We start from the raw sequence: 576,716 nt of genomic DNA, 5'->3' as shown, positions 1-576,716 counted from the left end.
CACCCAGTTACCCAATCTCCCCATCCATTCCAGATAGATTCTAAGATTTGCTTTAGGGAGGCCTTTACAAGGCTATCCTAGAGATCCCAATTTTATTTATCTATTTTTTTAAGATTTTATTTATTTATTTGTCAGAGAGAGAGAGAGAGCACAAGCAGGGAGAGTGGCAGGCAGAGGGAGAAGCAGACTCCCCGCTGAGCAAGGAGCCTGATGCGGGACTCGATCCCAGGACCCTGGGATCATGACCTGAGCCAAAGGCAGACACTTAACCAACTGAGCCACCCAGGTGTCCACTAGAGATCCCAATTTTAAAAACTAAAAGCTCATGCCTGGGATTTTTGGTAAAACAATACTTCTAAAAACCAAGATTGTTGGGGGGTGCCTGGCTGGTTCAGTCAGTAGAGTATGTGACTCCTGATCTCGGGGCAGTGAGTTCAAACCCCATGTTGGGTATACAGATTACTTAAAAATAAAATCTTTTAAAAAAACTAAATAAATAAAAAATAAAAACCAAGATTAGTATAGCTATAAAGATTCATGTTTATGTATTTATAATAAAATAAGGGCCCTATAATGTAAACATTAAATTGTTTAAAAATATTTATTTATTTTAGGGAGGGAGAGAGAGTGTGTGAGCGGGGAGAGAGGCAAAGAGAGAGAGGGGGAGAGAAATAGATGCCTTGCTGATTGCGGAGCCCGATGGGCAGCTCGATCCAAGGAGCCTGAGATCATGACCTGAGCAGAAATCAAGAGTCCAACACTTAACCAACTGAGCCACTCAGGCGCCCCAGGTAAACATTAAAATTTTAAGATGAGAAATTTTATTTCTCTTCTCTTTTCCTTTTCCTTTCCATAGAATCGATATAAGATTTTTTTAAATACCCACTTAGAACAGCTTAAAATTTCTGTTACAGAGGCACCTGGGCATCTCAGTCTTAAGGTTAATTAAGTGTACGACTCTTGATTTCGGCTCAGGTCATGATCTTAGGGTTGTGAGATCAAGCCCTGTGTTGGGCTCTACATTGGGCAAGGAGCCTGCTTGGGATTCTCTCTCTCCCTCTTCCTCTGCCCCTCCCCGTCCCTGCTCATGCTCTCTTGCTCTCTCTCTTAAAAAAAAAAAAAAAAAAAAAAAAATCCGTTACACTTACTTTAACAATATCATTAGGTTAAAGACTAACTCAGAATTTGTATCTGGAGCACAACTACTCCTTAATATTGTGCTGAATTGTTTTGTTGGGTGGGGCTTATAAAGGTGCCACACTATACACTTGAAAGCTAGCAACCCTGAATGGTTTTTACTTCTTTGCCCTCTCAACTGTTTTCAAATGAAGTTAGTTTTTATTAACGGCAACCTCTAGAGGTCAGTGTAACCCAATATATAAAATTCAGCTTTATGGTCATTAAGCTGTAAACTAACTTTCCATCGTGGTTCTTCCCAGATTTGGTACCTAATTATATTAGAATACTTATAGGCCTGGATCATGCAGGGCAACTGAGAGCTGTATGTTTGTCATCGTATTGCCAGCCGTGTGTAAGAAGAAACGGAAAGGAAGCTGATACTAGAGACTCAGGCATTAGAAGTAGTGAAATGCAGTGTAATCCCCCACTTTTATTGTAGAGATGATTTTCTTCAATCACTTAAACGTAACGTCAGAAATAAAGACGGATTCTGCCAGGGCTTAAACATCTCCCTAGTAGCAGCTTTTATTTGTTTTTAAGGCCAATAAGCTTTTTACAGCACTAAGCAGTACCTATGCACTTTCTCATAGGCTCATGGGACAGAGCAGGGGCCGACAGTTGAGAGGGTCACAAGAATCTTTCCAAAAACTATACTTACACACTAGACAACTAGGAAAATCTTTCTACCACTGGGGGAAAAGTTTACCTAATTTCTAGACATGTTAAAAGAAGACAAATTAAAATATGTCTAAAAGAGTTACTTACCTCATTATGTAGTGAACAGAAAACCCCTCAGAAAAGAAATGTACATGGCAAAGTATAACTCTCCCAGTAGTATTTGTGACTCTATAAACTATCTGTGAGCTGTTGTTTCCCAAGCTATAGTTGCTGAGGATTTTGGTTCTGAGTTCTTTGATAGAATTTGTCTCTAACAAGAGGTTCTTTGGTTTTAAATCTTAAGTCAAAAAGGCTAAAACTGGGGCGCCTGAGTGGCTCAGTCGTTAAGCGTCTGCCTTCGGCTCAGGTCATGATCCCAGGGTCCTGGGATCAAGCCCCGCATCGGGCTCCCTCCTCGGCAGGAAGCCTGCTTCTCCCTCTCCCGCTCCCCCTGCGTGTGTTCCCTCTCTCGCTGCGTCTCTCTCTGTCAGATAAATAAATAAAATCTTAAAAAAAAAAAAAAAGGCTAAAACTCATCTTACCTCGATTCTTCGGTTACTGTACTTCATATCAGAAATAGAAAACTCTATAACAAGAAAAAATAAAATAATTAGATATTCTTAATAATAGAGTGAACGCAGTAGGTCTTAAGCCAGAGTTGGAGATGGAGTGATCTTGGTGCTAACGTTTGAGGAAAAGTTAAAACTAAGAGTTTTTCGAGTTGTAATCCACATGGAATGATTATAGAAACCTTAAGGCTTTAAAAAAAAAAAAAGAAAGAAAAAAGGGGCCCCTGGGTGGCTCAGTCGGTTAAGCAACTGCCTTTGGCTCAGGTCATGATCCTGGAGTCCCAGAATTGAGTCACATATCAGGCTCTCTGCTCAGTGGGGGGTCTGCTTCTCCCTCTGCCCCTCCCCGCATCAAATAAATAAATAAAAATCTTTAAAAAAAAAACACTTAAGGTTACCACCACTGAAGGGGGATGCTGTTTTATGTATAATGTTGTTTTTTATATACAGTTGACCCTTGAACAACATGGGTTTGAACTGCGTGTGTCCATTTATATGTGAATTTTTTTCAATAAATACAATAGGGTACTGTAAATGTATTTTCTTTATGATTTTTAAAAATATTTTATTGATTTATTTGAGAGAAAGAGAGAGGAGAGGGAGGAGTAGAGAGGGAGGGAGAAGGAGAGGGAAAGAATCTCAAGCAGACTCTGTGCTGAGCACGGAGCCCGACATGGGGCTCAATCCCATGACCCCTAGATCATGACCTGAGCTGAAACCAATAGTCAGACCCTTAACTGACTGAGCACCCAGGTGCCCCCTTATGATTTTCTTAATAACATTTTCTTTTCTCTAGCTCACTTTATTGTAAGACTACAGTATATAATACACATACAAAATATGTGTTACTTGACTGTTTATGTTATTGATTAGGCTTCCAGTTAACAGTAGGCTATGAGTAGTGAAGTTTTGGGGGAGTCAAAAGTTATACATGGATTTTCTATGTCAGTGTCCCCAACCCCCACATTGTTCAAGGGCCAACTGTAAATGTATATTATATTTTAATATACATATTATATATATACACACATAACATTTGTATATATGTTTGTATATTTACACTTACATTCATATTCATAATGATACTTATATTTATGTTTATGTTTATATTCTGGTAGGAAATACAAGCTTTCTGGATCAGAGAACAGAGCATTCATTACGCACAAAGCATCACAGCACCAGCTTCCCACACTCCAGTTCCCCACAGGGCAACACAGGGAGCACCAAATGTTTACCTGTGGGGAAGCACCACAGAAGTGAACCCTGAAATTATGAGACTCAGATTGATTGGTACTTTGACCCGCCTTTCTCTCCCAAAAAAGAGAGACCTTTACTATGAAATGTAAGCAAATGTCTCCAAGAGAAAGGGGAAATGTATCTCTGGGTTTTATTATCCTAGAATGTAAGCAAACAGGTCCTGAGGAAATAAATGTCTGAATCTCTCTGGAGCAGTACACTAATTCTAATTTCCAAGACATGTTTATCATTCAATCATCTCTTAACCTTATTTCCTAGTGCTTTTTGTTCATAAAGCCTGGACCATACAGAAATGCGGAAATAAATATTCATGTATAATAGGAGACAGTTGTTTGAACTTAAACACGGGATAGATCATAGATGGGATTTACTAGGTAGTGTGAACCTAGTTGTCCTCTTACCAAAAAGTCAGAATCGTCCCTAAAGCCCCGCCCACCACCGCAGCTTAAAGTTGAAGCCAAAAGTTCCGACGTGTCCCGAGTCAAAGCAGGTCACATAAATGGATGAAGTGGGACATTTGGGGTAGGAGTGAGCTGAAATTGTGTGCCCCAACTAACAAGACAGCCACTACACAGTTCCAAGTGATGCTGTCCACTCCAGATCGATAATCTAGTATGCTAGATTCTCCAGCTGTCAAGAGAAGCCAGAGAGCTGGAGACATTATGTGAAATTTCCCTCTTACCCCCTTAGTGCTTTGAAAGTTGAACAAAATATATTGCAGGTCCATTTTAGCCACAGGCTGCCATTTTGAAATTTGACTTAGAAACAGACCTCTCGGGGCGCCTGGGTGGCTCAGTCAGTTAAGTGTCTGCCTTTGGCTCAGGTCATGATCCCAGGGTCCTGGGATCGAGCCCCGCATCGGGCTCCCTGCTCGGCGGGGAGCCTGCTTCTCCCTCTCCCACTCCCCCTGCTTGTGTTCCCTCTCTCGCTGTGTCTCTCTCTGTCACATAAATAAATAAAATCTTAAAAAAGAAAAGAAAAGAAACAGACCTCTCTAAGATGCAACACAGGTAAAGAAGACTTTGGCAGGTGAAAACTGGTACCTAAGAAGAGGATACCAGTAGGAGGGGTTCAAGCATTCCCCTTAGCCACAGCTACAAAACCACCCTCCAATTCTTTATGCATTTATTCAACAAATATTTATTTGTTTATTTAAAGATTTTATTTATTTATTTGACAGAGAAAGACACAGTGAGAGAGGGAACACAAGCAGGGGGAGTAGGAGAGGGAGAAGCAGGCTTTCCGCTGAGAGGAGAGTCCAATGCAGGGCTCGATCCCAGGACCCTGGGATCACGACCTGAGCCGAAGGCAGACACCCAACGACTGAGCCACCCAGTCGCCCCTTGACAAATATTTATTGAGGTGCCTGATGAGTGACTGATACTATCCTAGAAGATGGCAATATAGTTGTGAACAACAAAGACAAAATCCTTGCCCTCTAACAGGTCATATTCTAGAGGCTGAGGTTTCCCTGTAAGAAGGTGCTACAGGTTAATACCAGAAATACAACAGAATATAATGTATAATTGGGTGCATATGTATAACCTCCTGATTTAAAAAAAAGAAAAAAACTTTTCTAAACCTATTTTAAATATGTGCATAAATATTATCCAGTGTTGGGAAGGCACGACATGAGGTAGAAAAACACTCAAGCACTCCTGGTGAGAAGGTAGAGGTGAGATCTTGCTGGTCGGTACCTTGGCAATATATGTCGAAGGCCTTTTGCATGTGTATAGAATTCCAGTTAAAAGATCAAATGTGCCCGCTTTTCTCCATTCCACAAATTTCTCACTATAATGGTAGTAAAGGAAATTAAAAAGGAGTAAACAAGCACAGCAACAACAAAAGCCCAGAGGACAAGACAGCAGATGAGCCAAGTCAACAAAATTTTACATGGTGAAAACTTAATGGATGAATAATAATTGACTGGTTGTCTGTTCTGCTCAGTGCCTGCAGGGGGAAAACTCAATACGGACTAAGAACTCCAGAAAGGAGCAGGAATTGAAGACCCTGGGTACCTCCAAAGGTGAGGATGAAACAAGGGGTTGCTTGTAAGTCTGTGGAAGAAGTAGTTTCCAGATTCCCTGTCCTGCCCCACTCATCAGGAGTTGCTCTTCTCTGTTCCTGGCAGAAGGCTGGAAGTTTACTTTCTGGAGAGTCTGGAACAAAGATACTAAGGAGCTAGGTATAGCTGAGAGCAGAAACAGGGTGCTGGAGTGAAAATGAAAGGATTAAGGGAAAGCCTACACACTGACAGGTGACTCCCAGCCTTTCAACCCACAGTCAGGGGCTTGGGTTATCCCTGTCTAGGAAAAACTGACCGAGACCAAAGGCTATCTGTGCACACTGACACTTGGGGAATCCCTTGCTCAACCATCTAGGTCTCTCTCTGCCCATTCAACACACTCCCTGGAGCGCACAGCACTTTTAGTGCCAAGAAATACAAACAGACAGCCAAGGAACAACGGATATGTGAGAAAAGCCGCTAATGTGAAAATACAGAGAACAAAACAAATGGAAAGAACAGAGTTCAAAAGAAACAGGGACAGTGAAAAACTATCATTAATACACTTTACGCATCTTTTCTCAGGAAGCTATTGGAAATGCACACTATGAAAAACCCTACCCTAACAGTTTCTCTGCTATGCGATCTCTCTTACTGCAGTAAGCCAGTAAATGCACCTTGTTGGACTACAGGTTTGTCCCCGGAGGTTTAGGCCAATTGGTTTAGGACAGTGGCAAGCAAATATCAAAGACAGCATTGCCCTAAGGGAAAATACTGGCACCAGTGTGCTCTCTGGTAAATAAGTCTTGGGCTAGACAGAGTGGCAAACTCAAATCCTAGAGGAAGGCATCCTCCGTGTAAGCCCCCAAGATTCCCACAGGTAAACATCAACTAAATATGAGTTCATGGTAAAGATTTTTCATACTTTCAAGAAAAAGATGATAGATAGATAGATAGATAGATAGATATATGATTAATAGATAGATAGGTAATTTGTTGGCAGAAGAATAAAGGGATCACTGTAATTAAATGAACTCACCTTCAGATTTTCTTTGTTGCCCCTTCAGAAAGTGAGGGACATCTTCTCTGGCTACAGATGTGGAAATGTTTGGTTCTAAGCAAGGTCTTGGTAAGAAAATGCCCACATTCTCATCACAGAGTTCCTTGGAACTTTCCTCTTCCTTCAGAAGTAAAGGCTCCATGGTCAGCGTCTTTGTCCGGAAGTCCATCATCTCGATTTCATTTGGGAGAGAAACGGCATGTCCTCGTGCCCATTCTTGATGCACTGGCGTTATCTGACTGAAAGGGAGGAGGACACAGTTTCATTCAAAACTCATTCCCCGTGTCTTCTGGATCTCTGCTTCACAGTCCAGCCTGACATCACCAGAAAGTTGGAGAACTATTTCCAAGTGGTGCTGCTGAGTGGAAGAGCTGTATTCTTGAAAGGACAAGACCTCTCCACCTTCTGACTCACACCCCACGTCGTCTGCCTTCTGCACCCCACACTGTAGTTTCCCCAGTCCCTATTTCCTTGAGCAGAGAAATCAGAGGGGCAAAGTGCAGGCATAGGGGATGCCCTCTTTTCCTTCTCCAAAGGCATTAACCAGCCCAGGACTCCTCAAACTATCTTTGGGAAAGGACCGGTTTTTAAATTTTCCAATTCATTGTGGAATGAAACTTTTGTAGCACTTTTATAATAAAAGTGAATTACTATCAGAATAAAACAAAAAATCAAAACCATGAAAACAAATCCCAGGTTTTTCATTATCAAATCAGTGAACCTAAAATTACTTGGTCAAATTGTAATACAACTTTCTAAGTATTTACATTTTCACGTTCTGTCCTGACTTCATCGTGGACTGGGAACAGAAGGACCACAGAATCACATATTAAGTGGCACTGCTGTAGGGTCAGCAAACTCTGACCTAGGGGCCAAAGCCAGCCTTCAGTCTCTTTTTGCAATTTTATTGGATCATGGGCATACCTATTTGTTTTCATGTTGTCTATGACAGCATTGAAGCTACTACTGCAGAGCTGAATCATTGCAACAGAAACCATATGACCCCTAAAGCCTAAAATGTGTATTATCCAGCTCCTGCCACAGTAATATTTATTCCAACCCCTGCTTTAGAGTGTTTTTTGGAGGGTGAATTACTAAAAATGTAGGTTACCACACAAGTATCACTTCATACTTAAATTTCAGTCTAATCTTTCAAAGAAAATTCCTTACTTGTTTTCTTGTAAATCTTCTTGGCTCATTTCTTGGGGATAACTGACATCTCTTGGAAAAGTAACAATAATCTCAACATCTATAGAAACACATGACGGTAATGAAAAGAAGAAAGTAATTAATTCCAGTGGCAACCGGGAACTGAGTATTTTATTTCTGGTTATTTAGCTGATCTGTTTTTAATAATTACAGAATGTGGAATAGACTAGAAAGCCCAGAAATAAACCTACGATTATATGGTCAATTAACTTATGACAAAGGAGTCAAGAGCGTGCAATGGGGAAAAGACAGTCTCTTCAACAAATGGTGTTGGGAAAACTCAACAGCTACATGCAAAAGAATGAAAAGTGGACCACTTTCTTACACCATACATAAAAATAAACTCAAAATGGATTAAGGACCTAAATATGAAACCTAAAACGATAAAAAAACCTAGAAGAGAGCACAGGTGGTAATATCATGTTGCCATAACAACGTTTTTCTAGATAGGTCTCCTGAGGAAAAGGAAACAAAAGCAAAAATAAACAATTGGGATTACACCAAAACAAAAAGCTCTGCATAGCAAAGGTAACTTACAATTAACAAAACTAAAAGACAACCTAGTGAATGAAAGAATTTGCAAATGATATATCTGATAAAGAATTAGTATCCGAAACATATAAAGAACTTACACAACTCAACACCAAAAAGCAAATAATCCAATTAAAAAATGGGCAGAATGGGCGCCTGGGTGGCTCAGTCGTTAAGCATCTGCCTTAGGCTCAGGTCCTGGGATCAAGCCCTGCATCGGGCTCCCTGCTCCACAGGAAGCCCGCTTCTCCCTCTCCCACTCCCCCTGCTTGTGTTCCCTCTCTCGCTGTGTCTCTCTCTGTCAAATAAATAAATAAAATCTTTAAAAAATATAAAAATAAATAAAAAATAGGCAGAAGAATGAGCAGACATTTCTCCAAAGAAGACATAAAAATGACAGATGCATGAGCAAAAAAAGTACGTAACAAAACTTTCCAGGTATAAAATGAAGTTTTATGATGAGCAATGCTTTCTCCCTGGATGGAGAAAACAAGGCCTCCTTTTGTAAAGTGCAACTAATAACACCTACTTCACACAACCATTGTGAACTTTAAATGAGATAATTTTTCTTGCCCCCAGGAACGCACTTGTATATGAATTTTGGTCAAATCCTATCTGATTCCATGGGATGATTTCCAGTATAACCCTTAAGACAGAAAGTTCCAACTTGTAGAATCAATGCTTGCTTACAATATAACATGTTAAATTTACATTAAAACACCAGTGTGAACCATGTTACTTTAAGGTTTGTTCATGTATTCATGTTTTTCCATTCAACAAACTTTTGTTAAGTAAATGCCGAGCCTAACTTTTTATGCTGAAGATACAGAAATAAACAAGGTGCAACTGTGACCTTAGTAAAGACAGCAAATAAGAAAGCAAAGAGTATTATCAAGTTAAACACTGTGATAGAAGTGTACAAATGGTGTTGTGGGAACACAGAGGCGTATCCTTCTAGAACAACCCAGTCCTTGTCCCAGTATTCAGTCGTATCCGTGTATTTCTCAGGACCATTTAGTGAGTCTCCCTATGCCTAGAGGAGCTATAGTTTTAATCAGCCCCACTGATGGAATGCTAGGAAAGAAGTAGAGCAGAGAAGATTAAAGGGAGGTATGAATCAGACAGATCTGGACCTACATCCCTCCTCTGTTCTTCATGGGTGACCTTGGGAAAGTTACTGAATTATCTACCTTTGGTTTTCCTGATGTTTTCCAAATATGACGACATGACTACATGTTTTCTAATAAAATAGCAAGGAGCACTTCTCTAAAAATGAGGTCTTCCCTGGGATGATCAATATATTCTTAAAAATTTTTCAAAGATCCTACCACCACACTATCTATTAGCACAAAATGAGAGGCTTGGAATTACAGAGCCAGAAGGAACTTAGAGCTCATTGGATGCAAGCCCTTCATGTTATAGACAAAGAAACTGGTAACCATGAAGTTGTGTGACATGCTCAGGGCCACTCTCATACTTGGAAGGGAGATGGATGTCTTTCATAACTTTTTTGTCATCATCTCTGAGTGCAAAACCTAGCTGACATGTTAAAGTAAGAAAAACCATACAGCATGCATTCCTAATAACTAAACCATCCATGAAAAGGCTATTCTCTACAAAGGCTAAGTGCAGTTAGTGCTTTGCTGTGGAAGTTAGAAAACTGCACAGAGTGTATTCAGGTGAACATGTTCTCAAGAATGACTCGCTTTTACAGTTATTGAGAACTCATAAACCCAGAATATTTTTAAGCAAATTTAGTGTGTTCACTAGTTTGTTAATTGGTTGATTTCTTTTTTCAAACCAAGAAACAAAGATAGAATAAGCAAGAATAAGAAATACCTACCGTGGTGGAAATTGTTAAGAGCTAATGGCCCCATCCTAATTGTTGATCCCAAATGGGGGGGGAAAGATTATAGAACGTACTGACTCTGAAATCAGCTGGGAGCATACAAATGTTCTCCGTCTTGTCTCTCGAATAGCGTGAATGGTCGTGGGAGCCTCTGAACCTACCCAGTGGGCCAGAAAAGACGCATTATCACATGTAGAAGTAAAACGCTTGCTCCTAAGTGTATCCTTCCACTTAAGAAGAGGTAAGGTAACCCCACCAGAAAATGTTACTGCAGAGAGAAAGTAAGAGGCAACATTTAAATATAGCCAGAAATGTAATTTCACAAAAGAAGTGAAAATGATATTCAAAGTGGGGAAATGATCATTAAATTGCTAATGTTCAGCCATTATTAAAATGAAAACTGAAAATTGGCCGAGTCTACTTCATTTAGTGATGAAAAATTATTGTCTCCAGAAGCGTCTTTCTTTCCTGTATTTTCTGCTTGTTCTGTTTAAATTAATGGGCATTAAAGTTCAAAATATTTTGACACCTTTTCCACATTTTTATAATTTCCTAAATCATGAATCTCAACACAAATTTTTTTTTAAAACTACATTTTCCTGTCTCCTTTGCCACTAGAGCTCAGAAAGCCAACTTGAGAGATAGATTCACGTGAGTTACATGAAAAAAGATAAGATGCCGTCATTGTTTTTGCTGATGTGCTTGTTAGCAGATGGATGAGTTTCCAAGAATGATATGGGAGCAACTTCCTGGTTGTGGCAGAGCAGCGTGATATGGGGGTGAGTAGCCAGTTTTGAGATGTGGTTACAAGAATTCTTCCTGACAATCGAACCTAGAGTCTGTTCTCTTTTGGCTTTTCAATGGTCTGTGAACTTTCTAATATTGTTTTAAAACTTCCTTCATTTCTAACTCAATAAAAAGTAGATTCTGTTATCTGCAACTAAGAATCCTGATGGATACACTGCATTAAAAAAATTTTAAGTCCAGGGGCGCCTGGGTGGCTCAGTCATTAAGCCTCTGCCTTTGGCTCAGGTCATGATCCCAGCGTCCCGGGATCGAGCCCCACATCGGGCTCCCCGGTCCACGGGAAGCCTGCTTCTCCCTCTCCCACTCTCCCTGCTTGTGTTCTCTCTCTTGCTGTGTCTTTCTGTCAAATAAATAAATAAAATCTTAAAAAAAAATTTTAAGCCCAGTAATTTTAGGAAATAAGTTCTTATTCCATTTATGAAGAGTAATTTTCCATGCTCAATGTAGTCTTCAAGGTTTGCATCTGATAATCATTCTAGGAATGTAGCTGATTGATGAATGCAGGAAGATTTTTATACTAAGGAAAAGGATGAGGGATTTTTTTAGGGGGGCCATAAATTGTATTTTGTAAATTACCATCTATAAAAGCCTATAATTAAGCCAATGCATGCTGCAGGAATATTTAGCTGTTAAAGTCTGTGGGTGTGATCTAAACATTATAGAGTTTATATATATTTTAGTGATGCTGACTTTTGAATAGAATACAGTGAACAAGCAGAGATAAACTAAATGATTAAATGTATATATCTACTATCCTGATGTAGATCAGGATATTAAATACACATTTAATCATTTACTCATATGGCATATGCATAAAGTATAAAGTGTTCCAGCACTTTTTTTATTTGTATTTTTTAAAGATTTTATTTATTCATTTGAGACACAGAGATACAGAGAGAGAGAGAGCATGAGCAGTGGGAGAAGCAGACTCCCCGCCGAGCCAGGAGCCTGATGTGGGGCTCGATCCCCGGACCCTGGGATCATGACCTGAGCTGAAGGCAGACGCTCAACCATCTGAGCCACCCAGGCGCCCCGTGTTCCAGCACTTAAACATCAACAGCTTCAAGTATGTTAGAAACACATAAATGGGGGTTAAAGAGATATATTGATACTTAAGATGAATATAATGCACAGTAGTGCCCCAAACGTGTTTATTTCAGACTTGTGACTTAAAAGAGTAACTACTATAGACTAATAACTATGAGAAGAAAATTTATCAGAAATATAATTGCTTCTTTCAAATTTGGAACCCCTTATAAAATCTCAAATTTTAAGCAAGAGCTTAGTGGGGATGGTACCTACCTATGTGCTACGGCTCCTATATGAAAATTCTGTATATTTTAAAATTATAAAAATTATAAATTATTTTAAAAGAATTAATTGCACCTCAAATGGCAAGTCATCTCCAAATTGAGTAGAATAAGCAAGTTATTTAACCTCCTGGAGGGTATTTGGGACACAATTGCTCTGAGAACTCTGCTTTGAAGTGTCCGAAAGTCAAAGTCAGACCACAAGGGGTGTTTGGAAGAGGGCCAGGATTTTTTCATTTTAATTAGGTTTTTGAGGTTTCATGGTGTTCATTATTTCAAATGTTACTAAATTATTCTCTGCCCTCAGCCTGGAGAAAGGCGATTCCAAGCGAGTTTGAGACAGGCAGGAGCTCCCCAGGAGAGGGCAGCATCGCATAATAGGCCAATGGAGATAGTGGTTGGGACAGCGCTGCAGTGTTTGGGGAGGTTCACGGGGTTGCGGAGAAAAGAATCCTAGAGGACAGCCTCCCTGGAGAGTTAGAAATGGAAGCCAGAAAATTGCCGAAGAGAAACAGTAGCAGTGTGAATAAACATTTGACTTAATAAACTTGTAGGTGAGCAGATCATTGTAATCGCTGTGGAGACTATTTTCTGAAAGTGAGAATCTGCAAATAACTTGTGGTCTATTAAATGCAAAGGCACTCAGGCAAATGACAGGATAACATATTTGGAATGGGTGTGTTCTGGAAAATTCCAGACTTATGTCCTCATGGAACAAAAGACTGAGACTTGGGGCTTTAGTGCCTTGTTCAGGCCCCCATCTTTTCCTGAAGAGAGAAGCTCTGGGATAACAGCTGATGGAGAAATGCTTGGTTCTGGAAGAAAAACAGATCCCTGGAGCTGATGGAAGATTCTGAGAGGAGAGAAATGGGGGGAAAGATGTTATCAGACAAAAAGGAAAGGGGGAGAGGATGGCCGGCTGAGCTGGAGTGGGGTGAGTCAGAGAGAGAGAGACAGAAGAGAGATGGCCATTTTGGCCGGCAAGTGGCCAAGACTGTCTGACTGAGATAAGGACCAAAGGATAGGACTGTGAGCGTGTTTTCTTGACCTTTGTGCTTTTCTGTGTTTTCAAAGTTCTCTACTGAGCACTATTGAAATTGGGGTGGTGGGGGACGGGGAGCCAAATAATCAGTTACCTTTGTGAATACATCAAGGATATAAGCCAGATACCTTCTGTCCTGGGTTGCCAATCTTGTCCATCACCACTTGGATCTCCTCCTTCACTAACCAATATGGAATGACTGCAGTCCTCATCTTGGTCAAACTCCTGCAATATCATGAAATAGCAACTCAGTTATTCAATGTACTACTTTGTTGACAGAATGAATATTGATTTTTCTAAGCTAAAGTTTCACACTGTGGATTCCTTTTAAATTGGAGAATGTATTTAGGACTAAAATAATGGGAGAAGTATCTCCTCCTGGAGCACCCGGCTCAGACAGACATGGACATGATTAATTGCACAATCAAAAATGAAGATCAAAGCTGAAATCACATAGACACATAGAAATTCAATATCTTATACTTTTTATCACATCAGCATCCAGGCTGCTAAAGCTGCCACAAATTCCATCTGGGTGGGAAACTGGAAAGAATCCTTTGGCCACAGCAGTGAACAGCCCCAAAGGAACATGATTTTTTCCATAATGCCTCCCTGGGGCATCATTTACAGTTGGTGAGGATGGAAATCCCTGCCCCATATGGAAGCTACAGATATAACTCTAGACTGAAAGGAGGCAGCAAAGCTGATTAAAGTTTTCACTGTGAAAGCTTTCTGATCTAATCATGGCATGCAACCTCTCAAGGAAGGAAAAACCTCCTTTCTAGAAAGTAATCATTATGCTAAGAACCATGGTTGAAAGCCAGCTTGATTTATGAAAAGTAATCCTAACTCCCTAAATAAGAAGTGTTTTCTTATTAGAATTCATTGTTGTCGATAGGGTCCTTCCTCAGGAGTTGTTGCTGCCAGTGATTTTGCCCTATTTAATGTCTAGAACAGTGACAGATGCAAGTAGTATTTAAAATATCTCCTCATAACCGGTAAGTTACAATTAGCTCTCTGGTTTCTATTATCTGGGTGAGCTAGCTATTTAAGGGAACTGTTGGATAAAAAGTCTTTGCCCTAAACGCAGATGCCTGTCACACAGGTGGGCAGGCTATCACAAAGCCTCTGATATGTCATTCATTCATTCCCAGTCGAGCTTGGGAATCTTTCCCACTTTGTTCACTTTAACTACCACAGAAAATACTAAAAGTAAAGTCCTTTATTTACACTGCCATTAAAATGTTTTAGGTATTCAATCATAATAACTTCATAGTCAAACCTATTACACCGCAGTACCTGCTTTTTTTTTTCTTTTTTTTTTAAGGTTTTATTTATTTATTTGACAGAGACACAGCAAGAGAGGGAACACAAGCAGGGGGAGTGGGAGAGGGAGAAGCAGACTCCCGCTGAGCAGGGAGTCCGATGCGGGGCTCGATCCCAGAACCCTGGGATCATGACCTGAGCCAAAGGCAGACACTTAATGCCTGAGCCACCCAGGCACCCCAGCAGTACCTGTTTTTTAAAGCATTTTCTATCTCCTGGCAAAGGTTAGGTACCCTGTCTCAGACCATCCTGGTTGTCAATGGCAAATAAGAGACCTGGGCTGGTTCACCCTGATACTAGACTGTAGTGAATTTCACTGCTTGCTCTTCTCTGCATTTCAAAAATTCTACCACTATGTGGCAAATTTCTTCTCCTTCCTATTCATTTACAAAGGGGGAGCAGGGAACTCTTTTTAGAATATATAGAAATAAAAAAAAAATCTTTAAAAATGCAGTAGAAAAAAAAATCTCCTATCATCGTACAAATAAAAAGCAAACACTGTTAACGTAGAAATAATATTTCCTTAGTTTTTTTCCAAAGTATTTATAAAATATAGTTGCATCACACATTGTTTTATTCAGCTTTTTCACTGAAGACAAGTACAAATTACATAGCAATTTAGTAAGTAAACATTATTTTAATGTAATTGTAAATTCTTTCCGTCAACAAATATCAGAGGGTCATAACAACATTTAGTTAACCCCATGAGTCTTACAATATAAGCCCATAATGCTTATTAGGCAGTTTTTACTTCTTCATTATTACACATAGTGCTATGAACATCCTTGCAATGAATACCCCAATTTTGTATTATTTCTTCAGAGTAAATTTCTAGATATGGAATTATTGATCAAAAGAGTATGAACATTTTTAAGTTGTTTTACACACATTACTTTATTTTAAAAATTTTTTTTAAAGATTTTCTTTATTTATTTGACAGAGAGAGAGACAGCAAGAGCAGGAACACAAGCAGGGGGAGTGGGAGAGGGAGAAGCAGGCTTCCCTCTGAGCAGGGAGCCTGATGGGGGACTCGATCCCAGGACCCTGGGATCATGACCTGAGCCGAAGGCAGATGCTTAACCGACTGAGACATCTAGGTGCCCCCACACATTACTTTGGAAGCAAAGTTTAAGTTACTACTTACACTCTACCAGTGCATGAGGGGGTTTTGCTACATCTTCTCCATTACCATTATCATCACTTTTCATTTTTAGTGATGTAATATATGGAATGGGTCATCTTATTGTTCTTTGAATGTACATACTTTGATTAGTAAAAAAGTTTAGAGATAGTTTCACATATTTATTAACCACTGATTTTTTCCTTTATATATAGTTTTTTTGGATCCTTAGTCTGGAACACTCTATGAGACCTCAAAATATATTTCTATGATTTCATATAATTACAGTGATTCAGTGAAATTTTTATGCTAAGCTTTGGAAAATAGCAGTCTTCATATGGAAGTCTTAATATGCAACTGGTTCTCACATCAGGTGTCTATGTTAATTAATGAGCTGTGATCAGTCTCAGCTGCTCAGTTCATTTATTAGTTGGTCCTCTTGGAAAAGCTGAAAGACGCAGAGTGTGCACACCTACCTACAAAAATCCATGATGATGACTAGCATTTACATATATAGGGTTAGACACTCCTCTATACAACTTACACATACTAACTAATTTAATTCTCACACCAACTCTAAAGGTAAGAACTTTTGTTTTCTTTTTACACACAGGCCCAGAGAGGTTAATCGAGGTCATGTAGCTACCCTATGGTAGAGCCAGGAATCACACTCAGACTCTGAAGTCTGATTCCAAAGCTCTTAAACCCTCTGCTTTCTTGCTACCATGAAACATTTGAAATAAAGAATCTCAAAAAGAACCAGAAGGCTCAGTTGGTCTGCCTTTGGCTCAGGTCATGATCTCAGGATCCTGGGATTGAGCCGCCCATAAGGCTCCCTGCTCAGTGGGGAGTCTGCTTGTCCCTCTCCCCCTGCCCCTCCTCCCTGCTCATTCTCTTTCTCTCTCAAATAAATAAATAAAATCTTTTAAAAAAGGACCATAAAGAAAAGAATCAACAACAGTAAGCAAAATTAAGAGAAAGGATACTAAAACCCATTCGTAAGTTTTGCACAGGAAAAAAATAAAAGACATGTGATAACTGTAAGTACCTGACAACAATTTCTTCGATAGAATAAACTGAAAAACCATAAACATCACACATACACAAAAAAGATATAGGGAATAATATACACTTTGAAGTTTATCATGGAAATGAAGACTCTAAAACAGAAACAGCTCCGGATTTTCTAATTGCCTTTAGAATGCTAAATATGAAAGACTTTAAGATGTACTTGGGTGCCACAAGGAGGACAATTGAAATAATGACACTCAGTCATGAGTGAAGGAGAGAAAATATTAGAACAGCACAGCCCCAACATAAATGGATTTCATAAACCACTGACAATGATGCAGGAGATAACACTAGACTAGAAAAAGTGTGTAGCATTCTAATCTGCAAACAACAGAATCCCAAACTTACAGAAGAGAAAAGAGGCAGAGAAATCATACGTAATTAAATTGTGAAGGAAGATTCTCCTTCGATGAAAGGACATTGGGAGAGGCTGTAAAGTCTCCCAGAGGGCAATCCCAGAAACAAGGCAGCTGCCTATTATTTGTAAACTAGAAAACCCTATTGCAGACAGCCATAAAGAAAAACAAGCTTTCATTCAAAGAACAGAAGTGAAGGATGAACTTGGGTTTTACCATTTAAACCCGAGAGAAAGCATGAGAGAGAAAAGCCGAGTTCAATAGTCAGAGTCTATTTCTCCCTCAGGAATGAGTTCAAAGTTATTTCAATCATAATAAGAAAAATATACAGTGAAGGCTCAATAAACATTTTTAAATTGCATGGGGAAAGAATGTACTGCTGTAAAGGGGTGTTTAGTCCTTTTACAAAAGAAAATTACTTAAACATACCATAAAAAATGAAAAGTAAGTGTTTTTGTGTATAAATTTCTAATGTATGACCGTCGCTTTAAAGATTGGTCTCTAGGTATTTTATTTCAATTACTATGTAATATTAGTAACCAAAACCAAGACAACCTTCAGTGTTGTGATAAAACCTGCTGCTTGGCAGGGTCGCTTGGCCTCACCACTACTGACATTTGGGGCTGGATAACTCGCCGTTGCGGGTGCAATCCTATGCACTTAGCAGCCCCTACCGCTACCCACTAGATGCCAGTTGCACCTCCACCTGTTGTGACACCAAAAAATGTCTCCAAATGTTGCCAAATGCAAGATCACCCCCTGTGGAGGACCACTGTACCAAAGCACCTTTGGTTTGGTTTTTGGTTTTTAACCTGTTCTAAAAACTTATAAATGCACAAAGGAAAATATTCCAATAGTATTAAATAAGCTGGGTTGTTTTTTTTTTTTTGAAGATTTTAAGTACACCCACCGTGGGGCTTGAACTCACAACCCCGAGATCAAGAGTCGCGTGCTCTACCAACTGAGCCAGCCAGACACCCCTATGCTGTTTTTTAATATTAAAAAATAGTAATAATAGTATTAAAAATACACATTTCCATTCTACCTCATCCCATCCCATGCCCCAAAGGAATCCTGATTTAACCATTTCTATACATATATTTTTAAAGATTTTATTTTTTTTAAGATTTTACTTATTTATTTGAGAGACAGAGTGAGCGAGCGAGCGAGCGAGAGAGAGAGAGAGAGAGAGAGCACAAGCAGGGGGAGGAGCAGAGGGGGAGGGAGAAGCAGACTCCCTCCTGAGCAGGGAGCTCGATGTGGGGCTCGATTCCAGGACCATGACCTGAGCTGAAAGCAGAGGCTTAACCACCTGAGGCAGCCAGGCACCCCTAAAGATTTTATTTTTAAGTAATCTCTACACCCAATGTGGGGCTTGAACTCATGACCTTAAGATCAAGAGTTGCATGCTCTACCAACTGAGCCAGCCAGATGCCCTAACCATTTCTATATTTTAATTTTTAATTAATTTCAATGTTTATCAAACTTGCATATTTTTAAAAAGTCAAATAATGGTAAAAAACTTATAACAAAAAGGTCATCAGTTTCCTTCCCCACACTTTCTCTCGGAGATAACCACTTCCAGGCTTTTAATTGTTTCTTTTGGTATTTTCTTCCAGATCTCTAGATAATACTATTGTTCTATCTTCGAAGTCATGAAAATGAAATATTACCTACTTATTTTTTATTATAGTAGACAATTTATATTCTTATACCCCATTTTTATTTCTGTTTTGTTTTACTCATTTTGTTATATATTTTTTAATGCCTAAATATTTCCAACCTCCAGTGATTTCTCCACTTGGTTAAATATATCAGATAATATATTAGTTCCATTTCCTTCCTGGAAATCTCCATTATCCTGCTCTTCTCCCCTCCCCCACCCCAAATTATCTCAGCTCTTTGTTCCCTAGACCGGATACATGGCTGATGCCCTGGAACTTGCCTTCTCCATTATACCAATGATTCTCTCTCTTGTGTTAGATTCCAGATTGCCTGCATCATGGGTCCAATTTTCCTTCTTTATTTTTATCTATTCCCTTAATTTTTTAAAAAGATTTTATGTATTAGGTAATCTCTATACCCAACATGGGGCTTGAGCTTACAACCCCAGTTTCCAGAGTCACATGCTCTACTGACTGAGCCAGCCAGCTGCCCCTCTATTCCTTTAATAGGGCACATAGTAGCTTCCTTAAAAGGTATTTGAGAAGTAAAGTGCTTGAGTGTTCATATGTCTGAAAAAGGTCTTTATTCAACTCTAATACTTGATTTATAGTTTGGACATAGAATCCAAGGTTGAAAACAATTCTTTTCTCAGATATTTGAAAGCATACCCTCTTCTTGGCATTACTTTCAATTTAAGTGTAGCATGCATTCAGAAAAGTGCATAGACTCGTAAATTTTTATAAACTGAACACATTTGTGTAACCAGGACCCAGATCAAGTAAAAGAGTTCTTAGATATAACATGGGAATTAAGATCCATAAGAAAAAGATAAATTGGTTTTCATCAAAATGAGAAACTTTTGTTTGATGAAAGCTGTGTTACAAAGGTGAAAATAACAAGCCAGTTCTTCCTATTGACTAGTAGAAAATATTTGCAAATCACATATCCAGAATATATAAGGAATTCTCTAAACCCAACAGTAAGAAAACAAACAATCCAATCAGAAAATGGATAAAAGTTTGAATAATTTACGCTGATGGGGAATAATAAACCCATGAAAAAATGTTCAACATCAGTCATTAGGGAAATGCAAATTAAAACCACAATGAGAGCCCACCATACATCTATTAAGACAGTTAAAAAAAAAATACTGATAGTGCTAAATGCTGGCCAGGGTACAGAACAACTGGACATCTCATTCATTGCTGGTGAGAATATAAAATGATAAAGCCACTCTGAAAAATTGACAGTTTTTTAAAAAGTTACACATACATTTGCCATATGACCCAGTAAATGGATTCCTGGACATGTATCCCAGAGAAATGAAAATTTATGTTTGTACAGAAATCTATACACAATTGCTCAAAGTTGCTTTATATATAATAGCCCCAAACTGGAAACAACCTAAATGTCTCTCAACAGGTGAATGGTTAACTAAACTGTGAATGTCTGTGCCATAGAATACTACTTAGCAATGTAAAGAAACTTGATACAACTTGGATCTATCTCAAGAGCATTATGCTGAGTAGAAAAAGCCAATCTCAAAAGTTTTTATGTATGATAATCCCATTTATATGACATTCTCAAAATGACAAAGTTATGGAGATGGTGTACAGATCAGTGGTTGCCAGGGGTTAGGGAAAGGGTGTGGCTATAAAGAGCATACTAGGAGAGGGATTCCCTTGTGGTGACAGTTTCATATTTTGATTCTGGTGATTCAAGGGATGAAATGTCACAGAACCAAGGGCGCCTCGGTGGTTCAATTGGTTGGGTGACCGAGTCTTGGTTTCACCTCGGGTCATGGTCTCAGGGTTATGGGATCAGCCCCCGTGGGGCTCCCCACTCAGCATGGGGACTCTTTCTCCAAAATAAATAAATAAATAAATAAATAAATAAATAAATAAATAAAATCTTTAAAAAAAGTCACAGAATTGTACATTCAGACACACACAGAGAAAGAAAGAAAAAGGAATGTATGCGAATTCTAGTGAAATCCAAGCAAGGTCTATAGTTTAGTTAATTGTAATGTGTCAATGTCAACTTCCCAGTTTTGACAATCTGCTATAGTTATGATAATAGTTCCCATTGGGGGAAGCTGAGGAAGTTTATACAGGATGTCTTTGTACTATTTTTATAAGTTCCTTTGAATCTATAATTATTTCAAAACAACGTTTGTTCTTTTTTTTTTAAGATTTTATTTATTTATTTGAGAGAGAGAGAGAGAACAAGCGGGGCGGGGGCAGAGGAGGAGGGAGAAGCAAACTCCCCACTGGGCAGGGAGCCCTACACAGGGCTCAATCCCAGGACCCTGGGATCATGACCTGAACTATAGGCAGACACTTAACCAACTGAGCCACCCAGGCACCCCAAGAAATTTTTTCAAATTAAATTTTTGGTTTTTGTTTTCTTTGTTGTTTTGGGATGATTTTTCGAAGGAGAAAGGGACTGAAAAGTCTTTACTCCACAATCTCCAAAAGTCTTTGTTGATAAATATTATAGTCCATACCTCATTAACTTATTTTAGAAAAAGATTTTATTTATTTATTTGGCAGAGAGAGCGAGAGAGCACAAGCAGGGGGAGCAGCAGAGGGAGAAGGAGAAGCAGGCTCCCAGCTGAGCAGGGAACCCAACACGGGGGTCCATCCCAGGACCCTGGGATCATGACCTGAGCTGAAGGCAGATGCTTAACCAACTGAGCCACCCAGGCGCCCCCTTCATTAACTTTTAAAAATAAACAATTTGTGGCCATATTTTTTCTTACCGAAAAATATAGGGTAGCAATATTCTTAACTGTCTGGGCTATGTTAATTTTTATAAAAATTGAAGAGGTACAAATCAGTACACAGCGCATAGTTCGTCTCCAATTCTCTCCCAGTAGGCAACCACTGTTACCAGTTCGATGTATATACTGTGTATCAGTCCACAGTTTTCTATGGATTACACTGTTACCAGTACTATTACTGAACTGTGAGGGACTTTTTCTGGAGTCATTCATCATGACGGGGCGGGGGAGGGCGCGGTGGTGGTGGTGGTGACTGGGGCCAAGAAGAGGCACCTTCTTTATGGTACCCTCTGATGGATTTGAAATGATCAGATTAATGGTCTTCTTTTTCCACATTAACACACATAAACACAAGCTGTATTTTATTATTTAGTACGGGTTCAATATTCTGTTGTATTAGATGTACACACACACACACACACACACACACACACAATGCTCACGACTCTGAGTTGATTTGTTAATTACTGCTCTGAGATTAAACTGTCTTATTAATTGTGCTTTCAATTACTTTGTGATTACATTAAAAATATAATTGTAATATGTGATTGTTATAAAATATTCAAGCAATACAAATGAAGTTGTAGATGGAGTAGGTTATCCATTTTTTGTTAGTTTCTTTAAAGAGAACATCTTACCTCACTGCTGCTGATGCTTCGCAAGATTATATTGTGGTTTGTAGTAACTGTCATCATATCAGTTGGAGAAGAGTTTGTATCATGACAAATGTCAAGCAATGATTCAGCATGTCTTTCTGCCAAAAGAAACAGAATAATGTGTTGTGATAAGACTCATCTCTATCAATTTCATAGGAAGATCTAGCTCTTGGTTCTAAAACCAGTTCCATTTTGTCCAAGATTTTCCTAGAATAGTGGTCTGGGATCCTGATGAAACTTCAGGCAATGATTTTCACAGGAAGGTTGTGAGTACAAGAGTCCACAAAATGGATGGGTTTTTGTTTGTTTAAAAAACAAAAGTTAGGCAAAGTTGCCAAGTGAAACCCCTAACAATGGGTTTGGAAATTACATTTGTTCTATAGTTATCAAGACCAGGCACATTTTCTGTCTAGCACTTGAAGCCACATTAAATTGGCAGAGTTCTGAACACCAAAAGGTGAATTCCCCGTTAGTTCCTGGGACCGCTCTCATATGCATCCCCTCCTGCTATCGTGGCTTCTTCAAATAAGGGCAGGCTCTTCGATGAAAACTTCTTCCTCTAAACCTCTAAATGGCTCTTCCATTTATTTTGTAACTGATACAAAATTGCACAAGTTTTGTCTCTGCTCAGATCCTCCATTTCTTTACCAGATTTTCCTTCCTGACTCCTTGCAATCTATCTTCTGCCTCTATCCTGTCATTGAAACTTCACACTTCCTTACCACATCTGCTTTGCAACCTCTTTTCCAAGTTGGCATTTTCTCATTCCTTGCTTCTAGCAACTCTCTCCCAGTTCCCTCTTCTCTCTCTCACTGCCCTGGGTCCCTATGTGCACACCACTCTCTAACTGTGGGTATGCCTCCTGGGCTCAGCCCCTTGCAATTCTCCAGTGATCTTACCCACTTCCAGATCCTCACAATCTCCTTTTTGTAGTGAACTCCCAAATGAACATACCAACTCATCCCTTCCCACAGCCCTGTCCTACAGAACATCGCTACTTGGAAGTCCCAAGGTTCCAACAAATGCAATGCTTTGGAACCCAATACCTTCAATATCCTCACCAAGCCAGAGTGGTCTTCTCTTTTGCCGATTGTCTTTCCATCTCCCCCCTTCCCAGGGCTGAAACTTTGGAATCACATTTGATTGAACTCTCTCGACTTTTGTCTCTGTCGGCTTTACATCACTAAGTTCTGTCAATTCTTCTTTTGCAATAGCTCTTGGGAGCACCGCACCCAGCACCTGTCAGGCACAGTCCCACACCAAGCCCAGGACTCTTTTCTGGTCCTTGTCACCACACACAGACACTTCCATAGTCTCTTAATAGAGCTCCCTGCTATGAGTCTCTTCCTTCGAATCCATTCTACACAATAACAACAGCTTAATTTTCCTAAAACATGGCTTTCATCGTTCCCTGACTTAAAATTCTTTAGTGACTCTATATTATCGAAAAAAAATCTGCATTCAATCAGTCTTCAACGGGCACAGTTTCTTTAGGTATCTGATCTGACTATGTATTCCTGTTCCCCAACACAAAATTTCTAGTCTCTTGTTTGGCCCTGGGATAAGCGAGGCTCACTTACACCATGATGCCTCTGCTCCACCAAATCAAATCCCATCGTTTCTCAATGATGGACCAGATTGGGTCTCACCTCTATCATGAAACCTTACTAGGGATAGCCTTGTTCCCCGACCAGAAGCTTCAAATAAAAGCCAATCAGACAAGAAAGCCAAGCAGCTTTCACAAGGTCACATGTTGCTCAGTGGAACTTTTTCATTTTACTTTTCTCTGTGACTATTTCTGTGTCTTTGCGCAGACTCTTTCTCCCCACCTATATCAAACCTGGTCTCTTTTTCTCTTCCTTCCAAATCCTTTTTCTTAAGGATTTATTTATTTACTTTGAGAGAGAGAGAGAGAATCCAAGCAAGCAGGGGAAGGGGGAGAGACTCTTGCAAGCAGACTCCCACCAAGCAAGGAGCCCAAGATGGGGTTCGATCCCACAGCCCATAAGATCAGGACCTGAGCAGAAACCCAAGAGTTGGATGCCCAACCAACTGAGCCACCCAGGTGCCCCTCTCTTTCTTCCAAAGCCTATCTAGCACTTAAGGACCATGGTATGTCCCTTCTCCCCTTTCAAGCTCACCACAAGCTCTTTCTCTCCTGACTTACATGATGTGTCCCTGACCATACTGAACACTTTCAGGAATTTGGACCATGGAGGAGCAAGATGGAGGAGGAGTAGGAGACCTAAATTTTGTCTGGTCTCAGGAATTCAGCGGGATAGGGATCAAACCATTCTCAACACCTACGAACTCAACAGGAGATCAAAGAACAGAATAGCAACAACTCTCTGAACAGAAAAGCGACCGCTTTCTGGAAGGTAGGACGTGTGGAGAAGCGAATCCGAGGCGATATTCGGGAGGATAGACGGTGGGGGAGGGCCCTCTGTCAGCCGCTTCTGGCAAGTGATAGAGCAGCGGAGCACAAAATTGGAACTTTTAGAAGTCGGCTTTGCTGAGGGACGTCGCTCCAGTGGCTAAGCTGGGGGGTGGAATCCTCGCGGGACAGTGTGGTCTCAGGACCCTCGGGGTCAGAGAAAGACCGGGGGTGCCTGAGTGTGCCAGAGCTCCCAGGTATCGGAGCAGGGAAGCCGGCTGCAGAGACGGAGCCGAGGCGCGGGCTCTCAGCTCGGGGTTGCCATAAACCGTGACCCGCGGCACAGTCGGGCCACTGCTCTTCCAACGGGGACCCAACAAGCGGCAGATCCGGGGAGATTCCCCTTCCTCCCCTGGGGAGGAGCAGCGTGGGAGCATACTGCAGGGATCTGCTGGGTTTGGAGACTCCACACGGGGTCGGGTGCCAGAGATAGAAACGCTCGGTCACAGGCCGGGTGAGCACGGAGTGCGGCCGGAGACTGGGGAGACGGGAGTGATTGAATGCTTTTCTCTGGGGGTGCACTGAGGAGCGGGGCCCAGAGTTCTCGGCTCCTCCTGGGCAGACATTGGGAGGCTGTCATTTTCACTCTCATCCTCCAAAGCTGGACGGAAAGCTTGCAGGGAACAAAAGCTCCCAAAAGCAAACCGGAGCAGATTACTTAGCCCAGACCAGCAAGGGTGGGGCAATTCCGCCTCCAACAAAGACACTTGGGAACCATGGCAACAGGCCCCTCCCCCAGAAGATCACCAAGAACACCCAGCCAAGACCAAGTTTACTGATCAATGAGAACGGCAGAATGCCAGCGCTAGGGGAATACTGCACATAGAATTTATGGCTTTTTTCCTATGATTCTTTAGTCTTTCAAAGTTAATTTCTTTTAGCTGTTTTTTAATTTTTCTTTTTCCCTTTTTCAACCAACATCTTATCAATCCCTTTTTTAAAAAATCTTTTTTATTTTTCATTTTTGGAGTCATATTCTAACCCTTCATAGTAGTTAACCTTATTTTTGGTATATATATGTTGTTCTCTCTTTAAAATTTTGGGATACAGTTTCTTCTAACAGACCAAAATATACCCTAAATCTCTAGTGTATGATTTTGTTCTAGTCTCCTGCCTGATCACATTCTCTTCCTTTTTTTTTTTAAATCCTCTTCTTTCTTTTTTCAACCAACTTCTTATCTTATCAATTTCTTTTATAACATCTTTTATAATTTTCATCTTTACAGTCATATTCCATCCCTTCATCATATTTACCCTTATTTTTGTACATATATAAATTTTTCTTTCTTTAAAATTTTGGAAGGCACTTACTTCTAAAAGACCAAAATACACCCAAAATCTAGCATGTGGCACTGATCTATGCACCAGCCTGATCGTATTTGATCATATTCTGGTTTTGTTTTTGTTTGTTTGTTCGTTTTTATAATTTTTTCTTTTTTTTCTTTTTTCTTTCTTTCCCTTTCTTTTCCCCCAGTTTCCAGTCTCTTCTGATTTGTTTAGTGTATATTTTTCTGGGGACGTTGTTACCCTGTTAGCATTTTGTTCTCTCATTCATCTATTCTCCTCTGGACAAAATGACAAGAAGGAAACAATCACCTCAAAAAACAAAACAAGAGGCAGTACCAACTGCCAGGGACCTAATCAATACAGACATTAGTAACATGTCAGAACTGGAGTTCAGAATTATGATTTTAAAGATACTAGCTGGGCTTGAGAAAAGTATGAAAGATACTAGAGAAACCCTCTCTGGAGAAATAAAAGAACTAAAATCTAACCAAATTGAAATCAAAAAGGCTATTAATGAGGTGCAATAAAAAATGGAGGCTCTAGGGGCACCTGGGTGGCTCAGTTGGTTAGGCAACTGCCTTCGGCTCAGGTCATGATCCTGGAGTCCCTGGATCGAGTCCCACATCGGGATCCCTGCTCGGCAGGGAGTCGGCTTCTCCCTCTGACCCTCCCCCCTCTCATGTGCTCTCTCTCTCGTTCTCTCTCTCTCAAATAAATAAAATCTTTAAAAAAAAAAAGCAGAAAGAACAAAAATGGAGGCTCTAACTGCTAGGATAAATGAGGCAGAAGAGAGAATTAGTGATATAGAAGACCAAATGATGGAAAATAAAGAAGCTGAGAAAAAGAGAGATAAACAACTAGTGGATCACGAGGGCAGAATTCAAGAGAAGGGATACCGTAAGACGAAACAGTATTAGAATAATTGGGATCCCAGAAGAAGAAGAAAGAGTGAGGGGCAGAAGGTATATTGGAGCAATATAGCAGAGAACTTCCCTAATATGGGGAAGGAAACAGGCATCAAAATCCAGGAGGCACAGAGAATCCCCTTCAAAATCAATAAAAATAGGTCAACACCCTGACATCTAATAGTAAAACTTATGAGTCTCAGAGACAAAGAGAAAATCTTGAAAGCAGCTCGGGACAAGAGATCTGTAACCTACAATGGTAGAAACATTAGATTGGCAACAGACCTATCCACAGAAATCCGGCAGGCCAGAAAGGACTGGCATGATATCTTCAGAGCACTAAATGAGAAAAATATGCAGCCAAGAATACTATATCCAGCTACGCTGTCATTGAAAATAGAAGGAGAGATAAAAAGCTTCCAGGACAAACAAAAACTAAAGGAATTTGCAAACACGAAACCAGCCCTCCAAGAAATATTGAAAGAGGTCTTCTAAGCAAAGAGAGAGCCTAAAAGTATCACAGACCAGAAAGGAACACAGACAATATACAGTAACAGTTACCTTACAGGCAATACGATGGTACTAAATTTATATCTTTCAATAGTTACCCTCAATGTAAATGGGCTAAATGCCCCAATCAAAACACACAGGCTATCAGATTGGATAAAAAAACAAGACCCATCGATATGCTGTCTGCAAGAGACTCATGTTAGACCCAAAGACACCCCCAGATTGAAAGTGAGGGGGTGGAAAACCATTTACCATGCTAATGGACACCAAAAGAAAGCTGGGGTGGCAATCCTTATATCAGACAAATTAGATTTCAAACCAAAGACTATAATAAGAGATGAGGAAGGACACTATATCCTACTTAAAGGGTCTATCCAACAAGAAGATCTAACAATTGTAAATATCTATGCCCCTAACATGGGAGCAGCCAATTACATAAGCCAATTAATAACAAAAGCAAAGAAACACATCGACAACAATACAATAATAGTGGGGGCTTTAACACCCCCTCACTGAAATGGACAGATCATCTAAGCAAAAGATCAACAAGGAAATAAAGACTTTAAATGACACACTGGACCAAATGGACTTCACAGATCTATTCAGAACATTCCATCCCAAAGCAACAGAATACACATTCTTCTCTAGTGCCCATGGAACAGTCTCCAGAATAGATCACATCCTAGGTCACAAATCAGGTCTCAACTGGTACCAAAAGATTGGGATCATTCATGCATATTTTCAGACCACAATGCTTTGAAACTAGAACTCAATCACAAGAGGAAAGTTGGAAAGAACTCAGAATCATGGAGGCTAAAGAGCTTCCTACTAAAGAATGAATGGGTCAACCAGGAAATTAAAGAAGAATTAAAAAAAATTCATGGAAACAAATAAAAATGAAACACAACTGTTCAAAATCTTTGGGATGTAGCAAAGGCAGTCCTAAGAGGAAAGTATATAGCAATACCAGCCTTTCTCAAGAAACAAGAAAGGTCTCAAATACACAAACTAACCCTACACCTAAAGGAGCTGGAGAAAGAACAGCAAATAAAGCCAAAACCCAGCAGGAGAAGAGAAATAATAAAGATCAGAGCAGAAATCAATGAAATAGAAACCAAAAGAACAGTAGAACAGTCAACAAAACTAGGAGCTGGTTCTTTGAAAGAATTAACAAGATTGATAAATCCCTGGCCAGACTGATCAAAAAGAAAAAGAAATGACCCAAATAAATAAAATCATGAATGAAAGAGGAGAGATCACAACCAACACCAAAGAAATACAAACAATTATAAGAACATATTATGAGCAACTCTATGCCAGCAAATGAGATAATCTGGAAGAAATGGATGCATTCCTAGAGATGTATCAACTACTAAAACTGAACCAGGAAGAAATAGAAAACCTGAACAGACCTATAACCACTAAGGAAATTGAAGCAGTCATCAAAAATCTCCCAACAAACAAAAGCCCAGGGCCAGATGGCTTCCCAGGGGAATTCTACCAAACATTTAAAGAAGAATTCACACCTATTCTTCTGAAACTGTTCCAAAAAATAGAAATGGAAGGAAAACTTCCAACCTCATTTTATGAGGCCACCATTACCTTGATCCCAAAACCAGACAAAGACCCCATCAAAAAAGGAGAATTACAGACCAATATCCCTGATGAACATGGATGCAAAAATTCTCACCAAAATACTAGCCAACAGGATCCAACAGTACATTAAAAGGATTATTCACCACGACCAAGTGGGATTTATCCCTGGGCTGCAAGGTTGGTTCAATATCCACAAATCAATCAATGTGTAACAATACATTAATGAAAGAAAGAACAAGAACCATAGGATCCTCTCAATAGATGCAGAAAAAGCATTTCACAGTACAGTATCCTTTCTTGATCAAAACTCTTCAGAGTATAGGGATAGAGGGTACATACCTCAATATCATAAAAGCCATCTATGAAAAACCCACAGCGAATATCATTCTCAATGGGGAAAACCTGAGAGCTTTCCCCCTAAGGTCAGGAACGCAGCAGGGATGTCCACTATCACCACTGCTATTCAACATAGTATTAGAAGTCCTAGCCACAGCAATCAGACAACAAAAAGAAATAAAAGGCTTCCAAATTGGCAAAGAAGCAGTCAAACTCTCACTCTTCGCAGATGATATGATACTTTATGTGGAAAACCCAAAAGACTCCACCCCAAAACTGCTAGAACTCATACAGGAATTCAGTAAAGTGGCAGGATATAAAATCAATGCACAGAAATCAGTGGCATTCCTATACACCACAAGACAGAAGAAAGAGAAATTAAGGAGTCAATCCCATTTACAATTGCACCCAAAACCATAAGATACCTAGGAAAAAAATCTAACCAAAGAGGCAAAGAATCTGTACTCAGAAAACTATAAAATACTCATGAAACAAATTGAGGAAGACACAAAGAAATGGAAAAACATTCCATACTCATGGATTGGAAGAACAAATATTGTGAAGATGTCAATGCTACCTAGAACCATCTACACATTCAATGCAATCCCTATTAAAATACCATTCACTTTACTCCAAGAAATGGTGCAAATAATCCTAAAATTTATATGGAACCAGAAAAGACCCCGAATAGCCAGAAGAATGTTGAAAAAGAAAAGCAAAGCTGGTGGCATCACAATTCCGGACTTCAAGCTCTATTACACAGCTGTCATCATCAAGACAGTATGGTACTGGCACAAAAACAGACACATAGATCAACAGAACAGAATAGAGAGCCCAGAAATGGACCTCAACTCTATGGTCAACTAATCTTCGACAAAGCAGGGAAGAATGTCCAATGGAAAAAAGACAGTCCTTTCAACAAATGGTGTTCGGAAAATTGGACAGCCACATGCAAAAGAATGAAACTGGACCATTTCCTTACACCACACACAAAAATAGACTCAAAATGGTTGAAAGACCTAAATGTGAGACAGGAGTCCATCAAAATCCTAAATGAGAACACAGGCAGCAACCTCTTAGACCTCAGCCATAGCAACTTCTTCTTAGAAACATTGCCAATGGCAAGGGAAGCAAGCGCAAAAATGAACTATTGGGACTTCATCAAGATAAAAAGCTTTTGCACAGCAAAAGAAACATTCAACAAAACCAAAAGATAACTGACAGAATGGGAGAAGATATTTGCAAATGACATATTAGATAAAGGGCTAGTATCCAAAAATCTATAAAGAACTTATTAAACTCAACACCCAAAGAACAAATGATCCAATCAAGAAATGGGCAGAAGACATGAACAGACATTTTACCAAAGAAGACATCCAAATAGCCAACACACACATGAAAAAGTGCTCAACATCGCTCGGCATCAGGGAAATCCAAATCAAAACCTCAGTGAGATACCACCTCACACCAATCAGAATGGCTAAAATGAACAAGTCAGGAAAGGACAGATACTGGCAGTGATGCAGAGAAAGGGGAACCCTCATATACTGTTGGTGGGAATGCAAGCTGGTGCACCACTCTGGAAGACAGTATGGAGATTCCTTAAAAAGTTGAAAATAGAGCTACCACATGACCCAGCAATTGCACTACTGGGTATTTACCCCAAAGATACAAATGTAGAGATCCGAAGGGGTATGTGCACCCCGATGTTTATAGCAGCAATGTGCACAATAGCCAAACTGTGGAAAGAGCCAAGATGTCCATCAACAGATGAATGGATAAAGAAGAGGTGGTATATATATATAATGGAATATTATGTAGCCATCAAAAGGAATGAAATCTTGCCATTTGCAATGACATGGAGGGTATTATTTCGCTGAGCGAAATAAGTCAATCAGAGAAAGACATGTATCATATGACCTCACTGATAATGAGGAATTCTTAATCTCAGGAAACAAACTGAGGGTTGTTGGAGTGGTGGGGGGTGGGAGGGATGGGGTGGCTGGGTGATAGACATTGGGGAGGGTATGTGTTATGGTGAGTGCTGTGAATTGTGTAAGACTGTTGAATCACAGACCTGTACCTCTGAAACAGATAATACATTATATGTTAAAAAAAAAAAGAGAGAGAGAGAGAAGATAGCAGGAAGGGAAGAATAAAGGGGGGGAATCGGAGGGGGGACGAACGATGAGAGACTATGGACTCTGAGAAACAAACTGAGCGTTCTGGAGGGGGAGGGAGTAGGGAGATGGGTTAGTCTTGTGATGGGTATTAAAGAGGGTAAGTACTGCATGGAGCACTGGGTGTTATACGCAATGAATCATGGAACACTACATCAAAAACTAATGATGCAATGTATGGTCATTAACATAACATAATAAAAAAAAAAAGAATTTGGACCATGTCTTAGATTTCTTTGCATCCCCCAGAATACCTAGTCATGGGCCTTGTATATAGTCACTGCTCAAAAAATTGTTGTTTCCTTGATATCTTTAAATGAATCCATCAAATACATGTAGAAAAAGAAAGATTTCTAATAAGGCTTTTCAATAAGGGAAAAGTGGGATAGAAGTATTTACCTGGTTTTGGCATAGAGTTCATTAGAATGTCCAATAACTGCTGTTTCCTAAAACTTTGTATTTGTGACACATAATGTATTGCTGATTTTCCACTAAAATCACAGAGTTTAGGATCTCTAGGAAGAATAGAATCAACACCAAAGATAATTTATTAAATCTATTAAAAAAACAATATGAGGGAAAAACATTGACATCAAATAAATAAAAGTAATATCATAGTTTGGAGCCGACAATAATAACTTCAGAGAGAGTGACAATTTTTCAAGATTTTTAAGTAAAAGGATTATGCTGTATATCTTATTCCCACTCCCATCCTAAAAACATTACAATATTTGCAGAAAATGTCCAACTTTGGGCAAAAGTTTCCATAATTCTTTAATGAGTAAATCAAGTAAAGATTGAAACATCCTGATAAATTGTTGTCTTACCATTCCAAATAGCTGATTGATTGGTTTTTTCTTTCCAGTGATTTAGCTAACTGCTTACTTTCTGGATAATTCTTTTTTTTCTAATGCTACCAGCTAGCTTTTTATCATTCAAAATTGTAGAACGGCATAGAATCTCTCTTTAAAATTAAGCTGACATGTTTTTTCACAGGCTCTGGTTGAGTGGAGTGATCTTGTCATAAAATCCCTCTACATGATCTTCTCATTTCTCTTTGATGTTTTATCATCTGCAACAATAATCTCTTACGGATTTTTCTCCATCAAAGGTCATGATTCAAGAAAATAGCATAGCACCAAGAATCAGGGGACAGCCACTGCCTTGATATGTGGCAGTAAGTAAGTCACTTAACTCATTGGCACTTGAGTTTGCTCATTTGCCTTGATTAGTGTTTCTCAATGTGGCATTTTTTGATTTCCTATATTCTGGACCCCACTCCAGGCCTATTGAACACCATCTCCAGAGTGGTGTCCAGTAATCTCCATGTTAATCAATCTCCTCAGTTGTTTCTTAACTCTGAAGTCTAAGGTAGCTTCAAACTTTCATCTTCATCCCATTATACTAACTGATCCTTTTACAATAGCTCATGTTCTTAACTATACTTTTGTTCTTGTAGCTCCCTTTTCTTCTTTTATTCCCAAAACAATATTCGAATGAAATACTGAGAAAGAATTTGGGCCATCTGTTCTTATTTGATGATAAGATATCTAGGTAACACCATTAGGAAACTGCAATTCCAACATGAAAAACTGTTTATTAATCTTGATTTTTTTTTAAAAAAAGCTAATTGTTTACTTACCCTCCTCCAAAAGAGCATTTTGGCATATAGTAATTTTTAGATAACTGGAAATCACTACTATAAATTGCTTTTGATAATTGACAATGTTTTCTGAAATAATTAGTAACAACCTGGGGGTAAGGAGCTGCATACTCAAGAAATATTTGACACTCCTCATAACTACCAAAATAATATTTAAACAAAAAAATAGTCAACATCATAAGAATAATAGATAGCAACATCTAACATCTGTACATCACTTTGCAACTGCTAAGTCTCTTTTATGAACATGCACATGCATTCAATTCAATATAAATTTTTTTTAAGATTTTATTTTTAAGCAATGTCTACATCCAATGCAGAGCTTGAACTTATAACCCCGAGATCAAGAGTCACATGCTGTACCGACTGAGCCAGCCAGGCACCCCAATATGTAGAATTTTAAAAAGCAATCTATATGTTTAGGTTTACAAGTGACTTCTAAACATAACAGTGACATAGAACCTCTTCCACTGATGCTCACTGGCCACTCTTACTCACGCGTGATGCCTGAGGAGCTCAGACAGAACCTCCACAGGTCTGTAGACTGTTGACATATCAAGACCCTCAAACAGATCCACATCCCTCACAGCCAGCATCAGAGGGGTCAAGCCATGTTGGTTTGGGAAATTTATATCCAGGAACTCTTCAGATGCCTTTAAAAACAAGAAGCTTAATTTCTGTTATGTTTCTACTGTGTGACTATTTATACTAATCTTTGCATTTTCCTTGTTTAGCCAAATTTTCATTTTTACCTCAGTGCATTCTTTCTCAGTATCTATATTGAGGAGGAGCTGATGAATTGAAAGAACACAGGCCTGAGAGACAGACAGACTTGGGTTTGAATTTTACTTCCTTAAGCTCATTCTTTAACCTCGCTGATAGGGTTACATCAAGGACACTTGACAAAATCAAGGGACATCCAGTTAAGAAATGAATAATTCTCACTGGGGGCATGATTATATTAAAAGATTTATTTATTTGGTATTTATCTGAAATTCAAATTTAATTGAATGTCCTGTATTTTTTGTTTGCAAAATCTGGCAATCCTACTCTCTGACCTTCAGAGTCCTCAGTTGTCAGTAGGAAAAACAATGTCTTCTCTGTAGGTTTTTTTTTTTTAAGATTTTGTTTGTTTATTTGAGAGAGAGATTGAGCAAGAGAGAGAGAGCATGAGCTGAGTCAGGGGAGAGGCCAAGGGAGAAGGAAAAGCAGACTCCCAGCCTCTGCGGCAGGGAGAAAATTGATGATTGGAGATAGAATATGAAAAGCACTGAGTAGAGTTTGACACATGCTCAATAAACATTTGTGGAATGAATGAATGATCCACAATAATAAGGTAGCTCATTTAACTGTATATATACAGTCAAATGTAGGTGGGTATATAGATGATATTTGCTGCTTTAATGAAAGTAAAACTTAATTTGGATAATTCAGAACTGAAAAACCACTGTAAGGCCAAATTATCCAAATTGCTTATTTTGTAGACCAAAGTAACTCACTAATTTCCATCCCTATTTCACTTTATGCCATATCAGTATAGTCAATGTCTCTACCTCAGTTTCTCTAGGGACAAACTAAAGATAATGATATTACCTCAGAGGGGTGCTGTGGGAATTAATTAGTTAATATTTTTTTCAGTCTCTGAAAAGAAACTACCTCTTATATCAATGTTTATTATTAGTTAGAACCAACACGAAAGGTTTGAGCTGAGAGTAGCTTTGCAATAGCACATTAATTTAGCATATCTGCTTATTAAGTTCTGGATTCAGTTATAGGCACCAGTTTCTTAAAAAGTGGCTGCTAATATTTAGGGTGAAAAAATGTGGTTATGAAAACATATTGGATTATAACAACTGTTACAAATACCATTGAAATAAAATTACTGTCTTTCAAAAGTGTTCTAAGCTTCAGTTATGACATATGGCAATTTTAGACTATGGTTTAATACAACAAAAGAATTTAAAGAATCCTTTGGATTTTGTTTTAGATTTCTTTGAACTCTAGGTGACCAGAATTCTGTTCACTTTCTCTTTATCTGTTTGTGTCTTTACCATAGGGACTAGAAGAAACTGTTTCCTAGCAGCAATTGATTTTCTTTCAGTTGGAAGATCATGTGATCTGACAGTATCTCTGAAGGTAAATAGCAAGAATAGACAGTTGCCAGTCACCGATAATTAAAGTCCTTGGTTATGCATATGGTTTTGTAAGTTACTTTGGGAAAGCATATCTGTGGCTAGAAGATCTAAACAAGAAGACCAATACCTTTAGAAGAAAGCACTTAAAAAACATATACTCTTAACTTCTCTAGTTACAACTAAATATTATGCAAAGCATAGGCTCTCTGATTCCCTTTTCAGGGTAAAGATAATAAGTGCAGCTGGTCCAAAGGGATCTAAACAGCAATTGTACAAATGGCAATGATGTCAAGGGAACTCCTCTGAGCAAGTTGACAGCAGTTCTCTAGGGGCATCCTGGGAGCATATCATTTCCTATGGGTGCTGCGTGATTCTAGCATCCAGCTGGAGGAAGGTGGAAATAGGCTGCTGCTGTGTTCTTTTAGTATCCTGTTTTCCACCCTAGTATCCTCTTTGATCCTGTTTCTTTCTCCTATTTTCTTCCTGAAACTTTCTGGGACTGCATTTGCAAAGAACTTATTTTTCTTTAAAAGGAGTCCTATGTAGTCCTTCCTTACCATTCACCTACCCACCTATCCAAAGGCAGAAACAAACATCAATTTAACTTACCAGCAAGTGTTGAAGTTGTTCAAGATTGCCTTGCCATGAACTTTGTAGAAGTTGCATTTGGGGAGCCTGGATTCCATTGATGGCCAAGAGTTGTCTTTGCACATCGCAATTAGCCACATGAACTGCGGTTTGATTGCTGTAATTACAAAGGGTGATATCTGCTCCCTTTTCCAGAAGAAATTCAACAACCTGCAACACCACAACATTCTTATTCACATTTTTTAGTGCAAATAGTATCTTCAGGGCTACTCAGAAAACTTAGTTAGACATGGCTTTGATTCATGACGTAGGAAAGGAGAATAAGGGGCATAAAAATGAAGAATTGATTTGAATGCCAATGACTGCTATTTGCCTTTTTTAAGTTAGGAAAACAAAAATCTCCATGACATGGATGATTTGGGGATACTATTCTTTTTTTTTTAAGATTTTATTTTTTTTAATTTTTTAATTTTTTAAAGATTTTATTTATTTATTTGACAGAGAGAGACACAGTGAGAGAGGGAACACAAGCAGGGGGAGTGGGAGAGGGAGAAGCAGGCTTCCCGCGGAGCAGGGAGCCCGATGCGGGGCCCGATCCCAGGACCCTGGGATCATGACCTGAGTCGAAGGCAGATGCTTAACGACTGAGCCACCCAGGCGCCCAAGAAATAAAATCTTTAAAAAAACAAAACAAAACAAAACTGAATGCCTAATCCAAAGAGATCTTGTGGGTCTCATGTCCAGTATTTCCATTTGGGGGAAACCAGAACCCAATGACTAACAAGGTAGGAAAGGCCTAACATTATTTGTCCAATGGAAATGGTGTATTTAAGAATGTAACTAGCCTGGACACATTGGCATCTTTGCTTCACATGAAAAAATGGTATCTTTTCCTTTGCTGGAAATTCTACCCCCCCACTCCACCACCTGAAGCAAAACTTCTGGCTTAAGGGTACTTCGATTCATAGGGATTCCCCTAAGTGCCTGGGCCTGGGTCAGTTATGGTTCAGTCAAGATGAAACCTGATGTGTGCACTGGGCTATTGCAGCTGGTTGGCCTCAGTGCCAGCTATGCAGAACTGGCAAGGGACATGGTTGTTCCACTCAGTGGGTAAAACTCAAGGCTGTTCCCATAGCTCTGGCCAATACTCCCCTTGATGAGCCTTGTTATATTTTTACTGATTTTTGAGCTGTTGCCAATGGTCTGGCTGTTGGGTCTGCCACTTAGAAAATTACAGACTGGCAGACTAAAAACACTTCTCTTTAGGGCCATAAACTGGAAGCAAACTGTCTGGGTCAACTCATGTAGAAGCCCATGGCAAGCGTCCATTCTCTGATGAGATAGACTGGAATAAAACTATTGATTGATGCCATACAACCCAGATTTCCTCCACTGCTGCTTGAATCCATCATCATATTAGACATGGCAATACAGCCACCAACACAGACTGGGCACAAAGTAGAGAACTGTTATCGGGGTGAAGCTGAGCCACTGAAATGGGATACACAGATTTTGTGGTGGTTGAGGGTACCTAAAGAGAGAGCATTTTCAACCATATGAAGTACAGGGAAGGTAGAGACATTGATGACCTTTGTTCTTTAGAACCACCCAGGACATTTTCTTCATGAAAGAAAATGTCCTGGAGAGTCTCTCCCAAACTGTTCAAGGCACCTTATACGTGACTGACTACTGGGTCTTCTATTCCTTGCCAGACAGCCCTAATCATGACTTGATTGCCAGTTCCCTTAGCTTTACAAAAAAGTCTATTACTAACTGCAGTCAACAACCTCACCTCTTGCACCTTCCATGTAAAACACCTGTCTACACCTCCAGATTTCTTCCCACTCGCATTCCCGCAGCCATCACTTCTCATTCTGTGGGGGTTATGAATACTGCTTGGCTGTTGGCAGGGACAAACAGGACTGATAATCCTCCCAAATCAAGGACCAGACTCAGTTACTCAGATTAAATTGAGAATTCTAAGACCAACCAGCCAGCTGAGAGGTCACATGGAGACATTGTCAACCTGTGCCCCCTGACTAATGTAGGTCCCACTCAAAGGAGCCCAACAATTGAGAACACCACATTTTTGTCCCTAAGGGGTACCCCCAAGATTATACCTCTTGTAGAGAAACCTGGCATTAACTTGTATGGCTTCTGAAAACATAATGACTTATGCTTCAGGGGTGGTCAAAAGAGATCTTCAAATCTTTAAGTAAATACCATGAGTAGATGATGTATCTTCAGATGACTTCAGAGCTTTCCCAAAATGAAGCTACCATTGGTTACTGGAGGAAGCTTCACTGGGGGATAGCTGACTTGTCATTTATGTGCCCCTTGTGGACAATTATCCCTAAGACAGATGTCCAATTAGAAAAAGTAGAACAAAATTTGTTTCTGCCTTTAGCTAAAGTCATCAATGATACCACCTCATCCCTTCAAGATATTCAGGTCAGCAGTCAAGTCACTGGCCAGGGTTGTTATGAATGATAGAACTGTCCTAGACTTCCTCCTTGTGGGTCAAGGTGAAGTCTGTGCAATGGCTAATACAGACTGCTTCACCTGGGTTGATGTCTTGGACCAAGACAGAAGATCAACAGAGAAACTTAAGGAGAAAGCCATGTGGTTGATGGGATTTGTTCAGCTGGAGGGGTTCAGGACCATTGATGGCATGGTTGACACTAGTTTACAATATGGCCTCATTCTACTGCTTGGAGTTCTATTGATAGTAGCTTTGACTGAATATTGTATGAGACAAATTAATGGATGTGGTTCCAGCCGCTGTTGGTCAGATTAATCAGAGTGGTATGCGCATGGGAAAATTCACCAGGAGCCAAGACAGTGTAGAAGTGAAAGGTAAATATTTTTAGGAAACAAGTCTCTCTGGGTTTCTCACATTTCTACAAGTCGTATGAGCAGAGGCACTGACTGCCTTTGCCTCAGACATTCTTTTCAAGCTTGTTTGTAGAGTGAACAGCCTTCGAAGCAAGGAGTAGGTTTGCTTACTACCCATTATAAAAGATTTGGGCTCCCTAAATTTAGAGTTCCTCTCCTGCTGCAATCTAACCTACTGTCTAAACAGGGGTCATCTGGTCCTCTTCCTACTGTCCTGTGGGAATTAGGATGAGGGAAATAATACAAAACTGGTAATACTCTGGTAATCCTATTGTTATGAGTAATAAAGTGCCCTTTGTCTCTGACCCAGTTTTGTTTCTTATGCCAAGGATCTAAGAAATTGGGGCAGGCTAACTTATTAGCTTATAAGCAGAGTAAAATCTTAGATCTTTCATAGTTCTTGACATAGATCTGCAGATGAAGAAGTCTGAGAGAGGAAAGGATGTGGTTGGAAGAGGATGTGGGATCAGTGGAGGTGTTTGTTTATTTATGTGTCGTCAGAAAGGAGATATCTAAGCATATTAAATTCTAACGGAAAGTAGCGTTGTTGTCTGTAATCACATAAATATGGAAAGCACCCGTGGCAAAACAGAGGAAGTGATTAACCCCAAATTCAGAGTAATGATTATGAAGGGTGGGGGACACAATTCAGGAGGAGAATATAAAAGGCTTTTGAGTCATGGAAATATTCTAATTTTTGGCTTGGATGGTAGGTACATGGGTGCTAATGTCATTATTTTTATTTTTCTTTAGGTTGTATATACATTTTTTAACATATATGCTACATTTTATAATTTGTTTAAAAAGTGTTAATAGAAAGGAGTCAAAAGAGAAAAAAGCTAAGAATATAGTCAAGAGGGAGGCTATTGAGATGGCTAGGCCACTTGCATTTAGACTCTCAAGAACTTATAGAGGCATCGACCTGCTCAGTTGAGTGCAATTTGTCTTTTTCATCCTCATGTCCCCATTCGAAGCCCTTTCCTATTCCCTTTGAAGCCTGCCTTCAGGCATTCTTTTATAGAGGTAAGTGATGATGCTATTTGTAAGGAGCTCATTCCTGGAATCCTTAGCTTAGAAGATTACCCATGGGCCCCAGGACATCACACAGTACCTCTGCTAGATTTTCTTCTGCTGCAGTAATGAGAGGTGTATTCCCAGTCTTTGGATGCTGAAAGTTAAGGTTTCCAAGGATGGAATGGACTTTGGTAATATAGTCACAGATGAGTTCCACATTACCCCTTGAAACTATTTCCAGGAAATCAGGAATCAGTTTATTTTTATTCATCTTGCTAATTCCATATAATTGCCTGCCAAAGAAGAGAAACAATTTAATTAAATGAGAGCCAACAAAACATGGGTGGTTCAAACGTAATGTATTCTATCTTTAGCGTCACCTCTTTCCCTCTTTTATGTATAAAATATTATAACAGTTTTAAAGACAATTTTGAAAAAGAGGAAAACCTAGTAATCCCATCAGTCTTGGTTCTGTGCACATGTTTTAAATTATAAATAACAATTTTTACCATCACTTTGTGAGTTCTGCTGTGGTACAGTAGAAGAAAGGATGGATCAACACCAGCATGGGAGGAACAGAGGCTCTGGAGCGTGAAAGAATGTGGTTTTGAATCCCTCCTCCACAGATTACCAACTGTGTAAACTTGAGCACATCATTCAACTTTTCCAAGCTTAACTTCCTCATCTCTAAAATGGAAATAACAATCCCCTCTTCAAATGGTTGGTGAGGATCTGAAATACTATATAGAAAGCTTTGGCACTCCTTCAACAGATGAATGGATAGAGCAGATGTAGTTCATATATACAATGGAATATTACTCAGTCATCAGAAAGGATGAATAGTTACCATTTACATCAACATGGATGGAACTGGAGGATATTATGCTAAGCGAAATAAGTCAATCAGAGAAAGACAATTATATGGTTTCACTCATATGTGGAATATAAGAAATAGTGCAGAGGATCATAGGGGAAGGGAGGGAAAACTGAAGGGGAAGAAATCAGAGAGATAAACCATGAGAGAGTCTTGACTCTGGGAAACAAACTGAGGGTTGAGGAAGGGGAGGTAGGAGAGGGGATGGGGTAACCTGGTGATGGGCATTAAGGAGGGCACCTGATGTGATGAGCACTGGGTGTTACATGCAACCGATAAATCATTGAACACTACGTCAGAAACTAGTGATGTATTATATGTTGGCTAATCGAATTTAAGTAAATAATAATAATTTAAAAAAACAAAGCTTTGGTACATTCTATTGGTGAAAATTCTTGTAGGATTTTATTTTCTTTAGTGTTGTTTATTAAAATCCCTGTAACTATTTTCTTTATGGAAGTTCTATTTTCCTAACAACACCATAAACTCCTCAGTAGCAGGAACATTCCATGCCTTACATTTTGTATCCTCAATAACTCTAGTACAATGTGAGTCACTGAAGAGCATGGTGGCCACCATTCCAGATTTTCCAGGAAAATCCTGGTTTTATATATGTCATCTCAGTTTTCCAAATCACTGAAATACCTCTTAAAGTGCAATTTTTGAAGTCACCAGATTATCTCTCCCATGGAGCCTCTTGCTGTTGGAAACAGCACAAAATCATTTGTCAGACTCTATATTCCACCTTCAGCTTCTAAAACCATAGTCACTGCATGTAGGCATATGCTATTTCATTGAACTGGCAATTTACTTGCAATGCACTGGCATTATGTTGAAAGCAAGAAAACAAAAAGCCCATTTCATAGTACAACTTTGTGGATAAAAGTTAACGAAAATAAACAAGAAAATGTCTAGAATTGGTCTTTCATGTTCTACACACACAAATGCCTTAGAATTCATAGGCCAGATTATATAGGGCCTTCTTTTTCAAAGAGAACATGTATTTCACCCCAGAAATAGTACTACTTGATAAATTCATTCATTCATTTAAGAGGCTACTGTATGTCCTTCAGTTGTTTTCATTGACCTGCCACAATCGAAAATAATATAAAATAGCTAAGACAAAATGGAAGGAAAAAAATTATAATTGTCAAAGCAAGCAACAAATAATGAATCTTACAATGTCAGAGAAATGGGATAGTCATGTGACTGGAGCACTCTGTGGGAAAAAGGGTATCAAAAATATTTGGAGAGCTGGAGTGGAAAGGAAAGGATAGTTTTGACAAGGGGAAAGGCATGAACGAGGCCCATACTCAGGGTCAACGAGAAGAGAGTGGACCAGATGGGAATCTACACTTTACTTCTGAACAGGTTGGGAAGCCCACGGAGAGTTTTGAGTAGTGCCTTTTAGGAACAGTGGTACTTTGAGAAGATTATTATGATAGACAATAGAAAGGCAAAAATAGAAATTGAAAGTAAAGCTTAAAGTATTTGTGACCGATTGGCCATAGAAAATGAGAAACGGGTCCAAGAGGATGTGTTTGGGCACCCAGCGAAGACCTGATGCTGGGGTAGGCAGCCACTTGCTTTTACAGAATGATAATCAATGAGGTCAGCAACAAAGCCGGCATGTAAGTAGGGTGTCTTGTTTCCTTGGCTTTCCAAGAAATGCAGCCTTGGGCGAGTGCAGTTTCCTAAACTAGCCTGAGCATAAGAATTTTGGCATTCCCTTGTTATGAATAAAGATTCCCAAGTTCCTTTTGATTTAGCCTGTATGGAATGAGGCTGGGGATTCCCCCCATTTTTTGTTTTAATTAAAAAAAATTTTAATAGACTCATTTTAGTTAGTTATTTTTAATAGACTTGCTTTAAATAGACTTTATTTTTTTTTAGAGTAGTTTTAGGTTCACAACAAAATCGAATGGAAAGCACAGAGGTTCCCATATACCCCTTGACACCACATATACACAGCCTCCCCATTATCAACATCCAGCACCACACTGGTACATTTGTTACAACTGATGAACCTACATTGACACATCATTATTGTCCAAAGTTTAGAATTTACTCTTAGGGCTCATTCTTGGTGTTCTACACTCTAGGACTTTGGACAAATGTATAATGATAGGTACCCACCTTTATACTATTAGCGTAGTTTCCCCTAAAAATCCTTTGTGCTCCACCTATTCAACTGCCTGACCCTCAATCCCTGGCAACCACTTATCTTTTTACTGTCTCTAGGACATACCTTTTTTTTGCTCAAGCTTTCAGGTCATTTCTATCATTAAACAACTTCTAGAAACATTGACCTAGTGGTTAGAATCCAATCCACAATCTTTCTTGCAATTCATTTTCTTTTCTTCCCCCACCCCCAAGATTTATTTATTTAATTGAGCTAGAGGGAGAGAAAGAGAGAGAGTGCGAGCATGGGGGAAAGAGCAGAGGGAGAGAATCTCCAAGTGGACTACCCACTGAGTGCAGAGTCTGACACAGGGCTAATCCCGTGACCCATGAGATCACGACCTGAGCCGAAACCCAGAGTCAGACACTTAACTGACTGAGCCACCCAGGCGCTCCTCGTTTTATTTTCTAATTGACATTTAACATTACCACTTATTCCTTTTGATTTAAATTTCTTAGAATAAATACCATTTGCCCCTAAATTTCTGATAGAGAATAAACTGAAATAGAGAATCAATTCCTCGAGTCTCTCCCTAGTTTTGTTCAAAATGCTGTTACATAATAATAATATTAATAATAATATAATCATAACAGCAGTAATGTTTAACATTTATTGAATGCTTACTACATGCCATATGCTATTCTAAATGCTTTACATATATTTTATCTATTTAATTCCAAACAACACCATCCGGAGAATAGTATTATTATCCATATTTTACAGATGAGGAGATTTAGGCACAGGTGTTGGCAAAATGGGCTCTCATCCAGGAGACATGTCGGTGCTAGCCCCCAAAAAGACTTAATGCAACTGGTATTTAAAGGAACATTCGTAAAGTAGGCCTATTTTCATTTCTTTGGATCCTGGGTAGAGAGGGGTGGGTTGATCATACCCATTAGCAGTACTGGGCTGGGTCTAGTTTTGCTGTTGTTTTATTTTATTTTTTCTTTCTTCAACTCTGATCTCTCCCACTCCCCTGTGCGTGTTTTAAATTTGCCCAAATGGTATTATTACTTAGTTTTTAACTTAATACTTTGTTTTAAAGCTTTAACCTTGTACTTATGTGTACCTCTGTTTGTCTGCTTCTAATGGCTGCATAGCATGTCTCCACCACACTTTATTATCCGTGCCTTGGTTATGGACATCTAAGTTGCCTCCAACTTGCCACTCCATAAACAACACTGCAAATAATATCCCTGTTCAGGCCTTGTTATGCACTGTGCAGAAGTTTCTCTAAGGTGAATGAATCGAGGGTGGGAGGATGGGTTAGCCTGGTGATGGGTATTAAAGAGGGCACGTACTGCATGGAGCACTGGGTGTTATGCACAAACAATGAATCATGGAACACTACATCAAAAACTAATGATGTAATGTATGGTGATTGACATAACAATAAAAAATTTAAAAAAATAAGGTGGATGAGTCGAATGTATTTAATTTCGCGAAATACCGCCAGGTTATTCCCCATGATGGCTGCACCAATTTATACTCCCACGAGTAGTGCCTGTTTTTTTTAAGCTCTTCTGAGGGAAGCAGACATTTGGTTGACTGCTGTCACTTAATCATCATTATCATTATCATCAACATTGAATAAGCAGTGTACTTGGAACACTGCTAGGGGCTGAAGGATCAAATGATACACTCGACATTAGGCCATAGAAAAATTTTAAAATCAGCATACATATTTGTCCCAGCAAATGGCTTTGAAACTTGGATTTATATACTTCTTTTTGAAAATGCAAAAGTATTTGCGATATCATAGGTAAAATAAACACTTTCAGAAACAAAGTAAAGCTGAAAATCAGGTATTCAAATAATGACTAGGCAAGGAATATATACTTAAAATCATTCATAAAGTGGAAATAAAACCCCAAAGATATTTCTTTGGAAGGTTATTACCCTTAGCAATGAAATGACAATGGATGTTCAGGAGTTGTGGCTTAATTCTTTAATGTTACCTTTAAGTGAGAGCATTTCACAAGTAGTACCTGCCATTTAATAAAAAATACACCAGATTTAAACCAAACTATTATAAGGCTATAATGCTCACTCTACTGGAATTAATTTTTTTTTTTTAAGTAGGCTCTATACCCAACGTGGGGCTTGAACTCACGACCCTGAGGTTAAGAGTCACATGTTCTACCAACAGCCAGCCAGGCACCCCTGGAATTAAAAATTTTTTAAAAAAGAGCTAAACCAAATAGCAACCTGCAAGTTATCAAATCAAACCACTACAGTACTGGGCAATGTGGTCATTATTTGGTCATTCATTGTCTCACGCTGAGTCGTGGCTAGAGGAAGACAATGAAAATTGGATCAGCATATAGCAGTATTCCTATACACAGGTAAGCTCTTTCGATTAACATGGACAGACCCACATTGCTTTTTATTAGTGAGTTCCATTTCCTCTTCTGATCTTCAGCCTGCACGTTTCCAAGTTGTTGTTTTTTTTAATAAGAAAATGTTTCTCAGTTTTCCTTTCAGGATTGTTTTGATCAATGATTTTTAAGCAATAATATTTTATTCCACAGGGATTTCTGGTTTAGCATCCAGTAAAACCCAGTGTCTTTTATCTTTTACTGTGTGCATGGTTAGTCTACTTGTAAAACAAAGCATTTTATTACACTGTACATTTCATTTGGAATCTTACGTAATTGAGACTTAAAGTAATGGGATCCCTTTTCATGTTGAGAAAATATGGCCAGGTCACATATATACAGTACTGAGTGTTTACAAGAAGACTTGTATCATTTAAAGTTAACACATACTTAAGTGACTAAACTAAAATAAAAGATGTCCCTGGGTATAATTAAATCAAAGCAAGTATTTTTGTATACTTTTCTTGCCCTTACCAGTTTAGCCTGTGATCTAGAGGCATTTGCATAAAGTATTAGAAAGGATTTGTCTTGATATTTGAAAACTCAAAGATAGTTTATTACAGCAACTCTAAGGATATAATTATTTGAGATTAGGACATAGTTTCCTCTATCAGTTTACCTGATGTTCCTCCTCTGGGACATCCTTTGGGGAGAAGAAAAAAAGTTGCAACATAGGGCAATACCTAAAATGTGCCAAAAAGTGGAGATTTGGCTTACCTATGTTGCGTTTTGCCGAGGGAGCTGATACACAGTTGAAGAAAGACCAAGAAAAACAGCAGTCGATGTCATCCTAATTTATTGTGGCACTGATTTCTGGGACAGCTGTCAACCCACGCTTCAGTAAAGGATCCATTCAAAAGCAGCATAGATACAGATTTTTTCTTTGATTATTTTCCAATGTTGCACAGCTCAAAGTACTTAAAAAAATAATTAAAGCTGGTTCTGTGTGCACAAACCCTTCAGTTAGCTGCAAAGAGTCTGCTTAGTTTACGGGTTGTCACCCAGGCAACCATCCACTGTGCATTTAGCTTTGAGAATTGAAGGCAGGACAATCTCATCCAGGAAGGAAAACAAGCATTGTACACTCTTCAAAGTTGCTGTTTAAGTGCTTGAAGGAGTTGGACCGTAGTGTAATTCCATGCTTGGCACAATTGCCATTATCATCTTACCCACTGAGACTTTCTCCAGGAAAGCCATACCTTTGTTATTGCTATAATGTGCTAGAAGGATCCCTTTCCAAATCTAAATATAAGTTACAGAGCAGGAGAATCCAGTAGATTACCCCCAGACTGGTTGTACTCTTAGAGTCATGTTTGAAAAAGCACCAGTGAATGGAAGTTCTTCCATCAGAACGTATTTCTTGTCTAGACTTGTGATATTCCCAAGCAAAGTCTTTAGGAAATGGACTGTATTTTTGTCTGATTCATAAAAGCTAATAAACCCAGCTGTAAGAGACTTTAAGTTGTGGACTACACGAACACTCATGAGGAGGTAGACCCAAGGCACTCTAAAACATAGGGTCGTCTGCCATTTGTATAGCTGCTAGTTTTTTTTTTTTTTTAATGCCATTTACTGGAGGATGCAGGGGGTTTTCTTCAGAAGATGTACTTGTTATATATACTCAACTGCAAAGGGTGCAGATATTTTATTGTAACAACAGGTGGCATTTATTAAATTCTTACTAGGTTAGTCCTTTACGTTAATGATGTCATTTAACCCCCACAACAGCTTTAAGGAGTTGATTCTATAATAACCATCATTCCCCGTGTTATAGATGAGAACACTGAGGCTTAGAACAAATTTTTAAGCTAGTAAATGGTAGAGCTAGGGACTGAACCAAAGCAGCCTAACTGCAAGGTTGAAGTATTAACCACTTTTACGATGCTAACACACAACACACGCACACACACACACACACACACACACACACACACACACCTCGAGTCAGTGGAAGCTGCGGGGTAAAAGACCACTCAAAGATTGCTAGGTTTCTGTACACTCTTTCATCACCTCATTCAGCCTAAAGCGCTTTAATGCTAATCCAAGCACATGCAGGCTGTTACTCAATTTTACTTTCTACATCCTTCCGTGTTTCTGCTGCCAGGAGGAGCAGTACTCTTTATTAGCTTTTTTGTCAAGAGAAAGTTATAAGTACTGTACTTTCTGATGTGTAGGATTTCTGCAGGGTTACCCTTGGGCTCAGCCTGGTCTCCGGTCCATGAATTTTTCTATTGGTTCCTCAAAGAGCAGTCCTCCCCTTGTCTCTCATTTTGAGAAACAGTCATTCACTCAAATCATGTTTTTTTCAAGAAACACAAATTTTCAGAAGCAGTGGCAAGATAAGCATGCAAAACAAGGAGAATCCAGTGTTCGCCCCTTATCCTCAGGGAATATGCTTCAAGACCTGCAGTGAATGCCTGAAACCTCAGATAGTACCGGACCCTCTATACACTGGTTTTTCCTATACATACATAGCTAGAATAAAGTTTAATTTATCAATTAGGCATACTAAGAGATTAGCAACAATAATTACTCATGGAATAGAACAATTATGACCTTATACTGTAATAAAAGTTCTGTGAACATGTCTTTCTCTCTCTCAAAATAACTTATTGTACTGTGCTCACCCTTCTTCTTGTGATGATGTGAGGTAAAAAAATGCCTACATGATGAGATGAAGTGAGGGGAACGATGCAGGTGCTGTGACGGATGTAGCCTCACACTACTGCTTCCCGAGGGTGGTTGACCATGGGGAACTAAACCTACGGTAACCGCGGATAAGGGGGGGGGGGCTCCTGTATCAGCTGATAAGGCCACCACAGAGCTATGTAGAAGGCTCTAGGGAAGCCTGGAACTTTCTCAGTTGGAAGGGCTGGGGTATATTAGTTTGCTAGGGCTTCTATAACAAAATACCACAGCCTGGGTGGCTTTGGCAACCGAAGTTGGTTTCCTCACAATTCTGCAGGCTGAGAATTCAAGATCAACATGTTGGCAGGTTTGGTGTCTCCCGAGGCTCCTCTCCTCAGCTTGCAGGTGGCTGATTCTCACTGTTCTCATAGGGTCTTTTCTCTGTGCACAAGCCCTTGATGTCTCTCCCCATGGCCTAATCTCCTTTTTTAAATAAGAACACCAATATGATTGGATTAGGGGCCACCCTAATGGCCTCATTAATTTATTCACCTCTGTGAAAGTCTTACCTCCAAATATAATCACATGCTGAGGTACTAGGGATTAGGGCTTCAACATATGAATTTGGGGGGAACACAGTTCAGCCTATAACAGCATAGGGAGTCTTCAGAGAAGAGATAATTACCTGAGCTGAAATTTGAAGGACAGATAGTTCACCAGGTAAACCACAGACAGAAGGATATTGCAGATAAACTAAACGACAGCATGTCCAGAGGAAAGAGAAAGCATAAAATGTTGAAAATATTGTGCTTGGCATGTACATGTGTGGTTGGACCACAGAATACATGGTGGGGGCGTAGGGGGGTGGAGGGGAAGTGAGGCTATTTCCAGCTGAATTGGGAGACGTTAGAAGATTTTATTCATCGCGGGGTGCCTGGGTGGCTCAGTTGCTAAGCGTCTGCCTTTGGCTCAGGTCATGATCCCTGGGTCCTGGGATTGAGCCCCTCATGGAGCCCCGCATTGGACTTCCTGCTCAACGGGAAGCCTGCTTCTCCCTCTCCCACCCCCCCCCCGCTTGTGTTCCCTCGCTCACTGTCTCTCTCTGTCAAATAAATAAATAAAATCTTAAAAAAAAGATTTTATTCATCGGGAGACATGATCAAATCTGTATTTTAGGAAGATCCTCCTGACAGCAGGAATAACAATTAATTGAAGGAGAGGTAGAAATGTTAAAAGATTATTGTAGTGGGCCAGGAAACAAATGATGGAGACATAACCTGAATCCGTAACAGAAAAGATAAATGACCACAGAAAAACAAGTGAAAGATTTGAAATCACTCTTTTTTTTTTTTTTTAAGATTTTATTTGTGGGGCTCGATCCCAGGACTTTGGGATCATGATCCGAGCCACAAGCAGATGCTTAACGACTGAGCCACCCAGGCGCCCCTGAAATCACTCTTAATAGGAGAGGAATACAAATGGCTGGGAAACACATTTAAATCACACATTAACCTCACTAGGGACCAGGAAAATGTAAATCAAACCATGTTTTGTTTAGCATACGGACAAAAATTTAAAAGACTTGTAATATTAACTGTGTGGGAAAATAGCAACTCTTATACACTATTAGAGTGTATATAAATTTGTAACACTCATTTTGGACATTGCAATCTGGTGCTATCTATTGCTTTTTAAAATGCACACATTCTTTAACTTGGTATTCCCATTTCTCAGTATTCACCCTAGAGTAATTCTGACAGATGATCACAAAGATGCAGGTATAATAAAATTTTACCTTAGAATTTTTTTATTTTTTAAGTTGTTTTTATTTTTATTTTTAAATTTTATTTATTCGTTTGTTTGTTTAGAGGGGGAGGGTCAGAGGGAGAAGGAGAGAGAGAACCTTAAGCAGGCTCCACTCTCAATGCAGAGCCGGATGTAGGGCTCCACATGGGGCTCACCCTCACAACCCTGAGATCATGACCCGTGCCAAAATCAAGAGCAAGACACTTAACCAACTGAGACACCCAGGTACCCTTAGAAGGATATGATTACTCCATAAACTTGTACACATTTCTCAAGACTCTTCAATTAATTCTTTTGTTTCCTCCATTCTGAGTTCAAGACCCACTAAAATATTTTAAAAATGGAAACACAATCTTGGACAAACTAGATCAACCTGTCAACAGCACTGTTCTTAACTGAATCTACCAGACATGTGCCACACTTAAGAACTGGAACTGGAACTGGTTGTTCTTGACTTATTATTATCATCTTGAAGGACTTCAATTACTTTATTCTTGAAACTTCCTGAGGGTAGGCATCTTGTTTTTATGTTTTTGTTTCCTAGTTTCTACAAAGTGCCAGGCACATAGCAGCTGCTTTTAATAAATCTTTAGCAAATGAAGAAATGAGAGAATGAGTGGTAAGTGACTAAAGACTGTGAAGGAGTGAATAAATCACTTCTCTTAAAATTCTCTGGAGACTCAAAACTAGTGATGTAATGTATGGTGATTAACATAACATAATAAAAAAAAAATTCTCTGGAGACTCCCTGCCTTGGTGATTGTACCTTTTTCTAGTTCAAGAAATACTGGAGTACTTTTTTTTTTTAATTTATTAAAAAAATTTTTTTTAAAAGATTTTATTTATTTATTTGACAGAGAGAGACACAGCGAGAGAGGGAACACAAGCAGGGGGAGTGGGAGAGGGAGAAGCAGGCTTCCCGCCAAGCAGGGAGCCCAATGCGGGGCTCGATCCCAGGATCCTGGGATAATGACCTGAGCCGAAGGCAGATACTTAACTGACTGAGCCACCCAGGTGCCCCTATTTTTTAAAAAAATTTTTTAAAAAGATTTTATTTATTTATTTGGCAGAGAGAGAGAGAGCGCACAAGCAGGGGGAGCAGCAGAAGGAGAGGGAGAAGCAGGCTCCTAGCTGAGACTGGGATCATGACTTGAGCTGAAGAACACACACACAATATTTAATATTCTAAAAAAGTACTCCACTATTGGGATGCCTGGGTGGTTCAGTCAGTTAAGCATCCAACTCTTGATTTCTGTTCAGGTCATGATCTCAGGGTTGTGAGATGGAGCCCTGTGTCAGGCTCTGTGCTCAGCCAGGAGTCTGCTTGAGATTCTCTCTCCCTCTTCCTGTGCCCCTCCCCCCCACCAAATAAATAAATAATTAAAAAAAATATTGTGTGTGTTCTGAAAGGTCACTTGGATATTTTCCTACCACTGATTTTGGAAAGAGTTTGAAGAAGTCGGATTAACCATCATGCATCCCTTTCTAAATCATATGTCTTATCTCAGACTGTGAGCAAGGATGATTCTTTGAATCCCTCCATAGGATTGACCACAATGCTATGACTTGATAAATATTACTGAGTGAATGAAAAAATGCTGCCTGAGGATTTTGCTTTAGAGATTTCTCTTTAAAGAGTTTCTTATTTTCACAGCACGTGTTTGTCTTCCGGCTCTACTTCTATTGTAGTTGCTCTCCCTGCACAGAGGCATCCAGGTAGGTGAGGATGGTGTAGTCTCACTGCTGTTGCCCCTCTCACAATGTTTGCTGTTTCACTAAGACCTAATTAAATTGTTATGCCCCCACATTCCTCTGAGGACTAAGCCAAGGGTGACTTTTTTTTCCCAGGCATCTAACCTCTTAAATTGCCTAAGCGTCAAAATTCTCCCCATGGCTATTATTGGTTAACACCTTGAAATAACCGAAAATTATGCCAGTGAGGAAACGTGCTTGCAACTGAAAAACCCTTGCCTTTGGACGTGTAGCCAAAGAGCTCTTAATACTGAAGAAACAAAATCTTTTCTGCCTTGTGAACCAGTGAAAATCTAATAAAAGTGTGTCTCCCCCGGGTACTTTACATCATTAGCATCCTGGCTTCACACTTCGCTTTAACAAATAACTTATTTTAAAAATTTCTCCAGGGAGGAGACAAGAAGCCAAAAATATCTTGGAAGAAAACTTTACCTAGCAAACCGGTAAGGCTGTTTCATCCAGTTTCTAAAATTTAACTTCCTGCAGCAAAGTCTTTGTGATTTTTTAGTTTCTCATTTTGGTATGTACTGAAACATGGATAAGCGGGGAGGAGGAAAAAGTAATGCCTTTCATGTGAGTAGCACTTCCTGGTTTTCATACTAAATTCATGATAAATGCTCCTACTACAGTTGATCACCTACTACGTGCCAGGACATTGCACTAAACAATTTACATACGTTCATAGAACTTAATCTTTGCCACAATCTTTTGCAATACGAGGTCCTAGAAGTCCTATTTTACTAATAAAGATGATGGGTTTGGAAGAGTTAAGTAATTTGCCCCAAGTCATATACTGTAGTTAGTAAATGGTTGAACCTGGGTTTGTCTGACCTTAAGAGCTACAGACTTGGGACACCTGGGTGACTCAGTCAGTTAAGTGTCTGCCTTCAGCTCAGGTTATGATCCCAGACTCCTGGGATTGAGTCCCTCATCAGGCTCCTTGCTCACTCCAGGGAGTGCTACTTGAAAGGTGATCTTCAGGGGTTCACCTCCTGAAGCAAGTCTTCTGAATGCAATGTGAATGGTGCCCTCTGGGGTTGTGTGACCAACAGCTCTGGATTTCCTCCTCTCTCACCTTATCAGGAACTTCAACTCTCCCAGCTCCCGTTCATCATCAGTCTCTCTTAGATTATCATCCACACGCAAACATATCTGTTCTCCTCTACCTTAAAGACAAAGGAAAACCCCAGAAACAACATCAATCACCCTTGATCCAATATTCCTCTATCACTCGCTTTTAAGCAGCGGTCAATATTTACCATCGTGAAACATTTTCCTCTCTCGGGTTCTGTGCCATCACTCTTTCTTTGCTTTCCTATTTCTCAAGCCATTTCTTTCCTCCTTCTTTCACTGAATACTTTTCCTTTATCCATTCTCTAAATATAAAATGTTTTCAGGTCTTCAGATGAGGCTCTTTTCTTAAATCGCCTCATCTGTTCTTGTGATTTAAGATCCACCCAAAAATCTTCACCACCAGGTCTTGCCTCTGATTCCTAGTCTTATACCCAATTTTCTCCTTGACACCACTCCTTGAGTATCTTTGGGTACAAACCTGTCAAACTTCACACTACCCAAACCAAACACGAATTTCCTTGCTCCTTCCAGTCTTGCTCATCTCAGGAAATGGCATCATTTCCCACATATTTGCTCAGACCAGAAACCTGAAAATTATCTTGATTCCTTCCTTTCCCTTATCTCTACTTTCAATCCAGCATCAAGTCCCATCTATTGTTATCTCCCAAATGCATATCAAATAAGTTCACCATGTCAGCTGACTGCCCCAGTCCAAGACCCCACACCATCATCTATCACTGGATGCTTTAATAGTCACCAGCTGTCCCTACTTCTTTTACAATGCCTGCACCCCCAATCTGTTCATATAGTAGCCAGACTTTTGCAAAATGTAAATTGGATCATATTGCTCTCTTGCTGAATATATTTCAGTGACTTTTGTTGTGCTTCAAATACAGTCCAACTCTGGCCAGATGCTCTATTTGGTCTGGCCCATTCATACCTCTCCAACTTCATCACAAACACTGTGCTCTAAGTGCCCCCTTTTTGTTCATTGGATGGATCAGACTTTCCCACCTTCGAGCCTCTAGACATGCTTAGAAGCCTTCCACACTCTCAACCTGGTTGCCCCATCTTATCCTTCAGCTCTCCTTCAAGATTCTTCTTGTCAAGGGCCACCTGGGTGGCTCAGTCGTTAAGCATCTGCCTTTGGCTCAGGTCATGATCCCAGGGTCCTGGGATCAAGCCCCACACTGGGCTCCCTCCTAGGCGGCAAGCCTGCTTCTCCCTCTCCCACTCCCCCTGCCTGTGTTCCCTCTATCAATGTGTCTCTCTCTGTCAAATAAATAAATAAAATCTTAAAAAAAAAGATTCTTCTTGTCATGATTACCATTGACCACTACATTGCTGATACTAATGCTGATACATGCAGCACCTCTTCATTCTGTTGTGCAATGAATTTCCAGTTTCCCTACTAGACTTTGAATTCCTTGAAGTAAGGGTCTATATTTACAATACATCTTAATATCCTCACACAGTGATTGGCTTATAGTTAGCTGTTTATAAATGCTTATAAATGAATGGAGGATGCAAGTTGGGACCTCTTGGGAAAGACTGAGCCATAGTAACTCACAATCCCCCACTGGTATAGTAGATAGAAACTAGAAGGAACATCAGAAGATAGGGGTGCAAGGTTTGGCACTAGAAATAACTATCTGTTGTCAAAATTCTTCTGACTTTAGTTTCCTCATCTGCCCTATCTATATCACTGAATTTTTGATATCTCTAACCTTTTAAGATAAAAAAATTTTTTAAAAAGATTTTATTTATTTATTTACTTGAGAGAGAGAGAGAGAAAACGAGTGGGGGTCGGGTGGGGGGGGGCGGAGGGGAAGGGAGAGGGAGGGGGAAAGAATCTCCAGTAGACTCTATGCTGAGTGTGGAACCCCTAGCAGGGCTCAATCTCACAACCCTGAGATCATGACCTGAGCCAAAATCAAGAGTTGGCCACTTAACTGATTGAACCACAAGATGAAAAAAATTTTTTTAATCACTGAAGCTGAATTTCTTAGTCCTCTACCAAATTCCTTCTTGTGGGTTGCAAAACTCATTAAATGAGATTTAATCTTTTTCCGCTTTTAATTATGAAAAATTTCAGACCTAACAGAAGTAGAATAGTATAAACAGCCATGTACCCATCTCTAGCTTAAGCTATTACCCACACATAGCTAATCTGGTTTTATTCCTAGCCCTACCCACTTTCCCGTCCCATTATTTTCATGCAAATCCTGGACATGGTATCATTTCATGATATACATTTCAGTATGTATGAGATATAATTATCTAGCTGCTACCCCTTCTGTTCCTCAGTGGCTTAAAAAGTGAAATATTCACTGAACAGTATGTTGCTCTTCCCAGAAACCAGATAACTAGCACAATGATTTTATTTCACGCTCCTCAAACTGGTGTAAATTATTTGAGGGGGTGGAGGAGGGTGGATATTACAGCATCTAGGCTTGGGCCTTGCAGTCAATAAATAGAGGTTGAATGAAAACAAATTCAATGTGGTTTAGGTTTTTTAATACAACTTTATCCACAGGACTGTAGGGCCTTGTCTTACCTCCTTGCTTCTGTTCTCTTCAGGAATTCATTACTTTAAAGGAAAATTTCAAATTCAAAGTTTTTCTTTTTTGTTTGTTTTTAAATCAAATGATTTCAGCCTTTGAGGACTTTTCTAGGCAGGACTCACTACTAGGGGGAGGTGCCTCCGGGGGCGGGTCTGCACCGAGGCCCCGCCCCCGCTCGTTCCCCGCCCTCCTTATCCTCCTTCCCTTCGTCGTCCTGCTCTTCTTCCCGGCAGCCCTAGCGCCTTTCCCGGCGCTCCTCAAGATGGCGGCCGACAGTGAGGTGAGGTGTTTCCTCCTTACCTATTCCTGTCTGTAAGTTCGCTCCTCCGTGTCAGGGCCCGGGGGCTCAATCTCTTTTTCTGTCTTTTCTTTACCGTAGCCCGAGTCCGAGGTATTTGAGATCACGGACTTCACTACTGCTTCGGAATGGGAAAGGTGAGTGAGTCGTATCAGTGGTTATCAGTACCGTGGGCCCCAGCGTCCCCCTGCCGCTTCCCCAACGTAGACCACATGTGATGCTACTTATGCGGGAAAAGTAAGACCGGCGAAGCCCCGGCTCTGCGTCTTCTCCTGTCCCCTGTGTGCTGCAAGGCTCTTATGCGTCTAGCGTCTGACAAGCCCCGGCCCGCCCCCGTCAGCCAAACCCTTGAGATACGGCTCTCAGAAAAAGTTTTGTTTACTCGGAGGCCACTTTCCTCAGACCTTGGTTGTTGCCCACCCGCAGAAACAATTTCCGTAGCTACCACTTTCGTTCCTGGTTTCATTTCCGTTTAACTCATTTTGTTATCATAAGCAGTAAACTTGGCAGTTGCTTTTTCCCTCTCGTGTGCATTGGTATACCCTTTTTTCCTTTTTTGGAGGGGGCCTTCATAGTACAGGTGGTTGTCCATCTGTCACACTCCCACCATCTCCATTCTGTCCTTTAGAATAACCTTTTAGGATAGGCTGCAGATGGCTTTGGAACTCTTTGATTCAAGTTGTTACATTCCAGTGGGTAATATGCCCAGCCTTCCTGTGACTTTCAAACCTCACTGAACAGCTGAGTGAAATTGTTGTATCACTGAAATTAGTTGGAAGCCAACTTTGTGAAGGAGTGATAGCTTAGATTGAGAGATTTTCTGGTCCGTGTCACAGAGACCCTTATGGGTGTGGAGGTCAGTATTTAGCTTGTTGCAGTGTTTTATAATCTTTCTGGTTGGGAGAGGAAATTTGTGCATGTTGTCATGAGATGACAGAGGAAAATATAAAAGATCCCTGCTGGAGGGGCGCCTGGGTGGTTCAGTTGGTTAAGTGGCCAACTCTTGATCTCAGCTCAGGTCTTGATCTCAGGGTCATGAGTTCAAGCTCTGTGTTGGGCTCCATGCTGGGTGTGGAGCCTACTTAAAAAAAAAAAAAAATCCCTGCTGGAATACTAGTTTGACTTACGGTATCCTCCAAAACAGAAAAGTCAGTAAGACATAACCATACTGGCAAGGCTTTATTGAGCAGGTATTCTGTGTCCAGAGTTAAACTAGTGGAAAAGAACAAAGGATAAAACAAAACCTTTGATCCATGTGTTAAACAAAACAACAAATGGTTAAATTGTAAGCCAGCTTGTATTAACTATAAAAAAATAATTTAGGGATGCCTGGGTGGCTCAGTCGTTAAGCATCTGCCTTTGGCTCAAGTCATGATCCCCGCATCCTGGGATCAAGCCCCTCGTCGGGCTCTGTGCTTGGCGGAGAGCCTGCTTCTCCCTCTCCCCCTGCTTGTGTTCTCTCTCTCGCTGTGTCTCTCTCTGTCAAATAAATAAATAAAATCTTTAAAAAATAATAATTTAAAGAAGGATAATTGTGGATCACAATTAAGGGAGATAATTTCATAGAAAAGATAGGAAATGAGCTGGGCCTTGAAAGTGGGAAGTGGTTGGTTAGACATGAGAAGGTATTCACATGAGCAGAGACGGGTGAAAATGAGCCTTTGGGACTTCATGAAGATGTCTTTACTGGAGTGAAGGCTATCTATTAAAGGGAAATACATAAGATTAATAAAATGGGACAGGTTATGGACAGCCTCCAAAGGTCAGTAAAGGAATCTCTAGACTTCGTGCTTTAAGACCAGGAATTCTCAAACTTCAGTGTTCCTGATCATGTCTGAGGTGGACCTAAAAATGTGCATTTCTAGCAAGTTCCCAGGTGAGGCTGATGTTGCTGGTCAAGAGACCGCACTTAGAACCATTAAAGAGACCCTTGATTTTAGAGTGGCAGAGTGATCGGATGAGAGTTGTTACAGGAGATTAGGTAAAATGAAGCCAAGTGACTTACTTTGATCATTAGTTAGGTTGGTGATTTGGAGACTGGAGAGAAAGCCTAGGCGGGAGGATTGTAAGACATTTCAAAGATTTTTAGATACACTTGATGGACTGTTAGAGTAGAAAGAAACATGCAACTGGAATTTCTTGCCTGAAAGAATGAAGATAAAGTGGCAAAGTGGGAAGATTGCAGTTTTAGACCTATTGAATTTGAAATAATAACTTGATGTCTTGAAGGTAGATAGAAAAATGTTGTAACCTGAATCTTAGAGGGTGGGGTGAGGAAGCAACAAAGGTATGGAATGGAAACATGATTTTTTTCCCCTTAGGTAAATATTTAAAATATCCTGAAGTGCAATATTAAGTCCTTCAGCTCCTGATACGGAAATAATTGTTAATACAGGTATGAGAACTACCACAAAGTAGGAAATTTGGTTTTTGGCTTTTATCCTCTTGTTTCTAGAGCTAAAGTAGTGTTTTACAGCTCATGGGAAAATGTTAAGACTTTGGAGTCTCTTAAACCTTGAGTTCAATGTGTGAATGAAAGTTCTTGTTAATATGTTAGGAGCCATACAATTTATTGAGAGGACTGAATAGAACCCCCTCTTTTTAATCTTTTGTCCTTTGCAGAAATGTTCGTTGAGTGCCCATGTGTCAAATACAGTGGAGGACATATGGGTGTGTTAAATAAAAATTGACAATTCCTGCTCTTAACATATAGTCTAGTGGAAGAGACGGACATGAATCAAATAATAATACAAATGAGTCTGTAATTACAATTGAAATAAGACCTGAGAAGGGAAAGACACCTGGTCTTACAAAGGCAAATAAAAAAGGAATCTAATACAGAGAAGAGTCAGAGGAAATGACCCTTCGACTGTGATCTTGAGATTTTTCTGGGATAGTTATTAATTTTTTATAGTCAAATTCTCAATATTTTAGACTAACTTTTTTAGCTAGTACCAATAGAAATCATAAAATAAGTATTTTGATACGTTCCTTTTACTGTGAAAGCAATATTATTTTAAATGATTTTTCTTTTTTTTTTTTAAGATATTTATTTATTTCACAGAGAGCGCGAGCGGGAACACAAGCAGGCCCGATGCGGGGCTCGATCCCAGGACCCTGGGATCATGACCTGAGCCGAAGGCAGACGCTTAATGACTGAGCTACCCAGGCGACTCTAAATTATTTTTTTAAAGATTTTTTATTATAATACCTCACAGTAGAATTAAAAAGGAAAAAAAAATCTAAGAAACCTATAATTGTACCACTAGGAGATAGCTACTATTAATATTTTGAGAAAATTTCTTCTGTGTGTTGTAAACATTTTGTATCAAGACATATTAACACTTATTTCTATAGCTTCCATTTTTCATTTCATATATGAAATATATATATATTTCATTTTCTTATTTCCTCAAATGGCCTTCAAAAATGATTTTTAATGGATGCATACTAATCCATTCAGTGGATATACCATAAATTTACAACTGCTTGCTGCAATTGGACAGTTAGGTGGCTTCCAGTTTTTTACCTTTATAAATGCAATGTACATTTCACACGCACATTTTTTAAAAAGATTTTATTTTAGAGAGAGTGGGGGAGGGGCAGAGAGAGAGTCTTAAACAGACACACTTCCCGTTGCCTGGTATAGGGCTTGATCTCACGATGCTGAGATAACAATCTGAGCTGAAACCAAGAGTTGGCAGTTTAACCAACTGTGCCACCCAGGCGCCCCTCACATGCACATTTTTGCTCACGTGGATACATTTAAAATTTTTATTTCCTTTTTTTCGTGAACATGTTGACTTATTTCTAGAGTATTCATCTTCATCACCAATAATTGCCTTTTGACTGAACTACCCAGAAGTGAATTAGTGTATTTATTAATACTGCCTTTAATTTTAAAGAGGCATTAATTAGAAGGTTCATTTAAATCATAAAAACTCCGATTTATCATTACTATCGTTACTGTCTTACAACAGATGTAAATATTAACTTATAATTATGTCACTGAAGGAAAAAACCTGATGCCTGTGAATATATTTTGACTAGAATTAACTCTACTACTCTAGCAATATGATGTAGGTGTTTCAGGAGAGCAATTTTGCTATTAGATTGCATCATACTTATATAAGAAGTTAGCTTCTTAGAGTAATAAAAGTCTTCTGAAAGAGTCTTTTAATGCTATTCCTGAGCTTTGACAGTTTTAATTTGCTGATATTGAGCATGTCACTAGTCAAAATTCATTCTCTCTCTTTTTTTTAAAGATTTTATTTTTTTATTTGACAGAGAGAGGTAGAGAGAGAGAGCACACAAGCAGGGGGAGAGGGAGAAGCAGGCTTCCCACCAAGCAGGGAGCCCGATGCGGGACTTGATTCCAGGACCCTGGGATCATGACCTGAGCCGAAGGCAGTCGATTAAACAACTAAGCCACCCAGGTGCCCCAAAATTCATTCTCTTTTTAATAGGTCTGCTTCATCAGAAGATTTAAAGATTAGATAGTGATTAGTTTTAAAATCTATCAGTTATTCCTTGTAGCTGACAAATCTACTTGTAGTTTCTTGTCAGCTGTCCCTTTACACAGTTTATTTTATTTTTTAAGATTTTATTTGAGAGAGAGACAGAGAGAACAAGCAGGGGGAACGGCAGGTAGAGGGAGAGGGAGAAACTGGCTCCCCATGGAGCAGGGAGCCAGATGCAGGGCTAGATCCCAGGACCCTGGGATCATGACCTTGAGTCTACGGCAGCCACTGAACCTACTGAGCCACCCAGGTGCCCCAAAACATGGTTTATTTTAATGAGCAAAGTTCCTGAATGTTTTCTTTTTGGGGGGAGGGGGAGATAAATCAGTTCCTAAGTATATTCAAAGGAAAATTTAATTTAAATAGCTTAGTTATTTTGAAGGTAGGGAAAAGATTATTGGTTTCGTAGGTATCTTTTTTTTTTTTTTTTTAGATTTTATTTATTTATTTATTTGTCAGAGAGATCCCAGGACCCTGGGATCATGACCTGAGCTTAAGGCAGACTCTTAACCGACTGAGCCACCCAGGTGTCCCGCTTTCATAGTTATCTTTACTAGTATCCTTTTAGCCTGTCAGTTTTTACTTCTGTTCCAAATTTATATTCATTTTAATATAGAGAGATTTATTCTTAATTTATATTTTATAGAAGCAGAATGCTTTAATTGGATAAGAAGTAGACTAAAAAAGTCAAAATTTGGGGTGCCTGGCTGGCTCAGTCGATAGAGCTTGGAACTCTTGATTTGGGGTTCTGTGTTCGAGTCCTATGTTGAGGGTAGAGTTTACTAAAAATTTACTTCAAGAAATCAAAATTTAAGAATTCTTGGATTAGAGAAGATTATTTCCACATTTATTCTATATTCATAAAATAGACTGATAATACTGAATTTACTGAGCCTTCTCTGATAAAAATGTTAAAATATAAAAAATACTGTTTTTTTTTTAAGATTTATTTATTTATTTGAGAGAGCGAGAATGAGAGTACATGGGGGGGAGGGTCAGAGGGAGAAGCAGGCTCCTCGCTGAGCAGGGAGCCCGATGTGGGGCTCGATCCCTGGACTCCGGGATCATGACCTGAGCTGAAGGCAGTCGCCTAACCAACTGAGCCACCCAGGCGCCCTAAAAAATACTGTTTTAAAGAAATTGTGTAACAATAGTAAAAAAGCTGTTACATGTTCAGAAAGGTTTTTTTGTTGTTGTTTTTTTACTCCTCCCTAGGTTTATTTCCAAAGTTGAAGAAGTCTTAAATGATTGGAAGCTGATTGGAAACTCTTTGGGAAAGCCACTTGAAAAGGTCAGATCTATTTGCTGGTGTCTCTAAATAAGTATTTACTTTGAAACTTCTATTTTTAAGCCCTTTGCTGCATTTGGTACATTTGAATTAAATGTTTTTTTAAAGTTATGTATGATCTATGAACATAAAGTGGCATCTGAAAGAACTTGGATTTGAATCTGGCAAAAAACATATGTAAGACATTTGTGAATTGTTTTTAAATAAAATTTTACATGTATAATGTCATTCTTTGTGAGTGATTTTGTTTCTTCTGATGTTTACTTCTCTCTTGCTTTCTCCCTTAGAATGTTAGAAAATCTTTTTAGAAGTTTTTTAGTCAGAGAAACATTGCAATTACCAGCTTCATGATATTTTGCTTAACTATTGAGGAGAAATCTTGGTCTTAACTGACTTGCTGTTATTAGCAGCTGTTTCACTCAAGTTTTGTATTTTACAGTACCACTAATAGATTTGTCCCCCCCACACCCTCTTTTTTCACTTTATGGAAGTTTTGAGGATATTTAAGAATGAAGAAATTATTCAAAATTGAGGTGGAACTTTAATTCTAATCTAAGATACTGCTGGATATTAAGATACTTAATTCTAATCTAAGGTAAACCATGCCCCAAATGATTACTAAAGAATGTACTCTGAGAACAAACCTAGATTTTCTGTTTTGCACTAAAGGAAACTAATGATTTGATTTTAGGCTTATGTAGATGCTTCGTTTTGTTAGATAATTTTTTTGAAGTAAAATTGGTCATTTTTATTATAAATCTATTATTAACTACAGTTTATCCTCCTGTAAGGAGCTCTGAATTATTGCAAGGGTTTTTAAGCTTAATGGTGATGGTAACAATTTGAGATTATAAAAGCAAACGGATTTTCTTCTTTATTCATATGAATAAGAGCAGAAAAAGTAACACTACATACAGAAATCGCACATCATTAAAAAAATCATTTAAAGATACGCTGAAATATAAATTGATTTTTAAAATATTTTTTTGATTACATTTTTTAATAAAGAGAAAATATGAAGTTTTCAAACACAGATCATTCTATTCTACTTGAAACAAATGCATAACAATTGGTATAGATGACAGTAAAATTAAGGGCAAAACAAGGTGGCTGTAACTGGAATGGGAAATGATTTGCAGCACCAAAAAGAGAGCTAAACTGAGTATTTGTGATCTCTGATGTTATTTATTTTCCTTAATACTTTGATTTATGCATATTTACTGAGTATCTGTTGTGTGCCATATATGAAGAAATAATGAACAAGACAGGATCCATGTTGTCATTGAACATAAATTCTGATGAGGAAGAGAAGTAATAAGTAAATAAGATTAAAGTTTTAGATGCTAAATTCAATTTTGGGATAAAAATTCGGTAATGTATTCAAAGTATGTAGCATACTGCCTGGCATGGGCTAAAGGAAGGTTAACTCTCTCTAACCCTTTTCTCCCTGTAGAAAGTGGTAAATAAGTGAGTTAGGGAAAACATGAATAGATTGCAAGGTGAGCTGTTAATTATGACGAATAAGATTAAGTGTAAAGGACGGATTATTGAGCATATAAAAGAAAGTTTAGTGACTGAAGAGATTTTAATTCATGTGGAGGACAGTGATTACCAACTCTCTTCCTCCACTAATGAGGAATTAAGAGAAATTAAAAAACCTTTAATTATGAAAAATGTCAAACATTTGTAAAGTAGACGAAATAGTATGATTAACCCCCATGTGCCCATCACTCGGTTTTAACAGTGTTCTACTATTTTCTTGTTTCAGTAGTACCTCTATCAATTCTCCACTCCCCACTAGATTTTTTAAATAGTTTTTTAAAATAAAATTTACATATATTTTAATGCACAAAACTGCTTAATTTTGACAAATGTTTATATCACTGTAACAACACTCCTCACTCAAGAAACTGAACATTGCTGTCCCCCCCCAGAAAGGTCCCTAGCAACCCTTTCCAGTTAATCTCAGTGCTCCTCACTCATGTTCCCCAGGCATCCTGCTGTTCTCTTTTTTTCATTCATTCATTCATTCATCCATTTATTTATTTATTTATTTATTTATTTATTTATTTATTTATTTATAAAAAGGTTTTATATATTTAACTGACAGAGAGAGACAGAGAAAGAACACAAGCAGGGGGAGTGGGAGAGGGAGAAACAGGCTTCCCGCCAAGCAGGGAGCCCAATGCGGGGCTTGATCCCAGGACCCTGGGATCATGACCTGAGCTGAAGGCAGCCTCTTACCAGGTGCCCCTCTTTTTTTCTTTTCTTTTTTTTTTCTTTTTTATTTTTTTTAAGATTTTATTTATTTGAGAGAGAGAATGAGAGAGAGCACGAGAGGGAAGAGGGTCAGAGGGAGAAGCAGACTCCCTGCTGAGCAGGGAGCCCGATGTGGGACTCGATCCCGGAACTCCAGGATCATGACCTGAGCCGAAGGCAGTCGCCTAACCAACTGAGCCACCCAGGCGCCCCTCTTTTTTTCTTTTAAATTAGAGATTACTTTTGCCTGGATCTTGAATTTTGTGATATGGCATCCTACAGTATATACACTCTTTGTGCCTGGTTTCTTTGTGGCTGCAAGAATCACTATTTCTTTTTATTGCTGAGTAGTACTCTGTTGTATGATATACTGCAGTTTGTTTCACTTGTTGACGGACATACTGGCTATGAATAAAGCAGAATATTCTTTTTTTTTTTTCTTAAAGATTTTATTTATTTGACAGACACAGCGAGAGGGAACACAAGCAGGGGGAGTGGGAGAGGGAGAAGCAGGCTTCCTGCGGAACAGGGAGCCTGATGCGGGGCTCGATCCCAGGACTCTGGAATCATGACCTGAGCCGAAAGCAGACACTTAATGACTAAGCCACCCAGGCACCCCTAAAGCAGAATATTCTTGTATGAGGCCTTTGGAGACTTGTGTTTTTGTTTCTCTTAGATAAATACCCAGGAGTGAAATTACTGGATCATAGGATAGGTATATGCTTAACTTTAAGGAACTGCTAAAGCTTTTTATATCATTTTATTCACCTACCAGCAATACATATATGAGCGTTTGGGTGGCTTTACATTCTCACCAATTGCTTGTTTTCAGTCTTAAAAATTTTAGTCGTTCGAATGGGTATGTAGTTTGTGGAATTATTTGTATTTCTCATTCTGGTTTTCATTTTGTATTTCTGTGATGAATGTTAATATTAACCACTTTTCATGTGCTTATGAGCCATTTGTCTTTGTGGAATGTCTGTTCAAATTTTTTGTCCATGTTTTAAATTGGTTTGAATTTTTATTGAGTTTTAGGAGTCGTTTAGTTCTTTTATGTATTCTGCCTTTAAGTCTTTTCAGATAGTAGTTTTGTAGGTCATGAAGATATTCTTTTTATGTTTTCTTCTACAGGCTTTATCATTTTAGCCTTTAGGTCTGTGATCCATCTTGAACTAATATTTGTATATGGTTTGAATTGAGTTCAATGTTTACATAGGGATATCCTGTTCTAGAACCCTCTGTTCAAAACGCTTTTCTCCATTAAATTTGTCAGACAGTTGACATAGGGGATTACCTTCTGGAATCTGTATTGTTCCATTAATCTATTTGACTATACTATGTCAGTACCACATTGTATTGATTACTGTAGTTTAGGGTTTCCCAGCCTTGGCGTTATTAAAATTTTGGGCCAGATTGTTACGGGGCTGCCCCATGCAGTATAGAATATTTAGTAGTATCCCTAGCCTCTAACTACTAGATGCCAATAGCACTCTCCCAGTGATGACAACCAAAAATGTATCTAGACATTGCCACATGTCCTCTGAGGCAAAATTGCCCTCAGTTGAGAACTACTGAATAACTTTATATTAAGTCCTGAGGTTAATGTAAATTCTTTAGCTTTTGTTGTTTTCCCAAGATTGTTTTGTCTATTCTAGGTCCTTTATGTTTCCATTATGAATTTTAGAGTGAGCTTCTCAGTTTCTATAGAAAGGATTATGGTTATGCTGGAACTGATTGGGTTTGTGTTCAATTTATAGGATACTTTGGGGGAGAAGTGACATTTGGACAGTCTTGAAGCTTCCAATGATGAAAATGGCACATTGCTCCATTTATTTAAGTCTCAGTTTTTCTTGGCAGTGCTTTAAAGTTTTTGGTGGAGGTCTTGCATATCTTTTGTTAAATTTATTACTATTTTATATTGTATGTAGTTGTAAATGGAATTGTTTTTTAGTTTCGTTTTTCATTTGTTTATTGCTAGCACATAGACATGCAATAAAATTTTGTATGTTGACTTTAAAAAGATTATTTGAGTATAGTTGACACACAATGTTATATTAGTTTTAGGTGTACACCATAATGATTTGATGAGTTTATACATTATACTATGCTCACACATGTAGCTATCATCTGTCATCATACAACCTATTACAGCTTGATTGACTATATTCCTTATGCTGTGCCTTTTATTCCCATGACTTATTCATTCCATACCTGGAAACCTGTGTCTCCCCTTCACCCATTTTGCCCATCTCCCCATCCACCTCCCCTCTGGCAACCATTAGTTTGTTCTGTGTATTTATAGGTTATATGTTGACTTTGTATCTTCAGACCTGGCTAAAGTAAAGATTCATAATCTTATTGTTAATTCTTTTGCATTTTCTACATTCATAATCACGTTGCCTGCAAATAGGGACAGTTTTACTTCTTTTTCAATTTTTGTCCTTTTCTTATTGTTACCACACTAACCAGGCCTTTTTTTTTTATTTTTTTAAATTAAACAGCTAGTGACCCCTGTCAGTTATGCACAGTTATGCACAGTGTTATCAGGGCAGTCTTTTTTGTTTGTTTGTTTGTTTTTCTAAGTAAGCTCTGTGCCAGACGTGGGCCTTGAATTCACGACCCTGAGATGAAGAGGCACGTCCTCTACTGACAAAGCCAGCCAGGCGCCTCTAACCAGGACTTTTAGTAACATGTTGAGAGCTGTTGAGAGTAGACATTCTTGCCTTCTCATTGTAAGGGGGGAAATGTTCAGTGGTTCAACATTGAGAACATTATAGGTTCTTCATAGGTGTCCTTTATAAGTTTGAGGGAATTCTTTTTATTTTTATTTATTTTTATTATGTTAGTCACCATACAGTACATCATTAGTTTTGATGTAGTGTTCCATGATTCATTGTTTGCATGTAACACCCATTGCTCCATGCAATATGTGCCCTCCTTAATACCCATCACTGGGCTAACCCATCCCCTCTAAAACCCTCAGTTTGTTTCTCGGAGTCCATGGTCTCTCATGGTTTGTCTCTCCCTCCGATTCCCCCCCTTCATTTTTCCCTTCCTTCTCCTAATGTGCTCCATGCTATTCCTTATGTTCCACAAATAAGTGAAACCATATGATAATTGACTTTCTCTGCTTGACTTATTTCACTTAGCATAATCTCCTCCAGTGCCATCCATGTTGATGTAGAAGTTGGGTATGCATCCTTTCTGATGGCTGAGTAATATTCCATTGTATATATGGACCACATCTTCTTTATCCATTTGTCTATTGAAGGGCATCTCAGCTCTTTCCACTGTTTGGCTATTGTGGACATTGCTGCTATGAACATTGGGGCGCATATGGCCCTTCTTTTCACTGCATCTGTTTCTTTGGGGCAACTACCCAGTAGTGCAATTGCTGGGTCATAGGGTAGCTCTATTTTTAAATTTTTGAGGAACCTCCACACTGTTTTCCAAAGTGGCTGTACCAACTTGCATTCCCACCAACAGTGTAAGAGGGTTGCCCTTTCTCCATGACCTCTCCAACATTTGTTGTTTCTTGCCTTGTCAATTTTTGCCATTCTAACTAGTGTAAGGTGGTATCTCAGTGTGGTTTTGATTTGAGTTTCCCTGATGGCTAATGATGATGAACATTTTTTCATGTGTATGTTAGCCATTTGTATGTCTTCTTTTGAGAAGTATCTCTTCATGTCTTCTGCCCATTTTTTGACTTAATTGTTTTTTGGGTATTGAGTTTGAGAAGTTCTTTATAGATCTTGGATAACAGCCCTTTGTGTGTCATTGCAAATATCTTCTCCTATTCCGTGGGTTGCCTCTTTGTTTTGTTGACTGTTTCCTTTGCTGTGCAGAGCTTTTTATCTTGATGAAGTCCCAAAAGTTTATTTTCGCTTTTGTTTCCCTTGCCTTTGGAGACGTGTCTTGAAAGAAATTGCTGTGGCCAATGTCAAAGAGGTGATTTTGATGGATTCCTCTCTCACATTGAAGTCTTTCATGCATTTTGAGTTTATCTTTGTGTATGGTGTAAGAGAATGGTCGAGTTTCATTCTCTGTATAGCTGTCCAATTTTCGCAGCACCATTTATTGAAGAGACTGTCTTTTTTCCATTGCATATTTTTTCCTGCTTTGTCAAAGATTATTTGACCATAAGAGTTGAGGGTCCATATCTGGGCTCTCTGTTCTCTTCCATTGGTCTACGTATCTGTTTTTGTGCCAGTACCATGCTGTCTTGGTGACGCAGCTTTGAAATATAGCTTGAAATCGGGCAACATGGTGCCCCCATCTTTGGTTTTCTTTTTCAACATTTCCTTGGCGATTCAGGGTCTTTTCTGATTCCATAAAATTTTAGGATTGTTTGTTCCAGCACTTTGAAAAATGCTGTTGGTATTTTGATCAGGATAGCGTTGAAAGTATAGATTGCTCTGGGCAGCATAGGCATTTTAACAATGTTTATTCTTCTGATCCATGAGCATGGAATATTTTTCCATCTTTTTGTGTCTTCTTCAATTTCTTTCATGAATGTTGTGTAGTTCCTAGAGTATAGATCCTTTACCTCTTTGGTTAGGTTTATTCCGAGGTATCTTATGGTTTTTGGTGCTATTGTAAATGGAATCCATTCTCTAATTTCTCTTTCTACAGTTACATTGTTAATGTATAAGAAAGCAACTGATTTCTGTGCATTGATTTTGTATCCTGCGACATTACTGAATTGCTGTATGAATTCTTTGGGGTGGAGTCTTTTGGGTTTTCCACATAAAGTATCATGTCATCTGCAAAGAGAGAGAGTTTGACTTCTTTGCCAGTTTGAATAGCTTTTATTTCTTTTTGTTGTCTGATTGCTGTTGCTAGGACTTCTAGTACTATGTTGAACAGTAGTGGTAAGAGTAGGCATCCTTGTCGTGTTCCATTAAGGAAATAGAAACAATTATCAGAAATTATTATCAACAACTATATCTTAATTAAGCAACTTGGAAGAAATGGATGCGTTCCTGGAAACCTATAAACTGCCAAGATTGAAACAGGAAGAAATTGATAACCTGTATAGACCAGTAATGAGATTGAAGCAGTGATCAAAAACCTCCCCAAAAACGAGAGTCTAGGACCTGATGAATTCCCTGGGGAATTCTACCAAACATTCAAAGAAGAAATAATACCTATTCTCCTGAAGCTGTTTCAAAAAGGAGAAATAGAAGGAAAGCTTCCAGACTCATTCTGTGAGGCCAGCATTACCTTGATCCCTAAACTAGACAAAGACCCCATCAAAATGAGAATTTCAGACCAATATCCCTAATGAATATGGATGCCAAAATTCTCAACAAGATCCTGGCTAATAGGATCCAATAATACATTAAAAGGATCATCCACTATGACCAAGTGGGATTTATCCCTGGGATGCAAGGGTGGTTCAACATTTGCAAATCAATCACTGTGATAGAACACATTAATAAGAGGAGAGGGAAGAACCATATGTTCCTCTCAATTGATGCAGAAAAAGCATTTGACAAAATACAGCATCCTTTCCTGATTAAAACCCTTCAGAGTATAGGGATAGAGGGAACATTCCTCAATTTCATAAAATTCATCTATGAGAAACCCACTGAATATCATTCTCAATGGGGAAAAGCTGAGGGAATTCTTTTCTTAGTTTGCTGAGTTTTTTTTTTAATCATAAATGAGTGTTTAATTTTTTGAAATCTTACTCTTTGTTTAAATAATCATGTGGCTTTTCCTTTCTGTTTTCTGAATGTGGTAAATCATGTTGACTCAAAATTTTTTTTTTTATCGTGGCAAAATATATATAGGATTTACCATTAGGTGTAAAACTCAGTGGCATTAAGTACTTTGACGTTGTTGAAGTTTTCATCATCCCAAACTGAAAACTTCATTCTCCTTAAGCAGTAACTTCCTCTTTCCTCCTCTAAGCCCCTGGTAACCACTGTCCTATTTCTTTACTTTTTATTTTTTTAAAGATTTTATTTATTTGAGAGAGAGAGCACATGAGTAGAGGGGAGGGGGAGAGGGAGAAGTAGACTCCCTGTTGAGCAGGGGGCCCAATGCAGGAGCTGATTCCAGGACCCCGGGATCATGGCCTGAACCAAATGCAGACGCTTAACCAGCTGAGTCACCCAGGGGCCCACCACAATTCTATTTCTGTTTCTATGAATTTGAGTAGTCTAGGTATCGCATATAAGTGGGATCATAGAGTATTTGTCCTTTTGTGTCTGGCTTGTTTCACTAAGCATAATTTCTTCAAGGTTCATCCATGTTGTAGAATGTGTCAAAAAATATTTTTATGATGGAATAATATTCCATTGTATGTATATATGACATTTTGTCAGTCCATTCATTCATCAATTGGTGGACACTTGGGTTGTTTCTCCTTTTTGGCTATTATGAATTATATTATGAATAATGCTGCTATGAATGTGGTTGTATGTATATCTTTTCAAGTCTCTGCTTGATAGTTTTTTAAATTTTTTGAGGAATTGCTGTACTCTTGGCTGTGTGCAAATTCTTTTTTGTTTGTTTGAAGATACCTTTATTTTACATTGTTTCTGAAGGATAGTTTTGCTGAAGAATTCTGCCTTGACATTCATTCATTCATTTGTTCATTCCATTTCTTTAAAAATGTAGTTCTGTTTTTTCTTCTCTCAATAGTTTCTGATTAGAAGTTAGGTGTCATTCATATTTTTTTTTTCTATTTTGATGTTTTACTCACTGGTTGGTTTTAAGCTTTTTTTTCTTCAGTTTTCTTTTTCAGTCATTTAACTATTATGTGCTTAGATGTATTTACTTGTCATTTTTCTTGCTTAGGTTTGTTAATATTGGATATGTAAACTTTTGTTTTTCACCAAACTAGGGAAATTTTGGCTGTTATTTCTTCAATACCTTTGCCCCATTCTCTACTCTTTTTCTGTGACTTAAGTTATATTTGAACTCTTAGTACTTTTCCACAGGTCTCTGAGGTTCTGCTGTCCTCATTTTTTTTTCCCCCTCTCTCCTAATTTCTCTTGGTTTTTTTTTTTTAGTTCATTTACTTTCTTCTGCTGTCTCTGATTTGCTCTTAAGCTCATTTGATATATTTCGCAATTTAGTTATTGTGCTTTTTAGGTCTAGAATTTCCATTTGGTTCTTTTCATAATTTCCAATTCTCTGAGGTTCCTCATCTCTAAATTTATTTTGAAAATATTTCCCTTTAGTCTTTGAGCATATTTATTATAGCTAATCTAAAGTCAGTTGCTACATACAGGCCTTTTTGGGGTTGGTTTCTATTGACTGTATTCTTTTGAGTATAGGTCATATTTTCCTGTTTCTTTTTTTTTCTTCTTTTTTTCTTTTAGTTTGTCTCATGCATGTGCATATCTAGTAATTTCTTAATTATATGCTTGAATTTTGCATGAAATGTAGAAGAGTATATTCTGTCGTGTTCCTCTGAAGAGCGATTTTTTTGTTTTAGCAAGCAGTTCATTTGCACTGAAACTCCACTCTCTTCTCATTGGTGACAGCACTGAAAAAAAAATTTTTTTTTTGGAGCCCTGTGCGGGGCCCAAACCCATGACCCCAAGGTCAACCCCTGAGCTGAAATCAAGAGTTGGACGCTTAACCGACTGAGCCACCCAGGCACCCCTGAAATCTTTTCTTTTCGTTTCTTTCTTTGTCACTGTACTGTGGAGTCTCCACTGTTCATGCCAGGTTTAACAGTAACCAAAAATTTGGGGCAGAGTTTATATATAGATTGAGAGCTACCTCCTATGGGTTTCTTCCCTTCCATAATTTATCTTTGAAGTTTGTCCTCTGTTGCCTGAATTCAGTAAAGCTCCATCATTCTGCAACCCTGAGTTAAGCACAGGATAGAGTGCCCTTGGACCAGCAATTCTTATGGTGTGTGGCCTGAGGACCCCTGTTGGTCTCAGAGACCCTTTCATGGTTTGAGAAGGCCCGGCCTTTTCTAACTACATTATGTATTTGAGGCCAGTTTTTTTCATATACTTCAGTCAGAGCAATGGATTGCAAAGATTGAAGGTAACGAGAATCTAAATGTCTTTTTTAAACTATACAATAGAGATTTACAAAATGTAAAACAGTGCCACCCCCCTCATTCATATTTTTGGTTGTTCCTGAAAATATTGGTAGAACATTAACATGTAATAAGTTATCATTTTTATTTTATTATTTATTTTTTAAAGATTTTATTTATTGGGTGCCTGAGCGGCTCAGTTAGTTAAGTGGCTGCCTTCGGCTCAGGTCATGATCCCGGGGTCCTGGGATCGAGCGCCGCATTGGGCTCCCTACTCAGTAGGGAGCCTGCTTCTTCCTCTCCCTCTGCTACTACTCCTGCTTGTATTCTCTCTCTGGCAAATAGATAAATAAAATCTTTTAAAAAAGAAGATTTTATTTATCTATTTGCCAGAGAGAGAGGGTGGGGGAGTGGCAGGCAGAGGGAGAAGCAGGCTCCCCAGTAAGCAAGGAGCCTGATGCAGAACTCGATACCAGGACCCTGAGATCTTGAACCGAGCCGAAGGCAGACACTTAACCATCTGAACTGCCCAGGTGCCCCAAATTATCATTTTTAAATGAATTTAAAAATTTATAATTTTTTCTTTTTATTTTCTAGTATGGGTTCCTCAGTAATTTTTAAAAGTAAAGAGCAAAGGAGTCCTGAGGCAAAAAATTTTGAGAACTGCTATCTTAGACAAAAAGATACAGACATGCAAATCTCATCAGATAAAATTCCTTTTCTTCATGGACACCCTGGTTTTTGCCTCCATTTGGTTACTCTTCAGAGCCTTGAAAAATTGAATTGTTTTTGCCCAGATTTTATAATTTTTATCTGAAGGATGGTTAATCTGACCAAGCTACTTTACCATAACAGACCCTGAAGTGCTGGGAAATGATTTTAAGAGAGGAGGAAATGGCAGTTACTGAGCATCAGTTAGGGTGCCATGTAATATAATAGGGATTGTGTCTGTTAATTTACTTAATCTTAATTCTTAGGCAGATTTTAATGGGTAAGTGTTACCCATTTTATGGACAAGAAATAAGACTTTCATGTTGTTTCTATTTTACTCTGCCTTTTTTGGTTTAGAGATTTAAGTAAATGTAAACTTGGGCAGAGGAAGTATTAGAAAAAGTTTTTAAAGTAGATTTTGGAATTTTAGTGTCTTGGGCTTAATAAAATAGTTAAAAGTCTTGGTGGTATGAGTGTGATCTTGCTTGAAGGCAGGGGATTGATAGAAATGACCTTTTAAATTCTTTTTAGCCTTGTAATTTTATGATTCTATGTAGCCAGCAGAAATTATAAGTACTTATTTTGAGATGTTAAGTTTTAAGTGTAGCATGATCTGGTAATTGAACTGTTAGTAACTGATTCTTACCTCACTAAAAATTTATGGAAGAAGAATCATTACTTTAGAATATTAAAAGAAGAATAGTGAATATAATAGTATTGAAATGAGTTCAGATTTTTCATACCCACTTAGTAGATTGGAATGACACTTCAGTACTTAAAGTTCACATAGCAAATATAAAATAAATTTGAATTATAGGTCTTCTCTTGTGTGAGAAACTTCCCAAACTAAGTTATAACAATAGATCAAACTTGAGGCTGATAGAAACATTATGAACAGTTTAGATTCCTTTATTTGCATTCTTGCAGAACATTTAAATGTTTTATGGATTAGAGTGGAGACTTTTTTAAAGACAAAGTTTTTGGAAATTAGACAGTGGAGGGTCAGTCAATGATGAGAATAGTGTTTCTGAAATGAAGTAAATCAAAATGAAAGCAACATATAGCCTATAAGCATGCCTGTAATGTTTTTAGGAATAGGATTATTTAAGGTAAGGTTTATAGTCCTTTTTCCCCCTCCACTTTTGTTTTTCCTTTCAATAATAACCATAGTATATGTAACTTTTCTGAAATTATGCACAAGGAAAAAATGAGCATTTTATCATATTTCCTGTTCTTTCAAATTGAAAGTTTTTGGAGTTCTTTGTTTTGTTAAAGTTTTTATTGTAATATAAAATGTCTAACTGAGTGATGAAGAGTCTGGGCTCTGTACTGTGGTGTTGAAAATCTAGTTTTCTTTTTCTTTCAAGATTTTATTTATTTATTTGAGAGAGAGAGAGAAACAGCATGAGAGGGAAGAGGGTCAGAGGGAGAAGCAGGCTCCCCGCTGAGCCGGGAGCCGGATGTGGGACTTGATCCCGGGACTCCGGGATCATGACCTGACCTGAAATCAGTCACTTAACCAACTGAGCCACTTAGGCACCCCGAAAATCTAGTTCTGTTGCTTACTGTAACCCCGTGTGGCACTGTGCCATCTCAGTTAGCATTAGCTGCCCCTGCTGCTGTTGCTGCTGCACCTCTCTCAGAAGTATGCACCAGAGGCTTTCAAATGGTAGTTGCTTAAGCAGAGTAGAATATAAACACATAGAATTACTTAACACTTTTTTGCAGTAAAATTGATTCATTGATTCCTTAGAGCTCCTAGAAGTTAAAAATTTATCATCCAGCTGGGGAGAAGTTTTATGTAATATATTCTGGCTGAAAAAACTCAGGTTTAATCTGAGAGACATTAGAGGTGTCTTCAGATGTTTTTAGTTCTATTATTTCCTAATTCTTTCTTTTGTAGATTTTAAAAAGATTTTTTGCTTGCCATTGAGTTATAGCACAACATTCTTGCAGTGTGAAGTAAAATTTTCAGTGTACATCATGAATTACATTTTGAACTTTAGTTTGGTGTAGGGCCTATGTCACTGTTTAAACAAGTACTGTGTAAACAAATGAGAAGCTCATCTCTACAGATGGAGAGGTCAGATCAAGAGATAAAATGCTTGGGCTTAAATTACAAGCCACGCTGATTTAGAAGAGTTTTAAGTTCTGACTGTGGAGGTAGGCCCAAACTCCTATTAGAGCTGAGTGCCCGAGGTGGCGGTAAAGAGTACTTGTTGCCTGTAAAGCAGACTTATTTGTGTCAACCAATATGTCTTATGCATACTTAAATCTACTGGGTAGTTCTTTTCTCTAAGGATTAGCCTGTTGTATTTGTTATGATTCACTTGTAGTTGGCTGTGTCCCCTTTTCTTAGGATCTCTTACTGTTAGAGTTCTTAGGTAGTTGAATGTTCTCTGGATGAATTGTGGCTCTTTATTGATTCAAGAGGGACTCATGTCAAATTCCCCTTTGTTTCTGAATTTCTTTTGTTAGGGTTTTTAATAATCCTCTGGAACTAAAGTCAAAGTTCCATGTAGAAGAGCTTCTGGACTGAGCCTTAGTGCTTTTAGTGGAATGATCCTGATCCAGGCTGAGGGCCAGCCAGGCTACCTGTGAAGAGTGGAAGGTTATAGATTGTGTTTGTGTGAGATTAGATGTCATTTTTTTTTATTAATTTCAAGTTGTCATGGCCAGTATCCATGACTGTATAATAAATACACTGAACTGGAAACTTTGCCATGGAACATTCATTACTATTGCAAACTGTATCACATACTTCTATCCATTTCACAACAAATTCCTCAAATGTAAGTTAATCTCCTTTTTACAAAATACATGGAGAATGCAATGTCAGCTTTCTAGATTAAATATGTTCTTTCATGTTTTTGCTGTCTTTTAGTTATTGTTTGGAATCATCAGCTATCTGTTGGAATTGAGTTCTCTCGTAGTTCCCCCTTATCCATGGGGGATATGTTACAAAAATGCCTCTGGATGCGTGAAACCACAGATACTGCTGAATCCTATAGATATTTTTTTGTATATGTACGTACGTATGATAAAGTTTAATTTGTGAAGTAGGCACAGTAAGAGATTAACAACTGATAATAAAACAGAATAATTATAACAATATGCTGTAATAAAAGTTATGTAAATGTCTCTCATTGTATTGTGCTCATCTGTTTTTTTTCCTCCTTGTGATGATGTGAGATGATAAAATGCCTACATGATGAGATGAAGTGAAGTGAATGACATAGGCATCGTGATACAGTGTTAGTCTACTACTGATTTTCTGACCATATGTCAGAAGGAGGATCATCCACTTCTGGATTGACATTGACTGTGGTTTTCTGAAACTGTTGAAAGCGAAATTGCGGGTGAGGGTTGACTACTGTTCTAGGTGTTTATTTGCGTGCTACTTTGCCAGCATACTGGCATATTTGTTTTGTTTTAGGAAAACAACTTGTTTTAGAGTCACCTTTGACTAGAGAAACACTTGATTTGTTTTATTCCATAAATGGATGAAGTATTCACTGAGTTTTATTTTTCAAAGATTTATTTATTTTAGAGAGAGAGAGCTAGCACATGCATGAGCGAGAACAGGGGAAGGGGCAGAGGGAGAGGGAGAGAAGCCCCAGGCAGACTCCCTGCCAAGCGCGGAGCTGGCCGTGGGGCTCCATCACAGGACCCTGAGATTGTGACCTGAGCGGAAACCAAGAGCCAGCCGCTTAATCAACTGATCCACCCATGCACCCCCTCTTTATTTATTTATTTATTTTTAATTTTATTATGTTAGTCACCATAAAATACATCATTAGTTTTTGATGTGGTGATCCACAATCCATTGTTTTCATATAACACCCAGTGCTCCATGCAATACGTGCCCTCCTTAATACCCATCACCAGGCTAACCAATCCCCCCTCCCCCCGGCCCTCTAAAATCCTATTTGTTTCTCAGAGTCCATAGTCTCTCATGGTTCATCTCTCCCTCTGATTCCACCCCCCCTCATTTTTCCCTTCTAATGTCCTCCATGCTATTCCTTATGTTCCACAAAGAAGTGAAACCATATGATAATTGACTTTCTCTGCTTGACTTATTTCACTTAGCATAATCTCCTCCAGTCCCATCCATGTTGATGTAGAAGTTGGGTATTCATCCTTTCTGATGGCTAAGTAATATTCCATTGTATATATGGACCACATCTTCTTTATGCCATTCATCTGTTGAAGGGCATCTCAGCTCTTTCCACAGTTTGGCTATTGCGGACATTGCTGCTATGAACATTGGGGCGCATATGGCCCTTCTTTTCACTACATCTGTGTCTTTGGGGTAAATACCCAGGAGTGCAATTGCTGGGTCATAGGGTAGCTCTATTTTTAAATTTTTGAGGAACCTCCACACTGTTTTCCAAAGTGGCTGTACCAACTTGCTTTCCTACCAACAGTGTAAGAGGGTTGCCCTTTCTCCACAACCTCTCCAATTCCCTGTCCATTTTTGCCATTCTAACTGGTGTAAGGTGGTATCTCAATGTGGTTTTGATTTGAATTTCCCTGATGGCTAATGATGATGAACATTTTTTCATGTGTCTGTTAGCCATTTGTATGTCTTCTTCAGAGAAGTGTCTTTTCATATCATCTGCCCACTTTTTGACTTGATTATTTGTTTTTGGGTGTTGAGTTTGAGAAGTTCTTTATAGATCTTGGATACCAGCCCTTTATCTGTAGTGTCATTTGCAAATATCTTCTCCCATTCTGTGGGTTTTCTCTTTGTTTTGTTGACTGTTTCCTTTGCTGTGTAGAAGCTTTTTATCTTGATGAAGTCTCAAAAGTTCATTTTTGCTTTTGTTTCATTAGCTTTTGGAGATGTATCTTGAAAGAAGTTGCTGTGGGCAATGTCAAAGAGGTTACTGCCTATGTTCTCCTCTAGGATTTTGATGGATTCCTGTCTCACATTGAGGTCTTTCATCCACTTTGAGTTTATCTTTGTGAATGGTGTTAGAGAATGGTCGAGTTTCATTCTTCTGCATGTGGCTGTCCAATTTTCCCAGCACCACTGATTGAAGAGACTTTGTTCCATTGCATGTTTTTTCCTGCTTTGTCAAAGATTATTTGACCATAGAGTTGAGGGTCCATATCTGGGTTCTCTGTTCTCTTCCATTGGTCTATATGTCTGTTTTTGTGCCAGTACCATGCTGTCTTGGTGATCACAGCTTTGTAATATAGCTTGAAATCAGGCAACGTGATACCCCCAGCTTTGTTTTTCTTTTTCAACATTTCCTTGGCGATTCGGGGACTTTTCTGATTCTATATAAATTTTAAGATTGTTTGTTCCAGCACTTTGAAAAATGTCATTGGAATTTTGATCGGGATGGCATTGAAGGTATAGATTGCTCTGGGTAGCATAGACATTTTAACAGTGTTTATTCTTCCGATCCACGAGCATGGAATATTTTTCCATCTTTTTGTGTCTTCTTCAATTTCTTTCATGAGCGTTCTGTAGTTCCTAGAGTATAGATCCTTTACCTCTTTCGTTAGGTTTATTCCGAGGTATCTTACGGTTTTTGGTGCTATTATAAATGGAATCGTTTCTCTAATTTCTCTTTCTACAGTTGCGTTGTTAGCATATAAGAAAGCAGCTGATTTCTGTGCATTGATTTTGTATCCTGCCACATTACTGAATTGCTAAGTTTTAGTAATTTGGGGGTGGAGTCTTTTCGGTTTTCCACATGAAGTATCATGTCATCTGTGAAAAGAGAGTTTGACTTATTCTTTGCCAGTTTGAATAGCTTTTTTTTCTTTTTGTTGTCTGATTGCTGTTGCTAGGACTTCTAGTACTATGTTGAACAATAGTGGCGAGAGTGGGCATCCTTGACATGTTCCTGATCTTAAGGGAAAGGCTCTCAGCTTTTCCCCATTGAGGAGGATATTCGCTGTGGGTTTTTCGTAGATGGATTTTATGAACTTGAAGAATATTCCCTCTATCCCTATACTCTGAAGAGTTTTAATCAGGAAAGGATGCTGTATTTTGTCAAATGCTTTTTCTGCATCAATTGTCCCTCCTCTTATTAATGTGTTCTATCACATTGATTTGCGAATGTTGAACCACCCTTGCATCCCGGGGATAAATCCCACTTGGTCATGGTGGATGATCCTTTTAATGTATTGCTGGATCCTATTAGCTAGGATTTTGTTGAGGATTTTGGAATCCATATTCATCAGGGATATTGGTCTGAAATTCTCCTTTTTGATGGGGTCTTTGCCTGGTTTGGGGATTAAGGTAATGCTGGCCTCATAGAATGAGTTTGGAAGTTTTCCTTCTGTTTCTATTTTTTGAAACAGCTTCAGGAGAATAGATATTATTTCTTCTTTGAATGTTTGGTAGAATTCCCCAGGGAATCCATCAGGCCCTGGACTCTGTTTTTTGGGAGGTTTTTGATCACTGCTTCAATCTAGTTACTGGTTTATTGGCCTATTCAGGTTGTCAGTTTCTTCCTGTTTCAGTCTTGGCAGCTTATAGGTTTCCAGGAGGGCTTCCATTTCATCTAGATTGTTCAGTTTATTGGCATATAGTTGTTGATAGTAATTTCTAATGTTTCTATTTCCTTGGTGTTAGTCGTGATCTCTCCCCTTTCATTCATAATTTTATTAATTTGAGTCCTTTCTCTTTTCTTTTGGATAAGTGTGGCCAGTGGTTTATTGATCTTATTAATTCTTTCAAAGAACCAACTTCTAGTTTCATTGATCTGATCTGTGTTTCTGGTTTCTAATTCATCGATCTCTGCTTTAATTTTAATTATTTTCTAATGCGTGGCTTTGGCATCGTTTGTTGCTTTTTCTCTAGTTCTTTAAGGTGTAGAGTTAGTTGGTGAATTCGGGATTTTTCAGTTTTTTTGAGTGAGGCTTGGATAGCTATGTATTTCCCCCTTAGGACCGCCTTTGCAGTATCCCATAGGTTTTGGACCAATGTGTTTTCGTTCTCATTGATTTCCATGAATTGTTTAAGTTCTTCTTTGATTTCCTGGTTGACCCAAACATTCTTGAGCAGAGTGGTCTTTAGCTTCCAAGTGTTTGAATTTCTGCCAAGTTTTTTCTTGTGATTGAGTTCCAGTTTTAAAGCACTGTGGTCTGAGAATATGCAGGAAATAATCTCAGTCTTTTGGTATTGGTTGAGACCTGATTTGTGACCCAGTATGTGGTCTACTCTGGAGAAAGTTCCATGTGTGCTCGAGAAGAATGAGTATTCTGTTGTTTTAGGGTGGAATGTTCTGTAAATATCTATGAGGTCCATCTGGTCCAATGTATCATTCAAAGCTCTTGTTTCCTTGTTGATTTTCTGCTGAGATGATCTGTCCATTGCTGAAAGTGGAGTATTGAGGTCTCCTACAATTAACGTATTGTTATCAATATGACTCTTTATTTTGGTTAACAGTTGGCTTATGTAGATGGCTGCTCCCATGTTGGGGGCATAGATATTTACGATTGTTAGATCTTCTTGTTGGATAGACCCTTTAAGAATGATATAGTGTCCTTCTGTGTCTCTTATTACAGACTTTAGTTTAAAATCTAATTTGTCTGATATAAGAATTGCTACACCAGCTTTCTTTTGGGGTCCGCTGGCATGGAAGATGGATCTCTATCCCTTCACTTTCAGTCTGGATGTATCTTTAGGTCAAAATGAGTTTCTTGTAGGCAGCATATGGATGGGTCCTGTCTTTTTATCCAGTCTGCAGCCCTGTGCCGTTTTGTGGGAGCATTTAGGCCATTCACATTGAGAGTGATTATTGAAAGATATGAATTAATTGTCATCATGTTGCCTGTGAAGACGTTGTTTTTATAGATTGTCCCTGTAAATTTCTGTTGTATATCACTCTTGGGGTCTTTCTCGTTTTATAGAACCCCCCCGCTTATTATTTCTTGCAGGGCCGTCTTAGTGGTCACATATTCTTTCAGTTTCTGCCGGTCGTGGAAGCTCTGCATCTCTCCATCCATTCTAAATGAAAGTCTTGCCGGATAAAGTATTCTTGGCTGCATGTTCTTCTCATTTAGTACCCTGAATATGTCTTGCCAGGCCTTTCTGGCTTGCCAGGTCTCTGTGGATAGGTCTGACGTTATTCTGATGTTCCTCCCTCTGTACGTAAGGAATCTCTTCCCTCTAACTGCCCTTAAGATGGTTTCCTTGGTTCAAAGATTTGCAAGTTTTACTATTACATGCCGGGGTGTTGGCCTGTTTTCCGTGATCTTGGGAGGGGTCCTCTCTCCCTCTAGGACGCGAATGTTTGTTTCATTCCCCAGATTAGGGAAGTTCTCAGCTACGATTTGCTCAAATGCATCTTCTAGTCCTCTCTCTCTCTCCACTCCCTCCGGGATTCCAATTATTCTGACATTGGAACGCTTCATGGTGTCGCTTATTTCTCTGATTCTATTTTCATGGATTCTGAGTTGTTTTTCCCTGGCCTCCTCTTTTCCCTTTTTATCTATTATATTGTCTTCCAGGTCGCTTATTTGTTCTTCTGCCTCAGTTACCCTAGCTGTTAGATTATCTAGATTGGATTGGATCTCATTGATAGCATTTTTAAGTTCTGCCAATTCAGCTTTCATTTCTGCCCTTAGAGACTCTACGTTGCCATTAATCGATTTCTCCATTCTAGCCATTGTCTTCACAATGGCTAGCCTGATTTCCATCTCCGACATCTTGGTTATATCTGCATCCATTTGTAAATCTGTGACATAAGTCATAATCTCTGAGTCTTTTCTATTTTGGGGGTTCCTCCTCCTAGTCATTCTGTTGATGGGTGGTTGAGGGAATGTATAGAGAGTCCAAATTATTGACCAGAACCCAAGCAAGATGCACCTGTTTTCTAGGGACCTTAGGGTTGCTGGCCTCTTGTTTTCCCAGCCTGTCTTCTGGGGGAGGGGCTTGCCGCGCTGTTACTCAGGCCACCCTGTTTGGGCGGAGTTGCCCTGCCCCCTGTGGTGGGGGATGGGCTCAGCAGGAATCAGTTTTTGGGGCTTTTGTTCTCTGGCGGCTTTCCCTGGGGGCTTTCCCATCTCTTCCGTGAGTCAGAGCAGAAGAGACCGTTTCCCACCCTCTGCCTCAGAGCAGAGAGATCACAGTCTTTTCTTCAGTGAGCTCTCCAGGCCACACTGTCTCTGTTTCTGTCTGTGCTGCTATAAACTACAGAGTCCTGGGTTGTGCGCCCCTCCGCAGCACCCCAGTCCTGCCTCCAGGTCGCAGCACGTCTCTGCTCTTTGTGTTCTAAAACCGCTGGCCGCCCCCAGTTCGCAGGCGCAACCCCTCTGCTCTGTTTCCGTCCAGGGGGCTGCCCTAAAGTCCTTTCCCCGCCGCTACCGGTCTGCGAATTTGTGGCCCGTCCCCAGCGCGCGAGGCTGTTGCTTACCAGCGATGCAGGATCCCCAAGGCCAAGCTCCCTCCCGCTGCCATTTATCCTCCAATATCTGCCCGTGGAATCAGGGCTCCCCGCTTTGTACCTCCAAACCAACCGCCTGCGATCTTCTGTTTGTAGAGATCCAGATCTTCTTACATCTCAGGCTGGTTTCATGGGTGCTCAGAGTGGTCTGGTAGCTATCCAGCTCAGTTCCGGGGACCAGTTGAAATTGGGTCCCCTACTCCTCCGCCATCTTTCCTTCTCCTCTATTTTTAAAGAAGGTTCTTGTTCATTCAGATTTGAAACTGCCTGGACTGTTTTTCAGGTAGAGTAGATAGATGTAAGATACTGTGATTAAAAGAAAATCTTCTCAGTCTAAATTTTTTATTGAAATATAATTTATATACCATACAGTTAACCAATAAGGTGTATAATTCAGTGGTTTTTTAGTATATTGACCAAGCTGTACAACCATTAGTACAATCTATTTTAGAACAATTCCTTCACTCCCAAAAAAAACCTTATACCTGTTAGTCACTGTTTTCTCCTCTCCCGAGGCAACAACTGACTTACTGTTTGTCTCTGCAGATTTATCTAATTTGAACATTTTGTGTGAATGGAATCGTACAGTATGTAGCCTTTGGTATATTGGATTTTTTCGCTTAGCCTAAAGTTTTCAAGATTGGTCCATATTGTAACATTTATTAGTCTTTGATTACTATTGCATCATAAGGATTCATCACATTTTATTCCTTTATCAGTTGATTGACATTTACATTGTTTCTGCTTCTTGGTTATTACAAGTAATGCTGAACCTTCATGTGTAAGTTTCTTGTGTGGATGTATATTTTCATTTCTTTTGAGTATAATTGTTGGTTCATATGGTAACTTTATTTTTAACCCTTTGGGGAATTGCCTGGCTGTTTTCCAAAGTGGTTGCATCATTTTAGATTTTTATCAGCAATGTATTTGTCCTGATCTCCCCACTTTCTCACCAACACTTGTTATCTTTTTTATTATAGCCATCCTACTGGATTTCAAGTGATATGTGGTTGTTTTGATTTGCATTTGTGTAATGGCTTTTGATATAAACATCTTTTCATATTCTTTTTTTTAATGTTTTATTTATTTATTTGTGAAAGAGAGAGAGAGAGAGGCAGAGGGAGAAGCAGTCTCCCCGCCTAGCAGGCAGCCCGATGCGGGACTCTATCCCAGGACCCTGGGATCATGACCTGAGCCAAAGGCAGACGCTTAACCATCTGAGCCACCCAGGCGCCCCATCTTTTCATATTCTTATTCGCCATTTGTATATCTTCTTCAGGGAAATGTCTATTCAGATCCTTTGCCCATTTTTAAATTGGATTATTTGTATTTTTATTCTGTGTAAGAGTTGCTTATACATTTGGATACGAGTCCCTTAGGAGCTATATAATGTGCAAATATTTTCCTCTATTTTTCATGTTGTAGCATGCATCATTGGGGGTTATCTTTTAACTTTCTTGATGGTATCTATAGTTTTTGCTCTTACATTTAGATCTGTGATCCATTTTGAGTTACTTTTCATGTCAAGTCTGAGGAAAGGATCCAGTTTCATTTTTTTGCATGTGGATATCCAGTTGTCCCAGCACAGATGATTTTTTAAAGCTTATATTTTAATACTGTCTGTGGTCAAAGGATTTCTTATACCCATGGATGAAAACTTTAATTTTAGCTCCATACCAGGTGGTTGTCTACCTTAGCTGCACATTGGAATTATTTGAGGAGCTTCTGAAAAATTCTAGTGTTTAGGTTGCAACCTCAGTTATCTTGATTTAATTGGCCTATTGTGGAATCTAGTAATTTAAAAAAATTTTTAAGTACATTTTTTAAGCCTTTTCAGTGATTTTAAAATCTAATTAGGTTGAGAACCATAACAATATCCTCCTCAAAAAAAGAAATGGAAAAAAATTCACTTTTTTTAATGCTTTACTATGTTTTTCTCCCTTTCAATAATGTATTGCATTTGGTAGTAGAAGAAACAGTTTTTAATTTGCTAAACAATTAATTGTTAAATTTATATTTCTTAATAGAAGGTGGATTATATTTTACATGATAGGCCATTTAAGATGAAATTAAATTCTGGTAAAAAGTAAGTCCTAAAGATGACTTGTGTTTAGGTGTTAGAGAAAATCTCTTCATCCAGAAAGGCAGTGAGTTTACTCATCTGTGTTTAACCCATGCAATGAGGAAATAAATTTCACAAAAAACATTGCACAAGGACTCTGATGTACACGTGTCAGTTCAAGTCAGAGAGAATACCTTTTGGATTGGGTTGTGTGCCATTTCAGGTTGTTAGAATAGATCACAGTGTATATATTATCCAAATATATTACATATTTCTGATACATTCACAAATATTTATAAGTATATTTAAATGTTTAAATATATTCACATACTTAAAATGCATTACATATTTACTAGCATCTTTGGGACATGTGGGGGTTTATTATAAATATTAAAAAAAGGTAATTCCTTAGATACTTATTAAGTATGTAGGAACTGCTGAGTTCTGGGATGCAAAGCAGAATAGAACATACATAGTCTTTGCTTTTTACAGTCTAGCAGAGAAACAAATATATAAAAAATGATTAGTGGGGCACCTGGGTGGCTCAGTCGGTTAAGTGTCTGCTTTCAGCTTGGGTCATGATCCCAGCACCTGGGATCGAGCCCCGCATCGAGCTCCCTGCTTAGCTGGGAATCTCTTTCCTCTCTCCCTCTGCTGCTCCCCTTGCGTGTGCTCTCTCTCCGTCAAATAAATAAATAAAATCTTAAAAAAAAAAAATTGCCAAACCATTTTTCTAAACTGGTTGTACCATTTTCTGTTCTTAGCAACGTATAAGATTTGTTATTCCATTCTTTCTGACAGGTGGCATTGTCATATTTCTATTTTTAGTCATTCCGTTGGGTGTGAGGTGGTATCTCAATGTAGTTTTTTAATTTGGATTTCAGTGATGACTACTAATATGTGGTAGTATCTATTAATTCATAATAGTTAACTGTGTTCTTGGTCATTTATTTTTATTTTAAAAGATTTTTTTTATTTATTTGAGAGAGTGTGTGTGAGAGAGAGAGGGATCATGAGCAGGGGGAGGGCCAGAGGGAGAAGCAGACTCCCCACTGAGCAGGGAGCTGGATGCAGGACTTAATCCCAGGATCCTGGGATCATGACCTGAGCCAAAAGCAGACGCTTAACTGACCGAGCCCCCCAGGCACCCTCATTGGTCATTTATATCTTCTTTGCTAAGTGTTTTGCTCCTTTTTTTTTTTTAAATGAGATTGTTTAGTTTTTTAAATTATCCTTATATTCTGGTTGTGAGTCCTTTGTTAGATACATGTATTTTGAGTCTTTGCTCCAGTCATGGCTTCCCCAATCATTTTCTTCTTGTCTTTTGATAAACATGTTTACTTTAGTGAAGTTCATTTTCTGAAACTTTTTTAAAGTTTTAATTACATTTAGTTAATATACAGTGTTATATTAGTTTCAGGTGTACACTTACAGTGATTCAGCAATTCCCTACATCACCTGGTGCTCATCACAAGTGCACTCCTTAATCCCCCTCACCTCTTTGACCCATCCCTGCAATCACCTCTCCTCTGGTAACCATCAGTTTGTTCTCTATAATTAAGAGTCTTTTTCATTAATTAAGAGTATGTCACATTTTCTTCATTCATTCATCTATTGATGGATGCACTTGAGGTGCTTTCATATCTTGGGTATTGTAAATAATGTTGCTATATAAACATAAGGGTGTATGTTGCCTTGAATTAGTGTTTTTGTATTTTTTGGGTAAATATCTAGTAGTACCATTACTGGATCATAGGGTAATTCTATTTTTAACTTTTTGAGGAACCTCCATACTATTCTCCTCAGTGGCTGCACCAGTTTGCATTCCCACCAGCAGCGCAAGAGGGATCCTTTTTCTTCACATCTTTGTCAACACTTACTATTTCTTGTGTTTTTGACATTAGCCATTCTGATAGGGGTGAGGTGGTATCTCATTGTGGTTTTGATTTGCATTTCCCCAGAATGAGTGATGTTGAGCATCTTTCCATGTGTCTGTTGGCCATCTGGATGTCTTTTTTGGAGAATTGTCTGTTCATGTCTGCCCAGTTTTAATTGGGTTATTTGTTTTTTGGGTGTTGAGTTGTATTGGTTCTTTATATAGTTTGGATATTAACCCTTTATGGGATATGTCATTTGCAAATATCTTTTCCCTTTCAGTAGGTTGCCTTTTAGTTCTGTTGACTGTTTGCTTCATTATGTAGAAGCTTTTTATTTTGACCACAACACAAGCCTCTGTAATGTCCGTGACCCAGCCACCCCATCTCTCCCACCCCCTCCACTCCAGCAACCCTAAGTTTGTTTCCTGAGATTAAGAGTCTCTTATGGTTTGTCTCCCTCTCTGGTTTCGTCTTGTTTCATTTTTCCCTCCCTTCCCCTGTGACCCTCTGTCTTGTTTCTCAAATTCCTCGTATCAGTGAGATCATATGGTACTTGTCTTTGCGTCTAAAATGAGTCTCTTGCAGACAGCATATCGATGGGTCTCGTTTTTTTTTTTAATCCAGTCTGATACCTTGTGTCTTTTGATTGGGGCATTTAGCCCATTTATATTCAGGGTAACTATTGAAAGATAAGAATGTAGTGCCATTGTATTGCCTGTAAGGTGACTGTTACGGTATATTGTTTCTGTTCTTTTTGGTCTCTCTTACTTTTAGGCTCTCTCTTTGCTTAGAGGACCCCTTTCAATGGGTCCCAGCGAAGGGTCCATCCCCCACTTAGCCGCTGGAGTGACGTCCATCACCGGAGCCGACTTCTAAAAGTTCCGATTTTATGCTCTGCTGCTCTGTCACTTTCCGGTAGCTGGCTGTTGGAGGCTCCCTCCCCCACTGCATTCTATCTTCCCGTATATTGCCTCAGATCTGCTTCTCTGTATGTCCTACCTTCCAGAAAGTAGTCCCTTTTCTGTTCATAGAGTTGCTGCTGTTCTTTTCTTCAGTCTCCTGTTGAGTTCGTAAGGTGTTGAGAATGGTTTGATAACTATCTAGCTGAATTCCTGGGACCAGATGAAATTTAGGTCTCCTATTGCTCTGCTATCTTGGACTCCTCTGTTTAATCCATTTTAAATTTATTTTTGTGTTTGTGTAAGAAAGTGGTCCAGTTTCATTCTTCTGCATGTTGATGTCCACTTTTCCCAAATACCATTTGTTGAAGAGACAATCTTTTATTATTGGATATTCTTTCCTGCTTTGTTGAAGATTAATTGGGCCTACGGTTGTGGGTTAATTTCTGGGTTTTCTATTCTGTTCTGTTGGTTTATGTGTCGGTTTTTGTGCCAGTACCATACTGTTTTGATCAAAGCTGTAAGCTTTGTAATGTAACATGAAGTCTGGAATCGTGATGTCTCCAGCTTTGTTTTTCTTTTTCAAGATTGCTTTGGCTAGGGGCTCCTGGATGGCTCAGTCGGTTAAGCCTCTGACTTGATTTAGGCTCAGGTCATAATCTCAGGGTCGTGGAATTGAGCTCCATGTTGGGCTCCACACTCAGTGGGGAATCTGCTTCAGATTCTCTTTCCCTCTGCCCCCTCCCTTGCTTGCATGCACACACTCTCTAAAATAAATAAATAAATCTTTGAAAAAAAAAAAAAGATTGCTTTGGCTAGTCCGGGTCTTTTGTGGTTCCATACAAATTTAAGGATTATTTGTTTTAGTTCTGTGAAAAATGCTGTTGGTATTTTGATAGGGATTGCATTAAATGAGTAGATTGCTTTGGGTAATGTAGACATTGTAACAGTATTCTTCCAGTCCATGAAAAATGGAATGTTTTCCCATTTCTTTGTATCATCTTCAATTTATTGCATTAAATGAGTAGATTGCTTTGGGTAATGTAGACATTGTAACAGTATTCTTCCAGTCCATGAAAAATGGAATGTTTTCCCAATTTCTTTGTATCATCTTCAATTTTTATAAAAAAAAATTTTTTTTTTAATTTTGTTTTAGAGTTTTAGAGTACAAGTCTTTCACCTCTTTGGTTAGGTTTCTTCCTAGGTGTCTTACTATTTTTGGTGCAATTGTAAGTGGGGTTTTCTCAGTTTTTTCTGATGCTTCATTATTGGTATATAGAAATGCAACAGATTTCTGTATCTTGATTTTGCATCCTGCAACTTTACTGAATTCATTAAACAGTTATAAGCAGTTTTTTTGTGGAGTCTTTTGGGTGCCCTCTATATAGTATCATGTCATCTGCAAATAGTGAAAGTTTGACTTGTTCCTTAACAATTTGGAAACCTTTGATTTCTTTTTGTTGTCTGATTGCTGTGGCTGGCACTTCCAGTACTGTGTTGAGTAAAAGTGGTGAGAGTGGCCCTCCTTGTCTTGTTTCTGACCTTAGGGAAAAAGCTCTGTTTTTCCCATTAAGGATGATTTTAGTTGTGGGTTTTTCATATATGGCCTTTATTATGTTGATGTAGTTCCTTCTAAACCTAGTTTGTTGAGGGTTTTTATCATGAGTTGATGTGGTACTTTGTCAGATTCTTTTTCTCCACTATTGAAATGATCACATGGGTCTTATACTTCCTCTTATTGCTGTGATGTTATCACTTTGATTTGCGAATATTTAATCACCCTTGCATCCTGGGAATAAATCCCACTTGCTCAGCGTGAATGATTTTTTTAATGTATTTCTGTATTCAGTTTGCTAGTATTCTCTTTAGTATTTTTGCATTTGTGTTCTTCAAGGATATTTGCCTGTATTTCTCTTTTTTTGTGGTGTCTGTCTGGTTTTGGTATCAGGATAAGGCTGGCCTGATGGAATGAATTTGGAAGTTTTCCTTTTCTATATTTTGGAATAGTTTGAGAAGAACAGATTTTTTTTTAAAGATTTTTTTTTTTTAATTCATTTGGGAGAGCGAGCAGAGCAAGTGAGAAAGAATACAAGTGTGGGGGGAGGGCCAAAAGGAGAGGGAGAAGCAGACTCCCTGCTGTCCAGGGAGCCTGATATGGGACTGCAGCCCAGGACTGTGGGATCATGACATGAGCTGAAGGCAGACACTAAACTGACTAAGCCACCCAGGTGCCTGAGAAAAATAGAAATTAACTCTTCTTTATTTATATTTAATTTTTAATTTTTAAATTTTTTTATTTTTTAAAGATTTTTATTTATTTATTTGACAGAGAGAGATATAGTGAGAGAGGGAACACAAGCAGGGGGAGTGGGAGAGGATGAAGCAGGCTTCCTGCTGAGCAAGGAGACCGATGCGGGGCTCGATCCCAGGACCCTGGGATCATAACCTGAGCCAAAGGCAGACGCTTATCCGACCGAGCTACCCAGGCTTCCCAACTCTTTAAACGTTTGGTAGAATTTGCCTGTGAAACCATCTGGTCTTGGACATTTGTTTGTTGGGAGGGTTTTGATTACAGATTTAATTTCTTTGCAGGTTACTGATCTGTTCAAATTTTCTGTTTATTCCTGTTTCAGTTTTGATGTTTCTAGGAATTTATCCATTTCTTCTACGTTGTCCAATTTGTTGTCATATAGTTTTTCATAATATTCTCATAATTGTTTGTATTTCTCTGATGTTGTTATTTTTCCTCATTTGTGATTTTTATTTGAGTCTTCTTTTAGTCTGGCTAGAAGTTTATCAATTTTAATGATTTTTTTTTTTTTTTTCAAACAAACCAGCTCCTGGTTTTATTGATCTGTTCCAATGTTTTTTTAGGTTTCTATTTCATTTATTTCTGCTTTAATCTTTATTATTTCCTGCCCTCTGTTGGTTTTAGGTTTTGTTAATTGTTATTTTTACAGAAGTTCCCTTACATACAAGGTTAGATTGAGATTTTTCTTGCTTCTTGAGGTAGACCTGTTGCTATAAAGTTTCCTTTTAAAACTTTTGGTATATCCCAAAGGTTTTGAACCGTTATGTTTTCATTTTCTTTTTTTCCCCATGTATTTTATTATTTCTTCTTTTATTTCCTGGTTGACTCATTCATTGCTTATTGGCATGTTAGTTAACGTACATGTATTTGTGGTCTTTCCAGATTTTTTCTTGTGCTTGACTCCTAGTTTCAGAGTGTTGTCAGAAAAGGTACATGGTGGTCTTTTTGAATTTGTTGAGGCTTGTTTTGTGGCCTAACGTGATTGTTCAGGAGAATGTTGCATGTGCACTTAAAAGAAGGTGTATTCTGCTGTCATATGATGGAATATCCTGAATATATCTGTTAAATCAATTGTGTCATTCAAAGCCATTGTTTCTTTGTTGATTTTCTGTTTAGATAGATGATCTGTCCATTGATGTGAATGGGGTGTTAAGTCCCCTACTATTATTGATTAGTTCCTTTTTGTTTGTTATTAGCTACTTTATGTATTTGGGTGTTCCTCATTTTCTTAATTTTTAATTCTATTGTTAGTGCCTTTTGTGTCCTGTCGGAAAGAGTCTTTGCCTATCTCAAGGTTGTAAAGACAGTTGTCCTCCGTTTTCCTCCATATGAATATCTTATTATTCCAGGACCGTTTGTTGAAAAGACCATCCTTTCCCCTTTCCCTACTGAATTGCATTAGCTCCTCTGTTGTAAAATGGAGTATAAGTGTAAATGTATTTCTGGACTATTCTGTCTTACTGATCTATTTGTCTTTATACCAGTACTATACTGTCTTAATTACTATAGCAAAATAAACCTTAAAATGAGGTAGTATATTTTTCATCAGAATTATTTTAAGTATTTTAGGTCCTTTGGATTTCATATTAGTTTTAGAATCAGCTTGCCAATTTCTGCAGAATGCCTGCTGGAATTTTGATTAGGATGGTGTTGAATTTATAGATCTGTTTGAGGAGAATGACATCTTAATGCTGTTGTATCTTCCAATCCATGTACATTTAGCTCTTTTTAGGTCTCTAATAATCGCTCATCAATGTTTTGAAGCATTCGTAGGTGGAATTCTTGCTCATCTTTTTTTACATCTATTTCTAATTAATTTATTTTTGATGTAAGAGTGGTATATAAAAAAATCATTTTCCAAGTGTTTGCTGCCTGTATATAAAAATACAGATGGTTTTTGTATATTGATCTTGAATTCCACAACTTCATAAGCTCATCAGTTAGTTTTAGTAGTTTGTAGGTTGCTTTGGCTATTCTAGGTACATATCAGATCATTGTGAAGGCAGATAGTTTTATTTCTTTCCATTCTTTTTTATTGTCTGATTGGAGCCCTTAGAGGTTATTTTTGACGAATCACTAGATTAGTTTTGAACCACAGTTGTCATTTCTGATTCTAATTGTAAATATACACCATACTGAAATTTGGTGTCAGAGGACTGCATCATAATGGAATTGAAGGAAAGCAGATTAGAATGTTGTTTTCTGTTGAACTAATTATCTTAGAAAGATTGTCTGGGAGAGAGAACCTGGATACCTCCTGTTTATTGAATACAACCAAATCCTCCTTGATGGCTGTTGGTAAGGTTAACAGTAGTTCTCAGAATTCAAAATTAGGGTCAGGTAATGTTTCTTTATATCACTTAAATAGAGTATTTCAGCTTTTCTGCATGCTTGACAAATGAGGTTTTTTCTCATTTTCTGGGCTTCTCCCTTGTCCTTAGTTTTAGCCTTAACTGCTTTATAGTGGGCATTCCTTGTAGCATACCAAGCTCTTGTGTATATCATTATAATGCTTATTACAATTTGAGAATTTTGTATGGGCCATATATGTCTTAATTCAATATAGGTTAACCTCACTTTAGAGACACCCAACATATAAAATTATAGGTTTTGATATGTATCATACATGGTTTTTCTCTTAATAAAAAGATTGCTGTTTGATATATTAACATAATAAGATACCCTTAACTTTGCCAGCAACACACATAAAAAATTTGAGTGTTCTACATTAGGTATGGTCATGAAAACACTTTTTATAAAGACCCAGCAACTCACAGACTCATTCCTTACGTATTTTCTGTGTAGTTTGAAACTGGACTGTGCTTGCCAAGTTGCTGGGTTGGTATTTCCTGCCTCATAGTGGTGCTATATGCTGTAATGACGATATACCTCCTCTCCAGTGGAAGGAATAGCTATGGGAGATTGGAGGCCCATGGGAAAAATCCTTTTTTTAGGATTATGTTGTATAAGTGAGGGGGCTCTTTGGAACTTTTAATTAAAATCTTTTCCAGTCAAGGAGTTGCTATTTAAATGAAAATATTTGAATACCAAAGCTTGATAAAGATGGTTGCAGAACATATTAAGCAAATAAGTGCTACAAATGTCATGTCACTCAAGTTGATTCTACAAACTGCTTTTTCATTAAGCAATTTCTGATATCCAGTAATGCTCTTTACTATATAGTGATGTTATCAGATTTGAGATTTTTATAAAAGTACATTTTATTGCCATATGTTTTTTTCTAAATTATAAAATTTATAATATTTTATCATTTTCAGCTAAAAGTAACTCAGAGATTCTGCTAATGGTAGAGAGGTTTTTTGTGTGTGTGTGTGTGTAAGAGGCATGGGACTTACTGTATTTTCTTGATTTTATATATTGATCTCACAAAATTATTCAGAAATTATAATTTTGTATGTCACTTGATAGTTAATATTTTAAGGGAATTTTCTTTTTAAATATTTGAGGATGTTTTTCCATTTTGTTGTTAAATATAGGGTATATTTACTTCTGGCACATGGGAAGAGAAATCAGATGAAATTTCCTTTGCCGACTTCAAGTTCTCAGTCACTCATCATTATCTTGTACAAGACTCCACTGATAAAGAAGGAAAGGATGAAGTATTGGAAGGTAAGTTGTTAACTACATATTTTGAAACTCTTGAGTGTAAGAGTGATTATAATTTTGAATTATGAATTTAGTTCTCTTAATTAGGTTATGTCCTCTGGAGATGTTTTACATTTGCCAAGTTGTTTCCCTACATCTGAAACAGAATATGATCTTTTTAGAGAACAGTCATAGCATTCATTTCAAAACTAATTAGATTAACAAATATTTATTGAGTGCACTTTTAATCCACAGTTAAAAGAAATTTACAGTCCAGTAAGGGAGATACGGTCTATAAAGGATGAAAGGGGCAAAAGGTACACATTTACAGTTATAAAATAAATAAGTCATGGGGATGTAATTAATGTACAGCATGGTAACGATAGTTAATAGTACTGTATTGTGTACTTGAAAGTTACTCAGAGAGCAAATTGTAAAAGTTCTTATGACAAGGAAAGTTGTTTTGTTAACTGGTGACAGATATTGACTAGACTTACGGTGATCATTTTGTAGTGTATACAATTAATGAGTTGTCATGTAGTATACCTGACAGTAATATACTGTTAAATGTCAGTTATATTTCAATTGAAAAAATAAATTAAAAAAAGTTTTTCTCATCAAAACAGATTATCATTTGTAAGTGTAGGCCTGAAATATTTGTACTTTTTCTTGTATAGGAATAAAATTATATTACCTTTTGTATTCTGTGCATTCTTTTTAGAAACAATAGTTAGCATCTGTATTCAGATTCATAAACTAGGACAGATAATACTGACCATCTATACACATATATAGTGACAATTATACACTAAATAAAATAATTACACCAGAATATGAATGTATGTACTTTAGGAGTAAGGGGATGAGGGAAATATGTGCAACTGGTGGGAAGTCTGATAATAGCCCAGAGATTTCCAGGTCCTACATTCTGCTGACTAATGAAGGAACTGTTAAAGGTAGAGAAATCTTGAATGCTGTTATTTGAGGAAAGATCAAGGAGAAGCTCTTATAATGATGAGGCTTAGAATCAGTGTTTCTGAGATGAACTCATATAGGAGACTATGATATGAGAGAAGATGAATGGATTTAAGTTAGTTAAGTCATTATTACTGTATATGTATATGTATTGTGCAGTTTCAGTTTGGTTGTGATTAAAGCTGTGCCTAATGATAGAAGTTACAAGTAAATCATCAACTCATTTAATTTGGAGATACACATTTAAAACTATACTATCGGAGATCAGAAGATTTGAGCACTGATCTTTTATTTTGTTGGGGTTGTTCATTGCTTCGCAGTTAAAGCATCAAGTCTTTAGTGTTCTCCTATTCATTTTGAAAATGAACAAAATATAAATTTGCTAAGGAATGATGGCTGTACAGCAAAAGGAAATATTTTTATCAACAAATATTCTTTATACTTTGAATTTATTATGCATTTATGAATAAATAAGGATCATTTATGTCAGTATCTTACTATAAATGGCAATACAAGTACTTAAAGATGCATGGATAATAAGTGGGAAGCTGGTTAGTGGTTTTATAAGAACACTTAAGATGGCCAGAGGCCAGCAAAGACTAGCCATAGGAGGTGATAAGATGTTGACAAGATTCTAAGTAGAATTTTGAAGAAAGGTAAGGACAAGGGCAGACCAAGAAGAACAGATAAAACATGGCTTTCTAGGAAGGATGAGAAAACGTTTGAGTCATGACTTAGAAGAAAGGAAATACTACACATGTAAGAATAATACTTTTGTTTTTAGAGGCTGGCTTTTTAAAAATAAAGGACAGTGGGAGAGAGACATCTGTCATCCCAAATCTTAGAGCCAGTCCTAGATACAAATCCTTAAGCAATTGCAAAACTACACGGACTAGCAGGACATGTTACATAATGTGATTTTTTTTCAGACATGTTATAAAATTTTGCCTTAAAATGAACATACTAATTTTTTCACTATTAAATGTTTTTGTAGATGTTATTCCACAATCTATGCAAGATTTGTTGTGTATGAATAATGATTTTCCTCCAAGAGCACATTGCCTGGTAAGATGGTAGGTATACGTTTTACTCAGGTAACTTTTAGTGTGTGTGTTGGGGAAACTCCAGCATCTCCCCCAGGTTCAGTGATTTGCTAGGAAGATGCACAAAATTCAGCATATGGTTGCACTTACTAAGATTTATTACAGCGACAGTCTGCAAACAAAATCAACACAGGGAAAAGGTGCCTGAGGCAAAGTTTGGAGGAACTCGTGTTTGAGTGCTTTGCTAATGGAGTCGCACAGAACATACTTAATTTCCTTGCAATTAGTTGTGATAACACGTATGAAACGTTTTCTGCCAGGGAAGCTTGTTAGAGGCTCAGCTCTTGGGTTTATATTTGGGGGCTGGCACCCTGTGACTGGTACAAAGTTTCAGACTCCCAGAAGGAGAGCAGGTTTTTAGCATAAACCACATTGTTTGTACAAACAGTTTAAGCACAGTAACTTTTTTTTTCTTTTTAAGATTTTATTTATTTATTTGACAGAGAGACACAGAGAGGGAACACAAGCAGGGGGAGTGGGAGAGGGAGAAACAGGCTTCCTGCGGAGCAGGGAGCCTGATGCGGGACTCGATCCCAGGACCCTGGGATCATGACCTGAGCCGAAGGCAGATGCTTAACGACTGAACCACCCAGGCACCCAAGCAGAGTAACTCCTATTGGAGGGTTTTTTTGAGAACCCTCTCCAAATCCAAATTCCTAGAAGCCTGCCAAAGGTCAGCCTTACATGCAGGCCATTCTAAGGATAGTAGTCACAGGCCTGCTGTTAACTCTTTCTGCACAATATATTTCAGAATCTAGGGTAGTGCCTAACTATAATTCTGATGACTAGCATAGAACATTTACATATCATAGAAAACTTAGTATTTATTGTTGGAAATTGACTTGAGATAAAATGTTGATCTCAGTTACATGGTAACATCATGATTCACTTATATCTAAATTATAAATGTGATAAATTAATATAAGAGGTACATCACACTTAAAAGGTCTTTATCTTATTTTGGTAGGGGTGGTGTTGAAGCATATCACCACCAAAATGTCTCAAGTGTGAGTGAGTATATGGTCAAGAAAGGAGACCTAGTTAAAATAAATTTTTTTACTGGTTTTACATTAGTGTGTTGGTGTGAGTTGGTCTCTTGAGTTTTTTTTTTAGATTGAGAGAGAACGTGTGTGCAGATGGGGGGAGGGGCAGAAGGCGAGGGAGAGAGAGAATCCTCAGACTCCATGCTAAGCAAGGAACCCGACGCCCCTGAGATCATGACCTGAGCTGAAATCAAGAGTCGGATGCTTAACCAACCGAGCCACCCACGCACCCCTTGATTTTTTATTAAAGAATTTCTAAGAAAGGAAAAAGGATACCTTTGCTTCTTTTTTCTTCATTCTAGTGTGATTGCTATAACAAGTAGACCGTAGTACACTAAAACTAATTGCAAATGCAAATAAACTGGGTATGCCTGTCATTTTAGTGTGATCTTTTAAAAACTGTGAACTTAACTTAAACAAATATAAGAGAATTTAGTACATTGCCATTTAATTTAATCCATCCAGATTCTCTTCTGATCTTTTAAAATGTGAATATATACATTTAAAATGACAGAATACATCAGAAAGCAGCACGATATCATAGAGCATGACTTTGCATGTATTCATTCATTCAACATTAATTGAATATCTACTGTTTGGCCAGACACTGAATTAGACACACTTATGTTTAATTTCTAGCTCAAATACTTATTGTCAACTTTTGGAAAATTACTTAATTTCTCTGAGTTGATTTCTATGTTGATAAAGACAGAATAATAAATAATATGCACCTGTAAGAGTAATTGTGAGGGTTTAGTAAGATAATGTTACATAGTATGTTTATCAAACTCTGAATGCTGTTATATAATTTCTGTTCAGCTTTTTTTTTTGAAGCTTCTAGATAGACATGAATTTTGAGGGAACACTGTGTAACCCACTACAGTCTGATATCTAGTCTCCCCCAATTCATGTCCGTTCCACAGACAAAACATATTCATTCTGTTCAGCTTTTTAATATTTATTTCCTAAAACTGGGTTTGACACATAGTCCATAGTTTAAAAATATTTGCTGAATAAATAAAACCGTTCTATGTATTAATGAAGTACTTGTTAGTGATATATTTCTTTATATTAATGAAAATCACTTGTTAGTAGTTTTTTTAACCTTTACATTTACTTAAAAATTTTTTTTATTTTAAAAATTAGCGTATAGTAAAATTGACTTTTTTTTTAATGAATAGTTCACTGAACTTCAGCACATATATATAGGTTTTTTAAAACTCCTACCATAATCAGGATATACAACAATTGTGTAGCCTACCAAAAAACTTCTTGTCCATTATTATTTCTGGCAATTACTGATATATTTTTAGTTTTGATAGCTTTGTCTTTTTAAGAATGTCATAGAGATAGAATCATATAGTAACTGTTTGAGACTAGCTTCTTTCAGTGTAATGCTTTCAAGATCCTTTGAAGTATTCTGTATCAGTAGCTTGTTCCTTTTTATTGCTGAGTAGTATTCTTTTGTGAGGGTATGTCACAGTTTGTTTATTCATTCACTTGTTGAAGGATATTAAGGTTGTTTCTAGGTTGGACATTTATGAATAGAGCTGTTATAAATATATGTGAACAGATTTTTGTGTGAAAGTACATTTTTAGTTCACTGGACTAAATACCTAGGTTGAGATTGCTAGTCATACGGTAAGTATTTTTAACTTTATAAAAAATGGCCAAAACATATTATTGTGACTGCATCAGAATATAAAGCTTCTGCACAATGAAGGAAACAGTCAACAAAACTAAAAGGCAGCCTACTGATTGGGAAAAGATATTTGCAACTGACCTATCCCATAAAGGGTTAGTATCCAAAATATATAAAGAACTGATACAACTCAACACCCAAAAAACAAATAACACAATTAAAAAATGGGCAAGCCTGAACAGACATTTCTTCAAAAAATACATCCAGATGGCCAAACAGACATGTGAAAAGATGCTGAACATTGCTCATCATCAAGGAAATGCAAATCAAAATTACAGTGAGGTACCAGCTCACACCTGTCAGAATGACTGAAGTAAAAAACACAAGAAACAGTAAGTGTTGGTGAGAATGTGGAGAAAAAGGATCCCTTTTGCACTGTTGGTGGGAATGCAAACTGGTGCAGCCATTGGGGAGAATAGTATGGAGGCTCCTCAAAAAGTTAAAAGTAGAAATACCCTATGATCCAGTAATCGCACTCCTGGGTATTTACCCCAAAAATATGAAAACACTTACTCAAAGGGATACATGGATCCCTATGTTTATAGCAGCATTATTTACAATAACCAAGATAGGGAAGCAGCCCAAGTGTGTCCAATGATAGATGAATGGATAAAGAAGTGTGTGTGTGTGTGTGTGTGTGCGCGTGCGCGTGCGCACATGCACACAGACACAGAGGAATATTATTCAGCCATAAAAAAAAATGAAATCTTGCCATTTGCAACATCATGGATGGAGCTAGAGGTTATAGTGCTAAGTGAAATAAGTCAGACAAATACCACATGACTTCATTCATGTAAAATTTAAGAAACAAGCAAAAGGAAAAAAAAGACAAACTAAGAAACAAACTTAATTGTAGAGAACAAACTGATGATTATCAGAGGGGAGGTGGGTGGGGGGATTGGATGAAATAGGTGATGGGGATTCAGGAGTGCATTTGTCATGATGAGCCCTGGGTGATGTATGGAATTGTTGAGTCACTGTATTGTACACCTGAAACTCGTGTAACATTGTATGTTAACTATACTGGAATTAAAAACTTAATTAAAAAAAAAAGAAATGGCCAAACTGATTTCTTGAGTGACTGAACCATTTTACATTTCACCAGCAATGTATGAGAGTTCCAGTTGCTCTTTGTACTCATCAGCACTTGGTGCTAGTATTTTTTATTTTAGCCATTATAATAGGTGTGTTGTCCTGTCAGTTTATTAATTTTTTACTTTATGGGTCATGTTTCGGTGGCATGTCTAAGAACTCTTTGCACCAGGTCCCAGAGCTTTCTCATATGTTTTAAAAATAAACTTAAAAAAATTTTTGGTTTATTTTACATTTATAGAAAGTTGCAAAGATAGTCCAGTACGTTCTAGTATATCCTCACCCAGCTCTCCCTACTGTTAGCAGCTTATATTACCATGATATATGTGTCAAAACTGCAAAACCAACATTGTTCCCTTGTTATTAGCTTAACTTTTAACTAGTTTTTCCACTAAAGTCTCTTTTCTGTTTTAGGATCCAAGCATTTAGTCATCATGTCTTTTTGGTTTGTTTAGTCTCTGGTCTTTGAAAGTTTCTCAGTCTTCCTTATTTTTCATCTCCTTAACAGTTTTGAGGAGGTTGAATCAGGTATTTTGTAGAATGTCGTTCAATTTGGGTTTGTCTCTGTTTTGCTTTTGAAAACAGTTGAGTTGTGGGATTTTGGAAAGAATACCATTGAGGTGAATTTATTGCCTTTTTCATCGCATATCAGAAGGCCATGTTATCAACGTGACTTAATCACTAGTTAACTTTGATCATATGGCCAATTCTATGTTTTATTTTAAAAGTTTTACATTTTGTATGTAGATCTGTTATCTATTTCAAGTTAATTTTTTGTATAAGGTAAGAGTTTTGGGTCATGGTTCTTTTTTGCAAATGAATGTTCAGTTGTTCCAGTATCATTTGTTGAAAAGAACTTCCTTTCTCCATTGACTGACTTTTATGCCTTTGTCAAAAACATTTGGCCATATTTGTGTGGGTATATGTCTAGATGCTCTTGGTTTCTGTAGTTTTTTAAGTGTTTAATTTAGGTGGTGTGATTGCTCCAACTCTGTTTCTCCTTTGCACAGTTGTTTTGACTTTTCTAGCTTCTTTGCTTTTCCATTTACATTTTAGAATTGTTTTATTTATATCTACCAAAAGTTCTGCTGGAATTTTCATTGTAATTACCTTAAATCTCTAGATAGTTTAGGGAGAATTGGTATGTTTGCTATGCAGAATCTTTCATTTTATGAACATGGTCTCTCCAGGTTACATCTTCTTTGATTTCTTTTATCAGTGTCTTACTGTTTTCAGCATGTAAATCCTGTATATGTTTTGTCAGATTTTTTTTCCTCCAAGTTTTTGTTTAAATTCCAGTTGGTTAATACATAGTGTAATATTAGTTTCAGGAGGAGAACTTAGGATTCATCACTTAGATCGAGCACCCAGTGCTCATCACAAGTGCCCTCCTTAATACCCATCACCCTTTTAACCTATACCCTTGCCCACCTCCCCTCCAGCAACCCTCAGTTTGTTCTCTATGGTTGAATCTGTTCTCTGGTTTTCCTCTCTCTTTTTCCCCTCTCCCCCATGTTCATCTTTTTCCTTTATTAAATTCCATATGTGAGTGAAATCATATGGTATTTGCCTTTCTCTGACTGACTTTGCTTAGCATAATACACTCTAGCTCCATCTAAGTCATCGCAAATGTCAAGATCTCATTCCTTTTTATGGCTGACTAATATTCCATTGTGTGTGTGTGTGTGTGTGTGTGTGTGTGTGTGTGTGTACCACCCCACAACTTTTTTTTTTTTTAAAGTTACTGTACTACAACTTCTTTATCCATTCATCAATAAATGGACATTTGGGTTCTGTCCATAATTTGGCTGTTGTTATTGATAATGCTGTTATAAACACATGGGTGCATGTGTCCCTTCGAATTGGGTAAATACCTAGTAGTGCAGTTGCTGGACTGTAGTGTAGTTCTGTTTTTAGCTTTTTGAGGAACCTCCACACTTTTCCAGAGTGACTGTATCAGTTTGCATTCCTGCCAACAGTGTAAGTGGGTTCTTTCTCCACATCCTTGCCAACATCTGTTATTTTGTGTGCTGTTAATTTTAGCCATTTGGACAAGTGTGAGGTGATATCTCATTGTAGTTTTGATTTGTATTTCTCTGATGATGAGTGATGTTGAGCATCCTTTCATGTGTCTGTTAGACATTTGTATGTCCTCTTTGGAGAAATGTCTATTCATGTCCTTTGCCCTTTCCTTTTTTTTTTAATGTAGGAATTGGGATGTCAGGTTTTTTTTTTTTAAGATTTTATTTGTTTATTTGAGAGACAGCGAGAGAGAGAGCACAAGCAGGGGGAGCAGCAGAGGGAGAAGCAGGCTCCCTGATGAGCAGGGAACCCAGATACGGGGCTCGATTCCAGGACCCTGGGATCATGACTTGAGCCTAAGGCAGACACTTAACCGACTGAGCCACCCAGGTGCCCCTCCTCTGCGCTATCTTAAGAAGAAGATTATTTGTTTTTTGGATGTTGAGTTTGGTAAGTTCTTTATAGATTTTGGATACCAACCCTTTATCTGATATGTTATTTGCAATTATCTTCTCCCATTCTGAAGGTTGCCTTTTAGTTTTGTTAATTGTTTCCTTCACTGTGCAGAATCTTTCACTTGGTGAAGTCCCTTTTTGCTTTTGTTTCATTTTTGCTTTTGTTTCCCGTCCCTCAGGAATCATAGTTTCCAGATCTCACTTTATTTATATTTACTGTGAAGCTGGGATAATTCTGGACATAGCCTTGTCTGGATACATGCCAGAGACCACCTCCCCTGGGCTGGGTATACCTTATCAGTCTCAGAGTTAAATAATTCACATTATCACTGCTAGGCTAAAATACATGGTATTTGCAGACATAAACAGACTTTTCTTTTACAATTCTTAGTTTCTTGAATCTATCAGAGCATGGTCAATTTGCACACATCTCTGTGAGTCACATTAGCAGGCTTCTAGCAGCTAAAAGGCTTATCCTATAAAATCCCAATCCCCAATTCCTAGCTATTAGGGCCTATAATCCAGAGTTGATAATCCCCTGGGTTTCTTCAGAGTCACCTTGTGTGCTTGCTTTTGCCTTTCAGTTCCCTCTTTGTTTCTCTCACCCTTTTTATCTCCTTTTTTTTCTTTGAAGTTCAGCTATGTATTTTAAAACATTGTCATATTTTATAAAGTGTTTTGGTTTGTTTTGGGGGGGGTCTGTGTCATGCCAGTCTGCCACTTTGCTTTCATTTTTTACATTTGGTCTTTCTTAAAGATTAGAAGGCCAGCAATCAAACTTTTGATAATTAACCATATTAAAGGTATATGTGTTTTCTTTTATCCAACAAACATTATTTTTAAACATTTACTGTGAGTGAGATACTGAGATACCAAGGATAAAATATGATCCCTGGTTCAGTAAACTTTGGGATTAGTAGGGGGCTACATAAGGGAATAGTGGCAGCACTATTGATAAAGGCTCCCACGGAAGACAGCACAGGGCTTGATGCAAACTCACAGGAGGTGTCTCTTTTTAATAGAGATCAAGCCAGGAAATTGTTTTCAAAGGAGGCATTACCTCACTTCAATCTTGAGAGACAAGTGAGAATAAGCCAGGTGAAGTTAGGTAAAAAGATTAATTCAAGGCAGAACAAGAGCATTAGTAGCGATGTAAATGCTTAACGTTAAGAATTTTAAACATGCAAGTAGTTTGGTAAGCGTGGAGTATAGCAGCAGAGGGTTGAGAATGACAGAAAATGAGAGGGTATCTGTGTATTTTGGGCCTTATGTGAACTGGGCATCTTAAGAAGATTTCATAATGTTCTTTTTTTTAATAATTTTTTTTAAAGATTTTATTTATTTGACAGAGAGAGAGAGTACAAACAGAAGTGGGAGAGGGAGAGGCAGCCGATGTGGGGCTTGATCCATGACCCTGGGATTATGACCTGAGCTGAAGGCAGACACTTAAATGACTGAGCCACCCAGGTGCTCCCATAAAGTTCTTATACCTGTTTTTTAAAAGAATTTTTAAATTATAATTGTTACAAACTTAAATTTTACATTTTCAAAGTTATAAATTACTTGTCATGCCTCTTAGCACTTGAAGAATAACATACACAAGTGTTCATCTATAAACATTTACTTTTCTAAAAATTAAATACTAAAACAATGACATTGAACATTTGATAACTTATGTAAAGTATTCATTTATGCCATACATACACAATTAGCATAGGTTGACCTTTCGGAATGAGATAAAATTAATGTATGATTAACTTATATTTTCGGGGCACCTGGGTGGCTTAGTTGGTTAAGTGGTTGCCTTTGGCTCAGGTCATGATCCCGGGGTCCTGGGATCAAGCCTCCCATTGGGCTTCCCTGCTCAGCGGGGAGTCTGCTCCTCCTTTTCCCTCTGACCCTCCCCCCAACTCGTGCTCTTGATTGCTCTTTCTTTCTCTCTCTCTCAAATGAATAAATAAAAAATCTTTTAAAAAAACAAAACATTTTCAAATCAAACTTTAGGAAATAGAATTTTGGCATTTATGGCAATGTTCAGTTTTGATAGTTCTTTTATTTACATCTATTTTGAAATCTTGTAGTTTCACTTTTTATATTAAGCACCTGCCAGATAAGCTCTAAGCCTGTTTAACTTTTTTAAGGGTATTTTATAAAACTGGTCTTTAAAAGATATGTGGGCAAAAAAAAAAATGTAGGCATGATCAGTTTTTATAGTCTAGGCAAGGTAATTGACGTTAACGATGTGATTTGTTGGATACTTCTCTCTACCTCCTCATATACCTATCCTTTATCTTCTAATGGCAGATTCCCAAAACCATAAGTAGAGATTTATTCCCTTGATTGTGATTCCTTATAAAATAAGTAGCCCTGGAAATGATACAGACATTAACCTAGGAGACATTTATGCCCAAATGTAAATTTGTGAGATCTTTACTGAGCAGAGGTTTTATTTTTATTTATTTATTTATTTATTTATTTATTTATTTATTTATTTATTTATTTATGTTATCACTGTACAATACATCATTAGGTTTTCATGTAGTGTTCCATGATTCATTGTTTGCATATAACACCCATTGGTCCCTGCAATATGTGCCCTCCTTAATACCCATCACTGTGCTAACCCGTCCCTCCCCCCACTAAAACCCTCAGTTTGTTTCTTGGAGTCCATAGTCTCTCATGGTTCATCTCTCCCTCCGATTTCCCTCCCTTCATTTTTCCCTCCCTTCTCCTAATGTCCTCCATGCTATTCCTTATGTTCCACAAATGAGTGAAACCATATGGTAATTGACTTTCTCAAGCAGAGGTTTTAATAAGAATGAATGGTAGGCAGGCTAATGAACCTGTCTACAACTTAAACGTGTCCACATCCTAAAACCTGTGAATTTAGGTTACATGGCCAGCAGGGATCAAGGGAGCAGATGGAATTAGGGTTGCTAATTAACTGACTTTAAGATTGGGAGATTTATCCTGGATTATCTGGGTGGGCCTAGTGTAATCACAAGGGTTCTTTTTTTTGTTTGTTTGTTTTAGAGAGAGACTGTGTATGCTGGTTCTTGGGCAGGGGGATAGCGGCAGAGGGAGAGAGAGAGAATCTTAAGCAGGCTCCATGTGGAACCCAACACGGGGCTCTCATGACTCTGAGCTCAAGACCTGAGCCAAAATCAAGAATCTGACTCAAGAGTTGGACGCCCAATTGACTTGAGGCAGCCAGGCGCTCCGTAAGAATTTTTAAAGTGGAGAAAAGGCAGAAGAGAGTCAGTGTCTGAGTGGTGTAATATGAGAACTTGGCCTACTATTGTTGGATTTGAAGAAGGTAGCCAGGAACTAAGGAATGAGGGGAGCCTCTAGAAACTGGGAAAAGGAAGGAATGAATTCCCGCTTGTGTAACTTCCAAAAGGAGCATAACCTTGCTGACAAGTTGATTTTAGCATGGTAAGACTTTTGTTAGACTTCTGACCTATAGCATTGTAAGATAATAAATTTGTTTTAAGCTACCAATTTTGTGGTAATTTGTTACAGCAGCAGTATGAAAACAACACAAAAAATAAGGGCATAAATGCTATATACCTGGGAGGGAGGCTCTACAGAGATTGGAAAAATACACTGAAAGTACAGCTGGATTTAACTCATGATTTTTGTCTCTGTGGTTTTGCCCTTGTTCAGCCTAGTCTCTGGACCTTCAGCTCAACCACACTTTAAGGGAATAGCAGCAACAACATAAAGAAATGGCCCACAATCTTGTAAATTGTGTAGCTGAATAATTATGATGGCTTTTAAAATAGATTTTTTTGTGATTTTAGTGCATTTTTTAGATAGTAGAAAGAGATATGTGCAAAAGGACCTGATAGTTTTGATAGAATGGTATTTTAGAATAGCTCTAAGGACTTGTAAGATGTTCTTACTCTTTCAAAAGCAGAAATGTTCAGAAGACTTCTAGTGATGGTGACATAACACAGTTGGCAGTTCCTCCTCTGCAAAAAAAAAAAAAAAGGTATGACACTGGAAAAAATTGCAAAACAACTATGTTAGGGTACTGGAAATTACCAAAAGCAGACAACAAATTAAGAAGCATTTATTTTTTAAAAATTACTGGTGTTTCATTTAAGATAGATGGATTCTCTGGCCCTTTTGCCTGTGACTGTTACTACTGCCCTTCTCCTCCCCAATCTATGTTGGTGAGAACTGTGGCTTTCCAGTCTAAGCTGGTCATGAAAACCACCAGTTCTGTTGGCAGATGAGCAGACTTGATCTGGGTGGAGGGCAAAAACCTGTAGCTCTACCATCTAAGAGTAGTGGACTTGATTGAGAATGGATGAGGAAAAGCTGTATCTGAACTAGGCCAAGATTGTAGTTCTAGGGCGCTTGGGTGGCTCAGTTGGTTAAGCGACTGCCTTCGGCTCAGGTCATGATCCTGGAGTCCCGGGATCAAGTCCCACATTGGGCTCCCTGCTCAGTGGGGAGTCTGCTTCTCCCTCTGACCCTCTTCCCTCTCGTGCTCTCTATCTCTCATTCTCTCTCTCTCAAATAAATAAAATCTTTAAAAAAAAAAAGATTGTAGTTCTAGTTCAAGGCAATTGGTGGGTTAGTCAAAAATTTAATAGGGACATACTATATGTATGAGAGCCATAGAAGAATTGTATACACCTTTTACGCATCCCTGTATCATTGGGAAACTACATGTGTGCAGGGAAGATGTAAGAGAGCCCAAACTTCAGAACTGGTTGCAACTTTAAATGCACCTGCACCCCCTCCCAGCAGATCAGTCAGCAGGTCTCATGGGCTCAGGTGTTTGAGCATATTCTTTACCCCAATTACTGGCTTATCACAAAGCTATATTGATAGTGGGTAGCCCCTAGGAAGCAGGCTAAGAAGAATAAAATGGTTGAATAAAGACTTCAATAGTTGAATGTCTTGGGAAAGACACATTGTACAGTTTAAATCTGGACAAGTTACTAAATATAAGCAAAGAACCCTCAGAAAAGTTAAACTTGGTTTTATTATTATCTAAATGTAGTTTTCTTGTTTTTTTATTAACATATAATATTTGTTTCAGGGGTACAGGTCTGTGATTCATCAGTCTTACACAATTCACAGCACTCACCAGAGTACATACTCTCCCCAATGTCCATAACCTCCCCAATGTCCATCACCCGGCCACCCCATCCCTCCCACCCCCCTCCACTCCAGCAACCCTCATTTTGTTCCCTGAAATTAAGAGTCGCTTGTGGTTTGTCTCCCTCTCTGGTTTTGTCTTGTTTCATTTTTCCGTCCCTTCTCCTATGATCCTCTGTCTTACTTCTCAAATTCCTCATATCAGTGAGATCATATGATACTTGTCTTTCTCTGACTGACTTGTTTCACTTAGCATAATGCCCTCTAGTTCCATCCACCTCATTGCAAATGGTAAGATTTCATTTTTTTGATGGCTGCATAATATTCCTATATATATATATATATATATATATATATCTCCACATCTTCTTTATCTATTCATCTGTCAATGAACATCTAGGCTTTTTCCATAATTTGGGTGTTGTGGACATTGCTGCTATAAACATTGGGGTGCATGTGCCCCTTTGGATTACTACCTTTGTATCTTTGGGATAATTACCCAGTAGTGCAATTGCTGGGTTGTAGGGTAGCTCTATTTTCAACTTTCTGAGGAACCTCCATACTGTTTTCCAGAGTGGCTGCACCAGCTTGCATTCCCACCAACAGCGTAGGAGGGTTCCCCTTTCTCCACATTCTCGCCAACATCTTTTGTTTCCTGACTTGTTAATTTTAGCCATTCTGACTGGTGTGAGGTGGTGTCTCATTGAGATTTTGATTTTGATTTCCCTGATGCCGAGTGATGTTGAGCACTTTTTCATGTGTCTGTTGGCCATTTGGATGTCTTCTTTGGAGAAATGTCTGTTCATGTCTCCTGCCCATTTCTTGACTGGATTATTTGTTCCTTGGGTGTTGAGTTTAATAAGTTCTTTATAGATTTTGGATACTAGCCCTTTATCTGATAATGTCATTTGCAAATATCTTCTCCATTCTGTTGGTTGTCTTTTGGTTTTGTCGACTGTTTGCTGTGCAAAAGGTTTTTATCTTGATGAAGTCCCAGTAGTTCATTTTTGCCCTTGCTTCCCTGGCCTTCGGCATGTTTCTAGGAAAAAGTTGCTGTGGCTGAGGTCAAAGAGGTTGCAGCCTGTGTTCTCCTCAAGGATTTTGTTGGGATTCCTGTCTCACATTTAGGTCTTTCATCCATTTTGAGTCTGGTTTATGTGTGGTGTAAGGAAATGGTCCAGTTTCATTCTTCTGCATGTGGCTGTCCGATTTTCCCAACACCATTTGTTGAAGAGACTCTCTTTTTTTCCATTGGATATTCTTTCCTGCTTTGTCAAAGATTAGTTGGCCATAGAGTTGAGAGTCCATGTCTGAGTTCTCCATTCTGTTCCATTGATCTGTGTGTCTGTTTTTGTGCCAGTGCCATACTGTCTTGATTACAGCTTTGTAATAGAGCTTGAAGTCCGGCATTGTGATGCCACCAGCTTTGCTTTTCTTTTTCAACATTCCTCTGGCTATTTGGGGTCTTTTCTGGTTCCATACAAATTTTAGGATTATTTGTTCCATTTTTGTGAAAAAAGTGGATGGTATTTTGATAGGGATTGCATTGAATGTGTAGATTGCTCTAGATAGCATAGGCATTTTCACAATATTTGTTCTTCCAATCCATGAGCATGGAATGTTTTTCCATTTCTTTGTGTCTTCCTCAATTTGTTTCATTGGTATTCTATAGTTTTCTGAGTACAGATCCTTTGCCTCTTCAGTTTGATTTATTCCTAGGTATCTTACACTTTTTGGTGCAATTGTAAATGGGATTGACTCCTTAATTTCTCTTTCTTCTGTCTTGTTGTTGGTGTATAGAAATGCGTCAGATTTCTGTGCATTGATTTTGTATCCTGCCACTTTACTGAATCCTGTATGAGTTCTAGCAGTTTTGGGGTGGAGTCTTTTGGGTTTTCCACATAAAGTATCATATCATCTGCGAAGAGTGAGAGTTTGACTTCTTCTTTGCTGATTCGGATGCCTTTTATTTCTTTTTGTTGTCTGATTGCTGAGGCTAGGACTTGTAGTACTATGTTGAGTAGCAGTGGTGATATTGGACATCCCTGCTGTGTTCCTCATCTTAGAGGAAAAGCTCTCAGTTTTTCCCCATTGAGTATGATATTTGCTGTGGGTTTTTCATAGATGGCTTTTATGATATCGAGGTATGTACCCTCTATCCCTACACTCTGAAGAGTTTTATTCAAGAAAGGATGCTATGCTTTGTCACATGGCTTTTTCTTTATCAATTGAGAGGACCATATGGTTCTTCTCTCTCCTCTTAATGTGTTCTATCACTCTGATTGATTTGTGAATGTTGAACCACTCTTGCATCCTGGGGATAAATCCCACTTGGTCGTGGTGGATGACCCTTTTAATGTGTTGTTGGATCCTGTTAGCTAGGATTTTGTTGGGTGTTTTGGAATCCATATTCATTAGGGATATCAGTCTGAAATTCTTCTTTTTGATGCGGTCTTTGCCTGCTTTGGGGATTAAGGTAATGCTGGCATCGTAAAATGAGTTTGGAAGTTTTCCTTCCATTTCTATTCTTTGAAACAGCTTCAGAAGAATAGATACTAATTATTCTTTAAATGTTTGGTAGAATTCCCCTGGGAAGCCATCTGGCCCTGGGCTCTTGTTTATTGGGAGATTTTTGATTACTCTTTCAATTTCCCTGCTGGTATGGGTCTGTTCAGGTTTTCTCTTTTTCCTGGTTCAGTTTTGGTAGTTTATACATCTCTAGGAATGCATCCATTTCTTCCAGATTATGTAATTTGTTGGCATATAGTTGCTCATAATATGTTCTTATAATTTTTTTTATTTCTTCAGTGTTGGTTGTGATCTCTCCTCTTTCATTCATGATTTTATGTATTTGGGTCCTTTCTCTTTTCTTTTTGATAAGTCTGGCCAGGGGTTTATCAATCTTACTAATTCTTTCAAAGAACCAGCTCCTAGTTTCGTTGATCTTTTGGTTTCTATTTCATTGATTTCTGCTCTGATCTTTATTATTTCTCTTTTCCTTCTGGGTTGAGGCTTTATTTGGTGTTCTTTCTCCAGCTTTGATAAGTCTGGCCAGGGGTTTATCAATCTTATTAATTCTTTCAAAGAACCAGCTCCTAGTTTCTACTGTTCTTTTGGTTTCTATTTCATTGATTTCTGCTCTGATCTTTATTATTTCTGTTCTCCTGTTGGTTTGAGGCTTTATTTGCTATTCTTTCTCCAGCTCCTTAAATGTAGTTTTCAACAATAAATTCCTAGATATACAGGGTCACACTGGAAAGTGTGATCCATATGGAAGTGGAAAAAAAGTTCGTAGAAATTGACTCTTAGTGGGATTGAGCAATAACTTCAAAGCAGTTATAAGTATGTTAAAAAAAACTGAAGTATATTCAGAGAATTAAAAATATGCTACCAATGCATCAAATATGCAGTCTCAAGAAACAGAAATTATAATGAAGAACCAGATGGAAGCGTTAAGAGTTTAAAAGTATAACTGAAATAAACTTTCACCAGATGAGCTCAAAAGCAGATCTGAGATGTCAGAAGAAAGAGTTGGTGGATTTGAAACATTCATAGAAATTATCCAATCCAAAGAACAGAAAGAAAAAAGAACAGAGAAAAATGAACAGCACTTAGGAGATCTGTGGTTCAGTGTCAGGTGTTACAAAGCATACATGTAATAATGGGTGTCCCAGATAAAGAGAAGGAAAGGGCAGGGGGAGGAAATACTCGAAGAAATAATGGCTGAAAACTTCTTAGATTCAATGAAAAAATATTTATGGACCCAGGACTCTCAACCAAATCTAGACACATTATCATCAAGTTGCTGAAACCCAAAGCAAAGAGAATTTTGAAAGCAGCAAGAGAAAAATGATTTGTCATGTACAAAAGAATAATACTATTTGCTGACAAAAACATTGGAGGCCAGAGGGCAGTGCAATGAGATATTGAGTGTTGAAAGGAAAAAAAAAACCTGCCAGCCAAGAGTTCTATATCCAGCACAAGTATCTTTCAAAAAATAAAGATGAAATAACACCATTACATAAACAAAGAGAATTCATTGCCGGGAGACCTACCTTATAGGCAGTGTTAAAAGAAAGAGATGATAATTGGATCCATAGGAGGAATGAAGAGCATTGGAAATACTCTAGTACATACAAAAGGGATATTCTTTTAATTAAAAAAGCCCCTAATATTGCTTAAGCAATAATTATAATGCTGTACTGTTGGGTTTATAACATAGGTAAATGTAGTGTATGTGACAGTATTGTACAGAAGAACAGGGGAGGAAATGGAACTACACTGTGTAAAGTTGCTGGATTTTACCAGAATTAATCCAAATAGATTATAAATTAAAGGTACAGTTTGCAATATCCAAAGATGTCTGGGAGGATGAAATTGAAAAAAGAAATTGCTTATTGAACACTTCCATTTTCTCAGGTATATTGTACATGGTAGGTATAAATATGTCCAAGAAATTTTTTTATTTATCATTACTGTTTTTGGTGCTCCAGTATTTTATGCATATATTCTTTATACTATTCAAGGAGGCTCTGAATATATTCTTTCTTTCTTTTTGGAGGGGGGAGGGGCAGAGGGGGAGAGAGAATCTTAAGCAGGCTCCACACCCAGCGCAGAGCCTCACATGAGTCTCAATCTCACAACCCTGAGATCATGACCTGAGCCAAAAGTAAGAGTTGGATGCCAGGCACCCCTGAATATATTTCTAAATTAAGAAAGAAACTCTACATGTACGAGATGTAAAATGGTAGCATTCAAAGTTGGTGTGTGTTTTTATGATTTTTCTATGCAAGATAAAGAACAGGTACAGCACATATTTGTTATTTGTTGTTGCTTTCAGTCTTTATTGGAGCAAGAAAGAAAAATGTATCTTAGAACAAAGTAGACAAAAATGAATGATTGTCCTACCTTTCTCAGTTGGAGAATGTGATGCTAAGGCACATTTGTATTTAAATTTAGTATTTAGCATGTACATAATGTAATCTAACAGATTATCTAACAGAAAAAACAGTTCTTTATTAAAAATTGCCATGGCGGGATTTTTATTTGTGTTGTTATGTTTGAACACCTAATAAATTTAAATTACTAGACTAGATATTGTAGGATACATAAAGATTTATTAATGAAACTTACCGTACCATTATACTCCCCCTTCACTTTTCCTATTCTTTCCTCCCCATCCCTCCCTTTCTACACACATATAAAAAGGGGGTTTAAACATCTCATACTTATTAATTTTGGACAACCAAGCAGGAAATCATAGGAAATATGGGATATGTCCATCTGGATATTTTAAGAGTATGTTAGTTATATGTTTATGTATTTTCGTGCTTTTGACTTGTGACTTTTTTTCATAAATTAGATTTTACTGTGCGTCTTCTGATATACATTTGTCTTAGCATTTCATGATTGCCTTTATGTCAGTAAACCTTTTTTTTAAAACCTTATTTTTTTTTTTAGTGACAAGTATCCTGTAGTATGAGAGGGTTCTGTAATTATTTACCCATTTTTTTTTCCATTGAAGGATATTTAGGTTGTTTTTAGTTTTCACAATGAAACTATTACAATGAACATCATTATGCATAAAGGCATACCTCATTTTTGTGCTTTCCTTTATTGTATTTTGCAGATACTGATCTTTTACAAATTGAAGGTTTGTAGCACCCTATGTTGAGCAAGTCTGTCTGCAAGTCGGTTTTTCTAGTAGCATTTATTCACTTCTGGTCTCTGTCATATTTTTATAATTCCTGCAGTATTTCAAACTTTTTCATTATTTTTCTATGTATTGTAATCTGTGATTGCTGACAGAAGATTGTTAGCATTTATTAGTAATAAAGTATTTTTTATTTAAGGTATTTACATTTTTTTTGACAAGATGCTATTGGCACACTTAATAGACTACAGTATAGTATAAAAATAACTTTTATGTGCATTGGGAAACCAAAAAAATCATTTATACGTGCTTGATTTGATATCTGCTTTATTGTGGTGGTCTGGAACTGAACCCACGGTATCTTCAAGATACACATTTGTATGAATGTTTTTGTAAAATAGATAAAAAGAAATATAATTAGTACAAAGTTTGTGAATTTTAAATATTGATATATCCTGCCTTTTTGTTCTCCAAAAATGTTTTAAAAGTTCATACCACCACCTGTGGCATGTCCCAAACTCTTGCCAATACTGGCTCTTACCAATATTTTATATTTTTTGCCAATTTAATTGGTAAATAGTGATTATCTTCTTTTAATTTTATTTTCTTAATCACTAATAAGGTTGAACATCTTTGAATAGAATGCTTAGCTGTTGATATTTCTTATTCTTTAAAATATGTATCCGTTTTGCTCATATATTTGTTTAAATTTTTTTGTTGTGGTAAAACATAACAAAATTTACTATTTTAACCATTTTTTAAGTATACACTGGTGTTGAGTACATTCATATTTTTGTGCAACCATCACCAGAACTTTTCATCATCCCATATTGAAACTCTGTACCCATTAAATGATAGCTCCTCAGTCCTTCACCCACCAAGCCCTGTAGCCACCATTCTATATTCTGTCTCTGTAAGTTTGACTACTCTATGTACCTCATATAAATGTAATCATATGGTATTCATCCTTTTGTTACTGGCTTATTTCACTTAGCATTAAGTCTTCAAGGTTCATCTCTGTTGTAGCATGTATCAATTTCTTTTCCTTTTAATGCTGAATAATATTTCACTGTGTACATATATCACATTTGTGTATCCATTCATCTATTGATAGGCATTTGGGTTGTTTCCACCTTTTGGCTGTGTGGATAAGGTGCTGTGAGCACGCATGTTCAAGTATCTCTTTGTGTCCCTGCTTTCAATTTTTCTGGGTATATACCCAGATATGAAACTGCTGGTCATTCTATGTTTCAGTTTTTGATGAATCACTGTACTGTTTTTCCATAGTGGCTGTACTGTTTTAAATCGCACCATTCATGCTCAGTGGTTCTCACTTCCCCATGTCCTTGCCAACATTTGTTATGTATTTTGTTTTGCTTGTTACAATAGTCATCGTAGTGGGTGTGAAGTCATATTTCACTGTGGGTTTGATTTACATTTTCCTAATTAGCGATGTTGACCACATCTTTTCATGTGCTTGTTTTCCTATTGTATATGTTTTTTGGACTAATGTCTATTCAGGTTCTTTGTTCACTTTTTAATCAGGTTGCTTGTTTTTGTTGTTGATTTTTCTCATTTTTTAAGGCCTCCACTTAATGTTTGCTTAGTTGAAGGCATTGTCTCAGGCCTCAAATAGGTCTAATACAGGATGTGCCTGGGTGACTCAGTTGGTTGAACGACTGCCTTCGGCTCAGGTCATTGATCCCTGGGGTCCCGGGATCGAGTCCCGCATCGGGCCACCTGCTCGGCGGGGAGTCTGCTTCTCCCTCTGACCCTCTTCCCTCTTGTGCTCTCTATCTCTCATTCTCTCTCTCTCAAATAAATAAAATCTTTAAAAAAAAGAATGGCATAACCCTGGAGACAGAGTGCTGATCAGTAGGGGATTACCCTTTGAAAAGGAGGTACAGAAAGCATAAATATTATAATCTTATTTGAGGGTACGATGAGTACATGGGTAGATTATTTCTGGAAGAATAACCAAGAACTGTTTTTTTTTAAGATTTTATTTATTTATTTATTTATTTATTTAAGATTTTATTTATTTATTTATTTATTTATTTAAGCTGAAGGCAGTCGCTTAACCAACTGAGCCACCCAGGCGCCCCAGAATAACCAAGAACTGTTGACTGTGGTTTCACTCTAGTGTGGGCGATGGCATGAGGAAAAATGTTCACTTGTTTTGTTTTCTTTCTTCCAAGGGCGTTAAAAAAAGAGAAAAGTGTTTTTAAAACCTTTAGAGCTTAAAATTCATAGCTCTGGATTCTTTCCAGTATTTAATGCCATTTCTGTATAACTAATTTTTGATTTCAGGGGTAGGAGGATAGAGGCAAGGTGAGAAGATGAACTAAATTTTTGTCATCTAAACAATAAACAGATTATGGGTTGGACTGTTTTTATTTTTTGATCTTTATCACTGTGGGATTTCTTGAGAATGTTCATAAATATAAGCCTTCACAACTCTACATATCCAGCGTTAAAATAAATTAGGCAAATGGGTAATGCCTTTCATAATTAATTTTAAAAATATTAAATAAAAATACATTTAGGAGTGACTAGAGCAGGAATTTTCAATAGGCAAAATCACTAACTTGATCTTATATATATGTATATATATATTTTTAAAGATTTTATTTATTTGACAGAGATAGAGCGAGAGAGGGAACACAATCAGAGGGAGTGGGAGAGGGAGAAACAGGCTCCTGGCTAAGCAGGGAGCCTGATGTGGGGTTTGATTCCAGGACCCTGGGACCATGACCTGAGCCGAAGGCAGATGCTTAATGACTGAGCCACCCAGGTGCCCTTGATCTTATATTTTTGTAAAGTTTGGCCACAAACTTGTGTTATTTAAAGGACTTGACAACTAAATGAGAAGTTTTCATTTTTGTAAGATATCGTAGCAAGAGTAAGCCATTCTCTTATAATTTTGTGACTCTTATCTGATGTGTTATTGAGTAAAAGAATATAAGAATTCGTTGGAGCACCAGCGTGGCTCAGTCAGTTAAGCATCTGACCCTTGATTTGGGCTCAGGTCATGATCTCGAGGTTGTGAGTGAGCCCTGCTTCAGGCTTTGTGCTGGGGGTGCAGCCTGCTTAAGATTCTCTTCTCTCCCACTCTCTCTGCTGGCCCCCCACCCTCTCTCTCTCTTAAAACAACAACAACAACAATAGAATAATTCCTTAGTTGAGTAAACCACGTTTTCACATTTAGACAGCACAAATACATGATGGATGATAATTATTTTCCTCCCATTTAGGGAATCTATCAAACTATCTTTCCACATCATTGGAGTTAATGTTATCAGTTAATTAAAAGCAAGATTTCAGTCTTGGAAACTTAATTTTTAAGACAAAACTGTTAAACATGCCTTTCTTTTGTGATTTCAGCAAATTGCTTTTAATTTGTTAAGAATTGAGAGGAATTAGGTGAATAATGGAAGTGTTTTACTAAATGAAGGAAATTCATGTTATTGTCAGTTCAGTTCCCACTGAAAAAAAAGAGAAACACCTGTATCTCCGACATGACTTGCTAAAATGCAGGGAGATTTTTTTCAAATAATGGTTTTGTATTCTGAAGTTTTCCCTGTTTAATGGCAGTGGTTCTTTTTTTAAAGGTATGGACTGCGGGAGTTTGTGGTGATTGCCCCTGCTGCAAACCATGATGCAGTTCTCAGTGAATCTAAGTGCAATCTTCTTCTAAGTTCTGTGTCTATTGCTTTGGGAAACACTGGCTGGTAGGTGGACATTTTGAAAAAACCTAGACAATGAATTAAAAAATATTTTTAATTATAATTTATGAAGGAAAATGGTTTCTAAGTTAGATTTAAAAAAAATTCTTAGGATTCCTACTTGTACATTTATTGGAATATCATATAGAAGGACAAACTCAAAACCTTTAGTGAGTGCATTTCTAAAGGGAAATTTACTGAAATATTCAATGAATATTTGAAATGAGTAAGTTATACTTTTTGTGTTTTGCTTTCAAATGTTTAGTTTATTTAAATTTTTTTACAAAATCTAATTTTCAAACTTAAAAACAGATCGTTGTATTGTTCAACCTCAACTGAAATTGCCCAAGTCAGATGACTCAAACTTTTTGCTGCTCTATGTATGTCCACAAATGACTGAAAATGCTGAGAGTATTGATTTGGGGGTTACAAATAAATTTTAGGGAGTAGGCTTATTTGCAAACATGCAAATCTGTGAATAATAAGGATTGGCCCTATTTTCAAATGATAAAGTAAAAAATATTTCACCACTAATGTTGTTTTGATTTGTATTGCTTCATACCTGTGAATCAAATTTTATTTTGCCTTTAAAAGGCTGATAGGATACTGATGCCGGCAAGCCTGATCTGGACCCAGAGAGGGTCCCACAGGACCAACCAAAGGGGTCCCTGGATGCATGCAGGATATAGTCAAATGTGAGCCAGCAAGAGATGAAAGCAGTATTTATTAAAGGCATAGAGAGAGTGCAGGTAAAGAATATCTGAGAGACTCAGGAAAGGAAGTCTCATCTTTGCTTTGGGCCTGGAGGTTTTTGTTGAAGATCATGGTCTGGTGTATGTGTCCTCTCAGGCATCCAGGAACTGGTTAGATCAAAGGTGAAGGCCCATGTGTTATTCCTTGGAGCCTGGGTATCTTGACATGGATATGTCTAGTGCTGGTGGTCTGGAATGCACATATGATAGCTTTGTCTGGTTATTCTCACCTGGTCCTTCCTTAAATGTTATCTTTTCTAGAGAAATCATTAACTCCTTGTCTCTTACAAGGAGGACATAAACTACTGAGGGATGTGTAAAGTGGGGGTGTAGGTCCTAGCAAGAGTAGAAGCAGGAAAAGGAGCAAAAAGCAGATTTTTATGGAGTCCTTCAGTCCCTATCTTAATGTGATCATTTTTATTCAAGAAAATTTTCATTGTGCCTTTTTCTTTTTTACTTTCAGCTATTTTAAAACAATTTTCTGAATCTAAAGTTCCACTAGATGATCGTTTCTTCAGCTTATTAGTGTATGGAGAAAAGAAACTAAGAGTGTCTCTTATAAATATAAGTCTGATAAATGATCCTTGCTTAGTGTTTTAAAATATTTGAGATTAAAATAATGGGGAAATTTTTAGATTTAGGAATTAGTGTTTAATGAACTTAAAATCTGTTCCTATTTAATTGTGTCCTACAGCCAGGTGCCACTCTTTGTGCAAATTCATCACAAATGGCGAAGAATGTATGTGGGAGAATGTCAGGGTCATGGTGTCCGAACTGATTTTGAAATGGTTCATCTTCGGAAAGTGCCAAATCAGTACACTCATTTATCAGGTCTGCTGGATATCTTCAAATCAAAGATTGTGAGTTTGTATTGATATTGTCAGTCTTATCTGGGATCTAGATGAAAGTAGCAGTTTGGTAATTTTATTGAGTATGTAGAAACATTTCTCTATAATGATAATGTAATTAGTGGAAGATATAATTGACTATATAAATTACTATGTATGTTCAAAGAAACAGTATCCAGTTAGATTTTTTAGTGTACTAAAGAACAACTAATTAAACTAATTTTGTTCAGTTTGTTAACATTTATTACTGTGTTATCTCTTTCTACTCTTTCTTCTCTAATAGTAAAACAGTTGGCCCTTGAACAATACGGGGATTGGGATCCTGACATTCCACCCCTGTGCATAGTCAAAAATGCACTTATAACTTTTGACTCCCCCAAAACTTGATTATCATTAGCCTGCTGTTGACTGGAAGCCACACCAGTAACGTAAACACTTGATTAACATATTTTGTGTGTTATATGTACTATATATCATATTCTTACAATAAAGTAAGCTGGAGGAAAGAAGATGTTATTAAAATCATAAGGAAGACAAAACACATTTATAGTACTGTACTGTAAAAAGCTCATCTGTAAGTAGACCTGCATAGTTCAGAGCCATGTTCAGGGGTCAGCTATGGCCAACCTCCCCAGATGAGTGTGCTTCAGGTAGCTGCTTGTTAATTATACTAGTTTTGCAGTCTTTCTAATGGTTGGGAAATCTTAAAAAGGAAAAAATAATGAGGAAAATGCTGAAGTTTCTCTTTTAGTAAGAGAAACATGGTAGCTATTTAGGATTAGAACTAATTTCATAAAAATGTTTTCAATGTTGAGGCCCTACATAGTGTAGTGGTAGGATTATTACCACCCAGATAAATCCATTTGACATTTTTTTAAAAAAGTAATGCATGTCACCATGTTAAGAAATTTAAATAAAGTAAAAGCTTCCTTTCATTTCTCAATCTCGCTCCTCAAAATAACTACTGTTAGCAGTTTCTTGTGTTTATCACCACCAAAAGATCATAGGAGCATATATTTTAAGAGTTCTGTGTATGTATGTAATTTTTTTTTTTCAAAAACTTTGAAAAGCTTTAAGTACTTCTTCATTCTACATGTGGTGTTTTGAGAAATATTTGAAAAAGGTAAGTATGTATATATTTCTGTCCCAATTGTTTCCCTTTGCTCTCTCACCAGAAGTTTTCAATTATGTATTTTTAGATCAGGTTTCTGGTCAGATCAGGTTTCTGGTCAGATGCAAATATTAATACTTTATTCCTTCTTCAAAAACATGAGTGAACATTATTTTCATGGATCTTTTATGTCCCTTAGGTAGCTGAACTTCTCTTTATTGAAACTAGGGACCACCTTGATCTGTGGAGCCTAACTTAGATTATGACAGTTTGCTAGTTGTACTTTTAAAAAAAGTGTTCTTAATCAGTTCATCACATTATCTGGCAGAACTTTCACAAAACTCACTCACCTAGATATCAAACACCTCTCAATATTGATTTTTTTAAAAGTAGGCTCCACGCTCCATCTGGAGCTTGAACTCATGACCCTGAAATCAAGAGTCGTGTTCTCTACCAACTGAGCAAGCGGCGCCCCTCAAAATTGATTTGATAAGAGTTGAACTTACAATAATTGAGAGTTGTTTGGGTACTTTAGGGATTTTACATAGCTAAAACTACCCAGTATGTGACTCTTCTGTAATATCTCTCTAAAGCTATCTTTATTTTACTTTTTTTTAAAAGATTTTATTTATTTATTTATTTGACAGAGAGAGACACAGAGAGGGAACACAAGCAGGAGGAGTGGGAGACGGAGAAGCAGGCTTCCCGCTGAGCAGCCCAATGTCATTCTGTCCTGGCCATCCTTGCCATCCATCTGTTTTTCTCTCCATTCAGTTTCAAGGAGATGCTTATGTGCTTATTTATTTATTTATTTTAAAGATTTTATTTATCAGAGAGAGAGAGAGCATATGAGCAGGAAGAGGGGCAGAGGGAGAAGCAGACACCCTGCTGAGTGGCAAGCCTGACGTGGTGCTTGATCCCAGGACCCTGGAATCATGACCTGAGCTGAAGGCAGACGCTTAACGACTGAGCCACCCAGGCACTGCTAAAGCTATCTTTATAAAAATTACTCTTTAACACCTGCTTGCAATGTTCCAGAGGACTCACCCTTCACTGGAAGTTTATTTCATTTTTGCATAGATCTAATTTGTAGAAAAGGCTTTCCTTCTGGCAGGGCTGGGGGGGTCAGTTTTGCCCTTTGAGGTACATAAAATTTAAATTTAAATTCTGCCATAATCCTCTAAATATATGAAAATTCATACTCTAGTCTTTTTTCATCTAGACATTCTTCCTTCTTTCAGATGCTCTTTATATATCATGGTTTTATATTTTTGAATGTTGATTTGGATATTTATCTCTTTTAGAACTACATTTCTTCATGTTTTGTGGAAATTTTGTTTGCAGGCTCATTTAGAATGAACGTTCTATCTAAAATTTTTACTTTCTCTCCCATCCTCCCCTGTGGCTCTGTAATCTTGTGGTTGTTCCCTACCTGTAGAAAATTTCAGAGTTGACTTTTAAAATGGTGTTTGGAGGCTCTTGCTCTGTGGTGATACTGGGGGTATTGATCATTTGGTCTTGGAGTTATTGGATTGCTTGCTTAGATTATGAGAGTGTTTTCTCCCCCTCACTCAGTGACTCTCCCCAGCCCCTAATTTCCAACAATGCTACTGTACCAAGTTGGTGTGCCCTGTCCCAGTGTCTGCCTTAAGCAGAGTATTATAGTGCGCTCACTCTGGGCAGAGTTGAACTTCCAGTTCCATTAGGCTGTCACTGCCTTCTTCCACACCTGGAACTTAGCAGGCATGTGCCTTAAGCCCCACTTAAAACTTTGGATTTTGTGTACCTTTTCTAGGCCCAAAAAGATATATTTATGTCATGTTTGATCCTAGCTATTCCTTTCTGGTTATCTCTTCTATATTTATCTATGTTGCTGTGTAACTGGAGCAGAGGTTATGTGTCAAAGCAACTTTGTTATGGTTTTTAGACTCTTTGTATCTTATGGGTGAACACTCACTTAATATCTGCACTTGACTGAGAAGTCTATTATTCCTAACCAGCCAGAATCTTACCTTGCTTGTTTAGGACACAGCAGCCCAAAACTGAATTATCTTTCTTTTGGGCAACCACCTTGTATTGTGACTTTAGATTGAGTTTGTATTTGGTTAAAGCTACTAGTGACATTTATAGATGCGGCTACTGAGCTAAATGTCTTTTATTCCTCCTGGTCAGTATCAGCAACACCTGGTAACTGGTTAGATATGCAGAATACTCTTGAATTTATAGTTTCACATGTTCCATAGGTGAATCCTTTTATATTAAGTCCTACTCCACATTAATGTAGGTTAACCATTATTAAGGCAAGCTGAGATCATAGGATGTTTAGGTGATATTTATTTTCATGATTTTTAATGAATGCAAAGATGAATCTAAATTTTATGTTAACTGATTCATTAGTATATTTTGCATGAGTGACCATTTGTCTTAGTCTAAAATTATGGTTAAATATTCAAGACTGGCTTTAACTTGAGTTTATTTTCATTTGAAAGAAAGAAAAGACATCATCTCCTCAATCCTAGTCTTACACTTTATAATAGTTTCACTTATTTAAAAAATGAATCAGATTTTTTCACATTCATTATGGCTGAACAGAATAGTAAGAAATTATATTTGTATAATTAAAATTGTTAAAACTATTTTGAAGGAGCATTTAGTTTGTTTCCAGGTAGCAGTTTATTTGTTTATTTTTAAAAGATTTATTTATTTTAGAGAGAGTGAGAGTGCGAGTGAGCACGAGCTGGGGGAGGGGCAGTAGGAGAGGGAGAGGGACAGGCAGTCTCCATGTCAAGCGGCGAGCCCAGGGATCTGACATGGGCCAAATGTGGGGCCCAGCACAAGGGGTTCAATCTCAGGATCCTGAGATCATGACCTGAGCTGAAATCAAGAGTTGGAGGCTTAACCATTCACCCACCTAGGTGCCCCTCCAGTTAGTAGTTTAAAGAGCTTCATGTTCATGTAATTTGCTCTCTGGCATTGTTTTTAAAACACTTTTTTTAAAGCTATACGATATTGTCTTTGCATTTATTTCCTAGGGATGTCCTTTAACTCCTTTGCCTCCAGTTAGTATTGCTATTCGCTTTACGTATGTACTTCAGGATTGGCAGCAGTATTTTTGGCCTCAGCAACCTCCAGGTGAGATAATTTAGAGTATACTTAACTTACTGAATATAAATGGAAAAGAAAATATATTCAGAAATTAAACTCATTTAACAGTGTGTTTCAAATGTTTTAAATTTGAAATGTTTGTAATTCATTCTAAATGCAGTATTGCTGATTTCATTGCCTTTATCATTTTTTTTCCTCTTGAAAAAAGCTCTGAAGTTTGTTCTAGAGACAGCATTACTCTGTATGTGACAATCTGTCTTTGAAAGCTGACATTATTTATAAAGCATCCCCCTGCTGTGGATCCTGTGCTGCAAATTAGTATGTAGTGAATGGTTAAAATGTCTGTTTTTAGAATGTAATAACGGAAGCCACCCTCATAAGCTGAGAACCTTATGGAAAGTAGAGATTGAAGAAGAGTGCTAAATAAGGAAAGCAGAAAAGAAAAAAAATGTGTATATACACATATACTTACAATAGGTAGAGCTCTAGAATATTTTACTTTAACTTGCTTTTGATGTAATTAAAACCAATTTACCCACTTAGCCATAAAGCAGTATATACTGATAAACTGATTCATTTAGTAATCATTAATTGTTAACCTATAATGGGCCAGCTTAGGATGTTTGGGCTGCAGGTGTGAACAAGATATTAACCTAAGTTCTAGAAAAGTTCACCCTACTGGACATATAGCCTAATTAAGTGAGGGTTTGGTTCCTGGGTGTTTCTCACATAGAAGTGTAATTATATTCAAGTATATCTATAAGAAATGTAATACAAATTTATAAACAATTACAAGGATTTTACTAGCCTGAAACATTTCTCACTCTGCCCCACTCAGAGAAAAATAAATTAGAATAAAACAACATTCTTTACTGTTTATTTTTATTTCAAGTAGTTGGTTATTTATAGGATGGAAAATAGGTAGTTTTGGAATGATATTACAATAATGTAGTACATCCTTAGCCTTTGGTAGTTATATATGCTATCAGTATTTTATTTATGTACCACAGAATGATTTGAAATTCTAGTGTACAATAAAAGAATTGCAACTAAACTATAGCAAAGGGAAATAAAAGCTAAGCTGTGAATTAAATTAGAAGAAAGACTCAAATGTTCATTTTGGTAATTTTAGTTTCCAGACAATACCCTCTAGACAATTTGTAGCCATCTTCTCTGTGAAAGTTTCAATTCCTGCCCTCCTTTTCCTTTTTTTCAAAGGCTGCTCTATTATTAGTCAATTTTAAATATTCCCAAGATGATACAGTCTGTGGTGATCTAAGAGGAAGCCCAAGAGGCAGAATGTTAGCATTATAATTTTGATTGCCAGTAAAGCCTTTATTGATGTTCTCTTGCCAATTCTTTTTTAACGATGACCAAAATATTAACCATTTGCAGTGAATTGAAGGCCATATAAATTTTTAATATTTTCTCCTATAAAGGGAAGGAAGGGATTTGAACATGTAATATGGGCCACACATTGTGCTTGGCATTTTATATACTATTTCATGTAATTATCATTTATCTGTGGCGTTTCTTAAAGAATATATGTGTCTTTGAGAACATAGGTAACTGGCTCAGGGTCACATGGTCATCAAATGATAAAGTTTGCTTTCAAACACTGGTCAAACTCCAAATCCCAGGATACTTTCATTCCACAGTGTTGCTTCTGAACTTTGTGTGTGTGTGTGTGTGTGTGTGTGTGTGTGTGTGTGTGTGTGTGTGTGTTTGCTTTTTTTTTTAAAGAGAGGGAGAAGAGAGAGAATCTTAAGCAGGCTCCACTTGCAGTGTGGAGCTCGCCATGGGGCTCAGTCTCACAACCCTGAGATCATGACCTGAGCTGAAATCAAGAGTTGGATGCCTGACTGAGCCACCCCTGTGCCCCACTTCGGAACTTTTAATTGAATTAAAACTTTTGCACTGTTTAGTAATAATTTTTAGCTTATTAATTTATAAAATATGCTTACTACACATTGTGAAGCTCTTAAAAATTCACATCTTGTAATAAACCTAGTCATTGTAATCTTTATTATTATAAGCATTCTTTAGTTGGAAAAATGGAATGAAATTGACTTGAGAAAGTTTACTGAATCAAGTAATTGAGCCCTATTTAATGACTAATTTTAATTTAGTTAGGTTGTAGGTAATTGTCAAACATGATTTTAGCAAATCTGGGGAATATTCATAACTCAACAATGGACTTTTAATTTGTGGAATTCCCAGTATAGTGCAAGTAATGAAAATAACCATTTGAATTATTTCAAAGAGAAATAAATCTTTTTGATGTCTTTTAAAAGTGTTTATTAGTTCTTTAAGAGGGGTGGAGCTAAGGAGAGTGATTTACCAGCTACATTCGCCTCTAATCTCAGATACTATTCATAACAGGAAATTCTTTGTTGAACTTAAAATATTTCTGTGTACTGCCAACTGAAATAAAAATTTATTAATGATAACTGATTTGCTATTCAGAAATTATTGACAGAAGAACTGTAGGTTGGTGATTACATTTTTAAATACTTGGATAATCTTTATTTTAGATGATATTAATCACATTCTTAGAAAATGCAAAAAAATTTACAGGATTAATGTTCTCTCAAGCATTGTTTAAGGAATATTTCAAAAGGGTAAAATGTAGAATGCATGGCTTGAATGAAACACTGTACAGATAGGAATTGTTCTTTTATTATAACATTCTATTTATTATAACTGCTTTTATTACAAGCAGTCCAGTTAAAGACTGTTTGCTTTCTAACTTTCTGTGTGTGCTCTTGATATAGGCACATTTAAATCTGTGATTGCCCAAAGAGCTAACCTAATTAAATTCTTATTTCTTCATTTTTTGCTGAATAATGGAAAAACATTCCTTTTGTTTAGATATAGATGCCCTTGTAGGAGGAGAAGTTGGGGGCCTGGAGTTTGGCAAATTACCATTTGGTGCCTGTGAAGATCCTATAAGGTGGGATATCATTTGAATTATGGGATTACTTTTTTTTTTTTTTTTTAGATTTTATTTATTTGAGAGAGAGAGAGCACATGTGCAGGAGCGCAGGGGGGAGGGACAGAGGGAGAAGCAGACTCCCTGCTGAGCAGAGAGCCTGGCATGGGGCTCCATTCCAGAACTCTGAAATCATGACCTGAGCTAAAGGCAGATGCTTAACTGACTGAGCCACTCAGGTGCCCTGGGACTTTACTTTTTAAATTCTATTAATACTAATTACTGTGTTTTGTAGCCTTCTGGAATGAGTATAGTACCAGAAGCAGACCTATACCTAACAGTCTGTCCGTTTGTTTTGTTTTTCCTCTGTAATTTAGAAGTAAAAGAAGCTTTCAAATAATACATAAAATGTGTATAATGCCACTTACTATTCTTTATAGAAGTGATTCATGGCCTACTTTTTGGGAAACATTTTATATATTGAAAAGCACAGAGAATGTCATATAACAAACTTTCATGTAGTCATCACCGAGAATTAACAAATGTTTTTACATTTTTCCTGACCACTTTTTCCAAATGTACAAATTAAGGCTTAAGTCAGACCTCTTAGATTACCCAGCTGCTTTTCTAGAAGAGCTACTGAACTTTAAGAAAATTTTGCTTTATAAAAAAATGTAAGGCTTGGAAAATTTAATCACTGAGAGCCAAATATTTGGAAAAAATAAATAATGCTGATTTAGAAATTGTCTTATTTGTTTAGTTAAACTATTTGGCTAATTAAAAAATATGCACAAACATCCATACCTTCTCTTTTTTTTTTGTATCCAAAATGTGTTTATTGGGTTGGTTTCCCACTCATTTTGATTCAGTGTGCTTTTAGTGCTGTTTCTGTCTGAAGGAGCATCCTTCTATAAGCCTTGCTTTTCCTCCTATAGGCTGGCAAAGGATAGTGGAGCAGCCAGCTCACAAAACTGTGCATGGCTAAAGATGGTGGTGATTTTTGTAGCCTCGTGGGCACTTCATGTTCATGAAGTAGGATTTGGAGCTCTGCACCAGGCACTTCTTCTTGTGCTTCCCAATCTTCTCTTTCAGGGAGGGATGAAGGAGGTTCTTTGCGAGTGGCATATTGTCGTGGGGAGATTATCACGCATACATACATTCTTAATACTCTTACATAGAGGTAGAAATAATAGTAGTTTTAACTTAAAATCACTCAAGGGAAAGATAAAGTAAGTATCTTTTGTAATTGATACTTATTTATTATATGTGCCAGGCAGTATGCTGAATTAGGAAGCTATAGAAGTAAATAAAACACTTTCTGGCTTCTTGGCATTTACAATCTGATTGAAGGAAATGGACAAAATTATCACCTAAATAAGTGAACAGTTTTATAAGCTGTGGGGTAATTTGAAGGAAATGTACAGGTTATAATAACAGTAAAATGAGAGACTAGTTTGGATTGGGATGCCATCAGGAAAGTGTTCTGACAGGAAGTGTCTCAGTTAGGGAGGATTTAGCCAGGCAGCGAGAGAGAGAGAGAATGACCAGTGCAGGTGGAATGAAGAGCCTGTGTAAAGGCCTTGATGCAGGGAAGAGTTTGGTGAAATTTACCAGAGGATAAAGAAGGTTGCCATCAAGGCATAATAAATAAGGGAGAAATGGTATATTTGTGGCTCTCCAGCTGGTTCATTCATTAGATTTTGCTTAGAGGAAATTTTAGGGAGATAGAATAAAATTGACCTAGTAATAGAAATGTGAAGGAATTAGTTATTAAATATTTCTTAATTTTAAGTCATGATGAGGAATCAGCAGCGAAATAGATGATCAAAGAAGAGTACAAAAATAATTTGGGGATGAGATGGTGTGTATGGTAAACCATTTAAATTGCATGGTGATTAGCAAATGCTATGGGCATGCACAGTGCTTTTGAAAAGGAATCTTTGGTGGTGGAAGAAGGAATGAGGCATTTTTCAGTGTCCTCTCCTTGTCAGAGGACACTGAAACTCCTGTCTGTAGTTAGAGGGTGAGGAGAGAACATAGTCATAAAAGCTTAGGAAATGAATCTGAGGTTAATACCTAAAATTATTTCAGAGCTTAGATTTTTAAACTTGTAATCATTTATGTCCCTTAATATCACATACTGTCTAGTCATTTTTTTACCTTAAAAATTTGTTTATTATGAAAGTAATAAATTTATGCTAAGTAAGGGAAATTTAGAAAACATAAAAAGAGGCAAAAACCATGTTTGCTAGTCAAGTTTCTTAATTGTAAACTATAGTAGTCAACTGTGACTAATTCAGTCAAAAAATCAACTTACTGAAGAGGTATTTGGTAACACAGAAGTTTAATTGGGACCATTATAGGACCCAGTTCAGAAAATACGTTGAGCCAATGGTGGCTAGTGTCCAGTTATTAACCAAGGTTATACTATATTGTTGTAGATTCTGGCCCTGTTACCACAGTGAATTCTAAAATATAGAGTCCAGACTGGAGTTGCCAGTCAGTTGAGCACCACTGAAGATTAGAGAAAATAAGTAATTGGTTCTTTTGGCTTCTTTGCTCTCCAAACTTAACTCTCCAAGAAGTGGGTTCAAAGTCTTGACAGGAAAAAAAATGTTCACTAAATTCATAATCCCATTACTCATCGATGGTCACTGATGACAACTTGGTCTCTGCAAGGCTCTCTAGTTCAGTGATTTGCTAGGAGGATTCACGGCATTTAATTGTGCTCATGGCTATGGTGTATTACATTGAAAGGATGTAATGCAAAAATCAGGAAAGAAAAGGCATATAGGGTGAGGTTCAGAGCCAACCAAGGACCAGCGTCCTTTCCCAGTGTAGTCACTCAGGACACATTTAATTCTCCTAGCAATGGATTGTGACATGTGTGAAAGGCTTTCTTTCACCAGGGAAACTCATTAGAGAACTCAGCACATGGTGTGTTTATCTGAGGCTGGTTACTTAGGCATTTTCTCCATGTACCAGAAGGAAAGCAGGCGTTCAGCATAAACCATACTGTTGAGGCAGTAGGTTAGGCACAGTGAGCCACCCCTATCAAGGAATGATAGGAACCCTGCAAAATCTAAGTTTCCAGATGGCAAGTCAAGGGTGAACCTCACAGGTTATCCTTTTCTAAGTATCAGGCCTGCTATGATAACTCTTCTTCACTTGGTATGTTTGTATATTTTATAAATATATGTCATCCTCTATGTTTTGTGGCTTGCTTTCTTTATTTTACATGCAAACTTTTTGAAACTTAAAATTTATCTATATTAAGAGGTCAGCGAACTATGACCTTGGACCAAATTTGGCCAGTAGCCTGTTTCTGTATCTCTTTTACATTTTTTAGAGTTTTAAAAGAAAAAACCAAGAATATAACAGAGACTATATGGTCCCAAAAGCCTAGAATATTTGCTACGTCGTCGTTTGTAGAAAACGTTTGCTAACCTCTGATCTGTAACATGATTTTTTCAAAATTGAGATATAATTCATGTACCATAAAATTCACTGTATAAAGTATAAAATTCAGTGGTTTTTAGTGTTTCCAAAGTTGTGCTATCATCATCTCTTTCTAATTCCACAACACTTTCATCATCCAAAAAAGAAACCCTTCACCTCTTAGCTGTCATCCCATTGATCTCTCCAGGCCCTCCAGCTCTAGGCAAATACTAATCTACCTTCTTTCCTTATGGATTTGCCTGTTCTGGACATTGCATATGAATTGTGTTACGCTGTATGTGGCCTTTTGTGTCCGACTGCTTTCACTTAGCAAAATGTTTTTGAGGTTCATCTGTATTGTAGCATGGTCAGTATTTCATTGCTTTTTATTGGTGTAGAATATGCCATTATATGGCTAATACCACATTTTATTTATCCATTGATCAGCTGATAGATTTTGGGGTTATTTACACTTTTGGGCTGTTAGATATAGTATGTGTTTTTAATGTCTGCAAGACATTAACTTCATATGGGTGTGCTACCATTTGCTAATAAACTAGTTTCTTGTTTTACTATATTATAGATAGCACCACTTTTAACATACTTGTATGTACATTTCTGGTTATTTACTTAGAATACATTTCTAGAAGTAGAATTGCTGAGTCAGAGGATATACATACAATATTAAAGCTTTTGGATATATTTTATGTTTTGTTTATTTTAGTGAACTCCATTTAGCAACTACATGGCCTCACCTGACGGAAGGTATCATTGTGGATAATGATGTTTATTCGTAAGTATGTTAAGAGTAGTATATTGAGATTGAAACATTTCAGTAGAATAAATTAACTGTCAAGTGGTTAGCAACTTTCCTTTTTCTTTTCTGATTAGGTTGGTTGATTTTTTACTTTTAAAGGTTGCTTTTTAGGCTGATTATGTATTAGAGATGTATTTTAAGCTGTTGACCTTGGGGATGTGATCTTTAGTTCAGGGATAATGAACAGTCTCCCTTTTTTTAAGTTTTTATTTTTATTCCAGTTAGTTAACATATAGTCTTATATTAGTTTTAAGTGTACAACGTAGTAATTCCACACTTCCATACATGACCCTCTGCTTATGGCAAGTGCACTCCTTAATTTCTATCACCTATTTAACCCATCCCCCCTACCCTGAACAATCTCAGTCTTACTTTGTTTTAGCAAAGATGTCTTCAAGAGGGATATAGTGCATAATTCTGTTGAACTTTTCTTAGCTAGTTAGAAGTGGTTCATGAAATACTTTGAAGACATGATGGTCATTAGAATGTGTGGGAGTAATATTTGAACATTAAATGTCATAAATAACGAAACTTCCCAGTCATATACTCCTGTGCAATGGAAACAACTCAAAAATTATAGCAAACATTAGGAAGAATGTGGAGAAAGAGGAACACGATTTTAGTATCTCTCATGCATGATGCAGAACAGTGAGAAATAGGACACTTTTTTGTTGTAATTAAAATAAGTGGGTTGTATTTGCTGATGATAAAAGTAACATGAGCTTTCTTAATCATAAAATAAATAGGTTGTATTGTTGATGATAAAGGTAACATGAGCTTTCTTAATCACATAATTTAGATGGCTATAAAGAAGAAAATAAGGACTACATGCAATCCTGTTACTTAAAAAATAGCCAGTTAGCATTTTGGGGTGTATACTTTTTTTTTTAATTGAGATGTAATTGGCATATAACACTATATTAGTTTCACATGTACAACATAATGATTCAGTATTTTTATGGGAGCTTATATTTTTAAAGTTTAAATTTATATATTTGCCTTATTTAGTATGTATCTTTACATATTATATGCCCATAAATAAAGATGTGTTGTTATTTTTAAAATTGCTGCATAATCCATTAAGTGGATGTATAATAATCTATTTAATTGAGAAAACAGGGCACATTTGATCTTGTGCAAATTTTTGTAGTCTCTGTTTTTACTATTAGTGTTATAAAAAACTGATTAAGATCATTTCTTTTTTATTATTTCTAAAATTAATTGTTTTATTAGATTATCAGTGTACATTGCCTGTTCAGAATAATTTTTATATGTGTGTTTTGATTATTCTGTTTTGATTATGGTTTTTCTTTTTTGCTTTTTTGTCTACAAACTTTGATTTCTTAAGATTCTGGTTTTTCTTTTTTTTTTTTTAAACTTAACCAAATGGCCTTATCATCTGAATAACAGTAAGTTTAAGGGAGGCAAAATGGATTGCTTGTCCTTTTATATAATTAATTAGGCTGCATTTTGATAAATTAATGAGTTGTACATTGTCATAATTAGGATCTTTATTTTGTTTTGTATTTTAGTGATTTGGATCCTATTCAGGCTCCCCATTGGTCTGTAAGAGTTCGAAAAGCTGAAAATCCTCAGTGTTTGCTGGGTAAGACATGCTTATGTTCCTTTCCTGAAATTATGTTCCTTCCCCACCAATCTGCCCATCTTCCAGATTAGGAAGACTGAATGTATTCTTTATACTTTATTTCACCTATCAAAAGGGTACATTTTTGTTTTTTTACATTTGTGATCTTCTCGGTTAATACCACTAAAAAAGAAATCTTTGTCAGCAGCGGTGAATCCTAGTAAGTCTTGAATAGCACTAGCAGGATTTCTTTCTTTTTTTTATTTTTTATTTTTTTTTAAAGATTTTATTTATTTATTTATTTGACAGAGAGAGACACAGTGAGAAGTGGGAGAAGCAGGCTTCCCACCGAGCAGGGAGCCTGATGTGGGGCTCAATCCCAAGGACCCTGGGACCATGACCTGAGCCGTAGGCAGACATTTAACAACTGAGCCACCCAGGCGCCCACAGGATTTCTTTCTTGTCTTTTAGCTTTAAGCAGTCTACATCTCAGAATTCTCACATATTTTCTCATGATCTGAGTTTTATTCTTCTAAGGCTTTTATATCACTCCCTTTTTTTCTTCTTCTGGCAGTTTGCATCTTCCGTTCTTGTTAGTGCAGCACTTTCTGCCTTTTGCCATCCTCTGGACCTGTTGTATGTGAGGGGAAGAACGAGCCCTTCCGTAGAGTTGTACCACATCTGCAAACCTATTTTCTGGTAGAGGGAAAGAGGTGTAAAGGATCAAGTGAAATATCATAAATAGAAATACTTGAAAAAATGTTAATTTTCCTTTGGGATAATATTATTGTATCCCATGTCTGGCATTTCTTTCTTTTATCATTTTTGTAGATGTATCTCTTTCATGAAGTCTTCTGAACCCGTCTCCTCCTCAATGTGTGTTTCCATCTTTTTCTCTCATTTAGTACGTATGAAGATATTTCTGTTTTTATATAAACCACCTTTCTTCCATATAACCTGATATATTACCATTCAGCTAATGGAGTTACTAAATATTTATTGATGATAGTAATGATGCATTTCTCTAAAATATTATTTTCTTGGGTTCTTTAAAATTCATCACATGCTATTCATTAAATGCTAATTAGCACTTGCCATTTTTGCTAACTACATAATGGTGAATACAAAGATGTAGAAGGTAAAATTCCTGCCATTGGTGAATTTGTCTTGGGGTATTAGGGAGACAGTGGAGGGTTGGTATTAAGAGTTTTAGAATCAGTTAGACCGTATTCTAAATCCTAGGTCTGCCAGTTTGAACAAGTTTCATTAATTTCTTCAAGTCTCAGTAAAATAGAGACAACAGTATATGCATAGAGTTATTGAGAGGATCAAATAAGATTATGTGTGTGTTCGTGTATCACATTCAATACATGGCCTTTTGTATAGTAAATGCTCAATAAATAGTTCCTCTTGTTAAATCATTGGATTATTAAATTATTAAATTTATCTCTTAAATTGTTTCCTAGTTCCTTATTGTTTCTCATCCACTGACTTCTGCGATAATTGTAGAGGACCTTAGAATTTAAAGTATTCTCATTTTAAGTTATTGTTCCATGATCCCACCTTACTCTTTGACTTTATGTGTTTATATGTGGGGATTAAAGGATTATGTAGTCATATATAATTAACTAGAGTCATATGGTTTATATGATTGAATTATAGGATTTTCTTACTTTTCTGAAGAAGTCCAGAAAGTGTTCTAGATTTATTCAGAACTAGTTGATGAATTCTAAAACTTAGATATACTTGTGATCTTGTATTGTCTAGTAGTTTTAGTACTGATGATTCCTGTTAAACTTTAATTTCTTTGTACAAATGTCTCATTGCAGGTCTTCAGAAACTATCAAACCTTTTCCCCTTATAATAATGACAGGAAGTGTACCATTAATAATGCAGCTGAAGCTAAAATAACTTTATGCTACATGATTTCTTAATCCTCTAGAAACGTATCTTCAGGGTTTTTGTTTGTTTTTGTTTTTGTGGTGAAAAAAATTAGATTTAGCCAGCTGGACTCAGTTTAGATGATCCCAGTTTTGTTGGCAACATCCAAAGCATCATAGGAGCCAGTCAGACAAATTCCTTCTCTCCATCAGGCTTGATCAAGGTATTGACCTTGGCCACATCAATGTCTTAGAGCTCCTTCACAGCCTGTTTGATATGGTGCGTGTTGGCCTTGACATCCACAATGAACACAAGTGTGTTGTTGTCTTTATGGCTGACTCAGTAGTCAGGGGGAACTTGGTGATGGCATAGTGATCAAGCTTGTTTCTCCTGGGGGTGCTCTTCTGAGGATATTTGGGCTGTCTTCAGAGACACAGTGTCTTGGATCATCGGAATGTAGGCCATGTGTGGATCTTCTTTTTTTTTTTGTGACTGTGGACGCCTTTCAGCACTGCTTTCATGGCCTTCAAAGCTTTTGCTTCATCTTCGTCTTTGGGAGGGGCAGGGGCTTCCTTCTTGGCCTTTGGCACCATCTTCATGAAAAGACCAGAAGTTCTTTTTAATTTTAATTTTTTTTTAATGGACCCAGAATTCTAGAAGGGTGGCAGTTAAGGTGGCACTATGTGCATATAGTAATATTCTTGTTACTTCCACAATTCATTGAGAACAGATAATTATTTGTCTTCTCCAGGCACATAGTAAGTGATTAATATTACTAGGTACAGTTACTTTTCCTTTCATTCTAGAAGGGATTCTAAGGAAAAGCTTTTTCAATATCTTGTGACATGGAGAAGGGAAGAACAAGGCTATCTTTGAAACAGGATTAGTTTTTGTCTTGGTTGGAAAAACTGTGAATGGTTTCTTTTTCTACCAAATCTTACTTACAGCTTTTGTGAAAAGACATGTACTTTAATTTGTAGGGCTGATTTCTTTTAGTTAAGTGTCAAAAATGAGTAACATTTTTTCTATGCAGGTGATTTTGTCACTGAATTCTTTAAAATTTGCCGTCGAAAGGAGTCAACTGATGAAATTCTTGGACGATCCACATTTGAGGAAGAAGGGAGAGGTGACCTACTTTCTTTTTTTTAAGTTACTTTCAGACATCTAACCCTTTCTCTTTGGCATTTTTCTAGTAACTTTTCATCTATTTTCACATTTGAATTAAGTTGGAAAAACAAGTTTTGATGGACTAGAGTGCTACCATTTCTCTACGGGCTTTACCCTGAGCTTAAAAATTAAGGACATTTAATAAGTTCTTTCTACCAAAACTGTAAGATATTTTGAAAAGCAGGGTTTTAGAGGTTTTTTTAAGACTTCTGGAGAGAAATAATTTGTGTTACACCTTTGTCATTATGGACGCATATAAAGCTGAATATGTGTCTTAAAATTTTGTAATTCTGAGACCATATAATAACCAGTGAAAATAGTGACTAAAATGTTTTATACAATCAACAGTTTATTCATCACTTTAACTTGCTAAGGTTGGTGATATAATTTCTGTTCGTTTCTATTCTTTTTATAGAAATTGCTGATATAACTCATGCTTTGTCAAAGTTGACAGAGCCAGCACCGGTTCCAATTCATAAATTATCAGTTTCCAATATGGTACACAGTGCAAAGAAGAAAATACGAAAACACAGAGGTGTAGAAGAGTCACCACTGAATAATGATGTCCTCAATACTATTCTCTTGGTAACTGAATGTATCTTTCTGTGTCTGTAGTATACTCATTTATTCGTTATCAACCAGTCCCTTCTATGCGGCAAGCACTGGATTGGGAATATAAAATGAGTAAAACAAAGTCTCCACATTCAGAGAATTCCAACTAGTTTAATGGGAAGAAGGAAGGTAAACTGTAGTTACAGTACGATGTTGCATGGGAGAAGTCTGGCGGTTTGGCTGTGAGAACATAGCAGAGGATGTGTCTGTCTCTGTCTGGGCAGTGGGAGTCAGGGAAGGTGTCATAAAGAAGGGCACTTGAGTTGCATCTTAAAGAGAAGGTTTTAGAAACAGATGAACAGTCCTGAAACACTGGGCTTCATCTTGTAGTTTAATATTTTAAGCAGAGGGTCAACATCAGAATTGGATTTTTGAAAGCTTCCTTTCACAAAAGTCAGGGAAAGCTTTAAAGTAAGTACTAGAAAGAGCTAAGGTGTCTCCTCGGTGTAGAGTGGTGGAACAGGCCCAGCCTGGGAACCACACACACCAGGGTTAATCCTGACTTTACTATATCATTTTGAGGAGGTATTTAATTTCAGTTTAGTCATCTATAAATGAGGCTAATGAAACCCTATTAGATTGTTTGAAGGATGAAAGGACCATCTCTTACACTGCCTGGCATATAATAGGCCTCTGGTAAAATGATAGCTGTTCTTACTATAATTGTAGGTATAATCATATTTCTGGCAATTTGTGCATTAAGACAATCTTGGGAACAACCTTTGAGGAGTGCAATGAAAAGAATATTGGATGTGGAAACTTGATGTTAATCTCATCCCAGCATTAATCTGAATAAAACTCTTAACCATATTTTCAGCTTGTGTATCTGTAAGAAGTGGGCAGTAATATTTACCTTACACAGTGGTTTTAGATTAGGATATTGTTTGCAAATGTACCTAGTAGTGGGGGTTGGTACAGAGTAGTTCCTCGAAATTTGAGAAAGTCTCCTGAGCATGTTCTGTAATATGTGGCATAGTATGCATAGTAAAAGGAATCACAAGTCAGCAGTACAGCAGACACTTGGGAAGAACAGTGATAAAAGGACTGAAAATATTTGGCCTGAAAAAATTCAGGCCAAATGCAGGGCCTGACCCTGAGATCAAGACCTGGGCTGAGATCAGGAGTCAGATGCTTAACTGACTGAGCCCCCCCAGTGGCCCTGGGAAAGGCTCCTTCTTAACAGTATATCCTTAGAGATTTTATTCTAGTTACCATATGCACTGAATTTTTTTTTTTTTACCATTCCTACACACATGTAAACAGAAACCACGTGGAAAGAGATGAACTGGTCATTACAGGTTTAGACAGCTTCCGACTTTCTAGGGGTATCTTGTAAAGTTATCATCTTAAATATCATATTCTTAATACTTCATATATGAAAACCTGTGGACTGTATATCTTCATAGAGCCTCATGAATATGTGCGTATTTAAATTTTTTCTTAGGTTTTGTCTAATACTTTTTTGGTATTAGATGATATAGATATAACTCGTGCTTTGTCAAAGTTGACAGAGCCAGCACCGGTTCCAGTTCATAAATTACCAGTTTCCAATATGGTACACAGTGCAAAGAAGAAAATACGAAAACACAGAGGTGTAGAAGAGTCACCACTGAATAATGATGTCCTCAATACTATTCTCTTGGTAACTGAATGTATCTTTAGTTGTTTATTCTACACAACCAGGTGGTTTTAAGAAAAATCTCTGATTTCTAAAATTGGCTTGTCACTGAAACTGTATTTTTAAAGAAAAGCAGAAAATGTTTGATATAATGTAGAACCCCACTGGCCAGTACAATAAGCACATTTCCATTGTTTTAATAGCAAAACCATAAAAAAATAAAGTAGTGTTTATATGAGTTATGAATATCAACAAAGGAAATTTGGTTGAAATGTGGTTATTTTTATTTTTCTCCCTAAGTTCTTATTCCCTGATGCTGCTTCTGAGAAACCATTAGATGGAAGTTCTTCCACAGACAACAATAATCCTGTATCAGAGAGTGAAGGTTATGTAAGTTGGAGTTTAATATTAAAATATTTAAAATGCATTGAATTTCTAAGGGGTTGCTATATTGCTAGTTTAGTAGCATAAGGATCTTTTTATTTTTTAATTTTATTTTAAAAATATTTATTTGAGAGAGAGAGAGAGCAGGCTCACACTCATGTGACCAGGGTGGGGGCGCGGGGGGCAGAGGGAGAGGGAGAGAGAATCCTCAGGCAGACTCCCTGCTGAGCACAGAGCCTGAGTCAGAGCTCCATCCATCCCAGGGTCCTGAAGTCATGACCTGAGTGGAAATCAAGAGTTGGCCACTTTGGGGCACCTGGGTGGCTCGGTTGGTTAAGTATCTGCCTTTGGCTCAGGTCATGATCCCAGAGTCCTGGGATCGAGCCCCACATTGGGCTCCCTGCTCAGCGGGGAGCCTGCTTCACCCTCTGCCTCTGTCCCTTCCCCCTGCTTGTACTCTCTTTCTCTCTCTCTCTCTAAAAAAAAAAAGAAAAAAAGAGTTGGCCACTTTACCAACTCAGCCACCCCAGGCGCCCCAAGGATCTTTTTAATTTTAAAAATCACCTTAGGAAAGCTTGAGTAGAGATCATGGCCTCCATTCAGATTATGATACATTGGCCATACATATGTATTCTGGGTAGCAAGAACTTTTCTGGAAACAGTAAAAAAATAAGTATATTGTACATGATTGTAGGATTTCCCTCATTTTAGACTTTTTATAAAATTATCAAATTGATGTTTTGCCATTGATTCTTCTCTGTATTTCAAAACCAAACAGTGAGTGGAACACTTTAATGAAGTAAAATGTGTAAAATGAAGCAAAATTTTCATGTGTTCCTTATCGAGGTCTTTAATAAGTTGAGAAATGAGATGTTTAAATGACAGGCATAGAGATAAACTATTTTCAGTAGTTATTTTTGGGAAGTAGATTTCATGAAATGAGGAAAAGCAGAGGCTTCGTATTTTCGGTTTATACAGTTCTGATTTTATGTTTCTGATTTTGATAATAAATCTATACTCATTTGTAATTAAAACATTTTTAAGGGGCTGTTGGGTGGCTCAGTTGGTTAAGTGCCTGCCGTTGGCTCAGGTCATGATCCTGGGGTTCTGGGATGGAGCCCCACATCCAGCTCCCTGCTTAGCGGGGAGTCTGCTTCTCCCTCTCCTTCTGCCCCCCCGCCCCGCATCCATGTTCATGCATACACACGCTCTGTCTCGTGTTCTCTCTCTCAAATAAATAAATACAATCTTCAAAAAAAAAAAATAAAAGATTTTTAAAACAACATATTTGGAATACATCTTGAAGATTCCACAGAGGAAATTGAAAGTTGTGACTTAGCTTTTCTAAACTGTAGCATCAGTCTTTCGATCCTTGCAGAAATTTTGAAAACATGGGACTGCCTAAGAACAATTTAGGCAGTAATGTACTAAGTATTTGATAAAAGGTAGTTTGGTAGGATAGGTTAATTTTAGTATTAAAATCTCTCCCCACACAGTTTTTGATTATACCTGCAAATATGTTGTTAACAAGTTTTGTTTTGTTTCTATTTTGTTAAATTCAGAATCTCTACAATCAGTTCAAATCTGCACCATCTGACAGTTTAACATACAAATTGGCTTTGTGTCTTTGTATGATCAATTTCTACCATGGAGGATTAAAAGGAGTGGCACATCTCTGGCAGGAATTTGTTCTTGAAATGCGTTTCAGATGGGAAAACAACTTTCTGATTCCAGGGTAAGAATTTCAATTTTCGTTTGTATATGTAGGTTTTTTGTTTGTTAGCATAATTAGTCTTTTGGCCCATTAATTCTCTTCTAGGAAATCTGCCCTAAGAAAGTGGTAAGAAACTGGACATGATTTATACTCAAAGGTGTTCATTGTAGCAAATTTATAATAGGGGAAAAAAGGTGAAGCAACCTCAGTACCAAACATAAAAGAATGGTGTAAATCATGATACATGTCTACAATGGAAAGTTATGGATCTATTACAAGTTTTTTTTTTTTTCAAGAATCTCTAATAACATAGAAAATGATCGTAGTATTTGTAGTAAAGTAGAATATAGTGTTTTGTATACTAAGTGCTCTCAGTTTTGCTGATCTATATTTATAGAAATATAATTGGGAAGAAATAAAGCCAAATGTTAACAGTAGTTTTTCCCAGGTGTGCAATTATATTTTTATTTTGTCCTTTATACATTTGTGTATTTTCTAAGTCTTCTGTAGTGAATATAAATTATTATAGTTGAAGAGAAAACATTCTTAGAGTTCATAAGTTCAGGTACTCACTATTACCTGTAATTTTTTTGTGGAATTTATGTTGACATTTCACTTAATAAAGTAGAAGAATTTAGTTACCATATATTTCAATATTGCATAGGTTACTGCTCATCTACATATACTAAGGCAGAATTGTGATATGAGTAGTATAAATTGGTGATTGAGCCAAAAATATTTACTTCTATTTCATTTGCCAGTCTCTGCTTAGCTGGATTATCTCTTGGCTGATTCTTGGGAACCTAAGTGGTTTAGAACTAGAGGCAGTTTAGGCTCCTCTTGGCAAAAGAGAAGTGGAAATCAATGTTTTTTTTATATTGAGAATCCACTATAATAATTGAGAACTGAATATGTAACTAACCTGTTCTGTATGGTGTGAAATACTGTATGGTAGCTACTCCCTGGGATAGATTTAGAGAAATTTTTCATTTTAAGTTTCTATTAACTTGAGAACTATTACTAGTTTGCTACTATGCTTTGAAAAATATATTTGCTGTTGGTGGACTAGGAGGATAAAATAAATTGTGATTTTTTTTTTTTTTTTAGTCTTTATTTGCTCCATCTCAGTTATCTTACCTGTTGAAATCTAGTTTTGATTTCTTATCAAATGGTTAAAATTTATGGTAGCATAAGAAATTTGTGTACCTGAAGCCATTTTACTAAAACTAACTTTTCCCACTGCTTTATTTGATAGATTAGCCAGTGGACCCCCAGATCTAAGATGTTGTTTACTACATCAGAAACTACAGGTAAAGATTTCCCAATGACAGTATCTAAATATGGTCTTAATTTAATTGGAGTTTATTCTAATACTAAATGTAATAACGGATTATAGGCTATTCTCATTGTGCTGCTGTAGGTTACTTGTAGTCACTGTTATTCACAACAGGGTCCAGGGAATGGGTGGAGAAGGCAAATTAAATATTGAAGAAATGGATAGATTTTTATTTTACTGTAACTAACTTATATATAAATATTATTTCTGTTTTCTTAAGATGTTAAATTGTTGTATTGAAAGAAAGAAGGCCCGTGATGAGGGGAGAAAGACAAATACTTCAGATATGTATCCAGGGGATGCTGGAAGAGCTGGAGACCAGCTGGGGCCAGATAATCTAAAAGATATGGATAAGGAAAAGGGAGACGTAGGAAAATCTTGGGATTCTTGGAGTGACAGTGAAGAAGAATTTTTTGAATGCCTAAGTGATACTGAAGAACTCAAGGGAAACGGACAAGAGAGTAGCAAGAAAGGAGGACCTAAGGAGATGACAAGCTTAAAACCAGAGGGACGACTGTATCAGCATGGAAAACTCACACTGCTACATAATGGAGAACCTCTCTACATTCCAGTGACCCAGGTAGGATACGGACTGGTTCTTTAAGCTTTATTTATTTTTATTTTGTTGTTTATATCTTCATCCTAGTAGGAAATGATTGCTTTGGGTAGGAGTAATTCTTTAAACAATCTGTGTTCAAAGACCTAGGATTTCAAATCTAAATAAACTTTTGGGGCTTTCAGGTATTATCATTTCTGAAATTGAGAAATATTTTGAAGTTAGGGAAATAAGTAGTCCATCATGGTTAAGGTGATCTGTTATTTCTTAAAATGAGTGGTGAGTATATGGGTGTTTAAGAAACAAAATCCAAAAATGGAGAAAGAACAAAAGTAAAATTCCTTGAATTTATATGATTAGTTTTGTCTATTCAAAAATACAGTTCAAAGCCACTTTACACCAGTAGGAAGTAGAACAGCAACAACTCAACACCTAAGGAAGAACAATAGTTTTGTTGGGTTGTTTTTGCATAAGTATGTGAATACATTTTATTGTGAAAAACTCAATCTAGAAAAAATAAAAACCACTACCCACTAGTTTAACTCACATCTCTAGAAGTAGCCACTGTTACTGGTTTGGGTTATCATTTCTTATACCTGTTCCTATATATTGATGTACATGTATGTGTATACATAAGATACATAGTTTAGTGGACTTTTTGGTTTTAGTTTTTGTCTTTTTAAGATTTTAATTATTTATTTTAGAGAGAGAGAGTGGTGGGGAGGGGCAGAGGAAGAGGGAGAGGGAGAAAGCAGACTCTCAGCGCTCAGCTCAATCTTACGACCCTGAGATCACGACCGAACTGAAACCAAGAGTTGGAAGCTCAACTGACTGTGCCACCCAGGCACCCCTTTTTTGTTTGTTTTTAAATGTATGCATTGGTGTACAACTTTTTGTTTAACCTAGTATGTCTTTTTTTTTTTTTTTTTTAAAGATTTTATTTATTTGACAGAGCGGGAGCAGGAACACAAGCAGGGGGAGTAGGAGGGGTAGAAGCAGGCTTCCCGTGGAGCAGGGGGCCCGATGTGGGGCTCGATCCCAGGTCATGACCTGAGCCGAAGGCAGACGCTTAACGACTGAGTCACCCAGGCACCCTTTAACCTAGCATGTCTTGGAGATCTTTCCATGACATTACATGTAGGTCTACTTTATTCCTTTTTAATTGCTGTGTAATATTCCATGGCAGAGAGGAGACAGTTTATTTAACCATTCCCCTTTTAATGTACAGTATATGTTATTTGCTAATTTTTGCTATAATAGTGCTACAGTGCAAATTCTTGCAGTTTTTCACATACTGTGTTCACATTTGAATTTTTTTTTAAGATTTTATTTATTTGAGAGAGGGAGAGCACAGAGGAGTGATAGGAGAGCAGACTCCCTGCTGAGCAGAGAGTCTGATGTGGGGCTCCATCCCAGGACTCTGGGATGATGACCTATGCCAAAGGCAAATGCTTAATCAACTGAGCCACCCAGGTGCCCCCACGTTTGAATGTTTCTTAAGGAAGAAAATAAATGGATTTGCTAGATAAGCAGATACACAGATTACAAAATGGCTGTTCAAAAAGGCTGTACCTTATAAAAAAAATTAAAAAAAAAAAAGGCTGTACCTTTTTTATACTCTGGTCACTGGTGCATATATAGGAATAAGGGAATACTATTCTCTCTCTCTCTCTTTTTTTTTTTATTCTTTACTCAACTTCCCTTTCTCAATTCCTTCCTGGCACAAATCTGTATTGAGGGCCTAATATATGCCAACCACTGTTCTAGAACTTGGGGATTTAGCAGTAAAGTAGACAGTAAGGTTCTTGTACTCATGGAACTTATATTCATATTTTATTTTTTTTATAAACAACATTACCAGTCATATAAATTTTTACGAATATGATGGACAAAAGTAGTATCTCACTGTTTTAGATTGTTTTCCCTGATTTTTGATGAAATTAAGCATCATTTAGTATGTTTATTGGCCATCTTTTCCTTTGACTTGCCTGTCATTTTTCCTTTAGGTTGTTGACCTCTTCTTATTGATTTATATTTGTCCTTCATATTTTAGATATAGATCCTTTGTTATATATATTGTGCATGTTTTCTCCTGTCATTTAAAAGACATTTGCTTATTCATTGGTTTATAAACTATATATAAAGTGCACAAATCTTAAGTATACTACTTGGTGAGTTTTTTCATTTTTAAAAACTCAGGTAGCTACCATCCAGATCCCGAGGTATGGAAAATTCCCATCATCCTAGAAAAGTACTGATCAATAGAACTTTCTGTGAAAATAGAAATGGACATATTCTATCTCTCCTGTCTAGTACTATAGCCATTACCCATTTGTGGCCATTGAGTGCTTGAAGTGTGGTAATGCAACCGAGAAACTGATTTTTTTTTAATTTTAGTAAATTTATTTCAAATAGCAAAGTGTATTGGATAACATAGCCCAGTACTCCCCTCCAGGTAAGTTTTTTCCTGACTTTATCACCACAGGTTAATTTTGTCAGTTTCTGAATCTCATAAATGGAATTATGTTCTGCTTACTCTTTTGTGTATAAATACAATCATACATTTCCTGCTCTTGCGTTGAGCTTTTTTATTTTTTATTTTTATTTATTTTTTTTTAAAGATTTTATTTATTTGAGAGAAAGAATGAGAGAGAGAGAGCACATGAGAGGGGGGAGGTTCAGAGGGAGAAGCAGACTCCCTGCCGAGCAGGGAGCCCGATGCGGGACTCGATCCCAGGACTCCAGGATCATGACCTGAGCCGAAGGCAGTCGCTTAACCAACTGAGCCACCCAGGCGCCCGCGTTGAGCTTTTTTAAACTACCATGTGTGAGATTCATCCATGTTGTTACATGAATCATTTGTGTGTGTGTTTTATTACTTTGTAGTATTCTGTTAGTGAACATGCCACAATTTGCTCATCCATTCACCTGCTGATGGAATTTGAGTTGTTTATGGTTTGAGCTATTACAAATACATGAACATTCTTTTAAGTGTCTTTTGGTGAATATAGGCACTCATTTTCTTTTGGATAAATTTCTAAGAGTAGAATTGTTTTTGCCACATGGTAGAAATATGTTTTTGCTTAGTAGATATTGCCAAATGGTCTCCCAGAGTGGTTGAATAGTTTATATTCCCTCCAACAATATATAACAATTGGGGTTTATGCCACATAATCCCTAACATTTGGTGTGTCACCACTTCCAGGTTTGATGATTTGCTAGGAGGACTCACAGGACTCAGCATATAGTCGTGCTTATAGCAATACTTTATTAAAGTAAAAGGATACAAAGCAAAATCAGGAATAGGAAATGGCCCATGGGACAAAGTTTGGAGGATACCAGACACAGGCTTCCAAGAGTCCTCTTCTAGTGTGGCCATACAGGATATGCCTAATTCTCACTCCAGCAATGAATTGTGATCACTTGTGAAATGTTGTCTACCAGAGGGACTTTTTAGAGGGTCTAGTGCTCAGGGTTTTTACTGGGGGGCTGGTCATATTGGCGCCCTCTGCCTAGCACATACCATAATTCCAGATTCCTAGAAGGAAAGCAGGTGTTCAGCATAAACCATATCGTTTGCACAAATAATTTAGGCACAGTGTGCCATTTTTTATCAGTTCTGAGTACGGTGGAGATCCTGTCAAAATCCAAGTTTCTAGATGCCAGCAAAGGGTCAACTTTGCAAACAGGCCTTTCAGAGGATAGCAGTCTGAAGTCCGCTATGTTGAGTCTTCTCTGTGTGCTTGATTATTTCAGTTATTTAAATTTGTGGCTTTTGGGTGGGTATGTAGTAGTATCTCATGTTTTTACATTTCCTTGGTGAGTAATGCAACTGAACACATTTTCATATATTGTATTTTATATATTGTCCATTTGGTTACCTTCTTGGTGAAGTACCTATTCAGAGCCTTTGCCTGTTTTAAAAAGTTAGTTTTTTTTTTTCTTACTGCTTTGCAGGTTTCTTCATATATTCTGGATATGAGTTTTCAGTCAGTTATATGTATTATAGATAATTTCTCTAATCTATAGCTGTCTATTCACCTTCTTAATGATGCCTTTTGTTGAATAGGCATTCTTAACTTTAATAAAGTCTGAGCAATCAGTGTTTTTCTTATGTGGATAGTGCTTTGTCTCCCTTTTAAGAAATCTTTTTCTGCCCCAGTGTAGTCTCTTATGTTTTCTTCTGGAAGCTTCATTGTTTTACCTATTGCATTTATGTATGTGACCCACCTCAAATTGACTGTGTTTGGTATGAGGAAAAGGTTGTCTTTTCTTTGTAAGGATATATAATTATGTTCCAACACCATTATTCAGAAGAACTGCTTTTTCCCACAGAATGGCAGTGGTGTCTTTGTTGTAAATCATATGATCGAATGAGTGTTCATCTATTTCTAGACTATTTATTCTATCCATTAGTCTCTTTGTCTATCCTTGTACCAATAAGATACTATATTACTACAACTTACAGTCTTTCTGTCTTGTAGTATAAATCTTCTTACTTTGTTCTTCAAGATTATCTTGGCTGTTCATTGCATTTTTATGTAAATTTTAGAATTAGCTTGTCATTTTCCACATGTAAAATAATCCTGCTGGGTTTTTAATCCATATTGCATTGAATTTATAAATTGATTTAAGGAGAATTGACATCTTAACAATTTTGAGTCCCATGACCGTGAAATACCTTTCATTTTATTTAAGGTTTCTTTTACTTTCCCTTACCAGTGTTTTATAGTTTTCAGTGTAGAGGTTTTGCATATCTTTTATTAGATTTAATTCAGTTTTCGTAATTTCTTAAATGTTATAAATGGCATTTTTAAAAATTCCATTGAAATTTTTTTTTCCCTGATACATAGAGACAGTTGATTTTTTTTATATGGACTTTGGATCTAGCAATCTTAGTATATTCACTTATTATTTCTAGCAGTTTGTAGATTATTTGGAGTTTTCTGTATACACAGTCATGTTATCTGTTAATACAATTTGAATTTTGATTTTCTAACCTTTATACTTTTTAATTCTTTTTCATACTTTATTGTACTGGACCACCAGTACAGTGTTGATTAGCGTATGGATACCTGCTCTTGCTCTCAACTTCAGGGGGAAAGCATATAATGATCATTGAGCGTATCTGATGTTGATTATCATTTATCATATTAAGGAAATTCTCTTTTATTCCTGGTTTTTGAGAGTTTTTATTATGAACAGGTGTTATATTTTATCAAATGCTTTTCTGCATATTGAGGTTATCATTAAGCTAATTGTGAATTTTAAGTGAAATAGCACATGATGAGTGAATACGGTGTCTAGTCCACAATAAGCACTCAGTGTTTAGCTATTATTCTTATGAGGACTTTTTCTTATAAGATGTAAGTGGCTAGTATTGCTTCTCAAGATGCAAGGATTTACTTAAAAGTTTGTAAGCAGTTTTTATATTTTGAAATGGGTTGATTAATTTTAATATTTATACAGTTAGATATTGGGATGTTTGCTTGATAATTTTAAGCATGGATTCTGTTCCATGCTTATACTGTTTCTTTGGCAGGTGGCTATTATTTACAAGGTTGGTTTTTTTGTTTGACAGGCCTTAATGCTTTTTGTTCATTATATCCTTTTAAAAGTAAATTATATTTTTTAGGTATTTCATTATTAAATTTTAGTTTTAGGACAGAATATTCTAATACTAAAAACTGAGTGTATAGTTAATCTAATTTTGTCTTGGAGCATGCAGTTGGCATTGAGGTCTTGTGGTATAGACCTTGGTTTTGGAATCTACCAGAGCTAGATTTATATTCTGGCACTACCACTTATTAACAGTATTGCTAGTACAAGCTGTGTTTTCTTTCTGAGCCTTGTTTTGCTCTCTAATAAAAATAATAGGTTGGTTTGCATTTTTTAGAATTTTGTGTAAATTTTATTCATTTTTATTTTTGTGTGTGTAGGAATTCTTTGAGCATAATTATTTTGAGATTCATACATACTGTTGTGTGTATCAATAGTTCATTCATTTTTATTGCTTAGTACTAGTGTTCCATTGTATGGATATACCACAGTTTGTCCATTCATTTTTTTGATGAACATTCCAAAAATGATCATAAGGAAACTTTAAGGAGTGATGGATATATTCGTTATCTCGATTTTGGTGATTGTTTCATGGATGTATACTCATCAGATGTAGCCTTTAAATTATTATATGTCAATTATACTTCACAAAAGCGGTTAAAAAAGTTAAATGGTTCTATGATCAGTGATTGACAGGAAGAAAAGGAAAGTATTTCTGTTCTAACATATCTCCAGTTTGAAAACCCTATCTGTTTATTTGCTTAATAATCAAATATTAAATCCTTTAAAAGCCAAGAATAGTTTGTATTACTCTCGGTTGTTAAGAATTAAACCATATATGTTTAAAAGCATTTGGCATGTAAGTATCCAGCAAAGGTTAATTTATTTCATCTTTTCCCTTTCCAAATTTTAATTAACAGTATTCCTTATTTTTAATGAGCTAGTTACATTATGTTGTCTTGGTTTGATTGGGATAATGAAGAGTCCAAAAAAGTTATTCTGGAAGCTCAAGCGTTATTTCTTTTCAAAAGGCTATATACCCCCCTCATTCATTTTAGATGCTTCATTTTCTACATTCAGATTTATTATATAAATCTGGAATAATTTAAACTTATTTTTTCTCAACATGCATCCTATGTATTTAAAAATTCATTTTTATATCTTATATTTAGGCAAATCAGGGCAGATTTTTAGTCTATTTTACTTTCTTAAAAGTTAATCTCGCTTGAATTATAATCATTGTATATGTACTTACATAAAATGGTTGGAATTCAAAATGATCTCAGTTGAAACACTTAAAATTTCACACTTTAGAAGTTAGCTTAAAATGTGCCATTAATCAATTGCCCACTTCACACACAGAAAAATAAGACTTTATATAGATCCTTGCTTCATAAGAATTCAAGCACACTTTAATATTTCTTTCACGTAGACTTAGTTCAACCTAAAATTTATGGCTAGGAAAAGCTTAAAGACTTTACCTAATATTCTAGAGCCAGGACTAGAAGAGAAACCTGTGGAGAAATCTCTTGGAGCAAGAGTCCTTAACTGGTGGATTGAACCAAACTAGTAGTTCTCAAAGTCAGCATCAGATAGATGTCTGAGATTCTGCCTTCAGTTTGACACTTGGTAGTTTTGCCACTTGATTTTGGGTAGGTCACTTATCTCTGTACCTCAGTCTGATCAGTTGTAAAATGCTCTGACCTCCTCTCAGTGATCACATGAGATAATGTATATGAGGAAGCTTTGAGCATATTTAGAAGTAGTAGATATGAAAGTGTATGGTCCTTGGGCTACTTGCTGCTTCTCTTCCTCTTAATCATGTTCTTCTTTACTTACAACTGGCCTGAGATTTCCAGGTGGGAGGGTTATCAGTATCTTTTCAACATCTTGTTCCTTTCTTGCCATCCTGAGATTTCAGGGCTGTAGGACAATGAAAAGTAGCTCCTTCCTAATGAAAAGACTGAAGGCTTCTGCTCTTGAGTACTGCTTCATTGGGGGTTCATATAATTTTTTTAATTTGTGGTATGTTGATATCAGTGGGAGGTTATAATTAAAACCTAACTATTTTGTCTCTAATTGCTAGCATTTATTATGTGCCAGGATTTTTTCTTCACAAGAAAGAGTCACAGAAAGCTTGAGTGATTATCCAAGGTCATAGAGCTGGGATTCAAACATAGGCACGTTTTTTCTAGAGCCCAAGCTCTTAACCACTGTGTCATATTGCCTTACCTGTTACTATTCAACCCTGAGTATCGGTGTGAGACTTTAAAAGTGATGCATGTTCATTGTACAGAAAAGAAAACAAAAATTCATAATTCCATAATCCACAGATAATCACTGTTAGAGCGGTTTCTTTCCATTTTTCCTATATCAAACAATTTTCCTATTATTGTACATTGAGATTCTTTCCAATTCTCACACTATTCTAAGTAATGCTATAGTGCTATTTCTAGAAGTGGATTATTGGGTCAGAGGGCATGATCATTAATGCCATGTATTGATTCCCAGATTGTCTTCTAGAAAAGCTTATACATTATGTTCTCTTCAGCAGTATGTGAAAGTGCCTCATTTAGGTTTGTTTCAAAAATGAGGATGATAGAAGAAAAGTTATTTTCTTTTGTTTGTTGCTCTGTGTTTTGAATGCCATAGCTTTATCGTGTTCCTACTTTATTTTTGACAGATATTTGTGAAAATTATTTATCTTATGGCAGTGGTTCTCAACTGGGGAGTGATTTTTGCCCCCCAGGGATATTTGGTAATGTCTGGAAACACGTTTGATTATCATGAGGTGGAGTGGTGCTATTGGCATCTAATAGGCCATAGATCATGCTGAACATCCTACAATGCATAAGACAGGTCCACCACAAAGAATTATCCAGTCTAAATGTCAGTAGTGCTGAGGCTATAAAACCTGCTTTAAAGTAAGCTGTTGAAATCTAGAAGGAATGTATTTATTGGCAAGATACTCTAAAAAATTATTTCTCTTGTGCTTTATCTTATTATCTAGTAATAGAAAAGTCCATGGGTTTTTTTGGCTTTAAGAATGAAGCAGGCGAGCTTTGTTTGGTTAGTCTCTGGATTGTTGAGTGCTTCGTATTTCAGATATAAAATCTAATGGAATCAATTCTTAGAGAACTTTCCTAAGACCCTTTGAACAGCTTGGAATGTTCATAATGATTCTGTAGTTGTGCCTTCCTTTAGATTTGCCTTAGCTTCTTTTTTATTTGGGGTTACCATTAGAATTCTATAATGTCCTTGATTCTCAAAACAAAAATCCAAAGACTTCTTATGGGAATCAGTAATTAGAATATCTTTGGAACCTAAACTCAAAGCAGCTTTTCCAACATAAAACTTAGTTATTTGTGGTCTTTTAGTTGGGATTCAATTAATTTGCCTTTATTTTAATTTTCATATTTATCATTTTTTTCTCTTATGAGTTACAATAAAAACCTGGTTGTAACTAACGATGGCATATATAAACATATCATTAGGACTTCACTTGTTATCATTAAGAGGCAGGAAAATGTTCGGTGCACCCAAATTCCTCTGTCTTTTATTAATCCTTGTCAAGGGAAACCTGATAATCTTATTTGTTGTGGGGGGTCCTGAAAGTCATATTTATTATTAATTTGTTAATTTTTTATGTAGGTTCCAAAAAATTTGTGAATTTCTCTAAATTTTTTTAAATACAGATCTTATGACTGCTAGAGCTGATATAATTGTCTTTATTGTGTTTCTATAGTTCTGCTTTTTCTAAAAAAAAGCTGTTCATGAGCTTTGTCCTTTTGTGCTTCACAGGAACCAGCGCCTATGACAGAAGATCTGCTAGAAGAGCAGTCGGAGGTTCTAGCTAAATTAGGTACATCAGCAGAAGGGGCTCACCTCCGAGCGCGCATGCAGAGTGCCTGTCTGCTTTCAGATATGGAATCTTTTAAGGTGGGTCACACTGTCAGAGCTTGGGAGTCTATTTTGAGCTATTCTGGGATAAAGCTGTGAAAGTCACTCTCTAAAGTGGTGTGAAGGCCTGAATGTCTTTTTTATTAAACGTTTTGATTTCTTAGTAGTTACAACAACCTACATTTATCTCCTAAACGTCGTAGCCAGACTTGCTTCTTAAATTTAAAAAAAGAACAATCTTTGAACAGTAGTCGAAAGTTGAGAATTGAATCATTTCTTTATGTGCTTTGGGATGTTTTTCTCCTTTGTGTGTGTTCAGCCAATTTAATGCATGGCTTAGGAAACCCTTAGGATTTAACATAGGCTGCTTCATTCAACAAACTTTTTGATTGCCTACTTTATGACTTGTACTGTGATTAGATAAGTAGGAAATACAATGTTTATCCTCAGTTATAGTCTATTAAGGTTGTGGAGGGAGATATGTAAATAATTAGGTGATGCCTTCACTTATGAAGGCAATGTCAAAAAGGTGACTGACTTTGCTGAGTGGGTCATGGAGGGTTTCTCAGAAGAGTCACCATTTAGGATGAGTAGGCATTTGCTACCTGGAGAAGAATATTTTAAGCTTAGATATAGGCTTATATTAGAACATAGAAGATTCAGAGAATGGTGACATTTAGCTTATTAGCTTAAAAACCCAGGGATGAAGAAAGGTCTTTTGTTTTTGAATTACTTATTTTTGAAAGCCGAGGTGAAGCCATGTGCATTAAAAACAACAACAACAGCAACAAAACAACCAAGTGGGTAGTCTGGTGGGCCATAGGCCTTTCTTGTGCCTCCTGCTGATACTCTGAACTGTCTCCCATGCCCAGATTTTCCTCCTTGACCTGCTGCTACCTGTGATGGCCTCCATCTCCTCATTTCATAGCCTCCAGTCAGTCCTGCTTTCATGCTGTATGCCAGCCCGAGATTGATTTTTTTTTCAATATAAATACCCTATGAAAACCTATGTTACTTTTATCTTCCCTGTTAGCAGATTTTAGTGACAGTAAAAGGGAATGCTTTTATTCTCTATGTATTTACCCCATCTTTACAAAAAAAAAAAAAAATATTCAGGTAACCTCTTGAGAGGTATGTGTTTTTCTTAGAGACTAAAAAGGTACGGAAAATCTGTGCATTTTATTCTGCCATGAGACAAGAAAGAAAGACATAATTGTTTTAAGACAAATAGTTGGTATAGTGAGAAGACAGTTGACTCTCAGGACATGTGTTAAATCAAAAAGGTAGAAAAGGGTGTATGTGCATAGTAGGACTGTGCAGCAGCTATTTTTGTACCTGACTTCTAGCTGCCTTCATAGTATCTGTCCTTAACCTGCTACAGCTTCCTTGCAGAGGCATTTACCAGATGAAATCCCAAATTGGAACTGTAAAAGTTGTCCTTATAGAAGAAACATATTGGCTCCTCACGGGAAGGTTCTGTATAATTCCAACACTGTACCTCAGCAAGATTGGGTTCAGTAGACTGTTGTAGACTAACTTGAGTACCTACAAATCTCTTAAAACATGGTTTCAATAAAAAGATTGTATTTTAGATAGCCAACTTACACATCTGTCTCTATGTGGGAATCAGTTAATATATTTAAGGAAACGGAGTCATTCTAAAATAGACATGGTTGCCTTTACCTTTTTATATAGGGGTGACTGGGTATTAGGGGCCCTTAGGAGAATCTGCAGAGCTTTGGATGAATGGTGATACGTACTTGAGGTACCTACACCTCTCAATAGGACAGGGCCTATTCTCAAGCATGTCCTTGGAGTACATACCTTAACAGTAGAAAGAAAGATAAGCCATAGCTGAAGTGAGGCATGACTCTCTCCTGGTAGCTGTATGTTCAGCCTGGTACAGTAAGGCCAGGCAGACGAAGAATTTTTGTGTTAAAAGTTGTTGTGTTTTTTTTTATTTAACTTCTGTAGTGCAGGAGTTCAGTATTATTTTCTTTAAGTTCGTTCTCTTTTCTCAAGGTCTATCTCTAGTTCCTAAGATATTTTTGTGTAGGTGTGGTGTTGCCTGATTAATAACCAGATCTTTGTACATGAATCCTGAGTCATGCAGCAGTCTTGATCCACTGCACTTCACAGCATTTTTTTGTTGCTATGATGCCATAGCCCTTAGAAGTTGATGTTGGCAACTCTCAGTAAAGGACCTTCCTCTGAGTCCTCATCCCTCACAATACCAATTGATGGGTATTGTGAAGCTGAGAGACAGTGAACTCAATGAGGAGAAATGGGCAGTTTTGCTCTTTACATTTAAGACTGACTATTCTTATCATGTCTATTTTCATTTTGGTTAGAGGTTAATTTAATTTAAAAAGGAAGAAAATGATCTGCTTATTAGCACTTTCTTGTTAATGTTTATATCACTTAACTGTTTCAGGAAAATAAAATAGTACTCTTGGCAGGAAGTATATGTTGTGGTAGAGAATTTAACCAAAAAGGTATGTGTTTAATGTGTGCACACATATCCTTTGAGATAGTGTGTGTGTGTGTGTATGTGTGTGTGTGTGTATCCATCTTTAGTACTCTACTGATACATCACTGGACACTTGCAAAGACGACCTCCATGCCTTACCCTGTAAAGCCTCTCCTTTTCTCCAGGCTTGACTGTAGAATTACTTAAAGCATTTTAGCATGCATCATCATTAATTCTACAGACTTGCCTACTAAATAAAAGTTTAATTAGTTGGTTTCAGAAACCTGAGAAGCAATAGTTTGAATTCTAGTTCCTTAACAGGACAAAAGCAGTTTATGTGATGGTAATTTGTTATATAAAGCACAAGAATTTGATGACTGAGTAGAACATTTCTGAGGTTAGCTGATAATTATTGCAGTACCAGTAGTGATTTATTGAAGGAAAAAACGGTAGAACTTTTCTGTTATTGTGTTATTATTCTGATCGCATGGTATATTATTTAATTACTTGACTTGAGCTTATTTGATACTTTTCCAAGTATTGAGTAGTTACTATATTATAATTTTAAACTAACTTATGTAACTTAACAATACACTTAAGAGAATTATTTTCACTTCACATCAACTTTTTATTTCTAAATTCATCAAATGTTTTCTTTTTCTATAAAATGGGGACAGCAAAAGAAAATGCTTTTGGTACTTGAACATCTGACCTGTTTTAAAGGTGATACCCAGACTCGTGTCACATATCAGATTTTGTAAAGATTAGATAAGCTTTTTGTGAAAGTATGAATTTGTAAACAGTTTTATCATTACCTGTTGATTTTTGATTCTGCTGAATTTTTTTTGCCTTATTTTAGGCAGCTAATCCAGGTTGTTTTCTGGAAGATTTTGTGAGGTGGTATTCACCCCGGGATTATATTGAAGAGGAGGTCATTGACGAAAAGGGCAACATGGTTCTGAAAGGAGAACTGAGTGCCCGAATGAAGATTCCAAGCAATATGTGGGTAGAAGCCTGGGAAACAGCTAAGCCAATTCCTGCTAGAAGGCAAAGGAGACTTTTTGATGATACACGGGAAGCAGAAAAGGTAACTGAGGTTTCAGTATCTAATACTAGAAAGCTAACAATTGTTCTAACATTTTAAAAATTCACTATAATAGATGTGATATTCTGGACATAATTGAGAAGCAAAGCATTGTAATTTAATGGGCCTTTTATATATCTGCTATTCACACTTAAGATTTTAGAACTAGTTGCAAATAGGCCGGAGAATAAGACATGTATATTTTTATAGAATGCTTACCATTGAACTGTCTTATAGCATATGTCAAAAGCCTTAAAGATGGTCATATCCTTTGACCTAGCAGTTCATATCAAAAACCTTATTAAGGAAATAATAAATACAGAAATACTAATGTACAAGAATGATGTTCAACAAAGTTTTCTAGTGACAAGGTAGATACAACAAAAGTTTCCAGAAATAAGGCTTGGTTCAATAAATATGGTATAATCATTTGGTGGACTGCTTTGTAATTATTAAAAAAACATTTAGAGTTCTGGAGAATAGTGACAGCCACCTGATAACAAATTGTCCTACACACTCTCCCATTCAGCTCCCCCAAAACTCCATGAAATTAGTAAGGAAATAAATCTATGCTTTCAGCATTACTAAGATACAGAGACTATAATGACCTTTGAATTAACTTTAAGTAGAGAAATAAGCCAAATTTCAATGGAGTTCCTAGTGCTGTAAGCCTGTATATAGAGAGTGGGGGCAGGGAGTCTTAAAAAGAAGAGCTGAGGGATATAGAAGACTTAGATGGAGCACAGAGTCACCCCCAGCATGAGAGAACCTAACATTAATACTCAGTGCAAAATACTCAGCTTTGCAAATATGGTTTGATAGTTCACAGCACGGCTATAGAGAAGGGGCTTGAAGTGGGCAGGAATAGAAGTGGACACTTGGAGAGACACTGCCTTGGCAAGAACCAGATATATAGAGAAGGAATGATACCCCTTTGAGATAAAGCAATGATGGGAAAAAAGGAGTAAGGGGAAAATTAGGGATCCTGCAGAAATGCAAGAGAAATAAGACCTATCAGCCTCCGTCACTCTCTCCCCAATCCATTAAAGAAACGGTACAGAAGAGGGCACTTTTAAACTGTGACATGACTAGGATTGGTAAAGAGCAGATCATATCCATACAGAACTACTATAAAAAAGCAGAAACTGCAGATACGATTATTTGAGCTAATAAAAACATTTCCCAGAAAACTGACCATGAAGCAGAAAAAAATTGTAACACTCCAAAAGGAGTCAGGTGTCCTCAAACCAACATGGGGGATATGAAAAATCATGTTTAATCAGAAATATTAAAGCCAACAGCAGAAATGGACCAAAAATCCCACAAAGAAATGAAACCACAGCTGGTTTAACTCAGGATAGAAGTAGAAGAATAAGACAACCATATCAAAAATAAAGGCTAAATTACAAAGGGCCCAAAGGAGAATGGATTTACATTTAAATTTAATAAAAGATATCAAGGAAAAGCAGCAAAAACAGTCAAGAGAATGAAAATGGATGACGAATAAAAGGAGTTGAAGAGAAACTAGTAGAAATGAAAGATAGGAAAAGTAGGAATAATATTCATTTTATCAGAGTCTTTAAGAGGAAAAACCAAAACATTGGAACAGAACTAGTATTTGAAACTGTGATCAAGAAAACTTTCCGGAAATAAAAGAAAACCTGAGTTTACATATTGAAAGGGCTCTTTCACTAGATGCAGGGAAAAATGTACCATAAATAATGAACTCCAAAATACATCGTTGTAAACTACTGGAACTTAAATATTTATTTATTTTTTTAAAAAAGATTTTATTTATTTATTTGAGAGAGAGAGAGCACAAGCGGTAGAGAGGGAGAAGCAGGCTTCCCGCCGAGCAGGGAGCCTGATGCGGGGCTCGATCCCAGGACCCTGGGATCATGACCTGAGCTGAAGACAGACGCTTAACGACTGGGCCACCCAGGTGCCCCAGGAACTTAGATATTTAAAGAAAAAAAGATTCTCAGGACTTCTAGGCAAAAAGATGAAAATAATTTACAAGGGAGAATTAGGTATCATATTTCTCAAAAGCAAGGCAGCATGGAGCAGCATTTTCAAGAAATGAAGCAAAAAGTACAAACCAAAGATATATATCCTACCAAGGTGTCCAAATAATCAAGGATCTAAGAAAATTTTCTCTGAGGTTTTACACATAGAAATTTTTGTACACATGCCCCCTTTCTGAGGAATCCACTAGAGTTGCCGTGTCTAATAGAACTTTCTATAGTTTTAGAAACATTCTATAGCTGTGATGTTCGAAATTACAGCCACTGGCCACCTATGGCTCTAATGAACACTTGAAATGTGGCTAGTATAACTTAGGAACTGAATTTTAAATGCCTGCATGTGGCTAGGTTCTGCCTTGTTCATATTGAACAAGATAGTGTAGGAGGATGAACTTGATCCAGCCAAGAGATGACTGGAGAAACTTTGGCAAAGGGCCAGTGGTGAGCATTTTATTTCATTAATTTTAGAGCTAAGACTAAATCTAGGTGAGGATATGGGTAGAAGAAGATGGTAATCAGAGGATAACATTTAAAATTGTCAGACCAAATTATAAAACACTTAAAGCGAGGGAATTAAGGACAGCATAAAAAGAATTAACTGCAAAAATCTCTACTAGAATAAAAATATAAACTTCTTAAGTACCAACAGAGTTTTTTTAAAAAGCAAAGAACACACTAAATAGAGAAACACACAGAGTAACAATCAATGATCCAGTAATTCCACTGCTGGGTATTTACCAAAGGAAATGAAATCACTAATTTGAAAAGATGCATGCGCCCCTCTGTTTATTGCAGCATTATTTACAACAGCCAAGATATGGAAGCAACCAAAGTGTCTATTGAGAGATGAATGAGTAAAGAAGATGTGATCTATCTATCTATGGTAGAATATTATTCAGCCATGAAGAATGAAATTTTGCCATTTGCAGCAACACAGGTGGACCTAGAGAATGTAATGCTGAGTGAAATAAGTTAGAGAAAGACAAGTACCATATGATTTCGCACATAAGTGGAATTTAAAAAACAAGACAAAGAAAAAGGACAAAAAAAAAACAACAAAGGACTTAAATATAGAGAACAAACTAATGGTTGCCAGATGGAAGATGGGTTGTGGGGATGTGAGTGAAATAGATACAGGGGATTAAGAATACTTACCTTGATGATCACTGAGAAGTGGATAGAATTCTTGAATCACTATATCATACACCTGAAACTAATATAACACTATATTATGCTTCAAAAAATTAATGAAATAAAAAATAAAATACATAGAGATATGATCAGAGTAAGGGTATAACCAAATTATTCCTTTAGTTTTCTGCCAATGCTTAATTACATAATTAAATTTTATTTTATCACACACACAAAAAGGTTACAAAGAAAACAGTGGACAAAGATTTACCAGGTACATGAGAACAATAAAGAAAGCAGGGGTTATGATCCTGATACGAAATAAAGTAGAAGTAAAGCAGAAAAGCATTAAATGATGACACAGATATGCTTTATAATCTTAAAGTGGTATTTGACAGTGAGGATATAACATTTGTTAATGTTTATACACTAGATAACACAGTAGCCATCTATAAAAATAGGAAGCCACAGGAGATAAGAGAAACAGATTGAAACAGAGGATGTTGAACACATTACTCTTAACACAAGACAGTCAAGTAGACAAAACTAAAGAAAGATCGAAACAAGGTAATAAGGTCAATCTTTTAGATATATCCCAAACATGACACCTTGAGAGTAGAGACTGTACCTTTTTTTCACGTGCACATGGAAAATTCACAAAAACTGATAGTATATTAGGGCCCAAAGAGAATATCAGCAGGATTCATAATGGAAATATGATCTCTGCAATAAAACTAGAAATTAAAAATGAAACAACAAAAAACTAGGCCTTCTACCTGGAAATGTAAAAGCCTTATATTAACTCTTGGGTAAAGGAGAAATACTAAGACAAATTTCTGAAAAATAATGAAAACACTATACACCTGAACCTATAAGATATATTTTATGAGTGCTCAAAGGAAAATCCATAGACCTAAATACCTCCATCAAGGAAAAAAGACAGAATGAAAATTACTGAATTAATAAATTTCTAACTTAAGAAGTTAGAGGAAGAACAAAGTAAAACCAAAAGAAAACGAAAGGAAGGCAGTGATAAAGATAAAAGCAAAGAGTGATAGAGAACAGAAAAACAGATCAAATTAATCTGGTTTTATTTTTAAAAAATCAAAATAGACACATGGTTGACTGCTTTAATCACAAGAGAGGGAAAAGCATGCATATACAAAATAAATGACAAAAAGTGCCAATAACTTGATATGGAGGAAATAGTAAAAAAAAAAAAAACAACCAATACTTTGTATGATTCTGTATATAAATTTGTAAATGAAGATGAAATGGATGATTTCCTAGGAAAATACAGTATATCAAAAATGACTAAAGATAAAAAATGTAAACAGACCAGATAGTCCCAGTGCTACTTTATTGTTTTGGTACATAGCAGTTGGAGGAAATTTCCCAAAATCTTTTATCAGAAACGTTGACTATAACATTGGTCTCTAAGTCTGATAAAAGTAGCATATAAAAAAAAGTATAGACCAGTAGTACTTAAGAAATTGAATACAAAATCCTAAGTGAATAGACTCTCACCACTTTAAGAAAATAATACATGTCGACTGAGTTCAACAATGATTATTTGGAACTTTACTTATTAACTTCATTAATAGGTTTAAACAGAAAATATATCATTTCCATATATACTGAAAAAGTCTTTGATAAAATTTAATACTCATTCCTAATAAAATTGAGAAATAAGAATGGGTAGATATTTTCTTAAAATGAAAAATATATATAGACCTCAATCCTTTTTTTTTTGTTTTTTATTTTATTTTATTATGTTAATCACCATACATTACATCATTAGTTTTTGATGTATAGACCTCAGTCCTAAACACAGCACCTTAATGGGGGGGACCCTAGAGTTATTCTCACTAAGGTCAGGAACAAGGCAGTAGTGCCTGTTATCTCCACTTCCATTTAATGTTATTCTGAAGTTATTACCCACTATAATTAGAAAAGAGAAAGCAGAAGCATAGGACTTGAAAAGAAGAACTTTTTATTTGTAGATGATGTGACAGTATACCTGGAAAAATCTAAAGAATCAGTGATAAAAGTAATTCATACAGAGGAATTCAGCAAGGCAGCAGGATATAAAGTTAATATCCAGTAGTATTCATATACACAAATAATAACCATTCTGAAGATGTAAATGACATTTTCTCTTCATTAGAAGAGAAAAAAATGGTAAAATACCTAGAAATAAAGCTAACCAGAAATGTTAGAAATATGAATAAAGAAAGTAGAACTCTCTTGAACAATAGATACTACTTGTTCTTGGTTAGGAACTGTCAACATCATTAAGGTCAGTTCTCTTTAAATTAGTTTATAAATTTAATGCAATCCCAATAAAATACCAAAAGTCTTTACTATGGAGCCAGACAAGTTGATACTCAAATTTATTTGGAAAAATAAACATGTAGGCTTAGGACTCAGGGGTTTGGAGAGTGACTGTTAATGGGTTTCTTTTTTGGGTGATGGAAATGTTCTAAAATTGATTGTGGTTTTGGTTGTACAACTCTGAATATACCTAAAACCATTGGATTGTATATTTTAAATGGGTAAATTGTTATTTTAAAAAAGCATGCAAGAGTAGCTAAGAATAGGGGCACCTGGGTGGCTCAGTCAGTTGGGCGGCTGCCTTCAGCTCAGGTCATGATCCCAGGGTCCTGGGATCAAGCCCCACATCGGGATCCCTTCTTGGCAGGAAGCCTGCTTCTCCCTCTCCCGCTCCCCCTGCTTGTGTTCCCTCTCTCGCTGTATCTCTCTCTCTGTCAAATAAATAAATAAAATATTTAAAAAGTAGCTAAGAATAGATTGAAAAGAAAGAGCTATGAGGTAGGTGAAGGGGGGGGAGTGGGGAGAGGGGCAACTAACCCGACCAGATACTAAAGCATAGTACGTAGCCTCACTATTTAAATAATGTGATAATGGTGCATAGACAGTCCAGTGAAACCGAATAGAAAGTTCATAGATGCATGTAGAAATCTAGTATATGATAAAAATGGCATCTCAAATCACTGGCCCTTTTACTTTATTTTACTTTATTTTTTAGAGGGGGCTGGAGGGGCAGAGGGAGAGGGAGAGAGAGAATCTTAAGCATGCTGTGCTTGGAGCCGGACTCGGGGCTTGACGAGGGGCTTAATCTCACAACCCTGAGATCATGCATGACCTGAGCCAAAATCAAGAGTTGGACGCTTAACTGACTGAGCCACCCAGGCTCCCCTAGGTGACCCTTTTAATAAATTGTTTTGGGATAACTGAATAACCATTTGGCAAAAGATGAAATTAGATCTGTTTCTCATACCACACACAAGAATGGACTGAAAAAAGCCAGAAGACAAACGATAAACTGAGAAATATTTGTAAACTGGGAGAAATATATGTATTACAGTTAAAGGGCCAAAATACTCTAGAAATATGGGCAAGAGGTCTGAGGAGATAACTCATCCCCAAAAAAGATAATTACCCTTAAACTTTTCAAAAGATGTTCAACTTCATTCATAATAAGAGAAATGCAAATTAAAAAACTTCACTGAGATAACCATTTATCACACATCACACTGGTGAAAATTTAACAGCTTAATTAATACTCAGTGAAGCCCTGAGGCAACAGCTCTCATACATTACTGGTGAGAGGCAGGATAATACAACCCCCATGTGGGGAGGAACTTGGCAGTATTTAATAAAATTTACATATGCATTTACCCTTTCACCCCAAAAGCAATCCCACTTCTAGGAATTTGCCCTAATATTTTCAACAGTACAAAAATAAAGATGCACTAAGCTGTTCATTGCTGCATTAATTGTAATTAGAAAATAGTGGAAACTCTCTATATGCCCAAACTTAGGAGCTTTATTGAGGACTGTGGTTCATCTACATAACTGAGGACTATACAGCTGTTAAAAAAATGAGGAAAATATTAACTGATAGTGATTTCTAGGATGTTTTTAAGAGAAAAGTAAAGTGCAAATGAATATATATAGTATGCTTCATTTTGTGTAAAAAAAGGGAGATTAAGAAAATGTGTCTATCATCATAAAAAGAAATTTATCTTCACAAACAGAAAACAATGAAATTAGTTACCCAAAATGGTTGAAAGGGGAGGAAAAAATAGAGTAAAAGGAATATGGGAGAGAATGACATTTAGGAAAGAGTATACTTTCTGTATACTTTTGACTTCTGGAAAAATGTTAATTGTCTACATCAAAAATTAAAATAAATCAACAAGAATGGAAAGAGGGGAAATGACCAAAATTGAAAGCAAGCTGAGATAAATTAGTTCAGGTGTATTTTTTTTTTTTTTTTTTAAGATTTTATTTGTCAGAGAGAAAGAGCACAAGCAGAGGGAGAAGCAGGCTCCCCGCTGAGCAAGGAGCCCGAGGCGGGGCTCAATCCCAGGACCCTGGGATCATGACCTGATCTGAAGGCAGACACTTAACCACCTGTCCAGGTGTATTTTAAATGAATAACATAACCACACTGAAATGGGGTCAGGGTTAGGAGGAGGATCTAATTCAGTAATTTATGATCACATAAGATATGTTTGACTGTATACTCCCAGGTATGGGGAGAGGTGGGAGAGCACTGCAAACAAATCCTAAACTCTGTTTTCTAGATTTGTTTTTTGTAGTGGTGTTGGGTAAGGAATTCTGAAACTTTTAGGTGGATTTTTGTTTGAGTAAATGAGTAATTAAATGTCTTGGTGTTGTTGGAAGCCAGAATTCTCACTGTAGAAGTAAGATGCAAACATGGAATTGAGGAAAGCAAGGAAGACCAAATGGCAGTGCATTGGAATTGGCCGTATTGGTGTGGACCCATAGGTTTCTAAAGTATGGATAGATAATGTGGGTATGTACATAGGCATAATAATATATATTTCCTGGCTTTTTTCTGAAGGGGTCTAGAAACAGTGACATCCCAGTAGCAGTGAACACACATATACATTGATTTCTAGAACATTCCTCATTAAAAGGGACCATGCTTTCCTCAGAGAAATGGCTGATTTCAGAATTGGGACAAGGAAGGTATGAGTGTGGATCATTACATGTTGCCAGAAAATAAGGAACTGCTTAAAAGAAGATAGGGGTGTATCATAAGGAGGTAGTTTAAAGGGACTCTTAATCACCAAATCTGGACAATTTGAATGGCAAATAACTAAGGACAGTAATGAATTATAAACTATTGGGAAAAAATCGGAACCCGTGGGTCCACATTGACAATTTGCAGATAAAGAAATGGGAGAGAAGGGAAGCGTTTCAGCTCAAAGGTGACCGATAAATATGGAGGATACACAGGAGTAGGAAACTCTTCCATTTTACGACCATATTCATAGTAAAGATTGGTTCAGGTGAGAATCATCAGTAGATGTCTAGGTGGAAATCTGGGTGAAGAGCATCATACTTGCATGATTTTGAAGTGTCTCTCCAAGACAGCTGGAGAATTGCAAGGAAATAATAACTATGGAGTAGAGAAATGGGGCAATACCTTGAGTGGATGGTCAAAACTGATATTACTAATAAGGGGTAGATGCAGATTGTCTGTGTCAAGGTGTGATACTTTGAAGGATCCAACAGCACTTATGCACTGACCCGTGAGTACATATTCTGCATCTAAACATGAGGAAGCATTAGGTAAACCCAAAACGAGAAACATTCTGTTCTAAAAAAGAGCTGGAAAAAAAAAAACAATCCACAACACACAATTCTAGGAGTATATTAAAGGGACACAGGAATCAATTGAAACATTACCCAGTGGCCAATACTAGAAAAGTTTGAGCAACAAAATAAAATACTGTTGGACTGTAACTCAAAGTATAAAATAAACATCCTTGAGTCTATACTGTTACAAATAAAAGACTGAATAAATTGGCGAGAAGAGACAAATCGATGAAGAAGAACTTCAAACCTGCTCTGCCCACAAGGAGATGGAGCAGAACTCCTCACTTTGTAAGCATGGACTGTGCATAGTGACTTCCTTCCAAAGAGTGCAGTATGCAAATTGGGGAAAATGAGTAACCTTACAGTACAGAAACCAGACAAATACTGTCTTAGCCAGGTAAGCAAGATTAGCAACATGGATAAGTCAATAGTGATGAGTTTCATGTACTCTTAATATGAGGTGATGAAAGTACCACTTTATAACTCATCTTTCTCCCCAAAATCCCTAACCCCAGTTTGATCATGAGAAAAACATTAATTAAGTAAGTTCCAGTTGAGGCACTTTTTACAAAATACCTGACTAAAATTCCTTAAAACTGTCAAAGTCAGGGGCACCTGGGTGGCTCAGTTGGTTAAGTGCCCAATCTTGATTTTTGCTCAGGTCACGATCTCAGGGTCCCTGTGTTGAGCTCCACGCTCGCTTTTTCTCTCTTAAATAAATGAATAAATCTTAAAAAAAAAAAACCTGTCAAGGTCAGTAAACACAAGGAAAGTCTAAGAAAGTGTCACATGTGAGGGGAGCCTAGAAATATGACTGACTACTAAATATAATGTGGTATCCTGGATGGGATCCTGGAATAGGAAAAGGACATTAAATAAAAACTGAGGAAATTAAATACGCAGATATTGACAGGATGATTCATAATAGCAAAAAAGTGAAACGAAGCTAAATATCGATCAACTGATGAATGGATAAGTAAAGCATGGCATATTCATACAATGAAATATTATTAAGCCATAAAAATGAATGAAGTTCTGATACACGGTATAACACAAAGGAACCTTAAAAGTATTATGTTAAGTGAAAGAAACCAGAAATAGAAGGCTGCATGTAACATGATACCATTTATATGAAATACCAGAATAGGCAAATTCATGAAGACAAAGTTAGTTTAGTAGTTACCAGGGGCTAGGAGCTGGGAGAAATGAGGGAGTGACTGCTGTTGGGTAATGGATTTCTTCTTGGTGTGATTAAAATGTTCTGCAATTAGATAATGGTGATGTATAACTTGTAAGTATGCTAAAGACCACTGAAGTGTATATTTTAAAGTGGTGAATTTTATGGTATGTAAATTTTATCTAAATTTTTAAAAATTAAAATATGAATAGAGCATGGAATTCAGTTATTCAGAAAGGGGAGGGAAGGGCACTGTACTCAAAATGTCCATGTTATAAAAGACAGACTAGAAAACTTCCAGATTTGTTGTGATTAAAGAAGTATGAAAACTAAATGCTGTGTATGATCTTTAACTAGATCCTGTATGGTGGTGGGAAAAGGTTATAAAAATCATTATTTGGTCTATTGATGAAATTGTAATGAGGAAAAGTAGGCTAGATTAATAAAAGTATTTGATCATTGTTAAAGGTAGTTTATATAATCACAATAGTTTGTCTTTTGATTATATAAGAAAACATTCTTAATTTCAGGAAATACACACTGAGATCTTTGGGGGTAAAAGGACATGATGTATGTAACTTGCTCTCACATTACTCAGAAAAAAATGTATGTGTGTAATTATTGTATGTACATACAGAGGAAAGAGATGGGTGTGATTAAATGAGGTAAAAGGTGAGTCTAGGCAAAGGGTATAAATATATTTTGTCTTCTTGCAAATTTGTTTGGTTTTAAGTTAAGGAAAACCAAGGTTGAATAGTAAGTGTTAGCAAAGATGTACAACACTGGGAACTATTATTACTCTAGATAAGGATGTAACTCTTTTGAAACACTTTGTAAAATAATTTGGAATATGACTTCAATATAAAAAAGTAATTATTTGGCATTATCTGGTATATATCCAGTTCTGTTTTTCGGTATATGCCCTCAAGAAATTCCTCTACATGTACACCAGGAAACATACCCAATAATAAAACAGGAACCTTATTTGTAATAGCCAAAAATGGGGGGGGGGTGTTTTCTATCAGTGGAGGAGCATTTTAATATAGCAGTGAAAATGAATAAACTACAGTATGTATCAACATATGCATCTCTAAAAGAATGCTGTATACAAGTCACTGAGGGTCGGAACCAGAAACATTCCATTTATATAAAGATTCAGACCAGACCAAACTAAGCATTACATTGTTTGGGGCTATACACACATGTGAGAAACTCTGTCGACAAGCAAAAGAATGATTAGTAGTCACTTACTGATGGTGGGGTGTGTGAGGGAGGGAGACTTGATCAGGGGGGCACACGGGGATTTGGAAAGTGCTGGTGATGTTCTGTTTCTTAAGCTGGTTGGTGGTGTGTAAACAAGTGTTCATGTTGTCTTTAAGTTATTAATACTCTGGTATGTGTATTTCTTAATTTAAAAAAATTTTCAAACCACACAAAATTCTCCAAGCCAAAAAGTAAAGATTATAAGTCATTACATGAACAAAGCAAGTTATAAAATAGTATGTATATTATAGTTTTTTGTTAAGAAATTGAATATGCCTATATCTTTGTGTTTAAATGGACACAGAAATAAGCCTGAGAAGATAAACACAAAAATGTGTTACTTCTTAGGAAGTAGGATTTCTGGAGGGTTTTTGCATTATACTTCTATGTATGTATGGATGTATGCATTCATTCGTTCATTCATTCATTTTGGAGATCTGTGAGCATTTATCATCCAGGTTCACGTAATGAGATTAGATTTTTATTATCTTTACTGCTGTTGAATAAGGAGCTTAAAGGTAGGGTCCATGTGTTATACATAACTTCTCTGTATTTTTTAATTAGAACAGTAATAAAACAATTTGCGTTTTGGAAAAATGATAAACCAAAAAATTAATGGAAGGTCTCCATCAATGTTTAGAAATGTTAAGTGAGTAAAGCAGGTTACAAAACAGTATTTTACATACTTAATATTCGTTTACCTAATATGTGTATTCAGTGTCTTAAAAAATCCCGGAGTGAGAATCTTCCACCATTAACAGTTGTTATCTCTAGGTGGTATAATTTACAGATGGTTCTTGTTTTCTTTGTATTTTCCTAATTTGCATGTATTACATATTGGAAAGAAGAAGAAAATTGCATAGTCACCACTATAAAATACTAAAATCCTTATTAATTTTCAGTAACGTTATTCTTACTATTGTGGGTAGTAGCTACTTACCTGGATGAGTAGGGCAAAGTACTAAGAGAAGAGAGCTCTTCTCAACTCTTGTTATAGATGTGAGTTCAGTGGTGCAGAGGATTTTTTTCTTCTTTCATAAATGGCCACTTTATTTGACAGCTACATTGATCATTCATGTAACTTTGTGCCTCCTTCAGGTGCTGCACTATCTGGCGGTACAGAAACCCGCAGACCTTGCTCGGCACCTGTTACCTTGTGTAATTCATGCAGCTGTACTCAAGGTAAAGGAAGAAGGTAAATGTCTTATTTGATTAGTCATTAGTTCATTTCCAAAATGAAAGTATGTTTTGCCTGACTTATTTAATGATGGCTTTGATCTTCTTAAAAATAGAAAATCTGGAAAACATTTCTTCAGTCAAGAAGATTATAAAGCAGATAATAACCCATTCCAGTAAAGTTTTGCACTTCCCCAATCCAGAAGACAAGAAATTGGAAGTAAGTTTGCTATGATGTCAGGATCTTGCCAAATGTTCTCACTAGTTGGCAATGATTATTTTAAAGATACATTTTTTAAAAGGCTGCTTTTTTTTTTTTTTTTGCTGTTTTCCAATGTATGTCTCTCCCTTTTCCACTGTTAGGAAATCATCCATCAAATTACTAATGTAGAAGCTATAATTGCCAGAGCCCGCTCACTGAAAGCCAAGTTTGGAACTGAGAAATGTGAACAAGAGGAGGAGAAAGAAGATCTTGAAAGGTAATTGATATTTGAGTAACTTTTGTCTGCAGTAGGAAAAGCCACCACTCTCTTCAGAACATTTTAATAGAGTATTGAGATTCTTTTGTGGTACCCTATATTATTTGTAACAAGCATCAGCTAGAGACAGAAAAATATTTAATTATTATAGACTTTGACCTCTCCTGTATTTCTGGGTATTTGCGAGGCATTTCCATTCCTTCCACATTTAGAAACAAGTCTACCAGGTCTCTTTTTCTAGTAATGTCCTTGTTTGCTCTTGGAGATGTGCCTGCAGTTCCCTGTGGAAGAGCTAGTCACTCTTTGTTACTTGAAATGCCCCAGACCTTTGCTTTCTCTCTTTGCTTAGCTCTCACTGTTCCTTTACCACAGTCTGAGGTGTTCTGAAATTGTATTTCTGCTCAGTATTCCTACTTATTTATTTAACTTTAAACAAGACTTTTGAAAGCAAAAGTGCATATCCTGCGCACCTTGTGAACATGTTTTGAAAGAGTGACCAGATGGCCCCTCCAGGATGATACAGATCACCAGGTCAATCTTTTCCTCCTCCTGAGAGAGACTTGACACCATTACCTGTCAGTATGATCCCTGCCATTTTTGCCTGTGGTACTTGAAATAACAATGTTATTTTAATTGTGATAAAGTGTTTCCAAATTTGTTACTTCAGCAACTTGAATTTATCATAACTTTAAATTCTTCATCAGCCTTTTCAGAAATGAAATGTCATTATTGATGCTAAATAGTTAAGATAATATGACAAGGCATGTGCTATAGCTCTTAACAAGTTCTTGTTAGAATTTTATATCTTGTGTTGAGTGAAATTTTCTCCCAGCCTTCTTTGCTCTTGAAAACTCCTTCCTTTTTAAATGAGATGAATAAGTACTAATCAAGGGAATCATTTCTAAAATAGCAGTATGAAGTAGTGGTGCAGGCGTGGTGCCTTTGACTCTGATAGCTGCACATACATTCTCTGGGATGTACTTGGAGGTGTAGTGTTTCCAGCACATAATGGCATAGTTGAGGCTTTGCCCAGAAAAAAATGTGTATTTTAAGCCCACATGCATGCACACACACATACACACCCACTTTAAAAGAACAAAAATGAGAGATATGGATTATTGCTTTGCTGTATATGTATAAATTGGTTTTTGTTCAGAAATACTGTTTTGTTTTTAAGATTTTATTTATTCATTTACTTTAGAGAGAGAGAGAGTAAGCATGAGCGGGGGTAGGGGCAGAGGCAAAGAATCTTAAGCAGACTCCTCACACAGCATGGAGCCAAGTGTGGGGCTCAATCTCATGACCCTGAGATCATGACCTGAGGTGAAACCAAGAGTCAGATGCTTAACTTGACTGAGCCAATCAGGCATCCCCCAAAATACTGTTTTAATCTTTTATTTACTGTAGTATTTTGTAAGCTTCTAGTCTGAAAGAAATACTCAGTATTTCTTTTTACCCTTTGACAGAGGTGAGGTTTTTTTTTTTCTTTTTAGATTTCTTTATTTGAGAGAGAGGGGGGCATGAGAGTAGGGTGGGGGCAGAGGGAGAGAATATACAAGCAGATTCCCACTGAATGCAGAGTCCAACACAGGGCTTGATCTCACGACCCTAAAATCCATGACCTGAGCTGAAATCAAGAGTCCAACACTTAACCAACTGAGCCCCACCCAGCAATCCCCAGATACGAGACTTTTAGGAAAATTTTATGAAAACAGTTGAAAGGTAGTAAGATTGTCATTTGAGTCTATTTTAATTCCAAATGTCCCTCTGTTATAAAAGTTCCACTCTAGCCTTAGTAGGTTTAGCCGGTATCGGTTTGAGAGTTTGTCTACAGAATTAATCTGGGAGGATTGGCACAGTGTGAACTGAGCAGCTCACTTTCTGTCCTTTCATTACCTCTCTCCCCCAGGTTTGTGAGTTGCCTCTTGGAGCAGCCTGAAGTGTTAGTCGTGGGCGCAGGAAGAGGCCATGCTGGCAGAATCATTCACAAGCTGTTCGTGAATGCTCACAGGGTATGTGAATTCCCTTACTGACTGATCATGATCTCTCCAAACCTCTCCTCAGGAAGATGCTGTTTTGATTCCCACACTTGGCTGATTATATAGCTGCTGAGTGTAAGTCTGGGCATTGGGTTTGAACATTAAAAAAAAACAATGACTTTCAACAGTGACTTTTGAGTCTTTGAAATCCATTTCCTTTCTTACATGTTTAAGTAAAATAATAAGTATATTTTAGGATATAAATTTCTGGACCCAGAAGGGTCTGAAATTCATTGTTCCAGAATCTAGTAGGGACTCGGTGTTAGCAATGGCCAGTGCTGTGCGGTAGGAAAAAATGTTGACTACTTTCATATTAGAATAGAGTTCAGTTTTACCAATTTTAAACTCCATGTACTGCAAATGGATTCACAGTTTCACTTGTGAAGTTAGTCTATTTTTGTCATGGTGCATTGAGCTAAGGAAGAGCAAGATTTCAGATGTTTAGGACTATGGAAACAGGCTTTAGCACAGAAAGAAAGCCCAGTTTGAAAAATTATCTTTGCCATTACCTCTACTACTGAAAGTAAAGGTTCAAAAGATATGTAGTACTTTCTGACATTCTGAAACTCTTAAAATTTGAATTTTTATGGAGGTGATGCTAGTTACACTTTCTGTACTGATGTTTACTGGTTAAGAGGATTTTCATGTCAGCGCTTGTTATATGAAAGATTATGATAAAAATATTATAGAGTGTACTACAGACAGTCTCTGACTTATGATAATTTGACTTAGGATTTTCAACTTTATTATGGAGGAAAAGAATTTGTATTCAGTAGAAACCATACTTTGAATTTTGGATTTTGGTCTTTTTTTGGGCTGGTGATATATGCAACATAATCTTCTCATGGTACTGGGCAGGGGCAGTGGCAGATCCCTGTCAGCTCTGAGATCCCAAGGGCAGACAGCCAGTATACTTACAACTACTCTACCCCGACAACCGTTCTGTTTCTCACTGTCAGTACAGTATTTAATAAATTACATGAGATAGTCAACACTTTATTATAAAATAGGCTTTGTGTTAGATGATTTTGCCCAACTGTAGGCTTAAGTGAATGTTCTGAGCTCGGGTAAGGTAGGCTAGGCTGAGCTGTGATGTTTGGTAGGCTAGGAGTAGGAAATGTATTTTCAACTTAGGATATTTTCAACTTAGGATGGGTTTATTGGGATATAACACAGTTGTAAGTAAAGGAAGATATATAAGTACAAGGGTGCCCTTTATCTGGAACTGTGATGACTCTAGAATGACCTACTTTTGAAAGTGTAATTCTCAGAATCAAATAAGAATTTTCATGGGTTTACATATGAAATAAAAACTGTATAATCTCCTTTGAGTCTGTCTGGAGTATATCTAGTTAATATATTCAGTTTCACAGCCAAATGTACTGACCTGAATTTTTAGCAAGAATTGAAACCTGTGATTATTTATGGGATTGTTCCCTAACTTTAAGAATTTCAAGTTAAAAACCAAGTATTTTATTTCCTTATAAATTAGAGTCCTAGAAAACAATAGATGCTTACTTTGATTTGTTTTTGTCTCTGGCATGAAATCAAGAACCAAGTTTGTTTTTTGCATCCTATATCTTTCACTAGCTCACTAGCCAAAAGCCAACAACCACATTTCCTTGTCAACACCAATATGAATTTTCCTCCTATTGCTGATTTCTTTCCTCTGTCCTCACTTTTAAAAACTTGTGTGTTAAGAGGACTTGAAATCTAAAGCATTTTTATTTTTAATGCTGAGAGTATTACTTGTTAATATTTAAGCAAAATTATTTTTTCCAGAATGGAAATAGCTCCCCCCCCGTCCCCCAGAATGAGAATAGCTCCCCCTGCCCCCTAGAAGGCTTTTGTAAAATGTAGGATAATACTGGGCGCCTGGGTGGCTCAGTTGGTTAAGCGACTGCCTTCGGCTCAGGTCATGATCCTGGAGCCCCGGGATCGAGTCCCACATCGCGCTTCCTGCTCAGCGGGGAGTCTGCTTCTCCCTCAGACCGTCTTCCCTCTCGTGCTTTCTATCTCTCATTCTCTCTCTCTCTCAAATAAATAAAATCTTTTAAAAAAAAAAACAACGGATAATACATTTTATATTTTCTATATAAAGTAGAAAATACTTTCTATATAAAGTAGATATACTTTATATTTTCTATATAAAGTAAAACTTAATCACATTAATCTCACTACCCTCTGATGATCACCGTCAACATTCGACATGTAGTATATATAAATACATATATATTTTAGAAAAACAGGATTATATTCTGTGATTTACTTTGTTATTGTGTTCCACTTAATTATCTTATTACTTTAATAAATATAGGAGTGTATCATCTTTTCAGTGGCCTTGTATAGCTAATACCCTTTAAGGGGTGAAATTGTACATTTTTCCTGTGTTATGTAATTGTAAACCTTGTGGGGAATGTTTTTAGGGAATTGGCAGACTTAATCCATAAAACAAGCACCTGGTTGGTACATTTTTGAACTCAGACCTTAAGTATCTGGTTGATGTAAACCATTAAAGTTTATGTAACTTTTCATAATTAACTGACACTTTATATCAGTTTTACTAATCAAGATTTTCACTTTTTTAGAAAGTAATGAAATTTCAGTGAGAATTTTGTATAGCATATAGCAGTTTTACGTATTTAGAACTCTCTGTTTAAACTTCATCATGATTACATGTGTCAGTGGTGTATTCCACTGGAATTCAGCAAATAAACCACAGATTGGATTTTGCTTCAGTTTTATCAGTTTTGCCCATTAAATGACACTGTACGTTGCCTGTTGAACCATCAGATGCATGAGAAGTAGGATATGTCTGCTCAGTTTAACAGCTAGGTGTGTTTTATGTGGTGTGTGTCTGTCTTGATATTCTTTTGATAGGATTCTGTTCCTTAATGTAATGCATGCCATCTCTGAAATGATCTTGAAATCTCTTGTCTAGCTCTTTTTAAACCATCTTGCTTGTTTCCTTTTCATCACTGTTTCTTTTCTCACCTTTTCTCAAGCTGACTGAATCTTCTGATGAGGTAACAAAATAGCCTTTGTCCCTCATAGTTCCTTGTTCCTTCCCATCCCTCTAACTTCATAAGGTCATTAAGACTAACCACCTCTTTAACAGTCTGGATTTGGCATACCTTTCATGCTGATGTTTAGTATAACATGATTTCATATTTCCATTACCAAAACAGTACTTTTTTTTCTAAATCGATGGTATTGTGAAAGAAATCTAATAATCAGAGAAATGAAAGAAGTATAGTGATTAAAGCGGTTAAAATGAAGGCTCTAATTGAATGTTTTTTATGTAATTTTAATGCAAAAAAATAGATGCCTTTAATATTGAGAACTTCTCTTTTGTGGCTGTTGCTACATTACATGGACCTCTATAATTTCTTTATCACCTTAGCTGCTCAGCAAACAAAACCAATGTCCCCAGTTTTAATTTAGTAAATGAACTTTAAAAAGAAATGAAAGAATGGAGATAAAAACCATCTTTCCAGACTCTGGGGGAGAAGCAGCTCCTTACTGGACTGAGGACATCAGACTTGAACGTGTGTTGTTGCTAGAAAAAACACGTAGAAACCAGTGCTACATTTTCCCTCTTCAGATGTCGGAATATGGCCCTCACTTTTCAAAGCAGATTGCCTGGCAGTCATTATCTCTTTTGTCTCTGTCACCAATTTATTTGTAATCTCTGGCTGCTCATGCAGTGTTTCAAGCTTCTTGCTTTTTCCCTGTTGGTTTTTGAGTAATCATAACATGGCTGACTGCATTACTGAGTAATGTAGAACATTTTTTTATATATTTGTCATGTTTATTCATCTGTCCTTCAAAATGATCTAAGTTTAGCATTGGACTTGCTCTTGAATTTAGCATTTGATTCTGTTCAAGGCTGCAGCCATGGCTCCACCGGAGGAGGAACTGAAGAGAATGGGCTCTCCAGAAGAGAGAAGGCAGAACTCCGTGTCAGACTTCCCACCCCCTGCTGGCCGGGAACTCATTTTGCGCACCACCGTGCCACGCCCGGCTCCGTACTCCCGAGCTCTGCCTCAGCGCATGTACAGTGTTCTCACCAAAGAGGATTTCAGACTTGCAGGTGCCTTTTCATCAGATACCTCCTTCTTCTAATTCTTCTAGAGCCACCTCATTTATGGCTTCAGAGACCATGCTGACCCCTTCTGAAGGAGGGAGGTTGTGCCAGTCAGAACTTGAAGGAGGCTGTGAAGAGGACCTGTCCAGTCCAATGATCAGGAATCATACCAGCATCTGAAAGACTTCCCAGCACCATGCTTGGGCTCCGTTGTATCTTGGTTGGGTCAGAGAGAATGGGCTTGAGCTGTTGAAAGATTTGTTTCTCCAAAGAAATGGCCCTTGTTTGACCAGGGGTCAGGGGCAGGAGGTGGGGAGATGTGCAGGGACCAGAAGAACAGCAGGAGCTCTCTGTACTCACTCCAGTGGGATTGTGCTCATTTATTCTTTCCTGTGACTATCCCTTAGGCTATTGCCTTGCATTCATAGTCTGTGTAAACACACTTGTTATATTTGTTGGTATCAGGTATGCAAGACAGAATGTCTGTTAATTGAGTTTCTGGATATTTTGGTGGTAGCTTCTTTTCGCAGAATCTGTGTTTTTGAAATACTAAATGACATTCTGTTTATTCAATCATCTACTGGCCATCTTGATTGTACTAATTAACTTTTGATGAGTATTTTGAATATTCTAGGAGAAAACTTAGAATTTCACATAGTTTATGTGTTTTTCCATATAACTATGATCTAAATGTATTCCTTCTGATAAAACTATATATTAAATGTCACTGCAAATTAGTTTTGTATCTTATCTTGTAAGGTTTGTTCGTCTTATTTTGTTTTTGGTTGCCAGTAAGACATCACCCTGCAAACCGTTCTCTCCTGCTGTACAGCATGCATTCCTTTTTTTGTGATTGCTGGCGAGATACTATATTTAATGGGGTAGAGATGAGCACATGCTACAAATATAGCTTTGGAACATAGAGATCATGCACTTAGTATAATTTGGTGTATGTGCTAATGTAATGAATACAAGATTATTTCAGTGAACTATTTTGCTTTTGTGTTTTAGCTAAAATGAAAATAATTGTTGCAGATATATAGCACCCAGCATAAGGATAATAGCATATTTCTAGTTATATGGTGATCAAGATTTATTAAGTCTGTGTTGCTATATGGCCTCTCTTCAGTAATCTGAAGTCTATTTTTAGGCCTAAAATTCTCATTTTAATCCAAAGCAAAAAATGGTTATACTGAAGCATAGACCTTGCCTCTGTAATTTAAAGAATTAAAAGAGCTGTGTAAACCCTATTATATTATTTTTGTAAAAAAAAAAAAAGTGTGTGTGTACATATATATGTATACATGTGTATATGAAGTAGGGGAGCCCTGGTTGGTGACCTCCCAGCCTTCACAGTGCTTCTCTCTGAGATGCTGGACTTGATTGCTGCTGGTAAACCATACAGATGCAGGCCTGAGTGCTGAGCGCTGTACCAAGAAAATGTATCCTTCAAGGACAGGATTTGTCTGCTTTCCAGTGAGGAAGTTAATAGCAAAGAAACGTTTTTCAGAGAGAAGTTGGACTTAAAAACAGCATTGTGAGTCTAATAAAAAGGAAAGTCTTGCTTTCTCTGACTACTTTTCTTTTCTCTCCTCTGGTGGGCACTTTGGTCTTATTTCAGTTAGTTTAATTCTGTCTCACGTCTTCTTAAATATCTGCAGCCTGCTGAGTCTTGCAGGGGTCTCAAAGAACACTCTTTGTGCCTTTTCTTTTAGTGGCAGTTACCCCAGTTTACTTTTATTATAGTTATGTGTTGGTTTATTTCACAGATATTAAGTACCTACTTTATATCAGGTACTGTACTAGGCAGTCAAGGTAAAACAGACACCACAACACTCCCTCCTTTTCAGTGACCTTTCTGTCGTGTAGGGAGGGTTGATGTTACATTGCCATAAAATGGTGAGTACAGTCAACTCATCTGAATGAATTGGAAGTCTGACATTTATTGTATAAATACATTCATTTGTTCAGTGGCAACAGAGAGTAATACATGCAATATCAGTGAAGAGAGTAATGTGTGTAATAATAAGGTGTTATGCCTGAGGTTTTTCACTCAGGCTTTAGGGATCAGGAAAATCTTTTTAGAGGTCATTTCTAGATTGAGACCAGAAGATGAGTAGGAGCTGATGAAGGGTTAGGGAAGTAGAGTAAATTGCTTGCAAAGAACTACATCCTGTACACTTGCTGATAATTTATTGTGATTTTGCTGCCGCTCCCATGAGGTGGAATTTACTTTGTATATTTGGACATTATTTGTCTTCCAACCTGGACTTAGCCATGCCTCTTCAGTCACTGGAGTATTAGCAAGTGTGACACAGGTGGAGACTTGAAAAGTACTTGCACCTTGGGGCTTGGACAGATGCGCATTTGTCCAACTTCCTTTCCTCCACTCTCTTCCCTTCACTTACTCTAACCACACTGGCCTTTCATCTGTGTCTTCAACTTCCCACGTTTCCTCCCCACCTCAGGGCTTTACATTTGCTCTTCCCTGTCTGGAACCATCTCCCAGATTCTCACAAGGCCCATTTGCTCACTTCCCTCAGGTCTCTGCTCAGATAAAAGGTGAGCAGATCTGGTGTATATTTTCAAAGCAGAATGCACGGAATTTGCTGATGGAATGCATGAGGGTAGGACAAAGTCGAGGATGACTTGAAGGTTTGGGGCGTGAGTAACTGAGTGAATGATGCTGTCATTTACTCAGGTGGGAAGACTGAGGGAAGAGCATTTTGGGGGGTGATGTAAGGTTCTGAGTTAGGATGTGTTAATTTTGAGAGCGCATTTAGATACCTATGGTGTAGCCAGCCTTTAAGATGGCCCCCACTGATCCCTGCCTCCTGGTATTTACACCTTTGTGTCGTACCCCCCCCCCCAACATTTTGACCAGTGAACATGGAGAAAGTGTTGATATGTTACTTCCAAGATTAGGTTATAAAAGATGTTGCAGCTTCTGTTCTGGCTGCTTGCTCTCTCTCTGTCCCTCTCATCACTTGCTCTGGGGGAAGTCAACTTCCATGCCAGAAACAACCCTAAGGAGAGGCCCACATGGTGAGGAATTGAGGGCTTCTGCCAACAGCCTTGTGAGTGAGCTTGGAAGTGGATTCTCCTCGGTCTCAGAAGACTGCAGCCTCCTGAGGCACCCAAGCCGGAAGTACCCAGCTGCACTGCTCCTGGATTGTGGACCATCAGAAATGGGGTGAAGTAATGTTTTTATTTTAAACTAAGTTTGGGGACAGTTTGTTTCACAGCAAAATAACAAAATACCCAAGTGATTAAGTTGGTTTGGGGTTTCAGGACAAGGTTAGAACTTGTGCAGTAAACTGAGAAACTTCAGTGTAGATAGTACTTAGGCAGAGGCAGTAGGAGAGCCCTGTGGAGTGAGGGCGGTGGGAAGAGAAGGTCTGGGGATTGACCAGAGATCAGCAAGAGGAGGAGGACTGCCAGGGGAGACTAAGGAGGAGCAGGCGCTAGGTGGAAAGACACCCCTTAAGTGTGATGTTTCAGAAGCTAGGAAGGAAAATATTTGAAGGAGGTGGGAGTTGATTAACTGTGTCAGATGCTACTGAGACATCAAATAAGACAAGAGCTCAGGACTGATTGTTGCAACTGCGTGCAGAAAGGAAATACAGTTCTTACTGGGAAAGAGCCGGGAAGTGACAGGCTGGAGGGAGGCTGGGTGCACCTCTGCTCAAGCCAAATGGGGTTGTGGTTGCCGCACACTGTTCATTGCCAGGAACTTGAGGGCAGGGGCCTCTGGGGGAGGGCGTGTGCAGGGTATGGTAGAGGGCAAGAGCATGAAGCCACTGTTTTGAGCCAATCATACCCCTCTTCCCAGCCCCGCTCCTGCTGCCTGCTTCTTCTGGGCACGCAGGGTTAACGGATAGGGCTTGGCACTCCACACACCCTGAATGGATGAGCGCCTTTTGATGGCAAGGGAGGACCCACTGTTGTGTTTGAATCTTCTGGACTCTAATTTTTGGCCATTGGGCACCATGAAAGCAGAATATTTCAGAATATGAGCTTCCGGAAGCCAGAGCAGTGCTGCCGGCATTTCTCCAGCTCTGAGAAGTGGGGCATGGCATCAGCCTATATAAATGGGTGTGACTAATTCTTGAAATACAGAATAAAGCTAGTTCATCTTAGCATGCCTTCTTTGCCAGCAATTTCCCCCTGGTGGCCTGTGATGTCTGACAGGTGGTCGTGGATAAACCTGCCTCAAATGAATAGTCTCATCTGTTGCAGGGAGCCTTCCTGGGGTGAGCTTACCACTCAAGGAAGGTGGCTGAACAAAGGGCCCCTACTTGGCCCCAGTTTTGTGGGCCAGTCTCTGATTGGTCTGTGGCAGCACTCCTTGTCCCCTCTGCGTGGCCCTCCTCGGCAGCAGGGGCCTCTGGCAGCTCTTGGCAGAGACCTTGATGTTGCCTCAGAGGCACACATACCCGATGCTTTCCAGCTGGATGAGCCTTTTTAAGGAAACTACATTTCTTCCATCTCCGGTTGATAAACAGGTAGATTTTCTCCCCAGGTAAAACCATGATGGGCAATCCTTTGTTGGGGTTTGCAGATTTGTCTTCCTCTTGTCCCAGAATAAGGTGGATGAATAGCCTGTGAGGAGGACCTGCCGGGCTGGGCTGGCTCATGCTGGAGGAGCTGCTCGCCGGGTTCAAAGCTGGTGAGCTGATTATCTGCAGTACCTAAGCTTGTGATAAAAAGTACTCCCCAGGGAAGAAAACGAGAATGAATCACTGTATTTGTTTACTAAGGCTTCTGTAACAATGTATCACAGACTGGGTGGCTTAAAACAGCAGAAATTTATTGTCTCACAGTTCGGGAGGCTTCAAGTGTGAAATCTGGGTGTTGGCAGGCCCATGCTCCCTCTGAAACCTGTCGGGGAGAAGGCTTCCTTACCTTTTCCTGGCTTCGGGCGGTTGCTGGAAGTCCTTGCTATTCATGGCTTGCAGGGGCAGAACTTGAGTCTGTGCCTCTGTTGTCACGTGGCCTTCTCTCCTGTTTGTCTGTGTCCTCTTCTGTGATACGAGCATGACCTCATCTGAGCTTCTTACATCTGCAGTGACCCTGCTTCAGACATCACAATCTGAGGTACTAGGGGTTTAGGACTTCAACATGCCTTTCTTTTTTGGACGGGAGCAGGGGTCATAATTCAACACATACAAGCATCACTCAGAAGCCACCCAGTTGGACAGATGCCCATCTAGTTAGTGGCAGGCCATGAGGCCTGATGTGTAAAAGCATGGGCCCACCTCTGGAGAGAGGAGTTTCATTCTCTGCCTTCCTTGATTGGCCACAAGATCCTGGGCTATACCTAATGTCTTTCTCTGTGGATAGGAAGAATACTTATTTTTGTCCTCACAGAGGACAAAAATAAGTATCCAACACATTGTAACAAAATTAAACAGGATACTATCTAAAAAATGCCCAGCATGGTATAGTTGTTTAATAAAAAAAAAAAAACTGTGTCTAGGAACTGTACTGGAAAGTGGTACAGCTGTGGGCGAATGAATGGTTAGCCATTGTTTAACATGAGGACACACCTACCTAGCCAGTGTCCCTAGACTTGACGGTCCAGATAGCCCCATCACCAGAAGAGCGACCGAAATCGCCTACCATCTCATCAAATGAACTGGTTTCTTTTGACCCCTTTTCCCCTTCTTGGGTCACTGGCTTCCTGGAGGAAACTATATTTAACAGCCGAATAGACTCTGTCAAGTCAGAGGACCAGGGTGGGAAGTTGGGAAGAGTTGAGGCACGTTCCAGGTGGAGGGGCCTATCCGCAGAGTCCTGTAGATATGGTGTCGGTGTTGGTGTGGCCGGGGCGAAGTGTGAGAGGAAAGAGAGGCAAGGTAGCAGAGGAAGTGGTGGTAGGTTCCAGAGCCTTCCTTCCCTGTGTAAGAACTTGGAACTTGTCAAGTGATAGTGGAGGAGCTTGAAAGGTTTTCAGTAGAGAGAGAGGCGCAAGCTTAGACGCAGACCCGTAGGAGCCACAGTGATCCCCACAAGGGATGGCCATGGCCTTGAGTTGCGGTGGTGGTGATGGGGTGAGAGATTCAGCAGGTGACACTGGGTGAAGTGCAGGAGGAGCTGGTTACTTAGCGAAGGCTGATGTGTTCTGGATGCCCGGCTCTGACCCGAGGGGCCAGCTGCTCTGTCGTGAGAGGCAGTGCCTGGCTCAGGTTTGTGGTACGTCATCAGCCTAAGTACAGCCACTTGCCATGGAACCCCTCACAGGAGTACTTCTCTGTCCCCACTCTAGTGAGATCTGCACCCGTTCTGTTACAGGACCCACGGTAGAACGATGTCCCTGGGGATATGCCCATTACATACAGCATCCAGGAGTCCTCAGTCTTACCAGCTTGCTAATGACAGGGGAGGGGAGGGAGCCCCGGTGGTACTCGCCTTTCCTTCAGCAGCCTCTGCACACACACTTGCTTCTGTTACGCATTTGTCAGGAAAGAGACATCGCCTCCCCCCAGGGCCTAGTCAGACCCTGACTAACAAGTGATGGGACACAGATCAAAACTTTTCTTAAGTTCTTCAGCCATTTGACAGTTTGAGTAAATAGTGACTTCTTGGTGCTATTTATTCACATTCTTCTTTCTCAGCCCTATTTTTGGCCCAGAACACTCTTTATTTTTGTCCACGTTACATAATGAGGGAACTGCATTCTTAGTAACCCACTGTCACTCCTGTGTTATCTTGCCTACACGAAAAAAGGAAATATTTTTGGAGTGTGAATTTCCCAAACGTTCTCAACTATTCCAGGCCTGAAGGCATAACGTCATGGAGGGAGGACTACAGTGGGGAGAGGGCCCAGTCTTCCCAGGCTGAGGCCGAAACCTGGTCCTTGCAAGCTGGCAGGAAACTTCCTCGTGCCCTCCCCTCCCCGGTCAAACGGCAAGAGCTTCTTTCTGCACAGGGTTTTACATTTTTATCAGCTGATACTCTTAATGGGTGTTTTTCATTTCTGTTGCTTCAGGATATCTCAAAAATTGGGGGAAAAAATGACCACAAGCAAATGAAACCCTCTTCTTAAGCAGTCTAGTGACAGGTTGAACCCCCTGTGGAGGTCAAACCAGGAGGACAAAGTGGTTTGAATAAGTTTGAAAAGCTTGTTCCCAGCCGTCCATCAGGAGGCTTGTGTAGCTTAATTGAGGGGATATGGCCTAAGAAGGCAGCTTCCCTAGAATGGGTCTGTGCGGAAGTTGCTCAATCCCAACTGGATGCATCTCGGCTGAGCCATAGAAGGCCTATAAAAATGTATCTTCCGAAGAGCCCAGGAGTTTCAGATCTTACAACACTGGCTGGAGAGCCAGACAGGTTTCCTTCATGGGTTTAGGGGATTCCCCAAGAGTATCCTAGTTGGAAACTGCTTCTGGAAGCTCTTTCCCACCAACCTGTGGGAAAAGCTGACCTACCTCCAAGTACAGGGGTGCTGTTGGGGGCAGCCCAAGAAGAACTGTTCGGGTCCTAATAGGGACAGTTCAGCTCAGCAAGTCCTATGAGAAAGTCAGGATATAGGTGACCCTCATCACTGAAGACTTCATCTGAAACTTTGGCAAATAGCCAAATTATATATGATCTTAGAGCAAGTAATTATCCCACAATTAAATAAGCTAATCCAGAGTTTCTCAAGCACAAATAATGTATGGTGTATCGTAAAGGCACAGCTTCTTACAGACCCTGGCATTTATCTTCAGATCACTTAGCAGCACTGTGAGAGCAATTTCACCTGTAAATGTGGGCACCCCAGTCCTCATGTGAATCGGAATAGCTAATTGTCATTGCTCAGCCTATCACTGAAATGAAAACAAAACAAAGCAATAACACTTTAAGAAGCATCACAGAACTCCAAAGACCCTGGGGACTATATCCTTAGACCCTGTGGTGGGAGAAAGGTCTACGGAACCTGTCAGATGTGATAGCTATTTCCAGGGAGAGACACAGCACATTAGCTTGTGTAGTAATCACAATACTGGATTAAATGGACAACACCGAGCTGAAACTTCATATGTCCGTTCCAAGGGTTTACTGTATGTAAGATGCTCCTTGCCTGTGAAGAAATGTTCATGGGCCCATGGGTGTAAGTTCTGCTAGCCTTCCTCCCAGCTCTGTGCAGAGGACAATTCTAAGTTTGTGACCATCCAATGTGCTCTCCAGGGTCAGTGATGGGAGGAGCCTAGGAGGTGGAAGCCCAACCAGGCTGCGAGAGCCGCATACAGAAGGGCCTGCCAGATGCACAGGAAGGTCAGAGGTTCAGTTCACTCGTGGGTCTCAATGTAGCATGTGGTAGCCATGACATGCAGTTACTTGTCATTTGACTGGCGGAGGGTTTGAATCCTGCCTAGAGGCAAGAAGGCTAGTGAATAACTCTGGCTGTCTAGCCAGCATCTGCCTTACTCTCTGTGTTCAATAGGGTCTGTGAAATATTGGCCCTGTAAAGGAAGAAAGCCAGAGGGGGAAAAGGAGAAAGTTAATAGAAGGATGACTGAATGTTTATGTCCCCCCAGAATTCATGTTGAAGTCCTAACCCCTAGTGTGATGGTTTTAGGAGGTGGGGCCTTCGGGACATGATTAGGTCATGAGAATAGAGCCCCCATGAATGGGATTAGTGTCCTTATAAAAGAGATCCCAGAGAGCTCTCTCGTTCTTTCTGCTGTATAAATCAGCAGTCTGCCGCCCTCTGGGGGGCTTCACTAGAGCCTGACCATGCTGGCTCCATGATCTGAGGCTTCCAGCTTCCAGAGCCATGAGATACAGATTTCTGTTGTTGGCAAGGCTTCCTGTGTATGGTATTTTGTTATAACAGCCCTAGCTGACAAAGGTAGAATGGCTTTGGTTAGTGATATAGTTACCTACAATGAATATAAAATAGCATTTAGTGGCACAACTTTGTATATGACTTTGGGCTTCTATTTACAAAATCATTAAAGGCTGTACATTTTTCCAGTTTCACAGGGAAATTTATTGGTTAGTGGAATTTACTTGGGTTCTTTTGATTGTAACAAATAAAGACCCAAAGTAAGGATTCATGGGGAGCAGTGAAGGCCATGAAATGAAACTGAGCCGTCACAGGACTTGACCTCATGGAGTCTAGAGTCTGGAGTAGGTTTTAAAATTTGGGTTGGCTCTAGAGAAACTTAGCTGCAGGAATTCACAGCTTCCCCCCTGCTCGTGTATGACCAGGAACGTGATGTGGCTCCAAGTGACCATCTTTCTGTCCTGGTGCCAGCTAGCCGCCTCATCTTGTTCATAGTTTCGTTCCTGTGGAGAGTGAGCTTGCTCAGAGTCCAAGGCAGCTTCTCTTAACTTCAACATCACCACCTTTCAGTACCAGCTTTTCTTGCTTCCTAGTTTAGTCTTTCACTTTTCCAATTCTATAAAGTGCCTGACCAGCCCAGTTCATCTTTTTAATCCAGCCCATTAGGCATAATTTTTGGATCACGAGCCAGCCAACATATTAACTTCCTTGGTTATCCCTTCAACTACAGCTGAGAAATGTTCATGGATGTCCATGGATTGTCCTCTTAGGGGAGGGTCTTGAACAGGAAAGAATCCTTTGGCAGGAGGTGTGGCAGTAACTCTAGTATCGTCATGATTTTTGTATTCCTCAAAGTTTCATTTAATGTTTTATTTAGAAATTATTTCAAACTTAGGAAGTTGCAAGAATAGTACAGTATAAAGAAATCCTGTAAATCCATTATGCAGATTCCCCCCTTATCAATAATTTTGCCATTTTAGTTTCCTAGCCTAGTTTTTAATAAATCTGTGTTAAATAGAAATGATGAATGTCTCTATCTCCCCTCTGCCCACTTAGCTTTTCTTCCCCCTGTGTTGTGATGGAGAGAAATGACAAAAGCTATGTTGGGTCCATTCTTAGGAAAGAAGTTGTCAGAACAGTATGGAGCTGATTTAGGAGATATGTTTTCAAATTTGAACCCTATCAGACATGGTGGAGATCTTTTGTTATTTTTATTGCGTATGACAAAATCATGAAGTTAAAGCTTAAGAAAATGACATCATAGATTCTCTGAAAAACCATAGCCAAAGCAACTGAAATACTAAATATCAAATGTCTTTTAAAATGTATATTATACAGATTTTATTTTTTTAAAGACGCAATTTACAGTAACAACAAAAAATTTACCTAGCAGTGAATTTGGCAAAAGATATGCAAACTTGGGGCGCCTGGGTGGCTCAGTCGGTTAAGCGTCTGCCTTCGGCTCAGGTCATGATCCCAGGGTCCTGGGATGGAGCCCCACATCGGGTTCCCTGCTCCACGGGAAGCCTGCTTCTCCCTCTCCCACTCCCCCTGCTTGTGTTCCCTCTCTCGCTGTGTCTCTCTCTGTCAATAAGTAAAATCTTTAAAAAAAAAAAAAAAGATATGCAAACTTTTTTTTGTTGTTTTAGAATGTTAAGGACTTTTTTTAAAGTTTTTAAATTTTAATTCCAGTTAGTTAATATATGGTGCAGTATTAGTTTCAGGTGTACAGTATAGCGATTCAGCAGTTCCATACATCACCCTGTGCTCATCATAACTCATGCACTCCTTAGTCCCCTTCACCTATTTCCCCCATCCCCCACCCCCTTCCCTCTGGTAACCACCAGTGTGTTCTCTGTAGTTTAGAGTCTTTCATAATTTGTCCCCTTTCTTTCCCTCTCTTTGCTTATTTGTTTTGTTTCTTAAATTCCACATATGAGTGAAATCATGTGGTATTAGTCTTTCTCCGACATTTCGTGTAGCATTTTACTTTATAGATCCATCCATGTTGTTGTAAATGGTGAGATTCATTCTTTTTTTATGGCCGAGTAATATTCCATTGTGTATATATACACACACCACATCTTTATCCATTTATTAATTGATGGACACGTGGGCTGCTTCCATAATTTGGCTATTGTAAACAATGCTGGCTATAAGCACAGGGACGCACGTTTCCCTTGAATTAATGTTTTTGTATTCTTTTAGTAAATACATAGTAGTGTAATTTATGGACATAGTGTAGCTCTATTTTTAACTTTTTGAGGAAATTCCCACTGTTTTCCAGAGTGGCTGCACCAGTTTGCCTTCCCACCAACAGTGCAAGAGGGTTCCCCTTTCTCCACATCCCCGCCAACACCTGTTGTTTCTTGTGTTCTTGATTTTAGCCGTTCTGACGGGTGTGAGGTGGTATCTCATTGTAGTTTTGATTTGCATTTCCCTGATGATGAGTTATATTGAGCATCTTTTCATGTGTCTGTTGGCCATCTGGATGTCTTCTTTGGACAATTGTCTGTTCAGGTAAGATATGCAAACCTTCTAAAGGAGAAAATCATAAAACTTTATTGAAACAAATTCAAAGGCATAAATTGAGAGATAGGCCCTTGTTCTTGCATATAAGGAGTTGGTATCACAAAGATGTCAATTCTCTCCACAATGACCTACCTATGCCATGGCTAATAAAATCCCAAATTGGTTTTCTTTTCTTTCTTTCTTTCTTTTCTTTTTTTTTTTTTTTTGAGTTTTGGTGGGAACTAGACTAGTTGAATCTGAAATGTATATGGAAGAGCAAACAGCCATAAACAGCCAAACTATTCTTGATAAAGAACAATAAATTAGGAGGTCTTGCTTTATGAGATATTAAAACATTATAATGCTGTAATAATTTATGACTCATGATAGTTCAGTAAAAAAAATTGGTTGCTTATTATATCACTCCCTACTCAAAAATCACTTCCTGGCAGATGAAAGACTCTTACGTAAATACAAAGAACAAGAAACAAAAAACCCCCACATAAAATGTTTAGACTGCTATGGGGGAAAGTAGCTTTAAAATTTTAGTGGAAGGAGATCTTTTTTTTTTTTTTACATATTTATTTATTTGACGGAGAGAGACACAGTGAGAGAGGGAACACAAGCAGGGGGAGTGGGAGAGGGAGAAGCAGGCTTCCCGCAGGGCGGGGAGCCCGATGTGGGGCTCAATCCCAGGACCCTGGGATCATGACCTGAGCCGAAGGCAGACACTTAACTGACTGAGCCACCCAGGTGCCCCAGGAAGGAGATCTTCTTAATAAGACACAAAGAGGGGCCCCTGGAATTGAGCCCCCATGTCAGGCTCCCTGTTCAGCGGGGAGCCTGCTTCTCCTTCTCGCTCATGCTCTCTCTCTATCTCTGTCTCTCTCTCTCAAATAAATAAATAAAATCTTAAAAAAAAAAGACACAAAGAATACTCACCGTAAAGCAAAAGATAAATTTGGCTACATTACTATTAACCTCTTTTCAACAAACACCATAAACACTATGAGAAGAGAAACCGCAGGCTGGAAAATGGTATTTGCACACAGACAACCAACATGAATTAGTTTCCAGAAGAGATTTAAAAATCCTCCCCCTGCCCCTGCCTGCCATGAATTAGTTAAAAAGGACTGAAAACCTACTAGCAAAATAGGCAGAAAAAGACATGAACAGGTCATAGAAGGAGAAAAAAGAATGAGCAAAACATTTATGAGATGTTTATCCTCTTTAGTAATTTGAGAAATGCAGATTAAAATCATAGTGAGGTACCATTTCACACAATGGGCACACATCTTAAAGTTAGACAATATTCAAGTGTTGACAAGGATTTTGAGCCACCAGGACTCATCCATTGCTGGCAACAGTGTAAATTGGTACAACTTTGGAAATACAATTTGCGTTTCCTAATAAAATGTGAGCACATACATAACCCACAGTATAGTAACTTGTCCATGGGTGGGTCCTTTAGCGAGTGGTTCTCATGGTGTGATCCCCAGGCCGGGAGCATCAGCATCTCCTGGGAGCTTGTTAAAGATGTACCTTCTCCAGCCACGCAGACCTGCCGAAACAGAGACTCTTGGTCTAGGGGGGCCGGCGGTATGTGCTTGAGCAAACCTTGCACGTGATTCTGATGCACATTCAAGCTTGGAACCACTGCTTTCAAGAAACGTTTGTGCGTGTGTGTTTCAGGAGACTCGAGCAGAAGTGTTCACAGTAGCGCTTCATAAAATCCGCACACTAGGAGCCCTGATACCCTTCAACAGTAGAAAGGATAATCCTATTACAGTGTGTCCATAGAGCAGTGAAAATAGTCAATCCATTGTGACACTTACTAGCACTGATGACACAAAACCCAGGATAAAAAGCTTGTCACAGAGGCATCTATGCAGTATGATTTCATTTATTTAAAAGTCAAAACCAGGCAACTGAACAAGCAGCTGTTCAGGAATAGCTACATATGTAGTACTCCTCTAAAGAAAAGCAAGGGAATGATTTATACACAATTCAGAATAGTGGTTTTGTTTGTGGGGAAGGCAAGAGGATATAATTGGGAAGCAGCGTACAAGCGTTAAAGGTACTGGAGGGATCCTATTTTTTTAAAACTAGGTGGTGGGTATATTGCTATTCATTTTACTATTTTAAAATGTATAGTATAGTATATTGAGTGGGAACTGAACATTTCAATTTTGTAAGATGTAGGATTGCAAAATTGAGAGGCAGTATTTTCCTGATGTCAGAAAAGACTTGCATATGGAAATGAACATGGATGTAAGTAACAAGGAGCAGGGTGCAAATATGCATGATGTTTAAAACACTAAGGAAAGTGTGCCCTGGTTGGGACTCCCTTAAGGGTACCCCCTCAGACTTCCTGAGAGTAAATTGTTCACTTTGCTCTGACCTTATAGGTACTATACTAGGGTAGAAAAGTTGACAAGATACTCCATGAGCAAGGCAGGGAGTTAGAGCTCATGAAAACTTCCCCTAGTGATGAAGGTGTTTAGGTCACTGGTCTGTGAGCTAAGTGAGGAGGCGGCCAAGGTCCCCAGGCCCCCTCCACCCTTTTCCCTGCGTGACAGCCCAGGAGGGGCTGTGAAGCTATTGAGAATTGGATGTTCTTCTGATGTGGCAGCTAGTATTTAATATCCCAAGATGATTACTAACAGAGAACAGAGAACAGGTCACGCTGGTTTTTTATAATGACCACTCAGACGGCCATGTGTAGGTGGGATAGAGGGCAAGTCTGGTGGTATGGCTCCTGGGAATGTCTTCCTGGGGGCTGTCGCTGTCCAAGTAAATGGATGCTACCTGTCTCTGAGAACCACAGGTAAGCAAGTGTTGCAAAAAATCTGTGGAATTGACTTGTTTCTAATGGAGAATATTTGATTGCTTGTAGCTCAGATTAAAACTGTGGAGTTTGTAAATGAGCTGAAGTCTTTTAGAGCTCAGCAAAATTTGCCTTCCTTTCAGGATAAATCCATCCTTCCTGGAAAACATCCAAGGAAAGTATTTATGTGAGGACTGGGGTGGACCATGGTGAGCAGGTCTCCCGAAAGACCTTCCATAGCATCCCCTTCCAGCATCGCGAGATGAGTCGGAGAGCATGTCACTGGGCTGTTAGCAGATCTCACTGTCTGACAAACAAGTCAGGCATGCCGCTAGCTGAGGGCTTCCCCTGGGGAAGGAGTAGGCTTCTCAGGGAAACCTCAGCCAGGCATTCTTTCCCAGAAGGGTCACAATGGAAGGAGAAAAATGGCATGAAAGTTCTGTGCGTACAAACCTGAGTGTGGGGTCAGGATGAGAAGCAGGGCAGCTGGGAGAGTGAAGGGGGTCACACACGGTAGCCTGTTTCCTCCGACTCTGCCGCAGCACCCAGTGCCCACCAGATGGGAATGTTCTCGGCAAGGAATGAGGATTTGTTTGTTTAAACCATCCTAAAATCTAGCTTTGAGCACTTTTACTGATTTGGAGAGAGGATGGGAATGGACCCTTACATTGCTGGCCTTGAGTCTGAAGGTCACATTGTACCTCAAGATTCATTTCTGCCTGGACCTGACGGCTTTAAGCATGCTGCTGAAAAATGAAAAAGATGCCCAATTCCAACCCGGAACTGTAGGCTGGCTTGTCCTAGTGGTACAAAGAGCAAAGAACTCTTGACCCATTTCAGCGGGAAGATCATTCCTTTGTTACCCTCCTTTCAAAGAATGGAAAATGTCATTGGGTTCTCATGTAGAAAGCATTCTTTGGAAGAGTGTCCAAGAAATTATACCAAAACAAATCTCCTTTTGCCAGGACACCATTTAATCAGCTGAAAGATATTTATACCTATGCCGATAGTTATTGTGGCTTAGCCTGGAAAGGAAGAGAGGGACTAGCAATGAAATGCTCCCTCAGTTTTCGAAGGAACAATTGGAAGACACTTTGGGAAAACATCCCGAGTTGTTGCGTTGATATTCACCATCCGTTAAGTTTACTAGGAACAATAGGCTGCTTTCTAAGTAAAACATTTATAAAAATAACAAAAGAAGACAAATCATGCCAATTAACTGTGATGATTCATTTGGTTGCTATTAATTCAGATCAGTGGAACAATCCATGTAGCAGATACCTTAGTAGGAAATTTATAAATTGCATTTGCCAAGCACTGGAATTGGTATTTTGTTCTTCAGTTATCCTGTTTCCTTTTAAGGAAGGAATGTGCCTTTTCAGCAATATACCTATTGAAATGTAAATGTTAGGTATAAGGGCCTGGCCCACAGCCCCTCAGAATCAGGGATGGTGATAGGAAGTAGGGTGCTAGATGAAAAAGTTACCAATAAAATAATGGGCTCAGCTCCAAAATGATGCCTCCAGTAAGCCAGGAAGCCAGCGCTACCCAGGGAGACCCATGTTTCATGAGAAGTAGCTTTCAGCTTTGCCCCACTGAGTATGTAGATACTAGCTGTGCGTTTGTCATATGTGGCAAAAGAAGTGTGTTCCCTCTATACCTACTTTGTTGAGAGTTTTAATCATGAACAGTTTTTGAATTTTGTGAACCGCTTTTTCTGCATCTCCTGAGATGCTGGTGTGATTTTTATCCTTCATTTTGTTAATGGAGTATATCATATTGATTAATTTGTGTATATTGAACCATCCTTGTTTCCCTGGAATAAGTCCCACTTGGTCATGGTGAATGATCATTTTAATATATTTTTGAACTCTGCTAAAATTTTGAGGAATTTCGCATTAGTGTCCATCTGGGATATTAGTCTGTAATTTTCTTTTTTTATAGTGTCCTCGTCTGGTTTTCCTATCTAGGTAATGCTGGCCTCATAGAATGATTTTGAAAGCACTCCTTCCTCTTCTATTTTTTGGAATAGTTTGAGAAGAATAGATATTAACTCTTTAAATGTTTGCTAGATTTTACCTATGAAACCATCTGGTCATAGACTGGTTTGTTGGGAGTTTTTGGATTATAGATTCAATTTCATTACTAGTAATCAGTCTGTTCAGGTTTCTGTTTCTTCCTGATTCAATCTCAGAAGACTGTGTGTTTCTAGAAATTTATCCATTTCTTCTAGGTTGTCCAATTTGATGGTATATAATTGTTCATGGTAATGTTTTATGATTTTTTGTATTTCTGTGCTATCATTTGTAACTTCTCTTTCATATCTGATTTCATTTATTTGACTACTCTTTTTTTCTTGACTAGTCTGGCTAAATACCACGTGTATTTCTGAACAGGGCAAGCAGGGAAATGTCAATTCTTTCAGTGGCAAAATGAGAAGATGATATCTGCCTTTTACTTGACATATAATTTCTAAGATTTAGGGCTGATTTTCAGCAAAACGTAGAATGGGTGAAACATATATTTGAAATCCTGCTATTTGAGAATCCTTCCCTCCTCTCTAAACTAGTCATCCAGTCTGCCACTGGTTGGTCCCACTCTTTATATACCCCCCTCTGTGAGCCACCCATCAATACATTTACGTGACCCTTCAAAGCCTTTTTGCTAATCTAATGAATTACTTCATGCTAGCGTAAAGGAGGCCAGTTGTGGTTGTTTGGATACATTAGCAACAGACTTGCAAGCTCTTCGAATCTGCTAGATCACACAGTCTTGAAGGGTGGGGACCATTACATTACATCTTTGTCTAATTCATCAAGTTCCCACACTACATATGACTACTAAGTGAACAAGTAGAAGAGTTGATACAAAAGTGCATTTATTATTAGATATCCCCTTATCCATAGGTCCACTTTCCGTGGTTTCAGTTACCTGTGGTCAGCTGCGGTCCAGAAGCAGGTGATCCTCCTGGTATATCTACGGAAGGTCGGTAGTCACCAAACGCTACACCACAGCACCTGCGTCATTCCCCTCACTTCATCTCCTCACATGGGCACTTTATCACCCCACAGCATCACAAGAAGAGGGGTGAGTACAGTATAATAAAATACTGTGAGAGAGAGACCACATTCACTAAACTTTTATTACAGTGTATTATTACAAATGTTCTATTATTGGTTACTGTTAATCACTTAGTAATCTGCCTGATTTATAAATTAAAGTTGATCAGAGATATGTCTGCATAGGAAGAAAAGAGTATGAGAGAGAGACCACATTCACATCTCCTATTACAGTATGTTGTTGTAATTGTTCTCTTTTATTATTCTTGTTGCTAATCTACTGTGTGTAATTTATAAATTAAACTTTATATGGGTATGCATGTGTAGGAAAAAACATAGTATATATAGGGCTCAGTACCATCCACAGTTTCAGGCATCCACTGGGGGTCTTGGAAAATATCCCCCAGGGATAAGTGGGGACTTCTGCACATACTCGTGAGGGATCTGTGCCTTCAGCTTGATCCAATAATGGCAAAATGTTTTTCCAAAGTGGCTGAAATAATTTACGTTCCCACTAGTTCTGGATAAGAGTTCGTTTTACTTCCTATTCTTGCCAGCTCTTGACACTGACAGAGATAAATTTTTTCTACCAATTTGATGTGTGTGAAATGGCATCTTCTTACGGTTTTAACCTGCATTTGCTGACATTCACCATCCTGTGTTAGTTATCTGAAAAATTTTTTTTAAAAAACCCCAAATTGAAAAATGCTGATGAAGTTCTTTTTGTCACACTCATTCAGCGGTGTTAAGAACAGTTCTCCCTGAAGCAGCTGGTATCCTTCACATGGATGTTCACAGCATGACCCCACACACAGAGCGGAACTTCGTCAGGCTTGTAAAATGAAGCCGAAGCTGCTGCCAGCCCTGCTATTCTCTTCAGAACTGGTGGGTTCTTGCTGGATTGAGTGTGAATGCTCTGCTTCAAGAATGGAAGACAAGTACCAAATGACTCGCACATCTCTCACGCCTTCTGGAAACTCATGCCTGGAAGATACAGCCACTCATTCCTACGCTGTGCGGCGACCTTTAAGAGGGCGACGGCAACCTGCCAGCCTTCTGCTGATTACTTGACTGCCGGGCAGGGTAAATGTCTAACCTAATCCAGTGGGCATTCTGGAAAAGCAAGGAATGGAAGGGCCTTCAGTAAAGGAGAGAAGGTAAACCAAACCAAACTTCACCTCCCAAATCTCATTTTTTTGGAGCTGGGCATCTAGAGCTGCCATTGCCACATGGAGCCACTGAGCAAGTGAAATGTGGCTCCCGCAGCTGGGAAATGGGATTTTACGTTTTGCTTAATTGTGACTGAGGTTAAACCATAAAACAAAAGCAATGTGGAATTTTTTTTTCTTAAACGTGTTATTGTTGTGGCAGTACAACACTTCACTTTAACCCTTGAAAATTAACCATCTGAGTTGATATTTCCTCTGAGTGTAAAACACACGCTTTTGAAGATAGTAGAAAAAAACTTTATGTTGATTACATTGAATAATTGTATTTTTTTTAAAGATTTTATTTATTTATTTGACACACAGAGAGAGATAGCGAGAGAGAGAGAGAGGGAAAGAGCACAAGCATGGGGAGCGGCAGGCAGAGGGAGAAGCAGGCTTCCTGCATGAGCAGGGAGCCCGATGTGGGGCTCGATCCCAGGACCCTGGGATCATCACCTGAGCCGAAGGCAGCGGTTTAACCAACTGAGCCACCCAGGCGCCCCTGAATAATCATATTTTTGATACACTGGGCTAAATATTGTTAAAGGTTCTGTGTGTTTCTTTCTGCTTTTAAAAGTGGTTACTATAAAATTTAAAAGTATAGACGTGGCGTGACATCAGGGAAGATGGTGAAGTAGGAAGAACCGGGAATCTATCTCGCTACCCGGATAATTGTACCAGCACAGTCTGTCTGATGTAACTACTTTAGAGCTCTGCAGACTATTCAAAAACTTGAAACTTCCAGGGCAAGTCTTGGACAGTAAATTGTGGTTAATTTTGGTCAATTACAGCTTTTAGCACATTAGTGGCTACGTATCTCCCATTCCCACTGCCAAGGTAGGCAGCCATGCACATGTACCTGGCAGTTTGTGCACAGCTTGTGGGAGCCAGGGTGAGTAATAAGGACCTTGTTCTCCAGATATCAGTGATGTGTGTTCTGATGATTGCTTGTGATTACAGAGGTGTAGACACAGAGGTGAGCACTCATTGTTCCAACCCCACCATCTAAAGTGGTTTCCAGGTGATTTAAAGACTCAGAGTTATTTTTTCTTTCACCATTCATTTTCCCCTTTCTCCCTTGTTGGCAGCTAGACATTTAAGGACTAGGTCATTCAAAAGCAATTGCATAGACAGGGAATTTAGAAAGTCACTGTGTATACCTAGGGAAAGTGCAGGCTTAGAAAAGACCTGGGAAGATCTTAAGTTTATGTTTCTCTAGGCACAGAGATACTACATAGTAACAACCACAAAATCAGCAAACCTTGGGGCAGGTGGAAAAGCTGATTTCCAGAGTTAACACAGTATAAGATTTAAATGTCCAGGTTTTGGGGCACCTGGCTGGCTGAGTCAGTAGAACATGTGACTCTTGATCTCAGGGTTGTGAGTTCGAGCCCCTTGTTGGGTGTAGATATTACTTAAAAATAAAATCTTAAATAAATAAATGTTCGGTTTTCAACAAAAAATCCTAAGACAAAGAAAAAAAGAACTATGACCAATTCAGAGTAACAAAATTTAACAACAGAAAACATCCCCAAGAAAGCCCAGAGGTGGATGTACTACACAGAGACCACAACTATCTTATAGATGCTCAAAGAACTATAGCAAGATGAGGACACAGTCGAGAAAATGGTCTGTTAACAATATGGGAATATCAATAAAGAGATAGGTAACATAAGGAACTGAAAAGAGACTCTGGGGCTGAAAAGTACAATAACTGAAAGAAAAAAATTGACTAGAGGAATTCAAAAGTAGATTTGAGCTGGAAAAAGAATCCGCAAACTTGAGGAAAATATGAGTGAAATGATTGAGCTGAGGAACCGGAAGAAAAGTAAATAGAGACTATGGATATGTGGGGTACCATAAAGGAGACCAACATATGTACTGTGGTCTCACGAGAACAGAGAAAAGGGCAAGGAGATTATCTGAAGAAATAATGGCCCCAAACCTCAAATTTGATGAAAGACATGAATATTAATACCCAAGGAGCTCAATGAACTCCAAATAGAAATAATTCAAAGAGACCCACATTCAGACACATTCAATCAAACTGTCAAAAACCAAGGATGAGAGAATGTTGAAAGCATCAAGAGAGAAGTGACTCATCACATGTAAGGGATCTCAATAAGATTATAAGCAGATTTTTCATCAGAAACAGTAAAGATAGGAGACAGTGGGTTGATATATTTAAAGTGCTGCATGACAAAAACATCTTGTCAACCAAGAAACCAAACTGCGTAAAGCTGTCCTTCAAAAATGAGGGAGAGGAGCACCTGGGTGGTGCAGCTGGTTAAGCGTCCAACTCTTGGTTTCTGCTCAGGTTGTGATCTCAGGGTCATGAGATCAAGCCCCACATCAGGCTCAGTGCAGAGTCTGCTTAAGTTTCTCTCTCCCTCTCCCTCTGACCCTCCCCTCCATGGTCTCTCTCTCTCTCAAATAAATAAATCTTTTAAAAAAATGAGGGAGAAATTAAGACACCCTCAGATAAACATAAGCTGAAGGAGCTCGTTACCACTAGAACTGCCCCATAAGAAATTCTAAAAGGAGTCCTTCAGCTTGAAATGAAGGATACTAGAAAGTAACTCAAAGCCATATGAAGGAATAAATATTTCCAATAAAAATAAATACATGGGAAAATATAAAAGCTGGTAAATTGTACCTTTGGTTTGTAACACCACTTGTTCTACAGGACTTAAAAGATTAATACATAGAATAATTATTAGTCTATGTTCTTGGACACACAGTGCATAAATATGTAATTCTGTAACATAAGGGGTTGGGGATGGAACTGTATAAGAGTATTTTTTTTATGTTATTGAAGTTAAGCTGTTATAGAGTCAAATTAGAGTGTTATAACTTTAGGATATAAAATGTAACCCTTAGGTATCCACAAGGAAAATAGCTACAGAATATACCCAAAAGGAAAGGAGAAAGGAATTAAAATGTCTCACTAGAGGGGTGCCTGGATGGCTCAGTTGGTTGAGTGTCTGACTCGATCTCAGCTCAGGTCTTGATCTCAGGGTTGTGAGTTCAAGCCCCACGCTGGATGTAAAGCCTAATTAAAAAAAAAAAAAAAGTCTCACTAGAACAAATCAACTGAACACAAAAGAATACAGTAATGCAAGAATGAGGAACAAAAAAGCTATAAGGCATATAGAAAAGGCATAACAAAATGTCAGAGAAGTCCTTCCCCATCATTAATTACTGTAAATATAAGTGGATCAAAATCTTCAATCAAAAGAGATTGGTGGAAAGGATAAAAAAAAAAAGATCAATTTTATAGTGTTTTCAGGAGACTCACTTTAGATCCAAAGACACATAGGTTGAAAGTGAAATGACAAAAAAGGATATTTTTTATACCTAGTAACCAAAGATAGCAGGGGTGGCCATACTAATACCTAATACAAATAGTGTCACAGAAAATTAATATTATTTAAGTCAAAAATGGTTACAGGAGACAAAGAAGGACATTATATATTAATAAAAGTTTCAGTAAATCAATAAGATATATCAATTATAAACATTATTAACATGAAGCAAAATGAATTGAAGGGGAAAATGGACAGTTTTAATAGTTGGAGACCTCACTATCCGGTTCTCCACAGTAGATAGAACAACCAGACAGAAGATGAGTATGGAAAGAGAAGACTCATTTACTTTGTTAGGAGAAATAAAAAAAAATACTGTAAAGCAACTAGATCTAACAGAAAAATATGTTCCACCAGACATTAACAGAATACAAATCCTTTTCAAGTGCACATGGTACATTCTTCAGGATAGGTTATAAATTAGGCTACAGATCAAATCTTAATATATTTAAAAAGATGAATGTCCCACAGAGTATCTTCTCTGACCACAATGGGATGAAGTTAGAAATTATTAATAGACATAAAACTAGAAAACTCAAAAAATTATGGAAATTAAATAACACACTCTTAAGCAGCCACAGGGTCGAAGAAGAAATCACAAGGGAAATGAGGAAATACTTAAAGATTGAAAATAACATAACCTGTCAGAACTTATGGGATCGCACAAAAGTAGTGCTAAGAGGTTAATTTATAGCTCTAAATGCTTACATAAAAAAAGAAGAAATTTCTCAAGTCAACAACCTAATACCTTAAGGAACTAGAAGAGGAAGAACAAACTAAAACCAAAGCTAGCAGAAGAAAGGAAATAATAAATATTAGAGCAGAGATTTAAAAAAATAGGAAATAGAGAAAAAAAATCAACAAAACTTAGAATTGGTTATTCAAAAGAACAATGGAATTGATAAACTTTTAGTTAGGTGGACTGAGAAAAAAAGAAGACTCAAATTACTAAATGAACACGAAGGTGGGTTCATTCACTACTGATTCTACAATGATAAAAAGAGTCTATAAGAGCACACAGTGAATAATTATATACCAACAAACTGGATAATCGAGATGAAATGGGCAAATTGTTAGAGACAGAAAATCTACCAAGTCTAGAGCATGAAATTCTTGATCTCGGGTTAATAGGTTTGAGCCCCACATTGGTTGCAGAGATTACTTAAAAAATAAAATCTACCAAGACTGAATGAAGAGAAAGAAAATCTGAATAGACCTTTGTAACTAGGAAAGAGATGAAATCTGTAATTAAAAACCTCCTGACAAAGAACAACCTTGAACCCGATACTTTCATTGATAAATTCTGCCCAATAGTTAACTGACACCAGTCCTTCTCAGACAATTCCAAAAAATTGAAGAGGAAGGAACACTTACTAACTCATTCTATGGAACCACCTCTGTCCTGACACCAAAGCCAGACAATGACACTAGAAGAAAACTACAGACCAATATCCCTTACGAACATCGATGCAAAATTCTCAACAAAATGCTAGCAAACCAAATGCAGCCACATGTTAAGAGGACTATACACCATGACCAAGTGGAATTTATCCCTGAAATGCTAGGATGGTTCAACATAAAAAAAAAATCAGTGTAATTCACCATATTAACAGAATGAAGGACCAAAACTATATGATCATCGCAATTGATGCAGAAAAAGTATTTGACAAACTTTAGCACCCTTTCATGACAAGAACGCTTCAACAGATTCAGAATAAAAGGAAACCACCTCAACATCATAAAGGCCATATATAGAAAAGCCTACACCTAACGTCCATTCTTCATGGTGAAAGTGAAGGCTTCCCTCCAATTCAGGAACAACACATTCCCAATTTTAGCACATCTATTCAACACTGTCCTGGAAGCTCTGGCCAGAGCAAGTAAGCAAAGAAAAGAAATAAAGGGCATCTGTATTGGAAAGGAAAAAAGTAAAATGATCTATTTGCAGATGACATGATGTTATATGTAAAAAAATCCCTAAAGATTACACACACACACACACAAATGAAGAACTTACTTCACTCAGCATAATACTCTCCAGCTCCATCCATGTCGTTGCAAATGGCAAGATTTCATTCTGTTTTATGACTGAAGCAAAATAAGTCAGAGAAAGACAAATACCATATGATTTCACTCATATGTGGAGTTTAAGAAACAAAACAAATGAGCAGTGGAAAAAAGAGAGGGGGCAAACCAGGAAACAGACTCTTAGCTATAGAGAACAAACTGATCATTACCAAGGGGAGGTGGGCGGGGGGATGGGTGTCATAGGTGATGGGGATTAAGAAGGCACTTGTGATGAGCACTGGGTGATGTATGGAGGTGTTGAATCACTATACTATACACCTGAAACTGATATAACACTGTACATTTACTAACTGGAATTTAAGTTAAAACTTAAAAAAAGTGAAGAACTAATAAATGAATACAGCAAAAATGCAGAATAAAAAATCAACCTGTAAAAATCAGTTACATTTCTACACACTAACAATGAACAATCTGGAAAGGAAATTAAGAAAATCCCGTTTGTAATAGCATCAAAAATAATACATAAGAATTAGCCAAGGGAAAAGAAGATTTTGTAAACTAAAATATTTAAACACGGCTGAAAGAAATTAAAATAGACAAGCAAATGGAAAGACATTTTGTGTTCATGAGCTGTAAAAGTTAATGTTGTTATGATGTCAGTACTACCTAAAGTGAGTCATACTTACCTAGAAGTTGCTCTAGGCATGGGGAAACAAAATGGTTTTCAGAGATGCACATAGGGTAAGAATCAATTTCAGAGTGGCAGATGGCTTCCAGAGCCCAAGGGGGATTCAGGAACTAGTGAATACATTTCCAGGGTTCAGAGACAGGATAACATTCATTAGGAACTAATTTTGTGCTACGTAAGACAGCACACAGTGAGGAGACATGATACACTGAGGCCTCATACCTCGGATTCTGCTAAAAGGGGAAATGTTTGGCCTCTGCTCCCTTAGTCCTTCCTCCCTGATGGAGACAGAGTGACTTATGTCTTTGGAGAATTTAGGAGAAGGTATAGAGCATAAAAGTGCCTGCCCCTTCTCCTCTCTCTGATCAGCCTGTCTGTAAGACTAGGTCTTTCTGCTCCACCACTTCTTTTTTTTTAAAGATTTGATTTATTTATTTGACAGAGCACAAGCGGGGGTGGGGGTGGGGGTGGGTGAGCAGCAGGCAGAGTGAGAGGGAGAAGCAGGCTCCCTGCTGAGCAGAGAGCGTGACACAGGACTCAATCCCAGGACCCTGGGATCATGACCTGAGCCGAAGGCAGATGCTTAACCGACTGAGCCACCCAGGTGCCCCTCTGCTCTACCATTTTTATGTGCTGAGGACATAGGCCCTGAAGATAGGCCTACGGATGCTTCTCTTGTCCCCAAGATAAGGCCAAGTGGCTGTGGGGCAGGGTTTCAGGGAGTTGTGCTTGCCTTCCAAAATATATGAGGCTCCTACTTTCCTGCAAGGGGGCTGCCCTGGCTACTAACCAAACAGGAGGCCACGACTATCAGCTTGACTGGGGAGCAGATTCATGCACGATCCCCAGTTCTACTTTATTAGCCTCAAAACTGATATTTTGAATTCTATCAGTCTGACTCCTGTGCCTCATTTCTCAACCAGTTCCCAATTTGATGTGGCGGAGAGGTATTAATAATTATCCTCCCCAAAGCTAATGGCAGCTTTTAAAACAACAACAGAATAACAGCATAGTGATGTTTCATGCTTTATTTATTTTATTCATTATTATTTTTTATTTTAATTACAGTATAGTTAACCTACAGTGTTATATTGGTTTCAGGTATAAAATACAGTGATTCACCCATTCCATATATTACTCAGTGCTCATCAAGGTAAGTGTACTCTTCATCCCCTTCACCTATTTCACCCATCCCCCACCCACATTCCCTCTGGTAACCAGCTGTTTGTTCTCTATACTTAAGAGTGCTTTTTGGTTTATCTCTTTTTTTTTTCCCATTTTGTTGGTTTTGTTTCTTAAATTCCACATATGAGTGGAATCATATGCTATTTGCCTTTCTCTGACTGACTTATTCTACTTAGCATTAGACTCTCTAGATCCATCCATGTCATAGCAAATAACAAGATTCCATTCTTTTTAAGTAATTTTCCATTATATATACGTGTGTGTGTGTATATATATTCATTTCAGTGGATGGACACTTAGGTTGCTCCCATTAAGTTGGCTGTTGTAAATAATGCTGCAATAAACATGGGGTTGCATGTATCCCTTTGAATTAATGTTTTTATATTCTTTAGGTAAATAACCAGTAGTGTGATTACTGGATCATAGGGTAGTTCTGTTTTTAATTTTTTGAGGAACCTCCATACTGTTCTTCAAAGTGGCTACAACAGTTTGCATTCCCACCAATAGTGCCAAGAAGTTCCTTTTTCTTCACATCCTTGTTAAAACTTGTTTCTTGTGTTTTTGATTTTAGCCATTCAGACAGGTGTGAGGTAATATCTCATTATGGTTTTGATTTGCATTTCCCTGATCATGAGTGATATTGAGCATCTTTTTCATGTGTCTGTTGGCCATCTGTTTGTCTATTCAAATCTTCTCATTTTTTTAATTGGATTGTTTTTTGGTATAGAGTTGTCTAAGTTCTTTATATATTTTGGATACTAATCCTTTATCAGAGATGTGATTTGCTATCTTCTCCCATTCAGTAGGCCATCTGTTAGTTTTGTTGACTGTTTCCTTTGTTGTGCAGAAGCTTTTTATTTTGATGGAGTCCCAGTGGTTTCATGCCTTTTAAAGTATCCATTTGATGAAGTCTGAAGCTAGAGTTAAGACATGGTTCTTCAAGGGAGTATTCTATGGAAAGCAGGTAAAACATTTTGCAGGTGAACTGCAGTAGTCTGGCTCTACAGCTGAGAAGATTGGGCTTTATGTGTGGCATCTGTGTGTAAACAATGCTTGTTGAGAAATTGCTAGGGTCAGGTCCTGGGATAGTGGTTTTTTTAAAGCTCATTTTTGTAGAATAAGTCAAAACCTTGTTGAGATCCTTCTTAAACAGACCTTAGCTGTCACACAGATACAGATGTTTGGGGTTTCTGTGAGATGATGTCAGATGTATAAGCAGAGAGACTGTAAATATGAACACTTTGGGACATGCAGAACAATTAACAGTATTTTTAAGGTGTTCCATATGCCAGTTTCTGTTTAAAAAAAACTGGTATCTACTAATGAGACAGAGCAAGTCAGTAATTTCAAAGAGCTAGGAGAGAAGCTGTTGAAACAGAGGCGGTACAGAGCCCAGAGTTCATTTCAGTACCAGTAACATTTCTCAGTAGTAAATATAAACACAAGCACAGTGGCAAAGCACCCTCACCACTATAAAGCCACTGACAAACTGGAGAGGCGATGGGACATTTTTCTGGTGGTTGGATAATTCAAATAGATTTGTGCAAGGATGAAGAGCTCACATTTTCCAGTTTCAAAGAATAAAAGGTGGAATGAGAGACAGGTTAATAACATGCAACAGAAAATGAGATTTTATTTCCACAGCCTATTTCTGATGTTCAGTCTCCATGATTCTGTATCCTTTAAGTAAACACAATTTTTCCATTTTACTCTGAAGAGCTCAAGAATGCTGACTTCTTAGACATATAATTTAAAGTGTTTCATACTTTTATTTCCAAAGAAACTGTGTTTTTTAAATGTATCATTCAAGCATCTGAAGGTTTATTCGTAAGACATGTGGGCAGCAAATCCTTTTCCCATGAACAGTTAAGTAAATACAGAAAGGTATTCATTTGTCACAGGAAAATCTCCCCCAGAAATGTACATTAGGCTGTGATTAATGCTGAGAGATGATTTCTTCAGAGATTCTAAGTAAGATCTCCATGGCTCTGGGACTACCAGAAGCAACTCTGTCCATCATTGGAGTGTCTGGAGATCGAGGTCACTCAACCTGACATCGGCTGTGCGTAGTTTGGGTGCGTGAACCACCCTGCTCAGGGGGTCCTCGCCCCCCGCAGCCAGCAGCCTGGTGGCCTTAGCTGTAAGGCCAGGGCAAGGGCACAGCCTCACTGATGGGGGCACCATATTTCTCTGGGCAACCATATTCTCTCAGCTCCCACATTGTAAACTGGTTTATTGTTTAGCTGTTAATTCCCATTTTTGTTCTGCAGATCCGGCGCCTTATCTTTTCTAAGCCTAAACTGTGCTGTGTAACTTCTAGACTTTTCTGAGCTGGGCCCTCCCTTCTTCATATCCACCCCGCCCCGCTGTTTTCCATTTAGTCGCCATCTCCTGTGGGAGCTGCCGCCCTCTTCCTCGGAGGCCCCTCTGCACTTCTTTCCACACACAGGGGCCACCACTTGCCCTGACACTTGCCTTCCATTGGAACCTTCCATTTGCACAACAGAGGGCAGCTTCTCTTTCCCATTGTGAAGACAAAAGAACTCTCTAAAATGGCCCTGCAGGACTTACCTTCTCAGGTCGTTGCTGTTCGATGGATTTCTACTGTTACATTCAGTCCCAGAATGCTTCCCCTCAGTGTGCCCCACAGCTGTAAAGTAGAAAACAATCAGGAAGGCAGGGTACACAGACCTGAGACATGGCAGGAAGGGAGGGGACGGGCCAGTCAACATCCTGTGTGGCAAATGTTTGTTGTTCCTTATAGCATTTTTGTTTTTCTGTATTGATACATAATTGACAAAATTGTGAGATACTTAAAGTGCACAACATGGTGATTTGATGGACCTATACGTTGTAAAAGGATGACTACCATCTAGCTAACTAACACATCGTCACCTTGTGTATTTATCTTCTTTTTTTGGTGATAATGTTGAAGTTCTACTATCAGCAAAATTCCATTATGTAGTACAGTGTTACCAGTTATAGTCACCATGTTATAGATTACATGCTCAGATTTTATCTTTTATTTTTTTTAAGATTTTATTTGTTTATTTGACAGAGAGAGAGAGATAGCAAAAGCAGGAACACAAGCAGGGGAAGTGGCAGGCAGAGGGAGAAGCAGGCTTCCTGCTGAGCAGGGAGCCTGATGCGGGGCTCGATCCCAGGACCTTGGGACCATGACCTGAGCCGAAGGCAGACGCCTAACTGACTGAGCCACCCAGGTGCTCCAGATTTTCTTTATCTTATAACTGAAAATTTGCACCCTTTTAGGAAACTTTCCCTATTTCCTCCACCTCCCTGTCCATGGTAATTATTTTTCAACCCTCTGTTTATAAGTTAGACTTTTAAAAATTATTTTGTTTTTTTAGACTCCACATACAAGTGATACTATGCAGTATTTGTCTTTCTTTGGCTTATTTCACTTAGCACAGTGCCCTCCAAGTTAATGTTGCAAATGGCAAGATTTCTTTTTTCTTCATTGAGGTATAATTGGAATATAACATCATATAAGTTTCAGGTATACATTGTAATTTGACCTCTGTACTCATCACAAAGTCTAGTTACCAGCCATCATGATTCATCTGAGCCCTTTGCACATGTCTTCTCCCCTCTAAATCCCTTTACCTCTGGTAATCAACAATCTATTCTGTGTCTGTGTCTTTGCGTTTATTTTGTTTCTTTATTTGTTCTGTGTTGTTTGAGATTCCACATATGAATGACACTGTACTGTTTTTTTCTCTTTCCCCTTCTGACTTATTTAACATCATACCCTCAAGGCCCATCCATGTTGTTGCAAATGGTCAGATATCACTCTTTTTTTTTTTAATAGCCGAGTAGTATTCCATTGTATATATACACCATACCGTCTTTATGCATTTATCCATCAATGGCATTTTAGCTTGTTTCCATATCTTGGCTATTGTAAATAATGCTGCTCTGAATATTGGAATACATCTTTTTGAATTAATGTTTTTGTATTCTTTGGATAAATACCCAGAAGTGGAGAGCTGGATCATATGGTAGTCCATTGTTAATGTTTAGAGGAATCTCCATATTGTTTTCCATAGTGGCTATACCGATTTACATTCCTGTCAACAGAGTATGAGGGTTTTCTTCTTACACAGTCTTACCAATATTTGTCGTTTCTTCTCTTTTTGATAATAGCCAATCTAATCTTTGTGAAGTAATATCTCACTGTGGCTTTAATTTGCATTTCCCTAACAATTAGTGATGTTGGGCATCTTTTCATGTGTCTCTTGGTCACCTGAATGTCTTCTTTGGAAAAATGTCTGTTCAGATCCTCTGTCCATTTTTTTAAATAAGTTGTTTGGTTTTTGTTTTGGTTTTGGTTTTGGTTTTTTTTGGCTAAGCTGTATGAGCTCTCTTTTAGTTTGGATATTAACCCCCTGATGGATATTTGATTTGCAAATAACATCTTCCATTCTGCAGGTGGCCTTTTCAGTTTGATGATGGTTTCCTTCGCTGTGCAGAAACATTTTACTTTAATGTGGTCCCATTTATTTATTTTTGCTTTTGTTTCCCTTGCCTTTGGCATCAGACCCAGAAAACCTTAACTAAGATTGAGGTCAAGGATCCAACCGCCTGTGTTTTCTTCCAGGAATTTTCTGGTTTCAGGTCTTACATTCAAGTCTTTAATCCATTTTGAGCTAATTTTTGTGTTTGGTAGAAGATAGTGGTTTAGTTCTATTCTTTTACATGTAGCTGTCTATTTTCCCCAGCACCATTTATTGAAGAGATTGTCCTTTCTACATTGTATATTCTTGGCGCCTTTGTCATAAATTATGTTTATATGTGTGGGTATATTTATTTATGGGGTATCACTTCTGTTCAGCTGATCTGTGTGTCTTTTTTTATGCCAATACCATATTGTTTTGATTATTATACCTTTGTAATATAGTTTCAAGTTAGGGTGTGTGATACCTCCATGTTTGTTCTTGTTTCTCAGGATTGCTTTGGCTATTGGGGATCTTTCGTGGTTCCCCACGAATTCTTGATTTATTTGTTCTGTGAAAAATGCTACTGGAATTTTTATAGGGATTGCTTTGGGTAGTATAGACATTTTAACAATATTGATTCTTCCAACCCATGAGCACAGAATATCTTTCAATTTATTTGTTCCTTCTTCTTCAGTATCATAGTTTTCAGTGTATAGGTTTTTCACCTCCTTGGTTAAATTTATTGCTATGTATTTTATTCTTTTTGATGAAATTGGAAATGCAATCATTTCCTTAATTTCTCTTTCTGATAGTATGTTATTATTGTTTAGAAACACCACTGATTTCTGTATAATGATTTTGTATCCTGCAACTTTACTGTATTCATTCATTAGTTATAACAGTATTTTGATGGCGTCTTTAGGGTTTTCTGTTTAGAGTATCATGTCATCTACAAATACTGACAGTTTTACTTCTTCCTTTCTAATTTGGATGACTTTTATTTCTTTTTCTTATCTAATCACTGTAGCTAGGAATTAAAATATGTTGAATAAAAGTGGCAAGAGTAAGCATCCTTGTCTCATTCCTCATCTTAGAGGAAAATCTTTCAGCTTTCACGAATGAGTGTAAAGTTAGCTGTGGTTTTGTATCATATAGCCTTTCTTATATTGAGTTATATTCCCTCTATCCCCATGTTCTTGAGTTTTTATCATAAATGAATGTTGAATTTTGTTAGATGCTTTTTCTGCATCTATTGAGATGATCATATGATTTTTGTCCTTCATTTGGTTAATGTGGTGTGTAATGTCAAAAAATTTGCAGATGTTGAACCTGCCTTGCATCCTTGGAATAAATCCCACTGAATCATGGTATATAATCCTTTTAATGTATTGTTCAATTCTTTTTGCTAATATTTTGTTGAGTATTTTTGCATTAATGGTCATTAAGAATATTGGCATGTAATTTTTTTTTTTTTTGGTGTTGTTTTTCTCTGGTTTTAATATCAGGGTAATGCTTGCCTCATAAAATGAGTTGGAGAGCATTCCCTCCTCTCCTCTTTGTCGTTTGGATGACTTGGAGAAGGACAGCTATTGAATCTTCTTTGGTAGCATTCACTAGTGAAGCCATGTGGTCCTGGACTATTGTTTTTTGTGGGAGGTTTTTGATTACTTACTCAATTTCATTACTAGTAACCAGTCTATTCAAATGTTCTATTTTTTCATGATTTAGTCTTAGAAGATTGCATGTCTCTGGGAATTTTTCCCTTTCTTTCAGGTTGTTCAGTTTAATGGTATGTAATTGTTCATAGTAGTCTTTTATGATCCTTTGTATTTTGTGGTATTAGTTATAACTTCTCTTTCATTTCTGATTTTACTTGACCCTTCCTTTTTTGTGTTGGTTACTCTAGGTAAAGGTTTGTGAATTTTGTTTATCTTTACAAAGAACCATCTCTTAGTTTCATTGATATTTTCTTTTTTTTAAGAGTTATTTATTTTAGAGAGAGAGAGAGTATAGCAGGGGTAGAGGCAGAGGGAGAAGGAGAAAGAGCAGACGCCTCACTAAGCATGGAGCCCGAAGCGGGGATTGACACCAAGACCCTGAGATCATGACACAAGCCGAAATCAAGGGTCAGACGCCCAACCGAGCCACCCAGGTGCCCCTTCATTGATATTTTCTATTTTTTTTAAGTTTCTATTTCATTTGTTTCCACCCTGATCTTTAATTCCTTCCTTCTACTACTTTAAGTTTTATTTGTTCTTATTTTTCAAGTTCTTTTTGGTGTACAGTTAGATTGTTTTTTTGTTTGTTTTGTTTTTTTTTAATTTTTCTTCTTCAGGTAAGACTGTATTGCTATGAACTTCCCTCTTAGATCTGCTTTTGCTACATCCCATAGATTTTGGCATGTCCTATTTCTGTTTTAAATTGTCATTATTTAAAAAGAAATTCTTCTTTGATTTTTTTCAGTGACTCACTGGTTGTTCAGTAGTGTGTTGTTTAATCCCCACATTTTGGTGTTTTTTTCCACTTTTATTTTTGTACTTGATTGGTTTCATACCACTATGATCAGAGAAGATGGTGCTTGTGATTTCAACCTTCCTAAATTTATTGCAGTGTTTCTTTGTGGCCTAATGTGTGATCTATCCTGGAGAATGTTCCATGTGCACTTGAGAAGAATGTGTATTCTGCTGCTTTTGGATTGACTGTTCTATATATATCTGTTAAGTACATTTGTTCTTATGTGCCATTTATGGTTGATATTTCCTTATTGATTTTCTCTCTGGTTAATTTATTCACTCATGTAAGTGGGATGTTAACATCCCCTACTATTTTTGCATTGTTGTCAATTTTTCTTTTGGGTATGTTAATTTTTTCTTGATATATTTTGGTGATCCTATGGGGTGTGTGTATGTGTGTGTGTAAACATTGTATCTTCTTGATGGATTGACCTCTTTATCATTATGAAATACCCTTGTCTTTATTATAGTCTGTTTTAAAGTCTGTTTTGTCTGATATGAGTATAGCTGCATGAGCGTCTTTATTACAGTCTGTTTTAAAGTCTATTTTGTCTGATATGAGTATAGCTGCAATGAGCTTTCTTTTCATTTCCACTTGCATGGAATATCTTTCTCCATCTCTTCACTTTCAGTCTTAATGTGTCTGTCTTCTGAAGTCTCTTTTAGGCAGCATATTGATAGGTCTTGTACTTTATTCACTGAGCCATTCTGTGTCTTTTGATTGGAGAGTTTAGTCCATTTACATTTAGAAGAATTATTGGTAAGTATGTACCTATTGTCAGTTTGTGAAGTGCCATTTTGTTAATTGTTTTCTGGCTTTTTAATAGTTCTTCACTCTTCCTTTTTTTCTTTCTTGCCTTGTGGTTTGATGGCTTTCTTTAGCGTGATGTGATGTTTAGAATCCATTCTCATTTTCTTTTGTGCATTTACCTATGAGTTTTTGCCTGTGGTTACTGAGTCTCACACAGGATCGTATGTATATAACAGTTGGTTTTATTCTTTAGCAACCTAAGTTTGAATACATTCCAAACCATTATATTTTTACTCAGTCACTCCAATGATTCATATTTTTGATGTCACATTTTACATATTTTTATTTTATGTATCCCTTACCTGATTATTGTAGTTTAAATTTACTACTCTTGGTTTTTAGCATTCACACTTGCTTTATAAGTGATTGATCCATTACCTTTACTATATATTTATTTTTTCCAGTGAGATTTTTACTTTTGTATGTTTTGTATTTCTTTTCAGCTCAAAGAATTCCCTGTAACATTTCTTGTAAGGCCAGTTTAGTGGTGATAAACCCCTTCAGCTTTTGCTTTTCTGGAAAAAGTTTTCTTTTTAAAGTAGGCTCCACGCCTGGCATGGAGCCCAACATAAGGCTTGAACTCAGGACCCCATCCGTGATCAAGACCTGAGCTGAGATGAAGAGTTGGATACTCAACTGACTGAGCCACCCAGGCGCCCCTGGAAAACTCTTGATCTCTCCTTCAATTCTGAATAACCATGCTGGGTTAGAGTTCTTGACTGGAAATATTTTCCTTTCAGCACTTTGACTATGTCATGCCACTCTCTTCTGGCCTCCAAGTTTTTGTTGAGAAATATGTTGAAAGCCTTATATCTGATAAGTTGTTTTCCTCTTGCTGCTTTTCAGGTTGTCTTTACCTTTTGCTGTTACAATTATGTGTCTTGGTGTGGATCTCTTGGGGTTCATTTTATTTAGGAGTCTTTGGACTTCTTGGACCTGGATGCCTGTTTCATTCCCCAAATTAGGAAACTTTTCAGCTTTCTTCAAAATTTTTTTGGTCCATTCTCTCTTCTCCCTCTGGGAACCCTAATGTGAATGTGTATTCTACTTGATGTTGTCCTAATGTTCCCATTCCTTTTTAAAAAATTATTTTTCTTGGTCCACCGTGTTCTTTTCCGCAGTGCTCTGGGCCAAGGCGGCTGGTCTCACTGCCCAGTGGGGGAGACATACAAGGAATTTACATAAGACAGCTGTGCAAAATGGAGCTGGAGGAGCCTTATTTGTGCACAGAGATACTCCTGAGAATAACCCAGATACTCCATTTGATTTCACACCAGAAAACTTTAAGAGGATAGAGGCAATTGTAAAAAACTATCCAGAAGGACATAAAGCAGCAGCTGTGCTTCCAGTCCTGGATTTAGCCCAAAGACAGAATGGATGGCTGCCCATCTCTGCTATGAACAAGGTTGCAGAAGTTTTACAAGTACCTCCAATGAGAGTATATGAAGTAGCAACTTTTTATACAATGTATAATCGAAAGCCAGTTGGAAAGTATCACATTCAGTTCTGCACTACTACACCTTGCATGCTTCGAAACTCTGACAGCATACTGGAGGCCATTCAGAAAAAGCTTGGAATAGAGGTTGGGGAGACTACACCTGATAAACTTTTCACTCTTATAGAGGTGGAATGTTTAGGGGCCTGTGTAAATGCACCAATGGTTCAAATAAATGACAACTACTATGAGGATCTGACACCTAAGGATATCAAAGAAATTATTGATGAGCTCAAAGCTGGCAAAATTCCAAAACCTGGGCCAAGGAGTGGACGCTTCTCTTGTGAGCCAGCTGGAGGTCTTACCTCTTTGACTGAACCACCCAAAGGACCTGGCTTTGGTGTCCAAGCAGGACTTTAATTTATATTCAACTGTGAATATTGTCACTGGAGAAATAAAAATGAATCTCTTATCTACATAAACTTTTTATATTATTTGTTCATTTCATGGTGTATGCCTAGCAACTTGCTATATAAATGTCCTGTTGAAACTTCGGAAAAAAAATTACTTTTCTTTTTGCTGCTCTGTCCAGTATGATTTCCATTGCTTTTCCTTCCGGTTTGCCAATCAGTTCTGCTTCATCCAGTCTGTTGTTGAACCCCTCTAGTTTGGGTATTATATTCTTTAGCTCTGTAACTTATATGTGTGTACGTTTCTTATATTTCTGTCTTGTTGAAGATTTCATGGTGTTCATTCATTTTTCTCCTGAGTTTAGTGAACAACTTTTATGCCCATTCCTTTGAAGTCTTTATCAGGTAGATTGCTTATCTCCATTTCGTTAATGTATTTTTCTGAGGTTTTGTCTTGTTTCTTTCATTTGGATCATCTTCCCCTGCCTCCTAATTGTGTCTGGCTCTCTGCATTTATTTCTATATATTCAGGGAAGCAGTTCTCTCTCCCAGACTTGAAGGGTTACTCATTGGAAGACTGGGGATGTGTTGCATTCTGTTGTTTGTGTAATATCCTGGGTGGAAGCCTGCCAAGCTCTGTCTCTCTTGAATGTTTGAGTCCTGTGGAGCCCAGAAATACAACCCCACCCCGCACCCTGAGCCACTGCCAGATGTTCAAGGAGTATTGCCTGTGCAGAGTGTGTTCACTTTTTGGGTCTTGCCAGCTGTAGGCCACGGTGGATAAGCACCAGACTGGGGAGTGTTTATCCACTGGATATGGTAAGGCAAGGGTCACCATGGAGTTGTGTGGGGCTTGGATAAGCCTTCTACTGGATCTGGTGGGCTGGGGGCACTGTTGTGGTTGGAGTCCACATGTCAGATCTCACAGGATGGAGGCATGGTGGATAAGCATGGGGCTGGGTCTGGTAGGGCAGGGCTGCAGGACATTGGGGGGACCACATTAATGAGGAAGTGGCACTAATGAGGAAGATTATGAGCACCAAAATTGGCATTGTCCAGCACAGGGCTAGCAAGGAAGGAGAGAAAATTAAAGATCACCTGTCAGCACCTCTCTCTGTAGAGATCTATACTCAACCCCCCGCCCTTCTGGTATACTCCCTAAGACTAATAAATGAACCTCCCTCACACAGAGTCCAGCTCCTCAAACTACTGCCTCTGCATTGGGACTTGTAGCAAGGGAGTCTGTGTGTCAGCCCTTGAAAAGCAGAACCTCAGTTTCCTATAGTCCTCTGGCTCTCCTGGATGTTAGCTCTGCTGATGTCAATGGCGGCTGTTTTGGGGGCTTTTCTTTTCAGTGCAAGTCCCATGGGTGGGGTGTCTGATGTGGAGCTCAAACCCCTTGTTCCTCAGAGAGGACCTGTGAGTTTGCGATATCTCTCCCTCTTGTGGGTTGATGTACTGGAGGTAGGAGTCCTGGCAGGAGCACTTCTCTGCCCCTCCCATCATTTTGTAGGTGGGTTTCTCTCTCTCTTTTCTGCCCTGTGTTGTAGAACAGCTGTTCTGTAAGTCTTTAGAGGTCTTTTTCAGAGAGAATTAGTCTTTATGTATCTGTGACTTTGGTGTGTCCATGGGAGGAGGTGAGCTCAGGATATCTTCCTATGCTGCCATCTTGGAACCCCACCAGGATTTTTGTCTTTTTAAGAACTGAATAATATTGATTGTAGACACCTACTACACTTTCTTTATCCATTCATCTGTCAACAGACACTTAGGTTGTTTCCATACCTTGACTATTGTGAATAAAGCTGCAAGGAATGTGTACAGATACCTCTTTGAGATAGTGGTTTTATTCACTTTGGATATATATGGAGTAGTGTGATTGTGGTCTCATATGGTAGTTCCGTTTTAAATTTCTTGAGGAACCAACACTTTTTTTTTTTTTTAAGATTTTATGTATTTGACAGAGAAAGACACAACAAGAGAGGGAACACAAGCAGGGGGAGTGGGAGAGGGAGAAGCAGTCTTCCTGAGGAGCAGGGAGCTGGATACGGGGCTCGATCCCAGGAACCTGGGATCATGACCTGAGCTGAAGGCAGCCACTTAGCCACCCAGGCGCCACCAACACATTTTCCATAGTGGAAATTTACCAATTTACATCCCCACCAGTAGTGCCTAAGGGTTCCTTTTTCTCCATATCTTCACCAGCATTTATTATCTCTTGTCTTGATAGTAGTCAGTCTGACCAGTGCAAGGTGATATCTCATTGTGGTCTTGATTTGCATTTCCTTGATGATTAGTGATACTGGCCATTTTATGCATTCTTTAGAAAAATGTCTATTCAGGTCCTTTGCCCATTTTTAAATTGGGTTGTTTTTTTACTATTGAGTCATATGAGTTCCTTACATATTTTGAATATTAACCTCTTGAGTATGTTTGCAAATATTTTCTTCCTTTTTGGAGGTTGTCTTTTCATTTTGCTTATAGTTTCCTTACTTTATAGAAGCTTTTAAGTTTAATATAGTCCCACCTGTTTATTTTTGCTTTTGTTGCTATTGATGTCAAATCCAAAAGACTGCCATCAAGGGGCTCACTCTCTACTTTTTTGGAAGTATAGTTGACATATGTTATATTAGTTTGAACCGTACAACATAGTGATTCATCAGTTCAATACGTTATTCAGTGTTCACAATAAGTGTAGTCACTATCTTTCACTATACCAAATTATTACATTATTATTGACAGTATTCCCTGTGCTGTATTTTCCATCTCTGTAACTTACTGTAAGTGGAAGTTTGTACTTCTTAACCCCCTCACCTGTTTTGCCTCTCTCTTCCCCTTAGGCAGCCATCAGTTTGTTTTTTGTATTTAAGAGTCTGTTTCTGCTTTTGTTTTGTTTTTTTAGATTTCACATACAAGTGAAAATATATGGTATTTGTCTTTCTCTCTGACTTATTTCATGTAGCATAGTATCTTCTATGTCCATCCATATTGTCAGGAATGGTAAAGTTTCATTCTTCTTTTATGTCTGAGTAATATTCCATTGTGTGTGTGTGTGTGTGTGTGTGTGTGTGTGTGTGTGTATTCTTTTTTTTTTTTTTAAGATTTATTTATTTGACAGAGAGAGAGGGCAAGCACAACCAGGGGAGCAGGAGGCAGAGGGAGAAGCAGGCTCCCTGCCGAGCAGGGAGCCCAATGTGGGGCTCGATCCCAGGACCCTGGGATCATGACCTGAGCCGAAGGCAGATGCTTAACAACTGAGCCACCCAGGCGCCCCTATATTTATCTTCTTTATCCATTCATATAGTGATGGCTACTTGGGCTGCTTCTATATCTTGGCTATTGTAAATAATGTAGTAAACACAGGGGTACATATATCTTTTCAAATTCGTGTTTTCATTTTCTTTGGGTAAACACCCAGCACTGGAATCACTGAATCATATATTATTTCCATTTTTAATTTTCCAAAAAAACCTCCATACAGTTTTCCCTAGAGAATGTACCAATTTGCCTTCTCGCCAACAAAGCATGAAGTTCCTTTTTCTCCACATCCTTGTCAACACTTGTTATTTTGTGTGTTTTTTATATTAGCCATTTGATTTGCATTTCCCTGATGATTAGTAATGAGCATCTTTTCATATGTCTGTTTGCCATCTGTATATGTTCTTTGGAAAAATGTCTATTCAAGTAATCAAGTAATTTTTTTATTGGATTATCATTCTTTTGATGTTGAGTTACAGGAGCTGTTTATATATTTTGGATATTAACCCCTACAGGATAGGTTATCTGCAAATATTGTCCCATTCTATAGTTTGCTTTTTAGTTTTGTTGATGATTTACTTTCTGTGCAGAAGCTTTTTTATTTTGATGTAGTCCCACTAGTTTATTTTTGCTTGTTTCTCGTGCCTTAGGAGACAGATCTAGAAAAATGTTGCTATAGCTAATGTCAAAGAAATAACAGCCTGTGTTCTCTTCTAGGATTTTAATGGTTTCAGATCTCTCATTTCGGTCTTTAATCCATTATGAGTTTATTTTTGTGTATGGTGTAAGAAAGTGGTCCAGTTTCCCCAGCACCATTTATTAAAGAGACTGCCTTTTCCTCATTGCACATTCTTGCCTCCTTTGTCGTGGATTAATTGACCATATATGTGTAGGTTTATTTCTGGGCTCTCTGTTCTGTTGATTTATGTGTCTATTTCTGTGTCAGTACCATATTGTTTTGACAACTAGAGCTTTGTAGTATATCTTGAAATGTGGAATTGTGATACTTCCATCTTTCATCCACTCTTCTCTCAAGTCTGACAAGCATCTTTTTGACTATTACTTTTAACTCCTTATCATAGATTGGTGATCACCATTCCAATTAGTTTTTTTCCTCAACTTTTGTCTCATTTTTTTTGTTTGGAGGATATTCCTCTGTCGTCATTTTGTTTTACTTAGGCAAAACAGCTACCTCTCCCATTCTGGATGGCTGGACTTGTATAGGAATATCCCTGGTATAGACTATACGTCTCGTGGTTTTGGCTGGCTGGTTAGAGCTGTAAGGGGTGTGGCCTGCGAATTCCTTGGGCAGTCTATGGCCACTCTGCTAAGATGGCTGGAGATGAAGCAGGCATAGACAGGCGCTCCCCAAAGGGGTGTCCTGGTGGGATAGCTGGAACTCAAGTGAGCATGGGTTGGGTGGTCCCAGGGCCTTCTGTGCTTGGAGAATCCTGGGGGGATGGTTCCAGCTATAGTAGGTGTGGCCTCACACGGGGGGTGCCCTGGTGAGTTGGCTGGAGCTAAACCAGTTGGAGGCCTGGGGTGTCCTGGAGTGTTTTGTGCCTGTATTATCTTGGTAAGTTGGCTGCAGCTGTAATGGGCACACTAAAGGAGTGACCAGGTGTGCACTGTGTTGGGCTCACCTTGGTGGGACAACTGGAGGTTGGGGAGGCATGCGTGTGGGGGCCGCCCTGGGGAGATGTCAGGCTGGTACGGGCTAGGGCCCTGGTGTTTGCTAATGCAGCAGGCTGGCTAGAGTGCTGGGACCTTGAGCCCATCTGTGCCATCAAGGTGAAGGATGAATGTAAACAATGGTACTCACTAGCACCTCTGAGTCTGGAGAAAATTCCAGCAGTTCCTTCACTGTTAAATGTTCTAGGGTTGGTTCACTGGTAGTGTAGTTGCCTTTTGAAATGCTTTTTTCCATGCCCCAGCATGGGTGAATCTGTGCATGGGTCCCTCTGTGCTGTCCCTTCCCACTGCAGTTTACCTCAGGGTTGGGTTTCCTGTTGTTACCCTGTCTCTGTTTCTCTTGCTCTTCTCTATGTGGTCTCTCTATCCTCTGTTGTACAGAACCTGTTCAATCAGTCCTCAGTTCTTCCTCAGGAGGAACTGCTCTATATGTAGGTATAGATTTGGTGTGTCTGTGGAAAGAGGTAAGTTAAAGGTCTTCCTAGCCGCCATCTCGGACCTAAATCTTCCCTGTTTTCTTTGAGGAGTTTTATTGTTTCAGGTCTTACATTCAAGACTTTATTCAATTTTGAATTGATCTGTGTATATGCTACAAAGTAGGGGGTCCAGTTTCATTCTTTTGCATGTGGCTGTCTAGTTTTCCTATGACCATTTACTGAAGAGACTATCCTTTTTCCGTTATATATTCTTGGCTTCTTTGTTGAAAATCAGTTGACTCTCTCTCTCTAAAATAAAATAAATAAATTAAAAAAGGGGGGGCACACCTGAGTGTCTCAGTTGGTTAAGTGGCCGATTCTTGGTTTTGGCTCAGGTTTGTGAGATCCAGCCTGGTGTTGGGCTTCGAGCTCAGTGGGGAGTCTGCTTGAGGATTCTCTCTCTCTTCCCTTCCCCTTGTGCTCTCTTAAAATAATCTTTTAAAAAAATTAGTTGCAGATATATGGTTTTATTGGGCTCTCTATGCTCTTCTATTGATCTATGGGTTTGTTTTTAGCTATACCATAATGTTTTGATTACTACAACTTTGTAATACAGTTTGAACCCGGAAGCCTGATTCCTCCAGCTTTGTTCTTCTCTCTCAAGATTGCTTTGCTATTTTGAGTTTTGTGGTTCCAAGCAAATTTTAGAATTTTTTTTTCTCTATTTCTATGAAAGATGCCACTGGAATATTGATAGGGATTATACTGCATCTATAGATTTCTTTGGGTAGTATGGACTTTCTTAGAATATAAATTTTTCCCATCCATGAATATGGAATATCTTTCCATTTGTTTGTATCTTTTTCAGTTTTTTTTTTTTCATCAAAGTCTGGTAGTTTCAGTGTATATATCTTTCACCTCTTTAGCTAAATATTTCTAAGTATTTTATTCTTTTTGATGCTTTTATGGCATTTTTATTTGGTTTGGGATTTTGAAATCTGGCACATGGGTCATTTAATCTCAAACCATCATTTCTTTATTATATCTGAGAACTTTATTCCTAGAACTGCCACCTTAGTTTAATCTAAAGTGGTAACTGCCACTGACACCTGAACTACTTAGACCTAAGTCTCACTTGCAAGCACCCTAGGCTGGAGGAAAAGCAGCCTGCCGGTTTCTCAGCTCTCAGCTGATTTCTCAGCTCTCAGCCGTGAGGAATACTAGGTTACCCTGGCAATGAGGCAGAAAACTGCAAAGAGCCTGGCGAGCAAAGCAGAAAGGAGACAAAAGAAAGCCTGGCCTAATTTATAAAATAAACACTATTTGATCTCATGCAATAAAATAGTTATAAACCTTAAGAACTCTGGAAGGATAACTCATGATTGGATAGTCTTTCTAAAAACAAGTCCTCTACATTGTAAAGTATCAGTTACTAATGAAAATTGTAAAGTGCTCAAATAAATGAAATTTACATCCAAACAGTGTTTACAAATAGGCCTTTCGTGAATGTAATTCTTGCTTGGACCTCTATTTTGTGTAGTTCTGACTCTTTCCTCTCATGACTTTGACATTTTGCAGGACTGTACCCTGGTTTTCATTGTCATGCTTTTATTTTTGAATGTCAGTGACATGTTAGTATTACCATTGTATTTTTGAAACCTATTATCTCCATCTGATCATGCTTTAGTATAAAGTGTTTTATCATCCTCACTCCTTTTTAAAGGGGTACCAGGAATACACTTCTAATAAGACTGGGATTTTAAAAACAAAATGATAACCAGGAGACAAAGGGCGCTTGGACAGTGAACCTAGTTTTATACATTAACATAAACTAACCAACTAACTGAAAAATGAAGTTTAGTGACATTTTACATTTTATGTTTTCAGTTTTTAAATAGTTTTAACAATTACTTGCTATCTAGAACTCCAAATCTTCTACCAACACCATAGTTCCAATTAGCTTATTTTCAGAAGCATCTTTTCAATAAAGACAATGTGCTAAGAAATAAAACAAATAGGGCAACACTCAAAATGTGTACCCGAAGCCCATTTTGGAGGCAGTCAGAGAACAAGAGTCTCTCTTGCATACTAACCAGGAAGGTCATGCTTGATCCCGAATTCCTGAATGATTTGCCTCCGAAATTTCCCATGCAGTTTTCCAGTGTTCTGCATCTCCACACAGCAGTTCAGAAGCAATACTAATCCAGAAGCATTTCCCAAGTAATTGAGAGTATATTTTTAAAACACAGTCTATGCATAATACCATGATTAAGGTACTGCAGGGGGAAATGAAAGCTTAACAAAACCTCACTGAAACCTAATTGAGAGCCTGCCTGAAATCAAGAAGATCACAGAAATATTTAGTATTGTATCTCAGTTTGTGTTAAGTACTTTCAAAAGGTATTAGACACTAAAAGCATATACTGTGAAAGGGCAAGTTGAATTCTTGATTTTTTTGCTCTAAAAATGTTCACTCTTAATCTGAGAAACATGAGAAAAAAGGTTTCAGTTCCTCCACATGTAAACCATTTGTCATCCATTCAAAACTTTTTACACTTCATTTCTTCACCAAAAATCTTGTGATGTCTGATCCATGCTTTGATGCTAGACATTGTCTTCTCCCCTGGCTTCTTTCCTTAGCTTGCCTGGTAGTTCTCTAAAAGTTAAAAAATATACAAATGTACACCTGTTAGGAAAAGAGTACTGGTTTCAGAATCTCAAAAACTTTTTGTATTTCTTTAGTCTGGAAAAATCTACATTATCACCACGCCTACTTCCCAGTGCTTTGCCCTCAGAGGGGACACCACGTCACAAGCAGAGGACCCCCAGTAGCTCTGGTAAGTGCCCTGAGGTCCTGCGTTCACTTAGGACCAGATGCTTTGGGGAATGACTTACTCCCCAGTGAGACTGTGAATGCCTCATTCGGGGACTACAGTAGGCCCTGATTCTCCTCATCTAAGTGAGGGCCTACACGAGGTGTCTCGTGATTTCTCACAGTGTGGTGCACGTAAGGCCTACCAGCTTCCTAATCTGTGGGCTCAGAAGCCACTCCCAAGCCAATGCAGAAAAACAAAATGAGGTAGATCAAACCTGAATTCTTCTGCTATTTCCACAAATAGAATTTCTCATGAGAATCTAAAACAGTGATTACGGAAGGGGTGGATTTTCTTTTTTGTTATATCTTAATTCTCTTATGGGTCTTGAATGTGCTAGTAATTTTCACAGCAGAGAAATCTGATGACTTTTTTTTCCCAGTTGAAGTTCATGTATGTGTGAAGCTATCCAGGTAGAAGGCGTGGGGAGAGAAAAGAGGATTAAAACTAAAAAGAAAACAAAAAACCCTATTACAGGATCCCATTTATGTAAGAATTATATTTGTGAAGAAACTGAGGAACCTAAAATATTAAAATAAGGCTAAGAGTACTTATACCATATGAACACTGGCAAAGGATCTGAACAGTTTTCGAAAGTGTAAATACCACTGATGAGCATTTTTAAAAACCTCAGTATCTTTGGTAAACAAAATAGTGGCAGGCCCTTCTCCTGGCACATGAGCACTGATGAGCTCAGTTAAATGGGCACTCTTGTCCCCCGGGGGGAGAGGAGCAGAACACTGTCCTTTGGAAAACTCCTCGGAGATAAATTCCTACAGTCAAACACTTGACTCCGTGATTTTTACATCTGAGGATCTATCTTAAGGAACAACTTCAAAATGGAAAGAACAGTATGTAAACAGGAAATGAAAACCACTTCAATGTTCATCAGTATGGGACTGGCTAAATAAACTATGACAGACATAGACTCAATAATGTGTAGCCATTTGGGATGATAAACATGAATGCTTATCATGGGAACATGGGGAAATGCTTAAATCCTGCCACAATTTGGAAAAAAAGTTAGATCCAAAGTTGCATATTGAACGTATGCTTCTTTCTAAGAAAATTTTAATCAGTAGATCCTTTTACTAGACGGCCTGTTAAAAATTCATCCTAGTTGGTAAATAATGTTGTCATATTTTTCCCTCCTGTTTTAAGCAACAGGTAACTGCTCAAAAACGTGCCAAGGATAACAGATTTTGCACTTTGGCCAAGAGTGTAATGTCTGCATGTTGAACGGAGTTGGTCCTAGAAGGAATTTATTAATGTTCTCTGACATGTCAGGACAGCCTTAGCTGCAAATGCAAACACACGTCACTGTTCCAGTTCAGCAGTCTTCTAGGTTGATGGGTCTCTTCAACACTGTGTAAGTTACATTCATTTTCTTCTAGGTGGTGGTGACAATCTCCTGTCCTAGAATGAATGCAAAGGACAGCAGCTTCTCTTCTGTCTGGGACTGAGAACTTACATCGGCCCCGAGAGGAAACTCAGGTGATGAAGGGAATAAAGGCATCTCGGAACCCAGACAAGGGATACGGATTCACCCACTCAGTCTCCCACGCCTGTCAATTTTGTTTGCTGTCCCAGAAGAAGTCACCTGGGTCTGTAGAGCCTCACTCACCTCTCTGTGACACACTGTGCACAGCGTCTGCAGGTTGTCCAGAGAGCACTGTCCTCCTCCACCGGACACGGGCTTGATGTGGTCCACCTGCCAGAAATGCCCCTCTCCTGGCTTTCTTATCATTTCATTAAGCTGCAGTAAGAGCATAAGATCAGCACTTTTCACCATACACTGTGGGAACTGTTGGTTTTGCCTTGTGCAATCATGTTTATACAGCAAAATCACAGCGAAAAACACATTAGGATGGCTTTTTATAGCTTTTATTGTGAGTAGGAAAAAGCCTCTAGGTTAGCAATTTGAAAGCAATAAAATATGTTTCTGAAAAAGTTTTTTTTCCCTTACCTAACCCATTTTGAAAAAATTATAAGCAAGTATAAAATACCAAGACTCCTGACACATTGGGGAAAATTACTTGCTTCTGCACCTTTGAGCTAGTTTAGATAGTCACTAAAAGAAAACTGTGAAAAAAGTAAGATCAGATTAGAAAAAAACTTCTGTATATTACGGAGTCAAATAATCTTTAGTTATTGACCTAAATTCATCTGTCATTATAAACAGTGAAAGATTAATATTAACAGCTGTCAGCGGGAACATTTATGCCATTCATTTGGGAGCCTCCTCAGTTCCATGGACTGGAAGGAAGTTTCCACAACATCTCTATCACTGGCGTATCTGGAATAAACAAAGTTGTCCACGTAAAGCAGCACTATTTAGGCCAGCTCACATATATACACTTTACATTTTATCTGTGATGACCTACCTTAAAATGGGATGTATTTTAACATTTTGCCTGAGGCAGTAAAACCAGCTCAGCATTATAGTTTTTTCAATGTGATAAAGATGAGCATGAAGCTTGGTCTTGGACAAGGACGAAATTAAAATCGGCTGCATGCTGCTGGCCAGGGGAACCTGTGTCATGGTTCTAAAGCACTCTGTCAGACACGTGGAGGCAGAGGGACCCCAGCCCCAGAGGAGCCCCAAGAGGCAGCGAGCTGGAGTGGTAAACTCTGTCCAGCTGAGGCCGGCATTGTTAGAAGCAGTTACAAATGGCAGTCTTGTGCATCAAGCACATGACGTGTTCTGAGGGAAAAAAATCCATTTCGTCTGCTTTTGTAACCAATTCTTTTGCTCTCAACAGTCTCTCCTCGGATGGACTTTCTACTCCAGATGTGCTTCTTTATTCCTCCTAGTAATTCCCTGGCCAATCACCCGGGGTCAGTGTTCAGCATCCTAAATTTAACTCTTAAAACAATCACTCCCTCTCTGACTGATCCTCCCCAATATGAGCCGTATGGTGCTCCCTAGCCTTGGAGCACTTTTGTTTTAGTAGTACACTATGTAATAACTTCTGCGTTCCTGGACAGGCTGCTTTCATGATACCCTTGAGTCCTTTCATTGCATGTCTTCTAGAAGACTCGGCTCTGAGGCAGCACTGACTGCCATCTGGCTGACACCCCTGGGATGGGTGCAGTGTGTCCCTCACCAGTTAGACAAAAGGATATTTCAGGAACTCTGGTTATCATGAAGGAAACAGTGTATTTCTCTAGGTCTCAAAGTCATGCTAATTCATCTTTGCAGAAATAATTCGGTGATACTAGGTAAATAAAAATGTCTGATTTGACCAACTGGCAGGAATTTATCCATTATTTTAGTGGGGAGAGAATGGCTCAGGAGTGATTTTTTTTAAATTAAGCACACTACAAAATTATACATTTTGCTCTAGTTTGAAACTTAGAACTGATTAGATCCCATTAGAAACCAGTTGCGTTTCTAATGTGAAATAAAAGTGAATCCTGGTGATTGTTTTCTAAGAATAATATTTTTTCTATAAATTGCTCTGCTAAAATTCCATAAAATAAAAAAATCCCATCGTAAAATCAATGGGATGAACAGATATTTTCTTCACATTGTAATGAACTGTTTTGTGGGGGTTATCTGTTTGCCTCTTGTCATTCAATCCTAACATCATGAAAAGTGGAACAATCAGACCATAGGTACTTCTTGATGGGATGTATCATCTGTTAAGCTCTCTTCCCAAAATAATTTAATCAGAATCTAATTAAACCACTATATCTATAACTATTATTCTGAAATCAGGGGGATAGGGAAACATGTCAAATAATACCATGAGGCTAGAGGGAGACAAATCCATACTGTAGGAAATCCTACAGGCAAATGATCCAGTTTCTTGAACAATCAATGGTGTAAAAAAGGAAGGAGGTGATATTACAGATTAACTGGAACATAAGAGTTAAATGAACAAATGCAGTGTGTGGGTCATATTGTGATCCTAATTTGAACAAAGCAATTGCAAAAAGGCATTTTTGAGACAATCTGGGAAACTAAGCCTGGATTTATTAAGGAATCATAATTATGTTGAGTGTAATAATGGGTACTGGGGCATAGGATTATATTTTAGAAAGAGACAGAAAGAAAGGAGGTTGGAAGGAAATCTCTGTGAGAGGTACGTAATGAAAGTATTTTTTTAAATATTTTTATTTATTTGACAGAGTGAGTGAGCACAAGCAGGGGGAGCAGGAGACGGAGAAGCCACCAAGGCACCCCCATAATGAGAGTATTTCAAGAGGAAATGAGGGGCACCTGGCTGGCTTAGTTGGTAGAGCATGCGACTTGATCTCAGGGTCATGAGTTCAAGCGCCACGATGGATGTAGAGATTACTTAAAAAAAAGGCGGAGGGGTGAGTGCCTGGGTAGCTCAGTCGTTGAGTGTCTGCCTTCGGCTCAGGTCATGATCCCAGGGTCCTGGGATTGAGCCCCGCATCGGGCTCCCTGCTCAGCGGGAGGCCTGCTTCTCCCTCTTCCCCTGCTTGTGTTCCCTCTCTTGCTGTCTCTCTCTCTCTGTCAAGTAAATAAATAAAATCTTTAAAAAAAAAGGAAATGAAATGAAATGTCTGGAATTTGCTTTAAAATAATTCCAGGAGAAAAAAGGATTGAGGTGAGGGACAAATGAAAATGAAGGCAAAATGTTGATAACTGTTCAAGTTGGGCGATGGGTCTATGGGTTGATTATTCTACTTCTGTATGTATATTTTGAAAAACTGCCATATTAAAAAGTTAAAAAAAGTGAGTCAATATTCATCACTCAGTACAATGCGGCCTTCTGTCTGCCACATGATTATAATTTACCTGTTCCAATGGGAGCTTTGAGATCCAGGTAATGTTCAGAAGATTCTTCCTCTGACTTTTGGGGGCATCTCTCAGACGTAAAAAGAGTTCCTGTGCATTCAGATTACATAGCTGACACACACCATGTTCAATTTCAAATACTTTGGCTCGCAGGTAACTGTTATTAGATCGAATCCAAAACTCTTCCTGACATTTCAGAGAGCAAAACCGTGAATCCCAAGCGTTCACTTTACACTCTTGCTTAGTTTGGCAAGTGGGTTGCTGACAGCGAAGGCAAAGTGGGTTTCCTTCATTATCCACAGCTTGCAGATAGCCTTTGGATATAGAAGGCTTCCCAGTGAGATCAGCTTGGGCTATGCAGGGATTTAGAAATGGGACACACACTCCATCATCAAGGAACTTTCTAGAATTGAGCAAAACATGCAATAAGTAACTAATGAACACTTAACACTAGTCACTACTTCATATAATGAATGGTTTTCAAAGTTTCTATACTGATAAACAGTAAATGCAGGACCCACAGATTCTGTGATTCAGTGTGGAAACAATAGTTATAGTCAGCACTTGATGCTCCGTGCCAAATAAAGCACAGAATGGGGTGTTAAAAAATTAATTTGAATACAAATATGCTGCCTCTCTTGGGAATTTAGATATCTTCAAGTTAAACAATCAGACTTGGACACATCTGAAGAAATTAGCAAATGAGAAGTTAGAAAATGCTTCTTCAGGCTGGGAAAGGACAGACTAATGTGAAACCCCACCTGAAGTTGGGGCTCCCGTGCTCTGTGTTGGACCACACACCGTAGCAGGACAGAGAGGCCATTTACTAAGGCTTCCATGACACCCTCTGGGAGCCCCTGCTGACCACCAGCAGACAGTCACACCCACGGAGTGACACAGCCAAGGTGCTAATACTGCTTTTAGGAGCTGGAACAGTTATGTGCCTCCTACAGGTAAACTCAGATTTGACTGAATTAAAATGAGAAATGAACATGACAGGACATGCACTCAATTTGTTAAAATAAAACGAAAAGGTACATTCCTCAATTATGTTGAAAGGTCCTACACGGAATTACTACAACTGCTTGCCCATTTTCTATTTTCCATGGCTGTTTGTTAGAAGTGTTAAAAGAAAAGCTCCTTGTGATAGAAAGAGCTCATGACTGGGAACATCTAGTATCTTTGGGTGGGTCACTTGGTCCACCTGGTCTCAGGGTCCTTCTCATTTGTAAGGTGAGGACTTCCTATTCCTCACAGGGTTGCTAGGAGGATGGAGGAGTTACCATATTGTGAAAGCTCTTTCTAACTTATAAGTGGCCACATCAAGGTCAAGTATGATTACAAATATGAATACAGAAATTTAAAGGAGTACACGTAGTACTACTATGTCCTTCTCATAAATGAAACCTTACTGTGTAGAAGGTTCCCGTGGCCCGGACTCCTTCGTGATCAGACGGACATGGCCCCCATTCTTCTTCACCTTGTCCAGTGAGGCTACAGCAACATCTTCTTTGGTAATGTATCTAAAACAATTACATGTTAAGAAGATTTCCTGTCTCTCCTCTAAGAGTTTCACTACTTCATGCTCACATTCCTCCTTGTAAAAGCAAGAGGAGAAAAGGCAAGACAGGAGTCTTCATGGTGCTAACACGAACATTAGGGAATATTTCCTACCTTTACAGTGGACTCCACGTGTGGGAAGCACATCTCTGTTCCAAAGGGGTTTTTTCAAGATTTATTTTTCTAAGACATTCAAGAGTCCTTCAGTATCCTCTGGACCAGTTTTCACTTAGGGGCCAAGTGGAGTGGGTGTAGGAGTAAGAAACAACCAAATCCATGCACAGCTAACAGCCGGGTGCGGACAGCTTGCCACACCGCACAGAGAATCTCCCGCTGCACGTTTACCTACCTCTTGGCCTTTCCTTTAAGGTTCCTCCAATCACCTCGGTCAGTTATAACAGTGTATCAGTGTACTTGGGTAAAGTGATTCTCTTTTTAGTTAACCAGGTGCCATCACATCTTCAATAATCTTAAGGCTGTTTCCATTATTTTCAGCCATACAGGGTTTATGGAATCCTTCCACTGAAATAAAGCTACTCTTGATGGGGATTCAGAACCTTATTACACGACACTATCGGTACCACACAATGGTTTAGGGACTGGAAGTAAAGAGGAAAGTTATTCCAATTAAAGGTGACGGGGGATTTTAAGTAGGTAAAATGCAATTACCCAATTAATTCCTTCTAATTAGCATGGCCCACTTTCTCTGCTAGTTTACACTTATTGTAGATTTTTTTCCTTTTTAATTAGTTTAAACATGAATTTCTTCATATTTCCAAGTACTTCTTAATTTGGTATCTTGACAATAAAATTAAATTTAAATCACGATGGAATTGTGTAATTGTAGGTAAGATCTTAGAAATCTGCTTTTCTGTTAAAGTAGATTTAATAATTAACAGATTTGCTTCTTTTTATAAACTGTTAATTTTTTGACTAGCTGATACACGCACGTATTTCAAAACTCAAAAGGCATGCAGTGGTGTATATGGTGAAGAGCAAGTTTACCATCCATTCCCATTCCCTCCTCCAGAGCTATCTCTATGACCAGTTCTTAATACATACTTTCAGAAAGAATTTTTTTCTGTGTAGAGGTTATACCTTTCATTTTCTCTGTATTTTTATTGACATATAACTCACAAACCATAAAATTTACCATTTTAAAGTTTACATTTCAGTGCATTCTAGTTCATTCACAAGGATGTCCAAACATCACCACTAATTCCAGGACATTTCCATCACCGCAAAAAGAAACCTGTACTCATTAGCAGTCACTCCTCATTATACTTTTTATTTTTAAAAACAAATGGTAGCACAATATACACACTAATCTCCACCTTGCTCTTTTTACCTACACATACATCTCAGAGACCTTTCCAGATTAGTACACACAGGCTGCCCTATTTTTTAATGATGGCATGTTATTCCATTATTTGAATAAATCATATGTTTAACCAGTTTCCGATTAATGGCATTTAGGTTGTTGTTCTAGTCTCTGCTATCATAAGAAATGCTGTAATATCCCTACACATATTTCTACACATTAAATATATGTAGAATACATTTTCCGGAAGCAGAACTGCTGGGTCAAAGGTCTTGGGTGCTTTAAATCTGGACAGATTTTGACACATTGCTCTCTCCTTTGGGTTTGTACCAACCAATACATGGGTCCACCAGCAATGCAGGAGAGGACCTGTTTCCTCACACTTAAACTAGCACAAGATATGTCAGTTAAAAACATCTCTGCTAATGGTGATACACATCTCCTTATAGCTTTAAACCTGCATTTCTCCTATGAAGAGTGATTGTCTTTTCATATATTTGCATTTCTACTGGTGTGTTATTCTGAAAGCAAAGGAAGAAAAAAGAATCACAGTGAATTCTTTTAGAATTCTCTAACTTGCCCTTTTGGTTCCTAAATTTCCCACGTCCCTCCATCCCCCAATTCTTCAACCATTTTATTCCCTTGACAAAAGCACTTCACTAAAGTATTTCAGTGGATTCTAATGAACTCAAACACTTCCTGGCTTTGAGGGGCAAGGGGATATTAAGCCTTGCCTCAGGTATTATTCAATGTTTAAAAGCTTAGAGACCTAATTCAGTAACTTTAAAAGATGCTGAGAAATCTATTCAGAGACTTAAGAACTAAAAATAACCTTTCCTACAAGAGATTTAAGCACAAAATTCTGGAAACCACAAGAAACAGATCAATCAACCCACAAAGCGGGAGGTTGGCAACTTCTCAAACATGGTTGTGTTACCACCATTTAATTTTCCATTGAGGTTTGCTGGGAAGTTGATGTAAGTATACCACCTCTCAAAAGGATTATGGTAAATCCCTATTTTCAAAAATAGGGAAGGGAGAACATTGTCTACTAAAGTAATTCCTGGATGGGCATGGCAGTAGAAGATGGCAAATTTTGCAAAAAGAGAAGAGTGTGTTGGAAAGTGGCCCACAACAGGGAAAACAGTGCTGGGCTCTAGGATGCTGACCTGCTTTGGGGGTCAAAATAAATCGCTGGCATCCTAAACCTAACAGGGCTCCAAGGGAAGCAGGCCGGCCTCAACAAATGGGAACTCAGCAACTGAAACAATAGCTGGTGATCTTGGCTTCCATTCACATTTAAGATGGAGCTACTCAAAAGCTAACTGCAAACTCTGAGTTTGGATGGGTCCCAAGAACTGGTGGAGATCTAGCCATTGCTTATAATTAGTGTCTATGTGTCTTTATTCTAAGGTCATTCCATTTTTTTCAGAGAGGAATTCTCTAATTTTCTGCTAGCAAGTAAAATGTGGCTTCTAGTATCCTGGAAGTGAAGAAAGGGGCCCGGGGAGAGCTGGTTTCCAATATAATGCCTCTCCCTTTATCTCCACTAAGCTTGGTGTTTCCAAGGCTGGTGCCTCTCTGGTTCAGTTTCAGTAGAAAGTAAACTGGTAGGACAGTGGGAGGGCAAGGCATCCAGTGTACACCTGCTCCTCATACAGACTTCCAATCAGTGCTGTTGTGCAGCGTGATCTCTCACACCTGCTTTCAGAGAGAGAGTTATGCCAAGTCACTGGGACGTGCTGAGGTTGTCCAGCAAGAACCGGCACACTTTCCCAAAGCACACCCCTCTGCAGGCACACAGGTTTTGTTTTCATGGCTCTGCTAAGTCCACTTCCCTAGAGCCTTCCCTCTCTCTTCCTCTCTCTGATCAGTGACCAAGGTCTCCAGATCTCCTAACACCTCTCTTCATCCTCTTTCCTCCATTCCCATTGCTCCTAATGTCTCAACTTGTGTGGGAGGCAGTATCTTAACCATCTCTCCCTAGGACTCCTGTCTCTGGTATTCAGGCAATCACTCATCTAGGGTAAAGGGACTTTGCACATGTGATTCGGGTTACTAATCAGCTGACCTTAAGAAAGGGAGCAATTCCAAGCATGAGAAGGATTTGACACACTATTGCTGGCCCTGAGACGTAGGAGCCCATGTGCGAGAACTAGAAAGAAGCCTCTAGAAGCTAAGGGCAACCCCTACCCTGACAGCCAGCAAGAAAACCCAAGTCCTACAATCACGAGGAACTGAACTCTGTCAACAACCTGACTGAACGTGGAAATGGACTCTTCCCAGACTCTCAGTGAGAGTCCATCCAGCTGACACCTTGAATTCAGCCTTAGAAAATCCAGAGCAGAGAAACCAGTAGAGCCATCTCAGACCTCTGACGTACAGAACTGTGAGATAATACATTTCTGTTGCTTTGAGCTGCTAAGTTTGTGGTGGTGTGTTAAAGCAGAGACAGCCAATGCAGCCTGTTTCCTTACTTCAAGTCCTCCCTTTTGATCTCATTTCCCAACTGCTGCCAGAGGGAGCTCTGAAAAACACAAACCCAATTGCTGACTCTGTTGCCTAATACATGTTTTAGCTTTCATGTATCATCTCCATAAAACTGTATAGATAACACCGTGTGTCTGACTTTAGTTTGTATTGATTTCATGACTTTTGCTTTTACACCTGATTGGCCACCTTTCTCAGGTGGTTATTTAGGTGGTCAGCCATGTCTGATGGGGAGGAAACAATGTGACAAGTCTAGAAATGGCTGGAGTAGGCTATAAATTTAGTTAAGAAGGAAATTAAGGTCATGCAAAGAGAAGACCAATACTGCAACTAAGACGGTGGTGATGGCAATGAGAAAATGTAGGGGACTGGAAGAAGGATCGAGAGAAACAGCACAGGCATCATGCTTTTTGTTACACGTGAGTATCTGTATGTGTAGGGGTGGTGTGCGTGTGTGTGTACATATACATAGTAATACACACAGGTATTTTAAATGTATTTTTTATATAAAGTAACCAACATTCGTGGGAAATATTTAAGCACTACAGAAGAGTTTAGGTGAGTCCAAAACTGGCAGCTTGTGCACAAATCCAACTAGGCAAGGGGCTTTAATTGATTCATAGAGTATTTTATTTTTAATCTGAATTTGAATGACTTCAGATGGGTTATGCACTTTCTAATTTGCTATACTTCTCCCCCCTACCTCAACCTTCTCTGGCTTTACACTTGATCTCATGTGTTCATTTCTGGTTCCTGCTTTGCTTTTAGTCATAGGAGTTTGCGATCCAGGCCTAAAGTATAAAGTTCCTACTATCTCCACAACTCCCCTATTATATGGGCAAGAGTCCTCATCAGGGGCACTATGGACATTTTGAAACAGATAACTGCTTGGGAGTGCAGTCCTGTTCACTGTAGGATTTTCAGCAGTATCCCAGGCCTCTAGCCACTACATGTTCCCCAGTTGTTTCCCCTAATCATAATAAACTAAAATGTCTCCTAACATTGCCACCCTGGGGGGTAAAATTGCCCCCAGCTGAGAGTTACTGTCTTAGAGAAACCTCTGGTAAGAGTTCCTAGGGTACCCTTCTAGATACTTTCTGTGTCATAAGAGCAATTACATATATCGGTATCACAATCCTTTTTTTTTTTTTTAAGATTTTATTTATTTGAGAGAGAGAGAGAATGAGAGATAGAAAGCACGAGAGGGAAGAGGGTCAGAGGGAGAAGCAGACTCCCTGCTGAGCAGGAAGCATGATGTGGGACTCGATCCCGGGACTCCAGGATCATGACCTGAGCCGAAGGCAGTCGCTTAACCAACTGAGCCACCCAGGCGCCCTCTCCATCCTTTTTTTATACTTATTTTTACTCTTAATAATATATCACAAGTATCATTCCTTATTCTCACATATGAATATACCATATGCCACATTTTGCAACAGCTGAAGGGATTTTTCACTGTATAAGGATACAAGCTATATGATCAACTGCACCCTCTCACATATCATTGATGGATGTTTTTCACCTGTGTGCATGGACAAGTCTAGAGATCATAAACTGAGGATGAGGACACAATCTTGGTGTATGGAGACGGCAAGAGCGACAGGGGCTGTTCAGTTTGGTGCTTTGTGATCTCTCCCCACACGGGAGCTGGGCAACAGAACAGCGGACTGCATGTCACTACTTCATGCTGAAGAAAGCGTCTACAGAGAAGGGGGAGTAAAGTCCCACAGGGGATACCTGAGCTGGGCAGAGATTATTATGAAGCCAAGAAAGGAAAGTAAGTGTACAGAGATCAGAAAGAAACCTGTAATGATTAAGGTAAAACACAGACAGGACACACCTGACCTTTCCTTTTATTTTGCTTCTGGCCGTGGGCACGAGACTAGTTCCCCGCCATCCTCGGGGTGCTGGTGTGTCCAGCAGAACTAGCCCCCCTGCTGCATGGCACCCAGATTCACACTCCAGGAGTGCAGGGCAGCAGCTCTTCTAACAGGGACCTGTATTCCTGTTGTAAATTGTGTCCCGGGCTTGGTAGGTCACAGGTCACACCCGCCTGTCACTCTGGCCTCTCTCCTGATGAGTGGGGACTCATGGGACCAAGACCCAGAAAACCTGATCTTTTCCAGCAGATTTGATCAAATTCACAAAATATCTAATTATGTTGCTATAAAGTAAGCTGTTATTTTATGTATAATTTTCTCTTAACTCATCAGGATTTCATTAGTGGTTACATAAAATGTCTCCCCGCCCTGTAGAAATAACCATGACAAATAATGAACTACAAAATAAAAAAGAAAGACAATGCATACCTTTTAGTACTATTTTGCTTGGTTTGTTGCTTTGTGATTTCTTCCAAAGCGAGAATTGGGCTGCAGAAGAGCTGCCCGCTTTTCCTGATTATCTTTTGCTTCATGGCAGTTAGACTATTCCATTCTCGAACAAACCTCAAAATCTGGCAGAAAATGAGGTAATGAAAAGAGTTAACCAGCTCACCAGGCATTTTCCTTTGAAAGTAAGCCCCTTATCACATCAGAAAACTGCTGTTTTATTATATCCCCAAATAGGCTTCTGAATGTCACAATTTAAGGCTTTCTTCAGTTTGATGCATCTTCATATCTTTATTGTAAAATAACTGTGGCCAGTTCTGCAGAGGTCTCTTTCAACCCAAAGACACATTTCAGGATATCCAGCATATGTCCTTAATGCACATAGGGACCAATGGCAACAATGTGCTCAGCGAGACCAAAAGAGGCCCAGCTGTTAGAAGCACAAAGCCAGCGGTGGCAGAGGCAAAAGTGGTCTTGGGGAGAGCGGGTCTTCCAGTGGCGGCAGGTTTCAGCGCCACATCTGAGCATCGCTTTGTACCCGACTGCCTGACTTCTCATAGGCAAACAGCCAGCAATAAATCTGGCACATTTTTACCAGGGTCGCTATTAATCTTGCTTATTAGTCAATTATATGTAACTGGCTATTTTCTGGGAATCTGAGAATCAGGATTCAATGATCCCAGAGAAAATAGCTCACTGCTACCTTTTCCTTTAAGACGGGTATGGCTGACCCATGGGCAATGTTTGCTTTCCACTCAAAGGGAAGAAACGTAATCACTATTCTCTTGTAAAAAGTGGTACGCTGCATGCTGTCAGCCCCACCTGTGTTGATCCTTCTCAGCAGTGAAGGTCAATCGGCCACAGATCAGGCTTAAGGCCTCTGAGCAAGTACTTGGTCTGTGGCTGTATGCCGACGCTTCGGAGGATGCCAGAGTCCCCCAGTATGGCATCGTCCCTGCTCTCAGAACTGGCCATTGTTAGAACTTAACCGTCAGAGATAAAATGAGATTCTGTAAGATACAAATATCACAGTTGCTAATTCTGTGAAGGAGAAATTAAACGATGTGAGGATAATTCTATCCACAGAAACAGCAATCTAGGTGTGATCACTCACCAAGGAAACAGATCTCATGTTTATTCTCAGCACCAAGGTAAATCATAGGCAGTCCCTGGACTGACGAAAATGCGACTAGTGATCTGACTCTGCACCAGGCCACGAGGTAACTTTATTTTTATTGAACTGAAAATGGTCTTAAATTACTCAACAGATTTTAACTTAAAACAAATGCACAGGACTAGTCTTACCAGGGAGCGATTCTGTTTCAGCTGAAAGCTTGCTGGTAAGTCTTCCCAAAGGTCTAATTTTATATCCAAAGGAATGAAGTTACAGTTCATCTGGTTTCCATCCTGATTATAGATTAGGAAGGCATTATTAATCCATCTGGTCTGTAGGCACTACTAATTATTTTAAAAAGTAAAGAATTATATTATGGCACAATATTCCTAAAAGATAAATGGAGGCGGCACATTCTAACAAGATTCCACACACACAGCTGCCCTGCGTGGATGCTGGGTGGAGGGGCCAGGCCCCCAGGCGCTCTGAATGCCTCCACTGCTTTCCTCTTAAGGATAAAAATACCACGTAGAGGGCTGTAGTCAGTTAAACATGAGGTTTAAATATGAGTATTTCTTTTATAAAGGGGAAGAAAAACTTCTGCATATGAAAATCTATTGTATCAATAAAAGCTGAACCCATATTGAATTCTCTCAGCTGAAAAGAAAGTTACAGTTTCCACAATCACTTTGGAAAAAAACACACAAAAAATACTTAACAAACTGATTCAAAGTTTAGACATGTAACGGTTCCAATAAACTCTGAATTAGACTTGGGATTCTGGCTAAAATGGATAGCTCTTTAGAGGGCCACTGTTACTGCAGCATAGGATGCTAAAGAGCTGTTACTGATCTTCCTTTTAAAGGGGTTTTTATCCAAATTCCTACTTCCAGATTCACCTCAGCTCACCTTACAGCTGTGAAAAGACCTGTTCATGTGTCCCCTGCTTAGTGTCTCATATTCAGAAGATTAATTGAATAACATTTTATGGTAAAGGGACATGCAAGTATTTAGCTCATTCATAAAAATGCACTTGAGACTATTAAGAGAGATGTCAAGAAGGTGAGGTGGCCCACTCGATGCAGGCTGGGTGCTGGAACTAGAAGGTGGGTCAGCGAGGCTGCTGCACCAGGACTTTGCAGTTTCTCTCCTATCTCCACCCAAAGGGGTGAAAACACTGATCAGATGATGCAGGATGCAGAGCTTTCACTGTACAGAATAAAAAGTGTAAGGAGTTTAAGGGCTTCTGAATTCTGTGTTGTGCTCTGCCTGGTGTCTGCCTTTTGGGTTCTTGACCTTCAATCTCCTCTGGGGACCAGTTCTCTATTATTCTCACCTGGTGGTCTGGGAACCATGGCCTGGAGCTCTCCCCACACTGCAGATGAGGGTGCTCAGGCACTCAGACCTGCCTCTACGCGAGCTGAGGCGGCCTTGGTGCTCCCTCCACACCCAGAGCTTCCACATGGTGGGCGGAGGTCCAAGCCTTAAAGAGAAGCATTGTTCACTGCCTGGCTTCGTTCCCGGTGTCCCTCTCTTGGCTGTGGTCCCACGACAGAAGCAGTGTGGGGCTCCTGGCATTCACGATCCTAGTCATCTCCTAATCTGCTAGCAATCCCTTCTAATTATTAGTTGGCACTGGAGATTATTACACGGCCTGCCATCTATCTATATTTCTATTTGGTTTAGTGTAAAACCTGTAACCTAAGTTATCTTGAAAAAGGCATTCTTTCGGGCGCCTGGGTGGCTCAGTTGGTTGAGCGACTGCCTTCGGCTCAGGTCATGATCCTGGAGTCCCGGGATCGAGTCCCTCTGACCCTCTTCCCTCTCGTGCTCTCTGTCTCTCATTCTCTCTCTCTCTCAAATAAATAAATAAAATCTTTAAAAAAAAAAAGGCATTCTTTCAGTAGGCTCTCATGAATATAAGAAGTTACAAATATTTTATTTTCCTTATAAAGACTAGGAATTTGATACTGTAGACCAAAGTATTCATCGTCTCAACAAGTTTTTCCTCAAATACTCACATGAGTTTACCTAGGCCAAAGATTCTTACAGGCCCCTGAGGCCACTTTAGGGGCTCCATAAAGGCAAGAGTGTTTTCTTAATAACAGGAAAACAACATTTGCCCTTTTCATCTCATCCTCTCACAAATGCACAGTGATGTTTCCCAGGGACAGACCGGTACGAGAATCCCAAGGTCTTCATTAAGACTCTAGAGAAACGGGTAAAAATATAAAACGATGAAGGGGTGCCTGGGGGGCTCAGTCAGTTAAGCGTCCGACTCTTGATTTCGGCTCAGGCCATGGTCTCAGGGTCCTGGGGTCCAGCCTTCGTCAAGCTCCTGCTGAACGTGGCGCCCGCTTGTCCCTTCCCTCTGCTCCTCCCCCTGCCCCCCGCTCTCTCTGTGTCTCTCTAGAATAATTAAAAAAAAAAAAATCCTAAAAACAATGTAGAACAATGCCAACTCTCTTCACTAAATGTTATCTTTGTTTTATAAAACATGTTTCATAAAAATAAGCTGTTGACATGAATATCAACAATGGGTTATTACTATCTTTAGTTAATAAATATTTTTAAGTGTTTCCAGTTTAATTTCAAATAGAGTAAATATCAACAGATATAACCCACCTGACCAAAAGCTCCTTGGGGTTCTCAGCAAATTATAAAAGTACAAAGAGCTCCTGAGACTAAAAAGTTTGAGCACCACTAACCTAGGCTATGGCATGAATCCAAGCAATCATATTTTTAAAGCTTCCTAGACTTTATTCGACATGGATGGGCAGGGTCAGGCTTCGGCAAAGGTGCTGAGGCTGCTACAAAGGATCTGTGAAGGAGCTAACTTTTTTTCCAAGTACAGTTGACATGACGTTACGTAAGTTTCAGGTGTACAACATGGTGATTTGACAAGTCTATAAGTTATGCTGTGCTCACACCAGTGTAGCTGCCATCTGTCACCACACAACACTATCACAATATCATTCACTGTATTCTCTGTGCTGTACCTTTCATCCCTGTGACTTACTCCCTCCATAACTGGAAGCCTGTAACTTCCACTCCCCTTCCCCCATTTTGCCCATGCCCCCACCCTGTCCCCTCTGGCAACCACTAGTTTGTTCTCTGATTTATGGGTCTTTTTCTGCTTTGTTTGTTCATTTGTTTTGTTTTTTTAGATTCCACACATAAGTGAAATCATGTGGTACTTGTCTTTCTCTGTCTCACTTATTTCACTTAGCATCATACCCTCTATGTCCATCCATGTTGTTGCAAATGGCAGGATCTCGTTCTTTATGGCCGCATAATATGCCATTGTGTAGATGTGGGGTGTGTGTGTATACCACATCTAGGAGCTCTTACTGAGAGTTCCTTACGGCTAGGCACAGTGCTAAGTGATTTACAGGAATTGGCTCATGTTACCCTTGCAACAACTCCTCTCTACATTTTCCAGTTGAGGAAACTGAGGCACAAAGCAGTTAAGTAATATGTTTAAGATTCCATGCTCAGTAACAGATATGAATTGAAGCAGTTTGGCCCTGAGGTCTGTGCTCTTAACTACTATGCTGTTTTGCTTCTCATTGTCTTTAGATTTAACAAAAGAATTTTAGAATTAGCTTTAAAGAGAAAAAGAAACAGATACCTATATCATTGTTAATAAAATTAAATATCTCCACTGAGCATGAAAAAAAGGAAGCCTTTTGTATGTTTCAAGCTACAGAATCTGCATGATGCTTACCTTAGTATAGAGGTGAATCCGGTCAGTATTCTTACTTGCACAGAACATTAAGGTATCATACACTGGCAAGTTGTCTGAACTCTTCAACTGTTCTAGTTAAGAAGATAAAAAAGAACCTTAAGGCTTACCTCTCCTCTAACCAAAACAGCTTATTTTAATCTTCTATGGGTTAGAATGATGAAAGAGCTATATAAAATATATCAACATATTTGACAAAGAACATGTGTCTGTACTTGAAATAAAACTACGATGGTAGGCCATCTAAGACCACACTGGCTTATATGGAAACCAGTTGCTTTGCACTTTTGCTAATGACCCCATAAGAGAGAAACAAATTCAGAATTAGCTGAAAAGACATGCGTTAGATATGAGAGAGAATTTCCTCCACCGAGAGTTTTACTGGTCTTAAAGGAGTCTAGAATCTGGACTTCTCCCAGAGTGGTTTTAAGCTGGGACTGAAGGAGCACCATTTTGGTTGCCAGCAGCAATCCAGCTCTGTAAAAGACCACTTAAATGCCAGATTCCCTATGATCCAGTACTTCACATTTAGAAAAAGGGGATATGTGGACAAGCTTTTTTTCTGATTATCTTCTCTTATTTACCACTTCTCAGTTTCATTGACCAATATATATATATAGGAGAGATAGGGTTATCACAGTGGATCTAAATAATAATTATGGTTAACACTTATCAAGTACTTACAATGTGCCAGGCACTGTTCTCAGTACATATATTAACATCTCAGAAATAAGTAGTGCATTTTACAGAGGAGAAAACTGAGGCACATTAACTTGCCCAAGGTCACACCACCAGTAAGAGGACTTAAGACCAGTTGTGTGGCTACAGAGCCTATGCCCTTAACCTCTGCCACAGTTTCTGAACGATTTTCATCATCATCATTATTAATTTATTCTTATTTTATTTTTTCCTCGGTGACCTTTTAAAGTGCTTCCCCAGATCTAGAAGTCTATGATTTGTCATTCTACTTGGCAATGTCATCATATTTAAATTTTTTAAATCAAGCCACTGGTCATTTTACAAACTTGGGAGTATTCCCATATTTCATAAATTCAAAAATGTCAGCTTTTTCCACACTTTAACATCTCTGAGATTGGCATGTTGTACAGCCAGTAACTGTGCCGTTTTACAATCATTGCTGGCCCGGTGGCAGGTGCGAAGTGGTTGTCACTGCCCGAGCACGTGTGAGCTTAGTCATAACTACAATACTATTGTTACTTCAACACCACACTTGAGTCAAACGCATTGTCTGTTACTACATGAGTTCAGTTTAATTACCTCTACAATGTCTTCAAAATGTTCCACTATGATTTGGTATTGAAATGAAAAGTTATGCGGACCAAAAATTTTTGCATATAAGGCGGGAGAGCATAAATTTGATATTAAAGAAGCAAATATGTATCGTTGGAGGAGGAACCAAAATTTTTTTATATTCTTGCAAAGGAAAAACTAAGTGCTTCATGGAACCTAAGGAAAGGAGATCCCTGCAGAGAGAGAAAGCTCTCTCACATCTGGATCCTGAGATGTGCAGAAGGGTTGCCCTAGTACATGCCAAGCACAGCAATGGAGGCAGAAGGACTGCCGAATCCCTCAGGACAAATGAAAGACATATCAAAGCAACAGAGGGTGGTTTGACCTGGTCTGGACTCTCATTCAGGTATTAAGATACAGCTTAATTTTTAGAGTTTCTTTCTTTTTTAATGTACATAAAATAAGTGCATCCTATAATCACTGTGTCTTCAGATTTTTTGAAGAACCATAGTTAATGTATTAATGTTTAAAGATCAGAAGTCATTCTCTGATAAAAAGCATTATAGGATTGATTCCAAATCAGTTGATATTCTTGGTAGTTAGCAGCTACACTGGGGAACATATTCCTCTTGTCATTGTTTTCATGAAGTATAATTTAATGGCTCAAGACTAGAGATGATGCATCTTGTGAAGACACAGCCATCCTTCCAGACCCTTAGAATTCCAGTTAGAACAAAACCACAGTCCCCGCAAAGCACATACCACTCCAGTTCTAGAAGAGCTTATGTGCATAGAATAAACATTTTCACATAGTGTGCCCCCTCTGTCATCCTTCTGTTTGTTTTTCATGGAAATCCATGTTAGTGGGGAGAGGTGAAACATATCGCTTGTATGGAATTCTCAGTCCAGTGATCTGAGAAGTCAAAGGAAGAGGGGACAGGAATGGGGGAAAAGTTGGCATTGTCTGGAGTGGATGAGGCCAAGGCAAATTTCACTGGCAGAATAGAATTTCTAAAGGTCTAGTGATTTTTGAAAAGTATGTGTAAGTAAACCTAGCATGTGCCTTCATCAAGGGACCAATTTCCAATTAACAAACCAGAATTGCCCTGCCACAGATGAAGAGACTCATGGTCCATGAGTTGTTTGTTCTTGGTCTGATGTTTAGTCCAGTGAGCCACACGCTGTCCTACAACAAGGGCTTCCTCAGCACTTGGGGGATTGTCAGAGCAGAAGGAAGGACACCAGAGTTATGAGGGGAATGCCCCACCTGAGACTACACCGTCTACCTAAATACCGTTAAAATTAACACACCTAAAACAGGGTCCATTCCAAGACATTATTTGAGAAGACTTTGAGGCATTAGAGGGAAGGAAGGCTGAGGGAAAAAGAAAGGAGAATGCCCTGAGCTCAGAAATTCTTAAATGAACGTTTCATTTTAAAACTATGAATCTGACTCTGAATTATATGTGTTTAATAGCAACTGATTTAGAAGGAAAACGTCAACTGTCCCATCTCAACAGTTTTGGTGTTGTTATAATGAGAACATCAGTCTGTGGGTTACTGTGGTCACTAACGGATTAACAAAGAAAATAACCCCAAAGTACTCACCAACTCTGGCCAGCCGGCCCATAACAATAGTGATGTGAGACATGTGGGCTGGTAAGCACCCACCATCACAGCCTGAAGTAATGAATGGAATCAACCAAAGAGTAAATAAATCCAAACACTACATGGTTGGCTCCAAGTGCAGTCATGATTCATATAGTCTTGAAATTATGTACCTTGAAAACGTTTTCTTAAAAAAAAAAAAAAAAACCCAAATCCTAAATTTAAAATAGGCGAATTAGTTGTAGCCATTTAAAAGAAATTCATGTGCAAATGATTAATGATCTGTTAAGTAGCTGTTAATAGTATGTCCATCTCACTGTTTTATCCAAAAGAACCTCCCAAATACCAAAACCACACCCTCATTCGTAGATGCGCCTGACCCGGATGAGGTTGGGCGAGCGGCCTGGGGGCAGCACAGGCAGAGCTACGTGTCAGTTCTGCTCTCTGTGTCATGTCTGAATGCCCACCGTTCTGCTCTTCCAGCCATCTGGTATTTCAGTGTGTGGTTCCAAATGTTTAGTACAAAAATGGTAATGCAAGGAACCTGGAATGGGGTAGTAGCAGCAAATCTATCAATAGTATTATCTATCTACGTGCATGGTTAGCATCTGGACACTGGAAGTGGAAACCAGACTTACCATCACCTGGCTGGGGTGTGAGTCCATCTTCTCTCTTGATTTCTGATATTTCTTCCTTGCTTTCAGCCAACGGGTTAGGTTCTGAGGGTGCAAGGACTCGTTTTTCAGAGTCAGAACTAGTCCAAGCGTTTTTGGAAGTGTCTTTCTGAGGATCACCTTTCTCATTTTCATTTTTATCCTGGGTAGAGCTGAGGCTATCTAGTTGTAGAATTATGAAAATCAAACAAACAATTTACACACAAATTTAGGTAAAATCATTATTTACTCTAAGGTCAGTTTTATTTATTTTTTTAAAAAAGATTTTATTTATTTATTTGACAGACAGAGACACAGAGAGAGAGGGAACACAAGCAGGGGGAGGGTCAGGGAGAAGCAGGCTTCCTGCTGAGCAGGGAGCCCGATGCGGGGCTTGATTCCAGGACCCTGGGATCATGACTTGAGCCAAAGGCAGATGCTTAACAACTGAGCCACCCAGGTGCCCCTAAGGTCAGTTTTTAAAAAAGTCACAGCTAGGTTTTATAAAAAGAAACACGGTCAACAATGTTTGTTCATTCTCTGGAAAGACCTGTTGGGAGTCACTAAATGCCCCATGTGCAAACGATGGGGTGCTGGACAGGCAGTGAGGAATGAGACAGACAAATCCCCGCTTCCTAGAGTTTCCATTCTAAATGTCAGACAATCACCAAGGAAACAAAAAAAATCAGAGAAAGAGAATAAAGGCCAATGAATAAAGAAAAAGAGAAATAAAATGAGAATAAAACAAGGTTTTGTAATCGGGGGACAGTGGGGAGCAAATGTCGGCAGGGCAAAGCTCTGGGTCGAGTTCCATCTGAGCTGAGGGCTGTTCGGGAATCTAGGAGTCCCAGCCCGAGGGCCTGAATTCTCAAACCCGACTGTAAATGTAAACGGAAGCCATTGAGGGTTTTAGGTAAAGGAATGGAATCATCTGAGTTTTTAAAGGCTCACTCTGGTTGCTTGTATTGAAGGGCCACAGGGAGGCTAGCTGGGAGGCCACTGAGGTCTGGGAGAGAAAATGGTAACTTCTGGTAGGATGGTAGCAGCAAGGAAGATGTGGCCAGAATCAGGATAGACTTTGAAGTTATGCCAGCAGAACCTGACAAATCAAGTGTGGGAGAACAGAAAGGAATCAAGGATGCTGCCTGCATTTCTAGCATCATGGAGGGATGATGAGGGAAGAGATTTAGGTGTTAGGTATGGTGGTGGTGAATCAAGAACTCCACCTTGGGCCATGTTCACCTTGAGGTACCCATCACACGAGCAGGTGCAGATGAGGCAGAGGCATATGGACGAGCCGCAGTTCAAGCGGGAGACAGAAGTGTGGGCCTATGAGCTGTAAGATGGCAAGTATGAACTATATGGATATTAGCAACAAAGTGCAAGAGGGGTATCTGGCTGGCTCAGTAAAGCATACGACTCTACATCTTAGGGTCATGAGTTCAAGCCCCATGTGGGGCATAGAGATTACTTAAGAAAACAAAAAACAAAACAAAGCACAAGAGAAGGGTTATTTATTGACAAATATTAGTGTTCAGTATATACTATACCAAATTGTACTGAATGTCCTGGAGACTGCATTAGCAACCTTTATAGGACTGTAATTTCATAATATTGCTCCTTTAGTTTTTTTTTTTTTAAGATTTTATTTATTTGACAGAGAGAGAGAGAGAGAGAGAAAGCACAGGCATGGGGAGTGGCAGGGAGAGGGAGAGGGGGAAACAGGCTCCCCGCTGAGCAAGAAGCCCAATGAGGGGCTCGATCCCAGGACCCTGGGATCATGACCTGAGCTGAAGGCAGATGCTTAACTGACTGAGCCACCCAGGTGCCCCTCTCCTTTAGTTTTTTGGATTCTGTTTCCTCAAAGTGTTGTATGGCAAACACTGATTGAAAATTTTGGATGAATTAGAATTAATTCTGCTTTTCAGTACTTTTGAGGGTATATCCAAATTAGGGTGGGAAATCATTATGCCAAGTACAATAATATTAATCTAACAATTATAACCTTTTATACACAGTAGTATCACTGTTACTTATATGTATTTCTGTTTAGTCAGACTTTCATAGTCACAAAAGGAGTTTTATTTTTCTTCAGGTTGCTTGAGAGTTTGCTTATTAAATCAGGGGTCTAGAAACTTTTGCTGTTGCTCTTGGTGTCACAAAGAAAAATCAGAACTACAAACCCTATTAAACTATGATTTTCATTGCTAAATCACTCAACTTATACTTAATGTGAACTGGCATTATTCTGTAGTCATGAGATATTTTATTTTTATGGTCTAGAGTAGTTGGAAATTGAATGAGATAATGCAAATTGTGAGAGATATTATATGTAATAAGCTTGTGGTTCCAATTTAGTTCACAGACAACAGGTGTCCACATTACAAATATAACCACCCAGATGGCAGACTTGTCATTTTTGTAGGAACACCCAGAATTGAAAGAGGAAAGACTCAGCTACTGATTACATTTTCTTTCAGATTAAAACTAAGACATAGGAGAACAAGAAAGGCAGGAAGGAACTGCAGTAGCAGAGCCTTTATCTTAGCTGACTGTTACTGTCACTTCTCTAAAGAGTTCACATATGATGGAAAAGGAGATGTGTAACAATTATTACAACTGATAAAATAAAATGATTTCTTCCAGCTTCTAAAAACCGTCAAGTTGGCCTTTTGAGTTGCCATGAAAATGGTCTCTAAAACTGGAAACAAAAGAAATACTAATGATATTTTTTCTTAAGACAACCTCAGTATTAATTTCAAAAACAAAACATCAGAAAATGTAATACCATGCTATAAAAACATACTCTGAGGTATGTTTATAATTTCTACTTTTAAAATAGCATGTTTTGGAAAAGAATAAACTCATAAAACAGATACCAAATTGGCTCTTAAAGGACGATCTATAGAGGAATTTTTATGATTTGTCATGCAAGAAACAGGACACAATGTATATTTTACTAGGCAAAGAAGCTACCCTGGATTATTTTGCTATTTAAACAAAAATAATCTATAATTTCTTTAAAAACAAGTATTATCTACAGGAGAAAGAAAACAGCAGGTCTATGACTATAAGGCATATTTGCTGCCATAGCAACAGAGCTTCTATTCCTGCCCACTGAATTCACATCCTGCTGGCATTAATGAGAAGTGTCCATTTGTGCCAAATTAATGCCATGTCACAGACGCTCAGGGATATACGTTCTTGACAGAACTGGGAGCTTTCCACATTCTACTGGGGGATAAATTCAGTCTTCACTATGTAAAGTTCTTACTCTAGCTTAAAAGCTAAAGTCAGTGTCGAGTCCCACTAACCCGTGCTAACAGCAGTTGCCTCTAAAAACACAGACTATGTGAAGACAACACCGCCAGCCCCCTCCAGGGCCATACTCCCATGTACTCACCAGCTCTGCCTGGAGAATTCTCACACATTTCACAACAAGGTAACACTGAGTTATTGATATAGGTGCAGAATACACACTGCCAGCCCTTTCCAGGAAGGACTGGGCTGGTTGCCTGGGCTAGAGCCAAGGTCTGCCTGAGCCGGGATGGTTTCTCCTCTGGGGCACTGCAGTGGTCATTGGTGGTGACTGACTTCACTCTTTTAGCTTCAGGTTCAACATTGCTTTCATACTCAATATGTCTTGTGGCTCTTTTTCCAGGGTCTGCTGGCACAACGGTATTTTTCTCTTGGAATATCCCTGATTCATCACAGGAGGTCACCAACTGTCTTTTCTTAGGTTTTGGTAAAAAGAATGATCGAATATCATGCTGTTTTTCTTTCTCAAACTAGGAAAAACAGTTATCAAATTAAGAAGCAATCTAATATGTTCTTCTTAAATGAAAGAGATTAACCAACTATTTTCAGTAACCATATTTCTTTATCTTTTGAATACCTTGTTGGAAATGAATTCAGTTACGCTATGACTCTTCATATATACATATATGCAGAATATCATTAACACATCTATATACTTCCTGTGTCTAACATTTTTTTTTAGCACTTACAGTATGCCAAGCACATTACATATATTAACTCATTTAATCCTCATGCCAGTTCTGTGAGACAGGTACTAGTATTCTTCCTGTATTTTAGATGAGGACACTAACGCTTTAGAGATGTTAAGTAATGTGGCTACCAAATTTACGTAATAAAATTACACTTCATCAACTCTCTGCTCTAGGGGTATATCAGGGAAAGGAGAATGGTATATTTATATATTTCGAGTCAACCAAGAACCTACAAAAATGTTTTCATGCCCAAACCATAAATACAGTATTCATAAACAATGTCTTTCAGATTACAATGTTTTCTTGACTAGGGAGTATTTTTTCAAATAGCATTAAAGCTATTAATTAGAACGGCTTCTTTAACAGACACATCTTAATAATTATCTTGCTTTCAAGAAATTTATTTCCCTTTTCTAAGAAAATCTCCATCATTATCTCATGTTTTTTGTCTTCTTTTCAACGTGTAAATCTCAACCTCCTTATTAGAGAAAGTGGAATGCATATCTCCACAAGTGATTAGCTTGTGGAAGGAAGACAAAGGAGTCATTTTTAGAGAATTCCTGTTAGGGGTACCATAGTGGATACACATTGCATTTCCAAAGATAGTCACACCAGTTCTTATCCTATTTGACCTGCTTTTCTCCCAATACGACATGACATGCCTACATTTGGAGGTGGGGTCTGTGTTCCTCTCCCTTGAACCTGGGTGAATCTTTGTAACTGTCTCAATCAGTAGAATGCAGTGAAAATGACACTGTGTGACTTGTGAAGCTAGGTCGTTGAAGATTATGTGGCTTCCACTTGGTTGCTGGCATTCTGAATCTCTTTCTCTTTATGTCTTGGGTTGCTTGTCTTTGGAGCCTTGCCACCATGTTGTGGGGAAGCCCAGGTCACAGGGAGAAACCATGTGTGGATGTCTGAGTTGACAACTCCACGTAGGTCCCTAGGTTACAGACAGCATCAACTGCTAGACATGTGAGTGAATGAGCCTTGAGATGTTTCCAGATCTCAGACTTGGGGTCTTCCATCAAAGTCCCCATTCACTGTGGCGCAAAAACACATCATCTCCACTACACCCTGATTGAATTCCTCACCCCTAGAAATCATAAGAAATAATATATGACTATTATTGTCTGAAGACCCTAAATTTGGGGGTAATTTGTTATGCAGCAATAGATAACACTAACAGACACTATGGATAATGACAGCAAAATACCATATATTGTAAAGAAATATTTTACATAATACATCTACCTGCACTTCTTAGCAGTGAGGAAGAAAAAAAAAATCACGTGCCCCCCCCCCAAAATGTACAGCTTATATTTTCTATGGCTGTTATTTACACAACTTCATGTACTATAAAAAGTTATCTGATTAGTTGTGCAAGTTACAGAATTTAGATAAAAATATAAAGAAGGAAATTATTAACCATGAGACAAGATTTTTAAAACAAGGCACAAGGGAAATCTAAGAAAAGGGTGAAGAGGGGTGCCTGGGTGGCTCAGATGGTTAAGCGTCTGCCTTCAGCTAAGTCATGATCCCAGGGTCCTGGGATCGAGTCCCATACTGGGCTCCCTGCTAGGCGGGGAGCCTGCTTCTCCCTCTGCCTCTGCCTCTCTCTCTCTCTCTCTCTCTCTGACTCTCATGAATAAATAAACATTAAAAAAAAAGGGTGAAGAAAAGCAGAGAGATTAGCAGACTAACAGTTTGGTGTTTAAAAAAGTAACAAAGCAAAAAAGATAGTTAAACATTTAAAGAAAATGTTCTATTCCATATAATAGGACAGCCAAGAGGGCTTTCAGAATTTTTAAAATACTAGCAAATGTTCGGCAAACATGAACAAATTCTATCAGCTATTTCTAGTTAAAGCATGACCTTCTGAGTCCTTCCATGTCTGGAAATGAACTGATTTTGTTTCTAACCCTTAGTCAGTAGTTTCATGGGGTGTACAATTCTTTTCAAGTCTTTAAAGACATTGCTCTGCTTCTTCCAACACCTGATGATGCTGACGATGTTCCTTCATAGGTTGCACTTTTCCTTTGTTTTAGAGGCTTTCAAGACCTCTTTATCACTGGTGCTCTGAAATTTCACAATAATCTGTCTTTCTATATCTGTGTCATTTATATCTATGCCTTATGCTCAGCACCCAGGATACCTTAATTTTGAATGGTACTCAGTAGCGTTAGCTCCTGGAAATTTCCATTATTCTTTGATAGCTTCTTCCCCTTTTCTTTTTTTTTCTGGAATTACTGTTAGCAGAACGTTGGAACTAGACATAATGTCTTACCTTTTATTGTCACATTTTCCTTTTTTTCTTTTTACTCTCTAAATTCTTAGTTTTTCTCTCATTTATCTTGCAACCCTGACTACAGAATTTTTTATTTTGACAGCTGTGTTTTTTTTTAAAGATTTTATTTATTTATTTTAGAGAGAGAGAGCACAGAGGGAGAGTGAGAGGGAGAAGCAGACTCCCCGCTGAGCAGGGAGCCCGATGTGGGGCTTGTTCCCAGGACCCTGGGATCAGGACCTGAGTTGAAGGCAGACGTTTAACCAACTGAGCCACCCAGGCGCCCCTTTACAGCCATATTTTTAACATCTAAAAGTTCCTTTTTGTTTCCTGTTCCTTTTTCATAGTAGTCTGATTTTATTTATATTTGCAATATCATCTTAAATGTGAGGCTACTAATTTGAGTTTTTAAAATGTTATCTTTAGGGTTAATTTTTCTATTAGCTTATTTTTGCTCCCCTTTTTCATGCTACAGATTTCCTCCCCAAATAGCCAATGACCTTATTTGTCCCTGCATGCATATGAATGAAAGAATAGAAGGGTAGCCTGGGAATGTGGGACACATGGGGCTTATCACCATGAAGTTCTAAAAGAACATACTGGGTGTTGTACACAACTAATGAATCATTGAACACTACATTAAAAACTAAAGATGTACTATATGTTGGCTAATTGAACTTAATAAAAAATAAAAACATGGCACCTGGGTAGCTTGGTCGGTTAAGCATCTGCCTTCAGCTCAGGTCATGATCCCAGGGTCCTGGGATCGAGCCCCGCATCGGGCTCCCTGCTCCACGGAGGGCCTGATTCTCTCTCTCCCTCTGCCTGCTGCTCTGCCTACTTGTGCTCTCTCACTATCTCTGTCAAATAAATAAATAAAATCTTTAAAAAATAAATAAAAACATAAAAAATAAAAGGATGTAATGATTGACTGCAAGGGGTGAGGTAGATGGAGGGGCCCAGAGTGACCTCAAACTCCTACATTTCTGACTTGTAACACTGTAGGAATGATGTTTTCCTGTAATAGGGAATATAGGAAAATAACTGGGCTCATAAAAAGACAAAAAGAGGATAAGGAAATAAGTTCACTTTTAGACACGTGGGAAGACTGATGGGTACCAGGGTGGAGAGTTCCAGGAAGCAGATCTGGAGTTCAAGAGAAAGAAACACCTAGATTCACACATCTGGGAACCACTAACAGAGAGAGGTGGTTAAAGGTATAGGACTTGATGTCATGACACATGGAGGGAGAGTGTAGTGAGAAAAGGTCAAAGTCAAGGACAGAAAGCATAGAAACAGCATTAAGGGTGGAACGAGGAAGAGATATTAAGCAAAGAAACACACAAGCAATAGTAAGAAAGGGAAAAAAATCAGGAGAGTGGTAGCTTTATTGGATATGTGTGTGTGTTTTGGTTTTCCACTCATATTAGGTGCTCATTGGGCACTTTAAAACAGAAAAACCCATGTCCTTCAGTTCTGGGAAATTTTCATATATTATGTTTTCTTCCTCTGTTTTCTCTGTCTTCTCTTTCTGGAGTTCCTATTAAGCAAAAAGCTTCTGGATTGATCATTTGATTTTCTTCAACTTTTCTCATACTTTCTGATTGCTATTTGTTCTTCTTTCTTGGTGAGTTCATTACTTCTGTCCCATCCTTGTTGAATTACTATTTTCTGATATGACAGGTCCAATTCCTATGAGCTTCACTTGTCTGATTTCCTCTCCTTGTTCTGTTTCATGGGCACAGTATTTTCTTTCACTTCTTTATGGACATTAGTAATAGTTTTGGTGTTTCCTTTTAACATCTTCTCCATTGTCTCTGCTTCTTCTGATCCCTTTCTTGGCTTACATGCTTGTTTTAGTCTCTGCTTTTCCAGCGAAAGGCTTTCCTCCAGGCCTCGCGGCCTTTACTGTCCATTCATATTTAAGAATGAGACTTAATAAGCATTAAGAGTAAAATGCAATGGCAAGTTTCATGTGGGGGACTTCACTGAGGTGACCAGTGACTGTCAGAGAAACCCTGTCAGTGTCCCTAGGCTTTTCGTGGTCTGGTCTGGTTCTCCAGAAAGGAGTCCTTCAGTCTCCTTCCTGAAGGGTACAATGCTGGCTACCAGTAATCTGGGAGCTGATTAGGAGAAGGGTGCTAAGGATTCTATCATTAATTAAGGAGTTTTGCACATAATATGCTTGTTTTCAATTTACTGCCTTCCCCCTCTCTCAAGTGGCTCTCTTCCTAGATACGTTTTGAAATACATTTTTTAAAGAATGTATACACCTGACATGGGTCTTGAACTCCCAATCCTGTGACTAAGAGTTGCACGCTCCACTGACTGAGCCAGCTAGGCATCACTGAAACATATTTTTTAAAAGGAGAAAATAAAACAGTTAAATAAATAAAATATAAAAAATAGGAAACATAAAACACAAAAAATAAAATGAATAAAATATATAATAACAGGCCACTCTCTCATGAAATAATGTTTAGATAGTATCAGAATCTTTTGTCCCATTCTACCTTGTAAGGAATTTATTTCTGTAAAAACATTTTAATCTATCTTCCCACCAAAAAAAAAAAATAGTTTTAGATTTGTTTATAAGAAAGCAACCCTCCCAACAACACAAAAACCTAAGAAATCTTTAAAAAAAAAAGTATTCTCAGGGCCTTAAAACATCAGCTTTTACAGTTGATCTCTTTAATTAAGATATTTAATTAAGGGCGCCCGGGTGGCTCAGTTGGTTAAGCGACTGCCTTCGGCTCGGGTCATGATCCTGGAGTCCCTGGATCGAGTCTCGCATCGAGTCCCGCATTGGGTTTCCTGCTCAGCAGGGAGTCTGCTTCTCCCTCTGACCCTCCCCCCTCTCATGTGCTCTCTCTCTCTCTCATTCTGTCTCAAATAAATAAATAAAATCTTTAAAAAAAGATATTTAATTAAGCTGTTTTTAAATGAACATCTTTCACTATTTAAGTAATGACTAATTTTGGAAATTAACATTTGAGAAATTCTCGTTACATGCCAGAGGCAAGTCACAGTTAAGGTTAGCAGTGACTGACAGTAATCGGAAATTGATGGCTACCTCTGCCGCTTTGAGGGCTAACTTATCATACTTGAGAGTAATCAGTATAGGTGTTATTTTGAAACATCAGCTGCTTGGGTTATAATAAATTGAGACTTGAGTGCGTAAAACCCAGAAAAGGAGTGTGTGGGTGTAAAGGGAATCATTTTACATAATTTTGGGAACCAAAGGATCCTCTTAGAGTATAATTTTAGAAAAAAGAGAGGGCAAGATTAATTAGTAGCAATGACTTTAGTTAATGTTATGATGGCTACACTGGACAATGGTGAATGTGGCTATAGGTAGTGAACTTAGCAACGTGGCCATGGGGCTGCCAGAAGCTGTAAGGCCCAACAGAAATGAAGGCTTCCTCTGGGGTAATCAATTACAAGCCTGATATACATTAATAGTTATGTTTTCTGAGTGTAGCCTCTGAACAATCAGGCAAGAGGGTGGTTGATGAGGTTTCTTTGCTACTTGGCAGCTAGGGAGTGATAGAAACACATGTGGAAAAATCTCTATGACACATCCTAACGATAATCATACATGTTGGCTGGGAACAGATAAAGGCTGCAGGTTTACTGAATAGGCGTTCTTAGCGTGGGACCCGTGGGCCTTTCACAAGACCTAGGATGGCCCGCCTGTGAGCCTGAGAAACCCCTGAAATGGGCTATAAAATGTCTGTATTCTATGTACATTTTTGGAGAGCTTTACCCTCTCCATGGTCTCAGAGGGATTCAGGACCAACAAAGGTTAAGAGCCACTGGACTAGAATAAAATATCTGAATACGCGCCTGTGGTTGGAGGAGCTCCGTTTCTTGCCTTCACTGTCTATAAGTAAAGACAGAGTGAAAGTTCCTATGTGAGTGTACATATGGGTGGTGAATGAACTCTTTTTAAGGAGATACAAAGAAATAAATTCCCCTACATACTTAATGAGAATCCCTCTAGCTGTTCTCAAATAATAATTTAAAAAAACGGAGTAATATCAAAACAGAATACTTGTGTGCAGGCATGAAACACGCTCACTTGGCTCATCTGTCACGGTAACTGGACTCTGAACAGCTTTTCAGGAGAGAGCAAACGACATGCGAGTGCCCACATGGCCAGAGAGAAGGAAGCTACTGATGAGGTGAGCGGAGGAGAGTACAGGAACCGTGAGGGCTGAGAGAGCAGACAATTCTGTGCTGACAGGACTCACAGCTGTAATGTCAGGCCGGTCAACTCAAAACAAAACACACTATCTTTGATGTTTGGAGACAGGGACACATGCCCATCAGCTCCTCATGAAGACTACAGCAGGTTCCTGGGATATGTCTGATTAATGAAAGAAGGTAGTGATCTTTAACAAGATTTGTAGACACAGATACTAAACATGAATGCAAAACTTCTATATCTGTGAGATGCTTCTAATTACTTCTCTTTTGTCCTTTTTAAAATTAATCTTTTATAAAGTGAATGTGGACACTGATTAAAGTATCCGAGAAAAAGGCAGTAGGAAATAACCGTAAACAAAATGCTTCCTAAATAAACATGTTTTCTAAAAATATTCGGTATATTAATAAGACTCCCTACAGGAGCAAGCTTTATTGGTCTTACCAGAATAGACCAGAATCCTCAAGTTATAATAGCCACATTGATAGTTAAATACTCACTACCCACCCTGTTCTGGCAGGTCTGTATTAGGAAAATTACCAGCCTTATTAATGTTATCAGCATTTCTCAGTGGTAAAGATAAACAGGAACACAGGAAGACAAAATATTTTTTATGGCCTAGGAAAGCTTTGTTACTTAAATAGCACAATTAAGCTAAAAAGGTTTTTTTTTTTTATCTTTTGTGACTACATTCTTGCATTTAGAAGAGATTTACTAGCAAATTATTGACAAATATCCTAACTCATCATGACTGTCCTTGTAAAGAAAGAACTATATTAAGTGACCCCTTTAATACGTGATAAGTAAAGAACTTAAATGTAGGTGTTTGTAAGTAGGAGGAATGATCTAAGCTTATAGTAATTTTTATCACAAGGCTTTGGGAAAAATATAGTTAAGTCAACATGCCCATGTCATAAGATGTGGAAAATAGAAGATACTCCTCTCTTTGGTTATATAGCTGACACTCAGTTATTGTGTTCCTGACTTTTGTTCAATATTGCTTTTGAAAAACAAAAGAAAAAATCCTGCTTTCAGTGAGAATTGCTGGGAATAAAAACTACAAAATGCTCAAGGTAGCAAAATGTGTGTTTTTATCTGAAAGGTTCAGGGACCTAATATAGTTGCTCTGTTTTGCACCATGGTAAACTCCTGCTCTTTAGAGATGAATTTCTTGGCCATGATGACAGGATTAAAAGTCAGTCAGTTATGAGAACTGAAGGAGAGGAAAAGGAAATCTTGTAAAACTCATAAAAAACAAGAAAGCACTTCAAAGCCTGGTGCTATTCCCGCGCAGCTCATACCACCACCAAAAGCACCCATGTCGGGTCTCATAGACTTTGATCAAAGGGCAGCTCTGGTAGGAATCATTACTGTCTCATGTCATCCGTCTCCAGTTCTTAAAAGAATTAACAAAACCGCTCTGATACAAATGGGTGACTGATCCTGAACGGCAGACGAATGATGCCCAGAAGTGGAACTAAAGAGCCTTCACTAACATTTGTAAACAAGCCAGAGGATACAGAAAGACAAAAATACCGTTTTAATCATCTAAGTAAAAAAATGAATTTCAGTTCTCCTAAAAGGGGACTTTTTCAGATTTTGTAAAACGGTCCATTCTCATGTAGTTAAATAAAATTTTGACAGTGATCCTCTCTTAGGCACAATATATTTTCCTCTGTGGGCATAAAGAAAACAAAGCAAACAATATAAAACAACACTGGTTTAAAAAAAAAAGGTGGAAAAAAGGAAAATGTTTTAATTTATCTTTAAAGATGACATCAAAAGCAGTGCAAGCAAATGTCTTTGGGAAGGGCCATCTCTTCCAATAAGGATAATTAGAATGTACAGCAAAACTCTGTATAACACACAGGTCACTAGAATGTGACTTGGAAGAATGTGACTGGAATATCACCTACTCACATGCCTCTGGTTATGGCATCTCCCCTCTCCTCCTCCTGCACAGGCCGCTATTAGACAGAATTCCTCCCAGGCCCCACTATGTTGATCCTACCTCTGCAATGTCTGGAATTTTTCTGTTCCTATTACCACTACTACTGTTAGAGCTCAGGGTGGCAATAAATTCCATCTGGGAATGCCTGACAAAGCAGCCTTCTATATTGTCATAGCCCTAAGAATAAAAACGAACTCACTTTATTAAGAGACCTGTACGTGTCTAATATTACAAGTAAAATTTTGGTAAAAGGTGTATTACAGAAACCAGCTAAAACCCAAGGTCATAATGGGACTTCCTACTCCTCAGCCCGAATCTAGACAGTAGGGCCTGCCAGGGAGACACAAGTGCAAGACAGATATGCCTCTGGGGGAGCTCAGTAACTTATTAGTCCTCAAGTGTGGCCCAGCCAAGTTCTCAGGCTCTGAAAAATCATCTCTCAGGGATAGGGGGAGAAAACCCTGAGACAGAGTAGAGACAGAATATCTCTTTACCATAGGTTAAAATGAGATGGGAGGGATGGCAGACATAATCCCCTCCCCAAATACCACTGCCTCCAAGAACCTCTGTCCCTTCTTCCCATTCATTTCCCACATTGCTACTAGGATCATCTTTTGAAAACAGAAATCTGATCATGTCATTCATCCGCTTAAAAGCCTCTGATGACTGACACTACATTATTTTCACGATAAATCCAACTTCTTGGCATTACACGTGTGGCCTCCTCTCCATCTGATCGGGGCCAAAGTTTTGGGGTTCTTCCCATTTGAACTGTGTCTTGTGTGCCCTATGCTCATACATGCACATGGAATTCCCATTCCCAGAACAAGTGATAACTGCTCTTATCACTGTGCTTTGAGGCATGCTTTTGGCGTTCCAGAGGGCTGGCTGAACTAGCACCCACTCCCTTTGAACTCATCCTTCATAATCCAGCTCGGGTGTTTCCAAAGGGCAACTTTCCCCCAAGCCCACGTTGTTTATTTGTTCTGTCCTGTAAACCAGAGCCTGGTTTACATATCTCTATTTTGACATGCATTGTATCTCATTAAAATGATTTAATTACAGTCGTCTCTTCCAATTAAAGAGTAAGTTGCAAAGGAATGTTAGCTGTTTTATCTTTGCACCTAGCATATAGTCTTTTAAAATTAATTGCTTTATTGAGATACAATCTATTTATATACCATAAAATTCACTCTTTTAAAGTGTCTAATTCAGTGATTTTTAGTGTATTCAGAATTATGCAACCATCACCACTGTTTAATTGTAAAACATTTTCATCACCTTCAAAAAGAAACCCCATACCAGTTAAGCAGTCACTCCCCATCTCTCCCTCCTCCAAACCTCTTATAGCCACTAATCTACCTCATTTCCCAATGGATTTGCCTATTTTAGCCAATTCATATAAATGGAACCAGACAATATGTGGCCTTTTATGTCTGGCTTATTTAACTTAGCATAAGGTTTTCAGGATTCCTCTATGTTGTAGCATGTGTCAGAACTTCATTCCTTTTTATGGCTAAATAATATTCTGATGTGTGACTATACCACATTTGGTTTATCCGGATATTCATCAACTGATGGATGTTTGGACTGTGACGTTAATGCACAAGTTTTTATGTGGACATATATTTTGAATTCCCTTGAAAGTGAATCTGCTGGATCATATGGTAATTCTATGTTTAACATTGTAAGGAACCACCAGACTGTTTTTCAAATGGCTGTATCATTTTATATGCCTATAGCAATGTATGAGTGTTCCAATTTTGCTATATCTTTGCCAATACATGTTGTCTTTTTTAATTTTAGACATCCTAGTAGGTGTGAAGTGGAATCTAATTGTGGTTTTAATATAACCTTAATATATGTTTATGTAATGGATGATCTTTAAATGCTCTATACATAATACACATCACATAACTAATACACATCGCATCACTCTGACTAAATCAAATTGAAGTGTTTCAATGTTCTATTCATTCCACAGATAACTGAGGGCCCTCAGTGTGCTAACTCTAATGCATCTGGTATAGTCTGGCAAGGTCATGAAGGCAGACTGTGGAAAAGAAAGGCCTGAGTTCAATCCCAGCTCTGCCACTTATTGGCTGCATGACCTTAGGTAGATCATTTAACCTTTCTGAGCTTTCATGGGTCCTGGTAATAGTATCTGCCTCTTGGTGTAGCTATGAAGGTTAAATAAAATTATGTGTTTTAAGGGCTTAGCACAGTGGCTGCATGGAATAGGCACTCAATACATGTTAATTATTACTGCTGAGTGAATTATTACTGAGTGAATTGAAGTAATAAAGACAAATAAAGACAAATGCCTAATAACAGCACTATGGGATGTAAGCCATGACAGAGATATTTATATGTTTCTGTCCATGACAATGAGGTTACCCTCTTGTTCTTATTATTAGGCTATTATGCAGACTAATCATACAATGTTTACAGAGTGGTTTGAATTCTAAAATATATATAAATAAATATTCTAATTTAAGATGTGTTTGTGTCAAGAAACCAGTATATTCACATATTCAAAAACAAGAGATTTTGGGTAAGAAAAATTTAGACTTTATGAATGCCACAGCTCCTATGGTCAACTTTATTTTGCTGTTACCATTTTTTCAACTAGACACTATGTGGAAAACAAGGTTATTTTTAATTTGCATGAGATAATTTCTTATTGCCCTCCTTAGCCCACAATAAAACAAACATTTCATACAATGTTGGTATTTAATAAAAAATGCAAGGTTTGTTTTTGAATTTTGAGGACATATTTTTAAATTTCATAATTGTGCTAAAGAAACTTCCTTCCTAACTATACACAATATTTTTTGCAGTAAACCAGCAACCATCCTACATATTATTAATGCAAGTATGAGTGTTTAAAATACAAATCTGCTTTGGGTTAAGGATGTTTGAGGCTTTGAGGACAGCAGACCAGGGGACTTGAGGATGGGTATGCTAGAGAAAAGACAGTGGTGTGAGCCAGGTCAAAGATGCAAGTACTAAGGCAGGGTAAGAAAGGTAGGCAACCAGTTAGAGTCTAATGAGGAGAAAGTAAAACTGTGAGACATTGAATTATGAGCCCACAAAATGAAAATAACTGGTAAGGTAAAACACAGATCTCAAAATCAGAGACTGAATTTGGGATCTGGAGACCTGTTCCAAAATGGAAAGAGAACTACTGTTTGAAATAACAAAATGGAAGCAGCTCTGGCCTCCTGAGACTTGAAGAGAAACCAAGCAGAAAGACCTGCCCTAGGCAGGAGTTGGACTTGTTATCCATACTAAATTAGAGTTCCTTCTTTTGCTCACCTATGAATCACTAATGTACCAAGTTTCTCTTTGGATACTTTATGGTGTACATAAAATAGATGAAAGGGACCTCAGAAGTCATCCAGTGATCTAGGGACTCAAATGGCTGGATTATGATGTTACTGTTTATCCATGAAGGGCCAAAAGAGAAAAGGGCTCTGTAGAGGTTAAGAGAAGGGCCCAATCCCACAGCTATTGCTAAAGAAAGTGATACCCCTCAGATGGAGCATAAATGAAAATCACAGAGAGGGGAAGCCTTCCTATTGGAATACTCCACTCCCAATGCAGGGCTCGATCCCAGGACCCTGGGCCCTGGGCCCATGATCTGAGCCAAAGGCAGACGCTTAATGACTGAACCACCCAGGCACCCCCCAAAAAGTTGTTTTCTTGAAAAAGTATACAAAATTGACAAACCTCTAGCTAGACTCAAGAAAAAGAGAGGGCTCACACAAAATTGGAAATGAGAGGAGAAGTCATAACTGTTACCAGAGAAATACAAATGATCAAAAGAGACTATTATGAATAATTATAGGCCAACAACTTGTACAACCTAAAAGAAGTGGATAAATTCCTAGAAACATACAATCTTCTAAGATTGAACCATGAAGAAATAGAAAATCTGAGTAGACATACGACTAATAATGAATTGATTGAATCAGAAATTATAAAATTCCCAACAAACTAAAGTCCAGGAAGAGATGGCTTCACTGGTGAATTCTACCAAACATTTAAGGAGATTTAATAACATACTTGTCAAACTCTTCCAAAAACTAAAGAGAAGGAAATGCTCCCAAATTCATTTTATGAGGCCAGCATTACCCTGATACTAAAACCAGACAAGTACACCACAGAAAAAGAAAATTACAGGCCAATATCCCTAAAGATCATAGATGCAAAAATCCTCATTAAGATATTAGCAAAGAGAATTCAATAATACATTAAAAGGATGATACATCATGATCAAGTAGGATTTATTCCAGGGATGCAGGAATGGTTCAACACCCACAAATTAATAACTATGCTACATTAACAAACCAAATGATAAAAATAATCTCAATAAATGTAGAAAAAAGCATTGGACAAAATCTAATATTCATTTATGATAAAATCTCTCAAAAAGGGAAATTACCTCAATTTAATAAAGGCCATATATGAAAAACCCACAGTTAACATCATACTCAGTGGGGAAAAGTTGAAAAAGTTCTTCCTCTTCAGAGTAGGAACAAGACAAGAATGCCTACTCTCGCCACTTTTATTCAACATAGTATTATAATTCCCAGCTGCAGCCATCAGACAAGAAAAGTCATCTAAATCACAAAGGAAGAAATAAAATTGTCACAATTTGTAGATGACATGATACTATACACATAAAGCCCTAGACTCCATCAAAAAATGGTTAGAACTAATAAATGAATTCAGTAAAGGAGAATACAAAATTAATATACATAAACATTGCATTTCTGTCCATTACTAATGAACTATCAGAAAGAAATAAGAAAAAAAATTCCATTTACAATTGCATCAAATAGAATAAAATACCTATGAATAAACTTATCCATGGTCAGGAAGGCCTGTATACTGAAAACTAATAAGACACTAATGAAAGAAATTGAAGAAGATACAAATAAATTGGAAGGTATTCTGTGCTCATGGGTTGAAAGATTAATAATATCAAAAGCAATCTAGAGGTCTAATGCATCCATATCAAATCCCACTGGCATTTTTCATGGAACCAGAACAAATAATCCTAAAATTTGCATGGGACCACAAAAGACCTCACATAACTAAAGCAATCTTGAGATAGAAGAACAAAGGTGGAGGTAGCAGGCACCCTAATTTCAAACTATAGTATAAAGCTATAGTAATCAAGACAGTATGGTATTGGCATAAAAACAGACACATAGATCAGTGGAATAGAGAGCACAGATAAAAACCCACACATCTATGGTCAACTAATTTACGACAAAAAAGCTAAGTCCATACTATGAGGAGAGAACAGTTATCTTCAATAAATGGTGTTAGGAAAACTGCACAACCACATATGAAAGAATGAAACTAGACTACTATCTTACACCATGCACAAAAATTAACTCAAAATCGATTAAAGAGTTGAATGTAAGACCTGAAACCATAAAACTATAAGAAAACATAAGCAGTAAGCTCCTTGACATCGGTCATGGAGCTGAATTTTTGGGTCTGACTCCAAAGCAGAAGCAACAAAAGCAAAAATAAATAAGTGGGGCTATATCAAACTGAAAAGCTTTTGCACAGTGAAGGAAACCATCAACAAAATAAAAAGGCAACCTACTAAATAGGAGAATATATCTGTAAATCATATATCTGATAAGGGGTTAATATCAGAAATATACACAGAACTTAAACAATCAATAGCAGAAAAACAATATATTAATTAAAAAATGGGCAGAAAATTTAGAGATACTTTTCCCAAAGAAGACATACAGATGAAGAAAAATAAAAAAGAGATATAGATGGCCAAGAGGCACATAACAAGATGTTCAATATCACTAATTATCAGGGAAATACAAATCAAAATCACAATGAGATATCACCTCACACCAGTTAGAATGGCTATTATTAAAAAGATAAGAAACAAAAAGTGTTGGTGAGGATGTGGAAAAAAGGGAACAATGTATACTGTTGGTGGGAATGTAAACTGGTGGAGCTACTATGGAAAACAGTATGGAGAGTACTAAAAAAAATTAAAATAGAACTATCATATGATTCAACTATTCCACTTCTGGGCATTTATCCAAAGAAACAAAAACACTAATTCAAGAAGATATATTGCACCCCTATACTCATTGCAACATTATTTACAATAGCCAAGATAAGGAAGCAATGATGAATGAATGTATAAAGAAAATGTATTGTATATATCTATTCACTGACACTCCCCAGCTATAAAAAAGGAATTGTTGCCATTTGCAACATGAATGGACCTTGAAGGTATTATGCTAAGTGAAAAAACTGGGCAGAGAAAGACAAATACCATATGATTTCACTTATGAGTGGAGTCTAAAAAACCAAATCAAACTAAACCAAACCAAGCTCATAGATACAGAGAACATAGTGGTAGTTATTAGAGGGGAAGGGAGTTGGGACTTGGCTGAAATGGGTAAAGGGGGTTAACTGTGAGTTACCTAGACTTACTGTGGAAATCACTTTGTAGTGTATACAAAAATAGAACTATTATGTTTTACACCTGAAACAATGTTATTTACCAATTTTACCTCAGTAAAAAATAAAATAAATATTTGCTATTAAAAAAATGGACATGCATTGAAATAGCTGTGCAAGGTAATACTGAACTGTGAAAGAAAAACACCTGATTCATAAAAGAAAGATTTGGTAAAGGTGATTGGGTGATTTTAAAGAAACTTTGTACACAGATACATGTTCTTCTTCAGATACACTTAAAAACAATAAACATGCATACTCATGGGGAGATGCATTTCAAATTCTTTTTTTTAAAAAATATTTTATTTATTTATTTGACAGAGAAAGACACAGCGAGAGAGGGAACACAAGCAGGGGGAGTGGGAGAGGGAGAAGCAGGCTTCCCGTGGAGCAGGGAGCCCGATGTGGGGCTCTATCCCAGGACTCTGGGATCATGACCTGAGCCGAAGGCAGATGCTTAATGACTGAGCCACCCAGGCGCCCCGCATTTCAAATTCTTAATACTTTCCTAAAAATGAACCCTTAAACATAATTCAATAATTAGAAAGTTTTAGAGAACAAACAGCTACAAATCATAATTTTAGTTATGTATTTTTAAAATACCTAGGATCTTAAATACCTATTGATTTTTTTATAGACCAAAATTATAAACACCACCAAAAGGAAAGTAGTTTTTTATTTTATTTTTTTAAGATTTTATTTATGTATTAGAGAGAGAGAGAGAGCACGAGAGAAGGAACACAAGCCGGGGGAGTGGGAGAGAGAGAAGCAGGCTTCCCGTTGAGCAGGGAGCCCGATGTGGGGCTCGATCCCAGGATCCTGGGATCATGACCTGAGCTGAAGGCAGACGCTTAACCAACTGAGCCACCTAGATGCCCCAGGAAAGTAGTTTGTTAAACAAAAGAAAAAAGTCTTAGAAGTAATCTCTCTATTTCTTTTTTTTTTTTTAGCAATATTTGACAGAATGGCATTCTAGTATCCTAAAAAAAAAGTACTAGCTCTAAAAAAGATACCTAAAAAATTTAGTAAGATTTCACATAAAAAACATTGTTTCTTCCTATGGAACTAAACTTTGCAGACTTTAATTTTATTCCTATAATATATGATCAATTCTTTCAAAAATTAAAATTAAACCCCCCTATATGGAATGAATAAGTCACAAGAATAAAAGGCACAGCATAAAGAATATAGTCAATGATACTATAATAGAAATGCATGGGGACAGATAGTAGCTACACTTGTGGAGAACATAGCATAATGCATAAAGTTTTCAAATCACTGTTTTGCACACCTAAAGCTGTATTTTGTACACCTCTAACACTGTGTCAACTACACTCAAATTAAAAAAAAAATAGAAACTCCCCCTCTCACACCATATTGCACCAAAAGGGTTAGGGGAAAAAAACCCCAGACAGTCTGAATGACTATAAGCTTTTCTATTGTATAATTTCTTATTCAGTTATATATGGCCCCTGAGAGTATTTGTTATTATACAGAGACATACCCACCATTCAAAATTTACAAATACTAATACTGTAAGGTTTACTTCCTATTCTTTTTTAAAATAAAATAGTTCTGCTGAAGTTGCCATTACATTTTTTACTCTTCCCCAGACTGATTCTCCTTCTTCCAGATAAAATCAATATTACAAGTTTAATATGTGTTCTTCCAATCTATGTTTATATATTTGATTAAATATACATATATATTCATAAAATACCTAATATTATTTGTGTGTATGTGCTATGCATTTTAAAAATAACATTATGCTTTCAAAATCTGATCATGTTAAAACATATAAATCTAATTTATTCATGTTAACTTCTAAATGGTATCTTATGACTATTTTTAAAATTTTTTTATTTTTTAAGATTTTATTTATTTATTTGAGAGAGAGCACGAGCATAAGCAGAGGGCAGAGGGAGAAGCAGGCTCCCCACTGAGCAGGGAGCCCGACGCAGGGCTGGATCCCAGGACCCCAGGATCATGACCTGAGCTGAAGGCAGACGCTTAACCAACTGAGCCACCCAGGTGCCCTTCTTAAGACAATTTAAGTAGTCCATCTCCTACTGATGAGTATTTTGGTTGTTTACAATCTCTGGCATTCCAGAAACTGATTCAATAAACATCCTTGTACATGTATCCTTATACCCATGGGTAAGAATATATTCCTAGAAATGGAACGGTTTGGTTGGAAGGCATTTCTCACTTTACCAGATATTGCCTAACTGCTCTTCAAAGGAGTTACAACAATTTATACTCCTACCCAGCAGTATATGAGAGTTTGGTATATGAAATGCTCCTGACATTTTTGGTATGTCAAGTATTTTCATTGTTGCCAACCTAGTAGGTCTAAAATATGGTATTAGTGTAGTTATTTTACAAGTATTTTGCATGTATGGAAGGACAGAGCCACTGAGCAAATACGATGATGATGTCAGGAACCAGAGTTCTTACTGTTGGATATGGGAAACATAAGTACTTATTTTTGCATAGATATAAGGAGAAGGTGAAAAAGAACCTGGTGGTGCTGGATTTGAACTGCAGTATTAGAGTGAGCTTACGAACTAAAAATGCACACATATACACATATATACATATTAACTTATCCATGCAAAAATGTATATGTGTATAAATCACTCTATACACTGAAAATAGCTCAGAAGTAATGATATCCAGAGCAATAAAAAAAAAAAAAAAATCCTGATTTCTAAGTATCATTCTCCAGTTAAAGGAATCAGGACTCCTTAAAGAAATGTCTGGTTCCAGGTCTGGGGCAAAGAAAACACAAGGTCAATCTCAAATTGTTTGTCAGAAAGCTAAAAAGCACTCAGCAATGTAGGGACTTGCTTTAAAAAAAGAAAGAAAGAAAAGAAGAAAAGGTGCCTCCATAAGCCAGATCTTAAGAAAAAAAAGTGAAGAATTATAATACACTAATTTAGTAACAGAATCCCCAAGTTCTAGTGATATTTTTTTTAAATAAGGAAAAATAAAGTTCATCTTTACAGAAAAATGCCAGCTAATAAATATAGAAGCAAAGATAGAATTAGAAAAACCACTATTTTAGAACTGATTCAGACAAAGATCAGAGTGAATGTTAAGTCCATTGGATGAAAAGTTTTGGACACAGGACAGGCACAGAATCTCAAAGTACCACACCACAGATTACTTAATAATTGTCAAGGGAAAAATGTGCCTTTACAGTTTGCCTTATTTTGGTGAGGAAGAGCTTCCTTTCATGCTTCTTGGCTATTCAGGTATCCTCTAATGTTCACATTCTTGGCCTATTTTTCTGTTGGCTTGTTTGTATTTTACTAATTAAATTGTATAAATTCTTATATACTTTGGACATTGTAATGCCAATATCTTTAGAGAGTCTGTGACCTGTCTGTGTTACACTTTGTGGTAAATTTAATACATTTTCCCCTGTCCTCTGGATCGTACATACAGCCATCTACATTTTCTTCTGAAGGCTGGATTCTATTGAGCTTGCTTTTCTAAGGAGAACAGTGAACACTGGCATTAACTGTTGGAAGATACAAGCCACTGGTGCAGCCTCCTTGCAATGTCATCTGGTGGCTCTAAGAGGTTTTCCAGCTTTGTGTGGAAGCTCCTTTTAACAGCACAAACAATTAAAATTGGCTATTTAAAAAATATATGATAAAGTTATAGTTTTAGGATGTTAAAAAATTAAAAAAAGAATTTGTCATATAATCTTACGTGAGTGAACAAAATTTCATTCTTGAGCTCTTCATAGCTTTCATTTGGATTCCAAGCTTCAGCAAACTGCAGGAAATCCCATTTTTCCTTATCACCTTCCTCAGCCTGAAGTTGTTCCTTCCTACCATTCAATGTACTCCCTGTAACTTGTGTCTGTAAGATGAAGAAGCATATGAATTTTACAAAAGTTCTCTCACAGCTGATACTTACTAAGCAGTGACCTGATTTTGCATTTAAACCACAAGCAATTCACTAAAGAAACTCTTAGTGTTTCAACCTGTCATGGACCTTAGTAATAAAATTTTTCAAAATTACAACCAAATTACTAAGTCGATGATTCCTATACTTAATGAGGTAAATGTCTAATCAGAGAAGTTATACCATTTTCTTTTCTCATAAAAACTTTTGAGTGGCTAGAACAAGCGATGTCCCTCCTACCCTTTCTGGGGTCCAGGTACAGGCTGTCCTCTGTCCAAAATTAGCCAGAACTCAAGCCTTCTGTGTAAGGTTTTATTCTTAGCTTACAAAAAGGACTTGGGGTTTGACACTGTTATGGTTCCTTGCTAGCTCATCCTCTTTTGGCCTCTAAAATGGTAGATGAAGGCCTTGGAAGACAGGAAGAACACATGTAAATGCACGTCTCTCCCAGTAAGAATAGGTAAGGTACTACCAACTGAAGACTTTTCTAACCTCGGTCCCTATTAACATCACTATCTTAGCGTACTTGAATATCCTTTGCCTGAAAACACTACAGCTCAGTATCCTAACTTACGTAGGCTCTACATAATGAATAAGTTGGTAACCTGGTTTGAATTCAAGCTTTACCTTTCGATTCAACATCCCCCACATAAGGGTGTCCAGAGTCCCATTTGCAACAAGGTAGTGAATATTCACAGAACTGCACTGTCCAATTCGGTGAGCCCGGTCTTCTGCTTGTTTTATATGTCCAGGGTCCCAATACAACTCAGCAAATACAACATGAGTTGCAGCAGTAAATGTCAAACCCTAAGCAAAATAAAGTAAAGAAACTGAGATGCAAATAAACTGAGAATGTAACATATAGCCAGATATAACAAAGTCTTTCTGAACATGTTAAATGAACAAGAGAAAGCTGAAGGACTTAAAAATAAGTCAATCTTTCATTTTAAGCCAAATTAAGAAAATTTAATTCATGAAAGGCAAATGAAGACCGCTTATTGCAAATGGCCAGGTAAACTACAAAAAACACATTTAAAAGGTATTTCATTATTTCCAAAAGTCAGTTTGATGGAGATTGTTTATATATATATATATATATATATATATATATATATATATATATATATATATATATATACAAAATCACTATCCTCTGATGAGGACTGGATTCACATTACCACTGGAAAATCTAATACAATACATTATAAATGAGAATATAATTTCTAACAATGGTATCCATAGCAACTAGGCAGAAAGCAACGACTCCCTCTATTCATTTAATTCATAGTGTTGTTTTATAAAGCAAGAAAATCATGTTTCCAGTCACACTATTCTTTTCCTATGAAATTTCTCATGTTACATCTCAAACACTCTTAAGTTTACTGGCTTTTATCTCAATATATATATAACACAATTGACTTTTTTGTGCAATTGCATTTTACATCAGTTTGAAATAGTTTGACATTAATAAGTATTAACTAAGTCTTGTTGTATAATCACTATGTGAAAAATAATGCAAATCTCAAATTAAGAATGTCTCCAAAAATGCATGATTTTAAAGTTGAAAGGCTGGGTGAAATGTGAACCATGCTTAAGCTATTGCCACACAGTAATAAATGATGTTATGTGGTTGAAAGAAATACCTATCATCCTTTGAGAGAATCATCTAATCCATGCTGGTGTTCACATGCCCTGGAACTTCTATCAGTGAATGACTTTTGTGACTGCTGTGCTGTTATTTTTATATTACTTTAACTTAAAATATTTTTATATCACATAACGACATCATACCAGCATTCATTAAATGGTGGCATAAGTTCTCAAGCTGAAAAATTCATTAAGGATCCATCACTTTGGAACAGAAGTTAGAAGTGATAAAAACATGGTAAGCCCAACAACCATCAAGCTAAACTGTGCTGCTATTTAGGACAGGAAACACCACAAAATATTAGAGATGATGCTGGAAAATAACAAGTAGTATTTAACGAGGGATGAAAACCTTGTGTGTTAGAAGCATCATATGACCATACAAGAATAAAAGGGAAATATGCTGGCAAGACCCACAACCCTCTAACATACTACTAAACTACAATGGAAGATTCATATGCCCCAAGAAGAAAGCCCTTTCTACTTTCCTTTATTCCTATGAACATACTAATGTTCAAGTATATGAGTTTTCAATTATACTAGGTCCTCAGGAATACAGCTTTGAATAAAATATGGGTGCCCTATACAATCTTAACTTCAGAAAGTCTTTTATCAAGCCACTCCCAGATCCTCCTACCTGGCTTCCTTCTACTTTTCTTCTCCCATGCCATGAGTACTCCATTTCTAATTTTAAGCTCTTTTTGATGACATTCTCTCTGGCTGGAATATTCTAACAGATAGAAAACTTAGACTACTAGAGGTTTAATCCAACATGAGGGAAGTATTGAGATAATCCTCCTTTTGGTAAGAACTCCTGGTGAGTTCTAGAACTTCTTTATCCTCATGCAGCTTCTCTCTATAATCAATTTTATAGACATCAATTAGCTGGCTAAAAGCAGATCTTTGGCCCTGGTTCAGATTCCAGAATCTAGAGATATGCTATATATCAGGTTGGATGCACAGAAAATATGTTCAATCATTTTTCCCTATGTTAAATATCCTGGCTTAGATATTTACATCAAAATATTGTAGAATGTTAGTGGAAAAAAAAGTCAGAAGGATCCCCCTTACATAGTGAGGCAGAGACTGTCATTGTCTTCCATAATAGCTATTCAGTTCTTATTTCTTTGTAACAATACCTGATTTTTATTTTTTATTTATTTATTTTTAAGATTTTATTTATTTATTTGATCGAGAGTGAGAGAGCACAAGTAGGGGGAGCAGTAGAAGGAGAGGGAGAAGCAGGCTCCCCGTGGAGCAGGGAGCCCGATGCAGGGCTCGATCCCAGGACCCCGGGATCATGACCCGAGCTGAAGGCAGACGCTCAACCATCTGAGCCACCCAGGCACCCCAACAATACCTGATTTTTAGTGTGACTAGACAAAATAAAGGCTATTTTTCCCAGCTTCCCTTGAAGTTAGTTGTAACCATGGGGCTAACTGCAGGTGAATAAGATGCAGCATGCCTTTCTCCAGTCAGCTGCCTGGATCACAGATATGATGGAGGAACTCTAGCAGCTCTCTTAAATAAGAGATAGCTGCTAGGAGTGGTAAAGCAGAAAGCCAGGAGACACTTAAGCCCTAAGGACTTTGTGGAACTACCATGCTAACCTTGGGCTGTCTACATGAAAGAGTAAAACTTTGTGTATTTGAGTCATTCTTAATTTGGGTTTTCATTTACTTGCAGCCAAACCCAATCCTAAGGGTCAAACCAGGGGTGCTCCATAAAAAGTTCTTTTCCCTCAGGTCACCTTATCTCACAGGCTCTGGTGAAACCAATCAAGTAAGATAAGTGCTATAAGAAATGAAAGGAAAATTCTATGCAGATTCAAAGTTAGAAAAAGAAAAGATCATGGAAAAGTATTAGCATCAAATTAACTATATTCATCTAGGAAATTCTTTCCTTGAAAATTTAAGATTTGAGCCAGAGGTGGTGAGGTCTCCTTCTATTATACTTTCTAGCACTCTCCAAAGTAGAATATTTATTACACCTTTATCTTGATGTAAAGTTATAATTATGGTTAATGACCTTTTTATTATCTTAACGACATTTCATTATCAAATTTACACATGGAATTTCCTACCTGGCCAGCAGCCTGAATGCTTAGGATAGCCACACGAGTATCAGGATCCTTTTGAAACTGATTAACTAGATGTATTCTTTCTGAAGATGGAACACTTCCATCTATCCTAATGTAGCGAGCCTAGTATCAACAAGGGAAATGGCAAAATTAGCACAAACCCCTATGCACCCATCTCATTTTATATGTTTTATGCCTTATTTTTACACTTCAAATAACAAAATATAAATGGGTTAAGATGAAAGGTTAGTAAATGTTCTATAAGAAGAATCTTAATCAGATTTCTTAATAGCTTCTTATAACAATTCCCCATTTTTAAATCTTTTAATCTACTTGAGGGTAGGATCTATGTCTAATTCATCCTCATACCATCAATGCCAAGTGCAATGCCTTGTATATAACATGAGCTCCATAAATCATCACTGAATTAAGCTAAAGTCTTCAGTAAAATTCTGTGTAAATTCACGTGTAAACTTTAAATGACAGATCAAACTAACTTTAAAGCTACAGGTTCACTGATTCCAAAGTAAAAATAAAGCCAGACAGGGAGAAAGGGAGAAAGAGGATTTTACCCACGGGAAAATATCTTTTTTGGTGTACCATTTGAATTCATTTTTTTCACATTCCTAAACTTAACAGAAATATGTGATAAGGCACCTCCACTGAGTTGGGGAACTAAGACACTCCCATACATTTTTAAAAAGTAGGGAAACATTAAGTGCTAAACTCAACAGTGCTGTTTTCTAGGAATGATTTGGGTTAGGAAAAGGGAGCGATTGGTGTGTGTTAGAGTAACTAAAAAGAACTCATGACTCAACTTTCTAAAATTCAGTATTAAGTTGTGAATTTCACACAGTCTCATTTATATATGCACTTCTATGGAAAACATAGCCTTATATAGTTAAGACATACTAATATTCACTTTCATAAGGAAATAAAGTTAATCATTAAATAGAATGTCCCATATTAACTTTCTATGTCTTCACAAACAGATACACATTGCTCAGTGAGCCATCTAATATCCAATAAGGGAGATTATAAAATCTTCCAACAGTCTTTCTAAAGAAAACACACATTGTCAGGCTAGGGAGAGTTTGGGAGAGATTCACCTCCAAACCATGACTGTCTACCATTTTTAACTGTTACTGATGTTAAATGGGATTCTAAACACATCAGTAAAGCAGAAGTGGGGAGAACAGACTGCTATACTTAGAATAGATCCCAGTAGTTTTAAAGTTTTAAGCTTAATGGAATCAGAATAAGAAAATATTACGAATCTAATTTTATTGCCCAATCATTAAAAAAATATTTCTAACGGTAATTTAACTCTTCCTCAAGAGGCATTTAAAGACACGATATGATAATCAATGTGAGCGCACCTTTTCACGGGGAGCACTTTATTATATTATCATAAATCTTTCTATGAAGGAAGCACTAGAACTACTACTTTGGTAACGTTAATAAACATACTGGCAAACGCTCAAAAATGTATACAAAGCTTTAAAAAACATGGCTTAATTTCTCCACTTAAAAAATCTACCTACATAGGCAAGTGGTTTTGCACCAACATGGATATTAAGTTCATACAATTTGTCACGAAATATCTTCTGGCTGTTTCTGAGCATCTCTAAAAGCCCTCAGCACACAAAGAGAGATGACAGGCTTAAACTCTGAAAGAAAACATGGCAGATGTTGTCACTGATAAGACTGCTGGGTATTAAGTGAATCTAAGAAAATGCAGTAAGGCCAGCAGGTTTGGGGAGCTTACTTGAGAGGGTACCTGGCCCATCTGTTTCAAACTCACCTGTACTAAATCTTACTCTAAATCACACTCTACAGAGGATGCTGCCTGGCAGTTTAAAAGGCACGACTGCAGCTGGATACTAAAATTGGCTGAATTCATTCTGTTTCCCCTCGACATCACCATATTCTAAAGCTGACTTGCAGGTAAATAAAAATTTTAATTTTTAAATGCCTACACCAGTCTCAAATGGTATATCCAGTAACAATAATGGAATTCACAGTATAGCCTATCAAGTCAGCATATTTTAATCAATCCAGATAATTAGATTGGTGGAAAATTACAAGCCTGGAATGAAAGAAAAAGTTTAATAGTTTATCATCAACATAATAATATAATATTAGTATAATTTGCAAGAAAAAATCTAATAATAATTAATATATCATTTAAACAAAGCCAAAAGAACCCTCAATTACAAGACTACAATTGACGTTTAGTATATTAACAACCTGCATGCTAAAAAGTATTTTACAGAAAAATGATAACATACCTTGTTTTCTATGACTGCTTCTGTGCAAGCTTGGAGCATGCTTAAATGATGAGCAAAAACCAGAAACTTAAGTGAATCATTTTGAAGCATCATCTTAATATAGTCCTTTACAGCACCTGCCTAAATATTAAAAGTTAAACCTTATTAATGGCATATAAATCTTTATCAAAAAATCACATCACTTTCTTTTAACAAAGAAGAAAAACTTCAAAAGTCAAAAATTTTTATGAACTTTCAACTTCTTTGTTCTCTAGGTAACCTAGGGAAACAGAGGGCCACATCTAAGGGGAAAAGGGAAAAACAACACAAGAGGGGAAAAAACAAATCCTATTAACTCTGAGAAGTAAAACAAGAACGAGACAAGAATGAGAAGAAAAGGTTTCAGTGGAAAATAGGTAGTCAATTAGGCTGTGGCCAAAAAGGGGTTGGTGGTTTTGTTTAGAAAGAAAAGAAGGGCCATATGCACCCCAATGTTCATAGCAGCAATGTCCACAAGAGCCAAACTGTGGAAAGAGCCGAGATGCCCTTCAACAGATGAATGGATAAAGAAGACGTGGTCCATATATACAATGGAATATTACTCAGCCATCAGAAAGGATGAATACCCACCATTGGCATCAACATGGATGGAATTGGAGGAGATTAAACTAAGTGAAATAAGTCAAGCAGAGAAAGTCAATTATCATATGGATTCATTCATTTGTGGAACATAAGGTATAGCATGGAGGACATTAGGAGAAGGAAGGGAAAAATGAAGGGGGGAATCAGAGGGGGAGATGAACCATGAGAGACTATGGACTCTGAGAAACAAACTGAGGGTTCTAGAGGGGAGGGGGATGGCGGATGGGTTAGCCTGGTGATGGGTATTAAGGAGGGCACGTACTGCATGGAGCACGGGGTGTTATACGAAAACAATGAATTGTGGATCACCACATCAAAAACTAATGATGTACTGTATGGTGACTAACATAATATATTAAAATAAAATTAAAAAAAGAAAGTAATTTTCAAAAAAGCTCATATAAAAGACTAAGTGGAAATGGATGAATAGCACTTTTTTTTTTAAAAAAGAGAAAACTAAAAAATAAAGAAAGCTGGGACTGGAGCTTAAGGGTTAAGGAAAGTTGCTTCATTAATTTTCTTAACTAAGAAACTTCTATTGGTTTAAAAACAGGCCATTTAACGTGTAGACAGGCTAAGAGTAATGGAAAGTGAGGGGATTTAGCTTGTTTCCAGGATGGACAAGGTTGTAGAAGAGGCTGGAGTGGTGGGATGAAGAAAACAGGAGGGAGGTCTGAGAGCACAGGAGGATGTATGAAGAAACTGTGAAGTAGAAAGGAGAAAATAAAGAAAGCTCAGATTAAAAAGACTTTGCCTATTAAGAAAGAGAATATGAGATGAATTAAATAGGAATTAAATTTAAAGCATCAATTTGATCTAAAACATGAATATAGTCTCTTAACTGTTAAAAACTAATTATTTAGAAACTGGGGGAAAAGAGAGCAGGCTGAACATATTTGACCTAGACTCCCCCTCAATGCTGTATAGCAAGGTGTACAGAGACAAAGAGAACTGGAAAGGGATCAATAGCAACAAAACTTCGGAAATTAGGGGTGCCTGAGTGGCTCAGTCAGTTCAGCAGTGACTCTTGATTTTGGTTCAGATCATGATCTCAGCATCTTGAGATGGAGACCCTTGGAGGGCTCTATGCTCAGCGGAGAATCTGCTTGAGATTCTCTCCCTCTACCCCTCCCCTACCAACTTGTGTGTGTGAGCGTTTTCTCTCTAATAAATAAATCTTAAAAAAGAAACAGAAAGAAAACTTTGGAAACTAAAAATTAATTTAGTAATTGATTAGCCAACCTGACAGCTCCTAAGGTGGCAATATGGAAAGTTGAGAAGCATGTGGGTTAGAATATGGTAATGTAAAAAAGGCTTAGGAAATGATGCAAGGGGAAGTGAGGGGTGTGTGGCTACAATAGGAGGATTGGTCAAAGAATATTTAAATAGTTGATTATGTGCAACACTGATCTATATCCTCTCTGTACCCATTCCACATGATAGAGTACTTCTCCAACCTACTCTCTCAGAAAGCAAGAGGTTTTTTCTGGAGAGGGTAAAACAGAAGGTATCTGGATAAGGGAATCCCACATTGATGGCAGACTATTCTACAATATCATAGAGATTAAATTTACATAATAAATGCTGAGCTCTGCCTTCTCCCTCAGCCTTGTTATCCTCCCATGTCCCCCAAAAGATAAAGAGGCTTACGCCTTCTACAAAGGACAGCAGAATCATATAAAAATGATTATTTTCTAGGGAATAAGACAAGCCAGGGAGAAAAGACTAAAGATTCTGATACTGAGGTTTCCTCCATAAGACATCAGCCAGATTACCCTTTACTGAAGGCCATAGTTTCCAAGCCATATCCATGTACAGAGTTTCCAGGCAGTGTAACTAGAAGAGATAACATTTATAAAACAACAGGATGCTCCAGAAAAGGAATGATTAAAGAAGAAGGGGAGGGAAGTACTCTTGGAAATTAAAAGCATAATAGCAGAAATGAAAAATTTACGGTTGTGAAGCTGAAAAAATCTTCCAGGAGGTAGATGAAAAATAATAAATATAAAAGTACAAGAAAATTAGAGGACCAAGCCAAGAGGGCAATGCATAAATAATAAAATTTCTATAAACAACAGAAAAAACAGAGGAAAGAAAATAATCAGAGAAATAAAAAAAGTTTTACAGAACTTAAGGGCATGAGTTTCCAAAATGGAAAATGGAATAGGTCCTCTGAGGATCCTTCACAATGAATGAAAATGGACCTAGAGCAAGGTCCATCATCATGAAATTTTAGAACACTGGGGACAAAGAAATAATTCTATAAGCTTCCAGGGAGTGGAGGAAAGGAATTAAAATAGAATAAAAGCTTTGAAGTGCACTGGATTTCTCAACATCAGTACTAATAATTCTAGAGAAAATTATTTCTAACTAAGAATTTATACCCAGCCAAATTAAGAATCAATTATAAAAGTAGAATAAAGCCATTTTCAAATATGCAGAGACTCAAATAATTGATGACAGCTAAAATCACAAAGGAAGCAGTAATACAAACCAAGAAGCAATATAAACATGTTGCTGAGGGATTTGAAGTAAATACTGAAAAAACAAAACAGCTAAAAGAACAGAAAATGGTTGCCTCCGGGGAATAACTTTAGAAGACTTATTTTTTGAAATAGGTGTTTTTCCTCATTAAACTATGATTATATGTAGCTTTGGTAACAATAAAAAAAATTTTAAAGAGGGGCATTTCCAAATTGAAAAGTACCTATTTATAAAATTAACGGACACCACTATGAAGTCATAGGACTGATTTTGCAAGTTGCATTTTATATGTATAAATTTTCCAAACAACAGAAATTCATCATACAATGAGACTGGAGGCCATTAAGAACTTTAGCCTTGGATTTCAGTGCCTCAGAGAGTGAAATGAAGTCCTCTCAAAATAAGGAGCTATAAATTCCAGATACGTTGCTATGGTAACTGAACCACTTTAATAAACTGCTTGTTTGACTAAGAGCTGTATTTACTGTGATAAGTCTTTCAAAAAACACATGTCAAGTTGGAATATTTTTAAGGTACATTCATTTACCATCCATTGCAGACTTACAAATTATACAACCACTGTATCCCCAGTCTCAGATGCATTCCCTGCCTGAAGAGAAAAACTATTTCTGCCAGAGTCTCCTCCACTGATATCACCCCTTCCTCATTACAACCAGAAGCTGCTGATGTCAAAGCCCAAGCCTCCTGTTCCCCACTCTTACTAATCACTGGTTTAGAAAGACTTATGGTTAATATTAATATTATAAAGTTCAATTATATAATGGGCTAAACAGTCTCTTGGGACTAGCCTGGTAATTTAACCATCACTGTGACCTTGCTTCCTGCAAGAATGAGAACCAAATATCTACATAACAAATAAACTTAAGGATTTTTCTTAGGTTCTTAAAATGGGACTGCAAAGGAGTGCATTTTAAAATGTACTATACAAGTTAATTGTTCTGATTGTATTCTAATTAAAACTGTCACTGCATTGTCATATTTTAAGTTATCTGAGCAGGATTTGCTTTCAAACTATCTTAAACAAATTATGTGGAATGGCAGGTCCTGATCAGCCTTTTGGTTAAGCTAGTTCAGGTTTTGTAGAAATTGAAAAAATTTTTGTGTTCACAATCTTACCTTACTGAAACTGTTAGTCCAAGCTCTAAATTACGTAACAAAGACTAGACACTACATCTCATTTACAGAAATGCAGAAAATGAAGAGAATATGTGTTAAATTTATTTCTTAAATTTTTTTTTAGTGAGTAGGTGTACATCATACTGTTTGAAATAGAAGTAATTAAAGAAAAACCTAAACTGCATAAAGAGCTGATGAAACTTACTTGATATAAATTGTCAGCTTTTTATCAAACGATAAAAGGGAGAAATAATGAATGAAAAAAACATCAAATGTGCACTATGACACAGATTCTCTCCTTGACTAAATGTTAGTTAGGTTTCCCCAGGCCCTCTTGACTAGGCCTCAGCCTGTCCTGGCCAGGCCTACACAGCCCAGTCCCAGCAAGAATCCTGCAGAGTCAGTTTGTTAAGAAAGCCCCTACCCTTGCTACCTAATCAATCCTTAATATCTGATTAAGTTCCTCATCCCCCACTTACGATGTCTAAGCCTTTGGGCTACCGTGAGCAAGAATCCCCCTGCCCTTACTGTCTCCTCTTAGTAATTTTGCATCCAGTGACCCCCTCCCGATCGAGCTCGGTGGCTATAAATCCCCACTGGTTCTTGTTGTATTCAGAGTTGAGCGATCTCTCTCCACAACTGTAGTAGAGTTGACTCCCTTGCAATGATCTTGAAAGAAGTCTTCCTTACCATTTTAGTAAGTATCGGAATGATTGTTTTGTTTAGCTGCTACGAATTCCAGTTGAGGGAGTGTGAACATAAAGGAAGCTCCTCCTTAAATTCTGAAGTCCTCAGGCTCCAGAGCAAATGCAGTTTTATTTACATATGGGGTGGCCATATGCTTTAAGGAAAGATCTTCAGGACTTTTTTAATCAACAAGCCTAGCACTTCTATTCTCCCTGTAAGTGATTTTGACTAATAAGAAATGGAAGAAGTCTGCAGGGGCCTTCCAAAAAAATCTTCACTGACAAAGGGACCCTTAAGAAGGCTTTTTCTTGCTTTTTGGACATTATGGTCTGTACTTGGTATAAGGAACTGCAGCAGCCATCTTGGGGTACTATTGAAGCCAGTAAGGACAAGAAGCGAACTACTATGGCCAAAGCAAAAGACAGTAGAAGCTGGGTTCTTTACAGAAACAAACACAAAACCCCCCAAAACACAACATCTTTATTGGGATATAATTCATATACCATGAAATTTGCCCATTTACAGTGTACAGTTCAATGGCTTTTAGTGTATTCACAGAGTTGTGCATCCATCACCACAGTCAGTTGTGGAGCATTTTCATTATCCTAAGAAACCCGTTACCTCTCAGCCATCATACCCTAGCCTGAGACAAACACTAATTGACTTTCTGTTCCTACGAATTGGACTATTTTGGACATTTCACATAAAATGAATAATACAATGTAATCTTTTGTGACTGGCCTCTTTATTAGCAAATGTTTTCAATCCATGTTGTAGCATGTATCAGTATTTAATTTTATTTTATTGCCAAATAACATTCCATTGTATGGATATATCACATTTTATTTGCCCATTCTCCAATGGATATCTTCTCTTGTTTTTATACATTTATCTTGCTCACCTTACATTATTTATTATTAATTTATCTGTGATAGTTGATTTATCTTTTATCCCTTAAAATGATCTTATAAGAGGAAAGGAAAGTGCAAAAGTAAAAGAGAATATGCATTGTTTATTCACCTCCCACCCACCCTCACAAAAGAAAGGCTAAAAATTTATCTTCTGCTATCCCTTCCCCCTTGCCCATGGTTCTTAATTTAGAAACGATTTTATCAGTCTGAAAAAAATTTTTTCAAATCTGGTAGTAAATATTTTCAAATCCAGTAGAAGACAGCCTTCAGAGGAAAAAAAGTAGTTTCATACTATAATGTCAGTATGTTGAACATTTTCACTCAGCCCCATGCCAAAATTTTTCCATAGAAAGTAACAGTTTCACTTCCAAAGAAGGTTTGGGTGAACTACTGGAAGTATTACTTTCTTATTTCTAGGCATGTTTCTTTTTTTATTCTCATTTCATTTAATTTTTGTTTTCATCATGATGAGTGTACTCTTAATTCCCACTCCCTACGTCCCCCATACCCCTAACCCACCTCCGCTCTGGTAACTATCAGTTTGCTTTGGCTATTTGAGGTCTTTTATGGCCCACAGAAATTTTAGGACTGTTTGTTCTAGCTCTGCACAATTGGTATTTTGATAGGGGTTGCATTAAATCTGCAGATTCCTTTGGGTAGTTAGACATTTTGACAACACTTGTTCTTCCAATCCACGAGCAGAAAATGTCTTTCCATTTCTTTGTGTTGTCCTCAGTTTCTTTCATCATTGTTTTTTGGTTTTCAGAGTACAGGTCTTTCACCTCTTTGGTTAAGTTTATTCCTGGATATTTTATTGTTTTTGGTGCAATTATAAATGAGATTGTTTTCCTAATTTCACTTTCTGCTGCTTCATTATTAATGTATAGGAATGCAACAGGTTTCCATACACTGATTTTGTGTCCTGCAACTTTTAGTCCCTTATGAATGTATCTGTAGACAGAAAATCTAGCACTTCTAATACATCTAATTTTTAACACTGAGTTTTATAAGCAGCCCATTTCACAGTAAATTGGATGGGCTATAATACCAGAAAAAGAGGGCAACCCCAATTTAATACTTTAAGCAGTACAATTTTACAAAAGAACCTGGGATCCTAAACCTTTCCATAAAGCTTTTTGGAACAAATATAATAATCATTCTATCCAATCATTCTTTGTTCCTATCTATCTATCTATCTATCTATCTATCTATCTATCTATCTATCTATCTATCATCTATCTCTATCTAGCTATCTATATCTATCTGTCTGTCTATCTAAGATAGATGAGAGAGAACATTCTCATAAATGACATATTCTGTAACTGAACTAATGTGACTTTGCTCCTTGGTGAGTCACAGATAGAAACTATACCAGGTGGAGTTGTCACACAAAGGAAACTTTATTTGCAGCAAATAAGGAGATCACAGGGAATAATTTCCAAAGCCATGACTCCCTGAGAAAGGGTGAATGGGTTCCTTTTATTTAGGGTTAGGACGAATATTTAGAAAGGGGAACCTTGTCATTATAAGTAGAGGTAGGCATAAGTCATGCATACACCTTAAGGAAACATGCCTATACATACATTGTATATTATGTAAATGAGGTTTGCTCTCCTCCTTGGACAGAGATTTTAGTATTATAATGACATAAAGGTAATAACTGTTGGTCATTCCATGGATCACTCCATGGTCCATCTGTGCAGGTATGAATCAGGGTTGAGCTCAAACTGGTGGTCTGGGCTGGCGGGAGCTCTCTCTCTCTGGGCAGGCATTATTGCTTGAGGGGTAGTTTTGGTTTCCATCACCAGATGCTATGCCCAATGGGTCTTTTGCCTTAGTTAAGAGATAAGCTGGAAAGAAGAGCTTAAGGAAAAATGTGGGATAAAGGTCGGTGGGTATAAGCATGTGAGCAGTAACGATCAGGTCTTGGGGTCTAGCTGGTGATTATTTTACTGGGCTTACCCAAAATTAAACAAAGTTAGAAAGTAAAGCTAATAGTATTATAGACTTTTAAAAAGTTGTTTTCATGAAAGTTGATTTCATGGAAGTTTGATCATAAAAGTCATTGATCAAAACAGCTATTCTAATTCTTTTAAAATTAAATTCAATTTTCAAAAACACTTTCAATTTCTTTCCAAACTCTGTCTTACTGGTCATGTCAATAAAGTAATCAAATTTGTACTACCATAGCATAAGCATGAATAAACCTTATTTGGGTGTTAAAAATTGTAACACTTAATATATAGAATTTTAAATTCTAAATCTTCCCCATGCTTGCACAGGGATGCTTAAAAATTACTAATAGGAAAAAGATACCACTTTAAGCCCATGGTCACTAATAAATACTAAATTTATTCAGCTATCCTACTGCAGCGATGGTCAAGTGCATGTACTCAGGAGCCAGACGGTCTGGGTTCAAATCCTGCCTCTAACATATACAATCTGAGTCCTTGAGCAAGTCACTTAAACTCTGTACTTTAATTTCTACAACTATAAAAGGGGCAAAAGGTACCTACTCCTTATGGAGTGGTAGTGAGAGTTAAATGACTTAGTGCATAAAATATGCATGGAGTAGTGTTTGGCCCATGGCATGTACTGTAAAAGTGTTAGCTCTTATCATTGCTGTATTTCCCTAGCAAACTGCAAAAACAACTTCAACCTTTACTATTTTCTTCAAAATCAGAACCCATGCCTTTTGGCCCTCACACGTCCCACTGCACAGAGAAAAGAGAATTCATCATGTGAAAATTTTTACCTTTTGTTACTTTCACTCATTCTCATTTCCTTTCCTTTTGTAACACGAGAAGTATTTCTTCTTTTCTCTAAGGCAAATCTCTCCATCTGTGATTCCAAACTGAACCCTTCCTGCCACCTCAAAAACCTTACACCACTCTTCCTTCTCAAATGGATATTGCTCCATCTTTATTAAAGCCTTCCTTCATGCCACATGACCATATAGCTAACATACTATCTCTTTCTTCCTCTAAAGTGATAACATTATTGTTTTATTTGTACTTTACTATTACTGATCATCTCCTTATCAATGAACAGGAGGCAGAATGTGTCTGGTTTAGAGTCAGAGTCCCTTTCCTACACAAAAGAACTGGCACAGGACAAGGTACTGTTCAGTCTGACAACATCCCAGTCTCTGTGCAGCAGGGAATATTGTAGTGGCCTCATTACACATCACTGCATATTATAAATAGGATTCTACCTTTGCAAGATAGCAAATAGGAAATGCACTTTGTGCATAATGGAAACCTGTTTAGAGAGGTTTGCCTTCTAAAAATTTTTTAAGGCACTAAAGAATGCTGTCATCCTCAAAGTGACAGGAAATTTAAAATTATGGGTTGGTTTAATTGTTTTCATAGAAAAGATACTGGCATTTCTCTTAAAATGTTTTTTTTCTAAAAATTAGGGGTTGCAGTGTACCAGAAAACAACTGAGGGTTGGCCAAACCATACCACTTATATCTGTCTTTTTTCCCTAGAAGAGTACTATGGGGTGGGGATCCTAAATTTGTTTATTTTCGGGGCACCTGGGTGGCTAAGTCAGTTAAGTGTCTGCCTTCAGCTCAGGTCATGATCCTGGGGTCCTGGGATTGAGCCCCACATTGGGCTCCTTGCTCAGTGAGGAGCCTGCTTTTCCCTCTCCCTCTGTCCCTCCCCCCCCATGCTCTCTCTCTCTCTCGCTCTATCTCAAATAAATAAATAAAATCTTAAAAAAAATAAGTTGTTTATTTTCATCCACTGTATCCTCAACAAATATTACAAAGCAATAAAAATAACAACAGAGAAGAAGAAAAGTAATTCTAATTATCTGGGATCCTTTACTAGTTGACTTTTTACCGGTAACACTGATTATTTTACCTTCAGCTCCTTGGTTTAGTGTCACCACTGTTAGCCTGGACTACCAGTGTGGTTACTCAACTGGATTCCCTGCCTATAGGCTTGTTCCTTCCAGTGCATTCTCCACATAGCTACAGTTCTTTTCCCAAGGCACAAATCCAATCATTTTACTCTACTCCACTATACCTAATTGCTCAGAACCCTTAAGATAAATCATAAACTATGAAATGTGACCTTGTAGGATAGGATTACTGCTCTCTGTGGTCTCCAGCCTAGTCTCAGAATTCCTCCCTGACACTTCATGCTTTAGCTATGATGACCTACTTTTGATACCCTAAGTATGCCATTTCTGGTTAATCTTTGTGAGTTTGCACAAAGTATTCATCTGCCTTGACATACACTCCATCAACGCGGTGCCCTCCTCATTTCACTCCCCTCCACTCTAGTTGTCTAAATCTTCCTTGTTCATTCCTTGGAATGTCTTTCCTGAGCTTCCAAGACTGGGCCAAGTGTCTTCTCCCAAGTGCTCCCACAACATCCTGTTTTAATTTAAATACTAAATATCCTGTGCTGTATTTGAACATTTATTTTACGGTTCTCTCCAACAGACCACAAGTTCCTTGAGAGGGAAACGCTGTACCTTGTTCACCATGCCTCCCTATCACCAGGCATGATCCTTGCTAAACAATAGGCACTCAATAAATATCTGTTGAATAAGTCCAAATAACCAAAGAAAGGAAGTCTCAATATTAGTATGCAAACAATATAGTAGCCAATTTATAAACTGTGGTATTTCAAAAGTCCATTTATAAATTGGTTTGGGAGTACTCTGAAACACATTCTCTTATAGAAACAATATTACATGCAGTCTATAACTAGCTACTTCCCAAAGTCTATTTCATCGATAACGTAGATAAACTGTATTATTTACAGTTACTATAGACCCTGACTATGGGATATTATCACTAATGTTTCTGGGGAAAATATATTAAGAATTCCAACTCGGTAATGCCATGAACTGATGATTTCTGGCTACAGACCATAAATAGAAATATACAGTTCCAGTTTACATAGGTGGTTGAAAACAAAGGTTCTAATAGGGAGGGAATGAAAAATGACTAAAATAGGAATTGGGACAGCAAGGATTGGTCTTCTGCTGCCATTAATCTTTGGGATCATATTCCAATCTTGGGACAAATGACTTTTCATCTCCTTTCTTTTCTTTCAAGGATCCTAGGAATTAGGTGTCAACTTTCTGTTGACTATTGACATTTCTCTGACATCCAGCTAGGGTTTCTCACCACAGACAAGAAATTATCTAAAAGGTCTTATACTTTTTTTCCTTAAGCAAGCTTCTGCACTCAATAAGTATTATGTACTAAGAAAGCTAAGCTAAGCTAAGCAAGTAAGCAAACAAAAAAAACCCCCAGCTATTAAATCTAGGAAAAACAACAGTTGTCAAATAATTATAGCTCAACTGTGAAATGTTTAACAAAGTCATTATATTGTAAACAATGAACGCTGATCAAACCAAAAATTTTAACACGGGAAAATGGAGCAGGGAGAAACGTATTGCAAATACTTCCTTCCAATCTGTATTTTACATTTTTCATTTTCAAAACAATGTGTTTTTTATACCATACTTTAAAAAAACACCCTAAGTCTTAAAGTTTTGAGTACCATTTTTTCCCTTTTAAGTGTTTTTTGCATCCTACCTTAAAAAATGTCTCTACCCAAAGGTTGGCAATATTTTTTACGTATATATACTATTAAAAGTTTTAAAATCAGGGTGCCTGGCTGGCTCAGTTGGTAGAACATGTGACTCTTGATCTCGGGGTCATAAGTTAAAGCCTCGTGTTGCACAGAGTTTACTTTAAAAAATAGATAAAAATCTTTAAAAAATAGTTTTATAAATTATTTTTTTAAAGATTTTATTTATTTGAGGGAGAGAGAGACACAGAGAGAAAGAGCACGAGTGGGGTAAGAGGCACAGGGAGAGGGAGAAGCAGGCTCCCCACTGAGCAGGGAGCCTGATGTGGGGCTCAATCCCAGCACCCTGGGACCATGACCTGAGCTGAAGGCAGACACTTAACCTTCTGAGCCACTCAGGCACCCCATATAAATCAGCTTTTATATTTAAGTCTATAACCTACTTCAAGTTAATTTTTATGAATGGTGCAAAGTAATGGTCCAAGGTTCATTTTTACCCCCTATGGATATCCAATTGTCCAAATATTATTCCTTGAAAAGACTCATTTCCCCATTGAGTTGTTTCATCCCCTTCCCTAACATCAACTGACAATCTATGTGAAGGTCTATTTCTGGACTCTCTTCCCTGGTTCACTAATGTAAATGGCTATCCTTAGGCCAATATCACAAAGTCTTAATTACTGTAACTTTACAGTAAGTATTTATATCATGCAGTGTGAATCTTTCAACTTTGTTCAAGATTAATTTGGCTAAAGTAAGTCCTTTGTGCTGCTTCATGAATTTTACTTTCAGCTTGTTAGTTATTTTCTACCAAAGACCAGGGATTTTGATTAGCACTGCATTGAAAATATAAGTTAATTTACAAAGAAATGGCATCTTAACAATACTGAATCTTCCAATTTATGAACATGATCTATCTTGTCATTTATGTAAGTTTGCTTTATATTCTCTAGATAATGTTTTGTAGTTTTCAGTGCATATACTTTGTTGAATTTATCCCAAAGAAGGTTACATTTATTGATGTTATTGTAAATTGTATTTTTTAAATTTCAACTTCCAATTTTTTCATTGCTGGTATATAGAACTACACATAATTTTTGTATATTGAACATGAATCCTGAGATCTTGATAAATTCACTCAGTTCTAGTGGCTTGAAGTGTTCCTGGATTTTCCATGTGGACAATCATGTTGTCTCTAAATATAGACAACTACTTATTCCTTTTCAATCTGTATATCTTATATTTGTTTTTCTAGCCTTATTACACAGTTATAAGAACAATGTTGAACCAAACAGTGTTGAACAGAAGTGGTGAGAACAGACTCTCTTGTATTCCTGATTTTAAGGGAACAGCATCCTGTCTTTGAGCATAAAGTATAATGTTAATTGTTAAGTTTTTCATAAATGCCTTTTATTCGGATAATAAAGTCCCTTTCTATTCCTAGTATGCTGAGAGATAGTTTTATCATAAATGAACGTGGCAAGGAAACTGAACTCTGAGGTTGAGGATAAGGGAGTGGGCTACTGGCTGAGAATAATTGGATAGGACTGCTGGCTTGGTTCTCTACCCAAGTGAGGCTGTAGAATGGGCTCCACAGTTGTCTGGATTCTCTGGTCAGGCTGACTAGATGATCAGGTCTGGTTCAGTAATAGATGGGGTTATGAATTAATTTCCCTGCCCTTCCAGGGCAGCAGGATGGGATTGGAAGGCTCATTGTTTGGGGACCCAAATCAGGCAAGAGTATATACTGGTCAGGTGAGGCCATCAGTTTCATTGTGCCGATGAGGAAAGCCAGAGGCTGTATTCTCTGTTCAAATGCCACTATAAGCAGGGCTGTTGGGTGGGCTATGCAGATACTGTATGTTCTTGTAAGGTTTCCCGGTCCGGTAGGCTGGAGGCTATATTCTGTAAACGGGTGGGGCTACAGATTAGTTTCCCTGCCCGAGTGCAATGGGAGAAGCAGCTAAAATGGTAGTAAATCTCTTTGTTGTCTTAAACTCAAATTGACCCATAACCCATATTCTCTGCCTGAACAGGTCCCTGGCTTTGCCCCGCAAACTGTCAACTCTGCTTTCCCTACCCTCGGCTAGGATGCTTCAGGGCTACTTAGCTTCCACGTGTTCTCGCCAGTCCTAGTGGTCAGATGAGACCAGGAGTCAGAGTGGGTAGGTGTAGTTAAGTCTCACCCTTGCCTCAACTGGAAGGAGAGGGGCTGCTCCAGGCAACTCTCAATTTCTCATAAAGGTTCTCTGGGAGGGTTTGGGAACTACTGTCAGCCTTGAATATGAATTAAGGCCCCTGCCTGTGTATAGCACAGGAAACTTCATGCCTGGAACTGGCTTTGCTCAGGGGGCAAACAGCTTGGCCCACTTGCCTCTAGGCTTGAGCACTACTATGCCTCACAACTTCCAGATGTTTTCACCAGTTCCTCTGGTCAGATGTAGCCAGAACACATTCTCTACAGCAAGTGGGCGTATGACTCACCTCCTTGCCTGGGCATGGGGAAACTGGGCTGTAGGGCTGGCAAAAATCCTCATATGAGGATCTGAATCAAGCAGATCTGCACCGTGCCAAGCTCCCTGGTCAGAGTATGTCATTGACTTGGTTCTACACACGAGCAAAGTCATCCCATAGGATAATTATTGGGTGCTGCAGGTACAAACTCAGTCTGCCAAGATTTATGTGCTGCTTATTGCAAGCTCCTTTCCCCTTTCTGTCACTGTCAGTTTCCCAGTAGTTGAGCCTCACAAACTCTCCTACAATCCCCATGGATAAAGATCAGAATAGTGGCTCTGGCAAAGCAACCCATGATGCCAGGTGGTGGGGTGGGGTGGGGTGGTGGTACTGGTTTTTCTCCATGGATTTTCTTTTCCTGCTGGAGGAGCCAGAGGCCCAGGGTGGGATCTCTCTGAGTGGTGCTACACTGGCCTAGGGGCATGGCAACAGGGTCAACATGTAGCCACTACTCTTACCCTAGTAATGTAGTCTGTTTTGGTCTTTAGGGTGCAGGGTCATGTCTCAGTTTCACCCTTGTGTTCTAGTATTCTCCTAGGGGTATCTTCTTCCTGAATAGTTGTTAGTTATTGTTCTTGTGAGGGGAAGCAAAGTCAGGAACAACCTATGCTGTCATATTAGTGATCTATAAATTTCTTCTAATCCTGGTAATAATCTTTGTTCTGAAGTCTACATTATCTAATATTACAGTTCTACTTCAGCTTTCCTTTGATTATTGTTTGCATGGTATATCTTTGTTCATCCATTTATTTTCAACTTTCAGCCTTCATACTTAAAAAGAACTTTTTGCAGATATCATGATTTATGCAATATGATACTTCTTACCATATACTTGGTGGGTTGAGATCATTCACATTTAATGTAATTATTGATAGAACTAGATTAAAACCTAACATCTTGTTGTCTTCTGACTGACCCATCTGTTCTTTGTTCCTTTCCTTTCTTTTCTGCCTTCTTTTGGATTAACTTAGAATGTTTTCTACATTAGGTTACCATATTATATCCACTATATGTACATTTTAAAACTTTTTATTATAAAATAATTTTAGACATATCAGCGGTTGCAAAAAATAATAGAGTTCCTGCATAACCTTAACGTAGCTTCCCTAATGATCATTTCCTACATGGCCATAGTACAATATCGTGACCAGGAAAATAACATTTGTATAATAATTATTTCTATCACTAAAATTCCATTGTTTTGAAAATGTTATAAATATGGTGTCATGATACGTGAAAACTTTTTGAGGCTGGCTTCTTTCAATCAGTGTAATGCCTTTAGATTTATCCAATTTGTCATGCTTATCAATAGTTCATTCCTCTTGAGTATTCCATTATATGGATATACTACAATTTAAGGACATCTGGATTATTTCCCAGTTTTTGGCTATTATAAATAAATTCCCATAAAGGAGTCTGTGTAAACCTAAGTTTTCATTTCTCTCAGATAAATACCCAGGACATTTAGATTTTTTATGATTACATTTCATCTTCTCTATTGGCTTATAAGCTGATTGAAATAATTTTTTTAGATTCTGTTTTTTTATTTCTAGCATTTCCATTTTACTGTCTTTAAAATATTCATATTTCTTCTGAAATTCCCACCTTTTCATGCATATTGTTTATCTTTGCTACTAGATCATATAACACTATTCATAGCTTCCTAAAAGCCCTTGTCTAATAGTTCTACAGTGTAGGTCATTTATCAATGACCATTTATCTAGGCTTTATTGATTGCTTTATCTTTTGAGAATGGATTAGTTTCTTAAAGTTTCTTTTTTGTTTATTTCATAATTTCTATTATGTGCTAGAAATTATGTGTAAAGAACAGGACATTCTGAGATAATTGATATTTACACACCCAGAAATGGGCTTTTTTTTTTTTTTTTGGGTCAGGATGACAGTGTGGGAAGGAGACAATCTAGTCAATACTGAGTTTTATTTAGGTTCCCTTGTATTTAGATTCTCTTTTTGTTACATTTACCTTTAGTACACTACAAACTTTGAACTCCCCCAGCAACAGAATACTTCTACCTTGTGATAATGTATGCCATGGGTTTTTTTCTAAGTATTCCAGTGGCATTCTCAGCTTCCAGTAGTTCCTGCATGCCTGCCCTATACACAGTGTTTCTCTCCCCCAGGGGTAGACTTATCTTGATGGTTTCTCCATGTCAAGCTCTGGGCAGGGCATATCTTCAGTCTCTAGAACCAATTCAATGTAAGGCAGGCCTCTTGATCCAGCTAAGACTTAAAGGTGGCACTTTCCTGGAGTTTCTGCCTCTCTCCCTGACACCACACTATGTCTGTGGATAGTCCTAGGCAGGACAGAGTTTCATGCCTCTCCTCCAGCATTGATGGATCTTTGTCTTATAACAGTCCAAGGTCCTAATTTCATTAGGGTTTTCTTCCTAGCCTGCAGGGCAGACAGCTTTTGTTATGAATCAGCACCCAGGAGCAATTTCACTTAGTATGAGAAAAGGTTCTGGAAGTAGATAGGGTATTGTGCTTGTGCTCCACTAACAGGGTTGCTCTATGATCTTCTAGGCAGCACCTGGTAGACGCCAAAGGAAATAAAGCTTGTGAGTGAGTGTGGACTTACTGTGTTAAGATACCCTGTTATTCTGAACAGTCTTGATAGCCCGTGCTCAGTCTTTATAACTTTCTTAAAATTTTAGCCATTTTTTGGGGTCCACTTTTATGGTAACCACCCTCATCCTAACCTTGCTCTACCAGGTAAAAAATTTTCATATGTTTCATTTCTCCTCTCAACAAATTCAATAAAAGAAGAAAATTTTCTGAACCTAAAAAACGGTTAAAACTTAAAGATAGCATCATTATTAACAGGGAAAGGCTGAAAGCTTTCCCTCTAAGAATGGCAGCAAGGCAAGGTTGCTCAAACCTATCACTTCTATTCAAAATTATATTTGCATTCCTTCACTGTGCTAGGCAATAAAAATAAATAAAAGATATACAGACTACATGCATAAAGTGTTCTTATGTGCAGACAAAAAGATGTGTTATATAGAAAATCCCCCCAAATTTACAAAAAACCCATAAAAATTAATAAGTGAGTTCAGCAAGGTCAAAGGATAAAAAATCAATAAACAAAAATAGACAATAATTCTATATTTAGCAATAAAAATTAGAAATTTAAATTTAAGAAATATTTATAGGATATTTGTCCAAGATGGTGGAGGAGTAGGAGACCTTAGTTTTGTCTGGTCCCTGGAATTCAGCTAGATAGCTATCAAGTCATTCTGAACACCTGTGAACTCAACTGGAGATCTAAAAAAACCTCCTGCAATTCTACAAATAGAAAAGTAACCACTTTCGGCAAGGTAGGAGGTGCAGAGAAGTGAATCTGAGGCAATATAATGGAAGAAAAACCATGGAGGGAGGGAGCCTCTGTAAGCTTGCTACCACAAAGTGATATAGCAGCGGAGCACAAAATTGGAACTTTTAGAAGTCTGCTCCCGTGAGGGACATCCCTACCTGAAAGGTGCTCAGGTGGCAAAGCAAGGCAGAATCCTAGGTGGGACAGTGTGGTTTCAGGATCCCCAGCGTCACAGAAAGAAGAGGGGTGCCTGAACGCGGCAGAGTTCCCAGGCATCGGACGGGGAAGTCGGTGCAATCAGCGAGCCCAGGAGTGGGTTTTCAGATCAGTGTTGCCATAAGCCACAAACCGAGGCACAGTTGGGCGACTGGCCTAGCAAGCAGCAGAACAGGGGCAAGACTCACCCATCTCCCCTCCCCTCCCCCCACCCCCACTGGAGGAGTGGCATGGATGTGCACTGCAGGAGTCTGCAAAGTTTGGAGACTGGAAGGGGGTCATATGCCTGAGACAGAAATGGTCTGTCACAGGCTGGGTGAGTGCGGATGGAGATGAGGGAGACAGGAGTGATTGACTGCTATTCCGTGAGGGCACACTAAGGAGTGGGAGGGTGGAAGGTTTTGGCTCAGGGGCTGGAGATTGGGAGGCCACCATTTTCACTCCATCCTCTAAAGAAGCGTGGAAAGCCTTCAGGGAACAAAAGCCACATAGAGCAATCTGCAGCCACTTACACTTAGCCCAGCCCACTAGTAAGGACGGTCAATCTCTGCCTGGGCAAAGACACCTGATAATCAGCGCAACAGGCCCCACCCCGAGATCAGCAAGAACATCCAGCTAAGACCAAGTTTACCAATCACACAGAACTGCAAAACTCCAGCACTAGGGGAAAACTGTATATAGAATTCATGTTTTTTTCCCTCATGATTCTTTAGTCTTTCAATTTTAATTTTGTTCCTTTTCAACCAATTTCTTATTTTATCAACACCTTTTTTAAAGTATTTTTTAATTTTCACTTTTACAGTTATATCCTATCCTTTCATTGTATTTAATTTTATTTTTGTATGTGTATAAGCTTCTCTTTCTTTACAATTTTGGGATGTAGTTTCTTTTAAAAAACAGAATAAAATACATCTAGGATATAATGTATTGCTCTGTTCTCTTCACCTGTCTTTTTATATTTTCCTTTTGTTTTTGACTTTGTAATTTTCATTTTTACTCTTACATTCTATCCTTTCACTGCACTTAATTATACTTTTGTGCATATATAAGTTTTTCTTTCTTTACAATTTTGGGATCTAGTTTTCTAGCAAACAGACCAAAATACACACAGGATCCAGTGTATTGCTCTGTTTTGTTCAGAGTGGCTCAGTTGGTTAAGCAACTGCCTTCGGCTCAGGTCATGATCCTGGAGTCCCGGGATCGAGTCCCGCATCAGGCTCCCTGCTCAGCAGGGAGTCTGCTTCTCCCTCTGACCATCCCCCTCTCATGCTCTCTCTCTCTATCTCATTCTCTCTCTCAAATAAATAAATAAATAAATAAATCTTTAAAAAAAAGAAAAGAAAAAAGCATAGAAGACACTAGAGAATCCCTTTCTAGAGAAATAAAAGAACTAAAAACTAATCTAGTTGAAATTAAAATGGCTATTAATGAGATGCAATTAAAGATGGAGGCTCTAAACGCTAGGATAAATGAGGCAGAAGAGAGAATTAGTGATATAGAAGACAAAATGATGGAGAATAAGGAAGTTGAGTAAAAGACAGATAAACAACTACTGGATCACGAGGGGGAGAATCTGAGAGATCAGCGATACCATAAAGTGAAACAATATTAGAATAATTGGGATCCCAGAAGAAGAGAAAAGAGAGAGAGGGGCAGAGGGCACATTGGAGAAAATTACAGTGGAGAACATACCTAATCTGGGTAAGGAAACAGGCATTCAAGTACAGGAGGCACAGAGAATGTCCCTCAAAATCAATAAAAATAGGTCAACACTAGACATCTAAGAGTGAAGCTTGCAAATTTCAGAGACAAAGAGAAAATCCTGAAAGCAGCTTGGGACAAGAGGTCCCTAACCTAAAAGGGTAGAAACATTAGACTGGCAGCAGACCTATCCACAGAGACCTGGCAGGCCAGAAAGGAATGGCATGATATATTCAGGGTGCTAAATGAGAAAAATATGCAGCCAAGAATACTTTATCCATCAAGGCTGTCATTCAAAATAGAAGGAGAAATAAAATGTTTACAGGACAAACAGAAACTAAAAGAATTTGTGATCACTAAACCAGTCCTGCAAGAAATATTAAAGGGGATCCTTTAAGCGAAGAGAGAGCCCAAAAGTAGCACAGACCAGAAAGGAACAAAGACAATCTACAGAAACAGGGACTTACAGGTAATACAGTGGCACTAAATTCATATCTTCCAATAGTTACTCTGAATGTAAATGGCCTAAATTCTCCAACCAAAACACACAGGGTATCAGATAGCATAAAAAAGCAAGACCCATTCACATGCTGTCTGCAAGAGACTCCTTTAGACCCAAAGACATCTCCAGATTGAAAGTCAGGGTAGTAGAAAACTGTTTATCATGCTAATGGACACCAAAAGAGAGCTGGGGTGGCAATCCTTATATCAGGTAAATTAGATTTTAAACTAAAGACTGTAATAGATGAGGAAGGACACTATATCGTAACTAAAGGGTCTATCCAACAAGACGATCTAACAATTATAAATATTTATGCCCCTAATATGGGAGCAACAAATTATATAAACCAATTAATAACAAAATTAAAGAAACACATTGATAGCAATACAATAATAGTAGGGGGCTTTAACACCCCACTTACAGCAATCAACAGATCATCTAAGCAAAAGATCAACAAGGAAACAAGGCTTTAACTGACACACTAGCCCAGATGGACTTCACAGATATATTCAGAACATTCCATCCCGAAGCAACAGAATACACATTCTTCTCAAGTGCACATGGAATATTCTCCAGAACAGATCACAAAAGATTGGGATCACTTCCTGCATAATTTCAGACAACAATGCTTTGAAACTGGAACTCAATCACAAGAGGAAAGTCGGAAAGAACTAAAATACATGGAGGCTAAAGAGCATCCTACTAAAGAATGAATGGGTCAACCAGGAAATTAAAGAAGAATTAAAAAAATTCATGGAAACAAATGAAAATGAAAACACAACTGTTCAAAATCTTTGGGATGCAGCAAAGATAGTCCTAAGAGGGAAGTATATAGCGATACAAGCCTTTCTCAAGAAACAAGAAAGGTCTCAGATACACAACCTAAACCTACACCTAAAGGAGCTGGAGAAAGAACAGCAAATAAGGCCTAAACCCAGCAGGAGAAGATAAATAATAAAGATTAGAGCAGAAATCAATGAAAAAGAAACCAAAAGAACAGTAGAACAGATCAACGAAACTGGAGCTAGTTCTTTGAAAGAATAAGATCGATAACCCCTGGCCAGACTTACCAAAAAGAAAAGAGAAAGGACCAAAATTAACATGAAAATTAATATGAATGAAAGAGGCGAGATCACAACCAACACTTTAGAAATACAAACAATTATATGAACATAGTATGAGCAACTATATGCTAACAAATTAGGAAATCTGGAAGAAATGGATGTATTCCTAGAAACATATAAACAACCAGAACTTAAAGAAGAGGAAGAAGAAAACTTGAACAGACCCATAACCATCACGGAAATTGAAGCAGTAATCAAAAATCTCCCAAAAAACAAGAGTCCAGGGCTCGATGGCTTCCCAGGTGAATTCTACCAAACATTTAAAGAAGAGTTAATACCTATTCTTCTGAACCTGTTTCAAAAAATAGAAATGGAAGGCAAATTTCCAAACTCTTTTGGCAAGACCAGCATTACTTTGATTCAAAACCAGACAAAGACCCCACCAAAAAGGAGAATTACAGACCAACATCCCCGATGAACATGGATGTAAAAATTCTCACCAAAATACTAGCCAATAGGATCCAACAGTACATTAAAAGGACCATTCACCACAACCAAGTGGGATTTATTCCTGGGCTGCAAGGGTGGTTCAAAATCTGCAAATCAATGTGATACACTATATTAATAAAAGAAAGGAAAAGAATCATATGATCCTCTCAATAAATGCAGAAAAAGCATTTGACAAAGTACAGCATCCTTTCTTGATTAAAACTCTTCAGAGTGTAGGGATAGAGGGAACATACCTAAAAGCCATCTACAAAAAGCCCACAGCAAATACCATTCTCAATGGGAAAAAACTGAGAGCTTTTCCCCTAAGGTCAGGAACATGGCAGGGATGTCCACTATCACCACTGTTGTTCAACACAGTACTAGAAGTCCTAGCCTCAGCAATCAGACAACAAAAAGAAATAAAAGGCATCCAAACCGGCAAAGAAGAAGTCAAACTCTCACTTTTCACAGATGACATGAAACTCTATGTGGAAAACCCAAAAGACTCCACCCCAAAACTTCCAGAACTCATACAGGAATTCAGTAAAGTGGCAGGATATAAAATCAATGCACAGAAATCAGGTGCTTTTCTATACACTAACAATTAGAAGAAAGAGAAATTAAGGAGTCGATCCCATTTACAACTACACCCAAAACCATAAGATACCTAGGAAAAACCTAACCAAAGAGGCAAAGGATCTGTACTCAGAAAACTATAGAACACTCATGAAAGAAACTGAGGAAGACACAAAGAAATGGAAAAACCTTCCATGCTCATGGATTGGAAGAACAAATACTGTGAAAATGTCTATGCAACCTAGAGCCATCTATATGTTCAGTGAGATCCCTATCAAAATACCATCAGCTCTTTTCACAGAGCTGTAACAAATAATCCTAAAATTTGTACGGAACCACAAAAGACCCCAAATAGCCAAAGGAATGTTGAAAAAGAAAACAAAACTGATGGCATCTCAATGCTGGACTTCAAGCTCTATTACAAAGCTGTAATCATCAAGACAGTATGGTAATGGCACAAAAACAGATACATAGATCAATGGAACAGAATAGAGAACCCAGAAATGAACCCTCAACTCTATGGTCAACTAATCTTCAACAAAGCAGGAAAAAATATCCAATCGGAAAAAGACAGTCTCTTCAACAAATGGTGTTAGGAAAACTGGACAGGCACAAGCACAAGAATGAAACTGGACCATTTCTTTAAACCATACACAAAAATAGACTCAAAATGGATGAAAGACCTAACTGTGAGAAAGGAATCCATCAAAATCCTAGAGGAGAACATAGGCAGCATACCACCTCACACAAGTGGGAATGGCTAAAATGAACAACTCAGGAAATGACAGATGTTGGTAAGGATGTGGAGAAAAGGGAACCCTCTTACACAGTTGGTGGAAATGCAAGTGGAAAAGTAGCCACTTTGGAAAACAGTATGGAGGTTCCTCAAAAAGTTGAAAACAGAGATGCCCTACAATCCAGCAATGCCCTACTAGGAATTTACCCCAAAGATACAAATGTAGTGATTTGAAAGGCACCTGCACCCCAGTGTTTATAGCAGCAATGTCCACAATAGCCAAACTATAGAAAGTGCCCAGATGTCCATCGACAGATGAATGGATAAAGAAGATGTGGTACATGTATACAATGGAATACTACTTAGCCACTAAAAAACATGAAATCTTGCCATTTGCAACGATGTGGATGTAACTAGAGGGTATTATGCTAAGTGAAATAAGTCAATCATAGAAAGACAATTATCATATGATCTCACTCATATATGGAATTTAAGAAACAAAACAGAGGATCATAGGGGAAGGGAGGGAAAAATAAAACAAGACAAAATCAGAGAGGGAGACAAACCATAAAAGACTCTTAATCATAGGAAATAAACTGAGGGTTGCTGGAGGGGAGGGGTATGGGGGGATGGGTAACTGGGAGATGAACATTAAGGAGGGCATGTGATATAATGAGCACTGGGTATTATATAAGACTGATGAATCACTGAACTCTAACTCTGAAACTAATAATACAGTATATGTTAATTAACTGAATTTAAATAGAAAAAGAAATATTTACAAGTGCATAAAAGTATATGAAATGACTAGAGCAAATCTAGCAAAATGTATTCAATGAAACTAGAAAACATGGCTGGGAGAAATGAAAGAAGACATTCCTACCATGGATCAGGAAATTCAATACTATTAAGAAGTCAATTCTTCCAAATGAATTTATAGATTCAACACAATTCCAATCAAAAGTGTACATACTTAAGAAGCTAATTATAAACCACATAAGGAAAAGCAAAGGACCTACAATAGACAGAAATAAAGTAGGAGTGAATACCATGTGATTTCAAGCTTTATTAGAAAGGTACTGTAACCAGATACTTTAGAATTCTGTCAAATGAGATGTAATGGTCAGTGGAACAGACCAGAGTTCAGAAAAAGATCCACACATATATAACCAAATGATTTTTTATGAAGGTGCTAAGGTGAATCAATGAGAGAAAAATGGTTTCCAATGACTGTCAATTGAAAATTGAAAATCCATAAGCAAAACAAATAATCAAACAAAACCTACTCAAACCAAAACAAAATAACTAAATCTCTATCCTTGGCTTTGTATCACATAAAAAAATTAACTCAAAATAGTTCTTGACTTACCTATATAACCTAAGGATATAGCACTTTTAGAAGAAAACACAGTAGAAGATCTTTGGGAACTTGGAATAAGCAAAAATTAATTAGGACTCAATAGCAGAAAACATGAAAGAAAAAATAAAAACTGGACTGTTCCAAAATTCAAGCCTTCTGTTCTTTTAAAGACAATGTCAAGAAAATAAAATGGAATATATAGACTCGAAAGAAATATTTGGAAAAGACCTATATGTTAGAGGACTTGTTTCTAAAATATATAAAGAGCTCTGGGGTGCCTGATTGGCTATCAGTTGAGCACCTGATTCTTGATTTCAGCTCAGGTCATGATTTCAGAGTCGTGGGATCAAGCTCCATGTTGGGCTCCATGCTCAGTGGGGAGTCTGCTTGAGATTCTCTCTCCCACTACTTTTGCCCCTTCCACTACCCCCCCCACTCTCTTTCTTGCTAAAATAAATAAATCTTAAAAAAAAACCTCTTATAATCCAATATAAATATGGCCTCCCCAGACTATATATATACATATATATATATATAAAACAGATATATGATGTCTATTATGGATATAGACACATGAAAATATGCTATCATTAGACATTAGGAGAAGGCAAATTAAAATGACAATGAGATACCAGTACATACCCTGGAAAACAGCTAAAATTAAAAAGACTGACAATACCAAGTGCTGACAAAGATGCAGAACCACTGGAACACTCATACGTTGCTACTAGGAATGCAAAATGGTACAGTACTTGAAAAACAATTTGGCAGCTTTTTATAAAATTTAATCTGTGTCTCCAATATGACCCAATAGTCCCATTCCCAGTTATTTACTCAAGGGAAATGAAAATCTGTCCATACAAAGACCTGTACATGAATGATTCTAATAGTTTTACTGATAATGGCCCAAATTGATAAGATCCCAAATGGCCATTAACTGGTGGAGGGAAAAAAGTTGTTATATATTCATACACTGGAACATTACTCAGATATAAAAATGGAGAAACTAATGACATATGCAAAACATGGATCAATATTCAAAAGCTTTATGGTAAATGAAAGAAGCCAGACACGCAAGAGTACATACCCTATGATTCTGTTTTTGCAACATTCAGGAAAATGTAAAACTACAGTTATAGAAAGTAGATCTGTGACTGCTGAGTGCAGAGGGCAGGTGTATCAGGAAACTTTTTGGGCAAATGGAAATATTCTTTACCTTGATTGTACTGATGATTTACTCTATGTATTTGTCAAACCTCATCAAGCTAAGTATTTTAAAAGGACAAATTTCACTGAATGTGAATTATACCTCAATATACCTCACTTAAAAAATTATCTTATATAAAAAAATTTCAGAATTGAAAGAAGTAACACTCATTAGCATGTCTAAGTTCTACCATGCTAGTAAAAACAAGAACGTGTGATGAATCTACTTTATATTCACACTGAGATTTAAAAACTCTAATACCTCTAATTTTCACTTTTACACAAAAAGAATATGAACACATCTATCTCTGTAGGGAACTAGAAACATAATACCAATTAAAAAGGATTGACTTAAATAAAAAACATTATTTGTAGCAATTATGTAGCAAAAACCACGGAAAAATCTGATGACAAAGATGAATATATGTATGTCCTTTAAATGAGAACGTGTAAAGCATATTATATTCCCTCATCAAAGTGTACCCATATTTTGGAAAAGATCAATATATGGACAGATATAATGGTGTCCATTATACCGTTGTTTACTTTGAATATGTCTGAATTTTTCAATATCAAAGAATTAAATGGCAAAGACATGTTACAGTATGCAAACAAGCTGCTTAAATAAAAGCATTAAAATACATCAAATAATTTGTATCAAGAGAAACATATGCTGTCCCAGCAATGAGTACCTTGGCAATAGCAGTTTGTTTAAACATGCGGGTAATCAACCCCATGACAGTCTCGGTGGCACCTGAATTTGGAGCTCTCATTAATTTTTCCCACGCTTCAAAGCTGGTATTCAATTCCTATGTGGGAGAAAATAACAATGCTTAGAAATATGACATAAAGAACAGAAGAACAAGGGCGCTGGGTGGCTCAGATTAAACATCTGACTCTTGATTTCGGCTCAGGTCATGATCTCAGGGTTATGAGATACAGCTCCAAGTCAGGCTTGGCACTCAGTGGTAAGTCAGCTTGGGATTCTTTCCCTCTACTTTTACCTGCCCCTCTGCTCCTCCCCCACTTCGTGCTATCTCTCCACTAACTAAATAAATTAAATCTTAAAAAAAAAGAACAGAACAATTAATGCAATATTTTGTCCTACTTGTTTTCTTTTTTCTTTGTAAAGATATGAAAACAAATTCCCAAGGATACCAATGTGTTCACTTAAAAACATCAATATGGAGATAGGTCAGTCACATGTTCACACCAAAGACAGAAACCAATGAAAAGCCGTGGGTGAAAGCCAAGCCTTTTGCTAACGTCATAAATCAAACAATTAGAGCTTTCCCTTAAGAAAAAACATTTTGTAAAGTAAAAATAAAAACTTGCATACATAAGAAAGGAAACAGTGAAAATGTGTATGATAGCAAAGTACTTTCATAACAAGATATGATTTCATTTAAATAAGCATGAGGAATATTTGCTAAATAAAAATATAATATAATCATATACTGACACTTTTTTCTTTCTAATGCTAAAATGGTGGATAAAGAAAATCAGATTATTCCTATTTTACCAATAACATATTGCCAATGTTTATAAAATGTCTCCTCAATCTTTCAAGATAAAACAATGAAATAGTCTTTGTCAACAAAGTCCTGTCCAGATTTAAAGAAATTTCAGAGAAAATATAAGCACTGTACTCCCTAAAAGTATATGTAGATAAGGATTAGGTAAAATACAATTTGACTTTCTAATATATAGACCTTCACCTCTTCCAACATGATCATAGAGTTTTCAGATCTCAAGAAGAAGGCTATATCCAAGTTATTCTAGAAGATAGCTCATACTTGAAAAAAATCCTAGAGCAAGAAACACAACTTCGCATCCTAATTATTGGGCTTTTACACCCTACAGATACTTAGAATTCTTAATACTAAATCTTCGTTGCAGTTGAAGTGCTTTTATTCTATATTGAGCAGAAGTATTTTTTTTAAATCAGTAGGATACTGACTCTTTTCACATTTGATGACTAAAGTTAAATTCTTCCTGTTCTCTTCTTGAAATGATACAAAGCCAATCCATATGTTCTATTAATTAATCCTATTTTAAGAAAACAGACTTTGCCTTCTATGAAAAATCAGTATGTGCAATCTTTCATTAAAATGACTTAAAGTAAGACTTTGAATCAAACAAGCATTCTCACCTTGGCAGCTGCTGATGGAAGATCAAAGGGAATACGCTGTCTGACTTTAGGGGGCAGCTGGGTTAAAACATCAGTCTTCAATCTTCTGATCATTATGTCACTTAATAGCTGATGAAGTTCATTCAAATTTGATGCCCCTCTACAATCCCACTGAGGCCTTTTACCAAAAAATCTGTTAATATGAAGAAAAACCATGTAGCAAAGCTGAATGTTAGGAATGAAAAAAATCCAGTATTTTCCTTTTAATGATAAGGAGCCATCATACTGTTTTTACTGTTACTTCTGAATGCAAATCAGTTTCCAAAAACTCAGCCTGAGAAAGAGTAATGAGTAAGATTACAAATTACTCTCAGCCATAGAAAATGTTAATTGTCTAACATACTGTTTACAATGAGTTAATGCAAGGTTAGAATGAACTGGTAACTCTAAGTACCATTGGCATTTTGGGTGGTCTCAGAAATGGCAATGTGCTTAGCAGATCTAGCCCCAACTAGGCACTAACTGCCAGGACACCAGCTAGTCTACATAATAGCCAAACTACCTAAAATATTTGCCATATCCTCTAAGAGGAGCTATCTCCCACTGAGCTGTTAAGCATAGCAGATTCATCAGTTGGTGACCACTTGGCCTTTGAAAACACTGGACAGACAGTAAAGGAATTAAAAAAAAAAAAAGGACAGAAACCCACTATGAAAGAGAGAATGGGAAAGAAAACATAGGATAAAAAAGTTCAACAAATGTTTAGAAGTCAATGCTGACAGATAAGTGATAGCTGACTTGGCAAAAGAAAAGAAGCCACAATGTAAAATGCTTGCAAAAGTGAATATGTCCTCTAGACCTCTGAGAAGTTTGGGAGTTCGAAGCACCAAGCACTGATGGCAGGTATAAAGACAAGGGTTGGAACCTACTGGCCTACTAATATCCCCCTAACATTGTGACAACCCAAAAACTACTCACAAAATTCCCAGTCATCTTCTAGGGGCCCATACTATTGAAGCTAGCTGGTGGAGAATAATTAACAGGAAAACTCTTATTGGGTTGTAACATGATTACTGATATTAATAATTAAATGACTATCCATTTTAATGGGATTTGTGTGGTATCAGCATAATAGTGTCAATTTGAGAATTTGAAACTTGTTAACTAATTTTTTTAATTAAACATATTTTGATAACAAACACACAAGAATAGTACAGACAACATTAAAAACATGCACTTGGGGGCACCTGGGTGGCTCAGTCAGTTAATGGTCTGCTTTCAGCTCAGGCCATGATCCCAGGGTCCTGGGATTGACCCTCATATTGGGCTCCCTGCTCAGTGGGGAGTCTGCTTCTCTCTCTCTCTCTGCCTTTCCCCCTCCAGCTTGTGCTCTCTCTGTCAGTCTCAAATAAATAAATAAATAAAATCTTAAAAAAAACAACAACATGCACTTGCATGTAGAATCAATTAGAAAAGTTGAGTGAACAGATCCAACTACTGTATGATAAAATGATAGACACTACTCAGTTGTGATCAAAAATAAATTCAATTCTTGTTTAAAAAAAAGCTAAGTGCTGGCATTGTAAAAAAAAGATTTACTAGATTTATTTATATTTGCCATAAATTATATTACGGAGTTGACTTCCTTTAATGTTTTATGTCACCATATTAATATTAAAAATTCACACACTAATGAAAATGGAAAAATAACTTGCCAATACTCAATTATGTCACCATTTTGTCCATTCACAATCATATACTTAGGTTCATTTTGACCTTATGGTAAAAAAAAAAAAATCTAATGTTCAGAACTACCAATGATGGGAAAAAGAGATTGGATCTTTTGTTTTTTTGCGAATGAAATGTTTACAATTAAAATGAATTATTTAGCACACTCTCCAACTATGCAATACATTCTGCAGCAATACAACATGCTAGGTGCAAGCCTCTGGAACAATTGTTCTACACAGATGTCTTCAAACATGTCAACTACACAGGCCGCACTGGCCTCCTCCAGAGCACCAATATTTGTGCTCTGAAAGGGCATGTCTGTTTAGAAGTCAGAGCAATCTAATTTCAGATGCCACTGTACTTGTAATAGACTTGTGACAAAAAGGTTATTTCACTCCTCCAGGAGAGGATGAACTACTGAGAGAAGCTTTTCTAGCCAGTTGCCTCCTGGGTGCTTTACCACTGATTGATTGCAAGTCCTATGCTTGGTATGAGCCATGGTTTAGAGAAATCCTTTCTCCCAACATCCTTCTCTTTAGGCTGGAGTCAGACTGCAGGTTGTAATGACTCTAAAGAATACTGGCAGGGGACACCTGGGTGGCTCAGTTGGTTGGGTGTCTGCCTTCAGCTCGGGTCATGATCCCAGAGTCCTGGGATCAAGTCCCGCATCAGGCCACTTGCTCAGTGGGGAGCCTGCTTCTCCCTCTGACTGTCCCTTCCCCTGCTTGTGCTCTCTCTCTCTAACTGAGAAATAAAATCTTAAAAAAACTAAAAAAAAAAAAAAAAGTACTGGCAGGACAATATGCTGTTGAATCTCCTGCTTCAAGTTTGGGGTGCAAAGGGGAAATGAGATGGGGAGGGTAGGCTAAAAGAAATGCCACCTATAAATGTCTGGTCCCTTCCTGATAAATTTGATGATAACTATATATACTTTTGGAGTAGCCTATTCTTTTATTTAAGCAGCTTTGTTGAGATGTAATTCATAAGCCATATAATTCACACACTTAAATTATACAATTCAACGGTTTCTCATATACTCTCAGATATGTGCAACCATCACCACAGTAAATGTTAGAACGTTTTCAACATCTCAAGAAGGAACCCCATAATCTTTAGCTATCACTCCCTTAATCACTGTCCTGCCTCCCAGCCCCAAGCAACCATTAATCTATTTTCTATCTCAAAAGATTTCCCTAAACTTTCATATACACAGACTCATATGATAGAGAGATAGTCTTTTGTGACTATCTCTTCTGACTTTTCTTCTTTCATAGTGTTTTCAAGGTTCATCCATGCTGCAGCATGTATTCATTCTTTTTTAAGGCCAAATAATAGTCCATTGTATGGAGAAACCACTATTATTTATTCATTTATCTGTTGACAGACATTTTTGGTTGTTTCCAACTTTTGGCTTTTACAAATAAACTGCTGAAAACATTCATGTACAAGTTTTTGTTTGGACATTTTTTTTTTTCATTTCTCTTGGGTATATACTTAGGTGTTGAATAGCAGAGTCATATGGTAATACTATGTTTAATTATTTGAGCAAGTGCCAGATTGTTTTCCAAAGCAGCAGTACCAGTTTACATTCCCACCAGCACTGTTCAAGGATTCCAATTTTTCCAAAGCTTCACCAACACTTGTTATTTGACTTTTTGATTCCAGTCATACTGTTTGATTTGCATTTTCCTGATGTTCAATGATGACAAACATTTTTTTCATGTGCTTGTTGGCCATTTATGTATCATTTTTGGAGAAATGTCTATGCAAATCCTTTGCCCATTTTTGAATTGGGTCGTTTGTCTTTTTACTATTGAATTGTATGAGTTCTTTTTTTTATCATAAAGTTTAATTATGGTTCAGAAAAAATTGAGTGAATAACTTTCTCTGAAAAAATATACTGACTCTGTGTAGACTGCAGTTATTTTGGGAGGGGGCTAGTAAGTTAAATTGCCCTATTTTCTAGTCTGAAAATCATAAAAAGTCCCATTTCCAGTCTGATTATAGAGATGCATGTGCCCAAAATGGCTGAGAATAAATACAACAAGAAAGGCAAAAGCTGCAAAACTAAAGGCATGTAACAGACTCTATGAAAACGTCTCAGAAATACACAAAGTGGCAACAAGGAAGGTCTGGATGGAATTTGAAGTTCTTTTCAGTCATCTTTGTCTTTTGCTCCATGTTTAAGGATGCGCGTGAACTCAATATAATTGAAATTTCCCTTTTTGTCGAAAGGCGCTTCTCTGTACAGCTCATCCACTTCCTCGTCTGCAAACCAATCTCCCATGGCTGTCAGCAGCTCTCTCAGGTAATCTTCCTGGATGGTGCCAGTTGCTTCTTCATCAAAGCAAGCTAAAGCATTTCTGATGACATCTTCCGGATCTGTACCATTTAACTTTTCACCAAACATAGTGAGAAACATAAAATTTATGGGCCCGGGAGCCTCATTCATCATGGCATCCAGACACTCATCAGTTGGATTTTCCCCTAGGGAGGGGAAAGCATATCATGCAAATCTTCCTTGTCAATGAAACCATCTCTGTTCTGATCATTTTGAAGGCTTCTTTGAATTCCTCAATCTGTGACTGGCCAAACATGGCAAACATCTTGGGTGTTGTGCACTGGGGGCGCTTCTTGGTAGTCTTGGTCTTTGCCCTTTTGCTCGACATGGTGGCGTTTAAATCCCTGCACAGCTGGGAGAATCTGAGCACTTTGGTAACCCCCTCACTGCCCTGGCTGCTACTATCACACCCTTCTACTCCCAGAGCCCTCTAAAACCAATACTTCCAGCCTCCGCTTAGCAAACCAACACCATTGTTGGAATTATATGAGTTCTTAACACATTCTAGACATGAGTCACTTATTAAACATACGCTTTCCCTATATTTTCTACCATTCTGTGGGTTGTCTTCATTTTCTTCATGGTGTCCTTTGAGGTACAAAAGTTATTAATCTTGATAAGGTTCAGTTTGTCTAGTTGGTATTTTGTTGCTCATGGTTTCAAAGTCATATTTAAGAATCCCTTGCCAAAACCAAGGAATAAATTTACCCCTATGCTTTCTTCTAATAGTTTTATAGTTTCTGGTTTTACATTTAGGTCTTTGATCCATTTTGAGTTGATTTTTGTATATGGAATGAGTTCAAAGTCCAATTTCATTCTTTTGTATATGGCTATCCCAGCACCATTTATTGAAAAGACTATTCTTTTCCCCATTCAATGGTCTTAGTTTCTTGTTAAAAATCAATTAACTGTATATGTATGAGTTTATTTCTGGGCTATTGATTCTCTTGTTGATCTAGATATTTATCCTTGTAACAATGTCCTGATTACATTGTCATGATTATCCTTTAATCAGCAGAGATACTGATAGACTCTTGAGTCTATAGAAAAGTTTGAGGAGTATTGCCACCTTAACAGTTTTGGGTCTTTTTGATAGATGAACATGGGATGTTTTCACAGTAATTTAGATCTTCTTAAATTTCTTTCAACATTTTGTAGCTTTCAGAGTATTAGTTTCACACATCTTTTGTTAAATTTATTCCTAAGTATTTTATTCTTTTTGATGCTATTGTCAACAGAATTAACTTAATTTTCAGATTGTTCATTGCAAGTGTGTAGAAATGCAATTGATTTTTGTACAATGATATTATATCTTGCAACAATGAAGAAATCATTTATTAGTTCTAATGATTTTTTAGTGAATTTCTTAGGATTTTCTATATACAAGGTCAAGGCATCTGAAAATAGAGATAGTTTTACTTCTTCCTTTCCAATCTTATTGCAATTATTATTTTATTTTCCTATCTAATTGTTCTGGCTAGTATTTCCAGTACAAATTGAATGGAAGTGACAAGAATAGATAACACTGTCTTAAGGAAAGCATTCAGTCTTTGACCATTAAGTATGGTGTTAGCTTTGGGTTATTTGTAAATAAATGCCCTTAATCTGGTTGAAAAAAATGGTAATTATATTTTTGATAGTGAAAATTACCCTTACAATGTTTTTTCAGAAATCAAATACCTTCCACTGGCAGATAAAAACTGAGCTGATGTGATTCAAACTAATGATAAGAAGGATCTGAACTGAGACTGTAGCTGTGAGAAAGAGTACGGTACACATTCAAGAAAGGTTAAAGCAGTAGAGTCTATAGGATGTGATAAAGGACTGGATATCAACCTAAGACACAGGCAACAGTTAAGTTGACTTCTAGGTTTTAACGAACATATGATTGAATCTTAACCAACCAAGATTGAATCCATTGGATGAAGAGCAATTTTCAGGGATGAAGCACAGTTTTTAATATCCTGACTTTTATGTGCTGATGACATATAGATACACTGAAGATGCCTACTAGTTTAATACTGGATATAGCAGTTTGGAAATCAGGAGAATAGAGTAAGTTGGAGATGTAGATACCACATGAATTTTAGAGTTAAAGCCAGGAGGGTGGTTGAAATTGGTCAGTGACAGAAAAAAAAATGAAAAGGAAAGATGGCCATTTTGTTTATCTTACCCTAGAAAATAGTTCTTTTATTTCCTGTATCAAACTTTTCTCCATATCACTGGCCTCTTTTAATATAATGAATTGGCATAGCACCACTGGAATTCATGAGTTCTAATGCATGCTGAGATTAAAGAGAGCAAAAAAACAGTTCTACAAAATCATTTTTAAAATACACTTATATTCAATAAAGATGCCACAAATATAGACAAATTATCAAAAAGATATACAGTAAACCAGTGATAGATAACAGTCACTTGTAAAAACTGTACATGTCAATTTATTTCATTTTTTTAAAGATTTTATTTATTTATTTGACAGAGAGAGAGAGAGAGATCACAGGCAGAGTGGCAGGCAGAGGGAGAGGGAGAAGCAGGCTCCCCGCTCAGCAGGGAGCCTGATGCGGGGCTCAATCCCAGGACCCTAGGATCATGACCTGAACCGAAGGCAGACGCTTAACTAACTGAGCCACCCAGGTGCCCCACAATTTGTTATTTCTTAAAGGCAGATTATTACTTACAAGAATAAGTGCATATATATGTTTAGCATTACACTATATGCATGTAAAATTTATATATATTTTATCAGGAAAATATGACTAATGATGACTATTTCTCCCCCATACTATAAACTCTTATGGTTTTAAAGTGTTCTTAAAAACTCAGCTGTCCTACACCAAGTATTCTATTATGCCTTATCAATTTTATGAGATTAGACAGTAGTCATAAAATTTCACTAAATAAGCAAGATTAGTTAACAGTTTCTCTTCCTAATAACTCATGCTCTCTCAATCTTCAACCCCATGAAGCTTATGAATATATACTCTTTTATTATCTCTTTGTTTCTATTAACTCTTTTGCCTGCTTATTTATTTCAAATGTTAAGTCCTAATATTATTTAATTTGTTTTAAATACTATTAGAAATAGATCCTAACAACATGTGATTTCATGTTAGGAAGAATGAGGCATATTGTTAAAAAACAAAACAAAACAAAAAAAACCTGACCAATCTTTCCTGACTAGGATCTATTTACTGTCTACTTTCATTGTAGCCACATGAACCTACTTTTGACTAGAAAGCTGCCTATAGCATTAAGCTGCTGTTTTTCAAATTTTAAAACTATATTTTTCAATAATATTTTTATTGAAGTAATACATGCACAGGGCTTAAGAAAAAACAAAAACTTTCAAACAATTTTGATCAGTAAGTCCAGGTTTTGATATATCCTCAAACTCAAGATAAATAATATTCAGAGAACACAAAAAGCCACATCTGGGGACAAAGAAGATAAATGTCTCTTTAGCCTAGAAACAGAACAAAAATGTAAAGAAGAGAACAGGGTTGAAGACATCAATCTGTTTTAAGTCTAAGAGCAGGCAGTGAGATCCCAGAACCAGGGATATAGAGACAAAGTATTTTTCTGTACAGTTTTAATATACAATAAACTTTCCAAGAACCACATGTATGCTGTTAATTCCACAGAATACTGTATATTTTTTTTGTTTGAAATTTAACCCAGTTGCTTGCCAATTTGGAAAACTCATGCTGTTAACACCATGACTGTGGTAGCTGACTTGCAAACACACACAGATGTATTAGCTTACATTTCTAGAGCAAGTGTTCATAATGATTCTACACATATATCAAATTTCATTAATTAAATGATTCATACTTTTCTCCTTTAATATCTCTGATATTCACACATATGTATTAGTCTAGTCAGAGCAGTTTTTCTCTTAGTAGTGTGTAAAATAATAGTATATATTACAATCAAGGCAGTCTTGGATTCATAAATATATGTATTTTGCTCTTATTTTAAATTCGCTTCTAGTGTGGTCATTCCTACCTATTTACATCCTCAAGTACATATTATTTTATTATAGTTTGTATAATTTTTATTTCTCCTCTATGTTATACTGGGGTTTTATTAGTTCTTTTTGAACATACATGAAGACAGAGATTACTGTAACTATGAATTTTATTTCAGTATAATAACGGGAGCATTATATAGCATTTATTATAAAAAAGTGGACATTCCCTGTTCTCATTATGGTCATTTATAGCTATTATGCAATTAATACATGAGACTAAGTTCTGAGGAAAAACAATGTGTGTGTGTGTGTGTGTGTGTGTGTATTTCATGTACTTCAATCTTTAACACAAAGTAAATTTTAAAAAGCCCCCAAAGAGCAATAAAGACAGAAAAAAACCCCACATTTTAAGAAGATGAATGTATAAAATTTTCAATGCCATAAGCTATAAAACTACACATATTCTGAAGGTCAGTGTAAGGACATGCAAGATTACTTTGCTACAAAGATGCAAGAATGGTATAAACTTGTTGAATCAGTATGTTGTACACCTGAAACTAATGTAACATTGGTGTGTCAACTAAAAACAGAATGGTGACTCTCATCACCATAAATAAAATGTAAAGAAGTATTTTGTAAGATAAAAAAGACAATAAACGGAACTCATCAAGTCAAATTGTCTTCAGTGGAATAAATATATTCCAGGGTATGTTGGTAGCTATGAACTACACTATCTCCAACCATTCTAATCTCTCCTACATAATACTAAGATAAACTTACTAAAATGTAAATTATCTTGCTTAAAAACCTTCAACAGAAGACTTCTGGTTTCCAGTCCACCATGTCAAGAGCTTAGAAGTTACCACTCTATCCTAACAACAAGTAAAAATCTAAAAACTCTTCTAAGATTTGTCAGAGAAGTGAGGTCACGAAGTAAACCACTGCCCCCTGACCTGGAAAGACATACAGGTAGATACAGAAAATCACAATGGACCAGGGCAGAATCCATGGGCAAAAACTTCCATGGAAACCAGCGCCAGAAGAGGCAAATCTGAACTGTAATTGATGAATTGCTAGAGGTTCAGCGGGAGCACTCTGAGTTAAAAACTCTAGGGGGGGTCCAGTTGCAGGGGGCCCCCGGACTTGCTTGAGTTTTACCTACAGGAGGTCTACTAGGTCCTTACAGTGAATATAAGAGAAAAGTCCTCTGATGCTTCTGGCATGGAGAAAAGGATCGATTTCGAGATATTTCAGACATTCTGTTTAATTAGGCCTGTATTTAAGAAAAAGTATTTTACTGGAGCTTAATCTGCTAGGATTTTATTGGAGCCTGACTGCTCTAGAAGAAGGGAAATACCCAACTCCAGTCCCCTCTAGCCATCCTTTCCCGACTAAGGGGGGAAAAGCCACCGAGAAGCACTGATTTATTTCACAGCCCAGGGTCATGAGTTTAACACAAGATTGAGACCTATAGACGACAGAAGGCTTCCCCTCACTCTACAGCTTACACCACTACATTATTAGAAGCCATTTACTGAAGTTCTTTTCACTCAGTTAATCACATCCACCTTTCGACAAAAATAAATAAATAAATAAAAATTACAAGGCATCCTGAAAGGTAAAAACAGTCTGAAGAGACTGAACAAGCATCAGAATCAGAGTTATATATGGCAAGAATGCTAGAATTTTTAAAAAATATGATAAAAATGATAAAGGTATTGATGGGAAAATTAAACAAGCAAGAATAGATGTATAATATATACAGAGACATGGAAATTCTAAGAAAGAATAAAAGGGAAATGCTAAAGACCATAAACACTGTAACATAAATGAAGAATGTCTTTGATGGTCCCACTAACAGGCATGGCTGACAAGAGACTCTCTAAACTTCAGGGTATGGTAATAGAATATTTCCAAACTGAAAAACAAAAGGAAAAAAGACTGAAAAAAAACCATAAAAAAAATCCCCAAAACGTGTGGGAAAAACTATAAAAAGTGTAATGTACATGTAATTGGAATACTAGACAGATAAGAAAGAGAGACTGGGACAGAAGAAACATTTGAAATAATAATGACTGAGAATTTTTCTAATTAATGTCAAGATACCAAACACAGAACCAGAAAGTTCAGGGAACATCTACCAGGATAAATGCCCAAAATACCTTACCTAGGCATATCATATCCAAACTTTAGAAAATCAAAGAAAGTCAAAGGAAAAAAATATTGTGCCTACATAGGAGCAAAAGTAAGAATTATATACACCTTCACCTCAGAAGCCATTAAAACAAGAAGAGAGTGGAGAGAAATATTTAAAGTGTTGAAAGAAAAAACTCACCAATCTAGAATTCTGTACTCTGCGAAATGAGTTTTCTTTCTTTTTAATTTAATTTAATTTAATTAATTTATTTATTTGTTGGGGAGAGAGAGACTGAGAGAGCACGAGCGGGGGGAGGGGCAAAGGGAGAAGCAGGCTCCCCACTGAGCAAGGAGCCTGACGCAGGACTCCATCCCAGGACCCTGGGATGATGACTTGAGCCTAAGGCAGACGCTTAACTGATGAGCCACTAATGTGTTCCTCTGTGAAATTAGTTTTTAAAAGTCCAGGAGAAATTAAGACTTTCTCAAACAAACAAAAATTAAGGAAATTTGTTGCTAAAAGACTGGCTTTGCAAGAAATACTAAAAGAAGTTCTTTAGAGAGAAGGAACATGATATAGGTCAGAAAATCGGATGTATATAAGGAAGGGAAGAACACTACAGAATGAATAAGTGAAGGTAAAATAAAAACTTTTATTTTTCTTATTCTTAATTATCTAACAAATAACAGTTTGCTCAAAATAATAATAGCAACAATGTATGACATCATATTCTTTCTAACTATGCTTATAATAAGTAAAATGAATGACAGCGATCTATCTATGTTTATTCATAAGTAAAATGAATGACAGCAATGATACAAGGGATTGCAGGGAGGAATCAGGATTATTTTGATATTATAAGGTACCTGCACTACCACTGAAGTAGTATAGTGTTATTGACCATGGTTTGGCAATGACATTTGAGATACAATACCAAAGGCACAATCTATGAAAGAAATAATTTGATGAGTGGGACTTCATTAAAATAAAAATATTCTGCTTTATGAAAGACAATATCAAGAGAATGAAAAGATAAGCCACAGTTCGGGAAAATATTTGCAAAAGATATATCTAGGAAGAACTATTTTCCAAAATATAAAAACAATTCTTAAAACAGTAAGAAAAATGAACAACCTGATTTAAAAAAAAAGGCAAAAGATTTAAACAGGCATCTCACCAAAGAAGATATACAGATTCCAAGAAAGCATACGAAATTATGTACATCATAAATCATTAGGGAATTGTAACATAACACAATGAGATACCCATATATACCTATTAGAATGGCTTATGTCTTAAACATTAACAATACCAAATGCTGACAAGGATGTGGAACAACAAGAAATCTCATTTATTGATAGAGGAAATGTAAAATGGTAGAGCCACTTTGGAAGATTGTCAGTTTCTTACAAAACTAAATATAGTCTTACCATACATACAGCAGTTATGCTCCTTGGTATTTACCCGAAGGATTTGAGAACTCACATCTAAACAATAAACTGCACATGAATGCTTACAGCAAACTGCCAAAACTTGGAAGGAACCAAGATATTCTTCAGCAGGTGAATGGGTAAGCAGTGGTAATATCCCAGGAGTGGAATATTATTAGGCACTAAAGAAGAATGAACCATGAAAAGACATGGAGGAAACTTAAATGCATATTACTAAGTCAAAGAAGCCAATCTGAAAAAGCTATATACTATGTGATTCCAACTAATAAATAGTCTCAAAAAGGAAAAACTATGGAAACAAAAAGATAAATGGTTGCCAGAAGTTACAGAGGAAGGAGGGATGAATAGGCAAAGCATAGAAAAATTTTAAGGCAGTAAAACTATTCCATATGCTACTACAATAGTAGATAAATGCTTTATACCTTTGTCAAAACCCATAGAATGTATAATACCAAGAGTGAACTGAAATGTAAACTATGGACACAATGATGTGTCAATGAAGGTTCACTGACTATAACAAATGTACCACTGTGGTGCAGAATTTCATAGTGAGGGAGGTTTTACATTTGTGAGGACAGCGGGTACATGGAAACTCCCTGTATTTTCCACTCGGTTTTGCTGTGAACCCACATTTGCTCCCAAAAACTAGTTTAATTTAAAAAAAGTGGTGAGGGAGGGTTGCATATATCAGTCTCTGCCCTCCATATTCCCCAAATTCCCTTCCCAAAGCCCACTGAGTCTATGGATCTTCTTAGCTAAGAGTGCCTATGCTGATGTCAGATTGCTTAGGATCTTGAGCTGAAGGCCTTTTTAAGTGCCCAGGGCCCAAGAATTTAAAATCCTATTTTAAAAATAGGAGAAATAGGGGCACCTGGGTAGCTCAGTAGGTTAAGTGTCTGCCTCCGGCTCAGGTCATGATTCTGGGATCCAGAGATTGAGCCCTGCTTTGGGCTCCCTGCTCAGTGGGGAGTCTCCTTCTCCCTCTCCCTTTACCCCTTCCTCCACTCATGCTCTCTCTGTCTCTCTTAAATAAAAATCTTTAAAAAACATATAAAAATAGGAGAAATAAAGTAAAAAAAAAAAATCCCTCCAAATTATTAGCTCCAAATGTCAATAACATCAATTCCAATGATAATAGTGTAATCAGGTGTACTCTATGAAGTAATTCATTATACCCTCACAACTCTGTAAGATAGGTAAAGTACCAGTGTCATCTCTATTTTATGAACAAGGAAACAGTATGGAAAGGTTGAAGAATTTGTCCAAGCTCTCAAAGATGGTAACAGCAGTACTAGGATAAAAGCTTGGCAGTTAGAACCTGAAGTCCTGCTTGAATAAAACCCATCTTTGATATAATAATATGAAAATCATATTTAATATGGAACTTGGGATTATTTTGCTATGCCTGAGTTCATTTATGTGTGTGTTTTGGAGGGAAAGGTGTACAAAAGCCAGAAGATTCCAAGACTAGGAAGAATTCCTGATTTCAGGTCAGGTCTTGCCCTTTTCTTTCCTAACTCTCAATTTCCAAAATGTATGAAACAGGAAGGTCCTCTATTTCAGACAAATGATTGAATAAAATGCAGGTTGTACCAAATATGGACTATTAAGCAACTGTTCATAAGAACCAAGCATGGGTTGGAGAGAATAGGAGAAGAATTTTGCAAATCATATTTCCAATATGGGATTAATATCCAAAATACATAAAGAACTCATATAACCTAACAACAACAAAACCTGGTTTAAAAATGGGCAGAGGATCTAAGCAGACATTTTTCCAAAGAAGACATACAGATGGCCAAAAGGCACATGAAATGATGTTCACCATCACTAATTATTAGGGAAATTCAGATCAAAACCACGATGAGATAGCATCTCATACCTTTGGTATGGTTATTATCACAAAGACCAGAAATAGTACGTGTTAAAGAGAATGCAGAGAAAAGAGAACCCTCACACTCTGTTGGTGGGAATGTATATTGGTGTAGCTACTACAGGATACAGTATGGAGATTCCTCAAAAAATTAAGACTAGAACCACCATATTATCTAGCTATTCTACTTCTGGGTATTTATGTAAAGAATACTAAAATGCTGATTCAAAAAGATATATACACTTCTATGTTCACTGCAGCATTATTTACAATAGCTGAGAAATGGCTATGTCCACTGATGGAAGAATGGATAAAGATGTGGTGTACACACACACACACACACACACACACACACACACACACACACACACAATGGAATACTACTCAGCCACAAAAAATAATGAAACCTTGCCATTTGTGACAACATGGATTGATTTTCAAGGTATTATGCTAAGTGAAATAAGTCACATAGAAAAGGGCCATGGCAGGTGGGAAAAATGGGTGAAGGGGATCAATTGTATGGTGATGGATGGTAGCAAGACTTTTTGTGGTGATCCCTGTATAAAGATGTTTAATATAATACTGTACACTTGAAACTTACCTAATGTTATATACCAATTTTACCTTTTTAAAATATTTCCACATCTCCAAATCCAAGAAAATAACACATTTTTATTAATTAACCACTGGACACATATTTATAATGCCTTTTCTACATTTTCTACTGCTTATACTTTGATTGCCTCTTCACAGGACAACTTTATATTATTTTTTACAAAGAAATAGGATAATTTAGACTTGAACCAAGCATGGATGATCAAATTCTGTTTTTTATCTTTCTTACTTTTCAGAAGTTTCTTTCAGGCTTGTAACTTATTATCAGCATGTTGTATAAAATTACTTTTGAATTGTCAAATTTGAAAAATCTTCTATCAAGTTTCTGCCATAATCAGATCTATGAATTCGAAGAATTATTCACAGATTAATCCTCTGGCCCTGTACATTTCAATTTTGCTTCTCCATGATTCATATCCTTCCAGCACCAGGTACCAAGGACAAGTTCACAAAGCAGTACATCTGCCATCTCTGCTTTAGGAGTATTCCTGAAAGCCATTCCCTCATTGAGTTGACTATCAAAAACCTAACTATACATGGAAATTACTGAGAACTACAAAAATATAGCCCACTAAACTCAAACTAAATGTACCTTCAATATACTTTCCTCTTACCCTGATCCCCAAAGTGCTTGCTGATACTCCAATACCAGCACACAATACAAATACCCATATAATATATAGATATTACATTATACACACACACACTCCAAAACTGAACTAGAAGGAGATCTTTCAATCTATTAATATTAAAACAGCCTACTTCTATAAATATGACAGGGACACAAGACCTGGTGTAAGTTGCCAAAGCCCTTCCTAGAGCCTTGAAATGGGCTTATATAAATGGGGGATTCTGTAAGGTTCATCAGTTTTAGGGCAAAGAAAGAAAATTATACAAGTTTGTAAGTGCAATAGCAAAGAGGTAAGGTATATAGATGAAAGAGGAAAGGTATAAGTAAATAATAAAAAAATATTTTTTAAAGGACAAAATAGCAGCAGAATGGTTTAAGGTGTAATTAAACATAAAGGAAACTCAATTCCTAACAACCTAAAATTAACAACAACAAAATTTCTAATGTCTCTACACAAGTTATGAAACATGAATCTTAAAAACTACTTTGAGATTAACATAGCCATTTTCTTATGCAGATTGTTTACAGAGTAAAATTTCATTTTTCCCTAAGTAAGAATAAATACAAACTTATTTTTCTTTCTGATAATATATAAATTTAAAAAGGCATTTCTCAATAGGCACAAATTACTAGCTCATGATGGTGAAATAGGAAGTTTATGGCCAAGAACACGCATGCTTATCTTTGTTCCTAGAAACACACACTCAGACACATGAACACATAAAAGCACACATACAGAGTTAACAGTGGAACTTGGAAATTACCCTCTGATTTTTTTCTTTTTTAATGTAAGTTCCTTTATGTCCCTTAATAGAAATGTTTCTTTAACCCCCACCTCCTGGGAAAAACTAATCTGTTTCTGCCCCTAAAGTTTTGCACATTCCAAAATGGTATATAATCATACAGTGTGTAGCCTTTTAAATCTGATTTCTTTCACTTACCATATGCATTTGAAATTCATCTATGTTGTTGTATGTATTTGTAGTTAATTTCTTTTCTGATGTGTAATATATTCCACTGTATGGATATATCATGACTTGTTTATATATTCACCAGTTGAAGACATCTGGATTGTTTCAAGTTTTAGGTGACTATAAAAAGCTGCTGTAAACATTTTGCATAGAGATTTTTGGGTGAACATATGTTTTCATTTATCTTGACTAAACACCCAAATTGGGATCCTTGAGTTGTACGGTAGGGATATGTTTAAGTTCATAAGAAATTGGCATGATGTTTTCCAAAGTTCCTATACCGTTTTGCATTCCCACGAGCAATATATATAAGTCCCACTGTTCAGCATTGTTGCCATCATTTGGTATTATCAGTGTGTAAAATATTACCTATTCTAATGCATGTGGACTGGTATCTCTCTGCGGTTTCAACTACCAACTGTCTAATATCTAATATGTTGAGCATCTTTTGAAGTGCTTATATGAATTCCCTGTATCTTCTTACATGAAGTGCCTCACGTAATGATTTAACATTTTTTGTTTTATTATTGAGTTTTGAGAGATTTGATATACTCTTATAAATTTTGTACATTTTAAAATGTGTATATATATATGTATATATATAAACATAGATTGTTTATCAAATATGTGCTTTACAAATATTTTTCTTAGCCTGTGGCTTGTCCATTCATTCTCTTAATGTTGTTTTTAGAAAAGATTTTTTCAGTTTTAAAGAAGTAAAATCCATCACGTTTGTCTTTTATAATTCATGTGTTTTATATCCTATATAATAAAAAGTATTTGCATAACCTAAGGTCACAAAGATTTTCTCCTTTATTTCCTTCGAGGAATTTTAAGTTTAGAATTCATTTTTAATTGATTTTAATTACACATAACATAAAATTCGTCATTTTAATCATTTCTAAGTGTACAGTTCAGCAGTATCAAATAACTCATAAAAGTGTATAACCCTACTACCATTAATCTCCATAACTCTTTTTATCTTATAAAACTGAAACTCTGTATCCAATAAACAATAACTCCTCATTCACCAATACTTTCAGGCCCTGGCAATCTCCATTCAACTTTACCTCCCTAAGATTTGACTACTCTAAGTACCTCATATAAGAGGAATCATATGGTATTTGTCTTTTGGAGACTGGCTTATTACATTCAGCATAATGTCCTCAAGGTTCATCCATGTTGCAACGTATGTCAGAATTTCCTTTCTTCTTAAGGTTGAACACTATTGCAAAATGTGTATAAACCACATTTTGCTTATCTAGTCATCCACTAAAGGACACAGGGGTTGATTCCACATTTTCACTACTGTGAATAATGCTGTTATGAATCAGGTGTACAAATAATTTCATCAAGACCCTGCTTTCAGTTCTTTGGAATATATCCCAGAAGTAAAATTGCTGGATCATATGGTAATTCAGCCCACTGACTTCTGCCCTCCAAAGTTTCTGATAATATATCTGCTGAAAATCTTTTTGAGGATCTCTTATATGGGAGGAGTTGTTTATCACTTGCTGCTTTCAAGATTTTCTTCGTCTTTAGAATCTTTGATTATACTATATTTCCGTGTTGGTCTCTATGAGTTCATCTTTCTTGGAGTTCATTAAGCTTTTAGATGTATATAATCATGTCTCATCAAATTTGGAATGTCTTCAGTCACCTTCTTTCTTCAAATATTCTCTCAGCCCCTTTCTTTCTCTCTTCTTCTGGGACTTCTACAATGTACATATTTATCTATTTGATGGTTCAATCAGGTCCCTTAGGTTCTGTTCATGTTTCTTCATACTTTTTTCTTTCTGTTCCTCAGACTCAAAAATTTCTGTTGCCCTATCTTCAAGGTCTTTGATTCTTAACTTCTCCCTGCTCAGATCTGTCTCTGAAATCCTAAATTAAGTTTTCATTTCAGTTCTTACACTTTTCAGCTCCAGAATTTCTTTTTGGTCTCTTTTTTTAGGTTAGGTTTTCTACCTCTTTATTTTTTGTTCAAATATCATTTTCTTGACTTTTTCCACATCTTCTTTAGTTTTTTGAGTATGTTTAAGGAAGTTGTTTTACTCTTTGTCTAGATGTGTCATTAGGTCTTTTTCAGGGACTCTTTCTGTTGACTTATTTTTGTCCTTTCACTGGGTCACACTTTACTGTTCCTTTATATCCATTATGATTTTTTTGTTGAAAACTAAATGTTCAAATCTAATAATGTGGTAACTATATAAATCAGATTCTCCCCCTCTTCCGTGTTCTACTGTGGTTTTGTTATTGTTGTTGTTGTTATTCCTTTTGATTAATTATTCATTTATTTTTTTAACTTTTGTAAGCTGTCTCTGTGCCAAGGATAAGCCTGAGGTATAAACTTGAGGTCTTCTCCATTCTCTTCTGACCCTGTTCCTTTCCCTGGGCATGCACAGTCACTTTCAAATTTAACCCATATATATAGTTGTGTGTGGATGTTTTAATCTTTAGTGACTGGTTCCCAAAAGGAGAAAAAAAAAAAAACTGGGGAATAGTACCAGCCCCTTAAATACTCTAGAAGTCACTTTAGCCAAAAGTTCCGGGGGGGGGGGGGGCTTGCAATGCGGATAGGTGCAACAACAATGGATGCTCCCACTTCATCTGCACTTTATGATGAGAAGCAGCAATCAGTTATCAGAAAAGAGATCTCTGATATTTGGAAAACGTGGTCATTTTTGCCCATCCTGGCTCCCACAAGTTGTGTGCAACTTGCTCTAAGAAGGTCAATGAAGCTGTCATGAAGCTATAGGTGGAGGATGGTAACTATTACTTTGGTAAGAGCTGGAATTAACTGAAATTAACCACAATTTACTGTCCAGGCCTTCCCCTCGAACTTGCAAATCTTCAGTATACTCCAGAGTTCCAAAATTGTGATATCAAAGATTCTGCGAGTGCCAACTGCTGTCTAGATGGGAAGACAGGGGGCACCTGGGTGGCTCAGTCGTGAAATGCCTTTGGCTCAGGTCATGATCCCAGGGTCCTGGGATCAAGCCCCACATCGGGCTCCCTGTTCCGCGGGGGAGAAGCTCACCTGCTTCTCCCTTTCCCACTCCCCCTGCTTGTGTTCCCTCTCTCTGTCAAATAAATAAATAAAATCTTTAAAAAAAATTGATGGGAAGACAGATTCCTGATGATTCCTACTCTGACATCTTCCCAGCATCCTCTATCATTCATTTCAGTTAAATTTTACATATGGTGTGAGATATGAATTGAGCTGCTGTTTCAGCTTTTCTTCTCTGTCTCTTTGTTTCTGCTTATGGATATTTAATTATTCCAGGAACATTTGGTGAAAAGACACCTTTCCACATAGAACTGCCTTGCATCTTTCTAAAAAATCAGTTGACCATAGAGTTTCCTAATTGGTGAACATATGGGAGATGTGGGGGAGAGTGGAGTGACTAGAGAGGGCATGGAATCTCCACTCTCCTTCCCCATACCTTGCCCTATGCATCTTACCTGGCTGTTCCTGAGCATTGAGGACAAAACTGGAATTTCTGGCAAGACCAAGGAGGACCAGGAAAGAAAATTAATGACAAAAGGGTTAGAGGCCCAGAGCTGAATATGAATACTTAAGACTCCATGCCTCCTGACCAGACCCTGACATCTGCCCTGAAGGTGTTAGGTCAACCTCACAATATCAACCCTGATGTGGATGACCAATCCTAGCAAAAAATTTTAAAAGGCCTAGAAGGAAACAATTCGTGGAAAGAAACAAATTTAACAAAATCTGGCAATAGAAAGTAAGGACGAGCAGAATGTAAGATTTAATGTGCAACCTTCAGTTCATCATCTTTTTTCATGTGTTCCACAAAGATGCTCCATTAAAAAAAAAAAAAAAAAAACAACATTGTGTATCCCCCAAGAAATAGCCCATGAAGTGTTAATGAGAAAATTCCTTCTCCCCAGAACTTACTCGTAGGACAACTTAATTCTGAATAAATCGGACCATAAAAGCAAATCAGGACCCACGTTACCACAGAAAGGATAATCTGAGATAATCCAGATGACTCTCATGAGACAGCAAATGGTTTTCAATATCTAGAAAAAATGTTCTATTCTTGCAAACAGGGCTCAAAAGACATAGTATAGAAGAGTTCAAATTATCAGCTAACTAAGGGAAGAGCTAAGGTTGTAAAAAGGAGTGACAGTGGTAAAAAAAAGAGAAAAATAGGTAAACAGAAAAGAGGAGATGAAGTAGAGACACCAAAACTGAAATCAAAATCCTGGCTGAAGGTAGGATGCATGGTGTAGTAACAAGGTCCTGGGAGTGTAAGTCAGATGATCAATGTTTGAATTTTGAGTTCTGCACCTCTTAGTTACATAATGTTGAACCCATTACTTAATCTTTTAATCCTCACTATTCCCATCTGTAAAATGGGAAAATAATACCTTTTTCAAAGGACTATGGAAAGAATATGAATGTATGTGAATAAAACGTACAAACATATCATTAAAATCAATTTGCCATATATGTATGGGTCTATTTCTAGATCCTCTGTCCTCCACTGATCTGCATGTCTCCACTTTGTTGATGATTATACACAAAAATAGTGTGAGTCTCCAACTTTGTTCTTTTTCAAAGATGTGATGCCTATCCTTGGCCTTTGCATATAAATTTGATTCAAAATGCAAATTTCTACAAAAATCCTTCTGAAAATTTGATTATTATTGAATTGAATCAATAGAACAATTTGAGAAGAATGGTCTTTCAAAAATTGTGGCTCTTCTAGTCCATGAACATAGTATTCTATTTCATTTATTTGGATCTTCTTTTATTTTTTCTTTAATGTTTTGTAGTTTTTGTAGTTCAACTTTATAAAAAACAACCAAACTGTTTTTTATAAAGATGGCTGTAGCATTTTGCTTTTCCACTACAATATATGAAAATTTAACACTAAAAATTTTGACAAATGATAGAAATGGGAGAAATAAAGAAAACTCTATTCTTACATTAAATAATGATACACCACAAGTATAATCCAATGTGTAATTCTGACTGTATCAACTAAGAAGAATATACAGATTAGAAAGGAGAACCAATCTCATATAAACAACAGCAGTTTTTCCTGAACATCTTCAAGTAATTTTAAACACATGTAAAGCAATTTGTCATGTTATATGCAACTGATGAATTACTGAACTCTACATCTGAAACTGATACACTATATTTTAACTGATTGAATTTAAATAAAATAAGTAAAATAAAATAAAAGTCAATAAGAATAAAAAAAAAACACACACCAGAAAAAGAAAGTAAGAGTGGGGAAGATCTATTATGGGAATATAGACTGAAAAATTGGAAATATTCAAGTAAAAAGACAAAGGCTAGGAGAGTTTATAGAGTTGATAAAGAATAACAGACTGGATAAATAGAAACAAACTTGTTCCACAAATCCTGAAATATTAAGTTGCTCTGAAACTCAAGGAAGGTATCATCATGAAAAGAGCAGAAGGTACATAAGAAAGTAAGTAATCAAGCTAAAAGGAATCATCAAATTGTAATTTTTTTTCCACTCTAACCATGGTCAGTTGATGGGATGAAAGACATGGACAATGCTTGAGGAAATATGAAGAATTTATTTCTTGAATCCAGTCAGACAGTTGGCTGTGGGGATGTTTGCCATTCAATGAATTGACTTTTGAGATAAAGAAACTTTGGGAAGTCCAGTATTCTGAGACACAATGTACTGCCCAGAAGACCTTATGCTTATCAGTGGACACCTGAGTGCTCTAAACTTTAAAATGTGGGAAAAAGTAAGAAACTGCTGTTTCATTTAAAGAAATAAAGAATTCAGATGCAGCTGAGCCATGTGTATGGGACAGATGGCTTCTCAGGAGTACACTTATCTCCTGTTAGGAAAGTTCTTTGAACTCTGTAACATAGCATATTCTGAGCACTAGGAACCAATTCAGTGAAAAGAAATTCAAATGTGTGTAAGAAACTCATATAGATGGAAATAATGTTTTATGTTTCTTTAGCAAAGCAAATATTAAGATGTATTTGATAGTGATCAGGACCAAAAGAAGCTGATTTAACTGAAACGAACTATTCACGTAAACAAAGCATACCTGTATCTCAATTACAGAGATAAGTAAACATGAATCCAAGAACTATTTTTCTAGCTATTTAGATACATTTGGGAGCAAGTTAAAAATTCATCCAGATCTAGGAAAACATATTACTTCATGAAATATCTCAAAGTTATATTGTGACTTTTGCAGCTCTTATGAAAACCTGAGTTAGGATTGCGAATATCCTAAGTGTAAGCTTAATGGCAAAGACCATGTCTTTGTATTCCTGGCACCTAGTATGATGCCTGACATATAATAAGTAGTTTATGAATTAATGAACAAATGGATGAGGTGACTAATGAATACACCCCAGAGTTCTTAAGAAATACCCGAGGAAGCAAAAACTAAAGCAATAGCTGGAGTTTGCAGAGGGACATAAAATTAAGCATAGAAAATTAATCATATTTATCAATTATTTCTATGGAAAACCTTCCAACATGAGAAGAAATGAATTTAAAAGCTATTAAATAATAAGACCAAAGAGAACGAGAGAAGAAATAGTGGATAAGCAATTTCAAAAAATCATAGTAAAGAGAAGGTATGTAGAGGCGATATTCTGGTTAAAACTCTTAACTATAAGGAACAAACTAGGGTTGCTAGAGGGAAAGTGGGTGGGGTGGATGGGATAACTGGGTGATGGGCATTAAGGAGGGCACTTGATGTAATGAGCACTGGGTGTTATGTACAACTTATGAATCACTAAATTCTACCCCTGAAACTAATAATACACTATATGTTAACTAACTTGAATTTAAATAAAATCTTAAAAAAAAAACCATGGTGAGTAAACACATACATTTATCCTCAATCAAAATGAATACAAAGCAATATGAATGTGTTAACTCACCAGGACAAACTCACCAGGACAAAGATAATGGAAAACAAAAACAAGAACAGAAACACCAAAAACCACAATAGGCAACAATATGAACACATTCTAGAAGCAAAAAACAAAAGAAAAAAGAAAAAAACAACTGAAGAAGCTAACAAAATCAAGAAAGCTAAATACTAACAACTAAAAGAGGACTGTCCATAAACTCCTGGAATGTCTCAGAAACTAAAAGCATCAGGTACCTTAGAAGGTGGAAGTATGACATGGTAGCTAAAACCAGGGACACTGTTTTAAAGTTTGTATAAGGAATGGTTAAATGCCCAGATTCTCTAGTCATTCTGATGTCATCATGTTACTATCCCACCCCCACAAGACTATGATTTTATTCTATAAAGAAAGTGAACTAGTGTTCAAACCTTAAAGATTAAGAATAGTCTTTGGGGGGGGGATGGTATCATATGGAAGCAAGACAGATTGAGAAAAGTCTACATATTGAGAATTGACATTATTCTGCTTCTTTTGTTTATGCCACAAAGATGGTAGCTATGTTTAAACATCCACATACAGCACGAGAATGGAGGATACCTTTTTCTCTTAAAAATTTTAAAAGGTCACAAAGAAGACATACAAATGGCTAACAGACACATGAAAAAATGCTCAACATCACTCAGCATCAGGGAAATACAAGTCAAAACCATAATGAGATACTGCCTCACACCAGTCAGAATGGCTAAAATTAACAACACAGGAAACAACAGATGTTGGTGAGGATGCAGAGAGAGGGGAAACCTCTTAACACTGCTGGTGGGAATGCAAACTGGTGCAGACACTCTGGAGAACAGTATGGAGGTTCCTCAAAAAGTTAAAATCAGAACTACCCTATGACCCAGCAATTGCACTACTAGGTATTTATCAAAGGATACAAAAATAGTGATTCAAAGGGGCACATGCACCACATGTTTATAGCAGCAATGTCCACAACAGCCAAAACATGGAAAGAACCTAGATGTCCATTGATAGATGAATGGGTGAAGATGTGGTATATATATATATATATATATATATACACACACACACACACACACACACACACACACACACACACAAATGGAATATTACTCAACCATCAAAAAAAATGAAATCTTGCCATTCACAATGATGTGGATGGAACTAGAGGGTATTATGCTAAGCAAAATAAGTCAGAGAAAGACAAATACCGTATGATTTCACTGATATGTGTAATTTAAGAAACAAAACATATGAGCATGGGGAAGGGAAGGAAACATAAGATAAAAACAGAGAGGGAGGCAAACCATACCAGACTCTAACTCTAGGAAACAAACAGGGTTGCTGGAGAGAGGGTAGAGAGGGGTATGGGATAGTTGGGTGATGGGCATTAAGGAGGGCACTTAATGTAATGAGCACTGGGTGTTTTATGCAACTGATGAATCACTAAATTCTACCCATGAAACTAATAATACCCTATATATTAACTAAATTGAATTTAAATAAATTTTTTAATTTTTATTTTTTTAAGATTTTGTAACATTTTTATTTAAAAAAAATTTTTTTAACATATAATGTATTATTCATTTCAGGGGTACAGATCTGTGATTCATCAGTCTTACACAATTCACAGCACTCACCATAGTACTTACCTTCCCCAATGTCCATCACCCAGCCACCCCATCCCTCCCACCCTCCTAAAAAAAAATTTTTTTTTTAAATTTTGAGAAGTCACAAAAAGACCTCCATATATTAACATTTAGGGGTTTACCAGGGAAAAGCCCATACTTTTCCAGTCAAAAAACTTTTCTAATCAACTTTTTAAATTTTCAACCTTTAAAACATGAATGGACATTCACAGATCAATAGGCATTGAAGAAAAGCATCCAATATGAACAACAGAGATGAAAACAAAATGAAAAGAAATTCAGAGTAAACATACAATGCAGCAAATAGAAGAAAATTAAGAAAAATAAATAAAATGATAACAAAAACCTGAGCAGCAACAAGCATCCCAAAACAACAAGCATCCCCAAACACAGGAGGCTATGAAAGAAAGAAAGAAAAGTGACTAAGTGTATAAAGAGTAATAAATAAATAAATAAATAAAATTTTATAACATTTTATCAATTTTCTTTAGTTATATACAAAAATGCAACAAATGACCTGGGTGATAAAGGAAGAAATGTCCCAAAAAGTAAAACAAAAACATCAGAAAGTCAATTAAGTAAATAATAGAAGTTCCAGAAAGATATGTTGAAGGAAAGGAGAAAGAAAGTTAAAAATGAGTAATTTCCAGACATAAGCACTCAAATTACTAGGTTGAAAGAGAATACCTACTGTTTATCAATAGAATAAAAAAAAACTAAACAAAGGCTTATTTTCATAAAATTAAAGATTAACCACATTAACCACAAGCTCAGAAGCTTCCAGAATGGGGATACATATAAATATATATGAGACATGCAAAAGATCAAAATGAGAATGGAGTTGTGATTTTTTTTTTTTTAAGATCCATTCCTTTATTTGAGAGAGAGAGAGAACACGTGATGGGGAGGGTCGGGAGGGGTAGAGGGAGAGGAAGACAAGCAGACTGCCTAATGAACAGGAAGCTGGATGCAGGGTTCAATCCCAGGACCCTGAGATCATGACCTAAGCCAAAATCAAGAGTAAGATGCTTAACCAACTGAGCCACCCAGGCGCCCCAGATTGGCTTTAAATATTGGGCGGTTGCCTAAGCAACTGATACTCATTTACAACCTCTATAGCTAAAACCACCTAGGCTAAAACCACCTCTACAGCTAAAACCATGACTGAGCCACCCAGGCATCAAAGCGTTGTGATTCTTCATAGCAACCTTGGTAGTAGAGGCAATGAAGAACTAATCTCAAAACTCTAAGGAAAAATGATTTTCAACACAGAAATATAAAATTATCAATTTAGAGACTATCTAGAAGCAGTCATATAAGAATTCAAAAAGTTTACTTTCTATGCACTATTCTTAGGAAGCTGTTGAGGGTTATCTTTCCAGAAAACTAGGAAATATTCCAAAAGGAACCAAAGAAAAAAATGGACAAGATGATCCTGGAACATCTTCTCACATCAGATACTAAGAAAGCAATCAAAGCCTACTAGCGTTGTATCAAAAGGACCATATTCAAAATGGTCCCATTTATTAAAGGTGGGACAATTTAACCAACAATAAAGATAACAGATAAAGTGAATTAAAAAAATGAGTTAAAAATAAAATTCTTAAATACTCAACAGACTAAGATTACAAAGTAACTTTCTTACCCTGATAAATAGCATTTATAAAAAATTATGAGAACTATATACTGAAAACTACACAGCACTGTAGAAAGAAATTAAATAAATGGAAAGACATCTTCCTTTATTAATTGGAAAAAGTTCATATTATTAAAATGGCAAAACTCCCTCAAATAATGTGAACTTCAGCTGACATCTTTGCAAAACTTAACAAGCTAATCCTAAAATTCAGATAAAAATGCAAGGGTTACAGAACAGACAAAAAACTCTTGAAAAAGAACAAAGTTGGAAGACTTACACTTACCAATTTAAAAAATGAAAATCCTCACTGGAAATCATTAGAGAATGTTCGCCAAACAACTTACTATTTTGAAAACTAATAAATAAAGAAAAAGTAAGCATTTTTCCTGCTTTTTCTAAATAAACTGAATGAATGAGTTTCCAAATAGTAGATAAGGGGAGATTTTCCTTTATAGACCTATGTCAACTAATAAATGAAGGAAGAATATTAGACTATAGCCCTTTTGTAATGCCTAAAGATTTAATAGATCATGTACTGAATGGTGACAGCTACTAACATCACAAAAAAGAGGCCTTAGATATCAAGAGCATCTAATGGAAGAACATGAGAAGATGATGACATTCCTATAAAAAAGAATTGCCAAAAAACTGAAGTCCCTAAGTCTAAATACTATTATAGAAATAAGAGAACAGAGGAACATGTTAAACTTCATGGGAATGGAAGTGGCAAAATCCAGATTACAGTAATAAATTATTTTCTTCAACAAATTAAAAATAAAGAAATAAAACAAGACAACAGAGGGAAACCCTAGAGATTAAGAGAGACTTCACTAGAGATTAAGGGAAATATCTAACATTTGTTAAGGGTGAGCCTTTGGGTACTGATGTAAACTGTCGGGGGAAAGACAATTTTAAAAACCTGCGATATTATATTAAAAAATAACTGAAAATTTGAACGTTTATTGGATTTTTTTTTTACTTTAAAGATAGACTATTGTTTATTTTAATTTTTATGTACGGTAATGGGATTCTAATTACTTGATTTTTGTGGAGTCTTTACTCTTTACAGACACTGTGAAATATTTTTAGATAAAAGGGGATGGTGTAGGGGTGCCTGGGTGGCTCAGTCATTAAGCGGCTGCCTTCGGCTCAGGTCACATCCAGGGTCCTGGGATAGAGCCCCACATCGGGCCCCTTGCTCCATGGGAAGCCTGCTTCTCCCTCTTCTACTCCCCCTGCTTGTGTTCCCTCTCTCACTGTGTTTCTCTCTGTCAAATAAATAAATAAAATCTTTAAAAAAAGGGGGGGGGGATGTGTAGGCTTTCTTTCTTTTTTTTTTAAAGATTTTATTTATTTATTTGACAGAGAGAGAAACACAGCAAGAAGGGGAACACAAGCAGGGGCAGAGGGAGGGGGAGAAGCAGCCTTCCCGCAGAGCTGGGAGCCCGATGCGGGGCTCGATCCCAGCACCCTGGGATCATGACCTGAGCTGAAGGCAGACGCTTAACAACTGAGCCACCCAGGCGCCCCAGAGGCTTTCTTTCAACATAATGTGGTGAAGTTACACGGGAATACAGGCATAATCTGCAGATCCTGAGGGTCTGGTTCCAGGCCACTGAAATAAAGGGAAATTGCAATAAAGAGAGTCAAACAAATTTTTCAGTTTTCCAGTGCATGTAAAAGTTATGTTAACAGTATTCCCTAGTTTATTAAATGTGCAAAAGTAATGTATCTAAAAAACAACATATATAGTTTAATTTTAAAATACTTTATTGCCAAAAATTGCTAACCATCATCTGAGTTTTCAGCAAGTCATAATCTTTTTGCTGGTGGAGGATCTTCCTTCAATGATTATGGCTGCTGACTGATCAGGATGGTGGCTGTGGAAATTTCTTAAAATAAGACAACAATAAAGTTTGCCACACTGATTCACTCTTCCTTTCACAAATGATTTCTCTGTAGCATGTGATGCTGATAGCATTTTACCCACAGAACTTGTTTCAAAATTGGAGTCAATCCTTTCAAACTCTGCTGCTGCTTTAGCAACTAAATTTACGTAATATTCTAAATCTTTTGTTGTCATTTTAACAATCTTCACAGCATCTTCACTAGTAGATATCGTCTCAAGAAATCACTTTCTTCATTCATCCATAAGAAGAAAGTCCTCATCCATTAAAACTGTATGTGATTGTAGCAATTCATCATATCTTCTGGCTCCACTTCTAATTCTAGTTCTCCTGCTGTTTCCACCACACCTGTGGTGACTTCTTCCAATGAAGTCTTGAATCCTTCAAAGACATTCATAAGGTTTGGAATCAATTTCTTACAAATTCCTGTTCATATTGATATTGTGAGCTCTTCCCATGAATCATGAATGTTCTTAATGTCATCTCGAATGGTGAATACTCTCCAGAAGGTTTTCAATTGACTGCTCAGATCCATCAGAGGAATTACTATCCATGACAGCAATACCCTTACAAAATGTGTTTCTTAAATAGTAAGACTTCAATGTCAAAATTACTCCTTGACCCGTGGGCTGCAGGATGGATGTTGTGTTAGCAGGCAAGAAAACAACATTCATCTCATTGTACCTTTCTTTCCATCAGAGCTCTTGGGGGGCCAGGTGCATTGTCAATGAGTAGTGATATTTTGAGATGCATCTCTTTCTCTGAGCAGTAGGTCTCAAGAGTGGGCTTAAAATAGTCAGCTAACCATGTGGTAATCAGATGTGCTGTCATCCAGGAACAAAAACATCCATTTTGTTCCATTTGTAGAATGCAGGCAGAGTAGACTGAGCATAATTCTTAAAGACTGTAGGATTTTTGGAATGTAAATGAGCCCTGGATTCAACTTAAAGCCACCAGCCATACTAGCCCCTACCCAGAGACTCAGCCTGTCCTCTGAAGCTTTCAAGCCAGTCATTGACTTCTCCTCTCTAGCTATGAAGTCGTAGATGGCATCTTCTTTCAATAGAAGGCTGTTTCGTTTACACTGAAAATCTGTTGTTTAGTGTAGCCCCTTCATTAATGTTCTTAGCTAGATCTTCTGGAGAACTTGCTGCAGCTTCTACACCAGCACTTGTGACTTCCCCTTGCACTTTTATGTTCTGAAGACAGCTTTTGAACCAGCTTCAGACTTTTCTTCTGCAGCTTCCTCACATCTCAGCCTTCACAGAATTGAAGAGTTAGGGCCTTGCTCTAGATTAGGCTTTGGTTAAGGGAATGTTGTGGCTGGCTTGCTCTTCAATCCAAACCATTGAAACCTTCTCCACATCAGTAACAAGGCTGTTGTGGGGCGTGTGGGTGGCTTAGTCGGTTAAGCGTCTGCTTTCGGCTCAGATCATGATCCCAGAGTCCTGGGATGGAGCCCCATCTGCTCAGCGGGGATTCTGCTTCTCCCTCTCCCTCTGACCCTCCTTCCTGTTCATGTTCTCTCTATCCCTCTGTCAAAAAAATAAATAAAACCTTAAAATAAAAGTAATAAGGCTATTCTGCTTTCTTATCACTCGTGTGTTCCCTGGAGTCACACTTTTAATGTCTTTCAAGAATATTTCCTTTGCATTCACAACTTGGCCAACTGTTTGGTGCAAGAGGCCCAGCTTTTAGCCTTTCTCAGCTTTTGACATAGCTTCCTCACTAAGCTTAATCATTTCTAGCTTTTGATTTAAAGTGAGAGACATGCAACTCTTCCTTTCACATGAACACTTAGAGGCCATGGTAGGGTTGTTAATTTCAATATTATTGTGTCTCAGGGAGTAGAGAGGCCCAAGAAGAGGGAGATAGATGCGGGAACAGCTTGTCATTGGAATAGTCAGAATACACACAACATTTATCAACCCCTTGCCATCTTATATGAGCGTGGTTTATGGGGCCTCAAAACAATTATGATAGTAATGTGAAAGATCTCTGATCATAGATCACATAACCAAATATAATTATAATGAAAAAGTTTGAAATATTAAGAGAATTATGAAAATGTGACACAGACACAAGATGTGAGCAAAATGCTATTTAAAAAATAGCCCTGATAGACTTGCTAGGCATAAAGTTGTCAAAAACCTTCAATTTGTAAAAACTGCACTATCCGTGAAGCAAAATAAAGCAAAGCACAATAAAATGAGGCATGCCTGTATAGCTAAAGCAAGACTGGCTATGAATTGATAAATATCCAAGCTGATGAAGAGCACATGGGGAGTTCATTATACTATTCTATTTCTGTATATATTGAATTTTTTCCATAATAAAATATTAAAAAGAGGACGAAAAAATAAAGGAAAAAACAAAAGTCATAGAATCCAGGAATTTTGGTATGCAATATAGTAGAATGGCAAAAGAAAATTCAGGATGACACCTGTGCACCTATGTGCAAAGATAAAGCAGTTGGAAATTAGAGCAGAACAGGCTTGTGAGAAGGCGGCCTCCAGGAATATGAAAAAAAAAAAGATTACTTTATGTGTTCATCTGACATTCTGGAAGTTGATAGATCTGTTGGAGTCTTTGAATAAAAAAATTGTGATGGCTTTATCAAAAACCAGAAGACAGAAAAAGGAAATAATTAATTATAAGATAAAAAGTTGACTAAGAAACAATCTACTTGATCTTTTAGAGAACAATATTTAATTTATTTAGCCCATTTTTTCTAATTATTTAGTGACTCATATAGACGTGGACCTTGAATTACCAAATAATTCAAACACCAGAAAGAGAATGGAAGAAAAATGGTGACAATGGGTGTTTAAATTACTGCTCTTTCACTTTTTAGTTTTGTGATTTGAACAAGGGACTTAACCTTTCCAAAATCTCAGTTTACTCATCTATAAAATGGACATATCGTCATCATCCTTATAGAATTCTTGAAAGAATTAAAGATAATATATCTAAAATATATAGCTTATGTACAAAATGCAATATGCAGCTAATAAAAATGATATATTTTAGTTATTGATGTAGAAAGCTATTCTAAAAATAGTATTCAATGAAAAAGCACAATATCTAAGAGTATGTATAATATGGCTCTATTTATTTATTTTAAAATTGCCTACCTATCTATCTCCCTCTTTCTCTGTCCTTATTGACCTAAGCAGAGAAATTATCTAAAGAGAAAGTTATTAAAATAACTTTTTAATGGTTATTTCTACATAGTGAGAGTTGTTAGTCTTTACTTACTTAAAAAAATTTTCTTGTTTAATCTGTTAAAATAATCATTTTTCCAAAGCAATACACTATCTTTAAATTTTAAGGGACAATAAAACAACCGAGAAAGACAAGTTAAAACATGGGATGGGTGATGCTAAATGAAATTAGCAGATGATAGCATTACATACAGGCTATAAAGAAAAAATGAAAACAATTTACTTGTTAGTATACTTGTTATAGTATTTTTTGTTCCAGTTTTATTATATAGTATTACATGATTTTTTTGTCATATTACATGTATGTGTAAGCTCTTACTCATATTAAACCTAAATCTATCACCCTATCAAGTTTCATTCATTGATAACAGTTTTGCCCCCTAAGGCCACAAAGACAAAAGTCTAATTCCTTTAAAACATGATAGATCTTTAAATATTTAAAGACTTGCTCCCCCCAAGCCCTCTGTTTTTCAAATTCCTATAGGCTTCATAAGATCAAGCACTATGTCTTGCTCATCTTTATATTGCCGGCAGGTCCGAAATAATGTCTTAAATATAGTAGGCAATCAATAATATAGGCATTTGTAGAGACGAATATGAAATACTCTCACTATTCTTGTCACCCTTTCCCAGCTGTGTTTTCATTTGTTAACATGCTTCCTACAATATGACTTTTAGTTCCCTCTCAGTTCCTCACATTCCTACCTCCAGTGGCCTTCTAAAACTCTCCTCCAACCATTCCATTCCCATGACTATAACCAGCTGAAAAACAGCTCTACCTGGTAAATTCAGACATTCCACTCGGTACTGCCCCACTCTTCTCGCCCACTTGTTCACTTGTACCCATTGTATCTTAACTATCACATCAGGACCTTTCTGTCAACTGACTGCTCCACTTTGACCATATCCACAACATCCTTCCTGTCTTCATGTCTTTCCTCACCTTGTGTGGATTTCCCAGTCCATACATTACCTTTCCTTTTATCAGTATTGCATAATTTCCTTGTCCCTCAGTCCATGCATCACAAGCTGGTAACCAAAATCTTGGACAGATCCAATCAAAAGCCTTTCCTAAGACCATACCCACACTGCTGGGTGCTCCTGGGGAAATCGTACATTTGAGAGCACTGGTTAAACCTAAATTTCTGTTCTCAAATGGTTACTTAGTGCGGCTATCAATTCAATCACACTAATCTCATGATCTCACTCTCCCTTTCAGCAATATTTCACAGTGTCGACACTCATCAAACATTCAGTTCTCTACTTTTCCATTTCTCTAAACATATAACTGTCTTTCCCATTCCCTGAAAAAAACAAAAGTCACCATACGGAAACTGCCTCAACTTCTTGTCACCCCAGAAACTATGGATCTCAATAACACCATGCAGCCATAAAAAAAGGATGAAATTATTTACATATACAAAAAAAGGACAAATAAGTAAAAAACACTGTGTATGTTTACACTATCAAGTATCTGGGTAAAAAAATGTGAATTCCCTTGAAAATGCATACAATTTTTGTGGAAAAATTAAAAACTACCTAGAGTTTCCAGAAAAAAAAGTGAGTGAAAGGGAGATTTCTCAAGGTATATACTCATATAGATTTAGAAAGTTGAACAATGTGAAAATGTTGTCTTAAAAAATAACAAACCAAACTTGTACACCTAGTCATGTTTGTGCCTTTCATGCTTTAAAACCCCACAATGCAGGGGCTAGGGGGCAGGAGAAATGGAGAGTTACTGTTTAACTGTTTGGGGTGATGAATAAGTTCTGGAAATGGATGGTAGTGATGTTTGCACAACAATGTGAATGTACTTAATATAAATGAACTATAAACTCAAAAATGGTTAAAATAGTAAATTTTCTTATGTATATTTTACTAACAGAAAAATCCTGTAGCACTAATAACTAAAAAGGAAAAAACACCTTCCAATGCCTTCTTACTGCTATTCTGATGAAGAAAAAGACCCCATATAATATGACCCATGCCCAACTCCATTTTGACTTGAGACTCTCTTCTATTAATTCAAGAATATTTATATGACCTGGACTACTTTTAGTTCCTCAAAGGCCTAGCAGTCTCTCTGGCTCTCAGGCTTAGCACATAAAATTCCTCTTCCTGGAATGCAAATAGATATCACTTACTCACAGGATACCCCTTCTGTCCTTTCTGACTTGATAGTTCACTCTGTTAAACTCCACCATAACATCCTTTACTTCCCTTTTATGACACTCATCACAACCGTTATTATCTGGTTAGTGTTTGACTTGAGAACTCGGTGAAGATTGAAACCATGTAGGTCGGGCACCTGGGTGGCTCAGTCATTAAGCATCTGCCTTTGGCTCAGGTCATGATCCCAGGGTCCTGGGATTGAGTCCCACATCGGGCTCCCTGCTCCGCGGGAAGCCTGCTTCTCCCTCTCCCACTCCCCCTGCTTGTGTTCCTGCTCTCGCTATCTCTCTCTCTGTCAAATAAATAAAATCTTAAAAAAAAAAAAAAAAAGAAACCATGTAGGTCTTGTTCTCTAATGCATATCTGATGCTTAACACAAGGCATGGCAAATAACAGATACCCTTTAAATATTTTTGAATGGGTTAATCAAAATTAAACCATATTCCAGATGTAGTCTAATCAAGGAGTGGAGCAGAACCATCACTTACTCTGAATGTTCATCTGAATAATAAGTCCCAATATTACTTTATTTTTATTAGTTATGACAGTTGGCTTAAATTTAGCCTAGGGGTATTCAAAACCAAAAGTCTTTTTGAACTAAACTAGTGATAATAGGTGATGATTTCTCAAATCCCTTCCACACAAAGCAGACTTTCTAAGCATAAGTGCAGGATTTGTCCTATTAATTTTTATCTAATTATTTTTCAAACTTATCTCTGCCACCCAGTATATTAACTATTTCTCTCAGATTTGAGCCATTTGCAAATGGAATAGACTTGACCTCTATTTAGCCCATGGTTAAGAACATTAAATGTGACAGTGCTGAGGACAAAGTACAGTGCAATTCCATAAGAGACATTTCTTGAAGCTGACATACCTATTAATTAACACTTTTGGAAAATGGCTATAAATATGTTTAATATGTACTATCATTCAGCATTTTCCCTCTCACAAAAATTTAGACAACTATTTCTCCTAAGAGGTGGAAATGGCACAAAATATCAGCAGTAAAGAAGGTTTAGAAAATTTGATAAGTTTTCGTAAAAATATGCTGAGATATTCTTAACCTTTAACCATGACATCAGGGAGGACAAATTTGTGTTCCCATATTGTGCCTTTTGAAAGTGGCTGCTGATAACAGAATGCTTCACTGGATTATCTATGTGTCCTCTTTTTCTGTGTAAAAGAACTTTATTAAAGTTGCCATTCCTGAGGTCTTTCTTACTGTCAGGAAACGTGAAAAAAAAAAATGGAAGATGAAGTCAAATACTAGGCAAGCCATTTAATGTTGCCAGGTAATAAAGTGACAGAGGGGAACTGGGTGATCTGTAAAGTCTTTTCTAGCTCTAATGTGCTAATGGTTGACAAGTGAATGTGCTGCCTTATCCAAATCATATTTGCATTTCTAGTGTCCTCTAAATATAATGCAGAAGAGTGAGTGATGTAAAGGACTGTGGATATGGGATGTTCTGGTTGAGTAATACTTTTTCTGTGACTCTCAAATCAAACCAGATAAGTAGTCATCTATACCTAGACTTCTCATCGCCAAACCACATTTGTATTAGTATACTTCTGTTTGTGATCATATATGTATCTAATAAACTGTACAAAGATAAAGTTGTATTTTTGCTCAAGCTTCATTTAGCTTAATTTGAATACAGTCATGATATTTCAAATATAAAATATGGGTCTAGAACTGAATAACTAACCATAATTTGCTTTCTGCAAAATTATAGCGTGAAAATGACATCTTCATGAAAGGAAAACATTATGGAAAAAATTTAACATTCCAAACTAACTTAAAATGCCAGGAAGTGCCTTGATCTGAATCAGAGTCTATGATACCATACTGGTTTCAAGGTAATGAAGAAAAGGAGTAACAGAAATTTTTAAATGGAATCTGGAAGAAAATGTCTTTTGAGAAGCATAATAATCTTGAAATGGCTTTCTCTAGTAAACAGAAAACAGAACACAATCTCCCCAATCATAAAGCATTTCCAAAATATAAACTTTTCTTTGAAACAGCATGTGTTAATAATCAAGAAAGGGACAGTTATACACTTTTGTTGTCATATGAAAGTCCTGATAATCAGAAAAGATGGAATACTTTCTGACCATTTAGGATTTCCTAGTCCCCCAAAGATAACTGCAATTAGTACATCTGTTTTTATGTAAGCAAACTTTTGGCATTTATAGTCTGCAATAATTGTGACAAAGAGCTTCCTAACAATTTTGTAGTATCATGTCTATTTTGCATTATATGTTAAAACTATTTATTATTATTTACGTATTTAAGACAATTGATTTTTTAAATAGTAACTCTGTGCTAGGACATCTTAATAAATTCTCTTTTGTGCATTTTTGAGCTGATCCCCTCAGGTTTTCCAAATAAATAATATCAGCTGCAAATAATGATAATTTTGCCTTTTTCTTTCTAATTTTTGCCTTTTTTGGGGGTAATTGAACTGATTAGTGCTGCCCAAATAAAGTAAACTGTGATATCAGTGAACATCCTTGCTCTGGATTTAAAGTTTCATAAGATACAGTGGCTTTGAGTATAGAACACATACACACATATACATTAAGATTATTAAAAACCACATAGTCATGGATTGGAGGTATTAATCTTGTTATAACGTACACACTAACCAAAGCAATCTACAGAATCAATGCAATCCCTACTACAATACTAATGACATTTTTCACAGGACTAGAAGAATCCTAAAATTCATATGGAACTACAAAAGACCTCGAATAGCCAAAGCAATCTTAAAAAAAAAAGAACAAAGCCAGAGGTATCACAATCCCTGATTTCAAACTAGAATACAAAGACACAGTATTCACAGAATATGGCACTGGCACAAAAACAAACACATAGATTAATGGAATGGGATAGAGAGCCCAGAAATAAACCCACACTTACATGGTCAATTAATTTACAACAAAGGGAGCAAGAATATATGATGTGGCTAAAGACAGTTTTTTCAATAAATGGTGTTGTGAAAACTGGACAGCTACATGCAAAAAAATGAAAATGGACCACTTTCTTATACCATACACAAAAATAAAATTAAAATGGATTAAAGATCTAAATGTGAGACCTTAAACCATAAAATTCATAAAAGAAAACATATGCAGTAATCTCTTAGACATCACCCTTAGCAACGTATTTATGGACTGTCTCCTCAGGCAAGGGAAACAAAAGCGAAAATAAAATATTAGGACTATACCAAACTAAAAAACTTTTGCAAAGCAAAGGAAACTATCAACAAAATAAAAAGGCAACCTAGAGAATGGGGAAAGATATTTGCCAGTGATATATCCAATAAAGGGTTAATATCCAAAATATATTAGGACTTAAAAAACTCAGCACCAAAAAAGCAAACAATGTGATTAAAAGATGGGCAGAGGATCTGAATAGACATTTTATCAAAGAAGAAACACAGATAGCCAATAGACACATGGAAAGATGCTCAATCAACATTGCTAATCATCAAGGAAATGCAAATCTGAATGTGCTGCCTTCTCCAAATCATATTTGTATTTACAGCTTCCTCTAAATATAACCCAGTCAGAATGACTAGTATCAAAAGAAATAACAAGTGTTGTCAAGGATGTGGAGAAAAAGAATCCCTTGTGCACTGCTACTGGGAATTTAAATTGGTACAACCGCTGTGGAAAACAATATGGAAGTTCCTCAAAAAATTAAAAAGAGAAATACCATTTGACCCAGTATTCCACTAGTGGGTATTTACTCAAAGAAAACAAAAACACTAATTCAAAATATACATGCACCCCTATGTTTATAGTAGCATCATTTACAATAGCCAAATTATCGAAGTAGCCCCAGTGTCCACTGATGAACGGATAAAGAAGATGTGGTATATAAATACAAGAAATAATCATCAGCCATAAAAAGGAATGATATCTTGCCATTTAAGACAACATGGATGGACCTAGAAGGTATTATGCTAAGTGAAATAAGACAGAGACAAACACCATATGCTTTAACTTACATGTGGAGTCTAAAAAACAAAATAAATGAACAAACAAACTAACATACTCTTAAAACACAGGGAACAAACTGGTAGTTGCCAGAGGGGAATGGAGGTGGGTAGCTGGGTAAAATAGGTAAAGGAGATTAGGAGGTACAATCTTCCAGTTATAGAATAAATAAAACATGTAGATGAAAAGTACAGTATATGGAATAAAGTCAGTAACATTGTAATAACGTTGTATGGTGACAGATGGTCACTATACTTACCATGGTGAGCACTGAGTAATGTACAGAATTGTCAAATAACTATGTTGTACACCTGAAATTAATTTATCATTATATGCCAACTATACTTCAATAATTTAAAAATTATTAAATATTATAAAAGGATGGGTGCTGAATTTTATCAAATTACATCTCAGCATATATGGAGATGATATAATGAAGTTTTTCCTTTTCATTAGTAACATGACTATATTAATACATTTTCTAATATTAAACAATACTTGCTGATATGAATTCCATTTGCATCTGATTAACATATTACGTCTTTTCATGAGTTTCTGGTTTATATTAATATTGAAGATTTCTACATTCATAATCTTAAGTAAAAAAGTCCTTTTTTTCTGTATGATATTGTCTGATTTTGCTATCAGTGAAATGCCTTCATACAAACAATTTGGAAGGACTCCTATCTCTGTTCTACAGCCCTTTAAAAAGTATCAAAACACACTAGGGTTACTTTAAAAATTTGTAGAAAGGATAAAGGAAAACATACACATACACATACACACACACACACACACACACACACACAAACACACACTGGGGAAATAATGTGAGAGACTCCTATCACAGACAAAGAGCTGATTTCTATAATATATAAAGATTTCCAATATATCAATAAGAAAAAAAACAGCCAGTAAGTTTAGTAGGATGAAGGGCAAAGAACATAAACAGAAATTAGCAGGAAAAAAAGTATAAATGTCTCTTACATGCATGAAAAAATGCTCAACTGCATTTAATAACATAAGAAGGCAACAGTCAGAAGACATTGGCAAGATAAAATACTATCTGAACAGGTTGGAAAAGTGTGGGGAAAGAGACAATCTTATTGCTGGTAGGAATATAAACTAGTATAATGTTAGTAGAGCAGTCTGCAACAATATGTTTTGTTTAATCTTGATGAACTGTATAAAGAGAGAATTTAAAAATTACATTCTTTATTTTCTATTAGCTGTATTCATACTTTGGTTGCTTCAGACTTTATATATATTGTTCTTAAGAACTAGGAAAAACTTTCATGTGTTTTAAATTTGTCACTTCTATTCTTTATAGAAACTTGTAGTGCCAAAAACTTTTTAAAAGGTTAAAAAAAAAATAAACGACAACGTCAAGAAAAAAAAACAATCTAAAAAATATAAAAATACACATGCCCTTTTGTGCCAGCAATTCCAATTCTATAAATTTATCCAACAGATTTAGTCCTGTGTGTGACATGAAATATTAAAATAACTCATAATTATTGAGTGCTCACTGTGTGCCACTGACTATTCAAGCCCTTTACAAATATTAGCTAATGTAAGTCTCCTAATAACTCTCTGAGATAGGAATAATTTTCTCTTTTTACAGCTGAAGACATGAAGGTATGGGGAGGTAGAGTAACTTTCGTAAAATGAAACGCGGTAAGTACTCGATATGAATATGAAAGACAGGTGGTCTAGCTCTAGTTTTCCATGCTTTTTGCCAATATAATGTACTGCCTCTCAAAACATGCAAGGATATTCATTGTGGTATTGTATGCAACAGCTATGTACCACAAACAGACGTCTATTGGTAGTAGACTCAATAAATTAGAGTGCATGCAAACAGTGGAATACATGCAGCATTTAAAAATAAAAAAAGAACGTCAAAGCTCAAAAACTGATATGGAAGGATCTCTAATAGATATTAGGTGAAGAGAGCAAACCACAGAACAATGTATACCTTATATTACTATATATGTAGAAATAAAATGAAACAATATTATACACACATAATCACATATGGTTTTTCATGCATGGAGTATCTCCAAAAAGATACACAATTAATTGCCAACACTGGTTACCTGGGAAGGAAAATGGCTGGCTGGGAGACATGAGTGGAATGGGAACTTACTTTTCAATTTTGTACATTCTGCACATTTATCCAGTCAATACAAATAAATAATTTCAAAAATAAAATGGAAGGTAAAAAATTAAAGAAAAAATGCCATTATCTATTTCTTTTATTTATTTTATGTATAGGTCTTTCACACAAGATTTTTTTTTTTAATTTTTAAAAAAGATTTATTTATTTATTTGAGAGGGAGAGGGAGAGAGCATGAGCCCAGGGGGAGGTGCAGGCTCCCCATGGAGCAGCGAGCCTGATGCTGGGCTTGATCCCAGGACCCTGAGATCATGACCTGAGCCGAAGGCAAATGCTTAACTGATTGAGCCACCCAGGCACCCCCAAGATTTTACTTGAAGAAATTATTCCATAGCTACCACAGGTTTGAAAAGCACTGGAACAAAGAATGACTAATAAAACCTTAATGTTCACAGTAAATATGCAAGAATTAAAATTTATAGCAAGTAGTTTGTCATACCTGATATGTGCATTACAGTATCTTTTGGCATACTCCGTCCATGTTCCAAATTTTTGTGGAAAGAGAGCTTCAATCTGCATGAAAAGCTGTAACAATACAAGTGTTCTCAATATGTCGCAACATTTTCAAGTAAATATTATTACTATGATAAATCTAGTTAAAAAAATAGTGGAGTAAAAAAAATCCATCTCTTCTTTCTCAGCCTCCTCCTTTTCTTCCATCCACCCATCTTTGCCACCCTATTCTTCAGGGGTAACTGCTACACTTTTCTCTAAAATACATTTACATATTTTGTATGCCTATATAGGGATATGTATATATTCTCTTTTATTCACATGAAGATGCTATTATACATATAAAACTAGGATTCTGTCCCCTAAAACATGTCTTAGGCATCATTAGAGTACATATACATCTATTTTTACTTAGTTTTAAAAATTATCTAAACCATGGTATTACTATAATAAAGTACCATTTAAAGGCTCATAGCACCCATTATCATGTAGAAGTACTGTAAAGTATTTAAACAGTCTCCTGATCATGGACCTATAGGCTGTTCCTAGCTTTTATATAATTATAAAATTAATAACTTCAGGTAAGTCTATGTGTGTGTATGTGTGCTTATATATATGTAGGCGTAAGTATAATGTCTACATCTCATCTATCCATCATTTATCTATTTATCCATCTATCCATCCACTTACCCACCCACCTGCCAATTGGTATTTCCATTAGATGAGTCTGTAGGATATATTTTTAGAAATGAAATAGGTGTGTTTAAGATATATGCTTTTTGAAGTTTGATGGATGTTATTGTGTTCCACTGTAAAAAGCAGGTCCCATCAATAGTATCATGAAATCTTTTCATTTTTATAACTTTGATACACTGCACATAGTAGTATCTCATTGTTATTTTAGTATACATTTTTAAAACACCTGCTTTAGTGAGAAATAATTCATATACCACTTTCATTATTCACACTTTTAAAGTGTACAATTCAGTGGCTCTTAGTATATTCACAAAATGCCTCAATCACCACTATCTAATTCTTAAATATTTTTATCACTACAGACAGGAACGCCATACCCATTACTAGTCATTTCCCATTCTCTCTCTCCCTCAATCCTGGCAATCACTAATCTGATTGCTATTTCCATTACTTCGCCTTTCTGGATATTTCACATAAAGAGAATTATACAATATGTAGCCTCTGTGTCTGACTTCATTCACTTAGCATAATGCTTTCAAGGTTCATCCATGTTTTAGAATGTATCAGTATTTCATTCCTTTTTATGGCTGCATTTTCAATATCCATTCATCAGTTATGGACACTGGTTTCTTACTACTTTTTTGGATATTACAAATAATACTACTATGAACATCTGTATACAGTTTTTTTTTGTGAACATATGTTTTCAGTTTTTTGTGTGTAAACTTAAAAATGGAATTGCTACATCTTATGGTAATTCTATTTTTAACTTTCTAAGTAATTGCCAGTGTGTTATCCAAGGATTGAAATATATAGCTGTATATGTCTCCATTAAAAAAAGAAAATAGATCTCATGGGGCACCTGGGTGGCTCAGTCGGTTAAGCATCTGCCTTCAACTCAGGTCATGATCCCAGGGTCCTGGGATCGAGCCCCATGTCAAGCTCTCTGCTCAGCGGGGAGCCTGCTTCTCCTTCTCCCTTGCCCCTTCCCTTGCTAGTGCTCTCTCTCTCTCTGTCAAATAAATAAATAAAATCTTGAAAAAAAAAAAAGATCTCAAATCAATCATCTAACTTTCCACCTTAAGACACTGGGAAAGAAGGAGTACACAAAATGCAAAACAGACAGAAGGAGTAACATAATGAAGACTAGAATGGAAATAAACAACATAGAGATTGGAAAAACAACAGAAAAAATAATCAATGAAACCAAATACTGGTTTTGATAAGAATGAGAAAATTGACAAAATTTTAGCTTACATTAACCAAATTAAAAAAAAGAGAGAGAAAAGACTCAAGTTACTAAAAACACAAATAAAGGAGGGGACATTACTATCAACCTCACAGAAACACAAAGGATTATAAGGGAATATTATGAACAACTGTATGCTAATAACTTAGATACCTTAGATAAAATGGAAAAATTCCTATAAAGATATGTATCAAACTTGCTCAAGAAGAAATATACAATTGAATAGACATAATATTCAGTGAACAGACTGAATGATTAATTCAAAAATTATCCACAAAGAAAAAACTCAGGCCCAGATGGGTTCACCACCAAATTCTACCAAACATTTAAAAAAGAAGTAATACCAGTGTTTCACAAACTCCTCTTAGAAACAGAAAAGGAGAGAATACTTCCCACCTCATTCTGTGAAACCAGTATTGCCTTGACACCAAAACCAAAGATGTAACGATAAAACTACAGATCACTATTTTTGTGAACATACACACAAAAATCATCAACAAAATAGAGCAAACTGAATCCAGGAACAAAGAAAAAGGATGACATCCAGTCAAGAGAGATTTATCATGGAATATAAAGTTGGTTTAACATCTGAAAATCAATGACCTTAATATACCATATCAACAGCTGTCTCCCACGCTTGGCTTACTAATCAATAATAAAAATGGCTACTGTATGTTGAGTGCTTACCATGTGCCAGGGCACATAGCAAGATACTTTCAAACCAGTATTTCCTTTAATTTTTAAACCCTACAAGACAAAAAGTACATTTTTTTCTGTAACTCAGTGTTCGTTAATGGAAAGGGCTTCTCTAGGTTACAATGACCCTTATAGACTCATAAGAATTTCACCTGTCATTTCTTCCTCCCAACCCCTTAACTACTCCACACTCTGCACAGCTCTTAGAGTGGTAAAGCTAAATGGGGGTATCAAACAAATGCCTTATTTCTCCATCCAAGTAGTTATTCTACCTGATCTGAACATAAGTTTAGATACCTATACCTTCCCAGACTACGGATCTTTTTTTTTTTATTTAACATTTATTTGTTTATCTTAGAGAGAGAGTGCAAGTAGGGATAACGGCAGAGGGAGAGGGAGAGAAGGAGAATCTCGGGTAAACTCTGTGCTCAGTGTGGAGCCCTAAGCAGGGCTCATCCCACAACCCCGAAATCATGATCTGAGCCAAAACCAAGAGTCTGACGCCCAACTGACTGAGCCACCCAGGTGCCCCCAAAACATGTATCTTGAAGTAAAAGAGAAACAGAAAGAAGTTCTGTAATGCAATTCAAAAGATACAAAATAGATTAAACTCCAATCCTAAATTATATCCTTATAATGTCAAACAAACTGGACAAATGAAGACTAAAACCATGTAAGAATCACAAGAAAACAAATGTGATGAAAATTACAAATGTATACTAAATATGAAAACCTTATGCTGAAAGTAAAAACTATTTTTTTCTACACATGTACAAGCACAGGTAAGGTTCACATGTAAACAGAGAAAACGGTCATAGAAAAGATACATTTAACCATTAATAGCCATCTAGAAATTCCCAATGATTATTTTTGGTGAAAGACTTCTTTTAAGCCAAAATTTAAGGACTTTAATACCTCTTCAGGCCTTCCCAAAGCTGGAGTTCCTGTAAGAAGAATGGCTCGTTTGGCTTTCTGTACTATTGGCAATAAAATCTTGCTGCGGGTTGCGTTCCTGGACTTCATGTAGTGTGATTCATCCACTATAACTATGTTGAATTTCTGATTATTCAATGCATCTATCAAAGTCTCTGCATCTGCGGTTAAAAGACCATAACCCAGAACTGTCACTTTGCTGGTTGATATTCTCCTAGAAAAGAAAAAAAATCAATGTAATTTAAAAAATATTTCAGTAACCAAATTATCCATAAACAACACAACTCTTCAGGAGAAGGAAAACAAAGAAAATAAGGGGAAAAATAAAAGGGATGGTATTACACTGCTAAACCTCAATTTCTCTTAAGACTTTAGTTTTCAGGTATGATTAACCAGAATCCAAAATTTAAAGGATAACCAAAACCAAATATTTGGTTAAATGGTCTTTGGAAGAGTTTGACATCCACCAAGCCACATTTTACTAGGATAAGGACATTACTCTCTAAGAATATTTATTTCCAGGCATCTAGAATCATAGATAAAGTGGATATGCAAATATTAATTGACTATTCCTTGAAGCCTTCCCACAAAGAGGATAGCAATATTTTTCAAGCCAGGTGCTATTGGAATTTTGAAGACAATACTTAGTATTGCAGGGCTGTCCAGTGTACTGCAAGGCATTTCATATTCCTGGACTGTCACATTAAAGGCCAGCAGAATGCTTGAAATTGTGACAACAAAAATTCACTGGCTGAGGGGTGATCCAAAGCATGGGAAAGGAGAGGAGGATACAACTTTATGCAGACAAACACTGGACTAAAGAGATTGCTCATATTTTGAACTACTTAATTATTCACACATCTATAGTATTTTTTCCTATGTTGTAATGAAATTATTCATGTACATATTTATCTCCCTTGCTACCTCATAAAACTGATGAGGACAAAGAATGTATTTTATTCATCTTTGTATGTATAGTGATAGGCTCCTAACCAGTTTGTAGAATGAAATAACTGGACAAATAAATGCATTAATAATAAAACACATTACTTTTGCATTTTCTATATCACCAGTAAAAATATACAGGATAGAGTCAATCTTCTGCAGTTCCTCTTCCTAAGAGAAATGGCAGAGCTCCTAAATAGCACAATACAACGACACAACAATTGCATTTAAAAATTTTTTTTAATTTATTTTTAAAATTTTAATTCCAGTGTAGTTAACAACAGTGTTATATTAGTTTCAGGTGTATAATATAGTGATTCAACAATTCCATATATCACCCAGTAACCATCAAGATAAGTTTACCCTTAATCCTCTTCACCTCTTTCATTCATCCACCCCCCCCACCTCCCCTCTGATAAGCATCTATTTGTTCTCTACAGATAAGAGTCTGTTTCTTGGTTTGTCTCTTTTCTCCTTGTTCATTTGTTTTGTTTCTTAAATACCACATACAAGTGAGATCATATGATATTTGTCTTTCTCTGATTGGCTTATTTCACTTAGTATTATACTCTATAATACAGCAGGTTGGTGTAAATGGCAAGATTTCATTCTTTTTTATGGCTGAATAGTATCCCATCATGTATATACCACATCTTCATCCATTCATCCGTCAATGGACATTTGGGCTGATTCCATAATTTGGGTATTGTAAATAATGCTGCAAAAAAATTGGAGTGTGTATATCCTTTGGAATTAGTGTTTTCATATTCTTAGGGGAATACCCAGTAGTGTGATCATATGGTAGTTTTCTTTTTTTTTCCTTCAATTTAAATTCAACTTAGTTAACATATAGTATAGTATTGGTTTCAGGAATAGAATTTATTGATTCATCACTTACATATAACACCCAAGTGCCCTCTTTAATGCCCATCACCCATTTAGCACATTCTCCCAGGCACCTCCCCTCCCTCAACCCTTAGTTTCTTCTCTATAGTTAAGAGTCTCTTATGGTTTGCTCCCTCCCTGTTATCTTATTTTATTTTTCCTTTCCTTCTTCTGTGTTAATCTGTATTGTTTCTTAAATTCCACATGAGTGAAATCATACAGTATTTTTCTTTCTCTGACTTATTTCGCTTACCATAGTATACTCTAGTTCCAACCACGTTGTTGCAAATGGCAAGATTTCATTCTTTTAGATTGCCAAGTAATAGTCCATAGTTTATATATACCACATCCTCTTTATCCATTCATCAGTCAACGGACATTTGGGCTCTTTCCATAATTTGGCTATTCTTTTTTTTTTTTTTAAGATTTTATTTATTTATTTGACAGAGAGATAGCGAGAGCAGGAACACAAGCAGGGGGAGTGGGAGAGGGAGAAGCAGGCTTCCCGCTGAGCAGAGAGCCCAACCTGGGGCTCAATCCCAGGACCCTGGGATCATGACCTGAGCTGAAGGCAGACGCTTAACGACCGAGCCACCCACACGCCCCATAATTTGGCTATTCTTGATAGTGCTATTACAAAGTTGGGGTGCATGTGCCTCTTTCAATCAGCATTTTCATATCCTTTGGATAAATACCTAGTAGTGCAATTGCTGGGTTGTAGGGTTATTCTGTTTTAACTTTTTGAGGAACCTCCATACTGTTTTCCAGAATGGCTGCACCAGGTTGCATTCCCACCAACAGTTACAAAAGGTTCCCCTTTCTCTGCAACCTCGCCAACGTCTGTTGTTTCCTGAGTTGTTCATTTTAGCCATTCTGACAGGTGTGAAGTGGTATTTCATTATGGTTTTGATTTGTATTTCCCTGATGATAAGTGATGTTGAGCATTTTTTTTTTTATGTGTCTATTAGCCTCTGGATGTTTTCTTTGGAAAAGTGTCTATTCATGCCTTCTGCCCAACTCTTAACTGACCATTATTTGTTTTGGGGGGTATTAAGTTTAATAAGTTCTTTATAGATTTTGGATACTAGCCCCTTATCTGATATATCATTTGCAAATACCTTTTTCCATTCCATCAGTTGCCTTTTAGTTTTGTTGATTGTTTCCTTTGCTATGCAGCTTTTATTCCTTTGCTGTGCAGAAGATATTTATTCATTTATAAAACCGGCTGAACCAGTAGTATACTGAACAACAGTGGTGAGAATGGACATCCCTGTTGTGTTCCTGATCTTAGGGGAAAAGCTCTCAGTTTTTCCCCACTAAGGATGGTATTACCTGTGGGTCTTTTGTATATGGCCTTTATGATCCGGAGTTATGTTCTTTCTATCCTTACTCTTTTCAGGGTTTTCATTAAGAACGGATGCTATGTTGGGGCACCTAGGTGGCTCAGTCATTAAGCATCTGCCTTCGGCTCAGGTCATGATCCCAGGGTGCTGAGATCGAGTCCCGCATCAGGCTCCCTGCTCGGCAGGAACCCTGCTTCTCCCTTTCCCACTCCCTATGCTTGTGTTCCTTCTCTCACTGTGTCTCTCTCTGTCAAATAAATAAATAAGATCTTTAAAAAAAAAAAGGATGCTATGTTTTGTTGAATGCTTTCTCTGCATCTATTGAGAAGACATATTGTTCTTACTCTTCATTAACATAATCCTGTTGATTAATTTGTGGATATTGAACTACCCCTGCAGCCTAGAAATAAATCATACTTGATTATGGTGAATAATCCTTTTAATGTACTGTTGGATTCAATTAGCTAGTCTCCTGTTGAGAATTTTTGGATCCATGCTCATCAAGGATACTGGTCTGTAATTCTCCTTTTTAGTGGGGTCTTTGTCTTATTTTGAAATCAAGGTGATGCTGGCCTCATTTAATGAGTTTGGAAGTTTTCCCTACATTTTTATTTTTTGGAACAGCTTCAGAAGAATAGGAATTAATTCTTTAAATGTTTGGTAGAATTCCTCAGGGAAGCCATCCAACCTTGGACTCTTGTTTGTTGGGAGATTTTTGATTACTGATTCAATTTCTTTCCTGGTTATGGGTCTATTCAAATTTTCTATTTCTTCCTGTTTCAGTCTTGGTAGTTTATATGTTTCTAGGAATGTGTCCATTTCTTGCAGATTGCTCAATATTTTGGCATATAATTGCTCATACTATTCTCTTACAATTGTATTTCTGCAGTGTGGTTGTGATCTCTCCTCTTTCATTCATGTATTTATTTATTTGGGTCCTTCCTCTTTTCTTTTTGGATAAATCTGGGTAGGTGTTTCTCAATTTCATTAATTCTTTCAAAGAACCAGCTTCTAGTTTCATCGATCTGTTCTACTGTTTTTTTTTTAATTTCTATATCATTTATTTATGTTCTAATCTTAATTATTTCCCTTCTTTTGTTGGTTTTAGGCATTATTTGCTTGTCTTTTTCCATCTCCTTTAGGTGTAAGGTTAGGTTTTGTATTTGAGGCTTTTCTTGCTTCTTGAGGAAGACCTTCCCTCTTAGGACTGCCTTTGCCACATCCCAAAGGTTTTGGACTGTTGTGTTTTCATTTTCATTTGCTTCCATGTATTTTTTAATTTCTTCTTTAATTTCCTGGTTAACCCATTCATTCTTTAGTAGGATGTTCTTTAACATCCATGTATTTGCGGTCTTTCCAAATTTTTACTTGTGGTTGTAAGTTTCATAGCATTGTGGTCTAAAATATGCATGGTATGATCTCAATTTTTTTGTACCCATTAAGGCCTGAGTTGTGACCCAGCATGTAATCTCTTCTGGACAATGATCCATGTGCACTCAAAGACAATGTGTATTCTGCTGCTTTAGGATGAAATGCTCTGAATATGTCTGTTAAGTCCATCTGGTCCAATGTGTCATTCAAAGCCCTTGTTTACTTGTTGATCTTCTGCTTAGATGACCTGTCTGATGCTGTGAGTGGGGTGTTAAAGTCCACTATTAATGGGGCGCCTGGATGGCTCAGTTGGTTAAGCAGCTGACTTCGGCTCAGGTCACAATCTCAGGACTGAGATTGAGCCCCACATTGGTTGGATTCCCTGCTCAGTGGGGAGTCTGCTTCTCCTTCTCCCTCTGCTGCTCCCCCTGCTTGTGTGCTCTCTCTTTTAAATAAATAAAATCTTTAACAAAAATAAAGTCCCCTATTATTATTGTATTATCAATGAGTTTAAGTTTGTTACTAACTGATTTATATAATTGGCTGCTCCCAAGTTGGGGGCAAAAATATTTACAATTTTTAGATCTTCTTGTTGGATAGACCCCTTTATTATGATATAGTGTCCTTCTTCATCTCTTGTTACAGACATTGGTTTAAAATCTAGTTTGTCTGATATAAGTATGGCTGCTCCAGCTTTCTTTTGATGTTCATTAGTATGATAGATGGTTGTCCATCCCCTCACTTTCCATCTGGAGGTGTCTTTGGGTCTAAAACGAGTCTATTGTAAGCAGCATATCAATGGGTCCTGTTTTCTTTAACCACTCTGATACCCTATGTCTTTTCACTGAAGCATTGAGTCCATTTACATTCAGAGTAGTTATTGAGAGATATGGATTTACTGCCATCATATTACCAGTAAAGTTGCTGTTCCTGTGGATTGTGTCTGTTCCTTTCTAGTCTTTGTTGCTTTTCGTCTCTCCTTCCTGCTCAAAGGGTCCCCTTTAGTATTTCTTGCAGAACTGGTTTAGTGTTCATGAACTCCTTTGGTTTCGCTTGTCTTAGAAACTCTATCTCCTTCTATTCTGAATGACAGCCTTGCTGGATAAAGTATTCTCATCTTCATATTTTCCCCATTTAGCATGTTGAATATATCATAACACTCCTTTCTGGCCTGCCAACTTTCTTTGGACAGGTCTGCTGTTACTACCCTTGTAGGTTAAGGACCTTTTGTCCCTAGCTGCTTTCAGAATTCTCTCTTTATCTTTGAATTTTGCAAGCTGCACTATGATATATCTTGGTGTTTACCTGTTTTTATTGATTTGGAGGGTAGTTCTCTGTGCCTCTTAGACTTGAATGCCTGTTTCCTTTCCCAGATTAGGGAAGTTCTCAACTATAATTTGTTCAAATAAACCTTCTGCCCCTTTTTCCTGCTCTTCTTTTTCTGGAACTCCTTTGATACAGATATTATTGTGCTTTGTGGAGTCACTGAGTTCTCTAAGTCTCAATTCATGATCTAATAGTTTTATTTCCCTCTTTTTTTCATTATTTTCCATAATTTTATCTTCTGTATCACCTATTCAATCCTCTGCTTCTTCCATCCTCATTGTGAGTACATTTAGTCGGTTTTGAATCTCAGTTGTAGCATTTTTTATTTTGGCCTGACTAGGTTTTAGGTGTTGTATAGCTACAGCCAGGGTTTCTCTGGTGTCTTCTATGTTTCTTTCATGCCCAGCTAGTATTCTCATGACTGTTCTAAATTCTTATTCAGATATACTACTTATATCTGTTTTGATCAAATCTCTGCTTGTGATTTCTTTTTGATCTTTCTTTTGGGGAGAATTCCTCCATCTTGTCATTTAGGTTTCTGTATTTTGCATATTATGAAAACTTGTTATGTTTCCTGCTCCTGAGAGTAATACTATATTAAGAAGGGGTCACACACTGTCCAGGGGCTGGCATGTCAGGAAGTGTTGCTGGCGTATGCTGTGTGCACTCTGCTATTGTGCTTTGGCTGCTCATTCCCACAGATCAGTCCTCTACAGAGTTCCTCCTTGCTTGCAGTGGGGAGTGTTTGGACCTTTAACTAGGTGTGCTTTGATTTGTTAAGATAAGCCAGATTTAAAAATGGTGTGGGGAGCGCCTGGGTGGCTGTTGGCTGGGGGTCCTACTCTTAGTTTTGGCTCAGGCCATGATTTCAGGGTTGAGGAATCAAGCCCCATGTTGGGCTCCCTGCTCAGCAGGGGGCTTGCTTGTGTTTCACTCCCTCTGCCCCTCCCCCTGTTTGCACACACTCTTTCTAAAATAAATAAGTAAATCTTAAAAAAATCCAAAAAAATGAGAAAAGGAAACAAACCAATAAACTATAAGCCTGATACCAAAGAAAAAAGAAAAGAAAATATAAAAAATTTAAAATTAAAATTAAAAACTAAGGAAAAAATAAAAATAAATAAAAAAAGAAAGCCTGGTTTTATTTCCACCAAAACTGAAGCTGACATTTTGGAGCACTTTGATGTTGAGTTGTATAAGTTCTTTATTTTTTTTGGATTCTATTCCTTAATCACACAGGTCATTTCCAAATGTCTTCCATTCAGCAGGCTGCCTTTAGATTTATTGATGGTTTCCTTAACTGTGCAGAAGCTTTTTATTTTGATGTAATCCCAATAGTTTATTTTTGCTTTTGTTTCCCTTGCCTCAGGAGACATATCTAGAAAAAAGTTGCTACAGCTGATTCAGAGAAATTATTGCCCATGCTCTCTTGGAGGATTTTTATAGTTTCGGGTCTCACATTTAGGTCCTTAATCCATTTTGAGTTTATTTTTCTATATGATGTAAGAAGTAGTCCAGTTTTGGGGTGCCTGGGTGGCACAGTCGGCTAAGCATCTGCCTTCAGGTCAGGTCATGATCCCAGAGTCCTGGGATCGAGTTCCGCATCAGGCTCCTTGCTCAGTGGGGATCCTACTTCTCCCTCTGCCTGCTGCTCCCCCTGCTTATGCTCTCTCTCTTTCTCTGTCAAATAAATAAATGAAATCTTTAAAAATTTTTTTAAAAAAGAAAGTAGTCCAATTTCATTCTTTTGCATGTTGCTGTCCAGTTTTCTCAGCATGATTTGTTGAAATACTGTCTTTTTCCCATTGCATATTCTTGCCTCCTTTGTCGAAGATTAATTGACCATATAATTATGGGTTTATTTCTGGGTTTTCTATTCTGTTACACTGATTGATGTGTGTCAATTTTTGTGCCAGTACCATACTGTTTTGATTACTATAGCTTTGTATTATAACTTGAAGTCTGGAATTATGATGTCTCCAGTTTTGTTTTGTTTTTTTTCAAGACTGCTCTGGCTATTCAGGGTCTTTTGTGGTTCCAAATAAAATTTAGGATTGTTTATTCCAGTTCTGTTAAAAATGCGGTTGGTATTTTGATAGGGATTGCATTCATTGTGTAGATTGCTTTGGGTAGTAAAGACATTTTAACAATATTTATTCTTCCAATCCATGAGCAGAGAATGTATTTCCATTTCTTTGTGTTGTCCTCAATTTCTTTCATCAATGTTTTATAGTTTTCAGAGTACAGGTCTTTCACCTCTTTGGTTAAGTTTATTTCTAGGTATCTTACTATTTTTGGTGCAACTATAAATGGGATTGTTTTCTTGATTTCTCTTTCCGCTGCTTCATTATTAGTGTATAGACATGCAATAGATTTCTGTACATTTTGTGTCTTGTGATATTACTGAATTCATTTATCAGTTCTAGTAATTTTTTGGTGGAGTCTTTATAGTTTTATATATAGCATATCACATCATCTGCAAATAGTGAAAGTTTTACTTCTTCCTTTCCAATTTGGATGCCTTTTTGTCTGTTTGCTGTGGCTAGGACTTTCTGTACTATGTTGAATAAAAAAGTGAGAATGGACATCCCTGTCTTGTTCCCGACCTTAGGGAAAAGCTCTCAGCTTTCCCCATTAATGATGATGTTAGCTGTGGGTTTTTCATATAAGAACTTTATTATGTTGAGGTATGTTCTCTCTAAACCTACTTTGTTGAGGGTTTTTATTATGAATGAATCTTGTAGTTGTCAAATGCTTTTTCTGCATCTATTAAAATGATCATATGGTTCTTATCTGTTCTCTTAGTGATGTGATGTAATGGAACTTGTTGACTGATTTATGAATACTAAACCATCCCTGCATCCTGGAAATAAATCCCAATGGATCCTGGCAAATGATTTAAAAAAAATATATTGTTGGATTTACTCTGCTAGTATTTTGTGTTTTTTTGTGTTTTTTTTGAGGATTTTGCATCTATGTGCATAAGGGATATTGGCATGCAGTTCTCTTTTGGTGGTCTTTTTTCTGGTCTTGGTATCATGGTAATGGTGACCTAATAGAATGATTTGAAGTTTTCCTTACTTTTCTGTTTTCTGGAATAGTTTGAGAAGAATAGGTATTAATGCTTCTTTAAATGTTTGGGAGAGGGGTACCTGGGTGGCTCAGTGGTTAAGTGTCCAACTTCTGATTTCAGCTTGGGTTGTGATCTCAGGGTTGTGGGATCGGGCCCCATGTCGGGCTTCACATTGAGCATCAAGCCTGCTTGGTATTCTTTCTCTCCCTCTCCCTCTGTCCCTCCACTGCTCTGCCCCCAGCTTGCATACTCTCTCTAAAATAAATTAAAAAATTTTTAAAAAAAATGTTTGGTAGAATTCTACTGTGAATTGATCTGCTCCTGGACTTTTGTTTGAGTTTTTGAATACTGATTCAAATACATTGCTGGTAACTGGCCTGTTCAAATTTTCTATAATCTCTTGTAATCTTATGTATTTCCAGAGTGTTGGTTGTTATACCTCCTTCTTCATTTTTGATTTTTTAAATTTAAAACCTCTCTCTCTTTTTAGAGAGAGTCTTTTGTTTGTTTGTTTTTAAAGTATTATCTCCATTTATTATTTTTTTCCCGAAGAATAGTTTTTCTTCAGTCTTGAATGTCTTAGCTCCTCACATGGGCTTTGGTGGTGGTCACACACACAGGTCTAAATCGGGATGGGGGTGTTCAGTTCTTCTTTGCTTCAGGAGAGCAATTCCTGACTACCTTGTTGTGTATGGTACAACTCACACAGGAATGTAGTTTCACATACAGCTTGGGGAGAACAAAGGCATTGAAGATACTCACTTTGGAAATGTCCCTGACTACGGTTGCCCTCTACTATGTTTTGAGTAACGAATTTCTTAATGGCTTTCTTCTTGGGCACACAACAGGCATAGTTGGTGCAGTGAAGTGTCTGCACGTGGCTGTGGCCCTTTTTGGCACAATTATTCCTTCTTTTCTTGGTCATCTTGGAAGTGAGGACCCAAGAGAGGACGGATCACTGTGTTTTCATTTGCATTACTCTCTTAGCAATTTTTTATTTCTTCTTTGACTTCTTGGTTGATCCATTTATTATTTAGGAACATGTTATTTAACCTCCATGCATTTGTGTTCTTTCCAGATTATTTGTTGTGGTTGATTTCTAGTTTCATAGTGTTGTGATCAGAAAAGATGCATGGTAGGATCTAGATCTTTTTGAAATTGTTGAGACTTGTTTTGTGGTCTAATATGGGATCTATTCTGGAGAATGTTCCAAAGTGAACTTGAAAAGAATGTGTATTAAGCTGTGTTAGGATGGAATGTTTTGAGTATATCTGTTAAATCCATCTGGTCGAGTGTGTCATTCAAAGCCATTGTTTCCTTGTTGATCTTCTGTTTGGATGATCTGTTTATTTAATGTAAGTGACGTGTTAAAGACCACTACTATTATTGTACTACTATTGAGTAGTTCCTTTATTTTTGTTAATAAATATTTTATGTATTTGGGTGTTCCCATATTGTGTGCATAATATTAATAATCGCATGTTTTTCTTAATGTCAACTACATTTTAAGCCCTGGGTAAATCTATCTAATATAGAGACTTAAAATTTTCTTTTTGTAGTCAAATGCTAGGAAAGCTTTCAGAAGAAAAGTGTAGAATAAATATTACTAACTTAGGTATACTGAGAACCATATACAGAAGACAAGGGCTTGAACATCCACTGAGAACAGTCCAGGCATAAGGGGCATATGCCAAAAGGAGTTACATGTATTTTTGGTAAATACATGTTGCCAGATATTGGTATATATCTAAAGTTGTTTCTTAAGCACCTGGAAGACATTGGCTAAGTTTTTCTTTCCCTAAGGTGACATCCTTGAGAAAATTTATACTCTGGGTTGTAGTACTATCTAACAGATACCAAATGTTATCCAAATAAAAATATTCGCCTCTACTTAATTGTAGAAAATTATTTCCTAAAAAATAAGGAAAACTATATGAACTAAATAAAAGATGACAGAAGATACATATTTTAAGAAAATTAAATGTAAACTTTCAGATAAAATATAGCTAACAAAAAGTGGCTATAAATACCTCAGTTCATTCTACATTCTCTAAATCCTTAAGTCTTAAATTTTATACAGTTTTACTGAAGAAGAGGAAATTTATAATTATTGCCAACATTTTATTTTGACTATGTAAATATTGTCCAAATTTCCTTAGACCCATAAAAATATATTTTATAGAATTTTAGTTCAAAGGTCAAAAGAGAAAAGGCCTCCAACTATTTTGTCAGGACATTCACAAAGGCCAAAATTATTTCTACAAATAGTCTTTATGTTAACAATCCTAGAGAACACAATACAATAAAATCATAATAAAAAATGTAACTATTAACAGACATTTATTTCAAATATGTATATTGCCTTTTATTTGAGGATCAGAAAGTGGTAATTTTGAACTTCTGGAAACATGATAATTTGCATAACTCACCTAGAAACACAATGTAACAAATTACTAATATTCAAATAGATTGGTTTATCCCAATGGCTAGAAAACAAATTTTAAAAACCCAGTAGCTATTTTATGATTTATTTTTGGGAGATACTTCAAATAATCACAAAGCGAGAATATTCAATATAGAAAATATTAAAATTATAAATATAATAAAGAAAATAAAACTGGTTAATACTAATTTTGAGTTATATATAAAACTTGCATATTAACCAACAACTTGGAAAGGAAAATCTGCCATTGATGCAGACAACAAAAGTTCACAACGTTCAAATCAATCATTGAAAAGTTGGGAAATTTAATTTCCAACCACAAAATCATCAGCTTTAAGTATATTTAAAGTATTTATAAAATAGATATATTACATAAATCTTCAAAAGTATATGTATTTACATTTAAAAATATATCATAAAGGAATTAAACATCAAATATACTGTTGGGTTTCAGATAAATAATTCATATTTAAAAATGTAAAATAAAATTCTCCACACTATTCTCTTAGTTCCAAATTATGACTTATAGATTGTACTTTATTCCAAACATCAGTATACACTAAATACATGGAAAGCTTTTATTTTTCCCCCCCCTTTAATGATGAAAAAATCGTTCTTACCCCACGTCAGTTTTATTCTGAATAACACTGATATCTTCTGGACCCAGCTCTGGGATCCATTTCTCTATTTCTTCTGTCCAGGGATATCTCAAAGATGAAGGGACCACTATTAAAAGAGGCCATTCCTCCTTATAGAAGTAAGCAATTGCAATTGCCTGGATTGTCTTTCCTAGACCCATCTAAAATAAAAATAAATTAGAAATACATAAATATATAAGTAAATAAATGCTGAAATATTTTGAATGAAAATATTAATCAAATATTTACTTAAGAGTATTATCATCAAATATGACCTCACTGATATGAGGAATTCTTAATCTCAGGAAACAAACTGAGGGTTGCTGGAGTGGTGGGGGGGTGGGAGGGATGAGGTGGCTGGGTGATAGACATTGGGGAGGGTATGTGCTATAGCAAGTGCTGTGAATTGTGCAAGACTATTGAATCACAGATCTGTACCTCTGACACAAATAATGCAATATATGTTAAGAATAAAAAAAAAGAAGAAGAAGATAGCAGGAAGGGAAGAATGAAGGGGGGAATCAGAGGGGGAGACGAACCATAAGAGACGATGGACTCTGAAAAACAAACTGAGGGTTCTAGAGGGGAGGGGGTGGGGGGATGGGTTAGCCTGGTGATGGGTATTAAAGAGGGCACGTTCTGCGTGGAGCACTGGGTGTTATGCACAAACAATGAAACATGGAACACTACATCCAAAACTAATGATGTAATATATGGTGATTAACATAACAATAAAAAATTTAAAAAAAGAGCATTATCATCAAAATAATTTTCTAACGTAAAATCAATTGGATTACATAGTTAATAAAAAGCACAAGATTATGAGGACTTTTAAAATTCATTAAGCAAATTATGTTATTTTCTAACCATTTGTGACTGGACTTAGAGACAAAATAACCTGTTATTTAAAATATTAGTTATATTGAATTCACATAACTTAATTTTATAAAGATGTACATGACCATTTATAAGTTCATCTCTTAGAGAGCACAAGGGTAAATGCCTTACCTATACAACACAATATCATGTTATTTTAAAGCTAGAATAAGCCCTAAATCATGCACATTTTACAAAAGAAATGGGCATACAGTGGTTAAAGTCTCTATTCAACTTAACATTAATTGAATGCAAATCGAGTGTGAGAACCCAGGTCTCTGGTGTCTTCCCACTTAATTGTTTTCACACTTATATCATAATGCCCCATTTCTAAGCAGTACCCATTTAAAAAGTAGTTAATAAATGAATGTTTTTAGTGGTTTTGTTCCTAACGGCCAGAATACGAAGACAACCCAAATGTACTTCAACTGGTACATGGATAAAAACTGGGGTACATCCATGTAATAGAATACTATTTATCAATAAAAAGGGAGCAAACTATTGCTATACACAACACATTGCATTTTGCTAAATGAAAGAAGTCAAATTCAAAAGCCACATACCATATGATTCCATTTTTATGTCATACAGAAAAGACATCAGAGTCGAGGAGTGGGAGGAGGGGAGCAGCATGAGGGAACTTTTGAGATGATGGGGCTGTTTTGTATTTTGATTGTGGTGACAGTTCCATGCCTGTATACATTTGTCGACCTATAGAACTGCGCATTTAAAACGGATGAATTTACCTAAGAGAGTGAATTACACCTCAATAACACTGACTTCTTTAAAAAAGTAGTTATTATTGTGGATATAAGAGAAAGACTAAAAGATGTAAGGACTCCTGACTTGATGTTTCAAAGAGAAAAAAGATATAGATACCTAATACAGTTAATTGAAAATGAATTTTAAATGCTGAGCAAAATTAAATAAAAGACAAAAAGGAAGTCTGGGATTTTTAGCAAGTCTCCACTAAGAAAATCTTGTTTTATGTATTTTTCATTAAACTACTGCTGTTAACAATGACAAAAGTAATCCCAGAATATTCAAGCAAGTTAACATTTATTTCAATCACACTCAGAAAGAGAAAACTAGTGTGAATTACTTAGGAAGATGTTCTTTTGATTGGAATAAAGACTGTCAAATGGAGACAAGGTAAATGAAATGTAGTAAGTGACTTTGTTTCTGACCTGGTGTTCAGTAAGTGCTCAGATATTTGAATCCATGAATGAATTAATGAGTAAATAAAGATCAAGATCGTTAAATTCTGTGGGAGAGGCAAAACCCAGGCAGAGAAAAAACAGGAAGGAATACTGAAAAGACTTTAGTGCAAGAGCAGTAATATTAGCTAACATTTCAAAGTTCTGAGGCAAATCACATTCAAAAATAGAGCCAAAGCAGGGGCGCCTGGGTAGCTGGGTGGCTCAGTCACTTTAGCATCTGGCTCTTGATTACAGCTCAGGTCATGATCCCAGGGTTGTGAGAGTGAGCCCTGAGTTGGGCTCTGTGCTGTGTGTGGAGCCTGCTTAAGATCCTTTCTCTCCCTCTGCCCCTCCCCCACAAGAGAAAAAAAAAAGAGTCAAAGCTAAGTCTAAAACTTTTAATGTGTACAAATAGCCTAAATGTCCATCAGTGGTTGAGCCGATAAAGAAGTCATGGTATATATATATATATATATATATACACTGGAATATTATTTGAGAAAAAAGGAAATCCTGCCATTTGCCACAACCTGGATGGAGTGTGAGGACATGATGCTAAGTGAAATAAGCCAGACAGCGAATGATAGATACTGCATGGTATCATGTATATATACAATCTTTGGACAAAAAAGAAAGAGAGCAGCAAACTCACAGTAACGGAGAGTAAAAAAGTGGTTGTGGGGCTAAGGGACAGGGAGAATGGGGAGAGGTTGGTAAAAGCGTACAAACTTTCAGCTGTAAGATGAGTAAGGTCTGAGGAACTAATGGGCAGCATTGTGACTACAGTTGATAACAGTGTTGTATGACTGAGGTTTGGTGAGATGGTGCAACTAGGATGGTCTCAACAAAAGAAAACAAAATGAAAAACCCAGAAAAGTATAGATATGTGCGATGAGTGATGTGTTAAATGTATAGGGGCAATCCTTTCACACTATATACGTGTGTCAGGTCATCATGATGCATACGTTATAGGTCTTGGAATTTATTTTTCTGCTATACCTCAGCAAACCTAAAATTATAAAAAATACTGGATATGTAAGCTTTTAATATTGAAACAAGATCCATTTGCAGGATCTTGTTATGAGAAAAATCGTTTCCTATCTAGGGTTTGAAGAATAAAATTCTGGTTAGGTTAGGCAGGGCTTGGTAACTGGGTAACTTAGGAATATAGACACACATACACACACACATCCTACATAGTTTAGTACAAAATGAAATCATTTTACAGCCTAATATTCTATATCTCTTTCTAAGGAATAGCATACAACCCCAACCTTTAGGCCTACACAGCCAAATTTAAGATTTATTTGATGGTAGTAGACCTAATCCTAATAGAAATAAATAACTTTTACATAACTCAGTTTCATAAAACCAAACCTAAGAGTAATTATGCACCAACATCTGGTATAATGACTGGTATATTTTCTTGTCCTCAAAAGCCTACCAATCCTCATAGCTGAACCCACTTAAACATCACTAGATTCTGGGACCAATATGATTCCAAGGCAGCAGAAATTTATAAATTACAGATGTTTCCTGGCTTGCTTATCCCTAACAACTATGACAAAGGAGCACAATTCCAGGAACTGAGCCATGTTCAATTCTGTGTGTGTAGACCATACCACCAAGTAACTCTGTGCCATAGCTATGGTTACCTGGCTTTGCTTCTGGCAGTGGGTTCATGGATCATTTTCTTAACTTCTATTTCTCTGGAAAGAGGGGTTTGTTTCTTACCCTAATTTTCTGGAAAGTAGAAGTCTTTCTGCCTCAGATTCTATTACTGGATCTTTTGCTTGCTGCTCATCCTTTGCTCGCTGCTAAATTTACTTGGAGCCTGTCTACCTAGAATTTTGTGTACTTCATGCAGTGGGGCCAACAGTTATCTCTGTGTTAACCTGCCAGGCACCTTAATTAAATTCCCTAATATTGCCTGCTACTGATATCAGGGTCACAGGTCTTCAACAGGGATGTGTGGAAACAAAAACTGAAACAAAAGGTAGGAAAAAAGTTGGGAAAAGAGAAGTTATGGATTGAAAAAAGAGAGGGAACTGACATAAATACAGGAAAGAATAAGAATAATCAAGATGTGCTGAAAAGTTGATCTCATTAGAAGTTTGAATTTATTTTTATTTTCTAGTTCCCTAATCCTGATTTCTTGTATATTTGCTATATTACACCACATGAATAAGTTTTTAATTCCAGATATGTCATTTTTCACCTCTAAAATGAACATCAGAATCTTTTAAAATATATTTTTAGATTCTTTTCAATAGATTAAATTTTCCACTGAAATTTTTATCTATTCATTTCTGTTGTCCACCACTTCCTTGATTCTCTTGAATTAAAAAACACTGTTATTTTAAAATCTCTTTCTGATAAAACCAAAATCTGATGAACTGTGGACTCTATTACCTAATTTTCCTTTTGGTACTGTTTCTCAGCATCCCTTATATTTTTAAATGGATTCTAGAAAGTGACTGGTGAAGAAATTATAGAAGCTTTGGATGATATCTTCCCCCAGACAGAAATTAGGTTAAGTTTTCTTTTGGAATACAAATTGAGTAAAAGCAGATACCTCATTCCCTTTATGTCTTGGGTTAGGCAAGTTTATTTCATATCTGCCCTTATTCCTAGGGTATGGTCTTTACTACTAGGGGGTGTACTTCTGGAGGTCACAACAAGCCCAGGCAGGGTATTTACCAAGATTTTTCTCCCTTGACAAGGCACAACTCTGATATATGTCCTCAGCACCACAATAATGCTAAAATCTCTGCCTTATTCTTTCTCGTCCAACTACAAATTTCTGCTGGGCTTTTTGGAGTCGCATCCTGGGCATGTACATTTTAAGAAATGGTCAATGAGACTGTCGGCGGGGCAAGATGGCAGAGGAGTAGGAGACCTGGATTTCGTCTGGTCTCAGGAATTCAGCTGAATAGGGATCAAACCATTCTGAACACCTACGAACTCAACAGGAGATCGAAGAGAAGAATAGCAACAACTCTCTGAACAGAGAAGCGACCACTTACTGGAAGGTAGGACGTGCGGAGAAGTGAATCCAAGGCGATATTCGGGAGGATGGGGGGGGGACGGGGCCTCCGCCGCTTCTGGCAAGTGATAGAGCCCCGAGAACAAAATTGGAACTTTTAGAAGTCGGCTCCGCTGAGGGACGTCGCTCCAGTGGCTAAGCTGGGGGTGGAACCCTCGAGGGACAGCGTGGTCTCAGGACCCTCAGGGTCACAGAAAGACCGGGGGTGCCTGAATGCAGCAGAGCTCCCAGGTATTGGAGCGGGGAAGCCGGCTGCAGAGACGGAGCCGAGGTGCGGGCTCTCAGCTCGGGGTTGCCATAAACTGTGATCGGTGACAGTCGGGCCACTGCTCCTCCAGCAGGGACCCAACAAGCGGCAAAGCTGGGGAGACTCCCCTTCCTCCACGGGGAGGAGTGGCACAGGAGCGCACCGCAGGGATCTGCTGGGTTGGGAGACTCCACACAGGGTCGGGTGCCAGAGATAGAAACGCTCGGTCACAGGTCGGGTGAGCACGGAGTGCGGCCGGAGACCGGGGAGATGGGAGTGACTGCTTTTCTCTGGGAGCGCACTGAGGAGCGGGGCCCCGAGTTCTCAGCTCCTCCGGGAGGAGATTGGGAGGCCACCATTTTCACTCTGGTCCTCCAAAGCTGCACCGAGAGCTTGCAGGGAACAAAAGCTCCTGAGAGTAAACCCGAGCAGGTTGCTTAGCCCCGACCAACATGGGCAGGGCAATTCCGCCTCCGGCAAAGACATTTGGGAACCACGGCAACAGGCCCCTCCCCCAGAAGATCACCACGAAGAGCCAGCAAGCCAAGACCAAGTTTACCCATCAAGGAGAACGGGAGAACTCCAGTGCTAGGGGGAATATTACACATAGAATTCATGGCTTTTTTACCATGATTCATTAGTTTTTCAAAGTTAATTTTTTAACTGTTTTTTTTTGAATTTTTCTTTTTCCCTTTTTCAACCAATATCTTATCAATCCCTTTTTTAAAAAAACATTTTTTATTTTTCATTTTTAGAGTCATATTTTATACCTTCATAGTAGTTACCCTTATTTTTGGCATATATATATAAGTTGTTCTCTCTTCAAAATTTTGAGATACAGTTAATTGTAACAGATCAAAATATACCCTACATCACTAGTGTATGGCTTTGTTCTAGTCTCCTGCCTGATCACATTCTCTCCCTTTTTGTTCTTTTCTTTTATTTTAATGTTCTTTCTTTTTTCAAACAACTTCTTATCTTATCAATTCCTTTTATAAAATCTTTTATAATTTTCATCTTTACAGTGATCTTCCAACCCTTCATTGTATCAACCCTTATTTTGTACTGATATAAGTCTTTCTTCCTTTAAAATTTTAGGAGACACTTTCTTCTAACAGACCAAAATACACCCAAAATCTAGTGTGTGGCACTGATCTATGCACTAGCCTGATCACATTTGATCATATTCTGTTTTTTTTGTTTTGTTCTGTTTTTGTTTGTTTTTATCTTTTTCTTTATTTTTTTCTCTTTCCTTTTTCTTTCTTTCTCTTTCTTTTCCCCTGGTTTCAGGTCTTTTCTGATTTGTATAGAGTATATTTGCTGGGGACATTGTTAACCTGTTAGCATTTTGTTCTCTCATTCATCTATTCTCCTCTGAACAAAATGACAAGACGAAAAAAAACACCTCAGCAAAAAGAACAAGAGGTAGTACCGTCTGCCAGGGACCTACTCAATACGGACATTGGTACGATGCCGGACCTAGAGTTCAGATTCATGACTTTAAAGATATTAGCTGGGCTTGAAAAAAGCGTGGAAGTTATTAGAGAAACCCTTTCTGGAGAAATAAAAGAACTAAACTCTAACCAAGTTGAAATCAAAAAGGCTTTTAATGAGGTGCAATCAAAAATGGGGGCACTAACTGCTAGGATAAATGAGGCAGAAGAGAGAATCAGCAATATAGAAGACCAAATGATGGAAACTAAAGAGGCTGAGAAAAAGAGAGATAAACAACTACAGGATCACGAGGGCAGAATTCGAGGGATAAGCGATACGATAAGAAGAAACAATATTAGAATAACTGGGATCCCAGAAGAAGAAGAAAGAGAGGGGCAGAAGGTATATTGGAGCAAATAATAGCAGAGAACTTCCCTAATGTGGGGAAGGAAACAGGCATCAAAATCCAGGAGGCACAGAGAACCCCTCAGAAAATCAATAAAAATAGGTGAACAACCCGACATCTCATAGTAAAACTAATGAGTCTCAGAGACAAAGAGAAAATCCTGAAAGCAGCTCGGGAGAAGAGAAATGTAACCTACAATGGTAGAAACATTAGATTGGCAACAGACCTATCCACAGAGACCTGGCAGGCCAGAAAGGACTGGCATGATATCTTCAGAGCACTAAACGAGAAAAATATGGAGCCAAGAATACTATATCCAGCCAGGCTATCACTGAAAATAGAAGGAGAGATAAAAAGCTTCCAGGACAAACAAAAACTAAAGGAATTTGCAAACAAGAAACCAGCCTTACAAGAAATATTGAAAGGGGTCCTCTAAGCAAAGAGAGAGTCTAAAAGCAGCATAGATCAGAAAGGAACACAGACAATATACAGTGACAGTCACCTTACAGGCAATACAATGGCACTGAATTCATATCTTTCAATAGTTACCCTGAATGTAAATGGGCTAAATGCCCCAATCAAAAGACACAGGCTATCAGATTGGATTAAAAAACAAGACCCATCGATATGCTGTCTGCAAGAGACTCATTTTAGACCCAAAGACACCCCCAGATTGAAAGTGAGGGGGTGGAAAACCATTTACCATGCTAATGGATACCAAAAGAAAGCTGGGGTGGCAATCCTTATATCAGACAAATTAGATTTTAAACCAAAGACTGTAATAAGAGATGAGGAAGGACACTATATCCTACTTAAAGGGTCTATCCAACAAGAAGATCTAACAATCGTAAATATGTATGCCCCTAACATGGGAGCAGCCAATTATATAAGGCAATTAATAACAAAAGCAAAGAAACACATTGACAACAATACAATAATACTGGGGGACTTTAACACCCCCTGACTGAAATGGACAGATCATCTAAGCAAGATCAACAAGGAAATAAAGACTTTAAATGACACACTGGACCAAATGGACTTCACAGACATATTCAGAATATTCCATCCCAAAGCAACGTAATACACATTCTTCTCTAGTGCCCATGGAACATTCTACAGAATAGATCACATCCTAGGTCACAAATCAGGTCTCAACCAGTACCAAAATATTGGGATTATTCCCTGCATATTTTCAGACCACAATGCTTTGAAACTAGAACTCAATCACAAGAGGAAAGTTGGAGAGAACTCAAATAAATGGAGGCTAAAGAGCATCCTACTAAAGAATGAATGGGTCAACCAGGAAATTAAAGAAGAATTTAAAAATTTCATGGAAACCGATGAAAATGAAAACACAACTGTTCAAAATCTTTGGGATACAGCAAAGGCAGTCCTAAGAGGAAAGTATATAGCAATACCAGCCTTTCTCCAGAAACAAGAAAGGTCTCAAATACACAAACTAAATCTACACCTAAAGGAGCTGGAGAAAGAACAGCAAATAAAGCCTAAACCCAGCAGGAGAAGAGAAATAATAAAGATCAGAGCAGAAATCAATGAAATAGAAACCAAAAGAACAGGAGAACAAATCAACAAAACTAGGAGCTGGTTCATTGAAAGAATTAACAAGATTGATAAACCCCTGGCCAGACTTATCAAAAAGAAGAGAGAAATGACCCAAATCAACAAAATCATGAATGAAAGAGGAGAGATCACAACCAACACCAAAGAAATACAAACAATTATAAGAACATATTATGAGCAACTATGTGCCAGAAAATTAGATAACCTGGAAGAAATGAGTGCATTCCTAGATTTGTATCAACTACCAAAATTGAACCAGGAAGAAAGAAAACCTGAACAGACCTATAACCACTAAGGAAATTGAAGCAGTCATCCAAAATCTCCCAACAAACAAAAGCCCAGGGCCAGATGGCTTCCCAGGGGAATTCTATCAGACATTTAAAGAAGAATTAATACCTATTCTCCAGAAACTGTTCCAAAAAATAGAAATGGAAGGAAAACTTCCAAACTCATTTTATGAGGCCACCATTACCTTGATCCCAAACCAGACAAAGACCCCATCAAAAAGGAGAATTATAGACCAATATCCTTGATGAACATGGATGCAAAAAGTCTCACCAAAATACTAGCCAAGAGGATCCAACAGAACATTAAAAGGATTATTCACCATGACCAAATGGGATTTATCCCTGGGCTGCAAGGCTGGTTCAACATCCGCAAATCAATCAACGTGATACAATACATTAACAAAAGAAAGAACAAGAATCATATGATCCTCTCAATAGATGCAGAAAAAGCATTTGACAAAGTACAGCATCCTTTCCTGATCAAAACTCTTCAGAGTATAGGGATAGAGGGTACATACCTCAATATCATAAAAGCCATCTATGAAAAACCTACAGCGAATATCATTCTCAGTGGGGAAAAGCTGAGAGCTTTTCCCCTAAGGTCAGGAACGCGGCAGGGATATCCACTATCACCACTGCTATTCAACATAGTATTAGAAGTCCTGGCCACAGCAATCAGAGAACAAAAAGAAATCAAAGGCATCCAAATCGGCAAAGAGGAAGTCAAACTCTCACTCTTTGCAGATGATATGATACTTTATGTGGAAAACCCAAAAGACTCCACCCCAAAACTGCTAGAACTCGTACAGGAATTCAGTAAAGTAGCAGGATATAAAATCAATGCACAGAAATCAGTGGCATTCGTATACACCACCAACAAGACAGAAGGGAGACAAATCAAGGATTCGATCCCATTTACAATTGCACCCAAAACGATAAGATACCTAGGAATAAATTTAACCAAAGAGTAAAAGGATCTGTACTCAGAAAACTATAAAATACTCATGAACGAAATTGAAGAAGACACAAAGAAATCGAAAAACGTTCCATGCTCATGGATTGGAAGAACAAACATTGTGAAGATGTCAATGCTACCTAAAGCAATCTACACATTCAATGCAATCCCCATCAAAATACCATCCACTTTTTTCAAAGAAATGGACCAAATAATCCTAAAATTTGTATGGAACCAGAAGAGACCCCGAATAGCCAGAGGAATATTGAAAAAGAAAAGCAAAGCTGGCGGTATCACAATTCCGGACTTCCAGCTCTATTACAAAGCCGTCATCATCAAGACAGTATGGTACTGGCAAAAAAAGAGACACATCGATCAATGGAACAGAATAGAGAGCCCAGAAATGGACCCTCAACTCTATGGTCAACTTATCTTTGACAAAGCAGGAAAGAATGTCCAATGGAAAAAAGACAGTCTCTTCCACAAATGGTGTTGGGAAAATTGGACAGCCACATGCAGAAGAATGAAACTGGACCATTTCCTTACACCACACACAAAAATAGACTCCAAATGGTTGAACGACCTAAACGTGAGACAGGAGTCCATCAAAATTCTAAAGGAGAACATAGGTAGCAACCTCTTCGACCTCAGCCGCAGCAACTTCTTCCTAGAAACATCGTCAAAGGCAAGGGAAGCAAGGGCAAAAATGAACTATTGGGATTTCATCAAGATAAAAAGGTTTGCACAGCAAAAGAAACAGTCAAGAAAACCAAAAGACAACCGAAAGAAAGGGAGAAAATATTTGCAAATGACATATCAGATAAAGGGCTAGTATCCAAAATCTATAAAGAACTTCTTAAACTCAACACCCAAAGAACAAATGATCCAATCAAGAAATGGGCAGAAGACATGAACAGACATTTTTCCAAAGAAGACATCCAAATGGCCAACATACACATGAAAAAGTGCTCCACATCGCTCGGCATCAGGGAAATCCAAATCAAAGCCTCAATGAGATACCACCTCACACCAGTCAGAATGGCTAGAATTAACAAGTCAGGAAACGACAGATGTTGGCGGGGATGTGGAAAAAGGGGAACCCTCCTACACTGTTGGTGGGAATGCAAGCTGGTGCAGCCACTCTGGAAAACAGTATGGAGGTTTCTCAAACAGTTGAAAATAGAGCTACCATACGATCCAGCAATTGCACTACTGGGTATTTACCCCAAAGATACAAATGTAGGGATCCGAAGGGGTACGTGCACCCCAATGTTTATAGCAGCAATGTCCACAGTAGCCAAACTGTGGAAAGAGCCAAGATGTCCAACGACAGATGAATGGATAAAGAAGATGTGGCATATATACACAATGGAATATTATGCAGCCATAAAAAGAAATGAGATCTTGCCATTTGCAACGACGTTGATGGAACTGGAGGGTGTTATGCTGAGTGAAATAAGTCAATCAGAGAAAGATATGTATCATAGGACCTCCATGATATGAGGAATTCTTAATCTCAGGAAACAAACTGAGGGTTGCTGGAGTGGTGGGGGGGGGATGGGGTGGCTGGGTGACAGACATTGGGGAGGGTATGTGGTATGGTGAGCGCTGTAAATTGTGCAAGACTGTTGAATCACAGATCTGTCCTTCTGAAACAAATCATGCAACATATGTTAAGAAAAAAGAAAAAGAAGAAGAAAATAGCCGGAGGGGAAGAATGAAGGGTAGTAAGTCGGAGGGGGAGACGAACCATGAGAGACGATGTACTCTGAAAAACAAAACTGAGGGTTCTACAGGGGAGTGGGGTGGGGGGATGGGTTAGTTCTGGTCAATAATTTGGACTCTATACATTCCCTCAACCACCCATCAACAGAATGACTAGGAGGAGGAACCCCCAAAATAGAAAAGACTCAGAGATTATAACTTATGCCACAGATTTACAAATGGATGCAGATATAACCAAGATGTCGGAGATGGAAATCAGGCTAGCCATTGTGAAGACAATGGCTAGAATGGAGAAATTGATTAATGGCAACGTAGAGTCTCTAAGGGCAGAAATGAAAGCTGAATTGGCAGAACTTAAAAATGCTATCAATGAGATCCAATCCAATCTAGATAATCTAACAGCTAGGGTAACTGAGGCAGAAGAACAAATAAGCGACCTGGAAGACAATATAATAGATAAAAAGGGAAAAGAGGAGGCCAGGGAAAAACAACTCAGAATCCATGAAAATAGAATCAGAGAAATAAGCGACACCATGAAGCGTTCCAATGTCAGAATAATTGGAATCCCGGAGGGAGTGGAGAGAGAGAGAGGACTAGAAGATGCATTTGAGCAAATCGTAGCTGAGAACTTCCCTAATCTGGGGAATGAAACAAACATTCGCGTCCTAGAGGGAGAGAGGACCCCTCCCAAGATCACGGAAAACAGGCCAACACCCCGGCATGTAATAGTAAAACTTAAAACTCTTTGAACCAAGGAAACCATCTTAAGGGCAGTTAGGGGGAAGAGATTCCTTACGTACAGAGGGAGGAACATCAGAATAACGTCAGAGCTATCCACAGAGACCTGGCAAGCCAGAAAGGCCTGGCAAGACATATTCAGGGTACTAAATGAGAAGAACATGCAGCCAAGAATACTTTACCCTGCAAGGCTTTCATTTAGAATGGATGGAGAGATGCAGAGCTTCCACGACTGGCAGAAAGTGAAAGAATATGTGACCACTAAGCCGGCCCTGCAAGAAATATTAAGGGGGGTTCTATAAAACGAGAAAGACCCCAAGAGTGATATACAACAGAAATTTACAGGGACAATGTATAAAAACCATGTCTTCACAGGCAACATGATGACAATTAATTCATATCTTTCAATAATCACCCTCAACGTGAATGGCCTAAATGCTCCCACAAAATGGCATACGGTTCCAGATTGGATAAAAAGACAGGACCCATTCATATGCTGTCTACAAGAGACTCATTTTGAACCTAAAGATACATCCAGACTGAAAGTGACAGGATGAAGGTCCATCTTCCATACCAGCAGACCTCAAAAGAAAGCTGGGGTAGCAATTCTTATATCAGACAAATTAGATTTTAAACTAAAGTCTGTAATTAGAGACACAGAAGGACACTATATCATTCTTAAAGGGTCTATCCAACAAGAAGATCTAACAATTGTAAATATCTATGCCCCCCACATGGGAGCAGCCATCTACATAAGCCAACTGTTAACCAAAATAAAAAGTCGTATTGATAACAATATGTTAATTGTAGGAGACCTCAATACTCCACTTTCAGCAATGGACAGATCATCTAAGCAGAAAATCAACAAGGAAACAAGAGCTTTGAATGATACACTGGATCCGATGGACCTCATAGATATTTACAGAACATTCTACCCTAAAACGACAGAATACTCATTCTTCTCGAGTGCACATGGAACTTTCTCCAGAACAGACCACATACTGGGTCACAAATCAGGTCTCAACCGATACCAAAAGACTGAGATTATTCCCTGCATATTCTTAGGCCACAATGCTTTAAAACTGGAACTCAATCACAAGAAAAAATTTGGCAGAAATTCAAACACTTGGAAGCTAAAGACTACTGGGCTCAAGGATGTTTGGGTCAACCAGGAAATCAAAGAAGAACTTAAGGAATTCATGGAAATCAATGAGAACGAAAACACTTCAGTCCAAAACCTATGGGATACTGCGAAGGCGGTCCTAAGGGGGAAATACATAGCCATCCAAACCTCACTCAAAAAAATAGAAAAATCCCGAATTCACCAACCAACTCTACACCTTAAAGAACTAGAGAAAAAGCAACAAACGATGCCGAAGCCATGTATTAGACAAGAAATAATTAAAATTAAAGCAGAGATCAATGAATTAGAAACCAGAAACACAGTAGATCAGATCAACAAAACTAGAAGTTGGTTCTTTGAAAGAATTAATAAGATCGATAAACCACTGGCCAGACTTATCCAAAAGAAAAGAGAAAGGACCCAAATTAATAAAATTATGAATGAAAGGGGAGAGATCACGACTAACACCAGGGAAATGGAAACAATTATTAGAAATTATTATCAACAACTATATGCCAATAAAATGAGCAATCCGGATGAAATGGAGGCCTTCCTGGAAACCTATAAGCGGCCAAGACTGAAACAGGAAGAAATGACAATCTGAATAGGCCAATAACCAGTAACAAGATTGAAGCAGTGATCAAAAACCCCCCAAAAAACAACAGTCCAGGACCTGATGGATTCCCTGGGAAATTCTACCAAACATTCAACAAAAAAATAATACCTATTCTCCTGAAGCTGTTTCAAAAAATAGAAACAGAAGGAAAACTTCCAAACTCATTCAATGAAGCCAGCATTACTTTAATCCCCAAACCAGGCAAAGACCCCATCAAAAAGGAGAATTTCAGACCAATATCCCTGATGAATATGGATTCCAAAATCCTCAACAAAATCCTAGCTAATAGGATCCAACAATACATTAAAAGGATCATCCACCATGACCAAGTGGGATTTATCCCCAGGACGCAAGGGCGGTTCAACGTTCGCAAATCAATCAATGTGATAGAACACATTAATAAGAGGAGGGAGAAGAACCATATGGTCCTCTCAATTGATGCAGAAAAAGCATTTGACAAAATACAACATTCTTTCCTGATTAAAACTCTACAGAGTATAGGGATAGAGGGAACATTCCTCAAGTTCATAAAATCCATCTATGAAAAACCCACAGGGAATATCCTCCTCAATGGGGAAAAGCTGAGAGCCTTTCCCTTAAGTTCAGGAACACGTCAAGGATGCCCACTCTCGCCCCTATTGTTCAACATAGTACTAGAAGTCCTAGCAACAGCAATCAGACAACAGAAAGAAATAAAAGTATTCAAATCGGCAAAGAATAAGTCAAACTCTCTCTTTTCACAGACGACGTGATACTTTATGTGGAAAACCCAAAAGACTCCACCCCCAAATTACTAGAACTCATACAGCAATTCAGTAATGTGGCAGGATACAAAATCAATGCACAGAAATCAGTTGCTTGCTTATACACTAACAACGCAACTGTAGAAAGAGAAATTAGAGAAACGATTCCATTTACAATAGCACTAAAAACCATAAGATACCTCGGAATAAACCTAACCAAAGAGGTAAAGGATCTATACTCTAGGAACTACACAACACTCATGAAAGAAATTGAAGAAGACACAAAAAAGATGGAAAAATATTGCATGCTCGTGGATCGGAAGAATAAACAGTTAAAATGTCTATGCTACCCAGAGCAATCTATACCTTCAATGCCATCCCGATCAAAATTCTAATGACATTTTTCAAAGTGCTGGAACAAACAATCCTAAAATTTGTATGGAATCAGAAAAGACCCCGAATCGCCAAGGAAATGTTGAAAAAGAAAAACAAAGCTGGGGGCATCATGTTGCCCGATTTCAAGCTATATTATAAAGCTGTAATCACCAAGACAGCATGGTACTGGCACAAAAACAGACATATAGACCAATGGAACAGAATAGAGAACCCAGATATGGACCCTCAACTCTATGGTCAAATAATCTTTGACAAAGCAGGAAAAAACATGCAATGGAAAAAAGTCTCTTCAATAAATGGTGCTGGGAAAATTGGACAGCCACATGCTGAAGAATGAAACTTGACCATTCTCTAATACCATTCACAAAGATAAACTCAAAGTGGATGAAAGACCTCAATGTCAGACAGAATCCATCAAAATCCTAGAGGAGAACATAGGCAGTAACCTCTTTGACATTGCCCACAGCAACTTCTTTCAAGACACATTTCCAAAAACCTAGTGAAACAAAAGCAAAAATGAACTTTTGGGACTTATCAAGATAAAAAACCTCTGCACAGCAAAGGAAACAGTCAACAAAACAAAGAGAAAACCCACAGAATGGGAGAAGATATTTGCAAATGACACTACAGATAAAGGGCTGGTATCCAAGATCTATAAAGAACTTCTCAAACTTAACACCCAAAAAACAAATAATCAAGTCAAAAAGTGGGCAGAAGATATGAAAAGACACTTCTCTGAAGAAGACGTACAAATGGCTAACAGACACATGAAAAATGTTCATCATCATTAGCCATCAGGGAAACTCAAATCAAAACCACACTGAGATACCACCTTACACCAGTTAGAATGGCAAAAATTGACAAGGCAAGAAACAACAAATGTTGGAGAGGTTGTGGAGAAAGGGGAACCCTCTTACACTGTTGGTGGGAATGCAAGTTGGTACAGCCACTTTGGAAAACAGTGTGGAGGTTCCTCAAAAAGTTAAAAATAGAGCTACCCTATGACCCAGCAATTGCACTCCTGGGTATTTCCCCCAAAGACACAGATGTAGTGAAAAGAAGGGCCATATGCACCACAATGTTCATAGCAGCAATGTCCACAACAGCCAAACTGTGGAAAAAGCTGAGATGCCCTTCAACAGATGAATGGATAAAGAAGATGTGATCCATATATACAATGGAATGTTACTCAGCCATCAGAAAGGATGAATACCCTACTTTTACATCAACATGGATGGGACCAGAGGAGATTATGCTAAGTGAAATAAGTCAAGCAAAGAAAGTTAATTATCATATGGTTTCACTTATTTGTGGCACATAAGGAATAGCATGGAGGACATTAGGAGAAGGAAGGGAAAAATGAAGGGGGGGAATCGGAGGGAGAGATGAACCATGAGAGACTATGGACTCTGAGAAACAAACAGGGTTTTAGAGGGAAGGGGGGAGGGGGGATTGGTTAGCCCGTTTATAGGTATTAAGGAGGGCATGTACTGTATGGAGCACTGGGTGTTATATGAAAACAATGGATCGTGGATCATCACATCAAAAACTAATGATGTACTGTATGGTGACTAACATAATAAAATTTTTTTAAAAAGTAAGTAAAAATTAAGAAATAAGGAGACATTTTAAAAAGAATGAAAGATTCCCAAGCCAGTGAGTCTTAAGTGTAAAAAATGGAAGGATTAATTTAGCTAAGAAGGTAATGTGTTGAATACAAGAATAAACAATGGGAGCAAAGCAAAGGGTATGATAAAGAGTCTGATTCCATTTTTAATGTTTGAATGCTGACAGCTTTTAAGCCCCATTAGTCCTCCTTACCCTCTTGCCCTAAATCCGGGCAAGCTGATAAGAAATGTGGGCATTACTTCCTTTAGCATCAGAGGGAAATTCAAAACCACACAACCACACAGCCCTCATGTTGAAAACCATGATCTTAGGACAATTCCATGAACCCAATAAAAAACAAAGTCAGTCTCCTTTCCTTGTTCTCTCATGTATCCTCTTACAGGCACAATTCAGTAGAAAATAAAATCTCATGGAACATCCTTGAATAAAACATGATTCAAACTAAAAGTATATGACTAAAATCTCATGCTCCCATTAAAGAAAGAGTGGACCACATAATACCAGAAAATTGAGTTCTAGATAAAATTTGTAAATAGGAAAATAATTGCTGGACAATATTTTTACTATATATATATATATATATATATATATATATATATATATATATGAACTTTAACAAAAATGCACTTATATTATAAGTATTTTCCAAAGAATTAAAATAGCATAACATTCAATTATAAACCAAAAACACTCTCAAATAATGTGGGTATAAGAAAGTAACTATACTGAATAGGTGGTTCAAAGTCTTTGGCTCTCACTACAAAAGAATTTGTTAAAGTAAAATGGTCCAGTGTTTCAAGATGATTAAGTCTAAATCAACTATTAAGAATCAAAGGCACAGGGGCGCCTGGGTGGCTCAGATGGTTAAGCATCTGCCTTCAGCTCAGGTGATGATCTCCAGGTCCCTGCTCAGCAGGGAGTCTGTTTCTCCCTCTTTCTCTGCCTCTCCCCACTGCTCCTGCTCTCTTTCTCTCTCTGTCTCAAATGAATAAATTAAAAAAAAAAAAAAAGAACCAAAGACATACTCAATAATGGTACAACTATCTAGGTACTACATAAGAAGAATTAAATAGAATACTTTAACTTCAAATATACATTTTATCAATGTATTCAAAATAATAAATCACTATTTTATTTAGGAGAATAAATTTGGATTTTCTATATGTCTTATTCCACAAAATTAGTAAGAGCAATTAAACAACAACGATCTTAACTGACACACAGAATTTCATTTTTTCTTTTTTTTTAAAGATTTTATTTATTTATTTTGACAGAGAGAGATAGTGAGAGCAGGAACACAAGCAGGGGGAGTGCAGGCTTCCTGCCGAGTGGGGAGCCTGATACGGAGCTCGATCCCAGGACCCTGGGATCATGACCTGACCTGAAGTCAGAAGCTTAATGATTGAGCCACCCAGGCACCCCAGAATTTCATTTTCAATTTTTTGTATTGTCATTGCATTTATACAGCAAATGCATGAATCAGAAAATGCCTTCTGATTGAGAATTTTGTTTGACTAGAAGTTTCCAATTAAAAAAAATTTTTTTGGAAGTTTCCAGTTTTAAAGTTATAAGCAATTTGTATTTTTAGGGTAAGGATGTAGGTTCATCTTTAGAGTAGGTGATCAATTTGTTCTAGATGAGATTCCTTTAAAGAAGACTTTTAGATATGCAGACTTTAAATCTTAATGACAGACTGAATTGAGTAAAGAAACCCACATACAGAAATGTCAGACTAAAATCCTAAATTCAATTATTTATTACTGTTAAGGAGATGTATGGTTTAGCAGAACTATTTCTGTATCCTTGTAGATTAAATTATATAGGCATACCTCATGTTACTACACATGATTTATGTAATCTGCAAATAGTGTTTTTCAAAAATGGAAAGTTTGTGGAAACTCTACGTCAAGCAAATCTACTCGTGCCATTTTTTGAATAGCATTTGCTAATTTCATGTATCTGTGTCACACTTTGGTAAATTCCTGCAATATTTCAAACTTTTTTATTATAATTATATTTGATTATGTGATCTATGATCAGGAATCTTCCATGTTACTATTATAATTGTTTTGGGGCACCACAAACCACACCCATATAAGATGGCAAACTTAAATAAGTATTGTGTGTGTTCTGACTATTCCACTGACAAGCTGTTCCCCCATCTATCTCCCTCTCCTTAGACCTCTCTATTTCCTAAGACACAACAATATTGAAATGAGGCCAATTAACAACCCTACCATGGCCTCTAAGTGTTCATGTGAAAGGAAGAGTTGCATGTCTCTCACTTTAAATCAAAAGCTAGAAATGATTAAGCTTAGTGAGGAAGGTATGTCAAAAGCTGAGAAAGGCCAAAAGCTGGGCCTCTTGTACCAAACAGTTGCCAAGTTGTGAAACATTCTTGAAAGAAATTAAAAATGCTACTTCAGGGAACACACAAATGATAAAAGAGCAAAAGAGCCTTATTACTGATGTGGAGAAGGTTTCAATGGTCTGGACTGAAGAGCAAGCCAGCCACAACATTCCCTTAACCAAAGGTGAATCCAGAGCAAGGCCCTAACTCTTCAATTCTGTGAAGGCTGAGAAGTGAGGAAGCTGCAGAAGAAAAGTCTGAAGCTAGCAGAGGCTGGTTCAAAAGCTGTCTTCAGAACATAAAAGTGCAAGGGGAAGTCACAAGTGCTGGTGTAGAAGCTGCAGCAAGTTCTCCAGAAGATCTTGCTAAGAACATTAATGAAGGGGCTACACTAAACAACAGATTTTCAGTGTAAACGAAACAGCCTTCTATTGAAAGAAGATGCCATCTACGACTTCATAGCTAGAGAGGAGAAGTCAATGACTGGCTTGAAAGCTTCAGAGGACAGGCTGAGTCTCTGGGTAGGGGCTAGTATGGCTGGTGGCTTTAAGTTGAATCCAGGGCTCATTTACATTCCAAAAATCCTACAGTCTTTAAGAATTATGCTCAGTCTACTCTGCCTGCATTCTACAAATGGAACAAAATGGATGTTTTTGTTCCTGGATGACAGCACATCTGATTACCACATGGTTAGCTGACTATTTTAAGCCCACTCTTGAGACCTACTGCTCAGAGAAAGAGATGCATCTCAAAATATCACTACTCATTGACAATGCACCTGGCCCCCCAAGAGCTCTGATGGAAAGAAAGGTACAATGAGATGAATGTTGTTTTCTTGCCTGCTAACACAACATCCATCCTGCAGCCCACGGGTCAAGGAGTAATTTTGACACTGAAGCCTTACTATTTAAGAAACACATTTTGTAACTGAACAGCTGTCAGAGTGATTCCTCTGATGAATCTGAGCAGTCAATTGAAAACATTTTGGAGAGTATTCACCATTCTAGATGATATTAAGAACATTCATCGTGATTCATGGTAAGTGGTAAAAATATCAACATGAATAGGAGTTTGGAAAAAGTTGATTCCAACCCTCTTAGATGACTTTGAAAGGTTCAAGATGTTAGTGGAGGAAGTAACCGCAGATGTGATAGAAATAGCAAGAGAACCAGAATTAGAAGTGGAGCCTGAAGATGTGATGAATTGGTATAATCTAACGTAACACTTTAACAGATGAGGACTTTCTTCTTATGGATGTGGAAAGAAAGTGGCTTCTTGACATGGAAACTACTTCTGGTGAGGATACTGTGAAGATTGTCAAAATGAAAACAAAGGATTTAGAATATTACATAAACTTGGTAGATAAAGCAGCGGCCAAGTTTGAGAGGACTGACTCCTATTTTGAAAAAAGTTCTACTTTTACGCAGTTTATGTGGGTAAAATGCTATCTCAAACGGTATCACATGCTACAAAGAATTGTTTGTGTATTTTAAAGTTTTTACTTAAATTCCAGTTAGTTAACATACAGGATAATATCAGTTTCAGGTGTACAATACAGTGATTCAACACTTCCATAAAACACCTGGGTCTTAATTTAAGAAAGTGCCACAGCCACCCCAATCTGCAGCAATTACCAACCTGATCAGTGAGCAGTCATCATCAAGGCAAGACCATCTGGCAGCAAAAAAATTATGACTTGCTGAAAGCTCAGATGTTGGTAGAGTGGTTTGGTAGACAGGTCTCCCCAAAATATGCCAATTTGTCATTAAGATTATTTTGAGTTAGTAACAATTAAAACCCTACAGATTTAGGAAAAGCTCGTTACCTCCCCCACAATTGCCAAAAAGAATGTAGATGGAGGATTTGCTCTAGGAAGAGACCTATCACTATAGATAACTGCATTGTAATATGTATGTATGTAATAGGTATGGAAGACAGTCAGGAAAGTCCTTTATGTCCCGTTGTTTCTAAATGGCCCAGCCAACAATTATGTACCAGTTACTCTTTCATCATCATGTGAGTTGCATTCCTTCCCTTTTAAGTCCAACATCTCTACCCCTTTCTTTTTGGTTCAAAATGATATATATACCTTTTTAAACTGTCTTTGGAATTGCATTTCTATGTGGATTCCTAAAATATACGAAATTAAACTGGATTTTCTCCTGTTAAACTGTATCTCATGTCAATTTGATCCTCAGTTTAGCCAGAAGTATCTTGAAGGGCAGAGTAAATGTCTTCCTACCCAACAACTGTTAGCATTTTGTAGCAGTATTTTAAGTTAAGGTATGTATATTTTTTTCCCCAACATAATGCTCCTGCGCATTAATAGACTATAGCATAGTGGAAATACAACTTTTATATGCACTAGGAAACCAAAGAGTTCGTTTGACTCACTTTATTGGGGTGGTCTGGAATTGCACCTGCAATATCTCCAAGGTATGTCTATAATTTCCTTTCCTATAGGTGATTTAGATGGTATGTTGCAAAATTATTGTTTCTTCTTAGATGTGTGTGTGTACATGCGTGTGTTCATTCATATTGTTTTTGTCTTACAGAAGACTAGGAGAGAGAACAGACCACAGGGATACAGACATACAGGCCTGATATTCTCTTTACTCAAGAATGAAGAGGCGACCTTTTCAGAAATGCGTTATCACACTTCTCTGGTTGTCTAGCTCTTCCTCATGGATGGGAACAGGCTTTCTCCTGAAGGGAAAACCCTGGGATCAAATGAGGCTGGAAAGGAGGTGGTCTTGAGGGGCAAGACGATGGGATAAAACACTTCTTTATCTGAAAATAAGACACTGAGTTGAGGATGGCAGTAAAACTTAAGTAGGTCAGCTTACTGATACCATGTGGGAGATAGCAAAAAGAGTACAGTGATGAGGCTCTGCAATGAACAGAGAGGCTAGATCTGAGCAAATGTACTTTAAAAATAACCATTTCTACTCCTGGCAGTTAATTGTTAAGCTTTCAGTAATGAAGTTTTATCCTTGCCAAATTTCTAGGAAAGTTTCATTAAAAGTCACAGCTTTACAAATGGGAAAAATGTTATCAACAGGTAAATCTGAGTTAAGGGTATATGGAAGCTCTTTGTACTATTCATATTCTTGCAGCTCTTCTATATGAATGAAATAATTTTCAAATAAAAATCTGAGGCAAAAGAGTTACAGTTCCACAACATAGTATCACTTGTGCTGGGAGGAGGAATGAGAGGGCTGTCCTATATTTCAAAAAACTGTCTAAGAGGAAATGATACTAAACTATTCCAGACAGTGCTGAAAGAAGAAAAACTTCTCAGTTCTTTAAAAATTACTTTTAAAAGTCAATATAACACTGATAATCAAACCTGAAAGGCAGCACAAAAGATAATAAATGATCAGTCTCTCCTGTGAATATTGGCACAACCATTTTAAGTAGACTATTAGAACTTGGTAGACCACTGAACACATAACAAATGACCAAAAGGAGATCAAGTCCAGGAATAAAAAGACTGTTCAACATAAGTAAGTCTGCTACTGTAACTCGCAATGTTAACAGATCAAAGGAAAAATGTTCTATGGTAATCATTATGTTATGGTAATCAAATGTTTTATGGTAATCATTATATGCTAAAAAGGCATTATGTGCTAAAAAGGCTTAAAAAAAATCAATACTCATTCTTGATAAAAGCCTTTTTATTTGTTGACTATTACACCAAGAGGATAATGTCTTCACAGGAGAAAAAGTATGTGTCACAAACAAAAAGGCTGTACTGTTTTTAATGGATAAAACATTCCCATTAATATCAGAAATAGAAATGAGAAAGAAATGAGATGTATAAATATTAGGACTGACAGGCAAAAAGTACTTTAGTTGCAGATATTACCAAATACTTAGAAATCAGAAGAATCAATAGGAAAATAATTACTACTATTGGTAGTAATACCTAAGTATTACATGCAAAATTCAGGTAAGTAGCTACTTTCAAATTATGATGAAAAAAGTTTGGTACTTTGGTATTTTGGAAGGAATAATCACAACAGAACAATGAAACAGAAGAGAATATAACAACACGCCAAATACCTATGGGAAATGAAAACATGATAAAAGTGGCATTTTAAGCTACTGAAAACAATGGTTCACTCAATGCTATTAGGAAAATTGGCTAATGAAGGATATCAGAGTATGTCACTCCAAAATAAGCCTCAGTGGATTAAGGATTACTTTAAAGTGATTATTTTTGCGAAACAGCAGACACAAAAGAAGTTGTGAAAATGGAGTAGATGTTATAATTTTGTTTAAAAGGAAATCTCTATTTATGTGTCTCCCTCTCTGTACCTGCAAGGGAGTGATGCCTGAAAACCACAAGAACTCACATGAATGGAGAAGGCACTGACCTAAATCTGCATAACTAACCTTATCCTTGTTTAAGATGCTTTTCCTGGTAACCTCCCATAACTGCCTGAACCACCATCTTTCTTTTGTGTTTAGCTGAATATGGTATTTAAGGTGGTGGCTTGGGGTATCTCAGGGAGTTTAACCATTTTTTCTGGGTATCTCCACTGTGTACATGAAGTGTTCATTTTAATAAACTTCTATTTATATATTTTTTATTTTTTATACCAGAAGACTCAGCCAAGAACTCAGAAGGGTACAGGGAAAATTATATTTCCTCCCTTACAATCATATTTAGCTTTAAAGAGTTATAAGACAGAGTAAAACATGAGATACGTAACTATAATGTGAAATGTATATGTATTATGCATTCAAACATTACCACTCTTAAGATAAAATAAATAAAATATCATGACAGAATAATATAGATTGGTGGTAAAGCTTCATAGTTCAGAAGGAGATTTTCCATATATTTTTTCATATCTTTTTTAAAACCTCTTTTTTAAAATTAAAATCAGATGAATAAACTGTAATAAGATTCTATTCATTTTCTCCATATGTATTATGGGATTAGTGCCTGAGGCTTTTTTGAAAGCGAAATTCTAACACAACACAAAGAGCATAATTATAGATGCTGAGGAAATGAAGAAAGAAAAGGAATAGGAAAAAAAAAGTAGCCAAAACTTCTGGTTTTGATCTAAGTTCTTTTTTTTTTTTTTTTTTTGAGGGGGCAGGGGTAGAGGGAGAGGGAGAAAGAATCTTAAGCAGGCTCCATGCCCAGTGGGTGAGCCCAACATGGGGCTCAATCTCACAACCCTGAGATCATGGCCTGAGCCAAAATCAAGAGTCAGATGCTTAACCCACTGAGCCACCCAGGCACCCCTTGACCTAGGTTCTTAAAATCCAACATACTTATGAATGATTCACTTGTTAAAAATTCAGGCTTCTGGGCACCAACTCCCTAAAATGTAATTTAAATAAATGAGATTTTTTTTTGTCTAAACATTTTTTTAATTTTTATATTTATTTTTATTTATTTTTTAAACTTGGCTTTTAAAATAATGACTCCTAAAGTGATTCTCGGTGGATGGCTCTTAGGATGTATTTTAAGAATAACTACTCTAAAGAGTAAACTTTGGGGTAAAAAAAATCTTAGAGTATTTTGCTTAATTTTTGGCCATTTTATTCTCAAGATTAAAAAAAAAAGGTGAAAACAGAATTGACACTTAGAGGATTTCGTTTTTGAACATATTAATTTCTTCATAACCTTGTTCTGTTGAGGTAATCTGCATGATAAGATCCTCTGCTCTTCCCCGTAAGGAAAAGAGATTTTGCCTGGAATAATCTATTCTTTCCTTTTGCTTATAACTTTCTAGCACCTGCCTTTCATTTTGTACAACTCTTTGGAGCGCCCCTCTACTTCTAAATGGCATGCTGTCTGATTCATGAATTGTTTAATAAAGCCAATCAGATCCTTAAATTTACTCTGTTGAATTTTGTCTTTCTAACACTACTTTGCTATTTAGTATATACAGTAACTTCAACAAAAACAGAATTCTGCTTCTGCCTTTACAATCTATTTAGATGAACTAACAATTTAACAGAAAAAGACATTTCAGAAATTTAATAAAGGCTCAAAAAGGGAATCTAATTTGCATGTTGCTTTATCTGTTATTTCATGTAGTCAATTAAAGGGCTATATTTAAAAGGTTATGATCAAAACTTAACTATTTAAAAAGTGGAAGAATAAATAACTTACATCACTAAAATATCGAGTTATAATGAACACAAAGAAATCAAACATAAAGCATTCATAAATGGAAGCAAAATGTGTGGAAAAATACAAAATCATCCATGTGTCATAATACTACTGTAAATATGCTGTTCAGAAATGGAAACAAGAGAGTCTCTCAAAAGCATATGAAAACAAATACTAAGAAACAAAGGACAGGAGCTTGGGAAGATGGTGGAGTAGGAGGACCCCAAGATCACCATGTGCCATGTTTACAACCAGATATCATCCACTTCCCAAGACAATAAATCAGAGAGCCATCTGAATACTGGCACAGCAAACTGTAGAACTAAATATAGAGAAGAATCTGCACCTGAAAGGTTAGGACACTCAGAAAGGCGGAGGGAGGCTGCCCACTGGAAGGATGGATGCACAGAGAGGGCAGAGAAAAGGGCCCCCATACCAGGGAGCACACATGGGGAAGACTAATCCCCATAATGTTTGGCTTCAAAAGACAGAGGTTTTGCATTGGCTTCAAAAGACAGAGGTTTTGAATTCCATGAGTTTGAGATTGTTTTAATTAATTAATTAATTTAGAGACAGATAGAGCTTTTGAGCTAGGGGGTGGGAGGTGCAAAGGGAGAAGAAGAGAGAGAATCCTAAGCAGGCTCCACACCCAGCACGGATCCTGATGCCAGGATTGATCTCACAACTCTGAGACCATGACCTGAGCCAAAATCAGGAGTCAGACACTTAAGAGAATCAGCCACCCAGATGGCCCTGAATTCTAAGTTTGTAAAACCAATGTGACTTGGAGCCTGTAGCTTTAAAAGGTAGCTGACTCAGTGCTGGAGAAGCTGGGAGGGCAAGTGATAGCCAGATCGATGCCCTTAAAGAAACAGCAGCCTACACTGAGAAGTACCATAAAAACTGCAGTTTACACAGTGCCAGGGACCAATGGGAGACAGATTTGTTCATTCTGATTTCAGAGCATGTTGGGAGAACTTCAAAAACAAAGGTGCTGGCAGGTGTCATTTTCCTCTCCTGCCCCCCAGCATAAACACAGAGCCATCTGCAAAATGTAGGGCTTCACAGACACTTGATACCTAACCTGCTAGCAGTGCCCCACGTCCATGTGTTTTCCTGAGGACTTGTGTTGCCAAGCCAGGTGCCCCAGCCATAATAGCACACAGTGCCGAGTGCCCAGCTTTGTACCTGGCCATCCTGGCCCACAGCCCCCAGCTTTGGGCGAACCCGAAGGACTAGTGGCCCAATGCAAATTTTGCTAACACTGCAGCTCTGTTCTCAAGTTTCCTGGTGGGCATGCCCCCTAAGAGCTTGCCTACCTGGGTCTCAGTAATACCACAGTGGCCAAGGGCAGCCCAAAACAGGAAGAGATCTAGTGTAGATAACTACACTGAAAGGAAAAATGACTCAGACACAACAGTAGGGTGTAAATGAGGCACATAGGATACTGTGCTCAACTGCCAGATTATGCTGTACAGGGAACATTACACTGAAGAGCAATCCAGGAGTTTTCTTCATAAAGTCACTACTCTCAAGAGCAGAAGACACACCTAACTTCCTTAACACACGAAACAGACATAGGCAGACAAAATAAGGAGACAGAGAAATGCATCCCAAGTAAAAGAAAAGGACAAGGCCACAGTCAGAGATTTAAGTGAAACAGATATAAGTAACGTGACTGATAGAGAATTTAAAGCAATGATCATAAGGATACTCACTGAACTTGAGAAAAGAGTGGAAGACATGAGTGAGACCCTTAACACAGAGATAACACAGCAGAGATGAAAGGCACAATAAACAAAATGAGAAACATGCATGGTGGAATGAATGCAGGATGGAAGAAGCAGAGGAATGAATTAGCAACCTAGAAGACAGAGTAATGGAAAGTAAGCAAGCTCAACAAAATATAGAGAATAGAATGCCGCAAAACAAAAACAGACTTAGGGAACTCAGTGACTCCATCAAATGTAGTAACATTCATATTACAGGAGTCCCAGAAGAAGAGAGAGAAAAGGGGTAAGAAAATTTATTTGAAGAAACAATAGCTGAACATTACCCTAATCTAGGGAAGGAAATACATATCTAGACCTAGGAGGCACAGAAAACTTCCATCAAAATCAACAAAAGCAGACCCACACCAAGACATATTGAATTAAACTGGTGAGACATAGTGACAAAGAAAAACTGTTAAAAATAGCAAGACAATTTACAAGGGAAAACCCAGAAGGCAATCAGGAGATTTTTCAACAGAAACTTTGAAAGCCAGAAGGGAGTGGCATGATATATTCAAAGTGCTGAGTGGGAAAAATCTACAGCCAAAAATATTCTATCCAGCAAGGCCATCATTCAAAATAGAAGGAGAAATAGTTACCCAGACAAACAAAAACTAAAGGAGTTCATGACCCATGACCACTAAACCAGCTCTTGAAGAAATACTACAGAGGACTCATTGTGTGGAAAGGAGAGACCAAAATGACAGCATATAGGTAGGAAACACAAAACCAGAAAAAAAAAATTTCTGTAAAAAAAAAAGAGTCAAGGACACACACACACACACACACACACACACACACACACACACACACACACAAGGATATAAAACAGAATAACATAACAAAATGTGGAGAGGAGAGGAGAAAAGAATGGGATTAAACTTACATGACTATCATCTTAATATAGACTTCTATATGCACAAGAGGTTATATACAAACTTACTAGTAACTATATATCAAAACCACTACAAAATATGTAAAGAATAAAGAGAAAAAAAATCAAAATATATCACTAAAGAAAGACAGCAAAATATGAAAGAGAGAAAGGTAAGAAAAGAGAAAATCTTCAGAAACAACAAGAAAACAAGTAATAAAAATGGTAATAAACACAAAGCTATCAATAATTACTTTGATTGTAAATGGACTAAACCTTCCAATCAAAAGAGAGAGGGAGACAGAATTGAGTAAAACAAAATAAGACCTATCTATATGCTGCCTACAAAAGACTCATTTTAGATCTAAAGACACCTGCAGATTGAAAGTGAGGGGAAGGACAAACCTGTATGTTTCAAATGGGTGTCAAAAGTAAGCCAGATTAGCATCATTTACAGGGACAAAGGACTTTAAAACAAAGACTACAACAAGAGACAAAGAAGGAAACTATATAATAATAATAAAGGGGACCACCCAAATATATAGATATAAGCAAAAATTCTCAACAAAACATTAGCAAACTGAATTCAACAATACATTAAAAAAATCACTCACCATGATCAAGTGGGATTTATTACCAGGATGCAAGGTCGTTCAATATTTGCAAAACAATCAGTGTGATACACATCAGTAAGAGAAAGCTAAGAACCATATGATCCTTTCAATAGATGGAGAAAAAGCATTTGAGAAAGTACAACATCCATTCATGAAAAAACCTCCATGAAGAAAGGTCAGAGGAAACACACTTCAATATGATAAAAGCCAATTATGAAAAACCCACAGCTAACATCATCCTCAGTGGAGAAAAACTGAGAGCTTTTCTCCTAAGGTCAGGAACAAGACATGGATGTCCACTCTCACCACTTTTATTCAACATAGTATTGGAAGTCCTAGCCACAGCAACCAGACAGCAAAAAGAAATCAAAGCCACACAAATCAGTAAGGAAGAAGTAAAACTGTCACTATTTGCAAACGACATGATACTATAGAGAGAAAACCCAAAGACTCCACCAAAAAACTGGTAAAACTGATAAATGAATTCAGTTAAGTCACAGGATACAAAATCAGTGTACAGATATCTATCGCACTTTATTTTCATTCTTTTTTGTAAAGATATCTCTACACTCAATGTGGAGCTCAAACTCAGAACCCCAAGATCAAAAGTCCCATCTTCTTCTGAGACAGCCAGCACCCCATCTGTTGCATTTCTATATAACAATGATGAAGCAGCAGAAAGAGAAATTAAGAAAACAATCCCATTTTACAATTGCACCCAAAATAATATACCTAGGAATAAACCTAACCAAAGAGTTTAGTTAAAGACCTGTACTCTGAAAACTATGAAACACTGATGAAAGAAACTGAGGACACAGAGAAATGTTGACGTTCCATCCTCATGGATTGGAAGAACTAAGATTCTCAAAATGTCTATACTACCCAAAGCAAACTACATATTTAATGCAATGCCTATCAAAATATCAACAGCATTTGTCACAGAATTAGAACAAACAATCCTAAAATTTTATGAAAATACAAAAGACCCATAATAGCAAAAGCAATCTTGGAAAAGCAAAGCAAAGCTGGAGGCATCATGATTCCAGATTTTAAATTACATTACAAAGTTATAGTAATCAAGAGTATAGTACTGGCACAAAAATAGACACATAGATCAATGGAACAGAATAGAAAACCCAGAAATAAACCCACCATCCTATGGTCAATTAATCTTCAACAAAGAAGGAAAGAATATCCAATGGGAAAAAGAAAGTCATTTCAACAAATGGTGTTGGGAAATCTAAACAGCAACATGCAAAAGAATGAAAGTAAACCACTTTCTTACACCATACACAAAATATACTCAAAATGGATTAAGGACCTAAATGTGAGACCCGAAACCATAAAAATCCTAGAAGAGAACACAGGCAATAACTTCTTTGACATTGGCCATAGCAATTTCTTTGTAGATATGTCTCCTAAAGTAAGGGAAACAAAAACAAAAATCAATGATTGTGACTATGTCAAAATAAAAAGCTTCTGAACAGCGAAGGAAAACAATTAGCAAACTAAAATGCATCCTATGTAATGGGAGAAGATATTTACAAATGACATATTGGGTAAGGGTTAGCATCCAAAGTATATAAAGAACTTACACAAGTCAACACCTAAAAAACAAACAATCCAATTAATATTGAGCAGACCACATAGACATTTCTCCAAAGAAGATAAATAGATGGCTAACAGACACATGAAAAGATGTGGGGGGGGGGAGCGCTTGGGTCGCTTAGTTGGTTAAATGTCCAACTCTTGAATTCAGCAAATGGCATGATCTCAGGGTCATGAGATGAAGCCCCACGCTGGGATGCACGCTGGGTGTGGAGCCTGCTAAAGATTCCCTCTCTCCCTCACCCTCTACCCCCCACCTCCCTCTCTAAAAAACAAAATAAAATAAAAAAATTAAAATGGTTGCTCAATATCATTCATCATCAGGGAAATGCAAATCAAACTACAGTGAGATACCAATGTGCACTTGTCAGAAGGGCTAAAATAAAAAAGACAAAAAACAAGTGTTGGCTAGGATGTGGAGAAAAAGGTACCCTCTTACACTACTGTTGGGAATGAAAACTGGTACAGTCACTGTGTAAAACAGTATGGAGATTCCTCAAAAGTAAAAAATGGAATTACCCCATGATCTAGCAATCTCACACTGGGTATTCATCCAAAAATACAAGAACACTAATTCAAAGGGACACATGCACCTCTGTGTTTATTGCAGCGTTATTTACAACAGCCAAGGGTCCTTAGAGAGATGAATGGATAAAGAAGATGTGTACACACACACACGAGAATATTATTCACCATAAAAAGAATAAAATCCTGGGGTGCCTGGGTGGTTAGTGAACATCTGCACTTGGCAAGCCTGATTGTTGCCACTGATGATCATAGATAAAATCAACTTAAGATTTTATAAAAGGTAAGATGAATAAATCCCTTGCTTAGCACAGTAAATGACTACAGTAGGATGTTCTGTAACCTTTTTTATATGGCAACACTGCAATTAACTTTAAGACAACATGAGAATTAAGAATAAAGGATCTCATCTTGGGCAACTGGGTGGCTCAGTTGTTAAGCATCTGCCTTCAGCTCAGGTCATGATCCCAGGGTCCTGGGATGGAGCCCCACATCGGGCTCCCTGCTCTGTGGGAAGCCTGCTTCTCCCTCTCCCACTCCTCCTGCTTGTATTCGCTCTCTCTCTGTCAAATAAATAAAATATTTAAGAAAAAAAAAAGGATCTCATCTTGAAATTTAGATTAGAATATTAAAATAAAATTTTCTTCAGTTATCTAATGACACATAAAAATTGTGGTAGAATAAATAAGGCCACCACTTATTTGAGACATGAGGAAAATTCTTTCAAAACAAGGCATCAAATGTATATCAATGAAAAGCAAATCAATCATAGCTTCAGAGACAAAATTTTTACAAGGTTAATACAATGCTCTGTTTAAAAAGTAATTGTATTAATCTGTCAGTTCATGTGTTGACATATAGTAATCACTTTAGAACCATGAGAAAGAACTTGAAATCTCAATCCAGTAATTTCTGAAGATGTTAATTAAGTAATGTCAGAGATTCAGTACTCAGATTCTGAACTGAGACCCTTTCAAGATGAGTCTTATATATATAACAACGGAAGTAAAAAAGAAGCCTTCTTAAAAGTTTTTTTTAAAAGAAAAGTAAGAATTCATTTAAATGGTCATATAAAATGAAGAGGAAACATGCAAAAAGAAACAAAATGCTAATCACATCTTCTACCAGTTGCCAAAATGCCACTATTGACTAAAAATGGATCCTTAATGAGTTGGGTAGATAAGCTTTCATCAGTTAAAAAGTAAAAGACGGCCAACAAAGACTCAGATTGGGCTAGAGTATTATAGCTGAGATGGAAACAAGAATATGAATCAAATAAGGCTGTAAAATGAATTTGTCAGTTTAGAAAAAGACATGGAATCTTACCAAATATTAAAATTGCTATTTAAATTTGCTTAGGCTGGGGCGCCTGGGTGGCTCAGTCGTTAAGCGTCTGCCTTCCGGCTCAGGTCATGGTCCCAGGGTCCTGGGATCAAGCCCCACATCGGCCTTCCTGCTCGGTGGGAAGTCTGTTTCTCCCTCTCCCACTCCCCCTGATTGTGTTCCCTTTCTCACTCTCTCTCTCTCTCTGTCAAATAAATAAATAAAATATTTTTAAAAAATGCTTAGGCTGTAAAGAAAAATCCTGGGTGACTAAGGAATAAAAAAAACCATTAATATTTTATTAACTAAAAATAAATTTTAATATGTTTAGAGAATAGAGAGGGTGTGTGTGTGTGTGTGTGTGTGTGTGTGTGTGTGTGTGTGTGTGTATGTATGTGTGTCCAAAAGAAACCACCCCATATCAAGATGGATATTCCTGGGTCCAAACTATGTAATTTTCTTCCCTATGGCAGAATCTGTATAGACTGCTTCCATATTAGATAAAGTTATAGATAATTTTTCCTACAATGCAATGTCACATGAACCCCAGGGAAGTATTATAGAAAGGTGAAATATATTTAGTTCCTGACATGTTTACTGGGTAGGGATGCCCTTTGCTTTCCCAATGTAGGTAAATATTGGGTATCTTGTATGTTCTTTCTCTTTCTTTATCTTCTACTAGAACTAATAATGGCTCCAAATTTCTTAAATCGATCTATGTATAAAAAAGGCTTGAAAGTGTATAGCCCATCAATTATTAGTTAAGGAATTCAATTTTAATCCATGAAAAGAAATGAGATATGTCAAAATTATGATAATGGCATCATATGCTAATCACAGTCCTCATTTATTAAATATTATCCATGTCAAAATAAAAAACTGACTCTGCTTTTGTAGAACCAGTTAAGTAGAGAAAATGTAATATATTGGAACTACAGAAAACTTAATGAAAGTGTTATCTAAGAAAATCTGCCTAAAAAATAATTCAAATTGGGTTTAGAATCAAAATAAATGTCACTTGCAAAATATTAATGACTATAATGATAAGCACAAATAATAAAAGTCAATTTATATGAGGATGATGCATATGTTAAGATCTAACCAGAGTTGATTTTAAATTACTGAAGTATTGGTGATATTAAAGATAGAGAAAATAGTTAATAGTCATTAAATTCATAGGTAATACAATGTAATAAACAAACTAATAAGTTACAGAAAATAACAAAATATCAAAATGTTGTAATAAAAAAGTAGTAAGTTTTAGGAATAAATGTTAGAATAAAAACAGTAAGATAACCAACACAATCAATGATATGTTGATATATTTTGAAATAAACTAAAATATAGATTTTACAAAAAAATATATTAAAAGGTGACAAGAATATTCAGCTAATGTTATTTATTCATTTATGCTTTCTAATATTATTTATAGCATTATAAATAATACTATTTATCATTAATAGCCTCAGTACCAATATTAATAAAAAGAAAAGAAGAGTCATTTCATTTTATGTGGTATTAAAAAAGAAAACCGCAAACCCCAAATGGCTTTATTAGGTTAGGGTTATTAAATCAGTAAACTAAGATTTAATATAAAACCTAAGATTTAATACCTAATAGTTTCAATACCCCATTAAATGTCACCTTTAACCAGTCAACATGGGAATTTCCTGGTCAGCACTATGAAATTTACTCATAGACCCCTCCTATTCCCCTTAGGAGGGCGACCTTTCCTAAAAGAATTAATTCTTTACTAATAATTTCCTTCTTTCCACTCCCTTTCTACCTTTAACCACCTTTCTTTTTCTGTAGCCTTTTGGAGCTCCCCTCTATTTCTAGATGGAATGCTACCTGATTTATCAATCAATTAATAAACTCAGTTAGATCTTTAAAATTTACTCAGTTGAATTTTTGTTATTTAACATGTTTGGTGGCAGCAGTGGGATCTGAAGTGAATTACGGAACATTTGGAGACAATGAGAAACAGGCATTGTACCCTGCAAAGCCTCTGACTACACTGTCCTTGTTGCCATTTGCAGGGGCTGTGGGTAAATACTCTTGGCTTGGAGCTCTGCTTTTTTTTTGCTTTCAAGCACCTGATTGAATTGGATTTCCTTGAAGGACAGGTCTGCTTGAGGTGGCAGATGGTTTGCCTGGAGCCCAAATGAACTGGCATATTTGCCCAGAGTCAAGCCCCTACTACCGTTTCAGACTACAGTTCCCCAGGTAGAAAACCCTTGCAAGTGCCAAATGAATTTTTGTGGTGTGCATAGGGTTTTGTGGCCAGGATGCAGTAATTTCTCTTGGTTATTACCAATACATTAAGGTGTGCAAGCTCATTTGTCTTGCTTTGTGTAGATAAAGGCTATTGCTAACAGAGATCTCAAAGGCCTACAAGCTGCAAAAACTGATGAGCCCGGGCTGAGCATTTAAAGGCTATTAGAGTGCATGACACCTCAAGAAGACTCTCGTGATAAAATAAGTTGGTCACAGAATAGGTTAAATTAACACTAGTTCACCCACCAACCTCAAGAAAACTTCTGTGTAACAAGGTACACTGTAAAACATGTACAATCCCTAACCCAGAAGCACATCTTTTTTAGGTCTTAATTCAACTCCAAGAAATCCAAAGGCTTAGCGAATGGGATCCTTAAATTCTAAAGAGTCAAGCACACCACCTTGCGGCACATCTGCTTATTTTATGTCTAAGAACTATAGTCCTGCGGGCGCCTGGGTGGCTCAGATGGTTAAGTGTCTGCCTTTGGCTCAGGTCATGATCCCGGAGTTCTGGGATCGAGTCCTGTGTTGGGCTCCCTGCTCAGCAAGGAGTCTGCTTCTCCCTCTGCCTCTCTCTCTCTGTCTCTCATGAATAAATAAATAAAAATCTTTAAGAACTACAGTCCCAGAAGTTACAGATATCTAGCAGAAACAGCAAAATTTTACTAAGATGGTCTTCTGCCCTAAGGAACTTGGGTTGGTAACCATCAGGTTGGGGGTGGGGGGCAAAATAAAGCCAGAGAGATATGTGGGTTAACTCCATTTGCAGCCAGGGTCCTACCAAACTGATGCCAACCCTCAGGAGAATTACAACTTAGAAATACAATGGCCATAATGGGGAGCATCCCAATTAAATAGGTCATTTAAGAAGTGCTTTTGAAAGTGAGGGTCCCCAAATTAAACAGAATGGGATACCTGTTTTAATTGGCAAGCAGAAGCCTCCAAAAGGTTCCAAAATTCCAAAGTAGTTTCATTTATTGATTTATTGCAAAAGCCTAATGGAAAATTAAAGATGTAAGAAGTACCTAAAAGACAGACATAACTCCTACTGCTTCCCTCTTTCGTCCTTTGAGTACTCATTCTACTAATCTTCTGTCTCAATTGTTTTTCCACTTCGAAAATACTACACAACTGTAAACAAAATGTGGACAAGTTAATGGCCTTACAGACATCCCCATCTCTACCTTCAAGGAAGGGCCCCCATATGGGCCCCTCCCAGAGTTGATTAAACTGAGGAGTTCTCTGGTTAACTGCTCTGTTTTTACCTTAAACAACCAACTGGAAACTCTGGTAGGTATCTGAGCCTGCAGAAGGAATCCTGGAAAAACTGGCAAATACCAGCAATTGGTGAAAATTCTTAATAGTATCAGTTCTTTCCCTATCTCTGTATTTCCCAGTTGAGAGAGGAAAATAAAATTTCATGTTGTCCCATCCTTTCTAAATCCAAGGCCATTGGTCATTGATCCTTGTCTCCCAGAGATTGATAGTTATTGCCTTCTTTGTTTAGTTTTGCATAACTGGGCTTGACTTTCTGCCTTTGAGAAACTGAAAGGGGCAACTGTCCTTATCTTACAAATCTTTACAAAACTAGAAATGTAGCTCTTTACCAATCCCAAAACCTCTCCTTTTTATCTCATAGGTTTAATAAATTATTGGCTTTAGGAAAACAAAGTCCTTCTTGGAGGAACCCGCATTCTCTGTCCCTTAAAGTAATACATCTTATCATATCTTTAAAATGGATTTAGAAAGGACAGGACAAGTGAAAACGAAGAATAAAAAAAGAAGCCTTTTACAAAATATAAACTGCTAAAAGGGCTGTGTGTCCAAAGTCTAGCACAGTCTCCTTAAGATTAATTTCAGTGACAAATACACATCTTAAAAATCTTCTCCACAAAAACCAGTAACTATAGGGTCCTTACATCTGTCTCTGTGTGTGTCCAAATATACATGTTGTAAATGTGAGATATTTTTCCACCTATGGATGCTCTTGCCAATTAATTTGTAAAAGAACTCTATTTAGTTGGCTTGAAGACAAGCACTTTTAAGATTGGGCTTAAAGTTTTAAACTCTCAGACAGAAATTAACTCAAATGTTTTTCAAGTTCATGTGATCTGGGAAAATATTCAGTTGTTGGTTTAATTAGAATGGACACATCTTTATAGTAATCAGCACTAAAATTGAAACTTTTATTCTGTGTGGATACCTAAGTTCAACAAGTTGATGTGATCTCTGTTACAAAATTAAAAAGAAAAAAACTTCAGAGAATGACTAAATTTGTTGTCTCATAAGGTTTTCATGGGTAATCTAAGCATAATTAAGAACAATTAAACAGAAAAGGTATAAATAAAATTTAAAATTTTAGGTAAACTTTTAAGTAGTCTCCCAGATCTTTTGGTAAATTAAAACCTTAAAGTTTTGTTGAGTTAGGTTGAGTGATGAGTTAAGTTAAATTCACTAAATATTCAGATAATTTTCAAATAAGATAAAATACTAAAATACTGATCACTGAACACAGGTTAATCTAGTTTTGGCTTGCTTATTACAGAGAAACTAAAGATAAATGTGGGTCTGTGAGTAAACATGTTTTGTGCTTTATTGAGAGACTGAATTATGAAGAAGCACATGTTTCTAGAAATTATGAAATGTATTCATTACTTTGCCAATCTAAAGAATGCTGGTTTAACAGACAGTTCATAATTGCTTATTTATTAGCGTTAACTAGAAAATAAATTTCTAAGAGTTCAGAAATCTAGTAAGTGTAAATAAGTACTGGAAATACTGAGGGAAACAACTCTGTATGCAATGAGAGCAGGATGTGTGTTTTTGGTTAAAAAAAAAAAAAGTATGAGGAATAGAGATGCATTTTTTTGTTATAGCTGTTGAGGGAAAGGAAAGTAATTCTGTCCTAAAGTGATCCTGGCTGTTTAAAGAAGCAAAATATAGAGCAAGAGCTAAATGTAAAAAAGAAAATTCTAGGCTTGTGGAAAAAGGATCTTTGAAAAGGAATTTTAATGTGTGGTCAAGCTGGCTAAGACTGGAATAAATTTAATTAAAAATAAGTTTCAAAGTAACTAGTCCAAAATTAGAATTTGGTTTTCTCCCTATTAAAATGACAAAGTTTTCTTGGACTACAGGTCTGTTCTTGATAAGAAACTGTAAAAGTTTTGTTTTTTTGTGTGTTTTTTCTCCCCCTTAACCTATTAAGTAATCTGCCTAGAAAACAAGATTCTGGGTTTCATCAAAATAACTTTCTATGTCTTTATCAGGTCTCTGATTACTTAAGAAAGTCGAACTCTATTAAGAAAAGCTAAGTTTTTGTTTTGTTTTACATCTATTTAACTTTCTGCATTTGCCTGCAGTCTTTCACTGTCACCATGGTTAGGTGGACAATAAAGTATTGTTTCACAGTGACCTATGATCTTATTTGACGAAGTGTTTTTTAAAACCCTTTCATTTTTTTGACAAACTTACCAAATCAAATTCTAAATAAAGTCTTTTTGACCTGAAAGAAACTGGGATTTTTTTCCAGAGGGTCCCCCAGAACACTCTAATGGATCTATTAAACTAATTAGGCTTATTTGCCATGCTAAATTACATAAAGCCTTGTTAAATAAGAAGTAGTACTAAGGGGTGCTTGGGTGGCTCAGTCTCTTAAGCCTATGCCTTCAGCTCAGGTCATGATCCTGGAGTCCTGGGATTGAGCCCCACATCAGGCTCCCTGCTCTCAGCGGGGAGTCTGATTCTCCCTCTGCCCCTTCCCCTGCTCCTGTTTCCCGCCCCCTGCCTCTTACTCGCTCTCAAACAAAATCTTTTTTTTTAGAAAAAAGTAGTACTAAATTTACTTTATGTTGTATTTGTAAAACTGTGGGCACATGGGGAAAAAGTTCATTCGGCTTCTGGAAAAAATTGCCGCTCATCGTCTGACTTTGGCCACCCTGACGTCTTTGCAACATGGCAGTAATCGGCTCTCGAATCAGAGAAATTAAGGTGGGTAAACAATGGCCATAAATATTTTTAAATAAACAGTCAGGGCTATAGGAAAACCAAGACAGCCATTTGGTTCTTCTTGGCTCCCTAGCAAGCCCCACTTACTGGTTTTTATATTCCTTCACCTCCCATAGTGCATTTAGGTTGATTCAAATTATAAAAAGACACTGGTGGGGAAACTTCTATAATAATGCAACAACAGTCAACTGGCAATGTCTGACTTGTCAGGTCCATAATTCTGGATAAACTATTTTTGTTTCTAGAGGTCTCAGACTCCTCCTCTGGACCCTTTGAACACCTGTAGCAGGTGTTCATTCATCTGCCACTTACTATGGCTTATCAATTATGTTTCTATTATTGTATACATATTTTCTAGATGGGCTGAAGCCTTTTCCTGTGGCTAGGCTAATGCCATCACATTGGCAAAGAAACTATAAGAAAATCTGTTTCCCACTTGGGGGTATAACTTTGTATAATCTCCAGTGACTGAGGCACCTACTTCACTGGGCAAATCATATGAGCCTTAATGAAAACCTTACAAACTTCTTGGAATCCATCAGTACACAACCGTCTGCTAATCCCTTGTTGTCTCATGCCAAGTATGACAACCTACTGTAAGTCTCTAATGTCTTATACTTAAGTCTGTCAACAACAGCTTTAAAAAAGCCTTCCTAGATTCCAATTCAAAGGAATGTGTTGGCCACAGTATAGAGATCAGTGATTATGTAATCTAAAACAACGTAAGAGGAAGACAGCACTTAAGCCCTATTGGAAGAGAACTTACCAAGTGTTCCTGACCACTAACAATGTTGAAAAACTAAAAGGTACTGAGCTTTTGGTATACATCACACAACTAAAGAAGGCTCTCACCTAGTCCTGCAGAGATGCTGGACACCTCCAAATCAAATTGATATGGAAGAGAAGTAGGTGACATCAAGGAAGACTGCTTCTGCCCAAGAGGACAGAATAAGGCTTCATACTTTAACTAAACATGATACCCTTTCTCCTTCTTTTCCTTTCCTCTATTCTGGCACTGGCCTAGAAAGATAACAACCTCAACTATATCTCCCAGGCCACTGCTAAGGGGGGCGATGATTAGAATTTAGAGCATACTTTCATTTCAGGCTGAAAAAAAGCAAAATGAAATCTCATTGGTCGACTCCCCTGGATTTTCATCATGAGTCAGAAAGGACCTACCAGGACGGTTTCGTGATTTAGGATTCTTTTGGCAGGTCCCCACTTCCCTGGTTAAGGATAAATGTAAACAAGGTTATGATCAGGAACTTTTCCTTAATTCTTGAAATTATCGCAGAATCTGATGCTAAAGGAATAGGTGCCAATGAAGATTCTTAGGCCCTCTGGCCAAAAGAGTTCTTGATAATACAATAGCTCTTGATTATCTTTTACCTGAATGAGGAGATGTGTGCTGTAGCCAACACCATGTGTTATACCTGGATTAACACTTCTGTGGAAGTTGAAACTCAATTACATAAAATCACCGAGCAAGTCATTTGGCTTAAAAGAATGACTCCTTCAGGAGGGTCTTATTTCACTTGTTTGATTTTGATTGGTTTGGGTCTTGGGAACCATGGCTTCAAAGTACACTTGGAACAGTGGGAATTAACCTGTTTATAGTAATCATAATAATGTCCCTGGTGTGTTATATTCTCTCAAAAGTTTTAAACGCATGTTTGCAGCCACTAACCACCAAACAAATGATCTCCCTAAGACTAAAATGGCAAAAGAACTAAGAAAACTACCAACTTACAAATTGTGAACCTGTGAATATCACAGAGGTCAAGCAAAAACATCATGACCTGTGAATTACCACACAAAGGGACAACAACAACTGTGAGAACTTCAGAGGAGTAGCTGAGAGTGGCACTAATGCCTTAAATTGTGGTCACATCTCAGTTAAGCTCAGAGTATGATCAAAAGGGGCTAACTATTCAAAAGAAAACCACAGGCCTCCAAATGGCATCACTTAGCATAAGGTCCCAAGTCAGTAAACCAAGACTTAATACCTAACCTAACTGCAGTTTCAAACCCCATTAAAGGTCCCTTTTAACCAGTCAACATGGGAATTTCCTGGTCAGCACTGGGAAATTTACTGGTAGACCCCTTCCGATCCTCTTAGGAGGGAGATCATGCCTAAAAATAATGAATTCTTTACTAATAATTTCCTTCTTTCCACTCCCTTTCTACCTTTAAACACTTTCTTTCTCTGTAGCCCTTTGGAGCTCCCCTCTACTTGCTAAATGGGATGCTGCCTGATTCATCAATCAATTAATAAAGCCATTTAGATCTTTAAATTTTACTCAGTTGAATTTTTGTTAACTTTTGAAATTTAAGACATGGAAGAAAAAGGCCTTGGAGTAGCAAAAATAATTACAAGCAGACACAATAACTTAAAATAGTCTGAGATTTAAGTAAAGGGCCTAACTTTTCTCAGTAGTTCATAACCTTGAACAAACGAAAAAAGGTTAAATTATCCTTAGTATACAATGTTTAAAGACACAGAAGCACACAGAAATCATATGAAAAATATCTTCCTTTCAAAATTGTTATGATAAACAAAAATTGGATGCTTGGCTGTCCTAAAGACTTTGACTATCAAGGAACATCTCATTTCCTATAGGCTTAAATGCATAAAATTTCACAACATTAAAATATCATCATCAAAAAATATATTCTAGTTTAACATTTTAAATTAGCTTTAGAGCTTGAGAAAAGGAGAATGAGATTAGAACTTGAAAAAAATGCCAAAGATTGAATCATTCTCCTGAAACATTTTGCATCACTTATGAGTAAAATTACGTTAAAGAAAGATACATACTTTATTTCACTGTAATATACAAAAAGAGGACACTAAGAATCTACAGAAACATTTCTTAAACTTTTTAAAAGCAATGTAAGCCTTTTCAAATAAAACATCAAACAGAAACTCAACATTTGTATAGCACAAAACTAGGATGGCTATGGCTGAGGTAAAGGCGGGAACTCAGTTCCATACCATCAGCCTCAACCACAATTATGGGAAATACAGCTCTGGGAAATATAGTGTGCAAACCATGGAAGATCAATTGGTCAATAAACTCAATTTTCCTTTTTCAATGCTGGTTTTCTACTTGCTCCTACAAGGCTTGCTTCAAATCTACTTCCTCCAGAAAGCCTTGCAACTTAATCAAGCCAGAATGGTTCCATCCATGAAAGTGCTATAGAATTTGTATTTGTAAACTTCATTTCTAACATTTCCAATATCCTACAATTTACATTATAGTACACAGAGAGATATACTTGCCAATCTTCCACTCTTGATTAGAAGTTTCTCAGAGAATGGTTATCTTTCTTAATCCATATCTCTAAGAACTTACCAAATAGAAGACACTCAGTAACATTTATTTGTTGAAAACAGGAGGTTAAAGGTAGGTTAATCAATGCCTAAAGGCAAAAATGGCTTTAAAATGTTCTAATGTAAGAAAAATAAAACCTGGACTGATAAAAATCCCTAGCTGTTCTCTATGAAAAGTTGGGTGCTCTACTGTGGAAAATACTATGGAGGTTCCTTAAAATATTAAAAACAGAATTACCACATTATCTAGCAATTCCACTAGTTGGTATTTACACAAAGAAAACAAAACACTAGTTCAAAAATATATTTACATCCCTATGTTTATTGCAGCATTATTTATAATAGCCAAGGTGGAAAGCAACCTACATGTCCATCAATAGATGAGTGGAGAAGGAAGATGTGCTATATGTTTATCTGGAATATTACTCAGCCATAAAAAAGAATGAAATCTTGCCATTCATAACAGTATAGATGGATCTACAGGGTATTATGCTTAACGAAGTCAGACAAAGAAAAATACCACATGATTTCACTTATATCTGGAAGATCAAACACAAAACAAACAGAAAGCAGAAACATACCCATAAACACAGAGGACAAAGTAGGCATTGTCACAGGGAAGGGGGGATGGGGAAATGGGGAAATGGGTGAAGGGGAGTAGGAGGTACAGACTTCCAGTTAAGGAGTGACTAAGCCATGAGGATGAGAGGGACAGCACAAGGAATATAGTCAATGGTATTGTAACAGCATTGTATGATGAAAGATGAGAGTTATACTTGTGGTGAGCACAGCACAACACATACAGTTGATGAATCATTATGCTATACACCTGATACTAATGTAACATTGTATGTCAACTATACATCAATTAAAAATTTTTTTTGGTCCAGCAGCCAGGTACATAGCAGCCACAGTGCATCACACACACCTGACATGCCACACACAGCCACACCACTGGGCCCAGTGGCATACAGTAGCCAATCACACACCCCCAGTCACTATTGCGCTTCTTGGGAATCCGGCATAGGATTAGTGGCTTGAAGCAAATTATACACACACTGCAGCCCTGTTTCCAAGTTCCCCAGCAGGCTTGCCCCCTCAGAGCTAGCCTACTTGGGTCCCACTAACACCATGAGAGCAAGAACAACCCACAACAGGCAGACAGTCAGTGCTGATGACCACACTGAAAGGAAAAGTAACTCACACAAAACAGCATGGTGTAAAAGATATATGTAGGATGCTCTCCTGAAGTGCCAGGTTCTGGTAAACAGGGAACACTGCACTTCAAGGCACTCCAGGAACTTTTCTTCATAGAGTCATTATTCTCAACAGAAGACACAGAAACAGAAACAGACAGGCAGACAAAATGAGGAGACAGAGAAATTTATTCCCAAAGAAAGAACAGGAAAAGGCTACAGCCAAAGATCTAAGTGAAACAGATATAAATATCATGACTGATACAGGATTCAAAGCAATGATCATAAGGATACTCACTGTACTTGAGAAAAGAGTAGAAGACGCGATTAAGACCCTTAACACTAGATGAGGAATAACACAGCAGATATAGGGCACAATAAACAAAATGAGAAACATGCCTGATGGAATGAACAGCAGGATAGAAGAAGCAGAGGAACAAATCAGCAACCTAGAAGAGTAATGGAAAGTAAGCAAGCTGAACAAAACAGAAAAGACTGCTGCAAAACAAAAACACACTTAGGGAACTCAGTGACTCCATCAACTGCAGTGACATTCATATTACAGGAGTCCCAGAAGAAGAGAGAGAAAAGGGGGCAGGAAATTTATTTGAAGAAATAATAGCTGAATATTTCCCTAATCTGGGGAAGGAAATACATATCCACAGAGAACTCCCATCAAAATCAACAAAAGCAGACCCACACCAAGACATATTGAATTAAATTGGTGAGATACAGTCATAAAGAAAAAAGGTTAAAAACAGCAAGACAAAAGAAGTCAGTAATTTACAAGGGAAAACCCAGAAGGCAATCAGGAGATTTTTCAACAGAAACTTTGAAAGCCAGAAGGGAGTGGCATGGTATATTCAAAGTGCTGAGTGGGAAAAATCTGCAGCCAAGAATACTCTATCCACCAAGGCTATCATTCAGGATAGAAGAAGTGATAAAGAGTTTCCCAGACAAATAAAAACTAGAGGAGTTCATGACTACTAAACCATCACTGCAAGAAATATTATACAGGACTCACTGAGTGAAAAGCAGAGACCAAAAGTGACAGCACATAGGTAGGAAACATAAAACCAGAAAAAATGATTATTTTTGTAAAAAAGCAGTCAAGGCACTCACCAAAAAAGAAAAAAAAAGGATATAAAACATAATAACATATTCCTAAAATGTCAGAAGAAAGAAGTAAAGAATGGGTTGAAACTTAACCATCATCTTAACATAGACATCTATATATATATATATATATATATATATATATATATATATATATACACATATATATATATATGCATAAGGGGTTATATACAAATCTAATGGTAACTATATATTGAAAACCAGGACCCCTGGGTGGCTCAGTGGGGTATGCTTCCGACTCTTGATTTCAGCTAAAGTCATGATCTAAGGGTCATGGGATCAAGCCCTGTGTCAGGCTCCAAGCTTAGTGGGGAGTCTGCTCGAGATTCTCTCTCTCGCCCTCTGCCACACTCTCTCTCTAAAATAAATAAGTAAATCTTTAAAAAAAAAAAACACTAAGCGGGCGCCTGGCTGGCTTAGTCATTAAGTGTCTGCCTTTGGCTCAGGTCATGATCCCAGGGTCCTGGGATCAAATCCCACATCAGGCTCCCTGCTCGGCCGGGAGTCTCCTTCTCTCTCTCCCACTCCCCCTGCTTGTGTTCCTGCTCTCGCTATCTCTCTCTCTGTCAAATAAATAAATAAAATAAATAAATAAATAAATAATTAAAAAAAACACTAAGAAATATGCAAAGAATAAAGAGAAAGATATCACTAAGAAAATTAGCAAAGCATGAAAGAGTAAGATAAGAAAGGATCAGAGAAAATCTTCAGAAACCAGAAAACAAATAATAAAATGGTAATACATATCTATCAATAATTACTTTGATTATAAATGGACTAAACCTTCCAATCAGAAGAGACAGGGAGACAGAATTGATTAAAACAAAACAAGACCCATCTATATACTGCCTACAAGAGACACATTTTAGATCTAAAGACACCTGCATATTGAAAGTGAGAGAGAGTAACATCTATCATACAAACGGATGTCAGAAGAAAGCCAGAGTAGTAATACTTACAGCAGATAAGTAGATATTAAAACAAAGATTATACCAAGAGACAAAGAATGACACTATATAATAATAAAGGGGGCTAACCAACAAGAAGACATAAAATTGTAAATATTTATGCACCCAACATAGGAGCACCCAAATGCATAAAACAGTAACAAACTTAAAGGAACTAATTGATAATAAAACACTAATACTAGGGGACTTTAACACCCCACTTACATCAATGGACAGATCACCTCAACAGAAAATCAATAAGGAAACAATGGCTGTGAAAGACACACCGGAAAAAAATGGATTTCACAGATATATTCAGAACATTCCATTCTAAAACAGCAGCACCTTTCCATGTGCATATGGAACATTCTCCAGAATACATCACATATTAGCCCACAAAAGAAATCTCAATAAATTCAAGCAGATTGAGGTCATACAATGCACATTTTCTGACCATAACATTATGAAACTTTTATGCATATTCACAATTATTGTCTAATTCCCAATGCAGCTGTGGCTTCTTTGGGCTTTTAAATTCTGGGAAAACTTAAGCCCATTATTAGAAAAGGGAAAATAGATTATGGTGTAATATTTAATTCTGACCATTCTTCTGATTTTAAATAATTTCTATTCATTAAGAACATTCCATTTAGTAAAAACTGGTGAGGCAGGAATGTTTGCAACATCCTCCTTACAATGTACTTGGAAGTGTTAATGTATAATAACCTTAAGGTTCGATAAAAGAAGCAGAGCCTTTCTTTTTTTTAAGATTTTATTTATTTATTCATGAGAGCCAGAGAGAGAGAGAGAGGGGCAGAGGGAGAAGCAGGCTCCCAAGGAGCAGGGAGCCCGAGGCGGGACTCGATCCCAGGACCCTGGGATCATGGCCTGAGCCGAAGGCAGATGGTTAACCATCTGAGCCACCCAGGCGCCCCAGAAGCAGAGCCTTTCAAATGCTTATGTGGACTGTAAACATTAAATTCCAGAAAGATACTTTGTGTCTGATTTTATCTGGGTAGTGTTTAACTCACCACTGCTGACACCTCGCTTTTCAATATGAATTTTTTCCAAGATTATTGAGAGAATTTTGTAATAACCCAGCTATATGAAACAGCAAGAGCCCTGAACAAAATTACATCAGCTTCCAAAGAAATCAGAGTAAACTTCTTTAAAATTGAAAATGCAATCAATTGCATTCTTACTTTGCTAGTGTTCTAGATAAAAAAAAATTTCACACTAAAAGATGACTTTTTAATAAAGTGTATTAAAACATCCCCTAACCCCAAAGCCCACTTAAAGGAATCTTTCTCCAAAATAAGTGAAGGTGGGTAGTAGTAGGCTGTGGACCTGATTTAAAATACTGGTAACTGGTAGACAAGATATCCCTCTTGTCCAAATAAAGAGACATTACTTGATGTGTTTCAATGGTTTCAAGTCAATGACAACAAAAACATTAATAAGAAAAAAGAAGTTCTCTCTCTCTCTCATTCATTCATTTATAAAGCATTAACAGGAAATGTATTCCCCAGATACTATTAGATAGACATGGCTTGAGTCCTAGGAGTTCCCATCTATGGGAGAGGAGCAGATGAGTACAGAACATAATTTAAACTATAGTAGAAATATGAGCACAAAAGAACTAGGCAACAAGAATGTTGATACAGAATAAGAGATATCTGAAGAGTGTTTTGAATGGTGATTTTGTTGATGGACTTGGGTAAAGAGTGGGATACAGAAGGAAAGGCATTCATCATAAAAAGAACAATGTAATACAGATATCACAGCATAAAAAGATACAAGACCAAAAGGAAAATCAAGAGGAAAAAATTGATAAGTTAGACTTAAAATTACAAACTTCCGCTCTATGAAAGACACTTTTAAGAGAATGAAAAGACAAGACACAAACTGGGAGAAAATATTTGCAAAACATATAACTGATAAAGGACTTGGACCTAAATAGACAAGGAACTCTTAAAACTTAATAACGAAAAAGAAACAATCCAGTTTTAAAAATGAGGAAAAGAACTGAACAGAGACCACACCAAAAATATATAGAGAGAGATGGCATATAAATATACAAAAGGATGCTCAACATCACGAGAATCACAAATTAAAACAAAAAGAAGACACTACTACACCCAATAGAATGGCTAAAATTAAAAAAAAAATTAACTTGACAATACCAACTGTTAGTAAGGTTGCTGGGCAAGAGCATTCATTCATTGCTAGTAGAAATACAAAATGGTACAGCCACTTTGGAAGACAGTTTGACAGCCTCTGACAAAAGTGAATGCAGTCTTACCACATGTTATGGGTTTAATTGTGTCCCCCACAAAAGATATACTGAAGTCCTAACATCCCAGTACTTCAGGATGTGACCTTATTTGGATATAGGGTTGTTGCACATGCAATTAGTTAAGATGATGCAATACTGGAGTACGGTGAGCCCTTAATCCAATCTGACTGGTATCCTAATAAAAGAAGAGATATAAACAAACAGGGAGAACAGCACGTGAAGATGGAGGTAGGGATTGAAGTGATTCATCTATAAGCCCAGAACCACCAAGGACTGCTGGCCATCACCTGAAGCTAGACGAGGCATCACACATATTCTCCCTCAGAACCCTCAGAAGGAACCAAACCTCCTGACACATTGATTTCAGATTTCTAGCCTCCAGAATTGTGAGAGGATTAAATTTCTTTTGTTTTAAGCCAGAGAGCTTGTGAAACTTCCTTATGGCAGTTCTAGTAGACTAACCAAACTATACAATCCAGCAATTGCAGTCCTAGGTAATTACCCAACTGATTAAAAACTTATCCAAACAAAAACCTACATGTGAACAATAACAGTAGCCTTAATAATTGTCAAAGACTGGAAGCAACTAAGATATCGCTTTTCTTGGTGACTGGAAAAACAAACTGCACATCCATAAAATGGATCATTCAGTTGTAAAAAGAAAAAGTTATCAAGCCACAAAAAGACACGGATGAATCTTAAAAGCGTATGGCTAACTGAAGAGACCCAGTCTGAAAAAGCAGTGAACTGTGTCCTTCCAATTATATGACATTCTAAAAAAGGCAAAACAATAGTCGTTAAACACATGAGTGGTTGTCTGGGGTATTCGCTTGGGAGGAATTAAATAAGTGAAGCACAGGGAACTGTTTAAGGCACTAAAATTATTCTGTATGATACTGTAATGGTGAATACAAGACATCAAACATTTGTGAAAATCCATAGAACTTTACATTACAAAGAGTAAACTTTAATGTTCACAAATATTTTTTTAAAAAAGTTAGGTGGTCAGGGGATCCCATGATGGAATGCAGAATGTGATAAAAGAACTTAAATGTATAGTTAAATATGAAACACTCTCACTAAAGGAAGTAGAGGAATAAGATGCTAAGTAATTTTAGAATTGAGTGGAATCTGTAAGAACAATGGCAAAATGAACTGTACGTAAGCACTATATTCTAGTTGACAATTTTCTTTCCCAAGGGTATATGAGTTAACACTACTGAAACGACCATACCTGTATACTGGAATTGAACAATTAAGTAAATGGATGACAGATGGTGGGAGCCAGGATTCTTACTGTTGGAATGGGAGGTTATAGATAAGCAAAGGGAAGAGGCTAGAATTAACTATGTGGTAATCAATTACAGTTGGAGACATAAGTATGAACAGATGGTTACATATAAAAATATTTGTAAGTATGTGTATACACACACAGACACACACACACACATTTCTCCTTTCTCCATCAGCTGAAAAGATCTAGAAGAAATGATACCCCAATAGATATGAACACACACCTAGCCCCCTTATATCATTCTTCAATAAAAAGAAACCAGGATTTCTTAAAGAAATGGCTGATTCTAGGACTGGGACAAGAAATATATAAGATAAGCCTGGAGCATCTTGTAGTATTAAAAAGTAAGAAAATGCTCAAAATAATAAAAGAAAATCCTTCGGAAAAAAAAAAACCCAAATTGGACAAAAAAAACAGCCCATAATGAAGGCAGTTTGTTCAAAGGACACAGGAGTGAATTGAAAGAGCTCCCCCTGGTCAAAGCTAGAACAATTTGAGCAACAACAACAACAAAAAAGTAGCAGTGGATAATAACCGAAAACATAAAAATAAATATCCAGGAGTCCATACGGATAAAGTGAATGCATGAATGATTGAATTCCAAATAGTTTATATATTTATTCTGCCTTTAAGCAAATGGAGTATAACTCCATATTCCTTAATTATGGGCTGCATATAGTTACTTTCTTTCAAAAAATACAGTATGGAAAGGAAGGAAAAAATAGTAACTTTACAGTGGAGAAATCTGACAAACACTGTATCAAGACAGGTGATTTACACCTATGGCGAAAAGTCCTATTGATGGTAGTACCCTTGATCTGGCATGAGAACAGAAAAAGAACATTAGGGGAAAACTGAGAAAACCTAAATAAAGTATAGTCTTTATTTAATCAGAACACAGGAGGTTCATTAATTAAGACACATATACCATGTTAATCTAAGACAATAATAGGGGACTGGATATGGAGTACACAAGAACTCTGTACTATCTATAATTCTATAAATTCAAAACCTAAATAATTCTAAAAATCTAAAATAAAAGATTATTTTTTAAAAAGGACATTAAAAAAATAAGGCTAGCCTTAAAAATAAGGAAAGTAAGGAAACAGGCAAATGATGCTGATTTAAAGAAATACAGATACTCTCACCAGTGCAAAATGTTTATGCCATCACCCTTATTCTAACATTCAGCTACATTCATTTGAGTACTGTATCCTGCAGATTCTTCTGTCCTAAAGACTTCTGTTGCTAAATATAGAAAGTCTGGCACCTAGAGACTTCATATAGAATAGTAATTGATAGAGAGACCTGCGAGCTGGATTACCTCAGGTCAAATATTTCAGCTCCTAGCACGTACTAGCTGCATATTCTTGGACAATTTGCTTAACCTCTCTGCACCTCAGCTTTCCCATCTATAAAATGAGAATAATAATGAGAATAATAATAATAATACCACCCCATAGGGTTGTTGTGGGGATGAAGTAAATTAATACATGTAAAGCATTAGAAAAGAACCTGGCACACAGGTGTTAGTTAAGTGTTAACTATTTAACTAGTTCATTCATTCAACAAAAATGGATCAACAGACACAGGAAGCTTATAAATCCAAAAGAATAAGAGCTCAAGGAGACAGTGTAATTCAGCCTGGGCCTGGTAAAGGAAATCTAAGATTTGTAGATACCAATGGAATAAAAACTGCTGTCTCAGTTCACTTTGTCAAATGTGGGTAGGTTTACAATAAAGGAAAACTAAAATTCTTCATGTCTATTTTAATTTCTTAGTCCTCAAATCTACAAAGTTAATATTGGCAGAGTATATATCACAGTATCAATTTTAAGGTATTCTAAGCAAAAATAACCTTCAAAGGAGGGTCCTTCCCTATTTCTACACACCTACATATTTCTGCCTGCAGAGAAACTGACAAGGGTTTTCAAACTTGACTTTTGCCTGTAGAAATAATTCTACCAGCATGGAACAAGTCCCAGAGCCTCTCCCCTCCAAACTCCTCTTCCAGAGAAGCACCTTGGCCAAAAGAAAAGCACTGATAATGATGACTATAGGGCCTTTGTTCCAAATATTTATCTATTAATGTGTCCCAAAATAGCCACAAAGGGAAACCAAGTAGGTCAGCCTTAACAAATGGTTTCCTTTTCTTTTGAAAAAGGAAGGAAGCAACACTTTATTTGGTATACCCCCCGCCCCCACAAATGTTTTCTCAAGTAACAGGAAGGAGGAAACTTTAAAAAAAGTGTGTGTGTGTGTGTGTGTGTGTGTGTGTGAGCGCGCGCTAGGGATGGGGAACTAAGAGTACTAACAAAAAAATGTTACGTAAGATGAAAGTAGGAATTTTCTGGCTTTGATAATAGATACTGTAGACAAGTAAAGACAGAATCCATGTACTGAAACTTTTGTCCATTATGACACATTTTAGGCCATTATGTAAATCCAGGATACGAATCCCATCTTCTTAGGTAAAAATGAACATTGTAAAATTTTCTAATACTATATTTCTACAAAGAACAATTTTTTTTTAAAGATTTTGTTTAATTATTTGATGGAGAGAAAGCACGAGCAGGGGGAGGGGCAGAGGGAGAAGCAGGCTCCCCACTAAGCAGGAGGAAGCCCAATGCGGATCTGAGCTGAAGGCAAACGCCTAACCAACTGAGCCACCCAGGTGCCCCAAGAACAATAGTTTTTAAATACTTGACAAATAAGGTAGGAAATGTGTAGACTAATATTTTTCTGCATGTATACCCTATTAAATTACCTGGTTTGTGTTAATGTGAAACTATTCTTCACATTTACAATTTTTCTTTTTAAGTAGGCTCCATGCCCAGTGTGGAGCCCAATGAAGGGCTTGAACTCACAACCTGGATATCAAGACCCAGGCCAAGATTAAGAGTTGGACGCTTGGGGTGCCTGGGTGGCTCAGATGGTTAAGCATCTACCTTCGGCTCAGGTCATGATCCCAGGGTCCTGGGACTGAACCCCGCATCAGGCTCCCTGCTCAGTGGGGAGTCTGCTTCTCCCTCTCCCTCTGTCATTCCCTCTACTTGTGTTCTCTGGCTCTATCTCTTTGTCAAATAAACAAATAAAATCTTTAAAAAAAAAAAAGAGCTGGACGCTTAACGGACTTGAGCCACCAGGTGCCCCTGCATTTACAACTTTTTAATGAAGAAAGACTTTTAATAATTTTCAACTGAAGAACAAGGACAAAGTGGTTTATAAGTAATTATTAAAAAACAAGGTAACAGTGCAACAGCCTCACTGTGGACTGTGGTCTGAATTCCATTATTTATGGAACACAAATTGACAAGAGTTTCTGTATATTCATTACACAGTTCTTGAAACAATATTTAATTGCATTAAACCAAGATGGGGAGGGGAGAATAGGAAGTGTTTAAAACAGTTTGTAAAGTTAATTTTATTAAACATTGCAGCTTTGTTGTTCTCTAAAATTTAGTTTTCATTGCAATTTAAAGTTAATTATTACCTTATATACAGTAGATAAGATTATATAAGTTCACAAGGAATGAATACATTAGAAAAAGATAATAGTGGAAAAATACTAGAAGGGGGAGTAATGTCAGTTGAAGGAAGTCATTTGTTTCTAAAGCTAGGGAGGAAAGATCACAGTAGACAGCTAAATCACACAACACTCCAAGTGGGTATTCAAGCATTTAAAAAAAGGAGGTTTGATAACAGAGATGCAAAATTGCCCTCCTTAGAGGCTTTTAGCTATTTGATAAGTCAAATACTCATCATACCAAAACATACTTTTTAATTTAAAAATCAGAAAAAGGTGGTTGACCTCCAAATTATAAACCACATTTCCTTCTCTGACTTGACTACCACTTTGTGATAAGAGCAAGAAAAGAACAGTATTAAAAAATCAAATGAAGGTCAAAACCAGAGTTCACATAATTTACATACATACAAGTTCTTTCTACTTTATCACTTTTAATTTACTAACTTTCATCCACATGAGTTTAGCAAGATTCCATAAAAATGACATTTCAACCCTACTGCTAACAGAGGCTATTAGAGGTTGTGAGCTATGATCTTACACTTGTGCATCACACTGTTGAGGATTCTTTTTTCATAATTAACATCACTGATAGGATTTAACATAATAACTCTGTAAAGTCGAAGAGGTGCAAAAGAGGAAGTCTTTAAAATGTGGGTGAAAAGAGACAAGTAATTATGATGGACACAAAGTGGAGTTTTTTTTTTTAAAGTGCTGAGGAAGTATTAAATAGTTCTTTTAAATTATTAAATTAAGAAATAAGAATATTGTTGTACAAATGGTGTTGAAATCACTCAATATGTGACAAATGCTATGAAACTGTAAATAGTAAAGAGATGAGGGAAAGCAGTTGGTATAATGAAAAACTCTTACTGGCTAAAGGCTCATCATGAACTCCCCACAATTCTTAGTCTAATGCTAACTGAGGAGAAGCAGTTGGTTGAAGAAAAGTCAGGAAGGCTTAAGGGGCCAATCAAGTGTATATTTTAATCCATGAACACTTCCATAGATTTAAGGCCCATTCAAATGTCTCTATGATGTCTCCATGACATTAAAGTAAAGAACAAGGTAGCAATGACATAACACAGCTGCTAAGATTTTCCCTCTCTATCACCTGTGGAGAGATTATCAAGATGGTTGTTACCTGATACAGTATAATCTCTATGGACATAAAATTGATCTGTTTAAAAACTGATATAGAGATGCCTGGATGGCTCAGTTGGTTGAGCGTTGGACTCTTGGTTTTGGCTCAGGTGGTGATCTCAGGGTTGTGGGATCGAGCCCCATGTTCCTTCAGATTCTCTCTCCCTTTCTCTCTCCCTCCCCCACCGCCCCTCCCCCTGCTCACTTACACACTCTCTCTCTCTGTCTCTCTCTCTCGAATAAATAAATAAAATCTTTAAATGGACTGCCATAAAAAACTGATATGAACACACACATGCATCTATATATGTATCACACATATATTTTATACATATTATATACAATGGTTATGCCTAGTTTTGAGGTTTTGAAGGATGAGTTTACATTTCTGTTTGGTGAAAACACTCAGGGACTAAAAATGTGAGCCTCTTTCAGTCATTTTGGGCTCACAAACTTATTAATTTATGAAGAGGCTTTTGGAATTCATCCTGTTCCAGAACAGAAATTGCTGCAAATATCTATGTCCTGTCCCTTCAATTACATTGTTGAAATTCTTCATAGGCAATGACTATGTTTCTAACTCCTAACATCTAATCTAAACAAATGCCTATAGAATAAAGAGTTCAAACTAAAAACTTCAGTAATTATAAATCAGCATAAACCAAGAAACCTTGTATCAAACTTTCTGCACAGCATTCATGTTCATGTTACACTCTAATTCATTTTTTTTTCCTAAAGAAGAGACTGTAGAGATCAGCCATTGGTGAGTCTATATGTAACTAAAGCTAAGACAGTCAATTGGGAGAATCTCTTTGGTTCCACTTTTATTTTTTTTTAAATTCAGTATGTTTTCTTCATTTTTTTTAAACGTTTTGCTGTTACTTTTAAAGGCATCATAAAAACAGCAACACATTTCTCAAACTGAATAAAAATTAGAACTTTATTGATTCACATTACTGAGAATGTATGTCAAGCGTATCATAATTTATATAACAAGAACTTCCATTTTAGTGAGAAAACATGAATATTATATATAAGTACACAGTACTTAAATGTATCAAATTGTTTAGTGATAATAAAATAACACTTTAATATTATGTTTCACACTCATAGGAAACAACAATAACTTCTAGAGTAAATTCTTAAAAATTCAACTTTTAAGTAAGCAGTATTATGACAAAAAGAAGAGTCAGTTTCATTTGAGGCTGAATTTAAGCACATTCATGCTTTCTCTGCCAAGAATATAAAATTTTGGATCACGAATGTTAATAATAATATGTTTCAAGTACACACCTTGCATGCATGTGTGTGTATATGCGCAAGCAAAAACACACACACAACACATTCATTCTCAGTCTCATTCTCTTTATCTGTCCCCTCTCCTCCTCTCTCTATATATAGACAGAGAGTCATTTGGAAAGACAAAGAATACATGGTAAATAGTAGACACTAAAAATTGGTTGTGGAATTTTATAAAAGATGTAAAAATCACGAAACACTTACTTCATCAGCTACCATACACCTGGAAAAAAATAAAAATAAAACCAAGTTAATATTTTAATGATCAAAGTCACCCATTTTAAAAGTTTTGATTAAGTAGCTTGCCAGAAAACAGTTTACATACATTAAAGTACTAATCCAGAGAGACGTGTTTACAAGTGTGCTTGAGAACATGGGCCAGAGCTGATTTTGTAAGACTCTCCAGCGGCCAATGGCATATGGGTATGCAGGAGGGTTAGAGCTTCAGAAATGGTCCCCACATCCACCCATGGCAATGCTTACAATAACCCTTCAAAAATGAGGGCAAAATGGCAAGTGATTGTACCAATGAATGCCCTCCTTACCAATAAATCTTAAAATTGGCCTTCTCTAGAGGTGAGAAGAATGCTGTATTAAAGTATAAGAAAATATATCTTAGCCACATATTAGCATGTTATACCTAAAATTTCATAGCTACATTATATATGCTAAGCCTATTTTCAAGCTGAATTTTGGTTTCTACTACTATTTGGCTAAATTTTCTCTTCTCTTCTCTATTCTTTCTTATTCACCTATAGAAGTAAATTCTGTCCACTGAAAATTGAAGATAGGGGTCATAAACTGAGAAAACAAAGAGAAAAAAGAAAGAATAGCAGGTGTGGTTAGGATCACGAGGGGTCCCTTAGAAACACTGAGTACATCATATGGGGAAAAGCCAATCTTGTTACTGAGGGGACTTCCAGACAACCTAGAAAACACTAGAATATTATAATTAGAAAGGAATAAAGTACTTATTTCCATTCTCTTCTTCCTTTATTCCCAATGGTCTTAACATTACACAGTTTTATAAATTTCTTTTAAAATAAAACACAAGGGTGGGGGGATGGGTTAGCCTGGTGATGGGTATTAAAGAGGGCACATTCTGCGTGGAGCACTGGGTGTTATGCACAAACAATGAATCATGGAACACATCAAAAACTAATGATGTAATGTACGGTGATTAACAATAAAAAATTATTAAAAAATAAAATAAAACACAAATTAAGAATTTGGTAATAAATACACTATCAAAGGATAAGTTACAGGTAAAATGGAATTTCAATCTTAGAAAAAAAAGTCAGGTTACATAATGAGTATTTTTAGAGAAAAATAAAATACAGATACTTGAACGGAAATTGAAAACATATTCAAAAGTAAAAAAGTGTATTACATGTTCTGCAAACAAGTCTAACAAATAGAAAACTAAAAAATAATTTAAAAACATGATTTATTCCCAGAAAGGTCCACAGGCATACATAATTTTTCATTTTAAAATGCAATTCAAATTTGGTAAAGATGTCACTTGAAGTGTATATTAAGTATCTACTATGTACCTAGCACTGTTCTAAGTGCTAGGGATACATAGCAGTGAATTACAGAGTTCTTTCTTCAGAGAGGAAAGTTACGGGAGGAAGACAATAAGCAAACATGTGGCTTAAGTGGTGAAAGGTGCTAATAAAAAAAACTCAAACAGGGTAAGGTGGTATAGGCAACATAGAAAAGGATCTGTTCTATAGAATGGTAGGGAACAGTCTCTATGATAAGGCAGTATGAATAGATTTGAGCAAGACACAATTAAAAAAAAATTTTTATTTAAATGCAGTTTAGTTAACATATACTGTACTATTAGTTTCAGAGGTAGAATTTAGTGATTCATCAGTTGCATAGAACACCCAGTGCTCATTACATCAAGCGCCCTCCTTAATGCCCATCACCCAACTATCCCATACCCCTACCCACCTCTCCTCCAGCAATCCTGTTTGTTACCTAGAGTTAAGAGTCTCCTACAGTTTTCCTCCCTGTTTTTATCTTTATGTTTCCTTCCTTTCCCTTATTCTCATATGTTTTGTTTCTTAAATTCCACATATGAGTGAAAGTATATGGTATTTGTCCCTCTCTGACTGACTTATTTCAATAGCATAATACCCTCTAATTCCATCCATGTTGTTGCAAATGGCAAGATTTCATTCTTTTTGATGGCTGAGTAATATATATACCACATCTTCTTCATCCATTCATCTGTCAATAGACATCTGGGCTCTTTCCATACTTTGGCTATTGTGGACATTGCTCCTATAAACACTGGGGTGCAGGTGCCCCTTCGGATCACTATGTCTGTATCCCTTGGAAAAATACCTAGTAGTGCAATTGCTGGGTCATAGGGTAGTTCTATTTTTAACTTTTGGAGGATGCTCCATACTGTTTTTCAGAGTGGCTGCACCAGTTTGCATTTCCACCAAGAGGGTAAGAAGATTCCTCTTTCTCCGCAACCTCGCCAACATCTATTGTCTCCTGAGTTGTTCATTTTAGCTATTCTGACCGGTGTGAAGCAGTATCTTATTGTGGTTTTGATTTCTATTTCCTTGATGCCAAGTGATGTTGAGGATTTTTTTCATGTGTCTGCTGGCCATTTGTATGTCTTCTTTGGAGAAATGTCTGTTCATGTGAGCAAGACACAAATTTAATGAGGAAGAGAATCATGAGAAAATCTGGAAGAAGAGTAATCTTTCTTTTTTTTTTTAAGATATTGTTTATTCATCTGAGACACAGAGATACAGAGAGAGAGAGAGCGAGCATGAGCAGGGGGAGAGGCAGAGGGAGACGTAGAAGCAGGCTCCCTGCTGAGCCAGGAGCCCGATGCAGGGCTCAATGCGGGGCTCAATCCCAGGACCCCAGGATTATGACCTGAGCCGAAAGCAGATGCTGAACCATCTGAGCCATGCAGGCGCCCCTGGAAGAAGAGTATTCTTAAAGTGATCAGCAAGGGCAAGGCCCCTGAGATAAGAGGGTTATGATGTAATTAAGAAGGAACAAGGACGCTAACGTGACTAACATGCACTAAGTCATGAAAATGATAGAAAATAAGGTTGGAAGGCAGCTGGAAGAGCCGTATGGCATGGAGAGCCTCATAAGCGACTGCATGGAGTTTGGCTTTTCTTAGAATCCTTTGGAGGGAAGCAACATTTTACCTTTTAAAAAGATTACTCTGGCTTATAGGGAATAAACTGTAAAGGGCAAGAGCAGAAGCAGGTAGAACAGTAAGGAAGCACCTGCAGTAGACCAGGAGGAAATAATGAGGTGCAGATGAGTGGTAGAGGTAGAGGGTAAGAAGTGATCAATTTAGGTACATTCTGAAAGTACAGCCAATAGGATTTGTTGATCAACTGGGATGTGGATGTAAAAATAAAAGAGAGAAGTCAAGAATGAATCTTAAGATAATGGGTAATGAAATTAACCCTAAAAAATGGTGGAGATGGCATTCACTGAGATAAGAAAGACTCAGGAAAAGTAGGTCTGGTGATGACAATCAAGCATGGGACATGCAACCTCTGTATCCATTAGATTACCAAGTCGAACTGTTAAGTAGGCAACTGGATGTGCGCACCAAGGGAATGGTAAGGAATAGAGGTATAATAAATTTGAAACTTATCAGAACGTAAATGGCACTGGAATGGGTGAGGATCCAAAGTATTCTGAAACATGACAACTTGACTGTGGCTTTCCCCCTCTCTATGCCAACTCCAGGTTCCTGAACTTTCTAAAGTTAAGCAGCTGCTGAGACCTGCACGCCATTATATGTCTTAAGGCTCTACTGAGGTAACATCAGAGCAAACTGGTGTACAGTTACATTGTCCCATGGGTGGGTAACTGACTGAAAAGCAGCATCATTGGAATAACTTGGCTTCCAGGTATCTGAAGACACCCATTGTAAGATCACCTCCAATCTCTTGGAATTTGCTGTATTTTCCCATCATGAAACAGATGAGTCTTCCCTACTTTAGAACGAGGACAGTTGAAGTAGATTAGAGAGCACTAGGCTTCCTTTAGTTATCTCTAGTGGGCTAACTGTCCTTACACTTCAGGCACTATATCCATTTTGAACTCCAGGATTCTTGCAGTTAAGGACAGTTCAACAACCAGACATGATTTTCAATGAGTCATCATAGAAAAACAACTGACCACGTGAGAGGCTCCAACAATTGAAAGAACACAGTAAGACTGAATAATCAGAACATGTACCTACTGAACTAGGAAGCGCTAGAAGAGATAAAAACCTGCACTAAAATTGTTAGAGCATTTACATAATTTCTAATACAACACACACACTAAAGCTTAAAACCATGATTTTCAAACTAAAATAAGCATATGAATTTAAAAAAAAGATCATTATTGGGGCACCTGGGTGGCTCAGTTGTTAAGTGTCTGCCTTTGGCTCGGGTCATGATCCCAGGGTCCTGGAATCGAGCCCCACATCGGGCTCCCTGCTCCGTGGGAAGCCTGCTTCTCCCTCTCCCACTCCCCCTGCTTGTGTTCCCTCTCACGCTGTCTCTCTCTCTGTCAAACAAATAAAATCTTTAAAAAAAATCATTACTGACAACTAATTAAGTAGATGGGAAGATGAAGTGCAAGGATTATCTCAAAACACAGAGCACAGAGTTAAGTAAATGATGATAATAACAGAAAAGAAAAATTAATTGAAGGATAGACCCAGAAAATTAATATGTGAAAAATAGGTGTTCAGAAGAAGAAAAGATACCATGTGAAAAAGAGGGAACAATTAAGTAAATAATAATAAAAAAAAGTTCTCCAGGCTGAAAAAACATCTAATTGGGAAAGTGTAACTAAGTTTCAGGTTTGATTGAAGAGAAAAGACAAGTATCTACTCACATCCTTGTAAAATCATTAATCTATAGAATAAGAAAAAGACCTTGTAAGAACAACTATCCATAAATGGAAAAACCAAAGCTGGCATTGGACTTATCATGATCAACACTAAAAGCTAAAAAACCATGAACGAGGATCCGGACTACCTGAACAGAAAGCAGAACTCATGAATCTTTATTCTAGCCAAGATACCCATTATTTGTAAGCAACGGCAAAAAGATATTTGAGGCCAACCAATATCTCCAAAATTATAAAACACAAGTAAACCAGAGAAGGTTAAAAAATACTTAAGAAAATAACCAAACAAAAAACACACCTTAACACAGATTCAAGACAGGAGAAGATAAAAAGGAAATCTAGTCAGCAATGAAGCTTCATATGCATGAATTTAATGGATGATGTGTGTTCTACATAAGGACTCTAGAAGCAGAAGGGACATATTCTGAAAATTTGTAAGTGAAAAATTAAAGAGATTTTTTTTTATTACCTCTCTTTAATTTTTCACTTACAGAAAAGGAGAGGGGGTACTAAAACTATTCTAAAGCAGAACACCAAACATAATTTTTAAAGTGAGGAAACTAAATGAAGTCACCAAGGGAGTTAGAGTGTAGGAGAAGGGAAGGGAGCTATGGCTGACCCCTGTAGCACTCCAACAAGTAGGGGTACAGAGTGGAAAAGGACCCAGCAAAAGGGACTGAAAAGGAGTGTCCAGTAATGTAAAAACATACAAGACAAGTATGATGCCCTGGAAGCCAAAGAAAGACATTTCTTTTGAGAAGGGGAGAATGAACAACTATAGTAAATGCTCTTAAAAACATCTAGTAAAATGAGGTCTGAGAATTGACCATGTGCTTTGGGAGGAGATCATTCATAACTCTGACAAGAGCAACTCTGATAAAATGGTAGGAGACAAAAGCCTCCCTTGAGTGGGTTCAAGAGACAATGGGAAGAGAGGAAGGGGAGAGAGTAAACAGAGATTACCGTCACAAAGAATTACCCTGTAAAGGGAAGAAGAGAAGCATGGTAGTAGTTGGCAGGAAAACTAGGGTCCAGAGAAGACTTATTTATTTATTTATTTATTTATTTTTATTTTATTTTTTTAATCTTATTTTATTATGTTATGTTAGTCACCATACATCGTTAGTGTTCGATGTGGTGATCCACGATTCATTGTTTTCGTAGAACACTCAGGGCTCCATGCAGTATGTGCCCTCCTTAATACCCATCACAGGGCTAACCAATCCCCCCTCTCCCTCCCCTCTAAAACCCTGTTTGTTTCTCAGAGTCCATAGTCTCTCATGGTTCATCTCTCCCTCCAATTTCATCCCCTTCATTTTTCCCTTCCTTCTCCTAATGTCCTCCATGCTATTCCTATGTTCCACAAATAAGTGAAACCATATGATAACTGACTTTCTCTGCTTGACTTATTTCACTTAGCATAATCTCCTCCAGTTCCATCCATGTTGATATAAAAGTCGGGTATTCATCCTTTCTGATGGCTGAGTAATATTCCATCGTATATATGGACCACATCTTCTTTAGCCATTCATCAGTTGAAGGGCATCTCGGCTCTTTCCACAGTTTGGCTATTGTGGACATTGCTGCTATGGACATTGTGGTGCATATGGCCCTTCTTTTCACTACATCTGTGTCTTTGGGGGAAATACCCAGGAGTGCAATGGCTGGGTCATAGGGTAGCTCTATTTTTAATTTTCTGAGGTACCTCCACACTGTTTTCCAAAGTGGCTGTACCAACTTGCATTCCCACCAACAGTGTAACCTCTTTCTCTACAACCTCTCCAACATTTGTTGTTTCTTGCCTTGTCAATTTTTGCCATTCTAACTGGTGTAAGGTGGTATCTCAGGGTGGTTTTAATTTGCATTTCCCTGATGGCTAATGATGATGAACACAGAATAGGAGAAGATATTTGCAAATGACACTACAGATAAAGGGCTGGTATCCATGATCTATAAAGAACTTCTCAAACTCAACACCCAAAAAACAAATAATCAAGTCGAAAAATGGGCAGAAGACACGAACAGACACTTCTCCAAAGAAGACATACAAATGGCTAACAGACACTTGAAAAAATGTTCATCATCATTATTTATTTTTATTTTTTTAAGATTTTATTTATCTGATAGAGAGAACACAAGTAGGCAGAGCGGCAGGCAGAAGGAGAAGGAGAAGCAGGCTCTCCGTTGAGCAAGGAGCCCAATAATGTGGGACTTGATCCCATGACCCTGGGATCAGCTGCAGTGGCATAACTAACTGAGCCACCCGGGTGCCTGGGAGAAGACTTTTTTAAAAACATAGAATAGTAAAAATAGCCCAATAAGTACCTTACTGATCCTATGACTGAAATATCTAGCAGGCAGGTAGAAGTGTGAATTAGGAACTAAGGAATCAAGTCAAGATAATAAATAAAAATGAGAAAGTACCTATGCATGAGATGATCATAGAAGAAACAGAAATGAATGGGGTTCTCATGTGTAAATTATAAAAAGATGGAGAGGAATTTTTCATGGCTAGACCCTTGGGAAACAGTCTCATTTAGGAAAAAAAAAAGAGAAGGAAGAGAAGTTTTGGAGAAGTTTAAGAGAACATGGATCAGGGCTAAGAAGCCCAGGGGAAATATATTCACAAGAGAGTAAATGGGTTAACAGTATCCAAATATCACAAAGATGTTGCAAAGGATGAGGGCTAAAAGGCCATCATAAAAGTTACCAGGAGCTTACTTGTAAGCATTATGCAAAAGTGGTTAAGAAGATGGTGGGCAGCAAAAAAGGGAGTCAACAGATACAGAGTAATTAAAAAGAAACTTTGGTAGCAAAAGAAAAAAAAGATTAAAAATAGAGCAGTAGCTACAGAACATGTTGGAAACCTCGGCACAGTGGAGCCAGTGCCGAAGTTCAGAAGGAGGAGGAGAAAAAGTTCAAGGAAGTTGGAGAAGCTTTTACCATCCTCTCTGATCCCAAGAAAAAGACTTGCTACGACAGTGGACGGGACCTGGATGAGGAGGGCATGAATATGGGCGATTCTGACGCAAACAATATCTTCAAGGCATTCTTTGGCGGTCCTGGGGGCTTCAGCTTTGAAGCATCTGGTCCACGGAATTTCTTTTTTCAATTTGGCTAATGAAAGGAACCCATCCAGAACCCAGAAAGTGCAGACTTGCTCAGTGTAATCTTGAACATGGGCACAGTTCACCTCCTCCCTTCATCTCGTCTCCCAGACCTTAGAGCAGTTTCGTTTTCTTAGTTGGATACCTGCGTCAGTGGGGGGAAAGGAAAGGGGGCCAGCGCCAAAGACTGCGGGGAAGGGAGGGAGGCGGGGGGTGGACAGGGAGGCAGCTTGTGAATTTTTGTTTTACTGTTTAACTTTATTAAAAAAGAAAAAAATTAAGAGAATAAAATGTTTTGACCCTTTCTGACCAAAAAAAAAAAAAAAAGGGGGTAGGCAAGGAGTTAATATTGCGAAAGAAAACAAGGAAGCTGACTGATGAAGACCTAACCGTGCTAGCAGAATTTAAAAAGGGAAAATATGGCCAATACAATTTCTTACTTCAGAGAAATTTTATACCACATTTGATGAAGCTAAATTCTACTTTGTAATCAAAAGACTATACCCATAATCACAGTTATCCATAGAAATAAAAATACCCTTTTTTCCCATTGGGAAATGGCAAACACAATGTGAGTTAGAGAGACTTCAACCTACAGCTAAAAAGAAAACTTCCTTCTTTAAAGGAATATCCATTGTATTTACCAAGCCTGGTTTGATGTGCCAACAGCTATATAATTCTATCTGAATTTTACAATCAGTTCAGTTTTCCAATGTTACAAAAAATAAGTAATACTCTTTGTTCCAAATTCATGTTAATTGCTTGAATTATAATTTATCCAGCTTGGCTACAGACATCAAAAATCAACTTTTCATTTCACTGAGTTGTTCCCAAAACCTTGAGGCTCCTTACATTAATCTTCCACTTACAGTATCAAGACATATATATTCCAGTGTTTGTAGCAGCCATATCTTTGGATGCACATGCTCAGTGTTTGCTATTTTTAACTCAAATTTTCATACAGCTAGAAGAGAAAACCCTAAACAGCATTATACTTTTCTAAGAATCATTTTACCCACCAGCTAAATTTCTAATCTAAGACTCACAGAACTGAACAATTTGTATTTAACTAAAAGCTTTTCTCCAATTTCTTTCTATTAAAAAACCTACCTTTTTAATGAGTAACACCCATATTTCTTAAATATATAATGTCTAAAAAGAAAACAGCAAAAGAATATTTTGGTAACACTGATAATTCAGTGAGGTGAACACATGTAAAATGAACATATGTAAGATGTTTGGAATCGTAAGTGCAGAAATCAAGACTTGGTACTTGACCACAAGATCTGCTTAGTCAATTACCATGCATGCTTTGGTCTCAGAAGTGGGCTATTTCCTCTGGGAAAATAATAACCTTCTAGATATTTATATGCAATCTGTCCTTTAGGAAGAAATCAACCATTTATATACTAAACCATATTATTATATCTCATACTACCCTTTAGTATATGTGTATAACTGACCAGTGCTAACTTACTGTAACTTTAATAAACCCCACACACTCTCCCCAAAGACAGAGCTACAGGGACCATGGGTTCAGAAGATCAAATCATAATACTTTTTCCAGCCAGAGCAAAGTCTCAAAATATTTCCCCCATAACTATAAAAGTTCAACATAATAAAATGGCCTTTATTTTGTTTAGCTTTAATATTATTTATTTTTTGAACAGGGGATATATCCACATGTACACGATTCAAGAGGTACAAAAGTGGAAAGTCTCTCTCCAATCTCTATTCGTCAAGGGTGTCCCAGATATTAGCTGCTCTGAAGATGACAAAGTTACCAATTTCTTGTGTAGCCTTTTAGAAATATTGTTTAAGTATGTGTGTGTATATATAAGTATTATTATATATATATACACATATATATCTAATAACATTAGATTTAACCTTTCCTGATCTTGTGTAAAATCCCGAAAGTGCACCATATAGCATGCAACAGAATGAAAAAGAAAAGGAAAAAACTGAGGTTGAAATATTTTTTTTAGGGGTGCCTGGGTGGCTCAGATGGTTAGGTGTCAGCCTTCAGCTCACGTCATGATCTCCAGGTCCTGGTATCAAGCCCCACGTTAGGCTCCCAGCTCAGCGGGGAGTCTGCTTCTCCCTCTACCCTCTGCCTCTCCCCCCGCTTGTGCTCTCTCTCTCTCTCTCTCTCGAATAAATAAAATCTTTAAAAAAATACATTATTTTTAAATCCTTGTTTCCATTGCTTTGGCAACTGAACCTTCAGGTTCAGTTCTCCTCTAGCTTGGCCTTTGCACAGATGTCTGGGATAGAACAACCACTTCCTGGAAAAGCTCTCCTGGGCCTCCCAGATGCTCTGTTCTCCTAGCTCTCATCTCTGTGTCTTTCCTCTATGCCTCCACCTCTACCCACCTTGTTCATTGTTCAACCTTTATAGTCATTTTCTCTTTGTGTTCTACCTCTATTCCTAAGGCTATCGTCCATTCTCCTAGTTTTTAAGTGATACCCATATGAGTCCTAAATCTGTACCTAAGGCTTTTAGCATATGATCCAGATTCGCATTTAAAACCTCTATTTGGACATTTTTTTTCCTTGATAACCTGAAGTTATTATAACATGCTCTGTACGTTGATATTTGAAATGAAAGATAAGTAAGCCCTAGACATAATAAAATAAAATAAAATAAAATAAAATAAAATAAAATAAAATAAAAATTTCTAAAGGAGTTACTCAAACAATTGATCTGAGTCTGTGATTCTTACCCTTGGGCCAGAAATTTCTGTTTAAAATTAAAATTACAAAACAACAGTATTTATTTTGTTTGCATGTCAAATCAGTCTGCCCAATTTCTGTAAAAGCTTAAAGCAGTGCTTTTATTTGCAAGTATATGATTAAATATATCCTAGACCTCTATATCCAGCTTCTTTGTTTCATCTGTTTTATGAAATGACTCAGGAAAGTAGGCTGAGCTGTGATCAAATGAGGTAAGAGAGTACTTTGTAAATGGAAAAAACTTTATTGTTGTTTTGCTGGTGATAAGTTCTGTTCAACAAATAACTATGCTCACTGTCAGTAACTAAATACCGGCAATGGATATAGGGGAGTTAGAGAGGACAGGAGCTTCAAATTTAGGCATTAAAAACAGAAGGAGGGGTGCCTGGGTGGCTCAAAAGTTAAGCGTCTGCCTTCGGCTCAGGTCATGATCCCAGGGTCCTGGGATCGAGTCCCGCATCGGGCTCCCTGCTCAGCGGGAAGCCTGCTTCTCCCTCTCCCTCTCCCCCTGCTTGTGTTCCCTTTCTCGCTGTCTCTCTGTCAAATAAATAAATAAAATCTTTAAAAAAAAAAAAAAAGAAGGAAATGTGACTGACTTTAAAAACTGGTTTTATAAACAATGTTTCCTTTAGGATGCAATGCAAGAATAGAAACTCAACTCAAAATGGTTTAATCACTAAAAATAATTAATATATCACATAATTCATAACAAGAAATTCAGGAATGGGATGGTTACAGGGTGGTTAATTCCACAGCCCACTCACGTCATCTTTCTATTCTGTCATCCTAAGTAGCTCCAGACAATTCATCCTTACCCACCAATGTTCAGAAGCACAGGAAATGTGTACTTAAAGAATTCTCGAGTTTGTTAATAGGGAAGGAAGAGGAGAAAGACTTTTGGTAAAGCAACTCACATCTGCTGCACCTGTTATGACTTTGAAAACCAAATTAAGGGGCACCTGGGTGGCTCAGTCAGTTAAGCGTCTGCCTTCAGCTCAGGTCATGATCCTGGGGTCCTAAGATCCAGCCCCATATTGGGCTCCCTGCTCAGTGGGGAGTCTGCTTGTCCATCTCCCCCTGTCCCTCCCCCTGCTCATGCAGTGCTCGTACTCTCTCTCTCTCAAATAAATAAAATCTCAAAAAAAAAATAAAGAAAGAAAAAGAAAACCAAGTTAAAAGGATATTCGGTGTTTTGTTTCCTTTTAGTTCTTTTTACCCATTATGAAACACAAGTCATACAGAAAGGGCACAAAAGGTACCTAAAAGATGTGGGGTAATATGAACAAATCCTTTGTATACCAAAAACAAAGTAAGTTTTTAAAAAGAATTGCTTTTTCTGTTCATAAGCATTAAAAAAAAAATTAAACTAGTCCCTAATGCTTGATAATATCTTGAAAATATTGTGCTTCACTAGTCTGACTTCATTAGCACAAAACTGCCCCATAACTTTTACTAATAAGAGCAAAATAGGAAAAAAAATCTCTGCATTCGCCTAGATGGCTTAAAAAAAAAAAAGGTGTGTATCAGCTGTTTTGAGAGAATTATTATTGTTTTCAGGATGTATAATAATTCCCACTGGGCCATTATATCACATACTAGCTTTTACACAATTATTTATTCTTGTTTATAAAGCTCCAGGTCAAAAAAGATGATTATTCCTACAGCAATTAGTGGAGGATTTTTAGGGCTTAGTTAGATAATAACATTCATTAGAATATATTAGAGCTACAAACAAAATATAGTTTATATAAAAAGAAACCAAGGAGTAAGTTAGGTCTGCTTCATCTAGTCCAAAGTGATTTAAAAGTAGAAAGAATGATTCATAGTATCAAAATTGCTTTGTTAATAAAGACATGTACATCAGTGATACTTAAATGTTGACAGGCAGATAAATAAGTTAAAGAATTTATTACAAATTGAGAGCCTCTCTCAGAATATAATAGAACACTAACCTTTATTTATGAATTCCTTTTTTGCCTGGTTTTGGATTTAATGAATTATATGTAAAATCTGAAAATATTTCAAAATGAGAACACATTTACAAAGAATAAACCACAAAATAAAAACAACTCAATTTACTATCGTATTGTTTCAATTTACTTCTTCAATGACAGACACTTGAGCCCACTGGCACATAATAAAAAGCCAAACAGTAACGGCTAAAATTTTCTTCCTCACCCACCACCACGCCCCCTTCCTTAACAAGAAGTTTGGAGTTAGGTAAGTCCACGCTGGAGCAGTGGCCAGGTGCTAGGGTCACCTACAGCCTTCTTGTCCTTTCCTTCCAGGTAGGTCAAAAGACAGCTGGCACAGTTCCAGGTTTGGCATCAATGTCTGCTGCCAGAAGAAAGGAAGAAGAGAAAAGGGCACCTGCCAAACAAGTTGACTCTATTTTAGCAAGGTTTCCCAGAATCATCATCCAGTGGCTTCTACTGGTGTCTCATTGGCCACACAGTATCACATGACCACTCCTAATCAAAACGGAGTTTAGAAAAAAGTGTTTCAGCTGGTCACATAGACCCCGAGCCCAGGGTTATATTTGTTTTTGTTTTTTTTAAAGATTTTATTTATTTATTTGACAGAGAGAGACACAGCGAGAGAGGGAACACAAGCAGGGGGAGTGGTAGAGGGAGAGGCAGGCTTCCCGCGGAGCAGGGAGCCCAATGCGGGGCTCGATCCTAGGACCCTGGGATCATGACCTGAGCCGAAGGCAGACGCTTAACGACTGAGCCACCCAGGCGCCCACCAGGGTTATATTTGTGAAGGAAAAAGTAACGGGATTTGGGAAAGCAACCTCAGGCTCTGCCACAAATTCCAAGGGCAACTCTAGGTAAGAGTGATTTGGAAACACTGTAGCCTGTATTGCATACACATCAAGTCACCTCTGAGGTTTTCTTGAAATCTGTATCAAATAAGTATATGGCCATGGCTATACTGAAGAAGAAAAGAAGTTCTTCATTTCATATTGACTATCACAGTTACTGATAATGAAAGTTAAAAGTTTGGAAGCTAGAAAAAACAGTTCTCTTATTACTAGGATGCTCTGCATGCATGCACTCCTATGTTTCAGGTGACATTTCAATTATTTCACTTTCCTCTATTCCAACTATTCTAAAAACCTCTACTCATTTAGTGTTCCACAATAACAAGTATTTAGCCTGAGTATGTGCAGGAGGAAAGATGCCTCATTCAATCTGAAATGTAAAACAGCATCAAATATACCCACAACTGAATAGTTATTCAGATAATCCAGAAACTTTTAGAGTACTATTTTTTAGATTATAATCCACATGAAAACTCAGCACTAAACAATTAAAAACAAGAATTCTGACTCTTTTAAAACAAAAGTTTGCAAATTACTGTCCATGGGCCAAATCTGGCCTATCAGTTATTTTTGTAAATAAAGTTTTATCGGAATACAGTTCAGCTCGTTCATTTACATATTATTAATGCCTACTTTTGTGTGACTAAGACAGAACTGAGTAGTAGTAACAGGGATTGTATGGCATGGAAAGTCTAAAATATTTACTATCTGGCCCTTAATAGAAAAAGTTTGCCAATCTCGGTCTTAGAATATATTCATGAACTACCTTTAATGACCTAAAGGCAGCTTCTGGTACAGTGCCAAAGGGTTATGAATTTTGTTTGATAAATAAAACCTTTCTATTAATACTGCATGGAGAAACAAAATGTGGATTTATCAGAAGAATGAGCAAAGCCCATACCAATAGATGTAATTTTATGGGACTAAGTTCAAAGAACCGTGCCTGAGTATAAAAACAGAATTGTTATAAATTCAGAATTGAGGAAATACAAAATAATAGTTGAGAAAGAAATCAGATGCCACAGATAGAAAGAGCTACAATGTCACAGAGACAGCCAACTAGAGAAAAAGTAGTCTCAAACTGATAAAATTTTGAGCTTCACTTCTGGCCAAATACTGAGATCTTTCTCTTTCAAAAGCATGTTATCAGCATTCTTTACAAATAGCATTCTAAGTACAACTCAATTATAAGAACAACAGAGAATATTAAGCAATATAACATTTCTTACAACATTTTGACATCATTAGCTTGTGATTTAATGTGCCTAGAAAAAAAATCTGCTGCCCAATCTTATATGCTTTTTTTTCAAGAATATAAATTGACTATAAAAAGCCGATCTAGGAATTGAGGTGAACTACAGTTTCTTATGTCCTCATGCTCATTACTTCCTGGGTGTAACTTAGTAAGTGCTACTCTAAACCTTGAGTCTGTGGCCTTAGTTCCCATAACCCTGAACATATTTTAAAAATCTGTGAATTTTAGTTGATGGCATATATAATATGTCACCTATTGAATGTACCCTTAAGAACCTAATGCTATCTGAGGTTGTAGTTTAAAAACACTGTTATTTCTTTTTTCCAGCTTTACTGAGGTATGACTGATAAATAAAAATTAAATATATTTAAGGTATACAATGAGATGTTTTGAGATATATATATATATATTTGAGACATATAGTGAAATGATTACCACAATCAAGTTAATTAACATATCCATCCCCTCAGTGACTATTTTTGTGTGTATGTGGTGAGAACACTTGAAATCTACTCTCTTAACATTTCAAGTATACAAGATATGATTAACTATGGTCACCATGCTGTGTTTTAGGTCTTCAGAACTTATTCATCTTACAACTGAAAGTTTGCACCCTTTGACCAACATCTCTTTTCCCTACATCCCAGTAACCACCATCCTACTCTATTACATTGAGTTTGACTTTTTTTTTAGATTTCACGTGTAAGTTAGACTAAGCATTATTTCTCTTTTTATGTCTGGCTTATTTCACTCAGCATAATGTACTCATTTTATCTATGTTGTCACATGGCAGGACTAACTTCTTTCTTAAGGTTAAATAATATAGGGGCACCTGGGTGACTCAGTCGTTAAGTGTCTGCCTTCGGTTCAGGTCATGATCCCAGCATCCTGGGATCGAGCCCCGTATCAGGCTCCCTGCTCAGCGGGAAGCCTGCTTTTCCCTCTCCAGCTCTTCAGGCTGGTCTTCCCTCTCTTGCTATCTCTATCAAATAAATAAGTAAAATCTTAAAAAAAAAAAAAAAAGGTTGAATAATATACGTGTGTGTGTGTGTGTGTGTGTGTGTGTGTAAGCCACAACCATTTTCTCTATCCAGTCATCCACTAACCATGGCTATCTTATTTTGGCTACTGTGAGTAATGCTGCAATGAATATATGAGTGCAAATATCTCTTCCAGATAGAGATTTCATTTCCTTTGGATATATACCCAGAAATGTGATTGCTGGGTCATGTGATAGTTCTATGTTTAATATTTTGAGGAACCTCCATACTGTTTTCCATAATAGCTGCACCGATTTACAATACTACCAACAGTGCACAAAGGTTCCCTTTTCTCCACATCCTCATGAACACTTCTTAAATCTTTTAACTTTTTAATAATAGCTCTCCTAGCAGGTATGAGATGATACCTCATTGTGATTTTGATTTATTTGTATTTCCCTGAAGATGAGTGATGTTGAGAACATTTTCACGTACCTATTGGCTATTTGTATATCTTTTACAAAAATGTCTATTCAAGTCCTTAGCCCATTTTTTGATCACGGTATTTGTTTTTTGCTTTTGAGTTGGAGGTGTTTCTTATATATTTTAGATATAAACCCTTTAATAGATAAACAGTTTGCAAATATTTTCTCCCATTCCATAGGCTGCCTTCTCACTTTGTTTCCTTTGCTGTGCAGAAACTTTATAGTTTGAGGTAGTCCTGTTGATTTATTTTTGTTGCCAAAAAAAAAGAAATCATCACCATGATCAATGTCTAGGAGCTTACCTCCTCCTATGTTTTCTTCTAGGAGTTTTATAGTTTCAGATCTTATAAATGAGTCTTTAATCCATTTTGGGTTGACTTCTATGTATGAGGTAAGAAAAGGGGGGTGCCTGGGTCAGTTAAGCATCTGCCTTCAGCTCAGGTCACGATCCCGGGGTCCTGGGATTGAGCCCTGGGTAGGGCTCCCCACTCAGCAGGGAGTCTGCCTCTCCCTCTCCATCTGCCTCTCCCCCAGTTCAAATATTTGAGGGAGAGCATGAGAGAGAGAGAGAGAGACAGCACAAGTGGGGGGGGAGCAGGAGTAGGTAGGGATAAAGGTTAAAGAATAACTTCAGCCTCACTCTTGTTCTAGGTCTTTACGGCAGCAGAATATCATATTGAAAGCATAGCCACCAGCACACTGCAAGAGTGCAGCAGGGGACAGGCATGGGAAGCCCACAGTATTCCACATATGTAATCAAAGTTACTAATGCAAATGATGATTTACAGCATTTACTCCTCAGATTAAAATTAGGTTTTTGGGGGCGCCTGGGAGGCTCAATCAGTTAAGCATCTGACTCTTGATTTTGGCTTAGGTCATGATCTCAGGGTTGTGAGACTGAGCCCTGTGTCAGGTTTTGCACTGGGCATGGAGCCTGTTTGGGATTCTCTCTCTCCCCCTTCCTTTGCCCCTCCCCCCACCTCTCTTCCTCTCTTAAAAGAAAAAATAATTAGGTTTTTGGCTAAAGAAATGAAGAAAGGTTTCTGATTAAAGAGAAGTTATAAGAAGAAGCAAAGCTACATTTTATGTTGAAATGTTATCTTTAACTAGAAATCTTTCTTCTTTCTTCATCACAGTGAATCCAACTTAACATGACAATAAATGAATTTTCTTTAAAAAACATAAGCCCATAGGACAGAGGGAGAAAATAGCAAGCAAATTTCAGAAGGTGAAACCAGATGCACAACTGAAAAGCACCTTAGCAGACCTAAAGGTGAAACCCTACTTCAGCAAAAATAAAGCTGAAAAGCAACATGACTGGCACTGAGGAACCCCCAAAGAGCTCAGAAAGTGGCACAATAAGGTACATTTGCAAGTAGGGTAAAAATAGGAAAGAAAACAGTATGATTTGTTAAAAGCTTATGAAACAGTTAAACTCCCAGATTCCCTACTTCATACAATTCCTCCCACACCCTATCAAAGGTCTGAGTATATCCTCTGGAGAGAGTGAAGCAGAGTATATCACAGGACAGAGAAAGATCACTAGACATTTAAGAACAACTAATATTAATATTATATATTAATATATATATTATATATATATATAATATAATAATAATATTAAAGACAGATAATATCCAAAACATACTAAAAGAAAGTTGAAGGAAATCATGACTATTTAAAGAGAAAATAACTCAAGAAAAACTGTCAATATTCTCAGAGAGGAGGGGTGCCTGGGTGGCTCAGCAGTTAAGCGTCTGCCTTCGGCTCAGGTCATGATCCCAGGGTCCTGGGATCGAGCCCCACATCAGGCTCCCTGCTCCGCGGGAAGCCTGCTTCTCCCTCGCCCACTCCCCCTGCTTGTGTCCCCTCTCTCGCTGTGTCTCGCTCTGTCAAATAAATAAAGTCTTAAAAAAAAAAATTCTCAGAGAGGAGATATCACCCATGAAGTAAGAACAGAATGCTAGTAAGAGGAAATACTCAGAGAACAAAAAAATAGCTCTTGAAAATTAAAAAATAATACCAGAGATCAAAAGCTTAACAGAATAGAAAGATACAGTTGAAGAGAATTCTCACAAAGAAGGACAAAAAGATAATGATTTGAAAACAGGAAAAAAGAGAAAAGAACATCAGACGATCAATTCAAGACATCCAATATCTGAATAATGTGTAAAGAATAAAAAGAGAAAATGAGGATATAAACAATACTGATAGTAACAATTTTTAAAGTTCCCCAACTAAAGGAAGTTGAGTTTTCATACTGAATTGGCCCAACCAGTGCCTAGCACATAATATGAAAGTAACTTAATAGATAATGTCTAAAACGGGAAAATAAAAAAGCTGCAAACAATCAACTGCCCAGAAAGATTTATTTCTTCATTATGAGAACCACAGTTTCCTAATGAAATTAATGTCACAAGAACTATGCTTTCTTTGCTATGCTGAATTTAAGTAACCTGCTTTAAGGATACTAATGAGTAATTATTCCACAGAGAGTTCAGTTCAATTCCAACAAATATTTACTGAGTTCCTAATTTGTGGTAAGCTTTTTTGATAAAAAGACAAAAATGTCCTAAATTTAAAAGATCTCGAGCCTATGGAGGCTTAGTCGAAATTAAACTGTGTGAACATTTATTTATTCATATAGATGAAAGACTGTCATATAAAATAGGAGGCAATCTTATTCTAGAGGACATTCTAGAATAATAGGACCGACAGGATCATAGGACCAATGGGAAGAAAGTATAGATGGAAAAATTTCATCTCAATACGAGTTTTCCCATGGTAAGAATAAACCAATTTTAAGTCTTATTACAGAACTACAATAATCAAAGCAATGTGGTGTTTGTCTAAAGTTGGTATATGAATCAATAGAACAGAATAGAGTGGAGAAATACACCCACACATACATGATCAATTAATTTTCAACAAACATACCAGGATAATTTGATGGAGAAAGGACAGACTTCTCAACAAATGGGTACTAGAGTAACTGGGCATGGAAAACAGAACAAAACAAAACCTTCAACCTCTACCTCATACCATATATAAAAATATACAAAATTTAAGTTGAAATGTATCATAAAACTATTGCCTTAACTGTTAAGCACCTAGAATAAAAGCCAAAATATAGCTATTGCTGCCTTTTTAACACCCAAAGTGCAGTTCTATATTAAACTGAAATGTACACTGGCCCAGAACAATTTAATGGTACATACTGAGCTATATAGCATAGCTGCTTAGTTGCATGAGATTTTCTAGTCAATTGTGTAATGGAAATTTCTTTCTTCTAAAAGTTACCAGTATTACTTTCTGAGGAATGAATCACTATATATTAAATGTAAAAATTCTTATACCAAATAGGATAAACTTTTGACTCCCTTTATTCATTTGTAGATTAAGTGGAATAATACCTAGTTCTGTCATTTACTCTTAACATTCTGTAATCTAGCTACTTTGGGATGATCTTAGGATGTTTCCCAGGTAATTTGTTCCATTTCCTGACCCCTCCCTGCAAACAAAATGGCAGTAACACTTTATCCTGATTTTTTACTTTTTGGTTTATTATGCCTATTCCATCTTAATTAAATATGTATAAATAAAAAGAAAACTATATGTAAGAAATAAAAATACAAACTTGTGGGGAGGTCTAGGTGGCTCAATCAGTTAAGTGTCCAACTCTTGGTTTCAGCTCATGATCTTGGAGTCATGAGATCAAGCCCCGTGTCGGGCTCTGTGCTCAGTGTAGAGACTGCTTGAGATTCTCTCTCGCTCTCCTTTTGCACCTCTCCCTGCTCCTGCTCTCTCTAAAATAAATAAAATCTTAAAAAAATACATAAATTTGTGGAAGAAAACAGAAAAAAATCTGTGATATTGAATTAGTCTTTTTCTTAGATAAGACACAAAAAGCACAAACTACTGAAAAGCTGATCAACTGGACTTCATCAAAATTAACATCTGTTCTTCAAAAGACACTTGTTAAGATAAGTCACAGGCTAGGAGAACACGTATGTACTAGCCAGCAAAAGACTTGTATACAGAATATATAAATAACCTTATAGTTCAATAATAAAATTATTTAAATGGACAAAAGATCTGAATAGATATTTCACTGAAAAGATGTACAGATGGCCAAGAGGCACACAAAAATGTGCTCAACATCATTAGTCATCTGAGAACTGTAAATTAAAACCACAATAGGATACTATTACACAACTAGTAGAATGACTAAAATTAAAAGCATTTAGAAGGCCAAATCTTGGCAAGGATGCAGAGTGACTGGAACCCTCATATATTTGCTGGTGCAAATCAAAAATATACACCCACTTTAAAAAACAGCACAGTAGTCTCTTATAAAGTTAAACATAAATTTGCTATATGTCATAGCAATCCCACCCACCCCTAAGTATTTACACAAGAGAAATAAAAACATGCCCACACAAAGACCCGTGTGTGAACATTTATAGTAGCTTTACTCATAGCCATGAAAAATTGTAAACAATCCAAAGTGTCCATCAACAGGCAAATGGCTAGATAAATTCTGGTACAGCCCTACAATGGAATACTACTCAGTAATAAAAAGGAATGAAACATTCAACAAATGGATCAATCTCAGAAGTATTATGTAATTAGAGAAGCCATTCAACAAATGGATCAATCTCAGAAGTAATTATGTAAATAGAGAAGCACAAAATGTTACACATTGTATGAGTCCATTTATATAGCAGTTTAGAATAAACAAAATTATAGGGACACAAATCAGTTGTTGTGAAAAGTTAGATTTGTAAGACATGACTGTTCACAAAAGGGTACAAGGGAGCTGCCTAGGATAATGGAAGTCTTCTCTACCTTGACTTTGGCGGTGGTTGCAAAATTGTATAAAGTTATCCAAACACACTGAACTGCAAACTTTAAAAGGGTGAATTCTACTATATGTACATTATACTTGAATAAACTTGTCCTTAAAAATTTTTTAATAAGTAAACCATCACGTTACCAGAAATAAAGATGTCGATATGATTCCAACTACTGAGATTATTTATAAATCTTTGAAAAGACAATATTCAAGTAATTTTAAAGATCAGAGAGTCTTCTTAAGAGTTAAAAAAAGTAACAAGAGAATATTAGAATAAGAAAAATGAAGCTAGCAGGAAATCAAAGATACTAAAATAATACACATAAGCAAATCTCAATTACACAACTGGGATCTTAACTATCAAAATAATCCCAAATAGACCATAATAAAAAATAAGAATTCAAATATTTCTAAAGGAATTTTAAAAAGTCATTCAAATATATGAAAATGGTGAGTTTTAATGCTCTTAAAAGGTTATAAAAATGGAAATGCATTTTTTCCTCTAAAATTTCAAGTTGAATAATCAGAAACCACACCCCCTGCACAGTGACCCATAAGCAGTAAAGATATCATGAGCTTCCTGAGGAGCGAGGGCTTAAGCACCGCATCAGTCACCCTCCCTTCCTGGTCTGGAAATCTGCACCAGGAAGAGGAGCCCCCACAACATCTGGCTGTGAAAGTCAGCAGGGCTTTACTCCAGGAGAGCCAGCAGGCTATTGGAAACTGACTCTGTTTTAAAGGACACTACACAATATCACTCATTTTGAGACACAGCAGAGAAGGAGGGATATGAAAAGTGCCTGAGCCACATGTGAGACAGATTAAATTTTAGGGAGTATGCAAGAGGAACTTCTCCAAAATGGAAGGACTGGTAAGTACCATTCTTCTTCCTTCATTCAGCCTACCTCGCCCAGCGCAGAAGGGTGAGAGTTGTGGCACCCTCTCCCTACCCTATTAACACTACTTGTCCCCATGCTGGACTTCTCCTGTGAACCCACCCAGCTCACCAGCCTGCCCTGGCTGGCACACCTCCAAAGAATTCCTGCCTCACCAAACCTGGCAGGCAGTATCAGTGGGGACCACCAAACCTCAAAACAACAATGTTCAAAGTGACTACCACTCTGCCACAGGGTCTGGCAGCCCTGGCCAAGACTCTGCACCCTCCAAAGCAACTCCTTGGGGAAGAGGGAAGGGCCACACCCATCAGCACATCAATAGCAGCTGCAGAAAGCCCTCTCAGCCAGCTGTTTGGGGGCTAACCCCACCCAATAAGCAGCCCACAGCAGCTACAGCAAGCCACTGTAGCCAGCCCCACCCATCAATGCAAGGGCAGCAGTAAGCAGCCCACACATGGGACAACTCTGGAGTGCTTGGTTCTGGTGACCAGGGGGGATTGAGCTCCTAGGGCTCATAGGGTGCTCCTACACGAGGCCACTAACTTCAAGATAAAGAGACATAGCTGAGCTAATACACACTAACAAACACAGAGAGACAAAAAAGAAAAGACAGAGGAACATGTTGCAAATAAAATAAAACTAAACCTCAGAAAATAACTACACAAAATGGAGATAACCAATCTACCTGATAAAGAATTCAAAGTAATGATCATGAAGAAGTTCACCAGACTTGAGAGAAGAGGGGTTGAATTCACCAAGGACTTCAACAAAAAGAGTAAAAATATAAAAAAGATCCAATTAGAGCTGAAGAACTCAATAACTGAAATGAAAAATACACTAGAGGGACTCAAAAGGAGATTAGATGATACAGAATAGATCAGCAATCTGGAAAATAGGTTAGTGGAGATCATCCAAACTGAACAACAAAAAGAAAAAAAAATGTATTAAAAAAATAATAAGGATAGGTTAAAGGCCCTGGAACAACATCAAGTACACTAACATTCACGTTATAAGGCTCCCAGAAGGAGAAGAGAGAGAAAGAGGCAGAAAACTTATTTGAAAAAATAAAGGCTGAAAAATTCGCTAATCTGAAGAAGGAAACACACAATCAGGTAGGGGAAGCATGGACAGTCCCGAGCAAGATGAATTCAAAGAGATCACCACCAAGATACATAATAATTAAAATGTGAAAAAATTAAAATAGAGAATCTTAAGAACAGCAAGAGAAAAGCAACTAGTTATGTACGAAAGACCCCTCCCAGCCATGAGGCTATCTATTACCAGCTTTTTCATAGAAACTTTGCAAGCTACAACTCATAACCAAGAATAATCTACTGGTGAGGTTATCATTCAGAAGTAAAGGAGAGATAAAGAGCCTTCCAGAAAGAGAAAAGTAAAAGGAGTTTATCACACTGATGCAGGCTTAAAATAAATGCTAAAGGGACTTCTTTAAGCAGAAAAGAAAAAGCCACAACTAGGGGTACATGGGTGGCTCAGTGAGTTAAGTGTCCAATTCTTTTTTTTTTTTTTTTTTGTCAGAGAGAGAGAGAGAGAGCAAGTACAGGCAGGGGGAGAGGCAGAGGGAGAAGCAGGCTCCCCTCTGAGCAGAGAGCCGGATGCGGGACTCGATCCCAGGACCCTGGAATCATGACCTGAGCCAAAGGCAGCCGTTTAGCCGACTGAACCACCCAGGCGTCCCAAGTATCCAATTCTTGATTTCAGCTCAGGTAGTGAGATCAAGCCCCGAGTCTGGCTCCGTGCCCAGCGGGGAGTCTGCTTGAGATTCTCCTTCTCCCTCCACCCAGCCCTCCCTACACTCATGCGTGTGCTCTCTCTCTCTAAAATAAATAAATCTTAAAAAAAAGAAAAAGTCACAACTAGAAGAAAATTACAAAAGAAATAACTTCAATGGTAAAGGAAATATATGCTAAAGGTAATTAATTATTTATAAAGCTAGTATGAACGTAAAAAGACAAAAGTAGTAATTTTAATTATGTCTACATTAGTTGCTTTACCTACAATAATTAATTAAGAGATACACAAAATAAAAAGATGTAAATTATGACATCAAATACATACAGCAAGGAAGGGGGAAATAAAAACGTAGTACTTTTCAGAATGTGTTCAAACTAAGCATCCATAAACTTAAAATAGATAGCTATGTATTTATAAGATGTTATATATGAACATCACAGTAATCACAAATCAAAACTCTACAACAGATACACACACAAAAAAGAAAAAGTACTCCAAGCACAGCACTAAAGAAAGTCATCAGATCACAAAAGAAGAGTACAAGAAAACAAGAAAGGAACAGAGAACTACAGACAGAATTAGGAGGCAATAAACAAAATAGCAGTAAGTACATATCTATCAGTAATTACTTAAAATGTAAATGGACTAAATGATCTAATGAGAAGACACACAGTGAACGAACGAATTAAAAAAAAAAACCCATTTATATGCTCCTACCAGAGACTCACTTCGGACCTAAACACAGATAAAGACTGAAAGTGAAAGAAAGAAAAATGATATTCCATGCAAATGGCAACAAAAATTACCCTGGGATAGCAGGATATATATTAGACAAAACAGACTTTAAAACAAAGACTGTGATAAGAGACAAAGAAAAGCATCACATAATAAAGGGATAAACCCAACAAGAGGATTAACAACTGTAAATCTCTATGCTCCCAACATAACAGCATCTAAATACAGAATGCACACATTAATAGGCATAAAGGGAGAAACTGACAATAATATAACAGTACTAAAAAACTTAAACCCCTTACACCAAAGGATAGATCATCCAGACAGAAAATAAAAAGGAAACAGTGGCTTTGAATGTCACATTGGACGAGATGAACTTAACAGATTTATACAGAACATCCTATCCAAAACAGCAGAATACACATTCTTTTCAAGTGAGCATGTAACATTCTCCAGGACAGATCACACGTCAGGAAACAAAACAAGTCTCAATAAATTTAAGATGGAATCATATGAAGTATCTTTTCTGACCACAGTGGTATGAAAGTGGAAATCAGTTACCAGAAGAAAACAAAACAAAACAAAAAGACAGACACACACAGAAGCTAAGCAACATGCTACTAAACAATGAGTTAACAAAGAAATCAAAGAGAAAATCAAAGGATAAATGGAGACAAATGAAAATGGAAACAAAATTTTCTGGAATTGTTTGTATGCAGCAAAAGCAGAGCTTAGAGAGAAGTTTATAGTGATGCAGGTCAAGAAACAACTAAAATCTCAAACAATCTAATCTACACCTAAAGGAAGTAAAAAAAAAAAAAAAATCAAAGTCCAAAGTTAGTGGAAGGTAGGAAATAATCAATATCAGAGTGAAAGTAAATGAAATAGAGACTAAAAAGTAAGAAAAGATGAATAAAACGAAGAGTTGCTTCTTTGAAAAGATAAAACTGATAAACTTTTAACCAGGTAAGTCTAGCTAAAAAAAAAAAAAGAAGAAAAAGAAAAAGAGAAAAGAAAGAAGACTCAAAAATGAAAAAGGAGAAGTTACAATCAAAACCACTGAAACAAAAAATTGTAAGATTTCTACAAGAAATTATATGCCAACAAATTGGGCAAGCTAAAAGAAATGGGTAAATTCCTAGAAACATACAATCTTCCAAAACTGAATCAGGAAGAATCAGAGACCAATTACTAGTAATGAAATTGCATTAATTATAAACAACAACAACAACAACAACAAAACCAAAACAAAGAAACAAAAGTCCAGAACCAGATGGCTTCCAGGACCAGGTGAATTCTACCAAACACTTAGAGAAGAGTTAATAACTATCTCTGTCAAACTATTCCAAAAAAATAGAAGAGGAAGGAATTCTTCTAAATTCATTCTACAAGGCCAGCATTACCATGTTGCCAAAACCAGAAAAGATATTACTAAAAAAAAAAAAAAGAAAAGAAAGAAAAAAGATTACAAGCCAATATCCCTAATGAGCATGGATTAGACATGAAATTCCACAACAAAATATTATTAAGCTGAATTCAACAATACATTAAAAGGATCATGCATCACAATCAAGTGGGATACATTCAGGGGTGCAAGGACAGTTCAATATCCACAAATCAATCAACAAGATAAACCACATTAATGAAATGAAGCCAAAAATCATATGATCATCTCAACAGATGGAGCAAAAGCTTTTAACAAAATTAACATTGAGTCATGATAGAAACTCAAAAAAGTGGGTATAGAGAAACATACAACATAAAGGCCATATATGACAGGCCCACAGCAAACATACTCAGTGTTAAAAAGCTGAAAGCCTTTCCTCCAAGATTAGAAAGCAGACAAGAATATCCACTCTTGCCACTTCTATTCAACATAATATTGGAAGAAGTCCTAGCCAGGGCTAATATCATACTCAATGATGGAAAGCTAAAAGTTTTCCCTCTAAGATTAAGAAAAAGATAAGATGTCAAATCTCACCATTTTTATGCAACATAGTACTGTAAGTCCTAGACACAGAAATCACACAAGAAAAAATAAAAGACATCCAAATTGATAAGGAACAAATAAAACTGTCATTCTTTGCAGTGACATACTACATATAAGAAACCCTGAAGATCCACCAAAAAAACTATTAGAATTAATAAATAAATTCAATAGGGTGCCTGGGTGGCTCAGTTGGTTAGGCATCTGCCTTCAACTCAGGTTGTGATCCCAGGATCCTGGGATCAAGTCCCACACTGGGCTCCCTGATTCACAGGGAGCCTGCTTCTCCCTCTGCCTCTCTCTCTCTCTGTCTCTCATGAATAAATAAAAATAAAATCTTTATAAAAAATAAATAAATTCAATAAAGTTCCAGGATATAAAATTAATATATAGAAATATGTTGCATTTCTGTATACTGATAAGAAACCAGCAGAAAGAAGTTAAAATGATCCAAATTACAATTGCACCAAGAAAAACCCTAAAAATTCATTTAACCAAGGTGAAATTGAAGATGACATATAAATTAAAATATATACCATGCTCATAAATTAGAATTAATACTGTTAAAATGTACAACTACCCAAACAATCTACAGATTCAATGAAATTTCTATCAAAATACCAACACCATTTTTCATAGAACCACAATAAATAATCCTAAAATTTGTATGGACCCCCAAAAGACCCCAAATAGCCCAAGTTATCTTGAGAAAAGAGAACAAAGCTAGAGGTATCACAATCCCTGATTTCAAACTATACTACAAAGCTACAGTAATCAAAACAGTATGGTATTAGCACAAAAACAGAAACATAGATCAATATAACATAATGGAGAGTCCAGAAATAAACTCATACTTATTTGGTCAATTAATGTACAACAAAAGACTAAAGAATATACAACAGGAGGATTGCTGGGGGGATTCATTCTGTTAAGCATCTGACTCTTGATTTCAGATCAGGTCATGATCTTAGATTTATGAGATTGAGCCCTGGGTGGGCTTTACACTCAGTGGCAGTCTGCTTCTCTCCCTCTCCCTCTGCCCCTCCCCCTGCTCATGCCCATTCTCTCTCTCTCTCTCTCTAAAAAATAAATAAATCTTTAAAAAAAAAAACAATGGGGACAAAGAGAGACTCTTCAATAAATGATGTTGGGAAAAGTGGACAGCTATATTAAAAAATTAAAATTGGATCACTTTCTTATACTATATACAAAAATAAACTCAAAATGTATTTAAAATCTAAATATAAGACCTGAAATCATGAAACTCTCAAAAGAAAACATAAGCAGTAAAATCTCAGACATGAGTCTTAGCAGTATTTTTTTGGATCTGTATCCTTGGGTAAGGCAAAAAAAGCAAAAATTAACAAGTGAGACGACATAAAATTAAAAAGCTTCTGTACAGCAAAGGAAATCATCAACAAAATGTAAACCTACAGAATGGGAGAAAATATTTGCAAATCATATATCTGATACAAGGTTAACATCTATATATGTAATTTGAAGATTTTACTTATTTATTTATTAAGAGAGAGAGAGAGCAGGCATGCACACACAAGCTGGGACAGGGGCAGAAAGAGAGGGAGAGATGTCAAGCAGACTCTGCACTAAGCACGGAGCTAGACATGGGCTCAATCTCATGACCCTGAGATGGTGACCTGAGCTAAAACCAAGAATCAAACAAATGAGCCACCCAAGCAGCCCCAAAATATATTTTTAAAAACCACATATGAGTCCATACCAAAAATAAAACAATCCAATTAAAAACTGGGTAGACATTGTACCAAATGAATAGACATTTTTCCAAAGAAGACATGTAGATGGCTAACAGACACATAGAAAGATGCTCAACATCAATACTCATCAGGGAAATACAAATAAAAACTGCAACAAAATGTCAACTCACACCAGTCAGAAAGGGTAGTATCTATAAGACAAGAAATAACAAGTATAGGTAAAGATGTGGAGAATGGGAACCTTTGTGCACTGTTGGTGAGTATGTAAATTGGTTCAGCCACTAGGGAAAACTGTATAGAGTTCACTCAAAATATTAAAAATAAAAATACCATATGAACCAATAATTCCACTACTGGGTATTTACCTAAAAAAAAATAACACACTAATTTGTAAACATATATGCACCCCTATGTTTATGATATCATTATGTACCATAGCCAAGATATGAAAGCAACCTAAGTGTCCATTAATAGAGGAGTGTATAAAGAAGATGTGGTATGGTGGACTATTACTCAGTCATAAAAAAGGAATGAGATCTTGCCATTCACAACAACATGGATAGACCTAGAGACTATTATGCTGAGAGAAATAAGTTAATAAGTAAGGAATGAAAAGTACAGCACAGGTAATATAGTAAATAACATTGTAATAATGTTATGTGATGATAGATAATAGCCACACTTACTATGGTGAGCACAGTGTATAGAAATGTTGAATCACCATAATGTAAAACTGAAACTACTATAACACTGTACGTCAACAACACTTCAAGAAAAATAAAAAAGGAAAGATACAAGTATCATTCTGTGATATAATCAGTAAAAAACAAAAACAAAAAAAAATGAAATCTTGCCACTTGCAAAAAAGGGTGAACCTAGAAGTTATCACACTAAGTGAAAGAAGTCAGAAAAACACAAATACCAAATAATTTCACCTATATGTGGAATATTTTTAAAAAAAGAAAAACAAAAAGAAATAGAAACCAGAGTCATAAATACAGGGAACAAACCGGTGGTTGCCAAAGGGAGGCAGATAGCGGAATGTGCTAAATAAGTAAAGGGGATTAAGAGGTACAAACTTTCACTAAACACTCCAATCAAAAGACACAGGTGTCAAAATGGGTTAAAAAAAAAAAAAAGACCCATCTACATGCTACCTACAAGAGACTCATTTTAGACCTAAAGACACCTGCAGATTGAAAGTGAGGGGATGCAGAAACATCTATCATACAAACGGATGCCAAAAGAAAGCTGGAGTAGCAATACCTATTATCAGACAAAATATACTTTAAAACAAAGACGGGGGCTGCCTGGGTGGCTCAGTCAGTGTCTTCCTTCAGCTCAGGTCACAATCTTGGGGTGCTGGGATCAAGTCCCACATCAGGCTCCCTGTTCAGTGGGGAGTCTGCTTCTCCCTCTCCCCTTCGCCCCCCACTCATGCTCACTCTTGCTTGCTATCTCTCTCAAATAGATAAAATCTTTAAAATTAAATAAATAAAAATAAAATAAAATAAAACAAAGACGGTATCTAGAGAGAAAGACACTATAATAATAAAGGGAACAATCCAACAAGAAGCTATAACAATTATAAATACTTACACACCCCATATGGGAACATCCAAATACATAAAACAATTAATAACAAACATAAAGTAACTAATCAATAATAATACAATACTAGGGGACTTTAATATTCCATTTGTATCAATGAACACATCATCTAAACAGAAAATCAACAAGTATTTGCTTTGAATGATACACTAGACCTGATGGACATAACAAATATATTCAGGACATTCCATCCTAAAACAGCAGAATACACTTTTTTTCAAGTGCACATGGAATATTCTCTAAATAGATCACACATTAGGCCCCAAAAGAAGCCTCAATAAATTTAAGAAGACTGAAGTCATATCATGCACCTTTTCTGACCATAACACTATGAAACTGAAGTCAACCACAAAAAAAAATCTGGAAAGAACACAAATACATGGAGGTTAAATAACATGCTACTATACGATGAATGGGTCAACAAAGAAATCAAAGAAAAAGTTTAAAAAGTACATGGAAACAATGAAAAATAAAAACACAATGGTCCAAAACCTCTGGGATGCAGCAAAAGTGGTTCTAAGAGGAAGTTTAAAGCAATATAGGTCTACCTCAAGAAGCAAGAAAAATCTCAAATAAATGACCTAACCTTATACCTAAAGCAGCTAGAAAAAAACAACAAACATAACCTAAAACTGGCAAAAGGAAGGAAATAATAAAGATTAGAGCAGAAATAAATGAAATAGAAACTAAAAATACAATAGAACAGATCAATAAAACCAGCAGCTGGTTCTTTGAAAATATCTGTAAAACTGATAAACCTCTGGTCAGACTTATCAAGGAAAAAAAGAGAAAAACTCGAATAAATAAAATCACAAATGAGAGAGGAGAAATAACCAACCCCACAGAATTACAATCACAAGAGAATATTATGAAAACCTATATGCCAACACATTGGACAACCTAGAAAAAATGGATAAATTCTTAGAAACATATAAACTAACAAAACTGAGACATGAAGAAATAGAAAATTTGAACAGATTGATAACTAGCAAAGATATTGAATCAGTAATCAAAAAGTGCTCAACAAAAAAAGTTCAGGACCTGATGACTTCACAGGCAAATTCTACCAAACATTTACAGAAGAGTTAGTATCTATTCTTCTCAAACTATTCCAAAAAATAAAAGAGGAAATAAAAATTCCAAGTTCATTCTATGAGGCCAGCATTACTCTCATACCAAAACCAGGTACAGACACCACTAAAAAAGAGAACTATAGGCCAATATCCCTAATGAATACAGATGCAAAATCCTCAACAAAATACTAGCAAGCCAAATTCAACAATACATTAAAAAAAAATCATTCACCATGATCAAGTGGGACTTATTCCTGGGTTGCAAGGGTGGTTCAGTATTTGCAAATCAATAAACATGAAACAACACATCAATAAGAGAAAGGAAAAGAACCACATGGTCATTTCAGTAGATGCAGAAAAAGCATTTGACAAAGCACAACATCCGTTCATGATAAAAACCCTCAACAAAGTATGTATAGTGGGAACGTACCTCAACATAATAAAGACCATATATGAAAAACTCATAGCTAACATTATCCTCATTGGGGAAAAACTGAGAGCTTTTCCCTTAAGGTCAGGAACAAGACAAGAATATCCATTCTCACCACTTTTATTCAACATGGGACTGAAAGTCCTAGCCAACAGCAATCAGACAAAAAAAAAAAACGAAATCAAAGGCATCCAAATTGGTAAAGAAGTAAAACTGTCACTATTTGTAGATGACATGATATTATACAGAGAAAACCCAAAAGACTCCACCAAAAAACTGCTAGAACTAATCAACAAATTCAGTAAAGTCGCAGGATACAAAATCAATGCACAGAAATTTGTTGCATTTCTATACACCAATAATGAAGCAGCAGAAAAAAAATTAAAAACACAATCCCACTTATAATTACAACAAAAATAATAAGATATTGAGGAATAAACCTACCCAAAGAAGTAAAAGGCTGGTACTTCGATAAAACACTGATGAAAAAAACTGAAGATGACACAAAGAAATGGAAAGACATTCCATACTCATGCATTGAAAAAACAAATACTTTAAAATATCTATAATACCCAAAAGAATCCACACATTTAGTGTAATCCCTATCAAAATACTAACAGCATTTTTCACAGAACTAGAACAAACAATCCCAAAATTTGTACGGAACCACAAAAATTAAAAAAAAAAATAAATAAATAAAAACCTGAATAGCCAAAACAATCTTGGAAAACAAAAGCAAAGCTGGAGACATCACAGTTCCAGACTTCAATTTATATTACAAAGCTGTAGTAATCAAAAGAGTATGGTGCTGGCAAAAAATAGACACATAGATCAATGGAACAGAATAGAAAACCCAGAAACAAACCCACAATTTTATGGTCAATTCATCTTCAACAAAGGAGGCAAGAATATCCAATGGGAAAAAGACAGATTCATCAACAAATGGTATTTAGGAAAACTGGACAGCAATATGCAAAAGAATGAAAATCAACCACTTTCTTATACCACATACAAAAATAAATTCAAAATGGATTAAAGACCTAAAAGTGAGACCTGAAACCATAAAAATCCTGGAAGATAGCACTGGAAGATAACATCTCTGACATTGGCTGTAGCAACTGCTTTTTAGATATGTCTACTGAGACAAGGGAAAACAAAAGCAAAAGTAAACTACTGGGGCTACATCAAAATAAAAAGCTTCTGCACAGCAAAGGAAAACAATCAACAAAACTAAAAGGCAATCTATGAAATGGGAGAAGATATTTGTAAAAACATATCCAATAACGGGTTAAAATCCAAAATATATAAAGAACTTTTAAAACTCAACAGCCAAATAATAATCATTTATTATGATTCTTATGAGAATCTTTGGAGAAATCCATTCATGTCTTCCCAATGGGAAAGAATGAAATCTTCCCAATGGGAAGACATGAATGGATTTCTCCAAAGAAGACAAACAGATGGCAAATGGCAAGACATACAGATGGCAAAGATGACATACAGACACATGAAAAGATGTTCAACATCACTGATCATCGGGGAAATGCAACTCAAAACTACAATAAGAATCACCTCACACCTATCAGAATAGCTAAAATCAACAACACAAGAAACAAAAGGTGTTGGTGAGGATGTGGAGAAAAAGAACACTTGTGCACTGCTGTTAGGAATGCGAACTGCTGAAGCCACTGTGGGAAACAGTATGAAGGTTCCTCAAAAATTTCAAAATAGAGGGGCTCCTGGGTGGCTCAGTCGTTAAGCACCTGCCTTTGGCTCAGGTCATGATCCCAGGGTCCTGGGATCAAGCCCCGCATAGGGCTCCCTACTCAACGGGAAGCCTGCTTCTCCCTCTCGAACTCCCCCTGCTTGTGTTCCCTCTCTTGCTATCTCTTTCTCTGTCAAATAAATAAATAAATAAAATACTTTTAAAAATTTCAAAATAGAATTAAACCTACGATCCAGCAACTGCACTACTGGGTATATATCCAAAGAATACAATAACACTAATTCAAAGGGATGCATGCACCCCAATGTTTATAGTAGCATAATTTGCAACATCCAAGATATGGAAGCAGCCCACAACTGATGAATGGATAAAGAAGATGTGATATATATCTACAACAGAATATTACTCAGACATAAGAAAGAATGAAATCTTGCCATTTGCAACAACATGGGTGGATCTAGACAATATAATGCTGGGATTCCTGGGTGGCTGAGTTGGTTAGGTGTCTGCCTTCGGCTCAGGTCATGATTCTGGAGTCCCAGGATCGAACTTGCATTGGGCTCCCTGCTTCTCCCTCAGCCCCTCACCTCGCTCGTGCTCTCTCTCTCACTCTCTCTCTCTCTCAAATAAAATCTAAAAATATAAAATAAAAATAAAGTTAAAAAAATAAAAGTTTAGACAATATGATGCTAAGCAAAATAAGTCACTCAGAGAAAGACAAATACTTTATGATTTCAGTCATACGTGGAATTTAAGAAACAAAACAAACAAGCAAAGGGGAAAGAGAGAGAGAGAGAGAGACAAACCAAGAAGAAACTCTTAACTCTAGAGAACAAACTCATGGTTACCAGAGGGGAGGGAGGTGGGGGGGAATGGGTGAAATAGGTGATGGGGATTAAAAAGGGCACTTGTTGTGATGAGCACCATGTGATGTATGGAATTGTTGAATCACTATATTGTACAGCTGAAACTAATATAACACTGTATGCTAAGTGTAATTAAAATAAAAACTTTTTTAAAAAGCTTTAAAAACTACATGGAAAACTTTTATATAAAGTGTGGTGTTGGAGGAAATGAAAATTTTATGCAAAATGTTTGCATATATGTAAACATGAATAGTAGCTAACTGTGGCAGACTGTATTGTCTAAAAATGACTACAGCAGTATCTCCCATTACACACATGTTTTTCTTGCAAGGTGATGTTGACTCTTCTCCTTAAATTAGGTGGGCCTGTAACTACAGCCAAAATAACATGAGGTGATTTTGACTTTCGAGGCTATTATAAAACAGAATGCAGCTTCTGCCTGATCCTCTTAAAATGCTTGTTCTTAGAATTCAGTCACCATGCTGTGAGGGTTTGAAGAGATCCCAGAGAAGAGCCAGAATCAACTACAAGGCAGATGACTAAGAAAGCCTTCAAGATGACTGCAGGCCCACCACTGTCTGACCACAACTGGAGGAGAGAACCATTAGAGATAATAAAACAATAACGGCTGTTTTAAGCTACTAAGCTTCCTGGCAATTTATTATGTAGCAATAAATAATCCAAATAATAACAATCACTTAGTACTCAATCTGTGTGGGCACTGTGCCAAATGCTGTACTATTATCATTTTATTTCACCCACACAACTGTTTAATGAGTAGGTGTTATTATTATCTACTTTTTGTAATGAGCAAAATGAGATTAACAGAGGCTAAATATAAGGCCCCAATAAGTGGTAGAGCTGGTTACTGAAACAAAGAACTCCCTTACTCCAAAATTTTTCGCATTATTTTCTATGATTATAATAATAACCGTAATAACTCATTTATTGAGAGCTTATAAGCCAAACACTTTTTGAAGTGCTTCACATGTACTAATAACTCTTTTAATCCCCACAAACACCCTATAGAATGGAGGTATTGCCATTATTTTCCTTTTATAGATCAGAAAGTTGAAACAGAGAACTTAAGTAATTTGCCCAAAGTCAAACAGCTAATTAGTCTAAGGGCCACCATTTAAATTGAAGCAATAAAGCTTCAGAGCCTTTTCATATCACTTTTATATTATTCTTACAATTATACAGAGTTTCAGCTAAAATAGGATAAGAGATTAAATTTATCCTCCCACCTAAAACAACCAAAAAAAACCCATGCAAAATACATATATAGATGTTTTTTAAAGATTTATTTATTTATTTTAAAGAGAGAGTGCAGCAGGGAGGAGCAGAGGGAGAGGGAGAGGGAGAGTCTTAAGCAGACTGCGCTGATCATGGAGCCTGACACGGGGCTCAATTCCATGACCCTGAGATCATGACCTGAGCCAAAACCAAGTGCCAGACCCTTAATTGACTGAGCCACTCAGGTGCCCTGCAAAATAATGGTTTTTAAGACATTGCACATGAGCCAAAAAAAGGATAGTGATTTCTGAATGACAGGTCAAAGGATATGAGCCCTACAGGGCTAAAGGTTACTGCATGGAGAGAGCTTCCAAGAGGAACACACTGGTAGTCTCCAGTCTCCTTGAGCTGAGATGATACTAGGAATGTGGGGAGACGAAGATCAAATTTCACAGGGTTGAGTAAAGAGGAAAGAGATGCCCAAAGAGAGAGCTCCAGATATCTACAGAATCTTTGTCCAAGTACTGATCAGGGAATGACCAAATCCAATGAAACACTCACTTGAAATATTGGAAAGAACAACCTCCAGACCAGGAATAGTTTCTGCTCATAATTCATGGAATGTTGGGAACTCAGAAAGGTCTTGCTTCATAGCAAGGCAAAATTAGCCCTAGATTAAACACTGCTTTGGTCCTACTTGAAAACGTTTTTAAAAGACTCAAGAGAATCAAACCATTTCTAGATAAATTAGCTGGGTCCTAAAACAAAGCTCAACAATATTCATAAGAATATAAAAATATCTAGTACCAACACGCCTCTACTGTTAAAATACTTTGGTGATTTTTCTTCATCATTATTTTTTGTTAGAACTGCAGTCACCCATATGTTAATTAGTGTGGGCATGGCTGTAATAGCAAACAGACCCCAAAGTGTATAAATATTCAACTAAAAACGGAATTTATTTCCCAATTATAAAGTAATACAACAGGGGTGTCTCTGGTTGGTAAGCACCTCTTGTCTATCTAATTCAAGGACACAGGCCCCAGGAGGATCTGCCATTATCTAGCTTTTCCATCTGGCTGGCAGAAGGGGAAAGTGAAGGAACACATTTGGAAAGTCTCTTTTGCTATTATATCATTGCCTAGAATTCATTCACATGATTTTACTTTTACCTCTAAGGTGAGGAAATGTATCCAGCTGTATACCCAAGAAGAAAAGGAAATGGATTTGGGGTGAATAGCTATCAGTCTTGTCATAGCCATTCTGTCAAAGCACTATTTATAACAATTTATTTTTAGAAGAAAGATGGGAGTTGCTTTGAGGCAGATTGTGTCAATCTAATTAATCTTGTGGGTGAAGGAATTCTCATTCATCCTTGAAGGTTCCAGCCACCTAAAGCTCTGGTGATTTTTCCAAGGAATCCAGAAAGTCACACTTATTAACTGATCTGAAATTAGACCATCGCATTATGCGATGCCTGGCAAAGATTTTCGGTAGGTATCTCAGAAGTGAGGTAAACAGTCTATTCCTAGAGAACCTCAGACTATCCCTCTACTGATTACCTCTGAGTCTCTTTCTGATTCAATAATCTGTCACCTCTAACATAAGAACGCCCTTCAAATGGTCCTTAGCTTTTGAAACAGATGACTAGAAGGCGCAGGTTTGGGAATTTAGTGAAAAAATCACTAAATCCAATATTTTTAAACTGAGATACAATTCACATACCACAAAATTCACTCTTTTAAATTGTACAATTCAGTGATTTTTAGTATATTCACAAAGTTGTATAACTATTACCACTGTGTAATTCCAGGAACTTTTACATAAATGTAATCATATATGTGGCCTTTTCGCTAGCTCCATTAATTCAGTATATTTTCAAGATTCATCCATGTTGTAGAGTATATCAGTACTTCATTCCCTTTGAAGATGAATAATATTCCATTGTATGGATATACAACTTTCATTCATGAATTTATCAGTTAACAGGCATTTCCCTTGTTGCAATAAATGGGAGCACATATATCTTTTCAAGTTAGTGTTTTCATTTTCTTTGGATAAATACTCAGAAATGGAATTGCTTGAATATATGGTAGTTCTATTTAATTTTTTGAGGAACCTCCATACTGTCTTACATAGTGGTGGTACCAATTTATACTCCCACCAACAGTGCCCATGGTTCCCTTTTCTCCACATCCACACCAATACTAGTTATTTTTTATCGTTTTGATAATAGTCATTCCAAGTGTGAGGTGGTACCTCATTGTGGTTTTGATTTGCATTTCTCTGATGATCAGTGATTTTGGACATCTTTTCATGTACCTTTTGGCCACCTGTATGTCTTCATTGAAGAAATATCTATTCAGATATTCTGACCATTTTTTAATCAGATTGTATGTTTGTTTTTGATATTGAGCTTTATGAGTTCCTTATGTATTTTGGATATTAACCCCTTATCAGATATATGATGTGAAAATATCTGCTTCCATTTGGAAGGTTACTTTTTCATTTTGCTGATGTTTTCCTTTGCTGTGCAGAAAGTTTTAAATTTTATATAGTCCTACTATTTATTTTTTGCTTGTGTTGCCTATGTTTTTGGTGGCAAAAAAATCAATGCCAAGACCAATGTAATGGAGCTTACTGCCTATGCTTTCTTCTAGTTTTATGGTTTCAGGTCTTATGTTCAAGTTTTTAATCCATTTTATTATTTTTTTTCTTTACTCCACTTTAGGTTAATTTTTGTATATGGTGTAATAGAGTGGTCCAGTTTTCTCAATACCGATAGAGACTATCCTTTTCCCACTGTACATTCTTATTTCTTTTACAGGAGATAAATTGATATTTGTTCATGGGTTTATTTCTGTGCTCTATTCTGTTCCATTGATCTCTGTGGCTCTTTCTTATGCCAGTACTATACTGTTTTGATTACTATAGCTTTGAAATACAGTTTTTTAAAAGATTTTATTTATTCATTTATTTGAGAGAGAGAATGAGAGAGAGAGAGAGCATGAGAGCGGGGAGGATCAGAGGGAGAAGCAGACTCCCCGCTGAGCAGGGAGCCCGATATGGGACTCGATCCCGGGACTCCAGGATCATGACCTGAGCCGAAGGCAGTTGCTTAACCAACTGAGCCACGAGTGTGATGCCTCCAGCTTTGTTCTTATTTCTCAAGATTGCTTTGGCTACTCAGGATCTTTTGTGCTTCCATACAAATTTTAGGATTGTTTATTTCAGTGAAAAATGCCACTGGAATTTTGATAGGGACTTCATTGAATCTGTAGATTGCTTTGGGTATAGACATTTTAACAATATTGATTCTTCTAACACATGAGTATGAAACATCTTTCCATTGGTTTGTGTCTTCTTCAATTCTTTCTTTTTTAAAAATTTTTATTTACTTGACACAGAGAGAGCACAAGCGCCGGGGAATGGCAGGCAGAGGAAGAGGGAAAAGCAGGCTCCCTGCAGAGCAAGGAGCCTGTGCAGCACTCAATCCCAGGACCTTGGGACCATGACCTGAGTTGAAGGCAGACACTTAACTGACTGAGCCACCCAGGCACCCCTTCAATTTCTTTCATTAATATCTTACCGTATTAATAAGATCACAACCTGAGCTGAAACCAAGTGTAAAGGTCTTTCACCTCCTTGGTTAAAGTTATTCCTAGGTATTTTATTCTTTTTGATGCAATTGTAAAAAGGATTGTTTTCTTAACTTCTCTGAGACTTTATTATTAGTGTATGGAAATGCAACAGATTTTTGTTATACTGATTCTGTATCCTGTAACTTTACTGAATTTATTGATTGGTTGTAACATTTTCTTGGTGTAGCCTTTAGGGTTTTCTATATAAAATATCATGTCATCTGTAAATGTGACAATTTTATTTCTTCCTCTCTTATTTGCATGTTTTTTATTTTGTTCTTGTCTAACTGCTCTGGCTAGGACTTCCAAAACTATGTTGAATAAAGTGGCAAAAGTAGACATCCTTCTATTGTTCTTGATCTTAGAAAGCTTTCACCTTTTCACCACTGAGAAAGATGTCGGCTCTTGGCTTGTCATATATGGCCTTTATTAAATTGATGTACATTCCCTCTATACCCACTTTGTTGAAAGTTTTTATCATGAACTAATGTTGAATTTTTTCAAAGGCTTTTTTGGCATATACTAAGATGCGCATATGATTTTTATCCTTCATTTTTTTAATGTGGTCTATTACATTGATTGATCTGCAGATGTTGAAACATCCTTGCATTCCTAAAATAAAGCCCACTTTGACCATGGTGTATGATCCTTTCTTTTTAAGATTTTATTTATTTTAGAAAGAGAGAGCACATGCCTGTGTGAACATGAGTGGGTTGAGGGGCAAAGGGAGAGGGAGAAAGAAAATCTCAAGCTGACTCCCTACCGAGCAAGGAGCCCGATGTGGGGCTCGATCCCATGATCCTGAGATCATGACCTGAGTGGAAATCAAGTTGGCTGCTTAACAAACTGAGCCACCCAGGTGCCCAGATCTTTTTTTATCTTCAAAGATTTATTTACTTATTTGAGAGAAAGAGAGAGAGAGCACGAGAGGGAGGGCAGAGGGAAAGGGAGAGAAAATCTCAAGCTGACTCCATGCTGGTGTGGAGCCCAACACAGGGCTCAATCTCACAACTCTGAGATCACGACCCGAGTTGAAACCAAGAGCTGGATGCTTACCGACTGTGCCACCCAGGCTCTCCAGTGTATGATCCTTTAGTGCACCGCTGAATGTGGCTTTCTAATATTTTACTGGATTTCTACATCTGTGTTAGTCAGGAGTATTGGCCTTTAATTTTGTTTCCTTGTGGCATTCTTACCTGGTTTTAGTATCAAGGTAATGCTTGTCTTATAAAATAAGTTTGGAAGTATTCCCTCCTATTGTTTGAAGAGTTTGAGAATAATTATTAACTATTCTTTGAAGACTTGGTAGAATTCAACAGTGAATCCATCTGGTCATGGACTTTTGTTTGGAGGTTTCTTATTACTTATTCAATCTCCTTACTAGTAATCAGTCTGTTCAGATTTTCTACTTCATGATTCAGTCTTTATCCATTTTATCTAGGTTGTCCTATTTCTTGGCATATAATTGTTCATAGTAGTCTATTGTGATCCTTTGTATTTCTGTCATACCTTTCATTTCTGATTTTATTTGTAGGAGTTTTGAAATAGGGAAATATGAGTTTTCCTTTTTCAAAATTGCTTTGACTATTCTGGGCATCTTACTCCCTATGAATTTTAGGATCAGCTTTTCAATTCTACAAAAAAAAAAGGTAGCTAGAATCTTGATAGGGATTGCACTGGATCTGTAATATATATTGGTTTTAGATGTACTGTTTTGACATTAAATTAAATGTGCAAATGGAGATGTTATGAAGTCTAGAGTTCACAGTAGAATAATACGTTAATTGCTCAATAACATATGATTGGTACTACAGGGATACTGAGCACCATCAATGAAAAAAAAGTGATGCAAATTTCAATAAACATTACCTGGAATCTGAAGGGTTTATGATAAAAAAACAGAAATCTATTATAATACTATAATATTAAAAAAATAAAAAGCACCCTGTATTAAATTCAATAGTATCACTTGATGTGAAATTGGGATCTGGGAGCAAACAAGCAAGACAGAAATCTTGAGATGTTTTCAGTGCAAAAGGTGGTTTTATGGGGCACCCGGGTGACTCAGTCGGTTAAGCATCTGCCTTCAGCTCAGGCCATGATCTCAGGGTCCTGGGATTGAGCTCCACATCAGGCTCCCTGCTCAGTGGGAAGCCTGCTTCTCCCCCTCCCTGCCACTCCCCCTCCTTGTGCGTGTGTGCTCTCTCTCTCTCTCTCTCTCTCTCTCTCTCTGTTAAATAAATAAATAAATAAATTTTTTTTTTAAAAAGGTGGTTTTATTAAAGCATGGGGACAGGACCCGTATGCAGTAAGAGCTGCACTGGAATAATGATGAGTGACTGATTATATACTTCTTAGTGGGGGTTAGCGATAGCTTAAATCTCTAAGGAATTTGTAAGCAAGACTTCCAGGACCTTGAGGGGCTAGCTGCCATTAAGATAAGGTTATTTATCACTGTCTAGTAAAACATAAGTCATGAGACCCTCCAGATATTTATCACTGGGCCATATGTTTGAAGGATGACTACTAACATATATCTTAGGTGGGAGGGGGGGTAGAGATAAAGGAAGTTTCCAAAGGTATTTTCATATGTTAAAGAAGACTTACAGGATCCTGGAGGTCTGGCTAATGACAGGCTAAGGTTGTTTTTTGCCTCTAGTAAAGTATTAACATTAAGGCAGTTATAAGGTCCTTGAGGAATGTCACTCTACCTGCCTCAAGTATTTGTCAGTGGACTGCAAGTTGTAAGATTTAATTTTACCTACATTTCTTTTGCCTTGTTCTCCACATCATCACTAATGTTCTATTTTTTAATTTGGATTGTAAGTTGACAATGCTAATTTTATTACTTTGCTTTATTAGAAACAATACCTTACATATGCTATTTTAAATGTAGTGAAGTGTTTGAATGTAGCCTTGAAATGGCAGGGGTGGGGGGTGGTGGGAAGCAACAGTATGATGGTTAACATTATGGCTCAACTTCACTGAGCCATGGGTTGCCCAGAAATTTGGGTAAAAGTTCAGGGTGTGCCTGTGAGGGTGTTTCTGAATGAAATTAACATTAGAATTAGTAGACAAAGTAAAGCATATTGTCCTCCCTAATCAGAGTAGGTCCTATTAAATCACTTAGCCTGAATAAAACAAGGGGCACCTGGGTGGTCCAGTAGGTTGAGCATCTTGATTTCAGCTCAGGTCTTCTTCTCAAGGTAATGGGTTCAGGCCCCATGTTGGAACCCATAATGGGCCACATACAAGGCTCCACACTGGGCATGGAGCCTACTTAAAAAAAAAAAAAAAAGCCTGAATAAAACAAAAAGGCTAACCTTTCTACAAGTAAACAGGAACTCCTACTGCCTATCATCAAGCAGAGACAGTTGGTTTTTTTTCATATTTGAACTTGAACTGAAACATCAGCTCTTCTTGGGTCTCAAGCCTATATCTTATGGACTAGAACTTACAGATTTGGCTCTCCTGGTTCTCCGGCCTTCAGACTTGGACTAACTACATGATCGACTCTGCTGTGTCTCCAGCTTGCCAACTGCAGATCTCAGGACTTTCTGGCCTCCATAACCATGTGAGCCAATTCTTCATAATAAGTCTTGACAAAAATAAAGATATGCTGTTGGTTCCGTTTCTCTGGAAAACCCTAATACGGATTTGAAGGGAAAAATAAAACTGACCGGGGCGCCTGGGTGGCTCAGTCATTAAGCGTCTGCCTTTGGCTCAGGTCATGATCCCAGGGTCCTGGGATCGAGCCCTGCATCAGGCTCCCTGCTCTGCGGGAAGCCTGCTTCTCCCTCTCTCTCACTCCCCATGCTTGTGTTCCCTCTCTCACTGTCTCTCTCTCTCTCTGTCAAATAAATAAATAAAATCTTTAAATAAAAAATTAAAAAAAAAAATAAAACTGATCAAAAGAAGTTTAGTAAATTACTCAAGGTAAAACACATAATTAACATTAGAACAAAACTGGAACCCAAGTCTCTTAGCTCTTAGTCCAGCAGACAGACATTGTGGTTGAGAAATTCTAATTTAGGTTTATTGAAATCTCTTTTCCCCAAACATGTTACTCCTTATATATTCTCTCATAACTAAAAAGGAAAAAAAAAGATAGTGATCATGACTATTTCTCACTGTATGACAGATTCTCAGATTCTCAGAATTCACAGGGTCCTGATAATCTAATGATGGAATTGGTAATTATGTAAGAATAATCATTCTACTTTGTTAACTCCTTCTGCCTCATTCTTCTCTCAGTTAAAACATAAGATTATTCTCATACACATGAGTTATTTTGGGCTGCAGTGCAATCAACATGCTAATAGAATTCATCTCTTCATCTCTTTTAATACATTTTCAGCTTATTCTGACAGTGTTAGTGCTCCACTCTATCCAGAGTGAAGTCTGAGGTTTAAATCAAAGGAAAAAGAAAGAAGCATGTCCTGGACACAGAAGAATGAACATTACTACAAATACCTATTAAAAATGTCCTATTATCACTCTGTTGAAGACAGTCCCTAAGAGAAGAAACCAGAATCCTTTGCTCCAGTGAAAAATTATGATTTGGGGCGCCTGGGTGGCTCAGTCGTTAAGCATCTGCCTTCGGCTCAGGTCATGATCCCAGGGTCCTGGGATTGAGCCCCGCGTCAGGCACCCTGCTCCACGGGAAGCCTGCTTCTCCCTCTCCCACTCCCCCTGCTTATGTTCCCTCTCTCGCTGTGTCTCTCTGTGTCAAATAAATAAATAAAATCTTTAAAAAAAATTATGATTCTTTGATTTTTTTTTTTTAAAAGTAATTTAACTTTCTACCTGCCTTTTAAAATCAGGGAAGGGCGCCTGGGTGGCTCAGATGGTTAAGCGTCTGCCTTCAGCTCAGGTCATGATCCCAGGGTCCTGGGATCGAGTCCCACATTGGGCTCCCTGCTACTTGGGAGCCTTCTTCTCCCTCTGCCTCTCTCTCTCTCTCTCTCTCTGTCTCTCATGAATAAATAAATAAAATCTTTAAAAAAAATAAAAATAAAAAACAAAATAATAAATAAAATCAGGGGAAAAAAAGGTCCCCCAAATTAAGAACTGTACAAAGAAAAAAGTTTTCATCCAGTTCTAGGACTAAAACCTGTTTAGAAATTCTCCTTATGAAGAAATCTGTTTAACAGTGTAGTCATCTTTAGCGGACTCTATTCAAAATTTCAACATAATCTTCTGGAATACTCACAATGAAAAAAAGAGAAAAAGAAATCTGGGTGCCTGGGTGGCTCAGTTGGTTAAGTGACTGCCTTCAGCTCAGGTCATGATCCTGGAGTCCCAGGATCGAGTCCTGCATCGGGCTCCTTAAGTAACAAATCCTTAGTTGATTTATCCCAAATTATAAAGTTTAAAACCTTGGCTCTCAAGTCTTTTCTTTCCCCCATTGTCTTCATCATTCTCAGAGGTGTGTATACCACCAACATCAGTAACATTTCACACTTTACAAAATCACTTGAAACAGAAAGGGAAATGTATCAGAATATTCAGAGGGTGGGAAGGTAATCAATGTGGAGTGGGAGAGGCAATATAGGTAAGATTTTAAGACTTCTCTTCCTGACCTGGCTAAGATTTGCTATTTCAAATTTTTTATAAATGCAGCCACAAGAATTCCTTACTGCAATTGTCATTTTTATTTTCCTGTCTACTGCTTAAATAGCAAATTGACAAATGGCTAACAATTTTTGAACTTAAAAGTTTTCCACCCATCCAAAAGCATTATTATTAATAAAGTAACATTTTAAACTTCTTAATGATTTTTGCATAAAATAAACTGAAGTAAGTTTAGTTTCATAAGGTCCCTGCTATCTGAGTAAGGCAATTTCTTATTTTCTTTACAAGTATTAAGTGTTCAATTTAATAAATTATACTCCTTGCTCCAATAAAGCTTCTCAGGACTAAACTGAATTAAATACCTTATTTTTTATTTAAAATAAACATATAACATGTATGATTCATATCTAATATAAACTATAATCCTATATCCTATAGGATTATTATAGAGCTGTGCTGTCCATTATGGTAGCCAATAGACAAATTAAATCTAAATTAATTAAAAGTAAATTAAATTAAAAATTCAGCCTCTCACCAGGGCAGCACCAGTACTTGCTACCCAACTTACTAACAGCACACCCTGCCCACACATTATCCTGTGGACATGCCCCCTCCAGCCAAGCCTTGGTTCCAGGTCTCCTCCCAAAGCATATCTGGGCAAACCCTGCACACATCACAGGCTCCCACATGGGCTTCTATGAATCCACTGCCTCAAATTGTTCTTGCAGCTGCAGGTCCCCTTACTCAGCAAACTGGTGCAATCCTTGCTGGTACTGGGCAATTCACCCCCACATTGTCCTGTAGACTTCCCCTTCTACAGGTCCTTGGCTGGAATACATTCAAACTGGTATCATAAACCTGACAGTGTGCAAGCAGCCCTGATAAGGGCCAGCACCATTCTAAAGTGACTCCTGCCCCAGGGGCAAGGGGAATATAATGAGTCAAACGAGGCCCCAGCAGTGGATTGGGGGCAGACATGTGGTCTGATTACAGGTCCTGCCCACCAACAAAATCTTCTCAAGGGATAACACAAGGAAAGTGCCCTGTAGTTTGGAGCTACTGCATCTCTAGCAAATGCCTGTTTAGACTCAACTTAAGCCCAGGGAGGACCCAGACTTGCTCACCAACAACACAAGGACCAAACCCTGTCCACAACAGGCAGAGAGAGCCATGGTAGACAACTGGTCTGAAGGGAAAAGCAACTGAGCCACAACAGCAGGGTACATACAACACACATAGGAAATACCCCTGAAGCATCAGGTCCTGCTGAACAGGGGATACTGCATGGAAGGGCACTACAAGATTCCATCTTCATAAGGTCACTATTTCAAGAGCAGGAGACACAGATGACTTTCTTAACACATAGAAAAAGACACAGAGAGGTAGACAAAATGAGAAGAGAGAAAAATATGTCCCATATGAAAGAATAAGACAAAATCACAGAAAGAGAACTAATCAAAACAGAGATAAATTATATGACTGATAGAGAATTTAAAGTAATGGTTATAAAGATATTCACTGGACTTGAGAACAGTGGAAGACCTCAGTGAGACCCTTAACAAAGACACAGAAAATATAAAAAGGAACAAGTTGGAGATAGAGAACTCAATAAATGAAATTAAAAATACACTGGATATATAGTGGAGAGTCTGCTTATCCCTCTCTGTCTCCCTCTCCTCTGCCCTTCCCCCACTCATGTGTTCACACACTCTCTCTCAAATAAATAAATATTTTCTAAAAAAGAAAAGAAAAGAAGGAACGTGGTGACACCACCATAACCATATGACGTTTGCGTTATAGGGATCTCAGAAGGAGGAGAGAGAAAAGGGGGCAGAAAATGTATTTGAATAACAGCTGAAAACTGGAATCTGGAGAAGGAAACAGAAATTGAGATCCAGGAGGCACAGAGAACCCCAATAAAATCAACCCAAGGAGGTCCACCAAGACACATAGTAATTAAAACGTTAAAAATTAGTGATAAAGAGCAAATTCTAAAACAGCAAAAGAAAACAGTTACATACAAGGGAAACCCCATAAGGCTATCAGCTGAATTTTCAGCAGAAACTTTGCAGGCCAGAACAAAGTGGCATGATATATTCATAGTGCGAAGGGTGAAAAAAAACCCTGCAGCCAAGAATACTCTTATCCAGCAAGGCTATCATTCAGAACAGAAGGAGAGAAAAAGAGTTTCCCAGACAAATAAAAGTTAAAGGAATTCATGATCACTAAATCAGCCCTACAAGAAATGTTCAAAGGGACTCTTTGAGTGGGAAGGAAAGACCATAAGTAAGAGTAAGAAAAGTAGGAAGTTAAAAACAGTAAAAATAAGTGTATTTATAAAAATTAGTCAAGGTATTCACAAAATAAAAGAATGTAAAGTATGACACCATATACCTAAAGCACTGAGGTAGAGGACTAAAGAATGGGTTCAAACTAAAACAACCATCAACTTAATATAGACTACTATATGTAAAAGATGTTATATACGAACCGAATGGTAACCACAAACCAAAAACCAGTAATAGGGATGGAAAAAAAGAAAAAAAGAAAGGAATCCAAGTATATCACTAAAGAAAGTCAGCAAATCATGAGACAATATAAAGCAAGAGAAAAAAGGAACAGAGAAGTACAAAAACAACCAACAAAAAGTAACAAAATGGCAGTAAGTACGTACCTATTAATAATTACTGTGAATGGGGGTACATGGGTGGCTCTGTTGGTTAAGTGTCTGCCTTTGGCTCAGGTCATAAGCCCAGGGTCCTGGGATCGAGCTCTGCTCAAAAGGGAGCCTAACTCTCCCTCTCCCCACTCATGCTCTCTCTCACTCTCTCAAATAAATAAAATCTTTTGAGAAAATAATTACTGTAAATGTAAATGAACTAAATGCTACAATCAAAAGACATAGGGTGAATGAATGGATAAAAAAGAAAGACTATCTATAACCTACCTACAAGACACTCATTTCAGACCTAAAGATACATGTTGATTGAAAATGAAGGGATAGAAATAACTTTTTCATGCAAGTGGAAGTGAAAAGCCAGGGTAGCAATACTTATATGGGACAAATAGACTTTAACAAAGACTATACAAGAGACAAAAAGGGACACTATATAATCACAAAGGGAAAAATCCAACAAGAAGATAAAACAATTGTAAATATTTATGCACCCAACATGAAAACACAGAAATCCATAAAACAGTTAATAACAAACCTAAAGGATCTGAAAGGTAGATCATTCAAACAGAAAATCAATAAGGAAATAGTGGCTTTGAATGACATATTGGACTTGACGAATTTAACAGATATATTCAGAACATTCCATCCATAAACATCAGAATACACATTCCTTTCAACTGCACATGGAACATTCTCCAGAACTGATCACATATTAGGCCACAAAACAAGTTTCAATAAATTCAAAAAGATTGAAATCATACCATGCACCTTTTCTGACCACATGGTATGAAAGGAGAAATCAACCACAACAAACAATCTGGAAAGAGCACAAATACATGGAGGTTAACAGGCAATTAACAGGTCAATCAAGAAATCAAAGAAATAAAAAAACCACATGGAGACAAATGAAAATTTGTTCCAAAATCTTTGGGATGCTGTAACAACTGTTCTGAGAGGGAAGTTTATCACAATACAGGCCAACCTCAAGAAGGCAGAAAAATAAAAAACACAACCTAACCTTACACCTGAAGGAGCTAGAATTAGAACAAAGAAAACCCAAAACCAGTAGAAGGAAGGAAATAATAAAGATCAGAGCAGAAATAAATGAAATAGAAAATAAAAAACACTAGAACAGAACAATAAAACCAGGAGCTGGTTCTTTGAAAAGATCAACAAAATTGAAAAACCTTTAACCAAACTTAAAAAAAAAAAAAAAGGAAAGAAGACTCAAGTAAATAAAATCAGAAATGAAAGAAGAGAAATAACTACTAATACCATAGAAATGCAAAAGATTGTAAGAGAATATTATGAAAAATTATATGCCAAGAAACTGGAAAACCTAGAAGAAATGGTTAAGTTCCTAGAAACATAGAACCTCCCAAAACTGAATCAAAAAGAAACAGAAAATATGAATAGACCAATCAATTACCAGAAATGAAACTGAACCAGTATTAAAAAACTCCCAAAAAACAAAAGCCCAGGACCAGATGGCTTCACAGGTGAATTCAACCACACATTTAAAGAAGAGTTAATTAATACTTATTTTTCTCAAACTATTCCAAAAAGTAGAAGATGAAGGAAAGCTTCCAAATTCATTCTATGAGGCCAGTGTTAACCCGATACCAAAACCAGGTAAAATAAAAAAAAAAAAAAAAAGGAGAACTATAGGCCAGTATCTCTCATGAACACAGATGCAAAAAACTTCAAAAAAATACTGGCAATATGAATCCAGCAATACATTAAAAAATCATTCACCACAATCAAGTGGCATTTATTCCTAAAATGCAAGGGTGGTTCAATATTTGCAAATCAATACACCACATCAACAAGATAAAGGATAAAAACCATGTGATCATTTCAGTAGATGCAGAAAAAGCATTAGACAAAGTACAACATACATTTATGATAAAAACCCTCAACAAAGCAGATCTAGAGGAAACAGACTGCAACATAATAAATGCCATATATGAAAATCCCATAGTTAACATTATGCTCAAGGGGGAAAAACTAAGAGATTTTCCCCTAAGATCTGGAACAAGACAAGGATGTCCACTCTCCTATTATTCAACATACTACTGGAAGTCCTAACCACACCAATCAGACAAGAAAAAGGAATAAAAGGCATCCAAATTGATAAGGAAGAATAAAACTTTTACTACCTGCAGATGAAATAAAAGTATAAAGAGAAAACCCTAAATACTCTACCAAAACACTGCTAGAATTGATAAATGAATTCAGTAAGGTCACAGGATACAAAATCAATATACAGAAATCTGTTGCATTCATATACACTAATAATGAAGCAGCAGAAAGAGAAATTAAGAAAACAATTCCATTTATAATTGAACCAAAAATAATAAAATATATAGGAATAAGCTTAACCAAGGAGGTGAAAGACCTATACTCTAATAACTATAAAATCTTCATGAAAAAAACTGAAGATGACACAAATGGAACAATATTCCATTCTCATAAAATGGAAGCATAAGCATCGTTAAAATGTCTATATTACCCAAAGCAATCTACACATTTAATGCAATGCCTATCAAAATACCAACAAATGTATTCTCCCAGAACTAGAACAAATAATCCTAAAATTTATATGGAACCAGAAAAGTCCTGAATAGCCAAAGCAATCTTGAAAAACAAAAACAAAACTGGAAGTATCACAATCCCAAATTTCAAGATATATTACAAAGCTATAGTAATGGCACGAAAATAGAGACATACATCAATGGAACAGATAAGAGAGTTCAGAAATAAATCCACAGCTATATGGTCAATCAATCTTCTACAGAGGAAGCAAGAATATGCAAAGGGAAAAAAGACAGTCTCTTCAACAAATGATCCTGGGAAAACTGGACAGCTACCTGCAAAAGAATGAAAATCAGCCACTTTTCTACACCATACATGAAAACTCAAAATGGTTTAAGGACCTAAATGTGACTTAAAACCATAAAAATCCTGTAGGATAGCATAGGCAGTAATTTCTCTGACATTGGCCATAGCAACATTTTTCTAGCTATGACTCCTGAGGCAAGGGAAACAAAAGCAAAAATAAAGTATTGGGACTACATCAAAATAAAAAGCTTCTGCACAGCAACGGAAATATCAACAAAAGTAAAATACAACCTTCTAAAGGGTTAGTATCCAAGATATATAAAGAACTTATAGAATTTAACAACAAAAAATGAAATAATGCAATTTAAAAATGGGCAGAAGACATGAATAGACATTTTTCCAAAGAAGACACAAATGGCCAACAGACACATGAAAAGATGGTCAACATCACTATCGTAGAGAAATACATATCGAAACCACAATGAGATTACTTCACGCCATCAGAATGGCTAAAATCAACAATACAAGAAACAAGTGTTAGAGTGGATGTGGAGAAAAAGGAACCCTTGTGCACTGTTAGTGGGAATGCAAATGGGTGCAGTCACTGTGGAAAACAGTATGGAGGTTCCTTAAGAAACTAAAAATAGAATTACTCTATGATCCAGTAATTCTACTATGGGGTATTTACCCAAAGAATATGAAGAGACTAATTCAAAAAGATATATGCACCACTATGTTTCTGGTAGCATTATTTACAGTAGCCAAGTTATGGAAGCAACCTAAGTGTCTATCAACAGAACATAGGTGTCTATCAATAGAAGAATAGAATTGTGTATGTGTGTGTGTGTGTATACAAGGGTATATATACATATACAGTGGAAGAATTTATCCATTAATATTCACTGTATATATGGATATATATACATGGACATATATATATACAATGGAGTATTACTCAGCCATAAAAAAGAATGAAATCTTGCCATTTGCAGCAACATGGATGGATCTATAGAGTATAATGCTAAGCAAAATAAGTCAGTCAGAGAAAGAGAAATACCATATGATTTCACTCATGTGGAATTTAAAAAACAACACAAACGAACAAGGAAAAAAGAGACAAGCTAGGAAATAAACTCTTAGCTACCGAGAACAAACAGATGGTTACCAGAAGGAGGTGGGTAAGGGGGTGGGGGAAATAGGTGAAGGCGTTTAAGAATGCAATGAGTAGTAGTAAGTAATGTATAGGATTGCTGAATCACTATACTGTACCCCTGGAACTAACACTGTATGTTAACTATACTGGAATTAAAACAAATATAAACAAAAAAACAACAAATAGCCTTTTAATTTCCCAACTCAATATTGATAAGTCATGTACATTTCTAGGAATGTTATCTAATTTGGGAAAACCTCTATGAAGTTTCTTTCATATAGAGTTAATAGATCACTGGCTGTACACCTGAAACTAAGGTAACATTGTGTTTCAACTATACTTCAATAAAAATGTAATGAAACGAAAAAACAAAATTCAGCCCCTCAGTCACACTAGTAGCTAGCAGGTGTTATAATGGACAGCCACAAAGACAGAACGTTTCCTTTGTTAAAGGAAGTTCTACTAGATAGTGACAGAGAAAAGGCCTGAAAATCATCATTGAGGTGGATATTCCTATTGAGGATAAGAGTGAAAAATTTATATGCTCACCCTCATCACTCCTGGATAGTTGATGCATACATTATTCATAAATTACACTATGAATAAGAATGGCAGGTTTGACCTTCACAGTCAAGTAAGTGGTAAACAAAATGCCTGTAAATTAGGTCTGGTGACAGATTCATGAAGCAGGTTTTTGCTATATATAAATATAATCAACATTAATATTATAGTAGATTATGGTATTATAGTTTCGTAGTTCAGGTATGGGACTAAAACTGTGAGCTGATAAACTGAAAATACTGCACTTAACACTGACCAGACAGCTCTGAATAGGCTCTCTGGCAATAGGGTATGATGAAAAGACAGTAGTTCATTAACCAAACAAACTATTCAAATAGGGAGTCTACCATTTTCTGGCCAAGAAACATTAAATGCATTGGAGTCTGGCTTATTCATTAGCAAAACCTAGACAATAGTATATGTCTCAAAAGACTGTCACAAGGATTAAATAATTTAAAACATGTAAATCATTTAGCAGAGTCTCTAGGCAAGTTAAGAATTCAATAAGCATTCTTACGCTGAAAAAGACTAAATTGGATGTGAATTCAAAATAGAAGACAAATGTAACTTAAAGATAAAAACATTAATGACCTTAGTTTATTCAATCTTCAGACATATACACTTACACATACATTTGAATAAACTGCTGTGCCACTAATAAACACTTTATGGACTGGGAAATAACATAAAAGCACCAACAGACACTTCGTCTGACTAATCTAGTAGTACAGGAGTCTTCTTTACTTCAGTTGATCACAAGTACTACAAAGCTCCTACTTCCCTGCAACTGAGGCCCCAAGGGTCACTGTAAAACTTATTCCCAATGACTGCATCCAGTTATAGAAGAAATCTACGGTGACAATTCCCTTTAACTGAGTACACACATAGAAGCATAATATTTAAAAGCTTGTGATTTTGCTTAAAAAAAAAAAAAAATCCAGGGCGCCTGGGTGGCTCAGTCGGTTAAGCGTCTGCCTTCAGCTCAGGTTGTGATCCCAGGGTTCTGGGATCTAGTCCTGCATCGGGCTCCCTGCTCTGTGGGGAGGTGCTTCTCCCTCTGCCTCTGCCCTCCCCTCTCTCTCTTTCTCTCTTTCTCATGAATAAATAAAATCTTTAAAAATAAGTAAAAATTTTAAAAATTTAAAAAAATTCCAGCAGGATGATAAAGCTTGGGGGATCTATGTGGGTTGGTAACTTGTTGAAGCTATTATATTATTCTTTTTCTGTTATATACATGTTTGAAAGGATCTATATTAAACATTTAAAAATTTTATGGAAGGATGACATAAGTAAGTAGAAATTTTTAAGTAGTCTTGCCTTTTCAGTAAATGGCATTTGGTCTTTCTTACAAATGCCAATTGCCCCTGCTTTTCCTTCTGTTTTTCCCCAAAAATGTATCAGAAACTTTCTCTTGACTAACATAAACATTGGCCACAGAAATTAGCTTTAGAATTATAAGCTTGGGAATTGTTTGGGGCGCCTGGGTGGCTCAGTCAGTTAAGCATCTGCCTTCAGCTCAGGTCATGATCTCAGGGTCCTGAGATAGAGCCCCGCATTGGGCTTCCTGCTCAGCAGGGAGTCTGCTTGTCTCCCTCCCTCTGTCCCTTACCCCCACTTGTGATCTCTCTCTCTCAAATAAAATAAAATCTTAAAAAAAAAAGCTTGGGAACAGCTTAATTCAGAGAAAAATCAAATACTCTGACCAAGTTCCAAATCCATTCATCTATAAACCATAAGCTTCTACCTGTTAATGTTTGCAAATATCCACAATTCTCATCATTTTAGGAAGCAAAAAGGACAAGAAAAGGCTGAATTATAAAATCTCAAAGATGTACTACAGTCAATTTCAATAGACAGGTAAGGTCAATTCTTGAAATGAAATTGAGCAGTTATCATATTGACATAAACTTACCCAAAAAAGTTTCTCAGAGGAAAATAGGCTTAATGCTTTAATGTTTAATGCTTTTTAAAAATGCTTTTCCTCTTCAAAAAATAGAAGAGATGAAGTAATGAAACTTACCTAATAAGTTCCCACTTGCTTTTGTTATTCTTCCTCTTTACCAGTCTCAGAGCCAGGGTAAAAATGGCAGTGGTAGCAAGTGGGGTTATGGGGAGGTCCAGGGATCTATGTCACACTGTTCTCCTTACAGTAGAGGCTGCAAACTGGCAGTCTGGCTCACAGAAGGACTTGTTTTGGGCCCAGGGAGCTTTCTGAAAATTCATATTTGTTGCTAACATTTTAAAATCCTAATATTTCATTTAAAAAAAATCCTTGAAGGGGCACCTGGGTGGCTCAGTCAACCATCTGCCTGCAGCTCAGGTCAGGATCCCAGCTCAGATCGAGCCCCGCCTTGGGATCCCTGCTCGGTGGGGTCCCTGCTCCCTCTCCCTCTGCTGCCCCCCCACCCCATCGCTTGTGCCTGCTCTTTGTCAAATAAATAAACAAGTAATCTTTTTTTAAAAATCCTTGAAAAACAGAGAAATCTGGCAAAACTGGATGGGTCCTCTGGTGGGTCCTCTGGTATGACAATAATTGGCTGGACCCAAGTAGCAGCTATCCCCTGAGATATGAGGTAAGTGCTACCTACCCGGCCCCTGCAAGGTAGTCTGAGGAGGAGTTCAGGCGTGGTTCTGAAGAGGATCTACAGTACAAAGTTACCTCATATGTATGCTTCTTTCACAGCATGCATATGCCACTCATCTAACTCCTGTGGCTTAAGGATCTCTCTATCACTTAATGTTGTAATAGGTGACAGGAGTTGCCAGATGGGAGTCTGTTAGATGTGTTAGGACTTCAGCTCTGCTTCAAAAGAAAACTATACAAACTACTCCAGACCCATTTAGTTAGAAGCTTTTGTACTCTGGGCAAGCAAGATGAACTGAGAAACAGCCCCAGCTTGATTGCACCCCAACACCAAAAGAAAGTGGGTGGAAGAAGGCATTTCAGTCCACAGGAAAGCAGAAGGAGAACAGAATAGAAGAAGGTTAGAATTGGAATGGTACCCTCAGTTCCTGGTGCAAGTAGGTATGATGCAAATGATTCCTGCATGCATGGATAAGTCTCTTCATTCTATCGATGAGGAAAATAAATCCTCAGCAGACTTATCAAAGGACACTCATGCAAAATATCTTAGATTCAGAAATTCTTAGTTCTTAATTGCGTTTTAAGGTTCAGTTAAACATTTCTCCCTTAACTGGCAGTTACCTAATTCTGTCATCACCCTACCCATCTGTCCCTATAAAAACTTAATGAAATCTATATCCGGGAGAGAGTACAAGTCTGAGTTATTAAACATTTATTTTCAACTTCACATACATATTCAGTTTCATGTTCTGCAAATTAATTTAATCCAGCAAAAGAAAAAAAACAAAATTCAAAAAAATATGAAATCTTATTGCTTCCTTTGTTCACCAAATTCCTTCCGGAATAGCCAGTCTGATTACATCCTGAGAATGATAATGAACTGTCACTTGACCTGAATTTTAAACTTTGAAAGATTTTCATCAAAAGATTAGGTAACTGCCACTTAAGGGGAAGAAAAAAAAATTAAAGTTGAAATTTAAATTTAGAAAGGATGCTCTGATACAGTTTTTAAATAAGGTAATTAAAATATAAGCTAATAAGAAAGTAGCATATTCACTCTGAGAGTATTTATCCTACCACATCACAAATGTTTAATGAGTAGCAAAATAAAGTTCATGGTTTCATCTAACAGATATTATGCAGACCAAGTAGCTGACAATCTAAATTAGACACTTGAAGAGAAACATCGATTAAATGCTAGCAACTCAGAAGAGAGTCACCAGGAGAGTGAAGAATATGAAAAACACAACATATGAAGAATGAATAAATAAATTACTGTAAGAGGAAAAATGTTTGGAAAAGTGACGATGAGGCATTATGGCAATCTTCAAATATACATAAGGGCCTTGCAAAAACAGTTTTAGTTAAGTTGCTGAAACAGGAAGCAGCATTGTGTGGTAGGAAGAATAGTAAACTAGAAGTTAAGAACCTGTAGTATGAGTTTGGACACCAACAGCTGTGTTTCAGATCTTGGATGAATCACTTCACCTCTGCGGGTCTCAGTTCTCTCTTCTATTAAATGGACAATAATAATACATAAGTATCCTCCAGTTTTAGAATTCTATGATTCATTGATCTGAAAAGTTATTGCGTACAAAAGCTCTTAGAAAAACTTTAGATTCTTTAAAGTGCGATGCTATCACTATTACCGTGGACAGCATGTCTTCATTTCCTTTAAGGTAGAGGTATTTTCTGAGTCCAGTACTTCTTCCTATAACTTAGTTGTATTTCTTGCTACAGCTTCTCCTAGACCCAAGCTTAATTAAGACTGGGATAAGTGGCTTTCTTTTTCTTTCTTTTTTTTTTTTAAAGATTTTATTTATTTATTTGACAGAGAGAGACACAGTGAGAGAGGGAACACAAGCAAAGGGAGTGGGAGAGGGAGAAGCAGGCTTCCTGCGGAGCAGGGAACCCGATGTGGGGCTTGATCCCAGGACCCTGGGATCATGACCCGAGCTGAAGGCAGAAGCTTAACGACTGAACCACCCAGGCACCCATAAGTGGCTTTCATTTTCTGCTTCCATTTAAACTGAGCAGACTATTACCTCATTTTCCCCCTTGTACTATACAGTCACAGGTTTCTCCCTTAAGACTTCCAAATACCAAGCCTCCTATTCTTATCCTCTTCAGTTAGTACACTCCCAAATGAATTCCATGAACACTTCTAAACTGTATATGGTGTTCTTGCAGGTATACCACAGAGATCGGTTAAAGATGATGTGCAGAAATGAAGCAGCCTAATAGGCTGGTGCAGGTGATATATATTAACCACCTCTAACTTCCCAACACCAACCTTAACTCACCTGCTTCAGTACCATGCTCATCTCCTTCCTCTTCGGAGGCGTACCACCCCATCTTACATTCTCAGTCCCTTCATTATTGATTAGCTTTTCTGTCACCTATATCTTCTAATTGTCCATCTTTGCTGGATCATTTTTATTAGCATTTCCATAGGCTAAGTATTACCCGACTAAAAACAAACAAGAATGCCTCCCTTTCCTTACTTTGCCTCTCTAGCTTCACTCTCTCCCACCTCAGCACAGCCAAGCTTCCAGCCTCATTTTGTGCCCTGTCTCACTCTCACCACTCCAGCCTACTGACTTTTTTATTTCTTTAAGCACTGGCTCTGGAATCAAAATGTATGCTGGCTCCTCTATTTATACCAGTACGTGTAGGAAAATTACTTCACCTCTGTACCTTAGTTTTCTGCTTGTAAAGTGGGGGTACCAACTCAATATACATATGTTAAATAAATAAATCATGCATAGAATTTACACTTTAAATAACATATAGTTAAATTTTCAGCTAACTATAATAAAGTTATATATAAAAAGTTGGCAGATAATCCAGGTATCTTATTCATTTCCATTACCTGCTATTTAGGACCACCATTAATGCTTACCAACGATCAGAGATGGTTGAATACTTAGATTACTACAAGTGTTCTTTTTTTTTTTAAAGATTTTATTTATTTATTTATTTGACAGAGAGAGACACAGCGAGAGAGGGAACACAAGCAGGGGGAGTGGGAGAGGGAGAAGCAGGCTTCCCGCCGAGCAGGGAGCCAGATGTGGGGCTCGATCCCAGGACCCTGGGATCATGACCTGAGCCGAAGGCAGACGCTTAACGACTGAGTCACCCAGGCATCCACTGCAAGTGTTCTTGATAAATGCTCTAATTACTGCAATATTTTACTTAAAAAGCAAGGAGAAACATGTTTAAAATAATCTTTTGGAATAAATATGAATTTTTTTTCTATATATTTCCCTAAACAATGTTCATTTTACCTGAAGTAAGCCCATGAAAATTCCCTACTATATTCCAGCCTCTTAGTAAGTGCATATTTGTCCTTCAAAATCAGCTTAGATTTAGTCCCCTGAGAAGCATTCTCATACAATCTTTGTTCCATGCCCTCATTTTCAATCAGTATGCATTCTGTACCTTCTACAGTAACATCCATCACACTACAATAAAATGTCTTTATGTATGTTCTGCTATTAGGCAATGTATTTCCTGAAAACAAGACAATGTCTTATTCACTTCTGCACTCCAAGGGCCTCTCTCTGTGTCCAGTAAATGGCCATTCAGTGGATATTTATTTGAAATGACCTCAGAAAACAAGCGAATTATTTGGACTCTAATGTGAGGAACAATGGTTTAAGAAACAAAGTCCAATTCTATGAAAATGTTATTCCATTTGGGAATTATTTCTGGAAACTAGTTTTTACCTATAGAACTTTTATCCCTAAGATAAAAAGACAAAATAAAAAATTCCCACAGATATGAGACATATGTGCAAACAATGATTTAGTGGATAGAACCAAGTAAGAATCAGTTGTCACAAATAGCTTAAATTCTACTGAGAAAATCATCAAGAATTATCACCTCAACACATCTATCTGCAGACAGTAGGAATAATATCTAAGATGAGATCATAGAAATTGAAGTATAAATGATAAAAATAAAGATGCCCCATGAGTCCAAGCAATGATAATCTTAGACACAAGAATGAAAGATTCTTACTTAAAATTATCTTCTGAGGTCCCTGCTGATCAAATTAACTTTCATTAACTAAGAAAAGTCTCAGGAAAAATGACAAATCAATAGTTTTCTACATGTGCAACATATCCTACTTAAAATTTTATGATACATACATACACAAACACAAAAAGATAAATACATACATATACATACATGATGTGTGTGTGTGTGTATATATATATATCACAGAAATTAGGATTTACTTAATATGCTTTCATGCTTCCTCTTAACGCAAGCAAATAAGCATCTTGTAAAAATAATATTGGTAATTTGATCACAGCTTTAGTTACATGATGGGGTATGACAATTATAACAAGAATAACTGTTGGGTCATAAGGAGAGTTATTTTAATAATCATATTAAACTCATTTTTAAAAATATATTAATAATAATCATAATAGAAATCAGTTTGAATAGAATCTCATTTTCAGAAGATTAAGGGGACAAATTTCTCATTAGATTTCTTTTTTTAACACAGTTCAAGACAGGCATGCAATGCAACAGAAATTATTTATATATATATCAAAAAATTATATACCAGAAATTATATATATATATGCTACATCTGTAAACAGCAACAAAACACCCTTCAAAATGCATATATATTGTGTTTTACAGCACAGTAAAAATAAAAGAACAGAGGTTTTGTTTAGGTTGAAATCCCAACTCTATTAGATGAGCAAGTTACTTTACCTCTCAAAGCTATAGCTTTCATGTCAAAAAAGTTGGGATAACACCATCACCATCAAAGAGGTCTTATGATAATTAAGTAACATAAATGAAAGTGTCTTTTGGAAGACCTGTTTCACAGCAAGAACTGTCCTTTTACTATTTTCAAATGAAGGTTACATTCTCCTGAACCAATAGGAACTTTTTTTTTTTTTAGTACAGTTGAGATTCTCAGTTTGGACAAAGAATGGTAAAAAGAGGAATGAGAATTTGAATAAAACAGTAAGGCTTAGTTAGCACATGTGGTGCAAGAACCAAGGAAGTGTTCTTTAAAAATCAAACAACAACAAAAATCTCCATAGAAACAAATCCTAATCTGTGAAATCCAACCAAAATATTTTGGATAACATAACAAATATATTTAAAAATATCTACTGTTACTATGCAAAGGAATACCTTGATTAAACTTGAATTACCTAACGGGCTAATCTGTGATAACATCCCCATTCAATAGACTGTTTTTAATCAGTAAAACAGCATCAGCTGTTTATCAAGACCTAGATTACTACTTGCTAAAAGATAATTTAATTGTATTTATATAGGATTTAACAAATATTCTAATATACTCCAAAAGTGGTATATTTGATTCTCTTGATTTTAACTAATTTAAAAAACCTGAAGCACAGAGAAGTGAATTACTTCAAATACTAAATCAAACCTTTGTCCTGTGAACAATGATTTTTTAAATGACAAAAAATGTTATTTCACTTTTTTTAATAGGAAGATATTCATGAAGGCAATGAAAGAACTTATAGAGATTTCTTTAATGAATGCAGCTCCATTAAGCAGCCTGCAGGAACATGGTATAAAGAGAAAAACGACACATACTGGCTTTTTCAAGTGTGGGTGTCTGGTATTCTTGGGATTTTTCACCCACTCATATGAGTCAGTTTTATATAACACTGTAACATATAATTTCCCTCCTACTCACAAGCCAACACTTCACAGATAACATCTCACCCTAAGTTATTTAAGGACTATGGTAACTGGGAACATTTTAATATTTTATAAAATGTGCAAACAACCAAATTATTACTATGTCAGCAACAAGCTCCTTGGCCTCCAAAGAAGCATTCCAGTATGGCTCAGTACTCTTTAAGAGTTTGGGGAACACGTTAACAAAATATGTGAATTGTTTCACTGTAATCAAATATCCTAATTTTATTTAAAAACCTAGGTGTTTTACAAATACTAGTTATTTTGTGCATAGACAAAATCAAGTAATTAGGCAGTGATTTAACAATTACATTCTTAATGGGGAATTATTCCCAGGAATACTAAAGATGGTTAAATACTAGGGTTCAAGAAAAGTAAGATTTAGTTTTCTCCACAGTATATGAAATATTCTAAATATCCAATTCCAAGGGTAATTCAAAGGTTATATAAGTAAAATCAGATTACCACAAATATAAAGGGAATGTCCAGATCTTTTTTGTTGTCTATGCTAAAATTCTTTTGTTTAGAGCATTACTGAAAGACAGTGGTTTCATGGCTAGAGTTTAAAAATCATTATACTGAGACTTCTTCATTAAATTATTCATTGTGATGAGATACCTTTAGTTTTCTTTCACTGGAAGGAAGGAGTCTCCCAAAGGAAGCAAGAAAAGCAGATAGGAATTAAGAATGCAATTTAAAATAGCAGATACAAGAATGAACCTCTTCCCTTAGAGACTCATGGTATTATGAAAAGAAGCACCAACCTTATGTCTGATGGAAAACTAATTTAAAATAAACAATATTATATTCGATACCTCTCGGCACATGAGTCATTTCCATCTTATACAGTCTGCTACTCAAATTAGACATCACCTGTTTAAAGCCCTCAGATGTTACACACAGCTTGGGTTATCTCAGGGTGTTCCCACTGCTGTTATAGGGCTTTTTTCCAATATTGAATGATGACATGTCAGAATCTACAGTATAACAGGATGCCATATCAGCATTTCACTGTAACATAAACCTAAAATATTCTCATGGATAGGGTGGTAGAATAGAAAGAACACATGCTAGAGTCAAGCAGAAATAGGTCCACATCTCCGCTACTTCTTTCATTAGCTTATAAATCTTATACTTGTGACAAATTATCCTGAGAGCTGATCGAACAGTTAAGCTGTCAGTAAATTTGTTATAAAAGATCGTCTTTGAGCTTTAGTTTCTTAATGGGTAAAAGAAATCTAGTAGGTATATACCACATAGGGTTATAGCCTTATACATGTGAAGTTTCTAGCACATAATATCTGCTTTATAAAATGAAATTCACATACCTACTCATTTCAGTGCCCTAAGAAAGTATACCACCCAATAATACTACTAAAGGAATACCATTTTTATTGGGGTAAAATATATATAACATAAAATTTACCATTTTCACCATGTTTAAGTGTCTAATTAAATGGTATTAAGTACATCCACATTGCTGTGTTACTATCGCCACTGTCAATCTCCTGCACTTTTTATCATCCCAAACTGAAACTGTATCCAGTAAACAGTAACTCCCCATTACCCCCCTCCTATCTCTAGCCTTTGGCCATTACTATTCTACTTTCTGTCTCTATGAATTTGACTGTTCTAGGTACCTCATGTAAGTGGAATCATATAATTTTTTTTCTTCAATTACACATTTTAAAGCGCCAAACAGCATATAGGAAAATCATCTTTCATTAAAGAAAATAAATACATATCAATAGTACAAAAATGTCTATATATGTTCAAAATATCTCTGCTAGAAGGACATTCATATACTAACCAATTTTATGGTAATAAAAGGTAAACTATTACCAGCACTCACGTACCACTCTCTGTAAGTACAAAGTAGCAGTATACATATAAAAGGACCCAGGAAATGTACATTAACTTTGTCTCAAGATAGTTGGTAATACCCCAAAATATAGGGCGAAAGTGAAAGACAGCAAAATAATATGGAAGTATCACATTAAATTTTTAAATATGTTTTTATAATATTGTATCATACCACACCACCAGGTAAGCCAACTGCATTATTTTAGATATTATTATAGATAATGGTGTCTTGGTATTTGTCTTAATAAAATCAAGGTCAATGTCAAAGATTTCTGGCACTGGCTAGGACAACACCAGAACAGTCTTTCCTGTTAGCCCCCAGGTGGCAGTGTGGCCCAGAGCAGTAGAAATTCTCAGCTCCAGAGCTCCAAATTTAAAAAAAAAACCAAAACCCTTTTATCAGGGAAACTTACTTTGCTTAATAGACGAATGTACTTACAGAAATCTATGACAATAAAATCAAGAAGAATTAGTTTCATGCCAGTTGGAGTAATAAATATGAATTCAATGGAATCGGCCACGTTTGACCCCAACTCTTGCCCTGAATTTCTTTGTAGAAAAGAATGGATACTGAAATATTTTTAACAATAGCTGTGGTTTGATTTCTATGCAGTTCAGTTACCATGATGGGATGAAGGTTAAATATTTTAAAAGTGGGGAGGGTATATATAAATACCAGAGATAGTAGAGACACAGAACTAAGAAGAAACTCAAAAGGATGTGACCCTCACCCCAACACAAACCACCCACCCACACTATTCACACACAGGACTTACTGCAGGATATTGGCCATCTGGCTCTGCCTAGAGGAGCAGATAGGAATGGTGGCATTTTTCTTCTGCAGAACAAAGGGCTGTTTTACTTTGGGTTTCATTTGTTGGTTTCCCCCCTTTCTAATGATAGAATCAACCATTCACTCTCCCAGTGACCACTTTTAACTGCTGCCAGAAACAGTAACTACTCATCAATGTAACAAGCTCCCCATTTTTTGTCACTATTCCCAAAAGTCTGTTTTTGAATAAAAAAGCAGACTTATTACTGATAAAAATCTGACCTTCTTCCCTCTGCAATAGTCTAATCAGCTCTAACCACTGAGTATACACTTAGACATGAAGTGTTCACTTAACACTGGGGTCTCAGTTACTCTGTCTCTCCTGCTGGAGAGTATGTTCTTCCTGCCCTCCATCTACTTCTCTGACTGCAGTCTTTCTGAATGTCTGAAGTTCCCAGATATAATTCATCTACTCATAAATATTTTAAGTAACTCACTCACAATATTTAAATCTAACACTTTTTGGGAATCTCTCTTGAACTGAGAATCATGTTATCATCCCCCATTTCACAGTTTTAAGAATATGACCATGACTGTAATGGTGGAAATAAAGGGAACAAACAGACATGAAGCCAGCTATGGCCAAAGCACATGCTCTTTTTGCTCCACACCAGTGTTTTCAAGTGCGGGGCACCACACTAGGCACTATGTAGATACTTTCTGGAAAGGCCAGTCATTAGAGTATTTCTTTATTTAATTAGATTATTTTGAGGATTCATAAAAAATGCAAAGGGCTAGTGGATATTTAAATTCATTACAGAATGTTCCCTTATATTAAAAATAATGCAGCTCAACCAAGGAAAATTTTTAAAAGTTAATAAGGCAAATTTATAAACAAAAATATAAAATTCCTATAAATTTGCTGATCTGTAAGTTAAAGAGCCCATCAAATGCAATGTGTGGACCCTGTTTCAATCTGATATGAAAAAACCAATAGTACAAAAGACACTTTGAGATAAGTGCGGAAAGTTTTTAAATGGGCTAAATAATAGATATAATGAAGAATTAATTACCTTGAATTTATTAGTTGTGATAATTACACTTTTTTTACATCCCTATTTTTAGAGATTAAAACTGAAGTGTTTATGGGTAAAATATAATTTCTTGAATTTACTTTAAAATATACCAGCTAAAGAAAAGTATGCTTTTATGGAGGAAATACAGAATAGAACAACAAATAACTAGAAATGTTCATAATTATTAAAGCTGGGTAACAACTATATGAAGTTTCTGTATACTATTCTATTTTCGAATACACTTGAAAATTTCCATAATAAAAATGCTTGGACATGGGCGCCTGGGTGGCTCAGATGGTTAAGCGTCTGCCTTCGGCTCAGGTCATGATCCCAGGGTCCTGGGATCGAGTCCCGCATCGGGCTCCCTGCTCCTTGGGAGCCTGCTTCTCCCTCTGCTTCTCTCTCTCTCTCTCTCTCTCTATCCCTCTGTCTCTCATGAATGAATAAATAAAATCTTTAAAATTAAAAAAAAAATGCTTGGACAAAACAAACTGCAGTATTGAACTTTGCAAAATTTCTTTCTAGTATAAAACTTCGGGTAACCATATTGCAAAATTCAGTATAGGGATAACCTGAAAATTCAACCAATATTCAGTCCTCCACATTTCTAATGACTTAAATTTCTTCTATTGTTTTAAACTCTTACCATCATATTGGTTCACAAATCATCGTTTTTATTTAGTGATTTTAAGTTTAGTGTTAATTTTAATTTTACTTGTTGTGAAGTATGTGTGTATATATACATACACATACCTATATGTGCCTATATATAAAGAGAACCCCTATGTCTACTGCAGCATCATTTATAATAACCAAGATACGGAAACAACCTAAGTGTCCATTGAAAGAGGAATGGATAAAGAAGATGGGGCATATATACACAATGGAATATTACTTAGCCATAAAAGAGAATGAGACCTTGCTATTTGTGACAACATAGATGGACCTAGAGAATACTATACTAAATACATTAAGTCCAAAAAAGACAAATACCATGTGACTTCATTTGTATGTGGTATCTAAAAGACAAAAGAACAAACATACAAACAAGAAGAAATAAACCCATAAATACAGAGAACAAACCAATAGTTGCCAGAGGGGAAGAGAGTAGGGAGGGAATGGGCAAAATGAATGAAGGGGAGTGGGAGATATAGGCTGCCAGTTATGGAATGAATAACTCATGGGGATGAATGGTACAGCACAGGAAATAGTCAATAGAATTGTAATACTGTTGTATGGTGACAGGTGATAGCTACTCCTGTGGTAAGAATAGCACAACATATAGAGCTGTCAAATCACTATGCTGTACCCCTGAAACCAATGTAACAGTGTCAGCTATACTTCAGTAAAAACAAGAGAGAAAAATGCGTGGATGGATAGGTATATTTAACATGACAATCACCAGAAACGGAACCTCAGAGGCAAAAGGTGATTAGAGGGCAAAACATCATATTCCATATAAATTCTCTGGAAGGAGTTTTCCAAAGTCCAAGTAATTTCACTGATTATTCTCCATTTTCTTCCTCCTACAGATTACTCCAGTGCCAGGTGGCTTCAAACAGTTTGATCAATGAAGGTACCAGCTAGGGATTAGATAGTGGGAGGTGATTAGGGAATGGGAAGAAGGAGGTCTGCAAGTGGCTGGGTCCCACCAGAACCACAGGTGCTGCTTGTAGCCCCTAGCTATATGTTGGCTCTCTTAACTTCACCCATACCTCCTAATAGTCCCTCATTAAAATCTCTTAAATTGAACCATCTGAGTATATTTATTGACTAATTAAACAGTATAAGAAAACAGAATATTAACAAGTTCAGGTAACATATATAGAAACCATATGTGTGTGCTATTAAAATTTGTTAAGAATTAACAATTATTATTAAAAATCCACATAAAATATAAAGAGGTTGAAGGTAAAAGAGTAAAAAAAAGGTATAGCCAGAAATTACTAACAGAAAGAAAGCTGGTATTACTATATCAATGAAAGAAAGCTGATGTTACTATTATCAATATTAAACAAACTAGAGTTAAGGTCTGAAAACATTACTAAGAATCATAATGAAAAAGGAACATGGAAAAATTCTCTAGGAAGATGAAGCAATTATAAACTTGTTTGCAATTAATAACATAACCTCAAAATATGTAAACCAAAAATCAACAGAAATACAAGAGTTAAACTGACAAAGATGGGCATTTTAACAAATGTCTCTCTGTAATTGGTGGATTAAGAAAGCATAAAATTCAAAAGGGTAGGGAACAAAAAAATTAACAAATTTAAGATAACATAAATTATATATCCAACAATTAGAGGATACATATTCTCTTAAAGCACTCAGAGAGCACTTACAAAAATGAACGAGGCTACCATCAATAACTTATCTGATTGTCTCTAGAAATTAATTTGCATTTCCCAGAGTTTTAAACAAATGGAATCATACGGTACATAGTCTTTTTGGGAGTGGGGAGCTAGCTTCCCTCACCCAGTGTAACTATTTTGAAATTCATCCATGTTGATGCATGTATCAGTAGTTCACTGTCTTTTATTGAACAGTAGTGTGTTGTAATTTATCCATTCAACAGCTAATGGACGTTGAATTTTTCCAGTTTTTGCCTATTATTAATCAAGCTACTATGAAATTTATCTCCCCCCCAAAAAAGAAATTGCATTTAAAAAAAGATTATTTAATTATTTGAGAGAGGGAAAGAGAGAGAACACACAAGTGAGGGGGGGAGGGACAAAAGGGTGTGGGAGAAGCAGGCTCCCTGCTGAGCAGGCAGCCCAACATGGGCTGATGCCAGTACTCTGAGATCATGACCTGAGCCAAAGACAGATGCTTAACCGACTGAACCACCCAGGTGCCCCTGCATTCTTTTTGATAAAGTACTGAAACACAAATATTTCAGTAGTGGTCTATGCTTAAAAAATCTATGTGCATACATATGTACAGACATGTATGTGTACATATGTACATGTATATATGTATTTAAAGGCAAAGCACATTTAATATTTTTTGAAAGCTTTATTTACTTTAGAGAGAAAGAGTGCGAGAGCAAGAGAGCAGAGAGTAAGCGAGGGAGGGGCAGAGGAAGAGAATCTCAAGCAGACTCCCTGCTGAGCAAAAAGTCTGATGGGAGGCTCAATCCCATGACCCCAAGATCATGACCTGAGCTGAAATCAAGAGTCTGATGAGCCACCCAGGTGCCCCCACATTGAATATTTTTGGTAAATTTGTTATTCACATATAAAAAATATAGAAAATTAAACAAATCTTAATAAGGCTACAATTTGATGAATTTTCATAAAATGAAGATATCCATGTAACAGCACCAAGATCAAGGAACAGAATATTATCAACAACCCAGAAGCCTCCCTTGTAACTGACCCTCTTCCTTTCATAATGCTCTCCCATTTAAGGGTGACCACTTCCTGAGTTCTAACACCATAAATTAGTATATTTATTTTATGTAAGTGATCATAAATAAATTAGTATCTTACATACATTTTATATAAATGGATATATAGAGTTCATGTATGTATTCTTTTATGTCTGGCTTCTTTCACTCAACACCATGTCCGTAAGGTTCATCGGGCTATTATAGTAGCTATAATTAGTTCATTCTCATTGTTTTGAGTTTTCTGTTGTGTGAATATACTACACTTATTTCCCATTCTACTGCTGATGGACAACTTTTAGCTCTATGGATAATGCTGTAAAGAGCATTCTTATAGTGAACATATATATGTATCTATAGACCTAGAGATAGGATTACTAGGACTCAGAATATATACATATGTTCACCTATAGTAGATATTGCCAAATAGTTTGCCAAAGTAGATGTGCCAATTTTCCTTTCTAACAGTAGTGTAAGATAATTACAGATGCTTCACATCCCTGATTTTTTTTAATTATGCCATTCTAGTGGGTGAGTAGTGGTATTGCAATTTTGCTTTTATATACATCTCCAACAGAAATCAGTATATATGTTGACCAAAGCACACTTAATTTTATTCCTCAAATCCACAGGATACTTTCAAATAAATAAGTCTGGTTTTAAGTCAGTTTACCTAAAGTGAAAGCAGCAATTAAGCTCATCTATTAAAATGGATACCTATTTCTTCCAGCTTTATCGAGATATAATCGACATAACTTTGTGTAAGTTTAATGTGTACAATGTAATGATTTGATGTATGTATATATTTTGAAATGACTACCACAATAAGGCTAGTTAACACATCCATCACCAAACATAGTTACCAATTTTTGTGTAGTGAGAACATTTAAGATCTACTCTCTTAGTAACATTTAAGTAAACAGTCAAGTATATTTTTATAGTATATTATGTATACATCAAATATACTATAGTCATCACACTATACATTAGATGCTTATAATTTATTCATCTTACAACTGAAAATTTGTACCCTTTAACCAACATCTCCCAAAGTCCCCCACACTCCAGCCCCTGGCAACCACTAATATGCTCTTTGTTTCTGAGTTCAGCGTTCTTACATTCCACATATAAATGAGATATAGCATTTGTCTTTCTCTGACATGTCATTTAGCATAATGCCAACAACATTCATCCATGTAGTTACAAATTATAGAATTTCCTTCTTTTATGGCTGAATAATATTCCATTGCAAAAAGTACATGTATGTATACACACATACATACATATACATATATACCACATTTTCTTTACCCATTCATCCATAAATGAACACTTATGCTGTTTCTATGTCTTGGCTACTGTGACTAACACTAAAATGAACGTAGGGTTGCAGATATCTCTTCAAGATACCGATTTCATTTCCTTTAGACATATACCCAGAACTGGGATTGCTGGATCACACCATACATCTACTTTTCATTTGCAGAGGAAACTCCATACTGTTTTCCATAATGGCTTTACGAATTTACATTGCCACCAACAGTGCGCAAGGGATCCTCACCACATCCTCGCCAGCATTTGTTATATCTTACCTTTTTGATAAGAGCCTTTCTAATAAAAGGTATGAGCTTGTATCTCATTACGATTTTGATCTGCAATTCCCTGATGATTAGTAATGTTGACCACCTTTTCATGTACCTGTTAGCTATTTGTATGTCTTCTTTGGAAAAATATCTATTCATGTCCTTTGCTCATTTTTTAATTGGATTATTTGGGTGTTTTTTGCTATTGAGTTGTACAAGTTTATTATATATTTTGGATATTAAACCCTTAGTGGATATATAGTTTGCATATATTTTCTCCCATTCAAGAGGCTGCCTTTTCATTTTGTTGACTGTATTTTCTGTTGTGCAGAAGCTTTTTATTTTGATGTAGTTCCATTTATTTATTTTTGCTTTTTTTTTTGGCTTGTGCAAAATGTATACCTATGCATCAATAACACTTTTCGACATAGCCAAGCCTCTCTCTACACACCCTTACAACGTCCCTTGCTGCCTGGGGAGGAGGCAAAACAATGACATTCTAAAACTCAAATTAACACTTGCTATTTAGAATAGCAAGATTTTGTGCTTCATAAATCAGATTATTTAGGCTGTATAAAGTTAATAAGTAAAATTGTTTAACTTATTTCGTCTGGCTTTTTTATATCATACTTCAAGGTTCATTCATACTTTCACTTAATTATCCTTATCTTAAACTGAAATGATAAGCATGGTGATTTATACCCTAATATTAAAATAGTTTAACAAAGAACTTTCTCAAAGCAAAACCACCAGGTGTTTCAATATATTTGTTCACTGATGCAAAAATTCAATCTACATTCAGCCAAACAACTAAGGACTGTAATACTACAAAAGCAGTATATCTAAACGGGTAATATAACAGAAAACTATTCAATTTTAGAAGAGAAAAGAAAACAATGAAAGCAATTAGGCTGTCATCAAGTGATACCTTAAAGAATACAAATTACTACAAAATCATCTCATACTTTTTGTAAAAGCTTTAAATACCACAAAGTCCTCTTTTCCTCCAAGCAGACAATTAAAACAAACTGTTCTGCCAGAATTTTCAGAAGAAATGAAATACAGTTTATTTCAGAACACCATCTATACAAAGAGTATTAACTAATGATAAAGGTAATAATGACAAGTCTAATTAATTCATTCAGTAACAGACTTCTTACATCTCACTGGATGTGAATAAGCAAACAACGTACAGCAAACCCTCTTGTTCAACTATATACCAAAAATTTCATGTATTAAGAAGTTTGTCAATTAGTTTTAACCATGTAAATCCACAGGTACATATATGCAGACATAAATACATGTATATAAATAATTAGTAAAGAGCTAAGTAATGGATTCAATATGCAGCTTAGTGGAGCATAGATTAAAAATTGAATGCATGGTTATTTATCATCTTTGAAAACTAGACAAAAAAGAGCATGGGCTACCAGAAATATTAAATATGAAAAACAAGAACAACAATAACTAAAGTGGTATATCTAGAAAGAACACCTGACTAAACATCTCAGGGAAACAAAACAAAACAGCAAGACATAGTTCCAAAGTGAGAGGGACACTTGTATCGTAATCAAAAATCCTTCCCTTGCATCACCACAAGATGAGAAACAGACTGGTGGCCAGAATATCCCCAGCACCAGCCAGGCTACAAGGAGAAGCAGAGAAGGCAAGGCCTTCAATGAAAACTCCCAGATGGGGGTAAGCAGAGTAAGGGCAGGAATGACAGATTTGCAACGTTAGCTACTTCGCTATGTTGATTTCTTTTAGCTCAGGAAATAAAATGAAAAAAAAAAACATATAAAAATGTCATAGAGAGAATAGGTGTTAGCCTAGAACATTATTAGAGCATTATTCTGGCACTCTCTCAGGTGATCTTTTGCAAATAGCAGGCTCAGGAAAAAATGTTCCTCAATGAATACAGAGTAGTAACTATAAAAAATCAATTCTACAAAAATAAAAAAAAGGGAAAAAGGGAAATCAAATGCAAAAACACACAGGAAAAAAAAGTACCTATGAAGCAGATGAAAATCATAGTCAAACATTTTGCCACAGGGGCACCTGTGTGGCTCAGTCATTAAGCATCTGCCTTCAGCTCAGGTCATGATCCCAGGGTCCTGGGATCGAGCCCCAAGTCTAGCTCTGTACTCAGCAAGGAATCTGCTTAAGACTCTCTCTCCCTCCAGGGGCGCCTGGGTGGCTCAGTTGGTTAAGCGACTGCCTTCGGCTCAGGTCATGATCCTGGAGTCCCGGGATCGAGTCCCGCATCGGGCTCCCTGCTCGGCAGGGAGTCTGCCTCTCCCTCTGATCCTCTTCCCTCTTGTGCTCTCTGTCTCTCATTCTCTCCCTCTCAAATAAATAAATAAAATCTTTAAAAAAAAAAAAAGACTCTCTCTCCCTCTGCCCCTCTCCCCTGTGCTCTCTTTATCTCTCTCTTAAATAAATAAATCTAAAAAAATAAACTTAAAGAAGCAATCACCTTTATAATAGAAGAACCACAAAGCAGAGGTACAAGACTCAGGAAAGATATGGAGAACAAGAAACATGAAGAACTTAAATGTGAGCTGAACGTCAGAGAAGTAAAAGAAAAATAAACATCACTGAAATGAAGACCAAATGGAAGCAGGAGAGAATAGATACGGCTAAAAATAAAAAGGGGGTGGGGGAAATTACACATGAGACAGGATTGAAAGGAAATTTTCAAAGGGAATGAAGAAACCAAAAGAGTTTTAGAGAAAAAATAAATTAAGAATGATAGATGATAGGTCAAGACAAATCTACATAGGCATGATAGGTCAAGACAAATCAACATAGGCATATTTGGTGTCTTCAAAGAAGAAAACCAAAATAAAAGAACTGAAAACTGTTCTCAATATAATTCAAGAGCAGTTTCCAGAACTTAAAGAAAAAGATAAAAAACTAGAGATTAAAATAATAAAGCACAACAAGGAAAGAGACATGTAAGTGTCAACAACAAGGAATACCCTAGTACTGGATTGCCAAAATAAGTAGTGAGACAAAAAATTAAAAAAAACAAAAACAAAAAACCAACCATCTCCAAGGAGGAAAAAGCCAAGCAGCCTTCAGGCTTGTCTACAGCAAACAGTGGAACAATAACTATAACATCAGCCAGAAAAGAAACTGGGACTGAGAAATTTTTTTTTTTAAAGATTTTATTTATTTGACAGAGAGAGAGAGAAGAGCAGGGGGAGGAGCAGAGGGAGAGGGAGAAGCAGGCTCCCTGCTGAGCAAGGAGCCCGATGCGGGGCTCGATCCCAGGACCCTGAGATTATGACCTGAGCTGAAGGCAGATGCTTAACCGACTGAGCAACCCAGGTGCCCTGGGACTGAGAAATTTCTTACTCAGCCAATTTGTCATTTAGTATAAACTCAGTGAAAAGACATTTTTAAATGCAAGAAATTGGGTAATTGACTTCCTATTAGCCCTTCTAAAAGAACTTTGAGAAGATAACCCCAACCAAAGAACACTGTGCAAAACAAAATGGACGAGAGGAAAGCAATGAAAGTACTTAGCTCTTTAAATAATCTAGGTACAGAAAAGAATGTAACAGTTACAGACAATGCACAGAAATCACATACCTAACAAGAGGCAAAGAGGAGAAAAAGGCAAAGATCATCTAAAGTTGGCAAAAAATATATAATACATATTTCATAGGAACAAATTGTAAGTATTTTTAAAGATACAAAGGTGAATATCAAGAAAAATAATTTAACCAATATGATGTGCTGAGAAAGAAGGACAGAAAGGAAGGAAAAGGTAATACACCAAATGCCACTGTACATAATTGGGAATAAGAAAACACTGCCTAATAAAATAAAATAATCAGCGATATTACACAAAGCTATAGTTACAAAGATTACTAATGAATTCAAGCTCCAAACCTTTCAAACTACTAAAAGTGTATACTAAACATGAAGAAAACTTTGATGCCACTACAGTAATATATTTAATGGATCATATAGTGATTATAAAGTAACATATTTTTAGGAACGGAAACCATAACAAATGCTATCATGGCAGAATTAAGACCAAATACAGCTCTAATGTCAATGAATGAAAGTGAGCTTAAGACTACTTAAAAGAAAAGACAAACTGAATCACAAAGTGAAATACAAATCTGGAACTTAAAAACTCATTTAAAAGAAGTGTCTCAAAAATGTTGAAAATAGAAAGATAGTTAAAGGCATGCAAGGAAAATATGGTCAGAAAGAAATCGTTGTTTGGAAATTAATTATATAATATTAAATTTGGAATAGGAAAGAATTAAGTAATTCTATAATAAGGGTATTTTACAATGATAGCAAGTATAATCTTTAATGAATGAAGACTTAACAGTAAGATTTCAGCTTCCAGTGCTATGGTGGTTTATAAAGTCTCAGATCCTTCCCTTTGCAAACACCTAGAAATGCTAACTTAGATAAAATACCATCTTTTAAAATGCAGAGCTGTTCTGAAGAAAAGTAAAAAAATTTACAGCTGCCAGAAACAAAAGAGAAAAATCAAAACCTGAGTGATAGGTGAGTGATAAAACTACAGGCCACAATGAAGGTGTCTGCAAACACCATCAACAGGGAATCTTAGGACTTAACAGCCAAGCAGAGCAATGGTAATAAGGTCTTACATCTACACAAAGCAGAGGTTGAAAATGAGACTCCTAAACAAACCCTGAGCCTTAGAAAGATACAACCTAAGTAAAAATGGAAAAGGGGTGACAATAAAAAAAAATTTTTTAAAAAGACAAATACGGGGGGAAAAAACTGAAAACAGATTTATATACATATGGTCAAGTGCTTTTTCAGAAGGATGTCAAGGTAATTTTTGGGACAGAAGAGACTTTACTCTGGCACCACTAGAAATGGTGCCAGAGTAACTGGATATCAATATGAAAGAAAACTGAACCTAGAACTATTATCTTATCCCATACACAAAAATTAATTTGAGATGAATCATATATCAAAACATAAAAGTTAAAACTAGAACGCTTCCAATAGAAAACATAGGGACATTGTGATCCTGGTGTAGGAAAAGACCTCTTCGTGACAACATAAAAAGCATTAACTACATAAGAACTTGATAAATTAGATTTTATGAAAATTAAAAATTTCTGGGGCCCGTAGGTGGCTCAGTTGGTTAAGCGTCTGCCTTTGGCTCGGATAGTGATCTCAGGGTCCTGGGATCGAGTCCCATGTTGGGCTCCCTGCTCAGTGGGGAGTCTGCTTCTCCCTACCCTTCTGCCTCTCCCACCCCCAGGCTTGTTTTCTCTCTCTCTCTCTTGCAAATGAATAAAATCTTTAAAAAAAAAAATTTAAAAATTTCAGTTCATCAAAAGGCAAAAAATTTATTTCATCTGAAGAAAAACCAGAGTATTAAGAATTTCTGTTCATCAAAGAATACTATAAAGAAAATTAAAAAAGCGAACTACAGACTAGGAGAAATTATAATACATATATCTGACAAAGGTCTTCTATGCATAATAAAAGAACTTCAAATCAATAATAAAGAGACAGTAATTAAAACATATGTAAAACATTAAGATATGTTGAAAGAGGCCAACATTATTAGTTTTTAGGAAAATACAAACTCAAAATCAGTGCATTACTAGGGCGCCTGGGTGGCTCAGTCAGTTGAGTGTCAGACTCTTGATTTCAGCTCAGGTTATGATCTCAAGGTCCTGGGATCCAGCCCATCATTGGGCTCCCTGCTCAGTAGGGAGTGTGCTTCTCCCTCTCCCTCTGCCTCTCCCTCCACTCATGCTCTCTCTCTCACACACACACACAAATAAAATCTTAAAAAAGAAAAAGCAATAGAATTGAAAACATGTCCACAAAAGGACTTGTCCATGAATGTTAATACCTTTATTCATAAGACTCCCAAACTAGAATCAACCCAAATGTCCATCAGCAAGTGAATGAGCAAAATAATTGCCTTATATTCAGAGATCAAAACCATATATGAATCTCAAAAACATGATGAGCAAAAGTCGTCAGAGACTCATATCACCTGCATGATTCCATTTGCAACAAGTTCCAAAACAGACTAAAGTAAGCTATGGTATAGTAAGGGATTATAACCCACTAGAAATCCAAGAGAACAGATGAATGGATGGATAGATATATGGGTAGAAACAGACAGGGAAAAAGAGAAAAAGAGAGAGATTGTTGCAATAGAAGGGAGGGCTCTTCCTTACAGTAAAATGCCAATTAATAAACCATCATTTCACAACTATCAGGTGAAAAATTATTTTGAGCAAGAACATGTATGGAAGCTAAATCCAAAAGAGAAAACTAGGTAAGGGGAAGCATATTTACATGGTCTGAACATCTCATGTTAGTTGTTTGTTAAATAGGCAACAATTGTGAGAGGGAAAAATAGTAACTACGTGGTAGAGAGTGTGGTAGTTATAACACTTGGACTAACAATCAAAATTAACACTACCATTCCGGAAAAAAATAAATAAATAACACTACCAGTGAGGGGCTGATAGATTCTGTGTAACTTCAAAAGCAATATCTTGAGAAGGATAGAACTTCTTTCTCCCTTGTGTACTAATCCAGAATGGACTGCAGAATCTAAATCCTATAATGAGAAAACGTTTAAAAAAATTGAGACACATTCTATAAAATACGTTGGCCTATATTCAGTGTCATGAAAGTCTGAAAAACAACATATATGGAGATTAAAGATTAAATCTCGTGAGTTTGATGACTGTACTGTGGTTATGTTAGAGAATATTTTTGTTCTTAAAATACGAACTATTCTTAAATACCGTAGGTTAAAGGAGAAAGACATATGCAACCTAATCTCAAATGGCTTTGAAAAAAATACTACTTTGTTTGCAAGTGCACGTGTGTGTGTGTGTGTGTGCGCGCATGTGTGCATGTAGAAAGACAGAAGAGGGAGAGAGAATAATACAATAATAAAGGAAAAGTGCTAAAATGTTAGAAATTAGTGAATCGAGGTAAAGGTAATATGAAAGTTATTTCTGTACCTTTTTTAAATCAAAGTTGAAATTATTTCAAAATTAAAAGTTAAAAAATAAAGAGCATCAAGTAACCATAAAAAAACATATTCAGGTGACAAAAGTCAGCTCACTAGTTTCCTGATTCTTGAGGATGAGGTTGATTAGAAAGAGGTCTATTCTGGGTGGTAGAAGTGTCCTATATTGACAGAGGTATTAAAAAACACATGGGTAGACAAACATCAGAATTCACTGAAATATGCACATAAAACCTGTCCATCTGTGCATTTTATTAAATTTAATTATATTTAAATTTTTTTTAAAAGCCACTAAAGAAACTTATGGTTTAGCATGAGGTGATAATTAATTATCAAAATTCATAATCACAAGCCTACCTGAAAATGAATTTGGGGTTTTGTATTTATACTGCCTCTCCGCTGTGGTAAAAAAACCAAGAACCTAATTTTGCAAATCCTCCCTAAAAAAATTTACCCATTATTTAAGTCTCTCAAGATTCAGAGATTAAGATTACCTAATTATAAAAACAAAAATTTTAGAAAAAATTAGCAAATACATTGGGAAATAAACCATCATGAATAACAAGAACAAAAGTAAAATTAGCCTCCAAAGGACTTCAGATATGTAAAATAAATATGTTCTAAATGTTTATAGAAAGAAGAGATGGAATTAAAACATGGCAAGAAGCAAGATACTATCAACATAACCAGCAGACAGGAACTGGATATTCAAGGACTTAAAAATACACTATCTGACATCAAAAACAGAAAATAAAATGTTTCTGTTCTCCAATTTCAAGATAGGGAAGGACTAACTGTTCTTTGACATCAGTCAGCTAATCCCTAAAGTATACTGTGACATTGAGCAAATACTTAAACACTTCGGCTTTTTAAAGACTCCAAACTTCCCCAAACTCTGATTCAATACCAACTCTTTGCTTTGTAGAAGCACAGTTTCTCCCTTGCTTAGCAAGTAATAAATTCAGCCTCTTTATTTCAGCCATAATGAATGGGTTTTGGTTTCAAGTATTTTGAGTGATGGTCTTTTCCTTTAGCGAATCCAATAAATTAATAGCAAAATTTAGGATTAGTAAAGAAGAATATAAGTAAACAACAAATATCCAAATAAAGCACAGACATTTTTTAAAAAATAAAATAGTAAGAGATATATAGAACACAGAGAAAAGGTCTAATATAGGTATAATGGGAGACCAAGGAGAAAAGAATGCGGCAAAAATAATATTTGAAGAGATTTCAAGAGATTATTTTCTTAGAACTAATAAATGACATCAACCCACAGATGAAAAACTTTAAATGCAAACCTAGGCACATCATACATAGCAAAACTTTTGAATAACCAAACAAGGAAAAAAATCTTAGAAAAGCCAGAGGGAGGAAATGACATTTTATAGCAACATCAAAAATACTAAACACGTAGGAATAAATATAATGATATACATGAAAGAATTATATATTGAAAACTATAAAAACTTATTGAGGGGCACCTGGGTGGCTGCCTTCGTTAAGCGTCTGCCTTTGGCTCAGGTCATGATCCCAGGGTCCTGGGATCGAGTCCCGCATTGGGCTTCATGCTCAGCCGTGAGCCTGCTTCTCCCTCTCCCACTCCCCCTGCTTGTGTTCCTGCTCTCGCTATCTCTGTCTCTGTCAAATAAATAAATAAAATCTTTAAGAAAAAAAAAAGATACATTAAAACTGAGAACTTTGCTTATCAAAAGAGATCAGTAAGAGGGAGAAAAGGAAAACTGTAGCCTGATAAATTTTATTTGCAACATATATATCTGACAAAAAATTTGTATCCAGAAGATAAATATGACAAAACACTCCTAGAAAACAATTAGGCAAACAACCTGGTAGAAAAATGGATAAGATATTAACAGACAATAATAAAGGATGAAAGAATGGCTAATAAGCATATGAAAAGGTGTTAAATTTCATTTGTTATCAGAGAAGTGCAAATGAAAACCTAAATGGGTATCACTATATACTTGCCAGAATACCTAAAATGAAATTAAAGATAGGCAATAAGAAGTGTTGGTGAAGATGTGATACAACTGACTCTTACGCATTATTGATGTAAGAATTGGTACACTTTGAAAACTGTCTGAGTTATTGGTTGAATGATGTCCCCACCAAACCTATATGTTAAAGTTCTAACCCCCAGTGCCTCAGAATGTGACCTTATTTGGAAACAGAATCGGTGCAGATATAATTAGTTAAAATTAGATTATTAAGGTGGGCCTTAATCCAATAATGACTGGTATCCTTAAAGAAAGGGAATAGACATGAATAGAGAGAAGATGATGTGAAAAGACATTGGAAGAAGACAGTGTTCTACAAATCATGAAAAGAGACCTGGAACAGATCCTTCCCTCACAACCCTAAGTGGGAATCAACTATTTTTTACACCTTGAATTTGGATTTCTAGACTCCAGAAATGTGAGACAATAAATTTCTGTTGTTTAAGTCACCCAGTTGTGGTATTTCATTATGACAGCCCTGGCAAACTGATATAGGAAGTTATTTACTTATAATATATACAGATCTTATGACTCAACAATTATACTTCTTGGTATACACATGACAGAAATATATGTGTATATATGTATTTACCAAAAGATTTGTATAAGAATGTTCATAGCATTATTATTTGTAAAAGCCCCAAACTAGTAATAATTCAAATATTCATCAACAGTGAATGAATAAAAAAAATCGGTATATTTACACAGTGGAATTTTATATGAGAATGAACCAACTACAACCACATGCAATAACAAGAAAGAATATCACAATGATGTTGAGCAAAAGAAATCAGACACAAAAGATACATATGGATGATTACAATGATACAGTCAAATATATAAAAGTAATCTGTGGATTGAGAAGTTAGGGTAAGTAGTTACCTTCGGACAGGAAGGAGGCAGTAGTGATTGGGAAGGGGCAAGAGAAAGGTTTCTGGGTTGTGGGTAATGTACTATTTCTTGATCTTGGTGATGGTGATACTGTAAAAATTTTTCAAGTTGTACACTTATAATCTGCATACTTTTTTCCATATATTTTATACATCATTTCAAAAAATTCTTTAAACACTGGATAGGTAAGTTAAATGGATTAGAATAATTAAATCATGATCTTTTATTTTTAAAAAGAGATCTTTAAAAGTAGCCATATTGTAGCAGAGATAGACACAGAAAATATAAGACACGTTAATGGAAGCATAGGATAGAGTGAAATGGTTAAGTTTAAGTCTAATTGCCGTTGCAGAAGAAAAAAATAAACAGAATGGGTACCAATCAATATTTAAAGAGATAGGGGCTCCTGGGTGGCTCAGTCGGTTGAGCTCTGCCTTCCGCGCAGGTCGTGATCCTGAAGTCTCAGGATCGAGTCCCGCATCGGGCTCCCTGCTCAGCGGGGGTGTCTGCTTCTCCCTCTGACCCTTCTGTCCCCTACCACCGCTCATGCTCTTGCTCTCAAATAAATAAAATCTTTAAAAATAATTTTTAAAAATAGAGAAGAGCTGAGAATTTTCCAGAATCAACATGACATAAATTCCAGATTAAAAAAATGCACAATAATCTCAAGGAGAATAAACAAAAAGAAAACCACACTGAATAAATTATTGTGATACTGCAGAACTCCAAAGACCAAGAGAAAATCTTAAAATCAGAAAAAGACTGGATCCAATCAGAAAACACAGATGACCTACAAAAGAATGAAAATCAAACTGATCACTTTTTTTTTAAATGTTCAAACTGACAGAAAATCCAAAGAGAATACTATAGCCAGCACCCTTATACCACTCACCAGCTTCAGTGCTAACATTGTGACTGACTGACTCAAAGTTTATCTAAACATACATATGTCCTTTCCTTTTGGGAAAATATAGAAAGTAGGCTGCTATCACAATTCTTCATCCCAAATTCTTTATCATGCATTTTCCAAGAAAAAGAACATTCAACTACAACATCATTACCTCACCCATGATAACTGACATTAATTCAATAACACCACTCTAAAAGAGCACAGATGAAATTTTCCTAGTTATCCTAATATGTCCTCTAAAGCTTTTTTTTTTTTACTTATCCAGGATCTAATCAAGATTTATGTATTACTTTCAGATGTTTTAACTTTTATATCTCTCAATTTAGGACATTCTCATCACTTCCCTTGGTTTTTCATGACACTGTATCATTTGAAGAGTTCAGGTCAATTGTCCTAAAAAAATATCCCACATTCTGAACTGGTTTGACTGTTTCCCCATTATCAACAGGACAAGTATTTCCAGAAAGAAATGTTGTATAACTCCTGTGCAGCACATTATGCCTATAGGTGCCCCACTATTGGTTATACTAAATGAACATTTTGTAATTTTTCTCTTTCTAATCAGTAAGTCACCTGTAAAGTAAGTTTTTGAGTCGCAAGAGCACACTTTTTAATGGCAACCATGAAAGACATAATAGGATACAACCTTCCACATGCTAGGAAAAAAATGGCTATTAATGTAGAGCTGTATTGTCAACTAAAATATAATTCAAGAAGGCAAAATGAGGTATATCCTAAAATTATTATTTCAAGATACAGTAAAAAAAATTAATAGGAAGACTTTGTACACACACACAAAAAATGGTTTGCACAAACTTTTGTTGCTTTCTTTTTTATATATATACACACTCCAAAATTCAGTATTTTTAGCATGCCTTGAAAAAAGTACTTTACCTGCCATCTCTTCTGAGGGCAAAAGCAATACCATCTTTCTGGAAAGGAAGCAGCTTTGCTCTTAGTTTGTCAGGCAAAAAATCCAACTGTTTATAAGAATCTTCATTTGTCAAACAAGAAATCTGAGGTGTAAGAGACTTTTTTATCTTATGAACTTTAGGCATCCTGATCCTAAAAAAAAAGAAATCACAAAAGAGGAAGGGTAGGGAAATAGTTATTACTGAGTGTATTAGAGAATTAAACATAAATAATAATAAAGTTCTATTAGTCTTGATATACTATCTACATAGATATAAATTGGTTACATCACAATCCAAAATGAGCTATTAAGAAAATTCAAAGCACTAAGTCCAAAAGCAATTACTTAGTGCACAATTCGGAAACTCAGCATTCTTTATTTCATTTATATTTCAAATTGAACCATGACATAACCATTATCCTGTTTTAAGCAATAATGTTTTACTGAAAATTTATAAATCAGCCAGATTTTTAAGACTAAATAATTTTTTAAAAAAGGAATGATTTGCTACAGAAAGAGGAAGTCTTTTCTAATTAATCCTTTTGTAGATGTACATTTTCATATCACACCAAATTTTCTAAGAATGGGATAAAACTGCATTTTAAAAATTACAAAATACAAAGATATTAACTCCAAATTTATAATTAAATCAATATTAAATGAGACACATTTTTAAATATTAAAATGAATTCTTTTAAATCAAATGAATATACAGTATAAACTCTGCCTGACTGGCACCTCCCTCACCACGGGGTTTCCACAAATGTCATTTTAATTTTCTATATGAAAATTTCATATATCTGTAAATTCTCAGAGCTCTGCAAGAAAAAGTCCTATTAAATCACTAAACTATAAAACTTCTTTAATAATACTTTGTATTTAGATTGTACCTTTTCATCTGTTTATATGTAATCTCACTTCATCTTTAAAACAAATTTGTTTTCTCAATTCCTTGCAGACTTATAAAATTTTACCCCACCCCCAAAAAAGTAATCAACCTCTGTATCCAATGTCTAAGAATCTCAGGAATTCAGTGCATATTTGTTAATAAATAGATATTACATGCCAGGATCTAGAGAAGCAAGGACCATACCCTCACAGAGCTTATATTCTTAAGGGGGAGACTAAAAATAAATAAATAAATGATTAATTACAGTATAGTGTAAATATTATGAAGGAACTTAAGATCGTAATGACCAATTTAGGTAGGCTGACCAGGTAAGGACTCTCCTAGGTGATGCTTAGTCCATAGACTGAAGGGTGTGAAAGAATCAACCAAGTTCAAAACTGAGAGAAGAGCACTCCAGGCAGACAGCATCAGCGGAAAGGCTCCAAGCTGAGAAAGGGCTGAGTGATCTTTAGGAACAGAAAGGAGGCCAATGTGGCTGAACCAAGGGAGAGAATAGTATGAGATGAAGCTATTGAGATAAGCAAGAGTAAAATCATAGAAGGCCCTGATAAGGGCTTTGGATTCTATTTTAAGAATGAAGGGGAGCCAATCCAGCTCTGCCATCCAAAACACTATTAACCAGAAGTGGCTATTTAAATTAAAAATTAAAACTCCAGGCATGGTGTGAAGAAGAGACACGAATGACCTCCGGGCGGCCAAAGCCCATGCCGCTATATCTCCGCGTCCAGTGCCACCGTCACCCCCATGCCCAAGAGGAAGGCTGAAGTGGATGCTAAAGGAGATAAAGCTAAGGTGAAGAAGGAGCCATAGAGAAGATCTGCAAAGTTATCTGCTAAACCTGCTCCTCTAAAGCCAGAGCCCAAGCCTAGAAAGGCCCCTGCAAAGAAGGAAGAGAAGGTACATGGGAAAAAGCGGGAAACTGACGTTGGCAAAGATTGAGAATAACCCTGCAAAAAACAGAGATGCCAAAACAGACCAGGCACAGAAAGCTGAAGGTGCTGGAGATGCCAAGTGAAGTGTGTGCATTTTTGATAGCTGTGTACTTCTTGTGACTGTACAGTTTGAAATACTATTTTCTATCAAGTTTTATAAAAATGCAGAATTTTGTTTTACTTTTTTCTTTTAAGCTATGTTGTTAGCACACAGAATATTTCATTGTTATTTGGGCCGAAGGGCATATATCACTAACAGTATCTCTGAAGCTAGACTGATACAAATGGAAAAACACCATTCCCTTGTAGTTTTGAGAATCTTCCTTTTGGCTCCCAGGAGGAGGGATTCCTTGATGTTGCAACACATTAGCCACCTTGGCACAAATGCCTTGTGGTGTGGAAAAACTAAAATTCTTTTTTTTTTTTTTGTCCTCTTCTCCCTGTCTGCCTTCAACTTAGACTTAACTCCCTTAAACCCAGAGATCTGTTGGAACTTTACCCCAAGACATGGTTCCCAGTATATGTCAGGCAATCTGGACTTTACAGTGTCACCATGGAGAGGGCATCCCTCAAAAGACCTCCTTTTTTAGCTTGTGGATCTTCAGATTGCCAATTATGCTATCTTCATTTCATTTCCTGAAAGTCAGTGTCTGCTTGTGAAAAGGTTGTTGAACAACATGCTAAATGTGAAATGTCAACCCTCACTCTTTCCCTGTTCAGGGGATCAGATGAAGACTCCACTGGGTTTTATAGTGGCTTTCTGATTTTGGTAATCCATGGAAGAAGGGAGTATAATAGTTATGGAACATTGTTAATGACTATCTTCCCATGTGCTGCCTGAAATACCATGATTGTTTATGGAAAGTATCGTTAATAAAGCTGGATACAGTTTGGCTTGGAAAAAAGTAATAAAAATAAATAAAATTCAAACTTCAGTTCCTCAGTTGCATCAGCCATGTTTTAAGTGCTCAGTGGCCACTTGTGGCTAGTGGCTATCATATTGAACAGTGAAGATATATACCATTTCAATCTTCACTGAAAGCTGTATTAGACAGCACTTACTGGAGAGTTTTGAGCAGGAGAGGGACACAATCTCATATTTTTTAAAACTACCAGTAGAGGACAAAGCTATTAATAGAAAGATAGGGAATAAATGTCCCTAGAGGATTTGGCCAGTCCATAAAGGCCCCACTGCATCTGAAGGCTACTGGATTTAGCTATGACTTATGACAGACTCAAACCTGTCTGATAAGGTCCTCCTCAACACCAGTGAGTGGGCCTCCCTTCTCAACCACCACCACCAAAACACTGAGTAAATAACAGAGAATGGTTCAAAAAGCCGTAAAGCATTAAAGCAAGAAATTTATTACCAGGCTGAAACAGACAAGGCAAGAATCATCTTTGGCAGTAGAACCAGAGAGATTCAGAAAATGAATCAGAAGTAAAGCAAACGGAACTTGCTGATGGAGGACATGTGGAGAATGAGGGACATGTGAACTCAAGATGTACATTTAGAGTGATGGAATGGATGCAAATTTATTGAGATAGTAAAGACTAAGGAAGAAACGGATTGGGGAGAAAAAAATCAATACATCTTTTAGAAATATATAAATTTTGAGACGGCTGTAAATTATGAAGTGGAAATGTCTAATAGATTTGGAAATACGTGAGTCTGGAACCCTAGGGAGAGAACAAGGCTGGATACATGTATTTGGGAGTTGACATAGATAGTCTATCTACATTATTCTTTGAGGTCACCCAACATCTGGGACCCCTGCTATGTTTAGGAATTTCCTCATATTACAAATCTGAGTAGGAGTCAGATACCATGTCCCAATAGAAAAGCTGGAAATAGCAAATTCTTGCTTTCTCAGCCTGCCTTACAGAAATTGGATTTGCTAATTAGATATGCCCATTCCAGACTTTAATCCAGAAAGTCAAAACTCAAAGAAGCAGTGAGTAAGTGAAACCCATTCTGGCAAGGGTAGCAGCAGTAGAAAGTGCCATGTTCGCTTTCCAAAACTAATAGGGTTTCAGAAGCAATTTTGAGGGTTAACGTTTTAAGGAGTACCTCATACCATTAGTTTAGGGTGGAACACTGGCAAGAAGCTCAGAAAAAAAAATACAAAAACCATTTTACTGTCTATTATCTTTGCTTTCTTTACATTGCAAAAATTTTTAATGAACACCAGGAAAAAAATACCTGCTAAAATGAGGTCATACTGCAACTTATCTGATTTATTTTAATAAGACTGAATCAGTCACTACATTTGTAAAAATAAACAATGAAACTAAAGCCATCTTAATAAAAAAATTGTTTTAAGAGAGTCACAAATAAGAGAAAAAATATAGATGAAGATTAAAAAAGTCTACAATAGTATAAAAATGTTTAGAAAACTTTCAATTGAACTAAAATTGTGGTATGTCTGCTTCACTGATGATTCAAATAGGTATCTGGATACATAAAGAACTTAAAAATAAGTAGTGGTATGATTAATTAATAACACAGGGATATTTCAGTTAATGTTCAAAATAAAATAATTTTAAAATACTCTTTCCCACTTATACTATAAAAAGTCTAAAAATTATATTATAATAAAAAATACCTCATTTAGGTCAGTCATATAGGTTCATCTGCTGCAAAAGGTCAGGTGTAACCAATATTGTGTTAATAAAGGAAGACTTGGGCTTCACCTTCTAACTTATCAAGAAACTAATACTGATAATAAGTGTGTATGTCCATCTAATCATGAAAAGTATAGAGAATTTAGTTCAGAAATTTAGGAAAAAGTTTTATTCATTGTATACATACTTTATTTTTTAGTAAGGTTGGGGGAGCTGGTAAGATGGAACAAGCAATATTTACCTTTTAATACCATGTTATTAAAATTATCAAAATTAAAATCATTGGCTAGGGAAGTTTAGTGAAAGCAAAATCTAGCAGAACTCATTTTCTAAGCAATTCTCTTGATAAACAACACTTGAGAAGTGAATAAAGGGAAGTTTTCATTTTCAATATTTTATTTAAGATCAAGATGGCATTTTTATAATCAATTGGAAACAAGATAAATTCAAATGGAATTTACTGATACATTCCTAAATAAATATTAGAATTCTGTTGAGGAGAATCAGCTATTGTTGAAATACAGTACTAATAAATTTATTTGGAAATAAAAACCAAATGGCTGCTCAGACAAACTATGGACTTTGAGGAGATGATTTTGTTATTTTTATTTTTTTAATTAAGAATTTGTTCAATGAGGGATGTGTGGCTGGCTCAGTCAGTAGAGCATGCAATTCTTGGTCTGAGGGTTGTAATTTCAAGACCCACGCTGGGTGTAGAGATTACTCAAAAATAAAATTTAATTTATAGGGCACCTGGGTGGCTCAATCGTTAAGCATCTGCCTTCAGCTCAGGTCATGATCCCAGGGTCCTGGGATCGAGCCCCACATCAGGCTCCCTGCTCCACAGGAAGCCTGCTTCTCCCTCTCTTACTCCCCCTGCTTGTGTTCCCTCTCTTGCTATGTCTCTATCAAATGAATAAATAAAAAATCTTTAAAAATTTTAATTTAATTTAAAAAAAGAATTTGTTGGATAAAATAAGCAGTAGATATAGATATAGACAAAAAGAATCAGTGACTAGAAGACACATTAAATAGAAATGAAGTAAAATGCCAATTAAAAGAAAAAGATTATCATACTGGATTTAAAAATCAGTATATGCTGCTTTAAAAAGACACATCTTAAACACTGAATGGAAAAGAATGAAAAAAGACATACATACCAAAATAGAGCTGGTATAGTTTTATTAACATAAGGCAACAAATATTGGCTAAAGGGCATTATTAGAAATAAAGGGTATTTTGGGCGCCTGGGTGGCTCAGTCGGTTAAGCGACTGCCTTCGACTCAGGTCATGATCCTGGAGTCCTGGGATCGAGTCCCACATCGGGCTTCCTGCTCGGCAGGGAGTCTGCTTCTCCCTCTGACCTTCCTCCCTCTCGTGCTCTCTATCTCTCATTCTCTCTCTCTCAAATAAATAAATAAAATCTTAAAAAAAAAAAGAAATAAAGGGTATTTTATAATGACAAAAGGTTTAGCTTACTAAAAACATAAACATTGCCTTAAAATATATAAAAAATGTAATGCAAATACACAAAAACAAAAGGAAAATCTGAGAAAGGAGAATAGCTAAATCTATAATTACAGTGGAAGATTTTGATATATTTCTTTCAGTAATTGATTATATAAGCAGATTAAAAATATAAAAAGGATATGGAAGATTTGAAGAACCCAATATACAAACTTGAGCCATTTAGTGAATGACAGATGTATTCCTTTCAAGCTCAATCTATGAAGCCAGCCTAAACTTGATTGTAGAAGCTGCTTTTATTTTTTTTTTTAAGATTTTATTTATTTGTCAGAGAGAGAGCACAAGCAGGGGAAGCAGCAGGCAGAGAGAGAAGCAGTTTCCCTGATGAGCAAGGAGCCTGATGCGGGACTCGATCCCAGAATCCTGGGATCATGACCTGCGCCAAAGGCAGACATTTAACTGACTGAGCCACCCAGGTGTCCAGTAGAGGCTGCTTTTAGACAACAGGCTTGAGCAATGGAATGTAGAGCAAGGCAAAAGAGCCCACAGGGACCACCTAGCTGAATACAGACAGGCCCATCAGGAAACCCACCTCAAAATATCCATCAGCCCTAACTGACCAATGGAGTACTAATACATTTACCAAAAAAGGGAAAATTCCATATATCCCAATACCTCCTCACCTTCCCCCTTTAAAAACAGCCCTCAACCACTGCCTCATCGCAGTCTCTCCTCTGCTGTCCTGCCCCTTGCTCCCTTGTGGTGTATTTAATAAACTTTTATCTCCTTTGTCCTGCCTCAGGTGAATTCTTTCACCACCCATACCAAAAGCCCCCACCCAATCGTCATCACCCCACATTTGAGGGCCCCCATCCGGTTGGGAGAAACACACTGATTTGACAATCACAATACAAACATACACATGTGAGCACACATACACACACACAAGCCATTTTCTCATATTCATGGGTAAACAAAATATTAGCAAACCAAAGACAGCAATAAATTAAAAGCCTAAAATATCAAGACATGTAAAATGGGCTTATTTTAGGGAAAATAAAATAAAATAAAATGGGCTTATTTTAGGAACACAAGCCTAGTTAAACTTTCAAAACTCAATCAAACCCAAAATAATCTTGAAAATGAACAAACTTGGACTTATACTTCCTGGTTGTGAAACTTAGCACAAAGCTACCTGAGACAGTGTAGTACTAGCATGATGATAGATCAATGGAATAGATTTTAGAGTCCAGAAATAAACTCTTACATTTACGGTTAGTTCATTTTTCACAGGGGTGCCAAAACAATTCAACAGGAAAAGAACAGTCTTTCCAAGAAATAGCACTAGAGCAACTAGATATCCTGATACAAAAGAATGAACTTGGACCCCTAACTAACACCATACATAAAAATTAACTCAAAATGGATCAAAGACTAAAATGTAGTAGGCAAAATGGAAAAACTCTTAAAAGAAAGTAAAAGAATAAATCTTCATGACCTTGGGTTATGCGATGGTTTCTTAGCTACAAAGCCAAAACTAAAAGCAACAACAAAATAGATAAACTGGACTTCACCAAAATTAAAAACTTTACAGCTACAAATCAAGAGAATGAAGACAGCTCAAAGAAGGGGAGACAATATTTGTACATTATGTCTGACAAAAATAAAGAAGAATTACAACTGAATAATAAAAAAAATCCAATTTAAAAATGGGCAAAAGATCTGAATACACATTTCTCTAAAGAAGGTATACACATGGCCAATAAGCACACAAAAGGATGTTCAACACCATTAGTAGTAAGGAAACTGCAAATCAAAACGAAAATAAGACGCTTCACACTCAGTAGGATGGCTAAAAGAAAAATGATAGATAGTAACAAGTGTTGACAAAAGTGTAGAGAAATTAGAACCTTCAAACACCTTGTGGAAATGTATAAAAATGTAGCACTGTAGAAAACGGTCTGGCAGTTCATCAAAAAGTTAAACATAATTACTTACCATAAGACCTGGAAATTCTACCTCTAGGTATACACCCAAAAGAAACAAAAACACATGCACACAAAAGCTTGCATACAAATTTTCACAGCAGTATTATTCATAAAAGTAAAAATGGGAAACAAACAAAATGTCCATCACCTGATGAACTGGTAAAGAAAATACAGTGTATCCATAACAATGGAGTATTATTTGACAATAAAATGCAATGAAACACTGATATATGCTATAACATGGATGAACACTGAAAACATTACACTAAGTGACAAAAGCCAGTCACAATGAACCACATATTGTGTAATTCCATTTATATGAAAGGTCCAGATTAGGCAAATTCATACAGACATAAAGTAAATGAGTAGCTGCCTAGGGTTAGACTCGGGACAGGGGGTGGGAAGAGCAGGATGGCAGAGAACAGAGAGCAATTGATAATGAGTACCGGGTTTTTTTTAAAGTGATGAAAATGTTCTAAAATTAGATTGTGATGATGGTTCCAAAACTCTATGAATATAACAAAACTCACAGAATTACAAAGTGAATTTTACGGTATGTGCGTTACATCTCAATTAAGCTGTTAAAAAATGCACTGTGAAAAAAGTTCAATCAATGTAATTCTCAAAAATAACAAAATAAAGAAGTTGTACAGTCATCTCAACAGTGGCGAAACAAGCATTTGATAAAATTTGAAATTCATTTACAACAAAAGCTACCCGACATAGGAAAAACAGAAGAGAACTTCCTTAATATGATACAAGTTTTTACCAAAAACCTTCAGCAAACATCATACTTAAGGTAAAATGTTGAAAGCTTTCCCTGCAAGGTCATAAAAAACACAAATATGCCTGTTATTGCCAATTTTATTTAATAGTGGAATCACCTCAGTTGAATAAGACAAAAGGAAAAGGACAAAGAAAGAAGAGGAAAAAAAATTAAAATTTGGTTCCAGTCCAAGACAGCAATGTAAGAAGATCCTGAACTCATCTCCTCCATGGACACACCAATTCTATACCTATTTACTACAGAACAACTCCTCCTGAAGAACTGAGGGGTGAGTGAACAACTTCTATATAACAAAAGATAGACCACATAGAGAAAGGCAAGAGGGATGAAGACATGGTAACAAAGGAAATCCCACCTCTGATGCTGCAATCTGCAGTGTAAGGGATAAGACTGAAAGACACAGAGCAGATTCTTCTACCCTGGGGCACAGAAAAAAAAAAAAAAGCGACAGTTTAAAAGGGCAACTACAATATAAAGGAACTAGCTCTAGAACCCCGCTGAATGGTGGAGCTGCTGGAACTCTCTCCAAGTATGAGAGGCTGGCAAACCCCACATTTACGCACATCTTCCACCTTGAGAGTACAGACGGCAGCAGGGTCCAGGTGTTAATACCCAGCCTACCACATTAGTGACCACAGGGTCCCTGGCCCATAGCAGCCCCGGATGCCCTGGGCACAGAAGAAAATGTCAGGGTTTCAAAGAGAAGCTAGTTTGTAAAATATCCAGCCATAGATCTCCATCAAACAGCAAGGGAGCTGCTGGAATTCTCTCCAGGATGGAGGAGCTAGAGAGCATCACAGTTTACATTCTATATCCACTTTGATAGTGGATATAGAATGATAGCAAACAGGAGCAGGGTCTGGGAGCCCTATGTAGCTTATTCGCTCAGTGAGCCATGGGTCCCTAGCCCACACCAGGCCCAGCCATCCCACGAAAACAGCCCCAGAGCAGCACACACAAGGACACTCCTGGTCAGCACTTGCTTACAATTCCAGCCATACTGCCAAGGTGATATAGGATGGAAGCACCCCAGAACACCCCAGGCCCACACCACTCTGGCTCCAGCTCCAGAAAGCTTGCTAAGGCAGCCCTGGTACAGAGTGCTCCAGGACCTCCCGGATCACCCCTGCTTAGGCTCCAGCCACCCATGCAAGGCACCCCCCCACAGAGCGTTCCAGAAATCCCCAGCCCATGTCCACATCAGTTTTAGCTACCTGCCAAGGGCACCACCTAAATGGAATGCAGCAGGACATCACTGTCCCAACCCCACAAAGTTTCCAGCCACCTTGCCAGGGCAACCCCCTGCATGAGCACAGCAGAACATTCTAGCTTCTACCGGTCTCAGCTCCAGTCACCCCACCAGGGAATCCCCTGTGCTACGCATCCCAGGACATCCTGGCTTGCACCCACTTCAGGTTCAACTCCAGGGCACCAGCTACATGGAGAGCCCTAGGAAATGCCCCAGCCCATGCATACTTCAGCTATAGCTATCCAACCAAGGTGCCCCTGCATGTAGCACAAGGGACACCCTGGCCTGCACCCTGCCTCAGCTCCAGCTGCCCCACCAGGGCACCCTCTATGCAGCAAACCCTGGGACACTTCAACTTCAGCTACACTGCCAGAGTGCCCTTTGTGCAGAGAACCCAGGGACAGTACTGGCCCGCACCCACTTCAGCTTTAGCTGTCCTACCAAGGCACCCTCTGCACAGTCCCAGGACACTCCGGATAGCATGCATTTCAACATTAGCTGTCCTGCCAGGGTGCCCCCTGCACAAAGAGCCCTGAAACCACCCCAACGTATGCCCACTTCAGCTCAGGCCATCATATCAGGTCAGCACAAGTACAGACTGTCCCAAGAGCCCCAGTGCACTCCAAACACAGCTCCAGCTGGCCAGCCAAAGTCACCAGGCACACACAGTCTTCACAGGGGACAATTACAGAATCAACTGTTCCACCTAATCATTAGAAACAAATACAGAAAGTCAAGCAAAACGAGGAGACAGAGGAATATGCTCCAAATGAAACAAAACAAAAGCAATATGCTTGATAAAAGTTTAAAGTAATGACCATAAAAATGCTTACCACATGGAAAAGTGGAAAAAATTAATAATTTTGACAAAGAGAAAATATAAAAAAAAAAAACAATCAGAATTGAGGAATATAATAAGTGAAATAAAAATTACACTAGAGGGAATCAACAAAACATTAGAGGATGCAGAAGAACAGATCAGTGATCTGGAAGACAGGGTTTGGAAAATACCTGAGATGAACAGCAAAAAACAAATTCAAAGCACAATAATTTTAAAAATGAGGATAAGGTAAAGGTTCTCTTAGACAAGACCAAATAAACAATCACATTATAGGGGTCCCAGAAGAAGAAGAAAGGAAAAGGTAGAGAACTTGATTGAAAAAATAATAGACATAAACTTCCCTAACCTGGGAAGGAACAGACATTCAGATTCAGTAAGCATAGAGAGTTCCAAAAAAGATAGCCCAAGACGGTGCACACTATGACATATAATAATTAAAATGTCAAAGGTTTAAGATAAAGACAGAATTTTAAAATCAGCAATAAGTAAGTTACACACAGGGGAAACACTCTAAGGCCGTTAGGTGATTTCTCAGCAAAACCTTTACAGACCAGAAATGAGTGGCATGATATATTCAGAATGCTCAAAGGAAAAAAACCTACAACCAAAAATAGTCTATCCAGGAGGATTATCATTCAGAATTGAAGTAGAGATAGAACTGCCAGATAAACAAAAGCTAGGAGTATATCACCACTAAAGCATCCTTAAAAGAAATCTTAAAGGGAATTATTTAAGTGGAAAAGGAAAGTTCATAATTAGAAGAAAATTACAAATAAAAATATGAAAAATAAGGGGCACTTGGGTGGCTCAGTCTGTTAAGCATCCAACTCTTGATTTTGGCTCAGGTCATGACCTCAGCGTTGTGACATCAATGTATTCAAGCTTAAGTGACCATCAAGTTAATATAGACTGCTATATATTTAGAATACTACATCTGAACCTCATGGTAACCACAAACACAATGCCTATAATAAATACACAAAAATTAAAGAGAAAGAAAGCCAAGCATAACACTACAGAAAATAATCAATCACTAGGAAAGAGAGCAAAAGAAGAAAAAAGGATAGAGAAGACCTACAAAAACAACTAAAAACAATTAACAAAACAGCAATAGACACATGCCTAGTAATAATTACTTTAGACGTAAATAGATTAAATGATATAATCAAAAGACAAAGGGGGGCAGAAAATTTAAAAAAAAGAGAGAGAGAGAGAGCCATCTATACACTGCCTACAAGAGACTCCCTTCAGAGGGGTGCCTGGATGGCTCAGTCCGTTAAGTGTCTGCCTTCAACTCAGGTCATGATCCCAGAATCCAGGGATCAAGCCCCACATTAGGCTCCCTGCTTAGCAGGGAGCCTACTTCTCCCTTCCCCGCTCCCACTGCTTGTGCTCTCTCTGTCAAATGAATAAATCTTTGAAAAAAAAAGAGAAAGACTCCCTTCAGACCTAAAAACACATAGAAAATGAAAGTTAAAGGAAGGAAAAAGATAGTCCATGCAAATAAAGTGAGAAAAAAGCAAGGTAGCAATACTTCTATCAGACAAAACAGACTTTAAAACTAAGAATATAACAAGAGACAAAAAAGGACACTACATAATGATAAAGGGGACAATTCAAAAGGGGATATAACAATTGTAAACATCTATGCACCCAATGATGGAGCACCAAAACACATTAACACAAGAGTTAATACAGATAAAGGGAGAAATTGACAGTAATACAGTAATAGTAGGATACTTTAACACCTCAGTTACATCAATGGATAGTTCCTCCAAGCAGAAAACCAATAAGGAAACACCACCTTTGAATTAGACCAGAAGGACTTAACAGATACATAAAGAACATCTGATCCCCAAACAGCAAAATACATATTCTTTTCAAGTGCACAGGGAACATTCTCCAGGACAGATCACATCTTAGGCCACAAAACAAGTCTCAATAAATTGAAGAAGACTGAAATCATACCATGCATCTTTTTTTACCACAACAGTATGAACCTAGAAATTAATCACACGAAAAAACTGGAAAAAACACAAATAGGTGGAAGCTAAGATATGCCAATAGGTCACCAAAGAAACCAAAGAAGAAATTAAAAAATACATGGAGACAAATGAAAATGAAAACACAATGGTCCAAAGTTTTTGGGACACAGAAAAAACAGTTCTAAGAGGAAAATATTTAGTGATACAGGTCTACCTCAAGAAACAATATAAATCTCAAAGAAACAATCTAAACTTACAACTAAAGGAACTAGAATAAGACCTAAGAAAGCCCACAGTTAGTAGGAGAAAGGAATTAATAAAGATCAGAATAGAAATAAATGAAACAGAGACTAAAATCTTAACAAAAAAATAGAAAAGATCAATAAAACTAAGAACTGGTTCTTAGAAAAGATAAACAAAATTGAAAAACCTTTAGCCAGACTTATCAAAAAACAAAATCAAACAGGAGAAAAAAAAATTAGAAATGAAAGAGGAGAAGTAACATTAAACACCACAAAATTACAAAGAATTGTAAGACAATACTATAAAAAATTATGCCAACAAGTGGACAATGTAGAAGAAACAGATAAATTCCTAGATACACAATGTCCCAAATCTGAATCAGGAAGACATAGAAAATCTGAACAGATAATTAATGGTAAGAAAATTAAACTGGTAATCAAAAAGCTCCCAACAAACAAAAGGCCAACACCAGATTGCTTCACAGGCAAATTTTACCAAATATTTAAAGAAGAATGAATACCTGTTCTCCTCAAACTAGTCCAAAAAATAAAATAGAAAAAAAAAAAACCAACAACTTCCAAATTCATTCTATGAGGCCAGCATTACCCTGATAGCAAAGACACTACTAAAAAAAGAAAAATACTATATCCCTGAACACAGATGCAAAAATCTTCAACAAAGTATTAGCAAGCCACATTCACAATACATTAAAAGGATGAGTCACCACAATCAAGAGGATTTATTCCGGGGACATAATAATGGTTCAATATTAGCAAATCAATCAGTGTGATATGCCACAATCAGCAAAATTAAGGATAAAAATCATTTGTTCAATCCCAATAGATGCAGAAAAAGCATTTGACAAAAACCAACATCTGTTCACAATAAAAACTCTCAAAATAGGTTTATATGGACCATACCTAAACATAATAAAGGCCATATATGAAAAAACCATAGCTAACATCATACTCAATGGTGAAAAACAAAGAGCTTTTCCTTTAAGATCAGGAACAAGACAAGCATGTCCGCTCTCACCACTTTAATTCAACATAATATTGGAAATCTTAGCCACAGCAATCAGACAAGAAAAATAAATTAAAGGTATCCAAATTTCTAAGGAAGAAGTTAACTTGTCACTATTTGCAGATTACCTGATACTACACATAGAAAACTCTAATGACTCCAGGGGTGCCTGGGTGGCTCTGTCAGTTAAGCGTCTGACTTCAGCTCAGGTCATGATCTCAGGTTCTGGGATCGAGTGCTGCAACGGGCTTGGTGCTCAGCAGGGAATCTGCTTGTCCTTCTCCCTCTCTCTGTGCCCCTCCCCGCTCATGTGCACTCTCTCTCTCTAATAAATAAAATCTTTAAAGAAAATTCTAAAGACTCTCCATAAAACTATTAAAATACATGAATTTGGTAAAGTTGAGGGTTACAAAATTAATATACATACATCAGTTGCATGAATTTGGTAAAGTTGAGGGTTACAAAATTAATATACATACATCAGTTGCATTCCTATACACTAATAACAAAGTAGCAGAAAGAAAAATTAAAACAATCCCAGTAAAAAGAATAAAATACCTAGAAATAAACTTAACCACAAAGATCAAAGACTTACTCTGAAAACTATAAAATACTGATGAAGAAATTAACGATGACACAAATAGAAAGACCCTCCATGCTCATTCACTGGAAGAATATTGTTAAAATGTCCCAACTACCCAAAGCGATCTACAGATTCAATGCAATCCCTATCAAAATACCAAGGGCATTTTTCACAGAATTACAACAAATAACCCTAAGACTCGTATGGAACCACAAAAGACCCCGAACAACCAATGCAATCTTGAGAAAGAACAAAGCTGGAGGTATTACAGTCCCAGATTTCAAAATATACTACAAAGCTATAGTAATCAAAACAGTATGGTACTGGCACAAAAACAAGACACATAGATCATCAGAACAGAAAAGAAAGTCCAGAAATAAACCCATGCTTATATGGTCAACTAATCTATGACAAAGGAGGCAACAATACATAATAAGGAAAAGACAGTCTCTTCAATAAATGGTGCTGGGAATACTAGACAGCTACATGCAAAAGAATGAAACTGGACCCCTTTCTCACATCATACACAAAAATAAACTCAAAATGGATTAAAGACCTAAATGTGAGAAATGAAACCATAAAACTCCTAGAAGAAAACATAGGCAGTAATTTCTTTGACTTCGCAATATTTTTCTAGATATGTCTCCTCAGACAAGGGATCGGGACTATAACAAAATAAAAAGGGAAGGAAACCATCCACAAAATGAAAAGGCAACCTAGTAAATGGGAAAAGATATCTGCAAAAGATCTATCTGGTAAGGCAATAATATCCAAAATATATAAAGAACCTATACAACTCAACACCGAAAAAACAAATAAATCTGATTAAAAATGGGCAGAGGACCTGAATGGACATTTTTCTAAAGAAGACATACAGATGGCCAACAGACACATGAAAAGATGCTCAACATCACTAATCATCAGGGAAATGCAGATCAAAATCACAATGAATTATCACTTTAACCTTGTCAGAATACCTAGAATCAAAAAGATAAGAAATAATAAGTGTTGGCGAGGACACAGAGAGAAAGGAACCCTCACACACTATTGCAATTGCTGCAGCCACTGTGAGAAACAGTATGGAGGTTCCTCAAAAAATTAAAAAGAGAATTACCATATGATCCAGTAATTCCTCTAGTGGGTATTTTCCCAAAGAAAACAAAAACACTAACTCAAAAAGATATATGCACCCTATGTTTACTGCATCATTACTTACAATAACCAAGATATGGAAGAAACCCAAGTGTTCCTCAATAAATAAATGAGTAAACAAGTTGGGGTATATATACAATGGACTATTACTCAGCCATAAAAAGGGATGAAATCTTGCCATTTGCAACATGGATGGACCAAAAGAGTACTACACTAAGTGAAGTAAGTCAGACAAAGAAAGACAAATACTATGTGATTTCACTTATATGTGGAATCTAAAAAACAAAACAAATGGATAAACAAACAAGCAAGAGCAGAAACAGACCCATAAATAGAACACACCAATGGATGTAGTGGCAGGGGTGGGAGGGAGGCATAAGCAAAATGGGTGTAGGACAGCAGGAGACACAAGTTTCTAGTAATGGAACAAATAAGTCACAGGGATAAAAGACACAGCATAAGGAGTATAGTCAATGGTATTATAATTAAAGTTGCATGATAATTAAAGTTGCATGAAGCTATGTGGTGAGCATAGCATAATGTATAGACTTGTCAAATCATTATATTGTATGCCCTAAACCAATGTAACATTTGTGTCAACTATACTTCAATTAAAAATATAAAGTAAAAAAATTAAATTATAACAGATGACATAGCAGGATTATGTACACAGAATAAAAATAACTTATATATAACTAGTAGGTTTATAAGCAAATTTAGTAAGATTAATGAATACATAATCAATACACAGAGTCAATTGTGTTCCTCTATATAAACAAAAAGCAGAAAATAAAATTTTAAACTAAAACCATTCTCAAGAGCATCAAAAAATTCAAATTTTAGAAATAAGCCTAATAAAAAGAAATTCAAGAATTGTAAACAAAAATTATAAGAGATGTTTAGTAAAATTAAACGAGACATAAAACAAAGAAGTGATAATCCTGTTAACAGACTGGAACTGATTATAATATAAACAAACTCTTGAGATGATGTGACATGTCACTAAAACAACATGAACATCAGCAAAAACAGGTATTAGTTCTGAAGGTGGGGGAGAAAACTGATTATTTTTGGAGTGCCTATCACAGTGTCTTCTTTTTGCCAAGAATTGGAACACATACTGTCTCATTTAATCCTCCTAAGAACTTTATGAAACAAGTATTTTTTTTCTTCCCTAATGAGGAAACTATGACACAGTGAGTGAGAAAGCCAGGATTCAGATGTAAGCTTGTATGGCTACAAAGCCTAAAAAGAAGTAAATCTTCATCCAAAGAATTAAAACACAAGCAAAAGTCAAACAAACTAACAGGGCGCCTGGGTGGCTCAGTTGGCTAATCGTCTGCCTTTAGGTCAGGTCAGGATCTCAGGGCCCTGGGACTGAGCCCAGTGTTCAGCTCCCTGCTCAGCAGGGAGTCCACTTGTCTCTCTGTCCCTCCCCCCGTTCCTTCTCTTTGTCTCTCTCTCTCTCTCAAATAAATAAGTAAAATCTTTTTTTTTAAAGATTTTATTTATTTATTTGAGAGAGAGAGAATGAGAGATAGCATGAGAGAGAAGAGGGTCAGAGGGAGAAGCAGACCCCCTGCCGAGCAGGGAGCCCGATGCGGGACTCAATCCCGGGACTCCAGGATCATGACCTGAGCCGAAGGCAGTCGCTTAACCAACTGAGCCACCCAGGCACCCAATAAGTAAAATCTTTAAAACAAACAAAAAAACAAATCCTGTCTTGATGTATGTATGCTCCTAGGAAGATGGGGTATGTGATCACTGGGAAAAATTGTTTGACAATTTTTTAAATAACTAAACATGCAACTACCATCTGACTCAGCAATGGTACTCCTGGGCATTTATCCTAAAGAAATCAAAACTTATGTCCACAAAAACAAACAAACAAAAACTACACATACACAAAAAAACAACTATTCATGAATGTTTACAGTAGTTTTATTCTTAACAGCCAAACACTAGAAAGAACTATTATATTCATAGTGAATGGTCAAACTGTGGTACATCTATATCATGGAACACTATTCACAAAAAAGAGGCACAACTGATACAACAATCTGGATCAATCTCCAGAGAATTATGCTGAGTGAAAAAAAGCCAATCTTTAAAGTTTACATATTGTTTGATTCCATTTATATAACGTTCCTGTAATGATAAAATTATAGAAGTGAAGAAGGGATTACTAGTTGCCAGGGGTGAAGGTGGAGAGGGACAGAAGTGATGGTTGCTATAAAAAGGCAACATGAGATATCCCTGTGGGATGCAACTGTTCTCTATCTTAATTATGTCAATATCCTGGTTGTGATATTGTACTATAGTTTTTTAAGATGTTACCATTGAGGAAAACTGGGTAAAACGTATGCAGGATCTCTTTGCATTATCTCTCACAACAGTATGTGAATTTACAATGATCTCAAAATAAAAAGTTTAATTTAAAAAAATGGGAAAACACTCTAGCTTAACACATAGCAATGGATCTCAAAGTGCAGGAGAATGAGGTCCACAAAGATAATACTCTAAGATTATGTAGCCACTGACAAGTAAAACGTATACCTGGGTCTCTGCTTCCTTTTCAACACAGGAATGCACCAACTCTGCTTCAGAGCTAAATCACAGTGAAAATATCTATCTTAAACAGTCAAAATATTTGTCCTGAAAAGAATTTCAGTTAAAAAACAAGTATCTAATGAATCTTATTTCTGAATTTCATTCTCTCACGCATTCAACAAAAATATATTTGGGTGTTGACATGGAGCAGACACTGCACCAGGCTCTGGAAACATAATAATAAAAAAATAGATGTAGTTTTGAAAAATACTATAGGGAGAGTACTAGGTGTTAAGGAAGCATAAAACAAAAATTCAGTTTTCAAATTTGGAGGTTTGGAAGGCTTCCTAAGAGATACATACATCAAAGCTGAGACATAAAGAATACACAATAACCAGATGAGAAGCATACACAAAGGCCCTGATTTGGAAATAAAAAGGTTTATAAGCCCTTCTACAATCTGCTCCCACTCCTACTACTGTCCCTCCTTCACTTTTTCTTCTCTGTCACAATGATGTTCTTAAATGTTCCTGCTTTGGACTCTGCACTAGCTGGTCCACTTGCTTATACCACTCTTCCCCCAATTATCTACATGGCTACTTCTCTTGATTCCTTCTTTTCTGAAATGTCAAATTTAAAATCTGACTACCTTATTTAAAATTTCAACTTTCACACTTGCTTCAGCAGCCCATATACTAAAATTGGAACGATACAGAGAAGATTAGCATGGCCTATGCCCAAGGATGACACACAAATTCATGAATTGTTACATATTTTTCAAAGACAGAATTTTAAAGTAAATGTGGCAACAATATGTGATTCTGGGTCAAGGGCATATGGGAGTTCTTGGCACTATTCTTGTGACTTTCTGTATGTCTTAAACTATTTCAGAATAAAAGTTTAAAAATTTAAAAACAAAAACAAACAAGAATTGCAACTCCCTATTATCTCTACCTTACCCTACGTTTTCTTTCTTGACAGCACTTACCACTTTGTAAGACACTATATGATTTAGTTTCCTATTGCAGTTTTTGTTTCTCTTTCCCTATGAGGGTATAAGCTCCAAAAGGACAAAGATTCTTGTCTGTTTTGTTTCCTGGTGTATTCCATGCACCTAGAGCTGCCTGGCACCAAGCACTCAATATTATTTGTTACATTCAAGTTTCAAAGGACAGGGGTACCATGATTAGAGAGTCTAGAGGTAGAGTAGTTCGAAGAGATGAGGAAGTATAAAGAAGGACCATAGGAGTGCATGGCTGAACTAGTGTGGAAATCAAATTCACAGCAGTCCAGGAACTAAGAAACTAGCATGTTGTGTCAATTGGGCTAAACATTCAAATGCAGAAATCACCCTAAGTAGATAGAAAGACAGTAAGTCAAATTCAAGTTTTAGCAGGGAAATTGGGGACGCAGTTTGCAGAGTGATTAAGATTAGAGGGAGGGTTGTTTATTGAATATAGATTAAGGCTTCCTATTAGAATATTAGGGTATTAGAACACCCTGAAGAGTCATCTCTTTGCCGGTGCTCTTCCCATGCTGGCATTGTTCTTCCCTCAGTAACTGGGTCCCCTTCTCTAAAGAGCCTTCTTTGCTCGCCCAGCTAAGAAGACAGCTGTCTCACATACTCCTTTTTTTTATAGCATATGTAATTCCTACCTCCCATGAGGCTAGGAGCCATGCCCGATTCAACTTTGTATTCCTTCCTGTCCCCAGCACACTGTGCACATTCTCTACCAGTATTTGTTGAATGAATAAAATAAATAATTTGTGATTTAAAAAAAGAGTTCTAAGATAGAAAGGATGCCTACATATGGAAAATTCTTCCTACTACAGAATATCAATCAAATCTTCTGTTGAAGTCAAGATCAAATTCAGTTAATCCAGATAACTAAATTTCATAAATTCATCCTAGTCAAACAAAAATAATCAGTGGAAATGGTTCCAACTAGTACAGCAATTTGGCTACATAGATACAACCATTAAATGCTGTGACAATGAAATGCCTTAACAAATCTTGGAGGACCTATGATAAAACATCTGATTACTCACTCCTCCTCTCCTTCCATCCCAATAATAATAAGAGGCAGGTGGATAGAGGCAAGGGAAGAGGACTAGAAGTCAGGAACCTCAGTAAATACCTCTCCCAACTAGGTTAGTAACCATGTAATAACAGAAATAATTCCAAGTTCCTTATTGGGGATATAAATTTGGCTTGAAAAAGTACCAGTTCCTGCAAGTGGTTAATATGGAGGTCTATTGGACAACTCTGCTTTAAAGTACATAGATTCCAGAAACCACAGATTCCCAAAAAAAAAAAAAACAAAGTTTATCATTGTAAGTTTCAAAAGGTAGTCAATGAAGAAATCTACTTATCCACTCAAATATTTTCAAAGTGATTATAGACAAAGTCATATATTCAATCACAGAAACTCTTCAAATCTGATCAAGACTTGAAAATGTACCTATGTCACATTTTAACATACTCAATGCTTTCATAATAGCATACATTCTCTTTACGTTTATATCTGATGTAGCTATATTTAAAAATTGTCAGTTAAGCTACAACCTAAATTAAATAAATGGAAATCACATTTTTGTCAATAAAACTGAATATTCTAAAATGATAAGTTAATGTCAGTAAATTACAAAATTATATATTTAAAAAATCATTTATGGGGCTTTAAAAACTACCATATCTAGTATCTAATTACTTTAAAAGCAAGGACACTAGAACCTTTCATTCTATAGGCAACTGTTTTCAGAATAATGATACAATACTTCCCACTTATTGAGTGACCTCTCTGTGAGGACATTTTTTTTTAAATCTCTTGTAATTCTCAAAGCAACTTACAAAGTATTATTATCCTCACATTAAGGTCAAGAAAATTGAGGTTCAGGAAAATTGATGTGAAATAATTTCTTACCAGTTAGCAACTGGTTATATTAAGTAAGCCTGGAACGGTGATTGTTCTAATTTTAAGTCTGAATTTTTGCCATTATACAACACTGCCTCTTAAAATCACTCACTCAACAAATACTTTTTGAGTGCCCATTATGTACCAGGCATTGCAGAAAATACCACATATACAAAGATGAATTTGTGCCATTGCAGCCTCACATCTTAGCCCAATCTAGGGCAGAAATAAGACTTATAAACAAATAATTGCAACACAATGTAATACGTGCTATGAAAGAAGTATATATATATATATATATATATATATATGAATACCATATAATAGTGGATGTGTTTGCTCTGTGTAAGGTAGCAAGCAATCAAAGAAGGCTTCACTTACGAGAAAAAAAATGCTTGTTATATGAGATATTATATTAAATATTTTTTTAAAAGATTTATTTGAGAGAGTGAGTGAGCACATGGTGGGAGGGGCAGAAGAAGTGGGAGAGAGAATCCCAAGCAGACTGGGTGCAGAGCCCCATACGGGGCTCGATCCCAGGACCCTGAGATCATGACCTGAGCCGAAATCAAGTCAGACACCTAACCAACTAAGCAATCCAGGTGCCCCTATGATATTAAATTAAATGTTGATGCAAGTTGAAACTTGAAGGAAAAGCAGGGTTTGCAGATGGACAATCAAGATAAGGATATTCTAGACAGGAGATGCCTTATTTGCAAAAGCACAGAAAATCCTAAGCAGTTTAGCATAGCTAAAAAATACAATGCTTGTGACAAGTGGTAAAGAAGTAATAATAGGCCAGGTTAGGGAGGTTCTCATATGCCATGTGAAAAAAGAGTCTGGACTTTATCCTGTAAGAAATTGGGGACCTTTCTTAGACTTTGATCAGGCCATTAGTTTACAAAAATTACCTTGTCAAACATGGAAAAATAGATGTGAGGGTGGGAAGAACATTTTAGAAGTCTACCACAAATAGACCAGGTAACACAATTTATAATTTTTTCGCTTCAGACTCCTCTATTTAATTACCTACCTGACATTTTGGACGTCTCACAGACATTTCTAGCCTAAATGTCCAAAACCAAAGTCTTATTTCTCCACCAAACTTGGGTGCTCCCTGTCCAATCTCTCGGTAATAGTACAACCATTCAAGTTACTCAAACCAGCAACTTGGGTTCGCTCTTGATTTCTCCCTCTCCTTTACCCACCAAATTAAATCCATTTATTACTAATTATTCCTAAGGCATATCTCAAATGCATTCATTTCTTTCCAGCTCCATTGCCATCCCAAGCTATTACTGCTCAACTGGAATACTGCAATAGCTCCCAAATGGACTCCCTGACATTTTCCTTAATATCGGTTGGTTTCCTTAAAGCACTTATTATAATTAGCAATTCCTTTTATCTATTTACTTGAATTTTGTCTTTCCCACCTATTAGAATGCCTTCATAAAATCAAAGACCATAAACTGTCTTGTTTATCATTTTACAGCACACTAGCATCAGCCGGGTCAATAAACAGTATTAACAGAACTACCACATACTTACTATAGGCCAGGCACTATTTTATGTGTTTTATGTATATGAAGTCATTTATTCCTCACAACAACCTGTGATGTAGGTATTCTTTTTTTTTTTTTTTTAAGATTTTTTATTTATTTGACAGAGAGAGACACAGCAAGAGAGGGAACACAAGCAGGGGGAGTGGGAGAGGGAGAAGCAGGCCTCCCGCCCAGCAGGGAGCCCGACGCCGGGCTTGATCCCAGGACCCCGGGATCATGACCCAAGCCGAAGGCAGACACTAACGAATGAGCCACCGAGGCACCCCTGTGATGTAGGTATTCTATTACCTCAATTTTATAGATAAGAAAACTAAGGCACAGATTGCTAACTAATCTGCACAATGTCACCCAACAAGTACATGGCAGAACCTAGAATCACATCTAGGCAGCCTGGAGCCCATTCTCTTGATTATTAGCTAGTACTTCTCTTAGTAGGTGCTCAATAAATATTTCTTGACCAAAAAACAAATGAGAAGAGGAACAGGTTTAGGGGACATGCTAATTTTGAAGTACTTGGAGAAGACTATGAAGTATAGAGGGATAGTTATAATAAGCATGCCGAAGGGGTGCCTAGGTGGCTCAGCCAGTTAAGTGCCTTTGGCTCAGGTCATGATCCCGGAGTCCTGGGATCAAGCCCCACATCAGGCTAACTGTTCAGGAGAGAGTCTGCTTCTCCCTCTGCCCCTCCCCCATCTCATGTTTTCCCTCTCTCTCTCTCTCTCTCTTTCAAATAAATAAATAAAATCTTTTTTAAAAAATAAGCATGCATTAGTCATCAACTTCTACTGGAAACCACCTGTAAAATGCAAGCCCCTTTATAATAAAAAGTGATCATATAATTTTTAAAAAATTGGAAATGCTCTTAAACTATAATCTTTTAGATTCAGTTCTGTAATAAAAACATGTTTTCACAAAGCACAGAGAGCCCCATTGAGCCTTGACTGTATCTGAAAAATTCTGTATTAATAAGAAATGAAATACTTGTCATTAAGTAGCATTCAGTATCTATATGTTAAACTTGTACTTTATTAAAATATAGAAGTGCCGAGATGTACTTTTAATTTGACAAAACGATACCAAAATCCATCTAAAAAATACAAGAAAATATGAGAATAACAAGAAAATACCGAAAAAAGAAGAGTGGAAGCACACTTTACCTACTTAATATCAAAACATAGTCTAAAGTTAGAGAAATTAAGATAATGTGTATGGTTCAAGTCGAAGACAGAACAATGGGGGGGAAAAAACAGAGTCCAAACAAAATCAAGTTTGTATAAATTGTAAAATTAAATTTAAGAACAAATTTTAAATTATATATTCATACTATTTTTTATCTAGTTTATAAGCATCAGAAATGCTTTTCTAAGCATCACAAACTAGAAACTATAAAAGAAAAAAGGCAGATTTCAAAAGTAAAATAATTAAAACTATTTCATGGAAAAACAGCATTAAAATTTAAAAAGACAAATTTCAAAATGAGAGTCAAGGCTTGCAAAATATGAGAGTTAAAAACCCAAGAAGTAATTCCTTTAAAATTAAGAGATTATGATAGCCAATAACAAGCTACTTAAAAGAGATTAAACAATGGACACTACACATATAAAAAATGCTCAACCAACAGAATTCAATTACAAACAAAATAATGAAGAATCACTTTTTGCAATCTGATTGGATGGAGTAAAAGATAGGAAATGGGTGCTCTCAAACACTGTTAGTAAGAAAGAAAATGGGCACAACCTTTCTGAAGAGCAATTTAGGAATTATAGAGTATTTGTGGTTAAATAACCTACTTCTAAAAAGTTAGATTTACAGGATAATCAGACAAGCATATAAAGATTTGTTCACAGAGCATTTTTTTTAAATGTTAATAATGGACCCAACAATCCCACTTCTGGGCACATATCCAAAAGAAATGAAAACAGGATCTTGAAGACATATGTGCACATCCATGTTGGCTGCAGCATTATTCACAACAGCTAAGAGGTAGAAACAATCTAAATGTCTATTGGCAGAGGAACAGATAAAATGTAGTGTATACACACACACAGGATTTATTCAGCTTTGAAAAAGGAAATCCAGTCATACGCTACAACATGGATGAACCTTGAGGATACAATGGTAAGTCAAATAAGCCAGTCAAAGAAGGACCAATACCGCCATGAGTTCACTCATACAAGATATCTCAAGTAGTTTAACTCTTCAAAAAAAGTAGAATGGTAGATGCCAAGGGCTGTGGGAGAGGGAAAAGGGAGTTGTACAAAAAGTGCAGTTTCAGTTTTACAAGATGAAAAAGTTCCACGTATCTGTTTAATACAAGGTACATACACTTGACACTATTGTACTATACACTTAAAAATGGTTAAGATTGTAATTTTATGTTTTTTACCACAATCAAAAAAAGTTAATCAAAAATAACATCCATCAAGAAGGAATTGATTGTTAGAGACATACAATGAAATACCAGATAGCAATCAAATATGATTTAAGATCTATCATCCAGTCATATCCGCAGCCTACTGTTGAATTAAAAAAAGTTTACAAAAAAGCAAGGTAGTATGATAGCATTCATGCAAATGTCTGTATCTATAATAGATCTGTAAGGATATTCACCCAAATTTAATGGTGGTATCTCTGGATAACAGTATTACAGATGACCTCCTTTTTTATATTTTCCTTGTTTTTAAACACAATGAGTACATACTATGTACGTGACAGAGAATACTTCAAAAGAAGTTACTGCCACCATTTGTTCCAGAATTCTAGAATGGAATTTTACATTTCTCTCTCCCTATGTGTCTATAGCACATATTGGGGAATTAATAAATATTTGAGAGGCAAGATGAGTAGTGATTAAGAGATCAGAAATGAGACAGACCTGCATATGAATCTCAGCTCCAAAATTTACTGGGGATCAAGGCCTTAAGGTCTTAATGAACGTCACTGAACACCAATTTCTTCAACCATAAATGTCACATAACAATACCTGCAGATTGTTTCAAGAAAAATGTACTTAAAGCACTTAATATCATTCCTGGCTGGGGAAACACTCAATAAAAAATGATGGCCACAATTACTATTTCTTGACTTGAAGAACTCACGACACAACAAAAACAAAACTAAGCATCTCTAGGAAACTACACTGCAAAATTATACTGAAAATCCGAACTGCATTAAGAAAACAAGAGATCTATATTGTACACCTTAAACTAATACTGTATGTTAACAAACTTGAATTAAAATTAAAAATTACCAAAAAAAAGAGATAATGCTTTGACTGTTGGTCCCACAACACTGATGCTTTACTGAAGGAAAAAAAAAACAAGAATGTTAATGGGCCATTTTTGAGTATTAATCCTGTACCCTTCCGTAGCTTATCTCCTTCCAACCAGTCTTTAGTAGTGTTTGTATATAAGGGAGTTGTTAGCTCAGAACTTCTAAGACCATTTTTATTCAGACGACCTAAAGCCATGCCTCATGCACGCAAAGCGGCTAAAAACATTAGAGGCACCCTCCACAAAGACACGTGTGCAATCTAATCGTGAGCAAGTGAAAAGATAAGAAAAATGGGACTCTGGGATTGAAGACTAGAGATGGAGAATGGCATTCTGGACTTGGGAACTACCGGCATCCCATTTCACCCACTCTTTCTTTAAAACACAATTACATGCCGTTCAACTTCCTATCTGTCTCGAAAGAAACTACTGACTTGCCCGCCACGCCACTCCGAAAGCCACACCTGGTATATTTGCAGCCGTATCTCCAACTCCCGCCACAGGTTTGGCTTGCGTCCGCGCCAAGGCGGAAGTGACTTCAAAGAGACAAACTGAAAGTAAGAGAGTTCAAATACCAGGAATCTAAAACCCCTGCGGCGTTCTGAGAAAACTCTTCTCTGACTACCCTTCTCTTTTATGCCTTCCTCTTCTGTTAGGGTGGCAAAAAGGATTCGCCGCACACTTGCAACCTGTTCCCCGCTCCAAACTCCAATCATTTAAGGTTGTCCCCTCTCATTGGTCAACGAAGTGCCATAGGTATCTCCCAGGAACTACAATTCCCGTCACGCCCGACGGGAAGTAAAAGCAAGAAAGGACAGCCGCGGGGGAAAAGCAGATTGGGAAATGCAGTCCCCTGCAGGCCGAACAGAGCGGTAACCCCGCCTTCCCCCACTGAAGCTGGAGAAACCAGGTGTTCTGCTTAGAACCCGTTACCGCTAAAGGGAGGAGCCAAGCCCTTAAGCAGCATTCCTCACTTCACCCTCCCATGGAGGATAAAAATGTTCATTCACTCCAAGAAAGCTTTATAAATATTCCCTAAGGAAATATGGTTGTCTTTCCGATTATCTTCAGGTTAGAAAAAACTCCACAGAACTCCTCCACCTCAGTCTCCCAACTCGTGGGAAAAGGTGCCTTTTTTACAAGTGGGCAAAATGGCTGTCCTCTTAGTTTTACCATTGGTTGTCTTTTGCGTCCTTCAAGGGCGGTTACTTATCACCGATTGGTTCTTTTTCTCTTGAGGGTGGAGGAAGACTTGGCACTGCTCTCCCGCGGCCCAGGAGGAGATAAAGGGGTGGAGAGAAGGTAGTTTGTTCAAGCCTGATTGGGTGATCCTCATGTCACTCGGAGGATGTATAACCTCTGATTTGTGGACTGCCCCTCAACGAGAACGAAGAGGCGGGGCTAGTGCGTGGTGGGAAGGGGCGGGATTTTGCCAGCCGCGGCTGCCGCTGGAGCCGGTGTCCGGGCTGGTGATGGGGTTAATTCCCTTTCGTAAGACTCTTACTTGCACCCACCCAGCCCCGCCGTCGCCCCGCCGCGCCGCGCTCCAACCGCCTCCTCCTCCTCAGTAACGCGGGTAAGAGATGCCCTCCCCTCCCCCCTCCAGCTCCCCGGGAATAACGCGCCTCGGTCCCCTCCCCCGCCCGCCAACCGGTAGCGCTAACGGAGAAGGAGGCAGGCAGGGGAGAGATGTATGTGAGAAGGTGGCTTTCCCCGCCGAGCCATCGGCGCCTCAGCCAGGCCCCCGCCGAGGTGCTGCTGCTGCCAGCCCGCCGGGAGGTCGGGTTCCGAGGGAGCCCGGCTCGCCTGGCCCGCCGCTGCGGCTGCGGCTGCAGCTGCATCCACTACCTTGTGCCCACCGCCCCCACTCGGGGGCCATGTGAAAAGCAAACCCCTCGAGGCCTAGCGGAGGAGGCAGGGGAAAGGTTCCCGAGTCCCTGCCATGGCTGCTGCTTGCTGCCTGTGCAGCCCCAGGGACTCGGGAACCAGCCACAGCAGGCCTGCCAGGAGCGGGTGCGGTGCGTGGTTCTGCTCTCTCGGGTGGCTGGCGCCGATGCCTCGGGCTCCCCGGCCCACCCTACGCCTCGGCCCCCGGCCTTGCAGCGGGAGAATTTTTAGAAAGGAAATAAGGCGTTCCGACCAGTTGGTAAAATGTAGGCATATTTTGCCTGTGGTACCAGAAAAAAGCACAATGGGATTATTGAAAAGAAAGTTGAATGACTGTCAGTGCCACGGACCCCGGGGGTCAGATTTACACAGCTTATGGTTGAGCCTTAGGCTCAAACCTGTGTTTTTGAAGTTTTTTGTTCCTTTTTTCCTCTATTCTCCTCTGTTCTCTGTTTCCCAGAGGAGAGTGCCTCTGCTTTTTGAGCTTGCTTTTATGTAGAAACATTGTTGAGGCTGTCTTGTCCCGTGTGTAATTTCCTGGATAGCAAGTTAAGTAAAAGTAAGGCTTAATAAATAGCACGTGATTTTTCTAATCTGATGTCCCAGAAAATACGTGTATATAGATCTAAGTATCCATGGTTATAGTTTGCCAAATTGTAATTCTGAAGAAACCCTTTGCTGTTAGCTTGGATGTCATTGATTACAAGAACTTTTGAGTAATGAAAAGGTGGTTAAAAGTCTAACTGGAAGCTAATCTAGTTGTAATATTTGAAAGCGTAAGATCTATGTAATATTTAATATAGTTGATAGTGTAACTAGAGTAATTGGACCTGCTTCAGTTTAATAAAATTTGGCATATTTGAGAGCGATTGCTTTTTCCTCACATATTGATTAGGTGCTCATCTTTTCACGCCGTGTGCGTGTGCGTGTGTGTGTGTGTTTTGCGCGGGTATGTCCTTAAATAATGGATTTTATAATTTGTTGTAGACAAGGCTGTATCAAAGGTAAAATTTTAGGCCCACTTTTGAGGCTTAACTTGTTACCAGAGTAAACTTGGCTTCTGAAGAAATAATCAGAGTTTTGACTATGTGTTAGACCATTTCTTCAGGGTCTAAGGAAATCCTACTGGCTTAATGATCTTACATATTCCATAGCTGATATACTTGCATACAGAATTACATAGATCCTAGATTCAGGATATGGAAGAAATGTGGATGTGTGCTAAAAAAATGAAACATAACCCTGGAAGGTAAATTCGCACAGCTCCCCACAAAGCACTGGTAAGTATATATGTGTTCATGTACTCAGCTTAGCATTTTCTATAACTTGTTGGTTAATTGATAAGTTATAGAATTGATACTTTCAGATCTCATATATTTTATGTACAGAAAGGGCTGATGAAAATATAGGAGGCTTTTACATTCTCTTATTAGCTGTGGGACCCTTTTATGAGCCTCAGCTCAGTCTCATGTATAAAATTGGGATGATGGCACTTAACTTGAGTTGTGAGGATTAGAGATGAAGTATATAAAGCTCCTACTATTGTGTTTAATACATAGCATGTGTTATTAAATATTATTAATGCATCTTAAGAGAATGAGTGATATACATGCACAAGATGTTGAAGCCTCAGAACTTGCTCTGTTATGGCAGAGTACTACGGGAGTTTTCATTTATATAGGGATTTAAATTGGTGTAGTTTGCTGCTAGCCATTTTCAAAGTAAAAGGTATGTGGGAAACTGGTAATCAGATACTGAAGAGTTGTTGATTTTAGAGAAGGTTTTTAATTTTTGCGTTAAAATCCCCATGTTTGGAATATATTTCAAATGAATTATTTGGAATAAAAATATGTGGTAAATTGTTGTAGTGATAAATTGTAAAATCTTTTAAATTTTAGTTAGCTGATAGGTGTTTCAAGGTTTATATTGTTGCTTTCCATATTCACTGTGCTATCAGGCTACTGATAAGCAACTCTTTAATACAGAGTTAAGATTAAGTAAGTCTTTTGAATTCATTATGGCCATAGGCAGACTGCAGTTTTGTTGCTGTTTTTAATTTTCAATATTTATCAGTACTTGAATGTTTTTCTATGAAACAACATCCCAGATATATTGTTCCTTTCTCTTTTCAGGCACTTTTGAAAATGTATTGGTCTTCACATATAATAGTGTCTTTTGAGTTTGTCCCAGTAGGCAAATTGAAGTTTAACATGAAAAGTTTTATTGTGAAGTCTTCTGATAGTAAGGCCTGGCCAGGGTTCATGGCAGCTGTACCTTTTGCTGAATGGTGAATGAACACAGTATGATTGGATGCTTCTTTGGGGAGCGTTACATGGCATCAGCAGAATATTTTATAAAATTGAAATAAACTTTTTCAAAAATTATGCAGAAGAAATGCACTGTCATGCCTTGCCAAATAATGAAAGAGATTTTCTAGTACTGGCTCTTTAGAATACCTAATTATACGCATTTAAGTTGATGTTAACTTTTAATTCCGTAGAAACAGAAGCACTGAGAGTTGATAAAGTTTTTATTTTCTCCATTCTTGAAAAATGTTACAATAATAAACACTTAAGACTTGATGGGTTTATAATATATTGTTGCTATTCGAATTAGAAAATTTCACTATTAACACTTTCATGATCTATTGTCAATACTCTGGCAGTCTGTGTGTCAAAGAGGTGTGGCTACAAATAGCAGTCAACTTTTCAAAAGGCTCTTATAGCTCCAAATCATAGGATCTATACTCTGTCTTTGTAGCCACACCTGTGTACAGTGATGATAACTTATTATTTATAATTTATAATTTAAGATAACTAAGATACATAAGGAGCATGTCAGTTTTTTCTCAGTATAGTAGTAATTTTTTCTTAAAAAAGTAAAATAGTCTTGCATTTGATCCTGTGAAGTCTCATGTTTACTAGTAATACAGACATGTGCAAAGAATCAAATCTTAAAAATCAAACAATTTTATTAAGTTAACTTTGCTTTCCAAATAAGGATATGTTATATAAGCAAATTTGTGTGTACCTGATAAGATGTAAGCATGTGTATCTTTTCCAGAATTTAATTCAATTAGTCATCGGATGATGGTTGAAATAAGAGATGAGTTATTTAATCCTGGCTCAAAGCTAGTTCTGGGTCTTATATTCCAACAGTTTGGTTTTTTCCCAGATTTTGTCCTTGAAAATTTTGCCTCTTCTTACCTTCTTAGTCTCTACAGGTGCCTATTAACTTCACATTTTTTCCCAATGAGTTTTGAAAACCTGTACTTATGATCTTTGTTGTTCTCTTTGCCTTCTGAATTGTAGATTTGTAACTTTAAAAAAAAAACTTCTACCTGTAAGCTCACTTCCCTAAGCAAATCGTGAGGTTTTTGTGCCTTCTTATTTCATAAATACTAAACCATATAGCGTGTTTAAATTACTGTTCTTATAGCCTGCTTGGCTAGTGTTTTCATCTACAACTCCCTATAAGTACTTTCTCTTGAAAAGAAATTAAGTATGGAAAATAAGTTACATATGTTTTTATTCTTGACCTTTCTTCTTGAAGGGCAGTAATTTGATATTGTCTTGCCTAAGAGCTTAAAGTACTATGATTTGACTTCTCCCAACTTTAGTTTTATCACTGACAGGTAAAAATTAATTTTGTGGGCTAGCTGTACAATTAACTTTACTAACCTTTCTTCTGCTTGAAAGATATTCCATAACCAGTATATCAACTTATAGTCTGAGTTGGAAGTTTAACTGCAGATTTGCCTTGATGCCTTGTTTCTCGATAGAGAGAGAAGCTATGGAATTTAATTACAAAAGAAAGGTCTAATGTTGTGGGGGGAAAAACTGTAAATGTATGCAAAGCAAGGACTTAAATGAACATAAGGCCCTCATTTTTAAAGTGCTCTTCGGAAAGATGCTTATTACAGAATTGCTATGTTTAAAAATAGTATCTTTTTGCTGGAAACAACCCAAATCCCTTCCTTGAGTGAATGGTTAAACTGTTCCTATATCAGTACTATGGAATACTATGCAGCAATAAAAAGGAGCAAACCATTGATAAGGTAACTTAGGTGGATCTTTAAAGTAATTACACCAAGTGAAAAAAACAATTTTAAAATGGGACAACCATGTTGTCTCATTTATATAACATTCTCACAATGGCAAATTATAAAGATAGAGCACAGATTAGTGGTTGCCAGGCATTAGAGATGGGATTTGAGGGAGTGGGATGGTTGTACCTATAAAGGGGTAGCAGGGGGGATCTTTGTAGTAATGGAACAGGTCTGTTTCTTGATTGTATGGTGGTTACCTAAATCTACATTGCATAGAAACACAGACAAATGGGGGCGCTTAGGTGGGTAAGTTTAAGTGTCTGACTCCAGATTTCAGCTTGGTTCATGATCTCAGGGTGGTAAGATGGAGCCTTGAGTCAGACTCTGCACTGGGCGTGGAGCCTGCTTAAGAATCTCTCCCTCTGCCCCTCCACCCCACTCAAGCATGAGCACTTGTGCATATGCACTCTCTCACTCTCTTAAAAAAAAAAAAAAGAGAAAGAAACAGACAAATGTGTGCAGGTAAAACTGGCAAAATCTGACTAAGGTTGTATATCAATGTCAATCCCAGCTTTTGATGTTGAACTATATTTACATAAGGCTATCATTGGGGGAAACTGAGTGAAGAGTACAGGGGAGCTTTCTATACTTTTTTTTGCAACTTCCTATGAATGTATAATTATCTGAAAGATAAAAGTTAAGCACAAACCCCGATATTTACATATATGTTCCTGTATAGTATTGAGAAAAAGTATAATTTTAAGCAAATATCCTTTAAAATACCATTCATACATTTTATATTGTTCATTTGTGTTAGTTTTACCAAGTCAAGTTCACATGCATCTGAGCACAAGAGAAATACCTCTGCGTCAGACATATCCAAGGTGCAGTTTCTGTTTTCATTTTATATGCCTTGTTTTCCCTAAATGCCCATTCTTTCTTCATTCTCCTTTTATAAAGGTTTACTGCCCTTTGACTTTTCAACCCCTTTTCATATAAACTAAAAGGAATCTGACATTAGTTATCTATATTGTTCATTTTCCAGTTGTGGTAAAAGGATTTTAACAAGAGACTGTGTATTCATTATTTAACCAGATATTTATATATTAAACTTATTGATTATCTGTAAGATAAAATACAAGACGTTACCTTCTTGTAAAGACATACAGAACCAGCAAATAAATCATTTGGGGGAAGAAAGTGATATAAGTGCTTGTTAAGTTACACTGTAGTTACTGTATGACCCTACACTTTTTAATACAAAAGTACTAAATGTTCTAAAACAACTGGAGGGTAATGTGAGGAGGCCAAAAGTAAAAGACCACCAACTTGGGGAGGATACATTTTTTGTGATAATGGATGACCTTGATCCATTTGGAATTAATTTTTGTGTGTGGTATGAGGTAGGGGGTCCAAATTCATTATTTTACATGTGGATATCATTTTTATCTCCATACCATTTGTTGAAAACACTGTTCTTTCCCTGTTGAATTGTCTTGGCTCTTTTGTTGACCATAAATGTAGGAGGTTATTTCTCAACTCTAAATTCTATTACATTGATTTATAGGTCTATCACTAGACCAGTAGTACCACACCATTTGATTATGTAACTTTGTAACAAGTTTTTTAAATTGGGACTTCTGAGTCCTCCAACTTTGCTCTTTTTCAGAATTGTTTCGGCTATTCTGGGTCCCTTTTATTTCTTCATTAGTTTAAGATCAGCTTGGATTTTTGATACAGATTGTGTCAAACACATAGGTAGGTTTGGTAATTTGGGGAATATTACCATTTTTAACAGTATTATATAAGAGAATTTCTTTAACATGTAATGATTCATTTAAAAAGAATAATAAAGTCACTGCATATTAATATAAATACCATATTTTATGAAAAATAACTTTTCAGAATTAAAAAATAGCAAGAAGAATGGGATTGTTTTACATTTTTGCAAATCTCCTTAATATCTGACTTATCAGAAGGTAACTGGGTTCTTCTATCTGCTTTTGCATTCACTCTGATAGGACATTTGATTTTGGTTGAAGTATAAGAAAACAATTTGGCCACAAACCAACATTCAGAAGAAAAGTGAGGGGCCTCATAGACCCTTTGAAAGGATCTTGATTGACAGTGGTCCTTGAACACAGTTTGAAAACAGCTTGTCCAGTGGAAAGAAATATATGTTTCGAAACTCAGAGACTTGATTAAATATCACAAGTCTTCCATTGAATAACTGATATGATTTTGAGCCTTTCAATCTGTTTCTTCATCTGTAAAATGGGGATAATGACACCATACTTTGAAGGAAGGAAACAAGATCATGCCTGTAAGGTTTGGGGAATATAGAAACCACCAAAGAATTGATTCTTGTTCTCTTCCATTCATACTTGTCCACCTCTGTCTGTTGTATGGGATTAGCTAATTTTTTTCCATGGAAAGTTCACATACCACAGCATGGTAACCTTTATGTAAATTTGGTTCATTGTAATGGTATTTACTTAAGAGTGGAGCTTTATTTATGTAGTTTTCTGTTATTCCTTTTAGCTAGGAATCATGGTAAGAAGGAAAGAGAAGGGTCGACAAAGAAGATAAAAGAATTTATCAGAAATGGAGGAGTAATTTTGATGCCTCCTTTAAGATCATTTGCCACTCACTCCAGTCCTTTCTATTGTTGAAGAATGAAGGAAACTGCCATAAAAACCTCTGCCTTAAATTAAAGAATGGTTCTTTAGCATGTATTCAATTAATAAAATTGAAGTATAAATGACTCCAAATCTTTAATGATTCTATAATACTGAACCAAATCATATATAATGTTCTAAAAAAAAAAAACAAAACAAAACCTCTTGCCACTAAAACTCTACATCATTAGAGTAGTAAGTTTAGCTTTGCATTTATCTGCAAAGCTAAATAAAGTGAATTGATTGTTGCTATATAGGACACGAAAAGTGTGGATTCTTACATTCACCAAGTATTTATTGAAAACTTACTTTGTACCCTCCACTGGTTTTGTAAAACAGAGAATGCCCTTGCCCTCCTAGATCTCATTTTCTTGTGGGTGAGACAAAGAAATGAAATATATATAAAATATAATGTCAGGTAGAAATATAGAGATTATTGCAATTAAAACAAAAGCAGGATGAGAGCTTAAGGATTGACGGAATGAGGTATAGGGTCTATTTGTTGAGACTCGGTGACCAGGGAAGACCTCTTGACATTTGAGCAAACTCTTGAATGAAGTAAGGGAACAAGCCATGAGATATGTAAGGGAAGAACATTCCGGCTAGTAGGTATAAGGTGCAAAAGTCATGAAATGGAGGAGATGGAGATGGAACTTATACTTGTTTACTGATGTTCAGCAGCAGCATTCTGAAGACAACATTTAAAGGAACAAGTACATTAAGAACACTTTGAGGTGTGGCTCTGGGACTGTCAGCTGTGCATATTTTTAGACAAATGAATCATTTCCACTGTAGAGCCTCTTAATCCCAAATGTACTGGATTTTAAGGGACATTTGCAAAGTCTCAACCCAAATCTTTAATCTTCACTTATCAAGGATTTCTTGTCTTTTCAGTGCTAAACCAAAAGATGCAGTAGTTTTTCTTAAACAAAATTAACCTGCAAAATTTACATTGAGCCGTAGGCACATCTTTGTGTTGAAATGTGAGAATTCATCTTGTCCAACCTCTGTGGTTCTCAAGGATCAATCCAGTGGCAATCACCTGGGCAGCTTGTCCTAAAGTTATCTGATTTTCATTTCCTTTTTTCTTCTAGGGGGTATTAGAATGAGGACAGGAGAGAGAGATACCTGGCTCCTGCCTTTCAAGCCAGCTGTGGTGGGGATCTGATACGACAGAGAAATCAGGCAGACAGTCATTAAGCCTTTGCTTGAACTATTCTTGTGACAGGAGTACATTTCTAAGGGATGTTTCAGCGTCTTCAGGTATATAGTCACAGATAAGGATATATACATAATATACAGATGTGTACTTAGTATAGATTTGTATGTTTATATTTGTGTGTGTGTATAGCTTTTTTTTTTTTTTGATATATGGAGGAAGGGCATAGTTAGCGGAGAGGAGATCTAGTTGGAGGAGGAGAGTGTAACTGAAATGTTAATCATAAAGGTGCATCAATATCCATGTCAAAAATATCCCAGTCAAAAAGTAGTGCCCCCAGAGAGTAGAACCTAAGGTGTGGGTAAGGATGGGAGACTTTACCTGCCCAGGTGTAAGACCCTCCTGCTTGGCCTAGTTGTCCTAATAATGGGGAAAAGGGAGAGGAAAAGTAACCCTGTAAATGTCCTCAGTAGGTATGTGTCTCCCCATTTTATTCCCCCTGGGTGTTTAGCACCCTCTTTAGACTTACCAGATTGTATTCCATATTATTACTGGCTGAGAGACTCCATCCTAGGCTTCAAAGTGCATTAGATCTCGTCACAGAACGAGGAGGCTGGACCATAATGATACCACTTTCTGGTTTTAGGCTTTTATATTATGCAAGATGGTACAATCACAGGAAAGAAATGTTTTGAAGGACAGTTTTAAAAACTTTTTAAATCATTTTGATAAGCTGATTTGAAAAATATGTTCAGAATTAAGTGTTTGGCTTTTTTAACTCGGGTAATTTTGCCAACTTGTGTGTCTTTTGAAGTCAAAAATATTTCATTAAAAAAGGAAAAAATAAATTAAAGTTTTTAAAAATATTTAATACATTCAGCAGATTGTTTTTGACTGGGATAAAAACTGAACCAGTTTAAAAACTCACTGCTTTTCTAAAATGAACTTTTTGGAAAGTTTGTACTTTTTAAAAGCTTTTTTAAAAATCAAAACAGTGCATTGCACATAAAAATCAAATAGTACAGTGGATCTGTAATTGCTTATCATTCCCTTATCTACTATCTTATTATCTGGATTCAGGAGTCTCTTGAAGAGAGCTAGAATGTTCTTAGCACCAAAAATCAAATGCATTCTTCTTTATGCTTCCATCAATTTATCAAAATCATGTCACATTATTTTCTTACACATTGGAAGCATGGATTTTCTGTAACTTTTTAAAATTTATTCTGGAGTTTCTAATTGTCTTTTTTTCTGATTGACAAGCAGTAATGTACCATCAACATATCAAAGTTATTCAGTCTCAGTTTCATGGAGGCCTCTTTACTTCAGAGATTTTCTTTGGATTCTTGTTTCTTGCCCTCATCCTGGGACTTCCCTTCTGCCCTTTGAGGTTGAGTCAGCTGTTTGCTGACTTCTGTGGATCCTTCATCTCTTGGTTTTTATACTCATTTTGCTAGATTATAGCCTGAGATATTTTCCTTTAAAAGGTTGCTTGAAAAGTAAACCTTTTCAGACTTTAGATGCCTGAAGTCTTTATTCTGCCATCATACCTGATGAAGGATATAGAATGCTAACTTCAGAGTCATTTCCCCTTTGTACTTACACGTGTCGCTGGTGTCTTCTAGCATCTGGGTTGCTTTTGAGAAACCTGCTGCTGAAATTTTCCAAGCATATACAAAGTTTGATAGGTGACTCATTTCTACAGTTAACATTTTGCTCTGTTTGCTTTGTTCTGGATGAATCCATCTCATTTTTTTGACACATTTCAAAATAAATTTCAAGGATCAGTATACTTCACTCCTGAACACTTTGGCATGCATGTAATTAACTAGAGTTCAGTATTTGATTATTTTTTATGGGTAAATATGCGTAGAGGAAATGCATAAATCAGGAACTTACCATTCAGTGAATTTTCAACAAATTGTATAGACTCATGTGTCTGTCAAGATACAGAACATTGCCATCACACCAATAAACAACAACCAAAAGTTTTGATTTGTTTTTATCATATATTTTCCTGTGCTAGGGACTTACATAAATGGAATCATACAATATGTGCTCTTTTGTGTAAGGCTTCTTTAATTCAGCATGTTTTTAACATTTATCCATGTTGTTGCGTGTATGAATTTGTTTTTCTATTCCTTCGATTGCTGCCTATGTGCTTTTTCTGCTTTTTATCTAAAATAAAGCTGTTTGGGGGCGACTGGGTGGCTCAGTCATTGAGCGTCTGCCTTCGGTTGGGGTCATGATCCCAGGGTCCTGGTATCGAGCCCCGCATTGGGCTCCCTGCTCCGCCTCGGTGGTTAAGCCTTTGCTTGAACTAGAAAGAAGCCTGCTTCTCCCTCTCCCACTCCCCCTGCTTGTGTTCCCTCTCTCACTGTGTCTCTCTCTCAAATAAATAAAATCTTTAAAAAATAGATAAATAAAATAAAGCTGTTTGACTCACAAGAGTATATGAGAATAAGTTTTAAATCTTCAAATTAGAAACACCTGCTAACATGCAGCGTACAGCACAAAAATCCATTTATTTCTTTAGTCCATTCATTTCCTAGATCTTGAATTTTTGTTAATACAAAATTAAGGCACAATAGCTGAGAATATTGTCATGCTTGTTTTTTTAAGATTATTTATTTGACACAGAGATAACGCAAGTAGGCAGAGCGGCAGGCAGAGGGAAAGGGAGAAGCAGGCTCTCTGCTGAACAGGGATCTTGATGTGGGGCTCGATCCCAGGACTCTGGGATCATGACCTGAGCCGAAGGCAGCCGCTTAACCGACTGAGCCACCCAGGCGCCCCTGTCATGCTTTCTTACTTCTTGCTATACAAAGAGCAAGTAGAAAGATTATTTAAATCATCCCCATTTTTAAAAAAATAATCTCTCGGGGCGCCTGGGTGGCTCAGTCCTTAAGCGTCTGCCTTCGGCTCAGGTCATGATCCCAGGATCCTGGGATCAAGTCCCGCATTGGGCTCCCTGCTCCACGGGAGGCCTGCTTCTCCCTCTCCCACTCCCCCTGCTTGTGTTCCTTCTCTCGCTGTCTCTCTTTCTGTCAAAATAAATAAATAAAATCTTTAAAAAATAATAAATAAAAATAAAAAAATAATCTCTGCATCCAACATGGGGCTAAACTCACAACCCCAAGATCAAGAGTCACATATTCTACTGATTGAGCCAGACAGGCACCCCATAAAGTCATTCTTTTTTAAAGTTTTGAACATTCTTATTGAAATTTTAGGATTTAACCCATTTCCTAGTCCATTGACTGATTTTAGGTAATTGAGTGTTTAAAGTAATTGTCTTTCCTAGAAATTAGCATTTCAGCACATAAAGTCATTGAATTTTAGAGGTAGAAGTTTTTAAAGAATATATTAATTTGACATTAACTTTTATATGAGTCGCCCTTAATCTAGAGAGGCATGACCTTTTGACTTACGTTTTTGTGTCTACTATGCAGGAGTACTGTGTATTTTGCTTATTTTTTAGTAAAGATTGTCGCTTCTACTGGTAATTGTTTTGAAATTTTAAAGACCCACTTTTAAAATCGTATATACATGATCTAGAGGGTCTTTTCTAGCTTAAAATTTTGTTAAATTTTTATGGTAAATTAAGAATGAAATTTTCTGGTTGCCGTATTACATTACACAAAAGGGTTATCCTGGTATAATGTTCCAGTGTACACATTCCACAGCTTTTTGTGAGTGTTAATGTTATGCCTAATGAATGCAGATTTTGAAATTTAATTAAAACAAAAAGAGTAGTGTCTTTTGCAGTCTAGTTTTCAGGCTGTGTTTGTGGTGTATGAAAATCATTTTATGGCTTTTCCAAAACTACATGCAGCTGCTACACAACGTTTCAGTAGCATTTACCTTACTACTGAGATGGAAAACCCAGTAATAAAATAGGCAACAGTTTAAGAGGATTGATTTAAATATTAAATACTGCTTATGTGTACTTGGACTTTATTGGCATATAACACCTATACTTTAATTTTAGAAAGGACTTACTCATCTTTCCTCATGTCATTTTCTCTTGGTTTATGTGGCATTTGTGAAAATGCTTAAAGAAATGCTGGTACTACGATAAGGGATAATTGATGTTCTTGTTTGTGAAAGTTCCACTAAGATCACAGAAATGACTACTAAATAAATTGCTTCTGTCCTTAAAGACATAAACTCTACTTTCAAGAGGCTCATGACTTAGTGGAAATCCATTAGAGTCAAAATTTCCATATTATAAATGGCTGCAGCTTCCATTTCCTTTTCTTGATTTCTCTTCCACCTACTTGTTCTTCTCTTCTTTTCCCTTGTCTTTGAACATATTTACTTAAATACAGGACAGGATGAATGAGCTATGAAAAAGGAGGAACAAGGGGCACCTGGCCAGCTCGATTACTAGAGCATGCCATTCTTGATCTTGGCGTTGTAAGTTCAAGCCCCACAGTCAACGTAGAGATTACTTACAAATGAAATCTTTAAAAAAAAAAAAAAGGAAAAGGAAAAGAAAGGACAGGAATCTCAGTAAGTGGTCTTTTTAATTAAATATATGAAGTTCCAAGGGGTTTACCCTTCTAAATGCACAATAGAAAACCAAGTGAAAGTTGGTGGTGGTCCGGTAATCATGAATTGAATTGCTTTTACATATCCTATTATAAAATCCTGTCATAAAGAATACAGGTATTCTAGGGACACCTGGGTGGCTTAGTCAGTTAAGCGTCTACCTTCGGTTCAGGTCGTGGTCCCAGGGTCCTGTGATAGAGCCCCATGTTTAGGGGCTCCCTGCTCAGCTGGGAGTCTGCTTCTCCCTCTCCCTCTGCCCCTCCCCCTACTTGTGCTCTCTCTTACTCTCATTATCTCTCTCAAATAAATAAAAAAAAAAAATTTTTTTTTTTTTAAGAATACAGCCATTCTTGTCTTGATTTCATTTCTCTCACAACTCTTCACCTGGCATCCCATGCTTCAAAGATACTAAATTAATGGCCCAGGCAAGACTTCATCACACATCTCTAAACTACAAGTCCAACTTTATACTATACCAGGTATAAAGGAATTAATCAGGTCAATTAATATGCTCTTTTTTTAGCCTCATAATTTAATGGAGGCAAGTTTATTGGAGAATATTTCAAGATAGCTTGTCATACTACAATCAAACTCCATACTTTGTTCATCTCTACGTTATAGTGTTACTTGCTTAAAACTAATTACTTATGTACTTAGAGGACCTTCCCTCTTGACTCAAGTGCTAGTTATTTATGACATTATAACCAAGCCTGAGCTACTCAGAGTGGGCTAATTAAGAAATTTAATAGTGTACATTGTACATTATAGCCCATACAAGAGTTGGCTTGAGTTTCTGGCTAATGGAAATATCATAAGGCAACAGTTATGTTGGGATACAGATTAATTCCTAACTTTCCAGCCATTTCTTAACTAATTTCTTAATTATGTGTCATTGGTGGTAAAGGGTGATCAACCAAATGACCAAATGTGAATGGCCCAGTATAAGACCCTCCACAAATAATTAGTGCATATTACTTGCTTTATACTGAGTCAAATGTGTTTGCTTTCATCTTATTTTAGTATATGTGCTGCCAAAGCGAGCACTGATTGCTTTCATCTTAAAGACAGACCTAGAGAACCACTAACCTACTTTCAGTCTCTATAGGTTGGCCTCTTCCGGATGTCTCATACACATGAAATCATACAGTATGTCATTTTTTGTGACTGTCTTTTCACTTAAGCATAGTTTTTAAGAATCATCTATGTTGTAGCATGAATCAGTGCTTCTTTCCTTTTTGTGACTGATTAATATACCACTGTATGGATATACCACATTTTTTTAATCCATCAGTTGAGGAGCATTTGAGTTGTTTCTACTTCTTGGCAATTATGAATAACACTGCTATGAAAATTCTTGTATAAGTTTTGTGTGGGTATATGTTTCCATTTCCCTTGGGTATATACCTAGGAGTAGAATTGCTGGGTCACATGATAACTCTGTGTTTAGCCATTTGAAGAACTGACAAGTTATTTTCCAGAGTAGCTGTACTATTTTGCATTCCCAGCAGCAGTATGAAGGAGTTGCAGTCTCCTCATACTCACCAGTGCTGTCATTGTCAGTCTTTGATTATAGCGATTTTCATAGGTGTGCAGTAATATCTTGTGGTTCTGATCTGCATTTCACTAATGATTAAAGATGTTGAACATTTTTTCACGTACTTATTGGCTACTGTTGATTTTACGTAGACCTTGATATCTAGATGTTTGTGTAGCTTTTATGCACTCTACAATTACTCAGTATTTAGGCTCTGTGTTCCACAGAAAATGCCAGTGTATATATGAACACATTAAAGGTCCTAGTTAGTTCTATGTCCTGTTGGAGAATTGGAGAGATACTGATTCATCTGTTTTTCCAAACTTACCTGATATATAGGATAGTCACTAGTTTGCCTGGGACAGTCCCAGTTAATGCCTGTTGTTGTGGCATAATTATAAAAGTGCCCTCTTTCACTTTGAAGTACCCTGATTTGGACAATAAATGATATGGCCATCCTACTGACAATTAACCTAGAGTATTTAAATACACACTTGCTACCTACTACATCAGAACCTCTGAGAAAAGTGCCTGGAAATAAGTTTTTAGCAACTTCAAGGTCAAGCACATTTATATTATTCTAGCAGAATGCTGGTGTTGCTTTGTGACCCCAAACCCATTATCATTGTTTTAGTGGGACAGTGAGTCCCAAGTTAAAACTTGAGAGAAATAATTTCATTTGATAAGCTAGCGCCATCCTTCTCCTTAAAGTAATGATGGAGGAGGAATATTTCATAACACACATGTTGGACAGGCTCTTAGGGGCAAAAGAGTATGGGAAAAGAAAGGGAAATACATTTCTAGAAGTAGGGTGGTCTCAGGATGGAGGCAATGAGCAAAACAACATCTCGGTAATGTTTCCCTTTAAGTTGGATGAGAGTAGAGGAGAGATTCATGAAGATGTTCTTCATACCTGAGAACTGGGATCAAGAACTAATGGCAGGGGTGTGGAAGAAGTTCTTTCAGATTTTGAGGCTAGGTTACAGAAAAAAATGGAGTACCATTGGTGTTTATTTATTTGGGAGTCAATGAGATTTGAGAATATTTCTACACATGGTCATTTGTAAGTCGGGCACTTATAAGAGATTTGTATTTTTACACAGGTGTCAGAGATGCCCATCCAAGTTTTTTAAGATTTTTTTATTTGCTAATTGTATAACTGTCTTTAAGATGAAAGCAAACACATTTGACACGGTATAAAGCAAGTAATATGCATTAATTATTTGTGGAGGGTCTTATCCTGGGCCATTCACATCTGGTCATTTGGTTGATCACCCTTTACCACCAATGACACATAATTAAGAAATTAGTTAAGAAATGGCTGGAAAGTTAGGAATTAATCTGTATCCCAACATAACTGTTGCCTTATGATATTTCCATTAGCCAGAAACTCAAGCCAACTCTTGTATGGGCTGTAATACCAAGGGAACACAGTCTTCAATATAATTATCCACACCACAGTATTTCATCCAAAAACTCTCGGATGGGGGGGGGGAAACACCTTTTTTTTTTTTTTTTAGCTTTATTGAGGTATAATGGATGTACAATGAACTGCATATATTCAAAGTGTATTTGGAAGAGATGCTGGTTTTTTTAATTGATACTATGGCAAGTCTGCCATTATAATTTGTCTTCTAAGCATACAGTAACTGAGTGGAGAAATGAAACAGCTTGTTAATTTAACTTGGGGAAACTGTCATGAATTATTTATAGTAAGATGATTTTCACTGGATTATTGCTAAGACTTGTCCATATTTATGGAGCAGGTACTCTTGTCTCAAAGAAAGTGACTTTTCATTTGTATATATTTATCTGAGAGAACAAAAGCAAATAATGATGTGCCAAATGAAGAACACAATAACAAATGCTTGAGAAGTTCAAAAGAATAAGGAATGGCTGGACTGGAGAGGTTAGGGAAAGTTGTGAGGAAGAAGGTAGGTCATGAAACAGGTAACGACAACACAGGAAAGGGTCCAATAGAGTTTGAGCTAGAGCTTAGAGAATAGATTTAAATCACTAGGTAGACATGGATGAAGGAACATTCTAGAGAAGGAAAGAACCAGTGAGTATAGGTAATGAAAGGTGAATGGTCTGGCTTGGCTGCAGTCTGGGATGGTTGAGGGGAAATAAAAATGGAAAGTTAAGTTTGGGTAAAATTGGTGAAGATTTTAAGTGCCAGACTGAAGGATTTAAATGGTGTCTCTGAGTCAAGGGAAACTACTGAAGGTTTTCTTGAGCAAGATAGTTGATTTCAGATTTCCTTGCCTTATTGTTACTTGGGCTGTGTTTTTCTTGAGGTATTTATAATGCTACTTCTGCCTCTTTATGCTATTAGCCTTTTTTCCTTAATACTTTAGTTGTGGTTATCAGGAAATTGGTTTTTAAATTCTTCTTTTTTATTGACTTTTTTCGTAGTTTTTTTTTACTTTTATTATGTTAATCACCCTGTCACCTTATTTTTCTTGGTATTATCAAATCCCTTGAATTACAATAAAGTAATAATATTAGATCTGGAAGAGAGGGACAAAATAATTTCCATTACTATTGTAGTATTAGAGTATGGCTTAATTCAGTAAATATTATGAATTTTCAAGAATATGAATTTTAGGCAACATAATTGAGTCTGGAAAGATTTAAAGATACTGGGCCCTCCTTGTATGTGAAGATCAGAATTATACTGTCTCATTATTTTCTTGACCTTTATTTTAAAATATATATTTAGAGAAGCAAAGCAAGTTCAACTTAAGAAAATTCTTTTTTTTTTTTTCTGGAATGTCATAAAGGATCCGTAGACATTATAAATGTAGACTTTAGGAAAAAGTGAGAAGGTCCCAAGAGTATTTTTCTAGTCTCATCTCATCATTTGTTAATTTCTTAACTTCAAATATACAGATAAAAACTGCATTTAAAATGTGAAGTACATGTAACTTTATCTTAAAGCCAAATTCATAACCCTAAGTGGTGGAAATACTCTACTTTTAATGGGTTGTGAGAATTTAATAATACAATTTCCTTAAGCCCATGTTGGATTATGTGTACTTTAAATACTTCTATGGCTTTTAGAGTAATTTTCTGTTTTTGTTTTTTTTAAGATTTTATTTATTTGACAGAGAGAGACACAGCAAGAGAGGAAACACAAGCAAGGGGAGAGGGGGAGGGAGAAGCAGGCTTCCTGCGGAGCAGAGAGCCTGATGCGGGGCTCGATCCCAGGATTCTGGGATCATGACCTGAGCCGAAGGCAGACGCTTAATGACTGAGCCATCCAGACACCCCATAAATTTCTGTTTTTATTTTCTAGTATTATTTGACTACTTTTTTATTTCCTGGGAATTAACTGTCCCTTAAATGTGACACTACATAAAGTATTTTCATTTAATCTCCTACAGAAGTAAATAATAAGCATTTAAGACTCTCTGATCTGGTTCTACTATACTGTCCATTCATTTGTTCATTTAGCAATTACTTCAAAAAAACATTTAGTGAATATCTGCCATGTGCCAAGCCCTGGCTTTGAGAATTCAAAAATCAGTGATTTGGACTCTTGCCCTGGAGGAGCCCAATCTAATAGGAGAGGCAATCTAAATAAGTAATTACAAATCCACTTGATAATTTGTTTTGTTTGTTTAAAAAAAAGCAAAAGGTGTGTTGAGGTACATACAGGGTGCGGTGGAGCAACATCCTGCCTTAATTCTTACCTTACCATTTCTCTTTTGTTTTTAACACATATAACCTTGTAGCAAAGTAGCTTCTAAAGCAAAAAAGTATTACTAGAGATAAAAAAGCAGGACTTTATAAAGGTAAAAGTTTCAGTTCAAGACGAAAACAGCCATTTTAAATTATATGTACCTAATAATGGACAGAACCATAGAAAATAGATAAGTAACAATAAAAGGGGATCATAAACACTGATGAGCACAGGAATAATAAAATTTCGCTCCTATGTGTGTCAAAAACATTTAAAGATGAAATGGATAAAGCTTTTCCTGTTTAACGATACCATTTCTTAACACACAGGGTTAACCCTACTCAGATCAAACAACTGAGTGTTCCCTAAAATCCTCAGGCAGTTTCTCACTTCCAGTCTTTGCTCATATTTCTTCAAACTGAAATTACCACTTACTAATCCTTCCCTCCCCCACTACGTATGTCATATGTTTCTGTAACCTGTTTTTAAATGCCAATTTTGTTTTGAAACATACCAGAACTGATCTCTCACATTTGTTCTTTTGAGGCACTATATATGTGTCATTTTTAACTTTTTTTTAAATTTTATTGTTATGTTAATCACCATATATTACATCATTAGTTTTTGGTGCAGTGTTCCATGATTCATTGTTTGTTCATAACACCCAGTGCTCTATGCAGAACGTGCCCTCCTCAATACCCATCACCAGGCTAACCCATCCCCCTACCCCCCTCCCCTCTAGAACCCTCAGTTTGTTTTTCAGAGTCCATCATCTCTCATGGTTCGTCTCCCCCTCTGACATACTCCCCTTTTCTTCCTCTCCTGTTATCTTCTTCTTTTTCTTTTTTCTTAAAATATGTTGCGTTATTTGTTTCAGAAGTACAGATCTGTGATTCAACAGTTTTGCACAATTCACAGCGCTCACCGTAGCACATACCCTCCCCAATGTCTATCACCCAGCCACCCCATCCCTCCCACCCCCAACCACTCCAGTAACACTCAGTTTGTTTCCTGAGATTAAGAATTCCTCATATCAGTGAGGTCATGTGATACATGTCTTTCTCTGATTGACTTTTATTACTCTGAACCTTGTGTTAAATGTAGTTCATCGTGTATACAACCTCTCCTCCATTAACTACCTGCCTTCCCCCTATATCCAAAGAAGAACTGCTCCATTTTAAGATTACCTGAGGTCAAGGACTTGGTCAGCTTGATAGAATACTTTGTATACCACTGTACTTAATAAATGTGGATTTAAATGTAATTAGATATCTTGTATTGATTTGTGAGAATAGTAGGACTGAACCTTACAGCTCTAGAATATTTTAGTAACAGGTTAAGAAAAAGAAACTTCTTTTTCATAAATTCAGAGATAGTGTACTTCAAGGTAAAATTTTGTCGAAACCTTATCTTGAGTAAAATTTCTCCCCCTTGGTTTAAGCATGACTCTGATAAGAAATGATTACAATCTGATAACTGGCAGATACCCTCTAATGAACTCAAGACTCATGTCCTGTTCATTAGCCTGATGCCTGTATCCCAGTTAATGCCATATCCTAGTCTTAACACTGTGGTTAGGTTGATCCATGAACACTGAACTGTCCTTATCCTTCCTAGTGCTCTCATGTTTCCTCTCTGATCCAAAGTATGTCTTCATGGCTACTTGAGGAACTTGCTTTTCCGTCTAGTTGGGAGAATTGATTTTCAAACTAATTGACATTGTCTTGTGTTGTGAACACTGCCATATAAGAAACTGGTAGTGTAATTGCTAAGTATAAATACTAACCTGAAAAAAAATGTTTTGTAGTATACTTTTGTTCTGTTAAGCCATATTTTTTTTTAAAGATTTTATTTATTTATTTGACAGAGAGAGACAGCGAGAGCAGGAACACAAGCAGGGGAGAGGGTCAGAGGGAGAAGCAGGCTTCCCGCCGAGCAGGGAGCCCAATGTGGGACTCGATCCCAAGACCCTGGGATCATGACCTGAGCCCAGGGCAGACGCTTAACGACTGAGCCACCCAGGCGCCCTCTGTTAAGCCATATTAAAATTTCCTTTTCTAGAAACCTTTTCAGAGAGATATTAGCCACCTGTTCACGCATTTTGTTTCAAGTAAATTCTCATTGGTGTCTTACTTCACCAAGGCCAGTGCCCTGACCTTCATTTCTAGATTACCCATGTGGTCTCCTTTCTGTGTTTTTTCTGATATGTGGGTGGTATTAAAAGAAGATAGAGAAGTATTTGTATTTAACCTTTTCTTTAATCAATGTCAGCTTGGACTTGGATCATAATACTTTTAATTATCTCTTTTGTATTTCCACAGCCTGCATTTATGGTTTTCTTTTCTCCTCTGTCTTTAAGCCCCCTTGCTGCCTCTTATTTTCGTAAATGAATTTCTCTCCTTTTTTCTCAAGACTTTTGAGGCTATTTATTATGTATGGGATCACTGAATTAGGTGTGGGCACATCAGAAGTATCTGTCTCAATGCCCATACTCTTTTTTTTCTTCTGTGACTCCCAAGTGAAGAGATGTCCCTCTCCTTCAAACCTACTCCTCACCTTTAGAATGTGTTGATCCTAACTGTGTGCCAGGGATTTTGACAGGATTTCTAGGAAACACAGTAATGAGTAAGATACAATTTTATTTTATTTTTCGAGAGAGGGTGCACAAGCGGATTGGGGCTGGGGGGCAGAGAGAGAACCTTAAGCAGGCTCCATGACCCTGAGATCATGAGCTGAGCCACCCAGGTGCCCCAAGATATAATTCTTAAAAGAAGCTTACTGGTCTGTGTTTGTGCTGTTTGCAGTTCTCATCCTTGTCATTTGTTCATTTTCCAAGAAGTAGAGAATTTTTTAATGGAAAGGAGAAAGATTGTTTCCCTCAAGGAGATAAGAGGTGGGAGCCTCTTTTACATTATACCTTCTCCTTCTTCCCATTTGAGATTTCTGAAAGGAGTATGTCTCTAAAGTGTGTGGTAGCAAAAAAGAAAAAGCTGAAGATCTCTGCTGTGGTAAAGATTCCTATATATATTTTACTAATCCCAACCTTTTGAACAGCTTAAATCTAGTAATTTCTTATTTTATGTGTATAATTTATACATATGAAATACATGCGATATATACAAAATTATATATACATTTGACCCTTGAGCAGCATGGGTTTGAATTGCGTGAGTTTACTTCTGTGCAGATTATTTTCAATAAATACAGTATGGTACTATAAATGTATTTTCTCAGTTTTCTTAACATTTTCTCTAGCTTACTTTATTATATGAATATAGTACATGATACATATAATGTACAAAATATGTGTTAATTGACTGTTTATGTTATTGGTAAGGCTTCCAGTCAGCAATAGGTTATTAGTAGTTCAGTTCTGAGGAAGTTAAAAGTTGTGCATCGATTTTCAACTATGCAGGGGTCAGTACCCCTAGCCCCTGCATTGTGTGTGTGTGTGTGTGTGTGTGTGTGTGTGTGTGTGTGTGTGTGTGTGTGTGTGTGTAAAATTCCATGCTCTAATTATACATAATACAGTATCTCATTGGAATGTGGTACTTTTATATATAGTTAATATATGTTCTTTTTATGAGTTTATGTGTGCACAATCCTAAACCTAGGGCAGAAAAATCTTGAAACTGTGGGTGATTGGCAGGTTTTGTTTTGTTTTATTTTATTGTGGTAAAATACATGTAACACAAAATTTACCATCTTAACCATTTTTAAGTGTATAGTTCAGTAATGTTAAGTATATTCATGTTGTGCAACCAATCTCCAGAACTCTTCATCTTGCAAAACTGAAACTATGCCCATTAAACAACTCCCCATTTCCTCTTCCCCAGGTCCTGGCAGCCAGTATTGTACTTTGGATCTCTATGAATTTGACTACTCTAGGTACCTCAAGTGGAATCATGACAGTATTTGTTTTTTTGTGACTGGCTTATTTCATTGAGTATAATGTCCTCAAAGTTTATCCATGTATCAGAATTTCCTTCTTTTTTTAAAAATTAAGTTTTTTTAATTCCGGTATAGTTAACATAAAGTGTTACATTAGCTTCAGGTGTAAAATTTAGTGATTCAACAATTCTGTACATTACTCAAGGCTCATCATCATAAGTGTACTCTTTAATCCCCACCACCTATTTCACCCATCCCCCATTCACCGCCTCTCCGGTAATCATCACTGCTTTATAGTTAAGAGTCTTTTTTTCTTTCTTTCTTTCTTTTTTTTTTTAATTTTTATTTATTTGAAAGAGGGAGAGAGCACATGTGCATGTCCTTGCGGGGTGGGGGGAGGAGCGCAGGGAGAGAATCTGAAGCAGACTCCCCACCATTGTGCAGAGCCCACCATGTTCAATCCCACGACCCATGAGATCAAGCCAAGAGTCAGATGCTCAACCAACTGAGCCACCCAGGTGCTGCACTGTTTCTTTTTTTTTTTTTAAGACTTTATTTTTAAGTAATCTCTGCACCCAATGTGGGGCTCAAACTCTCAATCCCGAGATCAAGAGTTGCATGTCTGTCTTCTCTTTTTTTTCCTTTGTTCATTTGTTTTTGTTTCTTAAGTTCCACATATGAGTGAAATCATATGGTATTTCTTTTTCTCTGACTTATTTCGATTAGCATTATATGCTCTACCTCCATCCATGTTATTGCAGATGGCACAATTTCATTCTTTTTTATGGCTGAATAATATTCCCCATCTTCTTTATCCATTCACCTATCGATGGACACTGGGGCTGCTTCCGTAATTTGGCTATTGTAAATAATGCTACAATAAACATAGGAGTGCATGTATCCCTTTGAATTAGTGTTTTTATATTCTTTAAATAAATACCCAATAGTATGATTACTGGATTATAGGGTAGTTCTATTTTTAACTTTTTGAGGAACCTCCATACTGTTCTCCCCAATGGCTGTACCAGTTTGCATTCCCACCAAGAGTGCAAGAGGGACCCTTTTTCTCCCCATCCTTGTCAATACTTAATTGTTTCTTGTGTTTTCAATTTTAGCCATTCTGACAGGTGTGAGGTGATATCACATTGTAGTTTTGATTTGAATTTCCCTTATGATGAATGATGTTGACTATCTTTTCACTTGTCTGTTGACCATCTGTGTGTCTTCTTTGGAAAAATGTCTGTTCGTGTCTTCTGCCCATTTTTTAATTGGATTGTTTTTTGGGTTTTGAGTTGTATCAGTTCTTGATATATTTTGGATACTAACCCTTCATTGGATTTGTCTTTGCAAATATCTTCTCCCCTTCCATAGATGGCCTTTTAGTTTTATTGATTGTTTCCTTCACTGTGCAGAAGCTTTTTATTTTGATGTAGTCAAAAATAGTTTATTTTTGCTTTTGTTTCCCTTGCCTCAGGAGACATATCTAGAAAAATGTTGCTGTAGCCAATGTCAGAGATACTACTTCCTGTGTGCTCTCTCTTCTAGGATTTTTATGGTTTCCAATCTCACATTTAGGTCTTTAATCCATCTTGAATTTATTTTGGTGTCCATCTTGAATTTATATATGGTGTAAGAAAGTGATCCAGTTTCATTCTTTTCTGTGTAGCTCTCCAACACCGTTTGTTGAAGATACTTTTTCCTATTGCATATTCTTGCCTCCTTTGTCCAAGACTAACTGACCATATAACTGTGGGGTTTATTTCTGAGTTTTCTATTCTATTCTTTTGATCTATGTGTCTATTTTTGTGCCAGTACCTTACTGTTTTGATTCCTGCAGTTTTGTAATATAACTTGAAGTCTGGAATTGATGAAACAAATTGAAGATGATGTAAAGAAATGGAAAGACATTCCATGCTCATGGATTAGAAGAACAAATATTGTTAAAATGTCTATACTACCCAAAGTAATCCGCACATTTAATGTAATCCCTATCAAAATACCAAAAGCATTTTTCACAGAACTAGAACAAACAATCCTAAAATTTGTATGGAATCACAAAAGACCCTGAATAGCCAAAGCAATCTTGAAAAACAAAACTATAGATAATTTCCTTCTTTTTTAAGTCTGAGACAAAAATTCTTTTGTCTATATATATTAAATTTTGTGTATCTGTTCATCTGTTGGTGGACATTTGGGTTGTTTCCAGCTTTTGGCTACTGTCAGTAATGCTGCAATGAATGTAAGTATACCAATATCCCTTTGAGACCCCACTTTCAGGTTTTTTGGGTATATACCCAGAAGTAGAATTACAAGATTGTATAGAATTCTGTTTGTAAGTTTTTGTGGATTCACCATGATATTTTTCACAATGCCTGCACCATTTTACTTTTCTACTAACATTGCACAGGAGTTCCCGTTTCTCCACATTCTCACCAAAACTTATTTTCTGCTCTTTTAATAGTACGTGTGAGGTGACCTTTATTTGCATATCTCTAGTTATTTATGATGGTGAGCATCTTTTCATGTGGTTGTTTGCCATTTGTATATCTTCTTTGGAGAAATTTCTGTTCACATCCTTTGCCCATTTTTTAATGGGATTATTTGCTTATTGTTGAGTTGGAAGTGTTTTTTGTTTATATTGTAGATTTTTTGGGCTTCAGTTTTAAGCAATACTTTTTAAAAACCAGATTCCATTGTTATTTAATGACACATGTTAAAATGTGCTGTACATGTAACTAGAAGCCTAAATATTGGATGCTTCACAGAGTAATAATATAATGAGGAGTACTGGTATTTTTTTCCTTAGCAACAATTGAAGCTATATATCAGAAATATAGTTAGACACTGTACAGTTTCAAGTTATTTTTAGAGGACTAAGTTAGACATGGGAAAATATACATTATATGTGGTTTTTAAGAAATTAACTTTACTCTTCAGTTTTTAATAAATCAATTTAAGAGTATAGTATAATTACACATTTCTAGTGTAAATTAGAATTCTGTCTTAATTGATGAAATTATTTTTTTTTTAGTATTTCTTTATTTATTTGACAGAGAGAGACACAGTGAGAGAGGGAAGCAGAGGGAGTGGGAGAAGGAGAAGCAGGCTTCCCGTGGAGCAGGGAGCCCAATGCGGGGCTCGATCCCAGGACCCTGGGATCATGACCTGAGCCGAAGGCAGACGCTTAACGACTGAGCCACCCAGGCGCCCTGATGAAGTTGTTTTTAAAATGCATTATAAACTTCTTAGGATTTCCCAAGTTTACAAGTCAGTTATATTATTGTTGAAAGTATTGGTCATCTAAGGAATGCTGTTCCTAAAATTCTGGTATCTATATCAGTTAGCTATTTCATAAATATTTTTACACATCTGGGATAAGTTTAGTATTTCTTTAAAAATTTTTTCATTTTTGTTTCTAGTCTTCAAGACTTTAACTATGTTGTATAAAAGACATTTGTATTTGAAAAGAAATAAACATTCACCAAGGTACAATGAAAAATAAAGCAGTAGATGAGAAAATTGAAAGCCAATGGACTGCCAGAAGCTTCTGAAATATAGAAGTACTTTTTTTTTTTAAGACTAATATTTCTTTAAGAGAATTTCCACTTCTGTTAGCTTCCTTGGGATTACGTGGAGAGGAACAGTTTATGACCTAAGCCATATTATAACAGTAAAGATCCCAGACTTTTGTTATTGCTGGAAAATATTCCTAGCTGTACCAGTAGGAATCGTGGTCCTTGGAAAAGGCATTTGGCAGAGCAAGATCTAATTTTAAAGGGGAATCTAAGACAAAGCTATGTCCTTTCCTTCAGTATCATCTTTTTTTTTTAAGATTTTATTTATTTGAGAGAGAGAGAATGAGAGAGAGAGAGCACGAGAGGGAAGAGGGTCAGAGAGAGAAGCAGACTCCCTGCTGAGCAAGGAGCCCGACGTGGGACTCGATCCTGGGACTCCAGGATCATGACCTGAGCTGAAGGCAGTCGCTTAACCAACTGAGCCACCCAGGCGCCCTCAGTATCATCTTTTTTAAACCATAAATTTTGAAAATATTATGGGTGGAATTATAACCCCACCCACAATGGAAAACTCTTATGTTGAAGTCCTAACCTCCAGTACCTCAGAATATAACCTTGCTTGGAAATAAAGTCATTGCAGATAGAGTGGTTAAGATGAAGTCTTACTGGAGTACGGTGAGCCTCTAATCCAATATAACTGATATCATTATAAAAGGTGAAATTTGGAGATAGATACTTTTACAGGGAAAATGCTGGGTAAACAGGAAGGACTACCATTGAAACTCAAGGAGAGAGTCCAGGAATAGACCTCTCAAAAGGAACCAATCCTGCCAGCAACCTTGGTTTTGGACTTGTAGCCTCTAAAACTGTGAGACAATGTATTTCTGTTACTTAAGCTACCCAGTTGCAGTATTTCATTTGTAGCAACCTTAGCAAATTAATACAAACATGAAATGGTCCATGCCCATTCTATCCTAGCAAATAAACGTCCTCCTTTGTGCCGATGACATAATCCTGCTGTTGCATTCAGGAATCGGTTTAAAAAGCAAGTACACATCAGCTATCAAGGAAATGGAAATCAAAACCACAGTGAGATACCACTTCATACCTACAGTCTATAATCAAAACAACAGATAAGAACAAGTGTTATTGAGGATGTGGAGAAACTAGGATCTTATACCACCCATGGTTATTAAAATGGCACAGCCGCTTTGAAAAACTGCCAGTTCCTCAAAATGAGAAAGCATTTAAATGATTGAACATTAGTTACCATAGACCCAAGAATTCCACTGTTAGGTATATAACCAAAGGAAAAGAAAATGTAAGTTCACAGAGAATTTATACATCAATGTTCATAACGTCATTATTTGTAATAGTGAAAAAGTGGAAACAACACAAATGTCCTTCAACTGAAAAATGAATAAACAAAATTTGGTATATCCATTCAGTGGAAGATTATATGATAGCAAAAATGAGGTATTGATTCATGCTACAACATAGATTAACCTTGAAACCCTTCTAAGTAAAAGAAGACAGTCACAAAAGACCACATATTGTGTGATTCCATGTATATGAATGTCCGGAATAGGTCATTTCTGGAGACACAAATTAGTGGTTGCCTAGGGCTTTGAGAATGGGGGGAATTAGGGGATGATGGCCAAGAGAAATGGGGTTGCTTTTTCAGGTAATGAAAATGTTCTGAAATTGGTTGTGGTAAAGTTGTACAATTCTTTGAGTATACTAAGAGCATAGGATTACACATTTAAATGGGTAAACTGCATGGTATATGAATTGTATCTCAATAAAGCAGTTTTTTAAAAAACAACACATAAATCACTGTAATTTGTGGGCAGGAGGAACAACTAATTGAGTAATCATTTATTACACATACTGTATATCAGGTTCTTTGTTAAATACTAGGTATGAAAAGACAAGAGACTTAAGTTCCTTAGTTGTAGAGACAGAATCATTAGCAACTATAATAAAACAGAAATCAAAATTGTCATTTTGGAGCAACACTCACTAGATTTCAGAGGGGGGAAAGAACTATTAAAATTCTTCTACTTCTGTTCTCTAGATCTTACAATTTCATCATTTTCCTATATAGCTAGATCATATTGCTGTAGCTTCCTATAGAAACATATTTTACCCTTGTAGGAAAGGTGCCACGGGTTAAAGATTGAATAACATAAAACACAGGCTAATGTCTAGGCTTGACAGCCTTTTTTCTTTCTTAATGAGTGATTTAAACCCCATCTTGGCTCTAGTTCAGAGACCTAGAACTGGGAGTCTAGGACAAGTGCCCTTCTTGTCCCACTTGTTCAGCAGTGGCAATTAGCAATATAGTTATGCTAAGTTGGTATTTTTTTGTTGGTTTAATCCTGGTTTTCTGGGGTTGATTTTGCCTTTTATTTTGCTTTACTTATTTGGAATTTATTTCTTTTAGTGGTTACCCTTTTTTTTTTTTAAGATTTTATTTATTTATTTATTTGACAGAGAGAGAGAGAGCACAAGCAGGGGGAGCCGCAGGCAGAGGGAGAGGGAGAAGCAGGCTCCCCGCTGAGCAGGGAGCCCGACCCTGGGCTCTATCCCAGGACCCTGGGATCATGACCTAAGCCGAAGGCAGACGATTAAATGATTGAACCACCCAGGTGCCCAGTGGTTACCCTTTTTTACTATGCATATTTAACATAAATATATCATTAGTGTCTTAACACACACCAAGGGTCTCTGAACTCTTTATGTCTGATTAGTGTTCTGCTCCTTCAATTTTAAGCAATAGAAATCCAGAGCATATCAACTGAACAAAAGGGGAGTACTGTGGGGTGTCTTTTTTAAAAACACTAATCCCCATTCATGAGGGTTCCATGAATTATGACTTCATGACCTAAGCTCTTCCCAAAGGTCCTACCTCCTAACAACTTCACATTGGGCATTAGTATTTCAACATGAATTTTAGGGGGACCATTCAGACCACATACTTGGTAGACGGCACTTAGGTGTTAGTCATTATCATCTTTGTTGTCATCATTTCATCACCTTAGAATTGGAGCTAAAGAAGTGGGGGGTCGGGGCGCCTGGGTGGCTCAGTCGTTAAGCGTCTGCCTTTGGCTCAGGTCATGATCCCAGGGTCCTGGGATCGAGCCCCACATCAGGCTCCCTGCTCCTCAGGAAGCCTGCTTCTCCCTCTCCCACTCCCACTCCCCCTGCTTGTATTCCTTCTCTCACTGTCTCTCTCTGTCAAATAAATAAATAAAATCTTAAAAAAAAAAAGGGCCAGTAGTCCATTAAGTTTTTGGTTTTGTTTTTTTTAAGATTTTTGGAGCTGTAGCATTTGGGCCATTTACTGATAATGTGTACCTTATTATTGACTGAATTATTGAGCATAGAAAATGGGGTTAAATATAGCTTGGAGAGATTTAGGGAAGAACATTTCAGTACTAAGTATTGTCAGCTCTTGGGATTGGTTGTCATGAGAGATGGGGGAAATTGTATTTATCAAACCAAAGTCTGTGAACATAATTTGTGGTGATTTGGTCAGTATTTTTCATTTTTAAGGTGGCTAAATGTATTTTGAAACCCTTAAAATGATAGTCATATTTTTAAAAATACTTTGAAACCTTTTTGAATTGTCAGTAATAGCTATGAGCTTACTAATTAGTATCTTTAGCAGAACTTTAAGGATTTCCATCTCTGAAGGTCAAAATACAACTAAACAAAATTTAGAGATTACTACATTTTAATCTACTTCCATTTTTAAATTGTTTGCCTACTGAGATCTTAAAACTAACCTTTATTAATGGTGGTCACGATTTTGCAGAATATGTTACCTGTCATCCGTTTTTTTTCATTCCTTAATACCAGTTTGATACTTTATTCCCTGAAATGTTTTGAAATGTTAGAAAAATCGCTGTGTTCTTCTTGCATTTCTTCTATTTTTGTAATTTTTTTTCCTTAAGTCCTTGACCACCTTAATTGCTACATTATTGTTAGATACTTAAGTAGTGCTGAGTCCCTTGGGCCTTTGCATTTCCCTACCTCTCACACTACAATCCACCTGTTTATTATCTGCAGTTGAATATTTTAGACAGTTTATTAGTTCGTTGTTTTTTATCAATAGTTGGTTGAAAGATCTATCCCAGTGAATGTTTGAAGTATGCCTGACAGTGTTTTGTCTTTTTGAAATGTGGAACTAAAATTAATTTTTAGTTTTCTCATAGTAATACTGGTGGTGAACTTTGTTTAGAGGTTTATATGTTGTACTTCCATCTTATTTCTCATACCTCCTTCCTCATTTTCTATATTGATACTGATTATTAACATAAAAAGGCGATCTTAGTTTTTGTAATTTCCTTGTGAGATGTAGACTGTTACAGTTATTTTTCAGTTTTCCTAATGTGATAACATATTCTGGTATGATTAGTTTTTTTTTCTGTCATTTGATCTTTAGTGTGTGTTTTAAAATATTTTTTTATCATATTTATATAGTTTTCTATTAGCCTGACAGATGAGTATAGGGCAGGTATGCTGACTTACCTGGGTTTTTTAAAACCTATTGTGAACTGTGAACTAAGTTTTTAAAGCTTGATATGTTTGTGTAAATGAAAGTCTTTTTACCAAGTAATGAAATATTCACTTGCTAAATTAAAGAAAAAAGAGATACTCCAGGGGCCCCTGGGTGGCTCAATCGTTAAGCATCTGCCTTCAGCATCATGAGGTTATGATCTCAGGGTCTTGGGATTGAGCCCCCATCGGGCTCCTTGCTCAGCGGGAAGCCTGCTTCTCCCTCTCCCACCCCCCCCTGCTTGTGTTCCCTCTCTTGCTGTGTCTCTGTCAAATAAATAAAGTCTTTAAAAAAAAAGAGAGATACTCCAATTTATGTCTTTTAGTATGCCCAGTAGATATGGCTGAACAATCTATAAAATATTTTGCTATCATCATGTATAATTCAGCTTGCAGCTGTTTCATAACTTACTAAATCAATTCAGTGGAAAGTGTTGAGATTTTGAAATGACCAAATTACCAAGTTTTCCCTGCAGTGGTGGCATAGGACTTACTTTATTTTTATTTACAAAGTCAGTACATGTACTTTTTTTTGCAAGACCTATCAATTCTTCTAAATCATTTAATGTTTAAAATTTCAAGTTTTTATGAATTATTAGTAACATTGTGGGCATACTAAAAATTGAAGGCTCTGTAAACTAAAGAATTTAATCCAGACATGCTGCAGATGATGTTTAGGTTCCTTTGCCTTAGTTCTAACTCATACATAAAGCATTTTTACTTTACCACCAGCTGCAATATTATGATACATTTCTTCCTAACTCAATTTTAAAACCATTTCATTAAAATTTATACTAAAAATGAAAATTACAGTTGAAATATTTAAAACCATGAAATCTTTGAGTTAGAATGAAATATGAGTTGTGATGGAGACTTGGCAGTGCTTTCCCATACCAGTACTGTTCTGCTTCCTTGGACATCAGGTACAATACACTTCCCAACCCTGTTGCAGTTAAGTGGTGCCACATGAGTCCTTCTGGAGGGTGAGCAGAAGAGAGTCATGGGGGGTAGGTGTTGTGATGGCAGAGACACTTAGAGAAGGAAGCAAAAAGTCACGGGTGGAAGCAGCATGAATCTTTGAGTCCTCACACAGAGGGCAGATAGCATATATTTTAGGTTTTGCAGACTACGTACCATTCCTGTCACGCATTCTTTTTTGTCGTTAGTTTTATATTGTTTTCACAGATCTTTAAAAATGAAAGAAACCATGTTAGCTCAAGGGACATATGAAACGGGCAGCAGGTCCTAACATCTATACTAGAGAGTCACCTGACTGGTATCAAATGTGTGGTGCAAGTGGAACAGAAGTTTTTGTGTTAATCCTGTGAGTTGTAGTGTTAATTATTACAGCATAACCTAATATACAGGTGATCTCATCTGAATCCCTCACCCCACCAGATTCCTGCAGAATGCTTCTTGACATCAGGAATCTCCATACTGCACATTCTGTAAAAAGGCCTGTTCCATTATAGTTCAACTCCAGATGTAAGAAACTTTTCTCTTTTTAGTAAGCCAAATTCTTGATTCCATGTTATCTCTTGGCTCCACTTGTGCTTCTGGATAAAGTTTATACTTTATGGCAGCTTTTTATTATTATATGATAGTTTTCATATCTCTCCTAGAGTGATAATTCTGAAAACAGAATAAAAAATGATTTTTAAAAATTAAACTCAGAATAAAATTATATAAACTAGAAAGTGTTAAGCTGCACTTAAATTTGGGAAAAACAGTTGCATAAGTGGTAAGACAATTAGACTCAGTTCATGAGAAAAAACTTGTCAACTTAGTGTAAAGCAGTAAAATGACAATTGAGAAATTAATCAAATTGTAACCTTGTCTTTTGTTTAGTGCAGGTATCTTTCTACTGTTTGACAACCAGTGTAGCCACATCTATTCAATTAAAGGCAACCAAGTTCTAAAGGAAAAATCGACAAAGTTAGTGTATAAGAATGGTCACTAGGATGGCTAGACCAAAAGTCTAGAAACCATATCACAGAGAAAATGATTAAAGAAATTGGGGAGATTTCTTATTAAAGAGAAATGGGCCATCACACATCATATGGTCATACTCAAGTGTTTATAATGAAATCCATCTTTTAATAGTTTTCTCTCTGTATCTTCACAGAGGATGGCTAATTTAGGCTGTTTTTGGGAATAAGACATATGGATATCCAGGGTTAGGGAGAGACTGAGATATCAGATCTTTAAGGTTTGTGAGCTTTAAGCACTTATTCCAAAAGTGAATATTAGCTTCTACATTTGATCTTTCTAGCCATCTTTGAGCATTATCCCTAAAGGTTCCATAGCATATTTGGTTATTAACTTTTTTGAAATCATAAAGCATATAATCTATAGTATATTAACAAAAAGTAACCCTGTTCAAAATTATGGTCATTATTATATGATTTACTTTTCTATCCTAGTTCTTAGTAATTAAAGATCATATGTTGTTTTCTTCTTCTTTTTTAGTTGCTTTTCTTCTAATAAGTCTAGAATTTTGCTGGGGACTGACCTCAAATTTACCAGTCTTTACACCATTTATTGAAAATTGGGAGATCATTTACCAATATCTAGACTTTTGAAAAATTTCATCTCCTTAGTTTTAAAAAACTTACCATTTCAGGTTTATTTATGCTATCAGGTTCAAGAGATGACCTGAACATTTGATCACTTGAGATTTTAAGTTGGCTATGTGTTTTCACCTTTTTATCCCTACCTTAGTCCTGTACATTTTAGCAAGTATCTTTTTAAAGCCAAGTGTGTTTAATAAACTAAACTTACCTGGCTGGGACAAATTCAGCTTTAGGAAAGGTAAACTTCCTGTTTCAATTGCAGTAAGTGTTTACTATTGATTTCATTTAATTTCTTGTGGAAATAAATGAGCTCTTCCTTTTACTTCTTACCTTACCATTTGCTGTTAGGTTGATAACTGTGGTGATCACAAGTACCAGTTTATACCTGTTGCCCTGTGGAAAATAATGTGCCCCCTTTCACTCTCCCTAATTTGGACAGAAAATTACATGGTCATTTTCTCTGTCATTTGCTTATGGCCATCATTGGCAGAAATATTTTGGATTCAGGTGTTTTGGATTTTTTGGCTGATAACTTGATTGCTTCATTTATCCCTTACAACAGCAGGTAGTCTACAGGACGATACTTGGGTACCCTGAAATCCTTAGCAAGGAGAATAATTCACAAAAGAATGTGTCATCATTGTGCAGGGGTCATATAATCTAATTTTTGCCTATGCACCACCAAAGGAAGTATTAGAATTGCCTTTTAATTTAAAGAAAGAAAAATTCTCTCTATTCTGAAGGATTTGGTACATTTTCTCATTTTCTGAGAATGAAAACTGCATGTCTCTCTTGTTCCCCTTTTGCCCTTGCTGCTTTAACACTCACCCAAATTAATCCTCAATCAGGTATCTGTATTAGCTGTTTTGATAGTTAACATATGTCTTCCTTTCCGTGAGAGTGATTTTATGGTATACTGTTTGGCACTTTGGAAGCCATCTTAAATTTGGGACAAGGTAATTGATATAAAATCATAACCTTTTCAGCACTCAATAAATGTTAGCCATTACTATTTTTGAAATAAACTGAGGCTGGGTGGAGAAAGTACCCAAAGCTGAGTGTAATATTTTTATAACCCTGGTACAGAGAACAAAGACCAACAACTAAAAATAAGCTAGCTACTTAGTACTAGCCTTAAAGCAAGTTTTAATGTTTATGGTTTGGCTCTTTATTATGTGTTGTCCTGTATATTTTGTATCTCTACCTCAGCAGTCAGGTAGTCATGGACAGTTGCTTAATCGTTGTGTCTGTTTTTGAGAGGAGAATAAGGTAAGTCTGACAGAGTCACATTTTCCACAAGTATAGAAAGTAGCATGGAGGTGCCTGGGTGGCTCAGTTGGTTAAGCGACTGCCTTCGGCTCAGGTCATGATCCTGGAGTCCCGGGATCGAGTCCCACATCGGGCTCCCTGCTCAGCAGGGAGTCTGCTTCTCCCTCTGACCCTCTTCCCTCTTGTGCTCTCTATCTCTCATTCTCTCTCTGTCAAATAAAAAAAAAAAAAAAAAATCTTTAAAAAAAGATTAAAAAAAAAGAAAGTAGCATGTAGATTTTTACTGATTTTTATAAACAAATACCTAATATACATTTAGAAGACAGTTAAGAAAAATACAAATCAATCAAAATAATGAAAACTAGCCACTAATAAATTATTATTACGCAGAGAAAACCACTGTTAACATTTGGTATATATCCTTCCAGACTTTAAAAAATGTATTTTTTGCATTTCCTAGCCAAATAGTTATCACTAAGTTAATAAGTAATTCCTTTTTTTATTTTAACAAAAAAATGAGATCATTTGTACATACTGTTTTGTGGTCTGGTTTTTTTTTTTTTTTTTTTTAAGATTTTATTTATTTGTCAGAGAAAGAGCGCAAGCAGGAGGAGTGGTGGGCAGAGGGAGAAGCCTCCCTGCTGAGCAGGGAGCCTGATGCAGGACTTGATCCCAGGACCCTGGGATCATGACCTGAGCCGAAGGCAGCTGCTTAACCAACTGAGCCACCCAGGCATCCCCCTGGTTTGTTTCTTTTTCACCTAAATATCATCATCTTGAGTGCCAGTAAAGGAATTTCTGCAGCTTATTGAGTGTATTTCCATTTACTCAGCCAGTCCTGTAGTGTTTATACTTGTTCAGTTTTTCTGACTGTACTATGATACATGTTGTAATTTTTTCTTTTGGATAAAATTCCTCTAAGTCCAGGAAGACTTTCCTGGATCAAAGGATATGTTCAGTATAAGGCTTTTGATATATACTGCTAAATTTTACCTCCAAAGTTCTTGGACCATTTTTCACTCCCACCAACAATGTATGAAAATGCCCATTTTTCTGGGCCCTCCATGGACTTGTCAGAGTTCTCTTCTGTCCTTACCAGTGAAAAATGCTCTTCTCTAAAATTGTGCTTTTCTTTAATCCAAAATCTTTCATTTCTTTTCTGTGAAATACTTTTTTTTTGCCTATTTTTCACAGGTATGTTCGTTTTTTTATTCTTTATTTAGAAATTAAAAATATCCTTTAACAGTAATTATTAAATTTTTGTTACTGGAAATTATTGCACAGAGCTAACTGAAGATGCTTTGCAGTTTCAACAATAAGAATAAATTACTGCCTTTTGCAATGAGAAGATACGTTTAAAATTTAAATGCAGATACACATATAGTGAATTGAAAATTTTCCTAAATAATTTATGATTCAGATATCACTCTTGAATTTCATTTTATCTGAAAGGTTTTCCTCAACAACCACTCTCCCTGAGCTAGAAACACTAAGTAGAATACTAGATTTCTCTTTTTCTGTTTTCATAAACTTGGCAGTTGCTTTGGGATACTGATCTAGGATACGTGTAAAACGCTTGATATTATTTTACCTGTTCCCTCTATAGAAGGGGCATGAGTTAGGGGTAAGAATGGTATTGCCAGCAGACCTCACAAGATATCATTTATGTTGGTGGGTTTACACAACTGTAGTGTTTGGAGCCTCAACTTTGAAGTTTTGTTTTTGTTTCACTTTACTCACATAAAGTAAAGCAAGTACTCAGGTCATATATGTTAATAAAGTTTACAGAGAATGAATAAACCAGATGTCAAATTATTAATTGATTGTGAGAGTTGAGTTTTGTTCCAGTCAGCAATACCAGTGCATTCTATCCAGGGTAAAACCTGCATGGGCTAGCCGATTATAATTAGAAGGTTTTTGGTGACCAGGGTTCAGATTAAAGTGAGTTGGTTGGTTGGTTGGACGGTTACAGTGGAATATACCTATTCTAGGGAAGGAACAATCAAATGTATAGGCCTGAACAAAATGGTTTCTTCCTTGTTGGTGTTGGCACTCCTGACTCTTGTACTTGTCTTCAAGATCAGGGTCTCAACTTTTTCAAGTATGAAAGAATTTCGTTTTAATTTCTAAAAGGTCAGTAGTAAAATGCCTGGGATGTAGATCTTGCTGTTACTCAGCAGTCTGCGGCTTGTAGTCTGGTAATCCCTGCAATAGCCTATCAATCCTGCTTCTCTTTATAGCCTTGGTCCAGTTAAGGCCCAATATAATTAATAAGTACTCACTCCTTGAGGCTATATACCCACATACTTTAGGTGCTATTAAACTCTGGAGTCATATTTACAGTGACTTGATTTATTCCCAAAGATAGACAATTGCATAGTATGTTTGCATACACATACACACATAAGCTTTACTTTTGACCCATATAGTGTAATCTTTTTATTACTACAAGGAGAAGGTTGGGGGCACACTGCTTGCCTGAAGTACTGCCAAGAATGGTAAAGTTGCTAATTCCAGCAATGCAGAATATATCAAGATACAGCTATCATATCTTGCCTTTAAAAAAATTAAGTTAGGTCTTTCTATTTTTAATTAAATGTCTAAAATGACATGGTATTCGTAACAGCTCCTTTTCATTGAAGGGCTAAACCATGCCTTAAGAATCATCTACTGGTCTCATTTCAGGGTTTATTTCTGTATGTAGGGTTTTTTTTTTGTCTTTTTATTATTATTCTCTTTTTAATTGTTTTACTAGAACCCCTATTCAAAGGGTGAATATTGGATGACCTGTTAGAAGAAAGGAGTGGAGGGATACGGAGTTAACGCTTTGCTGCTGAGGAACAGTTTCCACATAGGTAACCACCTTAGGTAGATAAGAGGCCTACCAGTTCTGTTCTGGGATTTCTCTGATGTGAAAAGACAAAGAATGTGCAAAGAGACAGCAAAGGGAAGACTTCTTCCTCCCCCACCTCCACCCCAGGGAAAATCGTGATCTTAACAAACTTCAACTCTGTAAAACCAGTTGCTCAGGCCAGAAACTTTAGCATCACATTTATTTTCTCCGGCTCCCCCCAATCCAGTAATCCTGTTTTGTTTTGTTTTCACTGGCTTTATATTCTGGAGTATATGGACCAGACTTGCCCTACTTTGTACCACAAAAAGGAAACAAGAATAGATGGTAATGTTTGCCATTTAAACCAATTAAGAATGTAGAAGACATTGGGCACCTGTGTGGCTCAGTCGGTTAAATGTCTGCCTTCGGCTCAGGTCATGATCTTAGAGTCCTGGGAATCAAGCCCTGAATCAGGCTCCCTGCTCAACGGGGAGTCTGCTTCTCCCTGTCCCTCTGCCTCTCCCCCTGCTTGTGCTCACTCTCTCTCTCAAATAAATAAATAAAGGATCCTTCCATTTAAAAAAAAATGTAGAAGACATTCAAAAAATTACACAATCACCAATAGGTGATACATCAAAGTGAATAAGCACATGGACTCTGCAGCTAGACTACTCATTTCAAATCCTTGCTTTACCACTAGCTAGTTGTGTGACCTTAGGCAAACCTAAACCTACCTGCCTGTCACATAGTAAACCCTTTCTGAGCGTTAGGTCATGATCCTTTTCCTGTTTTTGTCCAAGAATTAGAAGAATCTGTTCTTTGGCTAATAAATTTGAATCTATTAATTATCAATAGCTCTTTTATTTAGGTAGAGTATTTGAGGTAGTCATTTTAAAAATTTAAGCAACTGAATCATCCTTACTCTTTGCCACTTAAGTTTTTGTTCCACCAATTGATCTCCAGATTAATTCTCTGGTTGTTATTTGATATACAACTTAAGTGATCTGGATGTTGAATGTCGTGTCCAATTGTAATGCATTTTCTTACATGTCTCTCCCATTTAGGAATGTATAAGCAAATAGTGCCTTAGCCCATATGCTTGGCAAAAAAAAAAAAAAAATGATCTTTCATTTGTTGGTAGTTAAGTGATTAGCTGGTTACCTTCAGCCTCTTGGAAATTTATTTTGTATAACTTAATTTTGTCAGCTAAGAAGAGGATGATCAACACCAGAAAAACTGGTTCATATACCCAAACGGACAGAAAACTTCTTTGAAAAAAAAAAAATGATATCCCACACCTCATGCAAGAATCAGAATTGATTTCCCCTGGAGCATAGAGGTAGCTCCAGTTGGTTAAGCATGTAACTCTTGATTTGGGCTCGGCCCCGCATCGGGCCCCTTGCTGTGCATGGAGCATGCTGAAAGTTTTCTTTCTCCCTCTTCCTGTGTCCCTCCCCCATCTCCCTCTCTCCCTCTTTTTCTTTCCCTCCTACCCTCCCTTTCTAAAAACAAAAGAAAAAAATATCAATTTCCCCTTATAGCTATCCAGTTCTCCCAACGTTGTAGAAATGAGCATGAAAAGAATGAAATTAAGTAAATCTTAGACATTGCTGTTGAGATGTAAAATATAGCTTTTCACCAATATTACCAGAGGACCTGTTACTCTTGCATGACATCACACACACATTTTCATTATTCTAGGTCCTTTGTCTTTGATTAGGCTTTGCTATCTCATTTTCAAAACTGTTATTTTTAAAGATTTATTTATGTATTTTAAGAGAGAGAAAGTGTTGGGGGGAGGGGCAGAGGGAGAGAGAGAATCTCAAGCAGACTCCCTGCTGAGCGCAGAGCCATCACAGGGCTCGGATCTCACAACCCCGATGTCATGACCTGGGATGAAATCAAGAGTTACGCACTTAACTATCTGAGCCACCTAAGGCGCCCCTCAAAACTATTTTTGATGTACACATCTTTTGTGACCAGATTTCCTTCAAGAAGATTCGTTTAGGCAATGACTTTATAAAAAACTGCCTTTCTACCCCTTAGAAAAGTTAATACGCACCTTTTAACATTCTTTGACTCATTTCTCTTGAGCCCAAAGATGACTATACCTTGCTTTAAAACATGTTCTACTACCAGAATTCCTGGAATCAGTATGTATTTTTAGTTAATGAGGAGTATAAAATGTTTGCTGGTAATTGTTTTTCGAATATGTCACATATAGATAAATTGGGTTTTGTCAAATTAAAAGATTTTGTATTTCAGTGGACATCATTAAGAAAGACAACCCATTTGAAAAGGATAAAATATTTGAAAATATTTATCTAGTAAGGGACTTTTATGTGGAAAATGCATAAAGAACTATTAAAACTCTATATATAGTAAAGACACATAATCTAATTTTTAAATGAGCAAATGATCTAAATAGACATTTCTCCAAAGAAGATATACCTACGGCCAAGCACATGGCAGGGTAACCGACATCATTAGCTATCAAGGGAAATGCACATTACAGCCATAATGAGATACCACTTTATACCCACTGAGATGGCTGTAATCAAAAGACAGATAATAAATGTTGGCAAGGATAGAGAGAAATTGGAACTCTTGTACACTGCTAGTGGGAATGCAAAATTGTACAGCCACTTGGGAAAGTAGAGTTGCCATTTGACCCAGCAATTTGACTCATAGGTATATAGCCTAGAGAAATAAAAACATATGTCCACTCAAAAACTTGTACATGAATATTCATGGCAGCATATTCATGATAACCAAAAGATGGGAAACAACCCCCAAGTGTCTGTCATTTTTATATGAAATGTTCAGAATAGGGAAATCTATAGAGACAATAGATTATTGATTATCTAGGGCTGGGTAGGGGTTGTAGGGATTAGGCGACACTAGTTAAACCATACAGGGTTTCTTTATGGGGTGATGAAAATGTTCTAAAATTGATTGTGGTGATAGTTACACAATTCTGTGAATATACTAAACATTACTGAATTGTACACTTTAAATGGGCAAATAATATGTGAATTCTATCTCAATAAAACTGTTACAAAAAGTAAACGTCAGGAGGGCTTACCCTGAAGACAGTGGTGGCCATGTAGCTACTGTCTCTAAATTTTCCTTGGGAAAAAATACAGAATGAGAAGAAAAAATCTATATAAAACTTGTAGATATAGCATAATTTGAGAGAATTTAAAACCTCAAAATAAATTTAAGTAAAAAGAAAAAATATAAAATCTAGCATATGAGCTCTCATATTCACTCCATCCTGCCTGCCACACAACATTTTATGGCAAGCAAAGCCCCCCCCAAAAAAGGAGGGGCAAAATGGAGAGGGAAGCTAAGCTTGATCTAAACACTCAGCCAGAAAGACTAAGTACACGCTAAAAATTCTAAAAGAAAAAGGATTCAAATCAGAGTAGGGAAAGAACATAAAGATACAATTTGAGGCTGCAGCTTTCAAAATGTCTAGCTTCAGGGGAGGGAAGAAGGCACATAAGGAAGGGAGACGCCTTCTTTGGCAGTTGGGTGGTGAAGAAAGAATAAAGCAAAAGCAGGAAATTCAGAATCCAGTAAGACAAAGGGAACCATAAAACTGCAGGATTCATAACCAACTTCTCCCCCAGAACAAAACGGTTGTCTGAAATATCTGGAATTTGCAATATTGACAGAAGAGGGCACCATTAAAATAGGTATCTGTAAATCATCCCACTAAAAGAGTATTCAGATGAAAATTCATAGCTGTAAGCAGATTTATCTGTAAAAATGAAAATAAGTGAATTCAGTTTCCTGCTCAAAACAGAATCTAGAAAAACAATAGCAGAGTAAAACTGAGGAGAGCACAGAAAGGAAATAACAAAGATAAAAGTGGAAATTAATGAGGTAGAGTATAGAAAAACAGTAGACCTAATTAATCTATATAATGAATTTCTTTTGAATTACCAAAATAGGTATTACTAGCTAACTTGATCATGTAGAGGAATAAAGCAAAAATATGCAAAATAAGATAAGGGTGAAAATAACTAGTGACAACAATTTTTTTAATTTTAAAATTCATGAGAGACTACTTAGCAGACCTTACAGCAATTAATTTGAAAACCTAGATGAATAATTTCCTAGGGAAATACAGATTACCAAAATTGAATGAGAAATTTTAAACAGACCAATTTCCACAGAAGAAATAATGTTATTAAGAAATTACCCCACTAAAAAGCATCAGCTAAAAAGCCAGATGGTTTCATAGAGGATTTCTACTGAACCTTCAAAGACCATTTTATTTCCACTGCTATATAAATTGTTCCAGAGCATTGAAAATTATAAAAAATTTCCTAATCCTTTTATGGAACAAATGTGGTGATACTTAACCTGATGAGAACAGTACGAAATAAAAACAAAAGCATTACAATATCCCTTATGAATATCGATACAAAAATACTAAATACTATCATTGTTATTATTAAGTAATATGATCATATGAGATTTATTCATTCCAAGAATTCAGGGATGGTTCAGTATTAGGATATCTATTAATATGATGCTCCATATTAATAGATGTGGTAAGAAAAATCATCTCCATAGATACTGAAAGAGCTTCCAAAAAAATATTTACCCATTCATGATAAAAATAAAACATATCAACTCAAGGAAATAGAAATTGCAGGATACTTTTTTAAATAATTTTTAAAAAATCCTTAGTCCTAAAGCCAGAAAGATTATAAGATGGGAAATACTAGTGGTATTTCCACATTATATGAAAACAAGGTGAGTGCTCGCTATCTCTACTAATATTCAACATTGTAATGGAAGTATTAAGAAATATAATAAGGTAAGAAATTAATCAGAGGCATGAGAATGGGTAAAGAAGTAAAATTATTTGCATATTTCATGGTAGTATAGCTAGAAAACATTAGAGGATCACTGGTTAGACTAAATCAAACAAAAGAATTCAGTAAGGTAGCAGTATATAAAATTAACTTGGCCTCATATACACAATTACCAATTAATACTCCTAATGGTGGTGAAAACCCCAATTACAATAGCAACAAAGAAGGTTAAGTACTTAGGAATAAACTTAAAAAGAATTGTGCAAAACCTATATGAGAATAATTTCCTAACATTTTTGAAGGTCAGTGGTAGACTTGAATAGGACAACTGCATTATAATTTCTAAATTTAATGCAATCCCAGGGAAAGTACCAAGAAACTTTTTATTAATGAAGATAGACTCATTGATACTCAGTTATATGGAAAAACAAACATACAGTAATAGCCAGGAAGAGACTAAAAAAGGAAAAACTGCCAGGAGGAACTTCCCCTACCAGACATTAAAACGTCTAGTATAGGGCGCCTGGGTGGCTCAGTTGGTTAAGCGACTGCCTTCGGCTCAGGTCATGATCCTGGAGTCCCGGGATCGAGTCCCACATCGGGCTCCCTGCTCGGCAGGGAGTCTGCTTCTCCCTCTGACCCTCTTCCCTCTCGTGCTCTCTATCTCTCATTCTCTCTCTCTCAAATAAATAAATAAAATCTTAAAAAAAAAAAAAAAAAAGTCTAGTATACAACTTCCACAATTAAAAAAGTTTACTGCCACAGGAATAAAAGAGCAATGGAATAGAAAGCCCAGAAACAAACCAAGGTACAAGTGGAAATAATAAAGGTGGCATTTCATATCACTCAGGTAGAGAAGGCCTTTTTAATAAGTGGTATCAGTATATCTGGGTAGCCATTTGGAAGGAGATAAAATTAGATCCGCATTTTGCACAAGAATAGACAACGTGAAAGTTTGTATAGAGATATTCATAGCATTATTCATAATATCCAAAAAGTGGAAAGTACACAAATGTCTGTCACTCAAAAAATGGATAAACAAAATGTGGTATAGTCATACAATGAAATATTATATGGCAATAGCAAGTGGTATTGTATATACTGTAGTATATTGTATATACTACAACATGGAAGAAACTTTGAAAACGTGCTAAGTGAAAGAAGGGAGTCAGAAAAGGCCACAGATTTTATTCATTATTTACATGAAATGTCCATAACAGGCAAATGATAGCAACAGGTGAGTGGTTGGTAGGGGTTGAGGGAATTTGGGGTAAAGAGGAATGACTGCTAAATGACTGTTTCTCTTTGAGGTGATGAAAATGTTCTAAAGTTGGTCAAAGTATTGGTGGTTGAACAACTCTGAATATACTGAAAACCATTGAATTAGATACTTTAAATGGGCAAATTGTATGGCATATGAATTATATATTAATAAAACTCTTACCAAATAATAATAAACTTCAGATGGATAAAATGTTCAAAAGAGAGACAGAGATCATACAAGTACTAGAAGAAATTGGATTTTCTTGTTTAACCATGGTATATGGAAAGATTTTCCTGCTATGACTCAAAAGTCCAGAAGAAGTAAAAGATTGATAAAGTGGACTTCATAAAAATAAGAACATTTTGCATGGCAAAAACCACTATGAGGAAAGTTGAAAGCTGACAAACTAGGAAAAATATTGTCAACACATAACCCCAGACAAAAGTTTAGTGAACTCTTTTTTTTTTAAGATTTATTTATTTATTTGAGAGAGAGAGTGCATGGGTGCGTAGGGGATTGACGGGTGGGGGTGGGGCGGGAAGAGAGAGAGAGAGAGTCCCAAGCAGGCTGAGCACAGAGCCTGATGTGGGGCTCTATCTCATGACCCTGAGATCACAACCTGAGCAGAAACCAGAGTCTGGCACAACTGACTGTGCCACCCAGGTTCCCCATGAACTCAATAATTAAAGGACAAAAAATACAGAGAGAGAGACAAAGGACCAAAGACATGATGGAAAAATGGGGGAAAGACATAAACAGACAACTCACAATGTAAATATGACCCTTAAATTTTTTTTAAGTTTAATCTCACTTAAAATTAGAGAAATACAAATTAAACAGCATTGAGATAACATTTCTTACTGGTCAGATTGATGAAAATTAAAAAGAATGACAGCACATTCTCTTGTGAGAGTATTGGGAAGTAGGCATCCTTATTACACACTGCTGGTGGAAATGCAAACTGGCATAGCCCTTCTGGAGGGCAGTTGGCAATCCCTAATAAATACACATGCATATTTTTATAAGATTTTGTTTATTTGAGAGAGAATGAGAGAGCTCAAGCAGGGAGAGCAAGAGAGGGAGAGGGAGAAGCAGACTCCCTGCTGAGCAAGGAGCCCAACGTGGGGCTCGATCCAGGACCCTGATATCATGACCTGAGCTGAAGGCAGATGCCTAACCGACTGAGCCACCCAGGTGCCCCAATACACATGCACTTTAAAAAAAAAATTTATTTAATCTCTACACCCAATGTGGGGCTCGAATTCACAACTCCAAGATCAAGAGTCGCGTGCTCCTCTGACTGAGCCAGCCGGGCACCCCTTACACATGCACTTTTGATACAACAGTCCCACTTGTAGGAATCTTCTGTAAAAATAACCCTTCCATTTGCACAAGTTTGTTCATTTTAGGAGTGTTTGTAGTTGCAAAATATTGAAATGCCCATACAGGAGAATGGCTGAATCAGTTATGGTAAAGCCACACAATAGAGTACTATGTTGCGGTAAGAAAGAAAGGATTATCTCTGAACTGTGATGGTGCAATTAAGTGAAAAGAATAAAATATAAAAGTATATACTGTCTTAACTGTTTGTGTAAGTAGAGCGATGTATACACATGTATCTGCTTATTTATGCAAAAAATACAGGAGTGATAAACCAAAAACTAATGAAATTGTTTTCCTATAGGGAATGAGTGGGAATGTGGTAGAAAGGTTGGGGATAGTGGGAAGGAGATACTTGGGATGAGGAGGAAGTAACACGTCTCCAACTAGACTTTTCTTTATAATTCTGACTCTTAGAACTCTGGTGATATTTCTCATGCCATCCAGAAATAAATAAAAATAAACCCAGTGTGTGTGTTTGGGCAGGCAGAGGGGTGGGGGTGGGGATTCCAAAATGGAATACAAATCCTAGCCAGTGAACCTAACTATATTACAAATAAATAACGTAAGTACAGTGACTTGAGTGGGGAAGAAAAGAACTAACCTTGGGAAACAGTACTTTATGTACTCTGAAGACAAAAAGAACAAATATTGCACTAAATGTGTTCTCCCAGAGGTGTTGGTTGGGAATTCTGAAACTATCTTTTTTGTATACTGAGTTTGAACAACTAAGTGAATATATCATAGATAACAAAAGTACGATTTCTCACTGTTGGATAAAGCACTTAAAGATAGTGAAAGGAATAGTCTAGAATGAACACTGTTTTCTTTCACTGGAGTTGGACATATCATTAAATCATGAACCCATGATTGAATGCATATACAAATGCAGAAATACAAAAGTAAATATAGATGTATGAATGTTTATGTCCTAGCTCTCTCTCTCTTGAGAGGGACAAAGAGCACTGAGACCCTAGTCAGAATAAGCACATGAGTGCCCATGTTCTGCGTGGAGCACTGGGTGTTATGCACAAACAGTGAATCATGGAACACTACATCAAAAACTAATGATGTATGGTGATTAACATAACAATAAAAAATTTTTTAAAAAAGAATGAGCACATGAGTGCCCAGATCCTCTGTAAATACCATTTCCAGGAAAAAGGAAACGTGGATCCTTGAAGAGGTGGTTCTGTCTGAGTCTGGGACCCAGAAAATATGAATGAGCCTGGAACGTCATGTAGTACCAGAAAGTAATTTTTAAAATGAGGGTATTAGATTATAATATATATTCAAATATTCATACATATAAAACAAAATTAAAGGGGGAGAAGGGATAGTGCTTTCTTACAGTGGAATTCCAATAACTGTATACTTCCAATAAGTATAGAAGAGAAGAAGGAAATGAAAATCATCCTTAGGCAAACAGCATTGTAATAATTATTGCATGCAAGAAGTATCAGTGGGTGCTAAAATTGGCAAAATTACGATGAGAAACAAGATGTTTTCAAAGTTACCAAATGCCTCCCCACAAGATACTTATTAATTACAAAGGGGAAAATAGCAACTGTATAGGAAAAACATGGCAGACACCACCTTAAGTAATCAAAGTAAAAATCACCAGTTATAAGACAACATGGCAACATCATGTATACCCGGATATGGTTCACTGAGAAGGGTATAATTTCACTTCTGTGGTATTCTTGCCCAAAATGCATTATCTTAATTTAATCTAACTTCTAATGAGAAAATAAGGCAAACTTAAATTGACATTCTATAAAATAACTGACCATTGTGTTTCAAAGGTGTAAAGGTCATGAAAGACAATCTGAGGACCTGTCACAGATTGAAGGGAGGGAGGGTAAGCAGACATGACAACTAAATGTGAGATCCTGGATTGGATCCTAGCTCATGAAAAGGTATTGAAAAGCTCTTATTGGGGTGCCTAGGGTGGCTCAGTCGGTTAAGTGTCTGCCTTCGGCTCAGGTCATGATCCCAGCATCCTGGGATCAAGCCCCACGTCGGGCTCTGTGCTTGGCGGAGAGCCTGCTTCTCCCTCTCCCACAGCCTGCCTGTCTGCCTGCTTGTGCTCTCTCTCTCTCCCTCTGTCAAATAAATAAAATCTTTAAAAAAAAATAAAAGCTCTTATTGATTGAGAAACTAGAGAATTCATTTGCTTCAAGAATGTGACTAAGGTCAGATTAGTTTATAGTATTCTACCATTGTTAATTTTCTGACTTCAGTAATTGTACTATCATTATGTAACATGTTATCATTAGGAGAAGTTGATTGAAGTATATATAGGTACTCTGCTATTTTTACAACTTTTCCCCAAGTCTAAAATTATTTCCAAATAGAACATTTTTAAAAAAACAGATAAGGGCTTGAGATACAGGTATGTTCTACTACCTGAACTCTTGTTACCTGAACTCAGAAGCCAGATAAATTTTGACAAAACAGTAACCTTTGCTGTCAGAACTCTCACTATTTGAAATAAGGGTGAATAGATTCACCAAATACATGTACTTATTTATTATTGATATTTATGTTGCAATATTATTGAAACTTGGTCTAGAATTTATTTTTATTCCCCAGGGGTCAACCTTCAGGTCCTTGCTTATTCTCTCTCTCTCAGAGAGCTCATCCATTTATTTGGCATCAGCTGTCACCCTTTCATTGAAAAATGTTCATGTCACCGACCTGATCGTCTTCACTGTCTCCCTAATTAGCTGCAATAAAAGTTCTAGAATTAGTCGCAATAAAAGTTCTAGCTCTTAAACTTCACTCACAAGTCCTTGGCTGTTTTTGCTCCGACTTACGTCTTCACCCTCATTTTTAAAACTCTTACCCTTCCTTGAGTTTGAAGTTCTTGCTTTGCTGAGCTACTCTAGGTTCACCAAATTTACTCATCCTATGCCTTTGGTTCCTGCTCACACTGTTTCTTCTCCCCCAAATCATTCACTGGCCCCTTAGATGCTTCCGTAGCGTCATTTAGTTCCACTGTTGTAGCACGCACCACACTACTATAATAATGTTTGTATCTCTCACCAGACTATCTGTGGTATAAAGAATACATTGGAAGGGAACATGGCTATTTTAAAGCTAGAGAGACCAGTTCCCCTACTTGGGGAAATCAAGCAGGAAGGCAATAATGGTAATGCGATGGAATCCCAAAATTTATTTTATTCATTCATTCATTCATTCATTCATTTATTTATTTATTTATTAATCCAAACATTTAGAAAGTAGATTGCAAGACCCTTGAGGGCAGGGTTGTCCTGTTTGCCATTAGATCCATAGCTGGGCAACGCTCATGAATCCTGCCTCAAAGTCATAAATCCAGTTCCTGCCTGTGGAACATTTTACTTTACCTTTACCTGTCTCGATGCCTTACTTCTGTAATTATCTGCGAAAGTCTGTGAAATACTGATTCAGTTCATCTAACTGGGGAATATCTTAGTACTTTAGAATCTTCTCTGTGTGCCATGTTGAGTTGAAGAGGATGATTGGGCTTGTTTATTTGCTCCCTTGCTAATTTGTTTACTTGATTTTGGTGGGGATGAGCTTGGGTAGATAAGAAATTAGTGATTCTGGGACACCTGGGTGGCTCAGTGGGTTAAGCGTCTGCCTTCAGCTCAGGTCATAATCGCAGGGTTTTGGGATCGAGTCCCACATCGGGCTCCTTGCTCATTGGGGAACTTGCTTCCCACTCTGCCTGCCCCTCCCCCTGCTTGTGCTGAGTCTCTCTCTCTCTGACAAATAAATAAATAAAATCTTTAAAAAAAAAATTAGTGATTCTGCCCCATGTTAGTTTTCCATGCCAAATGTCCTACTTATTATAGTAGTATCAACATTCTTTCCCTTACCCAGTTTTTAGTGTTTCGTGGATCGTTGACCTAACCTCTCTCATTTCATCAGTCCATAACTTGGCAAGTTTTGCCTTGAAGTGTCTCCACTACCTTCATTTTTCTTTCTTAAGTAGCACTCCATCTGCAACCGTAGTCATCTTATATCTAGATTATTATAAGAACCTCCCGGGTTACATTATTACTTTCTTTGCCTCATTATTCTCAACTGAGATTCACAATTTTTTTGACATTAAGCTTTGACACTGAATTATCTCAGTGAATTTAATTTTTTGACAATGGAATGTAGTAAATGAGATAATAGATGAGGGCTTTGTAAATATATATCCCTGAGCTCTTGCTTTATTCTTCTTTAAAATCTTTCCATTTTAAACTCTAATGTTTGATTTTTAAGGTCTTTCATAATTGAGCCGATATTTGTTTAGCCTTAATTTCTACAGAGAAAGGGAATCGTGTACTAATCAAGAGTAAAGGCTGTAGAATTTAAATCCAGCCTCACATCTTGGGTCTGACACTACACAAGACAAATCACTTAATCTGGTCATACCATTGACTTTTCAACTTTAAAATAGGGATAATAATGTCTCCTTTAGGGTTATTGTCATGAGGTCTAATTAACATTTACAAACTGTTTGCTACCTAGCATACTACATGTGCCACATTTTTCTGACATTGGTAGCAAATAAAAATGTATTGACAATCTTAGATGATCATTACTGAAGGACTCAAAACGTATATTTTTGTAATGTAACTGCACGTATGTATTAATTGGACAGGAAACACTTAAGACATGATGTAGTTTCACTTTGGGGGAGGTAATATCAGGTTCAGCATATGTTAAAAATGCTGAACATAGCATCTAAATGTAAGTAATAAGATAACTTGAGACTCATTAGGACAGGACACGGGAAAAGCAATCAAGGAGTGAACTTCATTGTTCACAAGATGAAAGGAATCCATCCCATGAGGGACATAATCCCTTCATGTGTATATTATCCACCTTTGCAGTTTATTAAATGCACTGATTGCAAACAAGCCAACAGTTAGGCCAGATTAATTTGGGGCCATTTGTAAGTAGTGTGTGATAAAAACTTGTTAAAGAATCTGATGAGCGAGGCCCTTGCATGGCTCAATCATTTAAGCATCCGACTCGTGGTTTCGGCTCAAGTTGTGATTTTGGGATCCTGGGATGGAGCCCCGAGTTGGGCTCTGCAGGGAATCTGCTTGGGGGGCTCTCTCTCTCTGCCTCTGCCCCTCTCCTCACACACGCTCTCTCACTCTCTCTCAAATAAATAAATCTTTAAAAAATCTGATTAGCTAGTTTAGACTATCATCCAGTCTACCTTAAAACAGGCAGTCATCATGTCACTTCACTTCTGAGCTTTAGTTTCCAAACTATAAAATAACGTGGAGACTAGGTAAGAGTGTTCTTGAGGTTCACTGCAAATGTATAAAATTCTATTACTTATTTCATAAATCAATGAAAGCATTTTACTAAAGGTGTATAATATAAATAGAAGTGTCTTGACCAAGACAAGACTCAAGAGTTTCATACTTCTGTTGTTTATTGACAGTTGTTGGAAATAAGTGATTCTATTGAGGGGGCTATTCTGGCTGAAAAATAAAAATAGACACAGGAAATGAATTTCTTCTTTTTATGTTGCTGTGATTTCATTTTCATTAAAAGTAGCAGAATCTTAAGAAAATCGCCAGGGTTCAAATGTATCTCTAGCACAGAATACCACATGGAGAGACTAGCTAGCTTACTCAATAGCGCAAGGAGTGTGTTAGGGGGTGGAGGGAGATGTAGAAACCCACATTCTTTGGCATGGAGTAGTAGAAAGAACCCTCCCCTAGCAGGATAATGTCTTCTGCATCTTATTTTTTAATACTTTAAAGTGAAGTATTTTTACCAAATTACAGAGTTTTCGAAAGGAAAATATATTTGCTAATAGAGTATTGCCTTATGACAGTCTCTCTGCCCCCCTTTTATAACATTATAAAAAAATAATAATCCTAATAAAAGTACACCACAGTTTAAAAGATGTGTCACATTTCATACATAAAAAAAGCTACAATAGATTAAGACTTTCCCTCAAAAAGAAAAAAGGAAGGAAGACTGCTAGAACAGGTTATACAGAAAATTTTAAAGATAGTAGTATAATAAGCATCCACATACCTTCTGGTTTGACCAGTTCTTAATAGTTTGCCATATTTGCTTATTCTGTCTCTTTGGCGAATGTATTTTTATCATACCCCCAAATTTTGATATTGATAAAAATTTCATCTCATATAGTAACCATACGATTGACACCTCCCCCCAGTTGTTTGTAAATATCCTTCATAGTTTTTTTAAGAATCCAGAATCCAGTCAAACAACACTTCATATTTGTTGTCATATCTCTCTAGTCTTTCATAATTTTGCTTATTTTTTTTCATAATATTGATATATGAAGAGTTCAAGCTAGCTGTCTTGTAGAATGGTCCACAGTATAAATTTGTCCGATTGTTTCTTCACGCCTAGATTCAGATGAAATATTTTCAGAGGAATATCACATAGGTGGTTATTTTTGTCCCCTACTGCATTACATCAGGAACCCTGTGATATTAAATATGGTCACTTGGTTAAGGTAGAGTCTGCAGGTTGTAAACATACCTTTTACTCTTTGTAATTAAAAGTTATCATAAATTGGAGAGTATCTTGTTCAGTAACTGTCTTTCACCCAGTAGGTTGTGTCATATATTCCTGATCCTTGCCAGAATGTCTTTACATTACTAGTTGCAAAATACTGATTTTCTACTTGTAAGAAAATGTTAACTTTTTTTTTTAAGATTTTATTTATTTATTTGAGAGAGAATGAGAGATAGAGAGCACGAGAGGGAAGAGGGTCAGAGGGAGAAGCAGACTCCCTGCTGGGCAGGGAGCCCGATGTGGGACTCGATCCCGGGAATCCAGGATCATGACCTGAGCCGAAGGCAGTCGCTCAACCAACTGAGCCACCCAGGCGCCCGAAAATGTTAACTTTTTAAAAAATTAGTTCCCATAAGATGTCCCTTGCTTATAGTAATCATTTGCTCTTTTTATTTACAATGTCTTGGGAAATATGTGAGAGAACTAGATTCCAATGTTGTTTTTCACCTTTAAAGGTCAGGTACTTAAAAAGTCAAGTGAGAGCTAAGGCACCAAAAAGTTAAGAAAGTTTATCAGGAATGTCAGTAATTAGATTTAGACAATTAAATTTCTGTTATTAGTCCCATAGTTGTCCTAGTTCCTATAATTCGGTTGGGAATTAGGTTTTTACCTTATAATTACAGTTAAACAATATGTTAATAGAGTCAGTGTGCTTCAGTTTTTGCAAACGACATTACTGAGCATTCTAAGAAGTACAGTATGAAACTTGAGATGCAAGCAAAAAATGAAATTCTTTAATTCATCTTTCTTTTACTGAGGATTTATTTTTGAAAGTTTTCCTTTGTTACCTGACCTTGTTGGCGTGTTTTAAGCACATTTCTAAGGCATCATAAGAAACCTTTCTAAATCTGTTGCACTATTTATTTGTGTGGAACACTTAACAGTGTGCAGATAAGGTGACTTAGTAATTAATGATAATAGTATCCATTAATGGTTATTAATGGTATAGTATCCAAAAGGAATATTGAAGGTTCTGTGTCTTAATGGCTAGTTGTAGATGTTCCTAAATGAAAGGTTCAGTATCAGGGCGCCTGGCTGGCTCAGTCGTTAAGCATCTGCCTTCGGCTCAGGTCATGATCCCGGTGTCCTGGGATCGAGCCCCGCATCAGACTCCCTCCTCTGCGGGAAGCCTGCTTCTCCCTCTCCCACTCCCCTTGCCTGTGTTCCCTCTCTCACTGTGTCTCTCTCTGTCAAATAAATAAATAAAATCTTTAAAAAAAAAAAGGTTCATTATCCATGGAATTCACTATTAACATCTAAGTCCTTTCCCTTCAGAATCTACTTGACAGTAATATAACTACATTTTAAAATGTTTTTAGTGGGTGCCTGGGTGGCTCAGTTGGTTAAGCAACTGCCTTCGGCTCGGGTCATGATCCTGGAGTCCCGGCATCGAGTCCCGCATCGGGCTCCCTGCTCAGCAGGGAGTCTTGCTTCTCCCTCTGACCCTCTTCCCTCTCATGCTCTCTGTCTCTCTTTCTTAAATAAATAAATAAAATCTTTTAAAAAAAATAAATAAAATGTTTTTAGTTATGATTTTTCACTAATTCAAAATTCTTTGAATTTATAAGGCCTAAAAATTTCCAAAGCTCAAAGAGAAATAGAATCATGTGGAACATTATCATTCACATATACAAGTGGATTTATCCTGACCTTTCTGACTAGTAGAAATACTCATTTTAATTTTTGCTACAATGAAAGTGAGTTCCTTCATTATTCTGCATTTTAGTTTGTCCATCTGTTTCATAGCAAAAGACTTTATTATGGTTTTTAAGAAAAGCTGCCTTGAATTTATGTTTCTCATAAGTAAGAGATTCTATCTGAGAAAACATCATTTGTACCCTTTGATAAAAGCAGTAACCATTTATGGAAAAGTCAAGAACTTGGATATTTGTTTTGGGATTCTCATGCTTGATTTTTACCTCTTAACACATATCTAGATACCAAAAAGTACAGGGCATGGTAAGGATTGTACACTGGGGAGGTAGGTATTTTGAGGAACTTTAAATTAATGTGAAACCTCTCAGTCAAGAATCACTGATAGTAGCTGCTGTTTCCACCTTTGTTGTTTGTATAGTCAGGCAAGGTTTTGTGGATTTAAATCTATTATTAAGTCTATTTATAGGACTGAAATAGAGCCTATTTTTGAGAAAGGAATAACATTTCCAAGTTAAAAAATCAGTGTCTTTTATTTTGCTGTTTGCTAGCTGGTATATATTGCACTGCTGATCTGTTAGGGCGTATCAACTGTAAGACTTAACCTTTTAGTGGCAGAGAAAAGTAGTATGTCTGGTTGGTGGGATACATTTTTCTTCCAGTGTACAAGTAATGTATAAGCCTTGTCTGATTAGGATCTGTACAAGATTCCTGTATGATTACAGAAAGTATGATCTTTGTTTCACAGAATGGGAAACAGGCATGTGCTTTACCCAGCTATCACAGAAATCAATGCTTAGAATTTAAAAAACACACTTGTCTGCTTATTTGGTGTTTTACCCAACAGACACAATTGGTTGTCTGTTTTCTTCATTTTATTTTGTGTGTCTGCTCCTAGATATTGAATGTTTAATAAGTTTCGGGGGTTTTTTTTATTTGATTTCGGTTAATTCCTTTTCTTCTAAGTCCACCACTTGAGCTCATCTAGACAACAAGCATCTGACACAAGGCAGAGAATTGTCCTCTGATCTCAGTTCTGTTGCTGTCTCCATCTGTTGGTGTGAAGAAGTAATGCTCTTGCCAGAATAAGTGAGCTCATTTTAATTTTAGCAAAAACAAATTAACAAATAAGGAATTATACTCTTAATTGCATTTTCTTCCTTTGTGACAGTTAAGTCAGTTTGAAGATGCAAAACTATGATGGGATGTCAGCTTCCGTAGTCAGATTGTCTTTTTTTAGAGACTTTTTTGCTAATAATACTAAAAGTGTCAAAGAGAGTTATTAAAAAGCTGATATATTAACCATGCCTAGATTCTATACATTTTGTTTTAGGGAATTCGAGAGAAAGATAATTATCTCAACTTTTTTCACCAGTGTGAGGTCAGGAATCAGTGTGCAAAAAATCTTAAGAGTGAAAAATCTCAGAAATCCTGACAGCCTTTGCACATTCACAGTTTCATGGGCTTTTGCATCATTGCTTCTGAATTGCTAATGAAGAGCTCAATATAGCTTCTGATGCATTTCAGATATTCTGGGTGGTGACTGGCTAGAGTGTTACTGACATCACAACATACAGCTGTTGACTTTCTATTGTCTCTGAGTCCTCGGCAAGTGCTTTAGACTGCTCTAAAGCAGTGCTCTCCCAATGCCTGACTAATCAGCCTGCTGTGTGTGCAGTGAGCTCTGTAGAGGAGCAATGCAGAGCATCAGTTTACAGATACTATGGGAAGTATATCTTCATTCACTCTGTATGATGAAGCAAACACCAGTACAATGAAGGTAGGTATGTGACTCTTCGTTTATTTGCTAAATATGTACAAAAGGTAATCAAATATATGAAGAGTTACTCTTCATATCACTTAGTACCATAATTTTGCTAGGGGCATGTGTGGTTAAAATCCTTACCTTGTCCAAAATGAGAGTGTGTTTTAAAAATGGTTTTTGCTTATTTTTGCAAAGATAGATTTGTTTAGGTTGATAGAATGAGTAGTAGGAGTCATTTACTTCTTAGCCGAGGACAAGTTTCTCCTCCCCTACCCCAAAATTTGTGGTAACTCTTTGTACTGTATTGATTGAACAGTTTATCTGTATGCTCCTTATTATCTGTGTATAGCAGAACAAATTGTCAGTTGGCGAAATGATTTCTTTCAGATTCATCTTAAATAGACATGCTGTATGGCTTGTTGAATCTTAAAAATTTCATTGTGGAACAAGTGCAGTGTAGATGAGAGTCTTCTTTTGAAAATTAGGAAACTAAGAACCTTAACTTTCAAAGCTGATGTTAATTTTTTGTATCCTTGTTACGGGGAAGAGGTAGAATAATTTTTAAAGTGCTTCTAACAGAGCAATACCTAGATCTGTTATTGCTGTGATTAGCATAATCATACCACATTGCAAAAGAGCTAATGCAATAAAACTCTAATTTTAAAGAACTATCTTATTTCTAATCATACTGTCTAAAAATTTTGACATTTACCTTGATATTTTATAATTCTTCAAAACGGGAATCTCACCATATAGGTGAGATATACTGAGATGACTAAAATATGTCCAGTATGTAACTGGCTCGTTTGAAAGGTTTTTGAGAGTTTTGCTTCCTTTTCACCTAGAGTTAGCTGAAATTTTACCAGTATATGGAATTGCTGTGCTATTTTCAACCCCCCTATATGAAAGTTATTTTGATCTTGAGAAATAACTCCTCTCTTTTAGAGGAAACAGGAGGAAAATCACTAAATTGCCTATTATCAATGCTGAATATCATTACTTCTCTTTCTTTTGTTTCTTTCTCATTCCCAGTTGTGTAAGTAATTAGGATCATGAAAATATTAATAGCTACTAATAAAATTAGGGTCTTTTATCAGATACATTATTTCAGCCTAATGCCAGGAGAATTTCATCATTTCTCTTTTAAGCTTCAGGGTTTCTTTGAAGTTTAATGTTGAGAAGTAGAAAAGAAAAAAAATTAAATAGCACATTCTCTGAATTCTTGCCTACAACTGCTTTCATCCATCTTTTATCATATTCTACTGTTTTTAATACCTTTCCTCTTTTTTATTCTTTTTATTTTTTCTTTAGGTTTCTGGTTGCATCTCTCTCTGCCTTCCCCTGCCCCACCCGTGTGTGTGTGTGTGTGTGTGTGTGTGTGTGTGTGTGTGTGTGTGTGTGTGTGTGTGTGTGTGTGTGTGTGTGTGTGTGTCCCTCTCTCTCTCTCTCTCTCTCTCTCTCTTCCTGTCACTCCTCTCTCCCTCTTTCCTTCCCCCAGCCCATTGGTCTTTCCCACTTTGTCTCAGTCTCTCTCCTTTTCTGTCCATCTGTCTGGTGTCTCAAGGTCTCTCTTCCTTTCTGTCTGTCTTCTCTGCTCATCTGATTCTCCCTCTTCCTGGTATCTCCATCTCCGTTTTTGTCTCTCTGTCCCTGTCTAGCCATCTCTGTATCTCCCTCTCTGTCTTTCTCTGTCTAGCCCTTTTCTCCCTTTCTGTTGGTCTCTGTCTGTCTCTCCCTCTGCCTTTGTCTCTGGGTTCTCAGTGTGCCCCTTCCTCCCTCTGTCTTTCTGTCTGTCCTCTCCCCTACCCCTTCCTTCTTCCTCACTTACCACCTTCTCACTCTTCTGTGCCTCACCTTCTCCCTATGTCTCTGACCCTGTTTCTGTCTTTCCCATTCTCCGACTGCCCTTCTCTTTCTGTGTCCCTCCCTCCCTCTCTTGGCATTTTGCTCACTTTTCACCCTACGCTCAGGTCTTTCTGTCTTTCCTGACCAAGCTTTACTCAAATACACTCTCCAATTTTCATTGTCATACAGTTTTTCATTTTTCATTGGAACCAGATCTGCACTTGACTTTAATTTTTTTTGGTTAATTAATAGCAGTTACTAGTTGCATTTTAATTTATGTTAATTAAACTCTGTGCTTTCTAAAAAATATTAATGGGTAAATAATATATTTTAAATAAACAGATTTTATACCCTTTGCTCAATTTCTTTATTTTTAGAAACTTGTGTTTCAGGCCTTATAAGTGGATTGAAATGATTACATATTGAAATTATCATTTAAAATGTTTTGCCTTCCAAAGAGACATGTTTACACTGTTAAAGGGAATTATTTTTCTCTTCAATAATTTTTGTATTTTTCAAGATTTTTAACTTTTCAAGATAATTAAGACAATATCCCACCTCATAATTGCGTTCCAGGTTATGGTAAACTTGTATTATTTTTAATACCTATATGGCTTTTTTTTATACCATCCTGTATTTTCCAAATGTGTTACATTGGACATATGTTGGGATTTTTTTTTCTTTCATTTTTAACTTTTTACTTTGAAATAATTACAGATTTACCGGAAACAGCAAAAAATAGTACACAGAGGTCCCATGTGTGTTTTTAAAGACTTTTAAGATTTTTTAAATGTTTTCCTCAAGATTTTGTATCTAGTGTCTCAGTTTTTAAAAATATTCTGAAGAACAAAGATTCACTTAGCATTTACCTGTTTACATAATCACAAACCTAGCAACTGTCATTATACTGTGTTTGCTTTGTTTTGTGAAGCAGATTGAGACAGCAATTTGATGAAGGCAATAGTATTTCTTAAATAGCATTGTAGTTTCATGATAACTAGCATCTTAGAACTACCTAGGAAGAAAAATTCACAGTTAACAAGTTATATATGTTTAAAAAGCAAAGAAAGCTATGTAAGATGAAAATCTTCTCAGAGCAGAGTTAAATGTCATTTTCACATATATCTCTCCTCTGAAATTATGTAGCACTTGTCATTTCTACCTTCTTTTGTTTCCTGCCCTGCTTGTTATAGTTTGCTTCTGTGCTGTTCAATCAGACTCCTGGTCCTGTGGGGTGGGAGTGAAATAGGACCGAAAAGTCATTGTCTCTGTAAACTTTCTTATCATACCTCTCTGGCTGACCAACCCTTATTCTGATTGATACAGGTTATCTTTAATAAAGTTAATACAGTGATTTTTATTTTTTCAGACTAAGATCCTCTAAGCCATAGAGTTCCACAGGTGTGCTTTAGTAACTAGAAGGAAGCCTGAAGCCCAGTTAATGTCTCTTGACCCAGCTCCACCTTCTCATTTGACCAGAGCAAGGTTGGGGGGAGGGGGGGAATGAAGGGAGGGGAAATGTGTGTGTGTGTGTGTGTGTGTGTGTGTGTGTGTGTGTATGCACGTATATATTCTATATTTTATATACAACATGCTTAAAAATATTACATGTAAAATATAAAATAAGAATTGCTAACTCGAGGATTCATGTATATGCTTCTGGAGAACCAAGAAACCCCGAAAGCCACATGCAAAAATGTCTCTGAACATACACAAGTATGAGTGCTGCATTTCCACAGAAAGGATCCTTGGATTTAATAGGACTCTCAAGAGGATCTAAAATAATTAAGAATTACTGCTTTATGGTGTCTAAAAATAATTAAGAATTACTGCTTTATGGTGTCTAAATCATTACTCAGTCTATGTGGATTTAACATTTTCTCTCTTTCCCTTTATTTTCAAATGCTTAGAAGGGTATATGATTTCCTCCAACAGGAGGCACTTCCACAAAAATCGTATGTAGTTTTTTTCAAGTAGTTTGAACATACACAATGACTGATTACCAAACACATCTGATGTCAAACTACAATACGGGATCACCAGAGAGATACAGCAGAATGTTTTGTTACCTCAGTACTTTCAAAGTACTAGTTAAACCACAACGTTTTCTAATAGGTTGAAAATGAATGCCAAAATCATTGAGGACTGCATGCCCCCATTGAGCTCCAATGAAACAGTTGTAAAGAAAGCAAGAAATTTATTACATATTAATAACTACTAAAACAATTTGATGTGGACATGGCTAGGAAATAATGAACAAAAGTCATTAAAAAATCAGATCTGAAATGTATTAGACATTGAATTTATTCATTTTTTTGCAAAGCCATAGGCAGTGGAACCAATTAAATTGGACAGAACCTTAGGTGTTTTAAAGAATAATTTTATCTGCTCATTGTACAAATTCAGTGTATGGTGTGAATGCTAGAGACCATGAAGGTCTCAGCGGTGTTCACTCATGCCTAGTAGCAGCATCCTCAAGCTATAAAAGTATTTGCACTTTGTTGTACACATCCTTTTGTCGAGTCTGAAGGTATACAAGGGCAACTAAAAGACAACACCTGTTCTGCCTCAAGCTGTTTTTAAGCTATTTTTACTGACCATGAAATACTCTTTGACTGAAAGAAGAAATAAAACATTTTTGAGCTTTTTTTTCCCTCCGATCATAATCCCTAGGTGCTTTCTTGAACGAGGGTTGTGATCCTTTGTTAGAAAGAATGTAGTTGGCAGTTCAAGAAGTAAAGGGTGGCATATTAGTAGTTATAAAACAGAATGCCAATTGTAACCTAAATTAAAATCCTGTAAAGGAAACAGATTTTGTTGTAAGAAGGAAATGGGTTGTTAGGTCTACTGATTCAAATGCTAGAGAGAATACGAAGTTTCACATGTTGATGAAATATATTAAGCCATCAAAGAACCTTTGGGTGGATTAGATATATACACCAGAAGCCCAGCATGAGTTATTACTAAGACTCTTTGATGACAGAGCTTAATACTTCTAAGGCCTTCAAAGAATTTTCATTGTGATCCTTTGATAAGAATGAAATGCTAGTCATGGCTAAAAAGTACATGGAGGTAAATTCATTTAGTTATATTAGTTATACAGAGAAAAAAATACCAAATGAAATAGAATTCTGAAGGAGTAAAGGGAACATCACATCACAGTCTAGCTAAAATACCATGAAAACTATAAGGGTTTCTTATGTGACAGCCTAGCACTTGGCACAGTAAAGTTATACCTTCTCATTGATGGCATTAGGAATGGCTGAATATGCTCATGATGATGTTCACTTTTATTCATGAGCTGTAGACTACAGATATGCTATGAACCCAGCACAAAATACATTGGTAAGGAATGTAATGAATGAGACTAGACAATGCAAAAGATTGATAATTGCAGTGACTTCTTATACCAGCTAACCCGGATTTGGGCTTAACTTCACAGGTTAAGGACACGGTACTCCCTACAAATCTACTCTCACTTCAGACACCAAGCCACCCTCACTTCTGACCGGCTGGCTATAAATATGAACGTTCCTAATACCTCAGAATTGATAATTCACTAGAACAACTTAGCTCAGGAAAGTGCTAAACTTAAAATTACAGTTTTATTACAAAGGATGCAGTCAGCACCAAAGGAAAGACACAAAGGGCCAGATCTAGGAGAATCCCAAATGCAGAGCTTCCCTTGCCCTCTCTCTGTGGAGTTAGGATGCATTATCTTCCCATTCAGTGATATGTGACAATATGCAGAATATTGCCATCCAGGAATCTCACCCGAGCTTCAGCATTCATAGTTTTTATTGGAGTTTTGTTACATGAAGGATTTAATCATCGGCCATGCAGTTGAACTCAAACTCCCGCCCCACCCTTCCCTTCTAAGAGGTCATGCTGATATCACATGGCTCAAAACCCCAACTTGCTAATTACCTGGTTAGTCGTTCTGGTGTGACCTGTCCCCATCCTGGGTCATCCATTAGCATAAACTACTTAGGGGCCCACCATGAGTCACCTCATTAGGTTAAACTGTCAGGACATACCATCAGTAACAAAGACACTCCCATGGCAAGGGTTTAGAAGCTACCTCCCAGGAACAAAGGACAAAGGCCAGCCAAATTCTTCATTATACAGTATTTTATTCTCTATCATATTTTTTGGTGTTCTGTATTAGGTAAATAATTTACTTTTGTGGTTCTCATTATTTAGAAGAGAAAAACTTGAGTTCCAGACTGAATACATCAATATTTCTCCCTCCAACCAGTTCCCTCTAACCAGTTCCATTGCTTAGAAGCATCTCTGAGTAGATAATACACTATTTAAAGAATGAACTATAATCATTTAAACTCAATATGGAGTAAAAATCCATGTTCTCTCTCCTTATGTGCCCATTATCTTAAGTTCTTCTCTCATCCTCATTATCTGTGCCCAGTTTCCAGGAATCTAAACCTTTAAATGTTCTTTGTTTATTTCCCAAAGCATGATCAGATGGTAAGACCAGTCGTTTTTTTCTCTTTGTAGTCTTTAAAAGAGATTTTGTTATGTGCCAAGAGAGCTTATTAGAACTTGGTCTATTTCAGTCCTACATTTAACACGAAAGTAGGGAGCTCCCAGTTTAATCCCAGACTGTGATAGATTTAGAATTAAGGCAAAATAAATTTTATCCTCACTACCACTGTATTAGGAGGTAGTTAGTAAAGCTTTCAAGTATGGAGTTACATTAATGGCCCTCACTTACTGCATTGTCTCTTGCCTTCCTCTCCCAATATCTAAATGCCTTTAGAATCTCGCCAGGTTACCCCAGGATTCTGCAAGGTATCTCCTGGGAGCTCCTGAACAGCTCTTTTGTACTATTCCAATTTTGTCTTTCTCTGGCGCACTACCAGTTTTGGTAGTGCTTGCCATAATTTGCTCATGTCCCTGCCCAAGATTCCATCTCCTAGAGCATCCAACATTAGTCTTCAGGGTACCATATTCCCTAGAGTCTTCTGTTCTGGGCTCCATCACATGGGTACTGTAAAGCTTTTTGTCTCCCACTTCTCTGCTGCTTTGGTTCACTAATGAAAACATTCCCTTTAGCTTCTGCTTTGGCTCAAACTAGGGCCCTTGCTACATAAAGATACATGTAGAGCTCTTTTAGAATTCAAATTCTAACTCTGCCACTCACTAGTCTTACAACCTTGGGCAAGCTGATTACCCTTTCTCTGCCTCACTTTCATTGTTTGTAGAATTGGGATAATAAGAGTACCAACCTTATAGGGTTATATGAAGATTAAATTAATTAATACAGCGAAAGCTTTGGGAATAGTGCTTTGTGAATAATAATAGGTATTTCAGAGTTTGCTGTTAATATTATTGATTTTAACACACATATCACAATCAGTAATTATCTTGTTGACTTTTTCCCTGCTGTAGAATGGAAGCAGTTTGAGTAAAAGGGTCCTGTCTGCCTGTTTCACTGTGATATCCTTAGCAGTCAGGGCAGTGCTTAGCACATAGTACCTAACCAAAAGATTAGAATGAATGAATGAAATCTCTTTTTTCCTTTTCGGCCTTCTCAGTCCTTTGTCTAGGCTCCAGTCACTTTCCACCACAATTCTTATAACATTTTACCTGGTAGAACAGAGTCCATCTACAATTGTAACTGAAATAATTCTCTATGGCTTCTCTTAAAATACGTTCCTCTATTATTCAGGCTTTCTGTCCCTCATGAGATCAAGGGTAAACTTCTAGTCTTAACTTCAAATATATCCACCCTTTGATGCTATTTTCCTCTTGTTTGTTTTTAGAACATGTTTTTAATGAAAAATGTCAAGACCAAAAAAAGGAGCATTACAGAAAAAATTCAGTACTTACTACTCAAAATTAGTAATGCTGACCATTTGTTATATTTGCTACAAGTCTTTTTTTTTAAGAAATAGAATAATAATAAAGATATGATTGAAGTCCCTTTTCTGTCTCACCTGAAACCTTTTCCTTTCCCTCCCCAGAGAGAATTACGTGAACTAGATTTGTACCTTTACCATCAGTGCTTGAGTGGTTTTTAAATGTTTATGTAAGTTTTATTGTATTGTAGAGATAATTCTGCTTTTCCACTAAACATTCTAACATTCTTTTGGAGACTTGTATTGATACAGCTTTAGTTAATGCATTTTAATTGTTTATCATACGGTGCAGTAGGAGTATACTACAGTTCTTAACGCTTTAAAAAAAAAATCAATGCCTCTATTGGTAAACATTTGGGAAAGAATGGGAAAGAAACATCTTTCCCATTCTTTGCTTTTAAATAAAACAATTCAGTGGATATTTTTGTACATGTCCCCTCATGCATGTATATGTGTTTCTTTAGTGTGTAGATCGAGAAGTAGAAGTGCTGGGCTGTAACATAAGAGGAATTTAAACCTCATTTGAGACCACAGATTGTTTACTAAAGTGAACTCACAGCAGCTGAGAGTTCCCATTCCCCATGCCATCACACCTCTAGGTATCATCAGTTTTTTTGGTTTGTTTGTTGGTTGGTTTGTCTTCACCTTGAACATATATACTCTCTTTCCATTAAATGGGCTTCTTTTTCCTATCTTCCCCATTTCTCCACTGAGAATGCAACATGTTCTTGTAACATCTTACGGCTCTGTATCACTTCTTCTCTAAAACTAATTTGTTTCATAGTCTTGTAGGATTCTTATTTGCACCCATTCTTCAACTTACCAAGTCTTTTCCCCTCTCCTTAAATATCATCTTAAAATTATTTTGTATAGTTGTTGATAAATGTCATTGCTAACCATCTCTCTTGGGTTTCACCAACTCCATTAGGTCAAGGTAGTTCTTTCTCTTTTGCTCTTGTAAAACATAGCTAATACTTATTGCAGCTTTGTTGCTTTCTGTGGTTCCTCGTTACATTTCTGGATGATAGTAGCTGTTTATAAATCACATAGACATTTAGCATTTTGAAATATTGGTGCTTATATTCTTCTTCAAGTAACTGACTCTTAGAATTTGAATTTTCATTCTTTCTAAATAGAGCATAATCCGTTTTCCTTGTCTTTCTCACCAGAGGCCCATGACCAATTGGTTGTGTTGATTGCTAACCTTAAGGGAAGAAGCTGATGTGTGTTGGTCTTGTGCAACTTGGTTTATTTTCTAAATTTGCCTGCCTGATTACATGTTTTACTCTAAGGGAAGGAATAAGCACTGTGTTCATCTAATGAAATGACATTGAATAACCAGGTAGTCATAAGGGAAGAAAAATGCAGTGTGCTTTGCCAAATTCTCTTTCGGATAACTTCAGTAATGTAATTCTTTTTTCCCTCAATATTCATGTGAAGAGTACTTAATTTTTACCTGTAGGAGCCAGATTTCTTCCTCGTAACAAAATTAATTGATTTTTTGATGTTTTGTTAACCTGGAGTAAACTGATTTTCTTCATGTGAAAGTAGACTATTTATTTTTGTAAATGCCTAACTTTTCAGTTCTTTTGTGCTGTAGAACCAAACATTAGACCCCAGGCATAATAAACTGATCCTTTGAATTAGCAGTATTGTATCTTTCTTGCTGAAAATTCTATCTGAAATTTTCACTAAAGAAACTACATACACACTCATGGATTGCATATAATAGTCTGTCTTTTCAAATATTGATCCCAATTCTGTCTTGCTTTGTTTCCTTGAGGAAGGTACTTAAGTATTCATATTTATCATTTGTAAACTACTAGGCTTCACCTTGTTCCTTAGCCACAAACTGAATCCTTATTGCCAACCAGGTTTACCTTACTTGATAGTGATGATTACAGAGATAGGGAGATTAAGAGAAACTGGATGATTATGCAGCAGTTCTGATATTTCAATAGTGATTAGCTTTATTGACCACTATACGTTAATAGTGCTGTCTTGCTGTGCAGCAAAGAACAATACATAGCTCCTATCCATGTGAAAAGGCTAAGTTTACTTTTTGTAATGAACACAATGCTAAGGGAGTTAGTACATGTTATAAGAACTCTTGAGGGGCGCCTGGGTGGCTCAGTTGATTAGTAGTCTGCGTTCGGCTCAGGTCATGATCCCAGAGTCCTGGGATCCAGCCCCATGTTGGGTTCTCTCCCTCTGGCTCCCTATGCTTGTGCACGTGCTCTCTCTTCTGTCTGTCAAATAAATAAATAAAATCGTTTTAAAAAGAAGAAAACTCTTGAAATAAAGGTGTTCTCTAAATACAGATTGCCCCTCCTCTGGGTGCACAGGAATGATGATAGAGCACTGTGGATAAGAAAGAGCCTGGAGTGGGATACCTGTGTGACCTTGGACAAATCACTTAATTTCTCTGTGCCTTAGTTTCCTAATCTGTAAAACAGGGGTGATAACAGGATCTACTTGGAATTATTGTGAGCTCTAAATTTATTAATTATGAAAGGTAGTAGAACAACACCTGGCACGTGGTAAGCTATATATTAGTATTAATTTTTGGTGGTAATTATTTGTGTTTCTTTTGTAGATTGCCTATTCCCCATTTCTCTCTTTTTTTTTCCCTCTTGATTTATAAAAGCTTCTTTAGATACTTTGACCCTTTCTGTTGGAAATAGATTTTATCATTTACCTTTTAATCTCTTTGTTACACTTTGTCATACAGAAATATTAAAACTTTATTGTAAGTTTTATTACTCTTTCTTTGATAGCTTCTAGATTTTTATGTCATGCTTGGTAAGGGCTCTCCCAATAATTATAAAAATATTTCTTATATTTCCTTGTACTTTTATAGTTTGTTTTTTTTTTAGCTTACGATCTTTAATTTTACCTTTGATTCCCTTTTGCTTATGGTGCCAGGTGGGTGCCAACCTTTTTGTGCATGTGGTTCTGAAGATTTTATTATTTATACAGACATTTATCTTTTGTTGGCTACCTGGTAGCACAGAAATTGCATATAATCAAATCTCTGACTTGTTCCTAATAAATAACATGTTAGCAGTTGCAAGAATGTTTATTCAAAGTTGAATATGAATTTTGAGCGCATATATCCATCTCTTTTAGGTTGAAACAGATTGAGACAATTTTTAAATACCAGTAACAGGTACTCACATGTATGCACTTAACAAATACCAACATTTTGCTAACTTTCTCTAAGTTGCCTTTCTGTTGTAGAAACTTACCAAATTTATTTTTAAATCACTTTCACTTATTGTATAACAATTTATGACATTAGGGTGACTCCTAATTGTTATGGCAGAGACACCATATGCCATCCCTATCTTGTAGCTTCCTATACTTGACCCCCACATGCCCATACGGCCTTGAGTAACTCCAGAAGTATAGGCATTATGCCAAGATAAAAAGGTTTTTGTTTTAGTCAGTATCAAAAAGCTGTATTATCTCTTTTATTTGAAGATGTGGGGAGGAAAAACATTTTTATTTAAAACATTCAGTCTTGCGGTGCCTGGGTGTCTCAGTCGGTTAAGCATCCGACTGTTGGTTTTGGCTCAGGTCATGATCTCATGGATCAGAGGGTCGGGCCCTGCATAGGGTGTCTTGCTCAGCAGAGTCTGCTCGAAGATTCTCTCCCTCTGCCCTACTGCCACTCACTCACTCTCCCTCTCGAATAAATCAGTCATTAAAAAAACCCGAACATTCAGTCTTCCCAATAAGTTTATGAGTGAAATGTTCCTTTTCCTACTCTATAGCTCAGAAAATTATGGCTCAGAAAGGTTAAGTGATTTCCAAAGTCATAACTGGCAGAGCTGGGTTTTAAACTCTGGTATAATGCTAATGTACTTGATCATTATCTCTTCCCCAGGAAATAATAACTGGTCATTTTGGTTCAAAATCATTTATTTTTTTAGTTTGTCAGGTGGTGTAGAATATTGACAAGTATTGGTTATCACATTGGTTGTGTGATTTTGGACAGGTCATTTGACTTCTGGGTGCTAATAGTAGCTTGCATGGTAAATTATTAGATTCAACTAGGTGGTTCGTAAGGTTCATTAGGGTTCCTCAGAACTGAGTGTTTACCTCTTTATATTGTGCCTCATCCTCATTACCCCTTGTAGCTATTGCCTTTTTTAGTTTTTTTTTTTAAGATTTATTTATTTTAGTGAGAGAGAGAGAGCGAGCACGTGCAGGGGGAGGGGCATAGGGAGAGGGAGAGAGAGAATCTCAAGCAGGCTCCATTCTCAGCGTGGAGCCTGACATGGGGCTCGATCTCACAAGCCAGAGATCATGACCCCAGCCAAAACCAAGAGTCAGACACTTAACTGACTGAGCCGTCTAGGAGCACCCCCCCCCTTTTTTTTCTTATATGGATTATAGCCTTGCTTTGCAATTTCAAACTTAAAGGATTCATGACTGAATCACAAGTCCTTTACTAAAAAAAAAAAACACATATAATAATTTGGGTGCTTAGTGGGTGCTGCCATCTTGTGTCTACCATTTTGTGAGACAAAAAGTTAAAAATTAGAAAAATTAAATCAAAGTATTTTTTGTTTTTTGTGAAAATTAAACAAAACAGTTATTTGATTTAGTGGCCTAGCAACCTCAATGAAATAGAGAGGACAGTGTCAGAACAACTTGGACATTTATTGATCCCTCCTGTTATCTCTTAGTAAAATTAAGATGTGTAAACTAATGTGAATCTATATCAGGGTTATAAATTATTATATTTCAAATTAGTTTTTGAAGAGCTAGTATAAGATGTGAATGGTTTTGTGATGCATGGTTGGCCATATTATCTCTTGGTGCTTACACCATACTATATTCAGTTGTTTCACCTTAAAACTGTTCTGATCTGTTTATTGACAACACTGTCAAAGGAAAATGGAAAAGCTATGTAGGATTTTTAGAGCTGTTTATTTGCTATAATATATTCATTTGCACTAGAGAAACATAAAATGAAACTGACTTTAAAAACAGATGACACT

At 37.0% G+C, this 576,716-nt stretch overlaps 3 protein-coding genes, 1 non-coding gene and 6 pseudogenes across 10 annotated transcripts in view; 4 read left to right on the top strand and 6 right to left on the bottom strand.

Moving 5' to 3' along the window:
- Positions 1-40,265, bottom strand: part of MAP3K19 (mitogen-activated protein kinase kinase kinase 19) — a 53,125-nt gene extending 12,860 nt beyond the window's left edge. For 3 of the 5 annotated variants that reach the window (XM_028101317.2, XM_028101319.2, XM_028101318.2), the window contains exons 1-6: positions 32,099-32,120; positions 22,434-22,549; positions 13,604-13,700; positions 7,898-7,976; positions 6,707-6,966; positions 2,379-2,422 (exon numbers count right to left, since the gene is read on the bottom strand). In XM_028101317.2, coding sequence (XP_027957118.2) covers positions 2,379-2,422; positions 6,707-6,966; positions 7,898-7,976; positions 13,604-13,700; positions 22,434-22,549; positions 32,099-32,120 — 618 coding nt within the window. Of the gene's footprint in view, positions 1-2,378; positions 2,423-6,706; positions 6,967-7,897; positions 7,977-13,603; positions 13,701-22,433; positions 22,550-32,098; positions 32,215-33,860; positions 34,016-36,106; positions 36,296-40,091 lie in introns of those variants that run through there. The other 2 variants (XM_028101315.2, XM_028101316.2) reach the window with 2 other exon arrangements.
- Positions 40,266-55,451: 15,186 nt separating this feature from the next.
- RAB3GAP1 (RAB3 GTPase activating protein catalytic subunit 1) lies at positions 55,452-172,863 on the top strand. The gene is made up of 24 exons (XM_028101289.2): positions 55,452-55,532; positions 55,632-55,687; positions 61,286-61,361; positions 92,396-92,528; positions 94,474-94,552; positions 115,276-115,395; positions 116,836-117,001; positions 121,133-121,232; positions 124,077-124,158; positions 128,300-128,368; positions 129,925-129,998; positions 132,892-132,984; positions 133,441-133,610; positions 135,556-135,645; positions 137,202-137,374; positions 138,609-138,663; positions 138,910-139,269; positions 148,606-148,743; positions 152,034-152,261; positions 164,607-164,703; positions 164,801-164,904; positions 165,048-165,163; positions 167,073-167,175; positions 171,091-172,863. The coding sequence occupies exons 1-24, from the start codon at positions 55,515-55,517 to the stop codon at positions 171,325-171,327; spliced, it is 2,937 nt and encodes a 978-aa protein (XP_027957090.1). The 5' UTR covers positions 55,452-55,514; the 3' UTR covers positions 171,328-172,863.
- LOC114207280 (small ribosomal subunit protein eS27-like pseudogene) lies at positions 125,014-125,262 on the bottom strand (annotated as a pseudogene).
- Positions 131,995-132,457, bottom strand: LOC148164722 (large ribosomal subunit protein uL23 pseudogene; annotated as a pseudogene).
- Positions 172,864-205,813: 32,950 nt separating the features above from the next.
- On the top strand, positions 205,814-206,626 carry LOC114207265 (NADH dehydrogenase [ubiquinone] flavoprotein 2, mitochondrial pseudogene; annotated as a pseudogene).
- Positions 206,627-213,718: 7,092 nt separating this feature from the next.
- On the bottom strand, positions 213,719-509,421 carry ZRANB3 (zinc finger RANBP2-type containing 3). Of its 3 annotated transcripts, XM_028101349.2 has the most exons (22): positions 508,807-509,416; positions 507,946-508,053; positions 482,240-482,410; positions 402,102-402,120; positions 347,223-347,401; positions 335,199-335,430; positions 331,629-331,714; positions 291,794-291,965; positions 290,334-290,450; positions 264,546-264,665; positions 262,258-262,377; positions 259,155-259,334; positions 258,330-258,482; positions 239,042-239,426; positions 235,624-235,821; positions 232,109-232,200; positions 228,573-228,674; positions 227,250-227,392; positions 220,982-221,092; positions 219,570-219,972; positions 216,423-216,554; positions 213,719-214,581 (listed from the first exon to the last, which is right to left on the bottom strand). In XM_028101349.2, the coding sequence occupies exons 3-22, from the start codon at positions 482,401-482,403 to the stop codon at positions 214,483-214,485; spliced, it is 3,207 nt and encodes a 1,068-aa protein (XP_027957150.1). In that variant the 5' UTR covers positions 482,404-482,410; positions 507,946-508,053; positions 508,807-509,416; the 3' UTR covers positions 213,719-214,482. The 3 variants fall into 3 exon arrangements, with proteins under 3 accessions (XP_027957150.1, XP_027957149.1, XP_087877861.1); XM_028101348.2 differs by lacking the exon at positions 507,946-508,053 and having other exon boundaries at positions 508,807-509,415; XM_088021735.1 differs by lacking the exons at positions 213,719-214,581; positions 216,423-216,554; positions 507,946-508,053 and adding an exon at positions 216,970-217,094 and having other exon boundaries at positions 508,807-509,421.
- On the bottom strand, positions 295,629-296,219 carry LOC114207317 (myosin regulatory light polypeptide 9 pseudogene; annotated as a pseudogene).
- LOC148164721 (small ribosomal subunit protein eS26 pseudogene) lies at positions 344,783-345,084 on the bottom strand (annotated as a pseudogene).
- LOC114207318 (non-histone chromosomal protein HMG-17 pseudogene) lies at positions 483,913-484,191 on the top strand (annotated as a pseudogene).
- Positions 501,269-501,371, top strand: LOC114207367 (U6 spliceosomal RNA). The gene has a single exon (XR_003608842.1). It is a non-coding gene; the product is annotated as a U6 spliceosomal RNA (small nuclear RNA).
- Positions 509,422-576,716: the final 67,295 nt, after the last annotated feature.

Source organism: Eumetopias jubatus, unplaced genomic scaffold, assembly GCF_037043125.1.
Source record: "Eumetopias jubatus isolate StellerSeaLion01/CBP00866 unplaced genomic scaffold, mEumJub1_p1.0 scaffold_3, whole genome shotgun sequence".
NCBI lineage: Eukaryota > Metazoa > Chordata > Mammalia > Carnivora > Otariidae > Eumetopias > Eumetopias jubatus.
The sequence above is the reverse complement of the archived record's forward strand: the minus strand, read 5'-3'. Positions and strand labels throughout refer to the sequence as shown.

Bases quoted from the DNA above. Each gene is read 5' to 3' on its own strand.
- RAB3GAP1 (XM_028101289.2), top strand. The intron at 117,002-121,132 runs GTGAGTTTGTAT...TTTATTTCCTAG, and splicing joins ATATCTTCAAATCAAAGATT to GGATGTCCTTTAACTCCTTT. The intron at 164,704-164,800 runs GTAAATGTCTTA...TCTTAAAAATAG, and splicing joins ACTCAAGGTAAAGGAAGAAG to AAAATCTGGAAAACATTTCT.
- ZRANB3 (XM_028101349.2), bottom strand. From the start codon at position 482,403: ATGCCTAAAGTTCATAAGATAAAAAAGTCTCTTACACCTCAGATTTCT. The intron at 258,483-259,154 runs GTAAAGCTTGAA...TTCATCTTACAG, and splicing joins GGGGGATGTTGAATCGAAAG to ACACAAGTTACAGGGAGTAC. The intron at 216,555-219,569 runs GTAAATTATAAT...CTCTTACTGCAG, and splicing joins CAAAGCTCCCATTGGAACAG to CTTAATGAAATGATAAGAAA.